At 43.0% G+C, this 561,199-nt stretch overlaps 18 protein-coding genes and 1 long non-coding RNA gene across 49 annotated transcripts in view; 9 read left to right on the forward strand and 10 right to left on the reverse strand.

The window, feature by feature from the left end:
- The first annotated feature begins 103,548 nt into the window (after positions 1 to 103,548).
- PTCH1 (patched 1) lies at positions 103,549 to 179,495 on the forward strand. 5 transcript variants are annotated; one of them, XM_039381672.1, is made up of 24 exons: positions 103,549 to 103,612; positions 111,291 to 111,483; positions 134,773 to 134,962; positions 137,138 to 137,207; positions 137,320 to 137,411; positions 138,847 to 139,045; positions 139,672 to 139,793; positions 141,066 to 141,213; positions 141,973 to 142,104; positions 142,398 to 142,553; positions 143,191 to 143,289; positions 144,277 to 144,402; positions 150,939 to 151,057; positions 153,693 to 154,092; positions 154,579 to 154,888; positions 159,908 to 160,050; positions 162,015 to 162,198; positions 164,307 to 164,587; positions 166,117 to 166,254; positions 168,258 to 168,400; positions 171,331 to 171,430; positions 172,796 to 173,050; positions 174,109 to 174,643; positions 176,325 to 179,495. In XM_039381672.1, exons 1-23 carry the CDS (start codon positions 103,550 to 103,552, stop codon positions 174,640 to 174,642), a joined length of 4,197 nt encoding a protein of 1,398 aa, XP_039237606.1. In that variant the 5' UTR covers position 103,549; the 3' UTR covers position 174,643; positions 176,325 to 179,495. The 5 variants fall into 5 exon arrangements, with proteins under 5 accessions (XP_039237606.1, XP_027579118.1, XP_027579119.1 ...); XM_027723317.2 differs by lacking the exon at positions 103,549 to 103,612 and adding an exon at positions 109,514 to 109,784; XM_027723318.2 differs by lacking the exon at positions 103,549 to 103,612 and adding an exon at positions 109,514 to 109,784 and having other exon boundaries at positions 172,796 to 173,005.
- Positions 179,137 to 200,795, reverse strand: LOC113989078. 7 transcript variants are annotated; one of them, XR_005563665.1, is made up of 7 exons: positions 200,611 to 200,795; positions 198,354 to 198,432; positions 198,005 to 198,101; positions 194,307 to 194,415; positions 190,815 to 190,891; positions 186,913 to 187,087; positions 179,137 to 183,418 (listed from the first exon to the last, which is right to left on the reverse strand). It is a non-coding gene; the product is annotated as an uncharacterized LOC113989078 (long non-coding RNA). The 7 variants fall into 7 exon arrangements; XR_005563664.1 differs by having other exon boundaries at positions 179,137 to 186,162; XR_005563661.1 differs by having other exon boundaries at positions 179,137 to 187,087.
- Positions 200,796 to 201,423: 628 nt separating this feature from the next.
- Positions 201,424 to 267,954, forward strand: FANCC (FA complementation group C). Of its 8 annotated transcripts, none has more exons than XR_005563667.1 (16): positions 201,426 to 202,268; positions 209,143 to 209,316; positions 210,900 to 210,987; positions 216,606 to 216,700; positions 240,698 to 240,817; positions 241,595 to 241,659; positions 244,294 to 244,458; positions 247,355 to 247,511; positions 251,020 to 251,072; positions 253,624 to 253,723; positions 255,616 to 255,691; positions 256,501 to 256,582; positions 259,870 to 260,041; positions 262,634 to 262,834; positions 264,405 to 264,531; positions 264,634 to 264,725. XR_005563667.1 is itself a non-coding variant. In XM_039381677.1 (16 exons), exons 3-16 carry the CDS (start codon positions 209,152 to 209,154, stop codon positions 264,775 to 264,777), a joined length of 1,683 nt encoding a protein of 560 aa, XP_039237611.1. In that variant the 5' UTR covers positions 201,426 to 202,268; positions 207,039 to 207,156; positions 209,143 to 209,151; the 3' UTR covers positions 264,778 to 267,954. The 8 variants fall into 8 exon arrangements, 7 of the variants coding, with proteins under 7 accessions (XP_039237613.1, XP_039237611.1, XP_039237612.1 ...); XM_039381677.1 differs by lacking the exon at positions 264,405 to 264,531 and adding an exon at positions 207,039 to 207,156 and having other exon boundaries at positions 264,634 to 267,954; XM_039381678.1 differs by lacking the exon at positions 264,405 to 264,531 and adding an exon at positions 207,042 to 207,156 and having other exon boundaries at positions 264,634 to 267,954.
- A 6,776-nt stretch (positions 267,955 to 274,730) lies between these two features.
- LOC113989093 (aminopeptidase O (putative)) lies at positions 274,731 to 424,599 on the reverse strand. Of its 7 annotated transcripts, XM_027723338.2 has the most exons (19): positions 424,196 to 424,599; positions 421,687 to 421,829; positions 420,246 to 420,331; positions 418,607 to 419,569; positions 414,793 to 414,959; positions 408,187 to 408,343; positions 404,522 to 404,770; positions 373,923 to 374,112; positions 372,036 to 372,142; positions 368,971 to 369,073; positions 368,745 to 368,852; positions 363,284 to 363,327; positions 357,297 to 357,357; positions 348,571 to 348,633; positions 347,860 to 347,943; positions 296,849 to 296,965; positions 281,058 to 281,144; positions 278,437 to 278,581; positions 274,731 to 275,540 (listed from the first exon to the last, which is right to left on the reverse strand). In XM_027723338.2, the coding sequence occupies exons 4-18, from the start codon at positions 419,410 to 419,412 to the stop codon at positions 278,441 to 278,443; spliced, it is 2,484 nt and encodes an 827-aa protein (XP_027579139.2). In that variant the 5' UTR covers positions 419,413 to 419,569; positions 420,246 to 420,331; positions 421,687 to 421,829; positions 424,196 to 424,599; the 3' UTR covers positions 274,731 to 275,540; positions 278,437 to 278,440. The 7 variants fall into 7 exon arrangements, with proteins under 7 accessions (XP_027579139.2, XP_027579142.2, XP_027579151.2 ...); XM_027723341.2 differs by lacking the exon at positions 421,687 to 421,829; XM_027723350.2 differs by lacking the exons at positions 347,860 to 347,943; positions 348,571 to 348,633; positions 421,687 to 421,829; positions 424,196 to 424,599 and having other exon boundaries at positions 420,246 to 421,050.
- Positions 424,600 to 428,081: 3,482 nt separating this feature from the next.
- CCDC125 (coiled-coil domain containing 125) lies at positions 428,082 to 439,146 on the reverse strand. Of its 2 annotated transcripts, XM_027723361.2 has the most exons (12): positions 439,114 to 439,146; positions 438,496 to 438,873; positions 437,333 to 437,391; positions 436,637 to 436,723; positions 435,670 to 435,747; positions 434,917 to 435,002; positions 432,860 to 432,942; positions 432,218 to 432,333; positions 431,262 to 431,369; positions 430,127 to 430,298; positions 428,942 to 429,075; positions 428,082 to 428,827 (listed from the first exon to the last, which is right to left on the reverse strand). In XM_027723361.2, the coding sequence occupies exons 2-12, from the start codon at positions 438,761 to 438,763 to the stop codon at positions 428,540 to 428,542; spliced, it is 1,479 nt and encodes a 492-aa protein (XP_027579162.1). In that variant the 5' UTR covers positions 438,764 to 438,873; positions 439,114 to 439,146; the 3' UTR covers positions 428,082 to 428,539. The 2 variants fall into 2 exon arrangements, with proteins under 2 accessions (XP_027579162.1, XP_027579163.1); XM_027723362.2 differs by lacking the exon at positions 439,114 to 439,146 and having other exon boundaries at positions 438,496 to 438,965.
- A 455-nt stretch (positions 439,147 to 439,601) lies between these two features.
- Positions 439,602 to 442,404, reverse strand: AK6 (adenylate kinase 6). Its single transcript, XM_027723315.2, has 5 exons — positions 442,319 to 442,404; positions 441,708 to 441,800; positions 441,009 to 441,067; positions 440,781 to 440,926; positions 439,602 to 440,669 (listed from the first exon to the last, which is right to left on the reverse strand). The coding sequence occupies exons 1-5, from the start codon at positions 442,344 to 442,346 to the stop codon at positions 440,480 to 440,482; spliced, it is 516 nt and encodes a 171-aa protein (XP_027579116.1). The 5' UTR covers positions 442,347 to 442,404; the 3' UTR covers positions 439,602 to 440,479.
- Positions 442,405 to 442,460: 56 nt separating this feature from the next.
- Positions 442,461 to 455,645, forward strand: RAD17 (RAD17 checkpoint clamp loader component). The gene is made up of 16 exons (XM_027723313.2): positions 442,461 to 442,739; positions 444,848 to 445,114; positions 445,771 to 445,854; positions 446,464 to 446,620; positions 447,088 to 447,224; positions 448,304 to 448,356; positions 448,450 to 448,575; positions 448,661 to 448,730; positions 449,314 to 449,425; positions 450,520 to 450,714; positions 451,120 to 451,205; positions 451,497 to 451,643; positions 452,098 to 452,244; positions 452,991 to 453,111; positions 453,950 to 454,007; positions 455,280 to 455,645. Exons 1-16 carry the CDS (start codon positions 442,707 to 442,709, stop codon positions 455,530 to 455,532), a joined length of 2,046 nt encoding a protein of 681 aa, XP_027579114.2. The 5' UTR covers positions 442,461 to 442,706; the 3' UTR covers positions 455,533 to 455,645.
- A 2,031-nt stretch (positions 455,646 to 457,676) lies between these two features.
- LOC120323331 lies at positions 457,677 to 459,195 on the forward strand. Its single transcript, XM_039381689.1, has 2 exons — positions 457,677 to 457,845; positions 457,995 to 459,195. The coding sequence occupies exon 2, from the start codon at positions 458,113 to 458,115 to the stop codon at positions 459,178 to 459,180; it is 1,068 nt and encodes a 355-aa protein (XP_039237623.1). The 5' UTR covers positions 457,677 to 457,845; positions 457,995 to 458,112; the 3' UTR covers positions 459,181 to 459,195.
- Positions 459,196 to 460,395: 1,200 nt separating this feature from the next.
- Positions 460,396 to 462,379, forward strand: EXOSC5 (exosome component 5). The gene is made up of 6 exons (XM_027723331.2): positions 460,396 to 460,507; positions 460,802 to 460,915; positions 461,618 to 461,739; positions 461,839 to 461,979; positions 462,051 to 462,140; positions 462,221 to 462,379. The coding sequence occupies exons 1-6, from the start codon at positions 460,402 to 460,404 to the stop codon at positions 462,311 to 462,313; spliced, it is 666 nt and encodes a 221-aa protein (XP_027579132.2). The 5' UTR covers positions 460,396 to 460,401; the 3' UTR covers positions 462,314 to 462,379.
- Positions 462,380 to 462,928: 549 nt separating this feature from the next.
- On the forward strand, positions 462,929 to 465,006 carry EMC4 (ER membrane protein complex subunit 4). Its single transcript, XM_039381704.1, has 6 exons — positions 462,929 to 462,934; positions 463,193 to 463,344; positions 463,426 to 463,525; positions 463,954 to 464,107; positions 464,621 to 464,781; positions 464,933 to 465,006. Exons 1-6 carry the CDS (start codon positions 462,929 to 462,931, stop codon positions 464,966 to 464,968), a joined length of 609 nt encoding a protein of 202 aa, XP_039237638.1. The 3' UTR covers positions 464,969 to 465,006.
- A 2,661-nt stretch (positions 465,007 to 467,667) lies between these two features.
- Positions 467,668 to 468,380, reverse strand: TOMM5 (translocase of outer mitochondrial membrane 5). Its single transcript, XM_027723332.2, has 2 exons — positions 468,206 to 468,380; positions 467,668 to 468,091 (listed from the first exon to the last, which is right to left on the reverse strand). Exons 1-2 carry the CDS (start codon positions 468,324 to 468,326, stop codon positions 468,057 to 468,059), a joined length of 156 nt encoding a protein of 51 aa, XP_027579133.1. The 5' UTR covers positions 468,327 to 468,380; the 3' UTR covers positions 467,668 to 468,056.
- A 6,229-nt stretch (positions 468,381 to 474,609) lies between these two features.
- On the forward strand, positions 474,610 to 504,462 carry FRMPD1 (FERM and PDZ domain containing 1). Of its 2 annotated transcripts, XM_027723286.2 has the most exons (18): positions 474,610 to 474,674; positions 481,160 to 481,309; positions 481,942 to 482,046; positions 482,795 to 482,952; positions 484,251 to 484,353; positions 484,427 to 484,472; positions 485,600 to 485,692; positions 486,637 to 486,744; positions 490,378 to 490,473; positions 492,252 to 492,377; positions 493,513 to 493,632; positions 493,896 to 494,032; positions 495,097 to 495,223; positions 495,568 to 495,663; positions 496,029 to 496,211; positions 496,583 to 496,730; positions 497,110 to 497,787; positions 498,775 to 504,462. In XM_027723286.2, exons 3-18 carry the CDS (start codon positions 481,946 to 481,948, stop codon positions 500,970 to 500,972), a joined length of 4,518 nt encoding a protein of 1,505 aa, XP_027579087.1. In that variant the 5' UTR covers positions 474,610 to 474,674; positions 481,160 to 481,309; positions 481,942 to 481,945; the 3' UTR covers positions 500,973 to 504,462. The 2 variants fall into 2 exon arrangements, with proteins under 2 accessions (XP_027579087.1, XP_027579092.1); XM_027723291.2 differs by lacking the exon at positions 485,600 to 485,692.
- Positions 502,281 to 506,454, reverse strand: TRMT10B (tRNA methyltransferase 10B). The gene is made up of 7 exons (XM_027723295.2): positions 505,422 to 506,454; positions 504,940 to 505,218; positions 504,621 to 504,773; positions 504,162 to 504,240; positions 504,006 to 504,073; positions 503,659 to 503,782; positions 502,281 to 502,939 (listed from the first exon to the last, which is right to left on the reverse strand). The coding sequence occupies exons 1-7, from the start codon at positions 505,641 to 505,643 to the stop codon at positions 502,743 to 502,745; spliced, it is 1,122 nt and encodes a 373-aa protein (XP_027579096.1). The 5' UTR covers positions 505,644 to 506,454; the 3' UTR covers positions 502,281 to 502,742.
- On the forward strand, positions 506,219 to 513,002 carry DCAF10 (DDB1 and CUL4 associated factor 10). Of its 2 annotated transcripts, none has more exons than XM_027723293.2 (7): positions 506,219 to 506,974; positions 507,389 to 507,502; positions 508,988 to 509,185; positions 509,628 to 509,830; positions 509,952 to 510,062; positions 510,952 to 511,097; positions 512,188 to 513,002. In XM_027723293.2, exons 1-7 carry the CDS (start codon positions 506,580 to 506,582, stop codon positions 512,530 to 512,532), a joined length of 1,512 nt encoding a protein of 503 aa, XP_027579094.2. In that variant the 5' UTR covers positions 506,219 to 506,579; the 3' UTR covers positions 512,533 to 513,002. The 2 variants fall into 2 exon arrangements, with proteins under 2 accessions (XP_027579094.2, XP_027579093.2); XM_027723292.2 differs by having other exon boundaries at positions 506,297 to 506,974; positions 512,164 to 513,002.
- A 4,068-nt stretch (positions 513,003 to 517,070) lies between these two features.
- On the reverse strand, positions 517,071 to 521,277 carry SLC25A51 (solute carrier family 25 member 51). Its single transcript, XM_027723335.2, has 2 exons — positions 521,191 to 521,277; positions 517,071 to 519,669 (listed from the first exon to the last, which is right to left on the reverse strand). Exon 2 carries the CDS (start codon positions 519,627 to 519,629, stop codon positions 518,769 to 518,771), a length of 861 nt encoding a protein of 286 aa, XP_027579136.1. The 5' UTR covers positions 519,630 to 519,669; positions 521,191 to 521,277; the 3' UTR covers positions 517,071 to 518,768.
- An 870-nt stretch (positions 521,278 to 522,147) lies between these two features.
- Positions 522,148 to 528,674, reverse strand: POLR1E (RNA polymerase I subunit E). Its single transcript, XM_027723333.2, has 12 exons — positions 528,571 to 528,674; positions 528,388 to 528,491; positions 527,030 to 527,106; positions 526,641 to 526,726; positions 525,981 to 526,036; positions 525,486 to 525,630; positions 524,476 to 524,583; positions 524,107 to 524,203; positions 523,793 to 523,926; positions 522,999 to 523,080; positions 522,741 to 522,872; positions 522,148 to 522,483 (listed from the first exon to the last, which is right to left on the reverse strand). The coding sequence occupies exons 1-12, from the start codon at positions 528,629 to 528,631 to the stop codon at positions 522,324 to 522,326; spliced, it is 1,242 nt and encodes a 413-aa protein (XP_027579134.1). The 5' UTR covers positions 528,632 to 528,674; the 3' UTR covers positions 522,148 to 522,323.
- Positions 528,675 to 528,918: 244 nt separating this feature from the next.
- On the forward strand, positions 528,919 to 534,521 carry ZBTB5 (zinc finger and BTB domain containing 5). 2 transcript variants are annotated; one of them, XM_027723321.2, is made up of 2 exons: positions 528,919 to 529,180; positions 531,961 to 534,521. In XM_027723321.2, the coding sequence occupies exon 2, from the start codon at positions 531,965 to 531,967 to the stop codon at positions 533,972 to 533,974; it is 2,010 nt and encodes a 669-aa protein (XP_027579122.1). In that variant the 5' UTR covers positions 528,919 to 529,180; positions 531,961 to 531,964; the 3' UTR covers positions 533,975 to 534,521. The 2 variants fall into 2 exon arrangements, with proteins under 2 accessions (XP_027579122.1, XP_027579121.1); XM_027723320.2 differs by having other exon boundaries at positions 528,919 to 528,972.
- Positions 534,522 to 538,081: 3,560 nt separating this feature from the next.
- Positions 538,082 to 542,763, reverse strand: GRHPR (glyoxylate and hydroxypyruvate reductase). Its single transcript, XM_027723324.2, has 9 exons — positions 542,607 to 542,763; positions 542,279 to 542,409; positions 542,124 to 542,196; positions 541,609 to 541,725; positions 541,361 to 541,449; positions 540,600 to 540,704; positions 539,922 to 540,057; positions 539,416 to 539,546; positions 538,082 to 538,285 (listed from the first exon to the last, which is right to left on the reverse strand). Exons 1-9 carry the CDS (start codon positions 542,747 to 542,749, stop codon positions 538,164 to 538,166), a joined length of 1,047 nt encoding a protein of 348 aa, XP_027579125.1. The 5' UTR covers positions 542,750 to 542,763; the 3' UTR covers positions 538,082 to 538,163.
- An 11,983-nt stretch (positions 542,764 to 554,746) lies between these two features.
- Positions 554,747 to 561,199, reverse strand: part of ZCCHC7 (zinc finger CCHC-type containing 7) — an 86,414-nt gene continuing 79,961 nt past the window's right edge. For all 4 annotated transcript variants that reach the window (XM_027723328.2, XM_027723329.2, XM_039381697.1 and 1 more), the window contains exons 9-11: positions 559,347 to 559,442; positions 556,491 to 556,608; positions 554,747 to 556,068 (exon numbers count right to left, since the gene is read on the reverse strand). In XM_027723328.2, the coding sequence (XP_027579129.1) occupies positions 555,617 to 556,068; positions 556,491 to 556,608; positions 559,347 to 559,442 (666 nt within the window). In that variant the 3' untranslated portion in view covers positions 554,747 to 555,616. The remainder of the gene's footprint in view (positions 556,069 to 556,490; positions 556,609 to 559,346; positions 559,443 to 561,199) is intronic.

Below are 561,199 nucleotides of genomic sequence, written 5' to 3' on the forward strand. Positions count from 1 at the left end.
TATGTCTGAAAACAAAGCAAGCCAGTGATTTTCAGATGCACTTAGCATTGGAAAGCCTAACTGGCACCCACAGAAAGTACAGGCATCTAGAATTTTTTTAAATGTCAGTTGTTTACTGCTATATTAGAATAAAGGGCTGGTTCAGTTAATTGATATTAATTAAGCATGGCAGCATCAGAAGTGCTACAGAGAGGAACTCTGTAATATGAAACTCATCAAATTAACATTTTGGAAGACCTTTAGTCTCCCCAGCATTTCATTTGCCACAGTGTTTTACATGTTACCTGTTTACAGTATTGAAGAAGCTCTCAGATTTCTTCCTGGAAATGAGCATGACTGGGTTCTCCAAAGTGTCTGTAAACTGATGCATGTCCATAAGGAGCAAAGAAAAGGCATTAGAGCCCTAGTTTTGATGGGCATCACGTCCCAGAGATGTGGAAGGATGGCTCACCTGCCTGACTGCTGCAGTGGGCAGATCTGGGCAGGATTTAGGAAGGGTAGACCAGGACAGCAGGGAGCGGGTCTGGCCTTTTCCGTCAGACAGTAGCAGGGATACCTGGAGCTCTGCCTGGTCTGCAGTGACCATGAGAAGATGGGGTCCGAGACCTTGAAAGAAGGGAACAAGGCAAATCAAATAGCAGGATCACAACCCTGGACTTCAGTTCACTGGCTTGGTGGATTAGGGGAAAGCAGTCTATGTTGTTTATCTTGATTTCAGCAATGATTTCACTACTTTCTCCCATAACATCCTGGATATACAAGCTGATGAAGCATGGAGTAGATAAGTGGGCAGTAAGATGGACTGAAAACTGGCTGAACTTCTGGGCTTAAATGATTGTTATCAGCAGCACAAAGTCCAGCTGCAGTCTCATTACTAGTGGAGTATTCTGGAGTCTGATACTGGGGCCAGTACTGGCCATTCATCAATTGAATGGTGGGACAGAGTGAATCCTTAGCAAGTTTACATATAATACATGGTTGGGAGGAGTGGTTTGCAGACCAGGTACTTATGTTGCCATCCAGGAGGGCTGTGACAGGCTGGAAAAAAAGGCAGGTAGCAATCTCATGAAGTTCAACAGAGTCCCACAGCAAGGGTCAAATAACCCTGTGCAGCAATGTAGACTGGAGGTCAACTAGTTGGAAAGCAACTTTGCAGAAAGGGACGACAAAAACAACAGGTTGGCCAAGAACCAGTAGTGTACCCTGGCAGCACAAAAGGCCCACAGTGCCTGGGCTGTGCCAGGAGGAGCACTGCCCAGCAGACCAAGGGATGCGAGCCTTCCCCTCTGCTCAGCCCAGGGGAGAACACATCTGAAGTGCTGTGTCCAGTTCATGGCTCCCCACGAGAAAGACATGGACATCCTGGGGAAAATCCAAGGCCATGAAGTTTAAGAAACTGGAGCTGGGATTGTGTAGCCTCAAGAAGATAAGTCTCAGGGGAGATATTGTCTGTGCACAAACACCTGATGGGAGGGCATAAAGAGGATAGATCCGTACTTTTCTCGGTGCCCAAGGCAAAAGGCAACGGGTGCAAATTGAAACAGGAAATTCCATTTAAGGATAAGGAAAAGCTCTTTAGCTGCAAGGGTGGCCAAACACTGCTACAGTTTGCTGAGAGAGGTTGTGGAATCCACATCCTTGGAGAGAGTCAAAGCTCAGCTGGACACAGGCCTGAGCAACCTGCTTGAGGTAACCCTACTTTGAGTAGGGAAGGTTGGACTGAATGTTTTCTAGACCCTTCCAGGCTCAGTAATTCTGAGATTGTTTGAAGAATTCTGTGGGTCAAACTGAGTTCTGGCTAACTGCTTATGCTATTGTTTAAAAATTAAGAGCTGTAGATGCCAGCCAGATTGCTTATCCAGAATCCAGTTTGCCTTGTAGCCCAGTGCCAAAAGACATGGCACCAAATCTTGCCTACCTGTATGCTTATTTCTCAACTCATCTTCTGGTTATTCTTAATGACTTAAAGGTATTCAAGTCATTCTCTTTGTATCCTCAATTGTAAAATAAAAGCCTGAAAATGCTCACTGAGGATGTCTGGAAATGCTGCACAACACTTAAATGTGTGCACAACACATAAAATAATAGATAACACCTTGAGAGTTTAACTCAGTGAGTCAGATATTCCTTTCATTGTTAACTCATTCTCTCTCAAAAATATTCCGACTAGTCCTAAATCTTACTAACTCTGAGAAGCCAAGGTAGTATAATTCTTATAACCTGCTGCAAAATTGTCCTTTAAAGTTTGTCTGCCAGATGATGTGTTACTCAGCTTGAATAAACCAGAGAGACTGCTTCCACAAGTGTTACCAAGTATTGATTCATTTCCTTTGAGTGTCTGGCTAAAGGGTGATTTGAGGAAAATGCAAAGTTTTGTTCTTAAATAAATATTGTATATAAATGGATCATGTCAGCAACACTCAGATTTCTTGATTGCCTGGAGTGGGAACTGTATAATGAGACTTGTCAGCTCCACTGGATTTGTAGCAGGTATTTGTACAGAGCAGCTTTGAATGTTTCAGAAAAATCTGGGAATATTTGAAAGGCTTGTGGACCAGTCTCACTTATGCTCTAGGTCTGGTTAAACCAAATCAGCCTAATTGTTCTTCAGAGGATCTTTTATTATGTGTTACACATTTCACTTTACAAATAAAAAATTATTTTAGAAATGGAACACTGCTTTCCATGAGGAGTAGTAGTCATAGAAATGGTTTATGGAGATTACAGTTGAGTTTGGTTCCCGTAATCCCTTTTTTCCTTGAGGAAAAAATAAAAAGTATTTGCTTCCTCAGGTTTGATTTCACTTTTTTTTTTTCTAGTTTTGATTGACAGCAAAGCATGAAGGGAAAAGGCTTAGAAGCAGTGCACACAGAAAAAAAAGCAAAAAAGACTAAAACTGGAGAGATTATTTCCTTTTTTTGGGGCGGATAACATGGCAAGCTATCCTTAAGAGTTAAAAAAATCATCATTTAAAGCCTCCTAAGCAGATGAGATGAAAATGTGATCTGTGGGAGGCTAGAACATGCACCTTCCATAACCAAAATCACAAAACCCAGAATACACAACCCTTGTAAACAGATATATGACTTAACCAGGTCAAAACTAGCCAAAACATCTCTTTACCAAATGAAAATGTAGTGTTTTCTTGGAAATGGGATGCCATCTGTGACTTGCTAGGCTGCTATGATGATGCAAAAAGAAAAACTATTCTCTTAAGTATAAAATTTGTTTTTCTTTCTGATTTGTTTTAAGCAATTTACCTCATTACTTGTGTGAGCCATAACCTGATGTGTTATACTTTTGAGGAGACACACACACACATACCCAAAAAAAGCGTATTAGGAAGCAACTCTGAAGCTTCATTAAATAAAGGACTCCCATTTAAACACAAAAAAATCCTATTCCAATACCGTGAGTAGAATCCAGTGCTTTATACAAGTTATTTCCTGTGTTTCTTCTTTGTGCTGTCCATGCAGCACATCAAGCAGTGGGGTAGCTTGATGAAGTGGCAGTTTTTAGGGGAGTATTATAGCTGTGTACAAATATGTTGGAGATGTAAACTGGAGACAGGCTAAACTGAGGGCTTGTCAAACAATTCACCAGTCAGCTCCCCTAAAGCATGTGAGAGTGCTGCCTGCTCGTGTGGAAGGCAGGGATATTTTTGCTATATCCCTGGGGGTATTTTTCCCTAACTCTGAAGTAATTTAACATCTTTTACCGGGGGAATCAAGCTACTCTTGGTGCCAAAAACCACAAACGTCTGGGACCAGCATGTCAGAGATTATTTCTGCTGAATCAGTTCTCAATGTAACAAATGTATTAAGCCAATAAACCAAGCACAGAGAATTTCATAGCACAAGGGTAACTGCACTGCAAAATAAATCTTTGATTTCAACAAGTTCTCAGCCCCTGTCCAATGTTCACTTTTATGTTAAAAAAAATATGAAACTTTTGTGACACTGGCAAGAGTAAAACTACTAGTAGATTTTTCAAGTATTTGCTTATAAATAGAAGATAAAATAGGAGAAATATCATGGTATGATTTCTAAGGCATCAAAGGATTTCTCAAGTCAGTTATCTTAAAAGTTGCTTTAATTTAAATGAATCATCAGAAATACTTTCTATATTAAAAAGTAAGTTGCCATGCCATTTATACTTTTATTGTATAAATGTAACAAAATTGTTGCTAGATATCTGATGAATGTGATAGATAATATCTCTAGTTGGTTTATTAAAAGCAATCTGTTCGTTTGTACACGTACCTGTGCATGCATATGCTGTGTCACCGGCCCAAAACCAGACTGAAAATCATTCATAGTTTGTAATTAAGGCTGTTTAAATGCAAGTATCAGTAATTAAATCATAATTAAAACACAAAATAGCAAACTTTACTCGTATGCCATAATAGCTAAGTCTTAATGTCCAAATCAAACATCTGTATCTTCCACACCTGTGAGCAAATTCTCAATTGCCTTGGAGCACACTGTTATCTTCTGATTCACTTTACCCAGAAAAATCTGAGTTGAGACCACTTTTGTTTCGAGATTTAACACTTAGAATAAGTTACTTAAAAACCATACAAAGAAAGAATATATCTTAGAAAAAGAGTCACTGTAAAGACGTGGGTTTTGTAGCCTTAATTTATCTCACAGACTTATAAAGAAGTAGACTTCTTTATAAAAAACACTTGAAACTGGAAAACCTCGAGTATTCAGCCTTACTCTGAGATTGGTTCCCAACCTTAATTTTTTAATTTATTTTAAACAGATTTCTTCACAATCAGGTATGATTTCTTCATGATCTACAGAATATGTTCATTTACACCACAGTATTTGTATAGATTTACAGAAGAAAAAGAAGTGCTAAACTTTTGTTTAGTCCAAATTTTTGCATCATTAGCACTGTTTCACAACAAAGACAAATTCTTTTAGCTGAGTGAACTTAAGTCTTAGCTCAAAAGATTTTCTAAAATAGAATGAGATTAGTTAGTACTTCAGTGTAGGGCAAATGAGAGCCTAGGTTATGATGTCACCTCAGAAAGAAAACAGAATCCAGAAAGAATTTCACCTTGTTTCTAAAAAGCCTCGTAATCTTGACTCCTTGAAGGAAAAAAAAAAATAAAAAAAAAATTTTAAAAAAAGTATAGCTGCTTTTAATTCTTGTGGGGTAATAGGTTGTTTTGACAATGATGTCATTATCCAGATTTTTGGATGTATCTTTGAGCTTCACTCAAGATCTAATTTGCCTTAATAACTCCAAAGGCTTGAGGACTAGTGATTGCTGGAATCCTTCATGGATTGCCCCTGATCCTCAAGGACACGAAAGAAATTGCACATTAACTTCCAAATACATTTATGTAAACTGTGTATCCCACCATGGAAAGAATAATCTACTACATTTACATATAAACAGAATCTTTAAATATGCAACAGATGTTTCATTCCTTGAAAAACTCTTGAATTCATTGACAAACCTTTGGCTCAACTGATGAATTAATTTGTTCGGAGCAGATTTCATAAATCCTCTAATAATTCATATCCTTACACATCTTGACTTGATTTCTGAGATCTACAGCATGTGTTTTAAATGCTTTAACCTTTACTGCTTTAATCAGGTAATACTTATTTCAGGGATGAATGATGATCAGTCATTGAAAGATATCGTTGACTAGGAAATAAAAATTCAATTTGTCAGTTAAACAAATGCCCGTGTCTGAAATAAGAAGAAATCAGTCTGTGTTACTGGATCTCTGAAATGCTCAGTGATTTTGATGTCACTCTCCCTTTCAAGAATACACAGTGCAAGATTACTAAGTACTGTTGTATGCAGTGCTGATATGCAGAAACCACAATTGCCCTGGTTATGTATAACCCATTTCATGGAGTGGTTTAAATGTAAGCCTTTACCTCTAAATTGAGATTTATTTCTATCCTTTTAAGCTATTTTTCTTTCGTATTAGAGGCTAGCTACCAATTTGAACAACAGTGAAGTCAGTCTGAAAAACAAATTTGGCCTAATCTGTTTCCTTTGGAGAGGTCTTCAGCTTTGTTACTGCCTCTGATGTAATGTACTAAATTATATAAAATAATTTAAGGGGTTTTTTTTAAATTGATGTGTCTGATCAAGTGCAATAAAATGTTCAGTTAAAACTGCATAAAAGAGACTTTTGTCTTCCATTGCTAGACAACTGGCATGACAGCCACTCACTCAATAAAACCTGTATTTTCTTACCATATTAGGACATTCAGAGGTCAAGAAGTCTAAAATCACTAAGATATAATAAGAATATATTATATTTATAAAGTTTTCATTTCTGGTGAAAGCCATAAATAGTGCAAGTGGCCATTTTTTGCCATTTGTCTTCCATGAGATTTGCTCATAAATCAAGGTTTAGCCAAATACAGGACTCTGAGAGCATCAGTGCTGACTGTACATTACCATCTGTATGAATCTACAGAATTATGAGTGTTACATCTGAGACACTGATATCCATTCTGTAGTGTCTGATACTCTCTTACTCTTCTGGGTTTCTAAAGGAACTCTGTTACAGGAAGTAAAATCCTGGATTTGTGAAAGAATTTCAGGATTAGACAGTACATATCAGACCTGCCCATCTGAATTCAGCCTTCCAAAATAGATTAAATTCTGCTTGAAATGCATCTAGGTGGTTTACATTTATTTGAAAGGTGTCTGCAAATGAGAGTTCTTAATCTGGGACAGTTGTATGTATACTCTTTTTAAATCTCTAAATGCAAATGCTGTTCATGAAATGGCATTGCTTTACATGGGTGAAAAAATAGTTGAAAAATGAAAATTCTGCTTGCAATCTTGTGGTTATTAATTTCCCCAAGATATTCTGTAAACAGGAGACTTAGCAAAACATTTTTTTATCCTTGATTTGTTCACTAGCTTCCTTCTTTACAGTTTCTCTTTATGCCATAAAAACCTCAGCTATGAGCTGAACAGCTAACTAGAGGAAGCCAAGCAAAATGTGTATCAACTGTCTTCCATGTGTCTTTCCTTTGACTGTGACACTTCTGTTGACCTCTCTCCCCAGAAGACAAATTTTATTAAATTTTAGAGATGTAATTATAACAAGAGGTTGTTTAGGAAATGTGTAATCTCTTTTTTAGATTTTTTTTTTTAAAACTTGACTGGAAAAAATGCTGAGCTTTAACTCAAAATTAGGTTTCTAGCTTAAAATTAGGTTTCGAACTTGAAATTAGGTTTTGAACTTGAAATTCTTCAAGCTTCTATGTTGACCTTCTAACCAGAAATTAGTCATGCTTTTAGCTAGAAGTTGGATGTATGATCACCCAGAACCTCTTCTGGCTAGACTGGTCAAAGATTTTCCTCCTTTCAGTTGAAATTGGCCCAAAGATTTGGGAATTACTAGAGGAGACTAGTGGATAATATAATGACACCTGCTCTGCAAAATCACTGAAAGATTATAATGTGTATGGTGCCATATCCAAGGAAAGATCCAGAGGGCACACAGCTGAATGATAGTTCATCCTGGGAACAACCATGCAGCTCTCACTGGATATTCCAGAATTCATTGTTATTAGAAGTCTTTAAAGATTATGATCTGTAGAATTCTGTCACAATGTCCTGCTGAACAATTTTTTTCATATTTGGCATTCTGATCCACATCTTCATAGATTGCAAGGGATTATTACCTCTGAGACATGAAGTGCTTCCATCTTATTCACTAGATGGGGTTTCCTGCAGGATAAATCTAATTACAGTGTTCTCAGGGATCGAGATTGATGGTAACATGCTGTTCAGGTTGCAATATGAAAACAAGCAGAAACAAACCCAGACACTGGGGAAAATGCTAGAGGAATTTTCAAAGTGTTGTTGACACTGTAGCTTGCACATCCAAAACAAACTAAACTCCAGTATGTCATAGAAGCAACTGTGTGTTTGCTCAATTCTCTTCTTTGCTGTATTATCAACTTGGAACATACCAGTGCAAAATAGGTGACAGGATAAACATATATCCAAAAAACAAATATACCATAAGCTGTGTGAAGTTGTTGCTAATCAGTTTTCTTCAAATATTTTACTTAATAGTAACAACACCTTCTGTCACAGCATTTCTGCCACCTGATCAATAACATATTGCAGCAAAGTATTTCCCAGCTAAACAATCAAATATTAGGAGGTTGAATGAAAGACTTGCCTCAGAGAAAAATAATTCTTACAGTAGTCAGGAATGCAGTGTCCTTTGATTTTTAGTTTCTCATTCCTGAACTCCAAATTTGCACTGCTAAACAGAAATTCTAAGATCATCTTTTACTAGTAGTATGTTGTTTTCTACTAAAAATTAGTTTCATAGAGAAGTCAAGGGCACTAAACTGAGCTGCAAGCTTAGCTGCAGAAATGCAAAATATACAAATTTGCAGTGAAACAGCATCGTTCAGGTCAAGAACACAATCTTATATAAACACAGAAGTCATTCTTGTACATCGACTACAGTGGGTGTGGCTGTTTCCATAGGATAACCAGAAAATACTATTTTGCTCCATGCTTGACTTCACGCTCTTTGGTTTTGGAATTAATGTGCCTCAAGGATAAGAAAATGGAGTACTGTTTTACCAAGTTTACACGTAATTTTAGATCTAATATCCAGTCTAAAACTCCCCTGCTTCAACTTGAGGTCATTTCCTCTTGCCCTGTCACTTGTTACCTGGGAGAAAAGTTCAGAAAGTTGGCTTCATGACCTTCCCCAGCACCAAGGCTGACATGCCTGTAATTCCCCAAATCCTTCTTCCCACCCTTCTTGGAGATGGGCTGACTAACTTCAAAGAACATTCAAATGCTTAAGGAGCAGTAAGTAAACTTTGCAAAGTCTTCCAATCACACTGCAAGCCTGTATCTTACCGAAAGGCTTTTTGTAACTTTTGAGTGATACAAACCAGTTCAGTGAACTGGAATGAAGACAGAGGGGTTTTTTTTTTTTCCTTCACCTTCCCTTTCCCTTCACCCGTTTTCCTCCTGATTTCAGGAAAGACTCTTAGGACCAGGGGATGGCAAGAATTAGAGACGTGATTTGTAGACTACAAAAACAGGTACGAGCAATCCCCAAACTGAAAGAAGTATCCATATGTATATCCGCTGACTTACAAAATTATTTATGTCCCAACTTCCTACAGATGGAGCTATAATGCAGTTTGTAAGGGCCTGATTTCTTTTACGCCAAATAAAGGGATGGCATCTCCACAACTGGGCTTCTTGTTTAGATGCCTTATGTTGTGTTTCCAATTTACTTGTCCTTTCCTTGGGGAAGTGTTTTGCAGAAAAGGCTGGTTTAAAAGGTGCAGCTTCTGCTAGGGTGAGTTTTATGCAAAAAAACCTCCAAACTCCTGAGATTACTGAGCTTCATTTTCTAACCATTTAGCGCTTATGCATTTATCTTATTCCTTTTTTCAATCCTTTCTTCAACATGGCAGTTAGCACAGAGGGAGAAAATAACAAAGAACATATTTGAAGAAAACGGACAAAGACATGGGCTCAGTGTCATTGCTGTATCATTCTACTCTTGTTGCGTGTTCTTCACTATTTTGCCTTTTCTGTTATCTGCCGTATTGTAGACTTTTGGGACCAAAGCCTTTTTCTCCATACGTGGGGTGACATGAATAACACACTTAAGCCTTTGGTTTAGAAACAGGACAAATGGCTGCAATTTGATTTTTCATGGGGTCCTCTGGAGAGTTAAAGAGCCGTCTTAAATTGTGTCTTACAGACCCCTCAGATACTTTTTCCCAAAGTACTCATGCTTTCTGCTCTTGTATTGTACCATTTACCTAACAGACAGTAAACAAGAAAGTGCCTGGTCTGGCACCATGGACAGAGGCCCCCTGGGAAGTGGCTGGAGTTTTGGACAGTGTATTCCAGACAAGTCTTAGTCATGTGTGTAACTAAAAGATTTAAATTATTTAATCAGTTCAACAGAATTAGCCTCACTGGTAGATTTTGAGTGTGGATAATTCTTCACTCAAAACTGGACAAAACCAACAGTTCCTTTTCTGTGAAATATCTCTGGTTTGGGGGGATTTGGGAACTGACAACTGGAGGTGGAAAGATTTGGCAGTTGTGTTCTAGTCCACATTGCCTGAGAATTGTGGCAAAGACCACGATGAGTCGATGGTCTAATCCTGCAGCATGACACTGCCAGGCTGCTCTTTAGGAGTGACCCTCTGCCCTCCAAAATACATTTTGTTCTTCCTCAATGTTCTCCATTGCTACATCTAATAAACACATAAAGTTCTGGCCCTAGGAGAATGCAATCCAGACACAACCCCCATGGCTTGGGGGGACTTCCATTCCTGTTTTCCTCGTGAGGAATTGCTTTGAGCTGGAGGATATTTTCTGCCCACAAGGACTTTATATTTCAAACACAGCTTTTGGAGGTTCAGGACTGCATTTTTATCAGCCATTCTGACTTGAAAAAAAAGAGAACAAGGGGGCTGTGTGGTATGTGTGTCATAAAATTGTTGTTATCATCCATTTCATGTTCAACAGAAGTCCATTTTTGGAGAATACTAAATTTACCTAAAACATAAGGGCTGAGGACAGATAGAGGAATGGAGAAGAGATTCTTTTTGGTCAAGTATATAGGCAAGGGGCCTCCAGAATAGCAGGGGGAATAATTTCTGAATTTGTGATCTGCAGTGGTGGTAATGTTAGACTGCAGTCCCTGAATTGTGTTTTATGGTAAATGTTTGTCTTACTGCAGAAGAAGATCTATTTGTGGACAATATCTATTTATCTGGCTGCCTTCAGAGGGTGGAAATGCTCCTTGTCTGGTGAGGTGGGACTCCAGAGTGCCCCTGGAGACTAAAAGTAACAAATTCTCATTGGACCACATATGAACCAACTGGGTGTATGGACCTATTAGTTTTGTGCTCATGGAGCTAAATAGAATAACACTTGGAAATATTATGCAACATGGAAATTATTTACTTTTCAAAGCAAGCTCTTCAAGAAGTAAATCATAAAAGATATGAATCCCAAGTGGCCATTGAGAAATTCAGATGATAATTATAACTTTGGAAAACTTCAAGTTCTGAGAAGAAAAAGCTTGTTTCATACCTTCCATTCCATATATCAGGACTTAAGCCAGTTTTTCTTCTGACCATACACTTATAGCCAACACCAGTGAGCCTTCTCTGACAGATATTATCAAGATTAAGACCCAAAGACAATTTGATAGCAAAAGAAATTCTGAATTTTGCTTCTTGAGGGGTAGATTGTGTTGATAATGGGTCCTTTTCTATGTAAATGATACTAACATTTTATCCTCCAGTGACATGCTCCTAATGTAGAACTGAGTGCACTCTCAAAAAAAAAAAAAAAAAAACCAAACCAAAACAAACAAAAAAATTGATCTCACAGTTAAGCTGAAAGCTGCCCTGAAAAAAAGGGTTATGAGGCCACTGAGATGTGCAGTCTCTGAAGAACATGTTCACTCTTTAGCTAGACAGACCTGAACTGGTTTCTACAGTCATTTGTCCAGTTTACCACAATCTGACTATTACCTTATTCAATTCTAGCCACTGGAGTCTTTTGTGTCTCAACTTGCACTTTGTTCCCTATACTATTTTGGTATAACACCTCATCTCTATGCATACAAGCCCAAGTACAGAGGGCTTGAAGCTGCTCTGTGATATTAAAATACAAAATTAGAAGCAGCCTGGGAAGATTTGGTAATTGATAACATTTGTTATCCAGTTCTTCATGGCTTCCTCAGTAAGTGAGGATGATTCTTATCTGAAGTTTATTGGAAGTTCTAAGGCCATGTCCTACTCATCTCACCAGGCATATTTCTTTATCAGGCCCTAGACTAAAAGTTATACAGATTTACTGCCTTGGCTATATAAGTTTATAAAGATGTGCATTCAAGTGTTACAAGTAAAGATTTGGTTTTGAGATTTGAAGTTCAGCCATATAGATTATTTCTGAATCCGAAAACCCATCTTTCGTGTTCTGGGCCACATGGCCTCCAGAAGAATCCAACTCAACAGCCAAAAGAAATCACTCTACACTCACTGGATATTTAACACCAATCTCTGGGTGTTGAGGGAGAGGAAATGGCAACACCCCATTTAGCTGGAGTGCACCAGCTGATCTCCTGTCTCTTTTCTGCTTCTTGTCAAACAAGTTCTCAGTTTTGGTTTGAAAAGCCTGCTCCTTTTCCCTAATAAAAAACTCCCACTTGTGAGGTGGAGTGCTGAAGCACAAGAGCAGGTTCAAGAAGAAAGCCTTGCTCTCCTCAGTGAGTTAACATGGAGAGCATCCAAGCACAGAAAGACAAGGAGGAAGGGTTTGAAAGCAATCTGTCAATGGATCCATACCACATTAGTCCTGGGAAAGATACTGGATGATAAACAAAACATGAAAATGAGCAGAAAGGAAAAGTGGGAGCTAAAACCAAAAGCTTTATCTGGAACAACAGGTACATGAAATGAAAGATGTAGGGTTTGCCCAGGCATGAATGATCCTTCAATTTTACTTTACTTTTAGAACTAAAAGGAAGATCTTTGGCCACCAATAGGAACAAGCATGTGAGGCATTCAACTGCATTTGAGAATCAACAGTGACATAATCCTGTGATCTGCAACGGAGCTGGCACAGCCAATATACATTAAGTCTTTCAGTAAGCAGCAAAATAAACCAAAAAAAGATCTATACAATGGAGTGGAGCTTTTTTCTTTTTTTTTTTTTTTCCAACATGCATATAAAGTTGAATGTGGAACACTGACAACCTGAAGCACTTCTTTACATACTCAACATTGATAGTAAAACTTGAGCTGTTAGGGCAAACTGGCACAGTGGTGCCAACAAATGCCAGCAAATGGATCTTACTGTGCAGTAGAACTGATATATAGGAAGTTTACTTTTTTTTTGTTATATAGATACAGCTTCCCAGACCACTTTTATGTGATAGTTCTAATTTATGATGGGATTGGAAGAGATTGTTACCTTTGTACATACCCTGTGAATCCATACTCTCACCTGTTGGAGCGTTCCTGTCTGTATCTCAGCTAACAGGATGACAGCTGTGAGGTCTAATTACTGCCACATGTCTATCTTTGTAGTTTCCTTGGTGCAACCAAATATTTGGAATGCCTCTTCCTCCACCCCTTCTTTCACATTCCCTCAGTATATTTGAGTATATTATACAGATGCAATCAAGACACTTTAAGGCACTTTTAGAGTTTATTTGCCTCAAAATATGTGGAGCAGACAGGGTATGATTATGTGGTCTTCCTTTTCACCCCTGGTAGAAACATCTTTTTCTTGTAGGAAAAAAAAAAGGCATTCCATCTTTATTTCTCTTGAATTAGACATCCCAAAAATTTCAGACAACTCCAGTGGGATTTGTCAGCCTTACATAAGAGATATGATGGAGAGCTTCAAAAACTCTTAATTAGCATTGGAGCAGCTTAGACCTGCACTGAGCTTCTCTGGGGACTCAAAGGGAGAAGCCAAACACTGGGGGGGGGGGGGTATTATTGGTGGGTTTTGGGGGCTTATTTTGGTTTGGTTTGGTTTTTTTCTTTTTGCTTTGAGAATGGAAGGAAAATGTCGAGTTTTTTATCTGCTACCATGGCAGTAGAAGCACTGGCTGAGCACCAGAACCTAAGGAAGAATGCTTCCTGTGGAAAGGTAGAGCTTGATAGGAAATGATTACTTATTTAGCTGCCAGAAACCAACTTAAGTTTGCCTGAACCTGGGCAGGATAAGGCATTTGGAAAGTCTATTAGCAGTGAAGACTCTAATGCAAATCTGCCTCCAAAAGTGGTGAGAGGTTTTGGGTGTTTATGCTTATTTTGGACTCAGAGTATCCAAGAAGGGACAGAGTTTTACATGAGCCTGTAAGAGATGTGGAGGCCAGATGTATAAGCTGAAAGGTCAGGAAGAAAAAAAAGAAGTTCTCACAGTGACCTGCCAAGAGTGAGAGCACAGAAAAAACTTTCATAATCTTCAGTGTCATTTTAGAGTGCTGTGCATACCTATCCCAGATGTGGGTGAGTGACATTTAATGAGAAGGATCATCAGGATGATGATTTCATTTTTCTTTTCATTTCATGGATCTAATAAACACAAAAGACATCCAGACCCCTGGGTACAGAAATATGCCATGAAAAATTTGTGTGTTTTGCATATGCTGTTTATGCATCCATCTGCTTAAATGCACATTCCCAAATTCATTATTCTTTGAAAACTGTGGATGGTATACTTATTTGATCATCCAACAAGATGAGCAAAACACTCCTCTGTGATTATTAACACTAAAATCTTTACCACCTATTAAGAACAATATATTGACAAGACAGTTGTTAAAAAATTCACAGAAGTAAAATTCTCCATTGTTAACTGAGTATGCAGTGGAAATATTTATACTTTATATTGATCAAGAATGATGACTTGTCCTGAGCTTTCAAGTTCAATTTTTTTAAGTATCTAATCATTATTAAGCACAGTGTTTCAGCAATATTCCTAGTGCCTAATGCTGCAATAGATTGTGAGTGCAATCCCCACCCTCATAACAAATCTTCTGCCACTCTTAGTGGGAATCTGAACTCTGTTTTCACCTACATTGGTGAGTAATGTTACTGGATTGAATTTACCATTACCCTTATTCTTTCTCAAATTATGTTGTCACACAAAATCCAAAAGTCATTGGAAAAGTTTTATTAGCAGTGGTGCTTTTTCCCAGGGGTGGGGAAATGGACTCTCAATTCTCAGTGCTCCAAGAAGGTTACATTGCCTAAAGACCCCTCACCTCTCCACAGCAGAAAAACAAAGGTTTTGGGAGTAAAGTGCATTTGAAACAAGGCTGCAGGTTCACCAATGTGAAGGTGATGCCCTGGAAAAGGTTGCCTAAAATGCTGTGCATGTCCCACACCTCTAAGGCCAGACTGGATGGAGCTCTGGGCTGGTCCAGTGGAAAGACCCAAAGAGTGGTGGGGATGGAGCTGCATCCAGTTGGGATCCGGTCACCAGTGGTGTCCCCAGGGATCAGCGTTGGGCCCAGTCCTGTTTAATATCTTTACTGATGATTTAGATGAGGGGATTGAGTCCACCATCAGCAAATTTGCAGATGACACCAAGCTGGGGGGGAGTGTGGATCAGCTGGAGGGCAGGAGGGCTCTGCAGAGGGACCTGGACAGGCTGGAGAGTTGGGCTGATTCCAAGGGGATGAGGTTCAACCAGGCCAAGGGCCGGGTCCTGCCCTTTGGCCACAACAACCCCCGGCAGCCCCACGGGCTGGGACAGAGGGGCTGGAGAGCAGCCAGGCAGGAAGGGAGCTGGGAGTGGGGATGGACAGGGAGCTGAACAGGAGCCAGAGTGTGCCCAGGGGGACAAGAAGGCCAATGGATCCTGGCCTGGCTCAGGAACAGGGTGGCCAACAGGGCCAAGGAAGTGATTCTTGCCCTGGACTCAGCACTGGGGAGGCCACCCCTGGAGTGCTGTGTCCAGCTCTGGGCCCTCAGCTCAGGAAGGACATGGAGGGGCTGGAGCAGGGCCAGAGGAGAGCAACGAGGCTGGGGAAGGGACTGGAGCACAAGTGCTGTGAGGAGAGGCTGAGGGAGCTGGGGGGGCTCAGCCTGGAGAAGAGGAGGCTCAGGGGAGACCTCCTCACTCTCTGCAACTCCCTGACAGGAGGAGGGAGCCGGGGGGGGTTGGTCTCTTTTCCCAGGCAACTCTCAGCAAGACAAGAGGGCTGGGTCTTCAGCTGTGCCAGGGGAGGGTTAGGTTGGATGTCAGGAAGAATTTCTTTGCAGAGAGGGTGCTCAGCCATTGGAATGGGCTGCCCAGGGAAGTGGTGGATTCTCATCCCTGGAGGTTTTTAAGGTGAGACTGGATGTGGCATCAGTGCCATGGGCTGGGAACCACAGTGGGGTTGGATCAAGGGTTGGACTTGGTGATCTCAGAGGTCCCTTCCGACCCAGCTGATTCCATGATCCTGTGATTCTATAAGGGGAATGTTCCAACCCCCCGTCTGTGACAGGGGCACTAGAACTGGATGGTCCTTCCTTCAAGGTCCCTTCCAACTCAAACCATTCTGTGCTCTGACAGAGCTGAGATCTGCAGTTTGATTCAGTTTGTGTACAAAAATGGCAGGAAAGTCAATCTTAGCCATGTCGTTCAAGCAGAAAGTAAAGCCAAGAGCCTATCTAAAAAACGTAAATGCATGAGTAATGACATCTAAAAATAAGATACACTTTGGGTGGTAACTCAGACTCCCAGCATGGTGTCCTGTTCTTATTTTTACTGTTTATACAAAAATCAGTTGGCCATCTTAAACAAGTTTCGGTATTGTCAGAAATATAAATCATTCCTAAGGAAAAATTTAAAAGATATGTTCCATAAAAATATTAAAACTTGGTAAGAAGCAAAGCTTATTAAGTACTTTACATAAAATCTAGTGTACTTTTTAAACAGTAATAAAAATACAAGTCATATTGTTAAACTAAAGTTACATATCCTTTTTCTGTGACTAGCCCTTGCTTCATTTACTTTGCTTTACTGAACAGATATGAAAGACAGAAGAAAGGAATGTTATAATGGCCATGCATACATGAAGTATGTGCATTTTAAAAGGTGAACTTTCATTTTAAGAATTATGATCTAGGTTTTGAACAGGGAGAGAATAAACTGCTTTATATTTTGTTTCTCTGCTAAGTAGTGATAAGATAGTAGTGAAATGAATGTTTGTGTGTCCTAGTTAGGACAACTGAGACCAGTTCATCAGGGTATGGGTGTAACCCAAAACTGTGTATTCTATAGCCTTCCATGCCATTTCCCAGAAACTGTTATCAATGAACCATTTACACCCTCTGCCCATAGAGCCTGACTCCTCAGGCTACAAACTAGGTGTTCAGAGGCCTGTGAGATAGGAGGATGCTCCTGTCCTCACACCCTTTGTGGAACTCCCCGCCCTGAGGGAAGCACTGAACATTCCTGCCTGAACTGCAGGATATATAATCTTGGAGTCTTGGAACATTTTTAACCACTCTGTGGGATCCAGAGAAGGACTGCAGCTCATCACTCTCAACCAGACTTAGACCATCACTGGACTGCAATCACCACTTTGACCAGACTGCAGCAGCTCTCCCACCAGCAGGTTCTTCCCCTCTCCCTTTACTTTGGACTCAAGTGGGGCCCAAGGAACACCACTTTGTTCATGCCCCAGGGTACTGGGTTATACATTTGGGTTTTGTGGGTTAAGACCAATTGTTTGTTTGTATGATTGTACTTACTGTATTATTGTAGTAAATTGTTATTCTGACTTATAATCTCTCCTTTGAGTTGAGTTCATTTCCCCTGCTGGTTAACTCTAAACCAGCACATTGTGTAAGTCCATTGGAGACAACATGAACTATCTAGTACTGCCAGGAACTTTGTAAATAATGGACTTCTCAGCCCTGGCTCCAAATTCCTGAGAAGGTAGCAGGAATAACATGAATGAAGACTAAATTATTGTCCAAGATTCAAGTTGTTTCTCTAGATAACTGATCTAAATATCTGTTAATACTAAATGAGGCACTTAGGCCTCCCTTGGATGTCAACAAAGGGTTCTTAGTTCCAAATTTTATGCCTACAAGAAAATTATCTGAGAATGTCTCTTGGAAAATTGCATCTTTGCTTCATTCAGTTTATATCTGCCTCCATAGGCCGGCAATTGGACTGATCTGCATTAGCAATGTGAAACTAAATTACTACCAGTTGAAATTTTTTTGTGGTCTGAAGTTTTTTGACAGGAGAAATTATTACCCTGCTAAAGTCATGATCAGTCATCTTAGGTTTATGCAACCCAAGTTTTTAACCTGGGAATCAATACTCAACTTGCTCTCATTGACATGAAAGGTTTTCACACTTTTCTAAACTACTGAACATGTATTTCCCTGTTGCTGACAAGGGAGAGATTATAGTTGATGACAGTTCAAATTGCAAGGATTTAAATTAAATCTGACGTTGCTTTCTGCTATTGGTGAGAGGTTTTTGTATCACAGACAATGTAAAGGTCACAGCAGGCTTTCTTTATTAGCAAAATATCTCCTTTTGTCCTCCAAAAGAGGAAGTCAAGGTTAACCTTAATTTCACATAAATTTCACATGTTTAAAAATCCCTAACACTGAACATCTAATTTCTGTGATTCTATTTTGAAGAGATTTTCCACATTGCCAAGTTAGATGGGACTGGATCTATTCTATCAAATATCCAACACGGCATTAAAACATTCAAATATTATGTGAAAAATGCAAGGCTTTGGTTAACCGAGACCTGAAGATTAATATTTCAGAATGTGCTCTTATTTATAGCATAGAGATATTTTTTGATCACTTAATTTCTGTATGATAGAAAACAGGAGGGGAAAGAAGGAATCCTGATAAGGACCACAAAAACATAAAATAAGGTGATTCAAGAAATTCATTTGGGAATTAAATGCAATTCACAGAATCATAGAATGGTTTGGTTTGGAAAGGACGTTAAAGATCATCCAGTTCCAGCCCCCTGCCAACACCTTTCATTGAATTAGGTTGCTCAGAGACCCGTTCACCCTTAAATGCTTCCATGAATCCAAAAGGTATTTCTTTACCTTTTTTCCATTTGTTTTACCTAAAAAATGTTTCAGCTAGGTCTAAGAATCCCAGCTTAGTAACAGCAGGAGAACCTTTCCCTCCTACCTGCATCCAGGTATTTGTACCACACCTCGACATGCTATTTGTGTAACACAGCAGGGCAAAAGCCATGTGGGTTTGCCTATTCTCTATGGGACAATCATTTCAGAACAGTCAGTCAGATGTTCACATGGAAATCTCCCTTGAAATCTCTCTTGCAGGTTCACAGGATTTTCCTATTCTTAAAAAAAAAAAAAAAAAAAGAGAGAGATAAAAACGGAAATCCAAAAGATTGGTGAATATTGTTGAGGAACACATCTAGATAAATCATTATTTAGATGTTGCAGAGCATCCTCTGGCCTGCCAGTATTACACTGTAGAGGTTGCCTTTCACATCAGAATTCTTTAAATAGGAGAGCACTTTAACATGCTGGGATAAACAGGAGAACATCTACAAATTGTACCAGAGCTGATAAATGAAGTGATTGTTGTTCATGTGTCCTTTTTATTCCATGTGTGTAACAGGAAGAGCCAGCTTTGTGCAATGCAATGGGGTTCTTTGTCACAAAAAGTGATGGTTGCCACCAAGTCAATGCTTGGCATAGCACAGAATTCTAGTTCAACACACTAAGTTTGGATAAGTGACAAAGGATCAAATCTTTTATGACCAAACATTTCTGCTGATGTGTATTTTCCATCTTATCTGAACCATTCCTTCTTTTTTTTTTTAAGCAAGTTGTTTTTATTGGACTACGAGTAGCAAATTCCTACAATTTTATAGCCATGTGACATTGTTGTCATTGCTTTTAGCACAGGAAATGGTACATCTGTTAGTAAAGAGACCAAAAGTACTCTCCCATGAGTCACGAAAAATCATCTGCCAAAACTAATTAGACCAATGCCAAATATGACAAGTCAGTTTAAGACCTGTAACAATTTATAGCACACTGACTTTGCGAGAAAAGGTGGGATATGGGGATGAATGCAGTGGGAGGTTTAGGGTGAGGAACTGAAGTATAATGTCACAGAAGACAGAAAGGTCCCTCATCCCATTTTTTTTTTCAGCAATTTGTCTACTGACGTTGAACTAGCCCAAAAACCATTTTCAGAGCCTTTCTTTTGTAGTTTTGTTCACTTACCATTAAATTGCAGTTAACAGGAGAACTGTTCATACTGTTTGAACTTGAATTTAATATTTCTCCAGACATGAAACTTTAATTATTATTCTAAGATGAGAACTGGTTTAAAACAAAATTTAGTATATCCTTGTATGTAAAGTTTACTAGAATTTCATGAGACTCTCCTGAAGAGATGTTTAGATTTTCTAAGGAAATTCACAGTGAAATACAGAGATCTTTTAAGGATTAAGCTAAAGAATAAACTAAGAAGAGCAATGTAAGTTTTGACAATAAAGACTGCAGAACTGCTTTTTACCCATTACACATGCAAAACCAAAATATTACATGTCTAGTTGTGGCCTGTGATTTTAACTTCAGAATTGCATATATGCAATGCACCAGAAAAGCTGAAATATCAATAATTATCAACCTGATTTCCACAGGCAGTCATATGTAATATTTAAAAGGATTACTTCTCCTGAATAATTACTTACTGTATACATACAGTTTCTGAAATTACTATTTTTCATTTGTATAGCAAATACTAAAATACAGCTGTGAGGGTACCGTAGAATTTTTTCATCTAGAAGAACCATTAAGTTTATTTTTTTATTTCTAAACACACTCTTGTATGATTGCAGCTATTGGTCCATACTGTAGTATGCAACGATCTTTGAATGGTTTTGGACCCAAACCATTCTATGATTTTATGCTTCTAAACAGAAGTATGGCATAACATAACGACATGTGTGTTAAGGCCTCAGTTAAGAATGTAATACCTCACTACTGATTTTACACAATATTAGGCAGGAATCAATTGGTCATCCAAAAATTGGACTAGTATTGGACACACAGTGATTTTTAGGAGTGGGATTTTTGTTGAGGAGAAAAACAGTATCTTGTGAAATGAAGGACCACCTGGATGACTTTGTGAATATATGAAATGCCCTTTAGTAGTTTTGTCAGAATCATAATCCTTTCAACACAGGAATTATAAAATAAGGGCTCAAATATAGATCAGGACTAAAGTCAGAGGAAAAACAAACCGTTCCTTTGAAGAGCAATACACTTCTGTTTGTAATCCTTTGATAGCCATAAACTACAATTTGCTCATTCTATCTAGATAAAACTGTTTATAGGGTTTATATACATTAATGCTTTAAATGTATACTACTTGTTACAAAACAAAAAGACATGTCAGTAAAGCCTAGTCTGTTATACCTGTAAAACCAGACAAAGTTCACTGACTTCACTGGAGTTTTTTGATGCTATATCTTAGATATGAAAGTAGGATCTGTCTCAATGTGTTTTTCAGAGAAAAAAATAAAAATAATTATATTTTAGGAATTTTGTCTATCATCCCTTTACCTTTCTTTCAAATCAAAGCCTAATATATTAAATACCATAAAAATGCTTAGAATTAAAAGAAAAATTTAAACCACTTGAAAAAGCAGAGACTGTTTTCTCACTATCAGCTTTAAAAAAATCCCCAAAGAGCGTGTTAAAGTGAATTAAATCTCCAGTGAATGCTGTTCTTTGTCATAACAAGAAAACAAAAAAATTACAAAACAGTTACCAACTTTCAAAATAAGGTTATAATTTAGCAGAACAAAAACAAAGCTTTTGGTATTGTATTTGTTTATTTGCCTTGGCACTAGCATAATTTTTCAATTGTGCTTCAAATACTCAGTTTTGCCCAATCTATATTTCTTGCTTATTTAGTTGGGTTTGTAAAACAAGAAATCTCGTGAAAACAGGCTTTGGATGAAGCTTAATAATAAATATAACTGCCTGTGAAAATCAGCTATCAGACAGACATTAATCTGATCTATTTGCAGCTCTGTGTCATGCTTGAAAGAAATACAGAAACACAGAAGTCCAGGGCTTTTTTGCTCCAGTTACTCTGTTTTCTCTATCCCAGTGGTGTTTAAAGATTCTGAAGTCCTCTATTAGGAATCAAGCAACACTCAAAAGAAATAGAAAAGGTGTAGGGCCTCTACAACTGTGGTGTTACTGTATTCTGAAGAGAGAGGTTTAATTCTACATCTCGTTCCATAAAGATATTTTTTATTCACCAAATGAAAAGACTGAAGTTCCTGAGACCCTTGTAAATAGACCTTTTGACTGAAGTTTTCCTTGAACTTTTTTCAGTTACGCTTAGATGTTAAAACTCTCGTGCTTTCCTTGGCAGGGATAACGAAGGGGTGTCGATTCATAAGTGGAAAAGAGAAGCTTACTGGAGTTTTCTTCGCAGTAGTGTGAGATCAGAGAAATCAGCCATACATCTAACAAGCTTATTAAACTCTACTGTACATCGTGAGGAATTGTCCCTATAAATCGCTGAAATCCTTAAATTTTACCTTGTCTCTGATACTGTGGCTTTGGAGAGAGAATCTTTTATACTGCAGGAGACATCCTGGCTCTCGACTCCCCCCCAGGAAAAGCGTTTTCAAAGCACAGTCGTGTAGGCTGTGTCACCAGCTACAGAGAAGCAAAAGCCACACACACGTTCTTTTAAAAGCTGTTTTCCCCGCACAGAATCTTTTTGTTTTTAACAATAGTCAAAGAAAATAAAATCTCAATTGAAAACAGAAGTCAGAAGCCTCCCCTGCTTTGACCAGCCAGAGGAGGGGAGAGAAAGACATCCATTCTCCAAAGCTCCCCACCTCCATTTTCTAACACAAGCTCAGCTACAGGAGAGCCAGTTTGCAGCCTCTTCTATGCACCTTTGTGTTCTTTGATGTGCTGCCAGTTGATGAGCTATTGCATAATTAGAAAAAGCTCTGGTGGGTCAGAAACCAGCAGTTCAGAAAAAGCAGAGGTGAGGAACACCTAGAGGGGATTGATTTGTGAGGAGTGAGCAGGGCTGAAGGTCTGTGAGTTGTTTACTCAAGGAATATTTTACGTTCTACCTCGTTTGGTGACACATTTTTGAGGCAGTCTCTTGTGAGAGGTTTGAAACCCTACCATTATGCCTTGGTCTAAACAGTGTATTGCAAATGCAGGTCTGTGTTTAAAGGAAGAAAAATCTAACCAATTCAAAAAAACTGTAGTCATCAGACACCAGGAATTTCCCACCAGAGACAGAAAAGGGATTTAGATCATTAAAGCCATGGGAAGATGCAGACATGTTCTGAAAGTCTGGGAAGAGAACAACTGGAAGCATGCAAAACACTCAGAACAGAGGGAGCACGATGGTTATAATGAAAGTCTGGTGTTTCTAAAACTAAATATTTTGCACAGTAACCTGGCTGTCCATATATTGCTATAAAGTACCTTGTTAATGTGCTGGTATGTTAGTGTTAGAATTTGCCAAGAAAATCTGTCTGTATGTTTCATTACTTAGGAACCCAATAGGGTATATTTTCCAAGTGCTTTATTTTAGCAATGTAGTTGCAAAGACTTATCTGATACTAGGAATGTGGCACCTGAAAATATTTTTTGCTTCTGCTGTAAGCTTAGACCAACATCACATAAAACATTCAGTAAGCACTTCCAGGAGAAAAAAAAAAACAGTATTACTAAGGCATGTGGAATACTTACTGTAACATTTAATCACTTGTTTCTGTACATCTACCTGTAAACTTGGGGAGAAAGGTATATACAGAGAGAACAACAAAGGAGAGCAAAAGCAAAACTGAGATGTGCCAGAGAGCCAGGATTATTCAAGGAAGAAAGACTGCAAAAGATTTTGAGATAAGATTTTTTAGTGCACCAGACCTCTTCAAACCCCATTGTGATGAAGACTTATGGAAATAAACCTGAATAATGTCAAAATAACTTTTCATTTTGCTTTGCCTGTAAGTCAAGTCACAGTGAGATGGATGTAAACATATCCAGCTGAAAATAAAACTATGTTTATTCCAGTTCACAGTATCAATTAGATGATTCTCAGGAAGTCTTCCATAATCTTCAGCTCAGGAAAAAAATGCTTTTCTGGTTTTTGTGGTGTTTGTTAAAGCAAATCTAATTTTGGAATCCTAAAGGGTTCTCATGTTTAATCATACTGTCTGAAAATAGTATGTTAACACACCTAAAGTGTAGCATGCAGCTGTTCAAACCCTAAACCCAGAAACTAGAAGAAACACAGTATTTTGAAGCAGTTTCAAAATCAAAACATAAAGACTGTATAGAAAGCATAAGTGAAAACACTCTGTGTTGTGAGTCTGCAGACCTGAAAGTTGACCTGGCACTGAATTATGCAGACCAGTTTCAAAAACTGCCTTCTTATGGAAACACAAACCAACCTTCCTAGCCCAGCATGTCTTTTGTTGAGTGTTGCACCTCAGATTTTACATACCTGCAAGCACTCCAAGGAAGCAGATATTTGAAAACCAAAACAGTTTAATTTTGAAGGACAATCAAAACAGGATTCTTTCACATAACATTAATGTACAGAAATGCAACAAAACTCGAAGAAGAGGTCATCAGTTAAGATTAAAGAGGGTGGTGACAGGCATTTGACATCAAATGCCAGCATCAAATGTATCAGGAAGTCTGCTTCCCATGAATCAGTGATGCTGACACAACTGATGACAAATATTATTTTCCTCCTCACACGATGATGTTGGGAAGTGCTGACCTGAACTGGGACACCCCTCTTTGTTCTGCACTGGGACAGAAACATTGAAAATGTATTTAAAACTGAACTCAGTATACAGTGACCTCACACAGAGACCTTTTGTTTAGGATCAGAGACACAGTGAGCATGCCAGGCAGGGAGTATAAAACTGCCTGCTTCTTCTGCCTGTGTCTGAAAGGTTGTTGACTCTCCTCTGGCTGCAGGTGAGACACAGTCACATCTGAGGTGTGTGGAACCCACCCATGGCAGTGAATGTTCCACGGAAGAGCCTGCTGGGTTCACAGATACTATGCTCAGTTTATTCCTGAGGTCACACTAATATGAAAATGCTCATGCAACGTTTATTTCAAAACGCTCCTTCCATCTTACCCTCTCTCCTCTTTTCCCTTCTCTCATCCCAATTTTTTGGCATTGGCTGATGGGAAGCACCAGAGAGAGGAACTGCAAGGAGTATGGTACAGGGATTGTATTCATAAGCATGGGAACACTTCATAAAAGATCAGTGCTTTTCAAATCTTACTGCAGAACAGATGGTAGACCTTCTATTCCTCCAAAAGGTGATCTTTAGGGAGAGAAGTACTTCTCATTAACAGATGCTAAATATACGACTTCACATTTTTGTGCTGTTGAACTCATCCCATGGCTCCCATCCTCAAACTTGCCTGATTCTTGCATCATGTTCTGGTTCTCTTCTGGGTGATTGGCACCCCACCTCTCTCCCTAGGACAGCAGTAAATGCTTTTACCTGTACAACTATTAGTGATCTTGTAATCAACTAAAATAAAACATTGATTTTATCCTTAGAATGGATTTTCAGAAAGAGTTCCTTTCCACTGAATGGTTTTATTTTAGTCAAGAATGTCCCCTTTCAGTATAACTCATTGTGTTCTCCTATTTAGTTAATGTTTGCCACATCTTCCAATTCGTATGCTAATCATATATCATTTAATTTCTGATATAAATGTCTTCTTGAATCTGTATGAATTGAATCTACCAGCTTTTGCAGTGGAGAAATAATGCTTTTCTTATTAAGAGGTAAATATTGAGTTAGTGTGGTATGGACTAAGTCTCTTTAAGTATAAAGTAATGCTTGTTGAGCTGGACAGTTCTAAACGCAAACAACTGGGTCTGCCTGCTAGTTTTCAAAGCCTCTATATTCTACAAGTGCTTGCATGTAGATTGAACTACAGAAGTGGTCTCACAGATGACAAGTTGCTTTTGATGAAAATTAAGTATAAATTCTTGCCACTGTCAGGACCAAACTCATGTGGGTGAAACTTCAATATTTGCCCATTGACCCTGACAAAAAAAAAATAAATAAAAGTACCTGGAAAAAACCCACTAAAATGAACAGAGATGAGTCTGTTTGTGGGGCAAGTGAGAACAGAAGAGGCCTATAGAATAATTCTAAATGTTAAAAGTGACACAGATCTAGGTTTGGCTCGGGCTTTCTAGGTTTTTAAAATACAGATTTTGGTATGTGATATGGTGAACAGGATGCTCAGGATGACCCCTCTCCCCCTGGTTCCCCTAAAAGTTGAACCAGAATGCTCACTTCAATTAGAATTCCTACCCTATTATACGTCTCTTCTAGCTGGAAGAGTCAAGTTGTTCATTTAAATAAACGCATTCTGTGGGGAGTTGACCCCAGCTAGCAGCTAAACTATAGTGGATGACTGTTACGCCCTGTTTGTTTGTAAATTGTCATTTTCAATGGAGAAATCAGACTGTTTTCTTCTTCCTTGCTTGTGCTGTCTAACTACCACTGGGTAAGCAACCAGTCAAGACTACTAGCACAAGAAAAAGCAAAATAATTTGAGAATTTGTTTCAATTAGTTTTAATAAAAATAAGCCTGGGAACAGTCAGAGGTCTACCACTCATTCCTAGCTAGGGAATTTAGAGCTACTGGTGTGCCTGCTGGTACCAGGCTCCTTGTGCTACAGTGTTGGCTCAGAAAGTGCCACTTTCATCTCAGCTGATGTCATATGAATACACAGATACACTAAAGGAGCATGAAAAGATGAGAGAAGAGGAAAAGCTTAAATATAAGAATGTTGATAGATATGAATCAGTAGCAGTTCTTGCCTACAAACGTGACCCTCGTATACACTTGATGCTGTTCAAAAAATTCATAAAGTGAATTCCACGAGGAGGGAAAACTGACAGGCTGGATCACCCACCAGCAATGAAATACAGGTGTTCATAGGCTGGACTAAAGCTACTGATTAAAAGTACATGAAATGCTGCACAGCCTTTTGGTCGGGGTGGGAAGAACACAGTAACAGTTTGAAAGCACAGAGGAAAGGACAGACTATAATTACTCATTGAAAGCAGTAAAATGGGACTGGTGCCCCACCTCTTGCACAAAACAGTATGAACTCTTAAGTAAAGCATTTTAGTATTTGTTTTTCCCTTGACAGCAAAGACCTGAGCAATATAACCTTGAGGTAGTGGTAGCTGTCACTCATTGGTTGCAAATGGAGGATTAATGATTTCTCTGCCATTTCAGTTACAGTCTGGTGATAACACAAATGGAAGCTGTGCTGTAGGGAGAAATTTGCTGCCTACACCACACTGGCAGGTGTAGCATATTGCCAGCATTAAACTGCAAAGAATATTTTTATTGTGCTGTATTTTACAACTGCAGCTACTACTCAGCTGTAACGGAGTAGAACAGGTTACAAACCTGTAGTACATAAACACAAGCCAGTGCTACCTACTCAGTCACCAGCACCACTTCTATCCAATGTTTTTTGCATGGATGGATGGCAGAAAGCATCTAACATTTTTCTCCCCAGAGTGGCTGTACTTTGTCATGAGATACAGACGCACCTACAGGCAAGCTCTGTGTGTAAACCACTGAGCAGGAGTGCATGAAAAGCCAAAGTTCTGTCCCTGGCTCCTCACTGTGACGTTTTCTATAACCATAAATTATGACATCATTAATGTCTTACTTCACCCTTGTCAGTTGGGAAGCAGAACTATTTTGTGGGACGCCTACTGTAGATGTAGCAACAATATTTTCAGTAATTTTGAAAAATGGGATTAAAAAAAAATTTAAAAATAGGCATATTAGGGTTCTGAAGTCGTTGTGAATTGATAGCTTCATATCACATTAAGTGTTATTTTTGAACGTGGTAGTTAAGCTTGTACATGATACTATGGCAAAATATTTGAAATCAAAATAAGCAAGTTTGACGGGGCAGTGTCCAGAGGAGACTACAGGTTAGTCTGACAGATTATTCTGTATTTTCATTTCCTTTCTATGAGATTATATTTTTCCACTCAGATACACAAATGAGGTTCCAAGGGATGTATTTACCTCTGTCTTTTGAAAATATTGAGTTACTTCTTTGGTGTACTTTCAGAAATAGAAGGATTTAGAACTGAAGCTAAGTGTAACAAAGTTTCAGATGACAACTCCACTATCTCAGCTGTATTTTCATTATTATGTTGTTTACAGCAATGGCTGGGAAGTAATTACCTAGGTGCCTTCCATCACAATTTCCCAAACGGTGAGGGATATTTAACTTGCCAAAGGCAAGATAAAAAAAATATTCTGATATGCTGGTGTTCTCACAGGCATGCTTCCTTGATTTGTAAGTGGAAAACAATTGTCTGAAATGAAGGTGCTGAGTGTCATCAGTCTGAAGATACACAGACACAGGCCAATTTAAATATAGATGGATAAGTAAAAAAATTAAGAGAAAAGGGGAAGCTTGGGATTCATTGAGGCAAACAGTGAAAGGACCTAAGATCCTACCAAAAGGACTGGTGCAATTTTGTCATCAGATGCTGTGATCTACTGCACTTGTATTGTATCTGGAGGTGGAAGTGCTGCTCCCAGTTTCCTAGGTGGCCATGCATTCTCACATTTTCCAACTCTTTTTTCCTCACTCACAGAAGTTAAAAGATTCTGTGCAGAGTTTGACATTGTAGTAAAACACAATGAACACCCAGCTGCAGAAGGAGGAAGAACTTGTGGTTCCTGGCCATGTGCTTAATCATTTCAAAGCAGCTTTGAGGTGGGAAACATAAATACATTAAAAGAATCTGAGCAATCTGGCTTCCTAAACTGGAAGCAATACAGGCTAATGGAAAGCCATTAGACCAGCAAGATTCTCAAATCCTTGTGAAAGTAATTTATCTTCCCTCTACAACAATTCCCCTAACAGAAAAATGGGGATAAAACACTTATCATTTTTTTTCACAATGAAATTAGAAGAAAAGCAGTGTTTGATTACTAGGTATTGTGCTCTTCAACAAACAGGACTTAGCTTTTTGGACTACTCACAATAAAGTGAATAACAATTATCTCAGATTTCAAGATAGAAAAAATTAATTTTCAGTATACTAACAGTGAGGTGGAATCATTATCTTGCCAATGAACTTAATATGCCAGCAAAATTTGATAAAAATTTAAAACATTAGAGCACATACCCAAGGCTTTACAGTGAGGTATAAAATTGCCTGCACTGATAGTTAAATGAACCCAGCAGATCTCCAGCAGCAAGCATGCACGAGAAAGAGAGTAACTAGACAAATCACTGCCAAAGTTTTATAGCTGTCGTGTCAAGAGGGTGGTTCTGTGAGCTATGGGTTTGGTGTGGTTTTGTTTCGTGTCTTTCTTAGTTGTTTAGAAGGAACAGCTGAATAGCAAGATAAATATGGTGTTTTCACCTTGAAGCAGAGCTCCTGTGTCAGTCTCTCAGAGTGAGAGGCTCAAATCAGAGAACGGTGCTGCAAAAGCACGGCACAAGTGAGGGAGATGAAGTAAATCCTGCAGCAACAGAGTGCAGGAAGGAGGAACATGCATGGAAGGGCAGCTTTCTGTGAGCCTTGGTGCTTTTCATGGGGGACCAGAGTAGGTGTACATATGAAAAAGGAATGGACAAATGACTATTTTAGTTCTGCTTACTTGCAGCAGGGGGATGTTTTCCGCAGAGGCAGAGAGGGTGGTTTAGGGAACCTTAAGGTTAAACAGCGTTTGGTGTTCACACAGGCCACACACAGGGATCGTGCACATATGTGCACAAACACTTGCAAAAACAAACCCTTTGCACAGGCTGTCTTGGCAAACATCTCAAAAACTCCACACTTCACCCACAGAGCCAGAGGAAGCTTTAGGATTAGGGCCTTTATGATTGTTTTTCAGGCAGCACCTCAGACATCAAAAAACACATCATGGAAAACCCAGAAAGGGATTGAATAAAATGGAAAGCGTGAGCCTTACATTTAGAAATAAACACACAATATGCTTACTGCATATGCAAAACATTCCCAGGGACATGTGGGCTTCCAGGTGTTTCAAGAGGAGGGGGAATATATCTCTGCCTATTTCAGTTTTTCCATGAAACAAGGCTGCATTCTTGCGCCAACCCTATTCACAATCTTTTTCAGCATGATGCTCCAAAGGGCCACAGCAGACCTCGATGATCAGGACGGGATCTACATTCGATACCGTACTGATGGAAGCCTTTTCAACCTAAGGCAGCTGAAGGCCCACACCAAGACCTTAAACCATCTTGTCCAGGAGCTGCTTTATGCTGATGACGCCGCCCTTGTTGCCCACACAGAAGCAGCTCTGCAGCGTTTAACATCCTGCTTTGCAGACACTGCTGAGCTCTTTGGGCTGGAAGTCAGCTTAAAGAAGACAGAAGTTCTCCATCAACCTGCACCTCAGCAAGTCCCTCATCATCCCCACATCACCATTGGCAATCAGAGCTCAAATCAGTCCAGCAGTTTAATTCCCTAGGCAGCCTCATCTCCTCGGATGGTGAGATTGACGGAGAGACAGACAACAGGTTAGCAAAGGCATACAGTGCCTTCAGAAAGCTTCATAAAAGAGTTTGGTGAAATAAACACCTGAAGAAAAGTACCAAGATCAGTGTTTACAGAGCCATAGTGCTGTCTACTCTCTCATATGGATCTGAATCATGGGTCATCCACCGCCACCACCTGCGACTCCTGGAACGCTTCCATCAACGCTGCCTCCGAACAATCCTGAACATCCACTGGTCAGATGATGTGACCAATCCATCTGTTCTAGAACAGGCAGCAGTCACAGGCATTGAGGCCATGTTGCTGAGAACACAGCTGGGCTGGGCAGGGCACGTCTCCAGGATGAAGGACCAACCACCCCCTCCCTAAGATCTTGCTTTATGGTGAACTTGCCACCGGCTGCTGCAAGAGAGGAGCCCCAAAGAGGAGATACAAGGACTGCCTGAAACAACATCTCAGCCTTGGCCATATTGATCAACAGAACTGGTCTACTCTGGCCTCCAATCGGGAGCTCTGGAGACACCTCATCTCTAACGCTGCTGATGCCTTTGAGAAGGCAGCAGGATCACCCTTGAGGAGAAAAGACAACACAGAAAGAATTGTGTCTTGCAGAATTTCCCACCTAAGAAGTCTTTCTGCTGTGCCTTTTGCAGTCGGACGTGTCTGTCTCGTATTGGCCTTTTTAGCCACCAGTGTGTTTGTAACAAACGTGGGTAGAGCCCTTCCCAAATCTTCATTCGCGAAGCCCGGCCATGATTTCAGTTTTTCCACGTAGATGTAATTGTGTCATCATCAGCTCTGCCCCACAGACCTCAAACTGGGCATGTCTTCATTTCTGTGTGTGTGTGTGCGTGTGTGCTGTAACTAGATAAATGAAGTAAAGTAGAACAGCCTACTGCCATGTCAGCTGTGTGTGAGACAAGTAAAACCAGCTGCAAGAGGGGAAGTCCCACAGCATTTCAATGGCTTATGGGGGAGCCCAGTAATCGTAAAATTGTATTTTCCTTTCATCTCTTGTGATCAAATGCTTTACCAGGTTTACCTGAAATATGAGACACAAGAAAATAGCAGCCTGTATTCCTCTTCTCACACAGAGTCTTGAAATCAGTAGCTGTAGATCAAATGGGCACAAGTTCTGTGTGTCTTCTTTAGTTTTGAACTGGGACTGCCCGCTCCAGAGTCAGCACTTAGAGAAAACTCAGGAATTTATGAACAAAATGCATCTTTTTATTTCCCAGAGCATTCCTTAGCTTGGTTGGTCAGAGCACGGTGCCAATAACGCCAAGGCTGTGGGTTTGATCCCTGTATGGGCCATTGGCTGAGGGGCTAGGCTCAATGGTCCTTCTGGGTCCCTTCCAGCTCAGAATATTTTGTGGTTCTCTGATTCTTGAGAGGCTGCACACAGCTCTGGCCCAGCTGAGATTCTGTGCATGAAGCAGAGAACCCTTTCTGAATTTGGCAGCCCACAGGCTCACTAGAAACCAGGTGTCAGAGCACTTGGCACAGGGACATCAGCCTGAGTTTCCTGTCTTCCAAGTAAGGGGAAGAGCTACTGATTAGTCAAGATGGGGTTGTTGCAAATGATAAGCAGGGGTATTAGTAACACTAGGATTTTGATCTTGTTTCCATACCTCAGTTCAATATCACAACTTTTTAGGATCAGTTCTTGCACTATATTACCACTTTATCAATTCATCAATTTAGATCAAATCCACATCACTGTAAACAAAAATTTTACCGTAGAGATTTTGCTGAAGTGAGAAATTTCAGGATACTGCCATTTAGTTGCAATGATTTGTTGTTGCTGATGCTACAGAATTAATCAAAGACCACATGGCAAGGTGGTCTTCAAGCCAGGGTTCTCTGCCCAGGTCCCATGCCCCTGACCAGCTGGGGCTTAGTGATGTTTCCTGCCTCCAGAGGTTGTGCAGCCTTCTGATGGTTAGAAGGTGATCAGGGGTTTGAAAGAGCCTACAAAAGCAGAGAGTAGGTTATGCTGTACCTAACTGGGGAAATGGTTGAATTCAGGGAAAACTGCAGGTCTGAGCATCATCTGCTGAAGAAAAGCACAAACAACAGGGAAGGCTGTAGTTTAGGCAACTGGTTGCAATAAGCGGATAGGAAACTACTTTTGTTCAAGCTAAAGAAACATTAAGTTGAACAACCTGGACCTCCAAAACTGCTCACTTCACAGCCTTCTTCTGCCTATCAGAGGCTAGACTTATTTTCTCTGTCTCTGCCCTTTGCTGTCGGTAAAAAATGAGTCCTACAAAAAAGCATGAATCCCATATTGTCTGTGTAAATAGGTGTGTCATTGCTCAGTTCATACACATTTGAAAAAGAAAAATTACTCAAAATGAAATTCCTGGAAGAGGTGAGAGGTGTGTGCTCAGTGTACACGTGATAAATACTGATTTTTTTTGGCCTCATGATGGAAGCAAACAAACTTTCCTAAATGATTGTCAACAGCAAGGGTTGATGTTCTAAGTGATGCACTGCAGGTAATGGCAGAGCTGGTCTTTCCACCCAGCTCTCACTTTGCTGAACTGGATCCTAGAAAGGACTGAAAGAGAAATTGGGTCATAGTATTCCTCATCCACAATAATGCCCACATGGTTTTGGGTAGTTAAAAGTTTTCTGTGGTCCTTAACCCCTCTTTGACAGACTGCACAATTGTTCCCACGACATAATGATCTTCAGTGGTTGCTGTCCTGGCCTGGATTTGAGCTGATGATCTGCATCTGTCTGTTTCTAATTGACAACTATAAAAGTTCAGTTTGTTATCAATTTTTTTCTGCAGCTGCACATGCAAGAACACAGACTCACATCCAGGTTTGGGGTTTTTTTCTGAAATTTACGTTGTCTGGTGCAACATGATGCTTTCTGGGAGAAACATATGAAATATTTGAAATAAAAGCAACAGTTTGCAGCAATTTTCACAGGTCATTTCTAGCCTGTAAATGAGCCTATCTTGCCAAAAACATTGTTTTATTTTTCAGTGTTTTAAAAATGGGTTTTGCTAATGGAAAAAACTACCTCTTTTTCAGGAAAACTTTCATCTGAACAGATAGTGCTGCTGAAATTAGAAAGGTTACCATAGTGCAAGAGCTTTAGCTGGGAGAATTAGAACCTCCTATAATGTCTACAGGAACAAAGTCTCTAACTTTCTTTCCTCAGCTAATTAGCACAAAACAGGAACTTTCCACATTGAAAAGCAATATTAGCACTCTTACAAAACAATGTAACTTGCAGACCCAAGTCTACCTAATCCCATAGACAGTCTTGTGTATATATATATATATATATATATATATATATATATATATATATATATATATATGTATGTATATTTATGGTGAGGACAGTGTGATTCCTACCATGTACTGCCCAGCCTTCAGCAGCCAGAGTTTGAGACATTCACATCTCAAGCCTCAGATTCCAGAACCTGGAGACATAGAGGAAATCAGTGCTGCTCGTGTTAGTTTGAAGTTTGTGTAGGATAATTTCAATGTCTTAGGTTCTTCTTCACACACCTTCACTGTGGTAATATCATCATCAACATCTGTGATTCTTTTCCCCCTCCTCCATCCTGCCTCATTCCTCACTTTCCAATCTGAAGAATCATTTTTACTCATTTTTTCCTGCCTGACCATTCTTTTTATACCCCTCTTCATTCTTGTTATCCTTCTCTATTTTTGGGGGGAGTTTGTCTTTTTTCTGCTATAGCTGTTTTAAGAGAGCAGGACCAAAACTGCCCAAAATTGTCAAACCAGGATATATAATAGATTTCTGTAGCATAACACTTCTTTATACCATCTGGATCATGATACGAGAGTAAAACTTGAGAATTTAATTCTTACTTAAATTTCCAAGCACTAATCACAAATAAATGCACTGTTCAAGCACTGTGCAGTGCTCCACCAGTGACTCTTTGGTAAATATTGACACTAGTACTCATGCTCTGTCTGGTGACTGAAAAACAAATTATCATAGCTGATAACACAGAGCAGTAAGGAATACTTTCACTGCTAATCTTCACACTTCATCACTGGATGTCCACAGAGTTGTGCAATTAAAAATTATGGCTTTCACAAGATTTCCATGTGAGAGTTGTTTTATCACATGTAGAGAGATATGATTTTGGAGGGGTTGAAATCGAGCGAAATAAGGGTGATATTCACAATGTATTCAACATATTCCTAATGAATACTTCATTTATATCACATATCATAACCAATACCTAGTTCTAGAAGATAATTTTCATACAAGTCAGTAGTGTCAGAGGAGCTACTACTAAAATAATTTTGAAAGCAAATGACTTTAAAGAATAATGCAGGAAATTTATAGCTGTATTTAGATCTGGGTATACTTTCCTTTTCATATTCACCTGAGTTATATATAAAAAATATATTTTCCACTCACTTTTAGTCTATTTAAACTAGTACTGTGTTTAAGGTAATTTTTTTGTTTTTAAGATTAATTTTATTAACTTTTCTGGAGACAGAGATACCAGCATTTCCATACTAAGTCAACAACTCTGAAGGCTAAGAAATGACTGAACGTGGTAGGCACTCTTCTGGGTTTTTTCTAAACCAAACCGATCTTTCACACTTAGGCAGCAGACAGGGGTAAAGATGAAGCAGAAAGGCAAGGAAAAGATAGCCTTATCTTTGACATGATCTGTTAAACAAGAAGTATCACCTCCTTGATCACCCCAACACACACATCTCCCACCCCAAAACAGCAACTGTGACATCCTGTAACTCGAAACCAACACTTTAAAGCAGTTTAGTGTCGTTCAAATTACAGTCTGCTACACAAATAACTTGCACTGCAATGTTTATCAGCTTTCTGACATAGCTTCTCCCATTTATAGCTTATAAACTGTTTTTTACTGGTTCCTTCACATCTGATAACGTGGCTTGAGAACAGGTGGTGAAAATGTTAGGGAATTATGAGAGCCTCTGTTTGTGTGTGTGTGGTCTCTTGGCTTGCAAGGCCACTGACCACATAGGAAGGCTTTGTAAAAGTCTCAAAGTTACATTATCAGCCTCTGTGGCCGGTTCTGCCCTAGCTGGACTCCTGCAGCTGGAGTCTCTTTCTGGACTGTAAACAGCTTTGCTGAAGGGTTAAAAGTTCAGAATTATCAAAATCTACATTCACTAAAAGCTGCTCACAAGATAGTTTCAAGTCTCACACGTGTGAGCAGGGTGGCTGGGTGACTGTCTAGTGCAACAGTGTAAAACTGGTTTCTCAGTCAGGCTCAGGAAGGGATATGTTGGCTGTGGCAGAAGTGTGTTTTTTGGTACCTGTTACCATTCTACTTGTACAGGTTTTACAGCAAACCCTGCTGGAATAAATTGCCTGTGCAGAGACACATTAGCATGGCTTGCTGTTTAATTTTCTTTGCAGGAGGGATAAAACCCTTCCGTAGTTTTATCATGAAAATATCCTCTAGGAGAATCTTTGCAAGTTCTGCTTAGTTAGAAATATCCACCTTTAGAAGAATAGTAGTGTCTGATTCAGGATTCAGGTTTTTATTTTAGCAAAACAGGAGTAAAGTGTTGTGATTAGTAATACGATCAAGAAAGAATTAAACTAACGGTAAAATCCTGCAAATTATTTCTGGCATGCATAAAGCCTTTTAGCCCAAGTAAAGGTTTTTATAATTTGAAATAATTTCAAATTTCAATGCCACTATTGCTAAGAACTTGGAAGATGTAAGTGCTGTGGGACTGTTTCTCACCAGTGGGTACAGTCCAGCTGGGTGTTTTCCACTGCTGCCCTGCATTTGGAGCCACCACCATGCAGAAACAAAAATAACTTTGAATATTTGCCCCAGAGCTACAACAGGGATGCACATCTTGGGTTTCAACAGTCATTAAAATAACCTTTGTTATTTTGCTCAAAGGAGCAAAGTAATTAATAGAGAGGGTATTTTACAGATGGTGCAGTTTTGCATTTCTCCTTCCATCACTGTATTCCCTCCCAACACACCTGTATTTATCCAGATCCCCTTCCCATTTACATTCACAACCTCCAGAAAAAGAACATGCACTTTAGTCCAGGATTTTAAGTGCAATATGTTCTCTCCCATATACAATGCATATACTTCCAATAGGAATTCTACAACAGGTCTGTGCAGTTTATTTTATGAAAATGTTTCCAGTAGATATTTCCAGTACTATTGGCTGAGCTGGGAAAAGAATTGCATATCTGTTCAGGAAAAGTGCATGAACCATAATAATTTTGATAGAGTCATGTGTCAGAAAGGGTGACTCCATAGCCACCATGAAATTCCTTTGGGTCCCAGTAAAGTACAATACACCCTGAGGCCAATGTACTCAAGTTCCTAAGGACCAGTTTTCCTTTTTCCTTTCCTTCCTTGCAATTTTGGTTTCAAATAATCCTGAAAGTTAGCCAGTGTTTTACAATAAACATGTCCCTAAAATAATCTGTAATATTCCATGCAAGAATGATGCCTGCTGCTTACATTGAAATATTTAGAATTACTGATATCACTTTTTGGCTGTTTTGTTATGAAATTATTTTTAACAGGCTTACTCTTTCTGCAAAACCATTTTTTGTTATATCTGTATGTTAGTATCAACTTGGTATGTTCCTCTATTTGTTTGAGTTTATAAAAACGTGTGAAAATAAAAAGATGGGTTTTGAATGGACTACAGTTGTGTAGTGCACAGGAAATTTTTCAATTTACACTGTTCTGACACTTTTAGTATGAGCTTATGTTAGAGTATTAGCTTCCCCTTTCAAAACACACTTCAGAAAAAAGTAATTTTTCATTTTCCTCTTATTATTGACACAAAAATTATTTATGTTTTGTTTCATAGCCATGTAAAAAAATGTCTACCAGAAATATTTTAAGATCACAAAGTCATATGTCCAGAAATTAGTAAGTAGTAGAATTAAAAAGAAAATTAAAGCAGTCTGTTTTGTCCCTTTGGGAATCTTTTGAAAAGTTTTAAAGAAAACATTCATTTATTTTTCCACTAGACCCTCAGTTTTGGCAGGGCACACAACAGCTGTTATTCAGGGAATGGAACACCTGGTGAAAATTTCAGATGCCCCTTTTTGATTTCCATTCTCCATTGAGAGATTACATGCTGGAAAAGTGAGGGTTTTGTTGAAACTTTTGTTAAGACGTTTCAATCTGCAGTGAACACCAGAAAGGGAAATTTCAGGTCACATAATGAGTTTATCAGTGTCAGGAAATGACTGAACATGGAGAATTATAATGAAAGCATTAGGCTAATTCCACTAATTGTGCTATTATCACAACAGGAACAATGAACAATGTATTCTTAAAGGATCGAATTAATTATTACAATTTCAGATAACTGATACAATGGACTAGGGTGACTTTACAGTGCAGGGTGTGTACTTGTGGAATATCCCCATGATGATTTACTCTGAGAACATGAACCCGTTCAGGAGAGTAGATGGAAAACAGCAGAGGCAAATGTGGTCTAACTCCTGTTTACTTTGAGACCCAGTTCAGGAGAAGTTAAAATATAAATGAACAGTGTTTATATTGATATGTGCTTTTATCTGCTATGATTTTATTTTTCAAATTTTCACTGCTGTTGTTCTTCAGAACCTGTTAAGTCAATGGTGTAAATTGTAAGTGATACCTTGCTATCAAACACAAATTTTCTGCAGGGCATCCTAGCTAATACTGAAGCTTAGACCAGTAAGATGGTCCCTAGCCTAGCAACACTAACAAACAAAAAAAGAGAAGACACAGTGCTTTCAGTAAAGTTCCAGCATCAGCATAAGAAGAAAAAAAGTTATTGAGATATTTTGCTTGCTTTTTACCTTTCAGGTGTTGGGCTATATTTGGGCTAAGTTTTCAAGCTTTCTTTGAAATTATGAGCAATATCATTTATAAAGGAAGCAGAGGATTGTCAAATATTAGCAAGCTACTAGGACCTGGGACAGAAAAAAAGTGCCAGCCATTATTGTGATGCTTGCAGTGCAGTGCAAATGTTCTTTAAGCTCAGCTGTCACCTCTCACACTGTAGCCACTTGATTGCAAAAATAGTTTCAAAATTTCTATGAGTGTGTGTTTAAGCACTCAGAACTGGCGAAGAACACAGGGAAAACAGAAAAATTTAGATGTATGTGATGTAGAAGAGATTTTAGAGTTACTCATGAGGGCATTACAGGTTTAACTTTCCTAAAACGAGGCTTTTTTTCAGGGAAAAAACAAAACTAAACCAATAAACCAAAAAAAACAAAACCCTTTCCTGCAGAAAAGAACCAGAGCTCTGTTTTCCCTTCCACATGAAGGATCTGCAGGGGTGAGTAGCAGGGTGTTTGATGCACAACTGCAGTGCAGAGATGGCCAGGTCTGTCCCAAAAGCTGCATCGATATAAGTTGCCCTCTGCAGAAAATGATGGTGTTGAACTGGTTTCTGTGGAGATCCCAGCTTGCATCAGAAGATCAGTATAAAAATGATGTGTGGTGTTCAGAAAAAGACAGTGATCTGCAGGAGTAAGGAGGAGGTTGCTGGGTGTTGGGATTTTCTTTTCATTTTCTTTTCTTTTTGAGCTCGTTCTGTTGCTTGCTTCAGAACTTGCTTGAGCTACGAAGTCTAGCCATAGTTTACATAACTGTATAAATAATGCCAGCTGCAGAAGCATTCACACAACATTGACAGCAATGGATAAAAATACATAAGAACTCAATTTCTCAAACATTGCCTTTTAAGTACAGTAAATCAATGAGTGTAAGTTCTCTGAAACACCAACTGAGTTGAAATATGACTGTTTATAAAATATGGGACTCCCAAGCAGATGGGCTAAGGGCTGCTTGATAGTTTGCATGTAAAAACAACAATTTCCCGAATGGCAGTGGTTCTAAGTCCTTTTGCATTTAAGCTGTAAAATGACAATACCATGATCTGGAGTTGTGGAACTGCTAACCTGTCACTATGTCACCTGGGGTTAGTGGGAACTCCAAGACTTTATCAGTTTTGAAAATCAAGATCAAATGCCACACATTAAATTGCCCAGAAATATTTAAGTGCTTAACTTGGCCTGCCTTTGTGTTGTAGAGTTATCACAGCATTCCTTCTGAAATCTGAACTGCTTCTATATTGGCAGCAAGCAGTTGAGGAGAACGTTTGCTGCCTTGGTTATTCACATGTAGCTTAAAATTGTGTGCTATTATGAAAAATTACATGTATAAAGTGCTTTTTCATTGTCTGGTGGTTTTTTCCTCTATGCACAGTTCTCTGTTTTATGAGGACTGTAAGGTGTAATGCATGTTACTTTAGAAAATTAAAGGAAAATCCACGTGTTCAGCTAGCTGACAATCTTCTCTGCTCTGCTAGTTCTTTAAAGTCTAGGAACTGAGTTTGCCAGTATGAAACTGCTCCTTCTACTGCTGTCCACTAAAATGCTTCAGAGTCAATCAACAATGCTAAAACAGGAATTAGTCAACAAGCTACATTTAAGGAATTTACACGTGATGAGGCTCAAAATACAGAATTTGCTTTCATGTAGCAACTTGGGATTCTGTCAGACTCAGAAGAGCCTGACACAAGAATTACACACACAGGTATTATAAGAGGACAAGCATACACAAAATGATCAAGGCTGCAACTCCTCCTACTCCTCCAAAATATTAAAGATTAAAAATCAACAGTGGAATTGAATTTGGGAGTATATATACATCAAAATAAGTATTTTATGTCCACTTTTGCAACTCATTCCTTCAGTCTTACCAGGGTCTTCTATTCACAACATACTGTTCTAACAGATTCTAACATTTTTATAGCTCTTTAAAATTCTACTTGTTTTTTTCAAAAAGCAGAAAAAATGGTAAGTAATTAGCAGCACTCAAAGATCTTCTCCTCAGCTGTGTACCTCTCATCTCATAGTTCGTGCTGCAGATTAAATATTTGCCTTCTAATTTGGCATCTTACTTACATAGGGCTGCTTTTCTCAAATAATTATCCTTTACTGACATGACTGATTATTACAAAAGGGATACCACCACAGAAAGCAGTGTATCTCAATGCAAGGGGAGCTTAAGATGTAGTTTCCATAGTCTTCTGAAATATAATGCCTATATCCTTGTCCCCATTCTCTGCCTTATCTCAGTCATGCCTTCCTGGACATCTAAATACTCTCCAGGAATGTGAGTGAAGCAGATTTTGTTTCCAGTGAATAACATTTTTATTTGTATGAATTTGCAGAGGTTTTATGTTTAGCCTGCCAATGGATAGAATTATGGAGTTGTTTTTTAATGCTTGGTCATGGACAGCTTTTTCTGTTTCCTGCTACTGGTGTAATATATTTCATACCTCTATAAGGTTATTTTTTTCATTTAGGGATACTTATGAAACATGCAGTTCACAACTTTATTGAAACAGAGTGAAATTGTTGAGAGTTTTAAATAAAGAGACTATACAGAAGTATGTTCACTCCCTGATGACAGGAACATATCACCCTTGGCTTGCCCAACATTCAGTTTTGTATTTCAGTGTACCGATAGACGTCAAAGTAAGGAAGGACTACTTTGCTCACTTAGTTTCACCCTGCAGCTGTTACAGGACAGAACACATTTTCCACAGTTTATCAAGACCCAAAATCACCAATTCTTTATGTAACAGGAACTAAGCAACCTGAAAAACTACAGGGATGCCTGTAGTTTTTATTGGAAATTAACTTTAGTTGACACCGAGGTGCTGTCAACAGTAGATTTGATCTTCTACATTAAATTTGAATTTCAAGAACAGGATACCATGCAAAAGTGCAAAGACCAAAAGGTTTCCACTAGGAAATAACAAGAACATGCAAAACCATCCACGGTTCAACTCTGATTGCATGGAGAGTGACTGGAAATTTTTATCACCAACTGTACAAGCAGAGAACTGACAGACTCCATCTAACCTCGAGAAGAAGTTGAAAAAAACACCAAGTAGCAACTTCCCCAAGTCTTAGTAGAGTAACTGTCTGATATCTTGGAAAATAATTCCTCAGTTTTTATATTATCTACACCAAAAAGTGGATTGAAGTGTTTTGGCTGGACAGTTTGACTTGACTTTTTGTTTGCTCTGGAGACAAGAACAATTACATCATATAAGATATTCAGTTTCTCCCACTCTAGAGAGAAATTCACATGAAAAGTTAAAATGAAAAAAAAAAATAAGAGCAGAACCTTTGTTCGTATTAACAAAACAAAACAAAACAAAAACAACAACTACCAACCAAAACAAACAGCAGCAACTAAAATACAACTTAAATTTCCTTCAGATTTGGGAAGGTCTTCATCATCCTCTTTTTATGTTTTGGGCCTGTAGAGTTTATGGGAAACATGAAGATAAGTCATCAGTGCACACCAAGCAAGTCTCATGACCAGTCCAGCAGAGGATAATATCAGGGTTGGACAAAAAGCTGTGTTCTCCCTTTTTCAAAATTTTAAAAAAAAAAAAAAAAAAAAAAAAAAAAAAAAAAAAAAAAAATTCTCATATCACAGCAGGACAAACAGATTATGTACATTTTCACAGGAGACATAGACAGGGGCAAGGTTCAAGTCCTCCACCTGAACCAGGCAGAACAGGCTGGTTTTCTGCATTATAAGTTAGTGTCCTTAACACTTTTCTCAAATAATGCATCTCTGTTTGTGACTTGAGATTCCTTTTTTTTTCTGGCAAAACTGGTATACACTTGAAAGTTTCATGTTCTGTAAGTTTTTTGAGACAAAACAGCTCACCTGAAAAACATCTGGCTGGTTCTAATGAGTGCATTTTATATCTGAAGTTTTCAGTCTATTGATTTCTGTCTATTGAGTCTTAATATTGTTTATGTCCTTTCACTAGATATCCTGTTCACATTGAAGAACACCACAGAAAAGTTAAAAAATCTGTGCCCCAGTGCTCCACTCATTTCAATTGGCTTTTAGTCAAATTGAAGACACAGCTTTAGTCAGCATTCAAACTGGTGTGTCTAATTTGGCTTAAGGCTGTATGTGAACAAGTCCTTTCACAGTAAGCAGGAAGATGTTGTTTCAGCAATCTTCTATTTTATCCTAAAATCAATTTTAACACACTTCCTTTTCAGAACTGTGGAAGTACCATACAGTCATTAGGCATTTGAATTAAGGAGCCTTATCATTCAACTCATTAACTTCGGGAGAGGGAGCCTGTATCTTCTGTTTATATTCAAGGAAATGAATGTCAAAGATTGCCATGTGTGTGGTGTAAATAAGAAAGGCCACCAGTGGAGAGCTTCAATTTTTGTGATGAGAACATAAAAGTCAGTTGCTTCTGTTCCAGAGGTGATATTTTACTTAGACATCCGCTCTGTTTGCAGAAAGAAGGCAAAACGTCTTTTGTTACTGATTTGCAGACTGAGAGAGTTTGGACATCAATTAAATTTAAGCCTTTTGAAAGTCCTTCTGTAAACCTTCATGTTTTAATGATAGACTGAGCAGTTCTTTGTAAAAATACAATTTACATGGGAGACAGATGAAATAAAGCAAATAGAGGGTGTGGGTTATCATGCAAATAATTGCTCTACATCCCTGGAGCATTTTGCTACTCATCATTAATTTTCTTAGGCTGTAATTCTACTATGAAAACTTTTCCATGGGGAATTATAACATGCTTTCTAAAGTATTAACCATAGAAGAAAGCCATTTTTGTGTATGTTCACTAAGGAAAAAAAAAGATTATGAATCTGGTGTTTAGAGTAGCCAAGGGTGACAGGATTTTATAGGAAATAATTTAAGGGATTTTCCATGATCCATTCTTCTTGACATCTTCAAAACAAGGTCCTTATTCTTTGGAATAAATAAATTCTTTTGAATTAGTAAAAGCAAGGCCAGGGTTGAATATTAGGATTTTTATTATAATTGTGTGGCCCAAATAACTTTAACAATGAAGTAAAAACCATTATATTCAGTTAGTATACATTTATTCTACACCCCCATCATTCAAATAATCTGTAGAGAAAAGAATCTTTATGTAGAATACGTTTTAATCTCTGAGCTTTTGTTTAATGGCTAACTTGTCATGATTTATAAGGAAGTGGTAGATGCTGGCCTGTGTGTGTTTGAACATGGACTTTTCTCTAAAGTCAAAGAATGAGAGATCATTCAGTTTTTTTCTAATATCATTACTGCAATTGATAAGATGGAACATAATCCAGATCCAAGCTCTTTAAAATTTCCAGCTTTGCATTTGATGCAATTCTTTATGTTGTGATACACAAAGAAATCTATTACACTATAGAGAATATTGAGAATATTGATAGATGAAACTATCTGTAAAAGGTTATTTACCTCTTCCATATTTTATTTAGCTCATATCTCGTGATTTAAACAGTTCAGTTGGGGAAGGAAACAAAATAGAGAAGGAAGGCTCCAAAAAAAAAAAAAAAAAAGATGTTCCAAAAGGTGAATGTACTAGAATAAAATAAAAAAAAAAAATGAGGGCCCTGGGACAGTGACTGCCGATGTCTTGATGAGTGCTTCATTTTTGTGTCTATAAGCATAATGTGTAGCCCACTTGGTATTCTTGATGCAACTCAATCAAAAATTGAAATATGTATACTTTTATGCTGTCATGAACCCATAGCAATGCAATTGTGATAGGTAATCAGTATTATATTCTGGTAAACTATCTGATCTAAACAAAGATGGCTATAGATGGCCTGCTGCAGTAAACTCACAACCATGTGTTTAAAGTAGACGATTTGTTTGACATCTTTAAAAGTGATGAGCACTACTTAACAAAAGCGAGAAAGCTTAGCATGTCATGCTCAGCAAGCATATAGAAACACAAAATGCCTCTTCTTGAGGTATTTTGTAAATGTTCTTCAAAAAGAGAACAGCAGAAAAAAAAAATCTTTTCTTTACATGATAAAATTAATTTTGTTTTCTGATGGGTCTGGAGGGCTCCCACCATTTGCTACAAATCACATGTAAAATCCTTCACTTCACCTTTACCACGAAGCAGATTTTTCCTTTGGTTGCAAGTCACGTTCTTATTTCAGACAAGGAAGTGGTCACAGCACCAAGACTGAGGGAGTTCAAGGAACATTTGGACAGCACTGTGATTCCTGGGGTTGTCCTGTGCAGGGCCAGGAGCTGGGCTGGATGGTCCTTGGGGTCCCCTCAGGATATTCTATGATTCTAAATAACAGTTTATGTCACAATGCATCTCACCCTAAAATTTTGTAAGATCCTAGAGCTGTACTTCGGAACTTTATCTTGGGAAGATGATCCCTGTGACTAAAAGTGATAGGTAAGCAAAATGATTATAAATGTTTCCCACTATGATACCAAATAAACACAACTGACTTCGCCATTCATCATCTTGTACAGGCTTTTTATAACCTTGAAATATCATTTCTTAGGGCATTGAACACATCAATGTACACTGGCACACTTTAATTATTTAAATGAACTTAAAACTACCTAATATTATAACAAATTTCAACAATGCATCCTGCTTTCCTGGATATATGATTGCTAGATATGTGAAACAGGAAATAATTATTATGTGGATAAAATACATATTCTCCTGTTCATAAAACTACCACGCACACTTTCCACCGAGAAATTCTACTTAATGAAAAAACAAAGCCACTTGAATTTTCCCTGCAAAACATCAAACAAACAGAAGTGTTTGCATTGCACACAGAATAGATGGTAAATGTGTGTTTTCTGAATTTCCCAGGATTTTTACCGCTGGTTGAACTGGTTCTGGCTCTCCAGTGCCATACAGCAAAGTGGACAGACAATCTGTTTTTCCCTGTGCAACAATAGCATGTCAGCTGAGGTCTGACTACAGAGTGTGCTATTACTAATGACAGTTCAGGTGACAGAAGATTCCGCTGTCAAGTTCTCAAGTTGTTTCGCAATGTTGAAAGTCAGGATAAATATATTAATTTGTGATCTAAGCTTAACATGGAAATAAGTGAGAAAGTATTGGCAAATAATGCCTTAATGCACCAAGTCATTCTGCATATTTTCCTATTTTCTCCTCTTTCAGTTGCCAGTGCTGTTGAAAATGCTCCACTGAGCCTGAATTTGGACTTTAAATGTGAAAGTGGTTTCATAGTAGGTTGTGCCGTGAATGGACAGTTCATCAGCCAGTTTTGTAAAGCTTTAACATTGGCTCTTAGTTTTGTGACCCAAACTAAAAGAGATTAAAGGTTGTGTTTCTATTTCCAGCTTTTTTAAGTGGGTTGGGGGCCTTCTCCTTTAGAACTGTTTCTATTTACTGTCTGTTATTACTGCAACATGAACACTGCTGATGGTTGGGTTCAACTGGCACTCAAGTTCACAGTCCACATTGTGGTTGCTTGAAACTCTTTTTTCCTTCAAGGATTATTTTTATTTAATTGCTAAAAACCCACAAAACCTTTCTAATATGGAATAGTAAATTCATCCATAAAAATAGAGTAGAAACAGCCTTACATGTCCAGAAGAACCTGAGAACAGCTCAACACAAAAGTGACCTGCAGGCTTCACGCTGCAGCGCTTTGCTTTCCTCATTCAGAGGAAAGGAAAAAGGCACCGTGGAGAAGAATTACAGAGGTAATTACAGAGAATTACTGTGTCTTCTCTGTGCACTTACAAAGTGCAGAGAAAGGTAATTACCTAAAAAGGCCCAGAAATGTCTAGAAATAAAGTATGACAGATGCTGAACACACCTAACACAGTACAACTTTATTTTATGATTTACTCACCAGTGAGCTGTGTCTTACTCAGTCAGAGAGAGAAAATTAAGTTGCTAGCAGCTGGTGGAAAAAATGCATTATAGACTGCCTTGAAGGCCCAGCAATGCTCACAGAGAAGGTGAAGTCCCCCTGCCTGAATTATTCTGAATCCAGACAGCAAACTGCTGTTTTAGCAGCAGGTAAAGGCTGGCGCTCTGTGAACACAAGGACCAGCATGCTACCAGCTGGGTCATCACCAGCTTTTTGTTTGTCTGTTTAAAAGGCTTTGGGAAGTTTTCAAGAAGCTACCAGTCCTGCCTTTCTAATCTGTCCTCAGGGAGTCCATGATGGTGTGCTCTGCCTGCTTTGACAAAGTCACCTGTGGGATAAGATCAGACAGTCACGTGTTTATGGGCTAAAATAAACATAACACACTTGAAATTTTCATTTAAATTTAAGTGAATATGGTTATTGTAAACGTTATTTCCAAAAAAAATAAACCAGAAACTGTCACAGATGGAAAGCTGATTCTGGTGTTTGTATTTGTGCAGGTAAAAATTTGTATGTGCATTCTCTAAAAGAATCAACTTTAACTCGTCATAAGCTCTCATTGAGCAGTGTTGCTCACTCTTTCACAACTTGTGAGACCAGCATTTTTGTAATTCTCAGTAAGACAAACTTGTATTTAGCTAGGCAGAGAGTTTTAAGCACTCAGGTTCCCAAACTGCCCATGAAATGTAATGAAGATGAGGAGAAAATTAAAAGCACAAGTTGTAAGTTAGGAGTTCCCATCTATTGATGTACATTGATCTAAAATACTGATGTCTGAGATGTTCCTTTCATGTCTAGTGCAGGAACTAAGTGTCCTTTGAACTGAAAAATACAGGTTCAGAGGAAAAGCATAAAACAGCTCTCAACAAACAGGGATACCTGCATTGAATGCCATGGAGGCAGGGGAGAACATTAATGTTGCCTATATTGAAAAAAATGTGAATAAGAAATGTGTGTTATTATAGTTGGTCTTAAATGTAGTGATTCTAGCTTGAGTCTGCATTATTTCTGCAAGGCTCTGCAGCTGGAGCCCTGCCACTGGGAAATCTCCCAGCAGCTGGTGTGGCTACTGTTTTACTTTGCTTGGCTCAAAAGAAGGGGAAAAAAAGCCATGTGGAAAAATCACAAGTCGTAGCAGGAATTGCAGTGCCTCTGCAAACTCATGATGTTCAGGGCCAGGCAATCACCCAGAGAGACTGAGGAGCATCAACCAGTCAAGCCTGGTAGCTGCTGGATGTGCCCACGGGAGCTGTGCTGCCCGTGCCAGCAAGCTTTGCAGACTGTGTGACACCTGAGAGAACAGGACACCCAGTTTCATGTCCACGAAGGTGGACAAGAGCCTCTGGTCACTGGTGGTTTCCAGTAGCAACGTTACAAGGAAGTCACTTGTTGCGTGCAAGGTTTTCCAGGCATCCCACATCTGTGGGGTGACACACATCTGAGTACGTGTGTGACTTTGTGTGGGACTGTGTGTGTTTGGTTTGACTGTTCTCAGATCAGAATACCTCTCACAGAGTTAACTTATCATAAAGCTGAAAGAGAAGAAAACACTCCCCACAAAATTATGGCTAAGTAGGCTTCTGAAACTGAAGTTTTAAACTGGTTTAATTGCTCCAGTCGCACTTTTCTCAGACTTTAAGACCATGCTGGTTGCAATTCCTATTCAGTGAAAAATCCTTACCTCATAGTCAGGATTAATTACTTTCATACTTAATGTTCTTTTCATAGGAAAGTTATTAAAATTACTTAATAGTCAGTCAAATTTCAGCATTTCAGTGTGAGCAGGATAGCAAAGCCCATGGCTGGATTTATGTCTCTGCAGTGCCAAAGGTTTGAGGAGCCAGTTTGCTGTAATCTCTAACTACTGTTGAGTATTTCAGGTTGCTTAAAAGGTAATTTTAGTCAGCATTTGTAAGCTGCATGGCCAGATATTACAGACATAATCGTGGACCCCAAATGCACACAAGGTGCCTGCAATGCCAATGTACATGATTTCGAAACAAGATGAAACTTGTGTATAAATACAGGACTAGAGGGAGGGATATAAATCAGAGATACTGGTTTTGCATATCCCTCTCAGTAAACCTTTATAGAGAACACCACATGTGTCACATATTGTTCAGGTGTGTGGTATCTGGTTTTAGCAGAACATGTTGGAAATCTGTCTCATCCTTTGTTGGATGAAGGAGGTGATTCCAGGAAAAGTGCAATTACCAACTGCCACCCTCTGGAGGAATGTCAGGCAACACCCACAAGTACAAACCAACATTCTTCCCAAACTGCAAAGTTTCTCTAAGCCAGGGATGGAAGGACAGAAAGTGGTGAGGGTGAGCACAGGAAACCAACAGGAGGTACCACACAAGCAAATCAGTCCCTGGTGAGAGAGGGTGTAGCACACAAACTGTTCACTTCAAATGAATCGTGACAGGAATGACAATACCAAGTAAGCTGAAGAGAAAGTTGTGAGAGAAAAAGCTCTGCAAAGTAACAGAAGATATCTGTGACTTCATAAAACCTAAAAATCTGTTTTGACCCTAAATTTTCAGAATCTTAAGTGAAGGAGGAGGTGGTGAAGTTGATAGGGATGCTGAAGAAGAACTAAAGGTACTAATATTCCCATTTTCCAGAAAGTCCATGAGAAATTTATTAGAAAATAAGAACCTGTTTACTAATAAGAAGCCAATTTAAAAAATAGTAAATTCTTGACTTACTAATGCTCATTCCTGCAGTGATATCTGATTGCATATGAAGAGCAAGAATTTGAAACTCCTACCTGTTGATTTAAGAGGGGAGAGAGTACTCTTTAGGACTCAATAACACCACAAGTCCCGAGTCACCTGTACCAGAACACACAGCAGAACTTTGCCCCTCTTTATGACCAAGACTCCGAGCACCCTAGGCAGTTTTTAGAGTAAGGCTTCCTCAGAAAGCCCAAGCATAAGTAGTGAGAAGCTAAAAATACCATGCAATAGGATAGGATTTGTGTAGAGTTTAAGCAGTGGGTAGGATTTGTGCACAGGTAGTAAAGTGAAATTAGTTTGTGACCGGCAATTCTACTGTCACTCATTCAGCTCTACACAGGAGGTGTTGTAGTAACTCATGTAGCTCTCTTTCTACTAGCAGGCATTTTTGAGCCTCGGTCATCACAGTGTTGGAAAATAAAAGCAGTTATTTCCTGCTAAAGGCGGGATGGGAGACACTCAACAGTGCCAAAAGAAATTGGTTTGGAGGAACTGTAGCTTGAAAGTGAAGGGGACTTCCTCTCCTTTTTCTCCTGGACTCTCTTTGGAAGAAAGGAGAGACTTATCTAATGTAGTGGCAAGAGGACTTTTTTTCTTCTTGGGCTCTTGTTGAAGAAAAAAGAGAAATTTAATCTAATGTAAATATATTATTTCATTGTAGAAGTGATAGCTGAGTTGTTACCTATGTGTATATGTATGTAAATAAACCTTGTATTTTCCCCTTCCTCCAATGTTAAGTAGTTGTGTTTTGTCTGAAAACCCTCTCACACTGAGGTAAATTGTGAGAGGGGGGCTTGAACTTGGAAATTGGATTTCTGAGGGTTTCAAACCACCACACCCTCTTTGGGTTTCCTTTCTCCCAGACAGGCAGTAGAAAGGCTTGATCTGTTTGCTGTTTCCTCACTTCAGTGTTGGCTAGCTTGCTTCTGCGTTTTCCATGCCTGCAGGGAGCAGGTAGTGTGCTCTGCACTGTGTGATATGGAAAGAACCTGCTGTGTACACTTCCGAAGAAAAAAATTGGCATGAACTATTTCTAAAATTTGATGATTTTGCAGCAGAAAACTTGTTTCCTTTGAACTAGCAAAATAAAACACTTCAGATTTCCTTCTCGCAGATCCACAGCGCAGGACCTTTTGTTTAAAGACCCCAGTTTCTCACTCTCAGTCATCTGGCAGAACGACCTTTGCTAGATATCAAGGCATGTGGCTTGTTCACCTCAATTAAGACCAAGGGACTTGAAAACAACCTTTGGTTAAGAAGACTGTTGCATTTGAGTGGAAGGATTATCTGAGTCAAAGAGGTTTGAAGAGAACCTTGGTTTCAGTGGTGACATTTAGAATACTGTCAATGACATAGTGCAAAGGCTTATCAGTAAAACAAGTAATGTTTGTCATGGATATTTAGATCATGCTGTTATACATCTGAACACATACAGGTCACTCTTATTCAGGTGAAAAATTTTGAGGGAATTGTTAGGATTTGCTTGTATATGACTCATTTATTGTGCAACTCACAGACATTTGCCCATTCTTGAAGGTTTCCATATTTTTTTATCCTTATTGTCTGAATGCAGAAAACTGTTATGCTCATGGAAAATAAACTAGTTTCCCAAGCTGTTGTTTCCCCTACCTTTGGAGTAATCACTTACTTCCAGAGTCAGAGCCTTGGAAAAATATAAAGAGCAGCTCCAGAAGTGGTAGTTTAAAGTCTGGAAACAAACTAATAAAGATCATAGCTCTTACTGGCAGGAGCTGTCACTGCCTGTGACTCCTGGTACTTGCCTTGGTCTGCATTGTGTATAGCTGTAAAGGGAAATGCTGTTTTCTCCCTGTAATACCACTTGCTGCCCAGCACCTCCTGTGCTCCTCCTGATGAAGTTGTTCGAATATGTTTTCTGAATATAATTTCTCTGCTGAAAGAAATCACATGTTGTTGTCACCTGTTTGCAGCTCCCAAAGACTGCAAGCAAGTTCATTCACGCTGGTGTAGGTCTGTGGAGGTTGAATATTTGTGCTTGTGTAGACTTTTAATTGTAGTCAGATGTTTTTTTGTACTGATAATACTAAAAACTCTGTTGCTGTGTTCATAAGTTTAAAGAGGGGAACAAAAGCAGTTTAACATTACCTAATAATTCAGTGATTTCAGCCTTCATTTCTTAGTCTGTATTGTCCACTCTGCTACCAGCCTCTGCTGTCCATTATATATCTTGCTCACATTTTAACTGATTTTTAACAAGGCTGTGGCAAGATGCACAAAATGGCATTCCACCATACTAGAGAAAAACCAAACCCCTCCTTCCTTTTTTTTTTTAATTGTACTCCCTTCATCTCCTTCTTGTCCAGTTCCTTTGTTGTCTCATTATGTACATTATACTACGTTAGAAAACCTCTCCATAACAGTAATAGACCAACATCCCCAGTCAGATCTTGAAGTGTCCACTTTCATGATGATAGGAACCAGGACAGCCAGGGAAGCCCTGATCTTTTATAGTCCTGCTGTTAAATGTACTGAATGTCTTCATGTCTCCATCGTGTGACAAACATAAAACAGTAATAGGGTTCACTTTTGAAAGCAGTGCTTAATTAAAAAAATACTTGTGCCATTATTTTCTTTACTCATAAAAAACAACATGGAAAACTCTTAAGCCATTTGAAATACTTCTGTATAAAAAAAATTCTCTTGAGAGTGGATCTAGTCTCTCCCCCTAATATAAAAATTTAATTGATTGCCTTCAACCATTTTTGAAAAGGATCTTCATGATAATCTGGGAAAAAAAGTAACCTATGACACTAGGATCTCTCTGAAAGAACTAAGGGGTCAAAAAGTAACCTCCAAGTGAAAATACTCTTCTAACCTCTGTTTTTTTCCTCATAAATATTATAAACCTCATTCTTTGAAAACAAAGCTTTATGTACCACAAGTATGGCATAGCCAGAGATGAGTTGGAATAGCAAATAGTGAAGTTCTAAATATGAAGGAAGATGAGGTAAAAGGCCAAAAGAGAGACAGGATATTTCTGCACTCAAAAATTATACTCAAGAAATTTCATTTTTCAGAAAAACTGTGTTTTCACAAGGGAATGTATTGGATGACTAAACAAAGTATGCATGTGCCACGACCCGCTGGGATAAAGGGAAAGGGGTCGGGCACTGCAAGGAAGGGTCCTTCACACGGTGGAGGTTGGTGAAGCAATGCCGAAGTTTATTAGGGGCGTAACAACTTATATAGGGTTGGATGAGGGGTGGAACTTGGGCTAGGGAGGAGCAAGGGATTGACAACCCAGGGAAAAAGGTGATTGGGTAGCTGGGTAAAGAGGGGAGGAGTCCAGGCATCACCGGGGGAAAGGACCAATGAGAGCTACCTCTGCACTGCACCAAACTCTGACCAATGGCAGGCAGAGGAGCGGGAAAGCAGGGAAAAGGCGGGAAAACTGAGGGAAGAAGAAGGGGACAACATGGTGGACAATTTTAAAAACAACAACAGGGGGTACATAAAGCAGTATAACATCACAACCATAAACTGGGGGATAACTGGGGTACAACAGTCACATCCAGAAAGTGTCATAATCAGTATCAGAGGTCAAATCCGGTATATTAGAGTCCATTCAGGGATTATATATTTTTCTCCAGGCTTCGTATCGTTCCCATTCGTCCTTTTTTTCCTCCAACATGCATGGAAATAGTATTCTAATAATAATGGCCAGTCTTCGCGAGCGAAGATTTTGGGAAAGGTCATTAACCCTTCCAGCCTGCGCAGTGGATTTTTAGGTGAGACACAGCGTGCGCTGAACTGAGCCCACCCTTTAGTCCTGAGGTTCATCTGCCGGGGCCGAGCAAAGCTTGGACAGTGGCAGTGAGGTCCCCAGGATGTAGGTTTGTTTAGAGTGACCTTCTCTTAGGTGGATTGCCTACCAAGGCTGACGAGCTCCACCTGCCCAGGGGGCCGGGAATCGAACCCGGGTCGCAGAGGTGAGAGTCAGGCACTCTAACCACTAGACCACCAGAGGCCTAATACTGCTGCTCTTTACAGCAATAAGTGGCACCTTTACAGTACAGATAGAGTTTCTCTGACTTCTTGGCTTAAATTTTCTTTAGAGTTTATTCCTTCATTATTTTTAATAAAATAGACCCAATTCAAACCAAAAAAAAATGGAATCATAGAATGGTTTGGGTTAGAAAGGACCTTAAAGATAATCCAGCTCCAACTCCTCTGCCATGGACAGGGACAGCTTCTACTATATCAGGTTACTCAGAAGCTGGCCAGCCTCTAGTTCCCCCTGTCTGCCATTTTTCTTTTTAAAAACATCTTAGGTTTCCTCTTTTCCAGCCAGTGGGAACTTCACCAGACTGCTGTGACTTCTCAAATGTGAGGTACAGTGGCTCAGCCACTCCTTCGGCCAGTTCCCTCGGGACTCTTGGATGCAGCTCATCAGGGCCCCTGGACTTGTGCAGCGTCAGGTTTCTCAGATGTTTTTGAGCCCGACCTTCTTCTAGAGTGGGCAGTTCTTCACTCTCCCAGTCCATGCCTTTGCTTTCTGTGCCCTGGGCAACGTGGCTTGAGCACTTGCTGGTGAAGACTGAGGCAAAACAGTCGTTTTGCCTTTATAGCCTTCTCTATATCATGAGTTAGTGTGTTCCCTTCTGGAGAGGGCACACACATTCCCTAATCTTCATTTTATCACCAGCATACCTGTGGGAGCTTTACTTGTTCCTCTTGACATCCCCAAGCAGGTTTAACTCTGTCAGAACTTTAGCTTTCCTATCCTAATTCCTGTCTGCCTAGACAATTTCTGTGCATTCCTCACAGGCTTCCTGTCCTTGCTTCCACCTTCTGTAGGCTTCCTTCTTGAGTCTGACTTTGTCCAGGAGCTCCCTGATCATCCACAGGCCTTGTGGCATTTCTGTCTGACTTCCTCTTTGTTCAGATTCATTGCTCTTGGGCTTGGAGGAGATGATTCTTAAACATCAACCAGCTCTCTTGGTCTCCTTTTCCCTCTGGAGCTCTATCCCATGGTGATACCAAAGCAATCTGAGAGGAGGTCAAAGTCTGCTCTCCTGAAATCCCCCTGAAGTAGTGAGCTCCCTGTGTGCCCCCCTTGTTGCCCCAAGGATCTCAAACTCCATCACTTCATCATCACTGCAGCCAAGGCTGCCCTTGGGCTTCCCATTCCCCACCAGCCCCTCCTTGGGACTGGCAATAAGGTCCAGCACAGCACCTCCTCTCCTGCTTGGCTCCTCTATCACCTGGAGAAGGAAGTTGTCATTCAGGCATTCCAGGAACCACCTGCATGGTTTATGCTCTGCTGTGTTGTCCCTCCAACAGATGTTTGAAGGTGGTTGAACTCCCCCATGAGGACCAGTGCTTGGGAACACGAGGCAGCTCCTGTCTGTCCACAGAGAGCCTCATCAGCCCCATTTTCCTGCTCAGGCAGCCTGCAGCAGACCCCCACAATAAAACCACCTGTCCCTGCCCTGCCTTCAATCCTGACCCATGAGCTCTCAGTCAGCTCATCACCATCCCTGGGTGGAGCTCACTGCACTCCAGATATTCACTGTTGCAGTGGGTGACATCTCCTCATCTCCCCACACACACCTACCAAGAGCAAACACTTTGTCAGAGAGCAACAGGACTGAGTTCCTCTCTATGGGAAGGTCAGCCTAGAGCTGAGAGCCACAGCAAGGCAGGTGGAGTGGTAGCTTTTCAAGCAAGGGTTCAGAACAAGGACAGCAGTGTGAGTCTGATTCTGGAAACCTCATCTGCCACGAGCCCAACGGTCCCTGAGCAGGTTCACGGTGCCAAGGCAGGTCTGTGATCAAACTATGAAGTGAAGTCTGGTCAGGGTCTGAACCAACAAGGTACATGGCCAAGCACTGGCATGTGCTTGGCCAAGCAGGGTGGTTCAGTGACCAACTGCCTGACCTCCTCTGCAGCTCCAGGCAGTGCAAGGACCCCAGTGCTGCTTTTCACCACTCTCACAGGATTTTTCATAACAGCCCCATGGAAGGTAACGCATATGAACTATCTCAAAGCACAGGCAGCCCAATCCACAGCAGGGGTAAAATACCAGGACACCAGGCCCCAGTGAACCTTCTGAAGTTGCATTGGCCGCCCATACAGAAAGTATTTTCCTTTCACTTCATGAACTCCATAACTTGTACAGAAAGCTTATTCATCCATATCTCCCACTTTGAAACTTTACAGCACTGTAGCATAAACACACCTAAAGACAAGCAACTACATAAAAAAGTGGTTTGGGATTCAGAGCTGGAAAAGTGACCAAGAAACAGTTCTGGTTCAGTAAGGTTTTAATGGCTTGCTTGGTTGTTTGAAGTATGTTATGTTCTGGTTTTATTTGTCAGAACCAAGAGAAATCAAGATAATGTCAGTGGTTAGAAGGGATTAACTTCTGCAGTGGGATAGGGAATTTAATTCTGAAGCTGTCATATGGACATGAGACCAGGAAACAGAGGTTTCTTTTCTGGCACTTTTGATGTTTACTTTTTTTCTGCTTTTCAACTGAAGCCCCTCAGGCAGGAAGAAGGAGAATGTCAGACAGAAAAAACCCTGTGTCAGGCTGCCCCAGGGTGGGACAGCGATCCCCATGACTGGAGAAAAAGCACATTTTTTTCTCTCCCTCCTATTTCAGGTGTTGGGTGTAAGAGAGAGAAAGTCTCAGGCTTATCTCTTCTCTCAGAAGGCCCAACTTAGATTTCCAGCCCCCCCACACCTTCTGAAGCTGGCACGCGGGTAGATAAAGGTGGGACAAGAGCCACACAGAGTCCTGTCCCTTACGTTGATTGTCAGATATCTATGTTTCAACCTTGCAACTAGTCCAGTAGAAAACATATGAGCTGGACAATCTTTTCAAAGTGATCAGAAGAAAGTTCTGAGACCATATAACATTTCCTGAGATCACTGTTTTCCAAGCATCTGGAGAAAGACACGGAGATGAAGAAGTCCATCAAAATTGTGTTCAACCTCAATTATTTTAAATTCCTTTCTTGAATAATAGCATTATTGAATTGGTAAAAATGTTGAAAGCTGACTGTGTATATTATATGTATGATAGGAGTGATCAGAGATGTAGAAAACAATCTTGATACAAGGTCTCAGGGTAATGATGCTTCAGCAGTCCCACTGCCATGATGGGGACTACCTGTATGCAAATAGAAACCATTCTGTAATGTGTAATTCCCTCCTTCGAAATGTCATTTATTTAAGTCTTTCTTTCTTTCTTCCTTTCTTTCTTTTTCTTTCTTTCCTTTCTTTTTCTTTCTTTCTTTTTCTTTCTTTCTTTCCTTTTTTTTTCTTTCTTTCTTTCTCTCTCTCTTTCTTTCTTTCTTTCTTTCTCTCTCTCTTTCTTTCTTTCTTTCTTTGTGGTGTGCATATATATAGTTCTATTTAGATACTCTGTTGCAGGCTAAATGATCTGCAGCTGATAGAAGCACTCAGTACAACTTTTGCTTGGCTTTAATGTAAAGGTGAAGTTCATCTGTCCCAACACTTTGACAGCAAAAATATTTTGAATACTCCATGTGCATGGATATACAACAAGCACAGTGCCCCTCTCTCCCTCTCAGTTCTTATAACATAATGACCCTTCTGCACTGACACTTTGCTGAAAAAAATTCAAATAACCAGTTCAGCAAACCAGGTGCAGTCACGGGATGTGACTATTCTTTGTTAGACACACTGCAAGAATAGTTTTTAAGCCGGCTAATAAGACTGGAAACAGACCTGGATGCATAAAATGAAACATTCAAAGCTGAGCCTATAAACAGCTCTGTGGTTTTTATTTAGCTAATTTAATTACATGAACTTAAAACAGACCAAACAGCAACATTCCTCTTTAACTTGATGCATTTTAAATGCTATGAGTGTTTTCTTGTGGGAGAGAGAAGAGAGGCACACTGAGCTCTCTCTGAAAGCAATTAAATACTAATAACAGAGGGTGACATCATGCTGCATGACTTCTTCAATTAGAACACCAACTCATTTCTGCCTTAATCATTCCCACTTGTTAATTTGTTCTCTAGAAGATTTAACAGACCTGTTTCTTGTCCCTATTTATAATAGGATTTCTGATTCTGGCACCTTTTAAACAGAATTCCACTTGGATGCAGCCTTCTATTAAAACAGAATCTTGTATTTTTCCTACAGCAGAACAAGACATCAATAGCTCAGATGAAAACCTGATACAAACTAAATAAATTAACATGAATGCTTTCATTTGCTATTTAGCAAGAGTATGGACTGAATCTTCCTTTTACTGAGATTAAAAAGAAGTTTTGCCATTGACTGCAGCAGAAAGCAAATATAGTCCAGTGTATGTTAATTACTGAACATCTTTCCAAGTGCTTACCTCATAGTTTGTAAGAAAATTGTGATTTTACGTCTAATCATGTGTTAAAAATACTTGGGGGGAATATGGAGAATTAGTAACACTGAGCATTTAAAGGATATTATTAGAGTAGAAATAATCAGGAATCTTCCTGTTAATTGCAAGACAGTAAGTATGTGATTTGGATCTTGCTATGCATAATCATTTTTTGGTTCTATACGATTTTCACTCTAAAAAGGATGTTCTTAAAAAGTGTTCCACATTAGGCAAAATCCTCATTTTCCATCCTGAAGCCTTTTCCCATTCTGTGCTCTTATTTATGAATATTGACAAGTTGTTATGGCCTTCTGGTTTTCAACACTTTGTGCTCTAAATCTAAATGACCAACATTGCAACCACCTCTTTCAAAGTAAATGCAGCAACAAGTTACCATCCTTTTCCTTAAAGCTGAGTCATCCAGAACTTCAGAAAAACAATTTAAAAATGAAATCTTATTTCCAACCTGGAAACAGGTTTGATTCTTAGAAGTCATTTTCCATTGAAGTCATTGTACACTATTGATTCCAAAACACTTCCTAATATTCAACAGGCCTCTCTGATAGTTATTACAGCTCTTAGTCTTGCATATGATTTTTACAGACTTGACAGTGTTTGTCAGGGTAATTGTTTACAAGACTGTAAGAACTATAATTGGGGCTGTATTGAGGCTTGCCTGAGCTGAACATATCCTGGACAACATGAACTGAAGACAACTCCACCCTGACCTAAGTGAAAAAATATATAAAGAAAGGAGAAAAAAAAATGAAAGGAAGGTCTCAGAAAAAATATAGATGGTGAATAAAGAACAAATAGCAGCAAAAAGAAAAAAGAACAGGATCTGCAGAACTTTTGGAGGAAAGAACTTTCCATCACTGTATTAGAAAGTAATCCAGCAAACTTTTAAGTACGATTTTAAAATATCTTTATTCATTAAATTTAAAACATCAGTATCTTCTAAATGAAATTCAGATAAATGCAAGTTAAACACCAGAATTTCAAGTCCTCACCTGAACTGAAGCTTCTGTCTACATTTTTAAGGGTGTCTTCGATTCTTTTCTCTGTGAAATACTTCAGAAATTTAAGCCAATAAGCCCTTCATATAGCCCTGTAAAATACCTGCTAGTATCCCCATTTTTCAGGTAAAGAAAGATTGAGTAAAGTTAGATTAATAAGGGCCACATTTTTTCAGATTACTATAACCCCGTAATTCAGGTAATAACTTTTAAAGATTTCCCCAGATATTTGTTTCTTTCGTGTATTCTGCTCTGCATTGTCACTTCTTTTTGTGTAGCCATTTTACTTCCACTTGAATGATGTGGGAGAAATCCTCAACCCTTTGCAGGCAAAGGCAGCAGTGAATATTCCCTTTGTGTCAGGGTTTTATCACATGCTTGCGTGTGCACTGCACAGTGCAGAAGCTTCTTCATGTTTTAGAGTATTCAAATATACTGTCTTTCTATCTGAGAGACATATATCTACTGTATACTTAACAGCAGTAAATCTTCAAGGACAGAGGGAGAAATTGGTCCAGATATAATTCCAGTGGAGTAATTAGGGTGACATCAGGACTCAGTTTGACTCACAGCATCTGTTTCAGGAGATGAGAAGCACCTTGACAGGATACGAAGGTGTGAATATTTTACCACAAGAAGAAGGCTAACATTTTGATTTCTTCCCTATGCTTGCCATATATCCTACAAGGAATATCATCAATGGGTCATGGCTGAAGGTTAATCATTTGGAAGGAAGTAGAGTCTCACTGAGCAGAGATACACAAGGTACTGCAACGTGAAGAAGACACAAATCCTGATTTAGAAAAGCTCAGAACAAAGGGAAGAGGAGAAGGGAAGCAGGTAGGTGTGTAGGCAGAATGATGGACAGACAGATTGGTTATAATAACAGATTTCACTATGGCCACTTCGAAAGACTTCCTGTGAACTGAGAGTTGTTCTGACAAGTAGATGTCCTTGTAGAATGGGGAGAAAATTTTCCTGAAGAAATGTGGAAAAAACTCGTAACACTTTTATTTGTTGGCTAGACTGAGGTCAAGTCAGGTCATAGCCTACCTCCAAACCTTGAGGTCTGGATTCTCTCCTCCTCACCACAGCTCCTGATGGGCTGAGGAGAGAGCCAGACCCAGTTACTTAATTCCTGTTTAGTGCAGCACGTAAGAAAAATTGCTGTCCTGCCAAGGTGGAACCACAAGAAGTTTGCCAGTTTCGACAACTGGTTTCAGTCCCACCCTTCTCATCCCTCATTAAGTTACAAGGCAGCTGGTGAGATCAGGGTAACTGGGTTTGGAAAAGATACTGGAAAAGCCTGAACTGCCCAGAGCCTTGCCTGGGTTTGAAGTGCAGGTGCTGCAGTCATGTTCAGTGCTGCTGATGGTACAAAGTGCTGAATTGATCTAAGGGCGGTAAAGAACCCAGAAAAAGTATAGCAGAGTTTATTGTATTGTTTACATAAATAGATTATTTTCTAGGATCAAACTATCTGCGATTATAAAAAGATCTTCATCAACATTTGACTTGGTCTAATTCAGCCCTGTCATGAACATTCAAATTCCACTGAAATCAAGAGGCATTGTTCCCGCTCACACTATGGCTGAATTTGTCTAACAATTTGCAGAGGCATCAAAGTGGCTGCCAATGTAAATGCAATTAATATTTCTAACAAATTATTCCTTTTGTGATACTAGCCCCCAGTGGAACCACTTGGATGTGAAGCTCTCTGCATTAGACATGATTGCATGTTTTAGCCAGAGAACATCCCCATTTTGTATTTTATAAGTGAACAAGGAAAGCACTATGGTTTGTCCAAGGCCACTTCACTTAGCAAGCTAATGGATTTTATAACAGTTGTATTCTTGTCTTCTTCAGGAAAGTTTTTCATCCAGCTCCTGATCAGGTTGTGGCTAGCACACAGCCCACACTAAAGGAATGAATTAGTGAATTAATATGTTAGACTGATCTCTCCAAAAGCCCTTATTGAGCCCTTATTTGACATATTTGTATGTTTTCTTCCCTGTAATAAAGCTAAATTTATGAAATAGCTTGTACTGTAAATTCGAGAGATACAAATGGACCATGACAGATGTTGTGGTTTTCTATAACCATTACTTCTATAAAAATATTAGCTGGATGATTTAGAATCACAGAATTATATCACATCTGAAGTTGGAAGGAACCCACAAGTATCATCAAATCAGACACCACAAAGCCTCACACAACTACCTAAAACTAAATGGTAGGACCAAAAGTGTCACCCAGACTCTGCCTGAACTCTAACAGACTTGGTGACAGACTTGTTCCTCCCTCTTCTTCAGATGAATAATCTTTTCCTAATCCCAGTTTGAACTTCCCATGGTCCAGCTGTGTTCCACATCCTCACTCCCTGTTGCTGGTGGCCAGAGAGAGGAGACCATCACCTACCACTCCACTGCCCCCCAGGGAAGATGTAGACTGTGATGGGGTCAGCATTCTCCTCTCCAGGCTGAACAAAGCGAGTGACCTCAGCTGCTCCTCCTAAGTTTTGCCCTTGAGACCTTTCAGCACTTCAATCATCCTCCTTTGGACACAGTTTTATCTCTTTATGTTGTGACAGGCAAACTGCACAGAGCACCAGAGATGGGGCACCCCAGGGCAGAGCAGAGCAGGACAATCCCCCTCTGATGCCCTCAGGACAGGGTTGGCCCTCCTGGCTGCCAGGGCACTGCTGACTCATGTTCACCTTGCCATCAATCCAAGATGCAAGGTGCCCTTCCCTGGGGCTGGCCTCGAGTCTCTCATCCCCCAGTTTATATATGTGAGGGTTACCTCATCCTAAATGGAGAATCCAACACTTGCCCTTGTTAAATTGCATACAGTTGGTCATTGCACAGATCTTTTGTCTACCTAGTTCTCTCTCTACTCTTGAGGGAGGCCACAGCTCCTCCTGATTTAGTCTCACAGCAAACTTAACCAACGTACATTTGACTTCTGTGTCCAGATCATTTATAAAAACACTGAAGAGCAGTGGCCCTAAAATTGAGCTCTGGGGAACCCCACTGATGGCTGGCCACCAGCCTGGTCTAACAGCCTTTATTACAACCCTCTGGACCAGACCCCTCCACCAGTTGTTCACCCACCACACTGTGGACTTCTCCATCTCTGTGCTGGACATTTTATCCAGAAGGATACTGTGAGAGACAGTACCAAAAGCTTTGCTAAAATCCCAAACCACCACATCTACCAGCTTCCCTTGGCCAGCTAGATGGGTGGCCTAGTCATAAAAGGAAACTAAGTTGCTTAAGCAAGACTTTCCCCTTGTGAGCCCGTGCTAGTTATGACCACCAATGACTGCATTGTCTCTCTAGTGTGTGTCTATAAATCCCAGAAAAACTTCCTCCATAATTTTACCAGGCAATAAAGTGAGGCTGTCAGGCTTGTATTTACCAGGGTCTTCCTTCTTACTCTTCTTGAAAATTGGGACATTCCACAGAATCATAGGATGTTTTGGATGTCCCTTATTAAAAGGACCTTAAAGATCATCTAGTTTCAACACCCCTGTCATGGGCAGGGACATCTACTCAACCAGTCTGCTCCCAGCCCCATCCCAGTCTGCTCCCAGCCCCAACCTCGCCTTGAACGCTTCCAGGGATGGGGCATCCACAGCTTCTCTGGGCAACCTGTGCCAGGGCCTCACCACACCCACAGCCACCTCACACTTGCCAGCTTCCAGTCAACAGGGACCTCCCAGACTGTTGAAAAATAGTGGAGAGAGGTCTTGTAATACATCAGCCAGATCCTTCAGTACCCTGGGATGGATCCCATCGGGCCCAACAGACTTATGTGCATGCAGCAAGTCTCGAGCAAGTTCAGAGCTAACTGGGAGTTTATCATTCCCTGTTACGGTCTCCCAACTCTCCAGGCTCTGGGGGCCCAGGGCCCAGTATTGCTGTCGAAGACAGAGGCAAAGAAGGCATTAAACCTCTCTGCTTTGTCTACGTCCCTATTTGTGAAGTGACCAACCTCATAAAGTAACAGATCAGTGTTATCCCAGATTGTCTCACTGTTAACATATTCTAAAAAGCTCTTTTTGTTGTCCTTCGCAGTGCCAGCCCCTTGAACTCTGAGCTTTAGCCACACAAATTTTCTCCCTGCAGTGGCAAATAGCATCTCTGTAGTCCTCCCATGTTGCCTGCCCTTGTGTCCAGTGTCCACACACTTTCATTTTCTCCCTAAGTTCCAGCAGATCCCTGGTCACCCAAGCCACCCTCCTGACCCACTTGCTTGAATTCCAACATTTTGGAATTGCCTGCTGCTGTGCTCTTAAGAGAGGGCTCTCAATAATTTGCCAGCATTCATGGACCCCTATACTTTCACCCTTCAGTTGTTGCACACCACATTTTGTGCGTCCTTTGGCAGGGCAGGAAGAACATTTTTAGCTGAAGTGGATCTTTGTGCCCAATGTGCCTGTAACACCAGGCAGATCTGCAAGGTGCAGGTGGAGTTTCCATTCCTATGACTTGCAGTCTGTGTGGATTCCTCACACTGTGCTCTAAGAATTGCAATGGTGTTCATGTGAACATTAAAGCTCCTGTTGGTTTCATCTGTGTCCAAGCATGGCCAATCAAACCCAGCTTCTCATGTGGGCTGTTGCCAGGAGCAGCCCTGTGGTGACAGCCAGGACAAGACCAGCTAAATTTGTCTGAGCTTGAGCCTGATCTTGAGCATGTCACAGACAAGGTGAAATCAGTTGCAACAGGTCTTGCTTCTCAGGGAACAATACAAGATGTTTGTCCTTTACCAGGCCATTGTCTTCCTGGGACCTGGCTCATCTGACACTCCTGTGGGGTCACTTGTCACAGACATGGGCCTCAGTCACAGCTCCAAAGTGAAGCTGAGGGTTTTTTTCTCCCCTTCAGATGACATAAAATTCCCAAATATGCTGAAACTGTGCAGTTTTGTAGTGCTTCCAAACACAGGATACCTGGGTTTCTCCTGTTGGCCTTCAAACCCAGTGAACAGTTGACTCTCCTTTTTCAAGAAAGGACATTTTCTCGGCTTCAAGTCAGACTCCAGACTGTGATTCATTTAGGGTTTTCACAAGAAGTCACTGAGAAAAGAAGGATCCTAGAGTCACTGTAAATACATTTCTCAGATGTCTTATGCTTCAGCTGGGATTTGTACAAATAGCCTTTCAGACTAAATGGACCCCACTAATTTGCAGTGCAAAGCTGTCTCTATTGCATTTTCTGTTTGTTACCACAAGGAGTTGGATGACAGCTTGATTACATTTATGATATTCAGGGACCCAGAAGAACAAGAGAAACCACTTGCTTTGAAACAAAAGAGCCTTTAAGTTCATCTTTGGTTAGAGACTTAATCAGTAGCTCTTCATTAACCTTTTATTTTAGAGATTAGAGGAAACTATCTCAAACTAAAGGTATGTGGTTATGCATTACCATGAAAAAGCACAGTATTCCATGCTAGCACACCATTCAAGGGCTGCAGTTAAAACTAAAAGGAGTAAATGTCACCAAGCCGTGATTTCTGCTCACAACTGTAGACTGACTGAAATGTGTGACTTTCTTGTCCCACAAGTAAGAGTCAGCCTTTCTTCAGAGGACCCAGCAAACCCAAGGAGTGAGACACACACAGCATGTAATTCAAGTAAGAAGTAATGAACTTAAAAGGAAATGTAATTCAAATAATGGCTGCAGTGTATTTTAAAATTAGTCCACCTTGACTGCAGTTTCAGAGCTCCCACTGAAGTCTGTAAAGAGGGTAGTAAGTAACAGAAATACTGGGCTGGATCTTCAAGTGACTGCTTCAGAAGGGACAAAACCCCTGACTAAATTCACTCTGAAATGGATCTGCTCAGTGAGACTTTTTCTGGAGAATGAATAAAGAATGCTGTTCTGTACTAGTTTTAAATGGTTAATCATATCAACCATCCTTATGAATAGTCCTATTCTTATCAATCAGATTAATCACTTTTATTAAAAAAAAGTCAAAAGAAAAATTCTTATCAGGAGTGGTAAGGCTGTATCCACTACCAGTTTATTCCAGACAACCCTGTCCATTTTATTTAGTATTTGCTGCCTCTTGTCCAAATTTCTTTGCCTCTGTGAAAAGAGAGAGGAGACCTGGATGGCTGGAGGGGATTGTGGAGGTGATAATCTTTATGGAGATCATTGAATCTTTTCCACATTTAATTAATCTGGTAATGTCCTTTAGTTTAATATGTCATTCAGCGTTTATCAAGAGGCCCCACTGTTCATGATGGATATGCTCTTTCCTAGCATACTAAAACTATATACATACATAAAAGATCAGTTTAATCATAATATAATTCCCAGAGCAGGTAAAAAGTTATTTGCTAATGCCAATGACATCTGTCCACTGATTTTCTGTCTTTATTTAACTCACAATGTACTCCTTACTTCAGAACTCATAAAAGACTGCTCAGCAGTCTGGGTTTTATTTTATTAAGGAAAATAAGTTAGTTTCTATTGCAACAACACTCCAGATCTCAAAAAAAAAAAGGCTCCTTTACAATAAAATCTTTAAAGTAACATGACTTTTTTTTGAGACAATGGCAATTAGCACTGTTTTGCATTGCAAGAGCAGAGAGGAGAAAAGAACATGCAAAGGTACATCAGTTTTGCACAAAAGTAGTTTTGGTTTCTGCAGTCACAGGGTCAGAGCTACTTGCTTAGGTAGGGAGATGTCAGTCACTCAGGGACATCTTAGCAAATACAGACTTACAAGTCCTAATGAAAAAATATAAAGCATTGCATGAGAAAAAAATACTGACATTTTCCCAGGAATGGTGAGGCAAAAGCAGAGAAGGCCAGTTGTTTATTGTACATTTTTGCATATATTTTCCTTTGAATCCCGAGTTACTAGCGACTGAAAATCTACATATTTCTGATATTCTGATTTTAATTTTCACTGATACTCATTTTTAAGTTTCTTTAACTTATTTCCAAGTAAAAAGAAGCAGGACTGAAATCATAATTATCTCCATGTGCAAATACATGCCTCTGTTTTATATTTCTACTCTCTTTGCAATTTAATAAATGCAATTCAATATTTCCAAGATTATCTGTTTTAAAGGCAATGAAGCATATGTTAAGAAGTTATTTCAGATTAAGCCTATTATTATTATTATCAACAGTTAAAACTGTTATTTGTGTAAATGAATTTTCAAACAGGAAATAGGGAAAAAAGAAGGTTTAACATGTTTAAAGAAAAACGTTGTGAACACAAAATCCCATTATGATGCATTCCTCTGGCCAATTTAATATTTTTCTGTCCTGCAAAAGATATGCATTGCTTAGTAAAAATGATAGTTCCCATGTTATTGCTGTGCTGTGTAAATAATGGCAGGCACTACAGTAACTTGGTACAAAGTATCATAAATTGTGTGTGTAACTTGGGTTAGCATAATCAGCTTTTTTGACATGATACAAACATAAATAATATCCAATAGAGCAATCTTCCTGAGCAATATTAAAGTGTTTTCCTTATTGCACAACGTATGAATAGCCACAACTATCGTTTCACTCACAGTTTGTGTCTTTTGCTTAATACCTGTGCCAAAACCAGTGATAGTTGTCCTCTATTTTCTGATATTTTTCTATATTTTATTTTATTTCAAGGCATTAAACTATTTTGCAAATGTGACTAATTGCAACCAGTTGAGTTTTCTAGGTATTCAGTACTGTAGAATTGTATGGCTGTTTTGGAAACGTTTGCTCCTTATTCTTGGAATTGAAAACTAGATATAAGGACTGGCTGCAAAAGAGAAACCAGTACAGGAGCATTCCCTGGAGCATGCAGGGATGGGGATGTACCTGATCATAAGCCAAAGCTCAGAGCTGGGTTGTAGAGTTGCACGTGACAAGAGCTGACAATTAGAGGTTCTATAACTACTTCATCAATGTAAAAACAAACAAGGGAAAAACCCAGGGTAAACTCCTAGGAAACTTCCTTTGTGTAGGCTGGACTGGGTGACCTCCAGAGGTCCTTTATAACATGAATGATTCTGTGATTCTGTGAATGTGGACAAAAAAAAGCAGCAATAGCCTTTGTCAAAACTATTCCAGAGGAGTTTACAGCAAAACATTCTTCGTTCCAAACTGCTTTTTTCAGGAGTCGTTATTTGAAAAGTATTTGTGTTCGACGCTGCCTTTTCAGCCAAATTCAACTTTTTGCTTTTGCACACTCCTTTCCTTGTGGATATCACAGTAACCCTTTTGAAGGATGAAACACATCCTTAAAAGCATCCCCCAAACTGTTTCTAACTTGAACGTGCTGCAAATCACTTGAACATGAGTGTTACAATCTCACTTAACTTCAAACGTTTGGATAATCAACAGAGCAGCTCAGAAACTGAGAGTTAAAACCATATCTAGGTGTTAGGTTTGGATTACAGTTCTGGAAACCAAAGTCTGAGGAGTCCTCAGACTCCTCTCTGAGTCTGGGAAAAGCAGCCTTCATCGTAAGGTAAGCAGTTTGTGAAGTCTTAACACCTGAAAGCTAGCTAGTTGCAGACTAGAAGTCCAGGAAGAGTTTGGAGGAACTTCTGCAAGGTTTTCCAAATAAGATGTGGTTTCTAGCCATCAAAAATCACGAGCTTTCCAAGGTAGAGAAAAATTTAGGCATGAAAATGAACTAGAGATCTGTTTCAATATGCTAAGAAGAAAAATTTTAGTGTAAAATTTGCATTGTTAATACAATAATCTAAAATACAAGTTCACAGTGTCTTGAGACAAAAATTACCTGGTACTCAGGAATCTAAACAAAGTCTTAAAAAAGGCAGGCAAAAAAAAAAAAAAAAAAAAAAAAAAAAAAAAAAAAGGAATTACTTCTCAGTGAATCCTTAAAATTTGAACAAATCAGATTAAGTTTGTGATCAACCTTATCTGGAATCATACAGTTCACACTCCTACAGTGATGCAAAAAGTAATTCACACAGAGAGCTGAAGTAGGATGTAGTGTTTTGGAGAATATGGTGTGTCAAAAGCCCCAACTCAGCCTTCCTCAGGAGAAAAGGTATCTGTAAAACAAACTGCCATTCTTACACAGTATTGCCAGAGTGTCAAATTGTCTAAAAAGATCATGGCTACAGAGAAATCAGCAGTGCTGTAAACAGCTAATCCCAGCTGATCCCAAATTGCTGTCATGACAGAAATGGTAGAATTGTCACAAAGATTAAGTAATCTCCTGATTAAAATTAGTTAAAACATTTCTGAGTGAGCAGTTATTTGCTTTCAGGATCCATCTGATGAGAGGAGAAAGCTGTAGGTATTAACAGCCTAAATGAGCTGTCAGTGAGACAGGGGAATTCCTGGAAAGGCTGAGGAGCCAGATGGGGAATCCAGCTCTGGTATCACTGGGTGCAAGATCAAATGAGACATTTTTGGGTCTCTGGAAAGGTTGTGATTGCTCAGAGCATCAATAGAGATGGATTTGGCCCCTCAGCATCTCTCTGTGTCCCATCCTCAGTGCCCAGACTGGTGAAGCTCAGACACCACACCCTAGAAGGAAATCCAGGATTGGCTCTTGAATCTTTATGTCAATTCATTTCACTTACATGCATACCATAACTGCTTTGCTTGGATTTATTCTCCTGCTTTCACACAAACAAAAATAGAGAAAGAAGAATAATGTCAGACTCTGTAACATCCACTTTGCAAAACCCATCTGGTATTTATCTTTGTTATTAATTGACTTCACAGCTGAAAACTTCAAAGGGGAGCTGTGTGGGAACTGGTAATAATGTTATTTCAAAATTTGTTTTCATTTAAACTCAAATCAGTGTGCTATATTTAGATATTCCTTATAAAAATAGAATTTAAATAAATAATTTCAGCCTTACAGTGCTACTTTAAGAGGGTATCAAAATATTCTTTCTTAATTTTGATCTTTTTCTTCTGTTTTCTTGTTTAGTTGATAAAGTTTTTTTTCAAATGGACTTCCCAGTTTCTATTTAAAAAATAATTAAAATATTCTCTTCAGACTTCTGAAATATTTCACACTGGTTTATTCTATTCTGTTTTAATTGGCTACCTTCCAAATAATCACATTCCCATGTTTCAGTGCAGATTGAATGCCACTCTGTTTCAGGGAAAAATTTTGTGAGATCTGTCTACAAGGAATCAGTTACTTAGAAGATGCTGTCAAACAATCTTCAAAAGAAAAAGGGAAATTTTAGAGATATTTGTGCTGACTGTCCCTCACCATTATTAGCTGCCATCACCACAATTTCCTGTGCATGTCCCGTGGATGCTCCATCTGATCTGTGCTCCTGCACACTCAGATCCTCCTTGGGCACAGGTGACTCCACTCTGCAGCTTTCAGGAGCATTTCTTCAAAACTGGTCATTCACCGTCTGCAAAACTAACTCTGTTATGTGATGATGCACAAAGAGGTGATGGTGCACACATAGCTTGACTTTGTAAGCTGATTTTTACTGAAGTAAACTAGTACTGCTTGTTTTGAATTGCTTTTATCTCATCTTGTTTCAAGAAGACAGAACGCGCCACTGTAGAGTAACAATTCTCATTTCTGCACTTCAATTTTTTTTTTAAAAAATACGTATTTCCTAGAGAGCTTAAGTTTTAAGGTCATCTCCAGGGAAAACATAAGAATTTTCCAAGTCATAGCTTTACTGGAAGTTAGAACACACATTAGAAGTTACTTACTGAAAAGTGCCTTTTCAGCCTTAGTGGAAGCCAATAGGTAGCTCTGCATTACAGCTGCAAAATTCAATCATTTTGTCTGGTGTGCTGTCATGACACAGCAATTTTTATACTTTCCACTTTATGGATTTGGAACGAAAAAAATTTAGAGTCCAGTTTGTTCCTGTGACAAGAACTGCTTGCAGAGCTTCTGGAAGTGCATTGCACAGGATTCTGTGATGCAGGCCCCGAGCAGCAAAGGGATGTCATTTGTGGTGGCTCTGTTGTTATCTACAGTTACAGAGACCAGAGGACAAAGTTTGCAAAGGGCATAATTATTTTTAAAGTTTTGTTTTAGCCAGAAGGGGAGGGGGAAAGAATAAGTAACCCGGGAGGGATTTTAAAGGAGTGGCTGGGATGAAAATAGAGGCTTGACTTTAGAAAAGCTCCAAAGGGTTGCAGCACATACAGTAGCTGTTGCCAATACTATGGTGTGCATATACAAACACACTGATACACAAGCCTAGATTTTCAAGAGAGTACGTGATTTATTACGAATTGTGGCAATTATCAAAGTAACTACAGCACAACTCAGCACAAAAATAGAATAAATGGTTTATAGTATAAATAATATATATTATGCATAATAATGTATATTATTTGTACGATTTATAACACATATTAAATAATAATATTATTTGAGGTTTCTTGTTATTTTAAAATGTATTCATAAAATTTTAAGCCAGAAAGGCTAAAGGACTTGTATCTGGGGCTAACACATTTTACAGCACTTACAAGTTGTGAGCTTACCATCATATACTCCTTCCAAGGAAAAGGGGAGGGGCAGAAAATCTCATTGGAACTATGTATTTCTTCACAAAAAAAAAAGCAAATGACAAAACTGTTCTCAGATTTCTCATAAAACCAGCTCCTAATGGGGATCTTTGAATATTTGTTCTCTGGTTAATTAGGCATGAAGAAAGGAAGTGAGCCAGAATTCTTTTGTTGATAGCATACGCATGCTGATGAGACTTAAATCTCCTTCAGCCACAGTCCCCCTCCTCAAAGGCAGCTCTCTGGAAAGAGGACTCATAGCAGGGGACAAAGAATAAGGGATGGGTAGGAATTTACTCTTTACAAAAATTTTTACATACCTGATTGGTTAGTACCCTTTTAACACGCTTTGGAAAGAAATCCCAGTCATCTGTCTGGGAAAAGTACAGCACTGACACACTGATATTTAGATTTTGACATCGAGAAAAAGTTACATTTTCTAGAGAACAGAAGAGACAAAAGAAGATCCGTCTCCAGGCCATTGGGACTGCAGTTGTATTTGAATTTGTTATCCAACGGGTGAATGAGAGTTTGTTTCTTTTTGCATTCCTTCTGTCTTTTCTTTGCTGCAGGATGAAGCAGAAAGGTTAAGGAGTATTAGAGAACCAGAAAGGGAAATAGGTGGAATCAAGCTCTGACCTCCCTGAGAAAGGAGCAGGCACCAGAAATGGAGTGACTCCATCAGTGGACAAGGGAAGGACTACAGATACCACTTACCTGGACTTCTATAAAGCCTTTGACACCATCCCCCCAACAACATCCTTCTTTCTAAATTGGAGAGAGAGATTCCATGAGTGGACTGTCAGATGGATAAGGGACTGATTGGACAGTCATGTCCAGAGGGTGGTGATCAATGACTCAGAGTCTTGATGGACATCAGTGACAAGTGGTGTCCCTCAGGGGTCATACTGGGACCAGGGTTATTTAATATCTTCATTTATGACACAGAGGGGGCCCCTGGTGGTCTAGTGGTCAGGATGTGGCACTCTCACTGCTGCAACCTGGGTTCGATTCCCGGTCAGGGAAAAACTCCCCCGGGCAGATGGAGCTCGTCAGCCCCGTAAGGCCATCCATTTAAGAGGTCACTCTAAAAACAAACCTACTTCCTGAGGACCTCACTGCCACCGTCCGAGCTCGCTCGGCCCCGGCAGATGAACCTCAGGATTAAAGGATGGGCTCAGTTCAGAGCACACTGTGTCTCACCTAAAACATCCACTGCGCAGGCTCGAAGGGTAATGACCTTTCCCAAATCTTCATTCACGAAGACTGGCCATACTATACTTACGACACAGATGAAGGGATCAAGTGCACCCTCAGCCAATTTGCAAATGACACCAAGCTGAGCATTGCTGTTGACACTCCTGAAGGACAGGGCCACCCACAGGGACCTGGACAAGCTCAAGAAGTGGCCCATGGGAATCTCATGTGGTTTACCCAGATCAAGTGCAAGGTGCTGCTCCTGGGTTGGGGCAACCCCAGTATCAATGCAGGCTGGAGATGATTAGATCGAGAGTAGCCCAGCCCAGAAAGACTTGGAGATGCTGGTGGATGAGGGGTTGGACACGACCAGCAGTGTGCTCCTACCCCAGAAAGCCCCTTGGATCCTGGGCTGAATGTGCACAGCCAGCAGGTCCGGGGAGGTGATTCCACTCCTCTGCTCCTCCCTGGTGAGACCCCACTGGGAGTGCTGCATCCAGCACTGGGGCTCCAGCACAGCAAGGACACCAACCTGCCGGGAGCAGGTCCAGAGCAGGGCCACCAAGGTGATCAGAGGGATGGAGCACCTCTCCTGTGAGGAAAGGCTCAGAGAACTGGGATTGTTTCCTTCTCCTGGAGAAGGAAAGGCTTTGGGGTCACCTGATTGCAGCCTTCCAGGGCTTGAAGTGAGCTGACAAGAAAGATGGAGAGTATTTATGAGGGCATGTGGTGTGACAAGACAAGGCGGGGTGGCTTCAAACTAAGAGAAAGTGGGTTTATGTTAGATATTAGGAGGACATTCCTCACTGTGAGGGTGGTGAGGCCCTGGTACAGATTGCCCAGAGAAGCTGTGGCTGCCCCGCCCCTGTCCAAGGCCAGGTTGGAGAGGGCTTGGGGCAAGCTGGGCTGGTGGAAGGTTCCCTGGCCATGGCAGGAGGTTTGGAACCAGACGGTCTCTGAGGTCCTTCCAATCCAAGCCATTCTACAATCCCACTATTCTAAGTACAGGAAACTGTTAAAATGGCTGTAAATAGTCCAATTTGATGTTTGATAAAAAGATTTTACCTCATGACTGAAAAAGAGGAAAAAAAAAACAACAACATAAACTCTTTTCAACTTCACTCAGTAAAACAGAACAACAGAAAGTTACAAAGGAGGTCTGAAAATTAAACCAAGAAAGGGGTGTGTGGGTGTTGGAAAAGGGGTTTGGTCAAATCCTTAGAGGGGGAAGGGCTCCTGCAGTTTGTCCTCTCTGGCAAATTGACCTATAAATATCCGATTTATGATACACAAAACTCTCCCTTGGATCAGTCTGTTTCTGAAGCATGGTACACACAAAAGTGTGTGTACTGTATATACTATATGTATATACATATATATATGTATATATATATTGTAATATGTTTGTGTTACAGATATGTAACTGTCCTTTCTGTGAAAAAAGTGAAAAAAGTCCTCTTTTATGCTCTGAAATCTATTTTTCAATATTTAAACTAATTAATTCAAAAGGGGATACAGTACGTAGTATTGTGTGTGTGTGCATGTATATAAAAGATATACATTTAAGGGAAGAAGAAAATGTGTTACTTAAGTAATGCTGAAAAAGGCCAGACAGCATTTAATTCTCAGAGAGGATATCTTTTTTTCATTGGTGATTAGTGACTAATGGTCATGTTGGAGAAATATCAATATACATTTTAAGCTAGAATCATATTAGCAGACTCTGTTTTAAAGCATTACTCAGCTCCTTTCTCTTTGCCTACCAGTGGAACTGTAAGTGCTTGGGTTAGTCATCATAGACTAATGAGCTGTTTTGGAATAAAATAGGTAGTTTAACATTAGTAGGCAAACTAGGGTTTTGTGTGGTACAAAAAAAAAAAAGATGATGAAAGAGAAAAGATGCTGCGAAGATGACCATGGCAGGATGTTAATCACCTATTGTGATTGCAGTTACACCCTCAATGACAGGCTGATGGAGACCACCAAGAGGAGGAAAGAGGAAAAAAAATGGCTGCTGGAAAGGTCAGGAATTCATCAGGCTCCAGACATAACGAAAATAATATAAATGTCGGCAGAGATAAGAGGAATTGAAATACTGAAGTTTACTACTTTAACTCTTGTGAACCAGTAATAAAACTTATCACAACAGAGGGTTGACGAAGCCAACACATATTTGTTTTGTCTTTAAAAAGTACGGAGTAATTTCAACATTTCTTATTTTCTCTTGTTAAATAAGTGGAAGACTTTAATCCTCCATAATTATGGAAGCAAGGTATTTTTTGCTAAGATGCAGGTGTTCCCCTCTCAATATTCCCACTCTTTAAAAATGCAGCCAAAATTTAATTGTGGGAAAATCTGCAATAACCCTGATAAAAATAAAAGACTAAAGGAAAAAAATCACTCAATCATTCTTTTGCTTCAATCTTAAAAAGAAATACTTGGCTTATGAATACTAGGAGAGTATATAAAAAAATATATATATATATATACACATATATATATATATGACCAGCCCAAATCTGGCACATAGAAGACATCTCTCCAGCAGCTTCAAGGAGCACTGAATTCTGAAGAAATGCACAATGATGGCCATCCACTCCTCCCTTTTTGAAAAAAAAAAAGGTTTGAAAAAGCAGTTTGTTCTTCTAATGTCTTCTCATGGAGACCAAGGGGCTTACAGCCCTCATGGGATGGATGTCCATCTACAACACACATCAGACTCTTCTGCTGGTGGATTTGGTAGATGTACATGGTGTTTGCACCAGTCTTTCTGTTCCACAAAAATCACAGTCTTTAACCACACTACCATCACAGTGCCAAGGCTTTGCTTATTTGCAATAATAATGTCCAGGGCAAACTAGATTTTTAATGGCATAAGACTTCCAGGCTGGGTAAAGGATATTGAGGTATTTGACAGAAGGTTGACATGGAACTAGAATATTAGCAGCATTTTGGCAATTGTTCTAAGCTCCACATTTTTCAATGTCCTTGATATTAGCAACATTAATGGATGCTTCTATATTGGTTAAAAGCAACACTACACATATCAGTGTCATTTTCTTTCCTCTCCCCTTTAGATCGTCTGCATACAGACTTCAAAATACTGTCAGACAACACAAAATGCACAGTCACATATGTAATTTCCCCTCTTCTGAGTAACTATCTATGGCAGAACTTCTCTTTTATGATTTTATATGAGACGGTAAACTGCAATTATTTAGCCAGGAGTTAAAATTGCTGCCAAGGTGCTGTTGCAGTCATCCATCACTTCCATGTCTCTCAGCTGACACTGCTCCACAAGGACAGTGTGTGAACCAGCTCTGTCCAGCCCAAAAGACTGATTTTCACAATGTGAGCAGGAGTCAAACTTCAACAATTTACCAAGGAATTAGATGGATCTCTATTGCACACAGTGTCACAAAGGTAGTGTAGATTTAAATATCCATAATACTTTATTGCAATAGAAACACTAAACCAGTCTACAATCAAAATACTGATTCAGTTTTGGGAGAGTAATGTTAAAGAGAAAACAATCTCACACTAAGCAGATGATTCCAACAAAGAAGTTCATTTTAAAATAGATATATCATAAAAGATGATAGGCAGATAACTAATTCAAAAGACCCCAAAACCTGAGTTTCAGATTAAGCACAAGCTTAATTTTGTGTCTAACAATTACCTCATCCAAAGCTGATTTCATAATTGCAAGGATATAAAGTGTACACACCTTATATAAAGTGAGACACACTGATACCATGTATACTCAAATATATAGGAAACATTTTAAACTGCAAGTCAATATTGCAAAACTCTATTTTAACGTATTTTCCTTTAAGTTTGCCTATATGTTAGAATAATAAGATCGTAGTTTCTCAGTTTTAAATTACACTGCAGGTTAAACATTGGATAAAAAGATAATATAATGAAATGAGAGATAGATCTACAGTGACATAAATCCAGATATTAAGTCAGTGAGGAAAAATGACTGCATTTCTGGGATCAGAGATAGCTTTGAAAGTACAGTAGTTGATTTGTTAATGAATGCAGGAAATAAGAGACCTGCTTCATTATGGCTGCCTCACAGTTACTCTAACCCTTATATTGCAACAGCATGAAGAGAATAAAAACTTCTTAAGCTGGTTGTCCTTCACTCTGAGACAGGATAATCTTTGAGAAACATTTTACGGTGCATCTTTTGAAGAAAAGTGCATTAGTCTTTACTGAAAAAACATTTGGTTGACCTTGAAAATAAAGCATTCATGAGAAGTATGAGCAGAAGTTTTCATTATTCCTTAAGCCGTCGCTTCAGAGAGACAAAAAATTCCTTCCTCCATTGCAGCTCCACAATACCCAGTTGCCAAGCAACTGATCTTTTATGGTGGATCTCCATGGCAACTGATGTAAACAAAATCATAAATCCCATTACCTAACTAATACTAAGGCTGGACTATAAAAGGAGAGAGGATCACGCCGAAGTTTAAAGATACAATATAAAGGAGTAACAATGGAATTTAAAAAAAAAATGCTGTTGCATATAGTTGATATGGTTCATTTTACAAAACTTTCTATATTTTCCTACAAGCCATTCCAAATAATATTTCTCCTAATTTAGTAAGTGCATTTTCAGTGTAATTAAGCTGCCTGAGGAAACCACTGCACTCAACAGGTAAACCTGCAGCCACCATTAAGAGCAGCCTGTGCACAGGAGAACTGTGCTGACATGGTTATTGTGGATTGAAAAGCCTTTGGGATAGATAAAACAAAGCTGAAGTTCGCTGATAAACGGGGGTGGCTGAGCAGGGAGTTCCACCACTCTTGCCTATGAGAAAGTTAAATTAGGACATTACAACACAGGGTTCACTTCTGCTCCCTATGAGAAATTCTTGTCACAGAACCAGGTCAGGATGGGACACAAGCCATGGACCCTTCCCAAGGGTCTTACAGCCATGGCAAAAAGACAGGCCAAGGCAAACCTGACCTAGGCATCAGCATTTTCTTTAACTCAATGGTGGTAGGTCTGACATCCATCTGGACACCCACGTCAACAGGTCGTTTCAGCAGCATCCTTTAAAAATGGAAACCATGAAATTTTGCATCTCTGAGTGGGAATAAGCTTCATTTGCATTTGTTTGCTCTACTTAGCCTCAATTTATTTATATCCTTTCCCTTATGTCACAGACATCAAACTTCTGGGGCTTTTACCTTCTGAAATCCTACTTCCTTCTGGATAGACTCTGTCTTTTAAACACCAGTTGGTGCCACAATCTCCCCTGAGTCAGGTCACCATACTAGTCAGGTCACCATATTTTTTGTTACAATCCATGCCTCTAAAGAGTGACTAATGGCTGGCATTTTTGTGACTGATTCTACTTCTAATTACAATCAGCTTGAAATACTTCCAAATAAAAATAAATCAACATATGTACATATTCATGAATTCTCCTTGAAATGTGACCAAAAATTTTTTTTCTTGAGCAGCATGCCTTCAATTTATGCTTTCAAGAAGGAAAGCACCCAAAATATACATCACACTTTTCTTATCTGAACTTACAGTGCAGATGAACTGAACAATTTTAGAAGCAAATGTATAATTTGTATTTACATCTTTAATGATGTTTTTTAAGTATGCAAAAGTTAAAACTTACTCATAACTACAAACTAATAATAGAGGCAAGAGTATTACAGTTTGGAATGTATAAAAATTATCCTGAAGTACTGACTATTCCTTATGTGAACACCTCTAGCCTTTTATAACCACTAAACATTATATGGACTTTGCATGGATCAAGCAATAATAATTTAAAAATTGCCTGTTACTAACATTTTCATTGGAGCAGTTCATGGATTTCTTCTGCCCAAGACCCTTGTGGTCTCAAAACAATATCTTTTAAACATGGGTTAATGAATGGTGAATCAAGAACAGAAGATTCCATCTCTTGAACCATAGATACGCACAATCTGGGTCAAACAACATACTTTTCAGACATATGTCATTCCATATGTAAAATTAGACTAACAGGTACATTTCTTTTTGAAATGTTAAGTGAAATTCACATCACTCCATGTCAAAGGTAATTCATTAAATCCTTTAGCAACCCTCTATCCTCTAAAAACTTATTCTTAGGGTAAGGCAGACAAACCAGAAATTCCCTGAAGTACCTCTCTAGTTCTGACTTTGTGAAGAATCTGAGCTTCATTGTGGGAATACTGTGGGGGTTTTGGTGTTCCCTCTCCCTTTCTCAGATAAATTACTGCCAAACTGTTTTAAGAATACAGTTTGAGTTTTTGAAGGCAATTAATAGCTAGGAGACTCAGTGTTAAATCAGGGTTAGTATTATGCTCAGTACAGCATATTCTGGTTTAAGTAGAACAACTAGGAATAAAGTACCTGCCACAGTACCTCTTCAATCTCACCTATGCTGATGCACATGCATTAATAAAAGAGTAGAACAGAGCCTGGAAGACATAATCTAAACAATTACAGATGAGACATTCAAAAACAAATCCATAAGACAGAGAGGCTGAACATCAGAAACGCAGAGGGCCTTACAGTTTTCAAAATTATGAATTATCATTGTTCACAAAAAGGAGAAGTATGTTTGTTATTTTGGCTGAAACATATTGCAGTCAGGAATGTCTTGATTTATTCATATTCAGAACTTTACTGCATATTCCTGTTCATTTAACTGGGAACAATGTATTGAGCTTCATATGAAGGATGCTTGAAGGAGGTTGTCATACAAGCCTTATATAACTCTTGTGCACTCGAGTGCAGAACCCACAGACAGGTGTGTTTGTGTACAGAACAGCCCAAGGATTACACACTTTGACATCTGCACCTCAAACCTGACTGTATCACTGCAAATGTTTATGAAAACCCTAAAATAAATAGCTAGTCTTTCAGCAAAGCCCTGACTTCACCCCTGAAAATATTCAGCATGGCCAAGTATTTCCCTGCAACTACCCCTCTCATCAGAAAAATCCCACATGACCAAATAGAGAGTGTCTGAGCAAAATAGATTGTTAAAAATCTGTAATAAAGATTAGTCACTAAATTAGTTTATACACTTTTGATGTGTTCATTGTATCTATTCAACTTTTTTTTTTAAATGGTTGTCAAAATTATTTTAAAAACAGAAATTATTTTTGTCCTTTTCTGTCAATTCAGTCACATCAGAAATAAATTTTATAAGTGTTGTTTATAGACAGATTTAAATTACAACAGCAAGACCTCTGTAAGCTCAATTTCCAAGTCCAACCAGACTGACACCTACATGTGCCCATCTGACTTTCTTGTATTTCAAGAAGGAATTGAACTGTGTTCTTGCTCTGTGGTTATATCAGCATTGTTGCAGCTGTGGAGCTTCTGCCTGGGAATGTAACTATGGTCTGCAAATGCCATCCTAATAACAGTTAACTTTACATACGATTTTCACAAAGTTTGAAAAATTCTCAACTTGTACATATTGTATATTACATATATACAATGTACTGTATAAATGTACTGTACATATTGTATATTTGTTAGGCAACTCAAAATATTGTTTAGACTATCTCCTTAGGATTAATTTTGCCTCTCCAGTGCTATAAAGCCAGTTGACTGCTTATTTTAATCTGTTCTAGAATGACATCAACCTTACCCCTAGAAAGTTTCCCGTAGTATTTCTAAGTACTTTTTCAAACTCTCTTAAGCCCTTCTAAGTAATTCCCATTTTTAATACGGACATTAGGAGGAAATGGATGGAAAACCTTATGCCCTCTTATTGATTACACAGAACATATGCTATTTTATCTTCAAATTGTAATATCTATTCTGACCAGTCCAGAGAAGAAGTTATTTCCTTCATAAGAATTGGATCCCACCTTTTATGTCTCAGAGATGGGCAGAAGAGGGAGTGGTTTGCCACCCTCTTTTTGTTTTTAAAATTCTTTTGCCCAGTCTCAAAGAGTCCCTTCACTAGAACAGTAAATGTGCCTTTGACCACTCTTTCATAAGAGTTCAAAAACAACACTGAAAGTAAGGTAGAGGAACAGACAAACTTCACAGGCCAATATTTATTTCCAGAAATGAACCAAATGTCTCTGAGATTCCCAGCGTGCAGGTAAGCTCTCAAATACCACTGCATTTGTTTCAAGAAGAACTTGCAGGGTACCTGCTGCCACAGCCTAAAGACCACCTTCACATGGCAAACATTCATTTCCAGAGAAATATATCACAACTACTACCCAAATAAACCATGCAGACATATCACAATCCACGTGGTTCCCAGATCAATTAAGGTGAAAACATGATCTGTTCCTTCCAGTACTTCAGGTGGTCTGATGGGAAGGAGGTGGATGAAGTAAATACTGTTCCACCAAGATGAATAAAAGTGAAAGAAAAGAACTACATACAAATAAGATAACATTTTTCATAGTCATAATTCCACTCTAGTCACTTCAAGGTATTCTCAGTTTTTCTGGAAAATGGCAGCTATGCAACAGAGGTACTGATTTTGTGGCACTTGATAATCTTCCTATTTCTCTTTCCCCATTGCAAAAGCATTAGCACATTTTTTCCCTCCATTCCAACATACCTCTCTACTGTCCTATTTTCTGCCTGTGTTTGGAACAAGCATCTCTTGCTCAGTGTCATTGACAGCCTTTCTTGCTCAGGAGTTCTAGTTAAGCAGCATTACCACAGTTAACTAAAAGCAATTACACTAAATCGTGGTTGGGATAGACTTTCCTGCTTCTTCTCAGACTTGTTGGAAGAGTACTGCCCCATAAGGCTTTGTTTGTATTTTCCACCTACAGCATCTCATCGAGTGAGACATGACCTTTCCCTATAGTCTTCTATGAAGAAAGTATCTCTCTATGTTAAGAATAAACAGAGTATGTTGACTAGACTCATCTCTAGTGTATACAGTTTATATCAACATTCTAAAATGTTTATAAGTTTAAGAGAGAAGACCTAAACAACTGACTAGTTTCAGTAAATTGCACCTCTTTATTTGCTTTCAGATGCTTTTTAGGGGCAAAATCTTTGTTTCTCCATCCCTCCTGCACAACTGCATAGTTCCTTGATGGTACGAGCAATGTTTGGACGTGGCAGAATACCAGTTGTGTGTGAGGCCAAGAGCTTAGCAGGATTCAGGAAAGGATTATACATTTATATGGATAATGAGACCATCCAAAGTTACATTAAGCAATGTAAAAATTAAGAGAATAAATCTTAATTCTTTAATCTACTTTGAAGAGTTATGTGAAGATTTTTACCAGTAAGTAGGTTACAGCAGAGCTGTGTGACTAGCCTGCAGTTGTAGTGATACAATTCCTATATTCTTTTATTGCTGTGTAATCAGACCTGCTTTAGTTGCAGTAATGCCAGACAGCAGTTTGTCACCTAAAAGAAAATGGATGCAATTCTATCTTGAAGAACTGTTATACTTTAGAACCACTAAAACAGTATTCTGCAGAAAAAGTATGAAGAATGAATGTGATAAATGTACTGAAAATACAGCAAATACTTGCATTTTTTACAAAGGAAAATGAGTCCTCCAACGTTTTTTCTTTTTTGTTGCTAAATTCTAAAAGCCTCTTGTTCTCTTCTATAAAGCTACAGATAAGAGATAAGATAAAAAATAGAACAAACAACGGAGGCAAGAGAAATTCAGCGTGGAAAAGAATTGTACTGTTTCTCAGAGTCATAAAGAAGAAGTAATATTTGGGTTTTTTTAAAAGATATTTCAACTTCAAAGACATTCTCCAATTTCCAGGAGTTGAAACAAAATTAGGTTACAAAATCTTCGTTTTGAATTCCCTCTCTAAAAAAGGGGGAAGCCAGAACAAATGAAAACACAAGGCTCATACGCATACAGGAAATGCTTGCATAAGGCTTATTTATCTTTTAACTAACATTTGTTAACCATGGATCAGTAGAACAGCCTCTTGTAATTATGGTTACTGTTCCATTTGTGGCTATCTTCATGAGGCCAGTGAATCTTTAAATTACAGGCTGACCACCCGGGAGCACAAGGATTGAATCAACCACATCTCCATGGGCACCACATTTGGATGATTATCCCAAAAGATGACATGCTAAAACACACACATACCCAACAAAGCAGGTTTATGCTCACAGCTCCAGAATCACTTTCAGTGCCTGTGGTGGTTTTGAGCTCAATAAAATCAGGGTGGCCCCTCACATAATGTGTTCCAATTTAGGACGGGGGAAAGAGCCGGTGGGGATGGTCTTTGTTGAACACTGGTCATTCTGACCCCCAGCACAGCATCCCCCTGTTATAACCTCAGACACTGAGCTGCTACAGAGTGAGGAAACTGGCCCAAAGAAGAGAGGTGTGGTTTGCTGAAAGGCTGTGTACATTTGAAAGACACATACATACATGTCTCGCATGTACACATCTAGAATACACAAACATATATACATATATATCAAATAGGAAGAGAAACAATTCTTTTTGTTGTTCCTAAGAGTCTGTATAGTCAAAGCAATTTTACTACGTTTGCTATTGTCTTTATTAATGCCTCAGGGCTTCCCATTCAAATCACCACTTCCACAGAAAAGACTTTATTATGTTTATTGGGTGTATCATTCATTTTGATACTTAATCTGTAGTGCCCTAGGGTCAGATCACAGACCTAGCTCTCAAAAGCCTGAATCCAATGATATCCAGTCAACCAGCAAAGTGCATTGAGAGGCTGTGATGAACTAACCTTCCCTTCTCTCATGACTCCACATAAGTTGTATTGGCATCACAGATACACCCAGGTGTTGTCTGAAGGACTTACAAAGAAAGTTGTTCCATCTTGAACTGAAATTTATGATGGTCAGTTTATAAATACACACGGATTCTTGACTAAAGGGTTTTCTGCAAGCCTTACAGTAGACCTGGAGACCCTACCCTTGCCCCGAGCATAGCTATAGGCAGAAAAAAATTGTCATTCAAAGCCAGCTCTCTTATTCCAGAAAATTTGCTCTCATATATCCATTGTCTAATAAATTATTCCTTTTGAATAAAATCTCGGAAAGAGACACAGCACTCTTCAAAACTCCCACCCTAAGTAAGTAGGGGCAAGGCATCTGGCTTTTACTTAGTGTTTCAGTCTTTGTATAATGCATAAATGATGTTTGTGAAATATATACACACTTACAGACATGTTTTGATGGCATCTAGGAATTCAAAGATATTTGGTTTCCCATTGTGCAGGACATTATATAAACACTCATTCGTAAGCTGGTCCTTTCCCCAGAGCCTTATAACATGATCTTAATACTGTGCTGATGGATGCCTTATCATCTGTGCAAACTCAGTTACCAAACCACTCCCTAATTACATACAGACAATGCACATCTGGACCAAAAACGTTGCAGCGTAGAGAATTCCAGGTAGAAAGGGTAGATCTGCTGTGATCTTGCAACTGTAACGTGTATTCTGAATTGCTTCTGAGACAAGCAAAATTCAGCTGCCGAGCTTTGAACAGGGTCCTCTATAACGTGAGTGAGGATTTGGCTCCTTGTTTATACCGTGTTTCTTCTACTGAAGGGGGAGGGAGGAGAGTCTTTTATGTTTTTCTGTGAAAAAATTGTCCTAAGAACTTGAAATGTGTCATGGCTGTACGCAGTGTAAAGCAGGTGAGGCCAACCTGCCTGAGCACAGCACACCTCCCGTTTGCCTCCCGTCGGTTTGGGATGTGAGTGCGCTGCTACCCCGCAGCACTCACTCACTGGCTTTCTCTGTAAGGAAAACCCCGTGCAGAAAGTGGCCCTAGTTCACCCCTGTGATTCCTGGGGCTTGGAGGAGCGGGATCTGAGCAGCACCAAGGAATCCCGCCTGCCCTGCCACAAGGATGTGGCCCAAGGAAGAGGTTTTTGCCAGGGTAGAGTTAATTTTTTGCAGTAGCCATGAGGGGCTGAACCTAGAGCCGTGTGGGAGTGTCTCCTTTGTTGTTCTGTACCTCCTCATGTAGTCGCTGGGGGTGGACTCTTTTCGGGAAGAAGGTGGGCAAAAAAGCCCGGCAGGCACAGGGTGCATCTGCCACCGTTTTCAATTGTCCCGGGCTTGGTGAGCATTTTGTTTGTAAAACACCCTCTCTTTGTACACTTTTGTTATTAGTATTTTTGCTGATACTGGTCGTTTTCTTTTCTGATTGCTGTTTCCAGTAAACCGTTCTTATCTCAACCCATAATCTCTGTCTTTCTTGTCTCACCAGACCAGGGAGGGGAGCAACTCGTGGTTTTCTTTCTAGTGGGAGCACTAAATTTGGGAATACCATTCCTAAACCATGACACCCAGGACCTACTGGATGGTAACAGAGCTTGCCGTGGTTATTCAGCAGATAACAGCCTTTGTGTTACCCACTGGTTCTCTTTCTGAGGGCGGGTGAGATGTAATGGGTATGGACGAAGATTTGGTCCTCTGCAAGTATTGACTGCTCTGGGTTTCTCTCCTCTCTCCTCTCAAGCAGCCTGTGAATGCATTCCTGTGAACTGTCACTGCCTGCTCCCTCATCTCATATCAAGAATGCACATAGACACAAAAAAGTAATTCCTCCTAATTTTCCCTGTACCATGATTATAATTGCCAACCACCTGCCTGCTTCTCTGGACTTGTGGGTCTGAGTTCAGGGTGCAGTCATTTGCACCAAATCATATTTTACTTCCAGCATGACCTCCCTGTAACTTGCTGGCAGTCAGCAAACAAGATATTGAGGCTCACAACTTCATCCCGTTCATTCCTCCCTCAGTGTAGCCACAAGCACATTTACCTGGCAAGAACGTTACCCCTCAGACTGTTTCTCTCTGGCAACAAAATGCTGCCTATGGAGAATGGCTTGTTCTATTGTTCCCCTATCAAAAATAGTTTGGGGGAGGGACAAAAGAAGTGGAACAGTTTCAAGATGAAACAGCCACGGTTGCAATTATGTAGTAGTCATTTAAGGCTGCTGCAACAGTTAACTGTAGCTTGCTTTTGCTACCAAAACGGCTGGAAAGCATTACCAAGGCATAATATACATAAACTGCCATTGACACCAAAAAATTACTTCTGCCTAATAGGAGAGATGAACTAAAAAGGGCCAAGACCAAGACTGCAATTAGGGACAGAGGGAATTTCGTCATATCAACCATAATCTTTATAACAGTTTTAGGTTATACTTTTACTATACTTTTTGTTGCTATTTTTTTAAGTTTGGATGAGAAATTAAATTCACGATTGTCCCATATTTATAAAAATGCATGTGAGTGTATTGGTGGTTTGATGTGGTCAGAAATATCTTTCAACACCATTCTAAGGCAGTTTACCTGTCTTTTTTGTCATGTGAGAGTGGACAAGTGTATCAGTACTAGATTCACAGCTATAATTAGGACTATAGTTGAAGACCTAATACAAAAATACACATTACTATTTTCCTGTGTTGTCACAGTAGATGTTTTTTTCAGATGACCGGAAGACTAGCCTAACCTGATCATCTGCCATGCAAGTAGTAGAAGGAGCTGCATCCTATGCACTTTTCATGTTGAACTGGGAATGAACTGTAAACTATGAAAAAATCCCATATTATCTGGAATATGTGGTGTCCAGAATTGGTTCAAGGAGTCTTGAAAGCCTTTGCAGAGTGTACCCCTGAGTCTCAGTGAGGTAACTGGGCATGTAAGCAGCAGAGCAGCTTTTTTAGAAGGGGTTTTTGTGCTCTGCTAGTTCCCCATTTTGTGACTGAGAGAAGGATGGTTTGAGAGTCAGCAACTGGCAACTGTTCTGAAGTTGAAACTTGAACTAAAATTAATCTTAGAACCACAAACTGTTTCATAACATCTCGCATAATAACAGCAATTTATTGCCTTGTGATGCTAAGTCCTTCCCTGTTTCTTCACTTTGTAAAACTTCTATTGTACTGGCTCCTTCCTGTTTCATTGAAGGGAACAGCTTGTATGAATCAGTGATGAACCACTCTCCAGAGTTATGAATAGCCAGCTATCACTCTCTGTCTTGACTGTCCAGAAAGGCCAGAGCTGCATTTTCAAATATCTTTCCATTCTTCCACCCTTTTCCCTCTGTGTAAGGGCTGAAAGCAGGGTGTTGGCCAGGCTGGTGTACAATGGAGAGTCAGCACCAGAACCACACAGCTGTCAGCTTGTGTTCCACGCTCTGGGAAAAGCCACTTCTGCTTGCATTCTTTTTTAAAGTAAATTAAATCCCCCACTGAAGAGGGGGTGTAGTATGTATTAAATTGAGACACCCTACCTGACCAAGGCACCTTCCACTGAAACCTTACGGATCTGAAGATACTGTGAAGTCTTACAACACACAGACATCAAAGATCTGAACTGAACATCTCAAGGAACAAATGGATAGGAAAGATGATAATAAAAATGGTATTGCTTATGAGTTCCCCGTCTTCTTTTCAGATTTCCTGGTTCAGAAGTACTCTGGAAAATTTTGCCTGGCTTAGCAATGTCCTTAAACTCTTCAAACCCTACTTTGGTGGTACAGAACCTCCTGTCAGCCCTCTTTGGCTCTTCTCATAACCAGTGTTTTCACAACTAAACTGAAAGAGCTAAGGAGCAAATCATTATAGCTTAGCAAAAATATGGGGTTTAAAGCATATATATAAAAATATCATCATCATGGCTAGGCTTCGCGAATGAAGATTTGGGGATATAAAAATATAAATCATTACTAACTCCACTTTTCCCCCCAAACCAGAATAAAACGACGAATGTTAAAGGGTGGATATGACAAGCTCATCTACAGAGCTTTCACAGTCAGTTACCCCAAATACCAGGAGTAAAGCATATATTATGTGCAGGGCTGGACACTGGAGGGTTTCATTGTGAATCTGCAACAGAATGACTGTTCAGCATTTGGATGGAGTACACAGCTAACTAAGATTACCACAGAAAACATGGGACATGAGAAGAATATTGTTTTCTGACCATGAAAAGACCACACACAGAGTCCATGTGGAATGCACACTGGACCATCTTCAAAAGCATAGACGTTGCATTCTCTGTTATGCTCCCAGACTGGTTTAATTAAATATAGGCATTAGGCAGTAAATGTGTTGGCAGTTTCACACTGAAATGCTGCTGTTGTACAAGTAACTTCCTCACTGTAGTTTATTATTTTTAAATGGTACCATATTTTTTCATTCTAGTTAAGAGTGTAGAGGCTTGCAAGGAAACATATTTCTATAAATCAGAATCTTGACAAACACAACAGGAAAAATAATTAATTCACTAATTTAATTAATAAATGTTTATAAATTGAGTAGTTAAAAATAGGTGTTTATAATGTTTAAGCTTCAAAAGATAGTTATGGGTCATATTATATATTCAAGTGTTTATTGGTTTTACATTTCAACAATTAATTTTTCGAGGGCAGTATTTTGTCTATAATGTTATTACTTTTTCATATACATATATTTATCTAGGTACTTACATAAATGCCATCTATATTTTATTCAGTTTACAGCTAGACTGTGGCCTGATAACTTGGGTTAAAATATCTGTGACCACAAATGCAGTTAAATAAAACTTACTATATGAACTTTGTAAATTTTAGGAATGTAAACCTGGGCTACTTCACAGTACATGCATTTTTTTAGTCTTGAAAATTCAAGATGTTTAAACATAATATTGATTTTCTTCTCTTAAAAACACCTTTCCATGGATAAGAGGAATCACTGCTAGGAGTTTTTCCTTCTAAGGTATTTTTTCTAATTGCAATTTAGATATTTGCCTAATGCACTGCTACAAAGTCATGAACTACACAGCTTGCTGACTTGTATGGCTGCAAGCTTACAAGTGTGTCGTTATTCTGTTCTGCATAAGCAGGTAGAAAGGGATTATGAAGGTCACCTTTTCCATTTTGTCCCCATTAAAAATGGCAGATGCAAAACGTGGCTGGTAGGTGTGTGCAGACTCAAAGGGACACAGCCACTGGCTGGTTTGCCTGTTGAGAGGATGCCTTGTTGTGAGAAATCTTAAACTCTGTTTATTGAAGCCACAGTTATGCACACACACCTTTATGGGCTTGGCTCACAGATTCTAGTTACAGTAGTGAAGATACACCTCTCTCATGAATTCAGGAGGCAGCAAACTTAGGGCTGGAAAAGATGCTGATCCTTGTTGAAGAAAACTTTTTTTGTTACTGTTTTAACCTGTCTGCAAACTTTCAATGGGCTTTATTTTATGGGTGCCCAGTGTAAGATAGGCAACAACAGAGTGCTAAGGAGAAATAGGCACCAAGAAATGATCACGGACAAGAGATTAGACATCAGCAGGGCTGGAAGACTTTCAAGCCCCAGAATAGCTTATAATAATAGTGTAGATAGCTCCTGCTAAAGGAGAGATGGCCATTGCCTCTACCTTTTCTTCTACCACCCTTGCCATTGGTAGCCAAGCAGTTTATCTGTGGGATGAGGCAGTGACAGGAGAGCTCTTCCCCTGTTATGTGTTATTCTGATAGCAAATTACATTATGTCTTCTCATCTTTTCCTTTGGAGATAACCTCTGAATCTGGGTCAGGTCTTGCTAACAGGCTGGGCAATAGTTAGCAACCCTCAATGAAGCAGCTTTTCCAGGTGGTTTCCCTGTCACAGAGCTTGCAACCATCTTTTAAGGGAGGGCAGGAATACAACACAGTTGGTCATGTGTTATTTGTATTGCCCTGAATTTACTGGCTCTACTATTGTTTTAAAACTCAGAATAATATTGTCCCAAAGTCGCTCTTTCGAAGCTGCTTCTTCGAGACAAATCCTTTGAATTACACATGGTTGCCAAATCACACCCAATGTCAGCATGCTTTCAGCTGGAGTACCTCTCTCAGACTTCCCACCAGCATTACTGGATATATGAGGTGGCATTCTGTGGGTTTGCTACATCCCAAACCCCCCCACTGTGTCCCAGAGATCTTGAAGCTGTCATGAAAGACACCAGTGTGCCTAATAACCCATTTCCAGGCTACACTGGTCTGACAAACACCCTGAGCAGTGCAGCGGGTGGGTAAGTGGCTCTGTAGCTGAGGTACCAGTGCTGGGCTGAATGAGACATTCACCTTCCCTGGAAACTGCGGATACACATCACTGTGTAAACACGGGCTCTTCAGGAGGCACAGCACTGGGTGCTCCTGCTTTGAGGAAAAAGGTTATTTAAATAGATGGCAGAGATAGAGCCAAAATATTTTGTGGAATGGAATGACTATTCCAGTCTTCACAACTTAAGCTGCACCTCTCCTGAAGCTCCCTGATCGTAGTTTGCACAATCCTTGGGGCGTGGTGTCTCCTGGTTTTTGTGGTGTACAGGGAGAGAGTTGTTGAATGAGCAGCCTTTTTCCCAAACTGACAGCAATACATTTTCCGTTTTGAGCCTGCATCCATGTACATCTCAAGTCGGAGTTTAGTATTGAAAACATATGTTGTTTTAATCTGCTTTATGTCTCGTATCAGTAATAACAGCAGCAATATAACCCATTTATTTTGCCTGAATGAAAGAAGCCAAAAGCCACTCTTCTAATGATTTTTCCATTCCTGCTGTTTATATTTTTATAGTGCCTATTAATTGGAGACTATTAGTAAAACAATACTGTGTACACTGTTTAGGAGCCATGTTTAAAAAGAACTCATTAGCTGACAAGTTGTTACACAGAAATACTTTGGTGTTTAAAATAAATAAATAAAAAAGCGCATGCACTCCAGCCCAGTCTTCAGTGGTTGGCACTGAAAGGATTTCCCCCGTTTTCTGAAAGCCCTTCCATGGGGGAGAGTGAGCTTACTTCCTAAGGAAATTACTCCAGAGGTGTCTGTAAGAGAAAACCAGGCACTACTTTGCAGCTCTACAATTGCAATGAGAGCAGTCATGAATGAATACTGAGCCAAAAGAGTGATGCATGTTTACATTATGCTTACTATATTAAGCCTGCAAATGCATAAAAATGTAGCTGCCATGAACAACTGCCATGTATAGCACTCAGTGTTCAGGGAAGCATTTGGTTCTGGCTATAGGGCTCTGTGCTGAACTTCAGCTTTAAAAAACGCTCCCCCAGTCAGCTGCCGGCTGGGAGAGTGGAATGTTCTGGAATGCAGTGCACGCTGCAGCAGAGGAACAGTGTCTGTGGAGGTGTTTCCTTTGAAGGACCCCCACTGGCCCTCACACCCTTCTGGGATTTTGGCACCTCTGTGCAGGGTGGGGGGAAGCCAATGGGTTGCACGGGTGTTTCCCTTGGCATTGGCAGAGGTTCCTCCCCTCCCTCCCACCCAGCACAGGTTGTGCTGGTACCACCCCTTGTGGGACCCTATGAATGAACTGAGGCAATGAGTGAGTCAAGCTGGAAATCACCCTTAAAAAAAAAAAAAAAAAAAAAAAGAAAACAGTATTTTTGGCCTGGATATATTCCCTGATTACTTAATCTCGTGGCTTCACGGGCACTTGCGCTGATACCCCCAAGAGAACAAAAAAATGAGCAGGTAGGAGACTTTAGTGTGACTCCACCACATGTGTAAATAGGCATGTGTAAACAGAGAGACAGCTTGGAAGAAATCTAAATATCACCATGTGTTATCTTTCTGTTTTGTTAATTTTTTAACCATATCTTCCATATTTACTTCATAACAACAAATCATCTTGCTCCTGAAACCTGCTCACAAAACTTCCCATCCCCTAATTGGATTATTTTCAGCTCACATTGTGAAGAGATGGTCACGGCAAAAATAATAGTCTACGACTCAGGCAAGATGGGGCTATTTTGGCCCATTTCATACTTTGGAGAAGCAGTCATCAATGCAGCCTTAGCTGTCAGGAAGACACATGGAGCCTTCTACAACAGGACAGCTCGTGAAGCAGAAAGCCATCCAGAAATAGGATTAACTATGTTCTGTAAAGACCTGCACTTGAGGGTTGTTTTTGTGCTTACATAAAATGGAATTCTGTCCATTGATCCATTCTTAGACCTGTGGTTACTGTATGACACACATGCCAGTCCTATTTGCCACCTGTGGCTTGCTACCTGAGCACACTGTGGTATCTGGGATAGCAAGTACTCAAAAACCAGGGGATCGAGAAAAGAATATCCAGAGGCCTTTGGTACTGGCACATAGCAGTTCCAAACCCCTGCAAAATCCTCACTGGCAGCAGCAGCCACACAGTAAAACACTCTGGCTTTTCAGCATGTGTATCTTCTTTTTTCATCTGGTTGTTATTGGCTGATGCACCATGTACAGCCCCAGTAGTCCCCAGCTCAGGTACTGGGGAAGGTGCTATCAGTGAGTGACAGCACTTTTGACTGTCCAGATTGACTGTAAAAGGAGACAGAACAATTCTCAGGCATGCTGTTGAACAACATGGAGCTAGGCTGTTGCAGCTAAGGGCGAGTGAATGCAAGAAGGATAAAAAAATTCCTCTCAAGCAACAGATCTACTAATTAGTCTTCCTTGTCAGAGGCCAAACTGCACAAAACTAACACTGTACCTACAAAGCATTCTCCAATTCTGTGGCCTAAAGAAGGTGACTGCATGATTTTAACTTGGTTTTCTGAGGAAATGGAAGAACTATGTAGTGTAGCTGCACTGATTTTAGCAAGATTTGAGGTAAGTTTCACAAAGTGTTGCAAAGGGATTAAATAAGTCTGGGAAACCAAGTTTCAACAGTGCTTGATTGAATAGACCAGCTTATTTGTTTGTTTGCATTTTCAAAGGGACTGCTTTTGTCATCCCAACTGATAGGGTCAGAAGTGAGGCATGGAGAAGTTTTGCTTCTCAACTGCAGATAGAGTGAGGCTCTAAAAAAGTATAGGGAAGGCGACATAGCTTTTACACAGGCTACACTACCCTTTCTGGGGTTGGTAAATAAATAGATTGTACGTCATTTCATTTTTTAAAAGGGTAATAAAAACAGGTATGTAACTGGTTGTTCTGATCAAGGACTCAGAAGCACCTGAAAAGTTTATTGTTGATTTGCTACATTATGGTGCTTGCACAGCTCTTCTCTTCTATCAGCTGTGATAACAACTGAGATTTTCTATACTCTTTCTACAGGGTGATTCTCCTCACTGTGCTCTACCTACATGCTGGCTCCTGGGGTCAGAGTTGATTATCACATGCACTCCCTGCTTCTCTTGGCTCACAAAAAAAAAAAATATGCTGAGACAAGCAAGCAGAATATAATAGCAGAATAATACATTAACTTTTGGGTGACCTTTGAAGTGCAGTAGCTGATATTAATGAATAATTCATAAATCTCAGAAAAGGAATTATTTAATTCTAAACTATACTACAGGCGAAGTAATATTAGGGGATACTGATGTTTTTAACAATTATTGATTTACCTGAGAATGAGTCCCTAGTGAAAAGCAATGGTTTGTTTATGCAGTCTTGATGTTTAAAAGAGCAGAATTTTATACAGCTCTTTTGCCATTTCTGGACACAATCCATCCGATTGGTTGGTCTACACTGAAAAACAGTCACAGTATTTTAAGGACAACAGGAACAGCTCATTTGTTTATGGTAGATGATGAAGGCCACATTTCTTTCTCTTCTGACTTCATATCAGCCTTCCAAATATTTAGATTCCCATCTGCAACCATTCATCACCAGGCAGGCTCCTGGTCTGGGCTGTCATCAAGGGGTCCATCCCAGTGCTCCTTCCTTGCTCTGGGCCATTTGTTGTGCCAGCTCTGGTGCCTCTATGGCTACACAGCAACACAGATTAACAAACTCATCTGGCTGTGAGAGGGAATCATAACAAAGCAGGAAATCTGGTTATCAGTCCTCACCAACCACACTTGGCTGGTTTGCTACCACCAGTTCTCAGACTTAATCTGAGATTATATATATAATGCTGAGCATTTATATCACCAGAACACATCCCTGTTGCTTTACTGTGAGCAATGCCCAGCCACCAGACAGTGGCCTTGGACTGACCTGCCCACTATAGGACTGCAAGAGCTACAATGGTTACCCCATGGACTTTTATTATTTTCTTTACAATCCTTGTTCATCATTTCCTTTTGAACAGAACTGCCTGCACTCGTCATTTCCTTCAGTGTACCAGTGAAACGATTTTTCCACCAAAGCTTTTTGAAAGGAAGAAACCAATTACAGAGATGTGGATACACACATTACTACCTCTGCTTAGTTTTATTTTAAGAGGGAGAGTATATACTGGAATACAGTGCTGGTAAGATACAAACCTCTTGTTGTAGCTGTATTGCAACACACAGAGTATGTCTTCAATTTTAGAATTCAGATATCATATAGGAAAATAAAATGCTCGGGCCACTACATGAATGTAAAAATTTTTGAAACTATACTAAAAGATACTACTGAAAGGTAGAAATGCTAAAATTAAGTGTAAATTTTTAACCTTCATCCTTAACTTTAGGTATGCACAAACTATGATTTAAATGCACTCTCATTTTTCATGTGATAAAGCAAAATATTTCCCAACATTTTCTAAGTTTAAGTAAAATTAATTTACTATAACATCACAAACAGTGTTTGAATAGCATTTAGTATATATCACAATCATTACTGTAACTTAAGGTAGTAGAATGTGACAGATACTATTTTACATAGCTCTAATTTACCACCACTATCGGTAAAAACTAATCTGGGGTTTCACCCTTTAATTTGCCATCTAAAGCCTTGCAACTGACAATCATCCCCATATTATTAGGCTTAGGTGGAAGGCCAGAGTAGCCAGAGGCTTTTTGTGGATGTCAGAGTCTGGCCCATGTTTCTGATGGTGTTATACAGACAAAACCTGCTGCTTGGGAAGAACATCATCATAAACTTCAGTAAAGTGCAAGGTTGATTATTTAAGAGGAAGTCTCTAGCAAGAATTACAAAGATAAAACTGAGTGAGCTACAAATTTCAACATTCAGGCTTTTCCATTTTGTTTTAGATTCAGAAGAAATTAGTCAGATGAAAGACATCCTGCATGCTGTCAGCCTAACTGAAGAACTTCTAATTCAACCTTTTTTTTTAAGCTTTTATAAGATGAATAGGAGACCACATTTTTCTTAAAAATAAATTAGAGTTAAATGTGTGGATTTCTCCGTGATTATGCATCCCTTTATGTTTAACAATCTTAGCTAGAGGTGGCTTACCAGAGTTTTTAAGGTGCTCACCACCCAGTGCTGCAGTGGGTGCTGCCAGCATCAGCCTCAGTGATAAGGCATAGGGAACTGCAGAAAGCTCAAATCTTTCAAAATACAGAATTTGGTCCAACTGTGTAGGTATAGATTGAAGTACAAAGGCTGAAGACATACCAGTCTGACCTCTACACAACAATGCACAAGCTACTGTCAAATCTTAAAAGCACATTTAGTAAGTAAAAGACATGTAATGCCTTGCTGTGCAATGAAAGGCCTTTCCAAAAAGGACCTGAGTGTAGCCTTTTCTAAGACAACAGGTCTTTGTTGTTAGTTAGAAAACCCACTACTTTCTGTACTGTACATCATGCCCACTTTTTCTATGTGACTGACTACAGCTGAAGAGTCAGTGTTCCTTTACATGAACTTCTTCCACACAGAAAAAAATATTTTTCCTTCACAAGGATAAGCTTTTTTTTTAAGAAAAGTCTTAGAACAATTTAAACAATGTTCCATGAGTTGTAATTGCATCGTAAAGAACCCTTCCTTCTGCAGCACTTTATGTTTACCGGTTGTTATTTTAAATGCAGCCTTTAAATTACAAAGCTGTAGTATCATTTCATGAGGCACAAAGCAGAGGCAACCATTGAAAACCACTCAACCAGTGCTAGCCAAATATAACCATTGATCAGCACTGTTTGCCTCTTAAATTTAGGACCTAATCGCTATGTGATGCCTAAGAAGCCTCTGTTTAATTTTGCTGGTTTTTGCCCTTGAAATCTATTGCCTTCTTCACCAGAGAAAACAATTGATGTTTCTCCCCCTCTTCCTCCGTTGTGTCACACCCAAAATTGTAAGCAGAGCTGGAGTTCAGAACAAATACAAGCTCAAAGCAGGCATTGCTGGCAGTTTGAAAGACTGTAATTGCTTTATTCCATTGTTTTCCTCCTTTTTTTCCCTTTTTTTTTTTTTTTTTTTGCCTAGTACTGTATGTTCTGATTCCTGCAGACACTGTAAGTGGAAATGGGAAAAGAGCATAAGAAAACCTGTTTACAGAGGACTGTTTGCCTACTCAGATGCACTAGAACTCTCATGAGGACCCAGGCATACATGAGTTTTTCAGCTCAACTCTACAAACTGAAGAGCACTGTCAAAGTTTCAGACCAACATCCACTTATCAATTGCTTAATATTTTTATTTATTTATGCCAATGGCAAAGTGAAGAGATCCCACAAGGTTAAGTAAACTGCAAAGGAGTATTTTTCAAACTTGGGTTTAGCAAGGGACTTCAATAAAGGTGTGATGTGTCATTTGTATTGCAATAGTTTTTAAAAAGTGTCAGGCAGGACCATAACCCTCTGAAAGTAGGCACAAGAAAAAATCTTGATGAGAGGTGGAGTAGGAAAGCTATCTCCAAACAGCTTCCAGCTCACTGTCAAGCTGTCTTCTACATCTTAATTCCTCCTGAAAATGTGTGAACTAAAAGAGCAAGGCCCAATGAGATTGTGCATAGCTGAAATAACCACAAAGAGCTGAAATGCCACAAATTCAGACCCTTTCATCTGAATTCACTTTCAAGGGTTATCAAACACCTGTAAGATACTCCCTATCCTACACTTCAACTCAGTACCTAAACACAAAGATGTTTGTTCAAAACAGTCTTCTGAAACACATAAAAACTAAACATTTTTCACTTAACCACCTGTGGTCCATCAGGTTACCATAAGAGCTGTCAGTGTCTTAAATTCCTTCCCCACAGTATAGATCTACATAATGTCCTCTGAAGACTTATATGCCACACTGAACTCAGCCTTAGTTCAATCCTGTGCAGTGTCACTGGCTTTATTGGAATTGAGTTTGTAAGAGATTTTTACTCTTTACACAATCCAAAAAACTCAATTTATAAAAGTTATTTATAGCTAACACCATCTTTTATGAGATGTTCTACTGAAGAAACTAATTTTCATCAATATCTCTCCTATTGAGAAATTTCTTGGTGCAAGGAAAATCAGTGTTCCAATGGCTCAGGTTTCAAACTGAAACTCTACAAGAATTGAAATAACAAAAACAGGGAACTTGTTGGGAGGGTTTGAGAAGGTTCTGGTATAATAATGGATATTTTTGTCATTCTTCCTCCTCCGCCCCATTTTTTTCCCAGTAGTAAACTGAAAGATACATGTGGGAAATAGGTATGAGAAGAAATGTAAAAAGGAATCACATGTAATTTTGGGAGCCTGGAGGCTACTTGTGATCATTTCAGAAGGTGCTTCAGTGACAAAACTGTTTTAAAAACTCCTATCTCCCACTTACGCCTGCCAGTTCAAACCAAACTATTACACTGAGCATTCAAACACAAAACTTTAGTAACCAAAGCAGCCCTTGACTTTTAAATTTCAGTTTTCACTGTGGGCTAAAGCAGCACCCTGTTCTGCAAGTTCCTTGTCCAAATTCAGTATTTCCAAGGTTCTGTGTGAGAGAAGATGATGGCATCCTGCCCTGGACCTGATTACACTTCAAGGAAGAAGGGATAGAAAAACTTCAGTTTTACAGGTTGGGTAACAAGTCATGATCACCACATTTTTCTTCACATGAGTGGATCTGCCTATTGTGGTATCCATGTTTCTTAGGTATTGCAGAAGAAAAATAAAGAGTGTCATACATTTGCAGGGTTTTGTCTTTATAGCCAACTAATATTAGGAAACACGAGTTGAGAACAGCTTCCTTTTAGTCTCATACAAATATCAGGGTGATTCAACCAGCCAAGTGGGCTTCTACCTACTGTAGCAGCTAAAAATGAAATACAAGGAATTCTAGATTTGAGTGCATTTTAGTTGGTGTATTTCCTACTTTTCTTTTCATGGAAGAAAAGCCTGTTCCAAAAAGACATTTATTACATAGCAAGAGTTAACAATTACTCCCTAGTGATACATATATAACTTCCAGGATAGCTTTGCTGGGTTTGTGGGTCAACAGCGTATTTCTTAATGAAAGAAGAAAAAAACAGAGTTGCTGTTATGAGGCAGGTGCTGAAATCTCAGTAACAGTTCCCGAGCAATGTGAAACCCCTGTAAATCATTGCTCCCTCACAAGGCAACCAAGGCAAAGAATTTCCCAAACTGCCCTTATTTTGCTAAGAGTGTCATCTTGTGGAATTCTTGGAACATTCTTCAGCCCTGATTGGCAGCTGAAGAGGAGGATTAGTTTTCCTCCTGGTGGAGTAATCCATTATAGCTGAAGGTGATTACTTTTAAGAAAGCAATGTGTCAACAAAGCCAAGAGAATGTGGTTCCCTGACATCTGCCACTAATGAGACACCATTCTTTTGTTTGCTCTCCAGTGGTATTTCCTAATGACAAAGCCAGGGGTGGGGGGAGAATGGGGGGATGTTTGTGGTTTTTTTAAGCTACAGCAACTGCACAGACTTTGATATCAAGCTGTTGTAATCTCAGCTCAAATGACACTTAGCACCCCCAGGACTGGACAGGCTTCATTACACCTGATGGGTCTGATTCCCCCATCCCTTCTGTCATTCCTACCGTCCATTCCTCAATACTCCCACTGAGTCATTCCCACCTACAACGCCCCATGGTGCAGAAAGTGATAACCTTCACCAAAGCATGTGCTCTCCTCTTGATGTCACACTACAGGAGCTGTTTCTTCAGACTGTCTGATTTTGTCAGCCTTTCTCCAGTGGCTGACAATACTCTAGGCCATGGTACTGTCAAATCAATGACAGAATAAAAGAAAAAAAAAGTCTATTCTGAGAATGAAATTTATTTCCTGTAATTAAAGCTATACTCTGTGGCAGTATGCCAAAAGACATTCACATTTTTCTTTAATTACCCAGAGTAATTCATGTTCTAAAGCATTTTTTTTGAAGTAACATGCCAAGAAAACACAGGTTAGAATCTTTAAAGATATTATGTAGGTCAGCAGACAAGGACAGTTTTCAAAGTGCAGTTCAGCATGATTCACTGTATAATGGCTTAAAGTTTAACCTTGTGTCATTTGGCCCACACAGCTTTTATATAGGATATCCAAATTCAGTATAAAGGGCTAGAACAGCAGCTAGCTGGAGATCTGAAAATAATGGATATTTGGTATGTTTCATGAATCTTCACTCGAGGCAGATACCTTCTGTTGGTAGCATACAAGCACCTGGCTTACAAACGTATTTTTGTTTAAAAACAAAACAAAACAAAAAACACACCACACACAGAAAACCCCACAAACAAACAAAAAATAAGAAACATAAGGGGAAAAAAAGAGACAATATTCTGAATTGTGACTCTTGGAGGATCCATTAGCAGGTCAAAATGTACAGCTTTACCACTTTTAAAAACACCAATGAACTCCTTAACTGGCTCATAATACTACAAGTCACACAGATGGAAGAGTTCTCTTGAATAACTCAACTGCACTACTTTATTCAAGAGCAATTAATTCTCAGTGAAGTCAACGCAGCTGGAAATAAGCCCATGATTCCAATAGGCTGCCTTTTCCTAAGCTCTTCCTTCCAGATATCACAGAGCCCTCAGTCTGCAACTGAATTATTGCACGAAAAAGTACCACCACAGGTATTCTGGAAGCGTGAATTCTACCAGGATATAAACACTCAGCTTTGCTATGTGAGGTCCCAGGATTTTAAAGTGGATTCCAGGATTTTAAAGTGGATTCTTGCTTGTTGGTTTCTTTGCAGAGGGGCTCCTGGCAGCCTGTGAAGGGGAAAAAATTAAGGACTTCCCAAAAGCAAGAGAACTGTGTGTGAAAAGAGGATAAAAGGTCATCAGAAAACCAGAAGAGCCACCATCATTACTACTAGTGCAAGATGGAAATAATCATTTGCAAAGTGGCAGAAGCCCCAGCCACGTGTCCAGAGAAGAAAATAACTTTTTTTTCAAAATAAAGCTCAATGGCACTAGTAGCAATAAAGACGAAATACAGAAACATGAGTAAACATTAAACATAGATTCATAAACAGTCATGAGTGTGTCTCTGAATCATGAATGCTAGACTGTTTGTCCAAACAATCTGTTACAGATGAGTACAGAATTCTCAATAGCACGTCACTGAACATCACTAATACAGATGCTTTCCTGAGTTTCACACTAAGCAAAGATTTAGTTAGTTTAATAGCATAGTGAGTGCTAAGACTTCATTTACTCATTTGCTTTGCAGTATATTAAATAATATCACTAATAAGGAAAATAAAACTCATAAAATGAATGTAGAAAGTGTATTGTGGTGCATGATTCCTGGAGGAAGAGGGAAAGAATTGCTCTGTGCATTCCTCCCTTGCTATACCAAATAAAAGGCAAAATTTTTCCATTGTTATTTTAGAGGAAATAATCCGCCACAAGAGTGTCTTGGGTTACAATTTGTAATGCAATATTTTTACCCAGACTCATCAAATATAGTAGAGAAGACTGAATGGCTGTTCTTCCCCCAGTGGAACATGAAAGTACTTGACGAAATGAAAATGCAAAGAAACCATACAAAACACACCTTCATCATGGTACTGAGGTACAGAACTGGCATTTATCTTGGGAGCAAAACTCTGCAGCTGACTTAGCTGAGATAAAATGCCAAAACCAGTCTTTCAGTTCTTATGCTTCGGGATCTAAACACGCCAGTTAAGGACAGGGTAGATTTCTGTTTTCTGACATCTACAAATGAGCAACTAAAACCCTGAAGAGCAGAGGAAAGTTAGGTTCCCTTCTGAACAGTCTGGCATTCAGAAACACTGCACTTCCCTGCAGCTGAGCTCATAGTTTGTTAAATGCAGAAGATGTGAAGGCAGAGATAGTATATTTTACTAGTTCAGCTTGTACCGCTGAAGGAAAAAGGATAGCTTTTGGGTGCATAAACCCCTCTGTTATTAAAACTTCCTTCAAAATATGCACCTGGGAACTGAAACTCATAACCAGGGCAGACAGTAGAAATCCCGGATTCTTTAGCAGTTTTAGGGCATACTTAAGCATGTATATAAAGACACGTACGTAAAATAAAAGCTTCTGTTTTCTCCTCCAGCTCCCTCCAAAAACCTCTGTGTGTTCCCTAGGCAATAAATTCCTGTTTCTCAGCTATCTTAGGAGATAACACCTCTTAACTCCTCTCTGCTCCAGAGGCTCAAACACCTTTCCTCTCTTTTCTAATTAAATTCAGCATGATTAAATTCACAAGCACTGTTCCTAACTTGCACATAGCTTCGAAGTTCTCTGCTTCTCTTTCAGAGCTGAAGAAAGATTCGTGTACCCATAACTTCGCCTAGATTCCCAACTACTCCACTTGTTTCAATTTATTCTTTTAAAAAAATCACCATAACTTACAAAACCACACTTGGGTACATCTTCAGCACGTGTGACCCCAGCATCCCAACACCACCATCACTGTTTTGAAGCAGAGACAAGTAGAGTTAATGGCAAATGATGGCACAGGAAATCCCCTCAGTCCTGATGGCTGTCAGTCTCCTGGGAATCACTGCAGGAAGAAGGGCAGACTGTTTAGCCCTTCTGTAACACTGCTGCATGTGGCAGGTGGGTAGGGATGTCCTGTCAGCAAAACCCCAGCAGAGTCCCATGACTTACCAAGGCCCCTACTGCTCATGTTCCCAGGGGATTGCTCACTATATTCCCAGTCTCACTCAGATGGCATGTCCTTCTCTCTCCCATGGAGAGGTGTGGATGCTGCAACAGAAACAGGATGTTTACAGACTGGTACACTCTTCAACACATCCTCCCAGCCATGAATGCCAAGCCCTCATTTATCACCTTGGTTTCTATAGGTACAATGTGTGACTGTTTCTTAGAGCCAGAAAAATTCCCAGCAACTGGTCAGATATGTGGTGCTGCTTCTGTTACTTTTCTGTGCTACTTGAAGTCTTTGGTCCCGTGGATATGGTTTGCACCATTTTCAGGGTGATGTGTAGGATTAACAAAAGGCCACATACAGTGGCACACACATATGAAACTTCACAGCTCCAGCTTTTGAGACTGATGGAGAAGAAGATTTGCCTTCTGGCACTTGCATTCTCTCTGTATTCCCTGCATGAACACACCAGAAACCTTATGTGCCATGTTAATCACCTCGATAAATCTGAGAAACCTCTTAGGCCAGGGGTGGCCATTAGCCCAGAGATGACCTAAGAAGTTTCTCAGGTTTATTAACCTCACGCCAAGCCAGGGATGGCCTGAGAGTGCAGCCTAGAGACCACTTATTTATTTTCTGCAGAGCTGCCTTCAGGTCTACATTTCAGTTGGTATGGTGGGAATCCTTGGTATGACATTGGGTCTTGTATCCTTGATGCGATATTCTGAACTAAACCATCAGTGAACTGGCCATCTAAATCCTATACTGTTGAGGTCTTACAAAAGATGGGCTAATTTCTGACAGCTAAACTCCTATACTTATTAATCTTTGAACTACTCTTCATCAAAAACTTTTTAGCAATATCTTTTTATTAAGTCAGTGAATTTTGGGTTCACTTGCATGTTTAACGGGCATATTTCTTTTTCTAAAAAGACCCAACAGAGGTATGGTGAAAACATTTAATGTGTTCATTAATGATGACCAAATTTTTACTCGAATGCTTACTGTGTTGCACTATGGTACAAAGAAAAGCAGATTTAAAAAAATGGTATTTCATTAAAGCTTAATATCATACATAAAGATGTAATAGAAGTGTTTTCCAGTGACATACAGACAGGCTTAAAGGGAAGACTTCAGGGAAGAATAAAGCAGAAGAGGATCTGGGGATTATAGTGGATTCCATCCTGAGCACAAGCAAAAAAAATGTCACACCTGCAAATAAGGCAAACTCCACAGCAGCATCTGTAGGAAAGGTACAGTGTGTGAGCCTTGATACCACAACATCTGAACCAGCTGTGGAGCACCACGGAGAGACAGGCAACAGTCAGAGATTTAGAAAATATGCCACTGGGAAAAGGTGGAATGAATTGCCTAGAGACTAAAGACAAGGAAAGACATGGGTAATCTAACTTTCCTTTTTTATGTAATGAGAAGGGAAATAAATTTTAAGTTCACATTAAAAAGGACAAGAAGCAAGATGTCTAAACTATAGAAATGGAAATTTGGGGTTGAAATCGGGAAAAACCTTTCCAACGGCCAGAACCAGTAGGTTTGTCTCAAACCAACTGTTGGAGAACCAAAATTGTGGAAGGAGATTTTAAAGACCAGACTGGGTGACCATCATCCAGGATTATCATATGAACGAATCCTGTCTTCAGAAAGAGAGGGGAGCAAATGATCTAAGACTTCTGGTAGTGGGATTTTATTTTTTTTTTTTTTTTGAGAACTTTTTGGCATTTGAATATCTCTTTTCATAGCATTTCTTGTATCACCAGCCACCTGCAAGGTATTCATTATACAAGTAGCAAAGGACTACCAGACTGATATCCAGTGCTGTGCTTCCTCTCTACAACAAACAAAAGCAAAGCAGTCAGTGTCTTCTTTTTCCCTCTGTCCTTTCTCCTTTTTCTGCTCCAGAAATGAACACCCTTGTAGCTGAAAACCATGTGACTTTTAAAGTACTGGGTGATGAGGACTCAGCACTCATTTTCTTGATGGTGAGGGTCAGCACTGAAGTGATAAGGGACTACTCTTATCATAAAAACCAAACCAACCAAACAAAAAGCCCAAAGCAAAACAAAAAAATCCCTGGCTTCACCTAAGTGTCAGACCTGCAAATACTTGCTACAGGGTTCAATCATCCAGGCATGAGGCTGCCCTGGCTGCAGCAAGATGACGAGAGAGCTCTCTTAACCTCAGCTGCTCTCTGCCTTAATTTCTGCTTCAAACAGAGGTGCAACACACAGTCATTGATGTGATGGCCTTGTCACACTTTCAAAATGGTTTTCTTGTCAGAACTGCCTGTAGTTACAATCAAAGTAGCTTGAGCTGAAGGCCTTTGACAGTGGCTTCAGCGGGAAAATACAGAATTGGATTGAAACATGGCCTTTATCCATGTAGGAGCAAAGGGGAATAAAGCAGGATAAAACTGAAACACTGAAGCATAGTGCTTCTTAGAGAGGGGATGTCTGGTTTGCAGCAGCAAAGTCAGTTTTGGTTTAGTTTTCTCAGTTTCCCTTCCCTCCCATGTTTTTCATGTATTCTTTTAAAATCCTGTCTTTTCCCATGCTCTCTCAAGTATTTATCATTGTCACAAGCCCCTCTGCCATGTAAAAATAAGTTTTGTAGACAAAATGTCTTTCTTACTCATTATTTTGATGCATAGCCTAGTTCTATGTAGATAATATGTATGGAGTTAGGCTGCTTAATGCAATCTGATCGTGAAATATTTCCTTACAGTTTCTCTTATACAGTGTTTTATATTCTTGATAGTGAACATATGACTGCAACATACACATTATTTTCTGTTAGTGGAATTCTCTAACAGGAGCAATATAGATAAAATATGGCTAAAGAGTATCCAAAAAAGTCATGTGGAATCACTGAACCCAATCATGAAGCACGTTTTCTAAACATCTCAGGCAGAAATATCGGGGCACCTTGGACACAGGACTACAGCAATATACATTTTATTCTCAAAATATGTTGTGACGATTCCAAATCCAATAGCAAATCAAATGTGACTGGCTAGGGGGAAAGGATCATCCATAAACAAAGTGACAAGTCTTCCAAGACAGGTAATTTATTCCTTGCAATGTGCCCTTATTCAGGAGCAACACTTGCCATGACTTGATACCAACCACCACAAGCTTCTAAAAAGGCGGTTATAAATTTCTGCTTATATATCCTGTTTGTAAATATTCAAGAAAATGTTGCTTTTAAAAAGAGAATCACTGTGCTCTTCTCCAGTAACGTTCAGGAATTATTCACTGGAGTTAGCTTCCTTGCATTGCAGCGTTTCACCTGAAAGCTGACTTTCTAGTGACTTGCAGCAAAAACGAGCCGGGCAGGCACAAACGTTCGGGATTTCAAACGCACCGCCTCAGTCAGAGCCCGGAGCGCTCAGCAGCCAGAAGGAAACTCTGCTTCTCTCTCCTCTCCGCACACATCCAACTATATTTTTCTCGTGACGAGGAAACCACGCTCCGCCACCTCGCACCTTCCACGCTCTCCCTCCTCTGGACGGCCGAGGTGGGAGCGGGGCTCGGGGGCGGCGGGACCCGGGAGGAGCGGCCGGGCGGGGGCAGAGGTGCGGGGCTCTCCCTTCCTCACTTCCTCCGCTTTTTTTTTCTTAAAAGTTTATTGTAAAGGGGCAACGTTTGCGGGCCCGTCACGTGACCCTGACAGGTCCTGCCTATTGAGAGCCAGACCACCCACATAGAGGACGATGGAGCTGCTTAATAGAAACAGGCATGTAATTGTGAGGCTTTCCAGCACTCTGCAGAATGCCTGCAACCTAGGAGGGTTATTTTTTTACATTTTCAGTTCCTTTGGCATTAAAAAAAAAAAAAAAAAAAAAAAGGCAGGAGCAGGAGAGGAGAGAGGGAAGGAAGAGGAAGGGAAGGAAGGAAGAAAGGAAGGAAAGAAGGAAGGAAGGAAGGAAGGAAAAGATGAACTAAAGGGGGGAAAAGAAAAAGAAAGAAAAAAAAGGGAAAAAAGAAAAAGAAAGAAAAAAAAGAAAAAGAAAGAAAGAAAGAAAGCAGGAAAGAAAGAAAAAAAAAGAAAGAAAGAAAGCAGGAGAGAAAGAAAAAAAAAGAAAAAAAAAAAAAAGAAAAAAAAAGACGAGTAGAAGGACAGGGGAAGAGAACAGTGATGCTCCGTGTAAGCCGCCAGTCCCAGTGAATGAGGGCGCACCCAAAGCTCCGGCGCGGCTCCCCCCGGGCGGCTCCTGGAAGGGCAGCGATGGTAGGTGCGTCCCCGGGGGGACCCGGCGGACAGGGCCCGGCCCGGGGCGGTGTTGGAGGGAGGGCGTGGGGGGGAGCTCCCCACAGCCGTCGGGGCCCGGGGCCTCGGCCGTGCCGGGGGAGCAGCAGCGGGCACGGCCGGGCGGGGCGGGGCAGGGGCCGGCGGGGCTCCCCCGGACTCCCCGGGGCTCCCCCGGGGCCGGCGCTGCTCGGCCTCGGCCGTGCGGGGGCCCGGACCTGGGCAGGGAGGCGCGGGGGGCACTGGCTGCCGGTGGGAAGCGGCTCCGCGGTGACTCTGTGCAGTCCCGCCCCGGTCCCAGCATCCCGGCACCTGCGTGAGCTCCGGTCCGAACGAGCTGCCGTGCGGGGAGCAGGAATCTCTCCGGGGCCAGGCTCTATGGGACAGGGGTCGCCTTAGGCTAAGGTCAACAGTGGCTTCAGCCTCCGTCTTCGGGATCGAACTCCGCTTGTGGCTGGTACCGGGCACCGTCGGGACCAGTGCAGCGCTGCTGTCATCTGTCTCGTGTGTGTTGTCCCGCTGCTTTCCAGGGGTTGGAGGCCGGGGGGTTGTTCAGTGACAGATCTCCCTGGCACTGCCTTAGCCCCAATATGGGAAGTAGACCTGGGGAAGGCAAAAGAGAGGAGGGGAATGGGGGAGACATCTGATGTCGTCGGGTGGTTTTAAAAGGAGTGTTGGAGCCAAGGTGGGTATCTGCCAGCTCCTAACCACATAGCATTTACCACCTCTGGTTAGAGGGTCTTACCTTGTTTCAGCACCAGTCTGTAGCTAATTTCTGGTTAGCGCTCCTGGGGCCATTGTGTGTCTGGATTATAATATGAGACTGTATCTGGACAGTAGGTAGTATTGTTTAGAAATGTTAATGCTGAGGAGGGAGTGGGAGGGGAAGGAACCCTTTAAAATCTATTTGCTTTCAAGAGCCCATAGATATAAAACTGGCAGCCCACTCTGAATTAAAATGTCTTGGGCTTCTCTGTTTTTATCCTTATTTCACACACACATGCACATGCACACACACATACGCACACTCACACACCTTTTATTTTGTTCTGCCTTTGCCACAGTATATAAAGCCCTATTGAGACATGTAGGCGTGATGTGTAAACCGGATTAGCAGTATGAAAGAAAGACATACAATGAGCCTGAATTGTTTTACTTCCTTTTCATTTCTCACGCCTATATCTCTAATAAATTTGTTGCTCCAGCAGTGGGTCAAAGAGATTGTGTCGCTCAGCTTTTTTTTCTGCAAGGCCCGATGGCAGAGATCATGAAAGTGAATGCCCTGCCTTCTGGCACATGCAAGATTTGAGCTGTCTTTACACAGACCCGGTGTTGTCCAGACTGGCTAAAAATGATTCAGGGTAACTTCCCCCTCTCAATGCACAGTAACGTCCTACAAGTGGCAGGGCATTTTGCCAAAAAAAGAATCTGTTTTGAAGACGCCTTGGGTTTATAGAGCTAAAGCTCCTCGTGGAATGTGACAAGGTGTGCTAGAGCTGGGATGTCCCCCGGGTTTTGGAGGGATCGGGGTGTTGCTCCCGCCACTGCCCTGCACAGCTCCCCGCGCGCTCTCGCCCTCCCCTGGGAGTCCGCTGTGCGCGGGAGGAGCACAGAAACCTCGAAGGCTCCTCTGGAGGCACGTTTCCCCGCAGCCCTCCGCGGAAGAAAATGCCACTACTCCTCGGTTGGTGCTGTAGATCCCTCATTTGCTCCTTTGTGGCGTGCAGAGCAGCTTTCCATTAAAGGAGATCAGGGGTAATTAGCCGCATTATTTTGACAAGTTGGCTCGAGCAGTTCCCTTTCTTCTACGGCTGAGGAGGGGGAGAGGCCGCCCGCCTCCTCCTCCAGGCGCGGGCGCTGCGCGGCGGCGCTGCCCTGCGGAGCGGCCCCCGCGGAGCACCGCGGACCCCCTGGGGCAGCCCCCCCAGGGCAGCATCCCCCGAGCACCGCGGACCCCCCGGGACAGCCCCCGCTGAGCATCACCGCCCCCCGGGGCAGCCCCCGCGGAGCACCGCGGCCCCCCTGGGGCAGCCCCCGCCGGCCGGGGGTCCAGCAGGCACAGCGACTGCAAACGGAGAGGGAGGCTCAGCCTGCTCTGCACAGCCGAGTCATCTGTGATCTCATGTCAAAGCCAGTGTCAGGTGTGCGGGTGGAGCACAGGGTCGAGGCAGACGTGTGCCCTCGTGCAATGGAATCCTGCGTGAGAGGCGAAAATTTGAGGGAATAGAAAAAATCAGGTTATTTTTCCACAAGTCCATCTTCTCCCATGGTCAATTCTCTTGTAGCCCTACAGAAGGAAACTAAAATGCCTGTGCTTCATTTCTGTGTCTTTGTTACGATAATCAAATGCTCCAGCAGCACAAATGCATTTGGTGGTGTGTCCACAGGTGATGAGCAACATGGGAAAAAAAGTGTTAAAGTAGAATCACTGTAAATACCACTTACCCATTGTTAACTTCAATTGGATTTGATACGTCACTTGGCTGGAGGAAGTGTGAAGCTCTGCCATATTGGGCGTTATGGACACCAAGGTGACCTAAAAAGCAGAGTATTAAAAAAATGAAGCCACTACGACCAAAGTCAAAGCTGAGATTCTTGTACACCAGGCTTGGCTCTCCAGTCATTGAAAGGAACAGGTATAAAAGGTGATTGTAGACTGCAGCCACTGCATAAAGAGACACCTTCCCAGGCCTTTACCATACAGCGAGTCCTAGATAAGAAATCTGTGAGATCCCTTCGAGTTGCTTAAGATGGAAAAAGCCCTTGGTGTGGAGGAGCAGCCGCACACACAGGGCATGCCTATCACAGCCAGCAGTGCTTACAAATGTGAATAAGGGCAGATTGATTAGGAACATTATTGCCAGGAATGTAGCACGCAGGCATCAGCTATGAGGCAGACTGGGGGCAGTCACTGCTCTGACCACCCAAGTGGAGACTTTTACACCGACATTTCTTCCTTAAGGGAAAAAAAAAAAAAAAAAAAAAAAAAAACCAAAACAAACAAACAAAAAAAAAGCAACACACAACCCCCCATCCCTGAAACAAGACCAATTAGATCTCTGCAGTAATTAATCTCTTGTGTATGCTTTAAAATACGAAAAAAAATCTCTCCAGACCACAGGGAGAGAAGGGAGATTAAGATAGTGCTTGTTAAATTTGAGTCTTCAGATCGAGTTTTGGAATCACGAGTGGGAACGGGTGCTAGGCTACTCTGTGAAGCCTGGCAGGCAGGAAGCATGCAGGGCAGCTCTGGGGACTCGAGGTGCTTGAAAGGGACATTCTTCCGCGGTTTTGGAGCCTGCTAGGAGGCTGAACCAAAATGCTTCTCCACCCATCCCTTCTTTCTCCATTCACCAGCTCTGCTACCCCTATAGAGGTTGAGAGGATGCAGAAACAGTGGCACATCAGTTCTTAGGGAGCGGTCACTTTCCCAAGTGGAAACCTGGGGGTGGTCGACAGCACTGTAGGTGCAAGTTTCAGCCTCCAACAGAAAAGAGCCGCCAGCTCCAACCGCTTCAGGTTTCCTTGTCCCATATGTATACACCTACGCGTGCGTGCATGACAGCTTGCTGCTCCCAGCAGCTCTGCTGGAGACAGTGCTGTGCGGAGCACAGGGCAGGGCCTTCAAGGAGGCAGGTTTCCCACTGTGGGAAAAACGGAGGTGGGACACAGGGAAAGGGAAAAGGGACCCCCTAAGTGGCGCCTATGGCCCTGGAAGGGCCCTGCCCGTAGGTGCCCTCGGGCAGTCTCACGGAGAGAGCGGTGCTGTGCACAGCCCGCCCCCGGTGCGGGCGCCGGGGGGGCCCGGCTGCTGGCGCAGGGCAGCCCCGCCGAGGGGAGAAGGACGCTGGCAGTGACCAGGGGCTCGGGGCTTTCGCCTAGGACCGCTCCCCCAGGTACACGCGCGGCGGGGCCGAAGGGAGAGGTGCGCGGTGCTGGCGGGTGTGGCGAGCTGGGCACCGCACCGGCCTCGCCGGGCTGCTCCTCGCACCTCGGGTCCCCGCGCCGCCCTCTTTTCCCCCGCATTTCTCTCACCGCCCTGCCACTTCCCGCCCTGCTCCGGCAGGCAGCAGCCGTCCCTGCGGAGGGCCGCCCCCCAAGAGAGTGTCCCCGGGCCCGGAGCGCAGGGGCGGCCGCCCCCCGCCGCCCCCCGCGCACGGGGGTCCGCCCGGCCCAGGGCTGCCCCCGCGGGGAGCCGCGCTGGGGGCCGGGGCGCGCAGCCCCGGGGCTGGGGGCGGGTGCGCGCGGCTCCAAAGGCAGCAAATTAATGGCTGATTCTCAATGAACGGAGACGGGGAGAAGCGGTGCCAAAAAAGTAAACAATCGCGTGTAGTTCAAGAAATGTTTAGCGCGGCCAGGCAGGCTGCGTTTCATGGACTTTCACACTAAAAACATATTAAAGTTGGCTTTCCTCAGGTTTCAGTTAAAGAATGAGCCCTAAGTTGAAACAGGCTAGCTACCGCGGCTTTAAAGCCCTCAAGTGTTAAGTTTTCATTGTGTTTTTCTAACTGGACGGAGTGGTTTTCTTGCAAGGAACTAAGCCTCCTCTTTAGTTAAAGAGAGAGGGACTAAAATCTGGCACTTTCTACCGCAGTATCCACCACCCTGTCATTATTCCTGCAAGCCTGGGAATTCAGCTCGGACCTCCCAGTATTTGTTGCAGCTCGAGGCCAAGGTGCCTCTAAAAAGGATTTTCTTTTAAGGCCTTTAGGAATCGCTTAGTGCTGCTTTCCCCCCGTTTCCCTCTCTTTTAAAAAGGGAAAAATGTATTTCTGTATGTCGATCGCGAGAAAGTTCCGCGCGTGTATTTGTCTGCAAGCATCCCGGACGGAGGAAAAAAAATCAATCGAAACCAAAAAACCAACTTTCTTGAAAAGAAAACGAAGAAGAAAGGGGGAGAAGGCATTCCTTAATGGAAGTATTGCATGCAAAGAAGACGGGATCTCTTTAAGGCTCCCCCTGAAGCTGGAGATGCACACACAAGGGTTGCCGGCCTGGGTGGTCCCTCTACTTTGGTGAGCTGTTGCTAAGCAGCTAATAATAGTCATGTTTGCTGAGTAATTTCTGCCCTCCCCGAGCCAATCGCCTCGCAGAAACCCAAGCCATCTGACAGCCCCGGGGGCGGGCTCTCAGCCCCTTTTTTTTTTTTTCCTCCCTCTCCCTCTCTCGCTCTCTCTCCACTCATACTCCCCCACCTCCCCCCCCCTCCTCTTTATCCAAATGGAGAGAGTCCTTTTTTTCTTCTTCATCTCATCTCTGGAGCCGAGGGGCTGCAGCTCGGTGCTGCCGCGCACACACCGAGGGAGAGCGCCAGGCAGCCGCCCGCCCGCCGCCGCGGCGGGGCCGACCGCGGAACCCCGCCGGCCCCGCGGCCCGCGGGAAGCACCCCGGCGCTGAGGCAGGATGGTGCAGCGGGGCGAGGCAGCCCAGCAGCAGCAGGAGCAGCCGCGGCCCGCCGCGCCGCCGCCCCGCCGCCGTCGCTGAGCGCCGCCGCGGACAGCGGCTTCCCGGAGGCAGCGGCGGCCGGCCGGAGGAGGCGATTTCAACGGGAGCGGAGGACAGCGCGGCGGCGGCGGCCGGGGGGGCCCGGGAGTCGCGCCCGCCCGCCCGCCCGCCCTCGCCGGGCGCGGGGAGCGGCCGCCTGCAGCGCGGGGTCCGCGCGCGATGTGGCAATGGGAGGCGCGGGGAGCGACTCGGCCGGAGCGGCCGCGGCGGCAGCCGCCGCCCCGCGCCCCGCGTGAGGCGGCCGCGCCGGAGCAGCCCCAGCAGCAGCCCCAGCCCCGGCGGCGGCGGCGGCGGCAGCAGTGGCGGCAGCAGCAGCCCCCGCAGCAGCAGCATCAGCCCGCGGCCCGCAGCGCCGCCAGCCCCCCGCGGCCCCGCCGCGCCCCCGGGGCCCCGGGCCCCGCCGCGGCAGCGCCAGCGGCAGCTCCCCCGTCTCTCCGGCGGCGGCAACATGGCCTCGGCCGGTAACGCATCGGAGCCGGAGACCAGCGGCAGCGCGGGCGGCGGAGGCCACCCCGGCCGGGCGGCGAGGAGCGGCGGCGGGAGGCGGCGAAGGACCGGAGGGAACCGGCGCGCCGCGGCGCCCGACCGGGAGTATCTGCAGCGGCCAAGCTACTGCGATGCGGCGTTCGCCTTGGAGCAGATTTCAAAGGTGCATTCAATCTCTCCCTCTTTTTTCCAGAGATACAGGCTAGTGCTAGTGCTGCTTTTTCGGCGGGGGAGGAGGAGGGGGGTGGTGTGTTTTCTCGTGGGGGTGGAAGGAGGAGATGGAAACGAAACGGCCACCAATAAAATGCTGGGAAAAAGAGAGGGACGTCTGTGACTCTTCAGTGCGGGAGAGAGTGCCCTCCTTCTCTCCCTGCTCGCCTGTGCCTGCCCTGGTGCGTACCTGCGCTGCGGAGGATTTCTCCTGTTAAACTTCCCGAGACAGCCTCGGCTCGCTCCCGGCCTCCCCATGGCTAGCCCCGGGCTCGCTCTCCCGCTCCCCCTCTCCCTCTCTGCTTCCTTTCCACCTCTCCAGCCCCTCGCAGCTCCCTGCGACCTCGGCAACGCTCGCTCCCGGCCGGCCGGTTTCTTGGCAGCAGTTGGGCTTTTGTGAACTTTTCCGTCGAGCGCTGACACGGCGACCGCCTTCAGAGAGGAGGGTCCCCGAGCAGAGAAGGCAGCGGTTTTCTCCCCTGCCCGGAGGTCGGAGGGGGAGCGAGGGCCGTAAACAAATTGCCACCTTAACCCTGCCGCGCCGGTCCCCGCGGAGGGCTGAGGTGCCGGCCCGGGCGGGGCGGGGGGACGGCCCCGTCCGCCAATCTCCGCCGGCCAAAAAATGTTCAAAGTAAACAACCTCCAAAAGCTGCCTTGCTGCAGGGATGGTTTCACTTCAGGGAGCGGATTTCTAGGCTTTGTAAGAAGAGGGAAAGGAGGAGGAAAAAAAAAATCCATGTGGCTGCCCTCTTCCGTTCACAAATATTGTCGTAACTTACAGATGGCTGCTCTACTTCCTAATTCAGATCACACAGCGTCTCCAAACTCTATGGAAATGAATTACTGCAGATCTTACAGCGCTGTTCACCACGTGGGTCCTGCCTTAGCACCAAATCCTTCCTAGGAACTGGGAGTGGGGGAAACGGCCACTGCTACCCACTAGCAGTCTGTCACACAATTCCCTCCTCCCCCCACCCCAGCCATTCTGGGGTCTTAAGGAGAACAGGAAAAGGAATTTTTCTTTCTTGTGGCTGTAGAAGTTCATCGGAAGTGGTTCCTTCTGCCCTGGAACCACGGGTCCTGCCAGCGAGAATGCTTTGCAGCCTGAGCTGCTGGCGGCGCCTCGGGCACGAGAAGAGCGTGGTGGTGGGCAGCACAGGGTAGGGCCCGGGGGCTTGAAGCGGTGTTGTCACACCCAAACCCACGTGTCTGCGTGGGGCAAGGATGGCTGCCAGCAGGTACATCTTGTCCCTACATGTGTGCTCGGCAGGGCTGTGGGGCAAAGGGCCCTGCTAGAAGGATGCCTGCTCGAGCCGATCCACTGCGCTCCATCCTTCATCCCGGGGGCCGCGCCCCGAGGGGCACGAGCTGTCCCGCTCGTGGGAGGGCTGGGGGTGCTCCCCCCCGCTTCTGGCGGCTGCCGCAGCCCCCCAACTACTGACCTCTTCTTGCCTTGCAGGGGAAGGCGACGGGACGAAAAGCGCCGTTGTGGCTGCGAGCAAAGTTTCAGAGACTGTTGTTTAAACTGGGCTGTTACATTCAGAAAAACTGCGGGAAATTTTTGGTTGTCGGCCTCCTGATCTTTGGGGCTTTCGCTGTAGGATTAAGGGCAGCTAACCTGGAGACCAACGTGGAGGAGCTGTGGGTGGAAGGTAAGTGCGGGGTGCCCGCTCTGTGCGGAGCCCGGCGCCGGGCGGGTCCGGGGGCGGGGGGCGGGCGCTGGGCCGGGGCGCGCGGCCCCGGGCGGCTCCTACCACTCGTCGGCCCGCGGGGGGCCGCGGCGGCCGGGCCGCGCGCCGGGCGGAGGGGCGGCGGGACAGACCCCGCCGCGTCCGCCCGTGCCTCGCCCGTGTCCCGCCTCGCGGTGCCGGGAGAGCCGCGGGCGGCGGGTCCCCGCGCCCCGCCGGCGGTGCCGAGGGGCCGCGCTCCGGGAGGCGCCCCCGCCGCCATGTTGTGAGTGCGCGCGGCCGCGGCGGGCGGGGCGGGCCCCGTGTGTGGTCCCGGGAGTTGGACGGCGTTCAGCGGGGGGAGCGCGCTGGGAAAGGAGAAAGGAAAATAAAAAAGAGCAGGGAGAGGACGAAAAAAAAAAAAAAAAAAAAAAAAAAAAGCCGGAAGAAAGGCAGCGGAGGCGAAGCCGAGCCCGGGCGGGGCGCCCCGCGCTGAGAGGCTTGGCTCCAGGCTGCCGGCGCTTGGGTTTAGGTGTGTTTTTGGTGGGTTTTCCCTTTTTTTTTTCTTTTTTTTTTTTCTTTTCCTGGGGGGAGTCGTTGTTTGCTTAGCATCGCATTCCCCCATTAGCTACTAGGTCGACGTGAAAACAGAGTTCCTTGACTGCAGCAGTTACTATTCTAGGTTTATGTCAAAGTTGCTTGCAGCAGAATTTGGCTTATAAAAGTTAATATGGAAGGCTGCATAAATAATCGTTACTAAATAGCGCTCTGTATGTGCATGTGTGGAAAAGCGAGCGCTGAGCGCAGACACAGTCGGTGACTGTTCCGAAGGCGGCGTGTCCTGCCCGAGGGGAATTACGGCGAGTGGGACCAGAGTCGGTCCTTGCAGATGCTCTGCACCGGGGTCAGGAGGAGGTTCACGGGTCGCTTAGTGAGTGCCAGTTTTTCTGTTGTGGAAGATAGCGTGTTACCAGCTGAACTTTCTTTGGTCCATGTAGTGCAGCTCAGGAGCTCAGACTGTGCTGGGGCCTGCCAGCAGACCTGCCTGAGGAACAGAACAGACACTGCAGGATCCCGTCTGTAGGCAGAGGTGTGCGTTCAGAGCTTGTGCTGGTCAGGAAGTCCCATGTGCCTCAAATACTGATGAAAACGATTGTGAACCTTGGTTTTCTCCGCCTTTTTTTTTTCCTCTAGTGCCCTTGTGAGGTTGTTGTGGCGAAGTTTCTTGTGTCAATTTTTGCTCTTAGGTGTTTTGCCTCTGCTTTTCCGTGTTTGGTAAATTAATAGGTGCTTGCAGTTCCATCCAGCTGCTTCCATGACATTTATTATCCTGGTATTACTGGTGTTCACTTACTTGGAATGGTGATCCTGTTCTATTAATGCCACCTGCTTGTTGTAGCTCTGTAATACCAAGAAAGTATTTGCTGATGATGCCTCTGTGACTGGCCTAGCAGTAAAAATGCAATTCCCAAGAAAAAAATACGACTTGCAAAATATAAACTTAGTTCATTACTACACTGGTCTCTTCCCATGTCATCGTTGTTGTAGGGAAGGGGGGGGAATCCCTAGTGTAAAATCTGGTTGAAATTGATATGTAAGGTTTTTATGGCGAAGATGAATTCATAATGCAGCTGGTTTGACAGATTTGATGTATGTAACTTTACATCTATGGAGTTTAGTTTTCATATCAAATTGAAAACAATATTAAAACATATTAAAACTCTGCATTTAGAAACTTTTGCATTTCTGTACTGGAAAAAAAAACCCCGACCAAAACCCCAAAACAGGCTAGCAGATTAAGGTGAAATAAAATATTCTGGATTTGATTGAAATTAACATCTAGTTTCCCTATTCTAGCACTGCATGACTATCTACACAAAAGAGCTTGCTAAAAATGGCTTTCTTGATAGTCAGTGAAAGTCCTGCCCATGAGCCTCAGTGTTACACAAATAAACCTAACAAATAATAATTGCATGTTTCTGTTGCTAAACTACAGACAGCAGTACAACGTGAGAGTTTGAGATAGAACAGATATAGGAAGAGATAGTATGGAAAATGCTGTTTTTCCTATGCAGAAGTGCAAAGCAGTGACCAAACTTGTTTTTCTGCACTTGTGTGCAACTGATCCTAGCAGGTTTAAAGTGCTCTCCATGGAGGTTATTATCCTAAGGGGCTCTTTAGATCAAGGTTTCTTAGCATAGAAGCAGTGGCTGAATTGTTCTCTTTATTGAAATAGTTGTCTTACTTTAGTCTTTACCTTTTGTTTACTGAGAGTTTGAGCGAACTGGGCAATGTTGGGCAAGTACAGAATCACAGAATTGTTTAAGTTGGAATATCATCGAGTCCAGCCGGTAACTCAGCACCACTGTGTTCACCACTGCCCCACGTCCCTAAGTGCCATATCTACTCATCTTTTAGATACTTCCAGGGATAGTAATTCAACCACTTCCCAGGGCAACCTGTTCCAGTGCTTGGCATTGTGAAGTGATTTTTCTTACTATCCAATCTAAACCTCCCCTGGAGCAACTTCAGGCCACTTCCTCTCATCCTGTCACTTGTTGCCTACAAACTCCTTTCAAGTGGTTGTACAGAGTTATAGGTCACCTTGAGCCTCCTTTTCTCCAGGCTGAACAACCCCAGCTCCCTCAGCTGCTCCTCATAAGACTTGTGCTGCAGACCCTCCATCAGCTTCGTTGCCCTTCTCTGGACACGCTCCAGCACCTCAGTGTCCTTCTTGAAGTGAGGGGCCCAAAAACTGAGCAGGAATTGAGATGCAGCCTCACCAGTGCCAAGTACAGGGGAACAATCGCTTCCCTGGTCATGTTGGCCACACTATTTGTGATGCAAGCCAGGACGGCACTGGTCTTCTTGGCCACCTGGGCACACTGCTGGCTCATGTGCTGGCTGTTGCCCGAGGTCATTTTCCGCTGGGAAGCTTTCCAGCCTCTCTGGAGTGTCCAAACTGGACACTTTGCCTTGTTGACCCTTATACTGCTGGCCTCAGGCCATCGATCCAGATTCCTCTGCAGAACCTTTCTGACATCCAGCACATCACCGCTCCCACCCAACATGGTGTTCCATGCAAACGGACTGAGGGGGCACTCAATCCCCTCATCTGTGTAGTCAGTAAAGATACTAAACAGGACTGGCCCCAACACTGAGCCCTGGGGAGCCCTACCAGTGTGTGGCTGCCACTTGGGTGTCACTCCATTCATCAGCACTCTCTGGGCCTGGCCATCAAGACAGTTTTTAAATCAGCGAACCGTGTCCCCATCCAAGCCATGAGCAGCCAGTCTCTCTAGGACAGTGCTGTAGGAAGCAGTGTCAAAGGCATTGTTAAAGTTCAGGTAGACAATATCCACAACCCTTCTCTCATCCACTAAATGAGTCACCTGGTCACAGAGGGAGATTGGGTCGGTCAGGCAGGACCTGCCTTTCACAAGCCAATGCTGGCTGGGCCTGATCCCTTGGTTGTCCTGTAAGTGCTGTGTAGAATCACAGGTTACTTAAAATATATTTAAAGTAACGGTTTTGATTTGCCAGTGAAATATTTTACAGTTATTGCTGCTGAATAATTTGGCAGTGTTTACTTAAAGAAACTGATTTTACGTGGTGTATTTCTGAATAGCGTGGTGGATGGAACATAATACAGCATTGAGGTTTGCTGGAAGTAAATGGTTTCTTTAAAACCATGACCCAGTTAATTAACAAATAGCGAAGTAAACTTTGGATGAGTTTTAAGACCAAGATAAATGATTAATAGTCTGGGCCTGCAGTTTATATGGCTAAAATATTTACATAGGAAGTTTAGAAACCCACCTGCTAGGCAAACTTTCAGAGAGAGAAAAAGAAAAACAGATCTCCAAAATGTCATTCCTTCAGATTTTTTTGTAGTAGTCTTCCTCCTTCAGAATTTGTGCCAGCATTCTTGGCCTTCTCTGAGGCTCCTGATACCAAAGTGGCTTTCCTGTCAACTTGTTTCTGACAGTGTTTTGGAGAAGGTTTTTTGTTTTGGGGGCTTTCTTTTAAACACAGTCCTCTTCTGGCTGCTGTTCAGAATACTTCACCTATTACTGTGTGTCCTACAGTATGCTCTTGGTCCATGCTCATTTCTTGTAGACTTGCTCTGGGCTGTCTTTGACTGGAACACATACCTGCTACCCTCAGCACATGAACAGATCTGTCATCCCCATGTGCATACCTGGCTTGTGAAGGGGATTGTTTTAGTTTCTTGGACAGACAGATTCTGGGCTGGCATTTGAATGGCAGTTCTGTTATTCACAGCCCCTCAGCTTTAGTTGAACTGCTGTATGTGGGTGTCCGTGCATCCTGCAGTTGCAGAGACTGTTTAGCATGTTTGTATATTGTACACCTAGAGAGGAAAAAAAAGGCTTTGCATTGATTTCCTCAGTGACTGGATTTTGTTGGACACAAATGGGCTTTTAGAATCATCCATTCATAACTAGAGAGTTGTCTGGGTGGAAAAGAAATCATGCTTGTAACTGGTCATGTTCTTTTGCTGCCACTCTTAATAGGCACTCTAAGACCCAGTGTGTCAACAGCAGTCAGACATATAAATTCACAGCCTCTGCTTCTGAAAGAAGGTAGTTTTGTGGCTCCAGGAAAGGTTCTGTTAAGTGGAGCTTGAAGTTTGGCTACTGCAGTGCCTTAAATGCTGTTAATTGGAGCAACCTATAATGGGAGAGATGGTCTAGTCTTGTTCTGTGATAATCCATTTCATGTTACCATTGTCTTGGGATTTTTTTTCTCCTCACTTTTTTCATTACTCTGTCTTCTTTGAGAGGTCAAGGATCATGCTGTTCTTTCCTTCCTTTCTTGCTTTCTGCACTTTTTGCACTAGCTCAGTCAAACTTCTCCCTCTCTAAGTAGCCTTCTTCACAAAGCTTTGTGAAGCTTTGTGAGCATGAACTGAGCTCTAACATGCAGAGCCCCTTCTTTTAGCCAGTTTGAGGGAAGAGGGTGGGTGATACAAATAGGTGAGACATACTGCAGGGGAAAAAAATGCCTTGATAGCTGCCTAGTTTAGCTCAGGTACGTGGAACAAGGTGCATTTTAATTGTTAGTGATTTAGGATTGAGTGGGTACCACAGAAACATTTTGTAAGTCAAAATTTGAACTATATGTAATATTGTTTCCTTTCACTTTAAGGGGGCAAAAATCAGGTTACTCTACTGTAGTATTTATGGCTGACCCGTCTTAAAATATGTTAATCTACCCATGCAATGTAAGAATGAGGTGAAAATGAGGAAAGTGTGTGAGTGATGCAGGAACCAGTATTATTTCCATAGATTCTCGGTTTTCTTAACCCAGCAAGATTAAGTGCAGGTGGAGAGGAAAGTTGTTCTTAAGTTCTGCCTAAGGCATCAGTTAACTTTACACTAGTACTCTTTGGAGAAACAGAAAAGAATAGTAAGGGAACAGATCTGTGTGAATTTGTTGTTTCAAGGAGACAAATTTCTGTGAGTGGGCTGAAGTAACATGTTGAGTTTGAGTGCAGTTAGCAGGAATTGGCCCAGTCAGGTACAATTCCATTCTCCCACAAACATGCACGTCTGTGGGCAGCAGTGGAGTGGTGGTGTTCAAGATGTGCTTGCTTCTGCATCACCACATGGATACAGTCTAGGTGGTAGAAGAGCAAAGTTACTCTGATGTTGAATCTGTGGTGGGGTTTTGCAGGCTGTGTGTCAGTCAGGGACATTGTCTCCGGTCACATCACCAAATTCAATTAGTTTCTGATGAATCAGGTGACATAAGAGTTTACTTATCCCTGAATACTTTCTTGCATTCATCAGTGCCTATTGAAAGTTCATTGAAAGGTACTTACCTGGAAGATTTCCAAGCCACTGTTTTGTTTGACTTAGATGTGATTATTTATCATGTGGGGATTTTTTTCAAGTGGGAAAGTAGCAGTAGTGTTTCCACATGATAACTCAAGGATGGTCATCTGGGTAACATGCCCTTTTTAATGTTTACTGATGAAAGTGCAGAAGTATTTCATGCTACTGTTTTGAAAAATCACATGAAATTCTTATATTTAGGCTTTATGTGATTTTGTGAGTGAAAACATCAGTGCAGTGAGTATTATGTTCCTGTGAATTCAAACTCCCTCTGTGTGCATGTCCTGAAAGCTGTTAAGGAAAGATGTTTAGAGATTGTAGTTACATGGATAGTTGATTGTCATCTTCCAAGAGACTGCTACTAAATTCAAAATCACTGGGGATCTCTGTTAAGTTCTGTCTTGACATCACTGCTTGGAGTTGATGCTCCTTGCTGAAACACTTGTACATAAAAAAGCCCTGCAGCTTCAGTGCATAAAAATCCTGTTTTATCTGCAAGACTTTTACTGAAGATATTGCCTGTGACCATTCTTTGGTCATTGAGAAGTTAAAGGGTGAAATCCTGAACTCACTGAATGTAGTGGCAGAACTTGGAATGACTTTAGTGTGGCCAGGCCTTATCCATGTATGAAGTAACAGCAGATTTAACAGTGTGCCCATGTTACCTCTTCATAGAGGGGAAAGAGGACAAGCTCCTCCTGTAGAGCTGTCATGCCCTAAGCTATAACTGCATGGTTGCATGGTTCTGTCTGCCTTTCAGACTTCAGAGCCATTTAATTTACTCAAGGCTGGAGAAAATTAATCTTCATTATTATTTCCAAACTTAACACACTGTTGCCCATGTCCTTGACAGAATGTGCTCTCCAGATCCTTGTTTGGAAGGGTCTGTTTCCTCCTGTTTAAATGTGTATTTAAGCAGGGCGGCACCTTGGCTGTGGCACTGCGCTCTCCCTCTCTTCTGAGCTTCGAGTGTCATCTTGCACTCTGGGGATTTTGTTGCTTATGAGCAGGGTGTGAAGGCATTTCTGTAGTTCTGGAGAGCTTGCAGATTTTGGTGCAGAAGTCCTTGAGTGAAATAAAGCAGTTGAAAGCAGCGCTGCTTTGTTGTTGTCCCCCGTGCCACTGTTGTTGAGCCGGAACAGGGGAAGCAGAAGAGCTAACTCAGCTGTAGGGCTGGTGCTGCTTGAGTTGTGCTGTGCATAGGTGGTGGTGAGTGGTTTGAGGTCTACTGCCAGCTCCTGTACCTGCTAAATGATCTGGGTTTTGTTTGGTTTTTTGTTTATTTTGTAGAGAATGGACCTCAGCAGACAGTGGGTTCAGAAAAGAACAGTGCTAAAAGCCACGGGTGCTCAAGCTTGCTTTTAGTATTCAATGCATTGAGGAAAACCTGAGCTCCTCACCCTGGCTCCGTTTTCATGACTTTTTTTTTTTTTCTGTGAGAAGAGATGGCCCAAGTCCTGTCATTAAATAATATTTGTGGTGGTTCCCCAGAAAGTCGTAATACTGTGTAGCATATGCATGTAACAGTTCTTGATCACTCAACGAATTTAAAGGCCATTGCACGCAAGTGGATGTTTCACTTACACGTGACTGTTAGGACTCTCCAAAATATGACAGCTTCCAGATGTATGAACCAACTGATCCCTTTGTTTGGACTGTGCACCACAGCTGATGCCTAGATTAGTGCTGGCTGGACAAAGCTATGGGAGATTTGTCTGGTTTCCACAATGCCATGTTTATATTTCGTTTGGATTTTTCCTTCAAAGCTGACCTCCCTGTGACCTGTGGGAGCTCTGTCCACTAGGATGCTAGTTTTAATGTGTCTGCAATTGCTTTCCTTTTGGTGTCTGATGGAACGTGTTCTCATTTTCACACTCAACTACTTTAATGGACAACCTTTTTAACTTAATGGTGAATTGCCTGCTTCAGCCTATAAGCACTCAGGTGAAACCATGCTTGTAAAGTTTTCTGCCCCACAGCTAGCTTTTTAAGAATATTCTGATTGTTTAGAAAAGCCTTTTGGTTTTAGGTTTTGTGGGGCTGTTACTTGTCAGGTGTTTTCTCCTGTATATAGAATGAGGTTCAGTCTTGGACCATTTGCACAGTGCTTTTTCTGTCTAGAGATGATGGTGTGAATATACATGGTTCTACCTACTCTTTTTTGGAGTTCAGCAGGATCAGGAGTGCAGCATTTTACCAAGAAGTTCATTCTTCTTTGTGTCTACTGAACAGTTATATATATTTTCTCAGTCATCCTTATTTATCTTCAGTATGCCTTTGGTTGTTAGAATCATAGAATCATAGAATCGATTGGGTTGGAAAAGACCTCCGAGATCATCGAGTCCAACCCTTGGTCCAAATCCAGTCCATTTACTAGATCATGGCACTCAGTGCCACGTCCAATCTGCGTTTAAAAATCTCCAGGGACGGTGAATCCACCACCTCTCTGGGCAGCCCATTCCAATGCCTGATTACTCTCTCTGTAAAGAATTTTCTCCTGATATCCAACTTAAATTTCCCCTGGCGGAGCTTAAGCCCGTGCCCCCTTGTCCTATTACTGAGTGCCTGAGAGAAGAGACCAACCCCCACCTGGCTAGAACTTCCCTTCAGGTAGTTATAGACGGTGATGAGGTCACCTCTGAGCCTCCTCTTCTCCAGGCTAAACAACCCCAGCTCCCTCAGCCTCTCCCCATAGCACTTATGCTCCAGTCCCTTCACCAGCCTTGCTGCTCTTCTCTGGACCCGCTCCAGCACCTCAATATCCTTTCTGAACTGAGGGGCCCAGAACTGAACACAATACTCAAGGTGTGGCCTCACCAACGCAGAGTACAGGGGAAGGATCACTTCCCTGCTCCTGCTGGCCTCGCTATGTTTGATACAGGACAAGATCCCATTGGCCTTCTTGGCCACCTGGGCACACTGTTGGCTCATGTTGAGCTTCCTGTCAATTAGTACCCCCAGGTCCCTCTCTGCCTGGCTGCTTTCCAGCCACTCTGTGCCCAGCCTGTAGCGCTGCAGGGGGTTGTTGTGGCCAAAGTGCAGGACCCGGCACTTGGCTTTATTGAACCTCATCCCATTGGAATCAGCCCATCTCTCAAGTCTATCCAGATCCCTCTGCAGAGCCCTCCTGCCTTCCAGCAGGTCGACACTCCCTCCCAGTTTGGTGTCCATCAGCAAATTTGCTGATGATGGACTCAATCCCCTCATCTAAATCATCAATAAAGATATTAAACAGGACTGGACCCAACACAGACCCCTGGGGAACACCACTAGTGACCGGCTGCCAGCTGGATGCAGCTCCATTCACCAGCACTCTCTGGGCCCGACCCTCCAGCCAGCTCCTAATCCAGGAGAGGGTACACTTGTCCCAGCCATGGGCTACCAGCTTTTCCAGGAGTATATTATGGGAGACAGTGTCAAAGGCCTTGCTGAAGTCTAGATAGACCACATCCACAGCCTTCCCCTCATCCACCAGGTGGGTCACCCGATCGTAAAAAGAGATCAGGTTGGTCAGACAGGACCTGCCCCTCCTAAACCCGTGCTGGCTGGGTCTGATCCCTTGTCCATCCTGAAGGTGCTGTGTGATTGCACTCAGGATGATCTGCTCCATAACCCTACTTTCTCTAATCTTTCCTGCCTTGTGGTATGCAGGAGGTCTTTCCACATTTATGTTTGTGAGTTACTCTTCCTGGGAAAACCTGAAGAAATCAATAAAACTTTTTAAGGTCTAAGTGACAGTTCTACAATGAGAAGTGTAGTCCCCTATCAGAATTCAGAAAGATAAAGGTGCACAGCTTTCATTAATACTTACAGAAACCGTGTCATTTTCTGATGTTGATGCTTTACTGGAGTGGCAGGTTTCCTGAGATGGTGCCTCATTACAGAAAACTCGTTGCTTTAAAGGATGGTTTCTCTGCTGAGAATGCATGTCAGCTTATAGTGGCCTCTTCATTTCCGTGCCCATGAACTTAAGGAGAATGGGAAAATATTTTGCTCCCTTTTTGCATGATCTGTGCTATTTTATAATCCATTCAGATTGTGCTAAATATGAGTGATGGATACCATCTACAATAAATTATGTTCACCCTTGCTGGTAATTGAGTGACTCTTGACTTGGAATAATTTTTTGTTGTATATTGCACTAGAAATAGGTGGAGTGGAGTTGCAAGGAGTAAGGGAATCACAGATAATTCACAGAATATTCTGAGTTGGAAGGGCCCCACTGGGATCATTGAGTCCAACTCTTAAGTGAATGGCCTGTATGAGAATCGAACCCGTGACGTTGGTGTTATTAGCACCGTGCTTTAACCAACTGAACTTTTAGTCCAGAATTTAAAAATAAAATGTTTTTCTTACTTCGTTTTTTGCTGTCTAAACTTAGTTTAATATCTGTAAGTACAATTTACTTTTTCTTGGTTTTGCTCTGTTATATTCATTCAGTATCACCTCAGTTGCTATAAACATCTTGATGTTGGCAGAAGTAGTAGTTTCATGAGGTAAAAAGTCCTTTGTGGAAACTGCTGACCGTATAGATACTTTGGTGTATGTAGAATTTTAATTTTGGTTTTTAGCATGGACGTCTTGGCTTTAACTTCTGCTTGGTTTTGGAAAACTTAGTTATTTCAGTACTTGAGCAAAATGTAGAAGTGGTAAGGGAGTGAACAGAACTATCGTCTGACTCTTTCTGCAAAGGTGCTGCTTCTTTAGAGATTGTACTGAACTTAATTCCAGCTTCAAATACACAATAATAATTGTGGATTTGAAACATCTGTATTTTGCTCATGTGCAAGCACATGTGCAGTGTTGTACACCCAGATATCTGGAGCTGGAACTGAGCCCTTAAACTGTAGTACAGTCTTCTTTTACTAACAGTGAGATAAATTAAAAGAAACAATCTTCTCTTGTTTACCAGTATGATGCATTTCTGCTTTTCAGTCAGTAATCAAAAATTAAGTGCAGCAAACTAGAAATGAGCACTGTTGAGTCAAGTTGTATGATTTTTTTTCCCTGTTAAATCATTGCTTAAGGGCTTCTGGCCCCCAGCTCAGGAATCCTGCCCAAAAATGCCAGATGTATTACACAGTCGAGTATCGCAATGTAAATAGTGTTCTGTGCCATGAGAGCAGGGTGGTCCATCTTCTAGTAAAAAAAAAAAAAAAAAAAGAAGGAAAGAAAGAAAAAAGAAAAGGGGAAAACACACTCTGAAATAAACAGTAGTTGTAGTGTTATTTGTGTTTTTGGCTGCACAACTCGTATTTTGGAGCTGAAAGAACACAGATAAATTAGTGCTTTGGACTGGCAGAGGATTGAAACTGAGATGCTAGAAAGCAAGATGGGCCTTGGCTGAGGCTGCATAATTTAGTCAAACAGGCATTGTAATAACTAAAATATTAAAGGCCATTGCTTACAGGCAAAACCTGTGACTTTACCTTATTATGAGCTGTAATCTTGTGCACATAGAAGCAGAGTGGACAAAGAATGAGAAGTAGGGAAGGCAGGGGCATAGGGTTCTTCTCGACCTCATGCTGTGACTGGGTATGTTACTGCACCTTCTGAGCATAAACACTGTTGAGCTGTTCTTGTTTTCAGTTAAATACTCTTTGCTCAATATTAACAGTGATTTACCTTCGAGTGTGCTTATCTTATTCAGGTGTGGTAGTGGGTATAGGGGGTTTATTTACACATTTTTCCATTTGGTGTGTGAACATGTAATTTCATAACGTTTAAAACTAATTGAAAGGAGATTTCCACAAATCTGACCTGAAAGGAAATTGCCAAAGGTGATGCTGTAATCAGATTTACATTTTAGTTATCTGACAAATCTGTGAATTGCCATAGCTTCCTTGGGTGTGTGCAGAGGGGAAAGGAGTTACAGGAACTTCACTGTATGTGATAAACTGTATTTAAATAGCTACGAATGTAATCCCATGCAGATCTCAGTGTAATCTGCTCAGTGAGACACTCAGAGAAGGATGTGCTTTAGGAACTCACTTAAACATCTCCCTTCCTGCTGACACTACAATAGCATTAAAAAAGTCCTTATCTATTACAAATTTAATTTTTCCTAAGTTACCTTTTCTGTAATGGTAAAAAAAATTATATACGTACTTAAGATACTTTCTTGCACCAGTTCTCCTGGGGAGTACTTCCTGTGCGTTTTTCTTACTTGTCTCTCAACACGGGCCTCATTCTGATCTCATTTACACCAGTCTTTACTGACTTCTCGTAGGGTTCCCACAGTCCAAAAAAAAGAGAGTCACTGTTCAGAAGCTGATGCTGTTTAAGCGGTAGATAATAGAAAATATGATGTTCTGGTGCAAATTATTAAGATCAAGAAACAAAAGCTAAAATGTTTAGTGTGACTTCCAACTGTAGATAAAAGCAACTTGAGAGAATTGTGATCAGGTGTAAATATCTATTAATGGCTCTTTCTAGAAATTTGGGGAAATAGGATGACCTTTTTTCTTTTTTTTTTCCCTTTTTTTTCTTTTTTTTTTTTTTTTTTTTAAATAGGCTACAGTTTCACATGGCTTGCAAAAGAAATCTTTCTCCCTTTTTGTTTCCCACACCAATTGATTTATCATTTTGCTTGCAAGCAGGCTTAGAATGTTAGGGCAGGAACACACTCACTTTTTTCTCGTAACTTTTTTGTTGCGTACCGAAACCAGTTGACTTGAATAAATTTTTCTGTGGTCTGAATGAAGCCAGCAACGTGGAAAAATCTTGCCATTCAGAGCCGTCTGAATGTACATTTCAGCCACACAGTAAGCTGTATTGGTAGGCAGTGGACTGCTAAATACAACCATTTTTCGCAGCAGAGAGTTAGACAGGTGATTAGCATAATTAGCACAGAGTAGGCTATACATATGGTAATGTTAAGTGTGTAAATGCCAGCTGCGGTGTAAAATTTATGTCAGGGGTCGACAGGGCTGTGCGAAAGTATTGTGTTACAGCTGCAGGTCAAAGCCTCCATTGCTTTACCCCCTTTTCTCTTGTTGGTGAATGCGCTAAACAGAAGAGAAAGACAGAAATATAACAGATAAGGCTTTGATTGAACAGCCTGGTTCCATGCAAGAGGGACTGCTCTTAAAAAAAAAAACCACCAAAAAACAAATTCCCCACAAACTACACATGCAAAACAAAAGTCCCTCTCTTTCGTTATAAATTTTATTTTGCATAATGCCAGCTACAGAAGTGTTGCAGTCTTTGAGTGATGTCATTATGGTTGGATGAGGGGAATCTTGTGAGGGGAAGTACAAGGTGGGTAATTATGCTTTAAAGAGCAAAAACAAACAAAAAACCTTTAATTCACCTTCTCTCTGCATTCCAACCCACTTTTTTTTTTGTTACTGTCTCTGTTACTTACTGCACTTGGGGGGGTAGGAATTAAATAGTCTTGAAGGTGACAGCATTAAATGTAATAAAATCTCAACAGTGCAGCAATCTTGGAGCTGCATGACTGGTTTTAGACTAAGTGCCAGAAGTTCCTCTGTGGTTTTGTGTGTGGGTTGTTACACTTATTCCCCAGGTACCTCCCACCTCCTAAACCACTGAATTCTTTATAAATTAAAAATGACTAATGCAGGTTTCTAGTTTTAAAGGAGCACAGCGTTGAAGGGTACACATCTTTTTAAGCATCTGAGGGGGAAATCGGTAAATCTCTTTGTTGCTGTAAACTGTTCATTCATATATTTCACTCGCAATTTCCTCCCCCCGCCCTTTTGTATTTTTTGTAGCCGGCTATAAGGAGTGGTGGTGTTGACAGAATATAGTTCACACCACTCTGACCTTGTGATGAAACTTCCTCACAGCCGCAGGGGGTCCTTATGAATCGGCCCCTAATCCAGCTAATCCCGCTCGCAACAAAATCATGAAAGTGGCTCCCAGCGATGTGTTTCCCTGCGCAGATGCGGCGGGAAGGAGCGGCCCTGGCAGCACCGGCCGGGCGGGAGGGATGGAGGGGACCTGCAGGAGGGACAGAGGGGGGACCCGGGAGGGACAGAGGGGGGACCCGGGAGGGACAGAGGGGGGACCCGGGAGGGACAGAGGGAACCCAAGAGGGACAGAGGGGACCCGCGGGGTGACCTCCGTGCCCGGGGATGGAGCAGCTGGGAGGGAGCGCAGCTCCTGCGGTGAACTGGGCAGTGGGGTGGAACTGCCCAGTGGCCGGAGCAGAAGGCAGGAGCCCTGCCCAGGGGTGTGTTTGCCATGTGTTCAGCTTTCTTTCCCGGCCCTCCCTGCTGCAGCGCAAACCTGGCCATGTGGCCGCACGCTCGGAGTGTCGGAGGGAACCTCTGCCCGCATCCTGCACGGGTGGGATGTGTCTGTGAGTGGGGTGTCCGTGTGAGTGGGGTGTCCGTGTGAGTGGGGTGTCTCTGTGAGTGGGGTGTCTCTGTGAGTGGGGTGTCCGTGTGAGTGGGGTGTCTCTGTGAGTGGGGTGTCTCTGTCCCACTTGGTGTGAGCGGCGAGCGAGAGGTGAAAAATTGGCCTGGTGACAGATGCGGGAGCTGGTGGCCAGTAAGAAATCTCGAGGTGGGGGGAGCTGTGGCAGGCAGCAGGTTCGGTGCTGTGGGGAAGCACTGACCTGACCTGATTGTGTCCAACAGTGAGAGCAGTTCTGCTTCAGTGCAGAGCCATTCAGAGGGAAGCTGCTTAGGCAACAACAGATGGTCCAGCAAGCAGCTGGTGGGGAGTGCTTGAAAGGAGCTGTACCCCATTTCATAACATGTTCATTCCTTTCATTTTTCTGTAAGTTAATTTTGCTGTCTCCTAGAAGTGCTGTTTAGGAAATGGTATCCCCTAAAAGGTTCTAGATGAAGAGTTTTTTTCATTGCTGTTTGCTGCTCCTTTAAAAAAAACATTGCATTCAAATTTTGTGCTACTCCATCTACAGATGAAATCTGTGCTATCCCAGGAGCACAGATGAAATCTGTGCTATCCCAGGAGCACAGATGAAAAGACCTAAAAATGCTGCTTTTAACCACACAGGAAAACAATTACATATTTGAGGAAGAGGCACTGAGAGGTTAAATGAAAAGTTGGGGCTAAAGGAAAGCTGACTGCTGTGGAACAACACAGCAAATTGTTTGTAACATATTACCCAGCAGAAGCTCTTATTCAACCTAAAGTAACTTGAAACAATTACATTCAGCTGTTTTGAAATCCTTAGGTTTAGACCTTGAAGCCCATTACATACCCTTCTCAGCAGAACTAGAAACTTTGCCACTTTCATGTGTGATTGAGGATTTTGGCCTGTTATGAAGCATGCTTGACCATTATCTTAAATTACTGAAGAATAAAAATTCACCTTCCGCCTTAGTGCATGTAAAGTGTTACATGACCATAAACTGTTGGAGAGTAGCGATGGTCTGTGTTAGCTGCCTGTCCTTACTGTGGAGGCAGTCTCCTTGATATCTAGGAAAAAGCAGAGTCTAAGAGACTTTTATTTGTTTGCTACTTCAGCCATAAAATTCAGTAGTTGAGCTTCTCCATGGAAAGCTGGGGCTTGGTTGTGACTTAGAGGGACCATGTCTTTAGAAGAAAGGAGAGTTCCCTCTCCGTGGCCATTCACTCCTCAGTCTCTTTGTTTGGATGGTCAGCAAGGATGCCAGATACGATGGTGGTTTTCTATAATATGGACACCTGCCTGCTAGGAAATGCACTGAGACCACCAACTCATTTCACGTAAGTTAGCAAACAGCTGTCAGATGGTAAACAACTTGTGGTCACCATTGTTCCTGGCTGGATTAGAAGCAGCGACCCAGAGGTGAACAGCTCATCTCATGTTACCAGGGACATGTGTTGCAGCTCAGTAAGCAGCCACTGCATTTCGTATTTAATTGGTAAGTTTGAATTTTGTGTACAAATTTGGTATATTATTTTACATTTCAAAGCTGGTTGCATGTTGGTTTTTTCCTTCTGTTTGTACAGTTTAATTTGTTGGTTTTGGTTTGTTGGCTTTTTTTGCTGTACTTTTCCACGCTCTTAACCCAGATGGATACCAAGGAAGAAATCAGAATGTCCAATTTTCTTTAGCAATCTATTTTACCCAATCAGAAAGAATATTTATCTGCCTATAGGCAGTACAGATGCATAGATGTTAAACCAGCTTTTGGTTGATTTTTAGAAAGAAAAGGTTTTAGCTCCTAAAATTGCAGGGAAGGTTTCCCACTTACAAGCAGTGGCAGCTGTTGTTGGGCTGTCTTTCTGAGTATGCAGATGGCTTTGTGTCCTTGTCACATCTCTAAACTTTATCATACTGTGACAGAATGAGAAACCAACTTTGATGTGTGTTTTTATTTTTGCTATTCATAATCATGTCAGCATTAATGAAATTTGTAACAGCAACACTGGAGTCATCCCCAGCATGTGTGAGGAGTAACTTAACTCATATCATATGATGGCTTGGGAGATAAAAAGCAGCCTTTTGAGGTGCTTTGTTTCTGGGGGTTATTTGTTAGCTTTTTTGCATTTGTAGGCTTTTATCATTGCTTTTGCTTTTTTTTTTTTTTTAACATGAAAACAAAGAACCTGATACCTAATTCTTAGTGTGACAGAAGTGGTTGAGTTGGTCATATTGCTTCTACGTTTTATTAGGAGTCAATGGTGCTAAAGAGATGCTGAAATTGGTTAAATCTTCACATTGTGACGTGATGATATTCTAGACAAGTGTCCTTTTGTTGGACATTATAACAAGGGAGAAGGATGAGTGTGGAGTGTCTGCCTTTACACTGGTGGACAGCACTGAGTGCTGGGAAGGGAGATGGTGGGGTGCAGGCTGTTTTAACCTGGGCAGGCACTGAGCCTGCTCCATGTGTGCTGTACAGATGCAGAAATGTGTGTTCAACAGATTAAATGCCATGCAAGAAAACACAGACACAGCATGCAATTTCTGACTGCCTGTGGTCCAGTGCTGGCACAGGTCATGCCTAGTTACATGATAAATATGATATTTTTTCATGGACATGTTGCACAGCCCCCTCTTTAAGATGTTGGTTGTTTACCACTGTGTTGTTCTGGCTCTTGTAAGCTCACCATTTCTCAGTGGATTTTTTTGTGTTTAGCTCAGTTTTCATTCACTTTCTCTGACATCTTTATTTTGCGTTACCTTTGTATAATATAATCCTAATGAGTTTATGAGAGCCATCCTTAGCATCATTACAGTATCAGATACATCAGACACATGATAATGTCTCACAGTAGTTAATAAATTCAGAGAGCAACCGTGTAAACCAGTAGCAGTTCTGACTCTACAAGCAGAAGGCATTTTGAAAGTTTAAAGAATTAGACATGCCAAGAAGTCCCATTTCTTGTTTTAACTAAACCTGGACTTCTAGAAGATGTTTTGCCCTTCTCCAAGCAAACAGTTTTGCCTGTCAGGCCTAGAGAATGATAATTCTGAGGAAGATGCCGTCTTCACTGCTCTCCTGTCAGGATGCTGACTAAAATTGTCTGTGTGGAGAAAAACTATATTCTGTTGCTGACAAAGAGCAAGACAGACAAGCTCAAACATCTGAGAGAACGTGTAGACAGAACTCCCTAGAGAGCAACAGGAAGCTTTAAATCAAAAGGCCATTTTTTTTCTGTGCCCAGTAAGAGGCAGGGTAATGTTCCTATCTGCCAGAGAACTTTGACTCTTTATATCAGTTTCTTTATAGGAGGTTTCAATCCTGTATGAGTAGTATTTGGTTGCTATGTTTTGTTTTCGTGAGGTCTGTGTTCCTTTTCTGGTAAAAATGGAGATTGTCACTGGTGTCACCAGGTACTCCTTTCTGCTCTGTGGCAGGTGTGAGCAGTTGTAATCCCCAGATCCAGTTAGGATGGGGAGGCTTCATTGTCTGTCAATGAAACTGGCTTCATTGTCTGGTTCTTGAGTAACACCTCTATACATGTACCTGTGTGACAGATGCACATGGGAACAGCACAAGAAGAGACTGGGTGAGAAGTGGAGTAGAAGAGAGCCCTTGGTAGCAGCCAGGGGTGAGGGAGACAGGCTGTGTAGGATGCCAGGGAGAGAGGTATGAAGTCAAAGTCCCTTCCTGGTTCCCCTCAGGGAAGAGAGAGGGTGCTGAAGGGTGAGAAGGGAAGGTGCAGAATGGAGGGAGTGTGTCTGTTCTCCCTTTAAGTCTGGTCTGCACTTGTCTTTCTCTGCACACTGCTGGGTTGGGGTTGGGTAGTGAAGACTGAATCTCAGGTGAACATATTGGGATGTTATTCTGTCTTTGTTTTTATATGTCATGGGGTCCTAAAGGGTTCTTATTTCCTGTGTCTCTGGTTCCTATTGTAGTGATAACAGGTATTGCAAATTGCGGAGATTGCCTGCATTGGCTATTGCTCAGGCCATAAAGTAAGCACTGTAAGGGTATAAATCTACATATCTGACTTATCAAAAAGGTCAGCATCTTTTGGAGAGGTGAAATGAAAACATTGTTTGTGTGAGGTGTCTGTGACTATTAGAGATGTGATTTTATTGCTTTGAGTTGTCACTGCCAAAAGGTTGGGCTGGGTTGCTCTATGCTACACATTTACAGTCTTGAAAAAATTAAATAGGTGGTGTTGCTCAAACAAAGTAGAAGTGTGTCTGTCCCTCAGGTGCTCAGGTAGAAACACCTTAAGGCCTATAGTCTTTAGAAGGGACATTCTCTGGAAAATTTTACTCCATTCATGTGCCTCAAGCTTGTCCCAGAAGGACTTAGGCTCCAAAACCAATAGGTATTTGTGGAAAACTTGGCTCTGGTTTTTCAAAGTCTGTCCTCCACATTGGTAGGCAAGCATTTTTATCCCAAATGTTTGGCTTTCAGGAATGTTCTTTTTCAGAGAGAGCTTGCTCACTGCTAAGCTACTGGTTGCACAGTTATGCACAAGGTAACTATTCAATGGTTAATAGAGGTAGTGTCCATGTCCAAGAAAAATAAAAAACCTTGGGCTGTGTGATGCAATTCCAGTAACCTGAAATGGAACATTGTAAGGTACTCTGAAAAAAAAAAAAAACAAAAAACATTTCATGCCTTTAAAGCCACTGAACAATAAATAAATAAGCAGTGACTTTCAGCAATTGCTCATGGCTTGATTTATCATTGATCTCTAAGTGTGACAGAGGTCGAACTTACTCCTAAGACTACTTAGTGTGGAAGGGACTGCAGTGGTGGATTCCAGACTTCTTTATAAGCATGGTGATACAATGCCAAGTAAATTTTGAATGCTGGTTATGAGAAAGGTGTAGATAAGACTGACATTTGCCGTGGAAATGAGCACATGAGCTGAATAACCCAGTAACTGCAAAACTGTGTAGTCATTGAAAGAAAACGTGTCAAAAATGGTGCCAATGAATACAGTTTCATTCTTGTGTCCTTGGAGGGTGTATCAGAGTTACCCAGATGGACACTAGAGACAAGCAATTTTGTTTTTCTGGGTGCTTCTCCCTTAAGATGCACTGAAGCATCTTAATGTGTGATGACTGAAACACTGGGACTGTGACCCCGGTGCTGAGTAATGGGATCTAGAGCCTTTCCCCTGTAGGTCATGGGTTCAGGTCTGCCTCGAATTAAGGATGACTAAAACTTGTTACCACCTGGCAGCTGTTCATTGCTCTTGGGAGCGGGAGACACAGTAGTCCTTACATAGTTCTTAGCAACACAGAGGAACAGTTACCACTGACTTCAGGCTCTTCAGAAGGGCAAAGAATTTAGTACCTTGACCAGCTTCTGTTGCACTTGGTGGGGAGCTTCAGCAGATGTGTTCCATAGGATGTGAGGCTGACTTGCACATGGCAGATCTTGAGTGATCGGGCAAAGAGCTAAGAGGGAGGCCTATGAGTATCAGAGAGGGTAAGGAGGAGGAAGACACTTTCCTCTTCCTGGAAAAAAACCAGCTTTTTAACGAGAACTGATACTCGGCAACAGAGATTCCGTCACTGAAACTGTTGAACGCTGGCCTTCAAACACATTCTTGAGAATTAGGCACTGATACGCTAAATGAGAAATACTGCCAGGACACTGGTGTTACTGCTTTGTTGTAATTTCTCCCCCCTCTCGCGTTTTTTAAAATTTGTTAGCTAAATTGTACAGATGGCATGGTATCTCATTTTTAGTAGGCAGACACCTAGAGTCTGATGGCTCTGCTGGAAGGACAGTGTACAAGCTGCTGCACTGTGTTATCACCAGCCCATGACCTGTTATTAAATCAGCACTTTGGCTTGTGGGAGTTTATGCTACTGTTTCAGTCATCTAGGTACTGAATTGTAAGGAATCATGTAGTAAAGGGCTCAAATGCCATCAAGTGGCTTTTGATATATCAAAAGGGAAAGTGATGTGTGAATTTTGTTGTCAGAATATTAAAATGAAATACTTCTGTCTGTCTTTGATATGGAATAAAATTGGAAGTATTTGTACTTATATGCCATATATGCAATTTCAGTCAGTAGCATTTTCAGTGTAAAGTGTTGCTGCCACCAAGTAAAAGAAAACAGAGACCATAAGGGAAAACCACAGAACACCAGCATTTTGGTCATATTTTCCATCGCAGCACTTGTCCTATAATGTGGAAATTCTGACTATAATGCTTTTTTTTTTCTTAAAAGTGTAAGGAATGACTTTCTGCAGAGTGTATGAGTCTTGAGTGTAGTATTGTATCTCTTCAGTACAGTGAGGCTAGAGGCTTCAGGTACATATCAATGACACTTTTTACTGAGTTCTCTCGCAGGTTTTTTGCACCAACTGTGGAAAATCTGGGAAAAAAACCCAAAGCAACAAGAGGCTTGATTTAAAAAAAAAGCATATTCAACTAATTGTGCTGATTGTGTAGGTTTAAGATGCCTGAGTGCGGCGCCATCCAGTGATCTTTGCAAACTTCCAATCGAAATAAATTAAAACATAACTGGTTAGAACTTTCACATTTTTCTTTTTTCCTTTCCTTTTGCTCTCTTTTACTTCTGATATGTCAAATGGCCACTGATGTATCCACTCGCTTCTGGTCTGTCCATGTATTTTCACATAATCTGGCTTTGCAGAGGAAAATTCTGTCAATCTGCATTTATATTTCTTTGTACCGGACTGCTGCCTTGTATAAAGTACCCATCTTTGCCGGTGGAGTTATCTTTGCTCTGTTTGCCTGAAGAAATGTAGATAATGGACCCTTCAAATAAATAATTAAATGCTGTAATGCCTTAAGAACAATGTGAAGGGGATTTGCTGCTGGGTTCTGGAACGTGTGCCCATCTTCTTGGGTGGTTTTGCTATTCCTGGTTTGAATGTTAAGAGTAATGTTAAAAGAATGTAAAAGGCTGCTGTTCTGATGACTGACTTGCACGCTGCAGTTTTGATTAGCTAGATCTGCCTTGTTCAGTGAAGTTGATCTGGTTTGACAGGTCCTTGATTAGGAAGAGATCATCTCTGTTGATAGTAAACAGTTGGTCACTTCAGCAGAGATGGGAACGACGCCCTTTGTCTTGTGTGAACTGTGGTTTGTTGGTTCAACTCTAAAAGGAACACGTGGGTGGAAGGGAGAGAATATAGTACCAGGAGAATAAATTTGTGGTAGACTCCACAGTCCTCATAACATTGGGGCTTTATTGTCTTGGCTGGCATTGACACAAAAGGGGGGAGAGTCATTTTGTCTTTGAAGCACTTGCAGTATAGAGGATTGCACAAGAAAGGTCTAGTTCCAAGGCATACAGAGTAGGATAACTCTGCTCCCTTATTCCCCATATTCCTGTAAGGTGAAGCAAAATTCAAGTATCAAGGACTGCTGATTGGTGGAGAAAGACAGCAGTGAGCATAAACATAGGGCTGATGAATGAAAGTATTTTTAGGGTATAAATCTTGATAAGAATTAACAATAGCTTTTTGTTACTGTGTGTGTACAGTCTATTATTGTATGTCCTTTCACTGTAGTAAGAGTGATGTTAAGAAATTCTAGAGGCACTCTAGGTCAGGAAGTTGTACTTTGATTTATTTTTTTTTATTTTGTTTTCTGTGTGCTGGTCTCTGTTACTTGATATGAAGGACATAATACCACACTGGACAGACTGAAAAAAAATTGTGTGTATTGTGGAAACACTTACTTCTTCAAAGAATTGCTGAACAAGAAATGAAGCAATGGTTCATGCCAGAATGTGTGTATGGTTTAATTGCTGAAGGTCTCATTCTGACAGCTTTATGCATGCAGGGGCCTAGCTTCTTGCCTCTGGTGGTCGTTTTAGCCCTGGGGGTGTTACAGGTGGGGTGAGGGCCCAAGTGACTGAAAAAGTATGTCCCTGTTTAGGCTTGGGAATCTCATCTCCCACGCTGCCAACTGGCTATGGATCAGTCTTCTGTTGTATGGCCTAGGAAGAGATAGATGTACATGCTTTATTTCTGTTCATGCTGTTGCAGAACTAAACTTTGGCAGTAATTCAGATCACCAGTGTCAAGCTTATTAGGACTGAGAAAAATGTAACAAATTCGACCAGGCTTGTACTTAGATTCTTATCCTCATCTGGATGTGGTCTTGATTCAGCTAATGGGCTGTATTAATTGACATCACCTCCCACATGCATTTGCTAGAGAGACTGCAAGGGAGGTTATATAAAGTGTATGAACACTAGCTGAGTGGTTTTTTGGAGAAGGGAAGATAATCTTCCACTCTTTATGCAGTGTTTTCTGGTGAGGCAAATTGAGTATGGCTCCCTCTAGAGCCTGTCGACTCTGCAGTCTTCCTCTACCTCTTTCTTTTGTGTTTTGTCTTCTTTTTTTCCTTCCCTTCTTCCCTCCCCCGCCCACATTTTGATATGGAGCACACTGTTCAGCTCGTGTGGGTTTAGAAACAGATGTTGCACATGAATCATCTTCTGCATCACAGCATGTTAAGCCAGGTACTGGACCACTGAGTAAATTAGCTGTAGGCAGACCTTTCTGCTGCACTCAAAACTGCATCTCTTTATGTGAACTTAGTATTTTTCCTTTTTTATTTAAGGCTGAAAGAAATACTTCTGCTCACTCTTTCCCTCCTCCCTTTTTTTTAACCAAAGAGAAACATTTGCCTTCTACCTTTGCCAAATTATTTAGTAGAAGAGTGTAAATTAAAGCCATTTATCTTGAAGTGTGCTATTGGAGCAGACTGTTTATACAAGTGTAAGAAATTCTAACATAGTATTTCGTCTGGTCTGCAAGGAAAAGGTTTTTTTTTCTTTTTTAATTTTTACAGGTGGGATATTGGTTATAATGTAGAAAAAAACGAGGCTCCCACATCTATGTTTCAGTGCAGTAGCAGTCAGAGGTACTAAAAGCTGTTACTAGTTTTAGAGTTACACTGTCATCATTTTGAGATAGAATAGTGTCTTGACTGCACACAGTCGAGTTTTTCTGACTGGAGGGTTTTCATCAAGGGAATGCAGAATAAGGTACTGGCTAATACAAAGTGCTTCATATTTACCCATCAGTTGGTGGACGAGTGAGTCGGGAGTTAAATTACACGCGGCAGAAGATTGGAGAAGAGGCCATGTTCAACCCCCAACTCATGATCCAGACTCCACAGGAAGATGGTGCTAATGTACTGACAACGGAAGCACTCCGACAGCACCTTGACTCTGCACTCCAGGCCAGCAGAGTGCACGTCTATATGTACAACAGGTAAGGGGAGAATTAAGAGTTGTCCTGGTCATCTGTAAGAGCAAGAAGGTGGACACATGCTTTCTTCCATGTATTTTTACGTGGTTAGCATTTCTCAGTCTTTCCCTTGGGGCTGTGTTTTGATTTGTATGTCACTGGTTTCTGATACTTGACACTGTGGAATGATAGCAGTGACAAATTGGCATTTAACAAGTAAAATGGGGTAAGTGGTGTTGAAAGAGATTCTGAGAGAGTACCCCATGAGCTGTGCTACAGCATGCAGCATTTGTTTTGGTAAAGAAATGAGGTCTGTGATCTTAAACGTAGGACCTTATGGATGGGATTCCTAACATTGAAAATCCTTCCATGTTAGAGTTGAATTCACTTGCTGACACCATCATGAGGTACATAATGACTGTAAACAATGACACAGGTTACTGTCCTTCCAGTAGTTTAGATGTAAAGGAAATGCAGATGTGCTAGCAATGTCAGGTGGTGGAATAATAGCTGTTTAATAACACAGACAACAGAGTTGGCCTTGAAGAGTGTCCGTATGTGCATACTGAAGGTTGGGAGTTGGGTGTTGTCCAACAGAAAAATAATAATGGTATACTTTAGGTACCAGCTTTGGGCTAGGATATGTCCCTGAAAAATTATTCCTCCAGGGTTATTACTTACACAGTGATGTGCCCAGGAGTTCTGCCTGTGAGGCACTGAGCTCCCTGTCCTTCAGCAGCTCTTTTCAGCATACTCAGCCTCTGTGAGCTAATGCTGAGGCTTCAATTATCTTTTACCCAGCTGCTGCCTTGCCTAAAGTATTAGAAGTCATGGCAGTGGAAATTGTAATGTAGGTGAAAAAGGAAGACAGAAATCTTAATGGTTAATTTTCTTCAGCGTATGTGTGGGATAGCTGGGTATATTCTAGTCCTCTGAGCTGGAGCTGGCTTCTGACATACTTGTTACACTGAGTGATATCTTAAGTCACAAATGGTCTCATTTATACGAAGATGGATTTTTTTCTCCCATTAACATGTGTTGACTAGCCTGTACATGCAAAAGCACCTCCCTTGTTTTTAATGAGTGTTACAGAGAATAGGAGAATAACTGAATAACTGTACCAAATGTCTACTCTGTAACTACAAAAAGAAAGGCCTTTTTTGGGGGTGGGGGGTGGAGTCTTTGGGTGTTTTTTTGTGAGGTCTAGCATGTTTATTTTTAATAATACTTGCCTTACTGAATGATTTCCCGCTTGAGGGCAATATCACAGAATCACAGAATGTGCTGAGTTGGAAAGACCCACAAGGTTCACCGAGTCCAATCCCCAGCCCTGCACAGGCCCATCCCCAGGAGTCACCCCCTGTGCCCCAGAGTATCATCCAAACCCTCCTGGAGCTCTGGTAGCCTTGGGGCTGTGCCCACTGCCCTGGGGAGCCTGGGCAGTGCCCAACCAGCCTCGGGGGGAAGAACCTTTGGCTGAGATCCGACCTGAGCCTGCCCTGACACAGCTCCAGCCCTTCCCTGGGTGCTGTCCCTGGTCCCCCCAGAGCAGAGCTCAGTCCCTGCCCCTCCTCTGCCCCTGCCCAGGCAGTTGGAACTGCACTGAGCTCTCCCCTCAGTCTCCTCTGCTCCAGCTGAACACACCAAGTGCCCTCAGTGTCCTCACACGCCTTCCAATCAAGGCCCTTCCCCATCCTCCTGTCCCTCCTTTGGACACTCTCCAATGGCTCAATCCCTTCCTTCCATTGTGTCCCCCCAAACTGCCCCAGTGTTGAGGTGAGGCCGCCCCAGGGCAGAGCAGAGTGAGACAATCCCCTCCCTGATGCCCCAGGACAGGGATGTCCCTCCTGGCTGCCAGGGCACTGCTGACTCAGGGACAACTGGCACCACCAGGACCCCCAGGGCCCTTTCCCAGCTCTGCTCTCCAGCCTCTCATTCCCAGCCTGTCCATCCGTCCAGGACTGCCCCATCCCGGGGCAGAATCTGGCCCTTGTCTTTGTTAAACTTCCCATGGTTGGTGATTCCCAGCCCTCTGACTTGTCAGGGTCTCTCTGCAGGCCCTCCCTGCCTTCCAGGGAGTCAACAGGTCCTCCCAGTTTTGGGCATATGAGTTGCAATTTTAAATGTCTGTTACATTTTAAAAATAATTCCTCAGTAATTATGCAAAGAGAAGATATTTGTCCTTCGTGTTTCTTACAGACAGTGGAAATTGGAACATTTGTGTTACAAATCAGGAGAACTCATCACAGAAGCAGGTTACATGGACCAGGTATGTGTAGCAGGCATTCAGTTACAAGGTTTGTGCATTTTCATGGTTCAGCTTGTGCTGCTTTGATTATATTCCAGTGTGACTGTGTTTTTCCCCTTTCTGATTTTGACAGATCATAGAATACCTTTATCCTTGTTTAATTATCACTCCTTTGGACTGCTTCTGGGAAGGAGCAAAGCTACAATCAGGAACTGCCTATCTATTGTAAGCATGCTTTTTTATAGCTTTCTGGTCTGACTGTTTTTAATTGTATAACTCTCTACGACTTTTCATTTGCACTCCCATTGTTTATTCAGACTCCTATATAACAAGAAAAAAGTATAAATGTAGTGTCTCCATGGAAAGTGCACACGGATTTTATTTTAATTTAACAAAGATTTTCATTGTTTCTTAGAGATGATTTGTAAGCCTCAGTTTAAATCCTCTGTTATTTTTCCTGTTCTGCTAGCATGAAAAATAAAAATGTAAATTCTGTATTGAAGTTCTAAGAATTTTATGTTTTGCTTTTTTTTTTTTTCCCTGAAACAAACTTGTTTCTGGTGTGTTGTTGTTTTTTTTTTCAACACAAAACACAAAAACATTGATTGGCTGGAAATTTTAGACCTAAGAAAGTGTCTTGGGTTAATTCTCAAGTGTTCCTAAGGAATAAAGGACAAATCCTTTGCTTATGAGATCATTAAAGAAACCATATAGTATCTTTTATGGATGGTTTCTCACAGTTTACAAGTGTGATATTATATGCCCTGAATTCTTTAAAGAGTTAATTGTTAATCTGTGCAGGCATTTTCTGTTAATTATGCAAGAGTTAGCATTTGAGTTATTGTTTCTGTGCTGGTTTGCATGTCTCTGCAAAAGCAATTTGCAATGGCCATCTCCTAACCTTTAGTGTACAGTTTTAGATGGGGAAATAAGGGGGTTTGTGTTTTCTGGTTGGGAGATTCGGAATAATGACTTAAGCCTGGTTAAGCAGATACAGTGTGGTTTGAAGCACAGAATAAGGCAGTCAAAAGCCTTTCTAGTCTGTCAACATCACAAATTCAGAAGTGGGGGGTGGGAGACGTGACAGTGATAGTGGTGACAGCCATGGTTGCAGGAAAGCCTGGTTGATAGTCAAGCTGCCAGGGCATTTGAAGGAGCACAGTATTGTTATAGATAAACAAAGATCAGTTATATTGATTGATTACATTTCCAAGATGATTATTAGACTAGCAAGAAGTAATCTGATACTATGAGAAAGGCTTTCTTTCTTCAGCCCCCTCTCTTCTCTCCCTCTCCCCTCCCCCTTAATTCTTTGAAGCAGCAGTTGGCTGCTTTTTTTGTTATTTAGGTGGTTGATGATTTGTTTTACTTTGTTTGTAAATGGAAATATTTTTAACCTGTGAATATTCTGTTTCATAAGATAACTTTGTAAGAACTGAGTATTTTTGTTAAAATTACAACTGGGCTGCAAGAAAACTACATAAGCAAATCTAATTAAAACATGCTTTACATTTTATGAAACAGCCTTACTAGAAAACTTTTAACTTTTAGCATAAAGTAAGTTAGTTATTTGTTCAAATATGAATTTTAAAAGTATGCTTATTTCAGTACTTCTTTTGTCTTTTTTCTATGTGTCTTTTTCTCCTGGTTGCTCTTGCAGAGGGAAGCCTCCTTTGCAGTGGATCAACTTTGACCCCTTAGAATTCTTGGAAGAGTTAAAGAAAATAAACTACCAAGTGGAGAGCTGGGAAGAAATGCTGAATAAAGCGGAGGTTGGTCATGGTTATATGGATCGACCCTGCCTGAATCCTGCTGATCCCGATTGCCCAATCACAGCTCCCAATAAAAATTCCACCAAAGTAAGTCTGCTTGTCCTTGTACATGTCTTTTCAAGGGAGGGCTGGGGGGTGGGGAGGGGTGGGGGGGAAGGTCAGGCAGAATAGAAAAAAGTACCATTTTCTTCCAAGCAATATATAGTTCTTATTCTTGAGTGATGTCATTTTTCTGTGCCCGTTAGGTGCTGTTAGCTCTCAGTGGTGGACTTTTCCTTGTTCTGTGATGCAGTGCTTAATGCTGAGTATTTAAAGTACAGTTGTCAGCTCTCCTCTGGCTGTGGAGATGTGGCATTCAGCAAACCAGGTGCCTCAGGCAGACAATGGCCATGCTGGGACACAGCTGCCCCTGCTCACCACGCAGCCAAGCCTGCCCTCCAGGGCAGCCAGTCCTGCTTATTTTCCTGACAAATTTGGGCCTCAAATCTATAATATATCCCTTTATCAGTCACATTGGGCCTTGCAGAAATTGCCATTTGCTCCACGAGTATCTGGGTGGTTTGTTCAACTTGATTTCTTGAATGCATTTCTTCTAGTAGACTGCCTAGATTGTCTTTAATATCCATTATTCTCGTTCACTGGGTGCTGACTTAAGGTATGAGTTTGTCTAAAATTATGAAACAAATTAATTGCTTCCTTATAACTTTTTCTAGCCTCTTGATGTAGCCCTTGTTTTGAGTGGTGGATGCTATGGACTGTCAAGAAAATACATGCATTGGCAGGAGGAGCTGATTATAGGTGGTACAATCAAGAACAGCTCTGGTAAACTTGTCAGGTAAAAAAATGTTTAAAGAAGAAGTTTTAGTTTGTTAAGAGTTTGTTTTTTGGGGCACAGTGGGAGGATCATGCAAAGTCTGCTGCCCTTCACGTGTATTACAAATCTCACTTAAAGAGGGATGTGACCCTCTAAAGAGAACAGAATTTAAAAGAATGCTTAGGAAGTTGTTTAAATTTAAGGCAGCATCATTGCTTCCTACTTCTAACCTCAGAGTGATAGTGTATGTCTCTCAGGAAGAAGGCTTCTTACTGGCAACTTTGTTGTTTAGAATGTATTTATAAAGCATTAAATGGTTTTTACAGCACTGAACACCTTCAAGGAAAAAGGGAAAAAAATAGTTTGAGCAGGGTGCTCACTCATTTGACTTCTCTCAGAATTCCAAGATCTCCAATGAATTCGTTTGGAATAAATATAGAGAAAAGTCTATTTTTATGTTCCTGTATTGTGAATACAGCTTTGGGTGGTGAAACAAACCCTTTTGTTTTAAACTTCTGAATGAGGACGTGACACACTGGACTTCAGTGGGGGAAGAAACCTGTGAATTTGAACTGTTCTGAAAAATGTAGGCCATACTAAGCTAAATGAAGCATAATTCTTCCAGATAACTTTTAGTATGAATTTTGACCTTTTAACATTCACTCTAAACACTGGTTTGTTTTTCTATAAGTAGCCAAATAATGTGTTTTTAGTGAAAAATAAAGTAGTTCCTTAAGCTTCTAAAATGGTTGGATACAGTTGCATACTGTGGAAAGTCAGGGTGGATAGTTGTTGCCCTTGTGTTCTCCACGCAGCTTGTCAGGCATGAGGAGTCTGACATTTCTCTCCAAGGGTTGAAAAGGACTAAGGTCATCAAATGACATTTTGCCAACAGCATTTCCAAGATCTCATAGAAATAACTGTTCTGGTGGTATCCTCACAGTAATGTGTCTTATCAGTCATAATCTTTATAATTTGTAGGGTTCTGATTTTGTAGGGTTCCGTTCTTTGTTCCTGAAACTGAACCTGTTGCAAACAGTGGCAAAACTCACATTAATTTCAGTGAAACCAGATTTAGCCTCAATACTTGCATAGAGCAGTACAGCTGCACCAGGGACACGATAGAATAATTATATATTCTGTTCAATTTTGGTACAGGCATGTGCCCTATGAAATCAAGAACTCGTGCAAACTCCTGTTAGGGTTGCATTTGGGACTTCATGCTATGAAAATATTTTCCTGAAAATGCTCATTTTATGCCTCATTCTCCTGTATTTTCTCTCTATGTCACAGTGCCCAGGCTTTGCAAACCATGTTTCAGTTAATGACTCCTAAGCAAATGTATGAGCACTTCAAGGGGTATGAATATGTTTCACATATCAACTGGAATGAGGATAAGGCAGCAGCAATTCTGGAAGCCTGGCAGAGGATGTATGTTGAGGTAAATTTGAAGATAACCTAAATACCATACTATGAAGTTCTACTAAGATCCTCTGCCTTCTGTCACATCTTTTTACAGTATTTCTTGAAGGAAGATGCTTAAACCAGAACCAAACCATTGCCCCCCTATTATTAAGGGTTCTTTTGGGGTTTTATTGTTTCTGGGGGTTTTTTTCCCATCAGAAGCTGCTTGGTTGTTCCCATATGAGAAACCATGGAGGTTTTGCTCTTTGCTGTCTGGGACATTTTTGGCTTTGTTGGGGCTGAGGAGAAACCTAAGAGCTGGCTGGAGTTTAAAAGCTTTTGGTTGGCATGGTTATTCTAAAGGTGTCTGGAAAACATTACCCAGCCCTGGGCAGCTCTTTGAGCAGCAGCCCAGGTGGGGAGGCTGTGTGACAATGCCCTGCTGACCTCTGCAATGGCCAGGCAGGGAGGGCAGGGACACTGCTGGCCTGGGGTAAAGGCAGAGCTGGTGTTGCATGGTGGGGCTGTGGGAAGGAAGGGATTCAAGGGGAATGTTTCTGATGGGCTGGGAATGCAGGAGCCTTTCCTGAAGTGTGCAGATTCTGGTCTCACAGGGCACACTTGTGTAGCACCAGGGGTAGTCTCTGCCTGGGGTGTGGGCTTTCACTGGGGCATCAAGGCAAAAGGAGGTGATTTCAGATGTGTGCTGAAGAAGATGCTAATGGTTTCTTTTGACTAAGAGACTAAAAGAAAACATTTTCTTCAGTCACACCGAGTTTTATTTTTGTTTTCTTAGGTTGTTCATCAAAGTGTTGCACAGAACTCTACCCAGAAGGTGCTTTCCTTTACTACAACCACCCTGGATGACATCCTGAAGTCATTTTCTGATGTCAGTGCTATCAGAGTAGCTAGTGGCTACTTATTAATGGTAATAAAATAAATTTATTTCATTTTCTTTGGTAGTAGAGCAGGGCTTAAAAATCTGCTTTATTGTTACCAGAGAATAGTCTAGAACATTATACATATATTTAAAATAAAAACTAGTTTGTAAACTTTCCCTCAGGCGTGTCACCTGTTCCACTTGGTAACCTCTGCATTCTGTTCTGATTAAAAATGCGTGTAAGCATCTGTATGTTGGGTGGGGAGAGAGCTGTTAGAGAAGGATCCATTCTAATATTTTGGGTTTTTCCTCCAAACTCCCCTCCCTGCTCCTCTCCTCAGCTTGCCTATGCCTGTTTGACGATGCTGCGGTGGGACTGTGCCAAGTCTCAGGGTGCTGTGGGGCTGGCAGGAGTCCTCTTGGTTGCACTCTCAGTGGCTGCAGGATTGGGCCTGTGCTCATTGATTGGAATTTCCTTTAATGCTGCCACAACTCAGGTATTTAGAAGACACAAGTCTGCTGTTGAATTACAGGCACGCTGTTAATAAACGAACACAACTGAATCTTTGAGGGGGAAAAAAGCTGAAAAAATATTTTGACTGTACATTTTTGCTTGTGCCTTTTTCCTATCTCGTGGCCTGCGCTGTGATGAATTAAATGATCATGCTACCAAGTGATGTTAAAGAAAAAAAACAGTATTATGTAGTCTGTATAGTTGATAGGTTCTGGGTTGTTTGATTTTTTTTTTTTCTGTGTCCCAATACCAGTGGAGGCATCCACTTGTATGTAAGGAGCTGCAGATCTGTTTTTACATCTGAATATATCAAGATGTTCAAATTCTGAAAATATTTTGAATATAACTCAAAGTGATATCAGGTATTTTTTGACTGAACAAAACTTGAACTACTTTTGGTGAGATTTTGTACCTGTAAATGGTACAAAAGTTTAAGTTCCTCAGCAATATTCCAGAAGAAGGGTTAATACCTGTATTGCATCTTTTTGATTTTCATTTTACCCTTGTGTTTGCGTGCAGTGTAATGTAAAAGTTGTTGTAATTAGCCACTTAATGGAGAGCTGCGTGGCAGATGATAAAAAATCTTCTTGGTTTTTGTTTTGTTTTGTTTCTCACTCAAGGTTTTGCCTTTTCTTGCTCTTGGAGTTGGTGTAGACGATGTTTTCCTTCTGGCACATGCATTTAGTGAAACAGGACAGAATAAGAGAATTCCATTCGAGGTAATGACAAAATGGGGATTTGGGGGAAGATAAAATAAAAGGCTTCATCTAGGAAAAGATAACCATATACAGAATTAATCAGTAGAGGGTTTTTTCCTCAATAGCTTTTTCTACGGTCTAGAAATTCCTATTTTTGTCAAAATAGGAAATTATAACAGTACATGTGGCCCTGGAGTGTTTTGGAATGCTCACATTCACGAATTATTTTGTATATCTTTCTCTTAGTTTCATTTTCTGATGGTTATAATTGACCATGACTTCTAAAAGGAAATCTAAGGTGTCATCACTTTTATGATCCCTTAAAAGTAAAGTCTTTTTAGTCTCAGTCCAAAGTTTCATATCCGAAGTACAACCCAATTAAAACTTATGTATATTTGCTGATTCTGTTTCATACAAGCAATGTCTTCCATTTCTTTCCAGCTGGTTGGGCATGCAGACAACTGCAGCCTCACTATACTGTAACCTCTGTGTGCTTCATAATAGCCTGTTAGTTGGGAAAGGATCATGTATTTATCCTGATTTCTCTGTGGTTTTCTGTGTGTGGTCCCTGGGCTTCGGGTTGTTCTTTTTGTTTGTTACATACCTTTTCAAGATGTGTAGCTGTTACACCTCTGTGCTGTTAATACATGCTTATTTTGTCTGAAAAGTGAGAATACCGAGTGATTCCACTGGTAAAAATTACATCCTGCTTAATTACAGATGTATTTTGATATAATGTCAGTACCCATTTTGTTTTGTGTTCTGAAGCTAGAATCAACTCTGGTAATGTTTTCTACCCAGATGCACTTCATGTGTCATCTGTGTTTCTCCTGAACAGTATACTTAGTGTATAGTTTATTCTCACATACTTTCAATTGCAAACTTGTATTCAGAATTTGAGTGTAATCATTTTTCACTGCTACTGTATTACATCTGTAGGATGACCCCTTCATTTGCAGGATATCGCCTTGTTCACTTGACTTTTAAGACCTGTGTTTTGTTTTGCAGGACAGAACGGGTGAATGTTTGAAGCGAACAGGAGCCAGTGTAGCCCTTACATCTATCAGCAATGTTACTGCCTTCTTTATGGCTGCCTTAATCCCTATTCCTGCTTTACGAGCATTTTCACTTCAAGTAAGTTTATATCCTGTTTTGTTAGCTCTGGTGGCAGTCCAGTGATGATACATGTTAGTGATAAAGTCTGGTTTGGGTGCTGCTGCAGTTCACTGAACCAGGGCATTATTGTAGTTTACCACAGATCTGGGTCATAACAACTGCTGCCTACCCTTGATTCTGCTGCTCTCTTTTCTCATGCATGGAGTCTCTCACAAAAGCCAAGGTGTATGCAACTAAGCAGAAAAAGTCTCCAAAAGTATTTGGGTTCTAAAGTCAAGAGGAGTAAACTGTAGTGTGGTGTGTACTGTAACATTCCTCAGTAGTAATTTAATCCTTTCATTCATGTTTGTCCAATTTGCTGCTCTTAAAAGCTACAACCACAGTGCAATGGCAGCAGCAAATATGCATGTGCCATATTAATTATTACTGCAGCAGTTTTTACTGCCTTCCTCCCAGTGTAATTTTAGCAAACTTGGAGAAAACTACAAGAATATTATGTTCCAGCTGCATAGAGAGAAAACATGAATTTTATGTGCTGAACTTGCTCTTCCTTTCTCTGTCTTCTTGTATTTGTTTGTGATTATATACCTTCAGGAATGTCAAATATTAAGGATGTTGGAGAAAGATCTTTTCTAAAAGTGAGGATTCTTTGAAGGAAGCTTTGGGAGTTTCTCCCTGACACAAGCAGTTTATAGCACTGTAGTTATTTTTCTTCTGCTGTAGCTTGGTTCTCCAGTCGTTTCTCATTCTCATTGAGCCCATGGCTACTGAGAGAAAGCAAGGCTTCCATTTTTCTTAATACATGTGGCAGTTATTGCTGTTTTCAGAGATTTAAGTATGCCTGTGTTAAGCTGTAAAATGGTAAATTGTTTGTGATTGCAGTTATGTTACAAATAAGCAGTAATAGTTTGTTTGCATTTCCTTCTCAGTAGGCAGCTGGGGAGTGAATAATAAAGTAAAGACCTCGTTGGTTTTCTGCATCATTTAGAGGATATCTGTGGCAACTAAAACTAGATATTTAGTCTCGAATGGTTAGCAGTGTTTAGCTCTACTGATTTGCCAAAACCTAGATGTCTCTTCATACAGATCATATGATAATGAATTGTTTTACTTTATAGAATCACAGAATAGTTTGAGTTGGAACAGACTTTTTAAAGGTCATCTAGTCCAACCCTCACCTCCCCCAGCCCCATGGGCTGGGACATCTTCAACTAAACTTCTCTGGGCAACCTCTTCCAGTGTTTTACTGCCCTAATGTAAAAAAACCCTTCTTCCTAATATCTAATCTAAACCTACCATTGGAGGTCATCAAACTTGTAGTGCCTGTGCTTTACAGAAGTTACCTCAGCCTAAATGCATCTCATAAGAGATATTCGGCAGAGATGGGCCATTTTATTGTAATCACACTGCTGTAATCACACTGCTGTAATCACACTGCTGTAATCACACTGCTGTAATCACACTGTCACCAAAATGAATTCTTACCTGATTAGATTTTGCTTGGGTTTTTTCTGTTCTCACTCTTCATATCAGAACATGACAGGTTGCCTTTGGAACATACATGGAGATAACAGCTGTAGTTGTTGCTGTTATCAGTATAAGTTAAATACACCTTTCCTGGAGTCATTGCTTTTTGCCTACTGCTGTGCTGTAGACTGAGTGACTGAAAGTTTAAAAATAAAGTATGCATAGCAAAATGATAAAAAAAAATGTTTCCAGTGAGATTTTAACATATTACTGTATGAATGTGTTGATATTATTCAGGATAAAAACATCATGATCAAAGTCTTTTGAAGGCAGTGATTAATATGGAATTTATGTGTAGGAACCCAAATGGGTGTCTAGAAATTAGTGTTTGAATTGCTCAGTCTTTTCTCACTTGGTAATTTGTGTTTGCTTTCACATAGTGACCCCTTATATGTATAGAGGAATGAAAAGAAGAACAGTGAGGGAGACCTGTAATGATTTTTTTTATTGATGCCAGAGTAACGTGTACGACTGACACACATAAGTTAACAACCACTAAAATGAAATCCTTTGTTCTTAGAAAGGAACATCTATTACTTGCTTTGCCCAGCTTCACCAGGTAAAATCAAAATCAGGTGATACTTTAATCACAGTACTCAGAACTGGAGAACCATGGCAGCTTTGATGGGTGGTCTGTACTCATATACGGATTTCTTTATTTACAGTCTCCTTCCTCCCTCTCCCTCAGTCTTGTTTAAACAAGAAGTCCTTGCCATCTTTGATAGTTCCCTAGCAAAACTTAAAAAGCAATGAAGTACTGCATACACTTTTCACAGATTCTGCCATCTTATCATCTAGATAGTGAATTTTTAAGACGTGGGCTTAAAAAAAAGGGTTGTTCTTGACATTGTTTTGCTTTTCATTCACTTTTCTTAAGACATTGCAGGTAATTGTCAAAGTTTCTGTAACTTTGGAGGCCCAGTATTGGTAAAATAACCTGTCTGCTGAGGGAGAATAAATGGTTTCCTGCATCTGCAACCCCAGCTTCTAGTTTGAAACTCATGTTTTGCATATCAGTGCTTTCTCCTGTCTCAATTCTGTCCTCTTCTGCCAGCTAAAGTAGTTCATTGATACCTCTGAGTTGTTCATTTACTTTATGGAACTCAAACACTGCAAGTCTGATGTTGTCTTAAGAGTTTGCTAGGGTTAGCTCTTTCCAAGATCTAAAAAATGGAATTCAGTCCTTTTAAAAGTGAGATTATTTTAAAGTTAACTACATTACGCAGGTAAGGACTGTTTCAGCTCTTTCAGTGTTTTAATTTCTCCTTTTTTTTTTTCACTTGTTGATTTTATTAGCTCCTTATTCAAGCAGTTTTAGGGCTTTGAGATTGCTGAATATGACCCAAATACTCGATAAGAAGAATCACCTATAAGACTACTCAGGACGTTGAAGGACTGGATCTGAGTTTTCAGATGTGTTTCATTTCTTAAAATTGTGGGGAAGGAAGAGATTATCAGAGAAATCCACTGAAAGTTTTGAAGTTTGCAGTAGGGATGCCTTAAACATAGCCCTTTGTTTGAGTATAAATGAAGGAAGGCAAGGCAGAGTGTAACTGGACTGGGCTGTATTCTTTTCTAAGACAGACTAGTCAGACACTGTCATACAGATAAGGTACAAAAATTCATCCACCTCTTCTTGGTTCCACCAGAAGCTTCCTCCCCTAGCAGCAGAAGAGTGGTGTGGATCCACTAATCAGCAGGGTGGAGCTTCTCCCAGTAAGTCTTAGCAGTAACTTTTTCCCTCACCATAAGAGTGACAGGTTTTTTTTCTAAATGTAAAAGTGCATTACCAGATGGTGGTGGTGGGTTTATGGAGAGAAAGAATGTGTGTTTTTAAGCTCATTCGATTATCTTACTCTGGTTTGTCCCCTGCCTTTTACCCACATCATTTACCTTTCCTGCCCCTGACATGAGAATTTAACAAGCAAAATTAAAGCCTAAGGGAAGAGAGGGCAGGGAGGGGCGAGGATCCGGGTCTGTACCCTGTCAGGAAGGAGTTGCAGATAGAGAGCAGTAGGGTGGAAGTTCCCCTGACAGCCCTCCTCCTCTGTTCATCACCTCTGGCTATGCAGCACACCCGCTCTCCTTGGGTGGGCTGCCAGGAATGGCACATAGCAGCACATACCTTCAGCAGGGCCCCAGCACATACCTACCAGCCTGGCTCCCTGCTCCCTCTCTGCCTCCAGCACAGACTACCATTCTTCAGTCTCTGTTAGCAGTTGCAGCAGCAATAATATTTTTAGGCTGTGCATTATGAAAAGATGCGAAAACCGTAGCATGTTTCTCAGGAAGTGACCAACATATTTTTTTCTGATTAATGGGATTTTTTTTACTGCTCTCTGATCTAATTTCACTGAATGCCTTCATTTTACACCCTTGAGTAGGCTCCATTTTATCCCTTCTAGGACTGTTTTACCTTTGCTAGTTTCTCAAGTAAAAGGTTTGGGGCCCTTTCCTCTCTCATTTAACCGCTGATCTCTGAAGAGGTGAGAGAAGATGCCCTGTCCCCAGAAATCCTAAAGGTGCTTTCAGCCTGCGTGCTGCCTGTGCTCTGGAAGCTCTGCTGCCACCGTTTGTTGTTGCTTTTCCAGGCTGTGGCTGTTGCCATGATTGCATTTCCCGGGCACTGCCACCCACCAGTGTCTGAGCAGTGGCAGATGCACCAGGTCGGGGACTGAGTCACTCCTCAGCAATGCTTCCTTCCCTCTCCTTATCGAGTCACAGGGTGTTCTTTGAGGGGACAAGAGATTAGAATTCATAAAAGAGCAAAGTTTTCTGTATTTATTTGTGAAAACTGAAGACTGTTACATCCCTGTAATGCAGCAGAGGTGGGCAGAGAAAGAGAGTGTGCAGCACACAGGCAGTGTGGTGTTTAGCTCTGGGAATCCAAGTACAAATCAGAACAGAGATTGGTTTGAAATATTATCCTTGCAGAGCAGTTAGGACATCAGCACTGGGATGGCACAATGGAAAATCTAGTTGTTCTAAAAAGAGATTCCATGTAAGTTACTGTGTGTTATTGGGTTAGTTTTGATGCTTCTTAAAAAAATCAAATGTCAGTATAACTAACTTTAATGGCATCTCAGCCACACACACTTAAGTATTAGTTTTCAGATTTAGTAACATTGGAGATTCAAGGATGTTAGTGTCTACAAAGGGAACTGATATGGCATGGAGTATTTGCAGTTTATGGAGCAGAAACAGAGGACTTCTGTTAGTTTTTCAACCATGCTGGGAGGAGTAAGAACTGTTGAGTCAGACCTCAGCTGTTTTTTCCAAATCTCAATAAATTGTAGCTGATCCTTGATACAAGATCTTGGTTAGGCACAACTGATTATTCATGTTATATGGATGATTCAACCTTTTTTTGGTTTAGCAGCAGTTGCATGAACTAGGTCCAACAAACACCTTTCTTGCAACAGCAGCCATTTGTTTTTCTGGCAGATTGAATTAATTCTAGAGAGGATCAAAAGCAAATCACTTAATTTTAGTCTTGGCTATGACCTTACATACCTTTCTCTGTGAATATTTATAAATCATTAAATAGTCATTTGATCTTTTCTCACAAAGATGGCTAAATACTAATTCGGCTTTAAGTACCAGGTAAATTCTGTTTTAATAGCTGTCTACAGACAAGCAGCAGGACTCTAAAATCTTACTTCAAGCAGGCTGGAGACAAGAAACAAGAAATACCAGTAAACCCCACTTTCATATAGAATATATTTATGATTGAATTTACTAGAAAATATTTACATAATTAGTTGATTCTGCCATTTTCAGATCAGTAAAAATAGTATCTAAGTCTTTTATTATACACTGACAGCTTCAAAACTGTAAAAATAATTCAGTGTGTTATTATCTTGATTTTTCACAGATAAATTTAAGCAACTTATGTCATTTAATTGTCACATAAGTCAAAAATTTTAAAACATGGATTTTGGATATCACATCTTTTGTACTGCCACTTTTGAGGTCTGATTTTTCAAGATCAAAAGAAACCATTCATCTCTTTGGGGAAAAAAAGAGGTCACATTTATATCAGGTCATTTTTGTAGCCCCACTTGTGTTCTTTTCTATGACCATTTTAGCCCAAGCAGTTATTACTTCAGAAGTTGCAGGTGGAGACACTTGATAGTTTATTTATAGACTACCTTAACATGAAACTGGGCTACTGCTGAGATGGTTGCTGCTTATCTAATGGATAAAATACAGGGCTTTCAAGGTTTTTCCCACTGGTTGATGGCTCAACCATTTTTTTTCCCAGTGTTTCTCCTACTCTTATAACTATCTTCCAGTTCCATCTGTGCCAGGCTTTCCCTTTGTGATGGCCAGTGCTCCTAACAATTCTGCATTACAAATAAATGCTATCAATAATAATGATAGATGCTGCACCACATATGTTCATGGAAATTCTCTGGGAATCTCTGTGTGGGAAAGGGTTTGAAGTATGGTTTGAAAGGGGGTGGGCGGGGAGGTTGTTTTTTTCATTATGTGATACTCGCTTTACAAATTAAACCAAGTATTCTTGTTCCAATTTAAGAGTCATTTTGGTAGACTGGCTCATAAATCAAGCTCTGTTAAACACGAGCATATTAATACATAGATTTATTATGTGGTGTTGGTTTAATTTTGATTTTCCTTTAAAAAGAATCCCCGATAAACTCAAAATGTTGCTCTTTTTTGGCTAGACTTTTAAGTACAGCAAGTGCATAGTATTTTACTAAATAGATCCATTTCATTAAAATTTACTTGAACTTACATTTCTGCTTTAGTAACATCCTTTGATGTTATTGTCATGCTTAAATTACTTCAGATCCCTTAAATATGAGAATTTCAGTTCTAATGCCAGTTTTGCTTTTGCTTCCGTCTTATGGGAATGTAAAAATATATCACCCAGTTTGCTCAGGGAAAAGCTTGAAGTGGTAGATCGGTGAATGGATGAAAATTTAAAGCAATCTTTATGCTTTGTAAAGCTGATGGCCTGACATGAAGTTTAGCAACATCATTTCTCCTGTGGTTGTCTCCAGGCAGCAGTTGTCGTGGTGTTCAACTTTGCCATGGTCCTGTTGATTTTCCCTGCCATCCTGAGCATGGATCTCTATCGTCGGGAGGACAGGAGACTGGACATATTCTGCTGTTTCACGAGGTGAGAATGAGCAGCAGGTTGATGTGTGTCTGTTTTGTGGTCACCAGTCAGGGCTTCAGTTCCTCCTCAGGAGTGGAAGTTCTTCACTGGAGTGGGGTCATCACGTTTTTATGATTTCTTTGCTAGTGACTGACTTACCTTTGCTACCTTGGTTTTTGCCTGCCTGAGGGGAAAAGGTAAAATACATGTCTCCCTTTACCTCTCTTCCCCCACTTCTCCTTCCCCCTGCACTTTTCCCTTCATTCGTACATGTGTTCATTTTGGCTGTTGGAGAACAACTCTTTGAAAGCGGATAAAAGCTCCATGATTTAGGAATATCTTCAGGTATTTTTAAAATGTTATGAGATACTGCAAGGTGTCCAGTGCCAGTACTGGGCAGTCTTGGAAAACTGTACATAACTCAGGACACAGAGAAGTCTCACTTACAGTAAATCATTATGTGCTAATTTTTACACTTTTATTCCTTTAAACCCAAATAAATAAACTGTAAAGTGACTTCCCCTTAGCTGAGTTTTTCATGGAACTATAAGGAATGATCAATACCATTACAAGATAATGCTTGATAAAGTTATGGCTGCAATATTAATTTAGAATAGTAATACTGCCATTCTGAAGAGTGTATAAATGTACTCTTACCTGATGCACAGCCAGCTCTGAGCCTACAGTGGGGCTAGGAGGAGCCTGCTGTCATCAGTGAAGCCACTGCTTAGAAATTAAACATCTTTTCTGCCTTAGATTTTGCTTTTGACTCTAATGAAGAGGATCAGCTACATTTCTACACGTGTACTCTTACTGTCCATAACCAGGATGTGGAGAATCCACCACGTGTCCTCTTAGCCTTTTACATGCATCTGGGAGCTGACAGTTTGATATTTCACTATCAAAGGAAGAAAGCACTTTACTAAATTTGCTTCTGAGTGAGTGGGTAGAATAGGGAGTTGATCCCCCAGGACTCCTACTTTCTGTTTCTGATTCAGTCGTAGTTTCAGCAGATTACCTGATGTATTAGTGTCTTGGATCCCTGATTCTGAGAAATACAGGGCAGTCAGACCTGCCATTTATTTATTCCCTCATCTAAAGCTGCTCCAAATGTGTATCAGAATTCAGCCCATTTGCACATGAAGAAATGCAGTTAGTGAGAGCTTGCTTTGTTTAGGTAGGCAGCATTCTGAATTCCTCTTGTTTTTGTGGGATTTGTCCACTTGGTGAAGAATACTTGATACTGTTTACTATTATCCATTTGTCATTTCTGATGTGCAGGAAGAGGTTTGTCTCTGATAATTGGGGTTTTTTTTAATATAAACTAGGTACCTGTTAGGGTCTTGCATAGACTAAAATAAAGGGAATACTTCAATTATGCCTGCGATTTTGTCTCTTCATATTGCCTACCCTTCCTAGGAATGAATCATCATATTAATTTTTTAATATTTTCTTGAATTATAAAAGATTCAGTCAGTGTATGGCGAGTGGTTTCAGCCTGCCTCCTGGAAGTCTGAGATCTTATCCAGAAAGCCTGAATATTATTTAACAGTTACTTCAGTAGTTCTAAACAGAAGATCTAAGTATGTCATGTTTTTACCTCTTGGTGCAAATATCCTAATTCTCAGCGTGGGTACATAGGTGCAAACTCACTGTGCTTTCGGACTGTGTGCAGCTGCCTGGGTAGTTACCTGATTAGCATGTGTAATTAATGAATAGCGTGTGTAATTAATGGAGTGTGGTGTGTAGATGTCAGTGTCTTCAGACAGATGCTGTTTCCTTCTTTCCAGAGCACAAGAAATGTGCACATATTATATTATCAAAGGCCTACACACTGAACCATGTCTGAGAGGTGTCTCCTGAAGTTGCAGAATAAAATTAACATCTGAGCGTTACATCATGTCCAGGCTCTGTGAACGAAGATTTGGGAAGGGCTCTGCCCACGTTTGTTACAAACACGCTGGTGGCTAAAAAGGCCAATATGAGACAGACACGTCCTGTTGCAAAAGGCACAGCAGAAAGACTCCTTAGGTGGGAAATTCTGCAAGACACGATTCTTTCTGTGTTGTCTTTTCTCCTCAAGGGTGATCCTGCTGCCTTCTCAAAGGCATCAGCAGCGTTAGAGATGGGGTGTCTCCAGAGCTCCCGATTGGAGGCCAGAGTAGACCAGTTCTGTTGATCAATATGGCCAAGGCTGAGATGTTGTTTCAGGCAGTCCTTGTATCTCCTCTTTGGGGCTCCTCTCTTGCAGCAGCCGGTGGCAAGTTCACCATAGAGCAAGATCTTAGGGAGGGGGTGGTTGGTCCTTCATCCTGGAGACGTGCCCTGCCCAGCCCAGCTGTGTTCTCAGCAACATGGCCTCAATACCTGTGACTGCTGCCTGTTCTAGAACAGATGGATTGGTCACATCATCTGACCAGTGGATGTTCAGGATTGTTCGGAGGCAGCGTTGATGGAAGCGTTCCAGGAGTCGCAGGTGGTGGCAGTAGATGACCCATGATTCAGATCCCTATAAGAGAGTAGACAGCACTGTGGCTCTGTAAACACCATCCAACGCAGTAGAAGCAGTCTCAGGTGAAGGCGTGTTATCCAGTCTACTGTGACTGAAATAAAGACCCGTCGAAATGCAATCAGATGTTTTTCTCTTCTCTTGCAGCCCGTGTGTCACCAGGGTGATCCAGATTGAGCCCCAGGTGTATGCGGAGAGTGACAGCGCTTGCTACAGCCCCCCACCCCCCTACAGCAGCCACAGCTTTGCCCATGAGACCCAGATCACGATGCAGTCCACGGTGCAACTGCGCACCGAGTACGACCCCCACACGCAGGTGTTCTACACCACCGCAGAGCCCCGCTCCGAGATATCCGTGCAGCCCGTGACAGTGGCACAGGACAACCTGAGCTGCCAGAGCCCAGAGAGCACCAGCTCGACGAGGGATTTGCTCTCCCAATTCCCAGACTCCGGCGTGCATTGTCTGGAGCCGCCCTGTACCAAGTGGACACTCTCGTCCTTTGCAGAGAAGCATTATGCTCCCTTCCTCCTGAAACCAAAAGCTAAGGTAGATTTTGTTTTTAGGGAACTATTCACCCGTTTTCCAAACATTGTCTTCTGGCAGTAGTATTAAATATAAGGAATAAATACAATTCTTGTGGAATAACAGTTCTTAATAATTTTACAGCTGATTTCTTACTTTAAGTAAGTACTGTAGAGACATACTTTTAGAATGTATACTTTTAGAATGTAGGTATGAGTGAGGGTTTTGGTGTCTTTTAGTAATGTAAGCTTGTGAATAAGGAAATTAAAGCCGCTTTTAAACTTTACTGCAATATAAATTTCTCATCTGTGATTCAGAGCCCCTTCAATGAAGCTCAGATCAGCTTAGTCTTGTAGTATGTATGTGTAAGGAAAAAAAGGACGGAAGAAAGAAAAGCTTGAAAGTAGACTGATGGATGTTAATTTTGAACCTGGCTTTGTAGTGTGACACTATGAATTGTTAGTTGCTTTAGAAACCTAAACCAAAAACCATTTCCATTTTCTGTTGCAGATTGTGGTTATTTTTCTTTTTCTGGGTTTACTTGGGCTCAGCCTTTATGGAACTACCCGGGTGAGAGATGGACTAGATCTCACAGACATTGTACCACGGGAGACACGGGAATATGACTTTATTGCTGCACAATTCAAGTACTTCTCATTCTACAACATGTATATTGTGACACAGAAAGCAGACTATCCAAATGTCCAGCACTTACTTTATGAACTTCACAGAAGTTTCAGCAACGTGACATATGTTTTGTTGGAAGAGGACAGGCAGCTCCCCAAAATGTGGTTGCACTACTTTCGAGACTGGCTGCAAGGTAAGGGAGTGTTACACAAACTTTTCTTAGCTGGGCAGAAGTAAGTGTTGCTCACCCTGGTGTTGCTGCCTTCTTCAGGCGGGGTCACACAGCTGAAGGCTGGGGGAGGATGCCTGAGTGCTGCTCCAAAATCACACGGGGCCTTGCTGTTCCTCCAGCAGGTCACTTAAACACAAAGAATTTATGTTTACTCCCTAGTAAGACAGTTTTGAAGCTTTAAGTGGTTATATCCATGCCAATAATTTCTGAGCAGCTAATGAGGGGTTCTGCATTTGGCCATTATAATTAATGACCAGATATGGCTCACTGTCTTGGGTAAATAAATGTTTTGCTGAGTGTTTTCAGAACAGTAAATGAAAAGTCCCAGGCTTCACTTTCAGCTCTTGAGTGATGCTGTTGGCTTCGTCTGGGACTGCTGGCATGAAGACAATTCAGTGTGGCCTATGTGTTTTATTGGATTGGAAACTTACTGCATGTTCTAGATTTCCAGTCAAGCATCCTTACTGTTTCTGTCGGGCTGCTTTTTCTGTGCTGAAGAGTTTTGTATTTAAAATAAATAGAACTGTTACATCTTAGGAAATTTAACAGCAAACATATCCTGCCAAGGAGTACTTCTCTCTTACCTCTATCTTTCTGTTGGGAGAATCTTCAGGAAGCTTTTGCTTACAGAAAAATAAATTGTCCTGACCTAGTAAGGCTGTAAATTTTAACCTTAAGTGTGTACAGGTGACCAGTGCGTGCAGCCAGTGATTCTTAGAGAATATGTAGGTAACTGTCAGTAACTGAGGTATTTTATTTCTTCTGAAAATAAGTCGGGCGATATTAGGAAAGCAGATGCATCTTAGTGGTAGATCTATACAAAACGAGTAAGTTTTCTGTGTGTTTAATGCATTGATAAATAATGCAAAGCAGTATTTTGGCTCTCGGCTTTGGGATTTTTTAATGGTTTTTAAATATTTTGGATCAATTCATTACAGTCTACTTACGGGAAGCTTGATTTAAAATATTTTGCTCACATAAGCATGTTGAGCTGTAAGGGAAGGCATTACTGGCAGGAAGAAAATTCAGCATAGCTTAGATGTTTTGCTGGGTTGGAACCTTATTATACTTTCTAGATTTCTAAGCAATCATCTTTCTACATGCTTTTCCAGATTCTCTTAAACCTCTGCTGTTTGTTTCTTTTGTGGGTGTTTTTTGTTGCTGTTCCAAAACAGTAGGAAAAAAATGTGTCTGGTGTGTCCCGCCTTTCACTTCCCCCCCCTTCCCGTGAGGGAGGTGGAAATCTGAGATTGTGTTCGGGAAGCTTTACTAGTGCTCAGCCTCAGTACAGTCTGCCAGCAATAAAGTCGGGAAGAGGTGCCCTTGGATGAGCTCCCTGGCAGGCTGCTCCCAGGGAAGTCTGGAGGCTGGCCGACTTGGGGCTGCTCCCAGGAGCGCTGGCATTCCCAGTGCCCCTTTCTCAGGTGCACCGTGTGCTTTCCCAAACCACTTCCACCTCGGGTACCTCCCTGTCCCCTCCACACTCAGCTGCTCAGGGCTGTGTGCAGGCTGTCTCTGTGCTCACAGAGACCTTCCCAGACCTGCTCTGCTCTTTGGGCTGTTCCTACTCTGTGCCTGGTTCAGCACATAGTTCCCTCTCACACTCCAGTCCACATGAGCCTGCCTGTCCTTACTTGTCCTCTTCTTTTCTTCTGCTGGAGGAGCTGTGTGTGTTCCTGGTCCCCTGAGTGTGCTGCTGGGCTGCATGGAGCTGAAAAGCTATGGAGGAAAGGCCAAGGAGAATCCAGGAAGCAATGGCTTGCTGTGGTCCAAGTGGACATGCCAGCCCTGTGATGGATGGTGCATTGCTTTGCCCATTGATTACCCACAGTTCTAGAACTAATAATTTTTATTATTTAGCATTTAGGTCTGTATCCTTACTCCTCCTACCCTCCTTCCCTGAAAGGGACACAATTAATACAACCCTGTTGCTTCATAAAATCGCAGGCTGTCTGCACACAGTGTGATACTGCATTCCAAAATCTGCAAAGGAGGATATAGAGACGTGTCAGTAGAAAGAAGTTACGTTTTCAAGTGGTACAGGGCATTGATGTAACAGGGGGGAGCTAAACTCTTATACTAGAAGCTGCCACACTTGCCACAGCTGGAGAATTACCATGAGGTGCAGGCAATAATAGGCTGAATAATACCTGCTGTGGCTGGTGCCAGGGGAGTCACGGGAAGGGAAGGTGAAGATAGAATTTACAAACGAGGTGTGGTTTCAGGCTGGGTTCAGGGAGGATCCTCAGTGAGGTGGAACAATTCTACTGGTATGTTTTTGCATGCTGGAGGGACAGCTTTGAACTGCATGGCTAATTCCTGCCAACTTGACTGTGAATTTAGTGCTAGAGGTTAATGGCTCAAGATGGCCTTCTGACACAAACACATTTGTCCAGCAGAGCGAGGGAAGCAACATGTGAACAAAAGCATTTTTTAATCAAGAAGGTGTCCTTGGTCTCAGCCACACATTTTGCCTCATTTAATAGCAGTGGAGTGCTTTCTGCCTAATGTATTTCTCTTTTCAGAGGTCCCCTTGTATTTTTGCTTTTTAGTATCCTGTTATATTAGCATTTTCTGTTAGCATATTTTCTGTTACTGAAAATGCAACTAACACTAATCACTCACTTTAACTGTAAATGTTAACATTATTTTTGTAAGTGGCCGAATGTAAATTAGGTAGCTTGAATTCCCTGCTGCCTTCTAATTAGGCGTGTTTTTGCAAAGGGAAATCTTATCTGGTGTTTCATGGTGGCAGCTGTTCACATGAGTCAGTAGGAATTCCTTCCTCACCCCCATTCCTGCATCCCACATAATTTTGGATGTTGTCACTTCGGAAGCATTAAGCAAAAGTGACTGCTGATGTGAAAAATTCACGTATATAAGATTTTTTAAATTCCTTCAACTTTTATAACTTTTCCACAGAAAGAGGTCAACAAGATGCTTTTATCTTTATGCCCAGAAACATTTTGTTGATCTCGTTTATGAAAGATTATATGTCTTTTAAAATAATTGATATGAACATGTTTGCTTTGAAAGCAGCAACTCTACTACTGATTTCAAAGTGTAAAGGGAAATTTTAATTATTGACAGTTTGAAATCCTTTAGAAATTAAGCACAACTGATAGTAGTTTCTGGATATTCTTTCTGCAGACTCTTTTGCAACCATGAAGCTCCTGTCACATGAGGATGTATTTATCTGTTACTGTGTGTCTGTGGAGCCCCCTGACAGGGGCAGGATGTTTGTCTGGAAGCTCTGCCCTGACACTCTGTCACAGCAGTTTGTGTGCTCCTCCTGCTGAAGGGAGCCACTTTTACTGGAAGTTAAGCTGTTCTTAGGTGGTCTCCATTTTTTTCTACGTGCTTTTTTGACAGCCTTCTCTTAACTTCCCAAAGTTGTCTTTCATGTGACTGGTGTAACAGCATAAATACTCTTATCTGGCCGCTTTCTGAGAGGCTGACATGGCACGGGAGAGATGGATTGGTGTTTTTGCACGTTTCCCCTCTCCGAGGGTGCCATCAAACAATGCTTTTTTTCAGAGGGGACCCCAAAGTCCTCTGGTGATGCCATAAAACCTGGTGGCAAACTGTCCTCCTCCTGGGCTGGAGCTGCAGGGCTGCAGGCAGAGCTCTGGCAGGCCTCTCTCATTGTTTGGTTCTCAGCCTAGTGGGTTCACAGGATTTGACACGATTCAGTGACACGACACGGGGGGCGGTTTGCGAGGAAGCAGGGTGGGTTTGCGGATGGGAGCAGGTACTCTGTCCCTCTCTTATCTGGGTACAGCTGTAGGTAACCTCTCCAGGCTACAGTGATGGTTCTCATTAGGGGTCCCCAGCCCAGCTGCGAGGTGGGTCTGTGATTTCCTGCACCGCCGCTCTCCCTGCCCTGGACATGCGGTTTGTCATCTGCCTGCTCAGAGCTTCCTTGTGCTGGGCTGTGGCTTCCTGTGCTAAACCTGATCCAAATTTCTGCTGTGAGGTATTGAAGGGTGGCAAGGAGGAAAATAACAGTTGAGAGTGAATAGGTGTTGGCTGTGATCTTTACATGTGCTGGCAGCAGATCCCATGACTTGTATTAGCTGCACAAGTTGAACAGATGGAACAAATTGACAAAATCGTGTTCGCTCATGCTGTGCTTGAGGAGCAGCTGAGTTGCTGTTTGAAGTTGAAAGTTTGAGTGTGTTTTTTTTCCCCCTTGTAGTGGAATTTCTGGTTATAGCATAGAAGCTATTGCCTCAGTGCTCTGCAGTAGCCCAAAGCAGTTAATGAGAGCGGTGTGTGTCCTTCTCTGTGGCTCAGTGCACTCAGCCAGAGTTTTTGTGAGGCAGAGGGGAGTCAGGAGAGTGTTTCCCTTCTAGGTAACAGTCTAAATGCCTCCTCTGGTTTTAAGGTGGTGAAGTTGGATGAGGGCTGAGCTGAGCCCTTTTCTGTTCTGGCACCACCCAGGTCAGGGCAAGACTTCAGCTTTGTTTTTAGTAGTGTGTATGAAAGAGGTGATAACTGCAAATATGCATATGATGTTTTGACTGTGATGATTCTGGAATTGTGGTTCATGAGGAAAACCAATTTTTATTCTAGATAAGATTAACTCTTTCCCATACACTTCTCCAAGCGGAGTGCTTGGAGAAGATGTCCAGTTTGCCTTGAGGGGAAGCTGCTTACATGGCACAATGCATTTGCAGCTTGCTTGCTCAGCTTTGCTGGTCTGCACAGCATAGGAAGACTTCTGGGACTTCTCTCTTGCATTTTCTTCCTTCCCCTGCCTTTCTTTGGGCAAAATATGGGGCACAGAACTGGTATTTTTACCATCCCACACACTGACAATGAATGAGGAGCCCCAAACGTAGGAGACAGCAGGTGCATAGTTTTCATCCTGATCCAGCTATGAAAAAGACATTGTCCTTTCTCCTTCTGAAATTCGTTTGTAAGAGTGATTACTTACCTGCTTGTTCTGTGTTCCCTTTGCCTCCCTTAACTCTTCAGGACTTCAGGATGCATTTGACAGTGACTGGGAAACTGGGAAGATCACTTACAACAACTATAAAAATGGATCTGATGATGCTGTTTTGGCTTACAAACTCTTGGTACAAACAGGCAACCGTGCAAAACCCATTGACATCAGCCAGGTAGTGTATCAGAGTCCATGCTGGTTTACACAGCAATACACAAGTCATCAGGAGTGAGGGAAGGTGCATAGAGCTTGTCCTGAGTTTCTTTTTTCCAGCTCAAGGAGCTGAATGTCTGAGCTACAGCTTACTTGCATGGCCTCACTGACTTTGCTGAAGCCACTTATTAGCTGCAGTCTGGCCTGTGTTGCACAGTGTTCCAAACCAATGTGGGGAATGCCAAGCCCTTGATTGTTACTGGTTGGTGTGCAGTCAGTGCTGCTCCTGTGTCAGACACACTCAGTTCCCATTGAAATTGTTGAGAAAAATGCTTCTCTGCATCTCTAGGTAGATGGAGTCCAGTCCTAGGCCAGACTTTGCAATTATTTGGTTTGTTCCTACTGATTTATGCAAAACAAAACATTTAACAAATGATGTTGATGAATGGTAGAGGAAGGAGACTGAAATCATGACGTGCAATGTCATATTCTTGTACCATCATCACTAAATACATCTAAACTGTTGGAGAACTAAGAATGGCAGTTGTTAGAGCTGCCTAAATAAAATATGCCTGAGGTTACCACAGCATATGACTGCATTTGTGGTAGGTGTATTGTATTTCCATTGATAGGTGGAAATACATTGGGTGTGACTCCTTACACTAAAATTAGATTTCAAACCTTGAAGAGAAATTCTACAATGATGTAACTTTTCCTCTCTGAGAATCATCAGTGGCTCGCTGTGCTTTCAGGCAGAAGAACAGTCTTTCTAGTGGGCTTCTTGGCAGTTCTGCTTATTGTGTCCCTTTTTTGTCCCTGGCATTAAAGGTGACATATTTACAGTGCACATTGTTCAGAGTCACTATGGTGTGTGAAGCACACTGCTGTACAGCAGCATGCTGTCAGGGCTGAATGAAGCCTCAGCTATGAGTTAGGCCAAGTAAGTGAGTTGAAGAGAAAACCTTCAGTGAGATTTTGTTTAGCAGAGAGCACCAGGTACGCTGTGGAACAAATGCAATTGGACTGCAGCTGCTGATATAATTTCCTGTGCCTGGGAGGGAGAAAAGTGTGGTGCACCCACAGGGGCTGAGCATTGTGCTGTGCAGTTCCAGAGACAGCTTGAAGACATACAGTTGTTGCATATCCTGTGGACTAATTGAATCCAGATCCTTGGAATCCAACTTTTTTTTTTTTTTTTTTTTTTTTTTTACTGCTGTCACTGTTGTTTTTCATTTCATTAAAAAGACCTGGAACTGGAGCTGAGCCAGAATTTTAAATAAACAAAACAAAACCCACCAGTAATACTTTTCACCCACAGAGTCCTCTGTCAGAGCTCTAGCTGTGCAGGATTTGGCTAACAGAACCCTGGAAGCGTACCACTGCTGTTTACCCCACGGATATATCTGCCCACAGTGACCCAAATAACACAGGGCACTTGTCTGCTTTCATGATGCTGGGCATTTTCTGAATACATAGGTCATAGGAGGCAAGTGTTAGCAAAATTTATACAGATGTTGTTTTATTTTTATAGCTCTCCTCCATTTACTGGGTGGCATTTCCCTCAGTGTTAACAACAGAGGTTAACTGCACACAGACATGTATAGGGACTCTTGCCAGGTTTTCTTTCCATGTCTTTAAATATGTTTCTTCAACATGGTTGTTTTTTACTCTTGGCTGCAGTCTTTCAGAATTTGGATTTAATTGATTTAGTCTATTCTGGATCCATCTGCTGATTTAGTGGTTATTGTAAATATTACATGAGTACTAATTTATAAATTAGCCACTGTTACTGTGGCTAATTTTTTGAGATTTTGCTTTTATTGTTAAACAATAGTTTACTGATAAGTCACTTCAAGTGAAGATTTGTGTTCTCTTGCGTCCTATATGTGTTGCATCCCCAGGCTGTTTGTTGAAAGCATTATGGCAAAACCCCCGAAAGAAAAACTCATTCTGAAAGGCTTCCAACTTTTTTTTTCCATTTTGCAGTTGACTAAACAGCGTCTGGTGGATGCAGATGGAATCATTAACCCAAATGCTTTCTACATCTACCTGACAGCCTGGGTCAGCAATGACCCCGTGGCCTATGCTGCTTCCCAGGCCAACATCCGCCCCCACTGCCCGGAGTGGGTCCATGACAAGGCAGACTACATGCCAGAGACACGGCTGAGGAGTGAGTACCCCTTCATCTTTGTGTCTGACAGCTTGTGTGAGTGTCCCCACTGCTCCTTCAGCCACCAGTTACCCTGCAGCTGGCTGGTGCTGCACAGGGCTCAGAATAAGCAGGACAGCACATGGAAGGAAGCTGAACAGGAGCCAGAGTGTGCCCAGGGGGACAAGAAGGCCAATGGATCCTGGCCTGGCTCAGGAACAGGGTGGCCAACAGGGCCAAGGAAGTGATTCTTGCCCTGGACTCAGCACTGGGGAGGCCACCCCTGGAGTGCTGTGTCCAGCTCTGGGCCCTCAGCTCAGGAAGGACATGGAGGGGCTGGAGCAGGGCCAGAGGAGAGCAACGAGGCTGGGGAAGGGACTGGAGCACAAGTGCTGTGAGGAGAGGCTGAGGGCGCTGGGGGGGCTCAGCCTGGAGAAGAGGAGGCTCAGGGGAGACCTCCTCACTCTCTGCAACTCCCTGACAGGAGGGGGGAGCCGGGGGGGGTTGGTCTCTTTTCCCAGGCAACTCTCAGCAAGACAAGAGGGCTGGGTCTTCAGCTGTGCCAGGGGAGGGGTAGGTTGGATGTCAGGAAGAATTTCTTTCCAGGGAGGGTAATCAGGCATTGGAATGGGCTGCCCAGGGAAGGGGTGGAGATTTTTAAGATGAGACTGGATGTGGCATCAGTGCCATGGGCTGGGAACCACAGCGGGGTTGGATCAAGGGTTGGACTTGATCCTGGAGGTCCCTTCCAACCCAGCTGATTCTATGATTCTGTGGTGTTACTCTGTAGTCTTAGGGGATCCAAGCACCATTGCAGCTCTGGCACCACAGCAGGGTTTTAACATGTTGCAAAAATGCTCTAAAATTTTATAGTGAACATTGTTTTTTTTAGTGTCACCTGATAGTTCTGTCTGTGAGAGAGGCTTGGAGTTTGCATGAAACTCCTGCCTAAGTAATTCTGAAATTTCATCACTGAGGTTCTATCATGTTTGCCCTCAATCCTTAATACCTAAGAAGTCTTTATCAAGGTGACTCACATGCTGAGCTACCAGCACTGATACAGTTCAAGAGCTACTAAATTAGGGGAGAAGTCCCACTTCATGTCATTCACTGTTTTCCTGAGCACCAGTACCAGTTCTCATTGCTTTGCTTCAGCTTTCAGTTTGCTGGGAGGATTGCTGGTTGGACACCAGTGGGGAAAGGGAGAGGGTGCAGAGGGGGGACAACTGGTGCTCTTGGATAACCAGCCAGCCATGCTTCCATGTATCCAAACCCTAGAGCTTTGTGGCAGTCAGCCAAGTCCTGTCTTAATGAAAATTTATAGCTGAGATTATAATAGGGCAAATCATGTTAAGCAAGTCAGCTGAATGACCCTGCGGGGTCTGGAACACACAGCGACAGTAACCAAATGCTTGTTGTAGAAGGGGTTTTTTATTTGTCACAGAGTACACTTGGCATTACGCTCAAAAAAAGTATGGAGAGTGTTGGTGTGTCAAATTATTAAAGGATGAAAAGGTATGTTTTTCCTCAGTAAAGCATTACTCTGGTATTAGTTTTTTTCCCCAGTAATTTCCATCAGTAACAGAACACAGATTTCCTAATCTGACTTTCAAAATATTCAGTGGAAATCTTAAAATCAACCTGATCAAGCCTAATTTTTCTCTAGTTTTGTGTCAGTGGACCTCAGTTAATCTCAGGGAAATGACCTTTGATTTCAAAGCAACAGCATTGGCATAAAAGAGGAGCATTTGGATAAAATGTTTAAATGGTCTACTTGATATTGCAGAGAGAGATTTTTGGCCAGGTATTCAGTAAAAACCACTGTAACACTAATGAGGATTAAATACATGTATTGAAAGATATCTGTTAAATTATATATAATAGTCTGGGGATTTGATGCGGGCTGTATTCATCCCATTGCACTGCATGATAAAATGTGGTAACCTCATGTACTGCTTCTGGTTTCAATGTTTTGGGGAGTTTTAAAAATGCCACTCATTCCAAAGAAGTAACATTTAAATTCACCACCTTTAATCATTTTGCTATGGAGAATAAAGTGTTTTGTTAACCACACTCTCTGTGTATCTTCTCCCCAAATGCACATTTTAACACTCCTGTCACTTGTCCAGTTCCAGCAGCTGAGCCCATCGAGTACGCTCAGTTCCCTTTCTACCTCAATGGATTGCGTGAAACTTCTGACTTTGTGGAGGCTATTGAGAAAGTGAGAGCCATCTGCAGTAACTACACCAGCCTGGGCATCTCCAGCTACCCCAACGGGTACCCGTTCCTCTTCTGGGAGCAGTACATTGGCCTTCGCCACTGGCTCCTCTTATCCATTAGCGTGGTTTTGGCTTGCACGTTTCTGGTGTGTGCCCTCTTCCTCCTGAACCCCTGGACAGCTGGGATCATTGTAAGTTTATTATAAGGGTCTTTGTTGAAGTCAAATTCCTTTCAGCATAGCTCTTGCTGTAGCCGGGAAGGTTTTGTTTATGTCTGGGCTTCTGGTGGAGTATGTGTATTGCATCATTCATTATATATTTATTCAACTTGAGGGGGTGTAGGGTTCATGCTAAAGGTATAAACCTTAATAACCTTAATCTTCTGGCCACCTTTTTTGCAACTTTAAAGGTTTCTTAGAAAGGTACATAAACTTTTGCCCTCGCCCACGTGCACGCTAACATGAGAAATAAAGACACAGAGGAAAATTAGGAACTTCATTAAAGTAATTTCTGATTCTGTATTCCCTCTCCCCTTTTGTCGGACACAGTTATTTTTCAAGGCAGCTGCTTGTGACTAAGTTGCCCGTAAATTCCCTCCCTGATTTCTGAATGCAGTCTTTCTGGAAAGCACTGCAATGGTTCTGTTGTACAGTACTGTGGAAAGAGTGTAACTGAGCTATCACAGGAGAAGGAGCATAAAACTATAAAGTGAAGAGAATACTCCCCTATGCTTTCTGCAAGGCACCGTAAGCCTCTCAGTAAACATTCAAGTTAAATTGAATGATGATGTTCCTATGTTTAAATTCCATAAACTATCATATGGTTTATAAAACGCCAGAAGTAGAAAAGCATAAAACAGTTACTAGTTTTTGTAATGTACATTTATATGACAGGTATGTTAAAAGGTAAATGTTTAGTCTAGAATATTTTTTATAGCACTTAATCAAGCAATTTATGTTATTATGCTTGATTCATTAACTTATAAAATCATTTATTGTAGTGCATACTTTTTACCCTTGGAAAAGGCATTTATTTTCAGAGTCCACCATTGCTTTTATAAATATGTCTATCTTTTTTTTCCTGCTTGGCTTTAGCAACTTTTAAAGTTGATTCTCCAGATTTCCTCCCCTCCCTTTTCCTCAATTTTTTTATTTTACAACGTAGATGAAAGAAAAATAAAAGCTTTCCTTTAGATTTGACTGTCCACTTTGTCCATGTCAGTCCCCCCAAATATCTTAAAAGCTCAGAGCCCCTCTGTAACCTGAGACTCGTCAGCTGATTGTGGCATTCACTTTTTTCTGGGCTTTAAAACCTACTGAAAAGTCATCCTCACTTAAATTTGCAGTTATACAAAAAAGAGTTCAAATACAGGTAGTTCAAAGTTACTTTTTCTGGAAGGATTGTCTGAGAGACAGATGAAAAAGAGAAAATGTATGTTTTTGAGGTGTATCCATGATAAGGAGGAAGAAATGGTTTTTCAGATCAAGTCCATTATAAAACTGAGGCTTGATCAGTTAAGTAGTTCTTAGGAGTGTAATTTAGACTGGCTCTTCAGCAGTGTATTGGCTTTGAGCAAAATGAAACAAGCAAAAGCAGCTTGTCTTTGGGAATACAGGATGGCTTTGAGGAATATGTCTTACAGTCACCATGTTTTGAAATATCTTTCTTTTCCTTTGCCTGGAGTATAAGAAGTTGCTAACAGATGCTTGAAATCATCTAGGTGGTGGTGCTGGCTCTGATGACTGTGGAGCTGTTTGGCATGATGGGTCTAATTGGAATAAAGCTGAGTGCAGTGCCTGTGGTTATCCTGATTGCTTCTGTTGGTATTGGCGTGGAATTCACTGTTCACGTTGCTTTGGTATGTAAAGTCAAGAAACATTTTAAAAAAACGTTTTAAAATAAAATGGTGGCAATATTTGGGTCACAAATCCTTACTTGGTCTAAGTTGCATGTCAGTGGCATGATTCTAAGAAGGAATATGGTCACAGTTTTGTGTGCCCTTCTGTTTGTCTTGATGGAACAGAATTGATCTTGATGAGTAGTTCCTAACTACAGAGTCAGTCTCCCAGGAAATAAGAGAGGATACATTACCTGTGATACCCACCTGTCTGATTGAGGCAATTATACAGACAAAACAGAGATCTTAAATCACCTTACTTCAGTCGAGACTCTCATGATCCTTGTCTGCAGCCTTACTGTTATTGCCTCAGTGCTAGGTAGCTTTTTGTCCTCTTTTGCATGTAGATTCTGTATCTTGTGAAAGAGAAACCTTTAAAGGAGATTTTCAAAATCAGATACAGTGTCATTTGATATTTCTAGACCACTAGAATGTGAACATATTTGGATTAATTTTCCAGCTGTAAAACCTGCACCTTCTTTTTAGAAGTCATCAGCTATTAATAGTGGGCACAAACATGCAGTCTGTAGGAAAAGAGTTTTCTACTGTTTGTCTACTGGTGTAGATGATGTGCAGAGTTAGAGCACACAAAATAGCAGGATGAAAAAAATAATTTTAAGAAAAATCATAGGGAAAATAATGTTAGGTTAAAGAGGAGGAATTGGATCCATGAAGTAATGACATCTTTTTTTCACCTGCTGCCATGGATGGTTAGGCTGTTGGAAGTAAATGAGTTTGCTAGGACTTGGAATAGTACAAGACATGTCAAAAAATCATGGTGTAGAAGAGGAAGGAAGAAATGACAGTTTCTTAGCATTGAAGATTTAAAACAGGAAAACTGGAGTAAAAAAAGGACAAAGCAGTTGTTTCTAAGTGGGAAGTTTATTGCCATAAACTAATGAAATGAAAATAATTTAATTTATAGGATTTTACAGGTCACCTGTGGCTGAAGCTAAAATGCCAAGCAAACTAAAAATGGTGCTTTTCTCACATTGAAACTGAAGTCAAAAACTTGGAAACATATAAACAGTCAAATCAGTGTTGCATAAACAAAATAGGCAATGCTGGAACTGTTGATACAGAATTTGAGTTTAAAAATTATTCACAACCCACTTGTGGGTCAGTTCTCTCCTATGGCTTGTGAATTGTGGCCTTGTTTTTTTTTAATTCTGCAAATTCTAGAGAAGAGAGAATTCAATTCCAGGACTGAGAGGAAGATAGCTGCTTCAGCTCATGTCTTAATGGGCAGTAGAGAACTTGCCAAAGAGAGCCCTTACAAATCACAGGAAGAAGATCAGCCAGGTTCTTGTTTTCTTGAACCATTACATCATACGCAGAGTAGACAAATACGTAACAAACAACATTATTTGAGCGTTCTTGATGCAGCTTGTTCACTAAGAGGATGGAAGGATAAAGGCACTTCACTAGTCAGACTGTTGCTCAGGAACTACCACGTGCAGCACTATTCCTGAGGCAATTTTGTGTGTATGGACCTGCCAGCTTTGAAGTAGTAGAAGTTGCAAAAACGTTCATTTTGAGTGAAGTAGAAGTGTTTAAAAAAGTTGTGGAACCTGTGGAAAGTTGTGGCCCCACAAAGGTGAGAGGAGCAACCCTGCAGTCGTGACACCTGAAGTGCTTTCACATGACATGAATTCTTGGCAGGTGGAAGTGAGCAGAGTTGGAGGCAGAAGGGTACTGGTGCAGGCAGACATTGCTTCCAAAAGCATTGCTGCGGTCTGGTCTGACTGTGCCGTCGATGCTTCTCTGGTCCTGTGGCTGGAGCAGCAGCTGTGTGTGACTGCAGGACAAGGCCTCCCTGCAGGGGTCAGCCAGCCACAGAGATAACTGTGATAAACTGTGTAGTGCAGAGTAATTAACTGATGCAAAACTGTGCATGCCATGAGAGAGGCTTTCTGGAAGGTTGTACGTGTCTGTCTAAGGAAATGGACTCCTTTGTTTTGCAGGCATTTTTAACTGCCATGGGAGACAGGAACCACAGGGCTGTCCTGGCCTTGGAACACATGTTTGCACCAGTGCTGGACGGGGCTGTGTCCACTCTGCTTGGGGTGTTAATGCTTGCAGGGTCAGAGTTTGATTTCATTGTCAGGTAAAGCATCTGTGTGTGTCAACTTACTTTTAAAATAAAAATAAGTATGCTTTTAATTTTTAAGTCATTTCAGCAAATCTGTCATTTTATTACTATGCATGGTGTGTCAAGCATGCTTACATCATGGTCCTGCTTTCCCTCTGTTTTATTAACTCCTTGTTACGTGCTAGACATGGTAGTGTTTCCACTGCTGGCGTTAAAATCTGTTCCAGGAAAATCTGACACTCAGCATGAAAGAATGCAAAAGTGTCCCTCTTTCAAAAGTTTGCTAATTCTGGGTTGAGTTAGTTCAAATCATCTGATATTGTCCCATATTAGCTGGGTCTGACCTTTAACATGGAGGTCCTCCAGACTTCTTGTATGCCCAGGAATTTGTGTGCAAAGGACATGTGAACCTACAAACATTCAACTGCGCTGCGAGTGACTCTCTCAGGGCCTTCCCCTTCTGTCATTATGCAAGGTAAATATAATGAGGAAAAGAGAGAGGGGGGGAAAAAGGCCCTGTTTGGGAGCTGGGGAACCATAAATATGAACACAGAACTTCATACTGAACCTGAAGACCCTTCTGTTTAGAACTACGAGCAGACTGTTTCTTGTGAATTTAATTAAGAATGTGAATTTGTCAAATAGAGAGGAAAGCAAGTTTTTCTTTGAGGGGAATATGAGAAGTGCAATGAAACAGATCCTATTCTATTCCAAACAACCTGTGGAGCTCTGCAAAGTGGCTAATCTTAGAGGTAACACAAGGCTCTTTTGTGGTAAACTACAGCGCACACACACAAAAAAATAATCCAAGCCCTAAAATGGAACCGAGGTAAAACTGGGCCAAATAAAAATGCTCTAAAAGATGGCTTAGCTGCTTAGGTGGACGTAAGCTGGATGGATGACTAGACTTAGCTGACATCCATTTGACAACAAGAACAACAAAATGTCAGGGGCAGGAACTCAGAGAATGACTGCTAAATCTCATCAAGCTTTTTGTTTATGTGTGAATGAGATTTGAAGAAAGAAGGCAGATTGCAGTTTGGTCTCATGAAACCTACATGAGGATTATTACTATACAGATACTGCATGTCCTGAAAGAGATTTTTTTTTTCCCAAGTCAGTAATTTTTACTTTATTTTATTGATATTGAAGAAGTAGAATTATTCTTTTAGGACCTGATCTTGTAAGGGCTGGAACATTTTCACATACAAGTTACTGATAGATTTAACCTGAACTTAAAGGGGCATTTGGTGTGCTACTTCCCTACTTAACAGACAAGATTTTGGCAAGCGTATTCTTCTGTCATAGCAAAAGGAAGATTGTAGGGGCCCTTCACACCAAATTTGGATTGGATGTTCTCTCAGTTTATAAAATGACCCTTTCAACTTACGTTATTTTACTTTTTTTGGCCATCGGTTTCTCATTTTATAGCACAATCTGACTTCAGTTTGCCTTGCTTAAAAAATAAAATAAAATAAACTCTGGGGAGTCTGAGCATTGTTATAGTGGGCAAAGAAGATCCCAAACTTCCGGAAAGCGATAGATTAGTCCAGCAATGTTGGAAGATTAAGTAAATTAACAGACATTGTATACACCAAGTGGTCAAGGCTATAATCGTCCTGTTTATTCTAACACTAGATGGATGAGATGCAAATGTTTTTAATGTCTGTAGCTGATCTGTGTCCCAGTGTAAAGTTCTGGTGGTTTATGTTAGTAGAATAGATTGGCTTGCTGATTTTTGCTAATGCAGATCAGAAATTCCCAGATGTTTACAATAGCAGGATATTTATAGTTTTACAGGAGTCTGATATATTTGATCAGATGTGGAAACAGGGAGGCAGTAAAGTTTGTTGCCAGCTAGACAATGTAATCAGTAGACCCATTAGTAGCAAACTTGCCCTCTGTTCTTCTCCTTTGCCTTCTCCTCCAGGAATTTACCAAGAGTGAGCCTTTGAAATCATTAGTTACAACGCAGCCTTAAGTTTAGTCTGAGCCCCAGCTGTGCCGAATACCAACTAGCAAGGCTTTCCTTTCACTGACAGGTTTACCTTGGTATTCATGAAGGATCCCAGACCTTAGCCCTCAGTGGTGGGAAAGGACAACTACTTGTGCACTTTTCTCTTCTTCCATAGTATTTCAGCCTTTATGTTTGAATTGGCTGACGCAAAACAAGAGTATTCAGAGATGCTAAATTGTTCAACAAAAGATTAGCCTGCAATGCAGCTCTGCCATTGTGGAGCACTCTTACTCAGTACAATGCTGAAGCTTACTATAGAATGGGCATTTTCTTTGCAGAAAGCGGGTGCCTGTGTTGTAAAAGGGTTGCAATTCAAGCTATTTGGTAAAACTGGAACTCACAGAATTTGAGGCGTTAAGTTGTGATTAATGAACGGCGAGTAAAACCCTTACCTGATATACTGTAGATTTAATTAGACATTCTGCTGTAAGTTGCAGAAGCATTTCACAGTGGATTAACTGCTGGGAGAAGAGAGCTTCTTTTCCTTCTAGACTAAATTGTTTAAATTCTACACCCTTCACTTCATTTGTTTGCTTCTGCTGGGTTTTCACTAATGGGGGCCCCTTTTCATTGTATTTGTGCTTTCAATCCATTCAGCTATTCCTTGCACATTCCATATTTTTGTGTTTGTGTAACACATTCATAAGTAACATTACATGCTTCCAGATTTTGGGAAATTAACAAACATAATTTTTTTCTTTCCTTTCTCAACTAACACTTTGCGGAATGTAGCTTCTCTAATTCAAAAGGTAAAAACCCTATATCACTTTTCACACAGAGATATAATTATTTACTGCAATGTGAGTAATATATTGGATTAAATTTAGTATATATATTAGTTTAACATGTGTAGGAATAATTTGTAATCCCCTATTTCTAACAGTACTTGTGGCTATTCTCTCCCCCAAACCCTTGAACTGTACTACAGGTATTTCTTTGCTGTTTTGGCAATCTTAACCATTCTGGGAGTTCTCAATGGATTGGTGCTGCTTCCTGTTCTTCTTTCATTCTTTGGACCATACCCTGAGGTCAGTAAAATTAATGGGGAACAGAAGAAATAATACTGTGTCTGCAGCCCTATCTCTCCCGATCACTCCCCTTTTTTAGAAACTTTTCTTAAATTCTCTTGGATTTAGTTTCTTGATGTAGGGGGTTTTGGGGGGGTGTTTGGTTGGTTTTGTTGTTTTGGTTTGGTTTTTTTTATTTTTATTAAAAGTGCTGTTTGTTACACAGTTGATATTATTCTATTTTTCAAACTTTTTTTTTAATAAGTCTTCTTTTAGAGGCCACAATCAGCAAACCTGATACAAGTCTAGTATCAGGTTTATGCTTTTAAAAGCATAACGTGATACGCAAACAAGTTTGTAAAATAAGGATTTCCCCCAATACTTTGCAAAAGACAGTTTGTTTTATACGTGTACCTTCTTCTTTCTTACCTCGTTGCCTCTGTTGCATTCCTCAAAATGTTTAATTGAGCAGACCACCAGGAAGGCCTGTGTGGACCAACATACCCAGTGGTGGTCCACAGACCACACCTTGGTAACCATGACTGGTCTGCCAGAAGGTCCCTGCTGTCCAGTCCCCACTCTCTGCTGCATCCTCCCGCCTCACGTGGCGTTCTTGATGGGTGGAAGGCTTCACTTAGGTGTTGGTGACTTTACAGTACAAAGCCCAAGTCCAGATACCAGGATTCAGAGATACCAAGTGTATATTTGGTTGTTGATCATTCATTACCTACCCTGTAGTTAATACAATCGCTGTGTTACGCAGGGATATCTTTGTCACGTGTCAGTGAAATCAGTGTGCTGGGTTTCACATGTCTGTGTGTCACAGGCATATTTGAGAAGGGCTTGGGTTTTTTTAGTATTGGTAAAACAATTTTGACAACAATGTGTGTTCTCTTAATTCCCAGCTGTACACATGACCTATCCCATACTCGAGCAATGTATATGTGTGTGTTATTACCATATATATTGCTATGATACATGTGTCCATCTCTCTTTACAGATAGGCAGTGAACCATGCTATACCTGTGCATTTGAGGTGATTTTCTGAAATCACTGTTAGTGCTTGCTGAAGGGAGAGGGATTTTTACATTTATTAAGTGCAAGTGCATGCACACACACACACACACACACACACATGCACTTCCTGAGACAGCAATACCCAGAAGGGTCCGTGTAATCCTGTTTACATGAATATCCACGGATGGAGGCCATGCCTTTCTTTCCTTCAGTGATTTTTTTCAGTTCAGTATAAACATTCCCCAGGAAACTGCTGCTTAGGTTGTTGTGGCACGGAGAGTGTATTTGACAGGAGAACATTTGTGTCAAGCAGTAATGATTAGAAGGGTAATGCTAGCTGAATATTACTGAATGTGTTGCCATCATCAGGTTTCTCCAGCCAATGGACAGAACAGATTGCCCACACCATCTCCTGAGCCACCCCCCAGTGTGGTGAGGTTTGCTCTGCCACCTGGGCACACAAACCATGCCTCGGATTCCTCTGACTCCGAGTACAGCTCTCAGACCACGGTGTCGGGCATCAGCGAGGAGCTGCAGCAGTACCAGGGCACGCGTGGCCCCGGGGCACCAGGGCACCAGGTCAGAGTGGAGGCCACTGAGAACCCTCTCTTTGCAAGATCCACTGTGAGTAGCTTTCATAGGGACCAGCAGGAGGACAAGAAGAGTTTTGTTGTTTTTGGGGTTTTTAAGATTTATTTAAATCTGTTTTCATGCAAAACTCTTTCATATTTCTGACTGATTGTGCTTTGTGACTTTGTGCCAAAACCTGTAAACAAGTAGTGAAGGCTTTCCTCGTCCTCTCCTTTGGAATCAAGTTGGGGGTAAAGTGGTGGTATGAAAGCAGAGGTCTTTGGCATGTATAACTGCTGTTACATCGTGCTGACACCAGCCACAAGAGAGAGCTCTCCGTCTGTTTGATGACTTTTCAGGGAGAGATTACAAGATCCCAACCTCTTTCACACAGCTCTTGTGGATCACTACCTCATATATCTCTCTGTGACAGCACATTTTGGGGAGAAAGATTGCCAGAGCCAGAAGAAAGCAGTTTAAGTGTTGTACCAAATCACGGGCCTTGTTGCATCTTGCTGCTGGGTTGGCATAATTGCGATTTCAAAGGAAAGCGAAAAACCTCTGTCTCCTACCCCTGCTGGTGTTGCATGCTGAGCTGCAATATGGATCTGGTTTTGTTCAGGAGAGGCCTAGAAATAGGTACAAGCACAGCCACATTTGAAGTTGGTCACGGCTTATTGAGTGATGTGGCTGCTGCGCTTCACGCTTTTTATGGAAATCAGAAAACAGATTCCTACAGTCTATATGAACTACCCTGATAACATCCTGCATATGTTCCCTGCGTGGAATAGACCCTTTTCCAAATGCCAGCAATTCTGCTTGTTGAACAAGTTAAGATCAAGTGCTTGTCATCCGTCTCTTTGAAAAGGTGGACCAGTATGTAGGAAGCTTACAGTAATGTGTTCAGCTGTCATCCTGTGTTCTCCTGAAGACGTGCTTTCCAGGTTTTAATAACTTCAGACAAAAAACACGGAAAAATCAATTAGCAGATTCCACAACATTACCTTTGTAGAGCTAGAGCATTATTATATTTATTCTCGGTGTAAAATATAAGCAAGCATAGTTTGCTTAGGTTTGTCAGAGACATGACTGTGCATCTGTCTCTCTTCCAGGTGGTTCAGCCAGAAGCAAGGCATCAGCCAAGCCCCGGGCTGCAGTCGAGTGCAGAGCCCGGCATGCAGCAGGTGTGGGGTCAGGGCAGACACCCCAAACGGGACGGCAGGGAGGGGCCGCAGCCGCCCCCGTACCGCCCTCGCAGGGACGCCTTTGAGATTTCTACTGAGGGGCATTCAGGACCCAGCAGCAGGGACCGCTCGGGCCACAGGGCTCGTTCCCACCCCGTGAGGAGCCCGGCGTGCGGGGCCGCAGGCGCGGCGGGACCGGGACCGTCCTACTGCCAGCCCATCACTACTGTGACCGCCTCGGCTTCTGTGACCGTCGCCGTCCACCCCGCCCGGCACGGCCACGGCGCCCGGGCAGGGAGCTGCCCCTCCCACGAGGGGCACCAGGAGCCTGACCATGGGCCGTTCGAGGACCCCCACGTGCCTTTTAACGTGTGGTGTGAAAGAAGAAACTCTAAAGTGGAAGTTATAGAACTGCAAGATGTTGAATGTGAGGAAAGGGTACCTGGCAACAGCTCACAGTAAGGTAGGTCCAGCACGTGTAACTACAGGCTTTGCCTGTGTCAGGCAATAGTATGAGAGAAAGAAAGAAAAAAAAGAGGAAAAATAAAATTTGTCAGAGGTATCTTTCCTTTAGATAGCGCTACTTACAGGTCACTGATCATCTTAAACCGTGAATAGAGTACATTTTGCACTAGACATGAGGTTGGATGATGTAGTGCTCTCCAACGCTGAGAAGTTATTGTGGGTCTAGACTGAACTGCTTCCAAGAGCCTTGGAAAGTGGATAAGTACATCATGCAGTCCCAGTTTACCAGATGAGGAAAATGAAGCAGAGTTGCTGTGTAACTTTTTCAGAGCTCTGTGATTGCATTTACCACTGATAGGTCCTGTCTTCTGAACCCTGACTCAGGCATGCTCTAGCACAGTGTGCAGAATGACATTGCCTAGGAGAGTGTAAATTGTCAGCTCCTTCAAGAGTTGTTCCGTCTTGAATAAAGTAGTCTGTGGAAGAATTTGAAGTCCATAATGAGGACTGAATCCCTCTGGAAGATGAGCTGAGTGAAAAGTGGGAAGTCCTACCATGCCTACTGTGCTGCTGCACAGTGGGGTGTCCCCTGCTCTTTGAGGGGCCCTCAGAGACCCACCCCATGAACTCCCACCCTGGAGGTGTCGTGGGCCAACCTCTGCCTGGCAGGGGCAGCTGCAGGGGCTGCCACAGGTTGGATGGGGCAGAGCTGACCTGGCAGGGCACTGACGTGTTCTGTGAAACCACAGATACACCTGGGGAGACTTGCTGCCTAAATCATTGTCTGTCTTTAGGCTGGCAAGAGAAGGTCCCAGGAAATGGTCCTGTTTATAACAGGCAGGATGTTTTAGAGGATGTTTGGGGAATATAAAGATTTTCTTTTTCTTTTCATTTTTCTTAGTTTTTTTGTTACTTCTATAGGGAGTACTTTGAAGCTGGGAAGCCCACCGGGTTTTTACTCTGAAAGCTTTTTGGGTCTTTCACCTGAAAAACTGTTTATCGCTATTTTTACACTGTTTTTTTTCTTGGAGGGGGAAAAAGAGAGTGTTAAAACAGTTACTTAGTTGTAGATCCCTGTTTTTTCTCTTTGCTTGTCTGAGCTTTTCAGTGACAGACACTAGTTTGAGCAGAGGAAGTAATTTTATTTTGGCTGTAGGACACATGCACGCTCACACACAGAGTTTTGGTGGAAATTTTTATGATAACTCATAGAATCACTTTCTGATTTATAAAACATCTCTCCAAACATCCCAAAGTGCAAATAGACATGAATGCCTCTGGCCTTCCGGTCTAGAAATCTGACAAGTAATAGTATCCACAGAATAAGGAAATACTTGGGCTCAGCTGTTTGGAGCTGAAGTGCATGGTTGGTAATGTGAGATCCTTAAATGTGTGCAGTGTTCAATGCAGCGTCTCTATCCTTCAAACATTCATTGGTTTTGACTGAATTTGTCACAGGTATCTGAAAGTGGGAACTCAAAATTGAGGCATCTGCATTTTTTTAATTGGAGTCAGTATTTCTTTACCAGGAAATTAATGACTGAGATGAAAGCAGAGCCAGCGTTTCCTGGCTGCTGACTGTAACCTCAGGAAACATGAAATGAGTTGGATTAGCTTGATTTGTTTGTTTTTCTTGAGCTTTAATGGATGTTTGGTTTTTTTCTTCTGTATTTATACAGGGTAATAACTGAAGCAAAGAAGAGGCCAAAGATGGAAAACTGTATTTCCAGAACTGCTTGAAGAGAAGAACTGCTTGAAGTTGTAGAAAAGGACATGCTGCATCAGGACAACAGTTCACTGTTACTGTAACCTATTGTATTATTTTGTTATATATTTCTTTTAAGTATTTAAAAGATGTACACATATGTAATATACAAAAGAACAATGTAAAGTAGTATAATCTGGAGTAATTTGCCTCTGGGCAATAGAATGGGGACAATATTGTGTGCGCTTTGTACTTTTTGTACATCGATTTCTGTGCCACAATTAAGCTTAATCTAGTTCTAAATTTCAGCATAAGTTGCTGCTGCTTAAATATTTTATAATTTACTTGTATAATTCTATGCAAATATTGCTTATGTGATAGGATTTTTTGAAAGGTACATGTCTGTTTAAAATATTTTAAACTTGCGTATCACGACCCTGTGGTAGTATGAAATGACTGTTAACTTTCACACACGCTATGCGTGGTAATTTTTAAAATAAGCAGATACGAAGAAAAGCAAGTTAATCTGGGAGGCTTAAATAATTTTAGATATGTGCAGGGTTTGTTTTGCTGTATGTATTCCTGTGTGCATCTGGAAATATGCATCTCTGTGTATGTTCCTGGTGTACTGTAGTTTCTCTTTTACTGTATGTTAACACCTGGTGGGCTTATAAACCCACTGATGCTGATGTAAGTCCAGCTTTCCCTGTTAGCAGGCACTAGTAAAAACAGAGTTGGTGTTTACCAGCATACACACCGTAGACTGCCATCATCAAAGGCCCAGCTAAAATAAAAGAGAAGACAGGGAGGTGAGGTTTGGGGTTGTGTTTCAGTTCGCAGACCCCGACGACTTGGTTCACATGACTTTGGTCAAGTCACTTAACTCCCCCATGCCTCAGTTTCTCATTCTGTAAAATGATTATAATTACACTTACCTACCTCCCAGGAATGTTGTGAGGCTTAATTACTGTTCCTGTAGTGCTTTTTTGGGTTTTTTTTTTCTTGCAAAAGGTGCCAGGTAAGTGCAAACACTATAACCATTATTTTTTCACTTCCAAAGGTGCTGGATATTGAGAGGTGCTGGTGGTTATAGAAATACAATTAGCATCTGCCTTATTTTGATACTGTTAACCATGAGTGGCATTAGAAGCTGGATGATGAGTTGCTTAATGGTGAGCCACAGCTCAGTTGTGTTGTTACAGCATTGAAAGCAGTATCTTTGGTCACCTTATTTTCATGGCAGGAAGGAGCTAATAGTAAATGATAAAAATCAAATGGAAGGATAAAAAGAAAGTATATTCACTTTTTAAATATAAATGGCTTTCTGGTGGGCCCGGGATGGTAATAACACATAAAGCCTGGGTTGTTCTTTTCTCTGTTGTTTGTGTTTTCCCATGCTGCATTGGCACTTTTAATCAAAACAGCTAAACTGGGATCTCTTTGCGAAACTAATTTAGCTTTTTGTACTATTATTTTTAAACTAGAAGGGGATTGCTGCAGGTGAAGGGTCTGGAAAAACACTACAATCTGTGTTCCAGTTGGAAACAAACCCTAAGAACAGAGAACCTTAATTTAAAATAATGCAACACAAATTTTCATTATCTCTGTCTTCTTTTTTCATCTTTTTTATGCCCTTCTCCAAGCTGTTTTTTAGAGCAGGTAGATGTTCAATTGTGTATTCAGAGCCAAACACAACCAATATTCAGTTTCTAAACCATCAGTGGTGGGGCTTTTCTTTACGTATTCCTGAACAGCAGTGGCCAATTCTTTAATGGGAAAGTGTTTTTCTCCAGTGGCTTCAGGGAGTCTGTCTTTGCCCGCAGACCTTGCCAGCATAATGAATGGGGATAATTAGAATGCACAAATTTCCATGCCTTTTTTTGCTCACTTGAAAACACTTTGATATGAGGCACTTGTTTACAGATGTCCAATGTGAACGCTCGAAGGGCAGGTGGCGAGAGCCTGGTGTCGTTCCCCTAGAACATAAGCTACTGTCTCAGTGCACCCCAGGGGTTAATGTCACAGCTGCCTCCTGGTCCAGGTCACTGTCCAACCAACGGGAAAACTCTTGGTGACAAAAAGACGAGGGGCCCCGATGTAGCACAAGCAGCACACTAACCTCAGATCATACAACCCTGTAACACAACTGTATGACACTAATGGGAGCCGCCTCCAACCGCCCAGTGCCACGGCTGGCAGGGCTCCCACTGACACTGCCCTGCCTCCTGTGCCACAGGCTGCCCTGCTGCCTCCTCCTCCTCCTCCTCCTCGGGAGGGAGGGGGCCCAGGGCAGCTGCAGTGTCTCTGCCCTGCCCTGCCCTCTGCAGGGGTGAGCTCTCTGCTGCTTCGTGCTCAATGTAGACCTTCTTCTTCGATAGTCACATTGGCAAGAGAACTCAGTGGCTGGCAACATTTGTTTTGTTGGGTTTTGGTTTTTTTTAACTTTTTTTAATCATGGATGATATTTATATTTTTGTATCATAGGAATGTTTTTCTTACAGTATTTGTCATGCCAGTTTATAACAAACAAGATGCAGGGATTTTATTTCTATTGGAAACACTATTACAGTTATGTTTTTACTGTTTAATGAATTTTTATGTGTATAGAGTGCTTACTAATGTTAAATAGGAAAGAGTATATAACATTTACGTTAAGGATTTGTCGTAGCTTTTAGTGTAAGGAGTTAAAAGGAAAAAAATATTCAAACTGGGTCTCATTGCCTGCCTGTTTTGGTAGGAGTGGGTTTGCGTCATTTCAGTTACAAAGATAAAATTATGCCATATAATTTATTTATATGAAAATTTATTTTTGTAGTGTACATAGTAGTCATCAAGTCTTTTGACAGAAGTATATTTTTAAAGAGTTTATATGTAATGATGATACCATTATGTTTTGGAACACTGCTGAGATACGATTACAGTGCACACTTTTCCTTGTAAACCCCCTGGAGAAAAGAAAGTGTTTAACAGTGTTAAGAGAAAGAGAGTGTGAATATTCATACAATTCAGAACTGTGTTTTAGCTACCATTTGTGATCTAGTGTGGTTCTCATTTTAAACTTTGAATGGAAATTGTACAAACTCTCTAAATATTAATGTTCGAACACTGATAGAAATTCTAACATAAATAAAAAGAATATAACTTACTGGTTATTGATTTGGTTGTTTATGGAATGCTTCTCTATATACCACTGGTCAGCTGTGAAGGTACAAACATGCAAGCATTCTGATTTGGAGCATAAACTTGGAACGTTTGGGAGATTTGCCCATTTTGGAGCAGGAGCTGTTTCCGATACCCTGTCTAAATTGTAACCTGCTGGTCCTTGTCTGTTGATTCTGTTACCCTTGTTATATGTTGGGGGATTGTGGCTGGATTATACATTTAATTCTCACTCTGAATGAAACAGTTTGTATAGACTTCAAACTCTTGGCTAAAGCACTTTACGTACAGGTTATTTCTGCTTAACTGTGGGAGGAAATTCTTTTGTCTTTTTCCCATCTCTGTGGTTGCTTCCTAAATTGGTTTAGAGAAATAGTCTGGTATTTTCACTTCGTGGAAGGAAAAAAAAAAAAGTGGAGTTCTTCAAACTCTGAAAAGCCCTCCATAAGAAGGGAGGGTCTTGACAAAACTTGTTTTGGGAAGTGTGCTAGTGATTGCAAGGCAGTGTGCAAGTCCCTGTGCTGGGCACAGGCCCTGCCTGGCAAGGAGGAGAGGCTACTGCAGGCATGGGGGGGATGTTGTAAGTAGACACGTCTGTCTGAAGTCATTTGCATCATAAACCTCACTGATTTGTCCTGTGCAAAGATACTCTTCTGAGCATCCCTCAAAATGCCACAGATCCAGCCAGCTTATCTGCATCCTTTTTTAGCCAGCTTTTACTCTGTGCTAGAACTCTTAGGTATTTTTTTACATAAGTGTTCAAAATGTCTCATAAATAGCCCAAACATGTCTTGAGATAACTTATAATTCAGTCTCTACTTTTCATGGTCAGAGGAAAGGCAAGTAAAATTTTCTATTTCATGTTTTCTGGAAGTTTAACCACAAAAAAGAGAATTAAAGGACTTGAACTGCAGAACTCCTACACCTGTTTTCTTGCTACTCAAAACACTCTCCTTCACATCCTTAGGATTAGCCAGGCTGAGTCAGGTTGCAGATTTGGCTTTGGGTTACAGCCCGTGAAAAGAGTGCCACTGAAGCCTTGCTTCAGCTCAACTCACTGACTTTGTCTTTGGTGTCCCAGCCATGGGGCAAATCCATTCACAGGGCTGGAAACCACATAAATAAACCCACAAATTCTGTCAGAACATAGGATTTTTCTTTAAAAACTCCATTTTGCGTCAGCAATAGCTATTTACATGACGTTATTTGTCATGTTTAAATTTCTGATCATTTTGCTGTCAGTCTTATTAACCCCAGGTAAAAACTAGATTGGCCATATTATTCAGGCCTTAAGTAAACATGTGGCCACATTTTTGTTGGCATAATGCATGTATTTAACAGCTCCAGGAATGCTGCATGCTGCTAAACTGCAGCAGCATTTATGTATAAACAGGTGTTTCATTTTTGTTAGCTTTTACTCCCAGTGAGCATTTGAGACACTGACTTTTTATATCTGAAAATCACCGTTGCCAAATTGTAATTACTTTTAATGTCTGCTTCAAGGGATGAGAACAATTACTACTTTCCAGCTCCATTTAATCATTCTTGTCATTTTTGTTGCAGTCATGTTAAGCCTTATTGCTAGAACAGGATACATGCCAGGAAACTGCACTACCTATCTTGAGTGGCTTAAAAAAAATACATGCCCAGTTTACCTGGTTAATTGTAGGTAATTAAGCACACAAAATGAAGTGGTACCACTGCTTTAACCAGAAAAAAAAGTATTTAACATATACACTGGCATATTTGATACTGCGAAAACCCTTTTGCCCCTGCGGATAAGCAAGGACTTAAACAAAAGACATCTCTGCCTTGGCTTCTTGGTTGTCTGCAGTGGCATCCAGGCCACTTCTCACCCTACCAGAGCTTTCCTTATGAACATTTCCACCTTCATTTTAGCAGCTGTAACTGCACTGTCACTGGTGTTTCTGCTGCCACAGCAGCTGTGCCTTCTTGCAGTGGAGAAGGTTATATCTTGGGTTGGTGGAGCACAGAACACAAGGCAGCAGCACGTGTTTTAGTCTGCTTTGCTAATCAGAGCACCCTCACAGGCTCTTCTCCAGGCTTCATTAAAGCTGCCAGGTAGGAGTTGCAGGATCTGTGGGTCAGCTGGTTTGAGTTAGGACCTATGTGCACACAATGGATATAGGTTTTGCTCAAGGGAGCACCAAAAAACGTGGCCTTTCTGTCTGGTCTTTCCATCCCTTGAGCTGAAATTCTTGCAGTGGGTCCGACTTGCAGGTCCCTGGCTGCCTAACAGACCCCACAGCCTTGTGGAACCAGCTGGGAAGCAAGGCTGTGAGCCACAGCAGCTGGAAAGGGGAAGATAGGAAGCTGGAGGTTGGAAACTGCTTCCCAGACTGGTGAGGACTCTGCCTCTTGGAGAGGAAGGGCTGGAAACCAGGAGACAGATTTCACTCCCAGACATGTGAATGAGGTGGGTCTCCCCATCTGTTGAGGTGGAAAGACCACTGAAGTATTTGAAAAGCGATTTATGGCAGAAATGAGAAACACTGGGTGCTCTGGAAGGGAAAGAACACCACCATCTGATTTATGAGACCCACAATGATATTGCTAATATATTTCAATGCCTAGGTAAAACTGATTTCTTTGTTCCAGGTCGTATCAAGTTTAGCACCCCTAGATTTTTTCATCTGAAGTTTATGTTGGGGAATAGATTTGTAGGGAGGAATGTCCACCTAGTCTTTTGAAAGAGTGGGGAAGGGAGAGGAATTAAATAAGAGTTACTTGGTAACTAAGAAGAACTCAAAAGAGGTTCTTTTTTTCCAGCTTTTGTTGCTTGGATGAAGGGGAATCTTTCTTCTCTCTCTGCCTTGTGACAGATGTTGTGTCTTACATGGAAGACAAGAAGTTGTACCTCTCTGGTCTGCCGGATCTTAGTAGGGTTTGTAAGTGGGGAGCTTCATTTAGGAGAGTCTGTCACTGCAGAGTGCTGTTCCTGCACTAAGGTGGCTTTACTGAAAATATGTGTGACTCTGGAAGTCACCAAACATAGGGAACAAATGTCCTCTGAGATGTCTAGATTTAACCTAATAATCTTGAGGTTAAAATGCCAGTTGACCCTTTCCGAGTTACCAAACATACAAACCACCTGTAATGGGATTTTACCTCTCAGCCCAACGGGTTAGTACTTCTCATTAAACAAAGGAGCATATATTTTTTTAGTTGCTAAGGCTAATAAAGGTAAAGGACTTGAGTACTATATTTCTGTATAATAACTGGGGTAAATAGGAAACACACGACATTCATCCCAAATAACTAGTATTTGTAAGAGAATTCAAACCCTCTTTCATTATTATGCAACCATTTTAAGTAAGCTATTAATTTTAACTTAAGAGCATTTACTTTGGTAGCCAATATAATGTGCTTCTGTACCATTCTGCAACATTTTAAAAGACTAACAGGTAAAACTTTAAATGGTTATAAAGGCTAAGAAAGGGTGTTACTGCACAGTGTCACACACATTAGTGTAACACTTGGGAAAATTTTGAAATGACATCTAAAAGACAAGACTTTTAATTTTTGAGATAGTACTACAGCACTTTCTACCTGGCAAAAGGGCAGGGGGAGGCTCTTTTTTGTTACTCTTTACCTTATCAAAATTTGCAAAAAATTTTCAACAGAGTTCTTGTGAAACTAAATGAATGGAACAAAAGATTCCATGGTATGAGCTCTGTGAATTCATTGTTTCGTTCAGTCTAACCCATACTGAGTCAGGTATGGAAACAGAACTGTAAATTGAGTTATTTTTTGCCCTAAAAATGCCTGCATATGAATATAATTGTTAAGTGGATAATTGGTGAAAATACTAACCAAAACATAAGCTGTGGTGTTCAGCTCCACTGCTGTTGTCAGACATTTCAGTATAATTTGAGGAAAAATATATGCCTGGGGGCAAAAAAGTAGGCAACTCAGAAAGAGTAGAAGGATGTCATTACGTCATGTAGAGAGAAAATTAGAAAGGCTAGAGCTCAACTAGAACTCATTCTGGCCACTGCTGTGAATGATAATAAGTGTTTTTATAAATACATTAACAACAGAAGGAGGGCCAGAGAAAATCTCCACCCTTTATTGAATGCAGGAGGGAACATTGTCACCATTGTCCAGCTCATTCTTGAGCTAGTTGCCTGTAGCTGAGGCTGAGAATCAAGTAAAAAAAAAAATTCAGACTACTTTTTGCCTTCAGACTGTAAATTGTAATTTAGTCACTGGTACTCTGGGACTTCATGAATGAATTTGCATCCTTCAGGAGCCTTTTTGAGCTGCATCTGAAGCAGGAAGTCGCACAAGGAAAAACAGCAAGCAGAAGGTTTTGTTTGTGGAAGTGGCCTATCTTGCACGCACCTGAGATGTATGGAAGAGCTATTTTGAAACAGCCTTGTGAACCTTAAACCTAGGCCTCCAGGTCCCTGCCATAAAAAACCGTCTTTTTTTATAATTGCATTCTGGTTTTGCCATTCTGTATTAAATTATCACCTTTTTATTTTTCTTTTTTTAAAATCTTAGGAAACCTTTTAAGTTGAGAAAATTATTGCACCCTTTACCTCTGTGGAACTGGATCTGTGCAGGGAATTTTTATTTTTTTCCTTGAAGTTTAAATGTGATTTTACTCACAACTACAACACCTCTTCCTCTCTTTCCCTTTTCTCTCTAGCATGACTCGTGGTTAGCTGGTGAGTGGAGCTATGCTGAGACATACTTGTGATATGCAGTTTGAGTGGAGTTGTTCCAAAAAGCCAATGAAAAACCCAGTGCAGAAGTACAAGATCTCTTGTGCACCAGTAAGATATTATAAATCTGTTAGGGGGCTGGCCAGGCCTGAGGAATCCCAAAAAATAATTTCTGTAAGAAGCCTTTCAGAGCATGTTCCCTGGGAAATTATTGTCTGTGTTTCTTTGGTTTTGTTTTCTTTCTGTTTTGTGTGTGTTTCTCAAATTGTTTTATAATTCAGGTTTTGCATTACTCTAATGGAGAATTTTACACTTTTGAAAGCCATTTTTATCAGACATGGTTAGCAGAAAAAATACTATTAGAGAAAACTCGAGATACTCCTAACAAAGAGTGACATGGCCTCTGATCCTTTGAACATTCAAGTCCTTTGTTTCACAATCGTGGTGAGTAACTAGGACTATTTGAACTGGAAAAATTAAGTAAGCACTAAAGTAGTGCTGCAGCTAATAAAAATACATATAAGAAAGTTTGAGTTTTACTGCTAAGGAGATTTAGTTCAGCTTGGCAACATGGGCCTTGGGTATTCTTCGTTCAGTACTACACACACACACACACACACTGTGGTGCTGGTTCGTTTGTAGATGCAGGGTGAAGGGAAGCTGAGACAGAAGCAAAAAAGTCAGTGAGCTGTACAGCAGAAAGGGAACAGCAGACAGAGAAACAGAGACAACTACCCCTGAGCCCATGTGGGAAGACTCTCAGAAGTTCCTTTAAAAGGTGCATTTGAAGTTTGTGCAAAATGACCAGAGGTGTCTTTCTGATGGACAAGGGAGGTTTGGCTGTGCCTACACGCTGAGCATAAGAGCCCAGTGTTCCTGCTTGGAGGTGAGGTGATAACTTGCTTTGGGGGATATTTTTTATAATGTTGATGCTGGCTTTTTGAGTGTTTTTCTATGCAGTGTGTGTGTGTGTCTGTGTGTGTGTGCGAGTGTGTATGATGGGAACCATGCGAGTGTGTAGCAAGAACTGTGGTTTCAGTGTATGGAATTTGCTACTGGCAAGTTATTTTAGCATTGAGTCCAAGATAAATACCAGGTAGGCTTATATTTTTGCATGTGCTATTTTGTCCTGAAATGTATTAAAATTCTTCCAAAATGCAGGCAGTTGCACCTTGGATTTCACAGCTTCCTTGGTGCTGTCATTCCCGGTGCACGTTGCTTCATTTTCTGGTTCAGCTTTAATTTTTGTCGTTTAGCAAACTCCTGAAGGGAACCTTAGAAGAAGAGGCTCCAGAGAACTGTTTTTCTTCGGTCTGGGGGCGGACTTTGCTGACTTTTCCTAAAGAATTTTCTTCTGCACTATCCTGCACACTTCTGAGAGTCTCTTGACATCATTTCCACATTCCTGTTGTTTTGATTAATTTCTTTGGAGTACAAATGGGATTAAGCAGAATGGAAGGGTACTGACTTACTGTAAGTGGTCTTGTTAGCTTCCTTAATGTGCATGTAATAGAAGAAAAAAGCTCTGAATTGAAGACACTTCACTGTGTCATTTAAAATTATTTTCTCTGGCCTCATAGTACCTTTCCCTTTAAGGTCTTCTTTGCATGGATGCTTGGAATAACACTTAATTTGTTCCCACTGACATTGTGTGTCCAACCCAGAAGCAGGCTGTGACCTAGCAGATGCTTTTTTTCAGTTCCAAAGAACACACATCCCCATAATAACTGCCATATTATTTCACACATGCCATCTAACAGACTCAGTGTGTGAAAAAGAAAAGGCTCTGGAAGCCCTCATGAAGAAGTGTTGCAGTGGGAGTGTATGGGAAGCCGCTGCTCATGGGTCAGCTGCTAGTCTGCCTGTTGCACTGGCTTTTCCTGGGATTTTTTGGCTTTTCTGTGGGAATTTGTGATATGTACATCTTGGTGGGTGTTTTTCAATCCCTGAACTCTGGATTGCCTGTCAATAAGAGCGTAACCTTGCTAAGAATAAAGATATTATTTAACTTCAGAAATTCTGCTTGCAAAATCATAGACGCAAATCTACAAAGAACACTTTGAGCATTTGTTTCTCTAAAGTTTTGACAACAAAACACTGACAAAAACAAGCAGCAAAGAGCCACAATAGAAAAAACTGACACTGTATAATTGTGACAAGTGGATAGGGAAGTCTGCCCTCCTACTAGTCCCTTCTGGCTTTGGTTTATCCTGTGGCCCTCTCTGGGATCATACAATTTTATTTAGGCACCAAAAGATGTTACTAAATTTTTAAGAGCCCTGAGAACTCAGCAGTGGTTTCTCTATTGGTTGTGTGCTGGCCCCTTTGTTCCACCCTACAGAGGTAGGAAAGAACGACCAAAGCTTTTTTCTCTTTTTCTTTCTTGCTATACTTTGTTCCAAAGGAAGTGGGCTCTGGAAACAGTCACCATTGTAAATCATGGCTTAAATTCAATACTTGATCATCTGTTTAACTGCTGCTCTCTTTTCAGACTTGCACCTAGTGCTGCATTGTCAGGAGAGCTGTGTTGTCACTTGAAAATACATTAAAATCATAATGGATAGTAGTAATCTACGGTAAAATTACAGTAGTAAATTGTCAGTAACTTACTGATATTGAAGAGATCTTTATGTTTCAAAATTAAAAGTGGCCACACATCTTATTTATTGTGTTCCAAGAATAATTTCCCATTCTTTTATGGTTATATCTTACCATAACTGATAAAGTCTTAGCTTTTCATCCACCACAGACACTCCATATCCCAGTGGGTCTTTGATCCAATCTGATCTTCTTGAATGGCACTATAGGGTCAGAGCATTTTCTCCAGAAAGTTTCAAGCTGCAGCATATTTCATAACAGGGCCTTTTTATTAAGATTTCTTCTGCCACTACAATGTAAAATATAGATTTGTGATCTGTCCCTTACAGGATATTAAACAAAAATTATACTATCATTATTGGATTAATTACATGAGTGCTTTCAGAGATTAACTTGCTAACATTACATTTTTTCTAAGGGGCTTACTGCTTGTTTAATGTGAATGGATTTTGAGTGGTCCTGAAGTAGAAAATTGATAAAGGGATGAGCCGAGTAATCTTTCAGACTAATAAAAAGCGTGTGATTCCCAGCTACATACAATTAAAGTTGATTTCTACTCTCTTCCATATCATTTAACAGAGTTTAAACACCCTTGTGCATTTCCGTGGAAGGAAAGGTCCGTGTTTAATAGCTCAGGAGAAGGCAACGAGGAAAGATTTTTCTCTACCTAGTTGAGATGAGCTGAGCTGAAGTGAATAGGGAAATATAGCAGAATTTCTGCTAATGCAGAGTCTTTAGGGCATGTAGTCCGGTCAGGTTTTTACCTCCTGAGCCTCAGATGTGTCGCAAAACATGTTGTTGAAAACAGATATTCACTGGGTCAGCAGAAACAGCCACAACACTGGTTCCCCTTCACACACCCTCTGACAAAAATGGCGTATCTGCAGTCATGGCCATTTAAGCAGTTTTTTGTCATAGCCAGGGAGCAACCAGAGCATACCAAATTTGAAAGTGTTTGTTGTTTGCCAGCTGCTGAAAGAAGACACTGCCTCTATGAAATGTGCAAATTTGTATGCCACTATGGATAATAATTTACACCCATTCAAGAAGTCTATGCAGAAGCATCGCTGGTAGGTTCTCCCTAACATCTTTACAGTAGGTGAGGTCAAATAAAGATAGATCTGAGGAAGACCACCGCAATAAATAAAAGGACACCTGGAATGCTATTAAAAAGAATGCACTGCTTTCCCCATAAAAAGCTGACTCCAAGATGTGTATACTGCCTTCAATAACTCATCTTTCTAAAGAATAAATTGCATCCAAATTGTTATTCTGGGCATCATTGTTAGTGGTTCTGGCACAGCTGTAAAACATTGGAACTTTGGACATACATCAGTTTAATCCTTCATGGAATCTAACATTATCAGGTGAACCTTCTAAACTGTTTCTATTGCTTTGACTTCAGAATTGTGAACTGAATTCACTGGATGTTGCTTACTAGGGTCTGTGACTTCTGAATGTTGCTGCAGTGGCTGTATCTCTTTTACTAAAATACAGACTTGTGTTTGCTTTTCATTATCAATGTTCTGCTTTGGACCTCTCTATATGTTCACTTATGTTTTTCACTTGGATATTTACTTGCATTTGCACCAGTTTCCCCCTTCTGTCCACATGAGAAAACTGAGACACTTGAGTTTGGCCTTCTAAACAGGTGTCAGGTAATGCAAAAATAATTAATGATAAGCTCTAGTGACACAAGAAGGTTTCCTTTTATTTTGATGCAACCCATTCAGTTCAAGAAAAATACACTTTCTACCCAACTGAGTGGCATCTAGCTATCATCACAAGGGAAGAAGTCTGTGAATACGAAAAAGTGTTGTTAATTCTTGGAACATTCCAGTGAAGACAAAACTATTTTCAAATGTTTGAGCTTCTTTAGTTTGTTTATTTGTTTGTTTAGCGTTTTTTTGGTTTGGGTTTTTTTTTTGGGGGGGGGGTTGTTTTTTATTCCCCAAGTATTTGTCCACGAGAAGACAAGCCACTGTTTAAAATCCAAGGCATTTAAATCTTTTGCCAGTACACATCCTGAACATCTCATATGGATTTCAGGATTGAAGCTATCCATGTGGGGAGAAATTTTTCTTTAGGGCAATGTGCAACATGTTGGACAGTCAGATACTGGTAAGTTGGGGTGTATATCTGGGGTGCTAAACTGTGTTTCGGAATAGTGGTTGTATTATTAATTGTCTGGTTGAGAGACTTAAGCCATTTGGTGCTTGGACAAATTGGAATCCTTTAAGTAAATAGTTTAGTCTTGGCATCCTTTCACTGTAACTGCTGCAACTTATCCAGTTAATGTTGAAGGGGTGGATGTTTCATCTTGAAGTGCATTTAGGAGAAAAATTTGTTTTTATACACACTGTCTCTTACACTAAAAGCACAGATTTTCAAACACTGTTTTAAAGTCCGTAATTCATGCCCAGCCACAAGCAGGATCTGCAGCTATTTCAGCTTAAAATGCGAAAGCACCTTTTTTTGCTGGAGAAACCTGCATTTCTTAGACGGCTTTGAATTCAGGTTGGGAATCTGACATCATGGATTGCATTCAAATATCACTGTCTGACACTGGGGGCTGAGAGGGAAAATTTATATTTGAACAGATACAGTCATGGAATATAAGCATATTCCTACATGCAAAATAATATATTACAATAAAAAATACTTAAGCATCAATCCTGCAAATGTTTACTAAGTGCTTAACTCTCAAAGGACTCCTAAGTCTGTAAAATTAAGCAGATATGTAACTATTTGCAGGATTTGTGCCTTAGGACTTGCTCTGTACATGACCAAGCTCCATAAGGTCGAGTTTGGGATATTTAAAGGCCTTTAAGGTAACATAAAGTAACATTTAAGGTAATATTGTTGTAGTGTTGAAACATTTTTTAAAGAAAATAGAAAATACCCATATGCCAGTGGAAATGATCTTCAAGTAGGATGGAACAGCTATCACGATCTGTTTGTTTATGGAAGTAAATAGCTGAAGGTGCATTTCAGCAGAAGAGATTTAAGATTTTATAGTGCAGCAGGACATTGACAGGATTCCTGGAATTATCTCTTGCTCTACAGCTCCGAGTACCTTAACAAAAGAATTAGTTTCACTGCTGCAACACAGTTTGCCCAGTAAAATTTTGGAAACTTCCCCATTTACTGATCGTGATCCAAGAGTGGCTGAGAGGGATGTGTTGATATTCCTTTCCTCTTATTAAAAGTGGTGACGTCAGATCCCAAAGCCCTGCTGCCTCCTCACAAATGTATATCACCCAGGGACTTGCTTAAATTCTGGTGAAAAAAAATCTGTCATTTGACAAGAGTGGAACTGATTATTTGTACCAATCAGGCTCAGAAACTTCATTTAAGTAATCTGACTTTTAGTCTAAAAATCAGTAGTGAGGTAGAAAACTCAAACATTATAGAATTGCCAGCATCAGAGGCTTCAGCTTTATCAGTACCTGGGCTTATTTCTCTTAATAGAGTACAAACACACTAAACAGTAAAAACCAATATATTTTACTAAACATAAAAAAATTTCTTTTTTTTTTTACCCCAGCAGCAATAGCAAATTTTCAATAACACAGTTTTTACTGTGTTTTCATTCTATTTCTTAAAATCTGAGTATTACAAAAATATATACCCATGTGTGGATGGCTGTTCTGAAAGATAGCTGACTTTTTAGACACAAAAGTTCAAGATCTATTCAGTAGTTTGTAGAGCTTAAGTCAACCTATTCCTAACTGTGCCCATCTCCACTTCTGAGCAGGATTAATTCCACTGAATGCTCCTCTTCTGTTCTAGCAAATCAATTCCAAATGTATTTTCTTGAATTCGCCTTCTGCTACTACACTGTCTCCCCAAAAGATGTTTTAAATGAACTATTTATTATTTATAGGCTCTTGTTAAAGCCTATAAAACCCTGCCTGTGTTAGATTTTCATTTTGGCCTGCTGGCCAGCTGGTGTTCTGAGTGATCATGTCTTCATGCAAACACACTAGACAGTTAGGAGAAGATGGAGTACTTACTTCCTGCTGAATAAATGCTCATATCAGGGTTTTTGTTTCCTCAGTAGGCAAAAAGGATGCCATATCTTCCAGCAGATCTGAAATGATAATCAAATAAACTGATCTGAAGGTCAGAGTGCTACATATCCATGTTTCACAATAAGTATAATTAAAACTGTATAACTGGAATGCTGACAGGTGACTCAAATAATTGACGAATTAATGTTAAGAAGCTTTAAATTCTCCAGAAAAGCCCTCTGCATACCAGCTGAAAATGCAACCCAGGAAATAAATCCATCTGCCTACATTTGTTTTAACAGTAATAGTGACCTCTGAGCAAGGTATTTCTGAAGGATTCTTAATGACCAGCTGGAGTTAATAGGCTCTGGCTGTACCTCAGGCTTTAAACTCTGCCTAGCAAGCCATTAATTTCTATTAAATGCTCTGTTCCTTGATTGTTACTGTTTAACAGCATGACAACCTAGACTGTGAATAGCTCTTAGCAGAGAAAAAACACCTAAGGCAGTACAGCCTCATCTGCAGTGGTTGCATGGTGCAGGGGAGCAGAACATGTGATTACTGAAAATGAGGAGACAGACAGAATAAGTCTTGATTTCTGCCATGTCTTCAAGAACATCCACAAAGACCTTAGTAACCAGAAATATGAAGAGACAGAGCCAGTAACTGATAAACCAGAGGAATCACATGGCTGAAGGCCAGATTTTCTAGCTTACTCTGTGCCACTGGTGTGCCCAGAGTGGCACATTTGGGCCACCATTTCCCATTCAAGCCCAAGCCTTAGTGAGGTGCTGAGAAACTGTGTAAGCTCTCAGTTGTGCTGTCACTTGCCACAACGCTCTGCCTAACCCTAAGTGCAGGACTTAAGGCTTTGCCAGGATATTAGCAAAGACTGTGCAGAAGGCTCTGCTAGGCATGTGCAGCTGCACTACACAAACACAGAATTTCTTGAGCTTGAAATTAATTCATAACAAGACACTGTTAAACTTGCCTTTTTCAAAATTCTGCATGGGAGAAGACTGATACTACAGATTTGTAACAGTGCTAAATACATGATAAATAAATTCTGTCATATGTTGGTTAAGGAATTTTATCATGTGTGTATGAATGAAAACTGGTGATGAACATAAAGCTACTAGAGAAATCAACCTCAAATCCACAGCTGACAGAAGAGAAAAAGGTGGTTTTCCAATATAAAATATTTCACAGCAGTGATCTTTTTAATTTTATCATGATTTGTAACTGGCCTACTATGACTTTTCTAGATCTAACATGGTTACAAGTTCTCTGAACAAGTACTAATAGATTTTACTATAATTTTAAATATAGTGCTGCTGAAGCTAGCAAAATGACAGTTTGAAGCCTGTTTTCCATTGGTTGCAGTCTTTCAGAAAAGAACAACCTCTTGTGTTCTCTTCATGCAGTTTCATAATTAGGCTTCCTTTATTCCATGGCAAATAGGTATCACACCATTATGCAGCTACAGATGAGTCTTCACATGTTTTTCCTGTCCTGTTAATGCACTAGTACAACTCAGAGCAGGACTTAATCATGTTCCATTTTTGATTCCTCTTAGTGCTTCAGAGCAGCCACCACTAAATAGAGGGCCTGGCAGAGTGAGAAACCCCAGGATGTCACTGCAGCACAAGGGCAGCTCTGACAAAAGGAGCACGAGGCCTTGCTGAAGCAGTTTTTGCTCCACGCTCATTAAGGCCTGAGAAAAAAGTACAGGTGGGGTCGAGTTCCCAGACTCCCCATACTTTTGGCCATCTGTTCCCATGAACATCTTGGCTCTCACTCTGTGGCCTGGAGAAGTATTTCTGAGAGGTGACAAGTGATGCTGCAGTCCCCACATAGGTTTTGAACACTGAGAAAGTTGGAACCACTGAAGATAGATAACGTATCCCTAACTGACTTAGTTACTTGTTTGCAGCATTTCACATGCTGTAATGTATAGCTACCTATGACCACGTTTAGAACATTTCGCTGACCTATCCTATATCACGGAACCATAGAATATGATGAGTTGGAAGGGACCCACAAGGATCATTGAGTCCAGCTCCTGGCGCTGCACAGGACACCCCATGAATCACATCATATGCCTGAGAGCATTGTCCAAATGCTTCTTGAACTGTGTCAGGCTTGGTGCCTTGGTGCCCTGGGGAGCCTGTTGCAGTGCCCAACCACCCTCTGGGTGAAAAACCTTTTCCTGATATCCAAACTAACCCTCCCTGACATGGCTGCAGGCCATTCCATTGGGTCCTGTCACTTATTATGAGAGAGGAGAGATCAGTACCTGCCCCTCTTTCCCCTGACAAGGGGGTTGAAAACCACCATGGGGTCTCCCCTCAGTCTCCTCTTCTCCAGCTGAACACACCAAGTGCCCTCAGCTGCTCCTCACACGGTTTCCCCTCCAGACCCTTAACCATCCTCGTGGCCTCCCTTGGACACTCTCTAACAGTTTCATGTCCTGTTAATATCGTGGAGCCCAAAACCAGTAGTAGAGTAAGAAACCGCACAGAAGCCTGTTTGCATTCTAGACACCTCCCTAGTGACACTTTAAGTTTCCTTCTCAGTTATTAAAGCTACTGATGCTTTAATTTTTTTACTTTTAATTATGGTCTTATAGTACTTAGTTACTGCATGGAAAAGGCAAGAGTTAATGACTTCCTAGAAACCACAAAGCCAATTAATGAAGATTCAGAGGAACCAGGCTTCTTCAGTTCTGTTGTTTTAGTGTGTATTTTTTCCTTTATAATAATTATTATACTGACTTTTTACCTCATGTTCCTTAGTCCACATTTCTAGAGCATTTTACAATGTATCATTTTGCTCATTTACTAGATGGGGAAAAACTGGAGGAAGGAAATAAAATGCTTTCAGCCACCCAGAAAACTCATGATTCATCCAGAGCACTCTCCACAACATTCATTGCCCACTTTGCATTTTGAATATAATTTTACTGCTTATGATGTGCTTTTTCACAAAACATCATGACTGAGGGAGAAAGAGTAACATTTCTAGATAGGACAAAAATGGATGCTTAGCTCCTTAGCTTTTTGGGGAGGTCAGGCTGGACATATCTTACATTCAGACATAAGTGGAGCTCAGAGATGAACAGGTTTTAACCTATATTCTTTTCAGTCAAATATCACCTGTTTCTTGAGTTTTCCCAAATGTTATTGACCATTTGGTCAATTTGTACTATCTGATCATCTGAAGAGCCCAGTTGCTGAGAAATTTTTAGGATTCTTAATATCCAGGGAATAGAGAATGGCTAGTATTTCTAAATGTTTAAATTTTAAGATTGGAGATACTAATTATGATTTGGTTATAATTTGTACAAACAGTACTTTAGGAGCAAAGAAACTCCCCAAGTGGATCAGGCCACCAGTATAGCAAGCTGGGTTATCTGCCTGCAGCAGCAGCCCATAGATCTGCATCTCTGAGCTGTTATTCATGGATTGAATTGCTCACAATAGCTTTAATACTCACTGCAGATTCCACAGTTTTATGCCAGCTCAGGTATCAGTGACTGAAAAGCCCCCTTGTCCAGTCCTGCCCTCCCAGCTGAGCACACTGACACACGAGAACCAAGGAGCACCTAGGGACAGAAGGGAAAGAAAAAGGAAAAGAAAAGGAAAAGAAAGGAAATCAGGGACACATCAGAGCTTAACATATGGAGTTCCCTGCACAATTTATTTGATGCTCTGTCCAGGTCAGTGAGTTTCAGATAAGAGTAATAGGCAAGAATGTTGCTTGCACTTGTTTTCAGGTCACAATGGTAGCCCTTAGTTGGGACAGGATCCAGCTTCATATTTATGTTGGATATCATATTATTTCATGACAAAAAATATTTTATGAGATCAAATATGAAAGACCCTCTAATGGTATTGTAGCTGCTGCCAGAATTTTTTTATGTCCCATGAAATGAAAGAAATATGTAAATGTAAATGAAATACATACTTAAATTCCAGGTTTGAGCTAAAGGTCTTTGACAAATTCCAAGGGACACCTTTGAGACGAAACACGGAAAACAAGGGTTGTGACCTTGCGGGTACAAGAGAAACGGGGGGGTAGGTAACTGATTTCAAAATTATTAAAATCTTGTATGGAGTAACAAACTCTATACCTTAAACTTTTGATTATATCATTAACAGCCATATCAGCTTTTGGGCTCTTACCTTCTATTTCTTAATACAATTAGATTTATTTTATATGTGATAATTAATAACATGGCATTTTGTTGTTCAAATTTGGGTTAATTCAACATAATTTTTGTTGCACTTATTTATTGCAATTTACGGATAAAAACACTCAATCTTATCTTCATCATAATACAATATTTGTCTTTGCTATTTTATTTTGCCCCATGTATTTGCATATATATCCTTCATTTATAGAGTTATCTGAAACAATGCCTTCAAACCAGTCTTTATATGGTCTGTACAAAGCTGTATAAAACTTTTGAACAGTATGAATTATATACTTGCAAGTGATTATCAGTTGTGAACCAGATTCACCATATTAAACTATAGACCATTTAAAGGTGATCCAGTGTAAATATTCAGTTAAAGCAAGAAATGGAACACTGTTTTAATGAGAGAATGATGGAAAACAAATTGATATTTTGTCTGAGAAGTCATGAGAAGGGACTAAATCTTAAGATAGACAAGGTTAAAGAAAGGTTAATACCGATAAAGGAAGAAGGATTGCTAAAACAACTGAGATTTCTGAAAGAGTGCATTCCACAGATTTGCAACTATGAGTATTGCAGGCAAAGGAGTGTGGATGACAAACTATTTAAAGAAGCAGTGAAGGCAATGGAATACTGGAGTTATATTTCCTTTGGGAGGTCAAAGCAGAACGATATTGCAGTGTCCAATAAGCTGGACAAGGGAATGAGACACACGAGGTTTCCAGCGAACGTACAGAGACTGTGGTGGCAAAGCTGGCAGTGCATGAACTGCTGTTCCCATTTTCCATCACAGAGCTGTGTCACCTAATTTTACATAATTTGTAAAAGCATGAAGGCCACAGAGGACCCTGGCCTGTGTTACTGTGAACAAAGGATCACATACAGCCTTCAGCAAACACTGAAAAACACAGACCATGAAGATGATTTTTCAAACTGCCTAGCTAAAGAGGCCTGCAGGAGATTGGGTTACAACCAAAAAGAAGTATCTTCTCACTGTCTCTCTATCTAGTCTTCTTCTCCTGTGTTCTATGGCTTTTTTTTTTTTTTTTTTTTAATATGGAAGTCAGCACTAGGAATACTATGGTGGAAATTCATGCATTGGGTGAATTTTGGTAATTTCTTCACTTTTCATCTGATGTATGGGGTTTTGGTTCACTCTCTGGATTTGTTTGGTTTTGATATAGACATAGGCTTGGCAAAGCTTATAGATGAAAAGGCAGTCTCAAGTTTCAAACAAAACTACATCACTTTTAATTAAAGGATGTCATCTAGATGATGAAAGACAGTTATAGAGAAATTTATCTACTTTAAATGCTTTAATTTTTCTCCTTGTATTCTTGCGCTTGTCTTATATTTCATGGACAGTGACTGTTTTGCTGCATTTTTAGTATGGTGGGATGTTATAAGGCTACTTTCTGTTTTAACCTCAGTTTATGGTGTTCATCATGCCATGATAAGCTGAAGTACAGCTTTTCTGTGTGTGAATTTTTGATTTTGTTTTATTTCAAAATGTCTGTATTTATTGGGACTAGAGCTTACAAGCTGTTTTACTTGCAACACTTTACAATGTTGTGGTCTTGTTTGAAATTTTGGTTTCAAGTAGTGATCAGATTTTTCATACTTTTAAAGTATGAAGAAAAATGAATTTATTGAGATTTAATTTCTTAATTTGAAAATCTCACCTGTAATAATCAAGTTTGCAAAAGGAAAAGCTAAATACTTTCAGTGTGTGATACCTTTGTGTTCACAGATGTACTTCATGATGGTAACTTCATTTTGTAAGATTTAATGCTTCATAACATCATTAGTTTAAATAATTATGTAAGTCATGAAATAATATAATGTTTTGTAGCTGCATACTGATTGTCAACAAGCAGTTTCCCACATCTCCAACCCTGTTGCAAGCATGCTCTTTATCACATTTTGCTGATTTTTTATTTTGGCTCCTGCTTGCTGCCAGTAAAAACAGCATTTTTCTTTTTAACATCTGAAATTTTGATAAAACTTCTCAGGTTCTCGAATGTGTAAATGCCCATTCTAGTTAAGGAGAGTATTTTCTATAAAGCAAGAAGGAATATAGTCACACACATGGAATTGAAATGCTCACAAGAGTATTTCATAGTTAGCAGCTGTCAGTAAGAGAACAGGTCATTAATTTTCCATTCTGCAGCAAGTATATGCCACAGCAACTTTTCAGAGTATCAATAGGGAATGCCACAGAAACAAGTAAGCTCTCTGCTTCTCTGCACTGTGCTAATTTCTTGTGGACCAAATTTTGGAAATGCTCTCCAGTATTCATCAAGTGTTCAGCAATCACACAACAGCACAGGACATCATGGAAAATTTTTGTATTTTTCTTGTCTCAGTGTCTTGGGGATGACTGATGTAACTCATGCTTATATCCTATAGCACCTGCTGTGAGTGCAGACAGGTACAGGGAAAGAATTTATTTTCAGGATTATTTCCCACGAGGAAGTGTATAAAGTATAGATAGAAACATAATCACCAAGCTAAATACTTCAGCTTCTATAATAACATTTTTGAAAGATACACAATAGGGAAAATCATGAAAACCTTGACTGTGTTAAGGTTAGCTAATTGACTGACATATGGTACAATTTCCAAATTTTATCCCTGTGAGCACGTTTTGTACAAGTCTGAGAAATACCAAGGGATCGGCTTTAGTAGATACTACGAGCACTCCTAAGGTTGGGCTTAAGGAACATTAAATACCATTGCTCTACTCAGGGACAATTTTTTGAACCCTGCAGAGGCTCCTCAGCTAAAGACTCAATGGTATTTGCATTAGGAAGAAACCAAATGTATTCATCTATCACTTGGGACACAGAACATAGCAAATGTCCTGCCCTGCTTAGGAGCAAGTAAACATCCCTAGGATGTCAAATGTAAAGGAACAACTTGCAAATCAATAACAAAAGCAGAGGAAAAATTATTCCAGTGTCAACATAAAGACTGTGTGATATACACATCTCACAAAGTTGATGAGCCAGATTTTCAGAGTCTGGTGCCTCCTGGAAGCAACTCCACTTCTCCTTGTTACTGAAGTTCTTTGTTTCTTTCATAGAATGGCACTGAAAGCATAAGCAGTGATGAATTATGAAATTATACTGCAAAGCAACTGGGAAATGTGGGAGAAAATTAACACGTCGAACTTGAGGATGCTGGCATGCCTAACTACTATGCTAACAGTTGCCCAAAATACAGTATTTTAGTGGGTAAATTTTCAAATATATACTCACCATCCAGAAATGCCACATTTGCCTATTCAGAAACCTCCTAGCAAAGAGCACTACACTGATATCTATTGGTGACTTGTTACATACTGTGGTCTTCTCTGGGAATCTCTCAAGCGTGGCTGATGCTTTGCTTGCCACTCCAATTGTCAGGTAGCCCCAATTCCATCTGTAAAGGACAACAATATGTATGCAGCAGCTATGTTAGCTCTGTTATCTTGTACCAACCATTCTGAACCAGCCACAGATCTATAGGAAGGTATATACCATGTTCACTTCAGCTAAGGTGTCTGAAGACATTTTGCTTGGTACTCTTGTGCTGCTTAAAGCAGTTTGTTCTCTTTAGCTGATCACTATAATGTGCATGGACTATATTACAAATGTGGTGGTTGTGGGCATTGATAATTATACTTACCATGAACCTTCATGTCCATTACCTGCAGTTCATCCTATTAATCTATCCACCCCAGTATTGTTCTAACATTCTAAACCTCTGAGCAGCTTCAAGTAACTGGGACTTTTTCTTAATTTTTAAGTTTTTTTTTATTTTTCCTTTTCCCCCCAAAACCTGTCAAAGATATATTTCCTTCTTTTCCTCCATCAGAAGATTTTTTCCTACCGAATCAATACTGGCCAAAAGACAAAATGGTGATATTTTGCCCTGAATTCAATGGTGGTCTCTGCTGCATCTCATCAAAGTGCAAATCAGGGGCCTTTTGCAACATCCCTTGAGGCAGAGGAGATTGCCAGGGTTCTCAGGGAGCAGCCACCAATTCTCTGGTGTTTGGAATGTCCTTTCCTAAACACTCACAGTTTGAAGCCATGGCATTCTTATCTACATCAGTACTATTTCTGGTGAATTCTAACAGTTTGAAATACTGTTTGGAAGTGTCGAAGACTTACTATTAGTAATTCTCTAGGACTAGGCAGCTGGATTAGCTCTATATGCAGTAGCATCTGTTATTAAAGATCAAGGCTAAAAAAACAGTCCCTATAACATTCTTTTAACACTCAAATGTTTTGCATTTTTTAAATGTAGGAGTGGCAAACTCCATATAGAATGTCTGAAGTAACATAACATTTGTATTGGCATTCACTTGACTTGTCCTACCTAATTCACTGCTCATATCATTGCCATTTATTTTGTGACAAGGAGGGTCATTTGAAGATAATATTACCAAGTGTTCCTTCCACCCACTGGAATTTATGCATATTAAGTAATTTATGTTCATCTTTTTTTTTATTTGTTCCTGTTTTTTATATATCTGTCTATTACACCATTTCCCATGACTTTGTTAAGTGCCTTGGTTTGTTTCCTTTTAATTTCCAGGTTTATTTTTCACAGCTTCTGGTATATTACACTGATCTTTGGCCATATGTTCAGGTGCGCATGAAAATTTGTCTGCAGTTGCCTTGTTGGCTTACTGTGCAGCAAGAAGAAAATTGGCTAAATTGATGGTATAAGCATCAAGCTAACTAACAAAAGCAGCTTTTTGCTACACTGACTATGGGGTAGAAATACACATTACACAACAACGGAATATATTCAATCAGAAACATGAAAAATGACGTTATCAAATTTTTTCCAGTCAGGGTTCTCCCACTGTACCACAACAGTAAAAAGTTTCAGGAATAAAATAATTAATAATGCTGACATTTAAGGAAGCCTTAACACAGTTGATGGTAGAAAACAAATACAAATTCTCCCATGCTTTCACTTGATAAGAAATAGAAGGAGCAGAATGATTAAAGACTTTCATGAGTTATGACCTGGACACACAGTGAGAATATGGGCATTAGAACCCATACGTCAAGTTGTGCTCTGCAGATGTGTTGGATGTGTGGGAAACATCCCTGACAGTTCGTCTTGATGGGTTAGCTGATGAGCAGTTGCTGTCTCCCAAGAAAGAACTTTGAAACTTTCAGCAACAAGACTTTAATTCATCAAGTGTTGCTGATTTTATAGGATGAAACGTAAAAAAGTAAGTTAATAGTCATGCATGAGGATTTCACCATATGAGTAGGTTGAATATGCCTTTGTACTGAAGGGGATGTCTCATTTTATAGAAAGTTGAAAGCAGTAGTGATTGGAAAAGACGGCACACTGCAAAAAAAAAACTGTATGGAAGAATATGAAAGTTTAATGAGAGTAAGGAGTTGGACATCAGCTTATCTGGTTATATTGTAAAGAGAGAAACAGCAACCTCAGCTTTAGCAGCAGTGATAGTCATATGCTCAAGCAGAATATAAATTTTAAATATAAACCTAAAACAAACTAGCCTGTTAATTCAGATTAATGATGCCACTGCAATTTAATCTAAATCCATCTGAAAAGCAACATGCCAACCTAGGTCCAAGATAGAGAGTGTTTTCCCTTGGTGACTTCGTTCTTTCAGATAATCTGCTTTGTTTTTCTGTAGGTAGGATTGCAATGAGTGCCTCACTCTACAAACAGTTTCTTCAATCAGGAAATAAGGACGAATTGGTACAATATTTGGAATATTACACCTGCCCGCCGTCCCCCGGCACGGCCGAGCGGACACGGGCAGCGCCGGCCCTCACGCAGCGCCCGCCCCGCCCACCCCGCCTCTGCGCATGCGCAGCCCTGGCAGCGGCGGCGGCGCGCGCGAAAGTTCGGTGTGGCGGCGCGAGCCGGGCGGCGGGTAAGGGATGGGAAGGGCCAGGAAGGGAGACAGGGAGACAGGGAGACAGGGCACGGGGGAGCCTCGACGGTTCCTGCCCGGGGACTGGAAGGGCAGCGGCAGCTCCTTGCTCGTCGCTCCCTGGAGGGCGCGGGCTGTGGTGTCGGGACGGGGCCGTGCCCTGGGGCGGCTCATCCGCGCCCCGCGGGGGCTGACGGCGAGCGGCCAGCCGGGCAGGGGTACCTTGGCCCCGAGGGGCGGCCCCGGCCCTCACTGCCCTCCCTGGCGCTGTGGGGTTGGCAGGGGAGGCGGCGGGGCCGGGCCGCGCTGCCCCCCGAGAGCTGCGCGCCGGCCGCGGCCGCCCCCGGGCCCCGCACCCCTGCCCGGGGCGCTCCGTGCCCCGCGCCCCGCTGCGCTGGGCCCCGTCCGGCCTGGCCGCCAGCTCCTCCGGGCATGGGGCATCCACCGCTTCTCTGGGCAGCCTGTGCCAGGGCCTCGCCACCCTCACTACAAAGTTCCTTCCTAACGTCTAACCTAAACCCAGTCGTTCTAAGTCATTGCCCTTTGTCTGTCACCACACACCCCTGTGAAAAGTCTGCTTCTGCCCTCTTGTATCACCCACATAGGTACTATCTCGTATTGAAGACATCTAGAAAGAGAGAGACTTCCACCTCTGTGCTGTCTGCATCTCACTATTCCCCTTCCTTCTAGGGTCTTTGGAAACAGAGCAATAATGCGTCATTTTGTGATACATCTTTGCAACCGTAATACATAGATACTTTCCTCAATGACTTATGAATACGGGGGCAGTAAAAAGTTTCCTGCTTTGTTTCTGATTCAGCAGACCTGACAACTTTTGTATTGTGCTGTCTGACACAGGCTGTGGTGGAGGAACTTCACTACAGCATGCTTTTAAAGAATACTGTCTGAAAATGTAGCTGGCCTTTTATTTAAACTAAAGACTAGGGAAGATAAGTGCCCTGTAAGTGCTGGGAGAATTTGATGTTTTCAGTTTCAGTTTTGGCTCACAAATGTGGGTAATTAAACTTACACTCCTCTCCAAAATTTTCCAAATCACCATTTCTTATGTGGAAGAATAACTAAAATAAGTAAAATGGGATAATGCTCTATATCAGTGAAGAATCCTCTAGGTAAAATTTCTGTGATGTAACAATCTAGTGATGACCCTTTGAACACTAGAAGAATCGTAAGAATCTGGAAATTATTTCTGTGTGCTTTATCTCTTTCTGTCATTTGTTTCCTCAGTGACTTCGGACAAATAATTTTCTGTTTGTGTCTCTGTTTCCTCATGCTTATGCAGAAATGCTTTTAACTCTGCAAAACTGAAGTATTTCAGTGAAAGGTATGTACTTCATTACCGAACTAAATATTAGAAGTTCTTAAAAAATGGGGAAAAATAATTTACTTCGTGTAAGAGGTACAACTCTACACTATGTGAATATCTCTGGATATAAATACCAGTACTTTACCTTTCAAATACTTGGGATAAAGAGTTTGGAACGTGTCTTCTTTTCCTATACTTGTATAAGCTGGGAGAATGCTTGAATTTAGCAGTTACATGGCTATTAAAGAAGCACTGGTGGAAATATGAAGACCTTTAGTGTTCATTCATAATTTAATTGAAGAAAGAAAGGCTAATCATTCTTCTCTGTATCTAAATAGATTGTGTCCCTGTTCCTGCTTGTCCTCCTGACCCCCGTAGCTTAGTTGGAATATGTTCTGGCTTTCTCCCTGCCTTCTTGTAGTTTTAGTTTGTACAAGTAGAATTGATTGCTGGTCCTCGATATACAAAGGAATACACGTTTTTCTTCTATATTACAGGTCATATATGACTCCTCTGAAGAGTGGATTAATGTTCTAACTTGCTGTGTACAGTTTAATGTATGTGCTTCTGCACATACATTTGGAAACGAGGGAATTACTGTATATTTTTAAGTGCAGAACTTATATTTCTAAAAAGGAAAAAAAAAGGTGCCAAGGATTAGTGTGTATGCAGCGTCCCCCTCAATGATAGCTCAAAGTATTGCAACTGGCACAAAAGAAATACTGTTTATTTCATGGTGAAACTTCGAATTAGCATCTAGCTAAGGTGTTTTTCTTCAGAGAAACTGAATTTTAGGGAAAGAAATTTCTCTGTATTCCACTCAAGCAATATACAAATATAGCACCCTCAGATCAGTGTTCTTCTGAAGTGTAAGAAAGCATTTCAGATGTGTGAAGTGGCAGTAAAAAAATCTCAAATAGTGGTTTTAAGCTGTAGGAGATGGTGTAACCACATTTAAAAGTTTAACTGAAAAAGCAGAATTTGTGTTTGGTACAAAAATTACTCATTGTCTAGGTAACTACATTCACTTTGCTTTGGCTTACGTGAAGCTGTGTGAGAGCATGATAATTGCCAGAACTGTGTAATGAAAACTGTATAGTACCAGTTCATGTCAGGTAAGCCACGAGGTACGAAGTGATGCATTAGGTGGCAGATTTGGTGTAGGAAAATGGGTACAAACAATAAACTTTAACAGCAGTTTTACAATTATTGCTAAAACATCTAACTTTTTGACTGTAGTGGCTTGGTAAGTTCCTGTGGGGATGAGCTTCTCAGTGTCATGAAAGTTTAATGTGAAATTTGGGCTCCTATGAGACTAGCAAAAATTTTTCCACTGATGTAAACAGAACCAGCATTTCATTCCTTTTCGTGTAACCTGCAAAAGAAGATCTCATTTATGAAGTGTTTAGACTACTGATTTCAGAGACTCATGGACAATCGATGTGTGATGTTACTGTAACTGTTAGTGAAGCTAAACTAGTGTTAGTGATGATAGGACTTTTTGCTAAGTGATGTAAAATATCTTACTTTTATTTTTATGTTGCCAGATACCAGAAACAGTTCTGCCTCCTGTAGTTTGGAGGTTGAATCAGACCTAATGCCTCTTTCCAGAGTTGCATTTATTTTTTGTTTGCATTCTTTTTAGGTGCAATTTCCCTTGTGTTATCTTTATTTCAGCTGTTGTCACAGAAGTCAGCTGAAAATGAGCTGAGTGACAAACTAAATCCAAGGATATTTTAGCATTAATTTTCACTAGAGCAATCTCCCAAAAAACTATTCCTCAAGCACAAGGAGAGATTGCCACTTTACAGTGACCTGAATGTTACCCAAATAATCTTGTAAGGTTTGCTATTCAGATTGTGCAGAACAAAATATGTAAACCTTACTGAGGAAATACGTTGAAAGGAGATGTACTTCACACCTCCCCTGCTCCAATTCTAGGAGATTATGAAGATGGGTACTTGTTTATGCTTCTGTTCACCATGCCCAGGATGTTAATTCTGGCTTCTGCTGTATTTTGTCATATATTGTTGTTACCTTTCTGTGGTAGATCACTGTACACTGCTCAGAGGTGAGCAATTCAGATATGGAAGAGCAAGCAAGGAGTTAAAGGGTGAGTGAGCAGCCCCCTGCTTCTTTCAAGTCGGACTTTTGTTTTGGAAGGCCATGTTGATCTGCTTAACATCGGTGTGCCCTGAGCAAATCTGGAACTGAAAAAAGTTTCCATTTTGCACATCCATCTGATTCCCTGTCTACTGGTATGGACAGCTTTATGTGGGCCTTGCTGGGTTTTGCTCTGGCTACTGCCGACATTGAAATTCTTCTCAATTAGGACATGTTATGTTTTGGTACTTTGCTGAATTACGTAGAACCTCCTGACAGAGATGTGAAGGTACCTTACCTTGTCTGTTTTCTCCTCTTAAAGTTAACTTAAAAAAACCACTTGTGGTGGTGCAGTCTTAGTAACTTCTTTGGTGTATTCCTTTCAAGAGTGGCTTCCAGTGGCTTGCAATGAGATTTTTAATGCAATTTGTGCCTAAAAATCCATTATGTGGGCTGGTACTTGCATATTTTGTATATGAAAATGATGGTTGATTGCCTTGTTGTCCTGTTAGGATTCATTATGGAAGGGTAACAAATAACATCTGTAAAATTCATTGATACCATTCCTGCTTTTGGTGTTCCTGTGGCAAAAGATAGGAGCTAGATGGATGTGCTGAGCTATTATTTCTGCTCTTCTCATTAGAAAAGGTTTTATTCTCAGCCTCTTGAAATGCGGTAAGTCAGAAGGAGGATCTGCTGCTGCCAGATAAGCCTGCCATTAGAACCAGAAAATTTTAGAATTATTTTTGTGTGGTTACTTTTTATCAAGTGAGGCTAATAAATAATATTTTTGGGGTCATGAAGCTTATAGCCTGATGAATAGGAATCACAGAATATTCTCAGTTGGAAGGGACCCTCAGGGATCATTGAGTCCATCTCCTGGGCCTGCACAGGGCCATCCCCAAGAGTCCTGAGAGCATTGTCCAGACACTTCCTGAGCTCTGTCATCCTTAGTGCTCTGACCACTTCCTGGGGAACCTGTTCCAGGAAACAACTACCCTGTGGAAGGGGATGGCTTTATTATGATTGAACTGTCCTTTTGCAGGAACAGGGAGGTGTAATGTTTTCAGAGCGTCCTAGAGAGGGACATGTGGTATGAATCCCAGCAAAGCTGGCTTCCTCGGGGCAGCAAGTCTTCTCTAGTCTGCAGAGCAACAGAAGGCAACTGGAAGCATCATTTTGCTGTTTGCAATGTTACCTGTACAAGAGGTTTAATACATACACTGCCCGCGAAAGTGGCGCTTTTAGGAACCTGCCACAGTCCCTTAAAGATGAAAATTGGGCTGTTTTTCCAGCGAGACCTGGTAACATAATTCAGAATAAAGCTCTGACAACTGTTAAGATACTAATTATCAGAGTAAATACAGGACATAAATAAAGAGGAGCAAAATAGAGGAGTTAATTACTTTCTCCAGGAGAATTGTTAGTCTAAACACTGAATGATAATGTCAGCCATCTCTGGTTGACAGCTATTTAGTTTGCCAGATTTTGCAGATTTCTTTTGGCAAAACTGTGTTTTTTGGTTTTATTTCCAGAGGAAGTTATATTTACATGCAGTTCGTTTCAGTTTGCTATTGCAAATGGAGCAGGTGCTTGTGATAATTATTTTTTCTGATTTTATTTTACTGTGCAATTAGTGTTGTGATGCAGAAAATGTTAATGCATATTAAATTACTCACATTCTTGATCAAGGATGAATTGAAGCACATACTAAATGCTAAACGAGTGCCAATGGCCTATAAAAATAATACAGCCATTCCTAGAAGTGTCGCTTTAATTTACTCTTCTGCTGATTTCAGGATAATTTTATAAGAATGTGAATTGATGGTATTCCAAAGAGATTATATTCAGTTCCTAAGAGTTGCTGTAAGGGATTCTGCTACCATTGAATTGACAAAAGTAGTTCTTGTCTAAAACTTTACAAAAGTGCACAACCTTACCTGCTCCCCCAAAAGAGAGTAGAAGTAAAGATTTTTACATGTGTCACTCTAAATGGTTTATTTCCCCTTTTTTTTCAAGTATACATACCACAATTTATTCCAAATATGCACTGCAAATTACCTGCTCTCTTAATCATAGGGATCACGTGTTCCTTATTGCTGATATATTAGAATTTTGAGCAGTTTCAGAAAATAGATTGCAGACAAAAATATATGTGTCCTTTAATCCGCTTTAGAAATGGACATAAAACTCCTCCATGTTTGCCCGTGAATATGTCCATGAATTGAGCATTGGACTGCAGCTAAAATTTCTAAACTCTATTTTAGAAACAGAACTGTGTTTCGCTTTCGTCAAGAAAATTATGTGAAAGAAACAAGTCCAGGAAACTGTCCTGGTTCAGAACCAGGATAGGTTCTGAACTCTTGAGTGTATAGTTGGAGGGTTTTTTGGTGCTTTTTCCTTTGCCAGTGCTTTCATACAAGACAAGTGTGGAAAATGCACTGCATTTTGGGTGGAGATTTTGAATAGCACTGAATGTAGAACTAGTTTGTTTCCTTCATGACCAGTGCACGTCTGTTGATGGGAGAGTACTTTGCTTGTATCCAAGACACTCTTAAGGGAATTAGCTATCAGAAACAATTAAAAGTGCACACTTGCAGTTAGCATTGTATGGAATAGATACACTTCTTACGTTTCCTTTCATTCATGGTTTGTGCTGATGTTCTCATTTTTGCCTTTTTTTAGTAGTAGTAGATAAAGAAGAATAATGTACAACTCAGTCTTTTTTATATGCCAATGGCTCTGGACAGGCTGAGGAATTAATAAGGAGTCTCACCAGACCAGCAATCCAGTTTATTTAGCTGTAAGTAAGAAGGGAGATAAAACACCTCTCTTACTGTGGAGCTGGGCTTTCAGGCTTCTGGAAAAAACCACGTTGTGATGGCTCTGCCATTCTGCATCCTGGAATAGTACTAATGGGTACTTAGTGTATCAGATTAACCTGCTTGCTTTGCTTACCTCAGATCCTCTGTTGATACACAATCAACTGGTGACTGGTCCCAAAATGCTTGAGTGTTTGTGGTTCCTCTTTTTTGTTTGTTTTGATTTTCCTTCTTTTCTCCTTTCCTAAAAGTTTTAGGAGCCGTTTTGTTAGGGGACTGGTTTTTCAGTTATTTGGGAGGATTAATCTTATCTGGGAAGATCAGATAGGCTCATTAATTTACTCACATGTGTAAGTTCAGTTGCTGGCTTTAATTTGTTCTAAAAGTCTTTCTTATGTCCCTGTGATAAGTGTGTTTGATGGCTGATTGCTGCTGTGATCTGTGTCCCTTCAGTCAGCTATGGGGATGAAGGCTCTCGTGGCCTGTTTTGGTACTCACAGAAGACCAGGAAGATCTTGGCTCTGCATAGATCCCTTAAGAACTCTGCTGACAGCAACAGTTGCACATAGAAATGGGAGTGTAATAAAGAACACAAAAGCGGTGGCTTTGCTTACTTGGCTTTGCACAAGTTTAGGGCAAATATGCATTGTACTCTAGCAATCCAACAGCTTTACCTCAGTTGTTTTTTTTGTTTTGCTGGACGGGATTCAAACTCAAATAATAGCTGTAATTCACTATGGGGTATTTATTTATGTATTACTTATAGAAATTAATCAAGTTTATTAATGATCTTCAGATTTTTATCTGGCTCAGGTTCCCATGCTGTACAGATGCTGTGGCTGTAAGGGCTAGCTGCATAAAGCAAGCTTGGTTTGCAGGGCTGCTGTGGAGGTTCTGGCTTATTTTTTTGGTTTGTAGCTTACAAAGATACACATTCACTGATTTCTGTGTCTGAATTTGTTTCCAGGTGGGCAACAATTCTTTTCTAAAAGTGCCACCACAGTCATGTTACTTGACAGTTGTCTTTACAGTTTTGACAGAAAGAACAATGATTGAATACTTCATTTGCCGTCGATTTGAGGAGCTCATTTGCTCTTTCAGCCTAGGAACTGTTTCTTTCAGAAGTCTTTAAAAGTTGTTGTAGTGCCTGCTGTGCTATTCTCTGTTCTTCTGTCAATGAAAAATATAATAATGAAGCAGAAAAAAAAATGGGCTGTTTTCTTTTTTGGTATCTTTTCCTGGAGCAGTTTGGTTAGATTTTAACATTCTGGCTTGGTGATAATGCTTATCTCTCAAAGAGCCATTTTTTACAGTGAAATGTGCCATTGGGTATAGATCATATATGATAAAACTTTTATTTATTATTGAGTTATATGTAAAGCTGCATATGGTTGTATTTTTTCTTTCTCCTTTGTGTGGTAGTACAAACAACAACAGAGCTGAAATATTTAATTTGTTTTCTTTAAGGAGAATACTCTTTTTGCACTTAAAGCTAATGATAAATTAGAAATATAGAAATCACAATGAGCAAAGGCCTTCTAATCCCTTTTCTTTTGATTGTGTCTTAATGCTTTAATTTATCTTGGAAGACATTTTCAGTTTTTCATCATGCATAGCATTCTAAACAAATGCACACTCACATTGTTCTAATATTTTCTGTGTGAGATATTGCTGATGACAAATTGAGATAAGAAAAGCCTAAGACACATCTGGGTGGTACATTCTGAGATAATTTATTGATTACTGTGTCCCCTTTTGCCATTTTGTCATAATGGGGTTATTAGTTTATCCTCTTTATACTACAGATAAAATTGCCAGCCTCGTGAGATGTGAGCACAGACACCCCCTACACCCACTTTCACTGTGAACACAAAACAAGTTAGCAGAAATCCTTCTTCATAGTTTCATTCTTGGTTTGAAGACAATGTTTATTGCTGCCTAATGTGGAGTTATAATCTCTTTCTCAGGATTGTGTAATGGCCCAGGACACTACAGTGCCCAAACTGAACTTTGAATATTGGTTGGATAAAGCTGTTGAATGGGGTCAAGCCACTACATTGGAATCCCAGAAAGATGTGTGCCTTCACTTGCCCCAGCTGCAGGAGTTTCTACATCAGCTTTATGAAACTTTAAAAGATGTGGTAAGTAACCTTAGAAGGAAGAGTAACCTGTTTTGAAGACACCCTGCAAAACAATCTGCACCATGTTTTGATAAAACCAGAAGCTACAAGTAGCAAAGAAGTTTGTGTTGTTGACCTAATGTACTGCTCGATCAGAGGGGCAAATTGGGGAAACAGTCACAGGTAATGCAAACAGGAGTGTGCTTCCTGTTTCCCTGATTTATTGGGAAAAGAGCTTTTTCTCCTTTATTGGTTGATGTCACGTGAGATTTCCCAGCCAGTGCTCTAGCCTCTTAACAAAACTCTTTAAATAAACAAGAATTTGATTCTGGTTGTCAGGTCATAAATTGGATGATTTAAAGGGCTTAACGTGTAAATCTGTAACTGATCCTTAAAACCTTCGAGGGTCTGGTGACACGTTAACCCCGGTGTTACGGCACACACAGTGAATTCTGGCAGCATGGGCAGACCACTGACATGTGCTGCTGCCTGTTCTGCTTAGTAGTTTAATTGTTGTCTGCACTCACTTGAGTGCTTTTTATAAAAGTAAATTTAGTTGTTTCTATGTTTAGTTGTTTCTGTATTTTTCTGAGCATGGCTTTTTCAGTGTATATGTTCAGTATAATTAGCTTTAGAAATACTGCATTATGGCATAAAGCTTGCTTCTTATGGAGGTACTCCTTTTTAAATATTCTTATCTGAAGACTTCAGAAAAGGGTTTGTTTCTGAACTGAATTTAAATTTTAAATAAAAGATTTTTGGGGAGTGATGTTTCTTCCTATATTTATGTATCTTTTTCTTAAGAGGGGAGAAAAAAAGAACATTGCTACTTCAAGTAATCTGAGGCTTGGCCTGAAATGGACCTTGTGAATATGGCCCCAGAAAGTCTGGGCCTAGCCCCAAACGTGAGACAAATGTAAGGAATTTATTGCAGTAGCAGGAGATGGTTATCATGTTATGCATGTTATCTCAGCACAGCACTATTTTTCAAAGCCTTCATTTCTTAGATAGTAAAGCTACAAAAATGGAAAAATAAGACTGATTACACAGGATTGTATATAGACTACACTGTTTATTACTTTTATAGTGAAACTGCTTTCTATTTGGTTAGAGGTTAAATGTCAGTTTGTTACTGGCTAGTCATTAAGTAAGTTAATTTAAAGAAAGCAAGCAGAAGTAACAGAAAGATACCTAGTTTTGTGCCGTAGTAGGTATTAATTTCTTCTGAAACCGTGAGACTGTATTAAAGCAGTGAGGATCAACAAAAATGTATGTTAATAGGGCTTTTCATACAATGGGATCTTGGTTACTGATACTGTTCTGGTTGCTGGATGTGAGGCAAATGAACTAATTTTCTACCATGATTAAGTATTAGGTAAGGAAATCGCTTATGTTAAGTTTTAACTTACTTGAATTATGACATTATAGCAAATTTCAGGAAGTTCTGCTTTTATTACAAACCTGCAGGTGTTTTGCTTCCAGACGATTTCACAGTAAAACCATTGGGATTGTAATTTATAACAATCTCTATCATTACCAGTTCTGCTAACCTACTTTTGACGTGCAGTATAATTACTATCTTTTTGCCTGTTTTTATGTTTTAGCAGGGTTCAGTTGCAGCAATCCAGCAGTTCCCTTTAATTGGACAGCTTTTAGGAAGGCTCTGTTGGAATCCTTTTGTTATAGGATATGGTAAGAACATCTAATGATATTCCTGTAGCAGTTCCATAAACTTAGTTCCAGAGAAATTAGCATAATACGACTTGTTATAGACTATAATTTTTTTCCATAAAACACAACATTCTTTTTTACTGAAGTAAAATTTTGAGATGAAAAGATTAGCCATGTTATTTAAAATATGTGGCTTTGAGAACTGTTAAGTTTGCTTTTGGATCTAATGACTTTCATGGATTAGTTACAGAATCTTGACTTGGGACCAGTAGGTTTTAAACCCAGTGAATGTTTAGGTGCATCATGATCTCCAGTCTTATTTCCTTGTTATATTGATTACATTTTGCTAGGATCTCAAAATGTATAAAATCTAATGCTTCAAATGACTTTCAACAGAAGTCTCTTCCAGTTACGTATCAGAATATTCCATTAGATATGCTAATATAGGAGATTTAACTTTTCTGCTACTTACATTTTTCAAATTAGTGTAAAGTTCTCCTAAGTTATGATTGAGTTTGTTTTTATTGAATTTATTCTGAACGTGTATTTTCCCTACCTCTCCATCCTCAACTAGTGAAAATGCACATAGAGTCAAAATTAAAACAGTTAAGTGGTGGCACAGGAAAAAAACAAAATGCTGTTACTGGTAGTGAACATGTGTGTGGGTGAGATTATAGAAGAGAAAATAAATTGGGCACAGGAAACCTGTTGAGAGGGAGCAGACACTCCTTGTGCTCCCTCACCAGCAGTTCTGTGCCTTTTCCAGGAATTGAGATGTTGATACTTTGATAAATCACTTGGGACCTCCTTTTGAGCAGAAACTAATTCTGAGCTTCTGTGTGAGGCCCTTAAAATAACCTTTAATCAGCCTGTTGCTCTTATTAAGAAAAAAAATTATCACGTTTTGTCTCTTCTGCTTTTTGCTTCCTTTTGGGGAAATCCAGGCAAGGCCAATGTTGTGTTCACCTAGAGGGGTTATTAAGTCAAGCACAGTGTATGTGCTGGTTTGGCTTTGCCTTCAGTCAGCTCCAAGCACAGGCAGAGGGAACTTGTCCACAAAACACACGGTGTGTGTAATGTCAGCACTTCTCCCCTGAAGGGAAAATTTGGGAGGAGACCATAGACAGAACACTGTCTATGGTCCACGGACCACTTTTGCAGACCAGCAAATGTGTGCTTTTTGAAAAGCCTTTTTGTACTTTATAGATGTATTTTTTGCAACGTAAAGGTTTCCCTTGTAATCATAGTTTCTGAGAATGTAACTGTTGATGTTTACAATTACACACATGCTTTTCTTCTAAATTTTCGTTTGGAATATACAGGTGTTTAGAACATCAAATTTTCTGAGCTGACAATATATTGTTTAATAGAAAGTACCTTCATCTATATTTTTCATCAAAGCTGAAAGCCATCTGTGTCTGCTTTTGGCTCCTTTTCGCAACAATCCCAGCAATATGTTCTTGGTTTCCTCTACTTCTTTGCTCTTTTTTTGTGTCCCTTCAGCATTTTCTGAAGCTGCAAAAGCACTTTTTCTGCAAGTTGATTGTTACCTCTGAAGTTTGCTTGAGAGTGGAGTTTTACTACAGGGTTTTTGGTTTTGTCTCAAAGTGGCAAGCAAGAATTCAGAGAACTTTACCTGCTAAAAGTGCAGTCCTTCACTTTCATGCTTAAAGATGAATCAAAGGGATTTTCTGACATCAGTAGACCTGAAGATGTCTGCTTACACATTCCCACCACTTCCTCTTCTTAGAGCCACCTGAGCACCCTTTGGACTGCTCCATTTTAGATTCAGCAGTTTTTCGTTTTGTTTGGCACTAGTTCTGAAGATATTCTTTAGGATAGTGCTGGCTGTAGCAGATGCTGACTCTCAAGTGGGTTTCATGTAATTTCTCATTTGGATAAGTAGCTCATTCAGGCATGTGTCTGAGGCCAGGCCACCCTCGCAGTAGAAGGAACTAATTTTGTTCAGTTCAGTCTTTCTACTCATAAATGGAGAAGGAAAAACCTTATACTTCTGTATCATGTCCAAACCACAATACCTATCACCTTAAATGGCTGTCTGTTGGTGCTGGAAGCTGCCATGGCTGACCACTGAGTGCAGGAAGCGTGGCCTCTGAGGGAAAATAATCTGCTCATAAACACTCCTGGGCAGGAGGTGACCACGTTGGCCCTATTTAGAATGCTAATGTGAGGGAAGCACGACTGCAGAAAATCTCATGGCTCTACTTGTGGTCCTAAACCACAAGGGATACGTGAGGAATTCAGTCTTGGTAAGGAATTCCCAATGTTTTTTTCTGTGGGCTGGGGGATTATCTTCTCAGTAGGACCCTCATGGTTTGGGTTTTGAGCCCAGACTAACACTGAAAATGCTGGGGGCTCTCTTGGGGGCTCTGTGTGTCAGTGTGTGTGTGTGTGAGTGTGCTTGTGGGCGCATTCATGTCCACAGGAAGCTCAGTTTTAGCTAATCAACATTTTCTGATATATTTCAATAAAATTTTACAACGAGCTCTAAAAATAATATTTCTGACTCTAAGATTAGAGTTTATTTCCTTCCATCTGGCCCCACTCATGACAGGGTTTTTATAAACTGCCTGTATCTCAGGATGACTGAGACTACAGTGTGTTGTGAGAAAAACATTCCCTTTTTTTCTTTTTTTCCCTTTTTTAAAAAAAATTTGTTCTGAGATTGGCAGGAAAGAAGTGCAGTCTGATTGATCATAAAGGTTTAGGCTTTTGGTTGATTGGTTGGTTTGGGATTTTTTAGTTCCTTTTTGTTTGTTTGTTTGTTTGGATTTTCTTGGGTTTGCTTGTTTTGTTTTGTTTTCTTTTGTTTGTTTTTTTTTTTACAAAAACAACTTCCAATCTGTCTTAAATTTCCTATAGAAAAGTTTTATTCCCTTAGTTGGAGATACATTACCTACCTATCTAGTAGATAGTTGGTAGCCTCTTTTGGGCTGTAATTTCCACCGCTGAGTTTTTAATTTTGTTTCTCTGGACATATTAGTTGGTTGGTTATTTGGATAGTCAGCATTCATTCATGCCATAATAAGATCAAGTGCCTTAATTTGTATCCTGATAATGGTTTTCAGTGCATATCATGATGATATGTTTTCCATGGAGATCACAGTTGCTAGAAAACAGGGAGGAAAAAATGCCCCAGTAAGTTTTCTGTGACTGTGTGTTTGGTCTTTGGATTTGATAATTTTTTGCAGTTGCTGTAATTATTTTGAGATATTAAAATAATTACATTATTCTTAATCTTCCCAGCTTTCCTCCACCATTCCAGAGCAGTTGTGAAAAGAAAGCAGTGAACCTGAGGGTGGCCCTCAGAGCGTGTCACTGGGTTCTTCAGCAAGAGGATTTTATGGGCTGTTTTCCTGCTTCTCACAGATCTGTGGGAGGCTGCCTGTTTTGGTCAAAAAGTAATTTTGACTGGGAAAGTTTGAAGCTGTTCCAGTTCCTTATTTTTTGGAAGCTGTTGGCATAGCTATGACACCAGTGTAACTCAGTCTCACCTGGGTTGAGGTTTGAATTTATCTGGGTGAATCTGTGCATCTTCATGCTGGCAAGGTGTGCCAGCTTTGTTTATCTAAGGTTTGTTTTCATCATTTTTGTTTTTGTCATACTGATTTACAGTTCTGACAGGCAACAGTACATGCAATTTACTTTATAGTATGTAACAAGTCATCATGTGTAGCAAAAAATCTTCCCATCCAGAAGTCTGTTCAAGCAGTTATATGCATTTTCTTCACCTCTTTTCTTTATTTTTTCTAAGTCAAAAAAGCCCTATAACTTAAATAAAATGACTGATTGGCATACTATAGACATACAGTATAAACCAGGTGAGTCAAAAGAAGGAATACTTGAACTGTGTGTATGCTGTTGGAGATAGGAGATTTGAACTTCATTTCTTTTTCCATGTCTCTTTCTGTGTAATTCATGTAATTGAAAATTATCTCAATAGCCAGACTTTATAATCAGGCCATATTTTAGTACCAGTAATTAATAATGTTTAAAATCTTCATTTTCCAAGAAGCAACTGGCTATCATTTAGCTGTTTAAACAAATAAACCACTCTTTGCTTATTTTTCCTCCCTTATAATGTCATAATAGAGTTTAGGTGAAATGTTTTTGAAGGAGATAAAGTTGCCTATTAGTGCTGATGTCTGAATGCTATTGGAATATGGTTGCAATCAAAGTATAAGGATACTTTGAATTTGTGCTGAGCCGCATGCAATATATGTCCTTTAACTTCAGTCTTACACAACCTAGGAAATTATTAGCCTTGTAAAAATCCTTATTAAAAAAACCCCTCAAACACATAATGTCAGAATACCCCAAATTGTAGTTGGTTAAAAGTGTATGTTCGGGAAACCATTTCTATTGCAGAGATGTTAGTCAGTGGGAGGTCAGTAATGGCCTACAGGCTTGTTGGACATTTATTGAGGAATACTGGTTTAAATCAATGTTAACATCTCTGGTCACCTGGTGAAAATACAGGCATTACTTAATGGAGCTTTTATTTTTTCCTCAGGCTTTCCCAACAAAGCACTTCTAAATAATACTGTTTATTACATCCTGGATAACAAATACACAGAAAACGAAAGAAAGCATTCCTTGGGCTTGATAATCAAACTGTCTCAATATAGTTTCTAAACCTCATGTGGTATCACTTGTTTGTATTTTTTTTAACAATCATAGTGTTGCTTACTGAGTATTATATCAGAGCTACAATACTACATCCAGTTTTCAGAATTTTCATTTCAATCATGTAGTTCCATTCTGGGATTAAATTCACTGTAGAAACTCCTAGTATCTGCCAAAGAATATTAGAAAAAACCTACCAAAGCCTATTGAAAACAAAGTTGTGGGAAATAATCGTGAGTGAAATGGCTCTTACCTGCTTACTCCAGATAATCAGCTCCTCTGTAATAAAGTCTGTGCATCTGAGCACTGACAGTATTGCTCATTATGGTAGATTCTTAAAGAAGAGAACTCATTTCCAACAGTGGGTTAGAATTAAGTAAAACCCAATCTGAACAGAAAATCATAATAGGACTTTTTTCCCATCAGCATTCACCTACTCTGCTGTCTGCAGAAATGTAGTTTTCCTGAGACATGGAGATTCTCAATATATTTTTACAGAGAACTTGGTATTTTACATTCTAGCTGTGAATGATTTCATACTTCACAAACCTTAGTTTTCCGTAAGTGAGCATACTTTAGATGTGCAAGCTTTGGACACAATGTAATAACTATTTTACTACTGTCGATTATTGTTTATTAATAATGATATTAGATACTGAATTGAAAGTTCCTTGATAGCCTCAGGTATTATTTATGTAAATGAGTTACTAGGTCCTGCAAGTTTCTAAGACCATCTAATTATTGTATAGCTTTTGAACCCTTTGATACCTTTTAAACTGCTATTGAAGGAAATGGTTACACAAGGTGTACAAATGAATAACGTTAAATGTGTGGCATGCATCTGGTAGAAGAGGAGCAGTATGAGCTGAGGCTGATATTTAGGGCTTTAGTTCTGTGGATGAATAGGGATTGTTGTGTGTAATTCTGTCTGTGTTTTGTTTGGGTTTTTCTTTTCCCTCTAAATCTATCTTTATTTGCTTTTTTCCCTGCAGATGAAAGCCAGAAGGCTCTGATGTGGTGCTTGTGTTGTCTGTACAGCAGCGAGCCACAGAACCCTGTGGAGGTGAAGGCCAACAGCTGGATCTGTGTGAGTGAATCCTTCTCAGAACTGCTTTGGATTAAACTGATCATTTAAAGGTGCTGCATCTCTAGACACACTGTCAGTCTGTCAGTTCAGAAACTGCTTCAGACACAACTTGCATACGTACTGTGTTAAAGTCTATATCAGTCTAATTATGACATAGTCACTGTTAGTTTGTCATTTTAAATCTTAAAAGAGGTGGCATTTTACAGTGAGTAGTTTTGATGGCTCATAACAGTAGTTTCATCAAGTCTGGAACCTGGGAATAGTAAGTAGCAATCACAAATCAGGAGGGAAGCAAGCATTGCTATTAAAAATAAGAACCTTTCAATTAGGATAAAATAAATAACTGGAGAAATGCCATAGTTTGTTTTGAAAGCAGCTTATATTTACTCTGTAATTTTATTCTTTTTTGCTTTTGTTTAATCTCCTGCCTGTGAAGAATTTAATTGTATCCAAACTTCTTTCAAAGGCAGACAAAGGGGAGGGGCAGTGCTTGTGTGTGGATTTATATTTAGTGACTTAAGAAATAATGAATCCTTAACTGTAATCCCAAATTTAGGGTTTTGCATGCCACATCTGTTCATATTTTATATATTTCCACACTGACTTAGCAAAGCACATCAGCATGTAAATAACTCACACCACATTGATGCTTAACACTTTACATTGCTGAATAGCAATTTGGGGGTGCAGTGCTGTTGCTTTTGTGTCCTTGCATTTTCAATGGATCCATATAAAAATGTGGTATAAAATACAAATGGAATTGTTAATATATTTTTTTATATCTTATAGTCCTCATAACTAGTGAGACTAGCAGCCTGAACATTATTTATGTACTGGTCTGCTAAAGCTGAAGATACTTCTAGACTTCTCTAAATAGCTAAGTTCTTACTTACTAGTTTATTTTGTGTGTCAGTTTATCTAGGTGTGCATGTAATACTAAGATGTACAAATGACAATAAAATAATTGATGATGATGGTGATGCAGATTTTCTGTTAGTAACTAGCTATATTTAGCCATGTAATATTGTTGATTATATGCAATAGACTGAGAAATAAGTTCTCACAGTCTTTTAGATGCTGTTGGTGCCTGTGTATACCCATTTGGTGGGTTGTACCATGCCATGAAATTCTGAACAATCTAATACTAAGTAAAATCTCCCTTATTTCCTTCCTGTCTTAATCATTTTTCAGGAGGCTTTTACTGAGGTTAATATACTTGGAATTCAGAGTGTGGCAATGCTTGAATGCCAAAGTAAAGTGATTCAAAAAAAAATTCTGCCTTTTCTGATGTAATTTTGCTGGTTGGTTATAGTCTTCATAATGAAATAGGAACTGCATGCACAACAGCATGCAGTTAGTTATCAGACAGAGCAAAATTTGTCTTTTTTTTTTTCTTTTTTGCATTAATGATGTTAAGTGGTGAGGGAGAGTTGTACCCAGACAGTCTGTTTCTAGGAGGGAAAAAACTACTTGTTTTAATCTAGATCAGTTGACTCATTTGATTAATGTAACTAAACTAGTGGTTTTGCTGATATAAGAAAAATTAATCAGGTAAGCAGTAACAAACAGTTGGGGATAAATGGAGGTGGGGCTGCTGCTTTTGTCAGCACTGCCACTCGAAGCTGTCTTGCATTGAAACAAACATGTTGAGCATTTGATTCAAGCCTTACTGGAATCTGCAGAATTTTTTCCACCCTGTCTGGGTGTCTGAATCAACTGTAATAGCCACTGTGACTCAGTGGGTGAAGAGTTGGCCTAAAAGTTAGGAAAAATTGCACGGAGGAGTGGAAAGCACAGACATGGCTTACTGTCATTCAGCTCTTCCCTTGTTGCCTCAAGTGGATGTAGCACAGCATGAGAATACAGCAGTTGAGATTAAAAGAAAAGATAATATTGTTTTCTATAGTGATTAGAATTTCTTCTCGGTTTCTTACTGCTCAGTGGGCATGATCACAAAGCTTTTTGGAGAAAGTGGTGTTATTTCCCTTACATACATCACTGTAATTCTATTCACCAGCAATTGTGATATAGGGACTATCACGCTTATTTTTATAGAAGAACCTAAGTTAAGTATTTTGCTACTCTTGAAGGTTTGCTTTTACCATATGTGATGATGATTTATGTTTAAAAAACAAAATACATACACAGTAAGTCCATTCACCCACCTAATGTGCACTTAACATTTTTTCCTCCTGAACTGCTTTATTTTCCTTGTTGTGTCTCAGAAGATTGTCACAGAAAGGGATCTAGACACATTTGCTATGCAAGCCATAATTTGAAATTAGCATCAACTGTTTTAATATGGATGACCAGTCTGATTGGAAAATTATTTGGTCAAGCTAACGTTGAATCTCTTCTTTCCTTTGCTGTCACAGCTATGTGTGTTGAGCGTGAAATTCCACCTTGCTTTTTGTCGTGGCAAGCATGAGTTCCCGAACAGTATTTTGGGGCCTTTGAGTGCATCTTTGACTAAGGTCACTCATAGGAAGGTTGATCTCAAGTCTTTTGGTTTTAGCTACTAAATTGCTTTTTCAAAGTTGCAAGACACATGTTTAATGCCAGGTTACTTTTTAACTTTCTTGCCATTGTCATAGAAAAACTGTGTTGTTTTTAGTGACAAGAAGGGCAGCTACCCAATTGAACTGCATTATTGTTACATTTCAGAAACCAAGATTGTGCACATCCTTTAGTCCTTTAAAAGAATAAAATGTGAATAAAATAAATTACTTGAAATTGTGCAGCGTAGACTGCAGTTGTTTTAGGACTAGGTGCTGTTTAAAATGGTAGATGTTTTTTGTTTTGTTTATGATTCTGAACTTTAGTGTTGGGATCCAGGTTCCCTAGGTCTGTTATGAAGTCAAACACAGCATAGGGAGTTAAGATATGTGCTGTCACAGACCTCTCCCTGATGAGAACAACGATGACCTGGTGAAACTGGTCTTTAAGAAGGTTACTTCATTCTCCAGCAGGCCTTCTCTGAGCAGAGATTTTCGGAGCTGTGAAGTGAGTGTGGTTCTGAGATGGACTTCTGTCTGGTGGGGCGAGAACAGCTTCCTCTCACTCTTGCAATCACCATGCAGCAACTAGAGAGCTTTTCTGAAGCAGGTTTCACTTTTATGAACTTGGTCACACCTTTTCCTCTGCTCTCAGCTTATAAACCGTGTTTATGAATTGCTTTTGGCTTGGAAATTCGTTCCCAATACCACGCTTATTGTATTGTTTTGGAAGACCATACATGCTTGTGAGAATGCTACAGTCCATCTCTTTTCAAATGGAGTAAAACAGAAACAGTAAATATCCCTCTTTTAAAACATTCTCTTTTTTTTTCTTTTTTTTTTTTAATGTGGGATTCATTTTTTCAGTGTTTTACTCTCCCTCAAAGGAATACAAATGAATAAGACGGTGTATACATAATAGCTTAAACATAGGGGTGGAAAGCCTATAAGGCTTGGCCTGTGTTTTCAGAGGTGTTTTTTTAGCTTGACCAAATTTTCCTTTCTGAAAATGTGTAGTTCTTTTGTGAATCTGTGCCCTGTGCATGGCCATGTTATATTAATAGGTGTTCTTTGTAAGAGTAATTTTTAATGGCACTGGAATTATGAAAATTATTTTTGTTCTATTTTATAAAAGTACCTAATGCAACTTGCGTGTTTTGTCGTTCATTAGATTTTATACATGTTTTCTCTTTCCAGTGTATTATGGGTAATTTTTGAACCAAGCATGGTGTAATGCCAAATCCATGTAAAAATTTTGATTCAGAGGGTTTTAATTTTATTGCGACAGTAAGTTTCTAGTTCCTCAACGGAACTGGAGGATCTGCCTTTTTTTTTATTATCAACTTAATACTAGAATTTTAATTGTGTTGGTTCAGTTAATGAAGAACTGACCTTTCACCTCTACTTCTCAGTCTGTGCCAGAATTTTCAGCAAAAATGGGTTTTTTCAGGACTTTTGTTTTCTATGTTGCAATATATCCAAGACTGTAATGAATAAACATTGAAAAGGTGGTCTCTTATTTATGGTTCAAAATGGAAATGTTTGTGATTTACTTCTTGGGACAGATATACCTGCATTGAAATGCTGGTTACCTCTCCCTATAAACTTGCACTTGTGTGTGTTTTTTCATTTCTCTTTGGATGTCAAGGACTTCTTGGCTTGTACCTTGGATCATCCAGCTGTCTGATCAGGTGTTTCAATATTTGTAATTCTTAACAGTTTAATTCATTGACATATGTTTTGGTTAGACAACAGTACTCAGGAATAGAAAAAGAACAACACTTTAAAAACAGGAGTTCAGCAAAATTAAATTTCTTAAAATTTTAGGATTTTAATGAACTTACGCTTTGTCTGTCAGGAATGAATTGCTCATTGATTTGCTGGGACTTTCTGAGGTTATTTAGTTATTTCTGAGTAAGTCTCATACAAATTGAAAAAGAATTATTAAAAGAAAGAAGTTAGACAGTAGACACTGATGGATCTACAAGCAAGTTGTGGAGAATAGCTGAGAAAAAACCTGTAAAGTCAAATTAAGAAGAGGCCAAGGAGTCTGAAACCTATGACTGTGTGCTTGTTTTCATGTATTTTGGCTTTTATTTGGAATTAATTACCCAAGCATTTCCAATATTTCTGTCGTGGAGGCTTTACAGTGAATCATGAAGGAACTGAGGGTGCACCCTGACTTCTATATAGTCTAAATCTACCCCCTTTTAGTTAAAAACCATTAATCCTTGTCCTGTTGCAACAGACCCTGCTAAGAAGTCTCCATCTTTCTTATAAGCCACCTTTAAGTATTGGTAGGCTGCAATAAGGTCTTAAGACCTTACAATAAGACAACTGTATTTTCTTCAGTGTCTGTTTTATGGTTAGAAGCCTGTTTTGGAGGATATATGGCTTATATGAATTTGTTAAAATATGGTATACTGAGCATGTGAGGCAAAGTTTGAAACTGGGCACAGTTTTTCATAGTACATAGTGATGACAACCTTTTTGCCTATTATGATAGCTATTTGCTAACCCAGTAAATATACACAGTGGTGTATATTCTTACTTACCAGTATGTGGCATTCTTCATATTACATACAGGTACCCATATATTCATTTTATATTAATATATACACAGTTTTCCATTTCACAGCATTCTAATATATATTCCTCTAAGGAAAGATGAACTTTTTAATAGTAGTCTTGAGATTAGGAGCCAGTTTCCCTTCTGTCCGTGTTGTGTGGCACTGGTTTTTTTTTTTCATTCTTAGTTGTCTAATGATGCTCACACTAGTGAGAATTCTGTTTTAAGATTCCTGAAATTTTTGGCAAGAGTTCAGAATCCTCACTGATAGGAAAATTAATTTCACTGTCTTCTATACTGTATGCACAGTGCATTCAGTTGAACTGAGTTTTGTCTTTTCTTGCCCATAGTTGTTCTAGGAATTTGGAAGAATTCTACCTGTGTTTTCCCTTGTTTTGATAATGACTAATTCTTCATATTTATGAGTTTTTTAATTCTTAGGGGCTTTGTGTCTCAGGATCTGTTACATCAAAAAGTGTATGAGAACAGTTAAGTAAGCCTTGGTTCTGAAGTGCTTAGAATGAAAAACTCATCCAAATAGATTTAGAAAAAAGCAAAAAGAAACAATTATTCCTTTCCTCCAGCCTTCTTCCTCTCTAACTGTTAGAAAATTACAAGTAGTATTCTGAACAGGTTTTTTTGTATTTCCTGTCCTTTGTTTTTCCTTATGACATGGTTTCATGATAACCCATTTATCTATCATCATGCTTTGGCTTTTTTAAGGACAAAGTAATCTGTCTATTCCGAATGTTTGTAGTATGTCTCCTGTATTACTTGTTTTGCTGCTCCGATGCTTTAATTTATTCTGTCACCATTTTCACTGCTGCTAGTTTCGCGAGTTTATTTGCTGTAGGCACGAGATTCTCCCCACGATGTCGGGTACAACAAATGATGCATTGTTTTGTGGCCGGTGCTTTGTTAGGAGCCAGCCTTTCTCCGTGCATGGGCGCGGTGGGAGCGGTGGGAGCGGTGCCGCCCGGGGACGGGAGGTGGCGGTCGCTGCCCTGCGGGATCGCTGCCCTGCGGGATCGCTGCCCTGCGGGATCGCTGCCCTGCGGGATGGGGGTCGCCGTGTCCGCAGGATCCTGCACCGCTCCCACCCTCTGCCTCCAGAGCAGGAATCAAACTGATGGCAGTAACACTGCGACCTTTTCCAGGTTCCATAGGGATGCGTTTTGTTAAAAAGGCTGTGCTATGTGGTAGGCTGTAATTTGTTAAATTTGTCACAGAGTCACAGAATGACCTGGGTCAGAAAGGACCCTGCCGTGGGCAGGGAAACCTTTCACTAGACCAGGTTGCTCAGAGCTTCACCATGCCTGGCCTTGAACACTTCCCAGCTTCTCTGGGCAACCTGTTCTATTGCTTCACCATCCTCACAGAAAAGATTTTTTTTTCTAATATCTAATCTAAGCCTGCTCTCTTGTAGTTTGAACCCATTCCCTCCTGTTGCATCACTACATGCTCTCATAAATAATCCCTCTGTCTTTCTTGTAGGCTCTCTTCAGGCTGCAGTGAGGTCACCCCAAAGCCTTCTCTTTTAAAGGCTGATAAATCCCAATTCTCTTAACCTTTCCTTGTACAAGAGGTGCTCCATCCCTCTGATCAACTTGGTGGCTCTCCTCTGGGCTTGTTCCCAGAGGTTGGTGTCCTTGCTGTGCTGTCCTGTGCCGAGGACTCAAAGCTGGATGCAGCCCTGTAGGTGGGGTCTCACCAGAGCAGAGGGGCAGAATCCCTCCCACACCCTGCTGCCCACCCTGCTCTTGGTGCAGCCCAGGATCCAAGGGGCTTTCTGGGGCAGGAGCACACTGCTGGTCGTGTCCAGCCCCTCATCCACCAGCACCCCCAAGTCCTTCTAGGCAGGGCTGCTCTCGATCTAATCATCCCCAGCCTGCATTGATACTGGGGTTGCCCTGACCCAGGAGTAACACCTTGCATTTGATCTTGGTGAACCTCATGAACCACTTCTTGAGCTTGTCCAGGTCCCTGTGGTTCCTGTCCTTTAGGTGTGATGAGGTGTCATGAGGATGACAAATAAAGATGAGTGCACTCTGTAGGGAAGGACCGAGTTGAACTTGATTTCTGCAACGAAATTAATGAGTATAAAGAATGCTGTTACAGAGTAAGCATGGACAGGCCATTCTCTGGAGCTGGTAAAAAGAAAAATTGGGAATTAGCTGTTGTGCATTCTGCTTTTATCTTCAGCTGTTCTGTGTTATAGAAGTTTTCCTTTCTTAGTTAAAACTAAGAACAATCGTTAAATAAATATGTCTCATAAAAATGGAAACAAACAAGAGCAGTCTGCCATATTTCCTGCTGCTAATGGTTGCCTGTTCTAGAGGCTTTTGTGAACATACAGGAAATTCTGGATAATTACACACGAGTGATCCCTTTTATGATATTGCTTTGTTTATGTTTGGAGGGGTTTTAGATGGTTCTTAAAATTTTTGATTGGCTAGAGCCTTGAAGTACTGGAACTTAATGTATTTTTAGAAATTTTATTGTTATGCTATGTAATTATTAATGTTCTCAACATTCATGAAAATTTTAATCCAATTTTACATGACACATAGGCTCATATCCTGTGGACAGAATGGGAAATGCAGATTTTAATGTCATTTTTAAGTTGAAAAGCCATCAAAGTTGCATCCAACAAACCTGAATGTTTTATTTGACTTGTGAGTCATGGAATAATAAGTGTATTAGTTTTCTGAATTGGAAAAGCTAGTTTAAAAATGTTTCCAGATTCAAGAGGAAGACATAGACAATACTGTTTCTCAATCTGATGTTTAAAATTATTCTAACATTTTTATTTTTAATGTATGAAGTTGAATAAACAGGTTAGCACACCTCAGTGAATGTAACTGTAACAATAGGTAAACTGACAGTTTTCCCATTGTTTATTTAAGCAATAGAGGATCAGAAGCCTTTGTGCCACCATAACTTCTGGGTAGTTCTCAGGCCCCCGTGTTGTACAAGGAAGTTCGAATATGTAACAATCGCAGTGACTGTACAGTTCTGTTTGCTCTCCTAATCCACCTCTCTTGATGCCTGGTGCATGTGCACACTTTTAGACTAGATCTCAGGAGCAGAGTGAAACAGGTATCTGAAGGGCATTTTATTCTGGAGGGTTTATCAATTACATATACTAGCAAAAATTAGAAAACTATTCTGACTGCAGATCAAACATGTTAAATGCCAAGACCCCATGCCAATATATATACAAAAGAGTCAGATGTGCCATTTTGTCCAAGGCAATGGTATTAAAACCCAGAAAATTGAGAAGACAACTTTCCTTTTTGAGTTAATTGGTGTTTTAAAACAATTTTATTTTAATTCAGCCAGTGCGATCTCGGTGAACTGTTACTTCAGACTTGTATGCAAAAGCCATGTGCACATGTATTGTGTAAAGTAAAACATAAAAATGAGATGAGGTAGAGACTGCATAAGGGAAGTGAAAATATTAGAATTTGTGAAACAGTTTGTAAAAAAGACTGAGAAAACCCCAGTCTTACAAACTTGAGGGCTGACTTAGGGGTGGCGTGGGTGCAGTGGAGCTCAGGACCAAAAGCCTTGTTTGCAGCTCCCAAGTGAAGCCAGAAAGACCCAGCTCCTTAGAATCCTTGTTCACAGGCACTGTCCCACTGGCCTTGGGCACAGACAGACAAACCCCTGGGAAGTTTCCTCAGCTCCTGGAGGAATTGGTGAACTGTCAGTGGTGGCACTGGGATGTTTGGAGAAGGGCGGCTCTGAAGGTGATGGCCAAGGATCCCACCTCTGTCACCAAATGTTAAGGAAACTCCCCTGTGTGACCATCCAGGAGCCACTCTGGCATCCACACTCAGCACCAGAGCCTGTCACTGCTGGCACTGAAGCCCTTTCACAGTGGGTGACTCCCACATGTGAATTTGCATTCAGGTAAGTACACAAAAAGTGAGAGGAGGTTTTCTCTTTACAACCCGAAGAGCTGTTGTCTGTATAACATTTACTAACTTCCTTACCAGCTTCTTTATAGTAGGAATTGAATTTATTAGGGTGTATACTGTCTTTCTGAGGTCACACATCTACAACAAGGTAGATGATATGCTCTTTTTGATACGACATGCTCTTTTTGCAAAACATTCCCTTTTCCTTGAATGCTCTTCTGATAGAAGAAATGTCTGCATGCCAGCACATGTCAAAAAAGCCATAAGGTGCCTAAAACCACAAGAGCGAGTCCCAGAAAATGATTAAGTAACTTTGAACTTTAGAAGAAAGGGAATGACATTAATGGAGACTGTCATAAAATAACATTTTTTTGCTTGTTTTTACTATTGTTGCTTGTAAGCTTAGTTTGATATAAATAATATACTATAAGTAAAATAACTGTTATTTAAGGAGATAGTGTTCCATCTCTTCATTCTCTCTCTAACATTACCAACTTTAATTTATATGTGAAGTCGTGGATGCCCCATACCTGGATGTGTTCAAGGATGGGATTCTGAGCAACCTGGTCTAGTTGAAGATGTCCCTGCCCATGGCAGATGGGTTGGAACTAGATCTTCAAGGTTTCCTTCCAACTCAAACTATTCTATGATTCTATGAAGGTAGTACTTTGGAATTATGATATTCTCTTTTTAGGTGAAGAGTTTTGATTTGATTTTGTGGCCAATATACTTGTCATCTTTCAAATAAAATTAATTACCTACTATTTTGATGTATATGCACACTTTGTCGGTTAAGAACACCTCAGAAAAGGACATATGTTAAGAATAATTCAAACATAGTGTAAAGAGCTTTTCTCTTCTTTTTTAAAAAGAAGTATTCTTTTATCTTTATAAAAGCAAATCTTCAAGTTCACATTTTTCTAGGAGACAGAAATTTAAGATAACGTGAACAAAATATTTAGTGCACCTCTATATCTGTTCTTTAGTCTCCTTTTTAAGTTAGGAAGAGCCAAAATCATTTGTGATTTGTCATTCCACAGGGGCAAATGGGCCCCAAGACCATTTGATGCAAAAAGTATTAAAATAATGTTGGATTTACAATAAAGGATGTCTTTTTGAGATAAGAATACTATTTTAATGACATATATGGGTAATGTGTCTATTAAAAGGCTTTTGAATTGCTAGAGGACATACTGAGAAACACATTTTTTCCTTCTTATCTAGACAGTTTTGAAAGAGGGAGATTAAGAGCTGAACAGAGATATTTGAGTTAAAATTATGAACATACTTCACCTGCTATTTATTATTGAGGAAGTTAAAGTAGAAAGAATCAGTGTCATAGGTTTTAGCGTGGTTTTATTACAAATACAGCATTTGAAACTTTTTTGTTGTCATTCCCCCCCTTCTAAAGGGAAAACAATTTTAGTAACATTTGGACTAAGTTAAATAACTAGTTGCTTTAGACTATTTGTTACCTTTGTGATAGTATCACTGCAATGTTTTACCATAGGAAAATACAAAATAATGAGAGAGGAATGTCAGTGTGAGAGGGCTGGGGAGGCATGGAGCAAGGGATCTGGTGTTCCCCAGCAGTTGTGGAAGAGAGAGAGGTCTGTGTTCCAGGGGCACGTGTCCAAGAGAGAAATGGAAAATGTTAAGTCTCCTGAAGGCCAAAGTAGTTCAAAGTTACTTAATCACTTTCTGAGACTCACTCTTGTGGTTTTAGGGATCTTATGGCTTTTTTGGTATGTTTGGAAAAGAGGAGTTGTCATTCCTCCTCTAACCTGTACAAATAATCATCAGGAACTTTGATCACTGCAAAGACCATAGTGTGTTCCTTCAGATGAAAGACATCTGATGGTGATTAAAGGATGTATCTTGTTTATACTTTTCCTATTAATTTTTTCTGTATTTTTCCGTGGTCCTTCATGAGTCTTTGTGGCATTTTTCCTCAATCATTATATATGGAATTTACCCTTGCCTCCCATCAAAGGTTTATATGAAAGAGGGTCTAAAGACATTTCCCCAGAGTGGTCTGGGGTGGGTGGAGATGAATGGGCTTTTACCCAGTTCTTGATTTTTTTTTCCTCAGCCTTGCTTATGATACATCCTCCTTCCCTCTTTTGCTAAGTGATGGCACACTGGTTAGTGTAATACTTCACAGTTATAGCCAGTAGATAATCTGTGCTTTTCACAGGAGAATCTGCAGACAACTCTTGGAAAAATTGTTGAAATGGCACAGACTGCCTCATAAATTTGTTAGAGAAGAGCGCAATAACAGCTATGTGTTGTGCTTCCAGCAATAGTGTTGTGCTGCTTTATTTTGTGTGATAGAGCATTAAACAAAATCAAATGAAAGCACGGAATATAAGTTTTGAACTTCTTTACTACTTAAGGCAGAGATCAGAACTTGAAATAAAATTTCTGCAAAGAGAACTGCTACTTGTATTGATGTTTAGGGCTTATTTTATTGTTTTCAAAGTTACTGTTGCTATGAAATATTGAATATTCTTAAAGAGAAAGGGAGAAGTTATAATGCATTTAAACCATAGAGTCTTCAGAAGTGTTCAATACATGTAATCACTTAAAGTGACAGGTGGAATCCTGATATGTTAGTGCTCTCTAGATACATGTCTAATCCACAATTCACATAGATTTTGTGCTTTAGAGATATGAAGCAACAGCACAACTCATTATAAAGATGTGGGGTGAAAGGGTGGTGTGTCAGTCTATATCTTTTGGTAGTTAGATTAAAGTGAGTGTTTCAGTGGTAGGTCTGCTTTCGCTATGTCACTGGCTATCCTATAATGCAAAATGTTTTCACAAACTTAAAAGAGAGGTATTTAAAGTATCGAGTTTTCAAATCATTTACGCACATTAAAAATAACTTGGGATTCCTGTGCAGTGGTTTTCTTGTTGGATAGTGTAGGGGGACTTGCCAGAACAGATGCAATAGATTATTGAAGGAGACTGCAAGTATAATAATTGCAGCCTGGACCAGCCTGCTGGCAGATCCAGGAACGTTGCATTCTCTTTAATCAGAGTGCTTCCCATGGTGTGGGTGGCCACAGACTGCAAACATTTCAGTCAATCCCTTCTCCATGCAGCAGGGTTGTAAAACAGAGCTGAAGTAAACAGCATTCCACAGACCTTTAAGGGGTTTTAATCTTGAGGAAATAGAGCTTCTCTTCACTCCTTTTGGCTGCTTGCTTCTGCCAGCTCTTACCTACCAAATCAGTTCTGCTGGAAGTAAATAGGATATAATGTACTATCTATATGCTCTTCAAAAAGTTTGTTGTGCTTTGTTGGGGTTTTTGTCGTTAAAATGTTCTGTTGGGTTTTGCAACAAGAAATAACTTCTGCACTTACATTAAGTGCTGTGTAATGTTCAATTTAAAAGCTTTTCTTCTTGGCTTCTGTAGTGGTTTGAACCAGGTTTTCCCCCTGAAGCTAAGAAAATGGTAAAACCCCAGGGGGTGGTGACCCCTGGAAGTTTTGAAGTTTTGTCCAATGGGCGCTCCTGTGAAATGTAAACATACCACAAGCAAATGGAAGAGAAGGTTAGTTGTAGTTTGGTTGTAGAAGTGGTAGCCATGTTCTGAGGCCACGAGGAGCAGAGGGCAAGAGCCCCCTGGGGGGGCTCTGCCCCCCCAGCCCTGGCTGGGGGACTGCAGAGACTTGGAGCAGTGTTAGACTGGGCTAAGTGTCTGTAGTTATGCTGGGAGATGTTTTCTCCACCGTGGGCAGCGGCAGGAGTAGCGACAGACCAACACTGGCCAGAGAAATGGTGGCACAGGGCCAGAAGAGATAAGACGAAGCAACAGAGGCATGCAGCACCGCAGAGAGGGCTCCTGGAAGGAGAGCCGAGAAAAGAGAGTCCACAGCAGAGCTACAGAGTTTTGGGGGTAAGAACTGAACCAGACCCCCCCCAAACTCCTTTGAGACCTCCGAGAAAGGAGGGAGATGGACTCCTGTTAAGGAGAGGAGTCTTGGACATGCAGCACTAGAGAGAGAGAGGAGCTGAGAAGCTCAAAAGCATCCTGAAGCTGGACTGGGACGGAGAGGAATGCAGAGGGGGGTGACCTTGGCCTTTCCCCTCCCCCCACTCGCCACTGCTGCCAAGGTGGCAGCCTGAGACAGAGCACAGGAGCTCTGGTAGAACTCTTGAGGCAAAGGCTTTCAACTGAATGCTGCCCAAGATGTTCTGACTCAGGGGTGAACCCCCTGAGGAAGGGACTTTCACGAAGATGCCCCTGCATTTCGTGATATGCCTGTGGTGAAGTGAGTTTAGTCCCTGCTGGCAGTCCACAGGTGAGACCTTCGCTTGGAGTCGAAGGAGAGCCAAGAGGAGTGAAAGGAGACCCCCTTGTGTCTTGAAAGACCCTCATTTGGAGACGACGGGCCAAGGGGCTTGGAGACCCCCTTGTGTGTATTGAAAAGAAATCCAGCTATCAGCTGCTGCATTGTGAAGAGGACAGATGACTGCTGCCTTAGAGACATTGCTGCTCTGAAGAAGGGATCTGTCCTTCCTCCCTCCTGGACTTTTATTTGGAGGGGAGAAGAGATCTGATCCATTGTAAATACTTATGTCATGGTAGAGATAGTTGTGATTGTGTGTATAATGTATTATAATATTTATTTGTAGTCATTGTAATATATTCCCTTTCCCCCATTCTGAGTCTCGTGTTTTGTCTGGAAAAAAAACACATCTTATACTAGGTTGAGATGGGGGAGGGGGCTTAGACTAGGGAATTAGATTTTGGGGATCTCAAACCATGACAGCTTCATTCTCCTTTTTTCTTTTTCCCTTCAATGCTCAGTGTGGTTTTACTGTTTCTGTAAAGTGCTTTATTGTATGTCTAGCCATTAGAATAGCACTTTTTCTTCAATCAAAATGAAGGGGAAGTTTTGGGAGTTTTTTAACCTTGCAGCCAGTTTACTGCTTTGGAAGCTCATTTTACCTCCTTAATGTTTAACATAAACTCATCTGAAATCTTCAGTTCCATGAAATAGATTTAAGTGGGTAAACTTGGTGTCATGCAAATAGTTACACAGCATTTACAGGCTTTTTTGGAGTATGTAAATCAACTACAGTTGAGGACAGATAATTTAATTCTATTTTATAAGTGCATGGGCAGGAAAGGATATATTTGGATAGATGAGTTCTTACATTGTATTTAGGCATATGTGGAATTAAGTATGTAAATGAGCTTGACAGAAATGTCTTAATTTTCACTGGGTAAATAACAGATGGTTCAAAGTCAATTTTCTTTTGAATCAAACCAGAGGACAAGAGACTGTTAAATCAGACATAAGCATGTGTTGAAGATCTGACATCATTAAATTAAAGACCAATGACTTAATGAACTCTTAATGTGATAAGAGACCTTTCAACTTTTAAGTTATTGGTTAAAATTCAGTTTTAAGAACCAAGTCTGCTTGCTTTGCAATGTGTCCCACGGGAGTAAAGGGTGACACAGGCACTTCTCTCTGTCCTTTGTGCAACTTTTTTGTGTCCCAGGTCCCAGGCCCTTTATCCTGTTGAAGTGTGTGCGACTATGCTGGGTACACACCTTGGGAAACCTCCTTCTCACAGCACTACCTGCTTAAAATTTTGTATATCTGCCTCTTAAACTTGCTAGTATCGGTTTTGTTTCTAGTAGATAAAAAAACCCCAAGGTTCTTAGGTGTGGTTAGAGCTCACACTTCTGGGTGAGGAGGAGTATTGCAGTGAAAATGGGAATTGAAAGATGAGTAATTGATACAGTGGCAGTATATATTCAAGATTTCTAATAGACTCTGTTCTAAAACAATTATATTCAAAAGGATGGGAGGGTGATAAAAGATGTTAAAGCTATTCATACAGGAGGTTGGGGCTGGATCTTTTTAATGTAGCAAGAGAACATTTAACAATAAGGGGGTTTTTCATACCCAGCACATAAATGATTTCTGATGGTTGTCTTGTTTACTGACAGTATTTTCCTGTTGCTGTTTTTCAGTTTTTGGAAAGTCAGCTGGAGGGAGTTCTTGGTCGTTTCTAACCTATTGAAGATTATGCATCTAAATTGTTACTTAGCCTTCTCACTAGCTGCTTTGAGAATCAGCTTTCTAAACTGATTTGGACCTTCTCTAGTCACCTATAGATAATCACATTGGTAGCATGTAAGAGAACTTGCAATGTTTGCAAATTTGCAAGTATTACCATAGTCTTCTGGTTAAAAATAGTATGATATTATGAATGGGCTGGGAGAAAACAGACCTCTCTTCTTCAAATAGATAATTCTATAACAATGCCAAGCTAGCATGAACATGAAGAATTCTTGACTTCTGGGCCAAAATAAACAAAAGCTAAGTATCTCAAAGAAAAAAAAATGAGAAACTAAGGATTCTGCTTTCCTGCAAGGCTGTTTGAGCTTAAACAGCAAGTGTCAAAATTTGCTAGCCATCTGACATTTCTCAGAGCACTTTAGTAGTGTCAGGTGAATCTAGTAAAGAATAATGATTTGTAACTGACAGACAGAAAGAGGTCTCTATTTGAAGAAATTCTACTGGCATTAGATATTTTTGCTGAACCTAATATAATTAGTGCCCAGCAGTTGTTGTGTCACTAGTATTGTTGTATTTTGTGCCTTTTTTGCTATATTCAGTGGACATTTTTCTCCCCTTAAACTTTTAGCAGCTTGATACGTATGAAGTCCAAACCCAAGTGGTTAAAAGCAAATTTCTGGAATATCATCCAAAGTTATGTGATCTTTCAGTATTTGCAATGAATACCCGTTGGAAGTACAAACATCTGACATTGGGCAAATACATTCATTGAAAAAAACCCATAAATTTGAGTTTATATTTTTTCTAGAAATTATTGACCTCACAGATTTGAACTAAAAGTGAAACAGTTTGTGATCCATCCACTCTTTCTAAACTTAAATTTATTCATCCCTCTTTTCCCCATAAGTTTTGTGTGGATTTAAGGAATTATTCAGGGGGAAGCTTGCATTCTGGCTTTTGAAAATTGTGAAGGAAGAAGGAAATTAATTCTAAATCTCTGGCTAGTTAAACCAGAGAGCTTTAAAAAAAAAAAAAAAAGAAAAAAAGGAAAAAGATTTATGGTTGACTCTGGAAAAGCTATTGAATTTCCTTTTGTAAGTTAGTGTAAATGTGTGTTTTATTTCAGCATCAAAAGTCTCCCCTTTTTTAATACAAAGAGTAATAGCTCTTTCTAGTTGGGTGTTTCTTAAAGAGAAAGGAGAAAGAAAAAGGAAGGAGATTTGAAACTGCTTTTCCTGTCTGAGGCCAAGAGTAGACTCAAAGCTTGCCAACCCCACAGCTCTTCTTTCTGATGATTTCCGAGGGTATTGTTAGTGATTTGCAGATGGAGCTTAGACTTTGGAACTCATCCATTCAAAAGTTGTGTGGTCTCAGCCGCAGTAGTAGTGCAACATGTTTTTACTGTACTGCTTTCACAGAAGGTAACTGAGCTGGAATTGGGGAAGGAACAACAATGCAGCCTCCTCCTCCCTTCCCCATAATTTTCCTTCCCACATTTCATTTGGAAATTAGGATCAGATTTAGTTTCAATTGTAGGGACATATGTAACATTTTCCATCCCTTTAAAGAAACAGAAGTAGAATATGAGCCTAGTCTTTTCACTAAGCTACATGTATCAGCAAGAGTAATACAATTCATGGCATACATCAATGTCTAATGGAAAAACGTATTTGTCTCAACAAGTTTTTGAATTTTTTTTCAGTTAATTTATTCTGATAGGTTTTCATGGTCCTTTAGTGTATTTTTGCCATTATTAATTTTTTACTTAAAAATACAAAAAAGTTGTCATTATGGTTGTTGAAGCAAAGTTAAAGAAGTTGGTCTATTGTAAGAGCACTTACAGCAGTTTTACTGCAAACACTGGCTGAAGGTGAGCCTGCTTACATGCATCAAGGACAGGACAGGGTAAAGTGCACTATTGCACTTTACGGGTACAGTGGGGAGAACTTCACAGAATCTATGTTTTCCTTTCTGGGAATATGTGAAATCCAATGAACTCTGTGCATTAATTTTGTGAGAGAATGATATTATTCCTGTTTTGTTTTGTTTCTTTAATTTGAAAGTAATATTAATTCAGTCTAGTCATTTATCTATAGATTTTCTATAACTTCATCACATACTTAAATGGCAAACTCCTTGTCTCTGTGGAAGTGTTTAGCAGAATAATTTGTTTATGAACAACTAGCCATTCATGATTATCAGTGGCCATTTAGATGTGGGTGGATGTCAGACTGTTGTTCCAAGGGAAGAAGGATTCAAATGAGAAGCTCCAATAAATCCTAAACATGTACTTGTGGCTAACAGTTTTATTTAGTGTGCTGGTGTAGAATTTAGCTAATGAAAACCATCCCAGAGATGCATGTATCCATAAACTGTGCTGAAAAAAGAAAACTTCCTGATAGGAGATGTCAGAAAGAAATGTAGGAAGCAAACCTCTCTTAACCCTGTACTTAGGCACTTTGGCCCTGATCACTGAATTACCCAAGAATATTCCAAACTTCCTTAATGTTGAGTTGAAACTGAAGTGATTTCTATTTGCAAAACCTCTGAGTTGTTACTGGAGTAGACTCGGTTTGGTAAAGTGGGAGGTTGTGTTGACTAGCTAGTCACTGAAATATATGTAGTAGTTCAACATTTTGTCTGTTTGAAATGTGATTTAAGCAGTTTTAACTTTAAGGGAGAAATTGGACATTTTGGTTAGGTTATTGATGGTAAGTATTTAAAGATTTTCTTTAATACCTTATGAAGTACACTCTCGCATATTGATAGTAGTTAAGTTGTTAACAAATATACACCATGTAATTTTCCCTAAGTTTAAAATTCCCCACTGAGAATTTTATAAGAGATTGAGAAAACCAAATTGTTTAAAGTAAAGCAGTACTTTGAAAGCTAGAATATGTTTAAATCTGTATGATGTTTTGCTACCTTACATTCTTTTACACTTTGATTTTGGTTTGTGGAAAACTTTGTTTGTCTTTTCCTGGAACCAAGGAGCAAGTGAGCAGAAGATTTTATAAGCAAACTTAAAAGTTACAGATTTTTTATGAATGGATAAGTGTGTGTAAATTATATGAATTGTGTTATATCAGCATCCTACTCACAGAATTGATTTCATAAACAGTTGGTGTTGAAATGGTCTCTAAATGAACATGGTGCTCTGTCATTTACAGACTTAGCCACTACAATTCTTCAGAACTGGCTGTTTATTTCATAGTAAGAAGTTCTAAAAATGCCAGACCTGTTTGTCTTTTGTTGTCAGTCATTTAAACTAGAGGACATGGGACACAACAAAACTCTTAAGCCTTCAGGTAGGATTTTTAAGAAAAATATTACTAAAAATTACCTGTAGAAATTTGGTTTGGATTGAGCTGCTGAAAGCTAGCAAACAAAAAAATTAATTTATATTTTAAAAAATCAGAGCATTGTGTACTTTGCTTACTGAGGACTCTGCTTAAATTCTTTAGAAAATAATGTGGGATGTTAGAGTCCTATCTATTTAAGAAAGAAATAGTACCTAGTATATAGTATTTTTTAATAATGACTGGAAATCATATTATCTGATTTACGTTAATGTTGTAATTGATTATAATTTTATAGTTTTAAAGCAGGTTGGAAATAGAATTTGATTTCTTGTCTTCTAAGACCTGTGTTGATAGCAATGGTCCTTCTGGCTGTACAGGGAATACCTAAGAACAAGTTGGCTATTCGTGCTGTACTTCTGCAAATTCACATAGATCGTACTTTTCAGCAAAATGTCATTAGTGGTCTCTTCTCAAAAAATAATAGCACTCTGTGTTTTCAAGGAGAATATACTAGAGAGAAGTATTCTTTAGAATAAATGATAGATCCTTCAGTTCCATCCTGCTCTACCTGTTGCTTTGACAGACTCATCCCAGATGTCAAAAAAGAGCCCAGTAGCATCACTGGGAAGTCTTAATCATTACCAGGTTTGAATGGCTCATCCCAGTGAAACCATCCATCTCCTCCGTCCAAAATATAGTGGAGGTGTTGATTTTCACATCTGCTTCTTTCAGAATCATAAATACTTTGGAAAGAGTGTGTTGAGAAGTTTCCAGAAATAAACTGGTTTATCTGTCTCCCCTGGAATGTCTTTGAAACTGTGTCATAAATTCCAGGACAGTTTCTACACAAATACAGTTATTAGCATAAAACTTCTCATGTCATCCTATAATAAAAATCAAGTTCTATTTCTATGTTGATGCCTAATTTCATAAGTAATTGTGCCTTTGATTCAAGTGTCTGTATTTTTCCCCATCACCATGTGCAGGAAGATAACTGGCTATTGCAGAAAGAAGAGGTAAAAGGCTTCAAAGCTCTTGGATCCCTGCTTAGTGAGGACAATATCAGAAGATTAAAGCACCTCCTTCCTCTTTCTGGAATTGTGGACACTGGCTGAGTTGGTGTCTGCCTGGTGCTGACCTATTTAAATCAGTGGAGGGGCAAGTTCTGCTCCAGAATATTTCCAGTCTTTCATAGATGCATGTGCTCCATGTGATGTTGTCTCTGAGAAACAAACTTCATGGAGTAACTCAGCAAACCCCCTGGAGCACATGGAAATCAGCCTTCATCACTGAATGAGGAGGATCAAAAGAGTTGGCTTAGCTTATTCCAAAAAGTTTGAGTTGCTCAGTCCTCTTTAGAATCACAGAGTCATTTAGGTTGGACAAGACCTGTGAGCTCATTGAGTCCGACCACAAACCCAGCACTGCTGTGTCACCACTTAACCTGTCCCCAGGGGCCACATCCACACGCCTTTGGAACACTGGCAGGGGTGGTGAGGGAGGGTTTGGATGACCCTCTGGGGCACAGGGTGTGACTCCCGGGGATAGGCATGTGCAGGGCCAGGATTTGAACCCTGATGATCCTTGTGGGTCCCATCCAACTCAGGATATGACTCAATGAGTCTGTGACAGTCCAGGTAGACAACATGCACAGCCTTTCCCTCATCCACTCAGCAGGTCACCTTGGCAGAGGAGGAGAGCAGGAGAGCTTTAATGCAGGAGAGCTTTATTGACAGATACAGAGAAATGATAACCAGGGAAACAAAGTGACTTGTTTTCTCCATTTGTATTCTCAGAAGTCTTTAGTTTCAACTCTATTCTCATTCCCTCCACCTTCCCTGAATGTATTAATTTGGGCCACCCTCGTAGCCACCCTTGATCTGTAGATCAGAGGAGTAAATGTTAAATCGGGCCTCCACTACAAATTCTCGTGGATATGAACAGTGTGTATACACTGATAAAGAAATGAGTTTATGTCTTCATGCTAATGCTCCTAGGACTATCTGCCTGTTAAAGATATCAGAAATCTCTGTGCAGCAGTGGATTTTGAATTATCTGCACCATTGCTCAGTATAAATTGCATCAATAAAATAAAGCCACTGGCAAGGCTGTTCAAGAAAGTTGGTCATTGTGGAGGCTTTATGAAAATTCATTAATTTAATTTCAGGTTGAATGGGATTTTTTCATAGAACTTTAATCCTAGGCCATGAGGATGGATTTATTCTCTTACAAGTAGAATCAAGGTGGTTTCCTTCTTACTTATTCAGTGATAAGGGAAATCAAGAAAGAAATGCCTTCTGATATGACAGTGTTGCTGACTGCTGTTCATCTTCCAGAATCAGATAAGTGATTCTGGAAATGCAATAATAACTTTGTTATTATTAGTTATTTGTTAGTTTAGACACTTTGTTATTTTTCATTTTGAATGCAGCACTTCTACTGCAGGCTCACCCATTTTTCTCGCTTGTAGAGTGTGGTATTAGTGGATTAGACAGTAAGTGTTAAATGATTTACTGCCAGAAAAAAATGATGATTATGTAGAACTCCAATTGCTAGTTTTGCTGGAGTAGTGTGGGACTCATTACTAGTATAATCAATACAGGAGTGCATTTAGTGTTCTATGTATTAAATTGAATTTAGTACTGTATGTACTTGAATACCTTGTAGGTATTGGGCTTGAAATGATCTCTTAAGAGTAATTAGTGTCAAATTACTGATCTCTCTGACCTCAGAAATCCACACTGTGGCTATTTAAAACGTTATGTTTTTTTTTTCCTTTTCCAAAATGCTTTTGGTGGTTCATAATGTAATAATGGAACCTATCACTGGATTTGAATATTTCTATTATTTCCTATACAAACCCTGTTGAGAAAATCTCCTGAAATCTTTCTGATTTCTCTATAGTATTTTCTGAAAGTTGATTTTAAAAGTGAAGGAAGAAACTTACATGTCAGAGAATATTGTTTTACACTCAGTCTTGAAGCTAGTTTTAACCAATTTCTACAGTATGATGTGAAATAACTACTGATACCCCTTAGATCTGAGAATTACTGGAATTTAAACTTCTTGAACTGTGAATCAAAGTCAAAACCAACAGTTATAACTGGTATTTAGTTAAAAATTAGCTATTCCTGGTTTGTACTGCATTTTTGATAATCAAGTTAATGATATATAGGATGAAAGAGGATGGACAAATATAAGAAAATAACTACCTGATTTTTTTTTTTGTCCTCAGTCAGATTTTCTCATTAGAGGTTGTCTCTTGGAACAATTTGCTTCCTATTTCTTTCCATGTTCTAATTCAAAAATTGTGTTTCTCACAAGCATTGAGTTTGTCTTAGCCAGCTGACTAGCTAAGTGGCTGGAAAAATAATATGAAAAAAATATTGTCTTTAGTCGGAGGTTATTAAGAATGAACTTTTTATTTCTGGCCATTATATTACCCCTTCCACTAAAATGAAATACATAAGACATAGAGCCAAATCCTAAATGTCTTCCACTTTAACACATATCTGTCTTATATGCATACCTAATGCCTCCTTTCATCTTGACTCCAGTACCTCCTTGCCTTTGTTTCCCTTGCCCCCTTCTGGCTGTTCAGAGGTTTTGTATGTTCCCAAAAAAAAAAAAAATCTGCCTAGTCCTAGCATGGATCTAGTAAAGTGCTCAGAAAAGGAAAAAGAAACAAAAAAAAATCCACACAAGTAAGCAAAAAAAAACCCTAAAGACAACCCAGAAAACTGTTGGAGCCCATATTCAGACTCTGGTGATGTGTAGCAATTTTGTCTTGCCTTTCCATTGCATGGTTAATGGTGACTGTTACACACCTAGGGTGAAAGGAGTTTGGAAATCACTCTTCACATAAAGACTGTTTGATCACTTCTATCCTTAGGAAAATTCTGGTTACAGACAGGGTCACTAGATAATGTATTTTGTGGTGTTACAGGTGAATATATGGGTTTTTAAGCTACTCCCTGATTTAGCTGTCGTTAGCTGGCATGTCAACCTGTGAAATCCTTTTCAGAGCTTTTTATAGTTACTGTCACTGGGCAAGATTTTTGTGAGCCTTCTGCTGAGCTATCCAACAGACTTTGTACTTTACCTCTAGCAGAAGTGGCATCCCAGGTTTGTTGTGGTTATTGCCTCCTTTATTTTGTTTTCAACTTGCAGTTTTGTCCCTTATCTCATTCTGTTTGGTAAACTGTCCTTTTTGGTAGGAACTAATTGTGTGAACACTTCATGTTTCAGACATCAGTGTTCTGAAAACAAAATTTAAGTAATAGTTGCAAAGGACAACAAAAATATATAAGGTTCACGTTCATAAATTGATTAAGGCCTATTTAGAGATTGTAGAATTTAATAGATTTTAGCTTTCACTTTTGACATACTTAGAGGCTTGTATATTTTGAAAATGCACCCTTTTATGTATTCTCCATATGAATACAAAAGTTGCATGTAAGTTACTTCTTTGAAACTCTGCATTGCCACAGAGTTTTCCTTCCTCTTTAGTTTTAGGGAGGTCACTGGATGGCAATAGAACATCAGTTTCTCCTGTTGAGGGCCACTTAGGAAAAAAATTTACAATGTAGGAAAAGCATATTTAGGCATTTAATGTAAGTCTGCTAGGTAGTAAAAGAATCCTAAAGTATGTTAAATAAAGTGTCCCAAAGGCTTGTTACTTATTTTCGTAGCAATGAATTTTCTTAGACCTCTGGTGTGCTTGTGCTGATTGTATCTTCTCTCTCACATTAATCAAACATTGAGCACATGGAATGAATATATCCAGTTCCAGGACCTCTAAAATAGTTGCTTAGGGATGTTCAACAAACACATGCATAAGTATTTGGGTCTCTGAAAGGAGAAAATGAGTTAATGAGATTTTTATATTTTTTTTGGTCTCAAAATCTTTCATCAAGCTTCTCTTTTAAAAAGAATACATAGAGTGAAGCAGCCAAAGACCATGGAAGTCACAGAGGTTTCATCTGAACTTTCCTTTAATCATATATTTTTAAATTAAAGTTTTTTTGGTGTATACTAATCCTGACTCTCTGTCACAAAGAGGTATATATTTAGTGAGATGCAAAGTCCAATTTAGTTTATACTTTAATGAGCCCTGAAATGAACCCCTGGAAGGGGAATGTAACTGTTGTTATAGCAGCATGTACCAGTAGAGAACAAGAAGAAAAGAAAGCTATAAAAAATACAGGGCAGATCATTTGACGAGCAACGTAGGACTGCCTCTGCTCAGTTATGACACCAGGGTGCAAAAACCTGCTCAAGACCTGGCACAACAGTTTTCATAAATGAGTTTGGTTGGGAAGGTACTGAGGTGTAAGATCTGTACAAAAGGCAGCAGAGCTGGGGTGTGGTGCTGAAGAACTGGGAAAGCAGGAAACCAGAGTACTAAATTCAGAGTCCTTTGTACATTGCCTGCAAAACCAATGTATCGAATGTGTTAATCTGTCTCTGAATCTGTCATCAAAGGATTGTTTTGATTATTGTATGATGTATTTAAAAGGTTTGAATTTTATATAAAGCATTTTGTAGTGAAATTGGTAGAGAAGTAAATGTCAAGCTAAAATTTTATTATTATATTATTATTATATTATTATAATAATTACATTATTATAATATTATTATTATATGTTGGTTTCTCACAGAGTTTGCTGTGCCATCTCCTTTCTTCTTCTGAGTGGGAAAGTAATGAAGCTGAAACCAATCTGTTCATATCAACTCTAGGCTACACGTCAGCAGATTATTATGGTCACTTAGTTAAAAATGTAAGTACTCTGTGCAATTGAGATTTTGTTAATAATAAATCACCACTTTATAAGCACATACATGGAACTGTCATTGTGATAAGGAACATGGACTAAACTTTGTTTATCTTTTCTTACCTCAGTTACTTTTACAACCTTTTAAGGGAAAAAAAGGAAGTGGGAGAGCTCTGGATATTTTTTTATTAGATTACACTCTAATAGATGTTCATAAAACCAAAATTCCCATTGCTGTTGTGTTATAGCAAAACAAAAATCTGTTCTATCATTATTTTTTCTTGCGAAGTCAAAATTATATGTAATATTTTGTGTATTGGAATGTAACTTCTGAATGTTTTCTTTGACTGTATCCACTGCTTTAAAAATGGTAGACGAGCCCTGAATCTTAAATTTAATATTCAAAAATAATGCGAATAATATTTCAAAATATTTTTACTTCAATTAGATAAAACATGTAAAAATTATTAGTAATGCTCTTCTGAAAGTTTTGCCTTAACTCTTGGGGAAGTAGAACTAAAATGAATGTCTTTATAACTTTAAAATGTGTAAGGCATAAAATGTGTTAAAAACCACATTTTACAGCATAGTGTATTCAGTGATCTGGAGAGCTTTAGTTTGGCATCAATAATTAAAAAAATTAAAAAAATCAAACTAGATGACCAGAGAAGGTTATTAACCTTTACAGTACATCAGTCACACAGAGAACCGTGCAACTAGTGTCTGCTTATTGGCAGAATGTGTAATTTATTTTATTTGATTTATTTTTATTTTATTTTACAGATGATCTTTTCATTAGTAGCAGAACTGAGAGAAAATCCTTTCAATGGACTTAATATTCAGAGGAGGTAGGTGTTATCTAAACATAATTTTGATATGTTTTGGTTTGTATCATTGCAATTCAGTGAGGATTGTTTTACAGTCTCAGGCAACTTAGGCTTCAGCTGAGAAGTTTTGGATATATATGTAGATAATTTAAGGTGTGAACAAGCTTTTTAAGTTGGACTTTGCATAAGAGTTTATACTTAACCTAAGAGTCATAGGATGGTTGGAAGAGACCTTCAAATATTATCATAGATCAGCTCCTCTGCTGGTGTTCCCTGTAGGGACACCTCCAGGAGATCAGGTTGCTCAGGGCCTCTTATGACCCACCCTACCAGGAAGGAGTAACTTTTGTTTTATTATGAAATCCACTGGAGTGAATTAAAGTAAAATAATAGTAGATGATCAGTGTTTGCATATACATATATGTATATATATGTGTGTGTGTTTTCACAATTTTTATATATATATTAATTTATTAACATATTATTAATATATTATTAAATCGTTAGGCAATAATTGTTATTTATTAATTTAATTAAATTATAAACACTAATAATTAAATTATTAGTGTTTAAATAATTAGACTCCTAGTGATATGCAATGAACTAAATAAAAATATTATAATTAAATAATTAATAAGTAAAATATTACCTATTAATAAAAATAAAATAATAGTTAATGAAGTAAATGAAATAAATGCCTGTGTACATTCTGTTGGTCTTCAAAGTCAAAAGTACTGCTATGAAGAAGTGAGTTTTATGTTTTATTTAACACCACATAGCTTGTAAAGTTACAGAAAAGAGAAGGCTGATTGAAATGTATCCTTTCTGTCATGAGCCCAAAGTTTGGCTGCTCTCCTCCCTTCCTTCTTGCCACCTGGGTGTTCAGGAAGCAAGAGTAAATGAGCTGAATTAATTCAGAACTGCCTTCAGCACCAAAATCATGGACACAGTTAATGAGGAGCATCCCAAGGGTTTGTTCCGTGTAGGAAACAAACCCCGAGGTTTTGTAAACCAGGGTGAGGCAGCCATGGCTGGAAAGCTCCTGAGTGTTGTGAATAGAAATACCTGGTTCCTACTGGGAGAAAAGGAAAATTTTGAACTGAGGTGGATTTTTGAGTGTAGAAATTATGATATGGTGTTTATTGAAGTTCCAAAGACAAAAGTAGTTTGCATTTAGAGGTGCACATTTTCTCCTTTCTCCATTTAGTGGTGCTTAAAACAACACAGATTGCAATGTCTGTGCAAATTTGTTGTACATAGTGGAATGCACTGTGCAGGATTCTCCAAGAACTTATTTTGAAGATTATGTGGACAGAGAAGAAAATTGCCTTTGCAGAGTTTTTCTTCTGAAGTTAAGTAAGAGTAAACTTTGCTAATCCTAGATAAGGAATTAGAATTTTTTTGCAAAGGGGACTGATTTAGAGTTTCAGGTCTGTGAATTTTACATGTTGATCCTGGAAAGCATTGCTGCACAGTAAATATCAGCCAAATAATTACAATTCCTACGGAAACACTTGTCATAGCAAAATTGCATCTCAAGGTGTTTCAGTGTAAGAAACCTTAAACATATACTTGGTTAGGTATTTACTGAGAAATATGTGTCTTTGAAAACATATCATGTTTTATTTCTCTCCCTGTGGAAATGACAAGTACCTGGTGTCCACACTGAGCAGCCTGCAGTGCAGTTCCCATCCCAGCTCTTCAGAGGGGGTGTTGGTGACTCCCCAAAGAAAATACTTGTGGGTTCTTGCAAAGGATGCACCCATTTTAGTGAACACTGCAGTCAGGAGAAACTTGCAGGAACTCAAGAAACCCTTTTACAGACAATCTAGCACTTTTTAATTTGCTAGAAATCTGTATTTCATAGTTCCTAATCTTCATAAGTGTTTTCTTGTCAAAGCTGCATTTCATGTGCTAGAAACTATGTATACTCTGGAAAAGGTATGATTTCCTTTTACAAATCTAATCTCTGCCATTTTCCTTTTTTTTTTAATGTTCCAAAGCTTCCATGTTTTGTTTATGTTCCAGATTCCACTGTCTTTAGTTATTTCCAAGGATGTAACTTTAGTGAGAAGGTCAAGTGAGTGGTTTGTATATTAAGATCCAAACTACGTATTCCTTCAACTGTAGATCTGTAAGACAAAAATTTTTCAGCTGAGTACTTGAAGACAGCAGGATGCATATTGTTTTGTTCATATATATTGTTTCTGTTGAGAGGAGAGAGGTCAAAAAAGCAACAGGAGGCCTGAAAAGCATTTTGGTGGTCTCTCCTGAGGGTCTAGCAAAGTTCTGTGGGAGCTGTGACTCTGTAGTCACTTCCTTCACTGATCCTGGGAAAGACAAAGCACTCCCTGCTAGGAAGGATGTGATGATTGAGCCAACACAACTGGGTTCAATTCAGAATTGAGTTGATATCCTTCACATGGCTTACTTTGAGCACTTAAATTTCAAAATTTTGTCTGACTTCTTGAGATTCTCCACGCAATATGTAATGACATGTCAACAGTCATCCCAGTAAATAATTTTTCAGTAGTTAGGAATGCATCTCTTACATTTAACCTTTTGTAATTAATTCTGTCTTTTTTTAGGTTATCAGTTTAGAGATTAAAAGGTTTGATTTTTCTGAAATAGGAGCTGTGTTTATTTTTCCTTCAGTGTTTCAGCCAGTCGTGTGAATGCTGTGTCCATTTGCTGTGTCCCTCTCATTACTTTGCCTGACCTGACTCCCTTGCTGGAAACTCTTCTTCTTTACCATGGAGGTTCACCAAAAGAAATTCTCTGTCCAGAGTTTCTGGAGGCTGTGAATGAGGCCTTTTTAAAGTAAGTACTGTGGTCTGTATAATTTTTATGCTCTTTCATAAAGATTATTGGTTCAATTAAATGTCTTTTCTCCGGATTTATATGCTGAATGCACTGTGCACCTGCTTTCTAATAAAATATTTCCCTTGCAGTTGAATAGCAGAGCTGAGGTTGTAGGCCAAAGCAGATTTTTGTATTGCTGATGCCAAATTGTGACATAACAGCTTTAAATATAGACTGGGACTTTGTCCCACTCTTTCTCTAAAATGGAGGTTAAAGTCTTCAATTTTAGTAATTTTGTGAAAGATGTGATCTTTTTTCATAGAAATGTCATTAACCTTTCATGTAAATGTTTCACCATTCCTAACTTGACATTTTGGGAACCATTTTCATTTTTCTATGCACAAAATAGATCTTAATGTTTGATGGTTTTGTATTTCTTGTGTGTGTGTGTGTGTTCTTGGTTCTCAAGAATTTAAATTCTCCTGTTTTTCATCAGACTATTTTTAATGAGTCTTAGAGGAGCAATTTGTGAAATATAACTTTGCTTCTTTTGCTGCCACTAAACCCACTGTTCTGATAAAATCAATCTTTGGATGAAAACCAGCTGGGTGAAGCTGAACATCAGCAAGATGCCAGGAGAGGGAAGATGTCAGAGAAAGCACAGCCTACTTTTGTTTGAGAGTTGCTTTATTCAAGTTGTAGCTGAGGAGCTTTATTATAAACAATTTTTTTTTTACTAGAAACCGTCTTCTGGGAACACTTTACTTCAATTATCCATTTCTCTCCTTTTTTAAACAAAGTTTTAATTGCTTCCTCTGTACTCATCATAATTTCTGAGATGTTCCAGAGAGGATTTTTATAGTGCTCCATTGAGGGCTCCAGAAAAAATAAATAGTTAATGGAAAGGCACAACTGCTAATTCACGCACATTACTAGAAGCTGAGGAAGAGGAAAGAAAAAAGGAATGTGGAGTCAAAGATGTGCCCAAAAAAGACAGAGCAGCCTTTCACTTTTTCACTTGTGCACCTTTCGTGGCTTCAGGTTGTACAAGTTGCACAAGCAGTAATGCAGTTTGGAAAACTTTCCTAGCAGGTTCACAGGTTCAGTGTGGATGGGCTTCTCTTATATCAGTAACGGGCAGACTCCTGACACTTGGTACTGTGAGTTTGACCATCCTCTGGACTGAAATAAGTGTCTCTTTTCTTTGGAGCTACTTACTTATCACAGAGAGCAAAAATCCTTCAGTTCACGTGGCTTTTGACTAAGTGGCTCTTGCAAGGCCCTTCACAAAGTGCTTGGTTTCCCTCAGAGCACAGGTAGGCTCAAACGTGCTTTGTGCTATATATTCCTGACCTGTCACTGAAGCTCATGTGATCTTAACAGAAATGTGCTTGGATTTTGTTTTTTCCCCTGAAGACTGAAGTCTATTTTCCCTGACTGTCCCGGTCATCTTCTTCTTCACCCATCTTCCTTCTGAACATGGGTGAAGCCTGCTCCAGAAAACAGGGTTATTAAATGCTGGTGGTCACAGGGCTCCACAGAACTCAGCATTGTCCCAGTGGGACCATCTGCAAGTTCAATATAATCAAAGGAGTATAATCACTACAGTTTACTTCCTGCATGGTTTTTAAATCTTAGAGTTGGAACATCTCTGTAAGTTTATTAGCTTTCTTGCTTGGCATAATGTCTGTAATATCTACCATGCTACCATTAAAACAACAAAAAAAATGACCATGGCAAAATTAAATAATCTCTTGTCATTCTTAATTTACTTTGATGTGCATATATGCTTTAATAGTGACACTAAATTAAACAGAATCCTGAAATGGAGCATTCCTTTCAGTTTTGGAATTCTGGATACTTCAATATATTCCTTGTCTACACATGTACACTTTTTAAGTCATTACATAGTATTGAATGGAAAAAAATAGAGCTTTTCAATGGAATTCAGAATTCGGAAGGCTGATATTTAAATAAACATATGGCAAAATAAATACGTTGAAAATAGATCCTGACATGGTGTTAAGTATTCTTTCTGCTAGTATTTTTCTTTTCTTTATCAATAGCTTTAGTTTGCATGCCCTCTCCAGACTAATTTTAGGGTTTTTGATTTAAGACCAAGGCAAATATTTCTCGTTGTTTATGTATTCTTTTGGTTTTAACCTTTTAATTTGCAACTGTCATAATAGTTACAAAAGTATTTCAGGATGTATTGTGCTGTGGTTTCTCTTCTTGGGTGGTTAATTTGGCATATTTTGATTTGTGCTGGCCCACACTGTGCCCTTTTTTCCCCAGTGGTACAACACTGTACTTCAGCTGAGTTATAGATGAAGGCTTTAGGTGAACTTGCCTTCTTAACCATTTCTTTTAAACAGCTCTGGACAGTGTCGGTGGGCTGAAGAATTAGCTACCTCTAAGTAATTTATTTTATTTTTTTTTCTTTTTTTCCCTTTGTTGTTAATGTGCTTGGATTTTTTCCTTATTTCTCTGCACAGACAGGTAATGCTTTTGTTATACAGCAGAAATATTATGCAGGACCTTCCTGCTTATCAGTCAGCAGCTGTCTGCAGGTACTAGTCCAGTTTTAAAAGAGCACAAGTGTTGGGCAGGACCTTTCTCTAGAGAGGACAGGAAGTCCAGACTTAAACCTTCTTTTTCCCTTGGCTGGGATCCATCATGACCAAATTTTTAGGTTTTAAACACACGTGGTAAAGTTACATTTGTAGATGATGGTGATTCCCTGTCACCCTTTGCTATGACTTGATGTTAAACAGAGTGCTGTAGGCAAGATTTTATCTCTTTTGCTTCAGGGTGCTCTTTGTGTCTTGTTTTTCCTCAATATGTTTAAAAAAAGAGGAAATTTTTGTCTTTCTTCCAGTTGTTCAGGGAAAACCGTATTTTTCTCTCAAACCAGGAAGAAGATCTCCCTTCCTGACTCAGCTGTCTGCAGCCTCTGGCTTCGGCACTCACCAAGCCTGGAAAAAGCGACCTTACATCTTTTAGACCAGTTGGTTTCCATTCAGCTGAACTCACTGGAAGAAGTGGCTTGTGTCATAAAAGACTCATTACTGGTATGTGCAACATGTGGTACATTTGACACTGCTCTTTCATGCAGGGCAGTTTTCAAATATGTCAGCAGATTTGAAGGAAATGGCTGTTATGTGACATACGACTTTTAATGAAAACCAAATATTGAGTCTTACAAACATCACTGCTAAAGGTAAAGGAAAAAAAAAAGATTTCATTCAGTATTGCAGAATGGATAAAGAAACGATAATCTCACTGGTGAGGCAGCTGAGTACCTGCCTCTGTCTTAAAAAATTATAAACTTTGGCCAGAGAGGATTTGAATGTGTTTTCGCTTCAGTCTCTGTGCCCTTGGAGTTCAGCTGTTTAAACAGTTGAAATTCCTTGTAGAATATTTTATTATAGACTGCTCCGTTACTTGGCTTTGTTTGCAAACCTGAACAAAATTCTCAACGCAATACATTTGCTAAACTGTAATTAAAATTTGTTTTAAAATGCTGTGTTATGCAGAGTACCAAAAATCTTCCCTGAGAGAAAACATGCCACAGTATTTTTTACAAAATAATGAGCTACTTTGCAACACTAAATAGAAATGTAATTGTTAATTACAGTGTGAAATAGCATGTGTGCTATGCACTTAAGTATATGTTTCATAAAATGATAGAACTAAGGAATGGTATCTGGTATTTTATTTTCAGCCTATGAAACTCCTTACAGAGTATGCATTCTAGCTAGGAAAAGAATGCTGCCTTTAAATTTTCTTCCTTTTTGATTGAATCTGCAAATCTCTTATTTTAGGGATCCATTATAATACTTGCAAATCTTGTAAATGCTTGGCATCAACAGCTCTTCATATGTAATCTGGGAATTTGTGTTCCAGGAGGCTATAGACAGGGCCTATGCCTAATTTTTCTATATCAGATATGCTATGAGTTGTACATACTATACTGTACTATACCATATACCAGCTCAGGACAAAAATATATCTATATCTTTTATAAAAGGTCTAGGCTACACACATAAAAAGAAGTAAAATATTTAAGAATTGTTTAAGTGTTATTTATTAAAAATGTTAAGTAACTTAAGTTGTCTTCACATCCCTATCTCTGAAAAGAATGGAACATTGCTGTGCTAGTACTTCGGTTGTCTTTGCTTGCTCCAAAGACTTTGTACTTTCAAAATAAGATATTCACTGAGTGTCAAGACCAGTGCAGCAGCTTTGAGTGGTGATGTAGAGAGGACATCCTGAGGACAAGGCGTGGAATGAATGGAGGCATTAAGGAAGAGAGCAGTTGGCAGATGGATATTGCTGATTGATAGGCATTGATAAGAGGGAGAGTGCATAAATGGGAGATGGTATAATAGTTAAAACCAACATGATGAGAAGCTTCAGAGAGGCAGTATAGAAGGAAAATATGTGATCCAGAAATTGTGTTCTAAATGCATAATGATATTTTGTATATGTACATGGTACTGTAAAGATACTTGTGTGATATTAAGTCAGTCAGTACTTTGAATCCAACAGTAAAATTAATTTAGCCTGCCTGAAAGATATTTGAATATTTATTGAGGAATGTGGGTGTGCATTTTTTGGCAGTTGGATTATGGTATTTGTAGGATATAAGACCTGTTTGCCTTATGGATATGGTAATAGAAAGGAGAATCATGAAACAAAACTATATTTACATTTTTCTATTTGGAAGAAAACCTTTGGAGTACGAATAGGCTGAAATATGTTAGTGATTTGATTATAGTACATTATAAGCAGGAAATTTCAATAATCTCTCATAAATGTATTATCAGAGTAATTTATCTAAATAAAATGTCTTGATACAGTAACCATATTGTACATAAACCTCATAGAGATCTGAGGTAGCCAGATAATTGTAAACCACCATACTTATTATGAAAGAAACTAGATATGAAATACTCATATATTTTAATTCCAAGAGTAATTGTAGTGTGATGGTCCACTAACTTGTGTTTATATGGTATGCTATTGTGTTTGTGGGTTTGGGGCTAAACTGAAATTAATACTGGAAATTCTGCAGTTACTCAGAAGTAATAAAAACAAGTGAAGTGACCATCACAGATGATCTTTTAGCTTTTTCAGCATTGGATGGGTGAGTAGATGTCTTCCTTTCTGACATAACTTTGAGGTTTGTACAAGGGCATTAACAACTAGTATTTTATGCTTTACCAAGAATGGATAGGTATGTATGTACACAGACTTTTAGAGCCCATGTATCTAAAAAGAGATGTGAATGAATGGGTGTCATTTATAGTTTGTGTTTGCTTCTGAGATAGCTTTCCAAATAAGTTTTATTTCTTTCAAAGTTACTTTGCAAGAGAAGTGCAATAGGTTGAGAGGGCTTAAAATTTGTTGGCTTCTTCTTTATAAACCGCCTGTTTTGCTGCATTTTGTTTTTCCACCTTGTTATCTTAGAATCATAGAATAATTAAGGTTGGAAAAGACTTCCAAGTTGATCAAGTCCAACCTTTGACCTAACACCACCATGGCAACTAAACCATGGCTCTTAAGTGCCATGTCCAGTTGTTTTTTGAACACTTCCAGGGATGGTGACTCCACCACCTCCCTGGCCAGCCTGTTCCCATGCTTAACCACCATTTCAATGACAATATTCTTCCTGATGTCCAACCTGAACTTCCTCTGGCACAGCTTGAGACTTGTGTCCTCTTGTCCTGTTGCTACTTGCCTGGAAGAAGCCAACTCCCACCCAGCTACACCCTCCTTTCAGGTAGTTGTAGAGGAAGATAAGGTGTCCCCCTCACAGAAAGTGAGGATTTTTTTTAACTTAGGCTTTAACTTGGTACTTTGGGGAATGTGTAAATAGTTTTTATTCCAGATGGTCTATAAAAGCCTAAGAATATGGAATTAGAAAGTAGTGTGTCTACTAGCGCATGTCTAATATAACAACCTCCTTAAAACAGTCTTTTGTGTGGTAGCATGGTTAAAAACCTTCACTAGTTTAAAAAACCACATTGTGATGCACTGAGAGATTTAGCTTGTACTAGCAACTCTGAATTCACAGAAGAAGAGAATACTGTGAAAAACTGTCTTGGATGAAAATGCATGCAATGCTGTTAAAGACAGAGGGGGTAAAATCAATTCAATTTCTGGAATTTAATGTTGAAGATGTAGCAAGAGTCTCAAAGCACATCCAAAAGGGATTGCCTGCGAAGGGGAGAGAAAAGCTTTTTGAAAACTGTGCCTTGCCTCCAGCAATTGCATGCAACAACCTGCTCTTTCTGTCTGCCACCTTCAGTATTTGTGGTGATTGTTGTCATAAACAGCCTGGGATCCCAGGTGTTTGCATTTATCAGCTGTAGAGCCTGCTTGGTCTTGCTGTGTAGAATCCTAAGAATGCTAATCCTGAGAAAATCTGAGGGGTTAGTAAGGGCTGATCTGAGAGTTGCAGTTCAATAATGGCTATGTAATAGCATCCATGAGTTAAGCTGTGAATTATACAGTGGCAGTTGTGCGAGTTGTTTCTTATTAATACCTTATTTTCTTTCATTTGTTTATCAACAGCCACAAGCAGCGAGCCATCCTGCCATTTTCAGAGTTGTAAATGAAATTTTCAAGTAAGTTTTGAAATGATAGTGGGGAGAGTTTCAAATGATCCACATAAACATTGAGGTTTTCTTCATGAGAAGAAGCAGTATTGTAGTCTGTGATGAATTATAGTTTCAGGATAACCTTTTCTTTACCTGTATGCTTTAGAGTCCCCTTTTGGGTAGTACACTGCAAATAATGAAAAATGTTTTAAATCTTGTGAACTTTACATAAAAGTTATGTAATGATATAATTGGTACAGTTGACTACATTGTATTTTAGCCTTTAAAAATTATAATTTATTTTGTACTTCAGTAGAGGTTTGTGGTTGAAATATGATTTTGAGGTGAAAATTATAAATGCTGAAATAGTTTGTGCCATGCCAGCATGATGGTGGAATTTAGCAAAAACATTTGCACTTACCACAGTAGCCTCTTTTACATTATGTTAATGGTCTTCAGGGTTTATATTAGGTACGCTCTTAATGGCATTAAACTATTGATCTGCCTGTGAATAATGAGTTTGGTTTTGAATGCATTAAAATTATTTTGAAGCGATATATACGGGTTGCCACATGGGGGCTTCCACTCCTTTCTACTCAGTTTTCAGTGGCTTTTTGTCTGTGCTTCACTTGACTTAATACTTATTATTTTTAAGTAGATCTACTGCCAGGTCTATCAGTATTACAGATTTGATACAACAATAATGTATTTAGTGACTGACATCCTTTGTTCATCAAGTGTGTACCTTCTTAAGCAAACAGGGCTCCCAGGTACGTGTGTTTGAGGGTGTCTGTGTGTCTGTGCTTGCTCAGGTTTGTGCAGGCACTGCCAGAGGAGTCTGCTGTAGGAACTGCAGAGCACTGTGTTCTGAGAGTGGCAGCACTTGGCAGCTGCTGCTCTGCAGTCCCTCCTGTTGCTGTGGCCCTGTGTTCCCTGAGGAGCTGAGACCAGGCACTTCCCCAGTGCAAGATGCACTTACAAGCAGATGGCACTTCAACGGACCTGTGCTGATGTCCTAGGCTGAGGCTGCATATTGTGATGGTCCAGGGAGACAAAATTTTTTCAAGCTTCTTGGCTTATTTAGGGTCATGGTGTATAAAATATTTTCTAAAAATAACATGAGACTACGTAACTCTTTTGCATCCTTTGCCTTTGGTAGATACTGGAAGTGGATAAGATGCTGTTTCTTTGCTGTTTCTTAGCTAATGCAGAACTTTGTCCAGCACAGTGTTTCCTAATAAAACTTTGCACTTCTATTAATGTTCCAAATTGTCTTAAAAAATCATCATGTTTTCCTCTTGCTCAACCTACATTCCTGCTCCCTTGTTTGCTTTGAATTGTTTCTACATAGTGTGCTTATTCCTCTACATTGCTGATATTGAAATCTTAATATATTTTAAAAATACTTTGTTTCCAGTCCTCTTGGTATTTACATCAAACTGTGTATGTTACCTAGCTTTTGCAGACAAGTTGGTTTATGCAGCTTTGTGTTTCTTTTTGTTGTATTTCTCTGATATCCTTCCAATTATTATCAAGTGGTGTGCAGACATTAAGATACTATTCCAGATTTAGTCACACGAGATTTTAGAGAACTGCTGATAAAGAACTTGTTCTTCCTTGCTTGGAAACTGTTAGGTTTCTATAACTGGCACAAAACTTGGTTTATTTTTGGGGTTAATGTTCTGTTAGAAGTGGGGATCTAAGCGTTGTGACTTTTTCTGGAATAACTTCTGCTATTTGCGTACATTTATTGAGGTTAATAGTGCTAAATTATTTTATCACAAGGATATTAACTTCTGTTTCTATTTCCCAATATTTTCTTGCTATGTGTGGCTATACAGAAGTCCCTACAACTGTCTTAAGTTTCTGTGTACCATTTCTTCTTTTTGCATCAGTGATTATATTTGCCTGTAAGTTTGTAAAATGTATCTGTTACAGTAATTTGTTAGCTCTTCATGTCTTTTAGATCATTATGGAAGGAATGAAACAATTCTCTAATAAAAAACATCTCTTGCTGGCAACTTACTTTGAACATTTTTTCTCGTTACTATTAGATGTCTTTCAAATAAGAGAATGAAAATTGCTGCCCACATGTTTTTTTCTGCTCCATTTGGTCAAGGTTCTTATGCACTATGGAAGGCCAGTTCCAGCATTCACCTTCCTGAACTCTAGAGTGGCCTGTGGGATGCAGTCCCACAAAACACTAAAGTATGCTTAACCTCATCATGGGAATAGTTGCTCTTAACCCAATAAAACTCTTCAGATGCCAGATTTGACTAATAAAGTTGTTGTTGGTAGGGTAAATGATGTGTGTCTGCATATATATTGTAGATGTTTACTAAATCTAGTTTATTTGCTGGAGTTGTGTACAGGGTTTTTTTTTTTTAATTAAAAATAAAATCTAAAAAGCCTACAAAGTTACTGTTTCTGTTAGTGTCCACACTTCTGTAATGAGCTCAGACACAGCTTGAACCTACAGCATACAAAGAAAATACCTTTTTTCTTCCTTTCGATTAACAGTGATGTGATGGGCAGACTAATTATCTGATCTGTCATATTTTAACTTTTCAATGCCTAGGAATGCACTGCTGGAAACTGATGGAGCTTCAGAAGTTATGACCATAATACAGGTGTTTACACAGCTCTTCCTTGAGGCTCGTCAGAATCAAAATGAGCAGGTAGTCAAGATCTCTTTCTTAACTTCTTTTCAGTGAGAAGATATAAAATTTCACAAGAAAATGAAGAATTTTAAGAGACGTAACTGAATATGATGAGCTACATAATAGCATCTCTCTACAGCTGCATAGATATGCTGAAGTTCAGTTCAAACATTTTCACCTGTGCATAAAATTATATTGTGAAACCAATATGTAAGAGCAGTTTACCTAACTTTACCCTGGAGTACTCCTGCAGCCAGGCTCGTTTCCCCTGATGCTGAAGTTTCTGCCTGTAGAGTGAACATGATCATAAGCACCCATCTCTGATAAAAAAGATGAAAAATGTTAGATGTTTTTTCTTCTGCAGTAGCAGGGTCTCCGATAATAAATGATGCAGAGAAAACAACCACATCCCCAGTCCCCTAAATAATTAAAAGTAAGATACTGAATAGTCATATTTGTCTATTCAGGAGATAAAAGACACAGAATACATACTGGTTTCAGTTTCTGGTCTTCAATATTGGCCTCCCAGAACTTTTCCTTGGTCTAGATCTTCAAATTTCCCAGCTTAGTATCTCTTCTTCTGCACACATTTTTGTACAGGTCTTACTGAACTGAATTAAGTTGAATTACTTTTGGATGTGTTAATTTAAACAAGAGCAAAATCAGTTTCTTGGTTTTAAATTTCAAAATACAGGTATGAAAAGGTCTTGCCTTGTTTATAGGTTGCAAACTTGATTTCAGGTTCCCAAGTCACACTGTCATTTCACATCCTGACCATTTTGTTTGGTTTTTGAACTCCAATTCATATGATGCAAGTTTGGAAAGTACTCTGTCATTTAGTAGCTTTCACTTTAGAGTTAAGAAAATTTCCAGTTCCTTTGATTTTTGCACCTTTTGGGGGAGATGGTAGTTAAGGAAATGTTGGGACTTCCTGTAATTTGGGACGTACTGGTCTTTAATTAGCAGTGTGATTGGGTCTGTGTTCCAGCTTCAGGCAGCTGTCTTGCTTAACGCGGCACAATGCTCTCACATACCAGCCACTTCTCCCAGCTCTGTGTCATCACCACACCTGCTGAGGGAACTCTCTGCCCTTCCATCCAGATCATTATTGAAGATGTTAAATAGGACTGGGCCCAGTATTGAACTCTGCTGTACTCTTGGTAGTTGGTGATTTCCAACTAGACTTTATGCCACTGATCACCACCCTCTGGCCCTGGCCATTCAACTGCTTTTCTTTCTACCTTAGAGGGAGTCCACGTGGCACTTGCACATACATGCCACATGTTAGATGTGCCTGTAGTAAGTGTTTGCAGAACAAAAAGATTAAAGGTATGGTGCAGCTTGTCTCAGTTACTCAGTTACTCAATAACCAGCATTGACAGGACAAAAATTGCACATACCCAGATAAATACAGGGCAAATCTGTTAGCTGTGACTGCCCTACCTGGTACTGAGTCAGATCCTAAGGATTTTAGGTTTCTGTTTTTGAACAGATGGCAATAAAGTCCTCAGATTCTATAGATGTTATTAGTTCTTAGTTTAATATGATCCATGAATCTGTTTACACTGGAAAATTAACTTAAACTAATTAGTATCTCTTTTAACCTCTGCATATTAAGAAGAAGACTTTTGTGATTACAGGGCAAAAGCCTAGGACTATTAAAATGTCATATTTTTTTCCATGCTCTGAATCTTTTGTGATGCATGTACTTTTAAAATAATTACTTTTCATAAGCATTTCCTAAATATCCCCTTTCTTTATGCAAAATCCTAAAATTAAATATGGTGTTAATTTTCTGTTCTCTTGCTTCAGTCTGTACTGTTAATTACTACCTTAGATGAGATTGTTGACTGTGATTTTGTTTTGAAAACTGACTAGAAACCAGTTAAGATAATGATTTTGTGTCTTAGCATAAATTCCCATTGAAGGCGTACTTCCCTTGCCATCACCAGCCTCTGGTAAGAGCTTTACTTAGACGTCCCTCTGGTAAGTTCCTTCATGAACTATTTGCAGCATTACCAATTAGCATGGTCTGGATATGTCTTAAAATAACTTTAAAAGGGATGGAGACAAAGATTTGCCATTTCCTAAATAGGGTGTGGTTGACTTAGCAATTTCAACAATATTCTTTTAATGGATTTTTCTGCAGGAACATCTAATTCTTATTTAACAATACTACAGATGTAACTTTAACAAAAACTAACCCAGAAGTGAATGACAAAGAAAGAGTGCCTAACTGTGTAGGAATTAAGCCATGTTACTGGGATCTATATACTACATCTTCTTATCTTATAAGTAATTGTTGCAATGAAAAATTTCATATGTCTATTACAAGAAAGAGGCTTTCTGTTGGTCTCTGAAGGTTGAATTCTGCTGATATTTTAGACTGCAAACCCAACTTTTTTTCAGGTTTTCCATTCATACACATCAAGAAACCACTTTTTGACATAGTTCCATTTTTTATGAACAATAATTTAATCTCAGTACAAGAGTCTCTGAGAATGTTACTCCACTGATTTAATATTGAGGTAGCAATTACACAAAGGAACATCAACCTCACTTGAATATTCCTAGCTGTACTTCTTCACATGGCCTTGCCAGTGAATTGTTCTATGAAACACAGCAATAGGTATTGTTGAAAATGGGAAAATTTAAAATGAAATCTTAAATTTGGTGTGCTAACTGAATCGAGTTGCAGAAATGTTAAAGTTAGCTTGATGTGGTTGGTTTCACTGTTATGTCCTAGTTGGACAGACTAGGATTTTAAAAGTTTTATTTTCATCCTCCATCCTCAGAACTCCCAACTACATCTTGGTCTCAACACTTGAAAAACATTTCAGATATGCTCAAAGCATTAGTAGAAGATACAAACGTTAGGTAAGCAGTGTAAGATTTTCTACCTTTTTGTCCTTTGCATGTTACCTTGCAAAAAGTCATGTCAGTTGAAGTCTTTAGTGGCTACATTTCTTCATTTTCTTATTATTCTCTAAAGGGAGCTTTGCTTTAAAGAATAGTAATTAGATTACTTACTGAACCTGAACTTTGTAGGATTTATATACCTGACCAATATGCCTCTGAATAAACAAAATCTTGTCTTCCTTTCAACAAATAACTAGGTGTATAATGGAAATGCTTACTTGCCTATTCTCCCACTTCTCCCTGAAAACTTTTAAAACTATTTGATGAAGAAGCTGGGATCGGCTTTCTGCATGGTTGTGGAAACATCCAAACTTCAAGCTTCTTGATTGTTTTCATAAATATCTGCCTGCCAGACTGCAGTATCATTGTTGCATTATTCTTTGAGCTGACACTCCATGTCTCTGACCTGTTGCCCTTGGCTTTTTCTTTTTATTGTCCAAATAGTTGCAATTGTGACTGATATTGTTTATCTACATGAATTCTGCTTTGGTAGGGGTCTATATGAAAAGAATAAAAACACATATATTTCTCTGTGCTGCTGCCCTGTAATGCTTTCTAATCAGGAGTGTGATGAGATGTGACTCGGACGGAGCTCAGATACAAGTCTGCTTAGCTCTGCTCTGGCAGTGGGCTGCCCAAAGAATGTTAAACAGCTTTTAAATTCAAAGAAACCAAATTAATTTTGATTTAAAACTTGAGATATTTCAAAAGAAACATAGAACACCTTGGCCTAACAGACTTGCAAAACAAAATACCCAGCTGTCTCCCTGTGTCCTGGAAAAAGGATACTTGTGACCATGCTTGGTTTCATTTAACTCATGGGGGCTTTTCTTTGTTGCTGAGTGGCAGAAAAAAAGCTTTTTCATTTCCCTCTGAGGCCAGACTGTCTGCCTGTAGCTTCTCACTTTCTGTATGAGCTGCAGCTTGGTGCCATGTCTTGCCTGTTTGTCCCTGAAGTGTGTCAAATCTTTCTGTCCTTGGAATGTGACCAGGAGCTGACTCTGGCTTCTTAAAGAAACACATAACTGAAGCTTAGAACAAATAAATAAAACAAATACATCCATCCTAATGCATTACAATAATATAAGCATGTCTGTTCTCCTTCTGTTACCAGCCCTTTCTTAGCTTGTATTGTCTTTTTCCCCCTTTGCTTTCATAGTACACTACTTTGAATATATTGTATTTGCCTGAATATACTCTTACTTCCTTTAGAACTCCTGCAACAATGTTTTCTATCAAACCCTCTCAGTTACAAAGAAAATGGATCTAACACATTTTTAAATACTAATATCCATGAGGAAACTGCATTCAATTTTCTTTTATTGCTTTATTCCTGATTCTACATGCTTTCTACTTAATAAGATTTGCAGAGGAGAAAAAAATACCATTATACAGCATATCCTCTTGCTTCTTATATCCTATCCTCTCTGTTATATAGATTGGTTTTCAGTAGTCTTATTTTACACCAAATGTGAATCAGAGAACCATAGGATCAGCTGGGTTGGAAAAGACCTCTTAGATTATCAAGTCCAACCCTTGATCCAACCCCCAGCCCATGGCACTGATGCCACATCCAGTCTCACCTTAAAAACCTCCAGGGACGGAGAATCCACCCCTTCCCTGGGCAGCCCATTCCAATGGCTGAGCACCCTCTCTGGAAAGAAATTCTTCCTAATATCCAACCTAACCCTCCCCTGGCACAGCTGCAGACCCAGCCCTCTTGTCTTGCTGAGAGTTGCCTGGGAAAAGAGACCAACCCCCCCGGCTCCCCCCTCCTGTCAGGGAGTTGCAGAGAGTGAGGAGGTCTCCCCTGAGCCTCCTCTTCTCCAGGCTGAACAGCCCCAGCTCCCTCAGCCTCTCCTCACAGCACCTGTGCTCCAGTCCCTTCCCCAGCCTCGTTGCTCTCCTCTGGACCTGCTCCAGCCCCTCCATGTCCTTCCTGAGCTGAGGGCCCAGAACTGGACACAGCACTCCAGGGGTGGCCTCACCAGCGCTGAGTCCAGGGGAAGAATCTTACAGCAAAGTGCTTTCTATGTCCTTCTAATCAACAGATTTATTATTATATGTAGTCATCTCAGTGAACAGTAAGTGTTATATGACATTTTAAACCAGAAATCAACTTAGGTACCTTTTGTGGGGGCAAGTCTAGAAAAAGCGGAGGGCCACTTTTGGCAACAACAGTGGGACACAGGTACCAGTACAGAGAGGGCAGAAACAGCAGTGGGCTCAGAAGTGGAGGGTACATGACTCCAAAACAGGCACTGTAATGGTACAGGGAAGTGTTAAGATAAAGCTATGACCTTGTCATGTTCCCCAAATGATGTGATGGTCTCAGACAACTTCATTAACTCCTGAAATTTCTAAGGTCTCTTAGAGTTTCCTGGGAAGGGTGGCACAGCAATTTTGGAGTCCCTAGGAATAAAACATAAGAAAAATGTCTATTCCAAGTTTTGCAAAATTTGTTAGGAATAATTGTTCCTGGTTCTTAATCTCCTAGCTGTCCTTCTGTTTGTCCTTCCATATATAGCTTAACTTTTTGTTTCAGACACCTGCCATTAGTTTGCATGACATTACTTCTCTTGTCTTTAATCTCTTCTAACTTTAGAGGAGTGCATGTGAGAAACTGTAGAGATGAGAGGTAGTCCATTCTCACCTTTCTTACAGCAATAACCCTGTTGTAAACACCTTCAAAATTTTCATTAAAGAGGACATGAATTTTAAGAGTCAGGAGATGAATATCCTTTAAAACTTTATATTTAGTCCATCTAAAGGTAATTCCTCATGAATTATGAAAAAAGATGTGCTCCATAAATTACCAAAAACCAGCAAATAACCCTGGAAAGCAACAGAGAGAAAGTGGAAGGCAACCGTATGTTAGAGTGTAATACTTGAGATGTGATTGAAAGTTTAGAAAATCCTTCAACTGGAGAGTATAAACAGTAGAGTTTAATTTTATTATATATATTTTCATACATAGTATTTTGTCACAGTTTATTAGAATAATGGATTGTGGATAGGCTGTTCTGCTGCCAAAGTTAATCTCTGGTAGCACTGTGTGTGTCTCACTTGATCACTTCAGATAAGTCCTGACTTCAGAGTAAACAGTACAAAGCAGGTGAGGCATTGTCTGTTGAAGAGTAGTTCAAAGATTCCTTTAAAGTCAACTGGCAGCACCCTTTGCAGTTGAGATAATTAAAAATGTCAAATAATGAGAAATACTTAATTTTATCTTCATTATTTTCCAGTTCTCTCACTGACCTTTTTGAAACCTGGTATTTGGTTACTTGTTTTGGAGAATGGCTGGATATTGCAGCAGAACAATTGCTGAAGGCTACTGTACAACCAGATGCTTTGCTGTGGCTGCTGGCATTTTACTACTGTCCTCAGAATGAAAATCAGCAAAGGACTCAGGCAATGGTGGGTGATGTAGGGACAATAAGTGGCAATAAGCAGTCAGTAGTCTATCTTATTGCTATAAAACAAATAGTGCACACCAGAAAAATTAAAGGTATTGACTTTACAAGGTCTCCATGGAATTGTGGCAGTGGAGAAGTTGAAAGATAATGTTCTTGAATTTTCTTGTGACATTTAGAAAACATTATTCCTCTTTTGAAAGTATGTTATATAGATTAACACCTTCTTGGCTTTCTTTGGGTGCTTTTAATCACAAGTAAAACTACCCTGGTGATGGTATTTTTTAAATTAGTGTGGCAGATTCCAGCATTCCTGTGTTGTGGCATCTGCTGAGAAGGAAACACAAGAAATCACAGCAGCTGAAGCAGAAAAGATACTTTTCAGACACAGCCTTGAATCCTAACCTTGCCTATCCTGATTTCTCTTACATATACTTACTAGTTTTTGGCATGTAATGTAATAAGTAGGTAATACTCCCATATGCTGTGTTTCTGACAGAAGGAACAGTGTTCTAACCTTATGCACTGCACTGCACAGAAAGTACTGTGTGTCTGTGTGTGCATACAAATACTTGAAACCTATTAATTTAAACCTATTATGCAAGTTTGATCTAGCCTAAGCAATCTAATCCACAAAGCCCAGATTCAGAATCTGGCTGCAACTTCTCTGGTTTTCCTTAATTTGAAAATGGGTTCTGTTTGATTTAAAAATGCAACTCAGTACACAACAATAGTAAAATATGTTTTAATTTTATGTTTAATGGTCCATGTACAACAGTGTATTATGCAATATTTTATTTCCTTTCCTCCCCCTCTCACCACCCAGATGGCACTACAAACACAAGATCATATCCCAATCAATCACTTGTACATTTTTTTTTCTCTTGAGTTTCTTATTGTCTGGGATGTTGGCTGAGTAGAGTTTTGTTAGAGCTATGGTGAAGTAAAGGAGTCAGGGTTGGCTTTAGAATGCAGTTTTAGGAAGGAAGGCAATATGGAAGCAATAAACATGAGTGGATGAAATGGAAGCACTACAGGTGCAGATCAGTGTGTGGAATATTGTTCTAACTCCAGCCCTATAGAATGAAATCCCTTTGTCCCATATAGGAAATAATTTCCCTGGCTGTCCCCTATTCTATCAGTTTGTTATTCTGTCATAACATATGACAAACTTTAGTGAGAAAGGAGCTTTTCTACTGACAACCCATGCAGTTACTCATCTTTTCCCACAGATCTGATATTTCAGTTCATTATCATTCTTTTCTTAGGTACTTGAACTAAGACCTTTCCCCCCCCCCCCCATAGGTCAGACCACTTCAGAGGCATTCCCACAGTTCATGCAAAGCCTCTGCCTATAGTTAGCTGTTTGCTTTTTTTTTTCATTTGTCCTTTGGCAGGTTAGCTCTCAGCTCTGTCACATGAAGTGGTTTCCACCTGAACCCCTGCACCACTCACCAGTTAAGGATTAAGGTGGCACAGGAACTACTTGTGCTGTTCACTAGACTTCACTCATATGTGCAGGACTAAATACTCGGCTTCTCAATGAATTTGCTGGAGTCCTTTTATAGCTTTAGGTTCTGAAAGGTTGAAGGAACAATACTTGGAGGTTGGCACTAAGAATGAGGCTCCTGGGGTATGTGAGCTCTGCCATCCATCTGCAGTTGCTGGCACACGGGATGCACAGGGGGATGAAGAATCCTGAATTCCAGTTATCTTTCTGTAGATTCTGGCATTATTTGTGCACTTAATTCAAGAATAGCAGCTTTTTCAGACTGTTTGATGTGAAATTATTAAAGGGGTGGGTCAATGTCTGAAACAAATTGTCCCAATGAATATAGTTGAGAAACAGGTGTCCTTTTCCTTTGGGTATGCAGTGGTGTGTTTTTCCATTGCTCCAGCAATCACTCATTTGTGTTTGTTCTACAAGTTTGTTTGGTTCATTTTAAATACAGTGAACAGAATTATTGTTAGGATTTTTTGCAGTAGTTGCTTATAGGCTTTTTCCATTATGTAGGTGCCAAAATCTTCTGATTCCTACTTTCATTAAAAATTAGGTTTTATTGGCTAACTCACAACATAAAAACATAAGTTGCAAATAACACAGGAAGAAGGAAAAAACTTCATTCTTACCAGAACATTTTATCAGCTGAGGTCAGGTTGCATGAGGATTTAAGTGATTTATAGCAGCAATGCTGAAATGAGCCCTTGAGGAGCCTCTGTTCTTTTTCCCACAATGCAAAAATCTGACCATGTTCTGCTGAGGGATTTTCTCCATTTCCTTAAATTATTAAAAAAGGTAAAATCCTGGCTTGATACCTGTCTGCTTCATTTGTAATACCAAAGAAAATAAAAAAAACATTCTGTCCACCTCTCTGTATGTGATTCAGTATAAAAGAAATGTGTACAACCCTTCCTTCCCTGTTTTTCCAGCTAAATTCAAACTCTTTTCATGTTTGGGTAGTTTCTGCCAAGGATTCAGTTTCCTTTCAGTGAATAAATCCAAAAGAAAAATACCACAGATTTGACCTTTACTCTTCCCAAAGGAATCTTGCAAGATCCCAAAGGATCTTGCATCCTTTGAAATTATTTCCTACAGGTAGAAGTTCAAGCAGTCTACAATCATCTAATGATGCTCTTCAGCTGTACAGACCTTTCTCTCAGAGATCTGGAGGCTGCTGTGCACAGGATAATGGGGACAGAGCAGTGCTGGAACCAGCATCTCATGACAGATCTTCTGACCAACTTTTTGCTCTTTTCATCTGGTGGACATTTGGTTGCCCAGGAATGTATTTACCATGTGAGTGTTTCTTCTTTCTGTTTTTTCAGGTTATATATCCTACTATTTTGGATTTAAGTTTCTACCTTTCAATACAGAAAACACAGAGAATTACAGAAGACCACAACTACAGCAGCTATACCCAACCTGCTACAAATCTGCCTCAGCTACAGTCAATATGTTTTCCATTCACTTCATGATAAGATCTTACTGAAAAGGTTGCTGTCCTGACTATACAGATGAAGAAATAGCTGAAATAGTAGCTTGCAGTTAAGAGATAGCTACAGTTCATTTACATATAGCAAGATAGCATGTGCAAACATGTTGTTTCTCCAATTATAAATCACTCCCTAAATTATCCAGCTACTGCAGAGATGATGAAACTGTCTTCTCACTGTTTTCCATTAGGTAGAACAGGTGGTTACTAGGTGTTAGCATTGATGTGAGAGAAGCCTGGTGCTTTAGCAAAGCCAATGAGAACAGTGTGGTAACTGAGAGAGAAGGAAAGAACGAAGAGCTCAGACAGTGTCTCTTAGGGTGTGAAAAAAGCTGAAGAGGAGTAAAAGGTTGGAAGCTTGCCACAGTATCTTCTTGTTGCTGATGACAGCCTTCAGGAATATTGGTGCAAACTTCAAAATGTGTTTGTGTCTCTTAAGATAGTGCTATCTCAGTGTGAGATTAAGAATTCTTTCTTAACTATAAAACTATATTCTTTGAAGAAGTTCACGACTCCTGTGCAAGCACGTCTAGGGCCAGCGTGTAGTTTTAACACTTCCAAAGGGTTTTCCTTTCAGCAGCAGTGCTCTTCTATCTTTATAGGGTATATGGCATGTGTAAGGCATCTGATTTTATGATACAGCTGTCTGAGTAAACAGACAAAACATTTCTCTGTTTAGGAAGGGCTAAGATAATTCTCACATTTTAGGTGCAAGTTAAAAAACGAACAACTTTTTTCTTAGCATAAGAATATAGTGATAAAACTGGGGGGAAGGATATGTATATTTACAGTCTGCTATTTCTAGTTTCTCTTGAGTAGTGCAGCTGTTGAGCTGTGATGCTGTAATGTACTAGCCTGTGACTTTAAACCTTCAGAAAGACCAAAGACAATCTCTTGCTTCTTCATAGAAAGCAACATAACTTTTGAAACTGAGTGCAGGGTGGTTGTGAGCTCTTGTAGGCCAGAGTTTGTCAGTCTAATTAATTTTGACTGTATCTGTATAATCATTAATGTGTAGCAAGGCTCTCCATGTGATTTGAAAAGGACTGAAGGCAATATATGAAAGGCAGAATGACGTCGAACTAATTTGGGGTGCATGGCTGTGGTTTTGGTTAGCATAGTAAACTTCAGGTTTAACACAGCAAATAACAAGGAGTAAAGTCCCTCCTGATCTGCAAAAATTGCAGCTGAGGATCTTTCCCTGGTATTCTGTCATCTTCTGGGGGAGGGACTTATTTTTACGTTTGAAAGCTTTACAGAATTGAATTGTCTCCCCAAACACACGCTGAACCTTCATGTGTTTTTAGTTGTTGTCTCTGGAGATAACTTAGAAATGGTTTACACTGTCTATCCATTTGTGTTTCCTTTAAATAGTTTCTGACCTCTTGATTTGTTTCACTTAAACCTGAGAGAACAGTAGAAAATCTCAAAGTTGCTCAGTTCCACTAAGGTGAATGAAAAGAGATGCCTTGGGCAGAAGTTGCTTCTCACATGTTCAATGGTGAGGGACGAAATCTGTGGTTTTGTTGTAAATATTAATGGAGAATTTTTAGTATCTAGCAACATAATTGCATTATGTCCCATCTTCTCTGTTTTCCTTCAGATTACTGAGACAACTGATACAAGCAAGGAAGTTTATAGCCTTCTTCTCCGTACTGCATACAGATTTAAACATCATGGAGAAGGAAACCAGAGGACTGTCAAGCTGCTGAATGAACTTCTTCAAAAATTTACATTGAAAGTTTAGATTTTTAATGTCATCTATTTATCAAGCCAACAAATCAGATCTTTATCTATATTTATTACTGTCAGAATTCCATTAGCATCTTGCACCGCAGGTTACTAAGGGTAGAGAGGCACATACATAAGCATATCTCCTAATTTCCTATTCCCTCATCTATATATTAAAATAACCTGTTGTTTGGAAATATTAATCTTTTGAAACATAATAGTTGAAAATTTTGTTCTGAACACCTGTAACATGTAACCTACATCAGTTAAAGCAGTTCACTCATCTCCTTGTTGCTTATCTGGCTGAGGATCAGTTTTTCTCCCAAATCACAGATGTGGGGGTTTTTTTAAGCAAACCATATCCAATTGCTTGATTGGTAAGTTGTTCCTAAAATGTTTTGTTGTATAATTTTGCTTTTATGAAACCCACGATGGTCTCGAGTGATTCATGGTGAAGGTACTCCACGTTCTCAGAAGTCAGCGATGTTTCCTGAACTCTTTCCTTCTTTCTGAAAATGTTTCCAAAATGAAACTTCTTCCAGATTTGCTAAATGTGTTTTTTTCAGTATTGCAGCTTCCACAGGAGAGTGTTCACTGCAAAGTACTATTCCAATAGCTGGTCTTTGTCGGCAGATACTGCAGGTAAAGATTGCTTGCAATAGAGCCCACTTAACAGTGTGCCATGACTGATGTTATTGTTGGTCATTCAAGGAATCTTTTCTTTTATTCAGACAAAATAGGGCAAGCACAACAGAGACATAAGGATGCTTTCCAGTTTGAGGGCCAAATTTCCTAAAAGGAGCATATGCGTGCAAATCATTGCCTTCATTTTTGTGTCCAGAGGTAGTTTGCTTCCTTCTTTGTTTAGGTTTTTTGTCTCCTACAAAGAGCACAAACAGGGAGCAATGGCTTACTTTTTTACCTTTGGGGAAGTATTTGTCCCAAGAAGTTTTGTGAACCTGTTCCTAGCTTAATCAGAAAAATAAGCATGCAGAATAGTAATAACAGAGGATCACAACTTTCCTCAGTAGTTTGTTCTAGTGTGTTACTTAGGTTTGATGCCAAAACTTGTGCTGTGTTCAAAGATACTACTTGGAAAACTGTTCTTGCATATAAAATCAGAGCCATGTATCTTGAATTAATACAGCTTTTTGAATGTAACATTTGTTTTTGAGCAAGGGAAAAGAAAAACTATGTACTTAGTGTCCCTTGGCTGTGGAAAGATATTTTCTGTAATGCTGTTGACTGATTTCTTACAATTTTGTTCTTAGTGAGTCATCCCACAGGAGTTACATGCCCTCTCAATGGGTTTGCTAGTGAAGTAAAAGCAAATACTTTTACTTCACTAATAGTGAAGTAAAATAATGTGTGTTTGTGAAGGAAGGGGTTTTTTTCCCTTTGATTCAAAATGAAAATTCAGAAAGGATATGTTGCAATTTTTCTGTTCTTGATAGCCATACATATCTAAAAAAGCAAAATCAAGCAACCTAGTTTTCTGTTCCCTGAACACCATACCTGAAAAGCATTGGGATTCTGCTAAATTATTTGTTGATCACAAACTCTGAGGTATTTGTCTAGTGGAAACACTTGTGGAGTCTCAACCTAGAATGATAAATAATCTAAAATTTTAATCCAAAGGAACAATGATTTTTCTTTTGTTTGTTTAATTTCTAATCTGGTTGTTGGATGGGGGGCTCTTTGGTTATCTGTTTTCCGTAGTATGCCTATATGTAATATTAACTACTTAGAAGGATTGGCAAAGAATTGCAATACATGATTCTTGCACATTAGTTAGGTGGATGATATGAGTATTATATTTAGATATGTATTACACTTTTTGGAGGGGAATTTTTGTGTCTTTTCACTGTACTGTCTTTTATTTTTCCACCAAAAAATGCATGAAAATTCTTCTAACATTCTTATATAAAAATCAATATCCTGATAAATAGGGATAAGTCAATTCAAGAGGAAGGAAATGTGCAGTGAATGCAGTAAAAACCCAAAATCAGTAGTGAATTGGTGCATTCTCATTTTCCTGTGTTTGGCTTCTTAAGAAATACTGCATGATTTAAATATTATAAGGAGAGTTTGCTCGTTTCAGGAGGCTTTAAGGAAGAAACCTAATTGATGCTGTCTGTAACTTAAAACAGATACGTGTGTACTGGCATTCTTCTTGCTCTATTTAGCATTGCTGTTCTAAATCTTTGGTTTTTCTTTTTCCTTGCTCTTTCACAGTGCTTGAATTATGATCTAACTTTGATAGAAGCTGTGATTTTGTGGGATGTTGAAGCTACTTTTTTTAGTTTGCCAGTGGAAGGCAGCGGTGATTTGGTAGATCTGAGTAATGGAGGATTTCTCATGTCATGGCTCCTGCATTGCCCATTCAATGTGCATCTTCTCCTCTGTAATTGCTGCTTTCTGTAAATGTTCCTTGGAGCCCTCAGGGTTGTACTTTTATGCTGAACCAGCCAACGAGTTCTGAAATCAGGCTTCCAGTAGCTCATTCCCCAGCCTTCTGTCTCCAGGTCACACCCTGGTTGTGGATGCGCACTGAGCACAGAGAACTGTTCAAAATCCTTCTGCTTCAAGGCATTGCTTTGAATAAGAACACAGACAGTAAATTTTACTTCCTTGTTGATTATGCTTCTTTCCAGTCTAAGGCTGCTAAGTTACAGCTTTTTGAATTCTGCAAGCTTGCCAGCATGGGGCCAGGTGATTTCTGTGGATTTTCTTCAGGGGAAAAAAAAAAAAAAGACCACGTCTATGGCTTTCATTTAATCCATATCTCAGTAGAGTGCCAGTACAAAGCAGAACACATTTTATTTTGTGATGTATTATAGGAACAGGTATCTTGTCAGACACTGCAGTTTAGCTGACCAGCAGTAACATGTTAATCAGTTACTTCTAGGGTTTGTGATTAAGTTTCTGTACTCACAGCATTGTAAGTGCAAAGAGGTGTTAAAAAACAGCCTGAGGATGCAAGTGAGATAATATTAGTTTTGGTAAGCTGAAATTCATGCCAGTGTGGTGTGTTTGGCTTGGTACAATACCAAATTAGCATTATACAAGTTTAGGATAAAACATCTAGCAAAAATTACTTGCAGTTATTAAACAAACACTGTTAAACCAGGTTTACTCCATTTTGTTGCTGTATTATCTAACAACAGAATAAAATACTCATGTTCTCTGTGAATAAGTAGTAAGTGAATACGTAATTCATGCTAAAAATGCCATGCTAATTAAAATGCAGTTTTTCTTGTGATATAAGAAGTGTGTAGAAAGGTGATAATTTGTAACATGGAAGTGTAGTTTCCTACTAGACCCACATTTGAAAAGTCAACCCCTGGATTGTTCTGGGAGGAGTCCTCCATGAGAACACCGAGCATGTGTTTGCATCCATGTTTTTATTTCTGAAAACAGGACTTCAGCTTTTTTATTTCAAACCAACTTGTAATGGTAGCTTGAAGATTCAATTTCCCCTGTGTACTGTCATTCCCTGTAGAAGCCACCAGTAAGTGTTTAAGTGCTTTTAATCTCATGACTGTGCTGCACTTCCACATCAGCTTCAGATGCCTGTGAACAGAGAGAGAAAAGCCAGTATCACATTCCATGAGGCCTGGGAATATGGCCATGATGTGTGTCTGCAAGTTCAGGCACTTTGGGGATTCCCAGTAGGCAGAACCATTACTGTCTTTTCTGGAGACATGACAGAAGGACAAATCTTGTCTCTATAAACCACTGATTTTCTTCTTCAAATGCATTGCAAAACCCACATAACAGTTTCACATGATAGTTTCAACCTTCCTTTCTTTTGTGCTTCTCTGCTAGAACACAGTGGTCAGTGCTCAGCAATACCCTGCACCACACACCTCCCAGGCCACACTGAATTGCTGCAGTTGCTTTCTCTGACTGGCTTGACCCAGGCCATGAGTGGACACTGAGCAAATGTCAAGCCCAAACCTTGCAGTTGAGCTATAACAATTGTTTTGGAAAGATAATTCTGTTGGGATTTAAAGGTTTCAGATGATAACTGCTGACTATTTTTCATCATAGTTTTTCTGATCTTGATTTCTTTGCTTGCTGGATTGGCAGAGCAAGCTCTCAGACATGGTTACTCTTCAGGCAGAAGCATTACCTTTTTTTTTCTTCTCTTCCTTTCTGCCCAGGATCCAAGATGAATGTACAAATGGTAGATCTAGTCAGTTTATCTTTTTTGTTGGTGGTGGTTTTATTTTTAGAATGGAATACCCTGAACTTACATAACCATTGTAGAATGAAGTTGAAGAACTCGCATATAAAATCACACATGGGTTGAATATCTGTTTTTTCTACTGAGATCCTTCACTCATATACTTACATCTAACCATGCAGTCTGTAAGTCAGCTGTTCCCTGCTCTGATTTCTTCAGATTTGGCAAACTTAATTGTTATCAGAGAGAAATGAAAGAAGAAGAGAGTTTGGTGTTGATGCTGTCTCCTCTCTGCTTCAAAAATCATGCATTTGAACAGGCCAGTAACTGTCCACCACTTAAACTTTAACTCTACTTTGGGACAGTTCTTCAAAATGCATTGCAGACTCTGGCAATCCACATCTATTTAAAGAAAATATGAAAAGGATTGCCATGTGACATCCTGTTGTTGTGCCACTTCCATGATTTTCCTATCAATTCAGTTTTCTTTTGTGAATCTGACAGTTTAGCTCCGATTTTTCAGACATTCACAGAGCAAGCTCCTACTTCCTGACTGCACTGGGAGCAGTGGGTCCTCACCACCTCTAAAACATAACCAGAAACCACAGTCTTTAATAGCTGTATTTCAAGACAGAGAGGGGTATAATTTTTGGTGATTTTGGGTTTTGCATGTTATAAGCCTGTCGTTTTGATGCTGAAAGCTCTTAACGCAAAAATATAATGGTAAAAATACACCAAGTTCCAGCATTTACCTTTGTTCTGCTGTGTGGAGCTTTTCTCAGTGTCACATCTCTCCTTCAGCTGGTGCTGGCATTGCTTCAACATGGTAAAAGAGAGAATCAGGTACCCTCAGAACTAAAAAAGACCGGTCTTACTATTTTCTTAGTATGACTGATTCCCCATTCCCATTCTTTCCTCCCAGCTGTCAAGTGGGAAACTTGTTATTCCTGTGATTTGACTGAAGAAAGGAGAGGCAAATGCTAGGGGTAGGTGTGTGTAGGAACCATAAAATGTCAGTAGATGGGCTTTCTTGTTTGTGCATAAAACTGACAATCTTGTGATTATTCATCTGACTCTTCATGCAAAGAAGGAAAGAGTTCAGCATTTATGTCATGTAGTTGCATCTTTTTTATATTCAAGCCAAGAGAGACAATTTTTTCCCTCAACTAAAATTGGGAGCTTATTAAAAAACCTTTGTATAGTCAAAAGGAACAAGAGATTATAATGATGGGCAGTTTCAGCTCGAGTGGTGGCAATGACAAAATCTTGATGTCAGTATTGTGGAGTAATATTGCCATGTCACTTCTGGGAACAGAAATTAAGGAGGATGCCAGGGCTGTAGGACATGTAGGGAAATGTTGGTTGAAGGGGCATGTGAAAGGCAGAATGAGGGGCAGTGAGGTTCCCTACAGTTAGGGAACAAGAAAAAGTAATAGTGCTTTTCAGATGTGAAATTGAGTAAATTGGAATGAACTTTGATTGGTCCTGTTTGGCAGTTAAATAGGTGAGTTTGGGGCACACCTAGAGACAGATGCAGACTGGAGTAAGATGGTTGCTGGCAAATTGTAATTTTTAGTTTTGTTGTATTTGCAAGAGTTGGCTGTAAGGGGGTACAGTTGTAAAGCAAATAACTCTTACTACCAGATACAAGACAACTGCCAAACAGAGTTACACATTGCTGTGATGTAACAACCTGAGGTTAAAAAACAAAAGAAAAGAGGTTTTTTCTGTGTGGCAGATGATGACCACTGTCCTTTCAAGATTAAAGATGAAGTGAAATATGTTATGGTGCCAAACACCAGCTTCTCAAAGCAAGCTGTTCAGAGGGAGTCAGGAGGGCTGGAGATGATGACAGTGGCAAAGCAGCCACGGGCTCATGAATGGAATGTCCCAGAGTGAGTGTCAGGAGAGACACAGGTCCCAACAGGCCCAGAGGAATAGCCTGGAGCAGTCAGACATGGAATTTTCAGAGATGACTGAAGTGAGCTACATTAAACAAAGTGTGCAGTGATGTTCAGCTGCTGCTCGGAGGGTGCCAAAACCAGCAGAGCTGGCATGGCCACAGTGGGGCAAAAAGCAAACCAGGCTTTTGCATGGTGGTGCTGTTGGGGTACTCTGCTAATACACTGCAGAGCATACAGCTGAAAATTAAGTTCTGTTTCCTGATGTATAAATTACCATGCAAAAGCAAATCTTTGCACAACTGCAATTTCTGCATGCTTTCAGGTAATAGAGCAAATGCCTGTGCTGGCAGCTACCAGGAATCAGGCCTTAATTTTGTGCAGAAAATATGCACTCAGTTTAAGCCACAGCAAGCACACAAATGAAGTTAATCTCCCAAGCAGTGTACAGATGTCTCAATTTCTTTGTGCACTGGCATATTTCAGTGATGTCAGCCTGGCAGCAGGGTAAGTTTTAAAATAATTTTTCCAGCATATTGTGCCCACAGAAACAAAGGAACATATCCATGTCAGTGTCTATGTTCACTTAAAGTATTTTGTATATGTGCCTGTCCTAGTTAGGACAACTGAGACCAGTTCATCAGGGTATGGGTGTAACCCAAAACTGTGTATTCTATAGCCTTCCATGCCATTTCCCAGAAACTGTTATCAATGAACCATTTACACCATCTGCCCAGAGAGCCTGACTCCTCAGGCTATAAACTAGGTGTTAAGAGGCCTGTGAGATAGGAGGATGCTCCTGTCCTCACACCCTTTGTGGAACTCCCCGCCCTGAGGGAAGTGCTGAGCATTCCTGCCTGAACTGCAGGATATATAATCTTGGAGTCTTGGAACATTTGGAACCACTCTGTGGGATCCAGAGAAGGACTGCGGCTCATCGCTCTCAAACAGACTTGGATCACCACCCTATACTGGACTCCAATCACCACTTTTGACCAGACTGCAACAGCTCTCCCACCAGCAGGTTCTTCCCCTCTCCCTTTACTTTGGACTCAAGCGGGGCCCAAGGAACACCACGTTGTTCATGCCCCAGGTTACTGGGTTATACATTTGGGTTTTGTGGGTTAAGACCAATTGTTTGTTTGTATGATTGTACTTACTGTATTATTTTAGTAAATTGTTATTCTGACTTATAATCTCTCCTTTGAGTTGAGTTCATTTCCCCTGCTGGTTAACTCTTAAACCAGCACAGTGCCTAAACTCAGTATACTTGTGGTGAAATTCTAGATGAGTCAGGCCCTTCTATTTAGTTGCTTCATTGTTCTTTCTTGCAATTTATTATTTTTATTTATTTATTTATTTATTTATTTTACTACTAATCTAGGCATCAAAGACTGGGGGCAAGAACAGAAATGCACTCGGGTGTCTGTTAAAATCTTTTCCTGTTATGGAAGACATCAAACATAACTCATGAATTCTAGATATTTTACAGCTTTAAAAGACCACAAGATTCATTATAAAGAACAAGAGATATATTAATTTGCGTTTAGATATAAAGAATCAGTGTTGTGGAACAGGGTTTTCTTTAGGCTTCTTAAGCCTTCTTGTTTCCTCAAGCTGCCCACTCGCTCAGTTTGCATTTCTGGTTAGATTTGCTTCCAGACCTTTTCCCTTCCCCACTGTGTGTGAGGAATGGACAATAGGGTACAGCTAATTCCCTCCTAAAGGAGAAAGCATAGAGACAGCAGCAGCTGCAAACACCTCCCAGCAAAGCTGCAGAGCAAACAAAGCTGTCAGCAGAGTGGTCTGTGTCACTCTGGGCTTGGAAGAGAACGTGTGTGCCCAGGAATTCACGTCCTGTGCGGGGCCAAGGGACTGCCAGGTCACCCCTTGTTGTGCTCTGCCTTTATTCTGAAGAAGTGACCCAGTAAGTGGCACAGGACAATAGATGGTGACCCTTGCCTAACTGTATGGATACAGTTTTAATTTCATCTGAGATTCATTTTTACAGTTAAAAGCTACATCCAGAAAAGAATCACCCCGATCCCAACCAGATGGTGGCCTGATGGGATAAGTGGGAGATAGTCCAGCCTTCTGCACTGGACTTTCTAGTGCTATTCAGGGTAGAATTGCCACGGTGCTTGGAGAAGACTAAATTAGGGATGGGCCTTACCCTTAAAAACCCACCCTTACGAAATGGTGTATTTTATTCAGAGAGGGCTGACTATGAAACAGAGGTAGAATGAAACATAAGTAGAGCAGAAGCCACCTCCAGGGGTGTCTGTGTTTGTCACAGTCACACACACTGACATGGCAATGGACACCAGACTTCAGGTCTTAATGTTCAGCTCCAAATGCCCATTTAATGTTGTTACATTTCTGCCACTGGCCCCAAAAGCCTGACTGTGCTTAAGAACAAACAACAACTGTGCAGTTCCATTGGATTTTACTGTGTTGACAGTCAGCTCTGGATTGTAGAATCATAGAATACACTGAGTTGGAAGGGACCCACAACGATCACTGACTCCGATTCCTGGATGGAGGGATCATTTGATAAAACATGTTTTCCGATAATTATTTTAGTTACAGTAAGTTTGGAAATATTTTTTTGTTGTTGTTGTTCACTTACTTACTACAATTAGAGCCTACAGCTCAGGGAAATAACATAGAAACACCCACCTGGACAGTAAAATCTTGAGTAAAATGAGTAACATTGTTGGTTTTTTTTCTGCTAAGCTTTCAGTGGGGCCTATTAAAAACTCAAATAATTAAATGACACTCTGTGGCTCACTTCCAGTGTTTTTTTCATGATTCAGAAGGATTTTTAACTAAGGAAATGCTTATATCATGATAATGACCCTACTATATAATACATACATGAATCTCCTATTATCTCTTACTCATGATGAGTAAGTCACAGAACTATTCAATGCTGCCTTTAGTTTTCTTCCTAATCTGAAGCCTTCGTGTATTTCACAGTGCTTGGATTAGCAACAAAAGGTCCTATAAAACCTGATAAAGGGCCAAGATTGCCACCTCTTTGCCATTTTTTAGGTTGTTTGGTGTTAGTGTTTTAGTTTCTGTTCATTTTCTCAGTTTGCTACCATGAATGATGGATCACAAAGTTGTAGTGAGGGAAATATTCAAGTTAATACTGCTGAGACAGACTGGAACAGCTGCAGCAAACAGAACAAACTGCTGCTGTACTCAGTATTAACAAAAAATGCAAGTAGTTTGTTTTGAAAGAAACCAAATGTGATGATATTTACAGAGGTGAGGAGTGCCTTACTCGCCCAGTAGTTTTAACAGGAGTGGCTATGAAGAGGCTTGCAGTGTATTTAATTTCTGTGTGTCTTATGCAAGAGTCTTATCCAGCTCTGGGTTTTTTCCCTAACACAATGGAAAAAGCAAAAAGCAAGCTGGTGGCCTCTGCAGAAAAACCTGTGAAATGAAGCAGAACTCTTTTCTGAATGGGCTCCTGTCAGAGCTCCATCTCTGAGTGTGACCACAGAAGTCAGTGTGGTGTCTGGGCCATTCTTGGACAATTTCCTCACTCTTGCTGCACTTGAAAGAACTCGCTGAGTGTCCCGTCACTCAGGTTTTGACACTGTAAGCCTGGAAAGGGAGAGGTCAGAAAACGTGGTGAGGTGAAAAGGAACTGTACTCTTTGTGCTGAAGTCACTGTTGAGGCAGGCTCTTACTTTAGATGCTGAGAACAAAAATTTAAAAGAAATTACCACATTTAATTTTTCTTGTTAATATCCATTAACTAACATCTTTCAGCTGCTTTTCTCCTGCTGCAAAATCAGAAATGGGGTCATTCTTTTTCCCAAGTTTGTGAATGCTGAACCACTGTGCAGTGGAAAGAACTAGACATACTTGAAAAAAAAATATTTATTTTTACAAGATCATTTTATGTAAAACAATAGAGTACAAAGGAAATATGTTCACAGATTTTTGTGTTTTAAATTCTTACTCTCTGAAAGGACCAATTAAAATGTCTTCTAGAAGTGTAGTGCTCCACTGATCAGGAAAGAAGAGCTACAATTGACATATCACTGTGCAAAAGGAGCAGCACAGGGGTATAAAAGACACTTTCAGAAAACAGGGCTGACATTTCTGGTAAAATTTAACCTAAACATCACAGAGAGAAAATGCTGATCTTTGTTTTTCCTTCAGTCCCATCCCTTCACCAGGATGATGGTAGGTCACTTTCCACAGATTATTTGTGCTTCTAATTAATCTCCCAAGTCCCATCCCAGCTCCTGCTGATTTTATGTGAGGCATTTTTTAATATGACAAAGAAGTTACAAACAAAATTTTAAGTATACAATACAGTTTAATCAAATTTCAGAATCTCCAAATTACTGCAGTGCATAAATTGTTCAAATCAAGAGCCCTTGGTATCTGCAAACTGGAGTGGTTGTATTATCAAAGACCAAGGACAAACCCCAAATGTCTTGAATCAAAGGATCACCTAAAGCCAGAGTAACACGTGTGCGTGTAGTTTTTGTGTGCATGTGGTCTCAGTTACAATGAGCCTCTGGAAATACAGAAAGGTAAATATTTCTGTCAAATGATTGTTTTAGCAGTCACAAAATCCTTCCTTTGATGTTCCGGGTCAGTCAAATCCCAGTACCATTGGGGTTTAGAAGCAGGTCTATTAAAAGGGTTTCTCTGTGATCTTTCCTGCAACGGAAACAGCATTTAAAGTTATTACTCTGCCACGGTGAAGGAATATCTGTGCATTCTTGATTGCCCCAGCTTTCCAAAAGGAGTTGTTTTCCAGGTTACTAGCAGAGCGTGGCTGTGGCTGCAGAGTTAAGAACTGCTTTCTCTGCAGTGTCCTTGAGCTACCACAGGGGCTGGGGAGGACGGGGAGGGTTCATGGTGGAAGCATATTCTCTTGCTTATTAGCAGGTTACTCTGAACATGATGTTGGAGGCAAGTTCCCAGAGCAATACTGTGTGATGTGCTACATAACCACACACAGTTCTCTAAACAGTACTGAGGCAGCTTTTCCACCTCAGGCCATTCAGTGTTTAACATCAGGACATCACAATGTACACCGGGGCATTTTCTGAGAGAAAACGGCACCAACATTTCTCAACGGCTCCTAGAAAAGGTACAGCTTTTTTTGCTCTAGGGCTCGACTCCTGTTCCTGCTGAACTGAGCCAGTGTGTAAAATGAGAACTGATATCAGCTCAGTAGGCACCGGAGGACGGGTCCATCCACAGCCTGGAACAACAGCAGCACCGTCAGTGGTGTCCGACTGGAGCTGCCACCGTTTCCTGCGAATGACACACAGACTAAACTACAACTGCAGAGAGAGCAGGACAGCATCCGTTAAAGAGAAGACTATAAAACAAAGCTTTATTGACAATTTCAGCTTAAAGTCACAGACAGTATTTCCTCTGACCTTTAGGGAAGATGGAAACCAAATTACTGTAGGCAACACCTTACGCTTGCAGTCAGACTGAGAACTTCAGGAGCGCTGTTTATTCTCAGCTAAAAGTCTTTGGTCCTCCCTAAGTCACCTCTGCCTCTTATCCTCCATATACTGAACCTCACACACATGCATTCACTCCAAATCTACCCATCCAGCAGCAAGGTATCTCAGCCAGCAAACGCTCTCTGCCCTGCACAGAGTCTCCTCTCCTTTCTCCTCAGGTGCAGAACTTAGCCACTGTGAACAAAGAGGGAAACAATCACTGTTCACCAATCAGCTAAGCTCTGCACCTCACCAGAGAGGTCTCCGACTCGGCAGAGATCATTTTCGGAGGAGGGTCTTCTGTGATGCTCTGCTGCTTTCCTCTTTTTTGGTTTGGATTTTTTTTGGTTTGGTTTTGTTTCCTGGCTGGAGAGGGTTCCATGCTGTGCACGGCTCAGACAGTTATGGTGAGGTTCATGCTAGCAGCTGCGGTCATGGCTCTGTGGTAATCCCTGGCAATGTGATTTTAATCTTAAATCACAAATCATCATGCCAGGAACCCAAACAGCCACAACATTAAAAGGAAATGGAGCAGTCACACAGAGTATTGGACTCAGTATCTTTAGACTTTATGTCACAGCTCATCACACACTTCTAGTCTGTCTGGAAAGTCCAAGGGGCGATTCTAGACTATTGCTCACACACACACACCGTGTCATCTTCCTGTGCTCGGTACTTACCATCAGAAGCTTGTAGAAATTTTGATTTTATTATTGAAGGAACTATAGGAAGTCAGTTCCTAGTACAGTAGTACCAGAACAAACTGCATCTCCATGTTTCTGGCCTTCAGAAGGTGGCCTTCACTAGAAGACATCTCACAGATTAAGAATTGTTGAACATAACTCAAATTCCTGTGAGTCCTTGGGAACTGGGAGTACACAAGAGTCTCTGAGCTGTACCTGTTTTAAAAGGTGGCTCCCCTACTCCACAACTGATATCCTGGCACTCTACAGTCTGATCCACCTTTCCCAAAAATTTTTCTTGGCAGGCACAGTTCCTGTCTATACAGAAGAATAACATGGCTTTTCATAAGCAAACTTGCACTTGCTTTCATAGAACCTGTCATTTGCTGTATTTCATATAAATGTAGTAAACCCCAAGAAATCAAGTGGAAATCACTGTCAAATACTGCTTGAACAGGAGAAAATTGAGATTTCTGCTTGGTACCAATTAGATGATGATGATTTTGCTAAATTAGATGCCTGAATATTGATACCACAAATTAACCATAAAGTTACATGAACAACCAAGGCAATCAGTCTGTTGGGTGAGTGAGTTGTATCAAAGATCTGAGGTGTGCTGTGCTGTAAGAAACCTTCACACCACTCTTAATTAATTGCTTGTATGTTGAACATGCATGTGGGGACACTGTAAGGTTGCCTCTGACTCCTCAAACAGACTGAGAAGTGGGAAGCACCTTTGAAAATTACCAGTTTATAGTCTACAGCAATTATTCCATGAATAATTTTGCAATTCTGTTTCTTCTCTGGTGATTTCTCCCCACCAATTTGGTAAACAAGCCAGCTTCTTCATGTTAAAGCTACTCTTCTTACCTCATAATCAATCTTCAAAAGCCTCACTACCCTTAACACAAAAACATTTGAATTATCAGCTTGCTTCCAAATAATTCAGATTTGCTTTCAAGTCCAAAGCTTCATATTTCCACTGTGGGATAAGACTCTTTTCAAAGACTGTGCTGCCTACCAAGTAAACAGGCAGCTCCATTAAACAGAAATGCTCCTTGCACAACTGCAACGTCTGTAAGCACTGTTAATACAGAATGGGAAACAACTGCAGGCAGAGCCTGGCCTTCCTTGGCCCTTTGGACTTACAGTTGCCTCTTGTATAGTCCATTACAACATTTACAACAAGGCCTGTTCTCCAGCTAGTGCCTACATGTGTGTCACTCACTGCTCCTGCAGCTGGGCTTAAAAAAAAGAAAAAAAACCAACAAGATATTTAACAAGAGTTACTTCTCGACCTGAGCAGCCCCAGGCAGCACAGTATGCCAAAGTTTACCACGTTTAGTGAGCTCTGCATGTTCTTTCTTTATGAAGCAAAATCAGGGTGTTTAGATTAAAATGAAAAATCACCTCTTCAGAACAACATCTCTGCCACCACTTTGACTGAGGACACATCCATATGTTCCTGTGCTGAGGCAAAGCATTTACGTGCAAGTTCTTGTTGTTTTGCATCTTCATTCACCATTAATTCACCATAGAGATACACCCCCATAGCCTGAAAGAGGAACATAACACACAGGCATCCTACTACCAGTAACAACTAGTTAGTCATTCCATTGACCTCCCAGTACTCATTTAAACTGAAAATGAAACAAAACAAACAATCCAAAACACAGAAAATACCACATACTCTATTACAGCCACCCTCCCCACAAAAAGAAGTAGTTTTCCCTGGATCTTTTTAGCCTAAGCATTGTTGTCTATATGCTAAGTGTGTAAAAACAGATTATTAATATAAAAGGTCTACGTTAATTAAAAAAAAACAAACTCTTACTCCACTTTCCTTGCCACTCTTCAAGTTGAATACTCTTTTCTTTTATCCACAACCTGATTTGTTTCCAAATGTCCCTTAAGAAAACAGCTTGTCTTTCCTTCAACAGGATACACATTTTCTTTCCAATTGGGATGTTTAGACAGTCATCCATGAACAGAGACTGAGGTAGCCCACTCTGAAATGCCCATTTGGCAGTTTGGTAACTGGACATCAACTGAATATGGTCAGGTCTGTGTTTCACACTCCCCTTTACACCTGAGATACAACTGAACATGCACAAATCCTGGGTAAGAAGGCTCTCTCTAACTACTTATTCTGGACACAGCAGCTATAAAAATTGTAATGGGGCACCTGAGCATGAGATCTGGGCCCCTTTGACACTGCCAGGAAAGCACTGGCTACTTAATAGGAAACATACTGGGGACTGCCTTTTTTTTCTGATGACACAATTTTTTTCAGCTAATTACAGGAATTCAGCGAGTCTTAAGCTGCACTTACCAAAATAGGATTACACATGCAACAAAATATTAGCATCTTAGCATGCTGACTTTTACAGTTATTGTTTGGACTTGCAGGATAGGAAAAATTTTGATAGCATGGAGAAAACAGTTTTTAACATAATTTAACACAATTTCTAGCATTGGCTGCTAAGCCTTAAAAAAACAGCTTCAACAAGAAGGGAAATTTAAAGCTTAACAAAGACTGAAATTAAAGAAAAAAGTCTCAGAGTGGCAGAAAGCTGCCAGACTCCTTGGCAATCCCCTGAGGTCTCTGACAGCAGAGAACCAAGGACTCACATTTCCAAGGTCTGCAGTTGCACCAGGTCTGGCAGCCACAGCCCAGGCCTTGCAGAGGCTCCACTCGCTTCCACTGAGGGTTTAAAAATGCTGGAACTTCCTTCCAAATAGGAATCACCTTCTCTACCTAGTGCTAATAATTTTTCCCCCAGGCCTAAATATTAACATGCTATAAAGAAACTGGTGTTTTGTAGACCTGAAAAGGCTTTAAATAGTCACATCTGCATTTTTGCCCAGACGTTTCAAAAAGCTGTCTTTCATGATCAGTAAGGGCCTGCAACTGCTCTGAGTGGTAATCACTCTAGAAACTGGTCGTGCCATAAACTCTATGCACTGCTGAAGTACATGAAATGAAGATTACATTTAAAAAGTTGCAAAAATTATTTCCCTGCACTGTAGAAAATGTCTTTTTTTGGCAAAATATCTATTTCAAACATAATGCAATTCTGTAAGGTTTTATCAACTCAAGGATTTCCTGGCCCCTCATCCTCCAGGTTCTGCTGGTGGTTATCAATCCTTTCATAGAATAAAAATATGCACAATATTTATAACTCCTTGTGAAAAAATGTTTCTTTATGTCTTTTTTTTTTCTATTAATAAAGAGCTTGCCAAGAACTCTGGGGCCTTTTATTGGCTGAGATATAAATAGGTGGTATGCTTCAGAGCTAGAAGAAAGAGCAGGCCAGACTGCAATAATTCAATTGTGCTGCATTGCCTGAAAGCACAAAATCCTCATTGGCTGCAAATGGCTTTGTTCATTGTCAGCATAAAAGGTAAAGACATTAATGTCTTGCCTAGACTTTGACATATCTTGCACCATTCTGTATTTTTCTACATACATTTTAAATAAATAACAGTCATCCTAGGCAGAGAATGTCTCAATTTTATAGAGTTCACAGTGAATAAAAATAAATAAAATTGAAACAGAAAGAACAAGGCAGGGGTACAATTAGAATTTTACGTTCACAATGGCCTAAATAAAAGGCTATTGTAAGGACATCATGTAAGGACAGCCTTTTAAGGCCTTCAGAATCTTCTGGCAGCATTCCCAGTCAGACCTGCCTTCACCACCCTGCAAAAGGAACCAGTGCTGGGAAATGTCTTCCCAGCATCATTGCTACCTCTAGGTTGCATAAAAGGGAAGAAGAGGATAGATTATATCCTATTTTACCACTGGACAGAAGATTAGGATGCTCGGGGGGGGGGGTTGCAGACACCTACCCTGGGTGGCTTCCTTAAACTACAACGTTTAACTGGCAGAAGAGGCAAAAACTGAATACACAGACAAGTTTTTGACAAACTGCAGCAAGAAAATATATTAAAATATTTTTTTGTTTGTTTCAGATTAAGGGTGTCAAAAAGTTGATTGTTTTCAAAATGCTAATTTAAATGTAACTTACCTGATCTTCTCTGAGAAATCCCTCCACATCTCCATACCCAGGCACGTACTTGTGTTTAATGACAAGCTCACACCACCGATGACGAACCTGTGGGAACACAAGTGATAAATATAATTCTGTACTAATATTTCACCCGTGCCAAAAGGGTAAGAGTTAGATATAAACCCATGAAACAGGGAGCTTTCAGTTAAACTAAACAGTTTTGCCACCATATCTTTGCTAGTAACAGGTTTTAAGCACCTTATAAAGCATGTAATATCCATCTGTATTTGAGAAGCCATTGTGCTGTTCCACCATGGACATACACATTGACAAAAACAGTCACTGACATTCTGAAATTAAATTTTCAGGTAAATCACAACTGAAAAAATGTTTTTATTTAAGTAGTATGAACATGAATTCCATATGTGTCTTTATGTTGTTGCCTTTACATTTCTGACTTTGTTCTTAGCTACTCTTGTAGTGTCATCTGACTCTCCAGCAAGGCTTGCCCAGTTGTGGGCAGTGACCAGGCTAACATTTGATATTCCATTAGTGGTTCAGCACTGACACAAAAGGAAAACAGACAGGTGGAATAACTCCCAATCCTTCTGTTATAGCCTTTGCTCTTACAATCTTTCAAAAGTCAGGGCACCTAAGAACAATCACCTTTCATGATAAGAATAAAACATTAGCAGTTCTAATATTTTTTGAAAACTGAGTCCAAATTGTGCTTATATCAAGTAACTGAGCATGAACCTTTTTCTGAATGACAGATTTACTGATAACATTGAGAATGGGAGCCAGAAAGGGAGGGGGGAAAAGGCACACTAGAGTATTCTTGTGCTTTTGGAAATAAGGTATTTGAAAATAATTTCCTTTTCATCCTAGTTCTTAGCAACTTTACATCTCAGGAAAAAATTTCACAGATTTATGTAATTAGATGTTAATTCTAGTAGCATAATTAATAAATTATAAACGCTCACCGGTCGTGGAAGAGTCCTTTTTGTGTACTTGATATGCCTTTCCACCAACCCCTTACACACAATAGTTTGAATGAAATAAATTCACTCACGAATGAAATAAAAAGCTGCAGGGTTTTGGGGCCAAGTGGATTTTGCGCTCACTGCATGTAAGATCCCAAATAGTTACAGTGCAGTGCATGGTAAGGAATAATTGCTGTCTCTTAAAGCTTTTTGCTGACAAAATAACAGCTGTTAAGATTCCTGCCAGTGGAACCGAAGCTCAATTTACAAAAGAAATAGCTTTCCAAGGTTCAGCTCACTTTGCAGTAGATGCCCATATTCATAATGTAGACTTTCAAAGCCCTACCCAGCTGCTGCTTCTCCCTGGAGACACTAAATGTTTCAGCAGTAAAACTCTTCCCAGGCAATCCAGCTTTGTCACAGGGTGTTTCTCACAGCACCAAGTAGCTCCATGCCTGGACAAAACTATCCAGGCTCAAAACTTAACATACCCCTCTCCCATCTGTCGAGTGAGTTAACCAAACAGAATATAAACACATTTAAAAGACTGTAGATATATTTTATTTTGCACATTTTGCCATATATTAAAAAAAAACCAACCAAACAAAAAAAAAACCCAAACAGGATTCCTTATGTATTCTCAAAGTGATGTGGAGAACTGCAGGGAGGAGAAAGGGACTGTGGTCCCCTCCTGTGATCACTGCTCTTCTACTTCTCATGGTCCAGCAGTTACAGCACTTACCCAGGAGGTGAGCAATCAAGTCCAGTTTTTGTAGCTGCTCAAGATCTCAAACTGTGCCTTCAGTGGGGATATTTCAACAGCAGATTATAATGTGTTCTGGGATGGGGCTCTCTTCATGCCTCCTGGTGGAGCTGTTTTTTCCCCTGAAGTTATTAAAACATCTATTGCTCCTAAAGGAGGAGTCACAAGACTTTAGGCCCTGTATTTCTGAGTACTCTCGATAAGAAGTAGGGACCTGGCTCACAAGCCAGTTTGCCCCCAAAACATATTTTGTGGTGCAACCCTTGTAGCTGCATGGACAGCAGAACAGAAGTTCTCTCTGTGAAGCCACTCACATGGTCTTACTTCACATACCAACGTCATGTGGAACTGACTGACATTTGCACTGTGGCCTGATCATCAGAATCCCAAGGACTTTGGAAAACATGGAATTAAGCTGTGCCTACTCCCTTAACTGTTCTGTCTTTGGCAACCAACCTCCTTCCAAACAGTTAAAAGCTATTTATTTGCTGAGTGAGGTCTGTGACAGAACACACTTTCCTTTCTCTCCTTTGCCTTTCTTCCTTTCTTTCCCAGGGTGAGCACAAATCCCAGCATGTTCCAAGATCCGAAATGCTGGCACTCTGCCAGCTGGGCCAGAAGCAGCATGTCTGTTATCCTCAGATTACACGTTTGTCTCCTGTCTCCCCAAGCCCCAGATGCTCCCGTGGCAGAGCAAACTGGGGAGAATCAAACCGTGGAACCGGGGGCTCAGTCAGCCCAGGGGCTCCCCCACGGCTTGTGTGGGACCTCAGGGAGGAGAGCACGGGCATCAGGGCTGGCAGGGAGGGGCAGGGGGTACCCTGGATAACGTGGGCTGCACTCACACCTTGGTTCTCTCCTGCCCCTGCCCACGACAGCCACGGTTCCCAGACCTCAGCTACAGCAAAGGCATTAATTCCCCAGATACTCCAGTGCACTATAAAGAAGCAATTTTTCTGGGATGCTCCGCGCCCTAGGCTGATTTCATGAACATAAGACTTTTAGTCACATAACAGTAGTGTGGAAAAAAATAATTCAATTCCCAGAGTCTCATCCAATGCTTAGAGTGGGAAAAGTGAACCAGGCCCCACATCCTCCCAGCCCCGTGAATGAGTCATGTGAGCAGGCACTGTTGACAAAACAGACTCAAAAGGAAATTTTGAAAACTGAGGAGCTTGTGGTAGGACTGAGCTAACCATACTGCATCCTGTGTGTACTCTTCGTGGCTTTTCTTTTCCTCCCAGGAGCAAATACTCAGTGGCAAAAATAAGAATGCATTAGTCCTCTCCCAGTTTTCTCCCTGCACGTTTCTCTGAGCTGTTCTGCACAGTTCAGAGATGCACACCATATGTCACTTTGGCTGCTTACACCATGAACAACAAACCAAACCTGAAAAGTAATTTACAGCAATCCATCCTGTTATTGCTGGCAGAAAGCACACAGGACTTTTCTGGATCTGAAGCAACACCTTCAACTGTCCAACCACCCACACACACTGTTACTGGTCTGGCAGCTGCAAGGACCCACATGCCAAAGTTGGAAACACAATTTCTTCCCTTAGCCTGCAGGAGCTGTCCTTCCAAGCCCATGCCTGACCCTCCCCAGGATGGGGAGCAGTGGACACAGGGGTGATGGGGGCCTGCTGACACCTCAGGCTCCTCCTGGATGGATCCTCATGGCTTGGAAACAGTTTTTTTTTCCTCCTGCCCTGCTTCTGGAGGTGGTGCAGACATTGCCACTGCCAGCTTCGTAAGCTAAATAAAGTTTGTTACTGTGATTTCTGCAAGACACTACTCCTATTAGTAGTGCATTTCTGAGGCACAGTCCAGTGGCGGGAAGATACTGAGACAGTGACTGTCTCAAGTACAACATTTGATTTTCATAAACATCAACCACACTGAGATGTAAATATTGGCTAGCACCTCAACAGAACATCTTGGAAAGGATGCTGCCAGACAACAGAGTTCTAAATTTAGGAGCAGCATCTTATACAAATAACTCCAGGGGCCTCATAGTACCTTTTAATTTCATTTTAATATAAATATTATTTGTATCTCAAACATTACCTGTTTGAGTTACAGTGCCATGGAAGATAACAGGAAACCAAAATTATGCTTAGTCTGTTTTCAGACAATACAAGCTGCTGCATGAGATTAGTTAAGGGAAATAAATACTTACATAAAATATACTAATAATCCATCTCTAAGGACAGTCCTCTTGTTTCAGCAACCTGGGCCAAGACCTTTGGGAAATGGTGCTTGAAGCTGATGGACTAAACCCATCTAAGGCATCACATGGATGGCTTGACTTTCGAAAGAAAAGCTCCCAGTGACATACATACCAGGGAAACAACATTTTTGAGCCATTTTCAACACATCTTAAATGAAAGAGATACTATTTTTTTCTGAGCCAGGTGATAAATTCCTTTATCTAATCCATATTATTCTCCCCTGTGCCACACAATCACAGAATGGCTTGTGTTGAAAGGGATCTTAAAGATCATCCAGTCCCATCCCCTGCCACGGGCAGGGACACCTTCCACTAGACCAGGTTGCTCCAAGCCCCATCCAACCTGGTCTTGGACATTTTCAGGGATGGGGCACCCATAATTTCTCTGGTCAACCTGTTGTACTGCCTCACCACCATCACATTAAAGAATTTTTTTCCAAAAACATCTAATCTAAAACATCTAATCTAAACTTGCTCTCTCTGAGTTTGAAGCCATTCCCCCTTGTCCACTCCCTCCAGGTCCCTGTGAAAAGTCTCTCTCCATATTTCCTGTAGGCTCCCTTCAGGTACTGAAAGGCTGTAACTGGGTCACTTTAAAGCCTTCTCTTTTCCAGACTGAACAATCCCAGTTCTCTCAGCCTTTCCTCATAGGAGAGGTGCTCCATCCCTCTGATCACCTTGCTGACCCTCCTCTGGACTCTCTCCAGCAGCTCCATGTTCTCCCTGTGCTGTTCCCCAGGGCTGGAGCAGCTCTGCAGGGGGGTCTCACCTGAGGGGGCATAGGGGCAGAATCCCCCCCTTGACAATCAGACAAGCCTAGAAAACATCCTCAAAGAAAGCTTCACATGCTACATTGCAATGATCAGGCTTGCTTGTGTTCTCAATCATAAAACAAAAAATAAATATTTTACTTCTGAGGTCTACCAGTAAGATTTAGAAAACAAGTAATTTAAACCATGCCTTTGTTAAGAGGAGAAAGGAAGCTAGACTTTACTAAGCCTTTTGGTCTGCAAACAGGAGACTGGCTTCAGGGAAAATGAGTACATTTTGCTAATAGCTGGATCCAATTTAACAGGCGCCATGAGACAACAAATCTAAATCACTGAACAAAAGCAACATACTTAGAGACCTTAGAAAATGGGGTACTTTGAAATAAATAGAGTAAGCTATTGTGCAACAAAATGGAACCTTTATTAAAGGTATGAGGCATATGTGACTTTTATAAAACATAACAACTTGGCTCTTAAATGTTAATTAAAGAGCCCCAGAGGTCAGACTACAGTCTTTTTTCCATAGAGGAAAAAATACACAGAACTTTTCCAAATAACCAAGCTATGCTACTACAGATTAGTCTTAATTAACAATAAGGAAGCTTTATCTCCAGAGCACCGGAATTTTGTTCTGCTCCATCTGAAAGCATTTATCTCCAGTCTCTTCCTATCTACACATAAATTGGATTCAAATATTAGATCATTTTCCTAGATAATTAAGGAACAACACCACATGTTACAGGACAATACTTGGACTAAAGAACAGGTTTTAAATTGCTTTTGCTTAACATGGGATAATTACAGTTTAAGAATTGCCAATTTTACAGTGCATTTAATGACTTTTTTGCCCCCTCTATCTTAGCTGAAATAGTTACACTTTAATACACCAGCCAGGTTGCACCACAGACTTTTCATTCTATATAATCTGATTTTCGAATGGGCACTCCTGTCTTTTATGCCACAGTACACTCATGCACGTGAATTTGATTTCATTGCCACTTGCCCAAGTAAGGGATGCTGAAGCAGCTCACAAGGAGCAATGAAACAGCCATGTTACAACTGTGTTGACAGAATACCAGTCTGGCAATCTGAAAAAGTGTACTTATTAGCCAAAAACCTACTGGATGCAAGGAGAATGGATGCATAATTTTGGCAAGGATTCCGTAATTGTGATTATTTTGTACACCAAGGGTTTGTCAGAAGACTCCATTCAACACCCCATTTTCCAGAGCTATAGTCCAAGTGAGGATTTAACCTTGAATTCAAAAACCAGCTTTTGGTAGCCTTACTCCTGCTGGATTTTACTGTGAGCACTGGGATGGACCCCTGTTCAGCAGCTGGACCCGAGGCAGATGGAACTCCCTGAGCTCCTCGTGCCCTGCCCTGGCCCCCACTGGTTGCACAGGCAGACCCCAGTGCCGATTCCTGAAGCCTTGGACAACTTCCCTTCCCTCTGTGCATCCCAGCATGAGTGTCTTTGCCCACTGGCAACCCAGCAAAATGAAGCACTGTTATTCAGGAAACCCTAAGGCAGCAATGGGCTGGCTAATCAAAATTTTCATCAGGAGTTAATTGTCTTTCTGCAGGGAACTTTGTAGGTCTAAAATAATTTAAAATCTGGAGTACAAACTGCTCACTAAAAGATCACTGAAAAGCTAATTTTAGTAGAATACCAGACTTTAAATTTTGGTAATATGGGTATCAATATTCTACTTTCTGTATTTCATTTTACTCCTTCTGATTTGTACTTCTGCACAAATCAAGCAATTGCTCACTATGAGGGGTGTTGACAACAGGGGAGAAGGACTTGCAGGCCTCATTTCTCCCTTCTCCACTCACCTGCACTGATGAAGGAGCCATTGGTAGAGCCCATGCAACAACTGCATTTTATTTAGTAAGAGAAAAGAAAGATGTTGTACAATCAAGTTTTTGAAAGGCAAAAGTTGCTTGTTCAACATCAGCCCATGGGACAGCTGGTGGTATTTGAAGCTGTACTTGTGCCAGTGGTCAGGCAGCACAATCCCACAGCTCTGCCAGCCTCAGGGAGCAACAGATGCCTGCTTTTCCTTCTCACCTTTACAAAAGTGATTATGGGCATGTATTTCCTTCCCATCCCTTTTCCTCCCCTCCAACCACATGCTCCTGTTGTAGTATTCACCCAGTTCTACACAACGCAACTGAACTTTACTATTAAAAAGTTTCTGTAGTACCACACCCTTGCTCAAGAGTAACCTGATAAGCTCCCACAGACCATAAACATGACCCCACTTCCAAATTAAACAGGTACCTTTCCCACAGCCAGTGCTGGAAGTTCTTTCCTCCATAAGCATACAGAAGCCTGGGAATCACAAAACATGCTGCTTCAGAAAGCCCAAGCAGGGCAGGGGGCATCCCTGCTGCTCTCCATGATCAGAAGGGCACACCGACCTAAAGACAGCACTTCAGGACAAGATTCATTCTTGGCAATGAGGCAGATGCTGAGGGCTTGCTTGGAGAAGACAAATGTCCTTTTTGTCCCACCTCAGGTTCACAAACAGAGAGCTCCCAATTACAGAGCAGACACTCTTCTCCCTATGTGGGCCCCATCTGTGATCAATGACAGCTGTGTTGGGAGAAGAAAAATTTTCCAAAAGAAGTCAGAAAAGGCAAGAGACTAAGAAACCATGTCTAATCCCTTTTCAAAGGTGGCACAGGCCGTGCCTCTCTTCTGATGTCAAAGCTCTCACTGAGAATAAGTAAGTGGCTTGGTTGGGATGCCTAATGCTGTAATCTCAATGCTCTTCAGCTCTGCCAACCTGGCCTTGGACATTGCCAGGGATGGGGCAGCCACAGCTTCTCTGGGCAACCTGTTCTAGCATCTCACCACTCCTGCAGTAAAGAATTTCTTACTAATAGCTAATCTATCTTTCAGTTTGAAGATATTACCCCTTGTCCTATCCTAACAATATCTCTGCAAGCAGCAGAAAATTTTTTTTGTATCAACATAGCAAGTGATTCAAATACTTCCTCTGACCACTGTCTTTCCCAGCTGTCTCTGGACAGAGGCTGCTTACAGTTTTTACCCATACAGTGTCTGCATAAGTGTTTGAACATAAGTTATTTACATATGCACATGAAAGTGTGCTGGGCTTATAAAACCATACATTACAGTGGGAAAGAGCACATAAACACATACATCAGATGCAGAATTCCAACTCTGAAGAGTCTGAGATCAAGCACATGAACTGTCTGTTACCAATTATGATTAAATTATAACTCTTGTTCAGCAAAAGGAAAGGCTGCTGCAAGTATTAAGGCAACAGTAAGCTACCCTGTTTGCCTATGCCCCTCTCTCCATCCCTCTGCTTCTATCATCTCCTCCCTCCTGTAACTAGAGGCAACAAAAAGAGTCTTCTTTTTATCTTTGGTCTCCCACAGAGACTGTGGTCAAATCATTTGTTATTTCCAAGCAAGATTACTGTCACAGATGGAATCTGGAGCTCTATATGAAAAAAAGACTCAAATTCCAAGCAATGAACAACGTGGCTGCCTGGTTTTTCCACAGCTTAGGTCACACCCAGTCTATTCAGTCTATGCTCACGACCTTCTAATTTCACATAGTTTAAAACCTGACTTCCAATTTTCAAAACAATTAAACATAAGATTTTGACTCCAAAGACAAAGACCTTTCACTATCACACACCCCCCTTCTCCAACCCCAGCAAAAATTCATGAGAAATACATTGATTTTATAAACTAAGAAGGAATATGGTCATTCCTGCAATGACAACACTTGGATTTTACTCCGTGTTACACATTTTTAAGTCATCTCCTCCTCTTCTATTCCCTGCTGCTGGATTACAGTGACTGTTGTTGCTCAGGATGATGCTCACACCATGTTGGACACAACAAAATTCCTCCCCAGCACCACTGCAACTCCAAACGGCACAGAGCTGAAAGGAGCACAGCAGACTATCCCCCACAAGTCAGTGACTGAGTGGTGGAACAAGATGTGTGGCTGAGGCAACGATGTCAGAACCAGCTATGGTCAGCAGTTTTGAACTGTCCCGTTTCTTGAACTATTTAGACCTCAGAGGGCAGAGCAGCTTTTTTCTGATTTGTGGTCCTATTCAAGCATAACCTGCATCTGCAGGCAGTCTTTAAATCAGGAATGAGAAGTACTAGATGAGCTATTTGGAGGAAGCCTCAAAATAGGTTTATTTTAAATAAGAAGTATTTTCAGATTTTTTTTCCCAGAACTAAAAAACCAAACCAAACCAAACCAAAACTCTTCCCACCCCTCCTTACGCCCCCCCAAAAACCAACCCAACCCTAACTGCTGATAGCTAGGGGATTTTGTTTGTGCTTAAAAAGAACCCACACCCTTCCTTGACATCATGGCCACTATACCAGTGCTTCATTTATATGCAAACAGAATAATCTTTTAAATTTCATGACAAGGTCAGGTTTGTATTACAGTGCTGTTTGTACTCCCCTACACAGAATACTGTATAAAATTTTATATAAATCAGTTGCATCGAATTCAGAACACCTTTGGGATTGAGTTCAGAAGCCCAGAGGACTCCACCACTTTATTCTCCTGCTGGACAGCAGGACATAGAATTATCTCCAATGCCTTCCTCCATGGATTATCTGCATAAGCAGTAAAAAGAGGCCAAATCAACCCAGTTACATACTTGGTTCCCTCTTACCATCAGCTCCCCTGCTTTCCAAGTCTCACTAAGTTGCTGGGCTGCCAGATAAAAACGAAATTAAGTCCAAAACCAGTTAGAAAAATAAGGGGTGACAAGTGCCCAGCAGCAGTGATGGCACCAGTCGGGGGCACAAACACTCCTGTCCATGTCTCTCAGCAGCCAGGGAGATCCCTGGGGACAAACCTGCTGCTGCTGCCTCTGCAGGGGCTGGGACCACAACTGCTGACAGTGCAAAGCTATTTTCAGTGCTCCACAAATCCTGTGCTCTGATCGTGCCCTTCAGCTAATGCTGAGGGAGGGATTTGCTGTTCTTAAGTGGCTGGAAAAGCCCCCCTACTTCACATGTAGCAACAAATCAGCCCAAGTTATAGCTGCTGGAGATTATCCTTGGTTCAGTCTCACGGATTCATCCCAACACACCCATTCAGCCACGACAGGCACATGAGTCAGAGTCTCACGGGACGACTCCCACTGCTCTTACTGGAAGAGCTTTTCCCTCATCTTGTTCCAATTTTCTCAGCTTCACACTGAATTTTGGACCTCATCTTTGGCAAGCAAGTCGTAGAAGCTACTCTTTTCAAAGCTCTTTTCATTGGAAAAAGATCCAACTCCTGCACATGCACACTTGTGAAAAACTATCTTAATTAATATCAGTACCAATACCACCTGTGCCAAAGAGCCTGCATTTTGCATTTAGATGCAACATGAAGAACATGAAACAGGCTGAAGACTCAAAATTTATCAGAATCACAGAGGACCTTTTGCAAGTGGCTGCTGCTTCAGTCAATACATTTATCAGGGACAGGGATAATTTACAGTACCCTGAAATTAGTGAAAATGGGAAAGATTTTCTATGACAAAGATATATTCCTTGTTAGGGTTTGCTAGGGGAAGTATGAGGAGAAGGGCTGGGAAAGAAAAGTGTATTTCTACGAGGATGTGTGTGAAAAGCATCAAACTAATGCTTCACTTTGTGAAAACTTGCATTTGTTCTCTCTTTTTTCTATTTCATGTAACAAAGGTACTGTCTCAGTAATGGCTGGGTATACAAATCTCAAATATGATTTATTCCAGAAACAAACCTGGCATGCAGACTGAATCACCTAGAGAGCCTTTTCTAGGTTCCAAATTCCTAAATATTGAAGTGCTAATTGCAATTCGATTGCAAATAAAAAAATCATTCAATGTAACCTCACCTATCTCTAGTGGCACAATAATGCTCTGAATAAAACACTCAGAAAGGAAAAGGCAGGTGGAATTTATTTTGCATTCCTCGTAAATTTTCACAGCAGCTTTGTAAGTCCTGCAAAACATACTGTCATATCCAAAATAAGGCATCTCCTCCTGATTTGACTTGAAATTCAATAATAAACTGTAGGTTTAAATACAAAATAAGTACAAGAAACTATTTTTTACTTTTGCAGAAACAAAAACAAACTACTGTATTCACAAGAAAGTAATGTCCTGTACTGTGGTCATCAGCTCAAGCTGTCACCTTTTCCATCTACTGAGTTTCATACCAACAGTGACATCGTGGATCTCTCTGTTTGGTTGCAACACCACTATCTGAATCATGTCTACCTGTTGCTCCACAGTCCAGTCAGGGACTGGTAGGCCTGTGGAGGTATTTGCAACACATTAGTAATTTTATTCCAAAGCTGGAGGCTGCTCCTGAGCCCTTGCCCCAGGGCAGGGCTGCCCCAGTGGCTGTGCTGAAAGGAAAGCTCACCAAGTACCTTGTGCAAGTGTGAACTGAACTTTTCCCAGCAGTTCCCTTTTCCCACCCAGTTTTACAGTGCAGTCTGCAGAGCTCTGTTCCATGAGGGTGCCTTCAAACAATGCCCAGCCCCAGCCAGGACAGCTGAATTGTGCAGGCTGAGAATGTGCTCAGCTCCAGGCAGTTGCCATCGCATGGGAAGCGACCAGAATCCATCTGTACTTCCACGCCTGCCAGCTTTCTACAGGCTAGGACAGATCAATGAATCAAAGTTATTTTGTCCTAACAGAACTCTCACCACTTCTGGGATCCCAAGCACCTTATATGGTTTGTATTAGCATGACTGGATTTCTGTCAGTGAAATAAGATGCCACCACTTTATAGCCCTGGCCTCCCAGGCAGAGCTCCTGCACAATGCAGCAGTTGTGTGAGAATGGCTCTGTGCCACCCACATGACTGACCACGTTATGATCTTAACTCATTTCACTCACAGGCACTGCAGAAACAGCTCTAGCCTCTCTTCTCTCCCCAAAATATACCACATTATGATCCTGAATACAGGGAAAGCATTATATAAGCGAAGAGCATTTCAGTCAACTTGCTGAGACAAGGAAAACCAACAAAGAAACTTTCCATATGCTGTGCAGGCAAGATATTTTATTTAAAAAAAGTGATACCTACAGTAGGAAAGAAAAGAAAGTTGACTCTACAGTGAAAAATCTGGGGAAACACACCATAAATCTTTCTGCTCCATCCACATTCTGTATTTTTTACAGAATTACTGAATTATTAGATAATTCAGTGACAAGTAAAACACACTTGCAGAAACATTGTCAAGTCTTAAATAGGACTGAAAGTGCCTCACCCACTGTTCTTCTCCTACGGCCTATGTGATCTCCCTCTTGACTTTTTCACTATTCTGCAGGCCACTCAGCCATCCTGTGACATTGTATGCACACATTACAGGCCTATCTGACCAAATGAAGAACAGAAACAATGACAGGGCTCTTCTACTTAAAAATTAACAGATATTGCAGTGTTGTATTTTGTAGCTAACTGACTCCATTTTATTTAAATGAAAGTCCTCAATAGCTTAGTCAAATCAGAAGAGATGTCATCAAGGTTAGGCAGATTTAAACAAATACTAGCAACCCAAAACTTTCCAAGTGTCCACATTCTGCCAGACCCTGGATATTGAATAAATGAAATAGCTGTATAGAACAGCCACCTTGGAAAGAAACAAAACAAAAATAACCCCAGACCCACCTTCAATTCTGTTATGCTACTGTGCTGTGTGATGGCAACTGCAGCTGCTGCTTAACAACATGTCCCATTTCTCCTCAGACAGCTGAACTTTCAGCTGGACTTTGTCATGTTCAAACTGCAGCCAGCTTCTATAATGCTTCTCCTGGATGCAGGATGTGGTACATCATGGAGACGTCTGTAGAGCCTGTCTGTGAGCTATTTTGTTATGTAGTGGGAAGCAGCATAGTAAGAAATTAGGGAACAAGAAGGAAAAACTGAGGACCAACTCCATATAATTGCCTCCCACTTGTCTGACAAGGTCTGAGCCACAATGGATTCCAGGCACAGAAAGAAGATGGAAAAATGGCTTTAAACTTTGAAACATTCATTGCTTTCAAAACACTGTTCAAAGGTATCTTGGATATGCTCAATTCAAATAACTCACATCAGTGAATTAAATCTCTGGAAAACAAACTTTTGTAGTTTGGTGTTTTCTCAGATGTTCCAAGGTTTGAAGTGTAAATGGAAAATGAAATCATGACTTGTTATAGAAGTGGACTGCAAAAAGCACGAGAGAGTCACAAATTCTGCAGTTTGGCAGATGCCCTGCAAGCCTCTCTTGGCATCCAAGCCTGGGGCAGACCAGATTTAAGCCATCAGCTTAAAACGAGATTTAAACCATCAGCACTTGTGGCTCTTGTGGCTCAGAAGTTATGCACTGTGAATCAGAAATACCTTACAGAACTTGTTTGGTTTGGTTTAAGGTTTTTTTTGTTAGCTGAAGCATTTAAATCAGTGTCTGCCTTAGAAGGGAGAGGCTGCCTACCTGCTCTGATCCTACATATCTGCAGTGAGACCCAATTTGAGAGAGGACAGGAACTACGCTGAGCTGCTGAGAAGACCCTGGGCAGGACCAGCTTGAGCACTCCTTGAAGAGATAAACCCTTACACTCCAGGCAAAGGCTGAGTCACACCTCTCTGCTTCCTGACTGTCACAAAGAAATCAAGACAAGTTAGACAACCTGCTGCAAACCCTCTTCTTCTTTTTTAAGCAAAGTGTTCAGTGTTACAGTGTTCAGTGGTCAGGAGTACCAAACAGTGCTGCTGGCAAACCACTGGCTGAGCACAGACTCACATCCCTCTGTGAGTGCAGACATCACCAGGGGTGCAACACTTTACAACAACAAACATGCTCCACTTTAAAGTAATATATGGATGCTTCAGCAATACAGATAGAAAAGCTTTAAGAAATATGAGTCAGGACTTCCCGTGCTGTACTTGTGCAGGACAGAAGGACCCCCAGTAACAAGCTGCAAACTCCTAAGCAGGCAGACAAAATTTTATGTACAAATTTTAAGACCAAACTTTGTTTAAAATACAAAAATGGACAGAACGCAGTTGACAATCTCATTTACAAAAATCCTGGAATAAACCCTCTGACACTGACAGTTTTCTTATTTTTATTGGCCTGGCTGCAATTTTTTTTATGGTTTTATTTTTAATGATCCATTTTTGATGTTTAGTTACTGATAACACTTGAACTGCAGTAACACAAAAGGATGACTGTGAGTGATTTGCGTCTTCACAAATTAAATTTAGACAAGAACAGGCTCGGACTGCAGTTCTTTTGTCCCTGGGTAGTGACACTAATAATCCCCTATGCACACACTGGAGAATGGGGCAGGAACAGTCCCTTCCTCAGGTATGTGTGGCCATGGGAGCTAACGTTCCCTTTAAAGGACTGTAGGTGTCTGGTGTCTGATGACTGGTAAAATGCTAATGGTAATGTTATCTCAGTTGTACTTCTAAGTAAGTTGTCTGCTAAGCCCTTGGTTTCACCTTGTAAAATAAAACAGAGATTATGTTCATTTCATAGAGGCCAAAATTTTGTGGGTTTGTTTGGGTTTTTTTAAACAAAAAATTCTGTCAGACTGCTTGTGTACTTTTACATGACACTGCAATGAAAAAGAAAGCATGAAAGTGGAGAGAAAGGAAAAACCTGAGAAACTGAAGCTTGTGGCCTGGTGCTCACAATTCACAGGCATGAAGCAGCAACACCACAGCTATTGCTTTGATCTATCTCCCTATTAATCCCTCTTCCCACAATAGAACCACTGACATTTCACTGGTATTCAGATGTGATTAAAATATATTCTAATACCTAGAAATAGAAATGTTGGTTCAAACACTAATTAAAACCAAATATAGCATTTGGAAAACTGCATCAACAAAAAAGTAAAAGGGTGGAGTAAACAGCAGCAGTCGAAATGTTGCCCCTTTTTTCTTTTTCCTCTGAGAAAAAGATAGACCTCTGTTCTATAGATTTTTATGTTAATGTTTGGATTTCCAAATGTTTACAAGCATCCACCCAGCACTTCAGCATAAGAGTAACAAGACAGACTATGCTCTCTCCTTCAATTCTGATTATTGCCATAAAGTTCCAATGATAACAGGGCAAGTCATGCACACTGACTTTCTGCAGCCTTCATGGTAGTTTTCAATTAAATGTTAAGTTACCTCATTCCCACATTAGTTTGATCATATGCCACTTCACAACCAACCCTTGTTTCTATATACATGTATCTACACATCCTTTATTTTCCTGACTGATTCTACCTTCTTACCCTCCCTCCTGCATTACTATCTCCTTGGAGCAAAGGCTTATTGCAAGGCAAGGGGACTTTACAGTTTTGCTGCCTTAACTGTCAAAACTCTCACAGCTTGAGAAAACCATAGCCAGCTCACAAAATAGCCAGCTCTGCACGTGGTGGTAAATATGTACTGGTTTGTCCCCCAAAGACACAGAGCACTTTGGAGCAGGGATGGAGCCTTTACAATATTATATAAAGCAGTGTTTTCCTCAGGGAATGTTCATATCACTGGCACTTACTAGAGACAACTGTAAAGAACTGAATCTCCCTTAAACTCAAGCCCCAAACCAGAGCACACCACTGTCTCTCTGGAGAGCCGAGTGAGACTTCTGAGCACACAAAGAGGGACAATATGAGCTGAAAATGGGGAATAATAATTTTAGAACATGACAGACACATTTGGAGACAACATCACAACTAAACGAGACCGGGCTCTACTATACAGTCAGCATGCTACATGAAAAATTGAACACTTTAGCAAATGTGCTGCCTGAGGTGCCTGTACAACAGTTTGGACACCCAGGCTGGCCTCTGCTCCCTTGGTGTGCAAACACACCTGAGCCTACACAAAACACACAGACACACTAAGTCGTTAAGGCACGTGAAGATGCAACAATAGCGGAGTTCAGATCATCCAATTTCAGATTTAGGCATGTGAAAAGAGAGTTTGGGTAAGCCTGGTTCCTGGTGAACACTGTCACTCTCAGGCAATAACACAATGGTGTGTGTTGGGTAGATTTTTTCTGAAGAGACTTACCTCAGCATCCTGCTCCCGGAGCTGGTATGTTCTCTCCAAGCACTGCAGTGTTCTAGGACACAATGTCTTCTCCTCCAACAGAGACTCCAGAAGTAAGACCAGCTGGTCAGGGAGAAGCTAAGAGAAAAATAAATGCCATGTGTGAATGAAGATCTCTACTGACTGAGCAATTAAATGGAAACAAACCACAGAGGACAGGATTGTGATAACGAGTACTTCCAACATGTGCTCAAAATACAACATGGACTTCTAGCTGGTTTCTGAAAATCCTCAGGGTTCATGTGTCTGTATTCTGAAAGATTGTGCTGGGGCACAATTAAGACTAGTTTGTCATGGTTTTCGTTACTGTGGTTAGGTCAGATTTAAAACATGTTTATTGAAACATAATCGTAGCTTAATAAGTAAGATTTGTATTGAATGAATAAACTAAGTAATTCCATTTTGTTTGGGCTTGGAAGAGATAAGAAGAGAATCATTTACAGTGCACAATTTCAGGAATCAACTAGGCACATGAATGTATAATTTTTTAGAGTGGCATTTTTATCTCATATATAAGCATTTGCAGGATACATCTACAGCAAACAAAGAAACACAGCACAAATAAGTGACCCAGAGAACAAGTGTTGTAATGACACATTTTGAGGCACATTTGCGGGCAATGAGTCCCAAGTCATTCATCATCACATGGTAAAGATACATGAACATTGTGTGGATATATATATATACAATAGTTAGTTGCCTGAACCTATGATTTTCAACTTGAACCTAATGTAACCTAAAAAGAAAAAGCATAAGAAGTCTGTTGTAGCAAGTGCTTAAGTGCTTTGTTTAATAGGCTTATTGGATGAACAAATAAATAATTCAAACAGAGCTCAGAGAGAAATTACACCAGCTGCCAAAAAAAAAAATCTACTGGAAATTCAGGATTCAAGGTGATCAGTCAGAAGTTGTTTATATGCCCCATAACTTTCCCCATTATTCATCATTGCAGGGCACCAAGAGAGAAAGGGGAAAGGAAGGAAGGATGTCAGTTTAAGTTTTTGCAAACAAAAAGAAACCAACACTGTTCAATTCTAATGTTCTGAAGACAGACTAATGAAAAAAGACATCCAGTTACTCTGACACCACCTCCAGCTTTTACCACATCTGGACTTTCTGCTCCCACTTTGCTGCCTGCCCATGCCCCCAGCCCTGCTGAGCAGGGATGAATTTGGCCACAGGAAATGCCTGACATCCCACAGCCAGGGTTGTTCACGTGGACCGAGCAAGTCTGGATCCCTGATCTCTGACAGCAAGTCCATGAAGATACCACAGATCTTCTGTGGAGATTTTAAGGCTCTGCCTCACATTTTGATTTTCATTTTTTTATTATTCAAGTTAGTTGCATTCTTGAAGACTAAAAAAACCTCACATCTTACTGGCTCCTACTGGAACATTTTCTAAGTGATACCAAAGCCTGCTAAGAAAATGGCACATTAAAAATGGTCAGACATTTAAAAATATTGACTATTTCAATTTCAGGACAACTACTAAAATGACAGTTTGGACGTTTATTACATAGGTCAACAGCAGCTGCCTGGGGGTTGGTGAGACAGGCTAAAAAATATAAAAGGGAAAGCTTCTGGGAAGTGGTTCTGCTTGGAAACTGAATTAATTCTGAACACTAATAAAATCTGAAATGTTGCAGAACGCCACACACAAAAAGGTAACTTTTGATTTAGAAAGCTTTGCCTGCTAACTACAAAGACAGCAGAACAGTATTTAATTTAACTACAGAACAGCTGCTCAAATACATAGGTGCAGACCAGCTGAGGGTTACTATTTTATAATATATTTCCAGTGTAATAGCTATACGGATTCAGCCACAGAAAGATATTGTTTAGGGAAACATTACAGAATCTCACTAAAGCCAACAAGAGCAGTAGCAGAGCAGCAGCCATGCCCTTAATTACCCCTGCCTAGTGCTGCATCATGGCTGAAGACTTCCCGGAATTATAGGATAAACACTTATCAGTTCAGATTTGGGACTGCAGAGTAAAAAAACCAATCAATCAAACAAAACAAACCCCCCCACCAACAATAATAAAACCGAAACCAAACCAACCAAGCAAAAAAAAACCACAAAACCCAACCCAAACCTGCCTGAGCTCAAGAAGCATTCGGCCAATGCTCTTAGGCACACAGGGGGATCTTTGGGGTGCCCTGTCAGGGCCAGGAGCTGCACTCAGTGATCCTGATGGTCCCTTCCAGCTCAGCATCCTCTATGATTCTATGATATGAGAACGTGGCTTCTGCTATTTACCCCCGTTCCAGCTGCTCAAGATTACACTGTACAGGCCAGTTTCCAGCTCGAGGACTAATGACAGTCCAAGGCAGGAGCGCAAACCCCAGCAGAGGATGGGGGCACGGGCAGAGGAACTGCAGGCTCCTCACGGCACTGGCACTAGTGGGCGCAGCTCGTTTGTTCTCCAGCTGTTTCCAACACAAGTAAAAGTAGGAACATTCTCTTCTACGTCTTACCCCTTCCTTTCACTAAAAGAGACTCCATCAAAGAGAAAAACCCATCTTAAGCAAAGACACAGAAAGCTTGGCCGAAGTTTCACGACAGAGGCTGCTACAAAATTCACCCAGGGATGTAGAAATCCTCTTTTCCTCAAACAAATACGAATATCACTATCTCCAAAGCAGTTTTTTAATGGTTATAAATAAGCTTAAAAAAATCGCGCTTGAATTTTCTGCCAAAAACCCCACTCTTCTTATTTTTTGTTTTCCCCACTACCATCTTATTTGTCCTGCTCATCTGTTAACTTCTCATCTTCATACCAGGAGAATTGTTTGGGGTCAACTTTCCATTTGTTTGCCTTATGCTTTAATACAAAGGGGCCCATGCTACCAAAACATAAATGCTGTAGAGAACAGAACAAAAATTTCTTTTCAAGTATCATGAAGCCATTTTCCTTTACAACTCATATTCTGTGAATGCATAGTGAAATATCTAACACACATAAAAAAGCACACAACACAGCTACAACAAGTTACACCAGCATAAACTTCACTTTATCAACGTGTTTCCGTGTTAAAGGCATTCAGAAAACAACCATAACACCCTAAACACAGAATTCCAGTGTTCCTCTTAAAGTAAGTTTAAAAAAATCCCCATGCTCTGAACTGCATTGGAGAATGCTCAATCAAAATGTTCAAATATACACAACTATTAAAGCAGATCACTTCAATCAGGAAATGTGGTCAGGATCAAGAAATATTTTCATTACGTCGATGATTGCTGCAACAGGATCTATTTATACTGTAAAGTAGATAGTTCCTGTCCCAACCTATGGCTGCTGCATGGAAATCATAAACTTTTCCCAGGGCTGCCCCTCCCCCAGTTGTGAGCACTGACACTACAAAGACAAAATAAATTAATAACCTGCAACCAAGCACAGCAGAGGTTTTCTGTCATGTCCCATGTAATCAAACATTTTCCCCACTATAAACCTGTATCCCAGCACTGTACACATTATTCTGCCCTTAAGACTATAAAACCTCTGCTTGCAACCTTTTGAAAGAGTTCACTTTGTCCTGCCACTAAACAGCCACTTGTCCCCTGCTCCCCCTATTACCTGATGTGGTTCTTTTAAAGTGTGAATAACACAGCTGTTACCCTTAAAACAAACTGCAGATTATATCATTTATATCAGTGAATATTCAAAACTAGGTCCTGTGTTTGAAAAAGGCAAGATGAAAGAATTAAAGAAAATGTAACCAAATAGAAAATATAACTAAGACTATTACAGAAAAAGCTTACTGTGGTTGAGATTCACAGTACACTAAGTATCTGGGAAGTAAGAAAAGCATACTTTGTATTTTATTCATATCAGCACACAAGACACTCAAGCCGTTATACTGAGTTTACAAGAGTATCTCAATGCATTAGTAGCTTTTACAGGGTTTCTGCAAATAATCTTTGAAAATAATTCCTATGAATTTTCTGAGTACAACCCCTAACCTGTAAAAAAGCACAAAGAAAGCAAATCTTTCCTCTTCCGAGATCTGGTACAGCAGCTACGGAGGTCATCAATGTCACATCCCAAACGACCACCCACGTGAAGGAGTGTATTTATCAATTCCTACATTAACAAATGCAATAAATGCCAGATTCACCCTTTATACTAGAAAAAAAATGCCACTGAAACATTTGACCACTGACCTTTCACAGCCACGAAATGTGACACAGATACATCTATCTGAGTATCCACAGTCCCAGCACTTGCACTGCACCCCTCAGCCAGGACACAAATCACTAAAGTTGTACAGCTGCTATGCTGAATATCCCATTTGCTCCTGCCTGCATTTGAATGAAGTCATTGAAAGCCTCCTTGGAGGGGAAATCTGCCTCAGACTAATGCAGCAACCGATTGACAGTGGCGTGATTTCTATTATTATTCCATTATCACACTGGGATCTGTGCCTAAATGAGCATACTTCCTCCCTGATGCCATTTCCTTTTATCCTGGTTCTAATCTAAAAGTGGATCAATGAGAGTAATATAGATGATGTCACTTCAATTTACAGCCATTGCCTCCTTCTCTAGTAGGCACAGATGGATCGATTCTTCCCAAAAATGGTTAAGAAATGCACAGGGAGATTCTCCTCCGAGAAAAGAGTTCTCTGCTATATTTGTCTGTGTAACCACAGCAAGGAACTGTTTACATGGAGCAAAAAAACGGGGGAAAGGAAAAAAAAAGTCACTACTGTGCACTGGAAAATGCTGGCCGAAATACAAGAAAAACAAGGCCCAACAACACTGAATTAAAACAATTTAACCTTTGAAAATTATACAGAAACATTTGAAGTTTCTAAGGCACAATATATTTCTCCTGTATTTCTTTGGGGAAGGTAGTCTTGAATCCCATTCCCAAAAACATGAAATGTATTTTCATTTACACTTTTACAAAATTTTTCAAAGTCAAACCGAATTCCTTCCCACTCCTCTCTTAGGAAAGAAAGGGAAAACCCCCATTCCATAGTTCAAGGGCTTCCTTAAAACAGAGTTTAATCATAGAATTCTTTAGGTTGGAAAGAACCTCTAAGATCATTGAGTCCAACACTAACCCTGCACTGCCACGTTCACCACCAAACCATGTCCCTAAGCACCAAGTCTACATGTCTTTTAAATACCTCCAGGGATGGTGACTCAACCACTTCCCTGTGCAGCCTGTTCAATTTTCTCATAACTTGCAGATAAGAAAGCAATGCCACTAGTCCAGGAGACAGGATTTATAGGTCCAGGCCATCTCTGCAGCTATACTCAAAACCAGTCAAATGAGTGAATCTCATGTTGTAAACTCTGCCCATAGACAATTTGCCTTGAAGGCTCTTTTCTGCAGGCTAAACAAAAAACTTCTGTAAAACAAATCCCCCATTCCTCAAACTGTCCCGAAAATTGTTAACTCAGAAATTCAAGAAAACACTATTTACTCAACATTTTTAAACTGACTTTGTCACTGTTTACCTCAAAGTTATAATTGTTTACCTCAATATTATTCAGATGCTGATCAGGACAGTCACTTCTTTTAAATAAAAAAGTCTGCCCCACCCCCCAGGGCTAAATGCACTCATATCAGGTAACACGTGAATTCAATAAAAATGTCCACGCTAACAGCTGCTCACTAGCACAGGGTAATACTCTACTGAGGAGTCTCGCTCTGAAAGAACTAGCCTGCAGTTGGATTAATATGCAGAAAAATAATCTGCAGTTGACACAAAAATGCTTTGAACTGGTTTGCAAAGTAAAACCCACCTTTGCCAGAGGCTGACAAAATTTCAGAAGCGCGTAGTCTGTTCAACTTTATTTGGGTCAGTTTGTTTACGACTTTCCTCTTGCTGGAAAATCAGCTCCCCATAAAATGCTTATGAAACATAACTAGTCCTCAGCATATTTAAGAGCAAAATAAATATCTTAGCCTGTAACTGATTCTCATCCACTTAGGAACTGCACTTGTGTGATGTCTCCTCCCGTGTGCAGCTTCTCTCAGTCGCTGCACAGATGACTCTGTCTGTGCTCAGCAACTCATTGTTCACATCCATTTCAAAGACAAAACCCAGGGATCGTGCTGGCTAATTATCATGGGAAAAAAAAATTCCTAGGAACTTGGCTTCAAAAAGCCTTATTTCAAGAAGTAATGACTGCAACAAGTTAATCACCATGTCATTTGTGTCACACTTCCAAATGTTTTTTCTTGGACATTTACGTCTGGCATGACTTGCTTCGTACCAGCAGAACATAAAAATGACACTGAGATCAATTTATTTAATAGACAATTGCACTGGCATTTTGTTCCCAGTTTATAACATAAAAATTAAGGTTATCTAACTGATAACCTGTCAGAAATAATTTTACAGCCACTACCTACTCAAATAGAAAGGACTGGTTTACATATAAACACATTGCTGGATGAAGGACACAAATCCCTGGTTTACTATCTGTGTTGATAGTCCGGTTACACAATACCAGTAAAATTTGTAAAAGGTCAGCCATTGCTACCAGTTCATAACCTGAATTTTTTTTTCTTAAACTGTAGTACAAAGTATTTTCCCATCATTTACTTAATGGAGAGAAGATCCACTTACAAAGAAATTCAACATCTGCAACCTAATATAAATGCACTGAAATGTCAAAAATTATTAAACTTTTATGATCTAACATACTGCTGAGCCAGCAAAATGAAAAACAGGTGGCTTCCCCTACAGGTTCAGTCAGGTTATACAGTGCTTTCTCTCAACCTTAGTTTTTTCAAAGAAACGTTTCACCGTAACTTTACCCTCAAGCATAATAATTCCCTTTTAAGCATAATAGGCTACACATTTCTCCATTCTATCCAGATTATCATCCCTGCCACTTACCACCATGCTTCCAGCATGTACTGCTTCTGCTTTCAGATTAAATGGCCACATCAAGACAAAGTGGACACAAGAAGCCATATTCCACACCTGAAGTCACACATCCCAGGACCATCACTGAGGCATACCTGGAACAGCACTGCTGTGACACAAACTCAAGTTGAAGCTGGCAACAAGATCTTCAGTCACCCCTTCACCTAATCCCAGAAGAGCCCAGCAGTGGAGAGGTGATCAGAATATCAACCCTGTGGTTAATGCTCTCCAGCTGTAGGAGAGCAGCTGGCACTAAGATTACCTTTTTTCTCATCTAACATCCCACACAACACAGGCACTGCAGGGTCAGCAAACTGTCCATCTAACCACAAAAATCAAAGCCAAGAAGACCTCTGGATTTATTTTTCAGACTCTTGGACTACTGCATATTAAAGGATTCATAGAGAAGACCTGCTAACAAGTCTTAGTCAGCAATTGGTGGAAAGATTTCACACTCACATTGTAGCTGGCATGCAAGGATTTGCCTCCTAATTTGTCCACCCAAAACACTTATAGGTCTTAGCTGCTCCAAATCATGTGCTGATGCTGATCACGGCAGCATAAACCACTTTCCTTGAATGATCATTATCTGAAAACCAAAAGGCTATGGGGTGTCCCCTGACACAACAAAGGGAAGTTGCAGACTACAGCAGACACTGAAAACTGAAGAGCTGAAGAACCATAATCACTGAATACTAGTCACAACCATCAGTGAGGGCACCCTCAGGCCTCAGCAGATTTCCTTTATTTTTCTGACTGTAAGTACTAGAAGCAGAAAGATGGACAAAAACTTGAGAGCCAAAGAAAATTAACTCATTTTTCTAAGCTTTGATAAATTGCAAGTTACTGGCCAAGTAACCTCATCCCCAGTACTGAAAATGAAAAATCCTATATCTGGAAACTAGCCCAGGCAGTTAAGCTACCTCTTCAGTCCAAAATATCCTTGCAATAGAACTGAGCAAGGGTTAGCTTGAAGAAGTATCATCTTTTTCCTTGAGAATTTGGCACACAGCTGACAGTTTCTGGAACAGAAATTTGTTCAGCCTATACCTACCAATGCAGGACACAGTCAATGCCCAGAGTTCAGCTAGGATTATGATCTTCAAGGATCACAGGAATTCACTGGGGGTTTCCCAACTTTCTTATGGGTGAATAGGTCTTTGGGAAATCATGTGTTCACCAGAACATGTCCCTCTGTGATAAGTCAAGTACAAAGGTACTGCATCTGCCCCAAGCACGTGGCATCATTCAGAGAAAGAACCTGAAGAAGGAGAGAGAAAACAACTTCTCCTTCCCCTCAGAACTTTCACCAGCCTGGCTGCTGCCAAATAAAGATTTATCAATTTTACTTTGCTCATGGCTGCACAATACAACACCACTTCACCAGGGAGGGCTGTCTGGGGTTCATCATAAAGCACCACTGATGCCACAAGCCTTCCTGAAGGAAAGGATTAAAACAGATGGGATCCTGCACTTCCATCTCTTAACCATTTACTTCTGGAATCCACAAGAATCAATTCTGTTTTCTACCGTTTTTACTTCCAGAACAACATCTGATGAGTGCTTTCATGTTTAATTTTGCCACTTGTCTTTTAAAATTCATACATCAACTGCATTTCCAGACCTCAGCTAGCAATATTTTCTGGTTTGTCTCCGGTGCACTGTGTGTCCAACACAGCCTGTGCATACTCACAACAATTTTTCCAACACTCCACACTAAGCACAGACAACATTACAACAGATGTAGCTCTAGCAGGCTAAAGATGCAGACATGCCAATCCACAACCATCAGCTTTTCTAGAATTCTTTCTTTAACTAAGATCTCAAAATGTCCACGACTAAAACTATCCAGTTGACTGAGAGAACTCTTTCACTCTTTCAGTCACCCAGTTCCACAGCCACTTCTCAGCCCAATTACCTCAGCATCCCAAAATGAAGCCTTTGGCACTTTAGAAGATAACTGGTACCAAACACTGCACCATGACTCCAGCAACACAGGTTACCTTACAGCTGTCACACTGGTCTGTAAGTTCTTACACTGGTTCCCACCACAATCCCCACAAAACCAGGCCCTGCAGCCGACACGGGTGACACCAAGGCAGCCAGGGGAGCTCAGAGGTCAGAGCACAGTGCTGATAATGCCAGCTAATAATGCCAAGGTTGTGAGCTTGATCCCTGTAGAGCCCATTCATTCAGAGTTGGGCTCGATGGTCCCTGTGGGTCCCTTCCAGCTCAGAATGTTCTGGCTGCTGACTGGGGATCACAGGTGACAGCCAAGGCTCTCCCTGTGTTCCACAATTCTCCACTCAAAGCATACTGACTTCTTGAAATGAAGCCTGAATTTGTCAAGGGGTGATCTAAAACCTGCACTGTCAGCTAAAGCCTGGTCACAAGCATCACCACCTCCCACTCCAGATGCAGGGCAAGTGTCTCAGTTTTGCCTGCTCTAGAACAAACACATAGCAACTTGTACTGAAGGGGAAAAGGAAAAGAAAAAAAAAGGCAAAAAAGTGCAACCCTTTCTCCCTCCCAAAAAACCCTTCCTGAAACAAAACACTTCACTGCACACAGCTCTCTCCAGGGGCAGAGAATGAGACAAGGAACAACACACGACATGTTTGTTCATTGCTTAACACATTGGTGAGAGCTACTCAAATCCTATAGTGATGAGTGTGATATGGAATAAAACAGGCTTATCCCATTACTTTATATTGGTGATTTTAAAAATATGCATAAGCTTTTAATTAAAACTGTTGCAAAAGAAAATTAACACTGAACAAAAACAAAATCAAGCCCTTAAAATATCTGAGAAAAAATGGATGAGTGTTGCATGACACCCTTATTATGCACAGTGCTATTTAAAAATACGCTATAGTTATTAGCAAGGATAAAGCTGCCAGATTTCCTCTTTCAAAAACTGTATTTGCCCTATACCAGAGCATCAGAACTAACTATAAAAATAATGAAAGCTTACGGGACATTAACTTTTCCAAACTGCAATTTGACTTCTGGATTTTTAGCTTGAAGGAGTGCAGGAATTAAGAGCCTGAGACAGGATTTTCACACCATTAGCATGCGCAGGAGTAGGGCTTCTAAATAAAAGAAAGGGCAAACCAAAACCTAAAAGTTAGTTGAAATACTAATGTTTTCAGAAGTAATTACCAGATTAAATGAGCTTGAAGTGTGACAAAAGTTTAAGATGTGATTCTGCTCATGTTACTCAGATGAGACTTTCTGTAATGTCAGGGATGATGTGTGAACTATTAAAAGGGATCAGGAGTTACTTTATCTGTGTACTGACTGGTACCTCCACATATAGACACAGCATTAATAATTACTCTTAGATCCAGATAATGGATTTGTTTCTTGACTCATAACTATAGGAAAACTCTATTCAATGTAACAGAATTACACCAAAGCGTTAGCCTCTGAAGAGCTCTCTTGAAAAAAGTCTCAGTTTGTTGGTTTGTATGTATCTGTAAGGAAGATTCGATGAGGTGCTTAAAATACCTTTATTTCAGACCCTCCCTCCATCAGGTTTATGCATCACATTCCAGAGTACCTGGAACCATTTAACATATTTATACAAAATGCAGGTACCTGCAACTTGATTTCCAGAAGCAGGCATAAAGACAAGTTTTCATGCTGAAATGGAAGAGCATTCTATGTTCTCCATTTTAAAACACAGATTTTCTACCATGTTGTCCATCAATCATTTACTGCAACTTTCATTTTTAAAGATACTTGAACATTTCCAACACTTTACAAATGACTGAGGAAGCAATGGGAAAGGCAGTTGTTGCAGAAAAATAAAAATAAATCCTTAGCCAACACCTACACTCTGAAGTTTATTTTTATTCTATAAACATGCAGAGAAAGTATTCCATTTATTGTCATTCATTTCCATCCTTTTTTCCCCCTTAGCAAAAGGTGCTAACATGTGTAAAGCAGAGAGCACTCCGTATTCTGACCTGTGCATTTTTGGGTTCCATCCCAGATATTTAATGCCCTGCTTAAGTTGGACTCTTGTATATGGACTTGGAGGAACCAGTATGGGCCACAGCAGGACTTCATGGTAAGAAAGCACTTGAGAAAATCACTGCTACTGATAGCAGAGGAGCCTATACTCCATAAAACAGCATTTACTTATTTATTTCTAAGGCTGCATGCTATTTAACTTCTCCCTCTTCAGAAAAGGAGGGGGAGGAGGAAATATTGATCTCCAGGAAGGATATGTGGAGAATTTGCTGACCTATGGCCTCATTCCATACTCCTTATGGAAGGAGAGCTCCCACTAACTTCAAGGAATTATTTTCATGAGTAAGAAGAACTTAATCACTGAACTTACATAGAAATGTAAAAACAATCAAGCAGACAGTGCCAGGGAACAGTGAGCTGACTGTGCAGCAGTAGAGTGTTATTTATAATACAATGGCTGGGTAACCATCAAGTGCAGAACTTCAGCAGTAATTCATAGTCTTATCTACTAATGGAAATAGTTGACTGAAAGTCAGCTTTAGCAGGAACCTGCGGTGCTGTGCACAGTGACAGAACCAAGTTAATCACATGAAAATTTTAAACAGTGCAATCCCACAACTAAGTTAAGAAATGTCTTGGTAACAATCACTTAAACCTACTTTAAGGTAAATAATGAATGTTTTTGAATATTGAAATGCAACCCATTCCACTGTACAAGCAAAATACCTGCTCAGTATGGATCTTGCTCTTGAGAAGCAAAGGCAAGCAGCCACTCTATCAGCTCTTTTTATCTGGCAAAATCGGTCTCTAGAAGTTTCATTTTAGATATATGTATGCTGCTAAATGGATGTACGTGACTAAAACGGACCTTAAGTTTCCGTTATAAACTGCAACTCTCAGGTGTTTATAATTTAACTATAAAAATTTCCCTCCAGCAAGAAACTTGGCATTGAGGTTCTCAGTCTATAACAGATTTTAAGAATATTACTTTCATTATTATTTTTCCAGATAAAATGTCCAAGGCGGTTTGCTGATCTAACACAAACGTCTTAGCACCAAACTCCTACTTTTTAAAAATGAAAACTTAACAGTCGGTTACTCCAGCATGAGTCTAATGACATTTGCAAGTCTTTGAAGCTATGATAACAAACAGTGAACGGCTATGGCTACATTAAAGTATTTTCCACTGGCAAAATTAACCCTTCATTGTTCAATCTTAAAAAACACAAAATGATAGCACTTCTCTCTTTTCTTTCAAATTAGGCAGTAGAGATTTAGCTTGCTGTGTGGTTTTTTCCCCATGCTTAAAGGTAATCCCCTGAGTATGCTTTAAAATCCCAGCCACATCATCACCTGCCCCAACAATACCCCAGCACAGCTGCACTGATTGGCACAGGACTGCAAGCACTCGGGGGTGATCAACTCCACCTGCATGAGTTCCCCACCAAAAGGACGAGCAGCCTACACCTGCCCACAAGTTTAAGCATTTGGGCCTCTTAAACGTCCCTTTCACAAGGACACTGTAGGGTTAATAAATGAATTGCAGAAACACTTCAGAATTTTGCAGCAATAATATAGTTATTGTTTTTTCAAACTAGCTCAAAACATGAGGATTCTATTTTATATTATACAGACTCAGACCAATTTCTAATGAAAGCTGCTTATTCTCTGCAGAATCTGATGAAGTCATTAATTTGTATACTTCTTTAGCCAGCCCAGTCTGAAAATATACTGAAATAAACAACTTATCATTGGAAATTCAACACTTCTTACTACCCTGGTGTATTTAAACACTGACATCTTAGCACCAACAATATGTTGCAGGTTCTGGGCACCACCGACTCCATCCTGGGAAGCTGCTGCAGCTCTGACTGTCAGATCTACACATACCTGCAAGTCCCAGAAAGCTGGGAACCGAATGTGCTCAACACCTCTGAAAATCAAGGACCCCCATAGACCCCCAGTGTGAACATCACAGTGCCCAAGCAAAGCAGGCACTACACACCAAGAGCTGCTTCTCTTTATTCTTGTTCAGCCACCGATTCTTACAAGGGTGAACTGCTGCCCACAACCACCTTAGCTATGAGCCAGTGTATCTGTCTTCATTTCACCAATTATCTTTGCATAAATTCCAGAGAAGCCAAAAGATCCACTTTAAAGAAGGAAAAACATGTTAAACTGCTTCAGATTTCATCATTAAAAAAATTTAACCTCGAAAACAAAATCCAAACAGGCAAAGGAAGCTGATTACATATGTATTAGACATATTTTCCCCCTATAAACTGTTCCTAAAGAAGTTTCCTGTATTTCATACACCTCTGAAGTCATGAACAGACACCAGCTGTGCTGTAAATGCCCTCTCAGCTGAGTGTTACTGTTTCAATGACTTAAAAGTGACTGAACTCCGTAAGAATGATTTAACTCTGCCAGAGACGGCGACTTCCTTTCATAAACACACCTGAAACAAGTGATTCGTGATAAAACCAAGTTCTTATCCACTTCTAACTGCAAATGGGCAATAGAGGCAAGAAAGGAATTTCACCAACAGTCAGAGCACTCAACCTGTAACCACTGAATTTCTCCAAGAACTGGTAATGCTCATGACAACAGGAACAGACTGAAAAGGCCAAAAGACAAGGTTGTACTTACTGCAAATGCAATTTCAGTTCCACTCAGTGAGCAAAAGCACAAAGTCCTTTAACCTGATTACAGCTGTTCTGTGGTGCCTCTAATATCTGTCTTCTCTTCAGACTAAATACACAAGCTCTTCTTCTTCATCTAAATCCAATCACAGACCAGTCTCGGACACGCTCCACCCTTGCAATTACATATTTCTCTCAGTGATCATGTTCCAGCTCTTTCCTTCCCTCCTCCTTTTCCATACTGTAGCCTTTTTTATTCAACGCTCTTCTGGGAGCATTATCTCTCATCTAACAATCACATCAATTTGAAATTTTAATTCTGGTATTTAAACAACATGAAACTAGTTTTGACAAATCTTACAACTCCAGGGGCAGCAACAACATAAGAGCCTTTTTCATCTCCCCCCAAACGTACATGCATTTCTAGAAGGCAAAAACAAGAGAAGAAATGTTACCCTGTTGCTTTCTGTAACAAGATGAGAGCGTTCATTTATGGAAGGGCTCTATTAATTCCAGGCACTAGTCCACTGACTTCAAGGAAATATAATCAGTAAACATACCCTTTTACTTTAATAACTGAAAAACCAAGTAGGTACACGAAGGTTTGCCAAGGACATCACATATTTCATAATCTTTGGAATAACTGTACCTTTTTTCATTGTATATAAAATTTTTATGTATATAAAAGCAACTAAAGGAAAAAGTATCAATCTAATGCAACTGTAGTTTCTGTTAATTATGAATGTTATATAATTTACATGCTTACAGTAAATGATGAGTGCTGGTCTGTGTGATTCCACAACAACAAGCCCAAGGTACAGGGAGTCTGGCTGGAAGAAACAACTGCAGCAATGGTATTTTGGCAGGCCTGGATCGTTATTAGAGCCTTTGCATTACATACTGCCTTTCTGTATTAGCCTTTGTAGTAAAAAAATAGTTTGTCCAAATAGAAACACGGTGTTTACAACGCTGATTAGTTCTGAGTGCATCTGCATTAGCAAAATATCCAGGATCTGAACCGCTCTGAGATGTGTCTCACGGGGAGGAACAGGAAAGTGGCAACAAAGACATGTTGGGATACAACACAGAGCAATTTTTTCACAAGGCTTCCCAAGTTCCATACAGTGCTTATGACTGTTTTCCTCTGGAAAACTGGCTTTCCCTTTTCTCAGTGCCCTTGGGATCTCCGACCATACAGTTTGACATGAACAGTAAGCAGGGGCAGAGGGAGGGCTGGTTGTACAGGGGGGGACAGATAAACTCCCAAGCTGTTGTGACTGGGTTTTCAGCACTTACATGACTAAATCTGTATGGCCAAAGCAATTAGAGCCTATTGGCCTGAACACTGAAAATCACTGACTTACGCCTGGCAACCCTGCAAACACAACCCTTGCTGCTCATGGTGAGGAACCCAAATTAAGGGCCTCTCAATGTACACAATAGTGCCATTTACGTATTTATTTTTTAAAGCTCAGGTTTCCAGTTCCATCAACAAGTGCTCTCTGTGTAGACCAGTGATAATGTGGTGATCACACACATGCTGTGTATCACAGCATGGCTGTAAATTGCAGGGGCAGACAGCAAGAGGGATTAGTTTAATATATATTTTGGGTATGTAAAATCACAAAGGCCAGAATGGAAGCTGGTGAGTCAGGCTGTGGAAAACATGGGAAAACGTACCTTTAGCTGGCTTTTAGCCAGTTACTTCTTGAATGCCTCTCCCTTTTTCAACCTGTACCTGCTACTGTTTAAAGCAGTAAATCAAATACTGGTTTTTTTTAAAAATGGGTTGTAGGTTATCCATAAGAGAAAAATGTGAGTTCTATTACATTAACTTTTTTTTTCTTCCACTTACTACACAGACATTGGGTTTTGGGTTTGTTTTCTGGTTTTGGTGACTGGATTTTCCTCTATTTTTGGAATGTTTACTTAATGTTTGACATCTTACTGTTTCCTCTGGACAGGCAGTTCCTCTACTTGGTTTTGTTTTGTTTTGTTTTTAAATTACTCACACAGCAATAGGGAAAAGAAAAAAAAGAAACAGTAATAACTTTTGAAAGCCCTCTCCAGGAAACTGGGTTGTAAAACCACAAAATCTGGCAGAATGACAAGGCAGAGGGGAGCCTCATATATCTTTATCTAACATTTTGAAGCTGACAAAATTTCAAGTTGAGCACTTAGAAAAAAAAAAAAAAAAAGAAAAATGAACATACTTTGCTCAATTGAAAAAGAGGGCCTTGGCAGGGAATAGAAGAGATGGGAACAACAAAGCATGCTTGTACTACAAAATTCATCAGAAGGTAAGAAAACATTATGGAAAAAAAAAATCCATTGATAGGATGACATCTTCTTCCCACAGAGACTTTACACATTCCACCCCTTCACCACTTTCCAGAGCACCCACATTTTTTCCCAGTATTTCAATATATCTCCAGTTGAAACTCTACCTTGCTTCTTGTTTTCCCCTTTTGCTGTATCTGACCCTCAACCAGGACCGTGTGCTTCTGCCTAAAGGCCTTCAGTGGTGCTGTCTATGGAAGGGAGACAGCTAAACATCCCTGGAAATCGGGAAACACTACAAATAAATTTTTGTTATTTGTGGTCGAAACAACTAAATTCAGTTGTAATTCAAAGTAATGCACAATTCAAGGCAGAACATGATGCTACCCAACACCTACAGAATGATTTTGTCAAACTGTATTTTGCTGTTACTCATTTTCTACCACGTTTGAATATATAAATTTTAATAAAAAGCAGATATTGAAGTAATTAAATGGCTATAAACAAAAGTGAAAACTGTTGTATTTTGTTTGGTAATTACTATGAAAAATCTACATACTTCCATTTCTCATACAAAAAACCTTCCATACTTCACAATGAGCTTAGATTTGAAACAATGCTCAAAGCTGTGTTTAAAGTACCTGGTTATGAAAGGCAGATAGAAATACTCTTGACTGAAGGGGAATAACTATTCAGTGAAAAGTAAGAAGAAAAAAAGACATTAGAAACAGTCATACATGGAGACCATAGGTTCAAACCAAGTCTCTGCACTTTTCCACATTAACTTGGATACTAATTTTCCAGCTATATTAACATACCCCATACAATATCATAATTAAATTATATAATGTGACACATTAAAAAAACACGTTAGGTAAATATCACAGGCACTTTGATTTAGCACAAGAGAGCTTGGCCCCTTATTTAAAATTAGGTGCTGTTACTGATAAACTGCTACTCTGAAAGAAGTCCTACAGTGAATAACTATAAATCAATTTTCTTCATTTATACAAATCAACAAATACATAGAAAAACTAATATGCAGCACATTTTTAAAGACAGATTTTATTGCAACTTGAATGGAGTAACAAGAGAAGTTACTGTTCAGTTGTCTGATACGGACATTTTTTGCATATTTGCAGCTTTATCACAACTTGCAAACAAACTGTTTTGCAGAGCAAATTACCTGGTCCTGACGTAAAATACAGATCATAGTTTTACACTACTTTTCTGACAGATGTGCATGCAATACTTTGCCATTACTGAGAAAATTATAAATTCATACAAACTCTTTAAGAACAAGCAAGACAGCATTTAAAACACAATACACTGAACATATACTTGCAGCAGTTGATAAATGGCAGAATAGACCTGACTGAACTGATTTCAGGCTAAAACTTCTGAAGAAGACATCAGAGAACCATCTTGCAACAATAACGTTAAAGAAACAGAAATAACTAAAGAGAGGTGACAAGTTATTTTGGACAATATATTAAAGCCAAACAAGTTTGTGTAGTGAACATTAATAGTCACTTTATTTTTCTTTATGCTCCACAGACTATTTACTGCTCAAAACCAGACTTGCTCACAGTTTTTAGGAAGTAGGGAATCTGAGCTGCAACTGCCTTGCTTTCTGCTGAGATTTACACGTTGAGCACTTCAGACATAACAACCTTGATTTTACATCAGTACTTGTTGACACAAAATTCCCACAGATTTCAGTGAGACTCATCTGCATGAGGATTGTAGGGTGGGGCACACAGCACCTTCTGAGTAATCATTTTAAAATACACACACTCTGATCATTTAAATTTATTTTGACAAGTTATGTTCTTTGGCTTACTTTAAACTTTCATCGCAGTGCTGAAACATGAAAACATTAAAGAGCATAACATAAAACAAAGTGCTGCAGGCAACAGACTTGCTCAAATCTAGTAGAGCTTGAAGTCAACACATCACACTCTCCCAACCACCTTGTTCATGGATTTTATTATTCAGGACATCTGTACACCGTGTCCATTCTCATTTGGGGATATCAAATATACCAGTATGGGTCAAATTAACTTTATATATTGGAATAAAAAGGTTTTAAAGTAATATCTGTGTGCAGAGCAGTATATAATTATGCAAACCTATATGCCAATACAGTGATAAAATTCAGTACAGTTATGTTTTCCAACTCATAACACAAAAAGTTTTTAGAAACTAGCAGGAAGCTGCTATGGAATCTAAACCAAGAAAGCACGTAACCAGTGCCTAAGAAGCATGTATCATCAAGGTATTTTCTGACATAAGTTTTGGTCACCAGAGATCTACCCAAAAATTGATTTTAGATGTCTCTAAATGCTCTAGAGAAAGGATTCATGGCCATGAAGGTAAATAGACAGATGATAAGCCTTGACTTCAGCAACTGGAAACGTCCAGATTTGCATGAGAAAACAGGAACTCTGAAAGGCTCTAGATGGAACACTTACAGTTTACATCTCAGCTATAAACCCAAAATACAACATATGGTTACAATAAGTCATCGCATGAGGAAAATTAGAGGGTTTTATTTATATACACACTATGCAGCCAATCCTGACACCTTTACACAGTCAAACTTCCATGATTTTCACTTGTACAGCAGTGGCAGAATGGGATCTCCAATTCTGGTACTATTCCTTACTGGTATTAGGAGCAAATTCAGACCAAGACATTCCCAAGAGCCCTGTGAGCTGTGTGAGTCTGGGCTTCTGAGCTACAGGAAACACGTTCCCATTGTCTATTCTACCTACTTCCAGCTTTGTAAGGGATAAGTGTACTTTTGGCATATGGTCTTGTACGCAAAAGAGATTGACAAAATGGAGAGAGAGGCTTAAATATCCATAATTCCTTTCTGAAGAAATGCAATCAAATGCAACCCAAACCAACCAACCAAAAACATACCTAGATGACTTAGCTGAGTTGCCTTGGTTCAGACCCCACTGAAAAGCCCATCTAAATGGCAAAAACTGCCCTCACAACTTGCAGCCTTGGTGGACATGGGGATTGAATGACTGTGGAAATGGAATTACACCCTCTCTCCCTGAAGGTGGTCCCTATGGATCAGTGCACCGGAGTGAGTTAGAAGCTGGCACCACTGCTGTCCAGGATGCATCTGCTCTGTGGATGCAATCCTTCAGACTGCAGATCTATTCAAAGGGAGATAAACACCATTTTTTAAAAAATCTGTCTTTGACGCAGCAATTGAAGATAAATATCTACTTGCAACAGACATTCACAATAGAAACTAATTTCAGGCTCCTACTACAAAATCATGATTTAAGCATGATTTTGTTTCCATTCAGGAAGCTTAAATTAATTTAGCAGTTCCTGAACGCTGCTACAGAAAGACAAAGTATCCAGTAGCTCACAGCTACAATTCCTAGTTCAACAGCCACATTTGCCACACAGTTAGGTTACGCTGAAAATTTGTTTGCTTTAGCTACCATTACACAAGGGATTTATGCCATTACACTGTTATCCCATTACATTCAGATTTTGGACATGAGCAGATTGCCCAGAGACGGAAAAGCGGAAGAATTCCGATGCTCATGCACGTCACGCGTGCTAAATTACATCCGTGAGGAAACCTCTGGCACGTTCCCCACGCTGAGGAGACTCTGTCAGTAATGCACCCCAACACTGACAAGTCTGACGTGTTTTCCCACTATTGTCTGCTTTCACGTTCCATATCCAACAACAACAGCAATGAATACACTCATAATGATCACCTGATTATTGTTATCATGATTCAGTAAGCTCTCAGTCCAGGGCTACTTTTAATTTTAAAAGTCATGGTTGGTAATTTATCCTGTGCATAGAAGACATCTTTTCGGTAGTAAAGGCAGGCAGGACAGAAACTACGATCAAAAATGTCAAAATAGGTAACAGTCTGTGAAGCGCAAACTGAAGTTTCATATTGTTTTTCAGAGACTTTCAGAACAGTTTTTGAATAAAGGCACTTCTTCCCTCCAGGTCTTCCATAATTACATGGAGGAGTCCATCAAGTCAATTGGAAAATCAAGACACCTAACTGTGTTAAATTTCCTAACTCTAGGACTTCTACTGTTCCTTTCAAAATGAAAGGTAAATACTGACAATCAAATTTAAACAACGAATTAAGATAGTCAAAATCACTGATCAAGGGATGTCTAATTAGATTAGTAACTCAGTTCACAGGGTCAAGTCTGTTCCTCTTTGCATGCCACCCCTGCTACTGTTTGCTGTTCCCAGCTGACATAGCAAGGCTCTGCTTGCTGCTGCTTCATTTAAGCTCTCTATACATACACATACACACAAACACATCCACACATATACACAAACACACACACATGACCCCCATTCTCTGTTCCTGTGTTCTTCACAGCTTTCTCCTTAAAACAAAAATTCAACACAGTTCAGGAAATACTGTAAGATGAAGCTGTCTGCATTCCTAGAAATAAAAAACTAGTTTCAGAAAAAACTGACATCTCCCTGTAAATTACTCTTAACCCCCTCCAAAACAAACAGGAAAAGGTACTGTTTACCTGAAGTCCAAAAATTCAGAAAATATATGAATTCGTGGAAAATACTTCTGCAAGTGACATGAACTAAAATTATTTCCTCTGTTTATTACACAGAAAACAAGATATCCAGGTATCTTTTTAACTGTGCCTTCCTGGAAATAGTACATTCTCCCTCTTATCAAGGGAAGTGAGCATTGGTCTTGTTGCAGCTAATACTACTAACACAAAAATTTACTCAACAAGACAGAACTGGACACTCTGTTTTTACAGAAGCATATTATAGCAGTTTCCAGCATGTCCCAAACAGTTCCTATCTCCAGTTAAGACAGCCAGTTGAATTTGTGCAACTGAGGTAAAAACATCATACCCTCTATGCTTTCAAGTGTATTTGCAGGGAAATAACTTCATTTGCAAGCAACAGACCAGAGTTCATTCATCACTAATCTTAGTGTGTAATTTAATCCCATGACAATCACATCACCATTGAGATCACTCATGTGGCCATGACTGTAAATGCACTATTTGTGGCCAGTCCAAAACACAGCCAGAATCAAAGGAACTATATGAAAGTGGTCCCACCAGGGCAACTTTACATGCTGTCTCTCTAGACTACTGCTTCCATGGCATGGATTTTTCTCCACATCAAAGTTGTGTCAGGCTTCATAACATCTGAAGCAAACAGAAGTTTCCTTCTCAGGAAAATAAGTCACGATAACCCCTGCATTTGCTCAGAGGAATGTACTGTCTTACTGCTTTAACTCAGAGTACAACTATTTTATTTCTAAGACAACAAGAAACTGCAAAAACCTTGTGCATGATGGAAACATACTGTCAGCCCTTCCTCTTGCCCTGTATTGCTCTGGTGAAGGGAAGGAATGGTCTAGGCTCACAGGAGCTTGTTTCCAGGAGAGCTGGCACAGCCCTGAGCAACCTACACACGAGGGATCTCCCTCCCAGAGGCACAGAGCCAGGGCACAGGACTGACATTTTGGACAAAGCCTCAGCCCTAATTATAAGTTTAAAACTAAAGCTAAGTGTCACTGGACCATAGTGGAAATTAAAACCCGTCTGCTCTGGCTTGGCCTGACATTTGTGTCACTAAGGAGCATTGAATCACTAAGGAGCATTCACTAAGCCTATTAAAGACACCAGTTGGCAGCAAATAGATAGGTGCAAGCATAAGTAGCAAGGACACTCTATCTAGTTGAAGATGTCCCTGCCCATGGCAGGAGGGTAGGACTAGATGACCTGTAAAGGCCTCTTCCAGTCCAAACCATCCGGTGACTCTGTGATCTTCCAAAGGACCGTGAGTCTTACTTAGCACTGTATGTATAATTCCAAGGTCTGTACTATAAACCCACTGATTACCCCATTCTAGCTCCCTTTTGTTGCAGCAGCCTATTCAGCAGAAATAGAAAGCATAATCAGCAGGGTAAGGTCACATTAACTTGCTGAAATTAGGCTCAAAAGCATCTCTTTTTGGATGAGTCCTATAACTGCAATTCTCATATGAGTCAGCAGCCAGATAAGTAGGTATTAATTTAGCAACCAAATAATTCCAGAATATGTGAAATGAAGTCCCAGTTTCTATTAGCTCAGGCTCAGCTGCCCTTCCTGTTACTTCTGAGCTGTGTAGTGAGCTCTGACTATACAGAACAGAAAATCAGAATGAGTTCTTCAGAAGTGGCCATTCCTTTCCACAGTCCTTTCATGCCACATGGTTCTATTTAACTGTATTATCTCTGTGTAAAGATAACCAAACAAAACCTACATTTATAAATTCATTCAAACTCTAAGTATCACAGAATGCTGGAGCTGGAAAGGACTTTAAAGACCATGTAGTCCCAACCCCCCTGCCATGAGCAGGGACACCTCTCACCAGACCAGGCTGCTCGAGGCCTTATCCAGCCTGGCTTTGGACATTGCCAGGGTTGGGGCATCTACAGCCCCCCTGGGCACCCTGTGCCAGTGCTTCACCACCCTCACAGTAAAGAATTGCTTCCTAACATCTAAACTACATTTCCCCTCTTTCAATCTGTACCCATTACTCTTTGTCCGACAATTATACCTCCTGTAAAATACAAATCATTAATGCTACATTACTCAACTAGGTCCTCAAAATACAACATATTTAGCAAAGAGGATTATTTAAAGGATTGTAGGTTCAGAAATGCATTGATACATCCAAATATGATTAACAGTAGTCAAATGCACAGAAATGCTACTTTCTACATGGTTGTTAGGGTGAGGAAAAAACCCAGTCCTGTAATACCTAACAGTTTTAACTTGGAATCTGAAAAGAAAAATAGCCATAGTGTTCACTTATTTTGCAACTCAATAAGAACACTCTGTGTGGTATTGCCTCCTTTTAATGCAATATGTATGATATTGAAATCAATTGTATTTGTTTCAACCTCTGAAATAGAAATCTACTCCTCAGCTCAAGTCTCACAGTGACCACACCTCAGAGTTTGAAGAGGCTGCCAACTTTATTTTTCATTTGATGGCAGGACTTAAAAAAATAATAATTTTTAAAATGTAAGCAAATCAGCAGTTAAAGAAGATATTTTTAAATAGTAAGGAATGCCTTTTCATGACTTAATTTATTTCCAGGTTGCCTTCTGACCTTGTCAGGGCGCTTAAAAGACTTAAGGAGAAACTTGAAAGAAGAGACGAGAAAGAAAAAGATTTTACACAGATTCCCAGAAGGCAAATTTGCCCCTCCTTTATTTTTCCTTAAATAAACTCTGGCTGCAAAACAGAACCATAATTTTCAATACCTCTTGAAAGCAGGCAGAAATAGATTTGGCTTCATGATTACGTGGTGGGCAGAGAGGAAAAGAAATACTGTGAGCTGGTAAGGCTGCCAATAAAACTTTGAAGCTATGGAAATCTTATGATTCTTTCTAAATCTGGTTTTGCTATTCAGTTGCTAATAGCAACTACTATTTGAATCAGCAGTAAAAAAGCAGAGGTCTGGCCCACTGCAATTGGCAGTTTGACAAAATAATGAAGAAGTTAGTTATATTTTCATACTGATCAGTCTAAATATACCTAAAGGAACAATAACATTCATTTGAAGCTGCAGACATCTCCTAGTGGGGTAATTTTCCATGTCATGAGGCCAACACAAATGCACAGTTACACCTTCCAATTACATTGCCATTTCTTGGTGACAACCACGCAACCAGGGGATAATCAAGATCTTGAAGTTCTGGGTGACACAAAGACCAACTCCACAGCAGCATCTCCCTTCCCTTCCCAAAATGGTCACAGTACCTGGTGGGGTTTGTGTCCCCTGTAACATCTGGTTCCATGAGAAAATGAGTCTCTGCTAATGCAACTGAAACACAGCAGGAGCTTAGTTTTGATGCATGGTTTACTATGTAAGTAAAGGATTAAGAGTTTAGGGAAAACACAGATGAACTTTAAATTATTTAGAAGTATTCACGTCTTCCCAAAGTAGTAAACCAGTACTTTTGAAGGCTGATAAGCACAGTCCTCTGCTCTTTGTTTCTAAAACAAAACCAAATGACAGTGTTCAAAGTTAGCATACTCCAGCATCTAGGAAAGCTGAAGGCCCCTCCTGACAACTTGACAGCAAAACACTGCTTAGACATGCAGATTCAGATAAGGCAGCACACTTACAGCACAAAAATCAGCAAGTTCTAAGTTTATACCAATTTCAGATTTTGAAAATACAGTAAGAAGATTCATGCACACAGCAAACCATACTCTCCTCTCATTACACTCGAAACAGGGTACAGCAGCAAAACCAAGCCTGTTTTAGTCAACAACAGTGCATAATCTGAGCACTATATTTTATTTGAAAACCAGCAAGTTTTGATGCATAATGCAGTTAAGTGTCCATAAAGTTCATTTAACAAGCACATTCAAGAACAGAGATGGTCATTACTAGTGTCAACCTGGAATCTACTAAGCAGGTGTAAGAGGCTCCACTTCAATTCTCTTGGGCCACCTCTCTTTTCATGAGGTAGAATTCCAGGTGCAAAACCTGGTAACTTCAGGATCAAAACCAAACTCCTATTTTCAAGTAGAAAATAATTCTACAGAAATTTCATTTAACTGCCACTGGGATAGTCACAATAAAATACTTCACAGTGTCAGCTGGAGATGGCAGAGAACAGTTTAGGTTTCTGTCCTCAGGTTCTTGCATGATCAGCTTCAGTACAAAAAAAAAAAAATCCCTCCATTATAAAGGAAGAGCAAAGAGATTAAGAAAACCCTGATGTGGTCTCTGTCAGCTCAATAAACACCGAAAGATACATAAGAGTTTTTTTTGTTTGGTTTTTTTTGGTGACAGAGGGGAAAGAGACCAAACTGAGGGGGCTCCTACATTTGTAGCAAGAACTCTAAACTGTGGAGTAAAATGGAAGTTGTTTCCCAAAGTCATTGCTGATATTAGGGTCATCAACATAAAGCTGCATCTTGTGTAAGTAACAGAGAGGAAGAAAGAAATAATTCAGTATCTATTCTCACATGAACAACTAGAACATAAAAAACCTTAGGTATGTTTTAAAAATTCTAGGGCTGTACTTGCAAAGTGACCAGTAATAAAACTACAGTTTTTTTCCTTTCACCTTCATACAACATTATCTCATGAAAAAAGTTCCCAATTGGTTCACCTACAACTAAGGTTCATTTCTGGATGGCATCACTACTCACTGACTCCCCATGTCACAAAGGATCTGGTAGGTTTTGTCGTGGCAGAAAGTACATCTAAAATGAGTAAATTAAAATACCCAGTTGAACACTCTTTAATCGGGACTGGACTCACTGCTTCAGCACAGTTCCCACATGCTGCAATGGCCAAAGTGCTCAGACATTAATGTGAAAGTGCATCATTAGAGGTAGTTTAACAGTTCTTTAAAAAAGAAAAAAAAAAAAAAGAGATGGAAGTGATAAAATACTGCTGTCTTGCTACATTTTTAGTTAAGAGGACAAAGCCCTTCTCCCAAACTTTAACTTCCAAACAAATGTAATGTTCCCTTCTGGTTTCCCTTGCTTTAGTGAAACCAACTAAGAAAACAAACATGGACAGTGGTGATTAATACAATGCTGCCACTAACCCTCACCTAAACATGGGGGAAACAGGTACCCAACATTAGGTACCCAAATGTTAGGTACCCAACATTCTGCCTGGGAGGTGCTGAGGTTGCATTGTACACACCTCAGGAGAACATCCCCAAATAGTTGCACTCGGGTGACCCCTGGACACCACTGCTGCACTCAGCTCAGGCAGTCACTGAGGCCACAAGAGAGCTGTCACCTCATCCTGTCTGAGGCCACCAGAACTGAAGTATAATTTTCTCATTAGTTTTTCCACTTATTGTCATTCCCCCACCCACTTACCCAACCCAACAAGTTCTGTCTAAAATCACAAGTCCTAAACCAACATATTTAGCAAAAGTTTTGACATTTTTCCCCACAGGTTTCTGATCTGAACTTTACTGTTCAAAACATATCCTGACCATACTTGAGTAGAGTAGCACCATACTGGTTCTCTAAATCCCACTACGGTATGAATGAGGTACAGTTGTTTGTTATACTTTGCATTTACCCCGTGTTTCTCTCCATGGTTCAGGCTTGTCTCATAATCCACATCAGAGATCAAATTATTCTTTGGGCAATTGCTTGAACAGATTCAGCAGGAATTGAATAAACATATCTGGTTATTTCAAAATTTAAGTAAAAGACTGATTATCTTGTACGTACTTTACCTCTAAAGACTATTACACATCATTCTTTGTGATACAGAAAATATTGCCAAACTACATGGCCAAAGCTGGAACTCTTCCAAGGCATGGTGCCTCACAGCACGGGCAATAGCTCCCCACAACAGATGCAGTTACTCTGTGCAACAGCAGCAGGCATTATGCAGGTCTTTGCTGTCCTACTGCAGAGGAACTGTATTCCCTCACTGCCAAAAAAGGGAGTCATCTATAGCTTTTTTTTTTTCCCCCCACGGACTTTAGAAAGTTGAGCCCGGTCTTTGAAGGACTGGTCTTCATCAGCTGGAAGACATTTAATGGTGTACATTGGGTGTAAAATGAAACAACAAAAATCACCATCATTGCATAAACCTTGGCCTACAAAGCAATAAAATACACTGCACTCAGAATCTGCCAGCTGACATCACTACAGGGGGCTTCAGGGATGAATGCAAGGATTGATTTAAAGCAGCCGTTCTTCACATCTTATGTGAACATTACAAAGAAGAAGAATATTAGGACAGAGAGGCAGAGACAAAAAATTAGGAAAGAGAACAAAAGAAAAAGGTCATCAGAAACCAACAGAGGGACAGATTGTGACTGCAAACCCCAAATCTTTGTTAAGTTCCCTGTGCCTATCAAATCCTCAAAGAATGAAAGGATTGGATCAGAAGAGGCATAACATCCTTCCTTCTGCTATTCCTTCCTTTCTTTTTCTTTTCCATTCTCTGCTATTAGTATAATGAGCTTAAGGTTCATACCATGGAAAACCACAGTGAGGGCTGAGGGAAGGTAATCAAACAACTTTTTTTCTTCAAGTTCTGTAAGGAAACCTGGAAGGAAGATTCATACTCATGGAAGGATGGCCTGTAAGCTCTGACAATTCTGAAAGTTTGATAACATGGAAAATGCTGAGTGGAGCACATAATGCAATGATTTCAGCTTACTTAAAATAGTCACTGATCTACTCTTGCTGACAGCTGCAACAGCCATGACAGCCTCTGGGAAAGAGAGTAAAAACTTTCACAGTTATGATGCATTAGGCACAAACCATCCATATGCACATATGTACCTTACAGCAACAGACTGAGAGAGAAACAGTATTTTCTTCCTCATCCGTCCAGTGCCAGAGAAAGATGGGAATCAACACAAGCAAAATCCTGGAACACAGTTAATGCAATTACCAAGCATGAGAATGAAGGTTTTTCTATCCTTGAAGGCTGTGCACAACATCAAACAGAATCTGCTTCACAGGCCACTGTTGTTTCAGGTCAAATGAGGTATCGGCACAACTCACTCTGCCCACACAGACAACGCAGGACTTCTGGTTCCTGCTCTGATGGGCTGTCATTTGTCACTGTGCATATTAGCTTGGCTCAGTCTCTTCTGCTTTTTCATCAAATGCTGAAGTACACGGAAGAGAAACAGATGACTGGTATAATTAAATTAAGATTAAGGTAGTAACATCCCTATCTGATCAGGCTTCCTTCAAAGAGGAATTAAGTAAAATAAGCTACACTTGTCACAGCATTTTTAGCAGCAAACTAGATTAATCAAGAATAAACTAAAAATTATTTGTTTACTTTTAGGCAAATTAAAAAATGCTTATTTTTCATTATCAAAGTACAATTCATCTTAACTAATGATGCACACACAGCGTATTTAATTGATTACTGTCAACTGCTAGACTATGAGAGAAATAATATACCTAAACTGGGATGAGTTTCCATGTGTGTTTTAAATTAGTGTGTAAAACAGTCTGAAAAAATACTTCTGTCTAGTTGATATTATTCACATGCACTGTGTGGGAGATGCCAAGTGGTATCCTTCAAAACTGGCTCAGGAGTCGTAGCCCAGCTTTGGAGACAGCAAACATGAGTTCTACAATAAATGGACAACCTGAGTGGAGTTCAGCGCTGATTTAGTCTAAATGAATCCATGTTCACTGTAATTCAACTTTTAGGAAAACAGAAGACAAAACCAGTCTTCTTCACAATGCTGAAAGAACAGCTCTCACATCTCCTTAAAATTTTATTCACAAATAAAAACTAGGAAATATATTACCAGCAGATTCTGTATTCCCTTCAATCATCTTGCAAGATATTTCAACATTTAGCCCTACATTATAAATTAATCTAAAAACCTCATCAGCATGTATTTAAGACTTTTGCATTTGTCCTATCACACACAGCTTTGCCTGATCACATTATTTTACCCTGTTTGAAGGAGTGAAAAAGCAAAATATAGCAGGAAATCTTGTTAATAAAACAATCTGCAGTGAAATGAGCACCAAGTTGATAACATCACAACAAACAAAACTGTATGTTCCCTTATAAGGCTCTGCGTGCAGTAACTGCATATTATGTAAGGCACTGGTGCAGTACAAACCACGGGAACACCACCAAGAATTTTGAATGATCTCCAGTACTCATCTGTGAAAAAAGTTCTTGATTTTTATGCTCATATGAATCATTCCTGAAAAAGGACTACAAAGTACAGGAAAGGATGGATAGGGCTTTGAAGCTGGAAGATAAAGCCAGTTAACGTACGGCCAAACAGCCCGTTCAGGGGCAGAGGCCTACAGATCATCCACTGGGAAAAAGCACACTGTGTGTTGTCACACCTACTGAAATAGGTATTGCAGACACCTGTACTGGACACAGTTATTACACTGAGTCCTTTGTAGAAAACCTAAGGGGACTTGGTTTGCTTAAAGGCATTCAGTTCATCAGCATCACAAGAAGGAACAGACTTGCACATCCTGCTTACTGCTTACAGGTTGCACTCAACATCCCACCTGGCCCTTTGACAGCACTGGATGAGAAGGATAAGGTCTCACAAGCAAGAGCTTCACTTCATCATCATGGAGAACCATGTGTTGTTCCAGAAGCATAAGAATCCGTGAAGTCCACATTTCCCCTGGATGTGTGTCCTGTGGTTGATTGTAAACTCACCTGAGGTTTTTCAGATACTTCTGGGATCTTTTTACAGAGAGAGATTCCCTGTATTTCAATGGCATGATTTACATACTCTCCTTCCTCTATCTGGCTAGCATTTACTGCATTAGTTCTCTCTGACATCTGTCTTTCTGTCACACGAATAAAATAAGCCAGGTCATTAGAGAAAACATGGGGGCAAACATAAATACACTGAAATTAACTTTATATGAGCACATGTGATAGGAGACAAGACTAAAATAACCTTGATCCTTTTAGGAGATGAAAGACAGCATCCATAGTATCTCTGAAGAGCAACTATTAATACCCCAATAACACAAGCCCAGGCCCTGCAGTTACCAAAGGAATTTCCTGGGAGCTGATCAGCTTTCCTCTAAAATCAGATGGGAATGTCCTTAAAGCAAAGATATCATTGTAGGAAATTATAATTAAAGAAAAGGGCAAAGGGTAAGAAAGAATGACATGTAATTTAGATAAAACACTTGGTATAAGTGAGCTTGTGGTTGGCATTAAAAGCTATGTAGTGGTGGAGGACTCAATTTTCAGACCTAACCTTTTCTCTGGTAGCACTGCTAGAGAACTGTGAGGTAGGCCAGTGCCTGGACATTAGCAGAAAGGAGAGAAAAACTTGCATGGCACTAGGGTAACTTCTCAAGTCAACTACAAGCTACCAGCTATTAATATTTCTATGCCTTGAAGGATCTTAAGGCTGAAGAATTCATTGTAGCCTGAACACAGATAGAAGCCCCAGGGGCTGTAAGATCATGCCTTGATATCCTGTGTTGGGCATGCAATGTCATCCTCCCTGAAAAAGAGAGGAATACAGAATGTGGAAAATAAACTGGCAGTTAGTATTCAGCAGCTCAAAAGAAGATATTTAGAATAAGCCATCCTGAATAACAAGGATACTACAGAACTAATGCAATTTTTTCTAATAATAAGTAAAAAAACCCCAAACAAACAAACAAACAAAAAAACCTGTGAATGAAATCCCTGAAACCTACCCCACTGGTAATATAAAAATGAGGTGGTACTAGTTCAGATAAAAAAAAAAAGAAATACTAATGTCAGCATGTATTACAGTTTTAAAGGAAGCAGGTCCTTTTAGATATCTGATTTCATTTACTATGAGTTGGGTAAAATATCTCGGCTAACAGTCAGTGGGAAACTATCAGTGAACAGAGATATTTGCAGAGAGGATCTGTGAGGCCATTCACACAATTCTCCACTCAGGGGATGGGAAGCCTCACAAGACTCTTACACAGAGCTTCTGACTTTACTGAGGACCATCATCCAGCTGTGGAGATAGAAGCCCCACAGTTTCCCCTCCCGAGCTTACACAGAGCTGCACTGTTTCATCTGGAAAAGGCAAAGGCCAGGAGAACCTCCAGGACACCCAGGAATGTTCCTTCACTGTAAATTACAACAGCCATGACAAAACAAACATGATGGCAGAAGAACTCTGAATCACTGTCTCAACAACAGCCAAGTTGTTTTTTTTCTTCTCTTTCTGAGAAGAAAACTTGCTATAAAGCACTTGCTAAATGAAATGGTTTTCTACGCTGTGGAAGCAGACTCAGCCCCTGCTGGATGTAGCCATTCTCTCCACACATGCTGTACATGCTCTCAGAGTGATTTATGTTGCTCACACCTCCCCACTGCACTTTGAAAGGCACAAACACTGAACTTGCAGGGAACTACTAGAGAAGCTCAGTCATTCTCCTGTTTATGCAGCTGAATTCCTCTAAAAAATTAAAACAATAGTTAATGTATTTGGACATTTAAATTACTCTTCCATGACCTTTTAAAACAAATGATTATTTGGTAAGCCACTACTGCATGAACATTTACATAGGTGAACTAAAACAATCAAAAAACTACTGAGCTTCTCTGCAAGCTTATGTAGAGCACCAAGCTCTATATTGTTTTACATCAGTACAGAGCAATTCCAGTTCACAGCTTCAACGCAGAAAATACACATAGTAACATTTGCTTTAGACTAGTGTAGATTAATTCCAAGAGAACATGTGGTAGATCAAGTGCTGATCTACTTGATTACAAAGCTTATAAAACATGGAATCACTGAAGTTAAATGTGATGTGGGACTAAACAAAAATGCTTCATTCCAAACAGACAGTACTTCTCCATCACAGCTGAGGGACATCACGCTTTACTCAGGTCCTACAGGTCAAACTCCGAACTCAAAAGTGAACTTAAAACAACAAAAAAAAAGACCAGATCTGCAAACATTAATCCAATGGCTGTATTCCCAGAAGAACAATTGTTTGCGTACCACTTTCGTAAAAATATGTACTAATTTAAGTCTGAGCTTTCTTCTGTCTTTCACCCCACCTGACAACCTGCAGACTGCTGTGGTCATGGGCTCACACCCCTGGGAAGAGCTTGTTTAAGAATATAGCACATCACCACAGAGCAGTGTATGAACAGCACATCACAACCAGCCCAGTACCAAAATGTCTAACTGCACAACAAGAGCCAAAATAAGGTTTGGTCTAGAAAATCTGCCTTTACTCTTCTAAGCACTCTCCTTCACAGAAGCATGCAACAGCCTTTGCTTTGTGCTCCTTTGGTACACATGAAAATGAAAAGTGAAGATTGAGCTTCTGACTCAAAAAACAGAATTTGTTCAATCTTGAATGAGATTAGGATTTATGATTTTATTCATTCTCTTTTTCTTCTTTTCATAAAGGTTGTAATTTAGAAACAAAATAAGTATCTACTGACATTTAAGCAGAAGGAGTGGGCCAAGAAGCCCATTAAAATATAACCAAGTTACTGTCAATCCACAATAGAGGAGTGCATGCTAATTTTCTATGGAAATCTACCATCAATAATGTGTACTGCCAATTGACAACTCAGTATTTGTGGATTTTGACTGTCCTGTGGATACATGCACAAAAGATAAGAAGTTTCAGTTTTGTGATTTCCAAGCAATAAGGGGGAAAGAGAAAAGGAAAACAATGATAGTTTAGGGCCAGAACCTAGAAAAGAACACACTTGGTAATTTTTCTGGTATTTATCTTAATGTTTCTACCTTCGAGTAGAAACATTTATCAACCTGATCACTTTGGAGCATATAAACCAGTAACACAGGGACTCAAAAACATGTTTAAAAGCTTCCAGTCCTTTAGCATTAGCTGTGAGGAACCTCAACACATGGCATGCTTGCACAGGACTGGCTGAGCCTCCTCTGAAGGTCTTACTCAAGCCTAGTTAACTTTGCTGACACAGATGGCACAGAAGAAGACGTAAGCCCTGAAGAGGAGCAGGCAAGGACTTTACAGGAATTAATCACAATTTCCCAACAAAGTCAAACAAGTAGCACTGTCAAATTTCTTTTTAAAACCACTTCTTTCAGACAAAAAAAAAGTTACAATGAAACCAATTTTAAATGTACAACCATATTTCTAAAAACACACCACTTCTTTTTAATTTAGGGGGAAGAGAAGGGGAGAAAGCCAAATCACACACACACACACACTCACACACACTGTACCTTCTTTAAGAACCTCAGTAAAATCTCAGAAAAAGCTTCCCAGTCTGAGAGGACATCAAAACTTGATGAGAGCTTCCTATCAATCCCATTTCACTAATATATTTACATTTCTTTAAGAAATCTATACTTCTTGTGCTATATATTCATCCGGCATTTTGCTTTCACTTACACATTTTGTCTTCTCAAGCAATAGCTTCAGACTTGTATTTTTCCAATATAAACTGACACCAGCCCAAAACCTGCCCCTTAACTATTCAAGGGCATGTAGGCACAAAAAAAATATTATCCTCCTAAGCAGGCTGGGTGTGGTATTTGAGTGTTGTACATTCCTTCAGCTAATTGAAAATTATATCTCTCTTTCCAAAGGTTCAGTAAACAAATGGCTTGGCAAAAAGACACTGAGATATGAGCCAGGAATAGCTATTTCAAATAACTTTTATTTCAAGTATGTCATCAATACGTATGCTGATACACGATAGAATTTCTGATGATGTAAGCAAATGTTCCCCTTTAAAAAAGAAGACAAAGAATAATCAGAATATAGGGCACAATCAAAAAAACCTAAGAACTTGGCAGTGAACCAAAATGAAGAACTATACGTACAGATTTATTAACCTCAGTGAATCACCACAAAATTGAGACCCAGATCAACACAAAGCCAAAGAAATGCCTTCTTCCCACCCCTCCCCCTTTTTTTCTCTCTAAAGAAGACCCATTTGTGGCAACCACGTTCATTCTCCAAGACATGTCTTGTCTACTACTGACATTCAACTGTTCCACAGCACAGGACTGGGGGAATTTCTCACCCCTATCACTTATTACCAAGGTACACTTATCTAGTAAGCAATTCTCTATATATTCACAGAAACTGCATACACATCCACAGATACTGCATACAGTTTTAGGAGTTCTTAAAGTAAAGCCAAATGGATTATTCAGAAGTCACCTGAACATGAAGAAGAAGTATGTATATTGAGATGTGCTGAGCTTGAAACAGCCTGTTTCTTTCAAAGACTTAAGAAGAATAGCCTTATTTTTAGGGCTTTTGAGTCTTAAGCCTTCTTTTTGTGTAACCATGCTACCACTATTTCCATCAAATTTAAACACTTGTATCAACTCTTAGATACCTTTTACCTCGTATTTTGCTAATTCATGCATTTGCTCCTTAAAACTTCAGGCAGTTTTGCTTTTCAGTTGAAATGGATGCAAATTTAGAGAGCAATAGGAAAGGACACAATAGATAAGGTTAATGTCAGCTGAGTGCAGTCGGTAGAGCTGAACACATTTCAAACAACATGAACACAAATAACACCCTTGCACAGGGCAGTAAGGGCAGCAAGGACAGCCCGGTGTGCTCCAGCTCCGGGGAACCAGCCCCACTCCTCCTGTGCCATCACACAGCAGGCAGGGATGGGGAACGCAAATTATTCTCCGTGCTAAAATGTCAGTGCTGGCTCGTCCAGGCTTCAAACTGCTGGCAGGTCTGTTCATCTGTGGTGTTGAAGAAGGTATTTCCTTAACAGTTCTACTGTAAATGGTCAATCAGGAATGCACTCCGCGATGCACTGAGTGCTCACCGTGTCCTTTGCCCATCTCCCAAAACTATTGGTTTGTTAATTCATTTGGTACCAGTAGTTCAGGAACTTGGAATAAAGTCTCCATATTCCCGACAGTCTACTTCCAAATTTAATATCGGAGAAAAAAAAACAAACTAACACTACTATTAAAAAGAAATTACAAAGCTCCACTGGCCACAACTCCAGGCAAAACTCCAGGTAAAAAACTCCAGGTAAAACTACAGCTTTACAGAAAGGATGTGTCGCTCAGAGTGGAAACAGTGCATGTGCTGTCCCCTGGAGGTACTAATTAATCTCTCTGCATCGCTCCTTAAGTGTTAGCCTATTCCTTCCAGAAGCCACCAGATTGGTGTTAGCAGATTAATGGGACTCTTATTCACAGTCATGAGACTCCTCATTGCTCTCTGATGTCAGCACAGAAGGTCAGCTGCATAAATACCAGGCAACTGAAGCTGCACTGTTATGATCAGACATCCTGTTTGCTGTGAATTATATTTTTAATACTTTTATGATGTTAACAACGGGAACTCCCAGTTTAACCAGTTCACTTTTTCTTATAATTTATCCTGCAGTTAGTTAATCAAAAAACACTTTATAAGAGATCTGAGTGTGTACAGATTCTATTTTTACTGCCAGTGTTAAGGTGTCTTTCCCCTCCACACTCTCCGCTCCTGCATTTCAAGAGCTTTTCACATTTTTCAGAAGCAAAGATAGAGGGTTTTGTAAAGACTTCAAAAGGTTCCCCCCTATTACCTAATCTCAAAGCAATGTAGTCAAAGATGATTATAATATTTGGCTTCTGTATGGGAGCCAAGATATTAGAAAGAATACAAAACTCAAAACATTTTAGGCAGAAATTTTCTAACAGTGACCAAGTCAGGAGGCTGCAGAAGTTGGGAATTGCTGAGCACCTTCCACATCAGTTTGGAGTTCCATCTGGGACAAAGCCTTCCTTAACATTTTCCTTCCCGGAAAACTTACAGCGTGGATCCCACCTGAACTCAGGTTCACATCCCATAATGACTTCCCTTAAACTGTTTCTTCCTTTTCTTTGAGGTAAAAAACAGGTATCTCTCACAGCCCACTCCCAGTCACTTGTGGTGTGACTAAATATTCATTCACTACTTAGTGGCTGCTCTATCTCACACACACTTCAAGCTCAGCAGCTCTCTCTGAAAGGCAATCAGCTGCCTCCTGCCCTCCCCCACTTTACCCAGCATCATGTCAATTGACTTAGCAATGGTTTTAATTTTAAGAGAGCTTTTTGACTGAGTATTAACATTGACTGGTTTACACACAACACCCTCAGCCCTTCTATCTTGCTCAATTCAAACATGTCCTCTCTCCCTGTAGTGACTGCAAATTTCCAGAATGAATGCTACACATTAAAGAAACAAACAAAACCCCACAAAAATCCACCCTTCCCTCCAACAACAACACTAGAACAAAAATGCCAGAGTAAACGGTGGAAAACTTGATCTTTTTTCTTTGAGGGGGAATACCTTTAACGTCTGCAAAAGACACAAGGCTGACAGAACTCAACTCGGAGCCTTAACTCAGATGCTGATATATATCTTCAAGTCTATCCAATCCTTGACTTTTACCGAAACAATCAAAAAAAATACTTTAAGCAATACAATTCTCTTATCAGTTGTTTCAAGAGAATGAACAAGAAATGGCTCACCCCAAACGAAACACTCAGCAAACTTAAATACAGTTAATTTTTAGCTATTGTCAATCTTCTCCATACTTAAGAAACAAAAGGCTCTGTACAGACACCCCAGAAACTCAGTCCAAAAACTCATTACCAAAACTGTCAGCACACTGTAAAAGCATTTTAATCTGAGTAAACATTTAAGAGTTGTTCTATTGTCATTTGGATAAAAAACAAACAAACAAACAAAACTCCACAAACAAAAACTATTCTGGAACAGCCTACTTTGTAACAGAAAAGCCCACTTCAAAAGTGTGCTGGTTTAAGAGTTAACCAGCAGGGGAAATGAACTCAACTCAAAGGAGAGATTATAAGTCAGAATAACAATTTACTAAAATAATACAGTAAGTACAATCATACAAACAAACAATTAGTCTTAACCCACAAAACCCAAATGTATAACCCAGTACCCTGGGGCATGAACAAAGTGGTGTTCCTTGGGCCCCACTTGAGTCCAAAGTAAAGAGAGAGGGGAAGAACCTGCTGGTGGGAGAGCTGTTGCAGTCTGGTCAAAGTGGTGATTGCAGTCCAGTGATGGTCTAAGTCTGGTTGAGAGCGATGAGCTGCAGTCTTTCTCTGGATCCCACAGAGTGGTTCCAAATGTTCCAAGACTCCAAGATTATATATCCTCCAGTTCAGGCAGGAATGCTCAGCACTTCCCTCAGGGCGGGGAGTTCCACAAAGGGTGTGAGGACAGGAGCATCCTCCTATCTCACAGGCCTCTGAACACCTAGTTTGTAGCCTGAGGAGTCAGGCTCTATGGGCAGATGGTGTGAATAGTCTATTGACAACAGTTTCTGGGAAATGGCATGGAAGGCTATAGAATACACAGTTTTGGGTTACACCCATGCCATGATGAACTGGTCTCAGCTGTCCTAACTAGGACAAAAAGCACGAGTCCTCAGAAGATGAATGCACCTTCCTTCAGCGCCCAAAATGACTGGGACAGCTACGGGGTGAGACCAAAGTATGCACTGATTTCTTGGCCACATGTAGCCCCTACTTCCAAATTATGATCCTGTTTTCATTACAGACTAAGCAAAGATATTTTACTTTAATAAAATACGACATTTTATTCATATCGAATCCATCACATTCTTAACACAATTTCAGTGTTTACATTTTAGCATTTTCTGTGCATCTAAAGACACCTAAAATCCTTCATAAAATTAAACCAGGTATATGCATGAAGAATCAGTTCTCTGCAGTTTGTATTATGTGACTACATTATCTTCCACAAGAGCAGATGCATATAGCACAAGAAAAAAGGAAGGACAAGGACTATATCTGTAGTAGTGTGCAGTTGCTCCATACAAAAAGATGTATTTGCTTTCAGTTGATTCATTTAAAAATTACACAGAGGTTAATCTTTTATCATCTCCCTCTTTTTTTCCCCCACAAAACACTCAGGAACAACTGAGTTTACTTCAGGTTTCTATCAGGTAAACAACAGGTACTGGTTACAGTGGTATGTCCATAAACATTAACTGGTCAGAAATGGATTTTCACCCTCACAACAGCCTTTTTTGCAAAGGAAGGATATACAAGGCTGCTGAAACTCAAGTCCTCCCTAAAAAGTAATGAGGAAAATGGTAAGGAACCGATGTGGAAATGCAAGCAGATGGGATCCGGTGCGAGACAAGAAATGAAAACAAAAGAAGTGCCATGTGGAGAGTGACTCCAAGGACTGTGTCCCTCTATCTTTCATTTCCCCCCAAGCACCCAGTGCTGCTAACCCGGACAGCAGCAAGGGATTCATCCAGCAGGAATCGTGGAGAAGATTCAAGTGCAGACAGGTAAGTGCCAGAAACTTTAAGACACTTTTCTCTAATCACACATCAACCTAAACTTGTAAAATACCCAGCTATTTCCAAAGCATAGCACAATTGTGAGTTGGGGGGAAAAAAAAAAAAAGTGGTGCGGTGACGGGTCATTTTAAGTACTTTTGGTCATTGCCATATCACAGAAGACATTTGCTAAAGTATTTAAGAGTATTGTAAAAATACAAATGAACAGACAAAAATACAAAACCAAACCCCAAAACATTGTCTGGTTGAAATATATATGGAATAATCCTATGAAGCTTTGGGTGTTTAGAAAAAAAGGGAAGCCCTTTTTGGGGAGGAAATGCTCAGAAAAGGGAAATTTGCACGAAGAATTTTGAGGGGAGTTGTTTTTTATTTTAAAGATATAAAAGCTATCTTTTTATCTATGTCCCTTCAAGCCACATAAGTAAGAACCTTTTGTATCCTGAACACATTTTTGACCAACAAAGAGAATATACATGAAAACAACTTGCATCCCTGTTGCCTGTTCTGTCAGTTCCACGTTTCATAAAAACTTCAAATAATTCTTGTCTTGTAACCATGACCAATTTAATATAAAAGTAAGAATTTCAGCTCAAACCCTCAGGGAAACTCAGCTGGATTTACTATAAGTCTTTGCCAGTGCTTTGGAAAGAGTCCACATTGCAAAACACCCATCCAGTCTGCTCTTAACTAAGCCAAGATGGCAATAAATTCAATAAGCTTGGGAAAAAAAAGGCACTTCCATTGTAAGTTAGGTTCCAGAATATGAAGAACATCTTTAACTTCACATTCCCTCCGTATATCTTTTAATTTCTATCCCTCATCTCCTAACATTTAAAGCATACAACACAAGTAGACAAATTATCCTTACTTGTAGTTTAAAGCAAGTTTACTTCTGTGTCCTGGTTTTGGAGTGTGTTACAGGTCAACAGTGGAGCTGTTTGCAATCCTCCTGCAGAACAGAAGCCTTCCCAGCACTTGCCAGGGAGGTGGAACACAAACAGAAAATCTTGAGCTTTAACTTTCCTTCTGCGGAACCACAGAATATGCTGAGTTGGAAGGGATCTACAAGGATCATCGAAGTCCATCTCCTGGCACTGCAGAGAACAGCCCCAAGAATCACACCACATGAACCTGAGAGTATCATCCAAACCCTCCTGGAGCTCTGGCAGCCTTGGGGCTGTGCCCACTGCCCTGGGGAGCCTGGGCAGTGCCCAACCAGCCTCTGGGGGAAGAACCTTTGCCTGAGATCCAACCTGACCCTGCCCTGGCACAGCTCCAGCCATTCCCTGGGTGTTGTCCCAGAGCTCAGTCCCTGCCCCTCCTCTGCCCCTGCCCAGGCAGTTGGAACTGCAGTGAGGTCTCCCCTCAGTCTCCTCTGCTCCAGCTGAACACACCAAGTGCCCTCAGTGTCCTCACACAGCTTCAAAACAAGACCCTTCCCCATCCTCCTTCCCTCCTTTGGACACTCTCTGATAGCTCAGTATCTTCCTGACATTGTGTCCCCGCAAAGTGCCCCAATGTTGCAGGGGAGGCTGCACCACTGCAGGGCAGAGCAGAGCGAGACAATCCCCTCCCTTGACCAGCCAGTGACTGATGCACTCCAGGACACACTCAGCCCTCCTGACCAACATATCCTTTCCTTTCTTCCTTTCCTATGCCTACCTAGATCTCCTCAGACAACATGTGGGTAGCAATGAGCATTGCAAAAATCTCAAGGATATTATTTGTGTTGATAATACTTGGTCACTTCCCATTTTGGTGACTTACAAATTTATTAAAATTGTAAATATAGTTAGAATCACAAGAATGAAGGTGAGGTATATTGACCCAACTTCTCTCATTTTCCAGTTGTTCCTCTGTGTAATTAATACTGAGTTGTTCTGTTGTTTGAGGTTTTTTTAAATCTGTATATGAGTAATCCAGAGCTCATGTTTCAGCACCCGCAGTCAGGTTTTCATAAACTTTAGCAGATACCCTCAATGTTCTGGCCAAGTAAAACTCACATAATAGTCTACAAAAGTAACTTTTCCATAGCAGATTTGTTGAGTCACAAGAGATTTTTATTCTGCCTTTTTTATAACAGTTTATGCATTTTGCTTGTTCTAACAGTAACAGAACATTCAGATCAAGATAACTCAGGAAGAGATAAGCTGAAAAGCCCTAGCTTTTCACTGATGAAAGGAATACAGTCAAACACTGGCTAGCATATTTTTTGGAAACATCAAGTTGTATAGCATGACATATATGGCTAAGATAGTGAAAAGCTTATGCCTAGCACAAAGAACACAATTCCCTTACTTGAAACCATCTGACACCAGTAACAACAAACAGAAACTCCACAAACTCTCACACTTATCAATCCCGGAATGTTTTACAAATACTAACTTAGTGTCATAAGTAGCAAAACACTCAGCTAAGGATATTTTACCTTACAAAGATGCAGAACTTGAAACTCTTTACCCTCTGCATATAGCACTGCTCATTTGTGTTGTAGAAGGACAGTAAGATTCAGTAATTCAGCAGACTACGCTTGGTTAAGGCAACATCTCTGCAGAAGTTTCTCAGATTTTAATGCCATAAATGGACTGAGCAGCAATGGTAGGTGTTACAGAAACACACTGATGCACTCAATTCCTCTTTATTTTACAAAGAGGGACACATCAACTAAAACAGCACCATGACATAGGTAGGTATAAAGACGCATTGGGAGCAATAACTTACTCCTCAGTTGAATGTTCAAATGAAAAATAAACAGGATATAAGCTAAGAAGGAAACCAGAATTACTGACTCCTAATTGCTCAGCCATCTTTCTGTCACAGTAAATGTGATGTCATAAAAACAACACAGTTACAGAGCAAGAGAGCAATCCTGTGCACATGATCTTTTACACACGCAGACTAGACTGCAATAAATCAAACCACTTACTGTGATTCAGACACACTATGAGAAGAACCATGAATACATTGAATAGCACTTCCTTCTAGTTAATGTATGAAAATCCAATATAAATTGAAGTTTCTGAGTACTTTATTTTCAAAAAAAACCACAGGCACACAAAATGAAACAACAAATTTCAAGCATATGGCACTATCGTAGAGTAAACACTATTGCTTTCAGGGCTAGCCAGGGGATTATTGTTACATGAGGAAATCAAGGTTGACTTTTAAAAATCTAAAAATAATTCTAAGAATGCTTCCTGTCTCAATGCTCTGGACAAGAGAAAACAAATGAAAAGACTTAGTGTCTACACGCCATCCAGGTCATCGCTATTACACAACCTTCCTTTCTAAAAACACTTCAAACAAATTCCTATATGGGATATTCACAGGCTTTAACTGATTAAAAACAAGTGCAAGATGTGAAATATCTCCTGGAAATACAAAATGGTTTGTTTTCAGAAAAGGTCCCTGTGTTCCTGATGAAGCATAAGAGAATCTGATAGTCTCACCAGACACTTCCAATTAAACATAACTCATTAAATATTTACTTACATGCTACTTTATACCAGAAGGCTGTATCATTAAATAAGACATTCACACTTAACTCTATACTTCTGTCTTATGTAGTTGCAAAGCAACATACATCATGAGGATAAGTACATCTCTGTAGCAAGTGATTACGTGTGCAATTTTATCATATGTTCCAGCTCTGTGCTACCTGCATATTAATCACAGGAGCAGACTTGCCATCACACATCCTTCTGTGCTGTGAAGACACAACACACAGGCCGATTTCTGATTTCTGGTTGTTACTGTGCCTCCAACACCCTACCACACCATGCCTGAAAGTTTTACAATCAAAATTATTTGCAATGAAAAAAACCATGATTTAGCAAGCTCTTAGTTATTATTCTACTCTCTCTTTGTGTTAAAAGTTACAGGCTGCATACATACATTTAGACAGTCAAAGACAAAAACGTAACAGTTGTCCATTAAATTATTATTCTTTAAAATAGACTCAAAGCCAACACTTATATTTAATACTTGTAGTCTGAAATCACTAACCATAGCTGTTATTCATTACTAGACAGTATGTTTTAATACAATGTAAATATTGATAAAATGAATCCTCCCATGCTCAAGTTAATCTTTTCAATTGCACTCCTATGTGTGCTGGGCCTTTCACAGAATTACTGGGAAAATGAAGCCATAGCACTGTTTGTGTTCAAATCTCTGCTACAGGTTAAAATATCACCAACCATACACACCTTGTGCTTCTCGGGAGATTGTGTGGATTCATTCTTTGGTATTTATAATATAACAGGCCTCAGGTGAAGGTTTGTGTTTGACCATGAAACTTGATTTCAGTCCATTTCCTTCCCCTGACCAACTTCCTTAAGTATCTTTGGACAAACTACCTATTATCTCCATGCCTTGATTTACGATCCATAAAATCAAGATGAACATTCTAATTTCAAGTAAACCCTGTTTTGCATTAAAACTGTATCTTCACACTACTAGGTTGTATGTTCTGAGATGTCTTGAATCTTTCAACTACTTTTATGCAAGTCAGTCCTGCAACTCTGAATTGAAGTCAGTAGGTATGCATACAGTACAGAGAAGCATTTTTTTATGGATGTCTCTCTCCTGTGCTGATAAACAAGCATAACAGTTTTTCAAGAAAGAGTAAATGTTTAATTCCTTGAAAAATATTACAAAATATTACAAAAGATGTTACAAAATAAGAGGGTGTATTAAACAAAAGTATGGTATATTAATTATTTAGGCTGAAAAAAGTTTCCAAATGAACCTCCTGTTCCCCTCCATAAAACGAGGCAAGCTGAAATCGCTTCCCTCAGCTTCCCAGTCTCTCCAAGCAATCAGTTCTCTTAAATATGGATGCCTGTGTTGCCTGTGCTCCACAACAGACAGAATTAGAATTTTTTTACTTCCTTCTGAAAGCCTAAGAGGTTTACTTATGGTAACACTTGCTGTCAAAAAACAGGCCATATATACCAAGCCACACTGAAGGTAAATTTGGGTGATAAACTTATAATCCCATCTTATGTGTTTCTCAAGTATGAACTGGCATACACTCAGGTCACCTTATTTTTGCTTTAATTAGCAACCTCTCTTTAACAAGCAAAAGAGGGGAGGGGAAATTTCAGGATGCAAGAGGAAACTGAGCTTTAGACAAATTATTCTACAATTATCCTCCCTCAAATACTATCTCCCCTTCTCCCTGCCTCCCCAGGTGTCATCTATGCTGTACGACAGATAGATAGATAGATAGACAGACAGACAGACAGACAGATAGACAGATAGATAGATAGATAGATAGAAAAAAAATTGGCACCATATCTCCCAGTAAAAAACACTCTGGGCAATTGGGAGAAGTCAAATCTCCTCTTCAATGCGGAAGTGGTCACTTGGAAAGATCTTAAGAACAAATAAGTATTTAAATATATCAGTAGCTTCACCACATTTGTCAGAAGTACAGCCAAAACACAGAGAAGTCTCTGGAGTTAAAACAAAAACCCCACAACCATAGTTACTGCATAACTGGCACTGGGCGTGTCATCTTTTCTTAGACATAAACAGGATCTTGAGCATGGAAGCATTTAATACTCTCTTGCTGTTTTCATTTCCTCTTGAAATATGGATGAGAAAACACAAGCAAGACCCTTATCAGTCTCCATACTAAGTCCCAGACCCTTTTTTTGTCAAGTATTTGTGTTAGGATTGAAGAAGAAAACCAACTGTAAGGGAAATACATTACATGGGCGTTCACCACATTTGGAGCACACAACCTGAAAAGTATGTAGAATATAGTTCATAAAACCAAAACACTAAATTCTTTAAGAAACAAAAGTAATGAAATCCAATTTCAACAAGGAACTTGTGCCTCATGACTAAACCATCTTTCAGGCTTGAAGTGGCAATAAAAACGTTTCCTCTGGTTGGGACAGTCAGACCATATTCCCCCTCACCCATCTGTTAGGACTGCCAGAAACGATGGAGCTCACACGTCTGCCTCGCCTTCACGTGGGCTTTACCCACAGCAGCTCTTACAGGAACATGGTAGAGACCTAACAACTTCCACTGAAAATGCCCAATGGATGCCTAAGTTAAAGGCAGAAAAGGGAAAAGGAGATACAAAGCAACATAATTGCCTGAGCTTCCTTCTCATCAGTACTTTTTTCCAGATATAAACAAAAGCTTTTCTTGAAAAATGATTGTGAACTTCAGCAGAGAAGGACAAAAAATTTCTTCTGCTTAATTAAGCAAATTGTCACTGGCAATCATTTTTTAATCAAGACTACGGAAAATTTAAGTATCAATACCCTGTGCTTCAAGAATGCTGTTCAGACATGATGAGTGCCCAGGTGGAGCTCAGTGTAGGTTAACAACTGGGCTCAACAGCACAAAGGGGAAAGTATTTTCTAATCACTCACACATGTGAGACTGCACTCACAATAAACTGACAGACATTAGGCAGTTTGCGTCTTATCAGATGAAAAGTACTGTCCATATGTATATAGATATATATATTTATAGAGCATAAATATCCACGCTAATGTTGAGCAGTAGTCTAGTTTCAAATGTTGGTATAGGTTTCAGAAAACCTGCAAGTGAAGTATCTGATGAGAGGAGCTAGACACTTGTGAATGGTCACTTTGTTTGTGCCCACACAAAAAATAACACAAGAAAATTACATGCAGTACAGTATAATTTACACATCTTTAAGAATTTAATCCTGTCTGTTTAATTAAAGCAACAAAGAATGTACTTGCTTTTAACCTTCCTGCTCTAAAAGAGCTTCTCAGGGGTCTCTAAGGGGAGGAGAGGATTATAAGAGTATTTTAAATTCTACACATGAGTATTTTAGAATTGTGGCCATCAAAAAGAGGGCTAAGAACTACCAAAACCTTTCTAATGTGTTTTGTAAAAGGTCTAGACTTTACATTTCATGCTCACACATTTCTTTAAATAAAAATGTCTACACTTACAGACTCCTATAAATATGCTTTTACTATACAGCATGTGAACATAATCCAAAACTAAAAACAGACACAGAATGAGGACAATAGTTGACTAGTCATCAAAAAATAGTTAAGCCTATTTCTGAGAATGTGTAATAAATGTTAGACTGAAATAAAGCACACATTTGAGCAAGCAGACCATTAAACCTTCTTTGTCTTTATAGTCAATCACATCAAAAAGAACCTGGGGACATTTAAATCAATTCAGCTGCCATGCACAAGTGTATATTCTCAACTAGAAAAAAAATCCATTAGAAAAGTCTGTAGAAAAAACTTATGGAATGTTTCAAAGAAGTGCACCAAACACTGGTGGGGGCATACATTTGAGAAGTATTGAAAACAATTGAATGGTTTTTTTGTTTTTTCTGTTATTTTGGAAAGAACAAAACTGTTCTCACATTTTCCATTTCCTGTATTAAAGACAAAAGTTTTTTCTAAGCTAAGGTATGAAGGATCAACCACCAAAAATAGGGCTTTATAACAAGAAACAACAGCAGAAAAAGTTACTGGCAGTAGTCAATCCCAGTAATGTAATTCATTTAGACAGCATCATATAATAACATATATAAACACCACCTTACTAAAATGCCTCCAAGGAGACTGATATCTGAATAGTATATAACTAATTCTTCCTACAAACCAAAAGGAATAAAACTCTTCACTAAAATTGCCTTTTTCTTTCCCGCAGAAACCCTGTGTTTTATAACAAAGTAGCCTTAACCTTCCCCTGCACAGCACGGGTGCTTGCTGGGACAGCACAACAAGATGCAATCATCTGCAACTTCAAACTACTGCAACAGGTAGCCATGCTGGCCTGAGAGCTCCTCGTTTACAAACGGCCATCTCAGAGTCAGACAGGGAGGAGATGCATCAACAGACCTGTAGTGATAAGTTGCTTCACTGATCTATAAATGCAGCCTGAATGTGGCCTAATAGGAACATTCAATCTCTGACAACACAATAACAACATCCCTCTGGCAGACTCAATGTCAAATATACTGTGCAACAACAATCTCTTGCTAAGAGAGACAGGTGCTCTTCAAAAGAAAACTAAGGTCCTACCACTACTCCAACTAAAATAAGTTGATACTGTAATCAGAACTGGACTATTAAAAAAAATTATTGCTAAACTAAAAATTCCACTAAAATTTTGAATTTTTATTTTTTTATACACGGACATAGTATTTTCTTGTTTTATTAAATGTTTGTTAATTGAATTCTGAAGCAGCACTATCCTAAAAAAACATAGCTGTCTAGAGCTGCACAATTACAGTTTCCAAACAATTCATAAATACAGACATTCTTACAGGGAAGTAAAACTAAATACTAAAAACATTTAGTTCCAGTGGCCTGAAATAATATTCACATGTATTCAGAGGAAAAGTTTTCTAAATTACTCTATTTCCCAGATAGCTTAAGAACATTTACTGCAATTCAGACCTTGTGCATGAGCTGGGTATAAAGTCTTCCATTCAAATTCCTGATCTCAAAAGGAATTCAATGTTTCCTGTAATCAGTGAAGGCCAGTTTACAGGGTTCCTAGAAAGTTCTGTGAGATTAATTTGGTACAGCAAATAATGCCACAGAAGACTTTCTGAGTAACACTCGAGGACTTTTCACCGTGTTTGTTTTAGCTGTTAAGCACTATGCAGTGCACAAGCTCTGGGATTATTTCAGATTTGATCCTTGCTTTGATTCTCAGTTTGTTGGATTCAGGTAAAAACATTCATTTTGAGAAACAAAAAAATACATGGCAATTGCAGATTTTAAGTAATTTTAATGCACTATATATTAATAGTCTTTACCTGAATTAGCAGAAACACATCATCCTGAATAAACTTCCCTAACGAAGAGCTCTCTTACACCACACAATTTTTTTAATCAATACTTTTTCTGAGACTTTAAAACATTTTCTACCTAAAGTATATCAAGAAGACTCATTTTAGTGAATTACAAGATTTGTTTCTTGTATTTCAGTTACACTGTGAATTCGTTGTTAAAGAACAAAAGAGTTACAGGACTTAGTGTTAGTCATATATATCACAACTATTTGGGGTTTTTGTTTTTTATTAGAAACTTAACAGCCATTTCAACAGTCATTTTTGCTCAGGTTATTCATAGAGCTTAAATATTGACAGCAAGACAAAATGATCAACAGCAACAACCAATAGGAAAAAAATCAAATGACAGTCACATTGCTGGTAAACCAGCAGACAAACTTTAAACACATTAAAACAATATTTCTGCGAAAGCAGCAGAAATTATTCTGGTAACATTGAATTACTCCTCAAAGTTTTGGTATACAATCAAAATAAAACTGAAACAGAGAAATGCAATTTTGATAATTTGCAAGAAACATTTTCCTTACCTACTGTGCGTATACACACACACACACACACACACACATTTCAATGTTTTTCCTAAATACTGGGTACCTGTATACCGTGTGTCTCATCCTATTACACTTTTTATACCACTGGAACATTTTCAAAGCAGCTTTTATGTTTTAAGACTGAAAGTCAAGTAAAAGTGAATCGGTCTTCTAACGAAAAATGTTTCCCCTCAAATGCCACAACGGACACAGACTGCATGCTACAATTCCACTGGGCTGACTGAAAGGTTATTTTCTTCTGCCTAGCATTCAGCACTGGTTCAAGCAGACACACTCAAGTATTACAACAAAAATAATAATAACACTTAATATTTATTTCACACTCTTTGTAATAAAACAATGCTAATTTTAACCAAACAATTCTTTCCAAGCTCTGTTATACCTTCTCTAAATTTCACATCCTGTATTGGTACACATTCTGATTGCTAACTGTGCTGAGCAGCTAAATGACAAGATGAAAAGACAGCACAAGAATAAATGAGGAGTAAAAAATATAAGAGAATAGGAAGAATGACAAAAGAAGAACGCTAGGGGTGAGTGTGTTTAAACTTGTGTATGTATACACACATTGTAAGAAGAGTATTTATAGAGAACTATAAACAGAAAACATGGTGAGCAAATGACAACTTTTTTTCAATCTTTCAACTTGTTTCTCCTTTTTTTTTTCAAACAGATAAAGTTACTGAAAGTAAATAGAAAGGAATGAACAGTACCAAAGGTAACCAAAGGAGTCCAAAGAAAACAGAGAAAGTAAAGAGGAGTGAAAAATAAGCAGGAAAAAAAGACTGGGACAAAAGCTGTTAAGAAAATATAAGAAACTGCAGAGACAGAGCAGCAAAAATGTTAGTAATGAAAAAAAGCTACAACAGAAGAAATCCCCATCCAAAAAAACCCACCCGCCCTCCCAAATATGGAAGAAAAGCAAAAGTATGAGAACTCACGAGCTATCTGAGTAAAAGTCTCTCTCACCCACTGATTCTGTTACTCTGCTCTAATCCACCACATGTGGGGCCACACCAGAAACCAGCACAACTTTCTACACAACCTTCCCCAGTGGTTCCTACACCCCTTGAGCACAGTTCACACTCCTGGTCATGTAGTTCTTATCCACCACATGGTATCTTCAAATGTTCTTTAAATAAACCTAAGTGCAAGTACAGTCAGCTCCTACAAACTTAACTGTTTAGAAGGCAACTTTTTCAAGAAGCAATTCCCCGGCAGTTGTCAGCAACCTTTCCTTCACAATTCTCTTTCACTTTTTACTACAGAGTTACCTCTCTGTCCTAGATTTTGTACTTGGATGCAGCAGTTGCTTTGATTTGGAGGTGTCTCAGTATAGTAAAGTCACCCATCTTGTATTAGAAATAGGACTTCCTATCACAAAGAAAAGAAATGATAGAGGAAAATCGGACAGCACAGGCACATGCAAGTTTAGAAGCTACATTTAACAAGTTTGTGCTTGCTTGGAAAGGATAAACAAGATTAAAGCCAAGCTCAGTTTTCTAGATGTAGCAAATCAGTATCCTTACATTAATCACAGTTGTGATATGAGCTGGTACCAACTCTCTGACTTCTCTGTTTATTATTGCTCACTTTCTCAGCTCCCTCTTTTCACTCCATGCTTTTATTCCTACCTCTCTACTTTCTGAAAGGGTGCCTCACTTTTCCATTACACGCTTTTCTCTTTCTTGTTCTCTTTTTTTATCTTGAAAGATACTTTAACTGCTGTATACCATCATTTCTGCTAAAAACTAATACGGACACAGCTAAAAACCAAGAATCCTGGTGGAACAGAGGTTAGCACCATCCACACTGACTGGGAATGGCACTGACTGGTAAGCACTCACTGAAAACCCAGCTGCAACCAACTCTGAAACTAAACAGTACAATGAAGCACTTCCAGGAGGTCCCTCACCCTTCTTCTATTCTCTCATCTGTAACTGTATTGGAAAACCACCATTGCAATGGCCAAACTTCTACACAACTTAAAGAATTCCAACCTCAGTGACTAGTCAGTGGTTTAGTCCCACATGTGAGGTTATTGTTCTACCTCTTCCTTCCCATGCAGGTAAGTACCCGGCCGATGCAGCGCTGGGAAGCTGCACTGCATCCCCGGGATATGGATACTTATGGATATTAAAAGACAACAGTTATGCTCACCTTCAATTAAATTCACAGACCTTGTTCTACAATTACTGTTTGAAAAACAATGAGTATATCTTAGGTTTCCACACCAGGTTTTGCATTTCTAACATGGCAAGCCTACGTGCTGAAGTTCTCTCTCACAAACAGAGCACCAGGAGAACAACTCCCCCAACAGAAATAGAATTTTATCAGTACTAAGGAAGTACTAAGGAAGCTTTCTCCTATAATAAGAGATTAGGACTGGTGTAACAGCATAAGGCACTTCTAAACCTACTGTTCAGGTGTAACACAGGATCTACCTTGTACCGTTTAAAAATTACTTCAAAATGTATGTAGACTATGGTTTGTACTAGGGTTATTTATCCTATCAATGCATTTTGCTCACAAATTCCCAAGATGATACAATTTTTAACCTAAAAAAGTCTTATTCCTCTTAACATAAAATGATAGACCTCTTAACATAAAAATCAGACCTTCGTGATGCAGTCATCATCACTTTGTATAAGAAGAAAGGAATTAAATCAGACTGTTCAAATTACCGTGGTATTACTCTGCTCTCCATTGCTGGCAAACTCCTGGCAAGAATACTTTTGAACAGACTAATGCTCGCCCACTATAGCTACACATACATGCAAACAAACATTCACATACAGAAATACAAACAAAAATGGAATTACCTAGTGAAACAGTTTATGCTATCTCTGTTTAAATCACATCATTCCAAAGTACAACAACATAGAACATCTTTCCTAAGTTATGTTTTCCAGTTACAAAATGCAAGTAGTGAATAAAAGGATGCTTTTTGGTGGTTTTTAGCTAACCATAGAGCTGGTAAATCACTCCTATACAAGGCACTTTGAGGACATTTGTCATAGAGTTGCAATGTCCGTACTAAGGCAACACATCCCAGGAGTTGGCAGCCATGCTATCAGCAAGAATTTGGCTACAGAAACAGCAATGATTCATCATGCATTCTAGAAGCACTGTCAAAACAGCAAAGCAACACACTGCTATTTTAATCCTTCAGAAGTAACAAGAGTTTTAAAAAACAATCATAAATTTGTTGCAAAACCAAAACAAGTAAAAACCCCCATAGTTCTAATAATGCATTTGGAAGTGCATCTTTATTTATTTTTTATTCAAATTTTTCCCTCAGAGGACAGCTATTTAGTTAAAATATCAGCTAATTATTTACCTCTCTATATTGCAAGTTAAGAACAAGTCTCTCATAATAGCTTAATCAAAATTGCTGATTAAAAATAGTTCAAATTTAGTTGCATTCAGGTTTAAGAATCTTCTGTAGTAATTTTTAAAATAACCTTCTAGACACATCGACATTAACTGAAATCTGTACTGCAAATAGATGACTTTTAAACTCACACTCTGAATGAAGTCAACAAGCATAGTCTGAATATTTGTTTCAACATACACATCACATCTATCATTGTCCGAATATCCACCATGAAAACTGTTTCTCAGCTACCAGTATCCAAAAATAGTGGTGCAGGTCCTGTTAAAAGCTCTCAAGTGCTATATTTCTCTGATGAAAGCACTCTTCTCTTTCTTCCTCAGAATGGTCCAGTTAAACATAATTATAGGAAAATTTTGTCTTCTACACTAACAATCTGAAAAGATTGTTAAATTCTTGCCATTGTAACTACAGAGTGACTGTGAAACTTTATCTGTAACACCCTTTTTTACTATCACCTTGTCGAAGACGGTAAATAACATCGCGATAGAGCTTAGGGAGGCGTAATCGGAAAGCATTTCGGATCTGCTGCCCTTTGTCCCATTACCCAAACAGACATCGTGATTGCTTACCTTCTGGAAAATTACTTCATCCTGTTTTCTTTTCTTTTTGCTGCTTTTTCTGACCCTCTGGTTTGTCTGAATCCATTTTGTGACCTGGAGTTCAAAACCATGGTGCTTTTTTAGGAAGAAGACACAATCTGAGCGCAGCTATTCAGCATTGGTAAAAAGCTATAAGAGACTCAAGACAATTTTTTTAATTGCTTCACTGGATAGGGAAGAACACTTTTCCCATACAGAGTGGCATGGTCTTAGGCAATCTGTTTAGTTACTTGTGCACTGACCAAGTGCGAGGTGGTGTTCTTCATCTCAGAGCTTTCAGTTTAAGGTTTTTTGCACAAAGAACGTGTTTGATGCCAGGCCAGGTTGTCAAATGGAAAATTATCACTGCAGTGTGCAAAAATCCTGGGCAAAATCTCTGCGCTTTATCCCGTACACCGTCTAGTTCAAGTAAGAGATTTATTTCCAGCCACTCACTCGAACGTTGTTCCAGACTATCGACGTCAAATTTGGCTGGTGGGGTTCTTATTATTTCATAGAGCAATGACACTTGGGGTTTTTTGCCCCTACAAATATTTTTATACTTAATACGAAAGCAATTATTTTTTAAAGAAAAAGCGTGGCAGGCTGGGGGTGGTGAGTCAGGTGGAAAACTCTAGGAGCAGATCTGCAAGGGCAAGAAGCGAGGTGCAATGTAACAGCCGCGAAAGGTCCCCTCCTCACCTCGCCGCGCACTTCCCGGACGAGCTGACACTCCTTCCACGTCTCGACCTCCTCCAGCAGGGGCTACACGGGGGAGAAAGCGCAGGCTGAGGCGGGCTCGGGTCCCCGCTCCGCGGCCACGGAGAGCGCCGGCAGAGCCCGGTCCGCCGGCGCAGCCCGCTCCGCCCGCCGGCACAGCCCCCGCCCGGCCCCGGCGGCTCCCGGAGCCGCGCCCGCCCCGTGCCGAGCTGGGCCGAGCCGTGCGGGGCCATCCCGGGCCGGGCCGGGCCATCCCCGCTCCCGCCTCGGCAGCGGCACCGCGCAGCCCCGGTAGGAAATGAAACACCTCGGCGGGGTCCCGGAGCCCCGCGGGGAGGAGGAGCCTCACACACGTCAGGGCCGGGGCTCGGGGCGGCCCGGCCGCGGCACCGCTCGGCTGCGATCGGCCCGGCCCGGAGTTCCCGCAGTTCGGAGCCCGGCCCGGCCCGGGCGGTGCTGCCGCCGCCCCGCGCTCCCTCCGTGGGCCGGGCCGGCCCTTCCCAAGCTCGGCAGGCACGCTTGTCACGGGTTTGCAGCCTGATTATTAGAGATACCCACTCTCTTCGAGAACCTTACTATGAAAGCCGCTTTCCTATGAACCTTCCTATAAACAGCCGCTGTCACAGGTCTGTGGGACAGAGGAATGGCCTAACGGGGCTAGTTCAAGAGAGCAAGTATCACAACTGATCCAAGATTGGCCTCCGTACTTGCTTGCACCTCCCAAATCCAACTATTAAACTCCCTTGGAGGGTCTGAAATGCATCTTCAATCAAGATGCAAAGCAGCTTTTTAGTCATGTAGCACACAAAGCCCATTACCTAGGCCTCAGCTAAATGCTTTATTTACTCGAGAAGATGCTGTGAGGATGTGATTAAATTTGGGACTTCAATAGGTGTATCTGCAGCCTCTGAAGAGGATATTCTAACTCCACCATGATGGGAGAGACCCAAGCCATGTCAGCCATGCAAAATCTGAATACTATAAATCCTTACGTTACAATTTTATAAAGTACTTTGTGTTTATATTTAAAAAACAAAAGGCAATAAAAGATAGACTGTATCATACTTGGTACAGTTAAAATTATGCTAGTAAGGTATTTTCAGTATTTTAGGGTTTTTTTATACTCTTATACTATATATGGCAATTCCTTGAATTCATTCTGAAGCTTCCCTGAAGCTTCAGAAGAAAAATCTGTGCTCTTGTAGAAGAATAGGGTTCATTAAAGCATGCATTTGAGTAAACCCTCAAAAATACAGAATTAGATGGAATTTGCAAACAGATTTAAGTAAAGGTAAGTCCATACTAAGTCTTGAAAGTATCCTTTACCACTTGGAAAAAAAAAGAAAAAAATCTTTTCTACCCTTTTTGTTTTACTGCCACAACATCCTTCTTTCAAGATCAAAAGTTTTAGATCAAAGCCAAGATCAAACTCAACGCTTTAAATAGAAGCAACTTCACTAGGAACTATTAAACAAAGAAGAACTTTTTAACAGAGATATCACAGTAGAAAATCTTACTATAGTTTTTTATTTTGTACTCACAAGGTCTACTTGAAACTGAGTAACATATTTTTATTTTGTAAAGCCATGACAAATTTTTTACTATGATAGTTCTGAAAGTTCCTATAACTTGACTCTTGAACTGATTGCATTTGAATGAAGAAAGAAGAACAGAGTATAGTTCAAAGAGAATGAACAAAATTACGAACAAAAAATGATGTTAATTGCAAACACAAATGAATGCAACTACCTAAACAGTATTTCCTTGGATCAGTTAACAAATTAGATTGAATATTCCCACAGAAGTAGTTATGGGAAACACTGAACCATAGAAACAATGAAACATATTTATACTTTAAATCCTTTAAAGAATTACACTTTCTTTCCTGTCAAATGTTTGGAGAAAACCAGGGAAAAAAAATTACCAGAGACACTGATTGTCAGACCTGCAGACCCTGAAGCTGATTTGGGATGAAAATCCATAAACGTACAAATATACTGTGTGTTAAACCCCAGAGGCAGCTCCTGTTTTCTTGTTAATAGCTGCAGAGTAGTGAAGGAAACTCAAGGGGAATTGTTACTGACTTTTTCTATTGGTAATATACCCTGTGGAGCCAACAGCTGGGGTTCCCTGGAGCTGGCTGCTGTGCACATCCTACCTGGGACGCTCAGCTACTGAGATGACAGCCCGGCAGCACAAGGTGAGAGCCAACATGCCAGTGCAGACACCCGCAGAGGGAAGAGGGCAGGGACAGAAACAGGGTGGGCCTAACAAGCTGCAGTCACACCACGCTGCTTGTGCAGTCAACTGTTCACTTATTCATGCTTCAATAAGATTTAGCTCATAACCAGACTAGGAAATTTTGCTGGGATTGGAAGAGAGAGCATGGAAGAGAGAGAGTAGATGAAGAGGAAAAGAAGAAGGGAGAGAAGGAGGGTAAGGGAGGTAGGGGGGAGAAGATTTTTTAAGAACATTTGGTCTCCTACTGTATTCCTCTGTACTTCAAAAACTTACTTACACCAGATAAAAGAGTGATGGTACACCCAGTTTAAAGTGAGAATGACTGCATTACCCTCTATCAACTGTCCTGTTGGCTGTCCACATGACACTGACTGTCTTATTAAATCCCTTCACAATAGAAATTAAGAGATTAGTCGATCCTCTGTGTCCTTTTTCACTTGTGAAGACTTTGTTTCAGAGACTACTAATGGAGCTGTCCTGTATAACAGTTAAAACATGTCAAAGCACGCTAGGATCCTTCAGTCTTGCAACATCAGGATTAAACATAAATTTTGAAAAATGGGAGGAGAAAGAAGCACTTTCTACCAATTGGGTGAAGGTAGGCCTAATATCCTGGTAAATAACTTAGGCAATGGTTTACACCAGTTCCTCTTCAAGCCAGATCAGATCCCAAGCATAAAAGGAACTTTCAGAATTGTGCATAGCCTAGAAAACAATAGGAGATTTGTGCAACAGACAACTGTTTCATTTTACATTGAAACAGAAACCGTTTTTAAATTGTTCTGGCTGTGATGGCTAATGGAGATATTTCATAACTAAGTGAAAAATTATAATCATGCACTTTGCATATGTTGTCTATAACTTCAGTTCCTCTGTGCTGCTCTTATGCAAAGACAGTCAGTGTTGATAACCAAGAAGGTAGTTTTACCTAAGGTGAACATTGAATCAATACCATTTTAGGCTTTCCAACAGTCCTCAGATACTGGAAGGCAAAAAGAAAAAGATGAAAATGTGGAATAAAAATATTTACTGTAAATGAATTTCAGAAGAGCTCCTGCAAAGCAGAGGAAATTGATAACTAATGTAGTCATTTTCCAACCTCTCATTTCTAGAGATATTATGTTCCCCTCAATTACTGAAATTTACACCACATATACACCCTGACATTTATATATTCAGATCTACATGGACACCAGCAAGAGCACAGAAAAGTCGTTTTCTCCTAGACAATGTAGCTAACTTCACCAGTCTACAAATTGCAATTTTGTACCTTTTTACATCTTCCCATTTAACAGAAAACAAAAAATGGACTCCCTCCTAGTTTCATCCTACCACACTAGAATGATACAGCTTACTTTCTAAGGTTGATGCCATCATCTCTGCAATATCAGAAATGGATAATTTAAAGGCACTACGATAAAATGTAAGATATACAACTGTTTTCTTACCGCACAGATGATTTACTGGGAAAAAAAGAACACTAGTTGGAAAATTAGCTTACTTGGAGATTGAGAATATAATGTGCCCTCAGAACAGTCTGTATGACCTGAAAATTGTTTCAGCAGGCAAAACCTGGCTTCCAATCTTTTGTAAAAAGAAGTTCAGAAAATGGAAGTACAGAAAAGTATTTTATCCAGTAGCTCACTAGATGATCAAGTCTGGCTTGAAGCATTTGACTGAGAAAACAACTGTAAGGATTTTAAAACACTACTGTTACCAGAATTTGGCAGAGAAACTAAACAGGTAGTAGGCTACATCTGAAAATGACAAGACGGTTGGTGCATCCACATTGCAAGAAACAGTAAATCTGCAGCAAATAAAAATTACTGAAAAAGAAATCCAGCCCAGAATGTTCTCCTGTAAGAACAGTGAGTTCTCCAACTGATTTTGTGCAGTTTTCATGTGTACAGCTTTATTCACTGAAATGGAAAATCAAGTTTTTCTGACATTATTAATTTTCTAAGAAAGATGGTCATGTTCTAAATGTTCTAATTCCTCCAAGAGTCGCTGTGGTGATGTAAACACATTCTTTTCAGTCAGCATGCTGATCTGATATTTTTCAACACAACATCCCTACAGAGAAATTCTGTTCAAGTCAAACTTCCTCTTCCTTAAAATATGTCTACCTCCAAAAGACAAAACCCTATTGAAACAATAGAATCATAAAATCAGCTGGGTTGGAAAAGACCTCTGAGATCATCAAGTCCAACCCCAATCCAACCCTGCCGTGGTTCCCAGACCATGGCACTGGTGCCACGTGAAGGATGTACTCTCAGCACACTGCAACAGGACTTTCACATACTATGGCAGAAATGTTTTTCAAATTGGTAATCCAAATATATCCTTCATATCCATATTTGCAACTCTGCTTTGTGAAGAAAGTTATTACGTAGAGACGAATCAATGAATCCCCAGAACCACCTATTAGTTGCAAGATCAGATTCATAATCTAATAAAGAAAGCATCTCTAACAACAATACCACAGGATCTCTAAATAATATGCTTATTACTAAATAATTGTATGTAGCATATATATGATATATAGCATATGATATATGATTTATGTATCATAAGGGGTTATATTATCTATATTATGATAAAATATTATCTATACTATGAGAATATGTTTACAGTATGCTAAAATGGTCTCTTTGGTTTCTTCCTCTTCTAATTTCACTGGGTCCTCTCACTACTATACAGTTGCCTCTGGAGCAACTGGAAAAGTAGTTTGCTGGTTTACATTTAGACCTATCTGCTTGAGAACTACTGCCACGTGCTCTGAATTTCCAACACAGTCCAGAGTACAAGTTACAACATCTTTCTCTAAAAGTAGCAAGATATAACTCTTTTTAATACAATCACATATGGACATAAACCCTCAGATTTTAGGTTGGCCCTGCACTCCGTAATGAATCAGCAGGTCACACTTTTTGGGTTAGCACTACAGAGGGATGCATGGACATCAGGTGCATAGTATGTGTTTTTACATGTGTGAAATACATCTTCCCCACATATTCACTCCTTCCAGTCACAAACATGTCTTTCTAAAAGCCTAGAAAACAGGGAAATTTTCAAGGAAGTAAAATTTAGAGTGTTCTTTTAAAAACCCTAGACCACTGGGAATGGTAGGTGGCAACTTGTTTCTGTCACATAAAATTTCTACCTCAGCTTCAGGCCCAACTCTTTATCCTCCTGCACTAAAAAGATCTCAAATATTATTTCCTAGAGTAGCATTTGACTTTTCATTATTTCATAACCTTGTTCCGATGCAATAAAACTACTTGTAAGGAACCCCAAACTGGAGAGATTTCAGACATATCAAAGCCTACTCTTTCCTAATTAATACAGAAAAGCTGTTTTCTTGAAAGGTAGCATGAAAAATATTTTAAACCTTAATGGTTTGTTTCCATTGAGTAAAGAAAACAATGAGCAGGCTAAAAATTAATTGGTTGCTAACTTCTGTGCTTTTCTTCGGATGTTTTTACAAGCAATGAATTAAAATCAATGTTTATTGCTATGCAAGCCCAGCTGTGTCCTCATTAAGCAAGTCTACCTTCAACATTTCTGTAAAAAAGAGGGCCTGTCCTCCCTCCCTTTGCTATGTTTTCACCCCCTGCACATGTAGGTGGGAGAGTGGGAGCTTGGGAATGTGAACTCAATCCAGCATTGATCAGCCAGGCAGGAAACTGTTATTGTTCTTAGATACCAAACATAACTCCAGTACGCAGAAGCTCAGCCATTCTGCACATAACACAGCTTTTGTGTTCAGCAATGCAATTAATAAGGAAAAGGGAATGAAAATGACTGCCTGAGATTTATTAAACTTAAAAGAGATCCTAATGAACAAACACAAGGAATCCAGCCCACACTTACTGCAGAAATTGAACATTAGTTTCAAACGCACTTCAATGTCTCAACCAAGTTATTACTTGTGCAAATTTACTCTACTACTACAAGTACTTTACCTCTGAGCTGAACACACAGGATACTGAAAGGCAGTCAGAAGAAAAACAGAATCGCTTTTGTGAAAATCTGGCTTTTAACTGAAGAGGCAAGCCAATGTTTTAGCAGGTCATAAAACTAAATCCAGTAAAGTATCCTCCTCATCCTTAATGTAGACTCATGGTCCCAGCTGAGAATCTCAAAAGCTTTTTTTTTTCTTAATTATTCACTTCATAAATTGAGACTCCTAAATTAAGACTCCTAAAACTCTGTTTTAAGCTTAACTTTTGGAATTCAGAACAACAAAGGCACTAAAATGTTACAGCCAACACTTTCAACTCTAACTTTTAAAAGTTACATTCAACCTAGACACCAAGTTACTCAGTGCCCCCTGAGCATCTAACCTGAGGCAGCACGTTACCCCATTTTAGAATGTAATCACACAACACTTTGTAACAACACTATTCGGATCTCAAATGTCTGTGGTTTTCTCCTAAATCAGCAATCACGTGCAATGCAGAAGAAACTTAAATCAAACCTGCCAAAATGATAACAATACTTTAAATCACACCTGAACTTCAAGAGCTCTGTGACAAATTTGTGTCCTTACTAACACTTAATGATGTATCTTTTTATATAAGCCATTTTCATGAACTTTTGAACTATTCTACAAACAAAAATACACCACTGTTGTGTCTCATTTAGCAGTATCTTAACTGCAATTTACAGGAATGGCTAAATAAATTTCAAGGCCATTTTATGCCAATAACCGTCTTTAGATAAATACAGATCTATTTAAATAATAACAGACCTTACATCTTTTTTGACAGTTTGTTGCAAACAAAATTCTCTGTATCCTATGGTCTATCTAGAAAACTTTCCGGTGGATAGTCTATCTTTTTCAGAGTCAACAACATACAGACTGAGTTTGTCTGTCTTGTCTGATTCATCTAACATTTATGCATGCTACAGTACTCTATACATTGATTACAGTTTTATATTTTCCCAAAATCTTTATTCTAAGAAAATGGGATGCAATGTTGTCAGTAGAACTGATAATCTCAGAAAAAACACAGCACTAATAACTCACATTCAAAAACTTCTTTCTTATTGTGCTTGCTATCACTACAGAAGACATTAAACAAATGATATTGTTGATCTATGCTCATTTACATTTTTAACAACTTAAGAAAGATCTTTTAATCTTCCAGTCTGCAAACTTGTTAATACAAAAAAAAATACCAATTTTCTTGAGTGGAAGTGCCTATTCATCAAAGTGTGGTTTCCATGTATAAGAACAAGTATACATGTTAAGGTAGCAGTTATGCTTTCTTCAGATTATTTCTCAAACAGAATTGAACCATCAGTTGAATCAGTTATATTCTCTGTGCTGGTATTAAAAACACACACAAAAATCTCCATGTTCAGATAAAAAAATAATCAAGTGGTAAGCATCATTTAAGTATTTAATCAGCAGCCTGCTGTTCTTGGGACTAATACTTTATACTAATTTTGAAATTAATGTGAGATTCACTATTAAACGTTATTAAATACCAAAGAAAATGATACCTCTCATAGACTCTTCCCATTTTTTTCCCCAAATCACACACTTGAATGAGATTTACATACTTAGGAGGTCATTCCCACTGCCAATGCCTACAAATTTACTGTATCTCAACAAACAGCAAGCATTTCACTTCTTTACTGTCTCATGTTGCCAACCACCAATAAGTAGTTACTATGTACAACCCAAAAGAAAAACTTCAAGATAAGGCATGACTAGCAATGACAAGAAATATCAAGTGTTAACAACCCTAAGCCTTAAGTCATACTCTGATCCAATAAGAGTGATTTTTATGCAAGAAAAATTTTCTAGTACCCTCTATAAAACTGGAATGCACAACTGGAGTTTAGTAAGAGCATTCTTTTGAAAAATATTTGAATGCGGTAACTGACTATAACTGCTACCCTGTGAAGCATTCTCCTGTAGAGCCATCCCTTCATCCATATTTTTGTCTTAAAAAAGGGAATCAGGAAATCTATACAGCTTATAATTGGGGCAAAAGCCAGGACCCTTCTTAACAGCAAACTGCTTTATCAGAAATCATATTAAGTACCTGAGCTGCTGCTGTAATATCCTCCTAAAATTTATGAAACCACAGAAGTACTCGACTTGCATTGATTTAGAACTGTTCGCAAATTATATTCCAGCTTAAATTTTTAAACAGTTTTGCCATGAGTTTCCTCTCCAATCCATTTTTTCTTTGAGTAGGACAATCAGGGAATCACAGAATGGTTTGGGGGTTGAAAGGGATCTTAAGCATCATCTAGTTCCAACCCACCTGCCATGGGCAGGGCTACCTTCCACCAGACAGGCTGCTGAAATCCAAGAGCCAATCACATACAAACAAAACTCTTTATTTAAAATCATACCTGTTATAAATTCAGGTAATGATTTAAATAACATAATGTAATGAGAAAAGCAAGACTCCAGAAGGGACTGTGAACTGGTATTTTATATTTACCTTTGGTATTCCAGAAGTGTCAAGCCAGTTCTGGAAGATACTTTCAACAGTTAACCCGGATCTTGGGGGGGGGAAAAAAAAATTAGAAGACACACACAAAAATACCATTTTTTTTCCATATACATAAAATAACCCTTCAGAAGCTAAGCAAACTCCCTAATTCCAAGTATTTGTTGTACTGCAGTAGTACTACATTCTTGGGTTTTTAATGAATAATACCATAACGGGTCACATGAGCAAATCAGGCAGATCAGGTTTTCTGTGCTCAAAACTCAAATGATAAATTCAGTGCTTATGAGGAATGACAGAGAAAGTGTTAGGTGGTAAACCACATTTATGGAACACGTGAAGTATGAACAGGTCCTCTGCTTCTCACTGAGTGGCTTTTTGGTTTCTTTACAGGAAAAAAGTCTTAGGCAAGCACATTTATACTGAAACATTCAAAACCAGTAGTTTATTAAAGAAGCAGCCTAAATGTAAAGATAAAACACTAAATTAAATTAAATACAAACTTCCTCAAACTTTTAGGTTTTAAATGGCACTGATGGATATTAATTCTCAAAGTTACCAAGTATCTAATAAACTCTAGCTTTGTCTTTTCTGCACTTTCTTTACATCCCGATAACATTCATAGTGAAATCACAGAAGAGTCTGGAGCTCCAACAAAAGGAAATAGTCTCTCACGATCAAGCCCTGTGAGACTGAAATAACCACATGCTAAGTATTTGCAAATTCAGACATCATATTTCCCCTTTTACTTTTGTAGCCAACTTCTGTTGCATTTACTTCAGTTCAGGTTGGAGACTTCCCAACTTGCAGGGAACTCAAATAAAAAGAAATTTAAAACAATTTTTTTAAAAAATGGCACTGTCCGTGCTGTGTGCCAGTGCTGGAGAAAGGGAGTTGGAGAAGCCCTCAGTGAATGCAAATATTCTGAGGAGCAGAACAGATGTGTGTGGTCCCGTGCATGGCAAGGCTCGTTCTCACACTTGCAGCTACTTTCACATGTGGAATGCAGACTCATAGCAAGCAAAGCATTCATGGAAAGAACAACCATTTCAAAGCTCTGAATCAGGAAGGCAAAGCAACTCAATACAAATTTTTCTCTGATCACATGATTCAAATAATTGCAGCAGTCAAGCAGAAATGTTTCTACACAGCTAGGATTCTGAATTTTAAGGAAAACACCACTGTGCATGTTTGAATATATAAATAAATTTGTTACAAAAAACTTAACATGTATGTGATGCTTGTGTAGTGTTCCACATTCAAATAAATTATTAAACATCCAGGCTTGTTCCTTGATATTTATTCAAACTTATGAAATTTAGAGCATTTGACTGCTATATCCTTCAAAGTATAATTGCCTTCACCTTACCATCATGCTCTAAAAATTGGTGTCTAGTCTTAAGTTAGTTAGCTGAGTCCCTTCTACAGGGAATAGAGAAAAGGAAAAGTATTTCCAAACAGTTAATCAATGTACTTTCCTCAGAATAAGATGATGTTCTTGAGTTCTCTTTTCTGTCTGGTTACTAGAAAAAGTGCATACAGGACTAGCTTAAAACTGGGCACCAAAATTTTACACAGTTAAAGATGTAAATGTGGATTGTACCACTTATTCCGTCTCAAGTACTATAAGCAGAATAACAATTTTTTTAATTTGTTATTGCATGAATCAAAACAAATACAGCTCAGTGTTCTAATGCTGAAGCAGAACTAGGAGCTGGGGAAAATTCTCTTATCTGTGCATTTAGTTTGTCTTACCAAGGGATAAGAAAAACAGCCTCACAATACCAGGTAGTCCTTTTTCCTCCCTCCCCCAGAAGCTAAACTTACACTGTGCGATTTCCTCATGATAGAAAAACTCTGCAAAATAATCTATGTTACATTTGCTATGTAGAGCATTTATGTAATACACCCCCTCATTTCAAAAACTGGCGTTTATGACACTGAGGGGAATCACACTGTTCTGCCACTACACTAACCCAGGCAGTAAACCACGAGACAGCTACTCGGCCTTTCCTAAAACTATCCTTTTTCCCAAGGGCAAAGACAACAGTGCTGCTGTTTCTCTGCCTGCAGCACCCCCAGTTTCAGCCAAACACCTGCCATATGACCATATGCAATCTTCTTTGTTTCTACTTGGACACACCTTTTTTTATTCCAACTTCAGACATTCTTGTTGGCACCTATCAAAAGAAACAACTTGGTTCAGCAGTTTACAGGCATCCACTATTTTTTTTTAATATATTAGTAATAAGCAGATCTGCTCCGAACCTCTTAAGAGTCAGTACTGAAGAACTGTGAAGATGTTGGAAAGGTTTCCACTAACTTGCTTGGCTTCAAAACAACCCCCAAAAAATTATCATAAACTATTGCTATTTCAAAAAAAAACATGGTAGGAAAGGACAGATAGCCTGGTGTTTGTAGAGGCTGCAGTTCAGTGAGGGCACTTACCACCCACTTAGGTTGCAGTTAAGCATCTGTAAGGGCTTAAATGTGGTGTTTGTGTGAATTTCTGGATGGGATTCTGTTTAAGGTTCTGCACTGGACTGTGGGATCTGGGTTCCATTGTTCAGGTTCTTCATTGCTTCCTACTGCAGTTCCCTGCTGTAAAATGAGAATGGATTTACATCCATTATCTCCTCCCTTGTCTATTTGTTTAGACGATAAGCCAATCAGCCTAGGAATTATTTCCTGACATGCATATATACAGTTCATGGCCAGATTCAATGCTTCAGAGCAAGGTCTGTAAAACACTAACATTAATGATAACTTGAAAACGAGTATTTAAAGAGATGTCTATATATCAAGTTTTCATTGCACAAGGCCCCAGGGCACTCTACAAACTTCAGGATAAACCCACTTACTTCCTAAATCAAGAGGGAGAAACCATGAAAGTGTGAAATTTTTTTTTATATGTAAAGGAGGATAGAAAAGTCTGCCATATCCAACTGAAATGTATAGCTGAGTAGTTCGAAATTGATGCATTATTTCAGTACTTAATCGACAAATTATGAAGACATCCAAGGAATGTGGTTAGTGAGCCTGGGTTATTAACAGTACAAATAGTAGAGCTGTACCACAAGCCTTCCTTTGTCTATCACATATTATTAAAACCATAGCTTAGTAGTAGACTTGTTTATTTTATTGAATGAAATGAAATAAAAACTACGAGCACAAAACTCCAAAGACCAGAACTGACCTGCTCAAAAAAAATCTGCAGTCACAAAGTAGCTGCACAAGCAGCAAGTCTTTAGAGATTTAAAGATTTATCTGAGACTAGTGAAGTTCCCCCTCTGTTCCAGGGGTAAATACTGAGCCTTGGCCCAGCTCACGTGCTGGGCAGATGTGCAGAGGATGAAGGTGCAGCACAGACTGTGGGTGTGAGCCTTGGGGAGAACAGAGCCACCAGGAGCTTTATAAAACCTAGTGCACTGTATTATATAGACACACAGGAGGGGTTTGTTGGTGTCTGTTTTGGTTTGCTTGTTTTTTTCAATGTAGTGAAGTCTCAAATGATACACGAGCAAGTCAAATGCCTCAATTACAGGTGGGAAGGTACTGCAGCTGTTCTGCAGAAGGGCCAAGGTAATGTGAGACTCCAGCCAGTGCATGGAATATTTTAAAAATCTTTCTAAACAGAGAAGGGTAATGATGAATCTCTGTTTGTCCTTCTCACCAGTAGTCCTTCACACAGACAAATAATCTGCTTTAAAGGCAAGATAAGAAATTATAAAGGCCCAGAAGGCAGTGCTTAGCCTGTCTGGTGTGAGCATTCAGCTGCAGTCCAGAACCAGAAGGATCCTCCTCCCAGGATGGATTCCTGCAGCCAGCATGCCATGATAATTGAATCAGAGCAGGAAGGGAAGGAGCCCTATTAACCAGGCATAAAAATCTCCTCCTCTGAACACAGAAGGCAGCAAAAATCAGTGACTGCCCCTTAAAAAATTATGTCTGTATCTTGGAACTACTCATCACTGGGAATGTACTTTAAAATCTCCTTTAAATAAAAACTACAGGAATTAAGTACTGAAAGGTGAAAATCTTTTAGATGTAGCCTCTGTATCCAACAGTAGAGAGTGAGTTCATGTTACATCACTGCAGTGTAATAATTACAGAAAATTTCCACACTCTTGCATGACCATTTTCTGTCAATATTCATCCTGTTCTCATTACAAACATCTCCCATAAGCCAAGTTCTACTGCTAACTACACTAGTTTTCCTCTGTTGCCACAGCTGAGGGCAGGATTTGGATTGATTATCTACTACACATTTCTCTTTTCTTCTTTTTTTTTTTTTTTAAATGATTAAGACCAGCCTCCATTACAAACTTCGGTGTCTTAGAGTGCTTAATATTTGTCAAATTTGCAGCATTTAGTTTAAACTTTTAAAATTTGCTTGGTAGAATTGCACAAGTCTGGAAGGTTTTGTGTGCTACAAAGAATTTTGTTGCTCTAGTATGGAAATGCACTTCATTCCCACAACAAACTTTGTGTAAAAAAGAACTGATCAATAGATGATCTCTAAAAATATTTCATTTTCTCTTTCCTCCCTTTTCTTTTACCTCAGGTGAGTATTTCTGTACTAGGAACAGAATGCGTTTAAGAATGAAAAAACATCCTTGCAGCAGATAAGAAATAAAGGCCTTCTGTATATCCAGATATTCTATTAATCTTGCATTGCTGTTGAAATCTGCATCCAAGGTAATTTTGGTTCAGATATGCTACATATATGACTGTAAAATGAATTACCATAGATCTGAAATTTTGTTCATACATTCTGGAGTGTGATGCATCACAAATGGAGCCATACTTCTTTTGCATTAGTCTCACTGAAAGTTAAAATATACTAGCATGTGTATAGGCAGAAAAGTGGATGCTTATGCAAATAACATTTTGCACTGGGTTCGGACTTCAGAGAAACATAAGAAAAAAGGAAGGAAAATGAGTTTTTTTAAACAAATTAATGTATAATCATACCACTAAAAAATCCACTTTTGTATATATTCCATATAATATTCCTGCTTATATTTCAGCAGGAAATTATATTCAGTTAGATAAACAAAGTATTATCCTTCAGTACATCATTGGAAAATGTAACACCACCCTAACTAAATTCAGAGTGTCACAAAACACATTTTCTCAATGCTAATGAGCTTCTTTGTCCCTCAACCTTTAGGAACAGAAGTGTTTCACCAAAAACCTCAATATATTTGACTTCTATGAATTTTTTCTCTCCTTTTTTTTTCTCCAAACCACTCATCCAGAGTTATCACCACTTTTGGAATACTGGTCTTCAAAGTTACATTTTTCAAGTAAATACATTATTTTAAAAAAGTATAATACGTAAAGCTCCACTACAAAAGAATCTGTATTTGTAGCACAGGCTACAGGAGCACAGAACAAACCAACAGATAAGCAAGGATAGACTCCAAATGCTGCTAAAGACAATCTGAGTCATATCCAACCAGCCACAGTCACACACAGGAGGATTCTGGAGGACATGTCAGGCAATTAATGCTGGATTTCCATCCGTGTTTTCCATCTTTCCTCCCTGGATACACTGTATGACAGGGAGGAGATGGCACCAGACTACTTCTTGAGAAAAATGCATTTTCTCTGTTTTGCCAGATGCATAGCAGGCAGAGCAGAGGGTAATTTGGGTAGGCAGCTATGCCTGGAACTTCAGTTGCACAGTGAACACAGGACAGCACTTCTGATCTGACAGGCAAGTTAAAGGCACTGCTCAGGGAGAGCAGGCACAGCAATAAAACAGCAAGGCCCACAAGTTTTTGTGTCCATATGTATGGGAATTTTCAGAGGAACACACACTTGAAAAAAACAAACAGAACAATACTAAATGAAATCACTAAATGAAATCCCCACTATTTCTGGTTGGCACAGCTGATATTTAAATCTGATTTTTTTTTTTTTTTTTTTTTTTTTTTTTTTTTTTTTTTTTTCTTTTCTAGCCCAGTTCTTACTTTTTTTGTTTAGGGATGTCTTCCAACAGCATGCAAAGGAAATCCTGGAAAAGGAACAAAGCACCACAGTTAGTATGCTTATGAAGATGTAACCCTGTGTCTGCATTGCTAGTGAGCAACGTTTTCTTACAGACTGCAAATAAAAGAATGCTAAGAAATAAATTTATATATTGCTATGGTGATATATTGCTCAGTTATTTATACAACATACATTATGTTTGGCAGTTTTCCAACCCACTCATGCAAAAAGTGTTAACACTGAAAGAAAATGGACTTGAAAAGCCTGCTGACTGTTTTAACATAATCCCACATTCCCACTTTTATCTACAATATGCACACACACACACAAACTACATTTAAAACTGTTAAAGGCTGCAGATTCACATACTCAAAGGTTAGGAAACACCAAAATTAAGGGTCTTTACATGTTCTTCAATGTGCTTATGTTATCACACTGTCTTCAATTATATAACTACATAAGGCTTTTTCTTCCTTAATGCCCAGGCCTGACTAGAAGATCACACCTACTCCTCATTCCACAACAAAATCCACAACGTTGCTGATAACCACCTCAACTAATGAGTAAATTCTTCAAAGAAAAAACAACCAGAATTTCTTTCAGGTATTTACAAGGACATTTCAATGCCAATGGAAGAGCATTATTATCATCCTCACTTCTACCAGTATGATAACCCCCTATAGAAAGTTATGCCTGACATCACTCAAAGGTTTTCTGGCACCCTGTGCTCTACATGACATAATTTTAATGACAATCACTTTGGCAGAATACACTCCTTTGAATAATCTCATATAATAGGACTTATTAATGTGCATCATTCATTTATATGCTGTTTCATAAATCAATACATCCACTTTATTAATACTAATCTTTGTGGATACAAGTTTCAGAGGCTGTTAATGTTCCCCACTGCAGTGTATGAGTGCAGGCTGATTTCTGATTGTAAGTCATTGCTCTTCAAGGCCTTGAAGAATGTTTCCTAAAAGGCAATCTTTTATTTAGAGACCTTGTCACAGCAGCCAACAAAAGATGCTGTTTCTCTGAGTGTGGCATTGTTAGGGAACCAAAGTAACAGTGACTGCACACTTGTAGTAGAGTTAAGCCTTCCTCCTTTAGATCATAAGTGAGAGTCAGGTCCTGGAGCAGTGGCTGCAAAATTGGCTTATGACAAAAAGTAAATTGCATGGTGCTGGGCTCAGTGTTGCTGCAGCCAGAGTGGCATCACTGACTGTGCCAGGAGTCCTTCTGTCCCAGCTCCAGTGCACTGCTGACACCATGAGCAAGTGTAACATTCCCTTATTTCATACTCCCACTTGAAGTTCTGTACCATTATTCTGTATGTAAACAGAGAATTCCTCCACTTGTGGAAGTTTTGTTGGAGGTACTGAGTAAGGTTACATGTAAATAAAGAAAATGAAAAGCTCATGATTAGAGTTGTTTGAAAAGTGTGTGAAAAGTAAAACTGCAGTGGACGTCCCTCACACCATTTGCTGTGTCTGTACATATTAATGCAGCATGATTCCCTGACTGGATTGCATAGACTTCTTATAATCAATCAATAGTATACTTAAAGATAGCTCTAGTATTAGAAATGGGTTTATATTCTGTATATTATACTATGAAATTAAACATCTTTGTGATTAAAGTTGTCTTCATTTTTCCAAATATCTAATAAGAATAATGTAGTAACCATCATTCTACACACTGTCTTAAAATTAGGATTAATCTGTCTTATCTTAACTGCTCCTATTTTGATGCTCCAAAACAGAGCAGGAAAACAAATTACCGTTTACTCATACTAGCATGCCTTTTAGCATTTGCCTATTATCAAGTCTGCATGACACATCTCATTATAGGTCTGACTTTTCAATTGCTTATAATTTTGCCAAACTTTAACCATCTGGATTGCAATTTTATCCTCATGGTATTTTTTTCTTCCTCCTTAGACAAAATAGTTTAGCAGTGCCCAAGAGAAAACCCAGAGGGGAATGCAGGGGGTTTTAAGCTTTGATGCCACGTCCTAGGGACCCTACACTTTGAAGCAAAGACTTGGGGATGACCAGGGTAATCATAAATAAATTCTGGATCAGATTATAAATTATAGTTTGTTCTTTGTTGCAAGTAATTCAGTGAAGGCAGAAAGAAAATATGAATTAGAAGTCATGTGCCACCCCAGTGCTGCAATAGGTACAAACTGGCTTATACTGATATGATCAAATCATCTCACTGCTCCTGTTATTCTTCCCTGGTTAGAGAACCAGAGGCTAGAAAACAACTTTTCCCTCTATAAAGAAAAGATTATTCTGCAGTTTCTGTAACTCTATTGACATTTGGCCAAACTGAAAAAGCCTTAGAAAAATGAGTTCACACATGTTCACTGAGCATTTGCTGGCCTCTTATAATTAAATTCCCTAATGACTCTTGTCTGCTCTCAACTATAGCCCTGACTGAAGCCAGCAATTTTAATCACGACTACAACTTTGGGCTGCTGGGTAGATCAAACCTGGAGAAGACTGTGCATTTGAGATCAAGGAGAAATTTTCTTTGCACTGTTAATGGCTGTACACATGTTGATATCAAATAAAGAACATTCAATATTAAAAGAAAAATTATATCTTCATATGAAAACCTCAAATCTAGATATTTCCAATGCTCTACAACCAACAGATACTTTAGTTTAAATTCTCTGACTGAAATATAAACGAGGTGCATAAAAGCAATGGAGATTTCATGACTAAAAGTGACACATCTAAATGGACATTCACGTGGCAACAAATAAACTCAGATTGCACTTACACCCAATTTCTTGCAGAAATTATCCACTCAAAGCTAAACTACCCCAAACAAATATGCAGTTTGTAAATTACATAAGTAAATGGTAAATGTTAATTTATCCCCTCTGGGTGGAAAAATAAATAATGAGCACCATTTGTAGGTCCCTGTTTATTTGGAATTCCCTCCCCATTCATCTTCCTGGCTTTTATTTAACAAAATCAACAACATTTTTAAATCCTTCTGTTGGGGTTTTGGTGAGGAGCCCAGAATGCAGCTCCAAAGATGATAATTCCTACCAAGAGCAAGCTTGACTCCCCACCTATATGTTCAATTATCAGACAGCAATCCTTGGCCAGACAGCTGGAAAGTTTAAGCCCCAGGGATGGAGCCACTGACTGGCTTCAGTCAAAATTAGGATTTGTTGCCTGTTATAACAGACATAACTACATGAAAATTAAAGTCTGCAAACAATTCAATTCCCAAGATATTCCTATTTCAATATGAAGCAGAACAACAGCTTTAACTGTGTTAGGAGTATCAGTAACTCTCACTCCTTCCTTTTTAGTTACAGCAAAGAACACTCCACTCATTATTTTAAAAGTTCATTCAAAGCAATTACTAAGTGGATTCTCTCATAGAAAGAAAACTGGAAGATTTTTTTAAAAATCCTTCTCAAAGATTCCAGACTTGCTTTACTCACCTATTGCTAACTCAATTAAAATAAACTACTATTAAAATCTTACTGAGCATGCAAACAAAACCAAGGAAAAAGGTAAACTGATGAACGTTTCACATCTGAAGTAATTTCCTTGCACCTGCAGCTCCCATCTAGGAAAATTACTACAAACACAACTGAAAACAAGACTAGTATTCATAACACGGGCAATTTTTCACTGGTTTTACTTTTCTTTATGCCCAGAATTCCAAAGCTGGAAACTTTTACCATTATTTCAGACAAGGTGAAAATACAGCACTATGATATTTAAACTTACCATTTTCACCTCTATTTATTTTAAATCTTTTATTCATTTAAACACTGACAGCATGTTTGTTCAAGAAGAAACTTGAACAAGAAACTTTGTACTAACTTGATTTTATTGCTTCTGCATTTGCAATTCTTGCTGTGATTCGTTATCTACCTATACCAGACACTAATATAAACACAGTCTTTAAGACTAGTAGTATAATTTCTTGAGACATTTTGCAGCATTCAAACAATCTACTGACAACTCATCTCACACCAACCAGGAGCAACAAGTTAACTTCTTGTCATCAAAATATGAGCACCTTCCTTAACCACCAGATTAAAACCCTGGGCTGCTTTTGTTGTTAGCAGTTTCATGGTTTCTGCAATTTTCAAAATTTTTTCATCTGTGAAATAGTGAAGCATCATTTTTATGATTTTGGACACCATAACGTAGACAAAACTCCTACAGTCCCTGGCATTTTCCACACTATGCCACATGTGGTTCAGGGTGCCAGTAACAGGCACAGGAACAGCTGCATTAGTGTTCACCCCCCCAACACCCCAAATATTCCTCCACAGGGCAGAGTTGCTGTGTTGGAGCTGCTGTGCCCGACTCTTGGGTGACCTGACATATGAAAGAATTCCCAGGTCTGTGAGCTGCTTGTAAGATATATGGGCACACATCTCTCCCCACAAGAGTGAGATTCCAAACAGCAAGCATGCAAGCACAGGATCACGGTGGCTGGGAGACACAGCAAGTGTTGGACTCCAGTCCTGCAAAATCAGAGGCCTTTGCTCTGTGTTGCAAGGAGACATTTATCACCCCCCAGAACATCCTCAAAGAATTGAACCATAACTCCATAAAAGACAGACCAGCAAAGAAACTGGTTTCAGAAATTCACTCATTCCCCTTCCCCTTTCTCTTCCTTTGCCTCTCATCACACTGCTCTTCCAGCAATGCTAAATATTTGTTGTGTCGTAGGTTTTGTTCCAGGACTGTTTTTAACCATATGAGTTCAGAGTCCTGGTTCACAGACACCCCCATGAGTGGTTGTTTTCACAGCATTACTTGCAGTGCTGTGGAACCAGCTGGATTCATCACCAATGGCAGGATTCCTAGAACTTCGGGTTCACAGAGCTATGTAATTTCCTAAATCAAAACAAAACTAGAGCCAACAGTTACAGGACTTTTCCAGAAAGACCTAGAGGGAGGTAAATTTCTACCCATTTGGGTTTGCCCTCATAAGAAGGACACTGAAATGACAAGCATTAAATGAAGCAGCATGCAGAGAGGAAGAAAAGTCAGAAATATAATTTTTCCTCTTTCAGAAACAGAGGATAATCTGGTAAAAGACTGACTGATCAAAAGCAAAACCCATTAGCTAAAAGATTATGGGAGACAATTCCAGTATGGTAAAATGACCCTATCTTTGATGTCAGTATCTATGAACATTGACCTTTCAATGTAGCAAGTTAAAACAAATCACCCATTGTTTATATTATCAGATACTAACAAGGTGTCTGATTTATGTATAACTGTCAAAAAAATGTCCTGCCCTCAGTAATTTCACCCATATTGCCAAATGACAATTGCCTCTCTCTGTACGGCACAACCAGAAGTGAACGTTTAGATAGTCAATCCAAAAGTTTGAGTAGTCTTTTTTTTTTCCAAAGGTGAAGCACAAGCCCAGGCACAGTACCTGAGAAAGGACGAGCTGCCCGTGGAACTTACGGACAAATTTTCGCAAAGACAGAAGGAATGAGGCCTCTCCTGCTGTCCTTGCCAGAGATCTCAAAAGGAAATAACCCTGCAAGACATTAAGGCAGAAACAAACAGGAAATTATGAATTTGCTGATGTCCAGAAGACAGAAATCTTTATCATATTCATAAAGCAACTTCAATAAAAATCAACTGACAACACTCACCTTCAAATAGTGAACCTGCATGAAGATTTTTTCTGCTTTAAGACCATATTTGACAACAGATGCTCCAGACTCACTCAATTCTCCTGTGCTCTCCTTGTTGGGCCTAAAATAGAAACACACTAATTGAGTTTTGGATAAGTAAGTAAAGAAGTAACTCACCCATTACTCATTCTAATAGTTGAAAGCATCGTAAATGGCACAGTAACTGCAGACACCTGTGATCAGTTCAGTCTTCTTTACCCTGAATATATAATTTGATTTAGTCAAACAAATGAATTTCCTACTAAATTAAATCCATCACTAGGGTGGTGTACTCTTTTCACAGCCAGCACGACATCAAGTTCAACGTCATTCTCCAGTGCAGACAAGTTATGAACAAAGAGAAACAAACAAACAAACAAACGAGACATTTTAAGGGGAAGGGAAGAGGAAGGGGACAACAGTGAAGTCATTATGCTCAACTAGAGATTTCTCTTTATATACCTGATCAGTGACCTAATAGCTTACATGACTATACTTGCAAGAATAACCTCTTTCATCGCATGCAACACTAAGATCTGCTGGTGCTGCCTTTCAGAGTTGCTGCCTGTTGAAAAGACACTCACCTATTTCCTTCTGACCTCTTTTTTCACAGGCATCTTATGACACGCTACTACAACATAATACCAAATTCCATAATAATAAGAAACATCAGGCTGGTAATCAGTTGGTTGAGTGGCTTTCACCTAGTCTAAACAAGTATTCATTTGCTGGATCAAAAGCTAATGGGATCAGCTGACAAGTTTGGGGCAGATTTTTCCAGCTGTCGGGAGAAAGCACAGAAAATCATACGATTGTCCAACAGGGAACAAAAAAGTAATTAAGAATAAGCTTATGCTTGGGAAGAGTGGGTTGACTGATTTTTTTTTTCCTGACATGACTGGTAAGAAGTAACAAACAATTATCATTTACTTTTAATATCTGGTACAAAAACACAGGTTTGAACCAGCCCAAGCTTCAGCACAGGCTCAAAACCCAGCTCAGCTTCAGTCCTGTCCCTTCAGGGCAAGGACTGAAATTTTCTCCCTTACATACCAGTTTTGGAAAGCACAAGGATATACTTTCAGAAGGATAAAGAAAATAAAAAACCCCCAAGTAAACATGCAAAGAGAGAACCTACTCAAGTCCACACTACAACAATAGTAGATAGTATTTATTTGTGACCAAAACCAGTAGAAAGTCCTTAAATGCAAGAAATGAAGAGATGGTCAGAATCACAAGCTGGAATCATGTGCCTCTCCTCAAGTGTTTATTAGAGGTATATTTTTTCAAATGAGAAATTATTTCCCACTCTTTTATGTTAGCATTGAGAATACCACTACGCAAAAGGTAAGCAGGATTCTTCTTCAGAGACTTAAGTCTACTAACTGTGGAAGTCAATAGAAAGCTTAAGTTTCAATTTCAAAAGAAATCAATTCTTCCTGAGTTTCAATCTACAGGGGATTTTGACCCTTAGAAAAATTATTTTAAAAATTTACACAACATAACATTTTATTAAAAATAACAGCTACATAATTAACATAAAAGACAACAAATGTGATTCCATACTTTTGAAAATGGAAAACATACATGCAGATAAGCCTCATATCACAAGAACCAATATTAAAACAAAATTATATAAAACAAATCAAAACCCCAGCACCTGTCAAGCAGTAGTTGTGCTGGCAGCAGCTCTATGACAGCCAGGGATAAACCTTGCTTTTGTATTTACACTTGTCATCAAATTGCATACTTACAAATGTGTAAATTCATTTACTCTGCTTACACACAGGATAACACAATTCATCAATAAACACAAAGTAAACCAGACCAATGAAAGGCTACAGTTACAAAGTTGGTGATATGCTTTCAGATTACAGGAGGTCAAGGAGAAGAATTTCTATGCTGGTGAACAGTCTCTAGTGCCCAAAAGGCTTTCAGGTCCTACTGAGCAAGCACAAAAAGAAGGGAAGACCTTAAACGAATGAAATGGCAACAGTCTTTTAAAAACATTTAAAAGTTGATTACATAGAAGATGGGTATCAATTTGTTCTTCCACTTGGTGAAAGAAAAGAAGAAATCTACATAGTTTGAAATAAACAATATTTCAGCTGTGCTTTAGGAAGCAATTTTTAACTGTTAACACTAAGTTTAGCTGTCTTATTGAGACACTGAGACAGCTTGGCCCTCTTATGAAAACTTTTTTGTTGGAGCTTTCTAAGAACATGTCAGTAAAAACCCACTTGGGATGGTCTGTGTGTATGGCCTGTATTCCAGAGCAGGAAAATGGGCTCCGTAATCTCTTGAAATTTGTCCATATTTCTGGTCACTGTTGGCCTAACTTGAACTGGGATTAGTAAGGTGTTTTTCTTGGTGGAAGGCTGTGGGGAGACGAGCAGTGGAGACTCAGCAGTTCCAGAGTCAGGCAGACACTCCAGATCAAAGGCTGTGGCAACTTTCCAAGCCACCAGTCACAGCTGCCCAGATTATTAATCACTGAGAAAGCAAGAATGTCTTTAGCTACCCGAAAAGCAGCCTTGAGCTTAGCACCTGCTACCTAAAGACCAGAATCTATTTTCAATATCATTATTAGTAATTTCTAAAGAGAAAGTAGATTTATATAGTTCACTATGCTTTTTCCTTGTGTTTTAAAGCTTCACTCAGCTTGGCAGTTAGATACCATGCTAATGTATGTGTTTGTCTCCAGCCACAGAAAATGAATCTGTTACAGCTTCCAACAGAGAACTTTGTTCAGGAAATGGCTTTTTTCCCCCTGAATAGTGGCTCTTGTAAACTGCTTAGAGAGATTTCATATCAAACTAAATCCCATGGTTTCTGAGAGCTTTCTAAAACAAAGGGAGAAGCAATTGCATTACAGTCAAGATGAACAACCTAGTCAATTTAATTTGCATTTTATTTTTTCATTAAAAGGAAATAAGGAAACGCGGTGGATTTAATCAGATTGTTTGGATGTATACCTTTTGAAGGGAGACAATGTGGAAAACAGGAGAGAGAGCACATGCAAGACAATGCTGTCATGCTGTTACCTCAAAACTTGCAGCTCTTCCTCAGAGTTCTGCACCTCATCCCTGAGGCGGCGCCAGCGAAGCAAAGCTTTCAGCTCCTGCTGCCCTTTTACCTCTTCAAGGGAGAGCTGCTTGGGACACAAACACGCACAGAGCACTGAGTGCTGCTTCCCAACACACAATAACAACCTTCAGAACAAGAAACTTGTTTTGTTTCTCTTTAATATTTAGAAGATGTATGAAACATACCAATATCAATTATTAAAAAAAAGGAAAAAAAAAAAAAGAGCCAAAAAATAACAGTTGCTGCTATGAGAGTTAACAGCACCACGAAGTAAAACAAAACCCTCACTGTGCACATCAAATCAACAGACTGTTAAATGGTTCTGACTGAGGAGAGAGATGAGCATGTTGATTTCCCTTTAGTGACTGGCAATGAATGAACTGAATATAGGTTGCCAGTATATATGCCAGTATAGGTACCTGGCATAGAGGATTTTATGGCATCTTTACCCAGCTTTAAAGCTCAGAGCTGCATTGTGTCCTGACTTCATTCCTCTTTCCTACTATCCCTGCTACACTTGTGAAAGCTCCCTGTGGTATTTTCCCCCATTTATGTAATATTAACAGAGATTCGTACTTATGAAATAAATGCCAGGTTGTCAGCTGACAAATAAATACTAATTCATCTTTCTCTATTATAAGAATAGTTGTGAGACGAGAGAAAGCAAAAGCAGCTAATACTACCCTGAATTACATTCAGTCACAACTGAAATTACCGTCATGCACTATAGAACATACTCATAATCCTAAAATTGTATGAGTGAATAGCTTCAAAACTACTCAATAATGTTTAAAAGGTATCCCTTATACATTAACAAGGGAACTCATCACACTGTTTTGTTGCTTACTCCTTTCCATTCAGCTACAAGGAAGGTGTCTACTACAATCAAAATGCTTTCAGGTGACTCACAAAAGTAAAGAATTAATGTGAACAGCTCACAGCAGTGTAGTGATGCTCAATGCAAGGGCACAAACGAGTTTTGGAACCAAAATGGAAAAGCCACATGTTTGGACAGCCTATCTTTCTTGTTTCAGGAATATGGTAAGTGTCAAGGAATTCTGTTTTGTTTGGTGCTGTAAGTTGCCTGATACTTAATAACATGGAGGTTTGGAAGAGTGCATTGTGCTAGATCCCAGTTCAGCCTGCTCCTCCTCAGGTGGAAGCCTGCAGAGCTCAGGGGCAGAACCTGGCACAGCCACAGGAAGAAATGACTGACACACGAAATGCTTGAAGAAGCAGAGGTACTACAAAAGTAAGAATTGCACCAGAAAAACACTTCACAAGCTGACAGGCAACTTAAGAGCTTTTCACCTTAAGGCAGGCAACGATTTCTAAGCCTCTGACATGAGAGTAACTCTTGTTGGGCATGTAAGAGAAAAAAAAGTGAAGTTCCCTATTTTAAATCATCTTCCATTCTGCTTTGAGGTACACTTCTTGGCCATCCCTTGGACAAAACAGAACATTTTCATTATGTACCTGGAATATTACAATATGCAGTAAGACTCTGTTGATTGTTCCAGCTTCAGGTACACCATATAAGTGGAAAGAATGCAGAGCCATTGTTTGATAGCTGAATTTTAATAACTGAGTAGTACATCTGTGGAAAGGTAATAACTGACAAACAGACATTTCCATTCTCGTTTGCACTGACCTCTACCACCGTGAAGATTTGTGTTCAATGTGGATCACATTTTTTTAAATCAAGTTAGCATGCATATTCTAATATTATTTTAAAATACTTTTCTTCACAACAGAGGAGGTTTAATTTATCTCTAATGCATGCCACGTATATAATTTTGATTTCCACGTTAATTCAATTTTGAAACAATGTACCATCACCTTACCTGTTGTGCCCTAGCCCAAAATACATCTTCTAAAAAAGTGGCAAAGCCTTCACTGATCCACTCTTCAGTCCAGTCCCGAGCACCAATGGCCAGCCCAAACCAAGCATGACCGATCTCATGGCACAGACGAGTTCCACAGAGATGGCTCCCTCCTGGCAGGACACTCTGGGACAGGAAGATGATGTGTGGGCTGCACAAAACCAGTGACAGAATACATTACTGACCTGTTACAACATGCATTGCATGGCCACCAAAATAAGGGAACCAAAGCATGGCCTGGATTGAAGGGATTTTAAAGATCATCAAGTCACAACCCCCTCTGTGGACAGGGACACCTTTCACCACATCAGGTTGCTCAGAGCCCCATCCAACCTGGCCTTGAACAGACCAAGTGATGGGGCACCCACAGCTTCTCTAGGAAACTGTTCCAGTGCCTCACCATCGTCACAGGGAAGCATTTTTTTCTTATTATCTAATCTAAATCCATTCTCTTTCAGTTTGAAAGCGTTCCCCCACGTCCTGTCACTACATGCTCTTGTAACAAGTCCCTCTTCAGCTTTCCTGTAGGCTCCCTTCAGGTAGGCTCTATTAGCCTCTAAGCTTCTTAGTAGTATATGCATGCTAGGTCATGACTCACAGTTTATAGCTCAAGCGTTTTTAGGAATTAACTTGTACTTTCTTGTTGGTTGGCACAGAATCAAACTAAAATTCCAAGCAGTTGCATTGCATTCAACCGTCAAACAGCTACTACCTGTAAGAAGTAACTGAAACCAAAGTTACTTTCAAACTACAAGACTGATTTATTTCATTAGAAACATTCATCACAGAGAGATGAGCAGGTGTGAATACAGGCAACAAGAATTCACCAGTTAAATGATCAAAGATGGAAATAAATAAAGCAGAAACATTTATTAAAAAAACAAATCACTATCACTATGTTACTGAAAGTAACAAGAGTAATGTAGAGTAAAACACATGTGCTTGTTAAAGCCTATAACAAGCTAAGAAGATACCATCTCATGGTAACAGCTGATCGTGTCTGCAAATGCAGAGGAAGAAGAACATGTTTTACCACAACCACTAAAGTGAGAAGATGTGAGTATCTGCTTTTCACAACACCGGGGGAACAATCCAATCTGTATCTACTCTGCTTTGGACTCAAATACTGTAAAAAGACATTGGGGGGAAAACTGTTATAAATTATCACTCTGCTATTGAAAACAGACTGAATTGCAAGTTACTGCAGTTCCATGTTCTACTGCAAGGCAGATTCTGCTATGCTTACAGACATCAGAGACCTTAACTTCTCAAAAGCTATAAAATTTCTAAAACTAACTATATCTAGGAAATAAAAGTAGCACAATCAAGCCCTCTGACTAATGTGTAAGGTTATTAGTGCACTATGTCACAGATAGAGTAGCAAGGGCACAAACCAAGAGGACCACCTGCAGAGTACTCCTGCACTAACCCACAGTGTCCATCATCTGCACTTCAACTCTTTTCTCACTTCCAGTTAGTTAGAAAGGAAATAAAGCACAGTGGTGATACCTTCAAGACCACATGTCTTTAAAACTTGTTTTTAAAGCATGGGAGGGGAGTGTGTGGCCTTAAGGCATTTCCAAGAGTCAAATATTATTCATCAGCATTCCAAAAAGCTTCCCCACCCACCCTACCCTTCCGTTGGAAATGTTCAAACACCCACATTTTTCCTGCAACCAGTTGAATGTCTGGAACTGAGAGCATAAAAGATGATATGCACTCATACTCAACAACCATCTCCTTATTAAAAAATCATAGTTACCCAGCCAAACAAGTTAATACGTTTCAATCAGATGGTATTGTAGGAAACAATGTTAAGAAATTAAAGAACTAAATTGAGGAACCAAGTAACACAGAATGAAGTAAGAAAAAACAGCAGCTATCCAAATCTTTACCAAAACCAATTCTGATTAAGAGAAGGAAGGGAGGGAGAGAGAGATGGGGGGAAGGTGCAAACACAGAAGCTGCAGAACACAATTGATCTTTTATTATAAAACCCGTGATGAGAAGAATAACCACAACTTTGAGGACATTACTTCAGTCAGTTTTAAGTAAATGATCCCTCCCCTCACTGTGGCATGTGTACCTGCTGCAAAGAAAAACTGCAGAAATAGGCCAAGTAAATAACATTACAGACAAACTGCTGACAACATTTCCATTAAGGACGACAAAAGCAACTTCACACCTTATAAACAGGGTCACTGAACAGTTGTACATTTTAAGTCTACAGCAGGTAAATATATAATAAAAGTAAAGACTGTATTTCCTGCTTTTTCCAATCACTTAAAAAACAGAAATGCTACAATTCTGAACAATATTCTCCTTTATAGAAGGATTACAAATCATTTCAGTGAGAAAAATGTATAGGAGTTAAATTTTGGCCAAAGACTATGAGTACAGCTTCCTAAAAGGCCAAAAATTAGATTATGTGCTGCAACAGAGTTTAATTTTAAAATCTGAGTACAGCCAGCAACCTCCTTTCCGGAGAACACCTTAAATGATTCCTTTTATTTTGTTTGCCCTTAAAAACCAGTTCTATCTCCAATTCAGAGCAGTGCAAAGTTCCCATTTGTCTTAAGACCAGTTTTATCAGACTGAACTGTCTCTGGAACGTGTCCAGCACCTATTAGTTTGGGGAAAAGTTTCACTCTGTGTATTTCTTTAAAACACAGATTCTCTATTTTCAATGCACGTTTGAACTTCAGAAACTCTGCTCTGCCTCTACTGATACCAACCAAATCTACATTTCTAACATCATCTAGGATGTGCAGTGTTCACAGAATCACAGAATGGCTTGGAGTGGCCTAAAGATCACATAGTTCCAACTCCTCTGCCAGGGGCAGGAACACCTTTGACTAGACCAGGTTGCTCAGTGCCCCAGCCAATGTGGCTTAAACACTCATAGGGATCTACAACTTCTCTGGGAAACCTATTCCAGTGCCTCACCACCCTCACAGGAAGGAGTTTTCACCCAATATCCAATGTAAACCTACTCTCTCTCAGTTTGAAGCCATTTCCCCTTGACCCGTCCTTACATGCCCATGTAGAAAATCCCCCTAGATCCTTCCTGTGGGCTCCTTTAAGGTACTGGAAGGCACCAATTAGGTCACCCTGAAAGCTTCTCCTTTCCAGGCTGAACAATCCCAATTCTCTCAGCCTTTCCTCACGGGGGAAGTGCTTTATCCCTCTAACCATCCTGGTGACCCTCCTCTGGACTCATTTGAACAGGTCAATGTGTTTGGGGAATGTTATGAATGTTACTAATTGCACAACACAACAATGTTGTGCCTAAAAAAATAATTCAAGAAGGTGTCTAAGTGAAAAATAAGATAATTGGAATGGTAATTAAATTGCAAGACTTTTTTTTTTTTATTGCAACTTTCTTGTTTTTTAACCAGAAGATAAATTTGGCCTTCCTACCATCTGTTTGATTTACTAGGAACAAATTATAAGGCTTGATATCCATTTCTTTGATTTTAATTGCAAAGGAAAGAAATCCATTCATCCATAAAGAATGGACAAGGGTTCACCTCAGAAATTACATCAAGACCTGACGAGGTCTTTGCATCTTATAAATGCTTCTAGGAAGTTTCTAAAGCAGGCCAGAATAGGCTGGCTGGATGTGGTAAGAAAGATGCAAAGCCTCTCCTAGTTAACAAAAAAAACAACCACCCCACCAGTCCTTGCCAGGAAGCTGGACAAGTTCCCAACAGCTCTTACAGAAAAGGAAGTTAATGACTTGTTTTCAACAAGTATACACTTGGTTACACTTCCACAGCAAAAGAGAATTATTCTGATGAGAATCACACACTCATAACTTAGATGTCTGCATTGCTGGGTTGGAAGAAGGAACAAGTTCCCTCCCCCACTTAAAATGCAGTTAAGGGAAATCTTGACACTGTAACTATGACATGAATACATATAAAGGAAAAACTGAGCCCTGAAGGAAAGAAATTGTTGGTGTGAAAGGCTAAAGAGTCCTGATGTTCCAATCATTCAAATCCACCCATGCAAATATTCTCAAGATATATAAGATATTTTTAATAGACCTTATTAAACCACTGACCTCAACCCACTGATTCAGCCTGTCCAGACCCCTGTGCAGAGCCTTCCTACCATCCACAGATCAACACTCCCACTCAACTTGGTGTTGTCTGCATATGAACAATCTGGTAGTAATGCAACTAATTCCTTCAAACAATTATGCCCTATACTCTCTCTTATACTCAGAGCACACACTTTGACAGGGGTAAGACAAGCACCTTTAATTGGGTTTTTACAAAAAATCACAACACAGCTTCTGTGAGGCTGATATCCTGCTGCACTCATATCCAATAAATTCTGCCTGTTCAAAATACTCTGACGTGGGAAGCAAATCAAGAAGGAAACAGAGAATGTTGTATTTTCCGTGCAGACTTGGGTCTCATGTCTGAGATTCAAGCATTGCCAGTAAACTAACCCAATCTGTAACAAAGTCATGAGGAACTAGAGGAGACAAGAACAACCAGCAGTCAAGAAACAACTGTGGAGGTGAGGAGTTATTCACCAGCTGACCCCTGATGCTCCCAGGACATCTAACAGGTCTAGCTCACTGCTTTTCATCTTACACATTCTGTATCACTATGAAGAATTTGCAGGGCATGAACCTTTCCTGTAACTCTCCAGATATTGTTTCCTAATGTCTTATGTAAGCACAGCAGTATCTATTCATTCAGAAACTTCCACAATCCCAGGATTTGTGACAGGCAGCAAATTGCCTGGTACTGTAAAGAGAAAGAAGCAAACACAGGAAATCATGCGGTGGGGGAAAAGAAAGAATTATGGATTCAAAACCTCAAGCTCCCATCAAGATTTTTTTAATACAGATTTGTTTGAAACCTCCCGCTTCCCAAAAAACACAAAGTAATGCATTCTATTATAAAAATCAATTACACAATACCTCTTAGGAACAAATGGCTACAATAGTGCCAAAAATCTTACAGCCAGCTTTCCAAGAGAAACACCTGGAGGGACTACAGCTTTTCATGTTGTATAGCACAGAATGAATTTTTCATATTTAACTGATTATGGGTAAGTGCCAATACAACTACATCAATAAATATAAGCACCTGTTTAATTCAAAAAAAACCAACAATCAAGCCAACTCTATATTTTATGTATCTTGATTTTTAACCTTCACACTTCACTTGCAATTGCTCCTCAAAAAGCACTGACACTGCTAACTATTGAAAATAGTTTGTGACACCAATTTCCAGAGCCCTTACTAAATACTCATAGTATCAAATTGTACTGTTCAGAGCAGTAATTTCCAAACAAATCCGACAAGCTACAATTCTATAAGGTTATTTTTATTTTTCTTGAAAACCAGATAGATTGGAAGTCAATCTAGAGTACTTCAGTTAAAGAGTAAGAAATAAAGATGAAGAAAATAAAAATATTTCTAGTCCAGATTGTTCAGCAAAATATCTTAAGTTTTTTTCATATTAATATCTTTTTTTATTTTATGTAAGACAGCAGATAGATCACAAAAATAATAAAACATCCCTACTCCTGCTTATATAGGTAGGATCACAAAAGAGGGTCGAAGGAAAAATTTTGCTCATGTCTAAGGAGCCAGAGGAAATACCATGTTCCCACTAATTCCAGTAAGAATTTTATATATATAGATATAAATGCAATATTTGGTTAACATTCTGAATTTGCTACATTCCAGATTTTATATGAAACTTTTAGCACATTTCCCTGAGTCCTTCCAAATATTAGAGACTGTCAACTGAAGAAAGTATTTAAAAATCCCAACAGTTATGCTATTAGCCATGTGAAAATGCTTAATAATAAATAATAGTGTGGAAAGTCTCTGTTAAAACCATTCATTTATACTAATTTTCTCTCACTTAAAACTGATTTATATTAGGACCACAAAATCAACCTTATGCACTTGCTGAAATAAAAAAAGTGAACAGAAAATAGCAATGGATGGACACTGATCATTGTAATTATTTTAATTGATCATATTATTTTTACAAGAAGTGAGTGATGGAAATAGATGCAGGTACACCTCTCATTTCATAAATATGAAATACTTTTGTGTGATAGTATTTTTGTTTGTTTCCTTCTAGAATGCCAGAGGGAAGGTTTAAAAAGAAGATTCTTTTGTATTATACTAGAAATGAACACATCATTTGTCTCATTGACTTTCCAAACTATTCTTTGTATTCTTGCTAAAAATTATCACTATGATGAACAGTCACTAACAACGTTCCTCCGTTCTAGTCATTGTGTCACTGATGGATGACATCACTTGATCCTGGATGGATTTCATTATTTGTAGCTTTCCATCATTGTTATTAATGAATCTGGATTTCCTTTCAGCGCATCAGGAAGTTTCTGGCAGATATTATTAGCACAGCTGAGAGACAAAGTGCAAATAACCAACTCCAACAGTGAGACAGAGAGAGCACCATGTGTGAGCTTCCCCACACCCAGGGACAATCCACTCAAGCTCGGGGTCTGTTCATTGCTGGGCACAAAAAGTGACAGGGATAAGGTAAAATAAAATAAGAATGGGTCAGATCTTTCTACATTTAATATACAGAAGAAAGTTTTTACCCACAACAAAAAGTAAAACCAACAAAAAAGGAAAGAGTTTGCTTGTTCTTGGAGTGTTTCAGGATTCTTTTCTCAGTGTAAAGTCCTGTGGTATCACTGATCTGAAAGCAACACGGAAATGAAATCTGCTTGAAGGCAAAAGTGATTCTTATTAAATCTCTGTGAAGAAAGAGCAGCATCACAAACCAAACCAAGCCTCAAGAACGCTCTTGTTTTTCAAGCATTCCTATCACAAATACTTCATCTGAAGAATGAGCAAACTCCACATATATCCCTGAATCATTCAGGAAATCCCAAACATTACTGGAGGAGAGAGTGCTATAAATCCCCGATATTTCCAAGAAAAAATAAAGGGAAAGCTCAGATTTTTTTTAAAAAATATCAGAACTTCTTAGATCATAAAAGAGGCACAGATCCAATTCTTTTAAATTTTCAGTTCATATCTATTATACTCTTGCTCCTTGTGCCAACTATAAATGTGGGAGCAAACAAGAAGATTACCCAATTCACATGTGATCTAATTTTTGCCTATGTGCAGTATAACCCATAATTCTTGCTTTTAAGAATTGGTACTCAAAAATCCATTTTCTGAAGTCTTTCATGTTACTTACAAAAACGGTGCAGAATGGTGCAAATTCAACACTGTCAAGTCTATTCTGATTTTCTACATCCCCGTTAAAATGCATTATTTCTATTGTGCCTTTATCCTTTATACAAATGCACGCTCACCTTAAAAATGTTTCAGGCAGCAGAATTTTAACAAATTAGTCCTACTCTCATCCATTACCTGTTTTTCTTATTTTTGTCATCTATAAACAGTACATAAACTGATATAAATTGCATGCTTATTTCCTTGGTTTACTCTGAGCAGCAGCCACACAACCCTCCTCCTCTGTGTGCCTCCATCAATAAGGTATCTGTTGTGCTTTTGCACAAAGAACAAAGATGCCTTTATCAATTCTCAGAAGTCTGTAGGACAAACCATTCATGTTGTCAAACCCCCTAAAACACTCCCAGCAAATAACGAAATCCACCAGTGACAAATGTCAACACGCTAATTTGTAAAATACAGAACAAAAGGAACATTCAGAAGAGGTGCTTCATTTCATGTTATATCAGCCCTTCAATTTGTAACAACTTCATGGCAGCCCACAGATAATGCAACATTAGAACAGAAGAGCACTATGATTATTAAAACTAAAACAATCTACTCTTCTTACAATAAATGCTAAGAAGTTCCACAAAACTGTAAACAAAATCTTTTGGAAACATCAGCCTCCTCGTCATGCATTCATTTTCCTCCTTTTTGGAATATTATTTACAAGTAAAATACTACACACAAACACAGATTCTCTTACACACACAGTCCCATTTATTGTTCTGATGGAAAAATAAGATTAAATTACATTATATCCAGTGAAAGAAGAGCTTCGGTGTGCCTCAGCAATACTTTATCATTTATACAGGACAGCCAGCTATTATTGTCAAATCATATAGCAAGGGTATGGTTTAACTTGAAGTAGCCAGTGTGCACGTGAATTACTTCATTCATCATATAAAGACATCGAGCTGTTATTACTGAAGCACATATCAAGGGATGGTGTGACTGGAAACAGCATAACTGAGAACTGTGGTCAACTGATATAATAGGAAGTATCACACACTAATGAACTTTCACTCTGTTTCATCTTCTATCAACTCATCTTTTCATACACCTCCAAATTTGTTTCAGATCACCACAAGGACTAAACAAATATTTTCCCTGTTGTCCAGGACACTGACACAGAACACATTTACTTCTTCTCTTTGAAGATACCAAAAAGAAGCAAACACCTTTATATTCTATAAACATCAACTGCATCCAACATTTCTTAGATTTCCAACAGTGGCCTGATGACCTGTGCTTTGTGAATTCATCCAATCCACTTGAATATAGAATGGCAGTTCTGAAACTGTTAATTGATAATGCCAAGTTCTGTATTTGGCAAACTGCTAACGCTAACACAGATTCTATTAGCAAGTATTTTTCCAAGTCCAAAAGAATACAGCAAGGTGGTTTCCCACCTTGCAAGACCACTGAAACTAAACTACCATGGGTCAAAAGACACTCATTTTGAGGTGTTTTTGTTTAGTTGCTGTGTTGTTGGGGTATTTTTAAATCACTGAGAAAATTAAATTTTAAAATAAGCAGAGAATTTATGATTGCTTCCCACACACTATCCTGACAACAGTTCTGCTAATAGACTAAACACTCCCTCTTTTTGTGAGACCATGCATACATATTTGCATGTGGATATTGACCTCTCACACAACATGACCCTATTCCAAAATTTCTAACAATACCAAAGAGAATTAAGTTTCCAGTTTAAATCCAGTTAATAACAGTTATTGGTTGGATACTTCCCTGAAGAGTCAGTTGGGTCTATGTCTTGCCAAATGGTTAAAATTTGTTTTTACATATTCTTGCCAGCACTGATCAATTTGTTTGAAACCTCCAATGGTATTTGGCATTCACATCAGTTTAGATTTACGAACCTGAATATCAAAAAGCTGGGTAAAGTGTATAATTTTTCAGAAAGTACAGACCAAAATTTCCAAACAGGTAGCAATTTTACAGCCCAGTCCAGTCCCACTGCTGTAAATCTCCGCAAACAGTGTTATTTCTTTACCTTTTTAGTGTTAGCAGAATTTAGTGTCAAGTGGGACAACACTCTTTGAGATTTGCTTCAATTAAGAGTATATCTCTGGCACAGTGTATGTACGTGCTTGGCTGCATCTCAGATTTTAGTATACTTGGCAGTTTCAACTTAGAAAACACCTAAAAAGATGAATTTCATCCTGAGGTTATATCCCAGAGGTTATTTGCCAAACCTCTGCTCTGCCATGTCCTCACCACCTGCTGGCAAAGTCACTGGCAGAAACAAGAAGCTGTTCCTCTCTCCATGGCCTGACCCCACAGGTGACAGCACAGGGTCTCTCAGGGTGTTTCTGCTGGGCTCAATTCCAGATTCTGGAGATAAAAGCTCTTCAGTGACAGCAACACACCCCTCACTCCTGCCAGCAGCCATCACTCCATAGCTGTAACTCCAGGGGTCAAATTTAGTTAACTGAGCAACCATTGCAAATTATTCCAGTTACACAGACATACACAGACAGGATGGAGCTGTTTCTTCTCAGAAAGAGAACAAACACCTCTGAGGCTGCAGTGCCTTTCCTGGGAACTCAAAGAATTTGCATTTACACGTGGGCACTGTTGTATTAACTCAGATCAACTGGCGAAGCAAAAACTTAAGCTTCGAGAGAAAAATAACATATCTAACCTGCAGTACCAGACAGCAGAGTAACACCAGTACCTGTTCAAAATCAGAGACCTGTTTCTCAAATATTACAAAGAAAAGACGTAAATAGCTATTAAGCAGAGACTTGGTTTAGACCAACAATAAAAGGATGTGTCCACTGTGGTTTTTAATAAAAAGTTGTTTAGTTCATAAAGACAATTTGTTGAATTCTACTTTCTCTGCCAATAGATCTCTTTTCAGAAAATTATGCAAAGCTAAGATTTTACAAATACTGTAGACCTATAGCAGAGTTTCATTTATATTATTTTATTTAATGCTAAAATAGAGAGAAATGTGAGAAAGTGGCTAGCTTTCATTTATAATATGTCTCACATTTCAGTCAGGTCAAGAATAGAAAAAAAGATCAGTGTGCTAAGAGTTTATAAACATGAAGTATTTATTCTTGTATCAATATGGAATAGTAAAAGCAAAATCTAATCAGAATGAAAAGGAACAAGCTGGTACACTAAAAAAATTTTAATGTAATAACAGACTTTTAAAAATCTGATATTGTATCATTAACTTCACAACCAGATTACAGCACAACAACATTACATTCAGATCTGGATGATTTGTGCTTGACTATATCTGGCTATGTAAGAGATATAAGGTAGAGGGCAACCTTTCTAGTACATCTATACATCAACTGATACAGTTTAATTCAAGGTTTGTTTTTAGTTTATTTTTTATCCAAAGGAAAGTTAAATTTATCAACTCATTGGGAGTGATCACAGATTAATCTCTTTCCCTTTTTAAGTGCCAAGGTCAACATCTTAAGAATGCCTTGCATTTTCAGACATAGTATGTTAGATTAAAATATCTAAAACGATGTGTATATTTTTAGCCATTCCAGCCACGTGTCTCTATTCAGGTATTTCTCTGGTTTCTATACTCTTGGGTTCTAAGCACTGATCCATATGTTCCGTATGTTATTTTCTACTTTCAAGGTGGTTATTACTGGAAAGGTATTTTTTGTTTTGACAGATTCAGCATTCTTGTTGAGCAGTAAGCTACACTGTTCAGAATATCATTTTACATAGGAGTTCAAACATGTCCATTTTAGGTCAAATTATTACAACAGTCCACAATTAAAAACCAATAAACAAATGCAGCTTGAATTCTTGTTGAATTCTATTTAAAAATAGCACCCAGACTCTGCCCCTAGTGTCAAACAAGTGAAAAATACCTCAGAAAAGGGAAATCTGTCTTTTGTGCTAAGCAAACTACCACTACTATTAACCATTGGAAAAGTTCTCTGTACATATCTATGCACATTTCTACAAAAAGGTGCCACCCACCTTCTCAGGTTTAAATTGAAGACACAACCACTTTTCGTCAAAAGAATAGTTTCAAGGTGTCTAGAATGTACTACCCAACCTTGCACAGTACAGTTTCACACCAAACATGCAATGCATTCAATATCTTATATTTAGCACTAATTCACTGCACACACAATGGCTGTGAGGCACATGTATGAAAACAAAAGTACAATGCAGAGTTACCTTAGGACACCCCTTTATGATTTAGCTTTATAAACCTATACAGTGCAACTAAACACTAAACCCAACAATTTACCATTAAAGTCACTTTCTAGAGGGGTTCTTGTTATACCATTGAGTGACCCATGAGAGTATTGGTGGCAGTTTTATGCTCTGTTACACAAGGAATAAGATTTGTATCAATATGTCCTAAGAGCTTTGGTCAGCTTTTGCAGCACTTCCCACATGAATATTAATTAAGCACTAAAAAGACAATGCTATCATAATGAAAATATGTAATTGACAAGAAAAACTAATAAAATACACATAACTTTCAACTGACTATTGCTGGAATAGAAATTAAGATAGATTGCAAAGATTTGTATTGGGAAAACATGCTTTTTTTCATAGTTATACAACTTAAAAAAAAATGTTTGTGTTGACTGCAGAATATAAAACCTCACTTTAATTAAGCTTTAAAGCAATGCTAACAAATATAAATCATAAAATAAAACCAGACTGCCATAAGATTCGTGATCTCATCATCTTTTAGCAGTCTTCACATGTTTGAGAAAATCATTTCTGAAAATACACAGTATATAAACAAAAGCTCACGACTGAACAGCATTGGTTTAAGTATCATAAACACAAAGTTCTGGAAAGTTTTCCTCAGGCCTTACCATCTAAATAAACACACGTGTAAGCAGGACTAATTCTGTTGTCTTAAAGTTGTACAATTTGGGACTACTTTGACCAGATTTCAGTTGAGTTAATCTACTAATAACAACAAAACAAAGCAAATTTGTATTCTGCACAGTTTTACACATCATACTAGATTAAGCCATGTGGCTAACATCTGTTACACATTGTTTCTTTTTTGATCTTTCTTCCAGGGAAAAAGCAGAAGCAAAGATGTTTCTTGTTTTGATAGGGTTTGGGGGTGTTACATATCAATATCTATATCTATATCAATATCTATATATATATCTATATATACTAATATATTCAGTGTTAAATACTTATGCTAAGCAAGCATGGGCAACAACATTCCTCTTACGCCTGCCAGCAAGGTGATACAGTGCATTGTTTACTATTTCCTGAAGTTCATGTGGTAAAATCGGAGCAACCTCACCGACATTTAACTCCCTCCTTGCAGTGCTCCTCAATTTTGCCCTGTGTTGCAGATCACCACAGGTTTCCCCATGGTCTTTCCTACATGGTCTTTCAGGATTTTGTGCCTGTATGACAGAGATGCTGAAAGCCTTGAACTGTAACCTGAATTCTGTGGGAAGCTAAGCTAACCAGAGAAGGTCTGGTATGTTCTCAAAAGAGATTCTCCTGCTCAAGGACATACACTAAGCCCCCTGTTTTACTCCCTATGAATGCTTGGCATGCAGGTGGATCACACTGGCCAGCCAGGAGGTCACAAAGGTGTGAGCAGCTGGAAGTCAGCCTTCACCTGTCAGGATAGGATGATGTCTCCAGGCCAGCCAAGAAATCATTTCAGCCTTGATGGAAAACGCTTTCCAGCAGACAACACAGCATCAGCAAGGAGTGAAGAGCTAAACGACAAAGCGACAGCCAAAATACATAAAAAACAAAAGGAATGCCTGTCTTACTCCAAACTTTCTGAAATCTCTCTCTGCCTCACACAGCTTAAAGTTGCATCTGTCAGCTGTTCTCAAAGCACCAGTCAGTCTCACCCAGAAACCAATTTAGGAAGGTACCCACAACTGATTTGGTAGACCTTGCTCTTAAGGACAAAGATATAAGGAAGGGGGAGTTAGGAAGAAACTGAAAACTGCTTTGCACACCCTGGACTTGAGCAACAAAAACTCAGGAGCTCCGGTGTACGAGCTTTTACTTAACTGATACTAGAGCAAAATTCTAAGTTACCAGTTTCTCAGATCAAGGTTACTTGGCTTAAGCAATGGATCAAATATATGTGATGTGTCTAGCTCCTGCTGATGTGTACTCAAAACAGGTTTAATCATATCAAGCTGCTCTCAGGGAACAGACACTGCTCCAGAGTTTTACTAATCTAATTCTGCTACATCCTGCTCTCATGGTAAAAGTCTTTCTTTCTATAATCATTCCATGCTTCTTAGACATGGGGATGATATCAACATGTAGTTTTTTATTAAATTTCCAGTTCAACACCTTCTGCCTATGGTCTTGCATCCACACACTGACCTCTGCAAGAGTTCCAGTTAGTTGGAGGCAAACATAGTTAAGTCTTGTGGTCAGCAAAGCTGATTTGATTGTTGTCAAGCAAGAGGCTTTACAAGTATTACTGGCTCACCACAACCAGGTTGTTGTGCTGGTTAACATTTATTCACACGTTCCATTATGGTTCCTTCTGTATTGCCTGGATCCTCCTGGTCCTCACAGGCTTCTGAGTAGGCCTGTTTGACTCACTGGTATATTCTCCAGACAGGAAGTCTGTGTACTCTGTTCATCAGCATCTTTATCTTGCTGAGAAAAAGGCACAGGATTCAGAATGGCTCTGTAGCTCCTCCATGTCTCTCTATTCCTCCACGTGCCTCACATACCTGCAGCTTACAGGACTGCTACTGGCTTACATGTCCCCCTGAAAACTCTCCTGGTTTCTGCTCATAGCCTAGCCCAAATTTAACACTATAGCAGCAAGTTGTCATGAGGTTTACTTTTCAACAAAACTTCTGTGAGAGAATGTCACTGGAAGAGCAAAAACTGAGCCACAGAAGATAACATCATCTTAGTGTCTGATTTTTGGCAGGAGTGTTGCTGAGTGCTTCACTACTGTGAACAAATTGAGAATGAGTGGGAATGCTTGGGTGTGGTAGGAGACCACAGAAAAACACAAGACAAGGCTCTCAATCCTGTGTTAATGGCATACAATTTAGCAGGTCATCAAGACCCCAGCTTACCCAGACTTCAAAAGCACATCCAAATCCAGAGATAAGGAGCAGTGATCAAAGCCTGACCACTCACAAAGGGGAAAATGATGAAAGCACTGACAACCTCTGCTCCAAAAAGGCAACCTGCACATGGTTGCCAAGCTGAGAAAAACCCAGAAGACATCAGGACATGTTTCATGTCCTTCATGTCACAGTAACTGATCCAGAGCCTAACATCTGGACAGAAATATCATAGTGCCAGACCACTGGACAGACTTCTTGGACACCACACACATTCTGGTGCTCAAGCGTGATATTGGGCAGGTGAAATCCACTTTGTTTAAGGCTTTATTTTAGATAAAATCACCTTTCTCACCTATAAGATCTCTTCAATGTTTGCTACATTGTCACTATGTGTAAATAGTACAGTAAAACAGTATTCCACATAGTTTGTATCCTAACTACTTAGTGCAGTTTGATAAGACAGTTTACTGCTGAGGATGACAATGGTTATGCTCCCATTAGTGTTTTCTTTAGGACCAATAATACTAAAGCAAAGCCTACAGTCATTCACACATTCCAATCTGGTTCAGCTACCAGGGAGATTTTGCTGCAGGCAACCTGCATTGTTTCCTGTGGAAACTGGAGAGCTGTTCCAGCTATGCACGATTTCACTCCAACAGGAACATAAGAAAGTGAAAAAATAAGCACTCTTCTGAACAGCTTCAGTGCTTAGGAAGGAACATTTAGCTCAGGGGACCACGCTAAATCAACTACAAAGTACATCTCTCCTACTGTAGAGACTTCAGATGTAGAAGTCTCCATGCTGACTACATCAAACTATTTATTAATCCAATACATTGGCACTATATTACCTGTTAACACAGTCAACTCCAATAACAGTATGGGGGGGGGGGGTTAAGACTATTTTTTGTCTAAGTTTTACTGTTCTTGATTTTTTTTGTTCAGGCACAAATACAAAGACACATTCAGAAGCATTTCTAAAGTTATTGACTTGTCTCTAAGCATGCTGATCTCTAAACTAGAAATTAGCTCAACACTGTCACTGTGAAAATTTAGCTTTTGAGCCTGATTTCGATGCAAAACTGGTACATCATGTACTTACTAGCTGGGCTGACTTAAAGAAACCTATAATGAGAACTCACTTTGCTGTAGTAAATTTCTTAGGTTTACAGGCCTCCATGACAAAACATCTGTGACTTAAGTCAGCACCCATGGAGTTTATTTTAATGAAAACATCCAAAGCACTACTAAATACATCTCTTCTTGTCTTATTACTGATAAAAAAAATCAAAAGAGAAGACAAGCCAATCCTCTCAACACACACACTCAAAAAATAACAGAGAAGGACCATAAGATCTTTCCACAGTTGCTAGACCAAGTGTTTCCTATAGCATCTACCAAAAATGTGCATTTTGTTGAAAATGTAACACTGCCCAAGCTGTTCTTAGCAGTTCTGCCACTCATTATGCCTTGTAAACAAACAATGTTTCATCTAAAAATAAAAAAACTTTCTTGTGGAGGGTGTGGTAAACCACCTAAATGCTCATATCCAAACGTTCTTGCCCAAACCAAAGAAGCAGAAAGCTACTGAACTTTAAAGAAATAAACTTATATGGTACTACAGTGGTGTGTAAAGTAGCTGGAAGTAACATATGGTGGAAAGGAGTCAGAAGGGAAAGAGGAAATTACGTTCCTTGGCAAAATAGGTCCAAAGCTGCCAGCATCTGATAGTGGCAGTGTTGAAAAATTAGTTCTGTGTTCTTAGCCAAACAGCAGCAGCAGCAGCTGATGGAAGATCACAATCACAGCTCTGCAGTGGATTCAGCAGCAAATTTAACTAATTAGCATTGAAATGTCAGAACAGAAACACAAGCCAAACAGACTGGGTTAACTCTTCTAAAAGCATAGAACATGTGACAGGTGAAAATTGTGCCTTTGGACATGTCCCGGAGTCTCCTGAAGGTGACAGTCCAGACCCAGAACTGTGAAGGCCCCTAGAACAGCTTGGAGCCCATTGCTGCTGAAATTAGAGAAAAACTCAGACCTGGCATGGCAAGGGAATAACAGAACTTTGCTTAGAAAACTTGTAATGAATCATGAGGCAATAAAAGTCTTACCTATTACCTCTCATCAAAAGTAACTGAAATTTGACCCACACCCTTGTGCAGCCCCATGCTAGCAGATGTTGGGACTGAGCATAAGGAGAAAGGGATCAGCAAACTGTTGAAGTTAAAAGGATCACTCTAAGGTCAAATAAGCTGCTGAAGACCACAGATTCAGTAAAACTGTCCTTCAGGAATGAAGTCTCCCAAATGACAGAATGTTATGAAAGCAAAGAAACAGGAAGAATAGGAAATACAGGAAGTATAGGATCCAAGTCATTAAGCAGAAGACTCAACTGAATGGTCATGATCAAAGCTAGTACTAATCACAACACACATGAGGAAAAGAAACTTAACCATACAATAGTATAGAAAGTGAAAAAAACCAGACTTGCAGCAGCTGAAAGAAGTGGGTAAAAAATCCCAAGTATCAATGCCATTAAAAAAGACAACTTAAGACAAGTTTTCAAAGAGGACAAGGATAAATAAGACCTAAAGCTAAACTGAGGTCCAGGAAGATACAGTTACCTTGGTCAGAGCTAATGGGCATATAAAAAAAATACTTGCAGAAGGTCTCAAAAAAAACCCCAAACACAAATAAAACTCCAACTGCGATGAGAGAGGCATTCTTGCCTCCTGACTTTATATAAAGTTAGAGTTTTACCACCGGATTTTGTTTCTGTAAGAATTTCCTGGCGAAACTGGATATTTTTGGGAACAGAAACTAGCCCTAAACCACTGGAAAACCACAAGGTCCAAATCCCCACTGCAAGGGAGTCTAATGGTGAAGGGCCTCATTTAACTCCTGTCTGACCACTTAGCACTCAATGAGAAAAAATTAGTAAGACTTAAACAATGATCTTACAACTTCTACTGGTGGTCATGGAAGACGAACTATTCTTAATGACCAATAAATGAGTCCACTAATTATAGACTGTGATAAGTTGTGGGGTTTTTTTCCTCTGAAAGAATGTGTTAATATGAATATAACATGGTACTACAGAAAAGTCAGGGTATATATCTGGCAAGGCTTGTGGAGAAATGTGGAAGAAATACATGCTTACAAGAAAAATTATTAATTGCAGAGAAACAATCTTCAACACTTTGTAGTTGATGTTCTAAATATGCTGTCTGGATTCTTTTGAGTTAATGCTATTTTTTCTTTGAATTTGTCTTCCTTCTGAAGTTTTCTGGAAGCTAAAAAACACCCTCAAATCTTTGTCCAAGAGTAAATACTTTACTATTTGTGTATTTCAAAAGATTAAAAGCCCCTGTGTGTTGCTCGCTTTAAATTACACAACAATCACCCTTCTGTAAAAATATCAAAAACAGCAGAAAAAGTTTGACTCAGACTAGAAGAAATATAAATCTTAAATCAACTTTTCCTTCTGTTTGTAAATGTTCTGTGGTGCTTCCACTTGCTTCACAATCAAGTTAGACTTGAATTTCCTCATATTACAGCTTCTATTTTGAATTTTACTTTAGAGAAGGAAAAGGAACAATATGAAAAGTGGGCTCTTTAAAGCACCAGTTCATAGGAAATCCACTCAAACAAGCCCTTCTAACATTTCCCAATAAAGGTCAAAAGAAGCCTTCAACAGGGTAATAATCCCCCTTGAAGTCTTCAGAAATCATAGACTTACACAATGACAAAACATGCTTGAAGTTTATCAAGTTTCAGAGAACAAGTATTGCTGTGGTCTTTGCTTTGCAAGACCATACAGAAGAGCACTCCATGGGAATTGTTTAACAGGGCTCTGTGGTCCCTGCCTGAATTGGGTACTTTTGAAAGACCTGCTCCTTTACTGTGGTTTTTGGTCATTGCACAAAATTAAAATAATACCTGAAATAATATTTATGAAGTGATACTGCAGCAACTAAATTAATTCATAAAGTTTATTCCTCAGTGGTATCAAATACACAATTTGAGAATGCAGAAAGAAATTTGCTGGTTTTCACTAAGCCATGCAAAACACACCTACTGACTGGAAGGTGTTCACTAGCTACATTTTCTAGCTTGTTCCCTCACAGGTTCCTATGTCATTGTTTATTTCTATCAGTCTCCTCTCACAAGTAACAGCAACAGGACAAGAGAAAATGGCCCCAAGTTGTTCCAGAGTTAGTTGTTCCAGGGGAGGTTTAGCTTGAATATTAGGAAAATTTCTTTAATGAAAGGGTTACTGAAGAGTGGCACAGGCTGCCCAGGAAAGTGGCTGAGTCCCCACCCCTGGAGTTGCTGAAAAGGTGCAGATGTGTCAGTCAGGGATATGGTTTAATGGGGACTTGGCAGTGTAAGGTTTATGGTTGGACTTAATGACCTTAAGGGGCTTTTCCAAACTAAACGATTCTATGTTATCACTCCTCAGCTAATCCTCTATCTGATTTTCTTCCCCATATATGTACGTATTTCACAGCTAAGGCTTTGCCTTTCTCCACACCATCTCCCCTGTAGTTTATACACCCCCGCAGCTGAAAGCAAGGGAGAGTGGGCAATTTGGCCTTTGTCAAATGTTAAATAAAATGCACTCAGAACACAGCTTAGCACACACTGAAACCAAGACAAGGAGAAACAGTGAATGGATAATCTCCACCCTTTCCTTTTTCTCCCCATCTTTTTCTTCCTTATGTAAGAAGCAGTGCTACAAATTCCTACTCTTGCAATGGAAATGTCTCAACAGTCTTTCACTGCCCCCTCCAAAGATGCCTCTAACTGACATATATAACAGAAAATTTCATCTCCATTCCCCGTTTTTATTTGATAGGCAAAAAGGGCTCAAGGAAAAGATGTTTAATTGTTGTATTCACAGAAAGTGACTTTAAGTACAATTGACCAGTCACCCAACAAAGACAACATCTATCTAAATCACACAGACAAGAGAGTGAATTCCTATTCCAATGTGCCAAAAGTTTTAAATAGATTAGGTGAGAAAGCCATCACAGAATCTGCTTTTTGTGTACCGAATTCTAAACCATCATGTAAATAATGATTCGCACAAGAAATCCTACTTTCAAGAATATCACAGTATACCTAATAAAAATTAAGAACAGCATTTAACACCTCATCTTAATTAACAGCTAAAAAGCCCAAATACTTACAAGAGTTCCTACCTCTATATTTTTTAGGATTTAGCTGTAAAAGTTTAAGTTCCACAGAGAAATTTTGATCTCATGCACATAGGACAGATCTACCTAGAACTTAATGGAATTATTCATGGTTTACACCAGCATCACAGAGACCATAACATTTACTGTATTACATTAAAAATAGGAAAAATCATCACCTGCATATAATACCTGGTTGCTGAAGTTGTAATTGCATGGGCAAAAGTAAATTGCTTCTTTGGACACATTATTTGGAAAATTGAATCAAAAATATAAGCACAAATGTAAAACAGATTAAATCATGAACCGTGTGTCATAGGTATGGGGAAGGAACAGAACTTGCAATTGTTTAGCAACCAACAGCTGTAAAATGCTAGTCATTTAGATTACTTATACATTATTGCCAAATAATTACATGTTCTAAAATAGATAACCAATCTTTGGCTCGTGGCTTCATTTTTTTTTCCTAGAGCTACACATGAACACTCATTGTAGAACTGGAGGAGGGAGAGGGGGAAGGAGGGGTTTGTTTGCTTGCTTGTTGTGTGAGGTTTTTTTAAGAGATTGGGTGATGCACAAGGGAGGAAATGAAAGCCTTTTTTTTTTTATAAGTCGATACTGCTGGTCCAGTCAGAGCTCAGCTCTCAGGTAGGAGAACAAAGTTGAGGGTTAGAGATAAAGTAGGACAGAGAGGAGGAATTCGAAAAACCAGTTTCAAAATCTCAAAACTAGTGTTCAATTAATTAATATTAATTGACCAGCGACAATTAATTAGTATTTTCATCTCTCCATATTCTAGCTCCCTATACACACATCACTCTTTAAGGGAAAAGAATACTTTTACTTTATAAATGCCATGTAACTCATACAACAAAAAAATTCATTGGTATTACCTACACACACATATATATGCACATATATAAAGGGCAGGCATGGATATATAATATTAGGCATCATCATGGCCGGGCTTCGCGAACGAAGATTTGGGAAGGGCTCTACCCACGTTTGTTTGCAGGTGCATTAGTGGCTAAAAAGGCCAATACAAGATGGGCATGTCCGATTGCAAAAGGCACAGCAGAAAGACTCCTTAGGTGGTAAATTCTGCAAGACACGATTCTTTCTGTGTTGTCTTTTCTCCTCAAGGGTGATCCTGCTGCCTTCTCAAAGGCATCAGCAGCGTTAGAGATGAGGTGTCTCCAGAGCTCCCGATTGGAGGCCAGAGTAGACCAGTTCTGTTGATCAATATGGCCAAGGCTGAGATGTTGTTTCAGGCAGTCCTTGTATCTCCTCTTTGGGGCTCCTCTCTTGCAGCAGCCGGTGGCAAGTTCACCATCAAGCAAGATCTTAGGGAGGGGGTGGTTGGTCCTTCATCCTGGAGACGTGCCCTGCCCAGCACAGCTGTGTTCTCAGCAACATGGCCTCAATGCTTGTGACTGCTGCCTGTTCTAGAACAGATGGATTGGTCACATCATCTGACCAGTGGATGTTCAGGATTGTTCGGAGGCAGCGTTGATGGAAGCGTTCCAGGAGTCGCAGGTGGTGGCGGTGGATGACCCATGATTCAGATCCATATGAGAGAGTAGACAGCACTGTGGCTCTGTAAACACTGATCTTGGTACTTTTCTTCAGGTGTTTATTTCACCAAACTCTTTTATGAAGCTTTCTGAAGGCACTGTATGCCTTTGCTAACCTGTTGTCTGTCTCTCCGTCAATCTCACCATCCAAGGAGATGAGGCTGCCTAGGGAATTAAACTGCTGGACTGATTTGAGCTCTGATTGGCCAATGGTGATTTGGGGATGATGAGGGACTTCCTGAGGTGCAGGTTGATGGAGAACTTCTGTCTTCTTTAAGCTGACTTCCAGCCCAAAGAGCTCAGCAGCATCTGCAAAGCAGGATGTTAAACGCTGCAGAGCTGCTTCTGTGTGAGCGACGAGGGCGGCGTCATCAGCATAAAGCAGCTCCTGGACAAGATGGTTTAAGGTCTTAGTGTGGGCCTTCAGTCCCCTTAGGTTGAAAAGGCTTCCATCAGTACAGTACTGGATGTAGATCCCGTCCTGATCATCGAGGTCTGCTGTGGCCCTTTGGAGCATCATACTGAAAAAGACTGTGAATAGGGTTGGTGAGAGAACGCAGCCTTGTTTCACGCCACTCTTTATTAGAAAGGGTTCAGAAAGTGTGTTGCCATATCTGACTTGCTGATCCTCGTGGAGTGAGATGATCATTTTAAGGAACTTAGGGGGACAACCTAAACGTTCCAAGATCTGCCACAGACCTTTTCTGCTCACAGTATCAAAAGCCTTGGTGGGGTCAACAAACATTACATAAAGACCTTTGTTCTGCTCCCTACACTTCTCTTGCAGTTGTCTGAGGACAAATACCATGTCTGTGGTGCTCCTGTTGGCTCTGAAACCACACTGACTTTCAGGAAGGATACCTTCTGCTATAGTGGGTATTAGTCTGTTCAAGAGTATTCTTGCCAGGATTTTGCCAGCAATGGAGAGCAGAGTAAAACCATGGTAATTCGAGCAATCTGATTTAATTCCTTTCTTCTTATACAAAGTGATGATGACTGCATCTCGAAGGTCTGATGGTAGTTCGCCAAGTTCCCAACAGCACACCACAAACTCGTGAAATTTGGTGTGGAGTGCAAGGTCCCCATGTTTCCAGACTTCGGGTGGAATTCCATCAGCCCCAACTGCCTTGCCAATTTTCACCTGCTATAAGGCCTTGAGGGTTTCTCCTAAAGTGGGGGCAGTATCCAATTCATACTTTACCGGATGTTGTGTGATGGACTGAATTGCTGAGTCTTGGACTACACGGTCGGTACTGAAAAGAGTCTGAAAGTGTTCAGACCATCAGTTCAGAATGGAGGTTTTATCTGTCAGAAGCATTTGACCATCAGCACTGAGTAGAGGGCTTTGGACCTGGTATGTAGGCCCGTATGCTGTTTTCAGGGCCTCATAAAATCCTCTGTGATCACCCGTATCTGCTCATAATTGAGTTTTTTCAGCTAGATCGATCCACCACTTTTTCTGGATGTCACGGAGTTTCTGCTGGAGCTTGCTGCATGCAAGACAAAAGGCTGTTTTTCTTGCGTGACAGGATGGCAGTGCAAGGTGTGCTTGGTGGGCAGTTCTCTTCTTCCTCAGCAATTCCTGGATCTCTTGATTGTTTTCATCGAACCAGTCCTTGTTCTTCTTGAGGGAGAACCCTAAGGATTCTTCGGAGGACTGCAGGATGCTGTTTTTAATATGGTGCCAAATTGATTCAGGAGAGGAATCTGCAGAAACTGTGGAATGGTTTTCGAGCCTAGTTTGAAGGTTTGCCTGGAATCTGTCTCTTACTGTGGTTGATTGGAGATTGTTAACTTGGAGTCTTCTCCTTAGGATGCTGCCCCTTTTAGGTTTGAATGTGAGATTGAAGTTGAGTTTACAGCACACAAGCCGATGGTCTCTTTGGCATTCTGCACTGGGCATCACGTGGGTATGGAGGACATCGTGGACATCTCTCTGTCGCACCAGGACATAATCAGTGAGGTGCCAATGATTAGATCTGGGGTGCATCCAAGTTGTCTTCAGACTATCTTTCTGCTGAAAGATAGTATTAGTGATGGTGAGCTGTTACTCTGCACAGAATTCTAGCAGAAGTCGACCATTATCGCTGCAGTTTCCAACACCACGTTTGCCTAATATTCCTTTCCAGGCTTCAAAATTCTTACCTACTCTGGTGTTGAAATCACCAAGGATAATGATCTTATCATCTGCAGGCACTTTTTGGGTAAGGCGGCGCAGGTCAGCATAAAATTTGTCTTTTTCAGCAGGGTCAGCTTGGAGAGTTGGGGCATATATACTAAAGAGGACAACATGTTGCTTGTTGTGTAGTGGAAGGCGTAGGGAGATAATGCGGTCAGAGTGACCTGTCGGCAGATTTTCGAGTTTAGGAACAATGGAGTTTTTGATCATGAAGCCGACTCCTGGGAGATGTTTTCCGGTTCTGGGCTTACCTGACCAAAAGAGGGTGTAACCGGCACCATGTTCTCTGAGGCTGCCTTCTTCATGAAGGCAAACTTCACTGAGAGCGGCAATGTCGATGTTGAGACGAGCCAGCTCATGGGCAATTAGGGCAGACCAACGCTCAGGACGTCCGCTATCCGCAGAATCGAGCATGGTTCTGATGTTCCAACATGCTAGAGTTAATTTGGGTACACCTTTGGAGGCAGGTGCGTGCCTTTGTCTTTTGATCTTTGTGCGACCGCACTGGAAGAAGGTGCCCGTTGGCCTGTGGTTAACCAACCGGGTGAAAGTGGAGATGAGCTTTGTTTAGGCCACCTTTTCTAGGCCCCTCTCCGAGTGGAGCAAGCAGTGCTGTCCTTGGAAAGGCTGCTTGGTCATTCAGGGTGCTGCTCCAAGAGACTCATCTCCAGTCAGTCTCAAATGACCAATATCCTGAACCTCCTGCATGCAGGGTTGGGTCTGCGGCTCCCAGTGCACCTTTCACCTGCTGTTTTGACCCTCGCCTGTCGCTACAGGACTTTTTGCATGTGGGTAAAGCCTTCAAGCCTGCGCAATGGATTTTTAGGTGAGATGCAGTATGCGCGGAACTGAACCCACCCTTTAATCCTGAGGTTCATCTGCCAGGGCCGAGCGAGCTTGGATGGTGGCAGCAAGATCCTCAGGACGTAGGTTTGATTAGAGTGACCTTCTCTTAGATAGACGGCCTTACAGGGCTAAGCGAGCTCCATCTGCCCAGGTTTGGGATTAGCGTTGTCAGAAGGCTAACGAGCTCATCCTGCCCAAGAATGTAGTATATCTGGTCCTACGGTTTTGACCTGTCTGGTATGGGTGACCCTACCAAAGGCATGTACCATCGCCAGCATAGCTTGCAACCACATAGGGGTACACAGGCTACGTTCCTGTTAGAACGATTTGGGTAAGTCTTTCATTTCCTACTTTCCTATCACCTATCTATAAACAATCTGACAGAGATACCCAGGAACAACCCTTTGTCCTGTCTACCATTACAGGATGTAACAGAGCGAAGCAAATATATCCAGAACATGCCGAACCTGGGCAGTAGCCACAGGTGAACCAAAAACAAACAGACAAGCAAACAAACTAACCGTTCTGGCCCCCGTACCCATCCAAGGCGGGGTGCCTTTCAAGGTCCCAGCCTGTCCGGGACCCCCATCACTCCGAAAGGACCCACTATCCACCCTGACCTTATCCTTCCACCACTGCGTTACCACATATCTTCAGGCGCACCGCTCACCTGTGACATTTCATACAGGATTGTCCTGCACCACCTCCTGCCAGTCGGAGGACCCCCTCAGCCCGCTCAACACCCTTCCCCCCCTCCGCCTCCCCCCAGCCCTCCCCCCCAAACCTGAAATGGCAAACCTCTGTGTGCTCGAAGCTCCCCTCTCCTCTTTCATGGGGGGGCAGTACCTGTCAGCAAGGCTCCCCTTTTCTCTCCTTTCTCCTGCCGTGGTCGCACCCAGGGGCTGAACGGCGCGCGCAGAGCGCGCGTGGCGCAGGAAGGTCCTGGCAGTGGTGTGGGGATGTCCCAGCAGCCAGGAGTCCCACCTGCGTCTATCAGGCATACACATTTATATATATATATAATATCTCTGTAATATATAACAAATATAATAAGCATAGAAACATGTTGGCCTCACATATGTGTGTACAATACACACACACACTTTTCCTAAGCCAAAACACCTTATGCCAGCTTTAAGCTGGAAAAAAGTCCTTATAGACATTAATAAACCACTGAAATACAACTTTATATTGGAAATGCTTAGGCACCCCTAACTATAATGATGCTAGCAGCCTCTTCCATAATTCCAATCCTAGAATTTAAAAACGCAGTTACTATTCTACAGTAGCATCAAAAGAGCCCTACTAACTCTCCAGTTACTCTAAGAAGAAATTACATTTTTTGTTGCTAGAGCCAAGAGGGAGGGAGAGAAACCAGAAGCAATTGCTTCATGTATCAATATATAGTCTCGGTTTAAAGTAATGGGGCATCTTACGAGATTTATTCTATAAAGAATAATGTTAATAGACCAATAAGGCAGCTCAGTACATTAATAAGGAAATATATTATGCCCAAAGTACTGCAAAACCTGTTTTGGTAGTAAAATGACAACTGGATAAAGGACTGTGATTGCAGTGGTAGCAAATTACACTTCAGGCTTCAGCCAAGGGTCAGAAAATGTTGTGCAAAAAAGTGTTCGCTACTGTACAGACTCACAAAAGACTTGTACAGCTGAGTGAGTCAAACACAGTTCTGCAAGACTGAACAGTACTAAAGGTTTTACATTTAAGTTTGACCCTTGAATGTTTTCCAATATTGATTTTCTCTGCACTTATCAGCAGTCACTGTAACTCTGCAGACAACAGAACAGACAAATCGTGGTCACAGAGGCACAGATCAAAGAGGTTGCTTGAGCCTTCCTCCCTTTCAATTTAAAAAGTTAACAACCTTAGTGACAGGGACTGGAAACACTCAAGAGTTCTGCTGATACACCATGCTCGGAAGAAAGGGGTATTCCTTCCTCTTAAATACCAAAGACCACTTTTTTACATGAGAGTAGAAGAGTGAATAAGATCTTTAAAAATACGAATTGAAAGCTGGGTTGCTACACCCATATTTAGCCAGCTAGTTGACCTGATTTACAAATATTCCAAGCATCCTCTATGTTTCCGTCACCAAACATCATCTGGGTTTCAAGGGTGTCCAGCACAGTTGAAAATGAGGCCACTGATTTTAGAGCCTAAATAGAATTCAAACAACCTAACATTAGGTTCCTACTTTGACAATGTCAGTATCTTGATCAGAAGTTCGTTGGTTCCATTTAACTTACTAGCTCTGCTGGGCATAATTGCCTTCAAGAACAGATAAACTAGGTAAGACCAGAAGTCCACCTATACCACAGTCATTACTGAGTGTTCAAGGAAAAACTAAGACCATGGGATTTTTTTCTCATCACATTCTTCTAGATCCCAGCAACATGTGATGTGGCTAGTCAAGTTATTTATACACAGTACTTGGCTAAGAATTTTTCCTTGTGCCAGAACTTACTACAAAACTAGTACATCTGAAATACATTAATTCAAACAGAAAGAGCAGTAATCTTATGTTATTTAAACAATGTGTGCCGAACAAAAGACTTTGAAGACCATTGTTTCAAAAAGAGTACTTCAGCTGAATGCAAACAAAGGCTTACAACCCCCAGGGGAGTAAAATAAACATCAGCATATTTGCTCTGTAAGTAGAAAGCTGCTAAGCAGTTTCTAACACCACCGAAACACAAGAGATTGGTGTGACTGTGAAAGGACTTATGCAATTAAACACTGACAGGGAAGTCAAGGTCTCAAGCACAGGCTCAGGTGGCACCAGAAGTCAGAGTTTCTGCATTTGAAAGAATATTTTTCCTAAGGAAATGGAAAAGGACAAGGCATTCAGCCTCTTCAGGTTTTGACAAAAGGAAAGGAAATTGAGCTGTCGGTCTGTGGGAAGAGAGTTTGTAACAGTGGGTTTGCAAATGTGATCCAAAAAACCAGACTGGGAATGAACTGATTTGAAGAGCACAAATAACCAATGTAGAGACCCTATTTTTAATGTGAAATCAGTAATTCAGCTTTGTTCACAGGAACTGCTTGTTCACGAGAGCATTTGCAACAGTGAAATACCTCCTATATTTAAATGCCAATGGGGTTGCCAATTCCTAAGGGAGTAGAGTACCATCAACAGCATCAAAACATACTGCTACTTTTAATCTCCTGATTCTAATCTCTTAGTTCTTCAAGTACATGAATGATGTGCACCTTTCAGTGTAGCATGTGGTCAGGGATCTCTTCCTTGAAAAATCTAATTAGGAGCTCTTGGGCTTGCAGTCTGACACACTTCCCTACTCCTTCTACTCAACTTCACTCTCTTCTGCTAGTGAAAGAACTTAAAAATCAGACAATTAAGTACTCTTAGGTGTTCATGAGATTCTCAACATTCTATAGAAAGCATTGAATCTCTGACTTTTAAACTATTTAAATATTTAATTTATGTACAGTTCAATGTAATATCATCAACAAAGACATAGAGACCATATCCTTCTTTTACTAGCATGAATTTAGGAGCAGGTATACTGAATCACTGGAACTGAAACCATATATAACCAAGAGAGAGTACAAAACTAAATCCTCCAGCTTCAAAGATCTGCAGGAAGCAAGAGGGGATGGCTGCAATTATTATACACAGGCAAGATCCCATTTCCATTCAGAAGTCCACAGCCAATTAGAGAAACAGGAAAACGTGTAGAGAAAACACAGGTGAAATGAATATGCTTTCAACTAGTTTTTCTCATAAAGCATCTATCAGACTCCAAGAGAAATGCAGCTGACCCAGAGTAGCTGCCACTAAAACAGACAGCTTAAAATGCCTAATTAGGTCACTCCATGCAAGAACTATCATGAATGTCACCCCAATCTAAAATGCTGGGGAACATCCCTCCCAAATAAAAGGAAGTATTTGGGGATATGAAAACCACAGTAAGTATCACCTGATGAGGAACAGACAAAGAAAAATGCCAAATGCTGTCAAGCCCTGATACTTCAGATAATGGCTAAAATTTATAACTTCCTTCACTGGTAGGCAGGAGTACAATTGGAATTCTCATAACAGTACCTCCTATGTGCTGGCATACTATGTTATGTTTATACTGTTACAGATAGACTAGAAGATAAAAAAATAAATACTATTAAAAAGCATCCTTTTTAACCCAAGGTAATAACTAACTTTTTTTCTTTATGTGGGTTTGGACACAGCTTTGCACATATCTTATTGTTAACTGAAGTAATTTAGGCAATTTTCATTGTATGCACAGGAATTAAGCATTTAAGCAGCTTGCTACATACATAGAAGCCTCTATTTGAAAAATCACACAAAACAAGAACAAGCAAGCTATTATGAGTCACTTAATAATCTCCTGCCCAAATAGAGCTTGATAATTAAACAGCTCAAATTATTTCTTAAATTGTTTAAATTTTGAAAAATTTGAATGTGTTTGGCTTGAGGAATTGTTGAATGAAAAGCATCAGGAAGTATGCACACCCATTCTTTCATCCTCTACTTATATTCAATTATATGTATCACTTGGAACTGACAGTGGTTAGAAGCAGCACAGGGGAATGAAAGCATGGGTTTTTCTCACCTTCTTCACAAAGAAAGCACAATTACAGTATTTTGACCACGAGGTCTGGACTCAAGTAATCACAAATGGTTTTGCAACAGAAACCTGCAGGCATCCTTACCCTAAAAATTGTGGGAAACCTGCAGGGAAAGCACTGGCAATTTCCCGAAGAGCAGTAGCATATCAACAACTGAATCCTGAAGATTTCTCCTACTGTGTGCTGTGATTTTGGCCAGACATTGCTCTCTGCTTTCTCATTCATTTTGTACTGTTTGTGTGTCTTGCCCTTCATGGTTCCCCAGATCACTGTTCTTATCACAAGCTAAGTAAAATGGCCTGTTTCTTAATAACAGCAATGATCCATAAGGACTTGTGTCAACCCTTTAGTACCATGCCTTTGAAGTCAGAGAAAATTGCTAAGCAGCTCTGCAAACTTTGTATGGCTTCAAGAACATCACACTTCACTCCAAATCAAACCACTATGCAAAGCACCACAGAATATAATCTGTGGCAGGGGCCCAAAGCAACTTGATGCTTTCAGTGAAGAAGTATCATTGAAAGCTCAGTAACCAGTAAAACCAGTAACCAGTAAAAAGTATCTACAAAGCAATGAGGCTTATATGACAGAGGAGGGTGACTGACTGTTTAAGTTTTAAATTTTCTAGATCTTCAGAAAAAAAAAAAAAGGCAAGTAAACTTATACTAAGAACTACACAATATTGTTATGTGCCAGCATAATTTTCTACTTTTAACCTAAAAGCTGTGGCTGCCTCATCCCTGCATGAGTTCAAGACCAGGCTGGATGGGGCTCTGAACAACCCAGTCTCAGTGTCTGTGCCCATGGGGCAGAGGGGGTGGAACCAGATGATTGTGTCTCCTTCAACCCAAACCATTCTATGGTTCTATAATTCTGGTTCACCTACATATCTGAAGTTACAATGAAAGCATTTTATTAAAATTGCTTCAGATATCAAACCTATTTGACAACTGCCTCAGGAGCTCCACAATATAAACAATACAGTCTGGGAATACAGCTTTCCTTTCAGTCATTATTTTCTAACAGAGCTTTACCTTTAATTCTTCTCTTGGATGTTTTGTACATCTGCCTACATGAATCCACTCTACTGTTGGCATTAGTGAATAAAAACAGTGTTTTGATCTCCGCTATTAACAAAAAGTTTCTCATTACCAACTTAAATACTTTTTTTTTTTTAAGAAAAATTAAAAGTGAATGGGGAATTTCAATTGCTAGGCATTGTCTTACAACTAAGAGAGCTAAAATTCTATTGTCCTTGCATCACTGGAAATTATACTGCAAAACCAAAAGTGTTTAAATTTTTTATTTTTCACAATTCCATGAAAACTTGATAATATGATCCTTACAATCTGCCTTACTCAGCTTCTGAAGACCAGTGTTTGAGCAGAAACTCATAAATCACGACAGGCTTATGAGGAAATTCTAGATCTAGACTTTAACATGCCCTTGTTCTATCAAAACATAATGGTAACATCAATGCCAAAAGAAAACAAGACAAAATGAGTGCAGCATCAAGTACTTAAATCAACAAAACCAATAAAACAACTTCAGTTTGGTAAATGAGGAAATTCAGACCCACACGGTTAATAAGCTTATATTTTCCTTCCCTAAAGGAAGTCTTGTTAAAACTAAAATAAAGATCACAAAGGATGCAAACAAACCTACTCACACGAAGTCAGAACAAAGTTTTAAGTTTGATTTAAGAAAAACAGTGCAGCAACTTTATATTGACAGCAATTTGACGCAGTTAAAAGAAGTCAAACAAAACACAGGAGATGAGATACTAAGAAGTTTCTTTACCTGGCCATTCCCAGGCTGGAGAAGTTAGAAGGAACTATCAAAACATCAAGCCTGGAGAAGGGGTGGGTACCCAGCGTGGAGAAAGCAGCCGAGAGGCACTGAGGGATGAGCGGGAGCAAACGTTCCTCGCAGAGCTCCACGAGGCAGCAGGGAGAGAAGACTCTGTGAGGAATGACTGCCTGCCAGCTCACTGCAGGGTTCTGGAAACGGCAGGGATATCCCACATGGCCACACATTGCTTCATGCCAGCTGACAACAACAAAACAAACCAACAGTTTAATGTGAGATCAGAAATGTGCACGACTGACTATGCTAAGACAGGCATGTTCTCCAGACATCAGAAAGACAGAATTAATTTCCATAAAAGCAGCTCACTTGTATTCTCACACTGTGAAAACACTCATTAGTACATGAGTAGAACTAATAATCGTTACTCATAACTAAAAAGACAGTAGTCACATCTTGTTGTTATAACAGATATGCATCAAAGGAATAAATGCTCAAAATATATGTAAAGAGAACTAATAACAATAAAAAGCATTTATTGAGAAAATTCCTATTCAAATTTGACTACGAAAATAAAATCCCATACATGTTAACATACATTAACACAAACATGTGCAATTAGAATGAAATTCCATGAGGGATTTTTTTCTGTTGCTGTTACTAAATTCTCTCACTTTTAGTGATTCTTTTTTTCTTCTTAAGTAAAGAACAGCAGTAGATATCAACTCAGGATTATCACCACATCAGACTCAGCCTTACTTTATGTTACTTTTGCAGGATATTCAGAGCTGTAGCTGGAAGAAAAGAGGGGTAAATCAAATCCTTCCTCAACACTTCCTCATATACCTTCATAATAAGTTATCTGCCCAAATAGACTCATATCTAAACAGAAATCAACTTCATGTTTTCACCTGTTAGCCTGTCTTCTGTACAGTGGAGAGCTTCTCTTTGATTTGAAATTTCAATTTAAAGAACCTGGTTCTACTATGCCTGGACAGGCACCTAGCATTGCCCAAAGCATTTATACTTGGAAGATCATGCTGAAGCTAAGTGCTGGCACAGAAAACAAAATGATAACATCTAGAAAAGGACAAGATTTTGCTGCAGTGTCAACACTTTAGCACCTTACATAAGTCTTTCTGTCAAAGATGTGGACTCAAAGTTCTTTCATTGATTATGTATGTAAAGAAACCGCATCCATCCATTTTTTTTTCTAAGCATGGTCTAATCCAGTATATTTCTGCTCTAAAACAATGTCACTTTGTATTTTATTATCAGAGTTAAGATTAGGCAGGAACACGAAAGCCAGCACCCCCTCTCTTGTAAAAATTGCCAAGTACTTAAATGACCACGAGGAGATAAAGTTAAAAACACCATAGTTCCATTTAACATTTACTTTGATACAGTCTCCTTAAGCCAAACTCACTGGCACCTGGATAAAAATTACATTACACATTTCAACAGCTTCTTTCGGAACTCCTTCCTTTTCCTGATGCCCAGAGTTTATCTCCATTACCTTATCAGAGGCATAGGCTTAACATTTGCTTCTCTATCCCTTTCCCAGCCTTGCTAGAAATGTCTGCTACTGTGCATAATGTTAGTTTGGTAACCTGGTCTCAGAGACTAAAGTAAGTAACAATCTCTGTTGTGCTAACCCTAAATAAAGATCAACTGGATATAACTGTAAGAGCATATTTTTAAGGACGTAAGTTTTTATGTCCTAATTAGCTGCAAAACACTTAGGGTTTCCTTTTTTGTCTATGCAATAGACACCCTGCTGCAGAGGATTTGGGGATTTTTTTGATCTTTCCCCCCCGCCAAGACACATTAGCTCTGTTTCTTCCACTGTCACCGACTCAACTGCTGCAGATATATCACACTGTGTCAGTTAACTCATCCAGTAACCATTACACAGATCAACTCATAACAATGACCATCGCATGGATTAAAACTTGCACTGACAAAAAGTTACAAAAATATTTCCTCTGTTTCAGAAGTTTTACAAAAGGTAGCAACACTGTGTCAAAATAATCCTTTGCACCAAATCAATAAAAATTCCTATTACCAAATGTGCTGTACAGTAGAGAGGAATACTATAGTGAAGTTCTACAGCTTACTTCAGCAGAGGCAGTCATATTATAAACATAAAAATGGCAAAGGAATAAACACAAAACAATTTCTAGAGGCTTATCAAACCTATAAAGTATTTTAAAATTTGCATAGGCATGTCTTACTGATCCCAGGTAAATTATAAAAATTTCTATTGTCAACATTAATAACAAATTTTTTAACCAAAATTAGCCAGGATGCAAGCCATCAGAATCCTTTAATTTCGAATTCAAAAAAAATAACCCTATTACGTTCTCATGTCCCAAAATCTCACTAGCTTTACCAAAACCATAAGGACTTCCACCGTCTTAATGTTAACACAGCATTAGCCCAAAACAGCTATCTAAAAGGCAAGGCTTTTTTTGGCAAAGTTTCAAATACTTATGACCTGACTCACCTAATCACCTTCTACAACAAAATAGCAATTTCTGTTGACAAGGGGAGAGAGCACTGGCAGTCGTTTGCCTGGACTTTCGCAAAATATTGATTAGAGCTTCCCACAGCTGGACAAACTGGCAGGAGACAGCCTAGCTGGCGGTCTGCAGGATGAGCACAGAACCGACCCCAGGCTGCACTCAGAGTGGTGATGGATGGTTCTCACTCCGGCAGGCAGCCTGGCACAGGTGGAGCTCCTTAGGAAATCATGTTGGGCCTCGCACTGTTCATCACCTTCACAAATACCCTGCAGGGTGGGATTGGAAGCACTGCCTCCAGGTGTGCTGATGAGACCCAGCTGGGTGGTTAGAGGGACAGACACATAGAGGGAGAGCTGTCCTACAGGGAACAGACAGGCAGGAGGAACGGGGCTGGCAGGAACAGTGAGAGGAGCAACATAGACAAGTGCCAAGTCCTGACCTGGGGTGACACAAGCCCAGAGCCCAGCACAGGCTGGGACTGTGCCTGGGGAGCAGCCCTGCTGAACAGGACATGGGGGTTCCTGGGGGACAGTCAGCTGAACATGAGTCACTGGTGTGACACTGCAGCCACCAAGGAAAATCAGATCCCACAGCTACACTGGCACTGCTGGCAGAGACACAGACACAACCACCCTCTCTGTTCAGAGCTGCTCAGGCAGTACCTGGACTATCATGTCTCATTCTGGTCTTCACAACTCAAGGAAGACACAAGAGGGTCTAAAGGAGGTCCATGAGGGGAGGGGAATTGTGAGCAGGCAATATTCTAGCAGGGGCATTAGGTGTCCAGAATGGACTGAGTCCAGTTACATGAAAGATCTTAGAGATAGACATTGTAAGAAACAAGACAGGAACTGGCATTGCTGCAGCAACACAGGATGTAGGATACAAATCCTGAGGATAGTGGGATTTATGAACCCTATTGCTCACCAAGCGGCTTGTTTTCACATAAAAAGAACCACACCTACACCCATGAAATAATGCCTTTGGAATTATCTTCCTGTCGAGGCTTTTCTGTTCAGATTAAACAAGTTCTATTTTGATTCATGTACTAATATGACTCATTTTCATATTCCAGAGAGTAAATGGAAATTCTACCCATATATCTCATTTTTCAACAATATTATAAACACCAACCTGAAATCAGCTTGTACAGATGGCAATGAAAACTCAGTGTTTGTTGGAATAGCAGCCGTGAAGGACTGCTGCTTAACTTCCTGCCAGCACCCCACAGCAATGGTGAAGGTGGATGCTGGCATTGGCATAGACACATAGTAGTACCAGCTCAAGATATCTGTAAATAAAAAGAACATTTGTACAGTCATCAGTCTCGCAGCACACATTAGGTACTTGACATTTTTATGTACTTGAGATTTTGGGCCAAACCTCCCACCTTTAATCCTGGTATTTCTGAGGAAAGAAAAATAATTTCACTGACACACAGAAGAACAATCATACGTAACCACCATGAATTCAGTACTGTTTACTTGCACCTCCAACTTTGCTCTATCTGCTGATGTCTGTATCTGTAAATAAATCATCCATAAGTGGGATGTTATTAATGCAACTTAACCCGATTGTACTGTTATACTGTTACTGCCCAAGAATTACATCAGACATGAAATCTAATAACACCTTTAAATACAAACATATACAAAATATTAAAATTTAATTCTTTCAGCCTTGGACCTACCACCTTATGGTTTTGCCTTGTTTGTATTATGTCACACAGAACAAAACCTTTCTTTGTGTTCTGGACAGTACCAAACTGATAGCCAAATTATAACAAATAACACTAATGCTTATGAATTGGACCTGGCAATCTGAAATACGTGATGTGTCAACCAGGCAGTAGGAAATCAAAGCTTGGACTCAGATAGGATACTACATAAGCCAACAATTTGCTCATGATATTCAGAATGTGCTAAAAAAAGATGAGAGTCTATTAGAAGGTAAAAAGATGCTTTATCATTATGGGAACACACTGTGGGAAGACAAAGAGTATGGTACAGGATGACTGTATGTACAAACAGATTTTGTTAAACTGGAGGACATTTTAGAACAGCACACTTTCCATTAATATAAATGTTGCTTAGACTTTCAGTTTGCCCCTTTAAAAAGGATATAGCTTAAAAGTCACATCCACACATTCATTTATGCCCATAATACCGTCACTACACCATACTAATAATTAATTCCCTTGGAAAGAGCCTAGCATGAGTTACAACCTGATGAATCATGTGCAAACAACTGTAGCTGGGGCAACGGTGGAAACACACAAACTTCATTTATTTTAAGAGAACATTAATACTTGTTCTTTTGCAATACTATTCTGACTACGGCTATGGAACACTACCAAAAATTTAAAAAGGAAAAATCCACAACCGAGTGGATATCACCAAGGCATAAAGGAAAGGAAATAAAGAACTGCTGCAAAACATCTCTTCATTTCCTACCTTAATGACCACAGAAGGTCAAGCTGTCCAAAGGAAGGACAAGCAAAAACATCTTTGGGTTTAGCCTCAATAAATTTTTCACCTGCTATTTAGTATGAAAAAACAATACTGTTTGTGAAGTCTTCTGAGAGGTAGATAAAGCCTTTGTCTCTTTATATGCACTTATACTCCCTCACCCCATTCCACTTCTGGCAACATTCAACATCAAAACCCTTTTGTATTGTCAGGTGAATGTATATTACTCCTCTAATTTTCCTAACCTCCCGTCAGTATGTAAGCAGAATGAACTTCTTTGCTCCAAACACATTAAGAACAAAGAGGATAACTGTTTGCCAAATTTCACCTCACCTTTTTTTTTTATTATTAACTTAACAAAGCTACAAATGAGCCAAGACAAGCAAGTACCACCTTGAGAGAAAAAGGTCACTCAGGACTGCAACAATATATTATTTCAAAATACCAAACTCCTGATGTACAGAGTTTCATTGATAGAAACTGTGCTAGAGGCCCAAGCCGGCACACACTGCAGTCAGCAGCAGCTTTACCACTGACTGACATGTGCACAAGGCAAGGCTCAGAGGTGCTGCACTTAGCATTGCACCTGTCACACACAGAGCATTCCAAAAGGCTCCATGTAGTTATGCTAATGATAAAATCTTAAGAATTAAATAACAGCAGGGGAAGAGTGAAAATTTGAGGAATTGTAATGGAAAAACCATCACGTGTTTTCAACTATGCTATGAAAAAAGCACGGAAGTCAAAAAGCAGTCACAGAAAACTGTTCCAAACAGCACGAGGTGCAAAGGAGAAGGCTCTCACAAATATGAAGTGATTGTCTAAAAGCAAATGGTGTTGGCCTGTGCTAGGCAAACAGAGATTAGAGAGGGTTACAGTGAGAAACAAGTTTAGTAAGACAGGTTAGAGCAAGCAAGACCAAAGAGGCTTTTTTTTTAAAAAAAAAAAAAAAAAAAAAAAAACCAAGTAGTTTGAACAGAATGTCAAAATCAATGGCAATCAGTTCAGCAGTGCAGAGAGAGCAGCACGTGCAGCATTCAGAGATTTACACAGAGTAGCAATGAACATATGCTATTTAGAGCAAACCATGCAAAAGAGCAAAGGTACCAAAGCCCATCCTATTTTGCAAGCATTATAGAAATCATGGGAACCATGGATCCTCCCAGAATAAGATCCAAGATTTCCATTGTCTCTACACACCTAACCAGAGCTCAATCCATTTCCTGCAGGGATTTTAGAAGCCTTCTGCATTCATAGTGTTGAACTGTGTAGGATAACTGTATACTCATCCTACAGTTGTTCTGTCTTGAACAACAAAAATCACATGCACAGGCATGACAAGTGAGTTCTCTCTATAGAACCACAGAATCATTCAGGTTGGAAAATGGTGCATTGGCTGATCAGTGACTGAAACAGTCTTTATGCTGGCAACGCTTCCCTGCAGATAGAACCATGAAGAACTGTTTCAAAGGGAGCCTAACTAACTTTTATTTTGTCTTCTCCTCTCACTACTGGTAAGACGGTCTCCCAGCCCGACCTTCTCTCCATAATTTCACTTCTTTCCTTACATTTTCTTCACGTCAGTGGGCTTTGTTTTGTTTTCCTTCATCTGTATCACATGAGTTATCCCAGGACATAGACCGGGATCACAGCTCCACTCGACTCCTTTTCCCCTCCCCGCGTTTGCCCTGTGCTTTTCAGCGTCTACCTTGGAGACAGCACCACCTCTAGGATAACAGAAAACAGCGCAGCGGGAGCAGGGAGGCGGCTTTCTTTACCAAACACAGGATTTTGTACCTTAACAACATCTGCAGACTAAGCAAAAACACCTTGGGAAGAACAAGATATTACGCTGGGGTTAGTCCATGGGAAAAATAGAGGAAGATCACCCCAGTCCTGCTATTTGTAACGGTATTTTAAAAGAACTTGAATTCTACACATAATTATTTTAGGCAATTATAATACTTCCAAAATATTTTGTTCTTTTCTCCACAGGAAATTGTGAAAATATTTTTTTTTCAGTTCTGCAGAGCAAATCTATCACGCCATAACTGTAAAAACCATGCAGCAACAATCACCTGTTCTATGGGTTATAACTGAAAAACCTTCCATGCAAACGTTTAACAAGAGCAGGAGATTTTAATCTATTTGTAATTGCGCAAAACAACAATTTAAAGGTCGTTTATTTCTTCTACTTGAAATAATAATGATGAATGATGTAATTCCTTCCTAGAATTTTTAATGCATTTAGTTATCTCTGAAGTCATTAAAATTGTTTGAGTCCTATAGAGTTCATTATAACTGTAAAAAATGCCCGAGTTAGTATCTGTTGATGCCAGATGCAAAACCATTGTGAATATTTGTACTTATCAGTATGTTTTCCCTGAAATAGCTTGCACTAACACAAACACCACAAAATACAGATGATGTTCACAGCGTACTGCAACCATGAAGCTCAGCTACCTCTACGGAAAAGGAGAGGTAACCCTAAACAGCATCTGACACACAAAGTAAGAGCTAATGTTAATATAGAAAACTGCAGCTAAATAAGTAGTTATGCAAAAACTACTACTTGGTTGGAGCACCAGGATTAAGAACCCTCCAGCTTTCTGAAACTCTATGTAACTCATAGAGATCTTTGATCTCATCTGAAAGCCAGAATTTCCCACAGAGCATCCAGGCATTCATGCCAGAGCATTTGTTCAGCACTAGCTCAGAGGGATGAGCAGATGTGATGAGCTGGCAGCTCTCACACGGTACTCCCTGATACGTGTTGGAGATCAATCAACACCAGTGCTGGACTCCTTTGTTTTGCCTTCTGAAAAGTGAGAGGAGCAAAACAAAAGCAACTGTTGCTGCTGCTAAGTACAGAACAGCAGCAGTGGCTTCTGTAGCACCCTGTTTCCTCCCAGTAACAGTACACACCTTGTCACTGTCAGTAAGGATCTCAAAACAAGCTCAAGGATTCTATAATGGCAGAGTAAGCACGCAGAAAGCAACCCAGCCAACTTCACACCTAACAGCTCAGTATCTGCTTCTTGAACATGAATCAAACACGTGGAAAGGTGTTTGTGACTAAATGTATTTGCACCTTCTGTGTGTTATAGTAGCATGCTGAAGGAGAGGAAAACCGAGAAGCATTGACAAATCCTATTGTAAATGGCTCCCATTGCACACACACAGCTCTGTGCAAAGCCTTCTCCCAAAGGACACTGCCAATGGCACTTTCCTGATTCATTCCCCTTTGCAAACTACTCCCTAAAGAACCACGGTATTTTTAAACACTTTTAGGTCACACTCAAACAGTTACTATTTCTACTTGCATATGTGTCTTTATCACTATTTTCAAACAAAAGTGGCCTCACTCAATTCCACATGAGGAGATCAACCACAGTTTTGTAGAAGGCAGAATGCAAAAATGACACATACAGGAGGAAACACACTCTTACCAAAATCTGCAAAGGAGGAATCTGTGCATGAGAGCACACCCAGATTAGCTGTGCACTGGATTACTGCATCTACACACAGGGAGATGCATGTCTGTGAGGCAGAATGCAGGCCTCTAAAAGCATGAAGGAATTGACCTTGCTTGCTGTTCTTTTATTGCCTGCCTGCATACTGCTTATAAATACAACCTGTAAGGGCAAAAATATTCAGCTGACTTGTAATTTTCTTCAGAATAGATTAATTCACAACTGCTTGCCAAAATGCTAATTCTTTCCGATAAATTGCATTTTAAAAAATATATTTTACGATTCTGCCAGTTATGTATCATTTTATAATCATGCAACACAACAACAGCATACTGCATATAAATAATATGGCAAACTTACTTTAATTGAAGTAACCCTGAAAGGCTTTTTCGTTGTGTAAAGACAAAACTTTAAGTTGGATACATTTCATATGCCTTTCATAATTGCCTAACAACAAGATCTACATGGGATAGGTTATTTAATACAACAGACCATTTTGAACTTTTTAACTCTTAAAAGTTCTACTAATTAAACTAATGAATTTGTATTCCTAAATTCATTAAGGATGTTTGGGTTTTAAAACATCCCTCTCAATACTACTTCTTTCCCTTTTCCCCCCATATCTGTTTTGTAAATTTTTACAATTCCAAACATCTCTCTGGTTTGCCATTTCCATCTGTATTTAAGCACCAAGATAATGAGGGTCTCTAATTAAACTAATTAAACATTGATGGCAAAGCCTTTTTCCTAGTCCAAAGTCAAGTCTTCTTGCTTTCTTGATGCTGAGACAGGAAAGTATTAATCTCCAAGTGAGCTGAGCAGCTCATCATGGCAGTTTTCCATATTTTAACAGCAGAGACAAGCCTTGAAAGAGGATTCATACATGGCCAAACATAACGAGACAATTCCATGCAAACAGATTAACTGATGGTTCTCAAATCAAGGAGATTTTCATTCTTTTTTTTTTCTCCCCAAGAATAAACTTGTCTATATAAAGGGGAATAGAAGATTCTTTCCCCCAGAAATACTTATTTCTAACCCTTTCCTATATGGTACTTTTTATCAGAACTACTTACACTAGAAAATACTGAACCAGTTTGACACGATATATCAAAACTAACGGGAGCAGGATATACTTTATTAGGTGTAGAACTCCCTTAAAAACTTCCTTCTCTGTGCAGACAGTTCAGAGAATAAAGTTTAACCAACACAGAAGAAATTCCTGCCTGCTTACTATTGCAAAAGGTATGTTCTATCAATGCAAAAAAAAAAAAAAAAAAAAAAAACAAACCCAGAGATCAGATTTTCAGGGCACTGACCTGATATTCCTCATTTCTCATCTATTCCATGTATTTCAGGAAACAGATATGACACAACGACTGCTTGTAATCACTGGCATGCTGAACTACACTCTGCCTGAGAACTACAACGGAGAGAGAATTATCTACCAAGGCCTGAAGTTGTTGAGAGCCTGATAAGGTACTTCATCTATGAAACATTCAACTACAAAGTGATTAAAACAAAGCCAGTTTATGAAAAGTGAAATCTAGCTTTGGAAACACAGAGTTAAAAAAAAGTAAAAAGCAACACAGTGAAATGTTGATGCTTTCAATTCTTACTAAGTTGTCCTAAGTCCTTGAGCAGGTAACTTTTCCACAGAGTGACGTGGAGATTGCAAAGAGACAGGAAAGTGCTTTTAAGGTTAGGAACTTCATTCTTTCAAAAACCATGCATTTACTAAGCTTTATTTCTAATTATAAAAGCATAGAAAATAATTTGCTATAAAGAATATATTTCACCTTCTGGAAGCTGGACTGGTTCTGCTGAGTTTTCCCCACTCATTAACACCACAAAGCCTGCAGCTGCTCGGACAGAGGCTTGCCATGTTGACAAGGCAATGGGTGGCTCTTGGCATGGGAAAAGGGCTCTGTTGTTTATTGGTGATCCCATCGTATAAACACATGGCCTAGACAGAAGGAAAAGGGATTGAAGTTGGATTTACAATAAGAAAGACTGAATTAAGTTCTCTATGAAAAATCAAAACTACTGTTGTACTGATATGTTTTTTATTTTAACCTCATTCATGAAAACTTTACCAAAATACAGAGGGTTGTAAAAAGAGATCTTAGCAGAGTTCACAGGAGTGAGAGGAAAGGCGGGGTTAGTGACTGCTGCTATACATATTTGACCAATGATTTGCATGCCTTTTGAAGGCTGTTTTGCTGGGTGCCATTAGTACACCCCAGTCTTAAGACCAACACAGGATTTTCATATTCCAAAGAAATGTTAGAGGTAAATTCCACAACGACTGAGAAAACTGGCTGGCAGAACTGTGATAAACCAAATGTTGTAATGCTGTGTCAAACACAGTATAAACATTTCATAGAACAGACATTACCAGGACCATTAATGCTACCTGGCTCTCAGAGAGCACTTTTTACCTTCAGACCATATTATATCAGTCTGCTAAAGAAATAGCAATGAAAGGCAAGTTCTACACATCAAGAGAAAACTATCAGAACAACAATTATATCGGCTTTTAATCAGGTATTATACTTCATTTACAGTACTAATTTTTTTTTACAATATTGGTAATAGTGTAGTGTTACTTTAGGACACTCACTGCAACTGATAATTTGCTTTGATCTGGGTCAGGTAGCACAGTTCCAGCATGTAAAGCGACCAGAAATATAATTCTTATCCTGATATGGATCAGATTCTTCACTTGATGCAGAAGAATTACTAGCTAACCTAGGTACATCAAAGAATGACAAATAATTAATTTTAGACTGCTTTTGTCAATTGATACAATATTTGCCTTTTTTTTTCCCCTGATTTATCTCTACCCCTGCTAGCAAGAAACTTCTCAATTCCCTTCTTCTTTCCTATTATCTACCCTCTCCAACTCTGCTCTTTCACTTTTAATGGTCTTGTAACATTCAGATCATCTACTTACATAATATTTAGGCCACCCATAATCTTTGTCAAGATAGGTTGGAATAGATAAGGAAATTGCACGCAGCAGAAGAAAGATAAGCAGAGAACTCAGGTTGTTTGTCTATTTACTTGTTACATTGGAAAAACAAGTGCCTGCAAAACATATCTCCAGTCACTCATCTGGACAACTTTATGACTAGTAATTCCCAGTGAACAGCCATTCAGGCTACTGGAGAGATCAAGTACTAGTTGTGGTATTGTTCGGTTTTGCTCCAAGAGCAGACTTGGGACTGTCTGTTGCTCAGTAATCTCTCCAAGGAAAATTTGATTCATGCAATCCTAAGTCATCAGTAGTCCACATATTTTCATAACATAACAAGACCAGTTCAAACCAGTTCCTGGCAGATCTCTGTCTCCCATGTAAGCCTATCAATTATAATGACAAACCAAGCTACTACCTTAAAGCTAATGATAAACATTCAGTTGATGTTCTGTTTTTGGAAAAAACACCAGTCAATAATTACCCATGTGTTTTTTCATGGTCTTCCTCTTAATTAGGACAACTAATTCAGAGGACCTAATTCAAATTTTTTAGAAATATTTGTTTGATGCCATTCACATTTTCAGGAATATCAAATCTGTTCATTTCGTACTCAAGGTCTGCCTATACTTTTAAAATTATTATTATTTTTGTTTTACTTCTCCATTGTATTCATGACACCATTTGTTGTTCTTTAGGAATCATTGCATATGACATGAGTAATCCAACAAACTTCACACTGCTTCATTAATTACTCAAATATAAATATACACTGGGAACAAAATTATACAAAATACCAGTAGAGAATTCCCCGCAGCTGAGGGCAGCCTCTTAGAATTTGGTCTGTGATTTGCCAGGGTTCTGGAGTATCTTATTCTACCAAACATTGCCCATGAAGAAAAACAAGCTCTTTATTCCCTTCCTGCATTTCCAGCATGCAACAGCACAGAATGATGCTAACTCATGCCACTGAAAAATAAACATCTATTTTCATGACACATTTTCTAATTTGTAGTAGATAATGCTACCTTCCAAACCAACCTCAGTAGTATATTCCAAACAAAACTTATTCTCTTCCATTCTCTGCCCCCCCCCCTTATTTTCAGTTAGATTAACTACCTAATATGCCTTATCAGCCAGCTGAGCACACACCTGTGTCATCAGAGCAGTGTGGAAGGAACAGCATCGGTTCAGAGGGGTCAGGAGTGTCTCTTTTAACAAATGTATTCTGGAAGGCTTCCTGGTCATTGCTTTAGAGCTTTCCCTCCCTCTCTCTTTTCATTAATACAAGTCACTTCTGTGGTTGACTTTTTTTGTTTGGCCCCAAGAGTCCAAACAGGGAAATGCTGAAATTCCACGTGTTCAATTTCTCTACTAAAAACAGAAGTGTGCCTTGCTGTGATAACATGTTTGTATACACTTAACTTGCCTAAACTCATCCCCCAAAAGCTTTGCTTCAATTGATTTTTTTTGTGTATTGTAATACATCATTGTTTAAAACAAATAAAATTGAAGTCTTGATAAAGTTGTGCATAGGCTAAATTTCAAAACATTGTACTACTGTTAAATTAGAAGAAAACATTGGAGCAGTCAACACAATGTTTGTACTTTGCTATTTACTTTTCTTCAGGATTGGAACCACAGTATAGACTCCTCTGGCAAAGGATTTGTCATCTGCCTAAAAAAGCACCATATGCATAATTTAGAACAATTTAAGGAATTCTCTTCTGAGAATATAATGTAATAATACTTTATACATTATAAATGGGCTTTAATTTTAGAAGAGGCAGAAAATATTGACAGCATTTTGTACAATGACCTTTATCACTATATTTATGGGCTCATCACGTGAAACTTTCTTTTAAAAATGTAGCAAGAAGATCTGGTGTGAAAATTGATTTTCTGACAGACACTAGTTTTTGGAATATCCTACACAAGCCTGAAAATAAATCAACTTGAAACTCTTTGCTATTCCCTCCTATAAAGAGCTTATATTAAAGATTTCTGTACAGTACCATATATTTTCACAACCACTAGATATAATGCCAATTCTTCCTCTTGTTTCAGTTTGCAGTTCATTTGCTACCATCAATGTGCTTAACAAAAAAGAGGAAGGAAATTTCAAAAGTTGATTATGAGAATAAACAGGAAAGGACTGCATTTCTAAGCTGATTACAATATTGATAAAGGACTAGCTGTGAAGTAAGGCTGTTAAATGTTACGTGTATTGATCTTCATGCTGTACAATCAGTTGTGTAAGCCAGGAAGGAAAAAGAGCACGAAGTATTACAGTACAAATAACCTGTCATTCACACCTTTTCTTCCCCTAAATGATAATTGCCTATTCCCTGCACACACTTATTGACATACACACAAATTATTTATTCCTGCTCAGAATGAAAAGACACAATCACTTAGACAGGCCTGAGGTCTTCAAGTCCACTGGAGTTTCACGAGCAGGGAGTTTGTCTGTTCTCCTGGAGGACAGCAAAAGGATTCAAACCAAGGCTGAAATGAAAACTCTGGAAGAGTGTACTCATTATCTTCACAGCTGCTCAGCAACTACACGATTCTGCTACATTCTTGCAGCTATTTAAAATTATTGCACACAAAGCTTTCAGCAAACAGTTACATACCTGCCACTCTGGTCTGTGGTCCATGCCACGGATCTTCCACCCGGGTTGGTTTTGTACCATATTCTTATAGCGTGAGGGAAGTCTGCTGGAGTCCCAATTCCTGGTTTCCTGATCTCCAAGCTCCAAGGGCCAGTAGCAAAGGGAAGCTCTCCACAGCCAGGTGCCTGGCTGCAGTGAGTAAAACAGCACAGCTGTTCCTCCCAGCGCTTTGCAGGTAGAGCCACGAGTTCATGGACAATGTGATTCCTGAGATTTCCCAGCTCCTTTGAAACATCAGTTAGCTTGGCAGGCCTTGTAAATTGTTCAATGCCTGACACAGCAGCAACATCTACCTCTTCAACCTTTAGCACAGATAAATCACAACAGTCCAATACCAGCACAAAATCCTGGTTCCCATGATTCTCTCTGTCACAGCAGTCCTCTGAACTGGAAATCCCAGAAGCCTGTTCACTGTTGCTATGGTTACCATTTTCATCAGAAGTATCTTCTTCACCTTCACCACTGACAGCAAAACCATTATATTCCATTTTAGATGAACAGGCACTCACATTTGTCACAGGAACGTGGCAGGGTTCAGATGCCCTCATTTTATGGGACTGATCAAACTCTGACTGGCAGCATTCTCTGCCAGTACTGCTGTTTTTCCTGTGCTGGCTCCCAGTCTCAAAGAATAAAACTATGCTGCCTTCAATAACTTTACTTTTAAAATCCACATCCAAGTCCAACACGTAGTGCTTTACAAGCATGTAGCTGGTGTTTGCCATTAAAGGCAAGTCATCCTTCATGGGGTCTAGCTGTGGATCCATGTTCCAGTCTATTGGGCAACAGTTTTACAAAGCCTTAGACAATTCTTACATAGGATGTCTCCAGAAAGAGAAGAATATTCAGCTTCCCAGTGCCAAAAATAATTTTGAATAATATTAGAGTCTTGAAATTAATTGTAGTTTCTCCACTTCTCACATTCTAAAAAAAAAAAAAAAAAAAAAAAAAACCACACAACAAAATCATTTCACAACCATTTCTGAAATGCACTCATTCTAAAAGCTATTTAAAGTCCAGTTCCCTTTATTAAAAATCATACAGCCAAAGGGTAATTCTAACTCCACAGAACAGCATCCATCTAGGATGGCATCAAGCTAGTTGCTTCAAGATTTGCTGTCAAGAACCACTTGGCTGTATTTTTCAGATAAGAACTCTAGTGAAAATATTTCTAGACAGCTTTTATAAACTGACAGAAACAACCCTTACTATAGTCAGCTGCTGTTGACTCTCTTCACTAATCCTTTAGAAAAGATACATGGTTACGAAACATCTAACTTTATTTATTACTGCACTGTTTGAAGTTTTATTTATTTCAAATGTATCAAGAGATACTGATATATTTCTACTGTGGTTTTAAATAATGAGAGTACGTATAATTTACCTCATATTTTAAAGTTTTAGAGTAATAATTTCATATATACAATGCATCTCCACAGATTAATATACTTTCCACATTACAACCACTCTCATATCAGCACTTCTGGTAAACAAAAAGAACATGAGCCAATTTACTAGAGTGCATTCCAAGTATTCCTTTAAGATTGTTCATGAAGATTTTTAAAAACTATAAGTAAATACTTAAGGTATATAATTACACCTTAATAGCTGGAAACTCACAACACTCCGGACAAAAGTGCTTTACAGCAAAACAAAAGGTCTTCTCACTGGAAAACATGTAAATACCTATAAAAGCATGAAAATATGAAAATGCATCAACATTTGTTGCAACAAGAAGCAGAAGTTCATCACAGAAGTTAAACTGTCATGTATTCATTGTTTTGCTATGACCACTGTGCAAAAGTCATGCAGTCTTTTTTTTTAGATACTTCTCTTATTCAACATTATGCAGGATTCTTTGCTATGTTATGCTCATAATATGAGTATCTGCTTTTCATTTTTGTGAAAGTAATGCATTTCAATTTTAGAAAAGGTGGTTCACTAACTGGACTCTAAGCATAAAAAATAACCAGGAATTGTAATTCTACTACAAACTTCTGATGATCATTTTACAAACACTGTTTTGCGTGACACTTCTTCAACACAGAGATGTAACAAATAACTAGTATACTTTAAAAATAGACCTCACATTCAATGCTGTTTCCTTATCAAATGTACTTTGTAAGTCATAAAATTATAAGGCAAGCTAATTATTTGGTTACATGTTTTAATATTTTAGAAGACAAGATGTTCACAAAACAACCACAACAGCAGATGGTAGCCAACATGAACAGAGTCACTCTTGATCACCTGCACATAACAGAGTTGCATAAAAGGCACAAAGAACGGGAAACGGGGAGTAATGGTCCTTCCTGGAATGATATTTGTATAACATTGTTTTTCCACTTAATACAAAAAGCAGCAATGTGAATTAGAACCATAGGTTCAAATACAAGAAAAAAGCTTCCAGGCAAAATAAAATATGGTTGCAAAGTAGACAAGATTAAACTTTCTAAAAATACCTATAGCAAAAAAAAAAAGTTTCTTTGTAACACAGTAACTCATAGTCTTGATTGTTACACTTAAAAGGAAAATGTAATAAAGAGAAAGGGGAAGGGAAGAACTTGGAAATATAATTCCATCCTACTGGGGAAGGTGGAGGAAAAAAACTCAGGGGCACCTGAATTACCCAGAATATCCATTTCAAAGGGTGAACAAGAAAATGGAGAATAACTGTTACAAAAAGTAGTCTAGTTAAACTTGCAAATAGCCCATTAAAAACTAGAATCATCAATTATGGTACTTGACACTGAAATTCCATTATTCTAGGAGGCTGATACTTGCAATTGCTAACAGCTAATTACTCCAGTTTAACTTCACTCCAACAGTAATAATCCAGATGAGAAAATCAGAAAACTCTGAACTTGTTGGAAGGTTCAGCAGAGGCACTGCTAAATGGAAGCAAATGAAAGGCTTACGAACTTAAAACAAACAAACAAACAAAGCAAACAAAAAAAACCCCAAAAACAAACCAAACCAAACCAACAAAAAAACCCCACCAAAACAAAAAAAAAGAAACCCACAAAAAAAACACCCCTCACCTCTTACACGAATGTGAAAGGCACGTGCAAAATGCAGCAGTCAAGACAGTCCTACCTCTTGTCAAGCAAACGTGTGCCAAATACAACGCATACACAAAACACCTCTTATTTCAGAGCTGTTTCTTTTCATGCAGTTCCAAAATCTTAAAAAACAGAAATGAGAGGGCTGTATGAGAGAAGATCAAGAGACCGATCTCCAACCAAACCAAGCAGTTACAACTCTGTATTTGACATCTGCCAAGCCCCAGAAAATTCTCTTAAGCTGGGAACTACTTGAAAGTAGTTCCAAATAATTTGAATACATTAACTGGTTAATGCCTTAAAAACCATTTCAACTATTTTTCATCGTGGAAAATCAGAGTTGCAGAAACTTATTCAAACACAAATGCTGACACAAGTAGCAGGCAGTAAGCCCCAAGACAGTGCTCATTTCCATCTCATCTCTTCTGTTTTTCAGACAGTACACAAACACATTCCCTGAAATAACAGCCAATTAAAGCAACTCAACAGAAATTTATGCAAATCCAGTTTCCTAGAAAACTAAGGATGGTCAGATGAACCCTACCAATTTATGCTAAGTCTGTTTGAAGATATTTCTCCCAGCAGCTCATTCTGCCAGAATCACCCACTTGGAACAACTGCCAGTAGGGAGCTATTTCCATGCACACAAGCCTGGCACGTGCACCCAAGCGGTGATTTAAGGGAATATCCTGATCTGCAAACAGGGACCTCTGGAGCACAGAGACTAGCTGGTTTATATTATGTACTCACTGTATTCCTCAAAAGGTGTAGACGAACTTCTGCACCACAGACTTTCCCTACATTCCACTGGCCAATATCCAGATGACACACATTTAAACAACAGCTTTTTATATCAGCAAAACAAAGCCATGTTTGGCCTCTCTTCACCTTCAGCTAAGCATTTGCTTCATCTGTACATAAAAGCTAATTCAATTCCTTTCAACATGCAGGTATTAGAACTATAACCTATAACGCTCTCTACTTAGCATTTAAAGAAATTTAAAAATGAAAAAAAAAAAGAGCCTTTTGGATAAACCTTGTCTTTCATAATTATAAGCAGTTTATAACTAATTCTCTTTAAACTGATTTCATGGCAGCTTCTCCCAAATCCAAGATTTAGAAATTTTTCACACAGTGTAAGACATTAAGATCGTACCCAGAAGTCAGTTTTGAACATCAGCATCAACAATAATTTTACTGTTTAAATATCAAGTAATATGTATCCATTTTTTTTGGTAATTACAAACTTTTTTTCCCCAACACATAACACAAATAGGTAAGACATCTTAAGCCTTTTCAAGGCAAGAATGAGTTCTTCTATAGATGAAAGTAAGGTTTAAACAAGCTAATAGGAACATTTGCTACTGTTAAACTGCTACAAAACAATCCAGAGAAGAGAGCTTGCAGACCTCACTCTGCATCACAAGGAAACCACCACATTTTGTAATGAGCTTGGATGCAGAAATTAATTCAAATACTAATGTCCCTGGATATAACAATTGGTGCCACTCCAGAAATTTTCTTTTAAGTATGAAAACTAGAGAAATAATGAGCATAATGCAAGACCTTTGCCAACTACAAGTTACAGCAGGAAGTTAATTCTGATGAGCTGAAATTACAAGTCGAGATAGAAAACTCCTTCTTTCAGCTGAAATAAGAGGGGAAACACCAAAAAATCAAAGTCTCCATCCGCCCCCCAAATACTAATTCCTTGAGAAAAACAACAAAAGACTAAAAGAGAAGCATACCTTACTATTGGTAAAGAAGCTAAGAAGAGCATCCTGATATTCCCCTTAACTTCTCTTTAATCCACTGGCAATTATTTGTATTACACTAGTGACTGAATACCTAAAACAATTAAACAGAGACCAAATACTTGTTTTAAAAGTCCCTACCCACAAATCTACATTACTATGTTTATAAATAAGATCCCAAACACTTACGTAAGGATGGAATTTTTCATGTTTTATTTTACAGAATTATTTCAAGGTGGATGTGATAATCTGGTATACCTAACCCTGCTTGAGCTGCAGCAGTCAACTGATGGTCTTTAGCAGTCCCCTCCAACTTCACCGATTCTGTGGAGATGCTGAACAGCATTAAAGAGGAGCAGAATTATTTTCACTCAAAATACACAAGGAAGGGGCACGTGCAACTGACCTTCAGGAGATGGAGCATGCCTGTCACATGATATTGGTATATAGGAAGCATCCAAATAAAATCCGTACTGAAATAGAGCTGTTTTTAACTCAGTGCAGCAGTTGGTATATGAATACCACCTACCATGCCAAAGAACCACTTTCTTAAGGCTGAAATGAGAAAAAGACTTTTCTCTTCCCAGTGTTGACAATGGCAAGCCACCTCAGACACTCAACTTGACCTCTGCAAAACTAAGCATTAAACTGAGCAAAGGAACTAACAGACAACTAGGCCGAAATCCTAAGATGAATTACATACGACCATTTATTAAAATACGAGTTTCACCTACATGTTTCTAGTGTTAAAAAGGCCAACGGGTGGGACAGCTCAATAACCAGCTTTGAGTGGGTCGATGTTTAAAGCTCTTTCAGGAAACCAGAGGCCCAGAACAGGGGCACTGATTCAAGCGGTGCGACAAAAGGCGGCAGGTACTGCTGCGCATCCCCCTGCGCTGCATTCTGAGCCCTGCGCTGCTCCCCGCGCTCCAGGGCAGCCCTTCAGTTCATGAGCGAAGGCAGCGACGGCAGCTCGTCCCCTCCCGGAGCGCCTCCCCAGCCGCGGCCTGGCGGGAGCGCCGCGGGACGGGGATCCCACCTCGGCCCCGCCGGCCCGGAGCGGGCCCGGCCCGGGCAGGGATGGAGCCGGGGGAGGGCAAAGGCAAGGAGGGAACGCTCGGAACGGGGGCCGCTGCCCGCCCGGGGACACGCGGAGCCGAAGCCGCGTTACCTGCGCTCCGCCCGCCGCCCGGGCCCGCGCGGCGCCCTCGGATGAGCTCAAACGGCCCCGCCCCGGCCCCGCCCCGGCCCGGCCCGGCCCCGCCCCGCCCCGTACCCTCGCCCGCTCCTTCCTTCCCCAGCCCCGCTCCTTGCCCGGGTAAGCGGGGACAGCGCGGTTCTTGCCCGCAGGCCTGGCCTGACCTGGCCAGCCATGGGCTGATTCGGCGGAGGACAAACTGTCAGAGACTGAGCCAGCGGTGTGGCCTGGCGGTCAGGAGGGCCAGTGGTGTCCTGGGGTGCATCGGGAGCAAGTCAGCAGGTCATCTGCAGGTCGAGGGAGGTGATCCTGCCTTTCTGCTTGGCCCTAGCAAGGCCACATCTGGAATGCTGTGTCCATTTCTGGGCTCCTCAGCACAAGGAGCTACTGGAGAGGGTCCAGGGCAGGGCAACAAAGATGATTTGGAGTCTGGAGCATCTCTCTAATGAGGAGAGACTGCAGGACCTGGGTCTGTTTAGTCTGGAGAGGAGAAGACTGAGAGGGAATCTCAGCAACATGTACAAATACCTCAAAGGCAGGTGTCAGGGGGAAGGTGACAAACTCTTTTCAGTGGTGTCCAGTAACAGGATGAGGAGCAGTGGCCATAAACTAAAATGTTAGAACTTCCACCTCAGTATGAGGAAGAACCTCTTTCCATTGAGGATGGCAGAGCCCTGGAACAGGCTGCCCAGGGAGGTCATGGATTCTCCCTTTCCGGAGACATTCAAGACCCACCTGGACACATTCTTGTATAACCTGCTCTACATGACCCTGCCTTGGCATGGGGCTAGATGATCTCCAGAGGTCACTCAGCCTTTTTTCGTCAGATTCTCCAGACCAACTTTGTAGCCCTCTGCTAGACCTGTTTCAGGAGCTCAGTGTCTCTTAGTCCTGAGCAGAACTGGGCACTACTCTCCAGGTGAGACCTCACCAGGGCTGAGTGAGGGGCAGGGTCACCTGTGACCTGCTGGCAGTGCTCCTCCTAATGCACCCCAGGACACCATTGGCCTTCCTGGACACTAGGGCACACCAATGGTTGTCTTAATTCAGCCTCATGCTTTGATACCAGTTTGGCTTCATCAAATCTTAGTGCAGTCATTGAAATATTGGATAAAGAAACTGAAACATCTTGCTTTCAGGAAACCTTTCTCAACCAACACAAGAAAACTACTTATTGCCCTGGAGACTGAGTTTTATTATGGTCAGTGGAGAGATCTCATTGTGAACCCTTACAGCTCATACACCAAAGGGAAGCTGAGTGGAGCGAATCATCATTAAAAACTTCTATTCACTCATCTCCAAATGTAATGTAAACAAAGAATGTAAGTAGACATATGCATAATGTAACACTTTGCTGCAGGCCTTTGATTTAATAATATGAAATGGTTTGCCACTAGCAAACTGAAAGAAAAGGTTCAAGAACACAAGAAATGCTACAGGGTAGAACTAAATATAAGCAAATGAGGGTCTAGAGAATATTTTGTAATCTGACAGATGGGCTGAAAAGCTTCTGACACACCACTGGAGGAGAATGGCTGCAGGGAATGGCCTGTGGTGCTGTAACACCTCCAGCCCCATGTATGTCAGAAAGAAGTACAGCTGCATTCCTGAACTATATGTGTTGCTCAGTGACAAAATAAGTTTGACTCATTACCTGGAGTTGTCTTGACCATGCAGTATGTATCCTCCCTTTTCTAAACAAGGAAATGTAGAAAACTGACAAAGTCCAGTTTTTAGAGCCAGCTGTCAGCCTCTGGGGCCACCTGACTGCAGAGGGTATCCAAGACACGGCTGCTGGCCCCTCAGCTCTGCTGGCAGCCTTCACCCTTCTGCACATCAGGGGCACCAGCTGCCTTATGGATGTCTGTCACATCCAGAAGAAGCTACAGGAACACACTGAAATCTTTTGCTGCAGTCTGTGCACTTTTTCCAGACAATACCAAAAATAAATATGATAAAGGGCTCATATATGCAGTTGTTGACTTTAGCTCCCTACATAATTTGATTCAGAACCCGCAAGAAACATTATGCTGAGGTGGTGAGGACATAAGCTGAAGAGTCTGACAGAAGGATTTGTGTAACACTGTCTCTTTTAGGCCAGTGAGCACCATCGCAGTATATCAGTAGCACACACACCTGTCTGAGAAGGCACCGACTGACACTGAATGTAAAGTAGCTTAGCACGAAAGTGTGATAGAATCATCTCCCCCTTCTTAACTGCCCTTCAGCAATGAATCTGGGAACCAAAATCTCAGAACCGGACTGAGAAAATCATAACAGGTAATTTCATTTCAAAATCAAGGTGATTGCATTCGGAATTATTTTTTTAAAAAACAGCACAATTCTTTGTCTCGGCTTTCTTCCACATGTTCGTATTTCTCGCATTCGGAAATGAGGGGGGCCTGCGGGCGGGGCCGGCTGTGTGACTGACGGCGCGGGGCGGGGCCACTGACGGCGCGGGGCGGGGCCACTGACGGCGCGGGGCGGGGCCGGCTGTGTGACTGACAGCGCGGGGGGCGGGTCCGGCAGGGTGAATGACAGCGCGGGGGGCGGGGGCGGGTCCGGCTCGCGCTCTTGCCCCCGCCAGCAGCCCGTGACGTCACACATCCCCCTCCGCGCAGTGACGTCACTCCCGCTCCACCCTCACCCCGCGGTGACGTGTGTGACGTCACAGAGTCAGAAACTATTAACAATTTGCCCACAGGGTTACAGGGAACGAGATGGGGGTGATGGGCCAGATCCTGTCTGCTGCAAAATGTGGACTGTGTCAAAGTTTTCCTAAGAAAGGATGTTCTGTGGTTGATCTTTTTAACTTTCAAGCCCAAGAAGCAAGAGAGGCCATGAAACTTGTTGGCCCTGTTAAGGTTTAGGGCTGGATGTGTCTCAATGATCTCAGCCCTGGGGGAGGGTATCACACCTTGGGTGGAAGGATTTCCACTGGCAGTGAGCACAGGGAATGCAGAATTTATGGCCCACACGGACATCTGGCAGAACTCCCAAGATGAGGAAGGCACTAGTAAAGGCAGCTCAGGACCTGGGCTGAATCAGCTCCCACTGGATACAGGCTGATTCCAACAGGGGTAGATCGTGAGCACTGACCCCAGAACCCCCCCAACCCAAAGGAAGAAGAGAAAGACTGAGCACGGGATCAATTAGCATGAGAAGTAAGAGAGTCATTAAACAATGGAATATAAAGTATAAAGAGAGAGTGATTAGACATTGGAATGGGCTGCCCAGAGAGGTGGTGGAGTCACCATCCCTGGAGGTGTTTAAGAAGAGGCTGGATGCGGACTCAGTGCCATGGTCTGTTGACAAGGTGGTGTTGGGTCATAGGTTGGACTCAGTGACCTTAGAGGTCTTTTCCAATCTAACTGATCCTGTGATTCTGTAATTAACAACAGAACTATGTAACTTGTAGCCAATGGACATTAACACCTTTGTTTGCTGAAGTGTATAAACAGTGACAGCTTTAGACAGTTGGTGTGCTGGATTTGTGGAAGCGTCCACCTTCCACCCCCCGCAGAATAAACAACGTCTCCTCTCTAAACCTGACTCTGTGAGTTCAGAGAGCTCCCAAAAATGTCCCTCTTGCTCTGTCAGCCCCGCTGGTTCTCGTGACACCACATCCCCTCCTATGACACCACATCCCTCCCCCCCCATGGTGACACCTCTCTTGTACTGTCACCAGGTAATGCGGGGCCAGGGAAGGGCTCGGGCAGCCCAAAAACACTCCGTCTAGTTTTCAATCACCATTACATTGGCCCACCCTGCCCCTCTCAGCACCGCGATGGTCTCCGGGCCCTCATGGCCTCGGCCATCGCACCCTCACACTGACACAATCACGGGGCAGCTTCTGGCGCTTCCACAAAGTGTTTCTTTTTCACAAACCCAGCGGGTCCCGCATGAGGCTACAGAGGGGCCCCCCTGCCCTCCCCAAGGGCCAGGACAGCGACTTCTGCAGGGGTTTTGCAGGATGTCTGTGGGTGTCCGTGCTGGGAGCTGAGGGGATGCTGTTCCGGGCAGGGGGGCTGTGGCCACAGGCATGAGTGGGGCCCAACAACCCCTTCCCTTCACCCCATCCCAGAACAGCCTCCTTCGCCTCCAGGGCACGGGCCAACATGTAGCTGACCTTCCTCTGGTGGGCCAGGGCCTCCTCCTTGTCATTCACCTGGGGGTGTTTAACACAGAAAGGAGAGAAAGACATTGGTCAGCTCAGAACACGGCGCTGTTTGTAAACTGTGCATGTGCTCCCCCCGGGGGTCATGGTGAACAAAATACTGACCAAATCTATCAGCATCTTCAGGATCTCGTTGGGGTTGTCCAGCTCCTCGACCCTCCTGCAGTCCCCACCTGAGGAGAGCAGGCTGGACAGCTTTTGACCCAGATTGTTCTTGTTGCTTTGTAACTTGAGACGCTCTAAGGAAAACAAAAGTACATGAGCTGTGGAATTCATGGTAATTAGTTTTTAAACAGTAAGTAGCCTGAAAAAAACACAGGCCATTTGCAAGATTTCTAAAAATATTAAAATACATTAAAATTATGGATCGTATGTGCCAGACTACAGAGCTTGAAAGCGATGATGTTGCTGTAGGGGAAGTCAGGGTGTTTGCTCTTGTAGTACCACATCCCAAGAGTGCTAAAGGAATCTGGGAGACCAACCAAACTTCTAATCCTGGCAGCTCCAGGTCAATTACCAACACAGATATATTCTGATGTCCCATTCCTAAATTCTGCAATGGTTTTGACCAGGACATAAGAACTGAAATACTTCTCTTTATTCCTTTTTTTAAAGAATAAAAGGATTAGCAGAATTCGTCCTATTTTACAGATTCGAATTCTTCCTCTTTTACAGAGGGCTTTGTAACTCTGTAACATATTAAGTGTAAGAATAATAATCAAAAGCAAAATAAAAAGCTAAATTGATTTTAAAAACCCCAAAAAACAATAACAAAACAAACCACCACCAACAACAAAAAAACCCCAACCAAAAAAACCCATAGAAACTTTAAAGTTCATCTAGTCCCACACCCTTCCACCTGGCTTTTCTCTGCTGTTTTTATAACAAGCATCTTTACCAGCCAGATATTATTGTCATCTTGTATAACAGCTTATTTATTCCACCATGTTTTCAGTCAGATAGTGGAGTTCATACATGTGTAATTTTAAAAAGGGTGCAGTAAAGGCCTGGACTGGGAGCTCCAGTGTCCTACACGACCTGTATATTCCACTTACACACCCCCCCCCCCCTGCATTTCACACGTGAAACTCATGGCAGAAATTCCTCAATTACAAAACACACTATTTAATATCACAGTGAGTATTCACAACTTTGTTTTTTCTTGACTCTTCATAAGCCCCCACCAGCAGCTGAGCCACAGCCACACATCTCACAGGGTAAGAAGGTGCTCAAGCCACGAGCTCCCTCCTTTTGCAGCCAACCCCCCAGACCCTCGGCTGGCCCAGGTACCAGTGCCCCTCAGACGCCTCCAGTTCGCAAATTTAGTTTCCTTCTTCATCTTTATCCCTTCTGCAAGTCTCAGGGCTTGGTCCTTCCTCTGCATCAGCTGCTGCTCAAAGGCAATTCTGAAGGCATCTGCCACGAGAAACGCTTCATCCTTACTCTTCTTCAGATTTTCAGTCTGGGTTTAATCCAGGGAAAATTTAAAGTACTTTAAGCAACTTGGAAGCAAAAGCAAATATAAAGTATATATCAAGACGCAGACAACTTGTAAATAAATATAATCAAGGAAGTAGCAGGAACCAAATGAAGAGTTTTCCTGACATATTTTGAGATGTGTTTTAAGTCCTTTCTATACACATGCACAAACCAGCTGCCATCTACACTGACAATCATCTCTGTGTATTTACCTCTGTTCATCTCTGCACGTGCAAAAGAGATTGAGGGGGGCAATAACATCCTCTGCCAGCTGGGCCAGGAGCAAAAGGAACAAAGAGAATGAAACTTATGTCAAGGATAATAACTTGGGTACAAAAGGGACAGGACAGTCCTTATTTTCAAAACCAATAAGTCAACTGGAACTTCTGCAGCAGGACCACAAGAACAGTTTCCACATTTGCAGAATCAAAGAGAAATTAAAATAAAAATTCTGAATTCACAGAATTTCACTAAATTAAAAAAAAAATTAAGTGCTTGAAAGTCACATTATTGATTTAAGCCTGAGGCAAATATATACTTTCCAGCAAGATCAGCTTCCTGACATAGCTGTGGGTGCTGATGCCAACCCAAGGGAGGGGTGGAATGCACGTCAGGAAGGAAGGAGGAGGGTCAGTGGCAGTACACACCCACAGTGTGTACATTTATGGAGTGTATACACTTAGGGTGTGTTTTCCTTTTATAAAAAATATGGGAGGAAGGAAAAAGAATGCAAAAGATTTTTTTGTTGTTGTTGTTTTTCCTACTAGTAAAGCCAAATAGACATAATTACAATGTTTCTACCGGCAAAAGCCAGGGCATTACAAAGCACCACAAACAAACTTTACACTATTTGTAAATAGCGTAAAGCCCTTCTGGCTTTAAAACACCTGAGTTTACTGGGTTTTGAGCACCCTGACCCCTGTCCCCCCCCGCCAAGCCTCGTTACCTCTCGCTTGAGATGAAGGAGCTGCTTCCGAGTGAGAGCTGCCACCTTGGCACAGGGGCAGGGCTGCCCCTCGGAGCTGCTACAGGTGCAGGCCCCAAGCACCGCCAGCTGGAAACCCAAAATGAGCCACCCATTAGACATCCCACCCAAACCAGCACCGAAAACACCACACAAACCTCCCACCAAAACCATCACCCAAACCAGCACCGAAAACACCACACAAACCTCCCACCAAAACCACCACCCAAAACAGCACCCAAACTGCCACCCAAACCAGCACCAAAAACACCACACAAACACCCCACCAAAACCACCACAGAAAACTCCACCTAAACCACCACCAAAACCACTACACAAGCACCCTACCAAAAACCACCATCCAAACAACCACCGAAAGCATCCCACCAAGACCACCACACAAACAGCCCCAAAACACCCCACAAACAGCTCACCAAAAACACCCCACAAACAGCTCACCAAAAGGAGCACCAAAACCACCACCCAAGTGTCCCACTGCACCCCCAAAAACACAGCACAGGGAGGGTGAGAGTCAGGGGCAGCAAAGGGGCAGGAGATCTGGAGGATGGCTTCTGGCTCACAGTGTTTTCCAGACAAACCCTGACAGCCTGGGTGTGCTGCTCCCCACAGCCTCACCAGAACGCTTCTATGCTAAGCAAAGCATGAGGAATTGGGTTTAAGTGTCAGGAAGAAGAAAAACAAGCATCATGGCTTGTGAAAAACTGCTCAATGCTCCTTCTGTCTCCTCTTTCTTTGCAAGGCAGACCACAAAGTAGAAAACTCATGAACAGGCATGCAAATTAGGTAATTAAGTACTAATTAGCTAAAAATGGCTCCAAAGAAAGAGATACATAACAAGCAAGCAAATTTTCTCTGTGTTTTGAATACAAACATATCTCTGAACCAGCCAATTTGAAAAACACATAAGCCATACTTACTTCAAGACCTGTAAAATCAGTAATGTCACTTTTATTCAACAACATGTTCTCCTGAACAACTTTCTGTTGTTTTACATCGAGCATTGCAAGGAATTCCAAGCACTGCTGATTCAGGACTACGAAATAAATCAAAGAGATTAGAAAAATCTTCTGCTCTGATTTCTTAATTTCTGAGTTTAACTGCACCCAAAGCAAAGGATTCTATAGTTCAAGCATCAGTTTGGGAACCTGATGAGACAATGTACAAAATCATATTCCAGTTGTTTTTCCCTCTGTGTTTTCCCAGAAATAATGACCCACTTAGACACCATTTCATGTATTACTGGGCCTCAGGTCTAAGGGCTCATCTCATTGTACACTCACAAGTCAGCCAGCTGGTCTGCTAGAACATTGGGGAAATAATTATATAAATCAGCTATTTTAAAGGTTTTTGGGAGGCAAAAATAAGGGAAAGGGACTGGAGCCCTCTGACCCAGCAGCTGCTGTTACTTCCTTTCCAATTTAAAGAGGGATTCTGCATATCCACTGACACCAGCTGCCACTAAAAACACACTTCTTCCCGCAAGAAGCTTCCTTCATAGCTAAATCATTAATTACTCCTGAGAAACAGTGCATCAAGAAGAAGAGCTTTTGGTGGCTTACTTGCATTTTCAGCTTTAAGTGTTTTAACTTCTTCTGTCCTCAGTTTCAATGCTTCTTTAAAAGCTGCATTTTCACAGTATATCCTGCAGAAGTTAGAAAAAAAGGCTTTATTATCTTGTAAGAAAAAAGAAGTTTTAAAATGGGCACTCAAATAATTTAAAAGAGCAATCCCATTAAAATGTCATATCTAATATTTCTGCAAATTAAAATTAGGATTACTGGAAAGATGGAAGAAAAAAATAAAAAGTGAAAGGAGTATTTGGTTTGACAAGTTTTTACCTATGGAGAATTGTACCAGCAGTTTTCTCACTTGTATTTTTCATGGAAAAAATGGTAATATTTTCCTGTAAGAATGCCTGTACCAACAATCTGTAGTATGTTGTTAGAAGCAAATCTGGTAGCCAGGGGCCAAAAAGCACCGTGGCAGTCCTCCTGAGCCAGGCTAATGCATCAGGTTACACCAGTGTGTGTAACCTGCTCACCCCTCGTTGTGCAGGTGAGGGAGCAGAACCAGGAACCTCCACACTCACACTGAGGTTTCTCAGATGCCACAGGCTGTTCAAACAGGCTCACCCTGGCCATGAAACCACACCCTCACACAGCCAATTTAATCCAGGTGTGTTCAAGTGAATGTTAAAAAAAAAATCATTGATGTGTAAGTAGACAGTGCCAACAGCTTCTGGGTTTAAGAAGAGATGGGTTCAGGTGCCCTGTTCTCCTTGGAAACTCAAAGCAAGCAGTAATTATGAAACTCTGAAACATTTGCTAGGAATCTCCTACCTCCTTGAAAGAGCAAACTGATACTGGACATGTGACAGCTCAGCTCTGTAAACTTCCTGCAGTGTGAACCCTGTTTTCAAGGAAAGCTGTGCCCTCAGGGCTTGCCAGCTGAGCAGACACAATGTGCACTGACAATGCATTTTTCTGTGAGGTATTTTAGCATTTTCCTCTTGAACAGAGCAGTGGCATCTGAAGACCTAAATGTCAAAGCAGTACAATTTATTTGGTGCATCTCCTCAGCTGTCAGTAAATGCATGGCTTTGTTCAAAACTAAATAGTCTGAATTACTTCACCTGAAAAAAAAAAAAAGGGAAATACACATTGTTCTCATTTTGCTATCTTAGATATCAGGAAACCATTTTGGAAAGCAGGCTGAGCCCCTGGCTTTCAGTTTTCTGAAGTTATGTCTCTGTTTTACGACATTTAGCACCAGTTTTGTAGTTCCAAACTGGGCAGCTACACTTCCAACCTCCTCAGGCAGGAAAGCCAAAGGCTTTTTCCAGAGGCATCCCTCGACAAGTGTAAGTCAACAAAAGAAAAGTTTGTAAACTTTTGGCTTATTCCTGGATTCTAAGTTGAAATATTCTAAATAAAAATATATACTGAATAATAATAACATCAGCAATAATGATAAAAAAATAATGACAATAACAACTCTGATGGGGAGACTTCAGAGATACAATTTCTACTTTTCCATAAGTGAGTCTGCTGGTCACATTTTTCAAGGTCTGTTATACATTATTAGTTTAGTGCCTCTGGCACATTCTTGCCGAACCACACCTGCTGTCCACCCAGAGTCACTCTTAATTAAACAAAGAACCAGTTGATCAGCCTCTCTCAAAATCCTTCTATTTTACCTGTACTTATGCTCAGATCTACAATCCAAGAAAATAAAGCAATGATTAACCAGGAAATTATATTTCCACGTGCAGGCACACCCCATTATTTTCTATGCTCATTTACATTTAAGGTAAATAAGGATAATCTGCCTCCAGCTGGCTGATGTAACGGGATGAAAATGAAAGCTTAGCCCAGCAAAGCCAGCCTATAGACACGCTAAATAATTAAGACAACAATTTTAGTAGTTTTAACTGAAAAGTACAAATGTGACTAGCATGAAAATAAAATAAATCTTCTAAAATTTGGAAGAGAATTAGGAAAACACAAAACCCCCAGAAAACCTGATGAAACAAGTTTGGAACACAAAAAAAGATGACACATAGCATTCAATGAAATTAAAAATGAAAACAAATATATACACAGTGGAAGTAAAATACCTGTCGTATTTTTCTGTCCACGTGTCTTCTATGTTTTTAAATCTATCCTGATCAAATTCAATTTCCCACTGCAAAATATTTATTTCCTGTGGAAAGAAACAAACCTGCAGCAGCACATTTCAGGCTTCCCAAAGAAAGGAAGAAGAGAAATCTCAGTGACCAGTGAGGATTATTTGTTAATAACAAAATTGGTGCCAGACACTGAAGTGACCTATGGATCCCAGACTGTATGACAGGAGGACTGTGTTAATGCTTCCAGTGGGCTGTAACAAAACCAAACCCACACTGTCACATTTCCCTGTCACCCTTCTGATCTGTGGAAAGGCCATAGAGGAGGAGGAACAAAGGACAAAACTCAGTTTGACACAGCAGCTCCATGCCACCTTCCTCCTCCTCCCCATCTTCCCTATGAAAACTTGGCACATGTTTCCTAGACCCCTTGGGAATTTTCAGCTTAATCCCTGAAGAACTGAGCAACTCACTGTGAATGACCAAAACCCACAACAAACACCAGCTGAAAGTAAAGGAAGAACTCTGGTAATTTTTAGGTATTATTTGCACACTCTAAGGAATAAGAAGATCCAGATCAAAGCAGCGACACATTAACGTTTCCCCATTCCACTAAATAGGAATAAGAACGCTTTCCTACAAGCTCTGGAATTAATGGCAGGTTTGCACTGATTTAAATGAACAGTCCGTTAATCCCTCATTAATAGCCATGGGCTTCCATGTGTAAAGGATTCACACCCTTACCTTCTCTAAAGTCCTCTTTTCTTCCTCAGTTTTTTGAAGCATTTCTTTTGTATGACTAGTGGCTTTATTAAATACTGCCTAAAAAAAAAAAAAGAGAGAAAAAACCCCACAATTCTGTCAAACACTGTCATTAAGTTCACTTAATTTGGCTTTAGACACATGTTCAGTCCTACACACAGAGAAGTTCACATCCTTCATTAAACAGGAGCGTGCAGAATGACAAACGTTACAACTCCCTTGTAAGCCCTGGTGGGCTCTGATTCCAAGTCACTAAATTACACAACAAACTTGTGTTCCAATCTCTCCTATTGAAAAATGCAGCACAATTTAAGATGAGATCACGTTGTTCTTCACAGGTTGTCCAGAAAATCCCATCTTTGAACACTTGGTTACAACACGGTTAAGCCGTTGATCCAAGTGTAACTGGCTGCAAATGTCTGAGGGCAGAAACTGCTCGGCTATAAATGGGTTATGCAAGGAGGCAGAAAAGCAGGAACTGATTTCACCAGCGTTCATTGTGACAGTGACCAACAGAACTATTGTAGACTGTGAGCAAGAGAATGACCTGACATCTAACCCACACTGTCCTCTAGGACAACAGATGGAGGAGTAACTAAAACGCCTTTGACTAGCAGCAGGATTTCAAGCCCTGGCAAAATCTATCACATAAGGGACTGAAGAAATGGCCTTATTTTTATGTTAAATAGATAAATCCTGAAGGATCTTCAGAGATAAAACTGTGAGAACTGCTACAACAGTAAAGTTTTCTTCCATAACCACATCAGATCTGTGCAGAAAAAGCAGCACATTGCAGCAGCCACGTCTGCAGACACCTCCAGACTCAGAGCTTTGAACTGCAGCGCTGGGAAATCCTGGTTTGTGAGGTTTGGATGAGGAGCAGCAGGAAAGGTTTTCCCTTTTCCTTCCGTCAGCACCACCTACCCAACAGTTCCTGAACAACTCCTACCATGCTCTGCAGGATTCTCAGGGCTTCATCTTTTCCTTCAAGCTGCCTTTGACACGCTTCAAGCTCAACTTTCAAAATTTCAACTTCCTGAAGCAAAACAGAATAGGGACACTGAGCACAAGCCAAGGTAATCCTAAGATTCGACTGTAGCAGCAAAGTGAATTTGCCCTCTTCTGTTTTACCTCCTTGACTTCTTTTCAGGGTCTCCCCTGAGGTTAGAGAACACAGAGCAGATAAACTGTGTATTTTCACAGCTGAAGTCAGCTGGCTGTGATGCCAACACACCAACACATTTAACCACATTTGGAACCCCAAAATGTAGGAGTTAACCACCTCTCAACAAAAATGCAGACTAAAAAGCCAAAGATTGCTTACATTGCAGATATTCAGGCCCCAAAGCTTAATAAAAAATAACACCTGCTAAAGTATATTACTTTCAATATTCTCTAGTTCCCTCAAAATACCTTCCCCACCCCTCAAAAAACCCCCCAAAAACCCCAACAAACCCCCAGAGTACAAACAGCACCTCACACTGTGATTTCCTGCTGTAAAATTTAATGAAGATTCCAAGTACCCCTCTAATTTCAAGAACCTGGATCCATGCCAAGATCCATGTTCTAGCCATGCCAAGATCCTCTTGCTACATTAAAAGGAAATGCAGATTTGGGGAGCAGCACCCTTGGCACCATTACCAACCTCTAGAGCTTCCTGAAGTCGTTGCTTTAGTTCTTCATTTGACATTTCAGTATTAGATTCTGTAGGATTAACAGGAAATACTGAATGATGAGATACTATAATATCTAAAGAAAAAAAACGAGAATTTGCTTTAACCTGAACACAAGTAAAATGCAGAGGTGAATTTTCATCTTTGTAGTTTGTTTTACCTTTTTTCTGGAGCTAATAAACAGATTTAAGAAATACATAAATATTAATTTCAAACACAGTGCTCACAGTTAAAGAAGTGAAATACAGGAAAAAGATCAGTTGTAAAGACAGAAAATAAGGACAAATATTTTATACTTTCCTTTGGAAAAAAAATGGAAAAATCCCTCTTGATTTAAAAAATAATTTAATTTTTTTAGATTGTTTTAAGATTGTAACTTTTCAACAACCACAGTCAACACAACAGTGGCTGGCACTATGTAGAAGTAAGGGCAGTTTTAAGACAGCTCAGTTTATTGTGGCATTGGGATAGTGGGGAATTGTTCTGAAGGAGAGAAATAAGCAAATGATGCAGAAATACCTCAGTCAAAACACTAAAAATGTAAAGGAAAGCAGCTGAAGTGTAATGAACAGCACTGCCTACACCTGATGGTATTTACAGCAGCGTTTCCTTCACAAAGAAAAAGATGAATGCCAACAGAGGTTCTGAAAAGAACTTTTTAGCCCAAAAGGAAGCCAAATCACAAATTTCAACTAAATAGCAAATGAGATTTTTGAATATTTAGCCACAAGCTCTAGATAGGATACCTGAGAAGACTTAAAGTTACTTAAACAAAGCAGGAATCCAAGCAATTCCATTCAATTTTATGTATGTATGTAGAGAGACAGCCACCACAGGATGCTCTTTGCTAAATGTCACTTTAAAAAGCAAAAACAAACACTTTAAAACCGGGCGTTTTACACTAAGAAGGGCCAGAGCCTCGATCTCTGAAAAGCAACTGTGCCGTTAATGTCCCGGGTGGAAGGTGGAGGTTCCCAGCAGGCACAGGATGCACAGGCACTTACTAGAATCCTTCACGAACTTCGGCAAATGGTTCAAATTAAACTTGATGACAATATGTGAATCAGCTGAACGGCTCAGTTTATCTAACAGAGGTTTTTCCCCGGTGAATAATTAACTTCCCAATTACTCTTACCACAGCTGTTCTGCCGTGTGGAACTTGCAGCAGGTTTTCTGAGTGATCCATCGTAAAAACTGTTTCGTTTTGGACCAGGAAGAGCTGCAGCATCACTTTCTTCCGCTCCCTTTGCTGACAAAAGGGAACTACAAGCCTTTCCAGATCCTTTCCTGGATCTAAATGAATAGGTATTTTGTAAGTTTTCCCCTTCATAAACACCTCCAGGTCTTCTCCCAAGGCCGTTTCCCAAGTCTCCACATGTCATGTCATCCTCCTCTCCCTCCATCTTCTCCTGGTTTTGCGTTTGTTTTTTGTTTCTTTTTTTTTCCCTTTCCTGACCGAGGGCCCTTCACCACGGCCAATGCCAACAGCACCTCCTGAAAGCGACTGTTTTATCTAGAAGAAAAGGAAAAGCGTTTATTTAAAGCAGCAGGACAACGCTGCAGTGAGACACACGGAGCCGTCGGCGCGTGGCCGCTCCCCCGGCGGGTCGGGGCTGCCAAAAACATCGCTCCCACCCCTCGGTGGGAGCCGGGGCCGGGGCGGCAGCGGGGGCAGCGCCTCGCTGAGACCCACCCTGGGCCTCCCCGGCCCCGCTCCCGTCCCAGAGCACCCCTGGATCCCCCCCGCACCCACCTGCACACCCACAGGCACAGAGCGATGCCGGTCCCGCCCCGGGGCGGGATGGACGGAGCGGCACCGGGAGCGGCATCCGGAGCTCGGCGGAAGGTGGGGTTGGTTATTCTTACCTTTTAAAAGAGGTCCCTGTTTCCCCTGCAGCCCCCGCCCCGCCGCAGCCCCGAGAGGTGTCAGGCAGCTCTCGGAAACGCGACCTGAGGTGACCTGACGTGGTCACTCCAGGTGCTCCCAAGAATTGGGGCTGTCCTCTCCACCCCACAGACCGCCCTCCCCCTGCTCCCTAGTGCCGTCCAAGATCAAAGCACCTCTGCCTGTGTTTCCTCAGTGTTTTTTCTCGGTTGTGCCAGGAAACTCCAGATTTATCATCATTTTGGTTTATAATATCAAGTTGCTGATGCAGTATTCCTTTGAGTCCCACCCAAAAACCCTATAACCAATCTGCAATAATCTTAAATACCTAACAATAATACTCTTTACAACAGAAATCTTTAAGAAAGTGGTTTTACTATATCATGTATATTGAGAGTTTATTAGCAAGCACTTCCTACAGCAGGCTTTTCAGTGAAGGAAGGTTTTTATCTGCCCTGCCCTGCTGGGGTCCAGGCTGTACAAGCAATTAGAAGCCAGTGTTTTGATTGTAGCCACGTTCTGGGGCTCCACAGGTTTTCCTGCCCAGGGATGTATTTCCGGGGTAAACCTGCAGTGATCTGTGTTCCACTACTGGTATAGGTGATTGGGAGTACAGAGAGAAAAAGGGAAAAGAAAGCTTATTGCTCTTTATTGTTCAGCATTCCACACCAGTGCAGATACAGCCCATGCGTCCTTACCCATGAAGGAATTCCCAAAGTTCTGTGAATTTTAAAATAACTGTTACCATGTCACTTCCTTCCTTAACCTGAACCAACCCCTCGTCTGCATTAGCCTCACGCCCAAGGACACAGTGGGGCACAGCAGTTTCCAGTCTCACAACTCAGCTTTAGATTAACCCCTTTTCAGGACACTGTTGCACCCTCTAGAAATCCAAAGTGCCACCAGTTATCAGTATTTTACAGTTTTTCTGGGGTGAGTTCATGGTTTGGTTTTAATTGTGAGGCCCAAAGAGTTCTCAATTATTGAACACAGCTCCTCTACTGAGAAATTTGGTGCTATTTCCATCCTTCCATTCACTTGTGTGGGTTCTCCTGTGTGTCTCTCCCAGGGTGCTTCAGAGGCTGTTCCAAACATTCACAAACTTGTCTGTTCTAAACCTTCTACTCCCCAACCATATCCAGTTACAGTAAAATTCACGTTAACTGATACAAAATGAATGTCATTCATTGAACCCTCCCAGGAAGAGATTCAGCAGTTACTGTTCCACCCAGAGTCAGTTGTTGTCCTTCATCCATCGCTCAATCCATTGCATAATCTGATCCAAGTTTCTCTCCAGGTCCTCTGGAGTGTTGCTGGGTAACTGGTGCACAATTTCCTTTTTGTATGACTCCATAGCTTCTTCATAAAGAGTCTGAAAAATCTCACACTGAATGTTGTCTTGCAGCTTTTTCCCTGTGTAGCCCCTAGAAAACAAGAGCACCAAGGGAGAGTGTGAGATGTGCAGAAGCAGTGGAGATTCTGTGACTGACACCCTCAAATACCCCCCCTTTGCCCTGGTCTGCCCCCTGGCACACCTGCTCTCCAGCCTGTCGTAGAGGAAGGAGTTGTCTGTGCGGAGCACGAACACGATGTGGAACCAGCGCTCGGGGAAGAAGTCGCAGCCGTGGTAATCCACCACCACCCCACCCTCCCTCATCCTGTCCTCCAGCTCGTCGATCACCTGCAGGGCAAAGGGACACAGGCAGGCTCCCCTGGCACTGCAGAAGGCCCAGACACGTGGGTGGTTTAGGGGCTGCACTCACCCTGTCCTCATCCAGAATGGGGCAGTCGTACTCCTCATCAAAGCCCTCGTACAGCTCCCCTGCAGCACAAACAGGGTCAGGGCAGTTGGGGGGGGCAGAGCCACCACAACTGTCTACATGGGTATGTTCATTGCAGGAGGATGTAAACAAAGGCAGAGCTTAGCGAAGGGAACACTTGGTTTACAAATCTGTGTAAGGGTAAGTTTGTCATTTACTACTGACCACCAAGAGTCCTGTTAGAGAAAATTAATTGCCTTTTGATTTAATATATAGAATCCCAGAATGGTTTGGGTTGGGAGGGACCTCAAAGCTCATCTTGTTCCTCCCCCCTGCCATGAGCAGGGACGCCTTCCACTAGCCCAGGTTGCTCCAAGCCCCATCCAACCTGGCCTTAGACACTTCCAGGGATCCAGGGGCAGCCACAGCTTCTCTGGGCAACCTGTGCCAGGGCCTCCCCACCCTCACAGGGAACACTGTCTGGGAGCGGGAAGCTATTTTTCTTTATCCTTCATACCATCCTTTGCCCTACATCCCTCTCCAGCATTTTTGGAGCCCCTTTAGGCCCTAGAAGGGGCTCCGAGTTGTTCCTAGAGCCTTCTCTTCTCCAGGCAGCACAACCTCAGCTCTCCCACCACAAGCAGAGAGCTGCACAGAGCAAAGAATCCCCCGTGCTCTGGTGACTCCTCTGTTTTCCAGCACCTTCCTTGGCCAGGTCCCCCACGTTGATGTAGCACAGCCCTGCTCTGGATGCCAGTTCCTTTCCCAGTGTGGTTTTCCCAACGCCCGGAGTGCCTGGAGACCAAAACCACAGGACAGGGTGAGGGAGGAGGTGCAGGTCCCCCCAGACACCCTCCCAGCAGGGGAACTGGGGCCTTTGGCCAGTGGATGTCGAGGGATTCGCGTGAGGGAAAAGGGCCCAGAGCTGCACCCCAAGGAGAACCAGGGAGGGCAACGCTGGAGTGGGAAACGGGAAACCAGGGAGAGAACCCTCACTGTGAGCAGGAACGTCACCCACACCGGGAGAAGGGGGGGGGGGGAGGGGGGGGGGCAAAGAAAACTTCGGGACGGGATGGGAGCGTCCCGAGTTCTCGGTCAGGTGTGACACCCCAAATCCTCCCAGGCCAGGACCCCACACCCCAGATCACCCCGACTGCAACCCCAAACCCCAAACCACCCCGGGATGGGACCCCAGACCCCAAACCACCTCGGGATGGGACCGCAGCCCCCAGTGACTCTAGGCTGTGATGGGGCTGCGGTCTCACACCCCAGATCAGCCCAGGCTGGGACTGGGCCGAGCCCCCCGTGCCCACCGGTGATCAGCACGTTCGGCCGCCTCATGGCGCCGCCGTCGCCCTGGAGACACGTGCGCGGGGCCTCCGCCGCCGCCGGCGCGCGCCGATGGCGTCACCGCGCGGGCAGGCGCGACGCGGGCAGCCCGGCGACGGCCGGAGGGGAAGGACCGCGCGGGGCCAAGGGGTGACGGCACCGGCACCGGGGGGACGGGACGGACACACCCGAGAACACCGAGAGACCCCCCCGGGGCACCGAGAAACCCTCCCGGGACACCGAGAAACCACCCGGGGCACCGAGAGATCCCCAGAGTCCGAGGGCACCGAGACTCCGCGAGTGCCGCCGCCCGGCAGGGGGGAGGAGCTCCCCCGGCGCCCCCCGGTGCCCCCCGGTGCCCCCCGGCCCAGGATGTCCGGCAGCGCCCCGGGAAGGCCGGCGGAGGTGGGTCCGGGTCGGGGCTCTCGCTCAGGCGGTTCCTGCCCGGGCTCGGCGTTGGCGGTTCTCCTTTGCCACGGGGTTATTTTGTGCCGAGAGTAACGTTCGGTGTCTGTGTGTGTGGAACGCACGGGGCGTCGCGGGTAAATATGCAAGTTCCACCAAAAACGGCTTTTGTGCGAATAACGGCCTCTTGTAGCCCCAGCAGACGTTGTTTCCCGGGTGCTGAGGGTCACGGGCACGGCGGGAGCTTCAGACAGAGTTCACCAGAGAAGCTCCCGCGGAGTCGCGAGGTGCAGAAAGGACCCCCAACACCCCCAAGAGACCCCCAAACCGCCCCAAGACCCCCTGGCTTCCCAAGCCCCTTCTCCCAGAGCAGCCTGGGGGCGGCTGGATCCAGTCTCAGCCTCAGACCCGGTCAGTGGTTCAAGTTTAAAGTGTTGTACAAGTGTCACTGTACAACTCTGTCCCGCGGGATTGAGGGCAGCAAACCATTATCAAATATATTTGTATAAGTATGATTGGACAAAGAGATTTTGATCACAATTATTCACTACACAGTATAGGAGCTGTAATAACTGTGCACTTGGAAGCAATAGTTGGAATATGAATGTATAAAGAGTTGAAATGTGAGCATGAAGCTAAGGGTGGACTCGATGATCTCAGAGCTCTTTTCCAACCTTAATGATTCTGTGATTCTGAATATTTAAGCAATTGTATTAATGCAAAACCAATTATTAATTAGAGATGATGTCACTCACCAAGACCAATGACCAAATCTCTTTGGCTCAGCCTGGAGGAGTGACCTTGAAGTGTGTCCCCACTCTGGGGAGGAATCTGCATACCCACAAGAAGGGATATGTCACAAGATCCCGCCCTTAAAATTTGGGCCTGGGCTTTTCTCGTATGCAGTGCTGGACTGTCAGTCAGGTGTGTCCAGGCTGTGCAGCTCAGCAGCTTTGGAGCAGTTCTCAGCGGCGTCACTTGTTTGTTGCTTTCTCTGGGGATTTTCCCAGCTCTGCCACATCTTCCCCTCCCTCTCAGGATGTTTCCCTTTGGGATTGATGAGTCAGGCTGGTTTCAGCTTTGTTCAACCCAAAAGCAGTGTGACCCCCCTTCTTCATTCCCCACTGGGGACTTTGCAAACGGGGCCTTGTTGTAGTTGTTTTACTCCATTCCAGGAAGAGCATCCTGGCACCCCTGGCTCTCGGACACTCTGCTGTGTTGGTCGATGAGATGTGTAAACTGTGGTTTCCCGGCCCTTTTCGGGAATGTTGTGTCTGTTCTGTCACTCACATTTTCACTGGGGGCTCTGTTGCCATCCAGCCTGTCTCAGCCCTGCACTGAGGGGCTGCCAGTGACCCCTGTGATGGTATTTGGGGCCTTTGAGAAGTGCTTTGGAGCGTAAGTTTGCACCCCTATTCCAGCTGGGAGCTCCTCAAACCCAAAATTCAGTGCTGAATGGTTCTGCGTTGCTGTCACAGGCTCTGGTGCAGTCACAACTCAGCCCAAGCTGCCCTATGCAGCAAACAGGGAACAATCTCTGATTTTATTGTGCTGCCTCAATAGCTGTTCTCTGCCATCTGCTTCCAACTTTGAATCACAAATGCCTGCATTGTAAGTGTTAAAGAAGAGGGGAAAAAAGTGCCTCATACTGAAAACTGCACAGAGACAATGTGAACATGACCTTAATGTAAACACAGTCTGAGTAATCTGATGCTGCTTCTTCATTCTTATCTCTGATTTAATTTTACTTCTTTAGTTTGGATGTGTGTTTGTGGAGTTTTCTACTTGTTCTGTTCTTGACAATTTGCTGCAAAATACTCTTAGCACAACATGTGAGAGGAGGCTTTATTTTAATACTGAAGAATCTCAGAATCCCAGAATGGTTTGGGTTTGAAGGGCCTTAAAGCCCATCCAGTCCCACCCCCTGCCATGGGTAGGGACACCTTCCACTGTCCCAGGTTGCTCCAAGCCCTGTCCAAGCTGGCCTTGGACACTTCCAGGGATGGAGAAGTGTACACTGGATAAAAAGCTGCCATTTTCTAGGGACAGCTGTGGCCAGATAAAGGGAGGAGGTGCTGCTTCAGTGGCACAGTGTTTGTGTTCTGCAGGTGGCAGACTGGCTGGAGCACCCCTTCGATGATTCCTTTGGAAGCACCAGTGTCGCTGTGAAGGCCCTGAGAGGCAGCTCTGGGAGACGCCGGAGGCAGCAGCAGAAGGACCCAAGTTCTGTGCCAGAAAACAGCAAAGCCAGGGCTCCTTCCAGGAAAAGGGCAAAGCCCTCTGTGGTGGATCTGCCCTGTAGCAAGTCCAGGCAGAGCTGGAGCCTGTCCCAGGATGAGCTGCCATGGGTGGAGAGATACAAACCTGAGACTCAGGTGGGACTTACTCTGAGTTCTAACGTAGTAGTAACATTATAGTAACATACTGTGCTTCTGTCCATAATTTGTGTTGGTCAGGCTCCCAGAATATCCTATTTTGCTACAGCAAAAAGGTGCTGGTCTGGTTTGTTCACTGCCAGGAGCTCTTTATCTGTAGGAGACAATTTCCCTCAGGCCTCCTGAGGAGGCAAAGCTGCTGATGAGATGTTGTTTCCTGTCCACTTCTGAACCTGTTACTGAATTCCAGCCACATCCATCTGCTCCAAGCACTGGGAAAACCCAGCTGTCTGGGATTTGCAAAGGTTACAAAAGCCTGTGCAATAGTAGAGTAAAAGGAGCAAAAGGTACCAGCTCCAGCAGTAGCTATGAAGCATGATGACACCAATAGGCAAGATTGTAGTGTTGTTACTTTGAGAATAATTAACAGCTCCTTATTTCCCAACTGCAAACAATGGAAAACAGGTTGTTGGAGGAAACAGGTTGAGCAGATCATCCTTAACTGTAGCACTTGCCTCTGCAGAGCATAAATGTAACTGGAACAGACACCAGCATGTCTGTTAATATTTCAGTCAGCATGTATTTTATCCTTGAATCTCATCTTTAGAAACCAAGAGGTGAATATATGGATTTCACATATTTTAACCTTGTTTCAGAATGACCTTGCTGTGCAAAAGAAGAAAATTGAAGAAGTTGAGGCCTGGTTAAAAATGCACATATTTCAGAGGCAACCAAAGCAGGTAAACATGCTAAAGTGAACAGCCAGAGGTATCCAACCATACAAATGAGCTGGATGCAATTCTAAGTTCAGAGAAAAACCTCAGCTGAGAGGTGGTGATTGTGTATCATTGTAAGAAGTCTGTTAAGAACATAGGTTAGAGCTTGTACTTTTGTTTTGGGCCTGTGCTGGTAAGAGGTGGACTCTGATTTTGGTCAGAAATATTATTTTCTGGCATCCAGTCATAAATCACAACTCTTCAGTGTGCTTGAAACCTCAGGTTAATTTTCAGGTCTCTTGGCAAATGTCCAGTTGCACAGGGTTGGTGTACTAGGACGTTTTTAGTTTGGGTGGATGGGAGCTGTTCTTGTACACAGGCATAAATTGCCAGTGTTGCCTAACTAACCAGGGGCTTTGGGAACAGAACAGGACCCTCAGAGTCCTGGCCTGGCTCTCTCTGTCTGAACACTCAGCAGGTAAATCAACAACACAAAATATGTGACTTGGGTTTCACTGGGAAAGAGAATCATTGCCAGAGAAAATACAGGGGAAATTCAACCAATGTTCATTTCCAGCCAACTGTCATTATTTATCAGTCACATTTGGGATTATTTCTGTCCCTCTGTGTCAGGGTGGCTCTGTTTTGTTGCTGACTGGTCCCCCTGGCTGTGGAAAAACTGCAACTCTGCAAATTCTGGCCAAAGATCTTGGCCTTCAGGTGCAAGAATGGACCAATCCTGTATCTTTAGACTTTACAAAGGAAGAGTTAAGAAACATGTTTGACCATGGTAAGTATTTTGGTTTTTTTCTCTTATTTTTTCTGTTCCAGTTACTTTTGTGGTTTTCATATGCTGTGGTTTTGTTTCTTTTGTGTCTGTCACATATGAAATCAGATCCACATCTGTGTAAATCCATTCCCTAGTGTATAATAAAAATTTTTCTGTTGCTTTTATCTGGAAAGGGATTTAGGTTTTTTACAGTGTTAACTCCAAAATAACTGACAATTCAGATCAGTACAGAGAGCTCTGTAATAGCATGGATATCACTTGAACCAACTAAATAAAACCAGGTAAATGTCTTTATTGGGGTCCTCACTTGAATTACACCTTTTAAAAATTCTCTTGTATTTGTTTGCCAAAGGGCTTCTTCAGTGGTGCTGTCAGAAAACAGCGTGGGTGGGTGTTAGTTCTTGTGGGTATTTTATTCTACTTGGTATAATATAGAATACATATTTTTAATTAGTTTTCTCTTTCAGACTCCAATTTTCATATGTTTCCGAGCCAGGCCCAAGCAGCTCTCTTTCAAGATTTTCTATTAAGAGCAAATAAGTATAACAAACTTCAGATGCTTGGGGAGTCCTCAGAAAGTGATAAAAAGCTTATTCTTATTGAAGTAAGTGAAAACTTGTGAAATCTTGGGTTGAAACAGTACCTGATGTTGTAATACTGACATGCTCACGAGCTTCAGCTGGTGGACTGGTGTTTCCCAAAGTTCATCAGCTTTACTGCAAATGAGGTCTTTATTGCTCTTTGAGCCTCTACAGCAGTTGAGAATCACGTTCTACTTGTAGATGAACCATATAACCAAAAGTCAGGAATTGGAGTCTGATTTGAGTACAGCAATAAGTAACAGTGTCATAAAGGAGATCAACACAACATTGAAAGTCATTCCCACGTTTGATTATTTGTCTAGAAGTATCTATGTGTGTAAAAAGGAAGAGTGGGAAAAAATCCCATTATTCCTGTCCCTTAAGGATGCAGGAGAGTGTGGGAGACAGATGAGGATGAACACAATGAGAAACATTTGCAATTTAGCACTTGGTCCCTGATCTTCACGGGGTGTTATTTAGGTCAGAGGTGTGGACTAAGGGGTTTTGGGCAGGTACGGGACAAGACTTTATTTGTACTTGCTCAGGAATGTGTTTCAATAACAATTTATTTCTAACCTTTTCTTCCTTTTCTGGAAGGAATTTTAGAAATTGATAGTCAAGTTGTCTGTAAACTTCCAAGACAAAAACGGCAAAAATTCTAGTTGGGTACTGTAGATTTTAGGAGTTTTGTGTGACTTGTCTTCATAATGTCACCTTCTTGTGTAGGTCCTGTCACGCCTCACATGGTGTATTGTGCCCTCTTCCCCAGCAGAGCTGTTTGGAGTGTTTGTCCTCTGGGTAAATCTCTGTCTGGCAGGCAACATGATCACCCAGGGCTGTTTCTTAGGAAGCAGAGACAGAAAGAAAGGATTTATTTTTAGATAATTGTTTTCTGTAATGAAAGACATACTGTGCTTTGGGTTTGGGTTCTTTCCCCTCTCTCTGGCTCTTTTCTGCGTTGGCTGCATTCAAATTTGGTTGCAAGGAAGCTAGCCAGGAATCACCAATGTGCAGCAATGTGATGTGCCATGACAATCTTGATGTCTGTGGGAGGGAATATTCACATCTGAATGTAGTGTCACCAGCTTTTTCTTTTGGGCAGGACATTCCCAACCTGTTCTACCGGGACCCCAGCAGTCTGCATGGCATTCTCAGGTTGGCACAAAATAAGTTTTTAATTATTATCTTTGGCCACTCGCAGCAAACTGGGGTTTTGTCCTCACAACACTTGCTTGTTTTTCACTTCAGGAGATTTGTTCGTACAAGTAGGTGCCCCCTGATATTTATAATCTCTGACAACTTCAGTGGAGACAACAACCAGAGGTTACTGTTCCCAACAGAAATTCTAGAGGAGCTTTGTATATCCACTATTAGGTAAGATCTTTTCTCTCATTAAAACATGGTTAAAATAAGAGAGAAGTCAGAAACTAATTGATTTTTTTTAAATGACATTCAACAGTTTCAAGCCTGTTGCACCAACAAATATGATGAAAGTTCTCAATCGAATATCTGCAGCAGAAGCTGGGATGGTAAGTTGTCAGAGCTGCTGGATTCTGTGCAGTGTTAGGACCAAAAGATTTCACACTTTTATATCTGAAATATGGTATTTTTGTTACTGTATTTGTTTGATCTTTTATAGAGCCCCACACTCCCAAAAAAAAAACCCTCACCATTCGCCCCAACAGAAAACAAGGAACAAGCTTGTTTTTCAGATTAGTTTCAGTTGATCCTTGGGCTGAGTCTACAAAGTTACTTCTGAAAATTTATAACAGTATTTATATATATGAAACAAATAACAGGAATAGAATTCGTTCCATTGGTTTGTTGTATCCAGCAAGGCTAGAAGAGGTCTTGAACTTAAACCCTGTATTATTCCTGAACTGTTTTGATTACAATTGAGTACCTTATTGAATGACGCCTTGCAAAGAGTTCTGTGCCTTTTTCTCTTTAACATGGCTGTGTAACAATGGATTAAATGTTTTAAAGTGAGCAGCGTTCCATGGTTTGAGCACACGGTGGATGCTCCTGTGTCTGTGGTGTCCGTCTGCAGTCATATTCAAATACGCCTTTTCCCGCCTTTTTTGTTGTTTTTAATGTTGCTTTTCCTTGTAGAACAGAGAGAAAAATCATGCCCTTGATAGAGCTTCTCTGGAGTTGCTTTGCAGAGGTTGTTCAGGTGACATAAGAAGTGCAATAAACAGCCTTCAGTTTTCCTCAAGGAAAGGTAAAAGAGTTTGGTTTTGTTAAATTAACAATGTTTTGGCCATTTTTGCTGAAAATGTGTTCTGTTTGGTGTTGCAGCACGGCTGGGTGAGCTGTGCACAGCATTTCTGACACACTTTTCTGGAGCAGGAATAGACCCAGGGTGTGTGAGGGAGCGAGTGAGTGAGTGGGGCTCAGTGGCTGGCTGGGGCTAAACCGCGGCAGCAATGCATGTGCTGACCTAATTTAGTGAAAGACCCTCTTTTCTTCTTGGTATCTTTGCTATTTGTGTTTGCTGTCATAAAGACTCAACCTTAATTTGAGAGCAATATTTTCATTGACTCCTTCATACATTTCTTATCCTGCTTATTCTGTAAGCATTTTATGAGTCAGTAGTTGTTAAGAAATTGATGTATGGGTAAAAAGGATCCATGGTAATTGTGGGAGAAAAGAAAAACAAATACTTAAAAGATAATTTCTCTCAGCTCACTAAGGAGCATTCACTAGCCACTAAATCAAATTGTGGGTGAAAATTTCCAAGTTTCTTAAATTACAGTAGAATAAGGGGTTTATTTCTAGAAGCTCAAAACGTTGCGTAGGTTGTAAAACATTAGTAGGCTGTTGGAAGAATCACCTAAATGAAAGGTTTTCTTTGCCACCTTGTATTTCAGTGAGGATGTCGTACAGACAATGCAAACATAAGACAAATTAATAAGTGAAGAGGATGTAACTGAAACATAATTTACATATATTTGTACTTATGCTTTGTAAAGGTGAAATTCTAAACAAAGGCAAGTGGGGGACATCAGAACTAGATGGAATAAACCTGAATGCTTTTTTTAAAGACAGTTGTTTGGTATTCAGAAAAAGTAGTTGGTACCTCAGCTGTGGCTTAAGGGACAGAAGTGGAATGAAGCCAATGAATGATGCTAATTTAGGTGACTGGATTGTCTTCCTAATAAAGGAGTTTTCCCTTATGCCTGTATTTATGTAACCTTTTCTGTTCTTTTTATTACTATTATTGGTTTATATAAAGCATTAGCAGTACCAGTGTAATAGAAAACTTCTATGGATTCAGGTACTTTCTCTTGATTTTATTTTTGCTTTAATTGATAGACTGCTCTTTGGAGAAGGAGTTTTGGTCGAGGAAGAAAAGGAGCTCCACAATAAAATGTGAGGAAGCTGCAGTATCGAAAGAAAGAAAGAAAAGTAAATGTGATACCACAGAAGACCAGGAGATACAAGCCATTGGTGGCAAAGATGCATCCATCTTTCTTTTCCATGCTCTGGGGAAAATAATTTATTGCAAAAGTATGAAAACTTTGACTTATTCTCCCTTTGACTGGGTAAAGCGTGTCAGCTGCTGATAGCCTGATTTGCTAAAGTAAGGCTTAGGGTGGCCTCTGATGGGGATGTTTGGTCAATAACAGTGGCATGAAATCGGCTAAATAGGGGATCCCTAATTCCTAGTAATTCACAATATTAGCTCCAAAATCAACTGAAGAGAAGTAGTGGGGTGAGGGAAAACTAATACGTGGAGCTTAATGTAACCAACTATGTGTTGATGACTCTAACATTGACTGTATACTTAAGGATCTGTGCCTGTTTCAGGATCTTTTGGGAGCTGGAAATGTTGTAATTTAGGTGCTGTAGAGCTGACAGGTGCTAACAATGTTTCTCATGCTAAAAGACTAAAGACTGTGAAATCCTTTGTAGGAGAACCAGTGTCAGAGGCAGAATTCCCTCAGCTTCCTGCCCACCTGTCAGAATTCCATCGGGACACATTGCTCATTCAGCCTGAGGTACTCCTGCAGTTACTCCATGAGTTCATTTGGGTTGGAAACACACCAAAGCAAATTCTCAATCACATGGTTTAATCAAAATGTGTGTCTGTTCAGTCTAAGTTACACAATAATTGATCTGGAAGGGAGCACTGTCCCCCTTCCCTGGGGCAAACCAACTCCCTTTGTGTCCGAACACCACTGCTGAGACCTTGTGTTCCAGCTCCCTGAACATCTACATGTATCATACCTTTAACTAGGGTGCTTTTCCTTACCTACCTCTAAAACCTGAACTTTTCTTCTTTCTAATAGGATATTGTGGAAAAATCACATATGTCAGGAGCCATGTTTAATTTATACCTCCACCAGAACTATGTGGACTTTTTTTCTGATATAGACGACGTGGTGAGAGCCAGTGAATATCTGAGTGCTGCTGATGTCCTTTGCAGTAACTGGAGTGTAAGTGTCATCTTTCTATAGGCACACACTTGTTTTTAAACACTTGGACATTGAGCTTTGTGACATCTCACTGCATTTACGAATGTTTGCTGCAGGCTTAGTGCGGGTGACAGTGAGTTGTTAATGAATGCTGAAATACATCAGCTGCAGAAGAGACGCAACACATTTTTTGTCCAGCTTCTGTCAGCATTTTATTATAGTGGGTTGTAGTGTTTGTAGAATGTTCTACAAAGTATTTTTAAGTAGAACATAATCATGATAAAAATGTGTGGGCATCCATAAGCCTTTCCCCTGAAGGAATTGAACCAGCTCTTTTGTTCAGCTGCTTTGAATAAAAGTTCCACAGTAATCTAAACTGTAAAATTCTGGGCAGGTTGTGTCACTGCAGTTCCTGAGGGTGTTTCAGTTCAAATGAGGCACCTCGAGGTCACACAGTGCCCAATTTCTCTCTTAGACACGTCTTGTGATGGAAAACTACAGTGCCTCTGTGGCTACCCGAGGGGTGATCCATTCCAACACATCCAGGGCCTTTGCCCACCAGCAGGGAGGGATGGGATTCCGACCCTTGCATAAACCCCAGTGGTTTTTTATCAATAGAAAGGTAAATGCTTGATTTTTATTATTTCTTTTTGTTTTACCTAAGGTATGACTGTTGAGTAGTATGGTATAGATGAGATTTGCTCACAATGCTAAACTTGTCAAATATCCTATTTTGATATCATCTGCTTCTAAAAAGCACTTGCCTGAAGAGCAATTTGTATCACTCCTTTAATGTAAAAATAAATTGGAGGCCTCTGACAAAGGATTGCTGTGTCCAAGTTGACATGCTGCTGGGAGAGTCTCAGTCCTTCCTACATTAGTGGAGACACAATCAGCATTCAAATACTAAAAAAGTATTCCTAGGACTGAGTGTGAGCTTTTTGCACATTGAACTGTTATGTAGGTTTCACAATTTACAGTTTATGTGTTTATCAGAAGTAGCTTGTTCAGGATATACCAAAGGTCTGGGCAATTTTTTATATTTGAACTCATGCTTCTCTTGCTTTATGTGTCAAAAAGTATTGGCCTGGATGGACAGGGAATCCTGTAATCAAAGGATAGCTATTTTCTGGAAGTGTTAATACTCAGCAAAAGGCAAAACCAAAGGATTTTACCATTTTTATGATTGGTCTATGTTAACTCTAACTGCTTATCTTTTCTTCTAGTCTCATTTTTCAGTAGCTTGTGTGTAGTCATCTAGTAGGCAGGAGGAAAGTCTATGTATTTTGGTACAGAATATCTACGGTAATCATGTTCTACCAGGTGGTTTTACTTGTGTTTCTTCTCTCCCCTCCCCAACTTTTACAGTATCAGGAAAATTGCCTTGCTGCCAAATCTCTGTTCTCAAGCTTCTGTTTACCACCTGAGTGCCTTCAGACAGAGTTGCTGCCTTATCTTGCTATGTTAGCAAACCCAATGAGAAACCAGGGTAAGATGGGTGTAACTTGATCTTAGACTCTTTTTGGCACTTGAAACATACTGAAAAATTTTGTAAGCCAAAATGTCAATACTGTCTATGCTTTTGCCTCAGAAAAAAAAAAATATGGTAAATATATAGAGGTGATACCCAAAGGTGCTTCTAGTAACAGCCAAAATTAAAGCTGTTCTGGTAGGATTATCAAACCTTACTAATTAAGTTGCTCTCTAGATTTAGGGCTTATTTTAAATCTGCTGGAGGAATTGAGAAGAAGATGACTTCTGGAAACCAGTGTGCAAAATTAACTGGATTTTCGTTGCTTACTGATATCTTTCCAGTAACATCAACAGACTTAAAAGGCTTTAAAAAGCCTTTCCCAGATAAACAAAATTCGAGTTTATAGTGCATAAAAAAATGTAAAATCCAAGGTAATCCAATAGCAGACCATTCATGCAGAAAAATTTAAATAATTCACATAATTCAAAAATTACTGTTTAGTCAGCTAGGTCACTTGTGCTGCGTTAATTGTTTCTAAAAAAAAGCTTCATGAACTAAGGCCTTGCCATCAGGATGAATTAATTTCGTAGGCTGTGGAATAATAACTCTACGTCATAAATAGAAATGGATGGATGTCAGGTCTTGGGTGTAGGCAGTCTGTCAGTATGGTGGTAAACTGTAGGAGTTTGGGAAAAAAGTTACATATATGCATGTGCAGTGTTTTGGTATCTAAAATGTTTCAAATGTATGCAGGAATACTTGACTAACACATGAATTGTTTCTTTTCCAGTATGTTTAATTGTATGTTAATTATGATCTGCCCACTGTGACACTGGTGGTTCTTTGTTCTTAGCTCAGATCGCTTTTATCCAAGACGTGGGGAGGCTGCCACTGAAAAGGCGTTTTGGGAGGTAAGGTTAAATTCTGTCTATACTTAGAGAAAGTAAGACTTCATTACTTTACTATATTAAGGGGAAGAACCCTTTTGTAGAGAACCCTTCCACAGTAAATCATCTGTGATTTACTGAAGTCCTGCTTTTAATCCTTGTTTAACTTTCTTTTCTGTTGTATTAAGTATTAGACCTGTCCTAGACACTGTTTCTCCAGTGCATGATCTGAACAAAATACTTCCTTTACTATCAAAAACATTTATGTGAGAATAAAAGTGAATTGATGCAAAGAGTTCAGTGCATCTTGCCTGTTGTTTGTCATGACACAGAACAATAATCTGGAAGTTTGGTAGAATATTCTGTGTTCACCTTTGTGTTGGAGGTGCAAGAAAGAAGGAACAACAGGGAATTGTTCCAACTTCCTTTGAAGCAGTAGAAATACAAAATATTTTAATGAGTTTATTTATTTAATGTGCCCTCCTTACAGATTGTGTAGGGCTCGTGAGGTGATGTGGCACAAGATGTTGTGTTGAGACTCTCGTGAGCCCTCTGAATCATAGACATCATTTACTGTGGTAGAGCCTCAGTTAGGTTTGTATGGCTTTGACATCTCTGAAATTTAAGAGTTTTAATTGGTCTGTTTCTGGTAAAGAATCCAGATCACAGCTGGAGTGAGACAAACTCTGTCATCTCCTACCAGGACAGAGTTTGTTCAGGCACCTGACAAAGCATCTCCTGCTTGTCACTGGTGCTGCTGCTGAGTTTAACAATGAGTTTCCAAGCTGTATTTCCAGGAACCACCCTCTTCCCTGACAATTGTATTAAATTGTATTAAAATTAAGGAAGGAGACTGTCCCTAAGCAATGTATTTCTTTGTAATCCCCCTCATCTGAGTGACAGTGTAACTTCTTAAATTAATTGTAACTTCCTTATGGCATTTAGTGTCATTGCACCGTACCTTTGGATACTGATGACTGTTTGTGTCTGCATTAATAAGTTGGGTGTGTGTCACTGAAAGTCTGATCTGAAGGATAACTTCACTTGTCATCCTTTCCCATTTGCTCAGTCTGCTGGAAAGGGAGTATGGAGAAATACAGGTGTTTGCTTCCTTCATTAATCCTAATTGAACATAATTTAAATTGTGTTACTAACCAGCCCTTAAAATAACTCAGTGCAGCAGTTTCAGTGGGAGTAAGGTTGTATCTGAGGACAGACAGTCTTTCCTGTGTGAGCTCCCGTGAGACAGCAGCTGTCTGTGTGTGGTCATGCAGTGCTGCACTGATGATTTCACAGGTTAAAGCTGGACGCTCTCAGTGACAAGGACCCCGGGACCCCGGAGCTGTTCCGTGGGGAGGGTGATGGTACCGATGCGGAGCCGGGGAACAGCAGGACGGGAGAGAGTGATCCCAGTGATCCCGAAGGACTCCTGCTGCCCTCCAGCCAGTGCAGTGGCAGTGACCTGCCTGGCAGCCAGCCCCAACCCGTGGCAGCCCAGGCCATCATGGAGGAGGAGGAGCTGACAATAGAGGAATTCGACAGTGACTGAGCTCCAGACCCCACCCACTGCCTTGCCTGGCCGAGGTGCTGCAAAGGCCTCGGCTGAAGAGAGCGTGGTCTGCCCCAAAGTGCTGCCTAAGCCACAGAGCGGGGCTGGGAGCCAGGCTGGGAGCCAGGTCTGAACTGTCTCAGCATCGCGACAGCCCTCTTCAGCTTCCTCCTCGCTGTGCAGGATCAGCCCTGAGCTGAACACTGAATCACACACAATTTCCTGCCTCTCCTGAGCCACAAAATCGTCTATAAAAAGAGAGTAATAAATGACTGAAATCAATCTGAAAGAGACTGTAGATCAGCAGTGTCAGTCTTAAGTTATTTTTAGTTTTCGCACATTTTAATTTACCTTGCAATTGTACACTGTGTTTCCTGAGTACACGTGCCATAAGTTGTCAGCATTTGAAGGTTTTGTTCAAATTCTTACCTTGAAATGAACCTGCTATTTGGAAGTTTGTACCTTCATGAAATAAGAGGCTGAAATGTACACAGAAAAAGTTTGATGTCCCATACGGATAATGTAAAGAAAAATCCTACTGTATTAATACTGTTTAGTACTCTGACTCAGATTTTTATGTCTTTATAAGTAAGTTTATATGTTGTACCATAGCTTATTTTGGATTCCTTGTTGAAAGATATTTTCATAACTTATGGAGGGGAAAATGCAACAATCAAGCTGAAGTTGTTCTCTCTAGGAAGTTTAAAGTGTATAAAGTGCAGTTTTTCTCCTTAGGTTGCACTTGATTTTGTGTTTGGTAAGTGACACATGGTACAGTGCTGGGGATAGGGATACCACAGGAGTATCACTATCCACCACAGGAGTGAGGAAAAAAGTGTAACCAAATTCCTTTGTGTGGTGCACGTTTGCATTTCTGTATAGCTCACAGCCAGAGTTTAGTAAGAGAAGACACGTGTTTATCCACCCAGACCTTGGGTCAATGCTATTAAAGAGTCTGGATTTGTCATCTCCTAAGGGACAGGTGTAGTCTTTCCATCTACAGCTGTTGTTTAATTTCGAAGAGAGAAATTTCCCTCCTAGTTCTAAAATTCTGTTGCAGCTTATTGCTGCAAAGTCAAAATGTCTTTGGTTGTTGATGCCCATCAGCACTTTTCTTCCTCTCTAGGGTGCTTTGGATGGGCTGTTTCTGGGTGCCTTCAGTGCAAATGACAATAAGGCAGGAAATACTGTCTTTTGTTTTGCAGGCACAGCCCAAGCTCCTTCGTTGTGTCTTTTCAGTTTTCCTTACTGTAGTGCCAGGTATTAACAGTTACTTTCACATCAGCTGTTTCCCATTGGCCTTGCCCTTGGTAGGGCCAAATTCAGTCCTCACCTAGCAAATTACACCCTGTAATGGCAGAGACTGGGCTGTGTGACTACACAGTAATTACATAAAACATGTTTCACATGAAAACACCACACCCACAAAGAGAGCATTATTCTCTTTGAAGCCCCAATTTCTTGCTGTGCTGGTGAGTGCCCCGTCAAAGCAGTGCCCAGTTACCATCCCCTCAGCTCCAGGTGAGGCAGAGGGCAGTGCTGGGAACGTCAGTGCTGCAGCCCACCCTCTTACCTCTCTCCAGGGTCCATTTCGGTTCCTCAGCAGTGTCCCAATTACGTGGTAGGGAAAAGAAGGTCTGTCCTTTGGATAGGGGTGATTTAGGAGCATCCCACAAAGGACAGATACGTGGGCCCTCTTGGTGTGGTCAGAGCATTTGAACAGCCATGGCAGCCTTTGGGGAGCCCCTGCGGCTCGCTCTGGAGCCCACCCCGCACTCAGTGTCCGGGTGCGGCTGGGGGGGTTTGGTGCAGAGGATGTGCTGCCCTCGGTGCTGGCAGCTCCTACCGAGCTCTGCGTCCCGGGAGAGCGGGGACAGGAACACGGACATGGATGTGGGTGATGGAGAGCAGCACAGAAATGTAGAAGTTAAACACAGGAAACAGTATTTCCTTTTTTTTCCTCCCGATTCCACGTGCCCGGGGTGGGAGGGGGATGTCGCGTTGTGACATCACCTGCTGGCAGAAGGTGACATCCCAAGCGGCCCGTCGTGACCCCACCGGGGGAGGTGTTGTGATGTCACCCCCCTCCCCGACTGTGTTTGGGCCCCGCAGAGCCCGGGACACTGTGGCTTGAGCCTGGACTCCAGAGTGAGACTGCGAAGTCTGGAGGGTTGAGCGAGGCTTCTCCCGGGGCTGGTGGTGCCTCGGGGGCTCCCCTGGCAGCTCGGTGACCCCTCCGGGGCCATTCCCTGTGTTTGCTCAGCCCTGTCTGGTTTGGGCAGCCGGGCACTGCGGCTGTTTGCAGCAGGGAAGGTGAGGCTGTGGGGAAACTCCTCGCGGGTGTCTGTGCATGGGGTGTGCGCTGGGCTCGGAGAGTGGGGAGGGTGTCCTGGAGGGGCCTGGGCATTGCGTCCTCCCCACCCCGGGACAGCCTCTGACCATGGTCCCGTTCCACCGTGCAGTGCCCGACACCCTTGGGAAGCGCCACAGAATCGCCAGGGTCGGAAGAGCCCTTCAGGACCGTTAAGTGCAGCCGCCCGGCTCGGCCCGGCCCGGCCCGGCCCGGCCCCGGTGCCCGCGATGGGCCCCGCCCCGTCCCGGGCGCTGCCCGACCCGCCGCGGCGGGCGAGCCGGGCCACGCAGACCGAGTGGAACTGCCCGGTGTGTCACCGCGTGAGCTGCGACAGCCTGGCCGTGCCCTGCGGACACGCGTTCTGCCTGGGCTGCCTCCTGCGGGGCACGGCCGCGGACCCCGCCTGCCCCCGCTGCCGCAGCCCCGTCATCGCCGCCCGCTTCTCCGTGCTCGGCGACGCCGATTTCCTGCAGTGCATCCTCAGCCCGCCGGGGCGCTCGCCGGGGGCGCGGAGGGCTCAGTTCCGCCTGGTCGAGACCTGCCCCTGGCCCCGCTGCCCCCGGAGCCCCCCGGCCCCGGCCGGCCCCACGCGGGCGCTCCCGGCCGAGCTCTGGGCGGAGCTGCTGCACGGGCAGGAGCATCTGCTGGACCCGGTGCGGCCGTGGCTGCGGCACAGCCTGGAGGCGATCCACGGCCCGCGCTGGTGGGAGGCCCGCGAGGTGGAGAGCATCGCCCTCTCCGCCCTCTGCATCTACGGCCCCGACAGGGACGCGCTGGCCCAGATACTGCAGAACTACCTGGGGGAATACACGGCCCCGCTGGTGCACGGACTGGTCCATGTCACCCTGAGCCAGTGTGGCGAGGCCTGGCAGCTACACTGCTCCCAACCTGCCAGGGACCGGGGCGGGAGCTCCGTGTCCAGCTCCAGCCGCTCCTCCTCACCAGGGGGGACCCCCACTGCCAGCCCGGGGGGCACCCCCACCCACAGCCCAGGGGGTACCCCCAGGCCCAGCCAGGCCGACACTTGTGACCCCGTGGGGTCAGGCCCAGAGGACCAGCTCAGCACATCAGAGGCCCCCCCTGGGAGTCCCAGCCACCCCCCATGTGTGCCCGTCCCTGCTGAGCAGGAGCAGCCCCAGGATGTGGCCCAGGAGCCCACAGAGGCTCCAGGTCCCTCCACTCCCGACCAGGACAGGGGCCATGAGCACCGGCAGCACCGGCACCCCCGAAAGAGGAGGGCCCGTGACCGCCACGGTTCCCTGCGGCCCAGGAGGAGGAAAAAGAGAAGGAAATAAATTTCCTTGACACAGTCTCTGAGTGCTGCTTCCTCCCCCTTCTCCTGAGGTCCTTTTCCTGTTTTTGAGGCTCCCACACCCCCAGTGCCCCGACACCACCTCCCAGGGAAATCCTGAGTGGAGCCATGGTGATGCCAAAGCTCTCGTGGGCAGAAAGATTCTTGTGTCTCATTTTGCCAGCTGAGCTTCCCATCCCCTTTCAGATCCCTTAAGTCAATCCATTGCTGACATATCTTCATTTCCACTATGGCAAGTCATCAGTTCTTTCCAAGCAGGGACCTGGGAATGGTGCAGGAGCCCCCAGGAGGGCAGAGAAACCCAAAGGCCCAAGGCTGATGTCCTCAGCTCCCCCTCAGGATGAAGCAGCCTCTGCCTGGGTGTGGGGTTTAAGGATGGTCTGGGCAGCTGCCCACATGTGGGATGTGGATTGGGACAGGGAAAAAGGCAGGCACAGGCTGACAGTGGGAGAAAGTTTGGGTTGGGAAGGGCTTGGGGGCTGGATCCCCAGATGGATCACGGGGTTGAAGAGGAGCAGCTGCAGGAGGGAGAGGGAGGTTTGGCACTGTCCTTTAGCCCATCCAGGCCACCGAGGATGGGGGGGGGTAGATCCTGCTGCTGCCAGTGGGCTCCATATCCCCAGGAATCACCTTGTTATTGCCCGGGGGGTGCCACATGTTCACATAAAAGCGGAGGGTAACAGGTGATGCCAGTGGCAGATTCCCGCGTTCTGTGGGCTCAGCGATGTCCCCGTGTCCAGCCCCTTCTTGCCCCGCAGCCCTCGGGGGGTCTCCCCAGTCCCCCTCCCCCAGCCCAGGGTCCCAGCGCGGCCGGGGCAGCCGGCAGGACCCTCGGCTTGTCTGTGGGACCACGACCGAGGCTCCCAGGAGGATTTTCCGCAGATGACGGAGAGCAGCAGAGCAGCACCCGCCGCCGTCGTGGTTTGCCCCGCCAGGGTGCGGTTCGGGTGCTGCTCGCGGCTCTCTCTGGCCGGGCCGGGTGTTCCTCCCCCCGCGTCCCCCGGGTCCGGGCTGGCTCCGGTGTGAGGGGGGACAGGGATCCGGTCCCGCCCTTCCCGCCCGGCCCAGCCCCGGCTCCAGGCACGACCCGAACGCCCTCGCGATGCCGCGGGGGCGGGGCCCAGTCGCGACAGCAGGCGCTGATTGGCTACTGGCCCGCGGCCCGGAAGCGGAAGGTGCGGAGGAAGAGGAGGGGGAAGAGGAGATGATGGAGACGGTGGCGGAGCCGGGTGGGCAGTGCCGCCTGCGGCCCTTCTCCTGCGAGCAGGGGCTGCTCTCGCGGCCCGACGGCTCGGCCGCCTTCCTGCAGGGTCTGTGGGGCCGAACCACCGGGGCTACCCCTCCCGGGGCTCTCCTTCCTGGGGGATCTGTGGGGCCACATTCCCGGGGTCCCCTTTTCCCCTTCCCAGCTCTTCCCGCAGGGTCTTCCCCCCTTTCCCGGGGCTGCCCGTCCTGCAGGCTCTGGGGACTCCGCTCCCCGGGGCTCCTCTTCCTGGGTTTCCCCACGTGCCCTTCCCAGCCCTCCGCGGCTCTCCTTGGGGACTCCCCTCCCCATCCCATCTCTCCCCATCCCTTCCCTTCCATCCCACCCTCCCTGTCCGCAGGTGACACCTCAGTCCTGGCCGGGCTCTACGGCCCCGCTGAGGCGAAGCTCAGCAAGGAGCTGCCGGACCGGGCGGCGCTGGAGGTGCTGCTGCGCCCCAAGGTGGGGCTGCCAGGTGGGACCCCCGGCCCTCCCCCAAAACAGGGAACCGAGGTGTTGGAGTTATTTACAGCTCTTTATTTACAGTTTGCTGGGCAGCTAATCCGCAAATATAGCACTACGAACTTTGGAACTTGTTACTGTTTATACAGTGTTATACATTTTAGCAAACAAAGGCATTAATGTTCATCGGCTATAGGTTACATAGTTCTCTTGTTAATTACTATTCTGTTGGTTAATGACTCTCTCGCTTCTCGTGCTAGTTGGTCATGCTCAGTGTTTCTCTTCCTTTGGGTCGGGGTGTTTCTTGGGTTGGTGGTCACAGCCTGCCCCTGCTGGAATCACCCTGAATCCAGTGGGAGCTGCTTCAGCCCAGGTGCTAAATTGTCTTTATTAGTTCCTTTCTTATCTTGGGGGTTCTGCCGGATGCCGGGCCATAAATTCTGCATTCCCTGTGCCCACTGCCAGTGGAAATCCTTCCTCCCAAGCTGTGATACCCTCCCCCAGGGCTGAGATCACTGAGACGTGTCAAGCTCTAAACCTTAACAAGGCAGTTCCACCAACCAGGAATTTGTGTTTCCATCACCTCGACATCACTCAGAGCTCGTTGGCTGCTCTCTGATCCGTGGGTTTAATCTCCGTTCTGGAGGCTAGAAAGCACAGACTGATCATCAGACAACAGCCTTTCTCAGGGGCACGTGCATGCTTTGGTTTGCAGGGGTGCTAGAGCGGAGCCGGGAGCAGCAGCTGCGCCAGACGTGCGAGGCCGTGGTGCTGGGCGTGCTGCACCCGCGCACGGCCATCACCCTGGTGCTGCAGGTGCTCAGCGATGCTGGATCGGTATCCTTTGGCGGGGAGGGTTTGGGGGAACAGCTCAGAGTGGTGGGTTTGGGGTTGGGGGGCCGGAGCTGCGCTGTGTCCCTTGACTGTGACCCCCAGCTGCTGTCGTGCTGCCTGAACGCCGCCTGCATGGGGCTGCTGGACGCGGGGCTGCCCCTCTCCTCCCTCTTCTGTGGCGTCACCTGCGCACTCGGCCCCGACGGCACCATCGCCCTTGACCCCACGGCGCGGCAGGAGCAGGTGAGCCCCGGGAGGGGGGTGCCCGGCCCTGTGTGTGCCCCCTGAGCTCCCCTGACCCCCTGGTCCCACAGGAGGCCCGTGCCGTGCTCACCTTCGCCATCGACAGCAGGGAGAGGAAGGTGCTGATGGCCACCACCAAGGGCAGCTGCTCCGTGGAGGAGGTGAGGGACCTTGGGGGTTTGGGGGCGTGGGAGCCCCTCAGGGGGAGCCTGGCCCCCATCCCGCCCCTGTTCCCCCTCAGATGCAGCAGTGCCTGGTCACAGCCCAGCGCGCCGCAGACACCATCTTCCAGTTCTACCGCGACTCCCTGCGCCGCAGGTACTCCAAGTCCTGACTGGGACCTTGCGGGTGGCCGGGCCGGCCCGGACCCCACGCTCAGTAAAGGACCTTTCTGTATCTACTGTGCCTCTCGACTCCATCCTGTGCCACAGGGGCCCCCCAGAGTGGGGGGCACACAGGGACGTGCCCAGGACACATGTCCTGAGCCCCCGAGAGTGGGACGTGCCTGGGAACGCCTGTCCTGACACAGCCCCCAAAATGGGGCCCACACGGGACATGGCTGGGACACGTCTTGTGCTGGGACAGGAACAGGCGGCGCCGGTACCGCTCAGAGCCGGGACACCCAACATGGGGGTGCCGCTGGGTGCGTTGTGTCCGTTGCCAGGCCTTGACCTTCTCATAATGGCGGCGCCGCGGAGGGACGGATCGATCCTTCCTGGGCGGGGCTTGCGCTGCCGCGGCCAATAGAGCGGTCGGGAGGAATCACGTGTTTGGGAAATCACGCGCCGCGGGGCGGGGGGAGCTGGAGCGTCTCACTGCGCGGGGGGTGGGGGCGAAATGTGGAATTTTGGGGTGAGGATGATAACGGGGTGGAGTAGGGGGATTGGAGGTGCAATAACGGGGAGTTTTGAGCGTAATAAGTATGACGGTGGAGGATCAGTGGGGGGATATGGCGGTAGTGAGAAGAGACAGTGAGGGATGTGGGATGCAGTAAGTGTTACCAATGGGGCCCATAACGGGGTGTAACGTGGAGTGGGAAATGATGTCAAACGGCGTTGCAATGAGGGCGTGCCAACGCTCCGCTTAGAAAAAAAAATAATAAAAAATAAACCCATGAGAAAGGCCCACTAAAAAAAAACCCAAAGAAACCAAAATTAAAACCCAGTAGATCCAAAGAAGCTGCGGTGGAACTTTGGGATGAAAAACACGAAAGAGGGGTGAACCCCCGGGGGTGCCCCACGTGGCCGCACACGTGACGCCGCACGTGGCCGCACACGTGACTGTGGCCATGGCGGCGGCGGCGGCGGCGGTGCGGGGGCGCCGCTTCAAGTGGTCGCTGGACCTGGGGGCGGCCCCGGGGGGCCGGTGAGGGACGAGGGGACGCGAGGGGGACGCGGGGGAGTCTGGGTGCCGGCACCCCCACTCAGCCCCGCCCTGTGCCCGCAGGCCCCGCGGCGCCGCCGAGGGCCGCGGCCCGCTCGGGTTCGCCGACCGGCAGCTGGGGGAGGGCGGCGTCCACGAGAGCGACAAGATCCTCATGGAGAAGGTGGGACGGGGGGAGCCCTTGGGACCTCCTGCAGGGCGTCCCGGCTCCGGGGGCCCCCCCAATCCCGCCCTTCCCGGAGAGTGGCCCCTCTGTGTCCCCACTCCCCGGGGCCCTCACGGGGGGTGCTCCCTGTCCCATGGGAGTGGTCTCTGCCCGGGTCCCCCCCAGATTTCCCATGGAGGGTGGTCCCTACCCCAGCTCCCCCAGTATCCCGGCTTCCCCGTGGGAGGGGGTCTCTCTGTGTCCCTCCACACTCCAGCCCTCCATGGGGGTGGTTCCCTCGGTGCCCCAAATCCCACGTCCCCGTGGGGGATGGTCCCTGCCCTGGGTCTCCTCACACCCAAGGGGGTTGGTCCCTGGTGTCCCCCCACTCCCCGAGGTAGTGTCACTGTGAGTGCCCCAGCTCCCCCTCCTCCCTGTCGTTGCAGCGCTGCTGGGATGTGGCGCTGGCACCGCTGAAGCAGATCCCCATGAACCTGTTCATCATGTACATGGCTGGGAACACCATCTCCATCTTCCCGGCCATGATGGTCTGCATGATGGGCTGGCGCCCGCTCCAGGCCCTCATGTCCCTGTCTGCCAGTGAGTACAGCCCTCATGGTGGGGGTGACGGGCCCTGGAAGGACACACAGATAGACACACAGACACCCATGGACACCATGGGGCCGTTGGGGGCACACAGACACCCCTGGCCCCTGGGAGTCCCCAAAGCCACCACACAGACATCCCTGGGGGTCCACACAGACACCATGGACCCCTGGGGCTTCACACTGACACCCACAGGTGTCCCCAGAGCCCCCCAGGTGTCCCCCATAGGTGTGTGCCCCTGGGTGTCCACACAGACACCCACAGTCTCGGATGTCCTCCCCAGCCCCCCAGGTGTCTCCCACAGCCCCCCCTGACCCCTGGGTGTCCCCATGGTCCCCTGAGTGTCCTCCACAGCCCCCCCACAGTCACCCCCATGTCAGTCCCACCCACCCCCCCAGCACTCCCCCAGCAGCTGCCCACCCCTCACAGCCCCCAGTAACCCCCCATGCCAGTTCAGCAGCCTGGGGGTCCCTGACAAACCCCCCCTGACCCCCTCTGTCCCCCCAGCCCTGAAGGCCCTGGAGAGCTCGAGCCGGCGGGCACTGCAGGGGCTTGTGTTCCTGGTGGGCAACGGGCTGGGGCTGGCACTGGCCCTCTACAAGTGCCAGGCCATGGGGCTGCTGCCCACCCGCCCCTCTGACTGGCTGGCCTTCGTCACCCCCCCGCAGGTGGGCACGGGGTCCCCTGGGGGTGGGGGGCCTGGGGGTCCCCGTGGGAGAGCAGGGGTCCTGGGGATCCCCCAGGGAAAGGGGTCCTGGGCCCCCCAGGGATTCTGGGGTCCCCCCACTCACCCCCTTCCTCTCTCCCTTCTCTCGGCAGCGAATGGAGTTCACTGGTGGGGGCCTGATCCTGTGACCTCCCACGCCCACTCACCAATAAAGATGATGGCAGGATGTGATGTTGTTTTTGGGGGGAATTCAGAGGGTTTGAGGTGCCCAATGAGGCACTGGGATGGGGCAAAGCAAAAAGTGTTTGCAGGGCTGTAATGGCAGTGCTGGGGACCACACTGGGAGCACCATGAATGCATTGAGGGAGCTCTAGAGTCTGTGCTGAGAGTGCCCTGGGAACCTTGGGACTGTACTGAGAGTGCACTGGAACTGTACTTGGAGCCCCATGTCCCCATGTCTGGGGCCATACTGGGAACCCTGGAAGTGTACTTGAGGCCTTGTAGCCCATACTGGGATCATACTGGGAGAATGGCAGCCCGAGGGTGGCTCTGTACTGGGGACACTGGGGATCATATCAGGATCTTGGTTTAAGTGTAGGTTGTGCTGGTGTTGTACTGGCAGTGCTGGGTCCACACTGGGAGTGTAGAGGCCATGCTGGGATCCTACCTGAAAAGCTGTGGTTCAGACTGGCATTTTACTGGCAGCACTGGTGCTATACTGGAAGCACTGGATCCATACAGCAATGGTGGTGGGGGAGCCAGGGCAGCACACTGCTGTTTTCTACCCCATTTCACCACATTACTCTGCCCCAATTTCCCTGGTTTTCTTCCAGGTTCTTACCCCTTTGTGCCCCATTTTCCCCCCTTTCCCTTGTTTTTTCATGCATTTTTCCCCATTTTTGCAATAATTTCTTCCACTATTGCTCCCAGTAGAGCCCAGACCTTCCAGTATGGCCCAGTGCCCTCTCCCGGGCTGCGACTACGATCCAGGACTCCATGGTAATTCTGTAGGGCCCAGAGTCCAATCCTAGTAAATCCCAGTCTCCCCTGTGACACCACAGCCGTGCTGGGGGGCCTGAGGTGGGGTGGGGGCTCCTTCCCCTATGGCCTCACCTCCTCACAGAGTCATTTGGGTTGAAAAGACCCCCAAGATTGAGTCCCCCCTCTGCCCGATGCCCACCTTGTCCCCCAGCCCAGAGCACTGAGTGCCACAGTCAGGCCTTCCTGGGACACCTCCAGGGCTGGGGACTCCAAACTTCCCTGGGCAGCCCCTGCCAAAGCCTGACCACCCTTTCCAGGGAGAAATTCCTCCTGATGTCCAACCTGAGCCTCCCCTGGCACAGCTGGAGGCCGTTCCCTCTCCTCCTGTCCCTTGTGCCCTGGGAGCAGAGCCCAACCCCCCCCCCAGCTCCCCCCTCCTGTCAGGGAGTTGCAGAGAGTGAGAAGGTCCTCCCTGAGCCTCCTTTTCTCCAGGCTGAGCCCCCCCAGCTCCCTCAGCCCCTCCTGCTGCTCCAGACCTTTCCCCAGCTCCGTTCCCTTCCCTGGACACGCTCCAGCCCCTCAATGTCCTTCCTGTCTGAGGAGCCCAGACCTGGACATGGGACATGAGGGGCCTCAGCAGTGCCAGCACAGGGACGGGCACTGTCCTGGGGCTGTGACACCCCATGGCTGGGACAGTCCAGGGGCCACTGGCCTCTTGCACACCTGGGCTCATGTCCAACCACTGCTCCTGTGCTTTCTGTGTCTTCCCAGGTGCAGAGGCTGCTCGGCCCAACCACATCTCACTCAGGACACCACACAGTAATGGCAGGACAAGGGGCTCCTTCCCCCTGTACATTCCGTGTTCCCTTAAGTTTTGGGAAGGTCCACACCCCTTCCCTTGGAGCTCCTTGTGTTGAGCATAGGAGTGGAGGAATCACAGAGTTGCTGGGGGGGACAACGTGACAGCCCCTGGGAATGACAGAGCCCACCATGGAAAGAGCCCCCCATCAGCAAACCCAATGGCCTGTAGGAGCAGAACACCCAAACTTGAGGTGAAAGTGGGAAGAATTAGTGAAGAGATGTCTGGCTAGTGCTGGGAGCACAGGAATTGTGATGGCAACATAATTTCAGAAAATGCCAAGGCACGGCAGCAGCTGCTCTGAGACTGCCTGGAGATCCCATGTGGACAGGGTCACATGCTGGATGTGGGAACACCTTTGTTCTCCATCTTCTCCCTGGAGCCAGCCTGGAATAGGCTCACACCAAGTCCAGCAGAGTCTGATAGAGTCAGGACTGTCCCCAGCACCAGGACCTGGACCATGGGATAGAGGTCCCTGGGCCAGAGCAGACAGAAAATTCCACTACTAAGAGCCAAGAGAGAGAAAAGCCTCTTCCTCCTGGGTTCAGCAGCCATCAGGTCACCCCAGAATAGGCACCTACAGCACAACCTGAGCTCAAGAACACCCCTGATTTCATTCCCACTGGAATCCAGAGCCACTCACGGGTGGCTACTCCCCTGGGTGCAGTGGGCACTCAAGGCTCCAGGTGGGAAGTGACCAAGTGACTTGGTTACACTCCCAAATGGACACCCTGTTTCCAAGCCTGAACTGCCCTTCCAACACCCACTGGGGACAGGCACTGAGGACTGTGACCCGAGGGACAGACCCCCGAGGTTCTGGTGCCAGGGGGAGCTGTCACAGGCCAGGCTGCCCTTCCCCCTTGGATTGCTCTGCCCCACCTGGACCCACCTGGACACTCTTGCTCCTCCTCTGCCCTCCCTCCGCACAGGGTGGATCAAAGGAGGAGTGGGTGAACTCCAGGCGCAGCCAGGGATATAATCCCACACCACCCCCCGCGGTATTTCAGTGCCTGATGGTTATTGTAAACCCAGCGTGACCAGGGCCCGTGACACAACTGCTCTCCCGTTTATTTGAAACAAAGTGCTCTGGGCTGGACTCGGCGGGGACTGGGTGTGACACAGGACGGGGTGCGGGGGGCAGACACAGCACAGCCGGTCCCGGAGCTGTGTCCCTGCCAGCACGGGACACGTCCCGCGGGATGGGGACGGGCTTTGCTCGCACTGCACGGGGAACGTTCGGCACGAAGCGCTGCTGGATCACAGGAGGGCCCCCTCTGCGCCCGGGATTCACCCGCAGGGACAACAGGCACCTTCCCCTCCTCGGACTGCGCGGCTGCGCGTGCTGGACGGGACATCCTGGGAATTCCGGGCTGTCCGTGTCCCTCCGGCACCGCCTCTGGCCCGGGGGGAGCAGCTGCGGGGCCGGGTCCGCGGGATCAGATACTGTCCAGCTTCTTCAGGATGAACGGCGCTGGGGAGGGAAACAGACGGGACACAGCCCGGATCAGGAGGGGGCGCGGGGACATCCCGGAGCCGGGACACCCCGGGGGCGCGGGGACATCCCGGTCCCATCCGGGTCACTCACTGATCCGCAGCAGCGCGACATAGATGAGGAAGTTGCGGACGGAGGAGAGCACGTCCCGGCGCATCTTCCGCCGCAGCTCCTCCGGGTCCATTTTGGGCCCGAGCCCCTCGATGCGGAACATCCCGATCCCAAATCCCGGCACGGCCACGCGCCCCGGCAACACGTGACCGGGGCGGCCGCGCGTGCGCACGGAGAGTGGTGACGCCGCTTCCGCCCGGCCCGCACCACGTGGAGCCGGGCGGGGGGGATCCCGACCCCGGGGGGGATCCCGACCCCGGGGGGATCCCGGAGCGCCCGGGGCTGGGAAACCTGGACTATGGAAACGTCTCCTTAGGAAAGGAGCTGCTTCGGTGGTTGATCTTTGTAACCTTCAAGCCTGGGGAAAGGCTGGAGCAGGTGACATAGGAACGTGTCCAGGTGGGTCTGGAGTGTCTCCAGACAGGGAGACTCCACACCCTCCCTGAGCAGCTGTTCCGGGCTCTGCCACCTCCATGGAAAGAAGTCCTGTCCCCTCGTGGTGAGGGGACTTGTTGTGTTTGAGTTTATGGCCATTGCTCCTCGTCCTGTCAGTGGGCACCACCAAAAAAAGTGTGGGACCATCCTCTGACAGCCCCTGGAGATATTGGTGTGGACTGGGGGGATCCCCTCTCAGCCTTCTCCTCTCCAGACTAACCAGGCCCAGCTCCCACCATCTTTGCTCACCGGGGAGATGCTCCAGACCCCTCATCATCAGATGGGCAAATGCTGATGTTAATTGTGCCCCTTTTTGGGAGTTGGAGCTGGTCCAGGCCAGCAGCTCCCCAGGGAACTGCACACACCAGCCCCCCTGCTGTCCACAAAAACGGGATTCATAACCTGCTGTGCAACAAGCCAACAATTACACATTCGAGAGACACTGGGTGTTTATTTCAGCACTGAGCAAGCCCTGGGTGCTCGGTGCGTTCTGTGCTTCTCTTTTTGGGTCGGGGGGGGTGTTTGATGTTGTGGGTCACGATCTGCCCCTGCTGGAGTCACCTTGTACCCAGTGGGAGCTGATTCAGCCCAGTTGCTGAGTTGTCATTATTAGTTTCCTCCTCATCTTTGGGGTTCTGCCAGATGTCCGTGTGGCCCATAAACTCTGTGTTCCCTGTGCCCACTGCCAGTGGAAATCCTTCCTCCCAAGCTGTGATACCCTCCCCCAGGGCTGAGATCATTGAGATGTGTTCAGCCCTGAACCCTTAACAAGGCAATTCCACCGACCAGGAATCCATGTTTCCTACACCTGGACATCACTCAGAGCTCATGGGCTGCTCTCTGATCCATAGATTAAAAGTCCTTTCTGGAGGCATGAAATTTACAAAGATCAAACGTTAAAAACCATCCTTTCTTAAGTGAATTTTTACACACTCCACATCTTGCAGTGCTCAGAGCACCAGGAATGCTGCCCGAGGTGCCTGGAGAGGGGCAGGGGAGCAGACAGAGCCTTGTAACTCCCACCACCACCCACAGCACGCCTGGGCTTCAGAGCCCTCCCAGATAATAAAAGGAATTTCTCCCAGCTAAGCTGCCCATGGCCTGAGGCAGAGGCAATTACAGAGCAGCTGCTCTCATTGTGCTCGTGATTACAGGGCTAATTGAGCGCTCCTGGCTCGGGGCCCTCCCTGACTTAGAGCCGGGTGGCCAAGGAGAAGGGTTCCCAAACCTCCCACACCCGGCAGAGTCACAGAACGTTCAATCCCCGTCCCTGCTGCAAACAAAGGGAGCCTGTCCTGCTCTCAGAAGGTGTGGGGCTGCCCTCCTGAGAGCTTTCCAGCGAGTCCCGGGGGAAAACAAGCACAGCTGCCCGAATCCCCTGCTGACATAAACTCCTGCCTCTGCCAGGTCCAGGAAACCTCATTAGTCACTCGAGGTTTCATTCTGCAGAGCAGCTCTCTCCGGCCTTGGCTGGCAGGAACAGATTGGCAGGTCCTGATTCCGTCTTGGCAGAGAAACAAGGAGTTCCTTCCTACATCCCATGACTGCTGGTCCTCCCGGTCCTGCAGAAGCAGCAGCAAGGCTGTTTCCCCAGGCACTGCTCGGGGGGAGGTGAAGGAACGTGGGCATGTCCAGCAAAGCCGAGTCAAACACGACCAAATGTTGAGAAGACACTGGAGCAGGGGGGAGACAACAGGTCGGGGAGCAGCACAGGTGAGGGCTCTGCCGGGACACAGACTGGGAAGTTGTTGCCACAACAATTGGAGCCAGCCCGTTGTCCTTGTCCCTGTTTGAGATGAGGGGATGAGAAACATTTCCCATGAGAGATGTTACTATTGGAGAGGTGGGGACTTCAGGTGTGGAGTGATTGTTGAGGGACAGAAGGCTTTGACTTGGGGTTTTGACAATGTCCTGAGCTGTCCTTGGAATGTTTGTGTCAGTTTTCCAGAATTCCCTCAAACCTCCAAAGTGCAAAGCTTGGACAGTTCATAGCAGGTCTTTAGTTCCATTCAGTGCTATAATTACAGGAGCATTTTACTTTCCATTCCTTGGAGCTACAGGCAGATCATGAGCCACTGGCCAGGCACTTCCTCGAGGTGTCTCAGCAGAACTTGGCACAACATTGTGTGGGAAACACCTGTGTGTGGCAGGTAACAGCATGAAAAGCTGACAAAAAGTGCAGAGGTTGTCTAAAGGGACACCTGGATCTGCCAAGTGGTTATGGAACAGTGGTGTGAGGAGAGGCCAAACTCCATGGGTAGCTGGAGAGAAGCAGTGGGACCTCCTGGGGCAAGGCCAGGAGTTTCTCTTGTCTGTAGCATATAATGCCCAGATAAAACCAATGTAAAAGTGTCAGAAACAGCGAACTGGACACAGACTGAGAAAAACACCAAGCACAAAGCAATAGGAAAAAAGTAGTTCTAAGTCTGTTGTTCCTTTGGGAGGGATGGACAAAGGAAGTGCAAAGACTGGGGGAAGGGTCTAGGGATGGGAGAAGGGATTGCCACGGTACACGAATGCTGTGGCCAGTGCTGGGGGAGGAAGCAGCCAAACAGCCCTGTGTGAGATCACTGCTGGAATATTAACCCACAGCTGTTTTGGCCACGGGGTCACATCACCCCTGACAGGCCTCAGGTCACCCAGGTGAATGGGCTGAATTCCCCAGTATGGGGGAGGTGTGGGTGTATCTTCTGGGTGTGATGCCTTTGGCAGCTCCCTGTCACCTGGCATTGTTCAAAAGCAGTTTCAGCTTTTTCTGCCTGAGAAAAGATTGGTAAGGTGACAGAGAATAAGGACTTGCTTTGGTGTCCATACCAACCTCCAAGTTCGCTCCACATACTGGCCAGTTCAGGTCCAAGGTGCATTTCAGGGACCAAGGGCAGGCACGGCCTGGCTGCCTCCTCACCCCAAGGACAAAACCACCATGAAACTTTGGTTCTGTCTGCTTCTTGCCATTGCTATGGGTGGGTGGAATCTTTCTGGAAAACTGCAGGATTTGGGTGCAAATGAGCTCCACCGTCGCTGGGACGGAGCCTGCAGGTGCCAGAGGCAGGGCTGTGTGTGGGGTGGGAGTGCAGAGCAGGGGCTGGTGGGCAGGGCTGCCCTGGCACCTGAACTGGGACATGTGGGTGGAAACTCAAATTCTGTCCCCACAGGTTCTCCCGCTCCATGAAGGTCTGGCACCGGAGTAAGACACAGCTGGTGCAGAGGGCAGGCAGGAAATAGCACTTAGAAATTACAACTGCCCTAATCACCCTTTCTGAGACCTCAGGCATGTTTCTAAGGGAAAGGAACTCACCACAGTGGATTGATCCTCCTCAACAAAAACGTTCTGTGGAGTGGCCCTTCACACACTGCCCTGTGGCGTTTCTCCAGGGCTGCTTCCGCATTGTGGAGATGGCTCATCCACCAGCTGGGCAGACAGAATGCCTCCCCCTGGGAAAGGCAGCATCAGCCTGGCCTGGCCCCCTCTGCATCCACCGGTGAGGTCTGGAGGAGCACCAGGAATGTCCACTCCTGGAAATGGATCAGGATGTTTCTCACGGATGTACAGCCAAGGCATTCTGGAGGCCCTGGGAAAGCCTCGCAGAAATGCTAGGGAGAGGCCAGGTAGGTATTGCTGGAGCCTTGGTGGCACGTGCCACACTGGCCTTCTCACCCCCTCCCAGGGGTCAGTACTGATCCCCCACTGATGGCAGCACTGGGCTCTGTGCACAGAGGCTGTCTCAGAGCCTGCCCGAGGAGCTCCAGCCTGTCCTCTTGCAGTCCCCATGGAGCCGGACGGGCTGTGCCGAGGTCGGGGCCCCTCACATGGCACCAGGAGGGGGTTCCTGGCTGGCTGGTGCCTCCTGGCTCCCCGGCAGTGCCTGGGCAGTGCTGTCGCTCCCGGGCACAGCACAGACCCTGAGTCACTCTCTGCTGAGCTCTGGTGCCCGGGGCTGTGGCTGCCCAGCCCTGGCAGCTGTAGACTCAGCTTCCCCAAAGCCTTGTGTGGTGCAGAGCAGAGAGGGGCTGACTGATCCTCTAAGTTTAGTTTTTCTGCTGTGAAACGTGAAGGGGTTTCATCCTGTATGAGATCTTTCCATATCTCTTCAAAGATTTTCTGGGTCCTTAATCCCAGCCATCCCAGAGCCGTTATCTGGATCACAGGACATGGAGGTAGGTGGGTTCACAGGGTCAGCTCACAACTGGGACAAGCTCCCAGAGGTTTCATCCTCCACAATCACAGCTTGGCATGCAAACAGCCACAAGCTGCGAGCTTCCAAGTAGCTCCAAAATGTTTCCCGGGACAGGAGGCTTTCACAAGTCATCTGTGACATGATCCAAATGTGAGCAATGACAAATGCTGTTCAGAGACAAAATGTCCCGTAGCTTCCTGGAGAATTGTTTCCCAGGCTTCTGGAACTGAGAATAATCAAAGATAAGAAAACTACTTGCTTGGTTCCCCCTCACATGGGTCCAAATCTCACGTTTGGTAGGTCAGCGTGGAGCTCTGATGTGTCTTGTTACTGGCTACCACTCTTCATCCTCAGGAAGGAGAACTAGAGCTTTATTTCTTTTTTAATTAAGCTTCTGCTTCCTGTGTGGATTGCTTTGAAAACGTCATCCAGGGGCAACGGGGGAAGGGAGATGCGACACAAGTTGCCCAGGGAAGACGCATGAGTCAGCAACTGATGCAAACTCTTTTTCTGGGCACTGTTTAATGTTATATTAATTTCAGACGTCAGGCCTAAACCTCATTATTTTGTCAGTGTCAGTGACCACAGGGTAGTGCTGAACAGTGCCAGACAAGTGTGGCTCCTAGATCAGAAGGGAAGAAAAATAACCCTGTTTTCTATGGGTGAGCTGTTCTGGGGAGAGGAATAGTCCTGGAAAAGGGTCACAGAGAGCAGCCCAGGCAGTGGAGAACCCGCAGTGCAGAAATGCTGCGAGGGACTGGAGGGGCGAAGCCGGGGAGGCACAAACCAGAGCGGATCGATGCCTTTCCGTGGGCGAGTCCGCGTGTCCTGCCCAGCCCTGTGCTAAAAGCAGCGCTGCGGCGGCCGAGGAGCAGGTCAGACACCAGGCAGGGCACCTTCACAGCAAGGGCAGGGGCCGGAGGAGGAGGGGGAGCTGACGCGGAGGATGTGGGTTCCCGTGTCCCCAGTGCCGGTCACGCAGTGCTGGGCAGGATCCCGCCGTCGGTGTCCTTGGCACCACCGAGCCCCCTGCGCTGTCTTTCGTGGTGGACGCGGCTCTGCACCCCCGGGGGGACACAGAATGGGAAACTCAAATAACACCTGCCCTGCCCGCTCCCACCATCCTGTCCCAGGCGCACTGCCCCGGCCCCAGGGGAGCTCAGGGGAACAGAGTCGATTGGGAGCACAAACTAGGGACTCAGAAGAAGTTATATCCCTTCCAGGGCTGTCCCAGGAGAGACTCAGCCCAGCAATCCAGGTGTGAAACCTGTCGAAAAGGGGTCAACACTTGCTCACCCTTGGGACCATCAACGCGGGACACACTGCGGGGCGCGGGGAAAGAGCATTTCGGGATTGCACAAGGGTTGTCGCAGGACGCCTGGGGGAGGAACTGAATGCGGGGAAATGTGGGCATCGATGGGGTTTAGGGAGAGCAAACGTGGGGAGAGCGAGAGGGGAGGCAGTGGAAGGGCCGGGGCACAGGGTCAGCATTCCTGTTGGGATGCTCGTCCGGCAGTGCCCGGCGCTGAGTCAGGGCCGTCCGTCCTGCCCCTCCTCCAGCCCCACTTCCAGTGCTGTCTCGAGGGGCAGTCTGTCTGTTCAGCGAGGTCCGTGGGGCAGCACCCGGACCGACCCCCGGTGCTAGTCCAGCCGGACCATCCGGACGATCCAGACGATCCAGGAAGGTGCGGGTGAGGGTCTCCAGGGGCGGGACCACCCAGGGTGCAGGGTCCCGGGGGCGGGGTCCGGGGGCGGGTCCCGGGGCGGGGTCCCGGGGCGGTTGCCGATGAGATGCCGCTGCTGCCCCGGTGGTGGCCGCGCTCCGCTCCCGGCAGCAGGTAACGGGATCGCTGGGGGGGCAGCGCGGGGTCCCCCCGCCCTCCGAGGAGCGGGGTGGTCGCGGGGCTTTTCCAGGGGGTCAGGTGCCGCCGGTTCGCGGAGCGGGGCCGGCCCGGTCCGCGCCGTCGGTCCGGGCTGCGGGAGGTGCCGCCGCCCATCCCGCTCCCACCGGGTGTCTCTGGCGCGGGGCCACGGGGTCCGTGCGCCTCTCTTCGCGCTGGGGTGATGGTTCAGCGGTTTCTGCCCGATTTTGCACCAAACGCGTGGGCGACTTTCCTCTTTGGTGCGAGGAAGCCATACGCGTGTACGCCGCTCCCAACAACAACAAAACAAGCGAGCAAAACCCCCCTGAGCGCTCAGCTGTGGGATTCACAGCCAGTGATTTTGGCTTCTTAATGGCGAAAATGTTGTGTGAGAGACTTGGTCCGAGCTGGAGCGGGCGGGAGGCAGAGTCACTTTGACGTGCGGGTGTCAAGGGTACCGCTGTGAGCACCTCCGTCCCCGCGGGGCAGTGGGGGAGCTCCGAAGGACAGCGGACAGGGCAGGGCAGCACCTCACCTCGGGGGCGGTAGGGATCTGTACCGCTTCCCAAAGCGCCCGGGTTTGCCCCATCTGTGCTCGCGTGGCTCTCCAACCTCTGCAAACACACCTTCCTCCTCCCGCCCAGGTAACCTACTCCGGGTGTGCTTGCTGATCTCCACCTCCCGAGCGTTTTTCTGGCATTCTCACAGCCTGTCTGTGGCTCCTTGTTGCACGGGGGTTTGCCACAGCTGTAGGAAAATACCTAAGTATTTGCTTCTAGCCAGATTTGGGGGAGACTTAATTTGCTAGTGGGATGTGTGAGATAAGACTGTAAGATGGGAAACGTTAGGAACCCCATTAGTCATAGAAGTCTTGTCTCAGAAGAGCAGGCTTGCTGGCCCAGGAGAATCTGCAGAATTAGAGGTGGAAATGACAGTAATGCTGGATAGGAAGCTCCCAGTGAACCATTTCCTTCACTTTAGCCCTTTTAGTGGTGCTGTTCCCGCTCCCATCCAGGGTTCTCTATAGCAAGGCAGAGAGGCAGATGTTCAGAGAGCTGTTGTACAATCTGAGAAAAATCTAAGCTGGAAAAGAAAAGAATTCTGGGTGTCTGCTGGCAGCATTTGATTTTCCCTGCGTAAACTCCAGCTGACATTGCCTAGAGAGGCACCCCACCCTTATCCCGTTCCCCTGTCAGTGAATTGGTCCATGCAGCTCTGGCAAGACTGATGAGAAGCCTCTGGGACCGGACCAAGGCAAAGACACATGTGAGTGATGGCAGGACATAGCAAAGCAAACTGTGCCCAGCCCTGTGGCCTCTCTGCCTCCCTGGTTCAGCCATCGGGAGCAGGCAAATGGCACCTTTCCACATGTGCTGCCATCCTGCCTTTTACTGATCCTGAATTTCACTCCTCTAAGGTTTAGTAAATTGTCCTCTGAATTTTTGCTGAGCAGTGTGCTGGCAAACAGTTCCTTGATGCTGTTCAGTGCTCCGGGCTCTATCCTTGTGGAAAGCAGATGTTTTTAAAGCTGGAGAGAACCTCTGGGGCTCTTGTGAAATGTCTCTGTATGTGGCATGACATTCTTGAAACAGTATTTTTTAAGTGCATATATTTTCCTTTTTGTTTTATTCTTCCTTTCTTGACATTTGCCAAAAGGCCAAACCGAAGCTGTTTCCCAGCCCCTGTGCTCAGTAAAATCCAAGACACGCATAGAGATCACCTGTACAGACAGGTGTGGAGGAACCTGTTGTGGTGCCAGCCCTGGTCTTGAGTTTTCTGCTGTGCAAACAGTCCCAGGAAGGCACTGGCAATACTCCAGAGTGCTGAACTCCACAGGCACATTGGTTGGTTCCAGACCTGCACCAGGACACAGAGATCAGGGACAATGTGTGAAGGTCTGCACAGAAGCTTTTTTTTTCTTTTTTTGCCCTGCTGTGCAATTTGCCAGTGGCATGCAAATGTTTCTTAGAAGGTGAGCTGCTTGGTTCCGTGGTGTTGTGCAAACAGGGGCTGGGGAGCAGGATCCAGCCACGGGCTCGCAGGCAGATCTTTTCTTCACTGTGAAAAGGAGTTGCAAGTCAGGAAAGCAGAGGGAAACATTCCTTCTCTGCTGGCAGTTCTTGTCCTGGGAGACAGAGCTGAAGGGAGGAAAGTCTTCATGCACTTCCACAGGAGTCTATTTTTAGGAGTGAAAGCTATTCAGGAGGGAAATATTGATTTTCCTCCTTTCCACCTTGAACGTTCTGTTTATCATTTCCTTTGATTTGTGTGTAATGCACCATGCACAGAGCTATTCTTGCTTCTCCCCTCATGCCCTGAGCCCGTCAAGGATGTATGGCCTTTGCTGAAACCATTTTTATTTGGCGCCTGAAGTCTTTACATGCTCTGCCCAGAATTTCACATTTTAAAACTAATCCTGCTCTTTTGGAGCCGGACTGTGTCTGTGTAAAACCTTGCCATTGCCAGCTGAGAGAGGAAGATGGGGATGTGCAGGTACAGAACAGAATCTCTGCTGCCTTCTCTGGGTTGACAAGTGCTAAATTCTCCTGCAGGTTGTTTTTGACTTAGAGCAGCTGGAAAGTTTTTTGATTGGTGGGGGGTTTTTTTGTTTGTTTGAGTTCTGTTTTGGTTTTGTTTTCTTGTTTGTTTTCTTTTCTTTCATCTTATCTTTTTTCCTTGACAGTATCTGTCTGTAGGTGAAAGCCTGGATTTCCCACAGTATTAAAAAGCAACGGTGCTTTTTTTTTTTTTTTTTTTTTTTTTTTTTTTTTTTTTTTTTTTTTTTTTTTTTTTTTTTTTTTTTTTTTTTTTTTTTTTTTTTTTTTTTTTCTGAGTTGTGGCACTGGTGGATACTCTTTGCCTGGTATTACGTAGAAGTGCTGAACATCACAGGCTTCTGGCACAGCACAGGTTCTCTTTCTGAGCCAGGGAAGGTCAGAGGACCTGATCACACACCCTTTGGTGCTGAAGTGGTTCCTCCTGGGGCTCTGGGGGTGACCAGACAGCAGCTGACACGAGAGCCTGGGGGATAAACTGGGCTGCACAGATCTCAATCCCATTAGTGACGTCTGGCAGTGTCACACAATGTCAGACAGTGTCACACGGTGCCGTGGGGGTGCTCCCTGCGTGGCCGTGAGGGGCATGGGGACTGTGACGCAGGGGTGCCTGTGGCCGTGGGGAGGGCCCTGCTCCGGACCCTCCTGGGCAGCAGGATGAGCCCCAGCTGGGCCTGGGACCCTCCTACAGCAGCAGTGTATGTGTGGCAGCCATGTGAGAGCAACTCCTCTCCTCAAAAACCAGCCAAACACTGCAGGCTTATGAGATGGGACAGCCACAGTGGCTTTTTGCATTTTCCTTTCTTAATTTTTGTTTTTGCAAGGACTGTGTTATTTGTATGTGCACAGCCAACGTGGTGAGAGTGCAGAGTGCCACAGGAGCTTTAACCCTGGTTCTCAGGCTCAGCTGTCTCCCTGGCTGTGTCTCCAAGAACATCTTTAGAGGGTGCTGTGTGGAAAATGGGTGAGTTACTGTTCTGTCCTCATGTCTTGTCGGAGCTGGCTGACCTTCAAAATCTTTGCTGCAGAGGTGCCCGGTTGTGCCAGAAGTGTCTTCTGGTGCAGCTCAGAGCCACAAGCTTGGTTTTCTTCTGCCTGCCTGGGTAGCCAGGGACGTGCTCACCCTGTGGTAGTGTCCTGGCAGAAGCAGCAGCTGGAGGAGCAGACACCACCCCTCGCAGCCTCACCTCCCTGCCCTAAGCTGGCTGTGACGTGATCCCTGAGCTGGCTGTGCGAGAACCTGCTGTTCTCCTGAACCTGCACCTACCTGGCAGGTGGCTCCAGAGACAGCCACAGCTGGTGAGCTGGGGTGGCCCGGGCAGGGGCCAGCCCTGCTTCATCTCTCAGCTGTGCAGTGTGAGGATGTATCACCAGGTACACAAGAGATGTAATCATAGAACCACAGCGTAGTTTGGGTTGGAAAGGACCTTTAAAGGTCATCTAATCCAACCCCTGTCACGGGCAGGGACACCTTCCACTATCCCAGCTTGCTCCAGGCCCCATTCATCCTGACCTTGAACACTTCCAGGGATGGGGCAGCCACAGCTTTTCTGGACAACCTGTGCCAGGGCCTCCCCACCCTCATTGTGAAATGTTTTTTGCTTGTATCTTGTCTGAATCTGCCCTCTTTTAGTTTAAAACAATCATCCCTTGTTCTGTCACTACAGGCCATGCTAAAAAAATCTGTCTCCATCTTTCTTATGAGCCCCTTGAGGCACTGGAAGGGGCTCTAAGGTCTCCCTGGCATGTTCTCTTCTCCAGGCTCAACAACCCCAACTCTCTCAGCCTTTCCTTGTAGCAGAGGTGCTCCAGCCCTGTGGTTGTCTTTGTGACCCTCCTCTGGACCTGCTTCCACAGCTCCATATCCTTCTGTTGTTGTTCCCCAGGGCTGGAGGCAGCTCTGCAGGGGGGTCTCACCTGAGGGGGCAGAGGGGCAGAATCCCCCCTGCCCTGCTGCCCCCGCTGTGGGATCAGCCCAGGGCACAGGGGGTTTCTGGGCTGGGCCATGTCCAGCACCCCCAAGTCCTTCTCCCCAAGGCTGCTCTCAGTGCCTTTGTTGAACTCGCTGCTGATGGGCTTCCATGGCAGGAAGCACTTGGACAGATGCTTCCAGGAGCCCAGAGGAGTGAAGATAACTTCACTTACAGGTGGACAGCAGCTTATGGCCACTTCTGATCACATAGTTCTATGACAGCAGATGCAGGAAATCTGCTGGTCCCCACTGCTGCTCCTGCTGCCATGTTCTGGTGGTAGCCAACACTTTAAACCAAAGATGTAGCGTCAAAAGTACCGGTAAAACTTTGCCCCTCTGAAAATTTCAGTTTGATGAATTAATACTTTTCCGTGAAAATTTGAAGTGTTCTCCTTGAAAGTGGGTTTGTTTTTTTTCCTGCTGGCCAGGTCTGTGCTGTGCATGTCCCGACACACCTGCTGGTTGTGCTGCTCTGTGGCTGCACACCCAGAGGTAGGCCCTGGCCTTCAGGTCTGTGTTGCTCCTGAAAAGCCAGAACCACCAGCCCGGGTTCCCTCACAAGCTCTCTGAAAGGGTCGGTTGGTTGTGAAAATAAACACCTGTCGAGTCACAGTTCTCTCTGGCAGACCTGAAGGATCTGTGCATCAGGATCTCAGCCCAAGCTGCTTAGTGACGTGCTCAGGGGCTTGGCTCAGAAATAGCTGCACAAGGGCAGCTGGGAGTAGGACCTGGGTTGGAGCTGCCATGGGACATCCTGGAATGGGGAGAGGTACCAGCTGTGGTGTCAGAACAGCACAGGAAACAAAGCTGCTCCTGGTGTTGTGCACTGTTTTGTGGAAATAGTGCCTGTTCAAACTGCCTCTTCTAAGGCACCTGTTGTTTGGCTCAAACATTCCCGTTTACTGAAAGCACGATGTGGGTTTTTTTCCTCAGTATTCCATTTGTCTTTTAGGCTTTTCCTCCTTGTCCTGCAGGTTAAGAGACTTTCTCTGGAAATTCTGTTTTGTGAAGCCCAGATAGAGAAGTCTGTCCTTTCTGCAGAGCAGCAGAGGGAGGGGGAAGGGGTGGGAGATGGAGCTGCTGATGGAGGTGGTGAGGAAGTGGAGGAGGAGGATTGTTGTCTCAATCAGCACATCAGCAGCTGGAGTGTGAGGCTTCCAGGCATCCCGGCAGGGAGCTCTGGGAGGAAGGAGCTGCTGCGGGCACGACCTTCCCCATGGCTCAGAGGGAACATCAGGTGTCTGGGGGGAGTGGGAAAGCCACCTTGTGCTGCTGAGGAGAGAGGTGAGGTCCAAGCCAGCAGATGCTGCTGCTGCTGCACGGGTGTTATGGATGGTGACAGCCCCCGGCTGAGAGGGGACACACCGAGCAGGGACCGTGTCTGCTCAGGACACATCCCGTGTGTGTGTTCCAAGCTGCAGAACTGCTGTGCTTCTGCTCCTTCTGTGGTCACTTCCCAGTCACCCTCTGGAAAGGGGTCAGATTTCCCACCCTACAAGCTCTAACTTCCTCTGAAAACACAGCTGGATCACAAGGGTCACTGTTCTGGATTTGGAGATGCTTCTCAGGGGCAGATACAGGAGCAGTGTGGCTGAAGGAGCAGTTTGAATTATGTAAGAAAGAAAGCCCAGAGAGTGCCCAGTGCAAGAACTGCTGAAGGGCTGAATTTCCTCTGTGTTTTCTGCCCATGGCTGCACAGGCAGGGAGCAAAATGGGCCTGAGTGGCTCCTTGGGAGGGAGAGAAAAGTTGGCAAACATGGGTCCTGCCCTCCCTTCCTTGTTAGGAAAGGTGACCTGGGGGAGCACTGTGCCCTGAGAGAGTGCTGAGGGAACAGGTCCAGTTTCTGTGGAGACAAAATGTTTTTTCCTCATTTATCCGAGCTTGCAGCTATCTTTGTGGTTCAGAAATTAACTTACTGATATTTCTGCTACAGCAGAGGCTCTGCCATGGACCAGCAGCCTGCTGTGCCAGTGTGACTGAGCATGTCCCTGAGGTGCAGAACTTCCAGTGCCAGGAGAAGACTCGAGGGAGGAGCTCAGGACGTACAGATCTCTCAGGCTGAGCAGAAGACACAGTGTGAAAGGTGCATATAACAGAGAAACACAAAGAGCTGATAATCTTCATGACTTCTGGCGGATGCAGACATATTTTGTTTCATTTTGTGTTTGGTTCACTCACAGCCCACGGTTTTTCCCAGGGTCTGAGCTCAGAGTAACAACAGTGGTGCGTGGCTACAGAGGCTTCCTGTGCCTTGGAAGACGCAGTATTGGAGTGTGCAGTTACCACTGCAGTTTGCATTTGCAAATGTCAAACCAATTTTCTGATTTGACAGAAGACTCGTGGTCTGGCAGGTTTGGTTTGGGGGCTGAAAGCCGACCTAGCCTTTGCATCTCCCAGAGAAGATCCTGGATCCATGAAATCTGTGGAAAAGGATAACAGAGGTTGCTGGGTCACTGTCTGCCCTGGGAGAGTAACTCACTATGGGTTACTCACTACTCACAGACAACCAAAAGCACCAGGCAGGGGAGGCTGGGTGGGCAGGGGGATCACAGCGAGTGTCACAACAGATGTTATCCCCTGTTATAGCTCATGGTCTTCACAAGGTTTTTTATTATAAAAGAGTTGTGAATTGGTGTTGGTAACTCTGAACTGGTGTCCAGAAGATTCCCTCAGTCTTTTATTTTTCTGTTTTCCTGTGGTTTCTGTCACTTTCAGGTAAATGGAAGATTTGGAGACTAACCTAATCCAGACACGAAAAGCATGTAGAATAGAGCAAATGGTAGCAAAATGGCTTCATCGCTCTCGAGACAGCGCACCCAGGTAAGTGTGGGCTTTGTGAAAGGAGTCTCTGTGATCACCTTCCATCAGAGGCAGCACAGGGCTGTTCGCAATGAACAGGGGCTGGCACAGGCTGCAGGTCATACTCGTTGCTTCTGTTGTTCTTGGGAAATATTCGTGCAGTAGTCCCTAGAAAAAGGAAAACAACAGTGGTTTTAAGCAATCCATTGGTTTCCAGGGACAGATGTTCCTGCTTTCCTCCATTGTGGTTTTGTGAGGGAGAAACACAGCACTGCTCCATGCAAAACTTGCTGTTCTTGGAGGTGGGGTCCTGCTTGTCTTTGTCTCTTACCAAGGGCCCACATTTTTGGGCAAGACTGGATTGCACTGACCAGGGATCCTGGTCCATGACTGCTTTCCTTCCCTGGGGTCTGAGAATCAGCATTAAGCTGATCTCAGCAGAGGCTGAGGGCTGGACATTCTCTCGCTGCCTTGCTGGGAGAAGGTGCTGCTGTTGCCTGTGGATGGAGACAGTGGAGCTCTCTCTCCGTGTGACCATGGGCTGGGATGACTGAGAAGTTTTGGTTGCAGCCCCTCGGGTGTCCTCAGCTTTCTCTGGACTCTGGGGAGTTGCTGTTGGCTGTGGGGGAGAGAGCTGAGGACCCAGGGAGTGCTGTCCTTGCTGTGCAGCGCCGTGTCCCACAGAGAGTGGGGATGCGTGTGGGTCCAGGCCCCTTGGACAGGGTGTCTCTGGCTGTATCCTGTGTAAGTGTGGATTCTGATCCTGCAGGGGCAGCATGTCGGCGATGGACAGCGCCGGGGACAGCGTCGTCCCCCCTGCCAGCCAGGCCAAGCTCACCGTCACCGTGTACAAGGACCTGGTCCTGCAGCACTACGGCTTTGAGATTTGCCCCAGCCTGCCCCTGACCATCGCCTCTGTCACCGCGGGTAAGCGCCGGGAGGAGGGTGAGCGCTGGGCTCCTCCCGTGGGCATGGCTCTGAGAGCCCCCAGTCCCCCGGGGGCCTTGGTGATGGACTCCTGCCAGATGCGTGTGGTTTCTGAGGTACCTGTTTGGCATGTGACCCTTGGACACTGCAGACAGAAGCCTGGGTGCCCGTGGCAGACAGACTGCTCAGGCATCTCCCAGCTCTGAGGGTGCAGAGTCCACAGCAGGGTCTCCACGGGTTCCTCACCTGCGCTCGCTCGCTGCTGACCTTCGTGGTGCAGGGAGCAACGTCCTTCCTGGTGTTTTCTCTGAGTTGCAGAGGAAGAATTTCATCTAATCTTAGAGAATTTCATCTTATTCTGCTGTGGCCCCAGTGACCTGTTGCTGAACAGATCCTGGGCTTCCAGCCCTGTACCATGGAGAGTTTCACTGCTGGGTCCAGGCAGTGCTGAAGTCGTGCAGATCCACTCCTCCAGCTATAGAAGGGAGAGGTGCTTTTAAGGTGGCCCGAAGGTTTTGAGTCAAAAACTTTGAATCTGTTTCTTATTTACCTTTCATTTTTTTTAACAGGTGCACAAAACCACCTGGTTTTTACCTGTTGTTGTGAGCGTGGCAGCCAGAGAGACACTGTGCCCATTGCCTGTGGTGTGGCTGGAGCTCCTCTGCTGGCCATCTATGTGGGCTGGGGGATGTCCCTCTGTCACCTCCCGTTTCTCTTTCCGTGTGAAACATGGCAAAATTATCTCAGAGTCTTGGGGTATAAAAAGTGGGGAAGGAGTTTTTTTTCTGTTGTGCTTTTCTTTTCTCCTAATCAGAAAGAATAAACATTTTACTAAAACTGAGGCACAAAGAACCCTTCCCTTGCTGTGGGAGCCCAGGGCTACCAGGCCTGTGTTTGGTTGGACAGTGTGGTGGGCAGTGACAAGGGCACAGGCACACACAGGAGTGGTTTTCCATGGGGCAGAGGAAGGTCCAGGTGAGAGGCACAGACACAAGCAGGGGCACACAGGCTGGCATCAGTGCCCAATGTCCTCCAACCCCTTTTATTTTGCCATCCAGAGAGAGTTGCTGAGGGAAGCAGGTGCTGGGAGGGAAGAGGAGCTCAGTGAGCATCTCTGGACATCCCTAGTGTAGATGTGGTGCTTGGGGACACTGTTAGTGGTGGACCTGGCAGTGCTGTGGTCCACACTGCTGTTAACAGTTGGACTCCATGATCTCGGAGGAGTTTTCCAGCCTAAATGATGGCATGATTCCCTGGGGGAGGAGGCCTCTGACTGACAGTGTGCCGGTTCCCTGCAGGCAGCACTGCCGAGAGGAAGCTGCAGCCGGGTGACCAGATCCTCCGCATCAACTCCAGGGGGGTGGAGGACCTGTCTGTGGAACGAGCTGCCAGCGTCATCAGGTGTGGTGTCACCCCGCGCCCGGCCAGGGCAGAGGGGCAGGGGACACGCCTGCTGACCACGTGTCTGTTGCAGGGACGCCGGCGACGAGCTGCTCCTGACTGTGCTGCGCTGCACGTCCGTAAGTGGCCTTTCCTCGGCTCTCTTGGCACCCCTTGGCATGGCCATGGCCGTGGGGCGGCTGGGATACCGCCCCCCCCAAGGGCCTCCTGATCCCCCACTGGGGGAGGCAGGCAGGTCCTGCTGGGGAGCTGTGGCCAGCACTGAGGGGTGCCTGGAGCACTCCTGTGTGCCAGCGCTGTCTGGGATGTGGGAACCCTGGGCACAATGGGAGGTGCTGTGGCAGCAGGCTCAGCATCCACCCTTGGTGCTCTTTGGAAGCTCATGAGCTTTTCCTTCTGACTGCTGGAAAAACTCATCCCTTGTTCCTCAGGTTCTGTCTAGTGATGGGCTGGGACTCGGGTGCAGACTGTGCTTTGGGAACACAAGCAAAGTTGCACCGTGAAGTTTTAGTGCTGATTGCTGATCTCTGTAGCAGAGAATTCCCCAGAAGGCACTTGATGCTGGCAGGATGTATTGTTATCCACATGGAATTTACTGGGTGTAAAGGCTGAGTTGCAAAGAAAAGACAAAATTTGGTTTGTGGGCTTCCTGTGAGATATGAAAGTGGCCTGAGTGGGATTCCATCCAGACCACCTCCTTTCTCCCCTCCCCAGCACCTGAAAATATTTCTGGAGTGTTTTTCATTTGTTTGGAGGGTTTTTTGTTTTTTATTTTGATTTATTCTTAAAACAAGAGTGATGTTTCTTTCAGAAGTTACTGGAGCTCTCAGGCTTGAGATTTCTTGGCTCTTAAGGAAAGGTACACGAGAGAGAAAATCTCAAATATTTTTCCTGCCCAAAGCTTCCCAGGTGTAGGCATCCAATCATGCACAAAGCCAAAGTAATCAGAAAAACTGCAAGCAAACCCACTGATGGGTGGTTTCCCTCTCTGTTAATCTCATCTCATCTCCCTTGCCCAGTGCATTGGCTGTTGGTCTGGCCAGCCCTGATCTGGGAATCAGGAAAAAATTGGAGTTGGTTATGCAAGACCTGAATGCCTGCCCAAAGAGGCAAAATGCAATGGCTTTTCAGAGAGAAAAAAGCATCTGGAAAACCCTTCATGGGATTTGGAGTGCCCTTCACAGGCCCTCAGGGATTGCTGAGAAGCAAATGGGGCACAAGCCCATATAGTTTTTTTCATTTTCAGGTCACTTTAAGGACATCTCCAAACACAGCCACGCCTGATGCAGGGTTTGGGAGTGACTCTTGCCCTGCTCTGAAGGCAGCTCAGAGCCAAGAGGTAACACCTCCCACCACCAGGTCCCAGACCCTCTGCAGGGCTGGGATGTGGGAGGCTGTGACCCCACGTGCAGGGTGTCATGCTCTCCGTGCCCTGGTGTGCTCTGGAAGGTCCGGACGTGCACAGGGGCTCCTCCTGACTCCCATCCTCCCTCCCTGCCGCGTGTCCTCGGGACAGCATGGGGCTGTGGCAGTCCAGGAGGCACCAGCACCTCTGGCAGGTGTAGGATTGACTCTGCCTGGAAGCCACGCAGGAGGATGCTGAGGGATTCTGCCTCTGCTCTTGGGGAACATCGTGCTGTACAAGAGCAGCACATTCGTGCACAGGGACTTGGTGGTTCCTCAACTCATGTGGTTCCTTGTGAGCTTGGTAGGACCCTGTCATGATGAGAGCAAGGCTGTGTGATAGCAGTGCAACAAAGTTGGCTTTGTGACCTTGGGCAGTTTCCTGAGTGGTTTGCAGTATGACACTGCACTCTGGGAAGCCCAGCGGAGCCAGGACACGCTGTTCACTTGGCTGTGGTGTGCTGGCGCGGGTCTGTCCATCACTGCTAGGCTCTCTACAGGTGTTGGTTTAGGTGTAGCCCCACTGCAGACCAACTCTTGGCAGATTCACAGTCATTCTGGGGTGCCCTGGCTTCATTGCAGGAGGTGTGGAGATGCCTGAGCACAGCAGCTGGCTCCCATGCAGTGAAATTGGGAGTGGGTGCGGCACATGTGTCCCCTTGCTGGGCAGCCAGGCTTGAGCTCAGCAGCTGCCCAGACAGGTCAAAAGGGCCTGGAGCAAGGCTGGGAGCTCAGAGCCTCCCTAGACACGTCTCTGTGGACTCGAGGCAGCACAGTGGGAGCAGCCCCAGGGCAGGGGTGACCATGTGCCATGCCCATGTCGGGGGCTCTGCTCCTGCCCGAGGCTGCTGCCCTGACCCACCACCACTTTTGTTTCAGGGTGGACCCAAGTCGTCGTTCCTCACCGAGGAGAAGAGGGCGAGGCTGAAAACAAACCCCGTCAAAGTGCGGTTTGCGGAGGAGGTGCTGCTGAACGGGCACTCACAGGTCAGGGCTCCGCGGGGCGGGGACGGGGAGCTCTCTGTGGGTGGGTCCCGGGCTGGGGTTGTGTGGCTGGGACTCACTGTGCTGGTCGCCCTGGGCATGATCCAGGCACCTGCTCCCAACAGCTCCTGGGGCAACCAGAGGGGAGCACTGGCATCTCTGCAGGAGTTTGCGTTTGACCTGCTCACTTGGACTAATATAAAATACCTGCATGCATTTCTGTCCTGTCCCACCGTCATGCCCTAAGCCATCACTTCACAGCTGCAGGAGGCAGTTGTCATCTCTTGAGGTGCTAATCCATCTGTGGTGAACCCACACTGAATTTCGGCCATGACAAACGCTGATCCTAAAGATGCCAGGTGAACGCTGACGTGTGTGCCAGGTTTGTGTGCTGCTGGAGTAGCTGGGATGTCCCCTGCTGGGGTGTCCCCTCCTGAGGACAGGTTACACTGTGATCAGAGGGTTTGGTGCTGGTGTTTGCTTTGCTGTTAGGTGTGACACGTGCTCTCGAGCTGACAGGGTGGAGGCTTGTTGTCCTACCCCTGCAGAGGGTTTCCTCAGAGCATCCTCAGCTGCCTCTGTATCTGACCCTCTTTAAGGTGAGCCAGGTCACAGCTTCCTGGAGGGTGCTGAAAACCCATTATGGGGTTCCTGGTGCTGGCAGGAGACAAACTGGGTCGATATGAGTCAGCCTGTTTAGGTCTGCCTGTAGCAGAAGTGAGAATACTTTATAGCTTCTCCAAAGTGTGAACAGCTCCTGAATGTTTCCTTTTTCTTTCTGTGTAACTCAATTAACTCAGTGGAGTGGACTGGGCTCAGTCAGGAGTCATTAGTTCTGTTGAGTTTTCTTTTTTTCCTTCAGAATGAAAAAATTCAGTGGTCAAAATGCACCACTCACATCCCTGCTCATTAGTGCTATTCAGTCATCCAGGTCTGACTAAATCTCACTTATTTGCAGTGATGATGAAGCACCCACGTGTCCCTTTTCCTCTTCCCTTTCTTTCACCCTGTTGCCAGGTGTGCTGGTGCTGCTGCCAGGCTCATCCCTGCCCTTCCAAGGGCTGTGTTCATATCCCACAGGTGTTGGTGACAAGTGTCTGGTGTCCTGCCTGTGTGATGTGGTGGTGTGGCCACTCTCTCTGACACAGAATCCAGGTACCAGACCCCTCATGTACCTGGGAGATGTGACACAGGCCACCAAGCTCACCAGGCAGGGAAGGGCAAAGGAGAGGACATGCTCTGGAAGTGGGCCCAGGCAGAGATGAGTGAGAAGTGTTGGACAGGACTGGTTGTGGGATACAGGCAGGCCTGGAATTGCCAGCAGTCCCTGCTTTTCTTGCAGCTGGGAGTTCACACCAGTATCTCCTGGAGCTTCCATGGAGCTGTGTCAGCCAGAGACTGGGCACTGGTGTCACAGTCCATGGAGGTCTCAGATTCCTGCCAGTCACTTAGTGAATGCGAGGTGGGTCTCAAGGGATCTGGAGAAAGGTCTTGAGCAGCCCGAAGAAGGCACTTCTGGAGGGGATGCTGCACGTTGTGCCCCTCTACCCCCATGCCTCAGTCAGCATCTGCTGAGCTAATCATACCAGAGGAGTATTAGTGCAGAGGAGGGACACAATCAGTGTGTAGTTTGTCGCTCATTTACTGAGAGCATAAAGGTAGGAGAAGTTCATTTGGGCGCTGGGGTCCCACTGGCTTTCCTTTTCACCAGTTGGATATGTACCCTGTTTTGAGTAGTAAAGTATTAGCACAAAAGAAGAGTAAATAAATTTGTTGCATATTTATGACTTCTTTCTGGAAAAGTACTATCCACCACAGCAGCCCTGAGTGCTTTAGGGCTGCTCTCCCTTCCGTGGGCTGATGTACTAAGGCAGCCAAAATGGGTATTATGGCCCTGCAAAACTGCACAGCCTCCTGTTTCAGTAAATATACTGCTCTTGTCATCCTAATGGAGCATGGCTAAGTGATCCTTGTGGTGACGGGAAGGATCCCAGCGACTGCCTTCTGCAGCTGAAACCTGAGACTCTGGGTTGGGAACATAAATTGTTGATGAGCCTCAGTGCTGTCTGGCCCCACTTTCCTTCGGCTGATGATGTATTTCCATATCACTGAGCAATATGCAAGGGACGGGTCCCTCAGGGCTCATGGTTCAGCACCAGGCAGTGTGTTATTAGCAGTAACGTGGGGTAAATCAGCCCGTACCCCAGACAGGACGGGTACAGCTGCTGAAGCTTTTAGGGTTAATTCATAGTAGCTTCTGACAGCCTGCACAAAAGGAGAGAAACCCTACCTGGTTGTTCTGGCTGGATAATTGGGAGAGTGCTGATAATTTGTATATGAATCTCTGAGTAGGTGTAAGTTTTGCTGTGTGCTGGATGTGCAAGGCCCCACTCACATGATAACTGTGGCCATGGGAGCTCCAGAGGAAAGGCACAGCTGGTGTAACATGGCATCAGTCTCCTGGAACTGATGGAGGACCCAAAGCCTGTCAAAGATGTGCTCATGCTGTTTAGCACAGAGGAGTTGGATCTTGGGGTTGGCAATACCAGCAGTGTTCTCTCTTTTTTTTTCAGTGGTGACTGTAGAGACTTGAACCCCACAAAATGAGAAGGGGAGAATAAGGAAGAAGATTCAGAAGTGTTTATCTTTGCTCTGGCAGCACATCCAGGGTGTGTGGGCTCTCTGCTGAGAGGGACTGAGGCTGTGAGATTTGTAACATGTGGCACAGCAAAAGAAACACAAGAGAGATTGTCTTAGAAACACCATTCTTAACCTTGAGACTATTACAACAAGTCAATGAACCCTTTAAGACTGGAGGAACATGCTGGTCCAAGGACGTGAGAAAGACATGCTGAATAGGAAGTCCAAAGGCAGAGAAGTAAAACTCCTCAGCACTGAACAACAACAGGAACAATGCTGGAAACAGGGAGAAAGGTGCAGAAGAGTGAGGTGGAGGGCTGAAAGGTGAAGTCCCAGACAGCCCCAGGAGGATAGAGGCCAAGTCCCCAGACCCTTCCCAGAGAACCCAACAGAGGAGCTCTTGCTGTGGGTGTCCTTGCCTTGTCCCACGCTTTGGGACCTACCTCAGGACATATTGGTGACATCATCTGCTGTTTAGGAAGCCGAGGGTCACAAATCTCAGGGGGATACTCAATGAAAGTGGCACTGTGTGTTTGTCTGAGTCACACAGCCTTCTCTTGGCTGTGGGAGAGTGGAGGGTGTGGGCATTGTCCAGGGTGAAGCTGTGACTGGTGGGGATGGTGGTCAGTGTGGGGTCTGTGCTGCGCAGTGCTGGGAGATGGGAAGGTGCCTTTTCTATCAGGCACCACTGCTTTTCAATAATGAGCAGGGAGGATGACTGTCCCCTTTCAGTGTCTGCTGGATCCTCCCGTGCCCTGTGGGAACCACAGGGCACGCCCGGCCGTGTGCAGCTGTGGCATGGGCTGGAGTGTTACGGTTAAGGCATTTGTTGTGCTCTCTTTCCCTCATTCCATGCCAGAAGGGTAATCAGGAATAAAAGTAATGCCATGGAAGAGTGTTGCCAAGGCTGAGAAGGGTTTTCCCGGATGCCAGGACTTGCTGTGCCAGGCAGAGCAGCTGGTGCCCGAGGGTCCAGCTGCTGCGTTTGTTCTGCAGGGGAGCTCCCTCCTGTGCATGCCCAACGTTCTCAAGGTGTACCTGGAGAACGGACAGACGAAGGCGTTCAGGTTCGAGAGGAGCACCACTGTGAAGGTAACGATGCTTGGCTGGCTGTTCCCACCACCCCAGTCCAACCCATCAGCAAAGGTGCCTGCAGGGGTCTTGCAGCCTCCGGGTTGCACTGAGAGGCTGGAAGGGGACTCCTGGCTGGTGCTGGGCACACTGGGTTTTCCATGTTCCAGCCTCATTTCTGCTCTGGTGAGAGTGTTCCCCTGTGGAGACATGAAAGCTGATTAAACCCTTCAGGTTACAGAGCAGCATCTGAGGGAATGATCCTCCTGAATGAAGAGTGATCTTCCCTCGGATGACCTCCTGCTCGAGGGCATCACAGACAAGTTGTCATCATTGCCCTCAAAAATGGTGCTTTCTCCCCAGAGCCATCGATCCAGCCCTTTCTGTAACTGCTGTGCTTAGACACAGGATTACACGCTTCCACTTTCTCTAGCCTGATCTTTAGAGCTGCCCAGTGTTTGTGTTGGAATTAACACAATTTGCCCATGCCCAGTGGCTGGAGGATACGTGGTGTCCTGAAACACCTCTCTCACTGTGGGAGAGACACACGATGGACACATGTTCTGGGGCTACCAGGCTGAAAGAATTCTAAGGGGAAAGGCAAAGAGCTTTTATTTGTCATGCAGCAAAAACTTTCCTCAAAAAGGAAAGTTCATCCAAGCTTCACGAAACCATCATGGTCTCTCAGGTAGAGTAAAGGTCTACTTACAAGGCAGAGAAAAAGAAAATGGTGAAATAAAGCAAGGTGGTAAGGAATGGGGAGTTGAGTTGTAAAGAGAGGTTTGAATGCCCACCCACAAGGATTTAATTTCTAAAGGATGGATTAGCTCTTCATCTTTGACCTGAGTTTCTCAGCTCTGACCTGGAACAAGTTTTTCCAGTTTTTCAGTGCAGCCCTCCAGAAACACCCTAATGGGTAAAATCTCCCCAAGTTAGGTGTTTCTAAAAATTTCTCTGCTGCTTGAGAGATTCTGGCTTAAAGCTGAGGTGAGTCAAACATTTTTGTTGCCTCAAGAGGCTTGGTTGAATCCAAGGACTTCTGTTTCAGTTTGTGCTCAGTCAAGCCTTATGTGATGTTTTCTGTTTGCCAAAAATAAACCTTGTTATTTTCATAACGCTTAGTATTCTGACAGAATTCTCCATTAAAACTGAAACACCAGTTTCAGTCAGATTTGGTAAGATTTTTACAATCATGCTCTCAAATTCTTGTTCATTGGAGGGAAGTAGTGTTTTTCACCAGTTCCTTGTAGTTTTTCCATGCATCATAGAATCCCAGAATGGTTTGGCTTGGAAGGAACCTTAATGAGCATCCAGTTCCAACCCCCTGCCACGGGCAGGGACACCATCCACTAAACTGTGTTGCACCAAGCCCCCATCCAGCCTGGCCTTGTGCACCTCCAGGGTTGTGGCATCCAAGTCCAAAGTGTTGTAGAGCTTTAGATAGCTGGAATAATGAGCAGGAAACACTTGGACCAAGGGTGACAAAAGTGCTCAACAACACCCAACCGAAAACTGTAAAACTTTGAGTGCAAGGCAGCTCAGGACAGGCAGCTGCAGGAAATGGATTTGATGCCTATGACACCTTGGAGTTTGCATGTTGCTGGACTCTTACCGTGGCAAGGTGCGGCTTCCCTGCGTTGTCCTCCCAACCTGCTGGGATGTGCTGTGCTTTGTTTGTACGTGCCTCCCGTACTCCTCTGCAGCTCCGCAGGCTGGAGTCACACGGTGACATCCTCATGCTGTCTGAGTGGTGCTCAGCCCCACGTCTGAGCTCTGTGTGACCCCTGTGCCCCTGCCAGGACATCGTGCTGACGCTGCAGGAGAAGCTGTCCATCCGCAGCATCGCCCACTTCGCCCTCGTGCTGGAGGAGCAGTACAACCTGGCCAAGATCCACCTGCTGCACGAGGAGGAGCTCATTGCACAGGTAAGTGTGTCCCATGGCCCTGCAGTGGGGCTGACACCCAGGAACAGAGGCCAGAGAGGGGCAGGGAGAGCCCAGTGCTGTGGGTGTCACCAGAGGGGTGAGCCCAGCCCCGTCCCCAGCCTTGCTGTCCCCAGCCTTGCCATCCCCTTCTGCCATGGCCTTCATCCATATCCCTGGCAAAATGGCACTTCTGGGAGTGTCTCGCCCAGGTTGGAGAGCAGAGCAGTACCCATGGCCTGGCATTGCTTGGACTGTGTAGAGCAGTCATTGCTCACCTCCTTTGTGCCACCTGTCTCATAGGCCCATCCACAAAGGAGTGTTTGAGCCTTAAAACAGCCTTTAGACAGCTGTGCACCACCTCACTATTTACAGTTCTCCGAGTAGCCAGAGCATTCACCCAGCCAGGGGCCACTTTGATTAAATTCTGACTCAGTAGTTGGTGTCTTGTCAATGTGACGTGAGCTCGTGTAATTCTGCTGCTCTGCAAGGAGTGCTGGGCTCATCCAGTCTTTTAGAAGTGCCTGCTCGGGTGTCACAGCTGTGCTGATGGGTGTGTTGGTTGATGATCTGCTGCGCTGCAGAGGCATTCATGGAATCATACGTAGAATATCCTGAGCTGGAAGGGACCCACAAGGAACACTGAGTTCAAGTCCCTTGGTGCTGACACTGCCAGACCACTGAGCACACGTGCCTGAGGATTTCTGCTGTGCAGGATTTGCCCAGAATAAAATGTGCTGATGTATAACTCAGAGTCTTGACGTACAGTGAAGATTCAGGGGTCTGTTTAGGACTGCTGTACCTTGTGACTGAGCTCCAAAGCAGAGCAGTTTGCCTCTTCTTCTGCTGTTATCACATGGACCCAAAGCCTCTGTCCTGGTCACACTGCAAGCGTATGAGATCAGTGGGTGTTTGATGAAGTGTTGCTGTCAAAGGGCTTCCAAGCTGCTGCAGGGAGAAGCAAAAACCAGTGAAGAATCAGAGATAAAAATTACAAGCACTAGCAAAGTCTCTTTGTGTTTGCTAAGGACAATCTGCACCATCCCCTTGCCAGCAGCTTTAAGTGACTCCTGTGCGTTCGCTTGCCGTGCGGTCGGGGAGGGAGGAGCTGTGGTGTGATGCCCTGTGTTTGTTGCAGGTTGTACAGAGAAGAGAATCTCATGACTACCGGTGCCTCTTCAGGGTGTGCTTTGTCCCCAAGGACCCCTTGGACCTCCTGCAGGAAGACCCAGTGGCCTTTGAATATCTGTACCTACAGGTGACACTGGGGTGTTCTGTGCTTTGGAACCCCTTCCCACCCCATTCTCATTTTTGCTGTAAACCACAGTGCACCTGACTCGCTCAGCTGCATGGATGTGGAATGCAGAGCACTTAAAATCAGAGCATTTCAATTTAATTTGCCCTAAATTCTTGAATCAACTGGTATGGTTGGCTGGTGACACCCTTATTTGGGTGCATGGTGTTGTGTCAGTGGTCTCATCCTGACTTCTTTCTGAGCTAACTCTGCTCTCTTTGCTCCAGAGCTGCAGTGATGTGCTCCAGGAAAGGTTTGCTGTGGAAATGAAGTGCAGCCTGGCGTTACGTCTGGCTGCTCTGCACATACAGGAGAGGATCTATGCGTGTGCTCAGGCACAGAAAGTGTCCTTGAAATACATTGAGTAAGTTTGCGTGTTTCTGTGGTTTTTTTGTGACTAAGCCTGGAAAAAGAAGGAGCCACCTAAAAGTGACATCAGCTCAATGTTTGCCTGGTGTTTGGCTCTGGATAGGAGACTGTTTGTGACTCAGAGGGACTGCAGCCTCTTGGTTGTGCTGGTTGTTTTAGGGTTGCCTCATGGGTCTCCCTTTCCTTAATCTGCTGAACTACTTGAACAGTACAGACAGTGAACACCTGGGCATATCCCAAGACAGAGGGAGGTTCTGATCTGTCACTGGAGCTGGGACTTGAAATTGCAGACCTCTCACACAGTGATGATTACCCAAGCTGCTCCTGCCAGTATTGATTGCAGTAGCTGGAGAGAGAGGAGATAATCACCAGCTTTGCATAGCCAGCACATCTCTTCATTCACCAGAACCATGCCAGAACTACAGAACTACCTACTGTGGGCAAAAGTGATAGATCCTGTGAATTAATGGAATCTGGGGGGAAATGACCAAGGAGCAGGTGTGCTGTGCTGCAGGTCAGTGCAGTTAGGCTGTACCTGCCCTAGAGAACCCCCTGCTTTAGAAACTAGTGATGAGCCAGTTGTTAATCAACAGACATAGATGTGGTGACTCACTGTGCTGCCAGATGTGCCCAGCTGTGTGCAGGGAGCAGAGGACAAGTGGCAGTTGCAGTGCTCCTACCTCCTGGGTAGGTAGTACTTGGGCTGAATAAACCCCCCAGCAGCACACAAGGCTCATGTTTTTGGGTCCAGGGATCTGAAAAGTCATAGTCTTGTCACCAAAGTAAGGTGAGTGCAAGGACAGAATCTCCATCCTCTGGGCGATGAGGGGAGATTGGGACTGTTCTGCTGACAAAGCTTGTGAATTAGCTCCTGTGAAAGCAGGTGCAAACAGGCATTCTGCGTGAGAGTTCTCCAGCCCCTCTCCTGACCTGGGGCAGGTGCAGGTAGCAGAGTGTGTTACAGCCCCGTGAGGCCGTGTCGTGCCTTTGCCCTGTCCTGTGGTGCTGGGGGTCAGCATGGCCAGGACCCCCTGTGCTCCCTTCCTCTCTCTCTGGCAGGAGGGACTGGGGAATCGAAAACTTCATCTCTCCCACCCTGCTTCGAAACATGAGGGGGAAGGACATCAAGAAAGCCATCGGGTACCACCTGAAGCGGAACCAGCTGCTGCTGGACCCTCGGCAGAAGGTAGTGTATAACCACTGAGCCCTGGGACCTCCCAGCATGGCAGCAGTGTCTCTTGGGGCCAAAGAGGGAGTGTCCCTCCTCTGCGGGTCTCCTCCCTGTGCAACACTTGGGGCTTTTCTCCTGCCTTTCCCTCGTCTGTTCCCACACTCTCCGACTTCCCTGTGTGGTGTGTCCTGCTGCAGTTTGCTCTGGGATGCCCAGTGGGCCATGTGGGATGGTCCTGGACACCCTGTTGCCTGTCCAGACTGAGCTGAACGTGTTGGTCAGATACACAGTCCTGCATGAAAGTCTTCCAGCCTGCAGTACCTGTTTCTAAATGGTGTTTCCTCTCTTGCCAAATGAAGCACCAGCTCACAGCAACCCAGGTGCGCCTGAGCTACCTGCAGATCCTGGGAGAGCTGAAGATGTATAGTGGGAAGATCTTCAATGCCACCATGATGGTACGAGCTGTTCATTTATGTAATTGGCTTTGGTGTGCTGCCCTGCTGGTCACACTGCTACTCCCTGTCCTGAGATACCATGGCAAATGTTGGTAAGGGGCTCTGCTGGGGAAACTCAGCATAGTCCCATTGAAGTGGATAACAGACCAGCCTACATGATAGTTATGCATAAAATTTCTAATTGAAAGCTATGACTCTTGCTCTTCAGATGAGTCCTGTCTGTATTTTTTGTGTTGTATAAAGTACTCAAGAAATCTCGAAAGGCTTCACAAACTCTTTAAAATACACTGGAAAGACTTAAACCTCATAGTAAAAAAGAACTCTTCTCTCTTCACAAGAGGTTTCTTTAACCTCTGCCCCTACAGCTGCAGGACAGGGAGTCATACGTGGCACTGCTGGTGGGTGCCAAGCATGGGGTGAGCCAGATCATCAACAGCAAGCTCAACATTGTCACAAGCCTGGCCGAGTTCCCCAGCATCAGCAGGGTGGAGCTCAGCGAGGAGTCCGAGAGAGTCAGCACGGTCAAGATCTACCTGCAGGACCTGAAGGTGAGTGACTCTGCCACGATGGGCCAGAGAGTGTGGGAGGAGTCACTCACACCACCTTCTCAAAATCTTACACTGGGGGTGTGACCTGCGCAAAGGGCTTAGGACAGACTTGGGAGAGAAAGCTCATAGGAAGAACAAAAAAAATTACTGGAGAAAAGTGATTCTTCCTGCTCTCCTCCATCAATGGCACAAAAGCCAAGAAAAATGAATAGATTTCTCTTCTTTGTGACTCCTGCAAAAACAGACTGAGGGGTGTATGGGTGAGAGTGGGTGCCTTGCCATTGGGCAGCATGTTCCTGCAGACTGTGGTACAAATATGTATCTATTCTAACATTTTCTCTTTTCTCCCCACCCCAAAACAAATGAAACAGGTGCTGACTCTGCTGCTGGAATCAAACAGTGCAAAGGATCTCGTCTGCCTCATCATCGGCTACTACAGACTCTTTGTGGATGCAAACACCTCCATATTTACGTGGGCAGACAAAAACCAGCAGCTGCACCGTGTCTCAGCTGAAGAAGGTTTAAAAAAAGCAGCCTTTTTTTGCCAAAGGATGGGGAGGAAGTGGGTGGATCCCCCAGCGCTGGAGGCGTTATTCCCTCCGGGGAACAGCATCGTGAGGGGCAGTAGCCCCGAGCTGCCCGGTGGCGCCCACATAGGATTAAGGCTGGCCTTGATTATCTTAGAGGGCTTTTCCAACCTTCATGATTCCGTGATTCTGTGATAGGGGCAGGCCCGTGGGGGTCGAAACCGAGTCCTGGAGCAAGGGGTCAGCTGGAATATGCCCTGACATCCTGCTCTGGGGTAAAAATATCCCCGAGGTCCGGCTGCACCTCCCCTTGTAGGCTGATCCCCCTCCCCGCCGCACGGGGCGGGCTGACGCGTGTGTTTGAATCCCAGGGTACGAATCTCGAGCCTGCAGTGACTCTGAAGACTCCTGGGAGCTGGAATCCTCCTCGGACCGTCGCGGGGACCACCCCGCGGAACAGGGCAGCGAAGAGAGGCCGGGGGAGCCTCGCAGTCCCGGGGGGAACGGCACCGACCCGCGGGACGGGGGTGACAATGCCACGGACAGCACGTCCGAGGCGTCCGACTCGGCCAACTCCGAGAGCCGGGGGTTCAAGACAAGCGGCTCCAGCGACTCCATGGAAGCGCTGGAGCAAGATGAGTTGGAAGCGTGTTCCTCCTCCGGGCCAGAGCTGTTCCACTTCTACACGCCGACCGTGCAGGAGATGAACAGCTCGGACAGGAGCTTCGTCCCTGTGTGTGCAGCGGGGAGCCCCGACGGGGCGGGGGCCCGGGACTACTTTTGCTTCCTGCAGGTGCCGGCGGCAGAGGGGCCCGGGGGCAGCCCTTCCGAGCAGGGCGCGGGGGCGAGCGCGCTGGAGACGCGGCTGTCCGAGATGGATACCGCGGGCTACTACAGCCTGTGCTACGGCACATCCTCCGCCGGCAGCGCCCGCCCCGCGGGGCACGGACACCTCGTCCTGGAGCCACCCCCGGGCTTCGGCGACTCCAGCTCCGAGGAGGAGTTCTACGATGCCGCCGACAGGCTCAGCCCTCCAGGCGCGCTGGCAGGTAACCCCACACCCGCGCGGTGCAGGTCACCTTCCTCCCACCTGGGCTTGGGTGCTGCCTGTTCTCCCATCAGTCTGCCTGGGGGAAATCACCTTCTAAAAAACTTTCCCCAAGGTTTTTGAAGGACCTTCAAACACCCGTGCTCCACAAGCCACTCCTCAACATGACATTGCAGGGGGATTTGTTATCACATCCACGCACTGGGTCGTAGGAAAAGTCAGTTTTCACATGAGTCTGGCATTCTGGAATCTCTGCTCTCTTCCTCTGAGCTGAGGAGAGCCAAAACCTGTAAAACATTGTTTCCCAAGATCAAAAGTCATATTCAGGTCAGGGACATGTTATGTGGCTGGGTCAAGGATTCCTGAGGCTGAGCAGCTCCCCAGTCATTTTATTTCCTCACAAGGGAGAGGATTCTTTTTTCTGCTCTGTCAGTATTAACTGAACCTCTTAAAAATTTAGTTTATGCCATTAAACAGTTTTGACTTTTGCACTAGTGCATTATCGCTCTACGGTGTTCAGACAAAAAATTGTCATCTCTGGAAGTTTTTATCATCTAAATAGCCAGCTGGGAATTTCTGACTGTTTCTAGTTGATGATAACCCTACAGCCACGGGCAGTGCTCCTGTAGCTGCTGCTGCTGTCACCCAATTTAACTGGGGAGTTACAGCCACATCTGCCATCAGGTGAAACAACTCCAGCACGCCTGGGAGGGGACTGTCCAGAGCCCTCATAACTAAGCCTGAGCTTTGGTGCTTGTACCCACAGACACAGGCTCTGCCTTTTCCTTGACATCTCTGACACCAGGGAGGTGCTTGATCATGAGAGATAGTTTCCCCTGGCCCTGGGAGCCAGGTGTTGCTGCTGTTCATTTGTGTTTGTGATTCCAAGTGCTGTGCTGAGAGGTTTTTTAGCCCACTGCATAGGTATATGGATATTCTGCTGCCTGGAGCTATTTCCTGATTTCTGTGTTTTTTTCCTTGTCATCAGGCTATGATATGACATCCCAGGAGAGTACAGAGAACTCCTCCTGCATCCCCAAGAGACTGAGGTGCTACAGCTTGGGGGAGGACCCATCAACAGGGCAGACAGTGAGGGAGAAGCACAGGGGGGAGAAGGAGCTGATGTATGCCAAGAGCCTGAGGAAGAGAAGGTCTTTCCTGAAAACCACTTACACCTCCCAGGTCAGTTTCCCCTCCATGGGGACCAGCCTCCTCCTCCGTGAGGACACGGGGAAGGACATGGACACGGGGCTTCCTGTGGCCACCCAGGCCCAGAGGGACGTTGCTGGCACAAATTCCTGCTGTGACCCGATGGAGATGGAGCCTGACACCATGGAGACAAAGTCGGTGATGGAAGGAGTGGTTTCATCCATTTTGGCGGTTCGCTGTCCTGGTGACCAGCGTGGGGGGGAAGACAGTGGCCTCCCACCAGAACACCCCCCCTTGCTGTCCGCAGAGGAAGAGGAGTTCCTGCCCAAAGGACAGAGCGAAGCTGCCCAGGAAAGTTCCCCACTGGAGACAGAACCCAGGGCACTGAGCCAGGGAAGCCGTGTGCCCACTGAGGGCTGGCTGGCCCAAGGGGCGCTGGAGGAGGGGGACGAGGTGATGGTCACCCAGCACAAGGCTGGCACTGTGACCCCATCCTGTGACCAGGAGGGGACCTGCCCTGCTGACGAACTCTTGCTGCCACCACTGGCTCCTGGCCCCAGTGTGGCCCCTGCCCAGGAGGTGGCCGAGGACCAGGGGCTGCTCCCGGCTCCCTGTCAGAAGAGCAGAGCCGGTGGCAGCTGCTGTGCCGATGGCAGCAGTGACGTGCCCGAGTCCTGGGCGAGGAGCCCACAGGTGGTGAATGGGGTGGCCCTGCGGAAAGTGCACGAGGGCCACGTGGGGTTTCCAGACGCAGCCCAGCTCCTGGCAGACTGTGGTGCCTCTGGGGTTCTCACCCGCCTCTCCTGGCTCTCGTTTGGGGTGAGGACAGACCTCGCATCAGTCAGTCTGGCACAGGACAGGGTGAATGTCCCACTCGAGCCTTTGGCCTCTCAGAGAACCAGTGGGTGCACAGGGGCTGATGTTGTGGGAAGGGAGATGCCAACATCCCCAGCTGGAGCAGGCTTTGGGCGGGAGCTGCTGAGCAGCTCGGGGCTGGGTGATAGTGATGGGGAGCCCAGAGGACACACAGGGAATGTGGCTCAACAGCAGCCACAGCCTGCACAGGCTTCTTTTCCCAGGGAACAGGCTCCTGAGGTGGGGAAGGACTCCTGCCTGGCTCCATCTCCTGGGCTGTTTAACTCCTCAGGCCCAGTTTCCTTGGGCTTGTTGGGGAAAGAGGCAGGAGACCACAGGGCTGTGAAACACTCCTTCCTCTGCTTTAACGAGGAGGAGGGTGAGCAGACCCCTTCCTGCCCCATCCTGGCGAGGCCCCGGAGCTGTTCCCCAGCACAGAGCTCTCTGTCCCCACACGGCACCAACAGCTGTGGCTGCCGCCTGCCCTACATCGGCTGCTTCCACCAGCCTGACAAGGGGGAGCACGAAACCAGCCCCCCTCCATTTCTGGGGCCCCTCACCACCCCTCCAGCCAGCAGCTCCAGCCTCCCCGGGACCCCTGTGAGCGGGTTCCCAATGTCCATTGCGGGGGACGTGGCCGGGCGGGACCCCCATGTCCAGGCGCTCGGGCAGCTGAAGGACCAGGCGTGGCTGAGCCCCGCGGATTTCTCCCGCTTCCTGGCCTACACTGCGGAGCTCCAGGAGGTTGTGGGGAAGCTCTCCGGGAACCAGGCCACCCACCTGCAAGATCAGTGCACAGAGCAGGGTGCAGACAGCAAGGGTGCCCTGGGCTGGGCCTCCCGGGACCTGCTGTCCAGCTGCCAAGCGCTCCTGAGCACGGAACAGCCTCTCACGGAGGTGCAGCGGGCGCTGAGGGCGACGTTTGACCGCCTGGTTCACCTGGCAGTGACCTGCTTCCAGGTGACTCACTGCTGGCGCTGCAGGCAGAGGCAGCGGGAGCTGGGGGCCGCGCTGGGGGACGTGGTGGGCACCTACCAGGGGCTGGTGCAGGCTGTCCACCAGCAGCTCCACGGGCAGGGCTGCCCGGAGCTGGGGGCCAAGCTCCTCGCCCGCCAGCACATGGCCCTCTCAGCTGCCATCTTCTGTCTCCTGCAGCAGTTCAGGGCACCCCCCTGGCTGTGACAGGCTGGGTGGGGGGCACACGACAGCACGGGGGGGACAGAGCCCAGCCGTGTGCCCTCTGTCCACCTCAGGCTCTCCCCCATGGCCATGTGCAGCCCCACAGCCCCAGGATGGCCATGGGAGGACACGTCTTTCACAAGAGGTGCCACGGGGAGCTGGGCTCCCCAAGAGATGCTGTGCCCAAGGGTGCTCTCAGAGCACTGCAGTGGCGTGTGTGTCCTGCCCAAGGCTCATCCCTCACCTCCCAGCGGCCATGCAGGTGTCCTCTCTCAGGGGGTTGTCTCAGCCACATTCTGTCACCTGTGGGGAAGGACAGGACCCTTTTGGCCTACCTTTCACCCGCTCCTGGATTCCCAGGCAGGCTCTGGGACATCAAACCCCACCCTGGCCTAATGTGAAGAACCTCAGGTGGCTTTGCCCACCTTTTGTGGCCAAGGGAACGCAGTGATCCCATATTCAAACACTTTTCCATGTGAGGGCAGGAAGGGTTGTCCCAGGCTGGGGAGGTAGCACCATCTCCCTCTCTTCCACTGCAATTCCTGTGTCAGCAGCAACTCTCTTTCTGTTTGGTGATGCATGAGGCAGTCCCTGACTGACTCCCCAGCCCCGTGCTACTCACAGCTCTGGGTCTGCCAGAAGGAACCAGCAAGCCCCAACACCGAAATGCCACTGTCAGAGCTGTGCAGTGACCCTTCCATAGCCTCCATGGGCAAGGACCAGCCTCTGTCCCCACTCCCACCAGGTGCAGCTCACCCTGGCCAGGTATGAGCTGTGAAGGTGGTCTCACTTTGCATCTCCTGAGAGGCAGCACTGCAGTGCTTGCCCAAGGGGGTCACCTCCACCTCCAGCTTGCCAAGAGCCCCCAGGTCACAGCCACCACTGACACCACAACACCCTGGGCCCCTGTTGTGGGTTAACCTGGGGATAAGCAGAGGTTAACCCCTGGCTGGGGTTAAACCACAACAGCCTCCCAACTGCTGTTGCTGGGGCCCCTCTGACAGCCTCACCTGGGCAGAACCCCAGGTGTGAGACACTCTTGCTGTGAAAAGAAATGAAAACACATAACCATAGTTACCTCAGACGGCCCTCAGGTCTCACTGCCAGTGGCCGTGAGGCTTTGGGTCTCTTTTGGCAGCAATGGCTGAGGTAACACATCGACACAGCTGCATGAACATGCTTCCTGCTGGGGCTGTGGGACGTGTCCCTGCTCTGTGCAGGGCACAGCCCAGCCCAGGTACCTCCCAGCAGGACACACCTGTGCATGTCACACATGACAAGGTACCACACATAGTAACTGTAAGGACACAATGGGGATCTAAACGTTTTATTTTAGATTAGATGCATAGAACTAGCTACAGGCTTCAACAACTCACCAAGTCTTCAAGTGGGTTTAAGTTGTTGGGACATGGTGCCCTTGCCTCCCATCCTGCATTCTCCTGTGGGAGCAGCACTGTCCTGTCCCATGGGAAGGGATTTTCCTCTCTCATAAGCTTTGCAATCCTAACTTCACCTTACTCACTGTTTAACTAAAATGAAGGAAACACATCAAAGCTCTCCTCCCTGTCCCAGAACAAGTGTAGGTGCAGGAGTCAAAAACAAACAGCTGCAAGGAAGCAAAACTGAATTCACGTCAGTTTTCACTGATCCCAGGCTCCACCAGCTCTTGTTCCTTGCCCAGGGGGATGGGGGTTGTCTGGCACTGCTGAGGTAGAAGGTGTTGCTCTGAAAAGGTCCCTTGCTCTGACAAGCGACTGTGCTCCCTGTGCCCAGTCACGCTGGTGCCTCCTGCCTGTGCAGCTCTTCACCACAAAATAAAATTTCCTTTTTTCCTTGGGCGGTGCTGTGCTGGGCTGTTTCCACCTGTTCCACTCCCTCCCGTAGCACGAAGCCTTTTCCAGAAGAGACTCCAGCCTTCAGGGCCACTGGCCAGCTCCGCATCTCGTAGTAGGTGCACAGGATGTCAAAGACTGTCAGGAGCAGAGAGGTGTTGAGTCACACGCGTGCTGTGACACCTGTGCCAGCAGCTCTACACACCCACCAAACACCAGGGAGGGGTGACAGCTGACCCAGAGAGGGTCCCCCCCTGTAACACCTGAAGAGTCTGTGCCACAGGGAGCCCATCTAGGGGCAGACAGGTATTTTGGAGAGGACTTCAGGGAGCTCTGGGCAAAGTGGAGTCTGTGTCAACTATAGCCAAGGTGCCTTTGGTCACTGTTTTGCCTGACCTGTGCCACCCGTCTGTGTGGATGATGGTACCCCCTGTATTGGGCCACACCTGCTGTGCTCCCACCATCACTCCTGGGTGCTGAGACCCCACCTCAGGGCTCCCCTGGGCACACAGAGCCCCCAGCCACCTCAGGGGCAAGAACTTCCTAGAGCTGGCCCAGGACATGAGCCCATCTGCAGTCACCTTGCAATTCCACCTTGCAATCCTCTGCTGTGACCAAGTGTGCCAGCCCAAGGTAGTACAGGACACCAACACCCTCCCTGGACCGAGCCTGGCACAGGCCCCTGAACTCCCACCCTCCCAACAACAGCCCCCCAGCACCCCCCCACCAGATTGTGCCCTGCCTCATGCACAGCTCCCCCAGGGAGCACACAGACCTCAGAACAGGGATCAGCAGGGATCACACCACACTCCAGCGTGTCCCCCCAGCCCCGGCACAGCCCCAGAGCAGCCCCTCACCCTGGTTGATGGCCAGTGTCTCTGAGTGGTAGTTCCTGGAGTTGGGGGCTTTCACCATGTACTCACGGATGGGGAGTCGGGCTGTCTGCAGGCACTGCTCCCGTGCCCTCTGCAGGGTCAGCTGCTGCAGGGACACACAGACACGCTGCCACACGGCCTCACACACGCGTGGCACAAGCAGCTACAGAGCCAAAACCTGCCCTGGGCCTCGTGGCACCTGCACTGCTGCGGCCTGGCCCAGCCCACTGCTGGGTCTGGGCAGGATTTGAGGGAGGAGGGATGCTGGTGGCAGCAACCTGACTGGGATATCTCTGCTCTCGTGAGGGAATGGAGCAGGCAACACCCACCTTGTGAATGCTCTCGTCCACCAGCCCTCCCAGCACGTACACCTTATCTGGATCGATGTCTTCAAGGACTAGGAAAAGGACATTGGCTCAGCCCCACACAGCAGTGAATCCTGCAAGATGCTGCTCTCCGTTGCCTAAAGCATGTGAAATATGTACCATTTTCAGAGTCAGGAGTGAGATAAACAATGGCATCCAAAGGAAATAGGTCCAGGTAACTCTCTGGAGTTGTATCCATCTGAAAAACACAAGGCAGGGAGAGGAGCAGCCCATCAGCTCAAGGTCTATCTGCCAGAACAAATAACCCCCCAGACACAGATATCCTGGGACTGACAATGCTGTTTGGACGTATAAATGCCTACAGAAACACTGGCTTTGGGTTTTCCTTTTTCAATTGGAAAATGGTTCTGTGTGGGCACTGAACACTACATATCTCAAATTCCATTAAATTCTCTCCTCATCAAAAGTCTTTGGTGTGGTTTGAGGAAAGGAGAACAGCAATAATTATCTAATTTTAAATGAGATTCAAGTTCTCGAGGGACTCAGGAGTCCCCACCGCGGGTGTTTTTGCTGCACTGGCTGCCGGGTGTGCTGCAGAGCGCAGGGCTCAGCTCTCACCAGGTACCGTGTGAAGCCGTCGTTCATGCGGAGGCACTGCTCGTAGATCGGCGTCCCTGCCGCGAACTCGGTCAGGCACAGCCAGAAGGGGCGGGCGGCGCGGCGGTTCGCCCCGTACAGCCGGCGGATCTGCGAGGCCAGGCGGCCGCTCTCCTGGGGACGGGGCGGGATGGCACCGAGCGGGATCGGGGACACACCAGTGCTCTGCCGGGGGCCGGTCCCGCCAGGCTCTCGGTGCCCTGCCTGGGGCAGGGACGGGCACACGCGGGGTGCAGCATCCCCGGGACCCCCGAGCAACCCCCGGGCAGCCCCCTCGTACCTTCTCGGTCATGCCGCCGGCCACACCGAGGTCCACGCAGAGCCGCGGCCCCGCCGCCCGCGCTTGCAGCAGCCGCTCCCGGGCCAGGGCGGCCGGGACCCTCCCGCGGGGGAGCGGGGGCTGCGCGGGCCCGGCGGGGCCGCTGCCGAGCGCCGCCCCCGCGCCGTCCCCGCGCCCCGGGGCCCGCCGGGCCCGCCGGCGCTGCCGCTCCTGCCGCCGCTTCCCGCGCCGGGCGGCGACGACCCGCTCCCAGCGCCGGCGCTTCCGCAGCGCGTTCCTCTGCGGGGGACAGGGGTCAGCGGGGCCGCCGGGCACCGGAGCGGGGACCGCGGGGCACCGGAGCGGGGATCGCCAGGGACTGGAGCGGGGACTGCCGGGCACCGGAGCGGGGACCGCGGGCAGGCCAGGGACCGGAGCGGGGATCGCCGGGCACCGGAGAGGGGCTCGGGTCCCGGCACCGAGCACGGCCCCGCCGAACTCACCGAGAGCGGCCCCTCCGCGCCCCCCGAGCGCGGCCCCGCGGCCGAGGGCTCGATCTGCAGCAGCCGCAGCGCCTCGGCCGCCACCGCCGGGTCCATCTCCCCCGCCGGGTCCATCTCCCCCGCCGGGTCCATCTTCGGCGGATCCATCTCCCCCGCCGGGTCGGTGTCCGCCGGGTCGGTCTCAGCCCCAGCCGCCCCGACGGCCCCGCCGCCGGCCGCCATCGCGGAGAGGGCGGGTCCGCTCCGGGGCCGGGGGTGGGTCCCGGGCGGGTCCGTCCGTCCCCCCGCGGGAGCAGCGGCGGCCCCGGAGCAGAAGGGACCCGGCAGAGCCGAGGGTTCCCCCGGTGCCCGCTCTCCCGCCGGGCCCGGTGCCAGTCCGTGCTGGGGGCCCCGCTCGCAGCGGCACTGGAGTTCGTGCACGGTCCCCTCCCGGCTCAGGGGGTTCCCAGCGTGCGCTGTTTTGGTGTTTTCTCGCCGCCATGAGAACGGGCACGGGCATAAACCACTGCAGAGGCAGTTGCTCAGCACCAACCGCCCGATGCCTGGTCCCGAGCAGCAACACCCCCAGACGGCTGTAACCCCCTGGAAAACTGTCCCCCACACCCCATGGCATCACTGTCAGCGTGTGAACTGGGGTAAGGCAAAGGGGAGACATAAATAAAAGCTGACGCAGCCGGGATCAGCTGTCCCGGCCGTGCCCGCCTCGCTGTCAGGGCAGGGGAGGCTGAGAAGCCCTGGACAGGGGCAGCACTGCCCAGCGACAGCTCAACACCCGTGTGTGATCAGTCTGCCTCAAAACAGAGGGTTCAGCCTTGTACAACGCTGACAACGCAACGGCTGGATCATAACTGCCCAACTGCAAAGTTGGACTCAAATTCTGAGGAGCTCAGGGCCAGAGGGAGCCCCCGAACCGGGAACCCTCAGCCCAGGGGGGCTCCGGGTCAGGGGGTCCCGATCAGGGGGGTCCCGAGGTCCCGGGTCAGAGAGATCCGAGTCACGGGCTCCCGCTCAGGGGGGTCCCGGGTCAGAGCGATCCGGGTCGGGGGTCCCGCTCAGGGGGCTCCAAACCTGCCGGCGCCGCCCCGATCACGTGCAGCTGCGGTCACGTGACCGTGTAGCGCGGGGCCTCATAGGGGTAGGAGTGAGCCAGAGCTGCGCATGCGCAGGGCCTGCGGCAGGGGGCGGAGCTGCGCAGGCGCAGTGTCCCGCCCCGCCGGCAGGGGGCGGAGCCGCGCTGCCGCCGCCATGAGCGCGGAGCCGGAGCCGGGCCCGGGGCCGGGAGTAGGGCTGGACCCGGACCCGGCGCCGGGGCCCGCGCTGGACCCCGAGCCCCCCGGGCACCACGATCCTGCGGGCCCGGGGCCCGGCGCGCCCGGGGGGCTGTTCGCGTGGCTGCGCGGGCGCTGCCTGGGCCGCGGCGCCGCCGTGGACCCGGCGCGGGACACGTTCGGCGCCATGACCGGGCTGTACGGCGCCATCCAGCCCGCCGACTCCGTGTCCCTCAGCACCCGCACCCACGGCGCGGTCTTCAACCTCGAGTACTCGCCCGACGGGTAGGTGCGCGTGAGAACCCCGGCCAGGTGTGCCCGGGCCTCTGCCCATTCGGGTGTGCCCTGGATCGACATCCAGGTGTGCCTGGGGCTCCCCAGGCCCAGAGGCCGCTCTGATGACCCTGGGCAGAGCAGAGACCCTCCCTCTCCGGGACAGTCAGCCTCGATCCCCGCTGACGAGTGCCCAGCTCAGGCTGCTGCCAGGGCTCCCCTGGTGCTGCCAAATCTGTTTTACAAGGCTTTAGTGAAAAGCCCCCGCTGGGTTTGCAGAAGGGCAAATAGATATTCCAAATTAGCGTTTGAGTTGGTGTTACTGCAGTGTCAGAGCACCCAGAGGGTATGGGCAGGGGAACCCACAGCACGAGAGGTACCTGCCAGAGGGCAAACCCCCCCAACGCAGAGGTTCTACTCCTTCAGGTCGGTGCTGACTGTCGCCTGCGAACAGACCGAAGTCCTGCTCTTTGACCCAATATCCTCAAAGCACATCAAGACTCTCTCTGAGGCCCACGAAGACTGTGTAAACAACATCAGGTAGGTCAGGAGGGGTGTTTTGCCACAGCTCAGCCATTATGCTTTCAATCCTCTGCCAGTCTCTCAGGACAGGGCAGAAAATAGTGGGAGCCTAAATCCAGTATTTTTATCATGCAGATTTTTTCCTTTAAAATCAGAGTTTCTTTAACTGTTCTGCGTCTGTGAATTGATTTTGAGGGGTGAATTTAAGGTACCTTCTAATAATATTGCAGCTACTCTTAAATTTTTAAAGCGAAAAAGAAAAACCCCCCAAAAAAACCAAAAACCCAAAACAACAACCAACGGCAGAACAACAAAAACTAAACCCAAACCAAAAAATTCAAGAAAACTGCAGAACAGTCTGAGCGTTTCCCCTCAAAAGAGACAGATATGATATGGGGTGCCATGTTCATCAGATAAGTCAATGTTTTTCACAAGTTGGCTGTCCTTTTTACGAAAAAGACTGAAGTTTTACGTCAGCTGGTTGTCTGTCAGGAAAGCTGAAGTAAAATGTGCGTCTGTCTGGCACAGAGGAACTGAACTCTGTTCTGCACACAGTTACTGCAGTGTTACCTGAAACCTTGTCCTGGTTAATGAGCAGGACTCCAGCCACTGTAGCACTGCAGAAATTCCTTGTAATAAACACCAAAAGTGCTTATTACACCAGAGTTTGGGATTTCTCCCATGGTGATTAGTTATTGTTCATTTTTCAGGGTTGTTGCTGCTTTTGTGTGGTGTAGCTCTGAGATAAAGGATGTTTAGTGGGTGTTTTTTGAGTGGGTGCCTTATCCCATTTACCTCAGGTCCGGCTTTTTTTCATTGAATACTTTTATTGGGCATGAATTCCAAACATAAACCAGCATGCTTTGTCCTTCTAAAAGTAAATGCAGGCCCGAGTTCCAGTGGGAGCAGACGGTGCTCAGCTTTAATTGTGTAGTGCCAACTCGGTGGTTTTGCCTGTTGATTTTCTTAGTGAACCAAACGACTTTTGTGTGTTCTCAAACAAGGTCTTGTCTTCACTCGGTGTTTTTGGAAAGCCTTGCATTTGCTTCAGTAACCTCTAGACTAGGTTTATTCGGCTTACTTCCTAGCTGTGCTAAGTCCAGCCCCTCCATCCGCACTGAGCTCAGTGTTGTCCAGAGAGGGAACGGGTGGAGTTACTGCTGGGATTCTGTCTGAGCGTATTGTCCACCAGTGGTTTGGCTCTTGTGTGATTTGTACATGATTCACTAACATACAAAACACCTGAAAACCCCCAAACTAAACCAAACTTTTGCTGTGCCTCTGTGTGTTTATTCATTTGCTTCTACAGAGGTACTACTGGTTCATATCCCGACAGTTCTTCTTTTATTGGAAATTTTATTGGTACATATTCTGCTGTGTGTTTTGGGTTTTTTTTTGTCCGTGGCTATTCTGTTTATCTCTGTGCTAGCTTACATTCCTGCCCAAGAGCATTTGCCTTGGAGAAGGCCCTGAACAGTTGCAGTGTTTCCCTGCCGTTCCCAGGTTTTTGGATAACCGACTGTTTGCGACGTGCTCCGACGACACAACGATTGCACTCTGGGACTTGAGGAAGCTGAACACCAAAGTTTGCACTCTGCATGGCCACACCAGCTGGGTCAAGAACATTGAGTACGACACCAACACGAGGCTGTTGGTGACGTCGGGCTTCGATGGAAATGTGATCATCTGGGACACCAACAGGTACCCAGATGTGTACGCTGTGTTTGCACCGTGGCGTTTCTGCAGCACACCAGGACAGGGCTCTTCTGTACAAGGTGCAAACTCAAGGGGGGCTGGAATATGTTCTGAAACACTGGGAGTAGTGTATACCCCTTACCAAGAGCTTGCATCACCTCTCTGTAGCGATGTCCCATCTATTAGGTCCAGTGACTGAAAGGACCAAATTTTTCCTGACATGCCAAAATGTAGTTCTTCCTTTTGGAGAAAGTTCTGCCCTCGTTGTGGTCATATGAACTCATGAGTTCTGCCATTTCATTAAAAAGTAGGATAAAGACAGTGCTCCAGAAAGAGATTTTGGGGTGAACAAGGATGCTGGGCACACCTTGGACCCTCAGGTGCAGGACATCAGGGCCTGGAGTCAGGGCTGACCTTGGCCGTGCCCTGTGCTTGTGTTGCTGTCCAGGTGCACAGAGGATGGATGTCCCCACAAGAAGTTCTTTCACACCCGCTTTCTCATGCGAATGAGGCTGACGCCAGACTGTTCCAAAATGCTCATCTCCACCTCCTCGGGTTACCTCCTGATTTTGCATGACCTTGACCTAAACAAGTCCTTAGAGGTTGGCAGCTACCCGATTTTAAGAGCCAGGAGGACCACGTCGAGCTCAGGTGAATGTTGTGGAGCGCTCTGGGGCAGCCCTGTGTTAGAGGTGTTTTGTGGGGTGCTCTTGGCAGCGTCCCAGGTGGGCTGGGCGTGCCTGTGGTGCTCACCTGGTGATGCTGTTTGCAGACATAACGTCATCTGGCTCCTCCGGCCCTCGAGCTGTGGGTTCACCCTGTCACCAGCATGACTCGGGTCCACTTTCTGAGAAACACTTGTCACGGTCCTCCCAGCGAGAAGGTAGGACAAGGTCACCAAAAAAAGATAAATTAAAACAAATCATGGACTTTGACTTGTATCAGAAAAGGCCAGAGTGTGATAGTGAAAAACTGCGTTTTTGTCTCTATGGTTTTAAAAAAATGGTGTTGCTATGACTTCTGTTAAACCAATTAAATATCATTGCACACCAAAGCCTGGGGTTCTAATCAGGTTTTTTTCTGAGAAATCTGATAACAGCAACAAGAGCTTTATATTATGTCAGTACATTATTGTTACATAGAGGTGCTCCCTCTTCCTTGTGGTTTTTTCTTGAACAAAATTCATGTGAATGATCTTTAGGGGTAAAAACTGGGATACACTTCCAGAGAGTCAGTGTGAACTTGACAAATGGATGAATACTTGGCAAATTCCTTGCAATATAAAAAAGTATAATGTTAAGTTTTATGTGCATCATGGTGAGATGCTGAAACAGTGATGAAAGGAGGAGGCTTACCTGAATGATAGGGAGTGATCTACCTGTGGGTTAGGGGAACAAGGGAGACAAGCTTGCATGCAGCTGGGCAAATGTTGGAAGGAATTTTGAGAAGACATCATACAAGCTTGAGAATCAGTAGTTCCTATAAAAACCCAACTCTGCAGCTTCTGCTGTAGTGTAATGAAGAGTGGAAGTGTGAAAGGTTGACTCTGACGTGGTTCGTGGTGTGAGGTGGTTCTATGCAGGTTTTGGCATGCAAATTTCAAAAAAAGGAGCAGTTTGAAATGAGGACTGTGTTGGCTGTAGGTGTTGTGAAACTCCTCTGAATTACCCTGTCACAGTGGCGGGGTCTGTCCTGGCACTCGGGTGCAGCTGTCACAGGTGTGACCCCACTTCAGCAGCAGGACTGAGACTCACAGCTGATCCCCCTTCCAGGTGGATCACCCAGGAATAGCTTGGAGGTGTTGACACCAGAGGTTCCTGGAGAAAGAGATCGTGGGAACTGCATCACGTCGCTGCAGCTGCACCCCAAGGGCTGGGCCACGCTGCTCCGGTGCTCCAGCAACACCGATGACCAGGAGGTACGGTCAGAGCCTCGTGTTCCTCCTGAAAACATGTGGGGTTACATGTATCAGACAAGTGTACTGGAATTTCATTGTTTGGGGGTAAATGTTCATGTGAATAGATTAGTTAGTCATGCTTACAAATACTGTCATTTTGTACCAAAATTATGAAAAAGAATTATTTTTTTTTTTTAATGATCTTCCTGGCAGAATCCAATTCCAACTTTTACTTGAAGTATGAAGTCACAAGACCAGCTTGCAGCTCAGCTGCAAGCTGGAGCCTTTGGTCCCCCAAATTGACCAACAATAGACAGTAATACTTGACCAATAATAAACAGTTTAGTTAGTTGGATTGCTGATGTAAATCGAAGTTGGTTCGGTTTTCTTTGGGCTGGGTTTTTTTTGGTGTCTGTGTATTTGTTTGAGATTTTTTGTTTTAAGAAAGCCACTCTTTTTAATGGTAACCCCTTACAGAAGTTTAGAGGACTGAGTGGAAGCTTAGCAAAGTGGTTATAATCATTAAAGCTGGTTCTGTAGCAACCAAACCACTACACAGCACAGGATTTTTCCAAAATGCAAATGTTATATTGGGTCTGTTGGTACTGCTGATTGCCTGAGTTATAATTTCCCACAGTCCTGGAGTCTGCCTTACTCTCTCTGGTATTGTTCCTTTTGTGGGTGGTTCAGAAGAATGCATTGGACAGAGCTAGGAACACTTGGTCTTTTGGCTGAAATGGAATCAACACAATACAAACTTAGTCACTGACCTGTTTTTGAGATTAAATAATAAATAAAACTAGATAAATAAATAAATAAATAAATAAATAAAATAATAAATAAAACTAGATTGAAAAGATGATATCTAGCACCCATTTAATTAAAAAAGCAGCTTTGATGCTGGACAGCTTTCAGAGCGAGGGAGATGCCGAGGCACTGGTCTGTTCTTGGTGCTCACTGAAGGGCGGGTCAGCAATAGCATCAGTCCCATGAACTGCTCGTTACCTGTCCAGGCTGGTGGGAGGGAATGTGTGTTTGCAGTGCTTTACTTCTCTTTCAGTGTCCCTTTCTCTGCCTCTCCCTTTAGTGGACTTGTGTCTATGAATTCCAGGAAGGAGCCCCGGTGCGCCCCGTGTCCCCGCGCTGCTCCCTGCGGCTGACGCACTGCATCGAGGAGGCCAACGTGGGCCGGGGGTACATCAAGGAGCTCTGCTTCAGCCCCGACGGCCGCATGATCTCGTCCCCGCACGGCTTCGGCATCCGCCTGCTGGGCTTCGACGCGCAGTGCCGGGAGCTGGTGGACTGCCTGCCGCGGGAGGCCAGTCCCCTGCGCGAGATCCGCTCCCTGTACTCCCACAACGATGTGGTGCTCACCACCAAGTTCTCCCCCACGCACTGTCAGATCGCCTCGGGGTGCCTTAGTGGACGCGTCTCTCTCTACCAGCCCAAGTTCTAGGCACGGCAGCGGGGCCTGCGCCTGGATGGTCGTGGGTTGTACTTCAGCACTCTCCAAAATCTCTCGCTCTGGATGGGATCTCGGTTACTGTGGTCTTGGAACACGGCCCTGGAAGGATTTTCCAATGCAGCACCGTGCAGATCTTCCTCCTGCACCCACGAGCCTGCGGCCGTGTCCCAGAGCCAGTGGAGTTCTGCTGCTGCTGGTCCCGTGCCATCGAGTTGCTGTCCTGCTGTGTTTGTACCCTGATACTTGATCATTTCCTTTAGTGCAACTGGAATGGGCTGTTTGAGACAGTGCAGAGGGGGCCCGGGTGCCTCCTGTCCCATAGGAGCTGGACTCTGCCTGACCTCTCCTTCCTCCTCTGTCGCTGAAGCAACTTGGTGGTGATTTGTAGATAATCAGCTGCTTGACTACATAAGCAACACAGTTACTGACAAAAAAAAAAAAGGAAAAGGAAATTTTACTTTTATTTCTATATGAATTTGGTTGTGATTGGCTAGAAAAATGAGTCACAGAGTGGCACGGGGTGGGAGGGACCACTGAAGCTCACCCAGGCCCCCCCCCTTGCAGGCAGGCCCCCCTCGAGCCCCTCACTCAGCGCTGCGGAAGACCCTGACCCAGAGGAACTCTGATGGTTCGTGCAGTGGGGCAGCTCTGGCTCCTCCACTGCTGGGTTTCTGTTGTAGGAAGTTTTCCCACATCATCCCACATCTGAAACACTATGGCTTTCTGCTGATGTTGGGGTGTTTCCCAGCTGGCTGTTTTTCCACACCTTGCCTGCACTCTGGCTGTGGGAGGAATTCATTCGGATGTGTCCATAGTACCACCTGGTGAGCCTTCCTTCACGTGTGCTCTCAGTCTGGGAGGAGTTTAGAAGCAAACCGGTCAACAGTGAGATCTGTCTGGATCTAACCAGTCTTTATCAGCAGGTGTGGAACACTGTAACATTCATCCTGGTGAAGGGTCTGCAGGGGAAACCTTATGAGGAAGGGCAGAGGGCACTTGATTTATTCAGCCTGGAGGAGATTGAGGAGGGGCCTCATTGGGACCATCAGCATCCTCCCAAGGGGCAGTGGAGGGGCAGGTACTGATCTCTGCTCTCTGTGAGCAATGACAGGACCCAAGGGAACGGCTGGAGCTGTGTCAGGGAGATTTAGGTTGGATATTAGGAAAAGGTTCTTCCCCAAGAGGGTGGTCAGGCATTGGACAAGTGGTCATGGCCCCAAGACTGCCAGAGCTCAAGGAGTGTTTGGACAACACTCTCAGGGACAGGGTGGGATTGTTGGGGTGTCCTGGGCAGGGCCAGGAGTTGGACTGGGTGATCCTTTTGAGTCCCTTCCAACTCAGTGGATTCTGTGACCATACCCAAAGTACAAATGCCAGGTTTCAGCCCCCGAGTTAATAGAGACAACCTTGTAAATGCATAGGTATTTCAGTCCACATCGGTTATAATCTCTTCGCTTACGTGTTCCAAGATCAGGTTTTTTTTTAGTATTTCACTAAAGTTTCACTGATCAGTCACACACTCAGTTCAGAGGGGAACTTCAGAACTTTACCTGAAAGGACTGTCAGCTTTTGGTGTTCAGGTTCACTGTCTGTGGCTCGACAGAGCACACTTGTTCAAAGCTGACTTTTACAAAGCCTTTTGCAAAACACGTTTGGGGATAAAAACAACATTTCTGGAGGTAAGAGAGCTGGAAGCATAAGCCTGAGGAACCTCCTGTAGCTTTGGATTTGTGCAGGCAGCATAGCATACCCTGGTGGTGCTGGAGAAATTATTGAACTTAAGGCTCCTCTGCATTATGAGAGAAAAAAGTCTTAAATTTCCTGCTGTGGAGAATTTCTTTGGTAATAAGAAGCCTTCAGTATTTGGTGTTTGGTAATCTGAGGGCAAACGTCCCTTCTGCTGGCACCCAGCCCCTGTGAGCCTGAGCCTGCACCTGGGCACGTGGGTCTGGGGTTGTTGGAGCAGCTCAAGGTCAGCTCCCTGGGCTGTGGGTTAATGCCCTGGGAGGGAAGTGTGCAGGAAACCCAGGGGCAGCTGTGGGATACAAGACTTTTATGCAAAGAAGGAGCTACAAGGAGTTTGTAATGGGCCAAGCTGTCTGGGGAAAAAACAGGTCCTGTCCCAGACCACTGTGGCTTTTCCCTGGGCAGTTCTCTCCCACTGCCAGGCTGCTTTCTCACCTTATTTGGTGTTTTCTTACACGTCATGGAAGGGACTACAGGGACATTCGAGGGAGTTTCACAGTTCTCATGGACTTGCACAGTGTTTGTTTTGGAGGTGAAGGACCACCCGTGGAATCGAAGCATTTCTTGGGTGGGTCTGTCTGTCTGCTTTCAAGGCTGTTTTTGTTCTTTCCTCTTGGAACTTCCTCGGACTGGTGGATCCCTAGTGACTGTAACGCTATGCCTGTGAATATGCACTGAGTGTTTTTTAATTCTACCTCATGATACGCTGTGTTTTACACCAGTATTGTGCTGAGCATTGGACACTCACCTTTCTGTATGAAGAACTGTTACCCCAAAGTGACACATGTCACCACACCTTGATACGACCTGTGGTGGGCTGAGTGGCCCTACCCGGCTCTGGGACCGACAGCTCACCTGGTGAGGGGGTTTGGTCACCTTGATGCTTTTGTAGCGTGTCCAGCAGATGCATAAAACAACTGAATCTGTACATGTATGCTGTAGAAATGTTACTTTGTCCTTCTGATGACATTTGTAATAAGTTTGAATTAGAGTAACTAGGTAGTCTTAGACTTTGGTCATTTGATTGATTACTCCATTTCAACAACACTCGGAAGTTTTCCATGAAAGTTTTACCACGTTTTGCCTGTGAAGTTCACTCCTGAGTGGTTCACAGCTGGCACACCTTGCAGTCATGTTGTAGTGGGAGGATTTTCAGTTCTCTTACAGTAACTTTACTGAAGCAATGAAGTTTTGTGTCCATGAGCTTTGAGTTATTTCCAAATAGTCAAAAAAAAAAAAAGGTTTATCATAGTTGTGTTTCCAAGGTTGAATGCTTAACCTTGAGAAGTGTATAAAACTGTGAAGAAGAGTTTTCAAGGAAGATGAGGGACTGCGCTGGCAGCCTCTGGGGGGTGGCTCACACCAGGGGTGTCTGTAAACTGGTGCTGCAGCACTTAAATTTCACAGCGTTTCTCCTGGGGACAGAGCTCTGTCTAGCTGTGCAGTGTGTTGTTAAATGCCTGTCTTTGTACTCAAGGACGTCTTTAGTGGAAGAATTCCTGCCTCTCCAGAGCTGGTCAGCAGCTGCAGATCTGTGGGGAGGCCACACCTGGCAGTGTCTGAGGAACCAGAGCTGTGCTGGAGCTGGTTCTGTCACATTCTGTGGCTGTGGCAGCACGTGCATGGCCAGAGTGTCTCCCAGTGTGGGGGGGAGAGGGGGAGGCCATCACTGGGGCCCTGTGGCCACACACAGGTGTGTGCATGGGGGTGTCAGAGCGTGCACAGCCACGGGCTCCAGTGCAGGGCCAACCAGGGCAGCCCAGGGAGACACAGCACCGGCAGACAGAGCATGGGGATAGGAAGGAAAGCACAGCAATACAGACACACACACACACGTTCGTTTGCACTCCTGGAGTCTTGGGGTAAGGACAGTTCGATGCCTACTACCAGATTTAGAATGTAAACATCAGGTTTTTCTGGGGGTTTGGGGGGAGGGGGTGGGGCTTGGTTGATTTTGTTGGGGTTTTTTGTTTGTTTGTTTGTGTTGTGGTTTTGATTTGGGTAGTGCTGATGTGGAGAAGGTTATGACACGGTAGAACATGGGTCTGTTGCTTTAGGACGTAGAAACTCCTAGAAAACAGAAATACACTTGCCAAATGGAAGCTTTTAAAAAATCTACTTTACAGGATTATAAAAAATTGGAGTGAAAGGAAGAAGTCAACGGCCCATCCTGTTTTTGTCCTGCAGGAAACAGAAACTTCTCATTTCCCGATCTTAGTCAAAGGTACATTTTCTAAAGCACTAAGTATCCTCAATTAAGTATAAGGTTTTTACTACAAAAACAAATTGTGCATGTAGAATATTTTGAAATACCTGAGATTTCATAGTAAAAACTGTAGCCTTTTAATACCATATATGAAGTATCAGAACTGCTCTGAAAGTATTGTACTTACAGCCGTACAGTAACTTACTATTTGTGGACAGTTTCTCTTGCTTGCATAATAAATATTTAATAATTCACTGAATTAAAATCTATTTTATGAGCTGTGTTCTGTAATGCTCACTGGTTCTTGCCTACCCCCTAAAACTGAAAGGAAAAAAACCTCTTAGTGCTTAGGTGCTGCAGTTCCTCTGTGTCACAGACGCAGCTCAGTGCTCTTCCGTCATGTTTTTCTGAAAATGACGTATGAAAAGTCAAAACTGGACTCTCAGCCTCAGACCAGGTCTGCACTATTTTGCTGGGTCTGAAAGCCACTGACTGGCTTTGGGCTTGTGCCAAACTCTCACCCTTGACACTTCAGCTTCCCTGACATTACAGAAGCACAGAACATCTTCCACAGAGAAACAGGATGCAGATTTTGTTTTTATTCCATCAAGGAGTGATTACAAAAAAACCCAGCACACTGGTAAAAATCAGATTCCGCCAGTAACAAATATCCAGTAAACATTTTATTTAGATGCAGATAATCACCACTGGGATACAGGAACTTGTGTTTGTGCTGGCTGTGAAGCTCAGGGCTGTGTTTATGATTGCAACACACTGATTAGGATCAATATCGGAAGACAGTTTAGCAAATGGAAAACTGTAATTTAGAAAAGCAATAGCCCCTCCAAAAGTTACAAAAAGACCAAAATGAGACCAGTTTCTGAAAGCTTTGCTGCTCCGCAATCATCCACAGTCTTTTGGTTTATATATATATATATATAAACATACAGTTCAATAACAGGAAGTCCCCCAGGAGAATCAAATGCTTTTTGTTGAGACCCTCACCTGGCTCAGGGTCGTGCTTGCTTTTCTGTCCTTGTTTCTAAGGTCTGAAGTCTTTTATCTCTCAACTCTCACGTCTGTTAGACACGCAATTTTCACATTTCTGTCAGTCTTTTTCAGTACTTGCCCACAGAAGTCCTGAAACACATCTCCAAACACTCTACTTTCCCACCTCCCTGCTTCCAAGGTCGTCTTTGGCTTCCATCTCCGCTACACCTACAGACCTCCAACTGAAGCAGGTAATCCAGGAACCTCACCTTGTCTATGCCACTGTGTCTGACAGAACTTTCAGCAGCACACATCAAGCAGGCAGAACCCTGAGTTTTGGGTAAAAAATCACAAGATCCATAATTCCACAGAAGGAACTGAGAAAAGACAAGACACCACAGTGCAAAGAGCCGTGTGTGAAGTGCTTCAACAGCTGCAGGAGCCTGAGTGTTCTGTGAGTGTTGGAAAGAGGAACAGCTTCTCCCTGGCCCCATAGCTGTAGGCAACAAAAATGTAGCAATGCAAAAAAACCCACCCAACGAAACCCCCCAAACAAAAAGATTAAGCAGAACAAACTCCGTGTTTTTTTACAAGGAAGGACACTTTAAAGCTTCAGTGAGTTTGCTGTTTCATTCCTTCTACTTTTCCCTTTTCCCAGGAACGCACACACACGCACACGCACGCGCACACACACACACACACACACACACACACACACACACACACACAGATCCAGCTTGGGCTGAGGTCACATGGTCAGTGCCACGGCTGGAGGACACGGTCACTGCTGCAAGCAGCCTGAGGTGCAGCTGGGAGCTCTACACCTCAGTCATCCCCATCTGTGTCCTTTGAGCTTGACACAATGAAGACCCAAAGGGTCTGAAAAAGCAGTTCCAGAATCAAGACTTGGAAGTTGATCAGGCAATGGAATCAGTTTTCTTCAGCCTCTCCTTGATTCTCACGTTCTAAATGCGGGCAGTGGAGCACAACCCATCACAGAGAGTTAAGGAATTTTGGGAGTGATACTGAATAACAGACTGGTACAAGTATTTTTGATATTTGTTTTTAAACCTTGTATTTGCCTAGGAGCTCCGTTATGGGTAAACTCACCTGCCAGCAAAGGAATACTTTAAAAAGTTCATCACAATTGCACCAAGGTTTAAATTTATCACCATTCACCCCATAAATATGGAAGGCCAGGAGGAATTACCTGTCACGTGCACAGGCCCTGCTCCCTGTGCCCAGACACACCGTGAGTGCCAATGCCCCACAAGCAGGATGGGGGTCACAGCAGCTTCAGCAGGAACTCGTAGGTGGCGTTGATGATCCCCCAGGACAGCACAGAGCGGTGGTAGTTCAGGTGGGCTCCTCTAAAGAGGCGCATCAGTTTCCTGTCGCGCTCCAGCCAGATCTTCACAAGCACTTTGGAGAAGGACTGAAACTCCCCGCCTATCTGAGCCTGCATGCGAGTCTTTACCACATTCACTGGGAAGAACAGGAAGCCCAGCATGGCACCCAGCAGCCCCCCGCAGATGAAGTCATTGACCAGGTGGGTGCTGTGCGAGGTCGCCTCGGGCAGACACTGCTTGATGGGCCCACGCAGGCCGAAGAACAGCACATTACTGGGCCCGTTTCGCAGCAGAATAGGCACCAGCCCCCGGTAATACTCCCTCATTCCATAGGCTTTCAGCACCTTGAAGGCCTGGTAAGTGTTTGTGAACTTATCGTGGTGTTTGTAGTCCTGGAGCAGCGTCTGGACGCGCTCGAAGGGCGTGAGCACGGCCTCGGTGGTGCCGGCGAGTGCAGCGGCCGCGCTGCGCGTCACCAGCTCTGGGGCACGCGCGTGGCTGAGCAGCAGCGCCGAGAAGTCCTCGTAGAGGCCGAACATGAGCGCCAGAGTGGTGGTTTTCTGCAGCAGCGGGGGCAGGATGCCGCGGTACAGTGTGCGCAGCCCATCGCGGCGCAGCTGGCGCACGGCGTCCTGCGTGCGCAGCCCGTACAGCTGCTGCCGGAACAGCACCTTCTGGATGGGGAAGGTCACCGCGATGTTGGTGAAGGCTGCGCAGTACCCGCACACGTAGTGCTTGCCTGGGGCCGCTGCCTCGCCGCTCGTGGGGTCCTCGGGCTCAGCACCTCCCAGACCCATCGTCCCGGTGTTCCTGTGCAGCGTCCTCAGAGCCTCCTCCCTGCACCAAAGACAACCAGGTGAGCGGGGCTGAGGGGCACCCTGCAGCCTCTGCCACGTCCCTGCATCACTCAAACAACCCCTCAACAAAGTCCCGCCGAGTTTGAAGGGGAAAAGCAACAAATGCCACATCTGCTGGATGTTGCATCGTTTTCTGTTCAAGTCTCAGAGACAGTAAAAAGTAGTTCTGCCTTTCTTGGCACTTTCCAGTTAAAACACAAATAAATCAGGAAGGAAATTGAGATATGAACTCCTAGAGTGCTACACTACAGCCAATAAGCTTACAAACCAGATTTCCCTTGGAATTCCCCTAGAATTAGGAATTGTAACAGTGAAAAGTTGACCCTCACACTAACAAAACACCAAAATTAAATCCAGCATGTGCAGCAGCATCACAAGACCTGATCCTTCCAATCTGCCTCTCCCTGCAGCAGAACACAACAGATAAATCACAACCTGTTGCAGTTTATCCCAGTCAGGAGCTGAGCACTTTCAGCCACTCCCTGTGTCTCAGCCACAGCCGGTGCACAGGTGCCACACAGGTGGGATTTCACTGACACAGAGGTGAAATTCCCTGGCAGTCCCAATTCCCTGCCCTGCAGCCTCCTCTGCATCCACACCCACGCTCTGCTGAGGAGTCTCAGAGCTCGAGTGGGGCCGGACCCGAGTCCTAAAGGACACGTGGAAGGGGCAGCTCCCCCAGACAACTCGGGGGAGGACGGCAGGGATCAGTACTTGTGGAGCCCTGTTTGTCAGCAGAAGGGGAGTTTTTACGTAACAGTTGTGAAAAACTATATCTGCCTGAATCCCACCCTCCATCACAGTTCAGTCTGAGGGAGGTCACTGACATCTGGGAGTGGTTTGAGAGCCTCAGATCCTCCCCAGCGCCAGCAGCACGAGATTCCCAGGATCTGAAGGGGGTGTGGGGACAACAGCCCCGCCTGAAGCGAGGAGGTGCTGAATGGAGGGAGGGAAGGGGAGGGGAAAGAAAGGAGGGAGGGAGGAAAGGAAAGGAGCGAGGGGGAGGGAGAGCGGGGGGGGAAAGAAAGAAGGCAAAAGAGAAAGGAGGGAGGGGAAGAAAGGGAAACCCGTTTTCAGCCGCGCCCGCTCCCTGTGGTGTGCCGGCCGTCTTTGTCCCTTGGGGAAGGCCTGACCCGGGAGGAGCTCTCGACAGGCTCCCGGCAGGCCCGTCCCCGCTCTCGGCCGCGGCTCCCGCGGCAGCAGCTCGTCCCGGTGTCGCACGGCGGGGACAGGTCCCGGGGGAGCCGCAGCCCCGCAGTGCCCGCGCACGGCCCGGGCCGGCCGCGGCCGCTCCCCGGGCAGTCCGACCGCCCTCGGCACCGCGCCCTGCCCGCGGAGCCCACACGGCACATCCCGCGCTTCCCGGTGGCATTACGGACCCTGCACCGGGGCCCAAGGTCAGTCCGGCGGCCGCGGCCGCGGCCCGGCCGGGCCCGCGGAACCGCACCCTTCCGCCCCCGGGGCGCTGCGGCCGTGTCCGGGGCGGGCTAGCGGGACGCACCTGCGGGCGGTGGTGCCATGGGAGCGGCAGGATCGGGGTCGGGATCGGGATCGTGCGCCCGGAGCGCCCGGCCCGGCGCGGCACCGCGCCGCTCTCTGACGTCACCGCGCCGCCGTGTGACGTCACCGCGCCGCCGTGGGGTGGGCCGACCGCGAGGGGACGCCCAGGCCACGCCTCCAACCTGCCCCAGCCAGTCGCGTGAGGCCGCCCCGGGCCACGCCCACCGCGGGGCGGGGCGGGAGTGGGGCCGGGAACGGGCACGGGAATGGGAACCACGGCCGGGTTCGCCCGCGCCGGGCCGCAAGTGCTCCCTGGCGGGACCCTCTGTCCAGCCCCGGAGCGCTCAGTGCCCGCGGCTCGGCGTCACAGAGTCTCTCTCCGGTGGCGGGGTTCGATTGCTTTTATTAGTTCGGTCGTAAATAACAACGGCTCGTTAGTGTTTCAGTGTTTGTGTCGCTGCACAAGGTGTAAGGGAGCGTCTTTAAACGGTAAATTACCCCCGCCCCGTTCGCCAGGCCCCGCCCCTTCCCGGCCTCCACCCAGACCCCCTTCACCAAGCCCCGCCCCTTCATCAGACCCCTCCCCTCTGTTCCGTCAACGCCCCCTACCGAGCGGGCTCCGGCACTGCCGCTGGAGTATTTTGGGATGCTTTAGGGGATTTTGGAGGGGGTTTTGGATGTTTAGGCGTGATTCCGGGGTGTTTGGGGGTGTTTCGGGCGGGGTGGATGTTCTTGCCTAAGCCGTGCATGGGAAGATGCCCCCGCAGTGCCGGCCGGGCGGTGCAGGGCCGGGGGCAGCGGTGCCGACCCCTGTCGTGGCCTCACCGTGCCCGGTCCTGGCCGGTGCCTGCCGTGGGCAAGGATGAGTGGAGAGCACGGATTGCGGCTGGGGACACGCTGAACTGTTTTCCTTAGCAGCATGTCCCCTGCCCTCTTGATCCTGCACAACATCCTCCCCTCCTGGAGACAGACTCTTTTTATTACAGCTTTTTCTACATAAATATAAAAAAAGCAGCATTGTAATGAAGCAAACATCTGTTCCACCCTAGTGCTGGACCCAAATCCAGCAGACAAAGGCATCCCCATGATGTTCTGAGGGAGGGGCTGTGTTGCTCCTCAGACCTCTTGGGCTTTTCAGTTAATTTTCTTGCGCTTCCGCTGTCCTGCTGGCGCCTTCTGCATGGGCAAGGGCAGGGACAGAGTGCCCAGCTTGTGGTTCTGGTCGTTCTCCAGCCCCAGCCCCCCTTTGGCCTTGGATATCTTCAGCCGCAGGGCCTTGGCGATGTCCAGGATCCTGGAAAACAATGAAGAAACACCATCAGTGGGGCTGCCGAGCCTCCTGTGCCATGACACCGCATGGATCTGTGGCCTCCTGCCCTAATCCGAGGAGCAGCCAGCAGCTGACACCTGCTGGGAAATGCAGGTCCTGCACCTACAGACACCACCTGTGGAAAACTAAATCCTGACCCAGATGCCAGGGTAGTTTCAGGGCTCTCCCAGGGTCTCCCTATAGGAGGATCCCAGCAGGTGTGAACACACAGGATGGCTCACCTGCTCTCCTGAAGCTTCATGTCATTCTGCAGGACGGTGAGGTCTGTCTGGAAGTTGTTGATGTGCAGAGCCAAGAGAATGACATAGGCAGTGATTTTAGCCTTCATGGATGCAGAGACTAAATTCTGGACACTGTATGGCAAAAGAGAGAACTTGTGAGATGGGGAGTGTATGGGAGTTCCTGATGGTGTGTCTGTGGCCACTCAAGCTGAGCTCTGCCCTATCTGTGCCTCAGGAGCCTCACACAGTGTCCCTTACCTGCCGTTGTTGTAGGTCAGTGAGGTGAAATTCTTCATGAGTTTCCTGCTGATGATGTGTGGGCACTCGGGACCCATTGGATCTAGACCAGAGATGGGCTTGGCAAAAGGATGAGGAACACACACCCACCCATCCCAGCAGCACATGTATCACCCTGACACTTATAAATGGAATATCACAGAAAATATCCCATGTGGGAAGGGACCCACAAGGATACTTGAATCCAACCCCAAGAAGCCCACCATTTATCACCTCTTCCCAGGAACACAGAGACCCTAAAAGAAGCCTGGGTCCTTGGCTTCTAGGTTTCATAATTCTTCAGGTCTGAGAGGCTCCTGACAGCTTTTATTTTCTTCGTAAAAGGGATCTCCCACTTCTACACTAGACAATCTAAAATACACACACACTTAAGTGTGTATTTCTTTTGCCACAAAATACTAATAAAGCTGAGACCACATTTACAAGTCTCTATTACGACCAAGACTAGTCATTCCCACATCCTCCTTAGCAGTCCTACAGGTGACTCCTGTGTCCCCAGGAACACAGGGGGACACTACAGCCAAGCTTGCCACTTCCTCCTCCATCAGCCCTGCCACGGACTGACAAGGACATTCAAATACACAAGTTCTATGGAAGATTGGCAAGCCTGGAAAATCTCAACCAAAGTGTTTGGTGTCGTGTTGTTTCAAAAGCAGAACCCTGAGGACAGAAGAGATCCTCACACTCAGCTGACAAGCAAGGGATGCCAAAGACATTCCCAAAAGCACATCTTCATGAGCTGAAAACTCTCTTACGCTTCTTCTTGATCACTTTCAGGTGGCTGAACTTAATGAGGGTGTCCAGGAACCAGAGGCATCGGGTTTTGTGGTCTCTGCTCTTCTCATCAGCAGGCAGGAACTTCAGCTCCTCCAAAACAAAGGAGCAGTGGCTGCAGGAGAGGGAGGGGGAGTTCAGCTCCACAAAGAGCACTTCGCTGCTGTGCACACAACTATCCCCCACGTTCCCCAAGGCAGGTGTTGCTCAGCCATGCCTGGATCACACGTTCCCCTCTGCCCCAGGGCAGCTCTCGTGCCCCCAGTCAGGACATGGTCCTCAGCAGCAGCATTACCTCCTCTCCTCTGCCTTCTTGGCGATGTCCTCTGCGGTGGCGCTGGCCAGGGCAGCTGCTGGCACCCGCAGCGCCTCGTACTCGGTGGGGGACAGGACTGGCAGGGCTTTAAGGAAAAGAACAGGCCTGGGCTCTCCCTTCCAGGGACAGCAGCCTCTAACAGACTGTGGCACAACCCAAGTCATTTCTGCATGGCCCGCCTCACCACTATTCCCAGTGGAACTTCTGCCAACAGGGACAGAATCCTGCTCAACACAGAATTACCCTGCTCCCAGCTTTTGGGTTGTGAGAGGTAAAGGCTGGGCTCACTCCCAGATGGGCACATCGAGGTTTACAGACACGGAAACCCCTGTGACCAGGAAAAGATACTGTCCTCGAACTTGTACACGTGCTCCGGCCTGTCGGCATCCTCGTGGCACGGCGGGAGGAAGGCAGAGATGGTCTGCACGTCATCCTGGGCCACATCCTGCATCAGAGCTTGGGAGGGAAGCAGGAGGGGAGTGTTTGGACTGTGCAAAGCAAAATGCAGAGAACAGGAACATAACCCAAATCTTCCCTTTAGACGCAAGTCTACTCAATGGTGTCTCTTGGGTCAACACCAGTTTAGTCACAGCTGGAGCTTTAAACATTTAAAACTTCTACCAAGAACCTTCTGCTCCTTAAAATTTAGAAAAACCATTCCAGACTAGAGAAACATTTAGGAAAGAAGGGCACCAAGATGTCTGGCTGCTGCTTGATGGGCAGAGCACAGTTTTGGCACCCTGGGTTCCAGTGAACACCTACTTGGCACAAAGCAGCTCTGGGACCACTGTCAATATCCACCCCAGAACAAAAGCTACTGGGTTCTACACTCAACAGACACCTCTCTTGTGCATGCCAATGACACTCAGGATCCCAGAAATGCTCTGGAGGGCTTCTGTCCGCCCTCCTGCTCAGCATAGGGGGGTCCACAGCACAAAGTCAGGGCAGCCACAGCTCTGTCCTGCCACAGCCTGGAAACCCCCCAAGATGGTAACCCTGCACCATGCTGTGACCTGTCCCAAGGGCGCAACAGTCTTTGAGGTAAGTCTGTGCCATTTTCCACAGCCATGCCACTGAGTTCAGACCAAGGTCACTGGCTTTATCCCAGTGAATGCATATCCAGGCACTCCCACAAGAGCTCCCAATAATGGGCAGGATGAACACTGAGGTCACAGGGCCTTTCCCTCATTCAGGCAACTCCCACACCAAGACTAGCAGGAGCAAAAGGAAGCCGTTCCCTCATGTGTGCCTTTCTCAGCTGTTAGACCAGCTGCTTCTTCAGTCACTCCCCACTTGGCAAGGACAGGAAAAGGCCCTTCAGGCTGCCATCCTTAAACACCGAGACAGAATCCTCTTACCTGTCACTCCCTTTGCATCTATAATGTTTGCTGCTGCTTTTGTCACAGCTGTGCTCACGATGTCGTTGCCCACAGCGTTCATGTGCCGAGAGCTCAGCGCTCGCTTCTGCTTGCTGGTGCCAAAGGCCTCGATGCACAAATCCACCTGTGCAGGAGAGACACACATTAAAGCACCCTGTGCACCCAAACCCCATCATTCATTCCACAGCCACATCCTCTAATAAAACTTCAAACACTTCACAGGGCAACACCTGCGTGTGGAGGTGCTGGTCTGCGAGGGACAGGAAGCTCCTGGGATGGCGATCCTGCCTAAAATAGCCACGAAAATACTGCCAAGTCAGGCACTAACTGTACTGCCTCCAGGGCACAGTGACAGTGCTGTATCTGCAAAGGTTTACCCTGGAGGACACCAAACACCCCAGCCTCACACAAGCATCACCTGCCCCTGTTGGCCGGATACTCACAGCAGAATGTGACATGGGGTTTCAACTTTACCTTCTCCCTGTAGGACTTTTTCTGATAATCCTTTGTGTCATCAGGTATCAAGTTATCTATAAAAGAACAGAAGTTAGTCTGCTTGGATGGCAGCAACCAGGACAGGAATGCCTTAAGTGTGACTGACAGACTTGGCACATCACATCAGGATCAATTCCACAGGGCTTGGCCACTTAAAGAACACATCAAATATGAGAACCTAGAACAAAAAAAGAGCTTTTGCTATAAAGCCTATGGGTGCAATGGACTGTGGCCAATTGGGTGTGGCCAAACCCAGGTCCTCCTTCATAGAGTGAAAATCAGCTCTGAAAGACCTGATCCTTTGGGTTACCCTCCCGGGTCCCGTGACAAAAACTAGTTCTGCTGAAGACAACCTGTTTTATTTTTCAGGGATCCAGTCCTCCCTCAGCAGAACACACCCAGATAAAGCTGCACTTGGGCAGCGACACTCTGACTCTCACCTTCACACTCCCTGCTTAACCTCCACTCTGGTCTCACTGTGCTTCCCTCTCCCACTGTTCCTCACAGCATGGAGGAGTGAAGGAATCCTCCTTCCTCCATGCTGAGGGAACAAGGCAGGAATGAGGAAGATAGAGCAGCTGAGAGCTGGAGGCACATACAGGCCTGGCACGGACTGGGCCAACACCCAGCACCTCCCACCTGAGAGCAGAGGCTGCATGTTGAACATTTCGGCGTTGTAGACCTCCATCTGCCCAGAGTCCTTGTCCAACACACCTACAAAGTACCTGGGGAGAACAGGGGCAAGTGATTGGTGGGAACCAGAAATGACTTAAACTACGTGGTCTTCCCACCCCTGCCACTTTTCCTGCCTTGCACATTCAGAATGTCATGATAAACCAAGTTACCTCCAAGGCACGTGTACATACAAAAACATAACATCTCACTGCTCTAAGTAAATGTAGAAGTCTTAAGGCAACTAAACTAGGTGAAATGTAGGTCCCATCACAGCTCTGAGCCAGGCCAAGGGAAGGGACTAGAAGCTCTGTGTCTGAGCAGCCCCTCTCTACTCCCAGCTCCTTCTTCCATACCTGCACAGGGAGTTGCACCTCATGACCCCGCTGCCGAAATTGTGCCCCACGTAGCAAAGCCGCTCTGTCTCCGAGACCTGGGAAACCAGGGAGAACTCCTTGAACACAGGGCTGTTGGGGACCTTCCCTGCCTCTGCCTTGGTGCCACCAAGCTCTGCACTCCCAGGAATCATAACTTAAACCCAGACTGTACCAGCATGGCGAGCATGTACAACACCTCACTGTGATCAAGCCTTAATAATTCACATTAAAACGTGGTTTTCAATAACCCACTAAAGCTCCAGAGCTGCTGAGCCCCTGTAATTTACCAAGTGAAATCCAGAGCCAGCACAGGAGTGGCTCAGCCACCTAAATCTATTTCCAATGCATTATGAGAATGTGTTGGTGTCTCTGCTCCGCTGCAGTGAATTTCCCCCAAGGACTTGGGCTGAAAAGTCATTTATTCCTCGAGGGAAGCAGCTGTAAAGCTTAACAGCAGCAGCAGAAAGCACCTTCTGACTGTACCCTTGTTTCTCTCTCCACAGAGAGACCTTCTCATAATGTAATTTAGCCAGACAAAGACAGCTTTGGTGAAGATTTCCCTGTGTGAACAGAACACAACAGATTCCGTGACCTTTCGCAGGTCCCTGGTCCCTGCTCTGCCTTCCCAACCCCGCAGCTCCACCAGCCACATCAGAGCCAAAACCCCCTCCCAGCCCCAGGGAGCTCCTGGCAGCTGCAAAACATCTCTGTGGCACAGGCTGGGCTGAACTCTGAGGGGTTTTTAAAGAAATCTGCTGCAAAGCTCAGCACAGACTTTCACAGAATCATGACTTGGTTTGGGGTGCAAAGGACCTTAAAGTCCATCCAGTCCCATCCCCTCACATGGGCAGGGACACCTTCCACTATACCAGGTTGCTCCAAGCCCTGTCCAACCTGGCCTTGCACACTTCCAGGGATGGGGCAGCCACAGCTTCTCTGGGCAACCTGTGCCAGGGTCTCCCCACCCTCACAGGGAACAATTTCTAGTTCCCACCTGCAGGAGCTGCCTCGACCACGGCCCTAAGGGCAAAAGAGAGTCAGAACCCTCCAGTGCAGGACTCGCCCGCGGTGGGATCGGCACGGGAATTCCAGATGCAGCTCGTGCCGTGACCTGCAGCGGCCCCGCGTGTGGCCATTGCCCGACTATGGCTGTGACCTCGTTATCGCCTTATCGTACATTGCTATCACAGCATTCTTGCAACAAGCGTGGGTAGTGCCTTCCCAAATCTTCGTTCGTGAAGCCTAGCCATGAAGGAATGAAGGAATCATAGCATCTCGGGATGAAGGCGATCTGCCTGCCCGGAGCCGTCCCCGCCCTTCCTAGGGCGGGCCCTTACCAGGATCCTGCGGTGCCTCTTTCGGGGATGCGCCGTGTCCCGGCTCCGGTACACGGTGAAGCGCAGGGACTCGGGGCTCCGCAGCCTCCCGTTGGCGAACCGCACTGTGGGACAGGGAGCCCGTGAGTCCCGGGAAGGGCCAGGACCCGCCTCGCGCCCCCAGCCCAGCCCGGCCCCGCTCACCGAGCGCCGCCGGCCGCTCCGCCTCGAGGTCCCCGCGGTAGCGCCAGGTGGCGGCGGCCATGACGAGAGCCGTGAGAGCTGAGACAACACCCAAACCCCGCGTCGCCACCGCCTCCGGCAGCGCCAATAAGCTCATCCCTGATTGGGCGGGGCGGGACGCGGCTGCCACTTATAAATAACGAGGCCATCGGTTGGCTATGGACTGGGCGCGTGCAGTCGGCGGCCGGAAGTGGCGCCATCGGGCGGCGCGGCGGGCGGGGACGGAGCGGCGGGAGCGGGGCCAGGCCGATCCCGATCCCCATCCCGAACCCATCCCCGCGCGGCCCTTCCCGCGCGGCCCTTCCCGCGCGGCCCTTCCCGCGCGGCCCTTCCCGCGCGGCCCTTCCCGCACGGACACCGCAGGTGATCGGGAAGGGCGAGGGAGGGGAGGGCGGCGGTGACGTAGGAACTGGTGACCCCCCGGTCGGGGTGGGACCGGGGCTCTCCGGGCTCCTCTTTATGTCCCGTGAGCGGCACAAAGCGGAGTCTCCGGGTGTGTTTTTACCGGTGCTGATGCAGCGCTGGGATGCAGGTGCTGCCCTGAGAGGGACACAGAACTTGTATGTTCCAGGTGAGGCACAAAAGGAAAAAAAGGGGGAGTGAAGGGGAGAAAAGGACGCTGCCTTCAGGAGAGCAGGAGCAGCTCTTGTTATCTTGTTATCTTATTAGCAGTCATTGGACGTTCTGGAGCTTTCAGAGGCTTTAAATCAGTTAATTTCCGAGCCGAGTGTTTCGGGTGGTAACTGGTGAATGATCTCCGTGCCCTGACTCTGTCCGAGGACACACGGTGGGATTGTTGGAGTGTCTGTGCAGGGCCAGGAGCTGGACTCCATGGTCCTTGCGGGGCCTTTCCAGCTCAGGATATTCAGTGATCCCACAAGGTTTTCCCCTTCCTTGCTCCCCCATCGCCCGGAGGAGGAGAAGGAGAAGGAGGAGGGTGAGTGGATCGTTGCACTCTGGGGTTAAAATCCAGGATTGAGAAGAGAACATGGCTGGGTTGGGTCACAGTGAGAGGCAGCACAGATGTGTGACACGGGGGTGCCACAGTGTCTGTGCCCCCTGAAAGGAGGCACCCGGGGCTGGGAGGAGCGTTGTTTTGGGGGGGTGTGTGTTTGACTCCCCGCAGTGGGTCAGGGCTGCAGTGTAATCATCTGTGCCAGTCATGTATTTCTGGGGAATGGAAACCCGGTGAGGAAGTTGTGGCCATTAAACATAGTAGAAATTGTGCTGATAAAACCTGAATTCCTGTGGAAAAATCTGCAGTGCGCTTCTTCTCCTACATGATTGTGTCACCATCTGTCCCTTGCCTGATAGGGGATTTTGGGTCGTGTAGGAGAATAAAGGAATTAGCCATGACTCTGTGAGCTCTTTCAGAATATAGTTCCAGACACTAACTTCAACAAGAAATGTGGGAATTCAGTGCCTGTAGTTCTTTGACACAGGCCCTAGTCCAGGGACAGGCAGGATGATGGTTTTCCAGGCAGGATTTTGTAGATGCTTTTTCATTGCTTGCCCTTAAACTTTTCTTGGCTCTGACCATTTGTATTTATAGTAAAACTACTTGTAGCTCAACAGTTTGGTGTGTTGTCTGTTCACTTGTAGGCCTTTGTTTGGCTGTAGAACTGGGCAGTTCCCTTTTCTGTGGGAACAAGATCTCTGCATCACCCTGGAGTCTGTGTGTGTTTGTTCTGGCTCGAGAGCTCCAGCCTTTCTGTGTAGTGAGAGTTAAACACCAAGCCAAATCCATGTTCCTGGAAACAAAACTGGAGTTTGTCTTGTTTCAGGTGCACAAAGGATGTGATCACTTTTGGTGCCTGTAAGCAAGACTCCCTTGGAATTCTGAAATCCCAAATGATCAGTCAAAACAATGACTCTTCCCTATTTCCTCTGTTCTAAATATGTGTTGCTGCCTGGGCAGAAGTGCTTGGACGATCCCTGTAACCCACATTCCTTCCTGGGGTCCAGCTTCATTCCTTTTGCTCTGTTTGAAAATGTTGTCTTATTTTTACTCCTGAACACACATTGGCAGTGAAAGATAAATGAATCCACATATTATTTATGTTCCTGTTTCTTATTTGGAAAAGCAGCAAACACATGTGTGCTTGAGGATGGACTTTCTGAATTGGCAGACTTGCATTTGATCCCTCCTCAAAAGCAAAATTCTGTCTATGTGACCTTTTATTTCAGCTGCTTTATGGTCTCCATTTGTCTAATGGTGCTGTGGTGTTGGTGTTGGAAAATAAATGTGAGCACAGGAATGTGTGTGTTTGCCTTGGTCATGCAGCTTTCTGCTCCCCAAATCTTACACTTCAATTTTTTTCATGAGAAAGAGTAGAGATATTGCCGAAAGTCACCTCTTCAGTCTTAAGATAAGTTTGGTAAGATATGACTTCTGTTCTATTAATGGACAATCAAGAAAAAGCCACCCCTCAGTCTGTCTGGTTGTCTCATTGAGCAGTGTGTTGTTTTACCAAAAACTTCCTATCACTTCCCTCTCAGCCCTGTGAGGTGAGGATTAAAGTCCAGGAGTTTCCGTGGGAGGTCACTTAATTGTGTGAGCAGTTTATTTGCAAGGGTGCAGCAGGTTATTTGCAATCAGATCTTTTTACAAACCAGGGTTAAATGTTTTACTAGTGAGTTGTTTTAGTTTGGACAGATGCTGACAGGGACGAGATGATCTGTGTTGTTTGGTTTGCAGCACTGTGACATGGCTGGTGCTGAGGTCAGCTCTGTGGCAGAACCTGGATTTCCTTCCTTCTCCTCCTTTTGCTCCTCCTTCTCCAGACTGCCAGCTTTGATCCTGTAACTGTGTGGTGTGGCAAATTCAGATCAGTCAGTGTTTGTCTGTCTTTGAGCTGTCATCTTTCCTCTTTAAACCCAGGTTCGCTGCAGCCTGACTGTGACCTTCAACCATGGAATCACAGACTGGTTTTGGTTGAAAGGGACCTTAAAATCCGTCTCTGTCCCGTTATCCCAGGTTGCTCCGGGCAACCTGTCCAACTTGGCCTCAAACACTTCAGGGATAGGGCAGTCACAGCTTCTGTGGGCAGCCTATGCCAGGGCCTCACCACCCTCACAGGGAAGAATTTCTTCCTAATATCTAAGCTAAGACTACTCTCTTTCAATTTGATCCCATTCCCCCTTGTCCTATAACTCCAGGCCCATGTAAATAGTCTTGGTCCATCTCTCTTGTAGGCCCCTTCAGCTACTGGAAGGCCCATTTAGGTCATCCTGAAGCTTTTCTTCTCCAGGCTGAACAATTCCAATTCACTCAGCCTTTCCTTGCAAGAGAGCTACTCCATTCCACTGATCAACTTGGTGGCCCATATAATGGTTTCTTCTGTTTTGTAGGATCATGGATTTTCCAGGACACTTTGAGCAAGTCTTCCAGCAGCTCAATTACCAGAGGCTCCATGGCCAGCTCTGTGACTGTGTCATCGTGGTGGGGAACAGGCACTTCAAAGCCCACCGCTCCGTGCTGGCCGCATGCAGCACCCACTTCCGAGCACTGTTCACGGTGGCTGAGGGGGACCAGACCATGAACATGATCCAGCTGGACAGCGAGGTGGTGACGGCCGAGGCCTTCGCCGCGCTCATCGACATGATGTACACGTCCACGCTCATGCTCGGGGAGAGCAACGTGATGGACGTGCTGCTGGCCGCGTCCCACCTGCACCTCAACTCCGTGGTGAAGGCCTGCAAGCACTACCTGACCACGCGGACGCTGCCGCTGTCGCCGCCGAGCGAGCGCGCGCAGGAGCAGAGCGCGCGCCTGCAGCGCTCCTTCATGCTGCAGCAGCTGGGGCTCAGCATCGTCAGCTCCGCGCTGGGCTCCTCGCAGGGCGCCGAGGAGCCGCCCGGCTCCGTGCGGAGCGGCCTGGAGCAGCGCGCCGCCTTCCCCATGCGCCGCCTGCACAAGCGCAAGCCGCCCTCCGAGGAGCGTGCCCGGCAGCGTGTCCGGCCTGCCGTGGACGAGCCTGGGGCTGACGTGGCCGCAGAGGGCGGGCAGCCCGTCCACTCGCGCGAGGATTTCTTCTCTCCGGACTCGCTGAAGATCGTGGACAACTCCAAGGCTGACACCGTTGCTGATAACCAGGAGGACAACACGATCATGTTTGACCAGTCTTTCGGTGCTCAGGAGGATGCTCAAGTGCCCAGCCAGTCGGACAACGGCGGGGCAAACATTTCCCAGATGTCCATGGCGTCCCAGGCCACACAGGTGGAGACCAGCTTTGACCAGGAGGCTGCTGCTGAAAAGAGCAACTTCCCATGTGAGAATCCAGAGGTCAGCCTGAACGAGAAGGAGCACATGAGGGTGGTGGTGAAGTCTGAGCCCTTGAGCTCCCCAGAGCCCCAGGATGAGGTGAGCGACGTCACCTCCCAGGCGGAGGGCAGTGAGTCCGTGGAGGTGGAAGGAGGAGTGGTGAGTGCGGAGAAAATCGAGCTGAGTCCTGAGAGCAGTGACCGCAGCTTCTCTGACCCACAGTCCAGCACTGACAGGGTGGGAGACATCCACATCATGGAGGTGTCCAACAACCTGGAACACAAGTCGTCTTTCAGCATTTCAAATTTTCTGAATAAAAGCAGAGGCAGTGGCTTTGGAGCCAGCCAAAACAGTGACGACAACATTCCCAACACCACCAGTGACTGCAGGATGGACAGCGACACCTCTTACCTGATGAGCCCAGAGTCGGGGCCCGCTGGTGGCCACTCGTCCGCCACTGTCTCCCATGTGGAGAACCCATTTAGCGAGCCCGCGGACTCCCACTTTGTGAGGCCCATGCAGGATGTGATGGGTCTGCCCTGCGTGCAGACCTCTGGGTACCGGGCAGCGGAGCAGTTTGGCATGGACTTCCCACGCTCAGGCCTGGGCTTGCATTCGCTGTCCCGGGCCATGATGGGCTCGGTGAGAGGCGGAGCCGGTGGCTTTCCTGGCTACCGCCGCATCGCCCCCAAAATGCCGGTGGTGACCTCTGTGCGGGGCTCCCAGCTGCAGGAGAGCTCGTCTGGGTCCCAGCTGCTGATGAACGGGAGCACGTCCTTCGAGAGTGGGCACCTGTCGCAGCCCGGCCCCCCGCAGCTCACCAGGGCGTCTGCGGATGTGCTGTCCAAGTGCAAGAAGGCGCTGTCGGAGCACAACGTGCTGGTGGTGGAGGGCGCACGGAAGTACGCCTGCAAGATCTGCTGCAAGACCTTCCTGACGCTCACGGACTGCAAGAAGCACATCCGCGTGCACACGGGGGAGAAGCCCTATGCCTGCCTCAAGTGCGGGAAGCGCTTCAGCCAGTCCAGCCACCTCTACAAACACTCCAAGACCACCTGCCTCAGGTGGCAGAGCAGCAACCTGCCCAGCAGTTTGCTCTAAGGCGCTGCCCCGGGGCTGCCGCGGTGGGGCTGGCGGACGCTGCCGTGCGGTGGTGCCACACACACAGAGCCTCGGCTCTGCCATTGGGGATATCCGGTACCTACCTCGCGGGGTGTCGCGGGCTCAGCCGCCCGCCGGGAGCTGCGCAGCGGGCATGGGGATGTGACCCCCCACAGCGAAGCACCCCCTTTGCAGGGCAGAGGGGTGACAGTGTGGGGATCTCATGAAATAGCACGTTTAGAGAACAAGAAACTGAAGTGCAAATTTCATTTTTTTTGGTGGTTTTTTTTTTTTCTCTAAAGCATTTTGTAACAGTGAAAGCATTTAAATAATTATTGTAACATGAATTGCTGCATTATGTGTGGACAGTAGCGCAGACCACTTACCTTTAAAAGAGAAAAACAGCTTTGGCTGCACCTGTCTGACATAATGCTTTCAAATACGCTAATTATAACAATAGTTCTAGGATTATGAATGTATGTTTGGCTGTTTTGTAGTAAAGAACACTGTGTAATCAAGGTGCTTAAATTAAATACCAGACAAGTAACTTTTGGACTGCCGGGTGTACATATAACTTTAATACAGGAAGATCTGGATGTTTGGCTGACTTTTTTTTTTTTTTCCCGTAGAAACACGTATTAAGTGATAAGTGAAGTACTGTCTCTTGTTTGTGCTATTCCTAGCAGTATTTTAACCAGTTCGTATCTCCTATGTTACAATTCTATATAGGAAGGAGTCTGAACAGAGCTTGTCTGTTGTTTTGAAGGAGGGAGGTAATTTGTGATGGCTTTTTTTGCCGTGTAAGACAGTCTCCCTCTGTTTCCAGATGCCAGCAGTCCATCTGGTCCTCGTTACTGTGTGAGCATGTTGTCCTTCTCTCTTATCTCTGGGCTTTAATTTCCTCCTCTGCACAGTTACTGACTTCCCTTCACAGCTGTGGATTGTTCCTCAGATTGAACTGTCAGGAACAATCCTCGTTTGCCATATCTCATAGAATCACAGAATATCCTGAGCTGGAAGGGACCCATCAGGATCATTGAGTCCAGCTCCTGGCCCTGCACAGGACACCCCAAGAATCCCACCATGTGCCTGAGAGCGTTGTCCAAACATTTCTTGAACTCAGACAGCCTTGTGGGGCTGTGCCCACTGCCCTGGGGAGCCTGGTCAGTGCCCAACCACCCTCTGGGGGAAGAACCTTTTCCTGAGATCCAACCTAACCCTGCCCTGACACAGCTCCTGAGTCCTGTCACTGGTCCTGAGAGTGAACAGATCAGTGCTGCCCCTCTGGGGGATGTTGAAGACCCCAGTGAGGTCTCACCTCAGTCTCCTCCAGGCTGAGCAAACCAAGGGCCCTCATCCGTTCCTCATAAGGCTTCCCCTCTGGACTATTCTACATCCTCATGGCCTCATTTGGATGCTCTGTAGTGGCTTCATGTTGTTTTTATATTGTGGTGCCCAGACTGCCCCAATGTTGAGGTGAGGCTGCCCCAGGGCAGAGCAGAGCGGGACAATCCCCTCCCTGGCCCGGCTGGCCATGCTGGGCCTGATGCCCCCCAGGACACAGTTGTCCCTCCTGGCTGCCAGGGCACTGCTGACTCATATCTCTCAATAAAATGTCATTGTCAAATCCAGGCCTTCTGCTTAAACTAGTGTCATAAAAGTACTTTTCTACATAAGCTAAAACAACCTAGTGTAAGTTTAATTTTAAAAAATAGCACTGTACCCTTTGGGTAGTGGAAATTTGTCATTCTCCATGTGAGATGTGTAAATCTCATTTTAATTTCCTATTCTTTGATGCCATTGTAACTTAATACTGCCTGCAGGCTCCTTTTTTCCTTGTCACCGGTGCACACAACCTGGTGTTCAGCATCTTTAGCTTTTTAAACAAACTTTTGGAGCACTTCTGCTGATGATAAATGCTGCTCAGCTGTGCAGAAGCTGGATCAGGACAGAGACAGAGGATTCCCTGCAGCTGTCAGTGTGTCATTTGCACTTGAGCATCTGAAGTAAACAGGAACGTGGAAACACAGGGGATGGTTGGATTAATTCCTTTAAAATGTTAAGACTTTGCTATAGGGTTTACTTAATGGTTGTATTTCTGGCTCTTGATTTTTTTTTTAAGCATTAAAAAAATGCAGTTTTTTAAAGCATTGGGATACGCTGTGTTTTGTTTGATAATAATCTGAGTATCGGGGACTAACAGCATTAAGCTGCATAAACACTCACCCAAGCATCAATAAAATGCAGTATTTTGTACTTTAATATTTTCTTGTGTTGCTTGCATTTCTGCTGTTTTCATTCTTAAAAACAAGGTGTGGGTTTTTTGGCGTCACATCCAAATTTCTTGAATTCTTATGCCGCATAGGAATAAGGCATCTGTGTGACCAAGGTGACTAATTAGGAACTACTATAAGCAGATAAACACTTGACTTATGAACTGTTTTTATAAAAATTTTAATGTGGAATGACAGTGCAGGAGGACTTCTTTCTCTGAGAAAAAGTTTGACTTGGAGCATTTTTGGAAGCAGCTTTAAATTTCATTGTCCATTGACACCGTGTGCCCGTGGAGAGGCCTGGAGCCTATGACTGCTGAGCTGCTTCCTGAGTCTTCCCAAATGAAGCAATAAATTCCTGGGAATGGCATGAATAAATACCTAGGACCTGAGCTGTCCCCTCTCTACACGAAGGGTGTCTCACCTGGAGAGCTTAATGCCCCGAATTCCACTCAGAACTGAACTTTACACAGTGGGGTCTTGTGTGGAGGGTTCAGTATGTCAGTGTTCTGAAACATCCTGAAATAAACCCTGCATTTTTGTGCTCCTGTGTCTGACTGGATTCACTGGTTTGTTGCTCTTCACACCAGCCTATACAGAAATACTTGTGGTTGTAAAAGTGATTGTAAAAGCCTGTACTTGATAATAATTTTGTCCCTGGTAGAGTTCTTCATAAGAACTTCTTAGTATGTTTGTTACTGAAATAGTGTTAATATCTACACAGCATCCATCAAGTTCGTGATCCATGGTCACTGCTACTCTCTGAATTCCTTGTGGGAGGATTGATGCAGGTGGAGGAGGTGCTTGTCTTGAAGGAGTTCTGGGATGGACACCTGAGATGTGGTCCAGTCCCTCTGGCAGGTGATTTACCAGCTTTTGCCTATTTCTTAACATACCTGGGGAATCTGACACATCTGCTCAGACACCAGGTCATTCCCATTCACTGCTTGCATCATCAGGGGTCACAGTAACCTTTTGGGTGTTTGGTCAGCATTTCTCAGCATCACAGTAACATCACCACCAGCAGAATCTTCAGTGTCAACACCCAGAAATTTTGGAGATGAGCAAACTCCCCCGTTGGACTCATGCCCTGGGTTTTCACACCAAAGTAAATCCCAATTTCTTTTGGGTCAGTTGGAAACTCCCCAGCCAGTTGGGATGCTCGACTCCCTCCCTTACCACAGCCACGAGCCTGCCCTGATCAGCCCAGGTTAGAAACCTCCAAAACTCACTCTAGTGGACCATCACATGGCAATCAGCTGGGATTGTGAATCAAAACTTACTGATAAAGGTGTCAGAATCCCTCCGAGGTGTGGCACAGAGCCACTTCCAGCAGCCATTACTGCTATCGGAGAGCGCTTTATGTAGCATCCAGAGAAATTCCAGCAGAGTCCAGCATGAGGGACCCTTGTCATGGGACAGGAAGCACAGAGTGTACTAGATGAGCTTTAATTACCATCACAGGCTTTGTGCTGTGTTCTGGCTCCCTCCCTGCACCAGGTTTATGGTCCCACCAGCTGCTGCTCCCCAAGCCGGCGCACTTCCCTTGCGCCATTGCAGCCCCCTCCCTTCTTCCCTCCCTCCCTTTCCCCTACTGTTGGCCTCTCACTGTGACCAGCAACCAGGTTTTGAGGACAGGTGCTGCCACAGCAGCTCCCTTGTGGTACAGCCCACACCAGTGAGCAGAATAGAGAGGAGTTCCAGCAGGGCAAGTGTTCCCCAAATCAGACCCAAACCCCAATCCATGGCCTGCTGGGACCCGCAGCCCCCACCCACAGTGTGCTCTCCCACATGCTCGGGGCACCCTGTTCTCAAATGACACGAACACCACACATTCCCTGCTGCTCTTTAATGACTCCTGGTTGCCGCAGAGGGGAGGGGCCAGGCTGGCCTGTCCCGCCGCACCACGGGGGCTGTCACAGCTTCAGCTCGTGGGGCATGGGCTCCCCCCGCAGCCCGGCCAGCAGGTTGTTGGCTGCCAGCACTGCCATGGTGCTCCTCGTGGCGTACGTGGCACTCCCGATGTGCGGCAGGATCACTGCGGGGACAGGAGGGACACCCATCACCTTCGCGGGCCGGGACAGCCCCTTTCAGGGTTGTCGGAGGTACAATACACATGTATGTGTTATTTACAAATTAATAAACAATTAGTATTACTATTATAATTTACATACTTAATTAATACATATGTATTAATTTTGTCCTGCTTGGTGGTGTTCCAGAGCTCTCAAATCTCCCAAGTCCTGCAAATTTTTCCAGAAAAGTCTCTGCTTTCATCCCTCCCCACGCTGTCTACTTTGGCAACCAAAGGAAACAAATAAAAAATGAGTTTTAGCAAAAAGATAAACGAAAAAAACCAGCTACGGATTCATATGTCATAAACAGACACTCAGTCAAGGGCAGTTCCAAGTTTTCATGGATGTCCCCATGGTTTCTTTTTGGAATAGACATTCCCTACTCCAGGAATGTCCTTCCTGGAAAGAGGACATCCTGCACAACAGTAGCCAAGCAAGTCCCTTCTTAGCTATCCTTCCTCACCTGACTCATCCTCCTCCAGAGAAGACAGGTGTCAGTCCTGCACCTGCCCTTCGCACCTGTTCCGCACTACGCAGGTAACAGCTGCCTGGGCTCGTGGTGGCTCAGCAGGTTGGCCAGCTTGGCAGGTTGGCCAGTCGGCAGCACTCCAGAGCCCGAGACTCCTCTGGGCAGACTCGGCAACCCACTTTAGCCATCTGGGAAGCTTTCCTAGCAGAATATGTGCCCGGGAGCTTACAGAACACCTGAGCTGGGCAGAGCCTGAGCTGCGATTTGGGTTCCTGTTCAGGCACGTGCTGGTATTGGGCCTCCGTGAATTTCACACACTGAATGGAGACCTACCGGGAAGGTGCTAAACCTGAGTTGATATTGGCAGCTTTCTGGAGAATTAAAACAGCTCCCACACTTGTTTGACATTACATGGATGAGTTCTTACCCCACAGCAGACCCCCACATTGTACAGGAGCTCCCTACAGCCTAATTAAATATACCTGACTTGCCTGTCCTTCCACGCTTCCCTGACACCAGAGGGGTAACAGGGACAAGGGATGCCTGTCACGCTTGCCAGTGGGCCCCTGAGGAGTGTGGGCAGCCCGGCAGAGCCGAGCTCTGGCCACCCTTCTGGACACTTACCACAGTTCTTGAGGGAGAGCAGAGGGTGGTCAGTGGGCAGTGGCTCTGGCGTGGTAACATCCAGGCCGGCAGCTGCGATCTGGCCCTGGGCCAGTGCATCATACAGGTCCTCCTGGTTCACCACGGCCCCCCTGGAGAACATGAAGAGAGAGGCTGGCATCACTGCCAAGGGTCCCACAGGCTCCCAGGGCCACAGCCCACCTGGGACAGCCCAGGCGGGTCCCCAGGGCTGCCTGATGGAGCTCAGACCCTCTCTGGATGTGCCTGAACCTCCCAGCACAGCGAGCTGTTCCCGCTCCAGCTGCCTGCAGTGGGGGAAGAGCTGGGTGCTCCCTGAATAACTTATCTTGCCTTTGGCTGGATCCCAAGGGACCTTGGGAAAACATTCCCAGTGCCCGTAGCCATTAAGGCTGTACATGCTGTCTGGACTCACAGCAGATCCTCTGCACCCAGAGCCCAGCGAGGTGACAGGCACACTCTCAGGCAGGGGACTGGGCTGCCAGTACCTGCTCGTGTTGACAAACACAGAAGTTTTCTTCATCCTGCTGAAGAAGTCCTTGTTGCACATTCCCTGGGTGGCTGGTGTCAGGGCACAGGTCACCACCACGAAGTCCGACTCCTCGGCCAGCCTCGCGAGTGGGACTGAAGGGAAGAATACAGGAATGTCCTGCTGCAGCTGACACCTGCCCTCAGCAAAGCTCCATGGGCAGCTGCAGCCTGACCCCTTCTCCTGTCAGGACACCTTGGTGCTCAGCCCATGGGGACAGTGCCCAGATCCTTCCCCTACTCCCAGGAGCAGCTGCCACCTTCCCTCCCGCTTCCTTGTGGGAATGAAACGAATCACCAGTGGATGGACGCAGAGAAGGGCAACAGTGGCAGAACATTTGCAGCCCATGGTTCTGGTGGGGGTCTGATGAGCCCCTGCACGTCTAGTCTTCACCCGGGTCAGAGAAGGCAGGTGCCTCCCTGTCACCCCCCACCACCTCGTGGGGCCTGTCTGGGACTTGGTATTTCCTCCCTTGCTGCCCCCTCACACTGGGCACCCCAAGGAGCCCCCCACAACTCCCAGCTGGTGCCCTCTCTCTGCTGGCCTGCCCTGCAAGTGATACCTCCGTGGAGCTGCCCCAGCCACAGTGCTCTGTGACTGCCGGCCCATGCTGGCCCTGACCCAGCGCTGTCCTTACCAAACTCAGCCCCAAACTCTGCTGCGCTTTCTGGTTTTGGGCCACTGCCAGTGTACAGAAACTTCTTGACCCCAAACGGCTTCAGGCGCCGGGCGACTGCCTGTCCTAGGAGGGACAGAGAAGGATGTCAGGGCACCACGGCTCCATGAGCTGCACAGGGACCAGCTCCTGAAGCCACTGAAGGGCCACTGTGGTGGGATCACTCCTGCCTGGCTGCTCCCAGCCTGGACCACAGGATGGGGAATGGAGATGTTCCACTGTGGAAAAGGGCCCGCGGGACACTGAACCCGCAGCTGCCCTCAGGAGCAAACTGGGGAGCAAGGACAGGCCCAGCTGCCTGCTGGCAAAGTCCGCAGTTGGATGGTACCGAGTGCCGTGTGGACTTTGCCACTGTTTGTTTAACTGGAGGCCAGGAGGACGATGTACAGGTTGCTGCAGGGATTGCAGGTGGTGGAGGCACCTCAACGCTTGAGACTTTTAAGGCTGAAGCCTGATGAGCCAGCTCGTGGCTCTGGGAGAGGCTGCTGTGCAGCTTCCCTTGCTGTGCTCATGTTTAAACAGGTGAGCCTCGGGGACACCACCTTGGCTGAGTCAGAGAGTCCCAGAATGGTTTGGCTTGGAAGGAACTGCAAAGAGCATCTCGTTCCAACCCTCCTGCCATGGGCAGGGACACCTTCCACTAGCTTAGGTTAAAGGTGAAGCTCCAAAGCCACCCTGCCACTGCTGGACACACGGAAACCTGGCCCCTGAGCAGCACTTACCTATCCTACCCAGCCCGATGATGCCCACCGTGCTGTCAGACAGGCCATATCCACACATCCACAGGGGCTTCCAGGTCGTCCAGCCGCCACTGGCAGAGAGGATGGGACAGGAACAGAGTCAGGGAGAGCCTGCTCAGAGCCCAGCCCAGGCACTTGGTGTGAGCTGGAGGAAATGCTGGCTTTGGCCTGTGTCACCAGCCCCCTGTGGCTCAGCTCTGGAGCCGGGGCCACCTGCAGCTGGCACTCACCTCTTGACCTGCTGGGCCGCCTCCAGCAGCCGTCGGCACGCCGAGAGCAGCAGGGCCACCGAGAGCTCCGCCGTGGCGTCCGTCAGCACGTCAGGGGTGTACCCCACACGGATCCCCCTGCCCGGACAGAGGGGGCTTTGGGGCAGCCTCGGTGTGCTCCCCTGGCCCCTCTGGGCTGGCTGCCAGCACTACACCTGTCCCAGGTGCTGGGGGACATCCCTCTGTCTCTCAGCCCTCCCGCCACACCCTTTCCCCAGGTTGTCTTTGCCTTGCCCTGGAACCCAGAGGCTCCTCCAGCTCAGGTGGGGTGAGGTGACCCCAGATGTGATCTGTCAGGAGGGGAGTGCCTGCAGTTGGCAAACCCCAACCAGCCCCATGCCCTGCAGAAGCCCATCTGCCAGAAGGGACTGGCAGAGGGTATGCTGGGGAAGGGGTGCAGAGTGGGGCAGGGAGGGATCGGGGGGCAGGGGTTGTCAGAGCCGTGGGAGGGTCAGCGGTGGGGTCGGTGGCGTTACCGCTTCTTGATCTCGTCCAGAGCGAGGTGGTCGAAGCCCACGGACATGGTGCTGATGACCTTCAAGCCGGGCCCTGCAAGACACGAACAGCGCTGCCGAGCCTGTGCCGGGGGCCCGGGGGGAGGAGGCGGAGGGAAAGGGGGACCCGCACCCACCGGCCGCGTCCAGCACCTCGCGGTCGATGCGGTCGGAGAGCAAGCAGAGGAGCCCGCGCGTCCCCGCCACGCGCGACAGCAGCTCGGCCCGCGGCACCGGCTCCTCCGAGTCCCACTGCTGCACGCGGCACCTGCGGGCATCGGCCCGTCAGCCACCGGCACCGGGACCCGCACCGGGGCCGGCACCGGGACCCGCACCGGGGCCGGCACCGGGACCCGCACCGGGGCCGGCACCGGGACCGACTGGCACCGGGACCCGAACCGGCACCGTCACCGACAGGCACCGAGACTGGCACAGGGACCGGCCCAGGACCGGCCCCGCGCTCACCCGCTCGCCTGCGACAGCACCCGCAGCCCCTCGGCCGGGATCCGCCGCGTCACGAACACCGACATGGCCGCCCCGAGCGCCCCTCCGGGCCCCGCACACCGACCGGAACGGACCGACAGACGGACGAAGGAGGCTCCGCCCATGGCCCCGCCCTCGGCTCCACCCACACGCAAAGGCCACCGCCCCGGCCACGCCCCCGAGCCCCCGACCTCGCCCACACCCTGACCCCGCCCCAGGCCCCGCCCCCCGTGCACCCGCGCGCTTCGTTCGCGCGACCTCCGTGCGTGTGTGCACGTGTGTTCACACATGGACATGTGGACATGCCTATATGTATCTATATGCTTTTACATGGATGGACACGTATGGACATTCCTACACACACCTGTGTTTATACCCAGCCATATGAGCATTCCCACGTGTGTGTGTGTCACACATGGATACATGGCCATTCCTACACATGTATACATAAGTACACTCATTCATGCATACACATATGTGTGCACAGCTCCTGGAAAAGCTGCAGCCCAAGGCTTGGACAAGTGCATCTTCCTGAGTTAAGGACTGTGTGGATGGCCCAGCCCAGACAGTGGTGGGAATGGTGCCACATCCAGCTGGTGTCTGGTCATTTGTGGTGTCCCCCAGGGATCAGCGCTGGGCCCAGTCCTGTTCAGTGTCTTTGCTGATGATCTGGATGAGGGGATTGAGTGCACCCTCAGCAAATTCACGGATGACACCCTGTTGGGTGGGAGTGTTGAAGTGCTGGAGGGCAGGAAGGCTCTGCAGAGGGATCTGGACAGGCTGGATCCATGGGCTGAGGCCTATGGGGTGAAGTTCAACAGGACCAAGTGCCGCTGGATCCCTTGGCCACTTTGGCCACAACAACCCCATGAATGCTACAGGATGGGGCAGAGGGGCAGGAAAGTGCCCAGTAGGAAAGGCCCTGGGGGTGCTGGTGACAGCGGTTGGACATGAACCCAGGTGTGCCCAGGTGTGCAAGAGGCCCCTGGACTGTCCCAGCCATGGGGTGTCACAGCCCCAGGACAGTGCCCGTCCCTGTGCTGGCACTGCTGAGGCCCCTCGTGTCCCATGTCCAGGTCTGGGCTCCTCAGACAGGAAGGACATTGAGGGACTGGAGCGTGTCCAGGGAAGGGAACGGAGCTGGGAAGGGTCTGGAGCAGCAGGAGGGGCTGAGGGAGCTGGGGGGGCTCAGCCTGGAGAAAAGGAGGCTCAGGGGAGACCTTCTGGCTCTGCAACCCCCTGACAGGAGGGGGGAGCCAGGGGAGGGTCGGGCTCTGCTCCCAGGGCACAAGGGACAGGAGGAGAGGGAACGGCCTCCAGGTGTGCCAGGGGAGGCTCAGGTTGGACAATCAGGAGGAATTTCTCCCTGGAAAGGGTGGTCAGGCCTTGGCAGGGGCTGCCCAGGGAGGTTTGGAGTCCCCATCCATGGAGGTGTCCCAGGAAGGCCTGGATGTGGCACTCAGTGCTCTGGGCTGGGGGACAAGGTGGGGCTTGGGCACAAGGTGGACTTGATGGGCTGGAAGGGTTTTTCCAACTCCAGTGTTTCATGATTCAGTGATTCTGTGATATACACGTGTGCATATACATGTGTATACATACATTCTTTCACACACATCCATGTAAGGCCCTATTTTGGGAGGAGTTCCCTCTGACAGCCTGATGGCAGCTATGGAGGGTCCCAGAGGCCACAGATGGTCTGAGTGCTGCCTCTCAAGGCACTGATCAGACACTGCTTGTTAATTAACCCAGATTTAAATTGTCTGGAGTCCTGACCTGAAACGTACTCTGTGACTGTAGGGAACCCAAGGGAGCCATGAGCTCGACAGGTAACACAGGTGTGTTGTGTCTGGGAACAAGCACAGGGGCGGATGGATAAAGACAACAAAGCTGTGGGCAAAGTGGAGTTCAAGGTGCATGTCCCAGAACATTTCTCCGTGTGGGATTCCTTCTGCTGCTCCAGGTGGAATTTGTCTTTAATGTGATGCACCTTCAGAGTGCTGTCAGATTACACCAGCAGAATCGATTTTAATTTTTAATAATTGCTTGAAAGTTTATTTTATGCTGCTGAGCTGGGTTATGGTTTGATCTGACACCTTATCTCCCTCCTTGATCAGGTAGATTTGTGTTGGAGAGCACACACCTGCTCTCCAGTGTGACACATCCGGGCTCATCCTGCTGGGTTTTCCCTTTCTGCTTCCCAGTATTGGTCCCCGTAGATATGGTGGAATTGCTACCTCAGGCTCTCTGGCAACTTCCAAGCACTGATTCAGTCCCTCCAGCCAAAGGGAGACCTCCAAAGAGAGTTTATTTACAAAATGAAGTGCACAATGCTGGCAAAAGTGTGGGTTTATCAATTAAAAACACCTTTAAACCACCTTCTTCATTGTGTGGCTTCAGAGTCCCCTGGCCCCCCTTGGTCCCTCTGGAGAGGTTGGGGTGCTGTGATCCCGCACTGCACCTCTCAGGGGTTCTTGGCAGCAGAGCCACAGGGTCCTCGAGGCTGGAGGCACCTCCAGAGGCCACCATGTGCACCACCTGTCTCTCTGCTTACCTTGCTGTGCCCACGTCCCCGCTACACCTGTGTCCCTGTGTGTCCATGGCCCCTTTCACCCTACTGCATCCACGTCCCTGCTGTACTAACATTCCTGTGTGCCTTGCTGTGCCTGTGTCTCTGCTGTGCCCATGTCCCTGTTGTGACCATGTCCCCGTGTGCCCATGTCCCCGTGTGCCTTGCTGAGTGCTGCCACTTCAGGCTCTGCAATGCTCAGGAGTCCATCAGCTGGGTGAAATCCCACCTTCACTGGAGGGCAGGAGCATGCTTGGGCTGTTGGACTGTTGCCACAAATTTATTTCTAAAGCATTTTTAGAGGTTTTCTGTAGAAAGGAAAGGCATATTATCCCCATTAGGGATTTCACCCACATCAGTTTCTTTAATACTCCTTAAGGGATACCTGGGATTCTGTATTTGGGAGCAATTGAAATGATGCTGTTCTAAGGAGTGATATTTTAATCTCTTTTTTTAAAAGAGACATTTAAAAGAAGGCTCAAAGCTCTACCTGGAGAGAATTCACAGTGGGCAGATCAACCTTTGCAGCCTTCGGGACAAGGGGTTGTCCAGGACAACAGCAAATCCTATAAACAGGAATAAACCAAAGCTTGTACCTTCATGGTGACAGTTTTCCAACCTCAAAACATGGTTTCTCCTTTTAATGCTCTCAATAGAAGCACAGCACCGTGCTCAGGGCAGTACCTGTGGCAGGGCAAGGGGCACAGGGACAAGGCACAGCAAAGGAAAGAAGGACATGGGTAACTACTGAGTATTTAGACAAAATGCAGAAAAAAGGCAGGCAGATGGCATGAATATTAGTGCATGGAAATGACTAACACTCTGAGAATTTCCCAGTGTACTTCTGACTGGTTTGGGCTTGCTTTTATAATTAATTTATGGAAAGGACCTAAATTGGGAATAAACACAATCTCACAAATCCCTCCTAATCTCTGCCTGTATTTTTGAAATGATACCCTGAAGGTATAGTTCCTCACAATGATTAAACTGCTTTTCTTTTAAGAATTAAAAGGGACCTTTTCCACACAGCCGTGTGGTGGGTGAGCAGCCAGACCTGCACTCTGACCTGCTCTAGATTTAATCTGTTGTTGGAAATGCCTGGATGGGGCATTTCCCCACTGGACTGCTGGATGCCAAATCTGCCAATACTTTAATTTTGGATTCATGTATTTTAATGCAAAATATGACCTGGTGTGTTGTCAGCCGCCTAATGACTCAGAAGCACTCAGTTATTAGCATAAATTTGGAAACTTCCTTGAAAATGAAAAAAAAAAAAAAGTGTATTTAATTAATTGGCTGCTTCTCCCTGCCAGTGGAAGCCAAGCTCTCTCCTGTGGGTGGGATGTGCAGAAGGTGCCCCATGGTCTCCAGGGTGCACTGGCAGATTTGGGGCTCTGTTAGTTTGGGACAGCTCTTTGTGAGAGAAGGCTGGGGAGATTTGGCTTTGCCCCACACCTGGGCTTCAGGTGCTGCTGGCCCTGCTGGCGGGGCCCTGTGTCTCCCCATGGAGGGAAGGAGCAGCGCAGGTGGGAAAGCACAGCAGTGTCTGGGATGCTCCCCACTGGCTCTGGTGGGATACAGGCCCCTGGCGTGGTTATGGTTGTGGGGCTGTACCCGGGGAGGGTCTGGCACTGAAGACATGAGGCTGTGGGGAGCCAATGAGGATTTTTTTGCGCAGCTTATCGTGCTTCAACACGGAAATCAAGATAAGAACTACCTGGGCCACAGACTGTCCCTTTAGTTTGGCCTGTGCAGGTCAATCATGCATAGGAGAAGCCTTTTCCTTGTCCCCTTCAGCAGCATCTCCATGTAACAGCCAAAGGGAAAACACTGCAGTGCCGGGGAACTCCCTCACCCTCATGGACATGGTGACATGGCGAGGCCACCCATCTGTAGCTGTGGGGCAGCCAGGCTGCACATCCCATTCCACAGTCTGTTGGTTGTGCTCCAGCAGCTCCAGGAGGGACCTGGAATGTGGCCAGATGGGTGACAGGAGCAGAGAATGGCGGGGGATGACACTGCGGTGCCACAGCGGGTGTCACCGAGGACATGTGGCTGGGACCTCTCACTGCCCAGGGATGGCCAGCAACTCAGCCAGGAAGGAGAGATTTGGCAGTGCCAACCCCTCTGTGCCCCTGTGCCATTGCTGGGCAGAGTCCTCATGGCACTGTTCCCCACGGCATTCCTTGCACATCCCTGGGGGTGCAGCTCCACCTTGCCAGAGCAGGTCCAGAAGCTGGGTTGTTTTTTGCAAATTCTGTATAATATATATAAAATATAATATATATTATATATACAAAATATATAGGATTAATATATAGGATTATTTATTTCTCCCCTACTGCAGTTGTTTGCCCAATCACAACCTTCCCAGGGCTCTGCATGTTCCTTTTGCTCAACATTTTCCTCCTATGCACAGGAGTGATGGGTTTTGACAGTTTTTATGTTCTTTGGGGAAAAAGGAGACAGAGTGTGAAAGACCAAAGGGGATTTTTATTTTCAGAATGTTGCTGCAGTAATTAAAATGTTTGGAAAGCCGTTCTGTTCCCAGAAGTAATAGATAGCTTTTCTGTTTTGCCCCATTAATTGCCATTAGTTAAATACATGTATTTTATAACATGTGTATTCACTCGCCTGCTTGCTCTGACATTTAAATGCATGTTTGAATATGCATTATATCCTTTAATGCACAGTAATAATTTGGTACATTATTACAGACTCTTCCTGAGCTGCCCCTTCCCAGGGAGTAGGTGTTTGTGTTGACTCTGGGGGTGCACAGCACCAGGGCTGGGCAGGCCCTCCTCTCCTGGGGGACCACACGCACTTGGGGTGACAGCCAGTGTTGGCTGCGAAAGGTCTGTGGAGGATGCTCAGGTTCCTTTTTCCCCTGCAGATCCCAGCTGAGGAGGCCCCAGTTTTGGCCGCTCATGGTCAGCACAGGCTCCAGACTTGGTGACCAAAGGGTCAGCTCCTGGCAACCTTCACCAGGGGCTCTGTGTTCCTGGTTTTCAGAAAATGTTCATTGCACTGTGTTGATGGTAACAGCTGAAGCCTGCCTGGATGAGGAGAGCAGGACCACCAGCGTTTGGGGCACAACCATGAGGGTTTGGGGCAGGACAGGACAGGCTGTTCCTGTGATGGCTGTCACCTCTCAGCATGGCTTGGTTATGCTTTTGGACTGTGGCACATATCAGCAAGAGGTCAGCAGAGTCTTCACCTGTTAGGGAGAGTGGGAACAGCCTTTGTCAGGTCACTCGATGACTGAGGAGCACTTGGTATGTCTGGAAGCTCAAAAACCTTGACCAGAACACCCAGGTAAATGTGATCTTCCTGATCTCCCACCCTTACCCTGTGCAAAACAGCTCCTAGCAGCTGAACTGGCGCTGGGTTAAAGATCAAATAATGAACTGGCACAGGGCATTGTGTTCCCAGGCATGCCTTTCCACTGCCTCCCTTCCTCATGCTACTGCTCTCAGATGCTCCTGGAACCCCACCAGCCCCTGGGGATGGTCCCTGTGGGGATTACTTGCCCTGGAGAGCAGTGCTGAGCTCCCCATGGAGCCAGGCTGTGACACACAGCACCAGGGCGGCAGAGCTGGGGCAAACCCCAAGCAAAGTCGTGCAAGGAGAAAGGGACCCACACCCTTTGCCTGGAAGAGTTCCAAAAGGGAGTCCCAGCCCCATGCATGGGGTCCTTCCAGCGGACCCACGTCCTCACTGCAGCCATCAGTCTCTCGTGGGAGCCCTCTGTGAGCAGGAGGGGAGGGCACAGTCCTGTTCCCAACTGGCTGCCCCTCGGCAGTGCTGTGGCTGTGCCCCCTCCCCAGGAGATGTGTCTGGTGGCCGTGTTCCCAGCGATAGGTCCAGCTGCAGTTTCTGAGGAACAATGCGCTCCTACTGTACAGTACCAGATTGTACATCAAAACTATTATTTCCAACATCTCTGGCTTAATTGTAAAACTATAATACAAATGACATTGGGGGTTTGCTGAAGTTAAATTTTAATAGCAAGCCAGCGCCCTTTTAATGACATTTTATACATTTAAATTGGTCATGATCCCTTTGGGAACAGTAATTTTATTCATGGAGATTATGTCTAATTTGAATATAAAAACACCACTAAAAAGATATTGGATTTGCTATTTTTCACTTGCAGGAGCTCTGGAGTCCAATCTTCCCAACTGACTGGGCTTTGGTGGATTAAAAACCCCAACAATCCCCCACCCCAACTTCCTTCCAGCAAAGTGTGGTGTAGAGATCTGTGTATGCCAAACTGCCTCCGACACTGGCCTGTGTTGGCTCCCGGCAGGCTCCGAGGTGCAGCCCCACCTGGGCCAGCCCTCCCATGGTGCTGGGCATGGAGGGACGAGGGGCAGGAAGCCATGGGGCAACCACCCAACACCAGCTGCAGCTTGGTTAGAGAGTTCTGTGTTCTTCTGCAGCTCCTGTGCAGATCCTGGTGCAGCCGCACTGGTGCCTGCTGGGGATGGCAGCTGCCTTCACCATTATTCCCCTTTCCTGTGCTGGAGCTGCCCAGAGTGTCCCAAATCCAGTGCCAAACTAACATGACTCCTGTCAGATTGGCAAGTGGCTTGGCTGGGGTTGTCCTTACCCGGCAGAGGGCAAGGAGGGGCCTGGCTGAGGCTGCACTTTGGCAGCAGCAGCCCCACTTGTCCTTTCAGTGACAGCACAGTTAGAGAGGGACAGTGGGCAGGCACAGCTCCACAGGGACTGTCACTCACCCCGGCCATGTGAGGTATCCTCGGTGGCTGCTGCCCCTCTGAAGAGCAAGGGGTACTGGCACAGCACAGCCAGGGATGTCCATGGGCACCCAGGTGTCTCCTGCAGAGGCCGGGTGTCCTTGGTGGGGAGGATGCTGAGCAGAGGTGCCAGCCTGGTGGAAGCACCCTGGGGTCTCCTCTGTCAGGGTGGCTGGTAGAGGACCGATGTCGGTTCCAGCTGTCCTGGCTGTCCCTTGCAATGCAGAGCACATGCCTGCTGCATGTGGGACTGCAGGAGAAGGAGACACAGCGGGTGGGTGAGGTCTGTGGATGAAAAAATGGTTTTTTTCCACCCAGGGACCAGAATAAAGCCACTGGGGTGTTAAAATCCCTCGGCTCCTCAGGTGAGGAGACTCATGCACTGGTGGTGAGGCAGGTGCCTGTGGGGGTCTGGGGCATGGCTGGCCAGGGTGCCAGCAGGAGGGACGGCACAGCTGAACCCTCGGCACGCGGGGCTGATAACGGTGCCAGCGCCGACGGGCGCTGCACAAAGCAGCAGCCTCATCTCTGAGTCGGGATAAACTGTTTGGCCTTTGGACAAGATTATTTCTGTTCAGAACACGATTGTTATCACTTAATTGAAAATAATTATCCAATGCAAATTGGCTTCAAGTTGGCAGCTGAGTTTAGACAGCACGTTTCCAAGCTGTCCTGAGGAGAGCTGAGCAAGAGGCTAAGACTGTCCACAGGGCTGAACAGGGAGAATACGGGGGAGGCAGATTTTCCCTTTGCAACACCTGCACCCCCCAAGGAAAATGGGGGGGCCTGCCTGGTGTTTTCATGAACCAGGGTCCTCCTGTTTGCCTTACCAAAGCAGCCACTCTGACAGTAGTGGGAGCATTGGTGCTGGAACCAGCTGCTCGAGAAAGCTCTGCTCAGGTGTGCCAGGGACATTGTTCACAAGCCTGTATCCCATCTGGCAGTGTCTGCTCCCAGGATTTCGTCACATGGAGGAAGCAGCTCTCCTGCTGCTGTTGGCTGGGAGAGCCGCAGTGTGGCTGGTGCCATAGAGGGGCTGGGGCACAGCTGGAATGTAGAAACCTCTGAAGAGTCCAGCAGGAACGGCCCCCCTGGAGCTCTGACCCAATCAGGCACCAAAGCCTCAACTAGGCTTGGTCCTCTTCCACTGGACCTGTTCTACCACACACAATCAACCTGTCACTCCAAACGTCACCTGTGTCTGCAGGTTCTCATCAGCGAACCGAGGAGAACCAGAGACCCCTGCTTGGTGTCTCTTTGTAATTTCCCACCCCCCCACACACCCCTCAGTGGGGCGAACCTTCCCCTTCTGGGGTCCCTGTGGCCACTCCTGCCTGCAGGCTCCGTCGGCTGTCTGGGGGCTTCCTACAGCTGCTGCACCTTTGGCGTTTTCTCCTCTTCCTCTTCCTTGTTTTCTGCCTGAACAGGTTTGGATTAGACAAGACCTTCCCAAAGGGACACAATGCCCACACCAGTGCACAAGTACACCAGAGAATACTGGGTTTCCACAACAGTTTTTCTATGATTTGACCAGTCTGGCAGGTTAATTAAAAAAAATCCCAATGTTTAAATGCAGTTTCATCAGGAGAAGTGTAAAACCTCTGTAAGAATCTCTGTCAGGACTTTTCAAACCCTGCAAAGCACAATTAGACACAGTCAAATATTGCCCCGGTTAAAGACTATTAATTTTCCTTACATTTGTCATGAATTAATTTTTTCCGCCTGTATCAACAGTGTTTCCTTTATAAATACAACTGGCTCCTTTACATTGAAAAATTAAATTTGCTCTGATAATGAACCAAGGTGCTAATAATCATTTTGCAATGCAAAAAAAGTGCAATTACTGGCTGCTGTGCCACGCAGTGCCATGGATGGTTGTCGCTGACCCTGCTCTGTCACTGTCACCCATGTTCCCATCCAGAAGGTGCAGCATGAGAGCCCTGGGTGCTCAGGTGGCAGTGTCCACCTGTTCAGGTGAACTGAACCTCAGGTTTGCTCAGTGTCCTTGAAGAGCTGCTCAGTGACACGTGGGGTGGAACAAGGTCTGTTGGTGAGAGTGAGCCCAACTTGAGGCACAGGGGTCTGTGTGATCACCGTGCACCACTAGGGCTGGGTATGGCATGGCCACAGACGCACACAGTTAAGTGACATTCCCAGCAGATTCTACAACAGTTGGACAGAGAGACTGACATTTCTGGTAGACTTCAGGGAAAGGAACGCTTCTAGGAGGAGCCAGCCCTGTGCTGTGTCACAAAGACACATCCAATTCCTCCCACAGGTGTGCCACAGACACAGACACCTCAAATCACAGTGCTCCTTTCTTCCTCAACCTCACTGTGTAGTGGCTGCAACAAATGATGGACCCAATACTCCCTTTTCCCCTCTTCACTCCTGGGACACCTGCCCCCATTACCCAACAAGACTCTGACCTTCTGATCCATCCATCTTGTCTCCTCTGCAGCACCAGGGCTGAGCTGTGGCCCTTTATTTATTCACGCAATGTAGGTTTCCTCATGCTGCTTCACCAGTGCACATCAACTGTGACCTCGAGACACCGTCCTCTCCTGGGATGAGCATGTTTTCCAGTCCCAGGCATCTCTGGAGTAAGGGCTGACAGTTCTTTAAAGCGGGGGGGAAGCAGGCGGGAGGAGTGACAGGCTGAAGTACATTGTGATTTAATAGGATAAAGCAGAGCTTGATGGAAGCTCAGCCGACCATTCTGGGCCCAGCATAGGACTGTAATGCAGAGCTGCCCTTTCACAGCACCTGACGTACTGATATTTGTGCTGCTGGAAAATCCATCACCCCTTTTTGCCATTTTTCTCATCCTCTATTCCTCACTGAATGCAAACATATCTCCTGCTGCATTATTCTTGCACTGAGCTCTGTAAGATCCATCAGCTGCCTGACAGAAGCCTTACTGGGAGTGCTGGGTGGCACTGGTTACCAGTGACAGCTGGCACTAGACACAACCTGCTTTGTCCCAAGCAGTGCCAGACAGAGCCCTGGGCGCCAGTTTCTGTCACACCTGATTTACCCATGTGCTTGCCTGTAGAACAAACCAGCCTCCTTTGTGTCCCTCTTTCCCAGCTAGCAGCATTATCCAGACTCCCTGGTTCTCCTCCAAATGCTCTGGTGGGTGCTCCACTGCAGATTCCTGCAAAGCCCGACACCAGTCAGTGCCAGGGCTGATGTTGTTACCTGCTGGGACCCAAATACACCTGTGGGTCATGCCCCAGGTTGGATGTCCAGCTTCAGGATCTCGTTTCTTTTCCCACAGCGGCAACAAATCCCGGCCTGTGCTGAAGGATGTTCCCTCACCCAGCTCCCATCTGCTTCCAAGTGTCACTGCATCGCCTTTTTCCCTTCCCATGGCTCAAAAAAACCTGCTTTCTCTGTCTTTTACTCACCGTCCTGCAACCGCAAGCAGCAGACATCTATCAGAGCAAAGGCTCTGCAGGGCTGGGTACCTGCAGGACTCACAGGGACATCCAGAGGCAGTTTTACCACAAACACATCATCTGGTGCTGGTAGTAGGTGCTGCCAGTGACAGGCAGGAGACACAATCTGCGGCCAGGCTTCAGTGGGTCTCACCCAAGTACCTGTGTAGGTCACCTGGCCTAAATTCCCTGTCACTACCTTCCCAAAGTAAGGCAGGTTCTGCCCACCAGCACCCAATGGGGTTTGAAAAACTCTGTATCAGTTGCCCAAGGTGAAATCTTCTTGGCTGAAGCCACTGAACATCAGAGAAAGAGCTCAGGACTCCTGGCTGATCTGACTCCTGCCATGCTGCTGAGGCACCTGCTCATCAGGGGAGGAATTAGGAAGAACTCTGACTTGCTCCACACCTGAGCACCCTCTGGGACTGCACATGGTGACATAAAGGCACCTCTTATGTGCAGGAAATTCACTCCCTTCAAGACAACTTAGTTGGACAGGTGATCAAACTGACCCATCAGAAAAGCTGGAGTTCATCTTGATACCTCACCTAAAAGGATCCTTCTCCCTGAATGCCAGGTTTGTGCTGGTTTGTCTAAAGGCCAATGGAACTTTTACTCAAATAGAACCCAGTATTGAAAACCAAAAAGAGACACAAAACACAGTCCCCAGGAAAAGAGTAATTTCCATGCTAAGGGCAAGCATTTTTGGGGATGGAATTAATTTTTTTTCATTAAGGTTAAAACCGATTTTTTTGTGGTATCTCATGAACTTTTCAATCAAGCAATCAATGAAGTTAAGCAAAAATCAATTTTTGTTGCCAAGTACACACTGAAGCAAAGCTGGGCATTATGTTCCCAAGTACTCTGCAGGTGTAGCTCTGCTCCAAACACCTCTGAGATGGGGTGACAGGATCACCAGAATGCCTGTGTTCTCACTGGAGACTTTGCCAAACAAAAACCTGATGAATTTGGGGAGTACCAGTATGGGATACCACTGGCAGAATGACAGTCCTGAATTTTAACTTAGGTGCCATTTCCCTTTCCAGGTACCCTTGAAGGGTACAAATAGTTTCTAATTTTAAAACAGAACTGCAGCATGAGGAGAGGACTTGCACCTCAGTGACACTGTGCTGTTAGTTACCACCAGCCGCTCAAAAAAGGAGTGGCTACAGTAGAGAGCAGGTCACAGAGCAGCAAGGTATAGTAATTTCCTTTTCAAAACAGTAGAGTATAAATACTATCCTTTTTTTCCTTTTCTCTTGCCTAAGGTGACAGTTTCAGCTCAGGAAAGAGAACACAACACTGCTTTCAATTATACTTGGAATGCAGGGAAATGAAGAACAAACCCACTTTTTTTCATATTCCTCATGTAAAGTTTTATTTGGCTTAGTCCTTTGATGAAGCATTTCATTCTTACAAACCTTAACACAACACGCTGAATTCCAGTGTACAAAAATAACTGTATTTGAAAAAAATTATTAAATTTTAGCACAGTATGACTGGAATCAAGTATGTTCTTCATACTCTGCTCTCTTTTCTCCAGAAACAGCTTCCACATCAAGGGGAACAAGGACGGATTTAGTATGAGATGTAAACTCTGTTCCATGCCCAGCTGCTCACTCTGCCCAGCTGGCAGGGGCAGGGATGGGGCTCGGGGGAGCCCCGAGAGCCGAGCACCGAGGGCAGTGGATTTGTGGTGCCACATGAGAGTGTGAGGCAGGAAACTGCTGCATCCCAGAGTGCAAAGCAGCGACTTGGCTGCCCCTTCCAGGAAGGAGGGAAAGTGCCAAGTTCCCCTCTGCGCTCTGGAGAGGAATGACGGCTGGGGGTATGTGCTTTACCCCCCACGTTCCTGCTCTCCATCCTGACCCCTCCTCATGCAAGTCTCCCTGGCGCCGGCTCCGAAGGCGCCGTGTTCGATGGCAGCAGATCCTGCTCTGACAGCAGAACCACATCTCACCAGTGAAGAAACAGACCCTGCCAAATCCAGCACGCCCCCCACAATCCCCAAGCAAAGAAAAGAAACATACAGCCTGTTCTGGAACCACCCCACGTGGGAGCACCGGGACCCACTGGCCACAGCAACAGTTCTCAGAGACAGAGTGGTCTGTGTCCGGCACGCTGGCTCAAGGATGGGCTCAAATTCATGTGCTAAGAGAGAGACAGAAATAAAGAGAAGGCAGAGCCAGAGCCAGCAAATACCAGTGCTACCTGCCCATCCCCCTGTTACCAGGATTTCTGTTTGGACTTCTTCCTCTTCTGTTTTATGAGGAATAGATTGTCCTTGCTGTCAGGACTAGCATCTTTCTGCTTTTTCCATTTCTTCTTCCTTTTGACACCTTCCAGAGGCTCCTGCACACACCCAGCCTTTCTGCCTGAGAACGCCTGAAAAATGGACTTGTGCCGAACCCTGCCACCCTTGCACAGCTGCTGCTTGCACCCCCGAGGGAAGTCTCCCTCTGGATCACAGCGGATTTCAACACCCCTCCTGTTCATCTTCTCTCGGGATTTCCCTGCCTGGGACACCTTCATCTTCTTGTACTGCTCGCCATCCCTGTTCAGTTTCCCGTGTTGTCCTTTCCAAGGTTTGCTCTTTTTCTTGTGGCTGTGCCCCTTGAGCTGTTCTTCCTGCCATGGTGTTTCGGGCTGTTCCGGCAGAAGGCCAGCTTCCTGCAGGTCTGGAAAACAGAGCCTATTAGTTCCAAACCTAAAAACCCCAAAACCTGGTGCCCAAGCCATCACAGCTCTCCTTAAGTATGTATGAATTGGACAAAAATTTATCTCTGACAGATATTTTCATGTCACCAGCCTATAATCTAAACAAATTACGATTTAATTCCCTTCCTGTTATTTTATGGCATTTTTAATGTCTGTGGATTTCTCATAATTAAAACTTGACAATACCCACCGAGAGACTTTGTCATAATCAATTTCCATGATAGACATGGATGAATAAAGTCACAAATCTTTTACTACTACCAGACTACCTCTTCAAATCCATGCACCTTTTCCTGATGCTTGAAAATAATTCCACAATGTTTCTAAAAAGCAGCAAATGGAGAACTGAAAGGTGGGAGGGATCTCCCAAACCACACTGTACCTGCCACCTTTCTTTTTAACCTATTTGCTCTCCTCTTGATATCGCATTCATCATCGTAGTAGTAGACGAAGGGAGAAGTGGGGAACATGCTCCCCTGCATCCGCTTCTCCGAGCACTCCTGCAAAACACATTTCAGGTCACCAGAGTCGGCTAAGTGTCAATTTTCCTGGAAGAGAAATGGGCCAGGTCCTGCAGGGGCTGGTCTGTACCTGCAGGGGGTGTGGCCAGCACTGACATTTTCATTACCAATCCGTAATCCCTCCTGTGCATGCCCAAATGCTGGAACTGTGTGAGCACACAGCAGGAGTCCTCTGTCTTTCTGCAGTTACCACACGTCTGTAGCCTCCCCCAGCAGACAAGAAGGAGCAGGTGAGGACAGGTAAACACCAGGTGAGTTGCTGACAGTGCTGTTGGACACAAGGACTGGGCTGTCCCACTGCCAGGCAGGACCCTGACACCCGCTCCGCTGCTTCCCACTGCTCCCACACACCCGGCCCCCTTGGAGACAAACAGTGCCATGGCAGAGCAGCCCTGGCACCTGGCTCATTTGGGGTGAAGCCATCTGCAGAGGGGTGGCAGGCCAAAAGGGGGTGAGAAGCAATGCCAAGGCAGCATCTCCCCTCAGCCTGACAGCAGCCAGGGTGGGCACTCCAACTATGTACCATGTTCTCACAGGGACAAACCAAAAGTAAATCCCGCTTCAGGATGGTGTGCAGGGGAGTGCAGGGAAGAGGAAGAGGAAAAGGAAGAGAGCCCTGAACAGTCAGCTGAGGTAAGAAAGGGGCTGGCTCCGACACCACGTGTGTGTCAGCCTATTCCCCAAACTCTTGGATCAGGCATGTGAATTTTTTCACTGGTGTACACACAGTTTTAGCCATGTCATGTAAGCCAGGCTGACTGGGATGCTTCCCACAGTTCTGCCTTTTTTCCAGGTACCATGTAACAAGGTGCTTTATTATCCTTGCAAACTGCTTGCTACCTGCTGTGCTTTGCTTCACCACCTTTCTCTTCTTGGATACTGCACAGATCATAGAAACGCAGAATCCCAGAAATGTTTGGGTTGGAAGGGACCAAAGCTCATCCAGTTCTACCCCTTGCCATGGGAAGGGACACTTTCCACTAAATCAAGTTGCTCCAAGCCCCATTCGACCTGGCCTTAAACACTTTGAGGGATGGGGCAGCCACAGACTCTCGGGGCAACCTGTGCCAGGGCCTCACCATCCTCACAGCCAAGAATTTCTTCCTAACATCCAGCCTAACTCCACTCTCTCCCAGTGTGAAGCCATGCTAGTGAGCTCTGTGCCTCACAATCTCCAAGAGCTGTCAGGAGCTTTTGCCCACCTGGTGTCTGCACCACAGGGCCAGCAGCTCTCCTGCATGTGCCATTGCTACCCCTCAGTGCCACTCGGGCACTCCCTGTCGCTGTGTGTCCTCCTGCCCGCTTCCCTCTCCCTTCCAGAGGCGCAGTGCACCAGAGATGCAATTTGGATGTATTTTGTATTTCCCAGCTTCTATTTGGCATGCGCTTGGCTGAAATTTAATGAAGAATCCCTTTTTTTGCAGGTTTTTTGCCTCTGTTTCTGGGAATGGTGTGCACATGGAAAGATCTGGTATCTCTGTCCTCTTGTGTTGCTATCAGCTCATCCCCTTTCACTCAGTCATTGCTCAAGCTGTTTCTGCTCTTTGTACACTAGTAAAAATACTTTGTCTTTCTGAACTTCGAGAGCCATAAAATGTCCTCGAGTCACTTCATTCCCTTGCTGATTTTATACAGTTTCTACCATTTCGTATGCAAGTAATTACCACCAGCTCCTCCCATATAATTTCTAATTATTTTTACAGCAGCCTTAAAAATTAAATAATTAATTTACAGCATCCCTAATAATTACTAATTAATTTTACAGCAGCCTTACTTGTATCCATGTACGGCTGTCTTCTTCCAGTGTAACTTTCTGACAGTTTAGTAAAATTAAAGTAACCTAAAGGCCCAAGCTTTTAACAAAACATATCGGGTAGTTGTAGGGGCTGACACACAAGAGCAGGTGGAAGGGAAGGGAGGAATTTGCTTGCAATTTGCTGGTTTTAAGCCACAGAAAACAATAAACTAAACCTATTCAGTTCCTGAATAGCATTCGTTTTCTGGAATACTTGCGGCTCCTGCCCTTATTCCATGAAAGAAAAACCTCAAATATTTGCTTTGTGTTGGCATTTGCAGGTACAGAGCTGAACTTCTCACAACAGGCACTGAAAAAGGTGATAAATATCATCAAAACAGCCTGGAAGATGCAGCACACCTCCCATTTTTACTGAAGCCACTTAAAGCTTATGACGTCTCCCTCACCAGGCTACACCTTACAGAAGGGTGATGCCAAACTTAATGTTGAATTAAACTAAGAAAAGACAAATGAGGATCATAACAAGCAGGCAGAACTGGAATGTTCCCAAAACAGCATTCAAATGGGTGGGCTGATTGAATGGTTGGGTGAAAAAACTGATGTGATGTTGAACGTGGCAGTGAGGCACTAATGGGAAAAAAGAAAGGAAAAAAAAGAAAGGAAAAAAAAAGCTGTATACAGCAACTGCCCGTTTTCCAATGTTTTCTCTCTCCCAGGCAGTCTCAAATCAATAAACCTGCCAAGGACAGATAGTAACTTTTCCTTTCCCTCCTATCTTTAAATTAGATGGGCGAGATCACTTCAAACATCAGCCTCCACCGACTGCAGCAGTGCTGCAACCACACACCTCTCGTGTGGCACCAGCTCAGCTCTTTCAGCTCTTTCTTCAAACCACACAGTGTAGCAGAGATGGATTTCCAGCCCAGGAATGTATTCCAAGATAGAGACTGCCAAGACTTACGTATCCGAAGTGTCCTTTGCGGGAGCAGTTGTAGCAGTACACGGACACAGAGCGCTCAGAGTGGGCACTGGCTGTTTTGATGGGCCCTGGCTTTGTCTGGAAGATGGAAATGGGCAAGCATTAAGCATGGTAGTATTCTGAATGATGAATTAAAAATAAATTAAAATTACATAAATATAATTTTATTATGCTTAGATCAATACATTCCTGCTTGCTGTTAGAATATTAAGTTGAAGAAGGAGCAAGTGGCTCCTGTTACTGTAATTTTGCAGAGTGAGGCTCAGCCTGAGTATCACAAATGTGGTGCAAAGAGGCATCCCCAGCACCTTTTCCACCTGGCCATGTTATTTCAGCTCTGAATGCAAGAAAATAAGGTGCTGATTTATCTCTTCCCGTCCTCCTTGTCCCTCTGTCCTCTCCTGCTCTCACGGATGCCCCACCATCCCCTGGGATGGTCAGATACAGTTGGAGAGGCATGATGCCACAGCCCATGGAGAGAATGGGGGAGTGATCCTGGGCCCCTTGGCACAGCCATGATGCCACAGCCAACAGTGAGAATGTGGAACAGGTCTCACACCCCACAGCCCAGACGTGATGCCACGGTCCACTGGCACAGGCAGGCACCTGGACCAACAGGGGATGCAGGAATTCTGGCCCAAAAGCATCAGGGTTGAAGAGTGCATTCTGCATTCTGTCCATTTCCTTCTCTCTGGGGCTAAAGGAGCATGGAAGAATGGCCCAGATTTCAAAGAAATTAGTAGTTCTTGGTAAAGCTTAGTAAAACCAATACATGAATGGCTTTTTTCTTTAAATCTGTATTGCCGCACTCTTCTGTTGTGGGAGCCATCATGTTCTCCTGCAGAACCTCCAGAAGAATGACAGCCGTGTTTGTAAAATAGGCAGGAACAAGAGAAACCTTCCAATGCCGTTCTTTATGAATCTGATCACACCTGCAAGGTCACCTTATTGTGACCTCCCCAGCCCTGGGTTTAAATGCGCGTCTCAGAGTCATGTTCCTCAGCTCATATCCACGTACCAGGAGGGGCTTGAAAAAAGGACTAAGAAGAGTGACACATCCAACAGTGATTTGTAACAAAAGGTGGGAGAACAGGGAAAGGGGAAAACCACCACTTATAAAGCAATTTCTGTATTTCTCATCCATGTCTCACAGTGAGACTTCTCCAGCTAACAGCAGTGTGTGACTCACTAAGCTGGCTTGGTATTTCAGGTATTCCTTTATCATTAATACATAGAACAGGTAAGGAAAAAAACCCACAACAACCAACAAACCAAAACGCAAACATTTGTGTAGCCCTTTGGGGAAGCATCTGTGGGTTTTGTTTATTGGACCAGTCATCGTTATTCTGGTTAGTTTTCAGCATGAGGAGCATTCCCAGAAATCACCTCTGCCTTGGACAGGGCTCCTGAAGGGCAGCAATAAACCCTGCAAGTGATGCCTTCTTCTGCCTTCCACACGTGTAGACTCTTACCCAATACTAAATCTGATTTTAAAGGCTGATGCCTGTTGGACACCACATGAGGATGTTGCCACAGAGCCCCAGAGGGTTCCTTCTGCACGTCCCTGCCTGCCAGGGAGCTCTGCCACAGCAATATGAGCACAACACAGCTGTCACACATCAGATCAGGACCACCACAGCACTACTCTGCTTTCTGCCAACTGGGCCTTAAAATGAACCACAATGACAGTTTGAAAATGACATGATCACACTATTTGGGCTTTGCAAAGTGCAGTGTGACAACACCATGCAGTTACAAAAACCAGGCATTATTCCAGAGACACAATCCTTTATATCCCAAGATGTCACCTGCTAAAACTGAAGAGTCTGATGCCT

Source organism: Pipra filicauda, unplaced genomic scaffold, assembly GCF_003945595.2.
Source record: "Pipra filicauda isolate LSUMZ 115617 unplaced genomic scaffold, ASM394559v2 scaffold236_size1216567_pilon, whole genome shotgun sequence".
In the NCBI taxonomy this organism is placed as follows: Eukaryota; Metazoa; Chordata; class Aves; order Passeriformes; family Pipridae; genus Pipra; species Pipra filicauda.

Excerpts from the sequence above, each read along its gene's own strand:
- PTCH1 (XM_027723317.2), top strand. The coding sequence starts at position 109,584 with ATGGCCTCGGCCGGTAACGCATCGGAGCCGGAGACCAGCGGCAGCGCG. Across the intron at positions 143,290-144,276 it reads ATAAGAGAATTCCATTCGAG|GACAGAACGGGTGAATGTTT; the intron begins GTAATGACAAAA and ends TTTGTTTTGCAG. Across the intron at positions 154,889-159,907 it reads CTTTCGAGACTGGCTGCAAG|GACTTCAGGATGCATTTGAC; the intron begins GTAAGGGAGTGT and ends TTAACTCTTCAG.
- FANCC (XM_039381677.1), top strand. The coding sequence starts at position 209,152 with ATGGCCCAGGACACTACAGTGCCCAAACTGAACTTTGAATATTGGTTG. Across the intron at positions 255,692-256,500 it reads TTTACTTAGACGTCCCTCTG|AACTCCCAACTACATCTTGG; the intron begins GTAAGTTCCTTC and ends CTCCATCCTCAG. Across the intron at positions 260,042-262,633 it reads AGCAAAGGACTCAGGCAATG|GTAGAAGTTCAAGCAGTCTA; the intron begins GTGGGTGATGTA and ends TATTTCCTACAG.
- LOC113989093 (XM_027723341.2), bottom strand. The coding sequence starts at position 419,412 with ATGGATCCACAGCTAGACCCCATGAAGGATGACTTGCCTTTAATGGCA. Across the intron at positions 374,113-404,521 it reads TCCAGCCTGGGAATGGCCAG|CCCACACATCATCTTCCTGT; the intron begins GTAAAGAAACTT and ends GGTTTTGTGCAG. Across the intron at positions 357,358-363,283 it reads GACATCCCTAAACAAAAAAA|ATCCGGGTTAACTGTTGAAA; the intron begins GTAAGAACTGGG and ends CCCCCCCCCAAG.
- CCDC125 (XM_027723361.2), bottom strand. The coding sequence starts at position 438,763 with ATGGAGGGAGAGGAGGATGACATGACATGTGGAGACTTGGGAAACGGC. Across the intron at positions 432,943-434,916 it reads TGGACAGAAAAATACGACAG|GATATACTGTGAAAATGCAG; the intron begins GTATTTTACTTC and ends TAACTTCTGCAG. Across the intron at positions 428,828-428,941 it reads TGAAGATGCTGATAGATTTG|GTGAATGACAAGGAGGAGGC; the intron begins GTCAGTATTTTG and ends AAACACCCCCAG.
- AK6 (XM_027723315.2), bottom strand. The coding sequence starts at position 442,346 with ATGAGGCGGCCGAACGTGCTGATCACCG. Across the intron at positions 441,801-442,318 it reads GCCGAACGTGCTGATCACCG|GCACTCCGGGCGTTGGGAAA; the intron begins GTGGGCACGGGG and ends TTTGGTCTCCAG. Across the intron at positions 441,068-441,707 it reads GGGGGACCTGGCCAAGGAAG|GGGAGCTGTACGAGGGCTTT; the intron begins GTGCTGGAAAAC and ends TTTGTGCTGCAG.
- RAD17 (XM_027723313.2), top strand. The coding sequence starts at position 442,707 with ATGTCCGGCAGCGCCCCGGGAAGGCCGGCGGAG. Across the intron at positions 445,855-446,463 it reads TTCAGAGGCAACCAAAGCAG|GGTGGCTCTGTTTTGTTGCT; the intron begins GTAAACATGCTA and ends CCTCTGTGTCAG. Across the intron at positions 448,357-448,449 it reads AGTCTGCATGGCATTCTCAG|GAGATTTGTTCGTACAAGTA; the intron begins GTTGGCACAAAA and ends TTTTCACTTCAG.
- LOC120323331 (XM_039381689.1), top strand. The coding sequence starts at position 458,113 with ATGGGCCCCGCCCCGTCCCGGGCGCTGCCCGACCCGCCGCGGCGGGCG.
- EXOSC5 (XM_027723331.2), top strand. The coding sequence starts at position 460,402 with ATGATGGAGACGGTGGCGGAGCCGGGTGGGCAGTGCCGCCTGCGGCCC. Across the intron at positions 461,740-461,838 it reads TGCTCAGCGATGCTGGATCG|CTGCTGTCGTGCTGCCTGAA; the intron begins GTATCCTTTGGC and ends TGTGACCCCCAG. Across the intron at positions 462,141-462,220 it reads GCAGCTGCTCCGTGGAGGAG|ATGCAGCAGTGCCTGGTCAC; the intron begins GTGAGGGACCTT and ends GTTCCCCCTCAG.
- EMC4 (XM_039381704.1), top strand. Across the intron at positions 463,526-463,953 it reads ACAAGATCCTCATGGAGAAG|CGCTGCTGGGATGTGGCGCT; the intron begins GTGGGACGGGGG and ends CTGTCGTTGCAG. Across the intron at positions 464,782-464,932 it reads CCTTCGTCACCCCCCCGCAG|CGAATGGAGTTCACTGGTGG; the intron begins GTGGGCACGGGG and ends TTCTCTCGGCAG.
- TOMM5 (XM_027723332.2), bottom strand. The coding sequence starts at position 468,326 with ATGTTCCGCATCGAGGGGCTCGGGCCCAAAATGGACCCGGAGGAGCTG. Across the intron at positions 468,092-468,205 it reads TGTCGCGCTGCTGCGGATCA|CGCCGTTCATCCTGAAGAAG; the intron begins GTGAGTGACCCG and ends TTCCCTCCCCAG.
- FRMPD1 (XM_027723286.2), top strand. The coding sequence starts at position 481,946 with ATGGAAGATTTGGAGACTAACCTAATCCAGACACGAAAAGCATGTAGA. Across the intron at positions 482,047-482,794 it reads TCTCGAGACAGCGCACCCAG|GGGCAGCATGTCGGCGATGG; the intron begins GTAAGTGTGGGC and ends CTGATCCTGCAG. Across the intron at positions 495,664-496,028 it reads TCTTCAATGCCACCATGATG|CTGCAGGACAGGGAGTCATA; the intron begins GTACGAGCTGTT and ends CTGCCCCTACAG.
- TRMT10B (XM_027723295.2), bottom strand. The coding sequence starts at position 505,643 with ATGGCGGCCGGCGGCGGGGCCGTCGGGGCGGCTGGGGCTGAGACCGAC. Across the intron at positions 505,219-505,421 it reads GCGCGGAGGGGCCGCTCTCG|AGGAACGCGCTGCGGAAGCG; the intron begins GTGAGTTCGGCG and ends TGTCCCCCGCAG. Across the intron at positions 504,241-504,620 it reads ACGGCTTCACACGGTACCTG|ATGGATACAACTCCAGAGAG; the intron begins GTGAGAGCTGAG and ends TGTGTTTTTCAG.
- DCAF10 (XM_027723292.2), top strand. The coding sequence starts at position 506,580 with ATGCGCAGGGCCTGCGGCAGGGGGCGGAGCTGCGCAGGCGCAGTGTCC. Across the intron at positions 509,186-509,627 it reads ATCATCTGGGACACCAACAG|GTGCACAGAGGATGGATGTC; the intron begins GTACCCAGATGT and ends GTTGCTGTCCAG. Across the intron at positions 509,831-509,951 it reads GAGGACCACGTCGAGCTCAG|ACATAACGTCATCTGGCTCC; the intron begins GTGAATGTTGTG and ends TGCTGTTTGCAG.
- SLC25A51 (XM_027723335.2), bottom strand. The coding sequence starts at position 519,629 with ATGGGTCTGGGAGGTGCTGAGCCCGAGGACCCCACGAGCGGCGAGGCA.
- POLR1E (XM_027723333.2), bottom strand. The coding sequence starts at position 528,631 with ATGGCCGCCGCCACCTGGCGCTACCGCGGGGACCTCGAGGCGGAGCGG. Across the intron at positions 522,873-522,998 it reads CTGACCTACAACAACGGCAG|TGTCCAGAATTTAGTCTCTG; the intron begins GTAAGGGACACT and ends TTTGCCATACAG. Across the intron at positions 522,484-522,740 it reads ATGAAGCTTCAGGAGAGCAG|GATCCTGGACATCGCCAAGG; the intron begins GTGAGCCATCCT and ends ATTGTTTTCCAG.
- ZBTB5 (XM_027723321.2), top strand. The coding sequence starts at position 531,965 with ATGGATTTTCCAGGACACTTTGAGCAAGTCTTCCAGCAGCTCAATTAC.
- GRHPR (XM_027723324.2), bottom strand. The coding sequence starts at position 542,749 with ATGGGCGGAGCCTCCTTCGTCCGTCTGTCGGTCCGTTCCGGTCGGTGT. Across the intron at positions 541,450-541,608 it reads GCGGCCCAGCAGGTCAAGAG|TGGCGGCTGGACGACCTGGA; the intron begins GTGAGTGCCAGC and ends CCTCTCTGCCAG. Across the intron at positions 538,286-539,415 it reads GCTCTCCCTCAAGAACTGTG|TGATCCTGCCGCACATCGGG; the intron begins GTAAGTGTCCAG and ends CTGTCCCCGCAG.